Source organism: Lemur catta, chromosome 1 (assembly GCF_020740605.2).
Source record: "Lemur catta isolate mLemCat1 chromosome 1, mLemCat1.pri, whole genome shotgun sequence".
Taxonomy (NCBI): Eukaryota; Metazoa; Chordata; class Mammalia; order Primates; family Lemuridae; genus Lemur; species Lemur catta.
In genome coordinates, this window is record NC_059128.1 from 83,309,594 (window position 1) to 83,871,402 (window position 561,809).

Here is a 561,809-nt window from a genome sequence, read left to right on the forward strand (position 1 = left end):
TTAATATTCTTTATAAAATGTGATTGAGGCTTTTGAATATCATAAAGCTGGGATGAGAGTGCAGATAATTTTACTTAAAAAGCTGTATTTTGGCAAACATTTTATTAATTTTACAAATGAAAACATAGTTGGAGTTTTAAAATGGCACTTAATCTGTTCTTCTCTCTAACAGAGTCTGCCAAATAAATTAGATTCCTTGGAAAAAATTCAAACTTGATATAATTGTGCAAAATTAAGATTAACCCTTACTTGTCAGTTAAGTCATTGCCTTAAACAAATGGACTTATTTTCAAGAATAGAAATGGGTCCTAAAAATACCCCAGAAACCAAAAAAAAAAAAAAAAAAAAAAAAAAAGGATCTATAACTGTTATTAAGCAGAAAGAGGAAGCTGTCAACGGAGCTTCTCTATTTACAATTTACTCAGCAAAAGTTAACAATTAAAAAAAGCACCTATACCTTAAGTTCATGTAAGGTGACAAAAAACAAAAACAAAAACACATAATGCTAAATTTTGTTCAAACATCAAAGGTCTAATCCATTTGAAACAGCATTAGTCTTATCCTTTAATAAGTTGAACTGGCCTTAGAATGAAAGATAATAGATCTGTTCACATATTTTGTACATTATTTACAGAGAAATGCAAAATCCTGCTGCCTTTGCAATCACATGTTATTTGGGAATTTCTTAGAGAAAACAAACAAAATGGCCGGGCATGTTTGAACACACCTGTAATCCCAGCTACATTGGAGGCTGAGGCAGGAGGATAGCTTGAGTCTAGGGGTTTGAGACCATCCTGGGTAAGATAGCAAGACCCTGCAGTCTTTAAAAGAAAGGTAAAGAAAGAAAGGACGAAAGGAAAGAAAGAAGAAACAAAGAAAGAAAATGGAAAGATAATTTGACCCAATCTGGAGAATGTTCAAGGCCATATCTGAGATTTACCAAAGAATGAGAGAAAATGTTTTTCAAGTTGGAAAGTATGAGAGTGATTAACTGATCTAACCTACGCATCTTGTAGATGAGAAGACTGAGATACAAGTGTCTTGAGCTGAGGCAAATTACTGAAACTCTTTCTTATATTGTAATTAAACTGAGACTAACATCCAGTCTCTTGACTTTTGTCTCCAATTCTTTCCTCTGATCCACACTTTGTACTTTTTTTTTTTTTTTTTGAGACAGAGTCTCGCTTTGTTGCCCGGGCTAGAGTGAGGGCTGTGGCATGAGCCTAGCTCACAGCAACCTCAAACTCCTGGGCTTAAGCGATCCTCCTGCCTCAGCCTCCTGGGTAGCTGGGACCACAGGTATGTGCCACCATGCCTGGCTAATTTTTTCTATATAGATTTTTAGTCGTCCAGATAATTTATTTCTATTTTTAGTAGAGACGGGGTCTCGCTCAGGCTGGTCTCGAACTCCTGACCTCAAGCGATCCACCCACCTCGGCCTCCCAGAGGGCTAGGATTACAGGCGTGAGCCACCGCGCCCGGCCCACACTTTGTACGTTAATGCCATCCTCTACCAAGGTTAATAGTGGTTACCTAAGGGGAAAGAAATGGGAGTCAGGAAAAAAAAGGTATTCGTGGGGATAGTTATGTACGTTGCACTCAAACAATAAGACATATGTACTGGTATATAATTTCTTAAGAAAAATAACTTTCAAAGAAGATCAAACCTTAACATCAACTGAACCAAATTTCAAGGATCAGAAATACCAAAGTGAAACTGAATGTTAGTGTAGAATTTAAGCTATAATACATCTTCAAGGAAACAGCAGACCACTGAAAACTGCATTTCAGTTTTTGTGACCTTTTAGTGACTAGTTGTATATATTATGCTTCTCTATACCTGGAAAAATATTCTAATATAATACATATGCAGTTTTAAACCTCAAGTTTAAAAAAGGATTGGTTTTTTAAAAAAAAAACTTATGCTATAAAATATGCATTTATATTTATTCCAAAATTATATATTTCTAACTCTGCAGAGATTTAATGTCTAAATTTTTACTGTTGAACTGCCTTCTTGCACAATCCTAAACAATTATTTCTACAGAGCAGATAAAATTTGCATGATTCTTTAACAGTAAAATCTGTTCAGAAACTCTCTTTGACACTAATACTTTTATCTGGCAGAGCTGAAAGAAACATTTCAGTAAGAAAAAGTACAAGGGTGGGTCAAAGCATTTTTTTGAAAAATATACTGTATATAATATATCTTAGTAATTAATTACACAGACCATATGCTTTTATTTAATGTGAAGGCACAACTTTAACACGATTAAAAGCAAACGCATTTTAATTATTTATGATGTAATTGTCAGTACCAGCTCATAAAAATATATGTTTTCAAGCATGTCATTGAAGATTCTTTCAGACTGTCAATTCAAAAGTTGATTTTAAAAGTCACACTCTATTTGTAGAAAATCAATGACTCATGATTGCAGGTCCATATACTATTATTGCTGGACAATCTGTTCACCAGCAATCACAGGGTTTTCTTCATTTGTTGCATAGTCCAGCTGGTCCATCATCTAGGCATAAATAAAAGATGTTAGGAAACGCAATTTTTCAACTTGCCCCCAGTATTCATTAATTTAGCCAAAGGATTCCCAGTTTTTAGAAAAGACACAGATTATTCCACGGAACTGAGCATTCCTACTGGAGCACTGTTCTGGTTCAATATCCACACTCCTAAGGAGATGGTCAGGGTGACACTGTGCCTTCGGGAAGCCTAATCATGTGACTCAGGGCCAACGTCATAACTGCTTTCTCTGGATCTTGCATCATCTCTATTTCCCAATATGAATATTCCCCTCCTTGGCAGTGAGAATTCCACCACAAAAGGAAGATATTCCTGACACTTACCCCAGGACACTATTCCAGGCAGTGTCCACTCGTAGAAGTAGAAAACCTAAAAATGACCCCAGGAGTCACTGTGAGAATACCTGCTGGCTCTGAGACAGTATAATGTTATTGACACCTCGAACCGACCTTAAGATACTTTAAGGATGATACATGAAATTTTGGGAACATTATAACAAAAATTTCTACTAAAAAATAAACTTGAAGGAACTTAAAAGTCAAATGATATCTGAGAACAAAATCAAGAATACATTTGCTACAGACTATTTTAAAGGGATTACCAGTTAAACTTTTCTTTTAAATGGTCACTTCAGCTCTGCTCATATTCCCATAAAAATTGTTTTATATTTAGGAATGAAGAAGAAACTGCTTAAATGCTTTCAGTGTTTTTATACCTGTTCTTCAGATAAAATTAACTAAAAATAGAAAATAATGCTTGGCCAGGCGCAGTGGCTCACGCCTGTAATCCTAGCACTCTGGGAGGCCGAGGCGGGTGGATGGCTCGAGGTCAGGAGTTCGAGACCAGCCTGAGCAAGAGCGAGACCCCGTCTATACTAAAAATAGAAAGAAATTATATGGACAACTAAAAATATATATAGAAAAAATTAGCCGGGAATGGTGGCGCATGCCTGTAGTCCCAGCTACTTGGGAGGCTGAGGCAGGAGGATCGCTTGAGCCCAGGAGTTTGAGGTTGCTGTGAGCTAGGCTGACGCCACGGCACTCTAGCCCGGGCAACAAAGCGAGACTCTGTCTCAAAAAAAAAAAAAAAAGGAAATAATGCTCAATGTCTTTGTGAAGATTGTCAAAGACTATTAGACTAGTGAGTAAATTTCAGTATGGTGATACATTTGTTTTCTTCTCCTGTGTCAAGAATTAGAAGGAAAGATCAGCAAGATAAATGTTCCTATTTTTGTAAACTCGTTCTGAACCACTCGTTAGTGGTTCTGGAGAGGAAGAGGAGGAAGGAATCATTTCCAAACAGGGTCTAGCATCTTGTCAGACAAAAAGAACACAACATGAGCTGAGGCTTTCAGCTGACAACTGTATCAACTGATGGAGACAGCTTATAAGACCCAAGCCTGCTGATACTATATAAGTCACCTCAAGTCCGGCCAGTTTTGAGGTCCTCTATTTACCAAAGACATCCCTTAGATTAAGGTAGCTACATGTTCATAGGCCTTCTAGGGGAAAAAATAAAAGCCAAATCAAGACAGGTATCATTTATTAAGCACTTTACTACATGAAACATAAGGTGAAGCTGTTGAACAGTTAATGTTACTAACAATTTAAATGAGGGAGGGAAAGAAGATGCATCTAAGATATATTTAGATTTCCTTTCTTCTAGCAATTTAGAAGCAGGGTGTGAGAGGCCAGGGCTGTGGGAAGAGAAGCAGCCTCAGCAAAATGGACGGTGGGGAAACCCTCTTTCTTCCCAAAGACTGCTTACTCTGGCAACTGTAACCTGATGAAATAATAGCCCACACACCCTAAATTATAACATGCCTCTTCTTTCCTAATCCCCAGGTACCTCATTGGCACTATAATCTAATCTCTAAATACAGAAATATATTAATTAAAAAAAACACTTTCAGAGTCAATTTATTGAGAAATAAGCATCTCTACTCCCTATTTATTGACTTTTCAAAAAAAATGATATAGAAACATAAAGAGCAAACTTGAAGTTTTTAAAAACACAGCAAATTAATATAAATAATAAAATTAATTGGCAAAATTGGTATAAATTTTCATAATATTTGTAAATAGGGAAGCTCGGTTTGGAAAGATGTCCTCTGGAATTGGGTCAGCTAAGCTGGCATTTTCTGACAGCTCTACTTATTTATACTTGAACCAATCTCCAGAAACAGTCTAATAAAAACAATACCCACTCATTAATGCAGAGTAACTGGAGAGTTGTTGATACTACAGCAGAGTTGTTCTAAGTTATCTCTGTATACTGACTTGTCAGTTACAGCTTGTGACTTCTAAAAATAATTAGAAGTATTAGTGACATTTAACAGAGACAACTCACTGTTTACTGGGTATCAACAAACTGAAAACTTACTACCCACCCAAAGTAAAATAGCCCATTGGAGGTTGCTACATAAATCTAACTCTACTGGTTTAGTATTAAAAACAGTATCTCCTAAGACTATGATTTCTCTTCACTGTTCTGTCAAAGTAATTATGACTGTTTGATTTTTTGCTCTAGAGAAAAATATCTTTATTTATCTACACTACAATAGTTAGAACTAAGACTTCAAGTAAAATCAAATAAATAGAACTAAATATTGTATTTCTTGAAAAAAAAAAGTTCACAGGAAATATAGTACAACTACCTTTGGGCTATAGAAAAGAATTCATAATTAAGATTTCCAAATTAGTATTAATTTAGTAAAATCCTATAGAAATATTACTTCTTTTGATGATAGAAATTCACATAACGGCCTGAAAGACTCCAAGTAAGATACTAAAGTATTTCAATGAAGTCTCCAAGTTACAAAAACAAATGAGGTATAATTTGTCCATGGAACACAGAATAAAAAGACTGAGATATCGATGACATTAAAAAGTCTCCAATGGGAAAGTCCTGTTTCTATCACCGCTATTCTTACATTCAACTCTAGTATCAGGCATTAGAATGAACCAAATGATTAACAGCATAAACAAATTTGCCATTACCTTAGATTCAAACTTTGTTTTATATTACTTGTTTTATATTTGGTTATTTCAAAACAGTAGCAAAAACTTTCGACACCTTAAAAAAAAAGACTATTGAAAGATTATAGAGACAGAAGTCTAGTTTGATGCTTCAGAAGTGCCTTACTTTTACAAATAGCATGTGACAATTCTAGTAATTTTATGAGGGCTGCTGAAACACAAAAGTGACTAAATGTCCGTGGATTAAGGATTGAACATTATAGTTACATTGCATGAAAAATTTCAATAACATTGAGAATTTATGGTATAAAAATACTGGTATAAGCACTGTGGGTTCCTAATGCCTAGGAGCTAATAACTTTGAGAGAGAAGCATACATAAATACCTACACTGCAGGGCAGATGTTAAGCATTTAAAGTACAGTCTAAAAAAATACAGGGAAAGGTGAACCTAATTTCAACAGGAAGACCTAATTTCTTCTAATTTCTTGGAGGTCTTTTTGGAGAAAGTAGATTGATTTGGGAGGTAAATAAGGGATATTCTGCAAATAGAGACTGACAAAGCTTTGGAGGTGATAAATGTTGCAGGGAGAGGGGAAAAGGATTATTACACTGTTAGCCTAAGAGAAGAACCAGGGCTGACCCTCAGGCCTACCCCATACAGGGCTCATACCAAGTCTACCTCTCTCTTACCAGGCTTTTGAGGCTCCTCACTCTACTTTCTTCTATTTTTCAAGTCTCTGCCTAGGCCTTACCTGATTTCAACATCTACCTGTCTCACTAAACTTTGGGCTAACTCAAAACTACAGATTACTTATTCCCCTACCTGCCTATAGACTCAATCTCATCTTATGGATGAGGAGGCAGAGGCTTCAGAGATTAAGTAATCTGCCAGAACTGATGTTAAATCCAATAATATACTCTCTTCCACAAATGATGACATTCAAGCTAAACTAATTTTGACTTTAGAGGCTGGACATAAGCAATGGGAGATTTTCTTTTTCAGATAAACAGGGAAATAATTTGGGAAAGGCATTATATTATATAACTTCCAAAAATGCTAAATTTCTGAAAAATACTCTCCTGGCAGCAATTTTTAATATTCTGCAATTAACTTGCCTAAAATTTCAGCAAATGTCCATTCTTTATATTTAAAAATTTAGTGCACAATGGGAAAAATCATGGAGTCTAAATAGAATTTTTTCTGAGGATTGTGATGGCTTTGAATTTGTTCTTTTACAAGTAAGTTAAAGGAACCAGATTTAACAAAAACCCAAAGTTTCAATTATCCAAACCAGGAAAACGAAAATCTAGTTAATAAATTTAAAAGTAACAACCAAATCAACAAATAAACTGAAACAAAAAATCCTAAGTCCTACACATAATGATAGCAAACGCAGTTACAGGGCTTATGATACCACACTATTCTAAGCAGTCTGCATGTATTAACATATTTGTTACTACAACCCTCTGAAGTAGGTTGACTGTTACCCCATTCTACAATGGAGGAAACTGTGGCAGCAAGAAGCCAAGTAACTTGCCCAAGGTCACATAGCTAATAATTAACAAAATAAGAATTCAAATTTAGGCCGTCTGGCACCAGACTCCATGTTCTTTACTACTATGTGTTATTTTGTATTCTGAATGCCCTTGGCTAATAAAATTAAGATACCACACTGTAAAAGTGGGAAGTTTATAACCGAAGTTAGCCTACATCTTCAGACACTTTTTAATGGATTTTCCTACAATCAATCAATTGCCTTACTTAGCTACAATGTCATATAGCAAAGGCCCTGAAGTCTGCCCTTCTGGGGCTATTACTACTTTGTGTCCAGCTGCAGTGATCTTTTCCTTTATGATTTTGTTATGAAGCAGAATCACGATGATTTTTGAGAATGAGACTGGGATGATCCAGGGCACAGAATTTGTTCATAGAGAATATAAACGTACCCCTTGGTTGAATTCCTTAACTACCATCCTCTCTATCTCTCAATAACCATCAGAGAGAGAGAAAGGAGAAAAGGTATTAGAATAAACCAGAGAAAAATGAGTTGCAGAATATTTCCAAAGAAATGCAACGTTAATATATTTACATATACAACAACTCTAAATATTTAACTATTTCCAGGGTAAATTAGCATAAAAAGATCTGGAAGCTATACACAAATGGTTCAAAGTAGCTGCTCCTTAAGGGTCCTCTCCACTACATTCTCATTACCTTCACCTAGTATGCCAATGACACTCCCAAATTTTTATCTCTATCTCTAGCCAGGTCTATCTCTTGCACATCAGACCCACTTATTCAACTGCCTATTGTTTCTCTTTTCCTGGTGGTCCTATAGGTACTTTGAAATGCCCAACATTGAATTCATTTCCATCATTTAACATGCCCAACATTGAATTCATCATCTTCTTCCTCAACCCTATTGCCCTTCATTTATCTCAGCGAACAGTGTCACCATCCACCCACTCAGTTTCCCAAGCCAAAAGCCCCAGAACTCTATTTCCTTTTCCTCTCCCCTTACTGGATCCATCATCAGATCCCATTAATTATGCCTCTGAGGCTGGGCACGGTGGCTCACACCTGCAATCCCAGCACTTTGGGAGGTCAAGGTCGGAGGATTGCTTGAGGTTAGCAGTTTGAGACCAGCCTGAGCAACATAGCGAGACCCTGTCTCTCTAAAAAAAAAAAAAAAAATTGGCTGGGTGTGGTGGCACATGCCTACAGTCCTAGCTACTTAGAAGAATGAGGCAAGAGGATCGCTTGAGCTCAGGAGGTCAAGGCTGCAGCAATCCTTCTGCATCAGCCTCCCAAGTAGCTGGGACTACAGGCCTGTGCCACCATGCCCGGCTAATTTTTTCTATATATTTTTTAGTTGTCCAGCTCATTTTATTTCTATTTTTAGTAGAGACGGGGTCTCCCTCTTGCTCAGGCTGGTCTCGAACTCCAGACCTCAAACCATCCATCCACCAGGACTTCAAGGCTGCAGTGAACTATGATTGTGCTGCTGCACTCCAGCCTGGGAGACAGAGCAAGACTCTGTCTCCAAAAAAAAAAAAAAAAGAAAGAAAGAAAAAAATTAATTATGCCTCTAAAGTTCTCTTGACTTTGTCCACTTCTATCTCATTACCTTACTAATTTAGGCTTCTAGTGTATCTCATCACAATAAGTGCCCCCAGTTTTGCTCCCTTCTTTAATCCATTTTCTAGATTAAAAAAAAAAAAACCCTTAAATGAGCCTCAGTGCTCTTAGGATAGAATCCAAACTGTTTAGTGTGGCTTACAAGACCCTACAAGGGGGCCAGGTGCAGTGGCTCACACCTGTAATCCTAGCTCTCTGGGAGGCCGAGGTGGGTGGATCATGTGAGCTCAGGAGTTCGAGACCAGCCTGAGCAAGAGCGAGACTCCATCTCTACTAAAAATAGAAAGAAAATGAGCTGGACAACTAAAAAATATATAGAAAAAATTAGCTGGGCATGGTGGCACAGTCCTATAGTCCCAGCTACTTGGGAGGCTGATGTAGAAGGATTGCTTGAGCCCAGGAGTTTGAGGCTGCTGTGAGCTAGGCTCACGCCACGGCACTCTAGTATGGGCAACAGAGTGAGACTGTCTCAAAAAAACAAAAACAAAAACAAAAAAAAGACCCTACAAGGCTCTTACCCTTGCTTCTTTCCTGCAACAGTTTCATTTCCTGCAACTCCCCTACCCTTATTCAATATTATAGTCATCCTAAACTTCATTCAGTTCCTAGGACGTGCTATGCTCTTTTCCCTCTGAGCCTTTAAAGACATGGTTCCTTAAACATTGAACACATAGCTCAGTCTTAAAGTCTCAACATAAATTTAACGTTCTTTAGGAAGCCTTCCCCAAATCACCTATGACCCTGTCCAGAAACCATAAGCACTGGATGTCCCATTTCTAGCTTTCATGGCACCTACAACTAATACATTTATCACACTTTAATAGTTAGTGACTCTATCTGCATTCCCCACTAGACTGTAACTTTCAAGAGGTCATGAGGATAGGACTGTTTCTAACTTGATCATCTTGTATCACCAATACCTAAAATAGTACCCAGCTCATAGAACTGCTCAATAAACATTTGTTAAATGAAGCAATATAAAACTATGAAAAAAAGAAGAAAAGCAATTTTTGAGATGTGACTTTCAAAGATTAGTAGTAGAGTATGTATACTATAGGACAAGCTTTTATTTTAAAAAATCTATAAAAATAAAAAAATCTGGCGGGTGTGGTGTCTCATGCCTGTAATCTTAGCACTCTGAGAGGCCGAGGCAGGAGGATTGCTTGAGGTCACGAGTTCAAGACCAGCCTGAGCAAGAGCAAGACCCCATCTATTTAAAAAATAAACAAACAAATAAATATATAAATCTATGTGGGTGTCATCTTCGTGGAAAAGTTAAAAGCTATCTTACCAATTTAGTCAAAGACCTCAAATTCTATGTACATTAGTATAAGTTGAGACAACAGCTTTGTAAGGTAGGCAAGACAAGTACTAACTAAATCTCAAAGAAATTACAAGACTTCCCCAAAAGAATTCTAAACTAGTACTTTTTCTAATTATAGTAGCCTGACACTTAATGTATTAACCATCTCTTGTTAAATAATACTACAAATGACACTACAGACCAACCACGAGATGGACATGAACTTTGAACTGTTTATCTACTATCAGAATTGCAGCCACCCAACCCAAAGTGTCTCTCTTTTTGTTCATGTGATCATTGACACACATGCATGTGGGTGGATGGAGGAGGGCAGTTTGTTGGAATAGGGCAAAGCAGAGGCTAACTGTCTCACAAAGTGCTTTCACTTTTTTTAGGGTCAATGCCATGGCCCTGACCTCAATAGGCTAGGGTTGCTCAATCCTCCTTTATTTCAATGTAAACAGACTTTACTGGAATACCAAGAACATTTATGAAAAAAAGAAAGGAGTTTAACTTTAATGAAGAAACCAACACAATAAGATTCTGTTATCAAGAGATTCTTTGTTCTAGGAATTTTAAAGAAAGGTCCACCTTGATCCATTTAAATCTGAAGTGAGTGCCCTGTCCAGTTTAGTTAGGCCTATTTAGATGCTGGAAAGAGTATACTTTTTATTTGCAAAACATCAGGACTCTTACTATAAGTAGCTGATGTCAGTCTCAAAATAACTATGTTATTTTAAACAGTTTCTTCTTTCATGAAGTCTAGCTTTTGGAGATGCATGTTGAAATATTATTTTGTTTCCCTGATGCTCTCCCACTGCTTTTTGGTAGTATTGTCTTGAGTAGCAAGGCTTTTGGTATCAGCTTGCAGTGGAGGTGAGAACTGATGATGCAACAGGTGGACAGTGAGTAAGGAGTAGTATAGTCATCCCTCGGTATCCACAGTGTATTATTAGGTCCAGGGCCCCCACGGACACCAAAATCCAAGGATGCTCAAGTCCCTTATATATAAGACGGCACTGCGTTTACATATAACCTACGTACATCCTCCCATATATTTTTAATCATCTCTAGATTACTTATGATACCTGATACAATGTAAATGCTATGTAAATAACGTATTTTACAAAATATTTGTATTATTTTTTGTTGTTATATTGCTTTTTTAATTTTTCTCAAGTATTTTTGATTCATGGTTGGTTTAATCTGCATATGTGGAACCCTTGGATATAGAGGGCCAACTACAATGGAAAAACTTAGAACATTCTGACACAGCCAAGGTAACTTTTTGGTACATAAAAGCTTTGATACATATATATAGGCTACTCCCATTCAAACTCTGTCAGTGAATTATGTCATAACTTGGTAACCAAAATAGAAGCACATACCTGATAGCTGTTACCTTTCCAGAACTTTTTCATTTCCTTACGTCTCCAAGCAACAATTGAGGCAGTAATAAGTGTGCAAGGTACTAAATAGAGGAGAGCAGGTTGCCCCTTTTTCATCAGCACCAGAACAACAAATGTAAGTATCATGCCAACAGCATAGGCTGCAAGAATACCAAGTTATCAGTCATTTCTGTATGTTATCAAAAGTGGGTTTTTCATCCCTCATTGAAGTATTGGTTTTCTAATATTTCTGAGGACATTTTTGTACTATGATTTCTTATCATAATTTCATTATTCTCTTAGACAGTAATATGGAGAGATATTCTACAGAGGTTTTGAAAAATTTGGAAACCGGTTAGTATTTCAATTATTACTAACCTAACCATTAATCATTGATAAAGATAGTAATTCAAGAAAGTCTCAATTATCTGTCATTGTTAAGGACGCTGAGTGGTTCCACATTTTAGATAACTAAATGTGTACCCATAGGTACTAAAGGTTGTTTTGAAAAATCTTCCTAATATTTATTATATACTTCATAACCTTCTTTAATAAGCTCACACCAAACATCATTTGAACTTTTCTTAATGACTCAGGGTTTCATTATGTACATAGAATCTCAGAATATTGGAACTTTACAGATAATTTAATCTAGTTCCTCATTTTAAAGATGAGGCAATGGAGGACCAGGGAGTTTAAGTGAGTTGCCCAAATTTACACAGCAGAATGAATGAATACTCCTATAAGCTGTCTTTTCACTGAGTGTTCTTTCATTAAATCACACTGACTGGTATAGACTCTAATACATTAATTACCTTAGAAAGTACCATATTTAGTGGCCTCCAACTACTTTTCTTTTTTCTTTATAGTTTTTTCTCCCCTTCATCTTCTCCCTCACTTAGCTATTTTCCTGCTGTCAAGGTAGTTATTTCTAGCAACACCCTTCTCTTCTACTAATATATACTTTTAATTTACTGGATTTAATTCCACCATGGACTTGAAAATCTTGCTAGAACAGTATCTAAACGGCTCTGGTACAGGACATTTATCTAAGTATAAAGAGCTTTGGTATATGGACTTTGAGATATCTATTTGATATGTTCAGATGTATCAGGGTATTTTTTGGTTTATTTACTGTTCACTCTGTTCGCAATAATAGAAATAGAGGGATAAGTGATGACTACCTCTGCTATCCCAGATGAGATGTTATTTGTACCCTAAATTCATCTAAATAAATACATAATTAACAACATACTATTTTAAAAAATCTAGTAATATGCAATTTATTGCTTCCTTATGTGCCAGGTGTTCTAACATTTATATATACAATCTAATTTTTTTCCTTTACATCCAATTTCCTTTTTAAATCTCTAAAACTTTATGATATAAATAGTAAAGTATAATTATCCCTTTTGATGGACGAACTTATTGATTAATAGCAAAGAATCAGAATCCTGGACTCCTTCATTTTCGACCTCTGTCTTTTCCTCCAGATGATACAACTCAACATAATAAAAAGAAAAAACAAAATTTACCAATTGTGGAGGAAATATAGTATATAGAAGAAGAACCAGTCTGAACATCAAATCTTCTACAATATGCAACCAACAGGCCTGAAAAAAAAAAACAAAAAAAACCTCCACATTATTTTCTTAAAACAACAAACAACAACACAAATTCAATTGTTAACTATGGTGACAGTATATGCTGTATTGTATATAATTTTCCTTTTTGCCTTATGAGAACATTAAAGTATCTTAAATTCTGGACAGAGTTTTCCACATTGATTTTTTAAAAAATTTAAGACCATATTTTAGGCCCAGGCATGGTGGCTCATGCCTGTAATGCCAGCACTTTGGGACGCCAAGATGGGAGGATCATTTTATGACAAGAGTTCAAGACTAGCCTGGACAACACAGTGAGACCCTGTGTCTACACAAAAAAATTTTAAAATTAGGCAGGCATAGTGGCACATGCCTATAGTCCTAGCTACTTGGGAGGGTGACATAGGAGAATCACTTGAGTCCAGGAATTTGAGGTTACAATAAGCCATAATCGTGTCATTACTCTTATGAGAAATTCATTGAATTTTTAGTATATTTGCTATTTAAACATATTTCCACATTTTTTTTTTTTAAACAGTACTTTCTTTTCTCCCCAAATTAGAATTTAGATCTTAGGATTATATCATATATTACCAATAACTCTGCTCTTGGGGGAAGTATTTCTGTTTGAGACCTTTGACATTCATTTACTCCAAGAATGTAAGGCCGGGTGCGGTGGCTCATGGCTATAATCCTAGCACTCTGGGAGGCTGAGATGGGCGGATTGTTTGAGCTCAGGAGTTCGAGACCAGCCTGAGCAAGAGTGAGACCCCCATCTCTACTAAAAATAGAAAGACAGTATCTGGCCAACTAAAAATATATATAGAAAAAAAGAATTAGCCAGGCATGGTGGCGCATGCCTGTAGTCCCACTACTCGGGAGGCTGAGGCAGGAGGATCACTTGAGTCCAGGAGTTTGAGGTTGCTGTAAGCTAGGCTGATGCCACGGCACTCACTCTAGCCCGGGCAACAAAGCGAGACTCTGTCTCAAAAAAAAAAAAAAAAAAAGAATGTAATATTTATATACTATCTTTACTAGTTCTACACTAAGTGCTATATACAAGATCCTGTATAGCTGCAGTCCCCAAACCACAGGCTGCAGACTGGCAGTGTTCTGTGGCCTACCAAGAACCGGGCCACACAGCAGGAAGCCCCACCTGTACCCACAGCTGCTCCCCATCACTCGCATTACTGCCCATGCCCCTCCCCAGTCATATCAGCGGCATCAGAGACTTACAGGAGCGCAAACCCCACATTCGAGGGATCCAGGCCGCATGCTCCCTATGAGAATCCAACGACTGATGATCTGAGGTGGAGTCCAGGCAGCGATCCACCCCCACCTCCCCCCACATCTGTAGAAAAACTGTCTTCCATGAAACCAGTCCCTGGTGTCAAAAAAGTTGAGGACCACTGCTATATAGCCCTTGGTGAGGAACTGGCAAAATCAGAGATAAGTATAAGGATACTCAAGGAAGTGTAAGGTTACTCAATAGAATGTTTTCTCTACTTTATCAATTACGTGAATGGAGATTCATTGAACTAAGAGAGCTGTACACTGGACTTTGCCATGCCAACTCACAAAACAACACTGCTAGCTAGCTTCTCTCTTTACCTGGCTTTTACTATGTAAATAGAAGGGCTTTTTCAGAAAAGCCAGCACTCCTCACCCACCCACAGGCGATTAGTACATAGGGAGACTGTAAGAAAAGTGAAGAAAGAAAAACTCAGCTGATAGAGAAATATTATTAATTACTTCTAAACGATATTACTACTGGGCTCAGATGACATTTATTCTACAGGCAGCCCAGTGAGGAAAATATGACAGAACTGCGATAACTGTCAGAGAAGACATGCTACGAGAAGGTGATTGATTCCACCATACACTGAGTATTTTTGTATTATGAAGCCCTAAGAGCTGGTGTTCTATTATGTCTCTCCTCTTGATCATGACATAGCCTAGTATTCCTAAATCACTTTTCCTAAAACATAACTATTATTTTACAATAAAAATAATAGAAACCATATGTTTGGCATTATTATATTCAACTTCTAAAGAGAGTCACAAAATATACTTTTCTCGGGGAAAAAGGTTAAACTGATCCTAGCTGCTTCCTCTAAGACAGTCTTTGAGCCATGAGAGATACTACAATATCTTGGCTGTTACCATTTGGGCTTTACCTTCTACCCCTCGATAAGTTTTTTCCCTATCTTCATCACTAATCCCAGCTCCAGCAACAGCCAGAATAATTACTACAGAGTAGGAAACTTTTAGCAGACATATGACAATTTAAAACCATCAGTATGTTTTTTACTAAAATTGTTATAATTGCTTACCTGGTACAATAATGTCTCCAAAACCCAATATGGAAACAGGCACAAGGCACACACTCATTACTGAGAAATAGATCAGCTTTGGTACCCTGATGACTACTGGTAACTGTAAAAAAAAAAAAAAAAAGAAAAAGAAAAAAAAGAAAGCTGCCAATAAACCTCTTAGCAATTTTTTACCCATATCTTTTAGAAAGGGAATGACTGATATTAATTGTTTTAACATTTTAAAATTGACATTTTAAAAGAACTTGAAATTAGAGAACACAAACTAGGCGCATATACTCTGAATGTGTAGAAAGCTTGAAAGAAAAAGATACGTAGTTTTGAAAAAATGAAACCCAACACACATGTAGGATTAACAGTATTAATCCACTATCCCCACATTTAACCTTTTTTTTTTCTCTTTTTTACCAAGAATAGGACTCAGACCTTGAAACAGATTTTTTTTTTTTTTTTTTTTGGCAATCTGGATTTTTCCCCAAAGAAGAATCTTGTCTCAGAGGATATGATTTAAAGTCCAATGAACATATCTGAAATACAATCCTTACTTTCTCATGGGGAGCTGAGGGTTGAGCAGTGGCTTCCACCAAGTTTCCATCATTCTAGGATGAAACCCAAGTCAATAGGTATTTAATAATTTAGAATAACTAAGAAAAGGGCTATATTTTGTGAGAAATAAGTTTTACAATACCTTAACATGCACTACGTGACCAATGAATTACACAGGAAGACAACATGATTAACTGGAAACACATACATACACTGGGCAGCCATTTCTATCTAATTGCCATCCCTACCTTTTCGTTGTTTCCAAAAGGTCCAGCTGCAAGTTCAACCATGATACTCTCACCATTCTAAAATTGAGGAGGAAGATAAAAGAAGTTGTCCAATCACTTAAAGAGAACAATCTGCCACTATTCAAGAATGATTTAAGCCTCAAGGTACAAGGCCTAATGTAAACTGATTGAAAATGGGCTACAGATGGCTTTTTTCCTAAAATAGTCTTTGTAGATAGCAAAAATTGAAGTCTTTTAAAACAAAAATTCACCTAGCATACTACTCCACTTTATCAGAGCTCAACAATTATCAGAAACTGACAAATGCACCATACACAGATTATTCAAGTGAACCCTGAGCTCTGATACATACTAACATATTCATATCTAACATTTGTAAGGGGTTATAAATTTTAGGTACAGCACTTTAAGTTATATTATGTCACGTACTATGGCCCTTAGTCATTTTTAGCAATATCAATGAAGGACATACTAAAATCTTTTATATTTAGCTTTGTAACAAATATTGGTAACTTAATTTGAAAAAATGTACATTTGACTTCTGGCTACTCACCATAATAACAAAACAATAAAACCAAACTTGAAAAAACCCAACCCTATAGAACCTGAGAAGCTTCTCTAGCCTGATTCCCATCCAATTTCAGCCCAGCCTGCTTTCCATGTTCCAATCAAAACATTAACTTTAGCTAAATTTCCCTGCCTTGTGTCTGGCTGAAGTCTTTTTATATAGGCTATGTGAGAAGTTCATGAAAAAGTTTTTTCCTGATAGCCAAGTCTGTTGTGGAGAAGGAGAACGTTTCAAGATATCAAACTAAGATTGCATAAGACACCCACTTTATGTTTCACACTATGATAAATACATAACCAAAACAGGAGGGGAGAAGATAAATAAACGTCACATTTTAGGAAAAGCTGACTAAAATATTTTCCATGTGGGTGGAGTACACAGGAGAAATCACTTGAGTGTTTTTAAAAGGACCTCACCTGAGCACAGTAGAAAGGATAAAATCCCTAGCTACAGATATCTTTTCCTCATGTTAAGCTTTGGTTTACAAAAGGATTAAGTCACAGGAGTTTAGGAAAATAAACTAATATTAAATACAGTTCCTTAAAGCAAATTTCCAGGTTGTGATCAAATTTCCAGATAAAGAGTTCATTTTGGTTCTTTTTCTAATTATCATTTAAAACATTTAACTAAGATCATCATTGACATCCTGTCATAAATTCAGATATCTGAGTAACTACTATCTACAAGATACAATCTGAGTACAATGGTGAATGAAAAAAATGAGTAAGACAAGTTCTTACTGCTGTACTCCTATGGCGACCTGCCTGCCCTGCCAACTCACTAGAAGTCCACTAATCCCTGGGTTAAAAACATGTTTAGGATTCCAATATTTAATCCTTCAAATTTATAGAGAAAACAAACCATGAAAATCAGCAATATCTGATTTTCATTTTAAGTTACCTACTAAAGTAAGGTCTATAGACTTAATAAAAACAAACAAATCAGAGTGAGAAGAAGGTATTAAAGTAAATCTGCAATAGTGAACTCCAAAGAGAATGTCAGCTTTTTCCACCGTATCAGATTATTAGAAATCACATTCCTACTCAGTACGAACTAAGATAGAAAACAGAAGATGAAGAGTTTCCTAAGCACATAAGAAAGAAAGGATGCTAAAAACCACCTTTATTATTATCTGTTAACTTTAAAATTCTGAAACATTTCATGTGTAGGGAATGGAAATCATCTGCTGGCAGACATGTTTGGTATTCATAAAGTAATACTAATCTTAGAATGGAAAAATTATTTTTAAAAAGAGTTTAGTTACAGTTTAAAGCTACATCTACTGTGTCATATATGTCATATGCTATATATATATTATCTGCTGATTCATAGGAAAGGCTTCGTAGAGAGAACACTTTCACTGATGGGGTACCCTACAAAAACATATTTTTGAACTAAGTAAATGGATACAAGCTGGGATAGCTTTGGAAAGAACTAAAAAATGCTTTAATAAATTAACAATTTTAGTTATAGCCCATAATACAAATTCTATGCTTTTTTAGGTTACTATTATTCAATTAAGTCAATGAGTCAAATGGCTCATCATTAACGCATGGAAAGGTGCTACTAAAACAGTCTGGGCAGTTGTAATTTGAGGCAGTTAACTACATTTGTTACCTAGTTGCAATTGTAGCTCCCCAATAGGGCATATGTTTGTCCTTATGCCATTACAGCAAATATCAGAAGTGGATTTTTACAGTCATTTCCTAGGTGGTAGAGTTCAAAGAATGGATAAAAGAATGAATTGGAAGAAAAGTAGGGAATATCAAATACTAAGTATATGAGAGTGACAAAAGATAAAGGGATGAAGGGGGGTGGTTTGGCAGGGGGAAGAAAAAAGAAAAAGAAAAAAAGATAAAGGGATGATATAAGTTACAGAGCAAGACTCAAAGTAGAGGAAAGTGGGAGAATTAAGCCATAATTAATAATATATTCATGATAGAAGAAAAGGGTCAAGGTAGAAAAAATTGGGCAAATAATGGACTACCATACTCACCCAATACCCCTCCTCATTTTATTAAGGAGCTAGTGACAGAGCTGGGAATATAAGACCTAGGAGCTGCTACATGGTATGATTCTGACCTCATGGAAAAACCCAGTCTGAGAGAATAAACAAATGGACAGAAGCAAAAAGGGCAAGTATGTGGCCCTGGGTCAAGTTTCTCCTGAGGATAGCCCTACCCGGACCTCTACATGCAGCCTGGATACGTGGGACCTTTTTTTTTTTTTTTGTGACAGAGTCTCACTCTGTCACCCTGGCTAGAGTGCCGTGGTGTCAGCCTAGCTCACAGCAACCTCAAACTCCTGGGCTCAAGCAATCCTCCGGCCTCAGCCTCCCGAGTAGCTGGGACTACAGGCATCCGCTACCATGCCCGGCTAATTTTTCTATATATATATATTTTTTTTTTAGCTGTCCATATAATTTCTTTCTGTTTTTAGTAGGGACGGGGTCTCACTCTTGCTCAGGTTGGTCTCGAACTCCTGAGCTCAAACGATCCGCCTGCCTCGGCCTCCCAGAGTGCTAGGATTACAGGCATGAGTCACCGCGTCCGGCCTATATGGGACCTTTTTAGTACAGAAGGCTTAGGTTGGGTTCTGTCAGTTGCAAACAAAAGAACTCTACTGTTGGGGGTGAGAGGATGAAAAGCTAGTAATACTCTTACACAATGGATTAAGAAACCGAAGCAGAAAGAGTTCAGTAAATAGTCCAGGGTTGCAAGGTTACAGAGCTTGACTCCAGGCCTTCAGACATCCAATGTGCTCCTCTTTCTTAGTCTCAAGCTAGGGTTTTGGAAATGAAAGCAGCAATGATGCTTTTTTTCTTTTCTGTCTACAGTAAACATTAATAAGAGAAATCAAGGCCAGGCGCGGTGGCTCACGCCTGTAATCCTAGCACTCTGGGAGGCCGAGGCGGGTGGATCACCTGAGGTCAGGAGTTCAAGATCAGCCTGAGCAAGAGCAAGACCCCGTCTCTACTAAAATAGAAAGAAATTATCTGGCTAACTACAAATATATATAGAAAAAATTAGCTGGGCATGGTGGCGCATGCCTGTAGTCCCAGCTACTCGGGAGGCTGAGGCAGTAGGATCGCTTAAGCCCAGGAGTTTGAGGTTGCTGTGAGCTAGGCTGACACCACGGCACTCTAGGCCGGGCAACAGAGCAAGACTCTGTCTCCAAAAAAAAAAAAAAAAAATTAATAAGAAAAATAAAAAAAAATCACTTTAAAAAGGGAAGAAAAATTACAGACATTTTTATATTTACATCAGTCAAGAGATATTTTTCATTTAACAAAAATGGATTAAAGGCTTGAAAATACCCTGTATTAAAAAACCAATTTCAATCACCTTGAAATTAATAACCTAAAAGCATCATCTTTAGCATGTTTCTTAATGAATTTCAAAAATATGGTCATACCTTTGTGATGAATGGTGTTATGAAGACAAAAAATACATCATACAGGAGGAGAAGGCCTAGAAGTATCACACATGACTGTTGAAGAAAGAAACAAATTTAAAGGTCAATCTTCCCATATCTAAATTAAGAGATTAAATTATTTTATAAATACAAATAAACATGTGAATATATATTTGAATACTATTTTTTAGAAAGATACTTTATAGTTATTACTATGTATAGTTTTATTCTACAAAACACATTAAAACCCTTATCTTGGCTGGGCATAGTGGCTCATGCCTATAATCTCAGCACTTTGGGAGGCTAAGGCAGGAGGATCCTTAGAGAACAGGAGTGAGACCAGTCAGGGCAATATAGTGAAACCCCCATCTCTACAAAAAATAGAAAAATTAGCCAGGCATGGTAGCACATGCCTGTAGTCCCAGCTACTCAGGAGGCTGAAGCAGGAGGATCACTTGAGCCCAGAAGTTCGAGGCTGCAATGAGCATGATCAGGACACAGCACTCCAGCCTGGGTGACAGAGTGAGATCCCCTCTTTACAAAAAAAGCCCAAAGAAACCCTTATCTTCACCTCATTTTTTTAAATCATTGAATCAAAGCAATGTTTTCTGACTATTTAGTCTTGTAAAGATTTTATAAACTTGACATATTATATGAATGATTAAAAATATTTTACCTAGCAATCATTGGTTGCCCAGGCCTGGGGTTAGGACTGGTCGCAAAAGGCCATGATAGAACTTTTTGAAGAGATGAAAAATGTTCTATAACTTCATTGGGATAGTGGTTACAAAGTTATACATTTGTAAAATTTCAACCAACAGTACACTTAAAATGGATGCTTTTAATTGTATGTAAATTATACCTTAATAAAGTTATTTTTAAAAAAAGACAGTTTACTTTACCTTGAAGTTGGGTAACTTCAGTGTTTTAATTAAATTCAGGCAGAAAGCAATCCCCAAGATATCCTGTAAAATCCAAGCCCACCTAAAATCAAGATATTATTTATTGCTTTATCTAGTTATTTTCAGATGAAACTTTTCAAAAGAAGTAATACCATTCAATTACTATAATTTGACTATTCAGCTTGAACATAAAGGGAATGAGAGCTATAAAACTTACTATATCAGAAACTGACATGCATAATTATCAATTGATTACCATACCTGAAGCTTCCTAAGTTGCATGAACTTTGTTTCTCAAATTTTAGGCCATTAAATCTTTAATAATTTTATTAATAAACCATTAAATAAACCTAAGTATATATTTTTTCTGGTTATTGTTTCTGTAAATGGTCAGACACCTGTATATTTTCTTATATCTTCTTCTTTCTTATATGAAAGGTAGTATACTCTACATATTTTCTGGACTTTGCTTTTTTCTCTTAAAAATATATCCTGGACCAGCCTGAGCAAGAGCGAGACCCTGTCTCTACTAAAAATAGAAAGAAATTATATGGACAGCTAAAAATATATATAGAAAAAACTAGCTGGGCATGGTGGCACATGCCTGAGGTTTCGGCTACTTGGGAGGCTGAGGCAGGAGGATCGCTTGAGCCCAGGAGTTTGAGGTTGCTGTGAGCTAGGCTGACGCCACGGCACTCTAGCCCGGGCAACAGAGTGAAACTCTGTCTCAAAAAAAAAAATATCTATCTATCTATCTATCTATCCTACAAATCACTGCATATCAATTCATACAGATCTTTTTCATTCTTTAGAGTTGCACTGTACTCCATTGTGTGGTATATACATATATACAATTAGGTATATTTTTAAAGTCTATTTCAGTTTAGATGTTTACATCATAATTCATATTTCCTTCTCTACATGAGTTCAAATCCATTAACATAAGATCTGCTTATTTAAAAAGTAGCTTGTGGCCAGGCGTGGTGGCTCACGCCTGTAATCCTAGCACTCTGGGAGGCCGAGGTGGGAGGATTGCTCAAGGTGAGGAGTTTGAGACCAGCCTGAGCAAGAGCAAGACCCCGTCTCTACTAAAAATAGAAAGAAATTATCTGGACAACTGAAAATATATATAGAAAAAATTAGCCAGGCATGGTGGCGCATGCCTATAGTCCCAGCTACTCAGGAGGCTGAGGCAGGAGGATTGCTTAAGCCCAAGAGTTTGAGGTTGCTGTGAGCTAGGCTGATGTCATGGCACTCTAGCCTGGAAAACAGAGCAAGACTCTGTCTCAAAAAAAAATAAAAATAAAAAGTAGCTTGTTTCAAGACTGGTGTTCTGAGATAAAAGCGAAAAAAATGCCATGATAATCATAATGAATAAGTCTTAGGATAAGATATAAAAAAATCCATTCTTAATCTAAAAGCAAATACACTGAATATTCATACCTGTCTTCATTTCGAAATACAGCCCAAACAGCAGCTGTTGCTATGCATAGTCCAGAGAGAAAAATAAGTCTCACTTCAATGCTTTTTCCACGACATACAATTCTAAAAAAAAGATTGAAATAGTTTAGTTTACACTGCAGATGAAATACAATGTTCACTTGATATAAGAACTGGCAAATATTAACTACAGTCATAAGCAGTGACTGAAATACCAATTTAAGTCTTGATTTTAAGTAAAACAAATAAGACATAATAAAATATTTATCAGTGCAACAGAACTTTCTGTGATGATGAAAATGTACTGTATCTGTGCCATTCAATATAGTAGCTACTAGCCGCATGTGGCTATTGAGCACTTGAAATGAGGCTAATGAGAATGAGAAACTGAATTTTTAATTTTAACTTTAATTAATTTAAATTTAAACCATAAGCCCAATGTATATCGGACTGTACAGATTTAAAATGATACTCCTACTTTTCTTTATATTTTTTTAAAATTATAAATACCAACAGTAGAAGAGATACATACGTGCATTGTCCGCATGGTATCTTACGAATTAGTGCAGCAAGACAGTTGTACAGACTCATTGCTGATGCTATGCAGAAAATTGCTATCATGACATAAACTAGAAAAAAACAAGACACTAAATGAGAACAGAAGGAAATATGATAAGAAAATATTTAGACAAGCAATATTAATTCTTTAGCTTTCTTTATTGGATCATGATACTTTGAATGCAGTGACTATATTATTACCTGAATTAGTTATGAAGCTAAAAATATTTAGATCTTGAGTTTTAAGAGTGGCTACTTTATGTGTTGTTTTGTTCCACTATACATTGGTAGGATTGTTTAAGGGGTTGAAGTTGGCTCTACATTTTCTATCATTCAATGATTCCAACCTGACATGTTTGTTAAAGATCTCTATGAAGTGAGTTACAGACATTTATGAATATTTCATTTAAATGTAAGGAATGGAAAATTAATAAATCATTAAGAAATATGTTTAAAAACGCAATTTAGGGATGAGAACTAACACCCACCTTAGACATTAACCATGCTAATAATATTTTCCTATGGGTGATTTATCTATAATAACTTGACCAGATAAAATCAAATCTGGCTGGCGCATTGGCTCACACCTGTAATCCTAGCACTTTGGGAGGCCAAGCGGGAGGACTGCTTGAGGTCAGGAGTTCAAGACCAGCCTGAGCAAGAGTGAGACCCTAACTCTATTAACTAGGTGTGGTGGTACGCATCTGTGATCACAGCTATTGGGGAGGCTGAGGCAAGAGGATCGCTGGAGCCCAGGAGTTTGAGATTGCAGTGAGCTATGATAATGCCACTGCACTCTAGCCCAGGCAACAGAGCGAGAGACTGTCTCAAAAAAAAATTAAAAATAAAATAAACAAATAAATAATTTGGCCTCTTTGTTGTTAAAAGAAGGGAGGGAATCATTGTACTTTAAATAAAAACATTCTTTTTCCCAACTTTCTCAAAATTTCATCATGGAAATATAAATTATACCAGCATTTTTCAAATTCTATTATAGTTAACTTCAGAAAACTATAGCTCTGTTCTGTAGGTGAGAAAGAGAGAGTAATCTAGATAGCCATTTTCTTTTCTTTTCTTTTCTTTTTTTGAGACAGAGTCTCACTCTGTTGCCCAGGCTAGCGTGCTGTGGTGTCAGCCTAGCTCACAGCAACCTCAAACTCCTGGGCTCAAGCAATCCTCCTGCCTCAGACTCCTGAGTAGCTGGGACTATAGGCATGAGCCACCACGCCTGACTAATGTTTTTCTGTTTTTAGTAGAGATAGAGTCTCACTCTTGCTCAGGCTGGTCATGATTTTTTTTTTAATATTGGAAATATATGTCACAGGTCTAGTTTTTAAATTGCTGACACAGGAAAGGAGAAATTGAACAATAAGCTGAAACTAATCCTAGGGCCTTAATTTTCTAGTCCAGAAATTTATGCTAATGTTCTCCAAATAAGCATCGTAGCTTTCAGTGGGTTTTACAAAGAGGTTTTTCTAGTTCTTATCAGGCACACTCTCCTTTTCCCTGGTCTCCCTCTTCTTTGTGCTGTGTACTGGCCAAGGATGGCAAATTTCTACCCTGTCAGATGGTTAAGAAGATTGTCCAAGGGATGGGCAAGCCATTCCTACCCCTTCTTTCTTAAAGGGAAAGAAGGATCAGTTACTCTCTAGACTACAGGTAAGTATCTGTGTGTCTTCAGATACAGTATGATCTTAACTGCTTGTACAGTAAAACAAAATTCAAGTAATAGAACATGTTGATTTGTAAAAAGACAAAAGGATAAACTACACTTTGGGGGTAAACAGAGGCAATAAATCAGTAATCTGAATAATACTCTATTTCATGTAACTAAATATAGCCACCAAGAACTCCTTAGTTCACTGCTTAGATACTGAGCTATGGTTCTTTATCTGCAGAGAGGGAAACTCAGGGACCACAGCAATTCTTTGAAGTCATCCAGTAATAGAGACCTCACACTCTGACAATTAAGCTTTAAAGGAAAAAGATAGGTCTGGTAAAGTCAATGAAAAGAATATATGGTAAAAGTAGTAAACATAAAATATGAGTTCTTACCCAACCATTTGTAGAAGAAATAAAGTAAGATGATCATAACACAGCAGATGACCACAAATATTATAACTGTAAGAGGACTAAAAGTTAAATATTCTTCCCTCTTTTTCCTCATTTCTCTGTCTTCAGCGTTTGTTAATGCCTTCAGGTTTTCCCTGCATAAACACACATAGGAACTTCAGCAAATCTTAGCCACGTAGTTATTTTAAAAATCTATCTCTTGCATCTAGATGATCATATTAAAAAAATCTATCTCTAACACAAATTTGAATTTCTCATTTAAAAAGTAATGTACTTTTAAAAAATTACACTCTAAAAAGAACTATTTAGTCTAAAAAGTAAACCCCCCTATAATTCTACCCCCCAGAGATCATCTATCTTAAACCACTAACTTTTGAAAAAGCATTTTTTTTCTGGAGGCAAAATTGTTGAAATAGATGACATTTATTACATAAACAAATTAATGTTTGTGGATGTTTACATTACTTGATTTGGAAATTATTTATTTTGACATACTAAATTTTAAATTATAACCAACACTTCTTACAAATTTACTATTATCAACTTACAGATTGTAAAGTACTTCTAAAACTAGCTTCTCTTCAATGCAAACACTAAATTCTCCTATCAACCAACTCAGTATTTACTATATGCCTATTCTATGCTCATCAATGTATTATGAAGGATTCAAAAGAAGTTCAACACATAGCTTTGCTCTACCTTTATTTAAGATAGCAAAATATCGTCTCTAATTCTCCCAAAAACTTTCTTAGGTCACAGATCTAATAAAAGGCAGAGACAGAAGTCGAAGAGGAAAAGAACCGCAAGTATCATTGGTTGGGCAACGTCTGTTCTGTCAACCTTACTGTCTCCTCCTAGTTACACAGAGCCTACTACATACTTTTCCAGCTCCAGTCTTTTCAACTCCGTTCTACTAAACTCCACTCCCTCCTGCACATATCTTGTGCTCATGAGGTCTGGGCTCAATACAAACTTAGGTTAAAAAAAAGTTTACTTCTATCAAACTGCACATTTGTCCGCTGTTTATTTACCAATATGCCACTTTCTTATTAGAAAATTGTTGATTGGGATGGCCACCATATCAAGCATCTGTAACTCTAAGTAGGTTGCCTGGGAAAAGAGCAGGGAGAGGGTGGTGGAACCACAACAGCACCTCCCCTGAAACTCTAGAGCTGGATGACAGGATATTAACGGAAGTGTCAATAAATGTGGTACCTGAGTAGAAGAAAATTAGAGATTTACATATTCACAGTCAGTGTACTAAAAAGCAAAGACAACTTCTTGAAAGGAAAGCATACACTGTACTAGATTTATATCACATTAAAACACTACAATTCATCTTTTTAAAAAACTGTACTCTTAAATCAGCTTGGAGGGCCACATGTAATAGGAAGCTAAGTTTTCATCCATGCCATCTTAGGTTATAAAGCCCAAGGACCAGTGATCTTATTATAATAAGATTTTAACTCTCTGCTGAAGTCTTTCTATAGAATCAAAGCATCTTTCTCTTTTGTATATGGTCCATCTTTCATTTGGCAGCGTAATTTTGGGTTGTGAGGTCCTGTTCTGGCAAAGTTTCCCTTCCCTAAGCCTTATTCTCTTTCCATTCAATTGTCTTTACTTGCTAAATGACAGTCTTTTGTTTTTTTAAGAGACAGTCGCACTCCATTGCCCCGCTAGAGTGTAGTGGCATCATCATAGCTCTCTGCAACCTCAAACTCCTGGGCTCAGGTGATTTTCCTGCCTCAGCCTCCCAAATATAGCTGGGATTATAGGTATGTGCCATTGCACCTGCCCCTTATGTTTTTAATAATTCTTTTTATGGAACTTTTTCCTTTTTATCGCTGATTCATATTCTCTTTCTCCATATGGTCACCACCTCCCTCCCCTCCTACATACACTTCTTTCTATCTCTATTTTGCTCTTAGAATCAGCCCCCTCAATTTTAAAATCCATAATCCTGCACGTATGGAACATCTCTCACAATCTGGTTATTGAAGCCAACAAACTCTGTTTCTGCTCCATCATTGTATTTTATGAATAAAAAAGCTGATATATATTTCTCTTCAATCTCTTGTTTTGTTGAGGAGGCGTCTGTCCTAACACGTATCTAAAGAAGTTTGCTTGCTAAGTCAAAGTGTGGTCCATGGGTCAGCAAAATGACTTGGGAGCTTGTTTAAAAATACAGAATCTAGCCAGGCATGGTGGCTCATGCCTCTAATCCCATACTTTCGGAAGCTGGCGCAGGAGGATTGCTTGAGGCCAGGAGTTCAAGACCAGCCTGGGCAACATAGCAAGACCCTGTCTCTATAAAATAAAAAATAAAAAAATTAGCCAGGCATGCCTGTAGTCTCAGCTACTTGGGAGGCTGAGGCAGGAGATTGTTTGAGCCCAGGAGTTCAAGTGTACAGTGAGGTATAATGGCACCATTGCACTTCAGCCAAGAGTGACAGAGTGAGACCCTGGCTCTAAAAATAAAACTTAAAAAAATGCAGAATCTTGGCCCCTATCCAAAACTTACTAAATTTGAATTTGTATTTTAACAAAATCTCCAGATAGCAAGTATGCACATGATGGTTTGAGAAGCACTACTCTAGAAAAGAAAAAACTTACATAGTAATCTAAGTACAGTGAGAATCTACATAAATAGGAAAACATTTTCAATGAATCAATAGCTTTTTGAAAATCATTTCTAAAATTTCACCAATATAGAAAATGATTTTAGAGTTCTTAGAGATCTCACACACTCTGCTTTATAAAGATTAATAATGAAGAAAAAACTATGCATACTCTCATGAAAAATGTGACTGATATGTTGAAATTTGCTTTCCAAATATATAAAATGTTTACAGCTCTACATTCCAGGAACCTACACTTGTTAAACTCTAAGATTTCCCTCTTGATGTAAGTCAATCAAATGTTAGTATTTAAGAAATTGCCAGTAAGTTTAGCTTCATTTAGTTACACATAAGCCCTTTTTAATAGAACCTATAAATCAATTCACAAGGCAAACATATTGCCCTTTATATATGAATAATATGCTCTGGGCTCATTTTTTTCATTCAGAGTTATGAATATAAAGTGACTCTTCCATACTTACTATATTCTCTGTTTTAATCTAGAGCCAAAGGTATAAAACTATAGGGAGACTGCGTTTGGGTTCCTATTAAACAAAAAATCCAAATTTTATGTACATTTGGAATTTCTATATTTAAATTAAAATATAGGCATCCCTAATATCCTTAGAATGTCTAAAGCATTAAACAGAATGATGAAGGCATACTGTAAAGACCCAACCCAGGAGGAGCTGAAAAACTCCCTACTTCTCTTGCTTATTTTCTTCCAATTTAAATAAATAGGCATGTTAGGATACTAAGTATTTTGACCTTTCCTGGGGGAGAGAATTAAACATTTTAACTTAAAAGAGTCCTTAATGTGACTTCAATGTTTCCTTGCCAGAAGAAGAGTTAAAGGAACCTCTGACGCTCTTCTTGGTGAAATGTTAAATGACCAATATGAGAACAAACCTGCAATCTGGTCTTATTGGCACCATATTCTGAGGACAGGCAAAATTTTAAAATGCTGTTATATAATTAAAATGATTACAAAACAATTATTTTTTACCTATTTATTACAAAACACTAAAGTTTAATTAAACTTACAATTCAATTTGTCCACTCCAGTATCCACCTAATGCCACAGTGGACACAGCAATTACGAAAATAACCACCATGGTATAATCAAAGTTAGGCCACGATGGAGAATACATTTTCACGGTAATGTTATTTCCAAGAGTCTGAAAGGCAAAATAAAAGTTAAACACAGGAATAACTTTTCTCTCTACTGTAGAGTATGGCAGCAACAGTTCACATTTCACGCTGGAATGGATACTACACATCAGACAGTCAAGAAGACTAGAACTATTGTTTGACCACATGATATACTCTCTAGTCAGAAGTATGAGGATATGCTTTGGTTTATAAGATCTTGAAAGTACAGTGTTCCACACAATCACATTTTGTCCAGGGATTTAAAGTTAGGATAAACGATAAGACACAAGAGATTTTAAAAGAACTCAAAATAAATAAACATCCTTTTTAAAGTTCAGGCTTTGAGGTACTTCATGCCAAATGAGAGGCCAGTAATTTTTAGATAAAAAGGTTGTAGGCTTTTATAGCTTCTTGTTAACAAAAGGAGCATATATAATACTCAAAATTAAATATCAGTGATTAAAAGTAAAGAGCTGTACTATTTATAAACTTCATATAATATGTAATTAGTACTTTACCTGCTTCATATCACTAAAGTCTTTTTGGCTTACAAATGCAATTAGTATTTTTACATCATGAAATTCAGATCTGTTCCCTGAGGGAGGAAACTAAAAGAAAAAAATATTATGAAAACTTATTAACTACTAATATATTTACAGAACAAAATGCAAAGTATCCTATTAAATATAAACATTACATCTTTTTTTATGTTATAAAACAAAGTTTCAGGTATTCTTTCTTAATATTATATAAGCTCTCAAAATAAATGCCTTTTAACATGAACTTAAACTGATATATAATATATATATTATATAATATATATAATACACATATACCTATACATATATACATACATATACATATTTGCTCCTAACAAAGTCTTGTCTACTCTAGGAATAGAACAAAAACTACAAAACTTCCTGATTAAATGTCTATCAGATCTTGAATCTTTATTTACAAAGAATCATACTGTCACATTATTCAAAATGCAGTCCCTAAACCACACACAAAAAAATTAATTCAATTTCTGTGAAATTTGATGTCATGAGCTCAAAAGAAGTTATGATACATTTATAACTTACTAGGACACTGTTATTGACAACCAATAATGCTTCAGCACCTCCTTTCTGTGCAATTCTGGCTTTTTCAAGAAAATGGCAGGTCCCCCAGTGTACCACAACTGCTTTGTTATTCACACCAACAGGAGGAATATCAGAAAGGTTGCATAGTGGTGTGGAGGTCAGATTCATCAAACTAATGGAAGTCTGAAAATAAGAAATGTCTTTAACATATCATAATTCACCCTAAATGCATTCATTTATAAGGTATCAATATTGGTTTAACACAATGTTCTTTAAAATTGGAAATATTTCATGACAAACACCAGGTATTTTAAAATTCTCTCATTTTCTCAGAGAGATAAATACTTGAGAAAAATATATAAAATAATTACTTATTAATCACGATATATTACAACTGTTTCACATATTAAAACATAATTATCACTCATTCTTACTTCGTAAATATTTTCATGTTTATGAATAATAACTGTGATTTACTTACTGCATTTTCTAGTGTACTTGGAAGAGTTGTCCAATGAGGGTTATACAGCATGCAATAGTCCTTAGATGGTGAAGGTGTGCCATTTCCAGATGCATGCAGGATTGCTTCCTGAGCAGCTGTCTAGGACACAAACAATAACGTTCACACTGGCAATAATTTGGCTTGCCCACAAATAAGGATTTTCTTTTGAGACAGGGCTCACTCTGGATCATAGATTGCTGCAGCCTTGAACTCCTGGGCTTACATGATCCTCCTACCTCAACCCTCAGCCTCCCAAGTAGCTGGGACTACAGGTGAGTGTCACCACACCCAGCTAAAAACTAAAGATTTTAATAAATCTATTTATTAATATATTCAGCTTTGATCACATCTCCTTAGGAGGGAAGGTCCTCCAATGAATTTATTTCTTCTTGTTTGAGGAAATGAAAAGAAGACTTGGGAATACTAAAACTATACACATTTACCCAGAATACATTCTTTAAGGAGGGCAGGTCACTTTTTTACAGGAATAGCAATCATGGCCCTTGTTATAAAAGCCATAGTCCAGGGAGGATCTTGCTATGATGTAACAACTTCAATACTCCTTTACAGCCTGAAACTTTCTTTTCCAATTTCCTATAAGTTATTACTTCATTGCTTATGTTCTATAAAAGAAAATGCACTCAAAATCCCTCATCTGTCTTACCTTCCATATTCTATTAGTAACTAGGGTAAAAAAAAAAAAGTACATTATTATTTCTAAGTGCTATCTTTAGAAGAGAACCAGCTGGAACATGAATTAAATTATTCTGGCTTACATTTTCAAGATTCTGCAATTGCCTTTTTTTTTTTTTTTTGAGACAGAGTCTCACTCTGTTGCCCAGGCTAGAGTGCCATGCCTTCAGCCTAGCTCACAGCAACCTCAAACTCCTGGGCTCAAGCAATCCTCCTGCCTCAGCCTCCCAAGTAGCTGGGACTACAGGCATGAGTCACCATGCCTGGCTAATTTTTCTCTATATTTTAGTTGTTTGGCTAATTTATTTCTGTTTTTCAGTAGAGACAGCATCTCCCTCTTGCTCAGGCTGGTCTCAACTCCTGAGCTCAAACGATCCGCCCTCCTCGGCCTCCCAGAGTGCTAGGATTACAGACGTGAGCCACTGAGCCCGGCCTGCAATTGGCTATTAAAAAAGACCAATCTAGAGTTTACAGTAAGGAAAAAGAAGAGCTAGAATAATTTTCTTCCCTTTTTTTTAGTTTCCCACTACTAAAAAGGCAAGAGGTCAGAAGTGATTGAAAAGAATAACTACTGTACATGGGATGGGTAGTGGGAAAGGAAGAATATGAAATGAAGAAAGATCCTAAAATATTTAAAATATCACTCCATATCACAATTTCCTTCACACTTGGCTCAGTACAAATCCTGCCTGTCTCCTCCTTTGAGCAAATCTTTTTCTAAAACCATAAGGAAGAAAAAAAAAGGTTATTTGGCAAATAAAGATGATGCACCAAGCCTCTGCCACTAAAGTACATATTAGGTTAAACCACATGAAACTACTGATATTTGACCATTTTTAATCTACAAAAATCAGTATTTTCATAGAAGTCAACCAAAATATATATATATATATTTTTTTTTTGAGACAGGGTCTTGCTGTTGTTGCCCCAGCTAGAGTGCTGTAGCATCAAGCTCACAGCAACCTCAAACTTCTGGGCTTAAGGAATCCTTCTGCCTCAGCCTCCCAAGTAGCTGGGACTACAGGCATGTGCCACCATGCCTGGCTAATTTTCTTCTATATATATTTTTAGCTGTCCAAATCATTTCTTTCTATTTTTAGTAGAGATGGGGTCTCGCTCTTGCTCAGGCTGGTCTCGAACTATTGACCTCAAGCAATCCTCCCACCTTGGCCTCCCAGAGTGCTAGGATCACAGACGTGAGCCACCGCACCCAGCCTAAATTTCTAACCAATATAGAAATGTTCAAATCCATGCTCTCCTACCTAAAATGTCCCTAGAACATTTTAGATTACAGGGCTTTATGGCATACTTGGGGCTTCATTAGCTTATGGATGTAAGCAAGTGTAGGGAATTCACAAAATATGTCATCAAATTACACAGAAAAATTAGATAAGGAAATTAGATGTAAAAAAGAGAAATGTAGTTTTTATAATATTCAGCTACATACTTGGTGGCCATAAATGGATTCTAACAGCCAAGCTGAACTAATACATTACGTTCTTACTATATAACAAACTACATGCTAGGTTATTTTCATACATTTATCTGATTCAGTGTCACTGTAAGTGACTCACATAATCTACGTAAGGTCATACAGTCTACAATTCTAACTACAGAAGCTAATCCTGCAGATAAACATGAGAGTTGATTAAATTTAGGTTAAACATTTTTGGAGAGAATATTTCATAAGTGAATTGGGTGCTTCTTCCTCCATCCAACAAAATGGCACATAACATTAGGATTTTCCATCATTAGTGATGTAGAGTTTGATCATCTGGTTAAGGTATTGGTTAAGGTAGTACCTGTAGGATTTCTCTAGCGTAGAGGTAAATTTTTTCCTTTTGTGATTGGTGGTACCATGTGAAAAGCCCAACAACTTCTCACCAAGGCTTTAGTCTTTATGATGATCCTTGGCTGAACTTAGTTTTACATATTACATCGGGGGTTGCAAAATGGTGAATGTTTTTTAATATTATCATTCCTACTACATTTATTAGTTAGCATTCTTCTTAAAATAGCTTTACTCTCTCCTCCCATCATCTTTGTTTAGTATCACTAGAAACTCATTTATTTTTTTAAAAAAATTCAATGTGGTATAATTATAATTCATTGTTTGATACTGAAACTTTCCCAAATTCGGCCATTAGAGCCTCATCCAGCTGGCTCTTTGTATCCGTTATACAAGATCCCATTAGTCTTTGAGGACTTCTTGTTTTTTTTGGCATAAGATACCTTAGGCTGAGCTTGCCCTTAGTGGAACCAGCCAGTCCACTAAACTCCTTTTGGAGAGGAAAGGCATTTAGATCAGGATCTGGGTTCTAATTGTGCACATTGCTGCTGAAATCGTATAACCTTTTCAACAGACAATTAGCAGCATCTATCAAAAATTTTAATACATAGTACCCTCTGATTCATATTACACAAATGCACAAAGATAAATTGTATAAGAACACTCACTGCAATATTATGTTACAGCAAAAAAAAAAAAACAACTTCTACCAATAAGGTGCTTATTACGTTATGATGTGCATAGTACACAGCTATTCAGATAAAGAGCTAGATCTATTTCTAGAAACAGAAGCTGTCCATAGTGAGAAAAGCAAGTTCCAGAGAGATATTTATAGTGTAATCCTATTTTTATATAATGATCTCCCCAAAAGCCCCTACATATATCCGTACATTTATATGAGCCTGAAGAAAGGTGTGGAGATACACACAAAGAGGCTATTAAACGAAAGGAGTGACAGGAAATCAAAAGCAAAGGTGAGGGTGTGAAAAGATTGGGGAGGGGAGAGAAATAGGAAAAACACTCAGACAAAACAGAAGGGTATACATAAATTCCTTTCCTCTCATCTTGGCTCTCACAATCACACTGTCGGGGGGCTCTTTTATATCTTTCTCGACACTATGAATATTTAAGATGTATATATACATACATATATTTGTTTTACACATATGGAGTCCATATTATACATATTGCTCTATAGCTTTTCTAAAATTTAAATTTTATGTATTAGATTTTCCATATTGATAAATATACACTACCTCCTTTCATACAACTGTATAATATTCTGTGTCACTTTTTTTTTTTTTTTTTTTTTTTTGAGACAGGGTCTCACTTTGTTGCCCTGGCGAGAGTGCCGTGGCGTCAGCCTAGCTCACAGCAACCTCAAACTCCTGGGCTCAAGTGATACTTCTGCCTCAGCCTCCCGGGTAGCTGGGACTACAGGCATGTGCCACCATGCCAGCTAATTTTTTTCTATATATTTTAGTTGTCCAGCTAATTTCTTTCTATTTTTAGTAGAGACAGGGTCTCGCTCTTGCTCAGGGTAGTCTCAAACTCCTGACCACGAGTGATCCACCCGCCTCGGCCTCCCAAAGTGCTAGGATTACAGGCATTAGCCACCGTGCCCGGCCAGTGTGTCACTTTTTAATTACAAAAACTATGAAATATTTTTAAAAGGCTTAAATGTCCAAGAATATACGAAGAAATTCAAACTGAGTAAGATTTAGTGCCATAAAGGAATTACATAATTTTTTCTACAATTGTAGAAAATTCATTAATGATAAAAGCAAAACTCATTGATATGGGAATTACTATGACAAAACACAAATTTTAGTGGAAGACTAATAAAAGATGAAAGTACAAACATATGTAATCCTGTAATAGAGCCGAATGTGGAACATGTAGCAAATTTCATAAGCGAGCTAGCATGCCCAACAACCTAAGCATTTCCACTGCTTTTTAAAATATCTTGGTGAAATTTCTCATAGAGACTGTGTAGCTTCAAAAATTCAGTTTGCCACAATACATATTATGGTATAAAGGTTAAGAGCATGAGTTTTGGGATTAGAGACCTAAGATACAATGCCAGTTTCACCATTTACTGGCTATGTTACAAATTATTTAACCTATCTTAAATTTCAATATCTTCAGCTTTGAGATGACAATAACAGTTGGACCTCATAAAGCTGTCGTGAGGATTAAGTTAGATGATGCAATTATTTCTACAAATTAAGCTCTTAAAAATAATAATACACCTGGCACCTTGCCAAGTACTTGCACAATGCAAAAGAAATACAAAAGATTAATGATTGGAAAATTAGTGGTTATTTAGGGATTGGTGGGATGTAGAGATGGGGGAATCACAGCTAAAGGGTATGGGGTTTCTTTCTTTTTTAATGGACTTTACTTTAGAGCAGTTTTAGGTTCACAGCAAAATGAGCAGAAAGTAAAGAGCTCCAATATATCCCCCATCCTACACATGTACAGGCCTCCTCCACTACCAACATTTCACAGCAGAGTGGTACATTTGTAAAAACTGATAAACCTACATGACACATCATTATCACCCAAAGTCCACAGTTTACATTACGGTTCACTCTTTTAATTTTAATTTTTTTTTTGAGACAGGGTCTGTCAAATGGGCTAGAGTACAGTGGCATCATCACAGCTCACTGCAACCTCAAACTACTGGGCTCAAGCAATTCTCCTGCCTCAGTCTCCCAAGTAGCTGGGACTACAGGCACTCGCCATCATGCCCGGCTAATTTTTTCTATATTTAATAGAGACCAGGTCTTGCTATAGCTCAGGCTGGCCTTGAATTCCTGACCTCAAGCAATCGGATCGGCCTCCCAGAGTGCTAGGATTACAGGTGTGAGCCACCACGCCTGGCCCAAGGTTCATTTTCTATGGGTGTTGAAAAATGTACAATGACATATATCCAACGTTATATCATACTGAATAGTTTCACTGCACTAAAAATCCTCTGTGTTCTGCATATTGGTTTCTTTATGAAATGATGAAAATGTTCTAAATTGGCTGTGGTGATAGTTGCATGTAGCTGTGAATATAATAAAATCATTGAATTGTAACTTTAAATCGGTGAATTATGTAGTATGTGAATTGTAGCTTAATAAAGCTGCCAAAAAAAGAAACACAAGAAAGTACAGTCATACTGGGGAGATTAAAAACAAACCTGAAATAGATCATTGTAAACAGAATGTGATTAAAGTCAAAGAGTCCCTAGTAAAAATTTTAATAGTTAAGGTATTAAAAATGCAAATTCTTGGGCCCCATTCCAGAACTACTGAATCAGAAACTCTGCCAGTTTATGTTTTAACAAGTGCTTCTGATAATTCTGATGCCTGTTAAAGTTTGAGAACCACCACTACAGAAGCAGTGATTCTGAAGATTTAATGTGCATACAAATCACTTAGTGATCATTTTAAAATGCAGATTTTGATTCAGTAGGTATGAGTAGAGTGTGAGATTCTGCATTTCTAACAAGCTCCCAGGTGATGCTGATACAGGAAAGGCTGAGTTGAAATTATGTATCTGGAAGACACATGTTCCCAAGTAACTCTCTGATCATTCACTCTTTCCTCCCTAATAATTTACATAATAATCAAGACAACCTACACTGTTTCTACTCCTACTTCTAGTATTCAAGATTTATGGAAATGGTGCCCTGAAAGTGACTAGAATCAGACCCACAGAGATTAAGTGTAATCTTCATTATTTAAATAGTGCCTGAGTGGGAGCTAGGCCATCAAACAGGGATTTAACAGGGAAACAGAGCAGTCTGTGGGCCACTGAAAAAGTATGGCCAGGATCATTCCTCCCATTTGGAGATTCTGGGAACATAGAATGCACAGGCTAAGGGGTATTAGGGTGTTGGGGAATAGACAAGGTAGCCCTTCATTCATTCATTCAATACTCTGCAGTCTGTGAGATGCCTGGGGAGACAGAGAGAATGAGTCAGGCAGGGTTCCTCCTCCATGGTGCTTACATTCCACTTGTTGCCTGGATCTAGCCTTCTTTTTTTTTTTTTTTTTTTTTTTTGAGACAGAGTCTCGCTCTGTTGGCTGGGCTAGAGTGAGTGCCATGGCGTCAGCCTAGCTCACAGCAACCTCAAACTCCTGGGCTTAAGCGATCCTACTGCCTCAGCCTCCCAAGTAGCTGGGACTACAGGCATGCGCCACCATGCCCGGCTAATTTTTTCTATATATATTTTTAGTTGGCCAGATAATTTCTTTCTATTTTTAGTAGAGACGGGGGTCTCGCTCTTGCTCAGGCTGGTCTCGAACTCCTGAGCTCCAGCGATCCACCCGCCTCGGCCTCCCAGAGTGCTAGGATTACAGGCGTGAGCCACCGCGCCCGGCCTGGATCTAGCCTTCTTGCTTTTCCCTAAGTAATCTTTCTACTTAATGATACATCTCAACTTTTACAGAATTTATAATTTACCCTAGGATTTACAAACTCAAATGACTACAAGGCCACGCAGATAATATAAATGAACAAACCAGAGAAGATTTAAGACTGTAGGGTATGGTAAAGCCTAGCAAATTCTTGCCTAAAGGCAAACACCTGTTTAAAAAAATTTAATATCTTGGGGAAAGGGCCTCTAACTGGAGAATTTATGGTCCAGATTTTCATAAATGGACCAAATTTCAGGTGACTTTTAACAAACAATTTATCAAATACACACTAAACATAACTTTTCCTACCTTTAAACCTTTTTTTATAAGCAAAATTCACAAATTTATCCTATGAGTCTTCTGTCCTATTTTTCATTCAGGGAAAAAATTATCACTGCACAAGTTAGTGGAAAAACATCAAAACACTTAGATTTGGCCAGGCGCAGTGGCTCACGCCTGTAATCCTAGCACTCTGGGAGGCCGAGGCGGGTGGATTGTTTGAGCTCAGGAGTTCAAGGCCAGCCTGAGCATGAGCGAGACCCCGTCTCTATTAAAAATAGAAAGAAATTATATGGACAGCTAAAAATATATATAGAAAAAATTAGCCGAGCATGGTGGCACATGCCTGTAGTCCCAGCTACTCGGGAGGCTGAGGCAGAAGGATCGCTTGAGTCCAGGAGTTTGAGGTTGCTGTGAGCTAGGCTGACGCCATGGCACTCACTCTAGCCCGGGCAACAGAATGAGACTCTGTCTCAAAAAAAAAAAAAAAAAAAAAAAAACCCACTTAGATTCTAGTCTTATCTTTCATAACTTTCTATAAGATCTGGACAAGTCGTAATTTTCCTGAACATTCTCAGGATTATTTAGATTTTCAAAGGAGATTTACTTATAGGTGCCACATTTTGGGAAGGAGCCATCAGCGATTTAGAAAGCAGTCAATGGGATGCAGAAAGTCAGAGACAGCTCAGAGGCAAGAAGGTAAAAGAAAAATTGTGAAGAACCTGAAAGCTAAAGGAAGATTTTAACAAAACCAGTAAGTCTTAGCTCAGGCTGCCATAACAAAGTACCATAGACTGGGTGGCTTACATAATAGAAATTTATTTTCTCATAGTACTGGAGGCTGGAAGTTCAAGATCAAGGTGCCATCAGGGTCAGTTTTTAGTGAGGGCTCTCTCCCTGGCTTGTAGATGGTCACCTTCTCACAGTGTCATCATAACTCTCTAGCATCTCTTCTTAAACGGCCATTAATACTATCATGGCCGGGCGAGATGGCTCACGTAATCCTAGCACTCTGGGAGGCCGAGGCGGGAGGATCACTCGAGGTCAGGAGTTTGAGACCAGCCTGAGCAAGAGGGAGACCCCGTCTCTACTAAAAAATAGAAAGAAATGATTTGGACAGCTAAAAATATATATAGAAAAAATTAACTGGGCATGGTGGAGCATGTCTGTAGTCCCAGGTACTCAGGAGGCTGAGGGAGGATTGCTTGAGCCTAGGAGTTTGAGGTTGCTGTGAGCTAGGCTGCCACCATGGCACTCTAGCCCAGGCAACAGAGTGAGACTCTGTCTCAAAAAAAAAAAAAAAAAAAAAAAAAAATTCCATCATGAGAGTGGAACTCTCATGACCTGATCTAAACCTAATTATCTCCCAAAAGCCCCAATTTCTACAGTATTTCTCTATGTGAAATACTATCATGTTGGGGGTTAAAATTTCAACATATGAATTTTTGAGGATACAATTCAGTCCATAGCATTCCTCCTCCCTTCCCCTAAATTCAGGTCCTTCTAGCAGGAAAAATACATTCATTCCATTCCAACAGCCCTAAAAATCTTAACTCATTCCATGGGATGCCATAACATAATAGCATAGACTAGGAGTCTTAAACAATAAAACCTTAGTTTTCCATAGTTCTGGAGGCCAGAAGTCCAAGATCAAGGTTTCAGAAGGGTCAGTTTCCAGTGTGGGCTCTCCTCCTGGTTTGTAGATGGCTACCTGGTTTGTAGATGGTTTGTAGATGCCGTGTCCTAACATGGCAAAGAGAGAGAGAAAGCTCTCTGGTATCTTTCCTTACAAGGGCACTAATCCTATCATGAGGGTCCCATCCTCATGACCTTCTCTAAACCTAATTATCTCTCAAAGGTCCCATCTCCCAATATACCACATAGGAGGAAGGCTTCAGCATATGAATTTGGGGTGGGAAGGTGACACAATTCATTCCATAGCACAGAAGTTCAGCTCGGGTAGCAGAACACACCTACTTTCTCCTAGTGGTTGAGAGAAGAGAAATAGTTAAAGAAGATTCTTTCCCAAGTCAGTGAAAAGACCAATAGGAAAAATAAATAAATAAAATAAAAAAGAAGATTCTTTGAGTTGGTGCAGTACAAAAGGAATGCAAATTTTCAGCAAGAGATTTTTCTGCAGGGGATCCTGATTATCACTTCATTGTAGTAAGTTCAAGATGCAGCTGAATAATACTTCAAATTCTTCAAAGTAAAGAAAAAATGAACAGAAATTTTATAAAAACATTAGGAGAAAGACTCAGGATTCTTCAGAGAACTTTGAAGCAATTTTAAGACAGAGCCAGACTAAACATCAGTCATTCCATTTGAGACAGAACCCCATGACTGGGTCCACTCTGTGAAATAAAGGCCTAACAACTGGGGCTGGGGGTGGGGTTGGACCAGGTAAGGACAAGTGTGAAATGGAATTATGGCAGTGCCAAGACAGAGTGAACCACCTGCTAGGCACTAATAGCCAGATGTGCTATAGATTGAGTTGAAAATACACAGTGATGTCACTCTGATGTGAAGATATCAAGAGGAGGGGGACAGGCTAAATGATCACTATAGGCTTTTCCAATACTAGATCCTCTGCCTCTTCTACAAGGATGTGGCAATAGTTTCTGAAGATTATGTGCAGCTTCTAGATAAGGATGTTGGCCCTGTTATTACATGACTAAGGGGAAGTAGTGCCAGCTTCAAGAGCCCAGAGAGGAGAAATGAAATGATTGAGCTGTTATCGTTCATTCAAATGAACTCAAAGAGGCTACCTAGAGTCGTTAGATTAGGGAAGAGGAATAAACAAGGGCTTCAGGGAGAAAATGGTACAAGACTTCAGATGGTGTTGGAGGAAAGGAACCAGGTATCAAAGCAAGAAAGAAGACAGGAGAGCTCTAGCTGAGGAAAAGGAAACCAGATTTATCCAAGTTCCTCAGAAAAGAAAAGGAATGAGAAAGAGACCTCCTCAGGAAATTAAAAAATGAGTTAAGAAGAAAACAGATCCATAGAGAAATCAATAAGAAATAGAAAATCAACACTAGTTGGTATTAAAAAAATCTTTACAATTTAAAGAGACTTGTCAGTTTATTCATAGTTATCAGCACAGTACCTGGCATATAACAGATGCACATCAAATATTTGCGGAGTAAAAGAATATTACTTAATCCCCACAACATCCCTGAAACTGAGGAATGGTGATACAACAAACTACATAAATGTAATTTTAAAAAGCCTAAAATCCAGAATGTAGGAAAGACTTGCTAGCTATTAATACATTTTAGAAAAGGGATGACTTTTAGATTTGTGAACCCTATGAAATCATATGACTATTTTGCTTAAATTTTTCGTGTGTGTGTGGGGGGGGGGGGAAGAGAGGACAGGACTTTTAATAAGAATGTCCATGTGAATTTATGAGGAATTGATGTATTATTGGGCAATTTATTAATTTATGTTGAGAAAGGATTAGTGGGAATGTGACATATATATTATTACCATCACCTTAAAAGATTCAAATGAGTGCAAAAACACTTCAATAACTTTGTTTGACTACACAGTAAACACCTCAAAGACCAAGACTAACACTGCTATTTTGTTATTCTTTTTGTATTATACTCCTCTCCCCCAAGCAATCTTTAAATACATTCTCATTCATGTTCCATATGTTGCCTAGCAAAATTATGAATGCAACAAAGGCACTAAATACTGTTTTGGTTAATTTTGGTTTCTCAATAAATGTTAAAGACACTTTCATATGAATATACTCATTAATACTAACCCTTTAAACTGGAGACTAAAGAAAACATATTCTTCCAGAGAAATGACACATTCTAATGGAAATAACCGGACAGGCTTACACCACACCGATTCTGTATAAATACCACTCATAAAAGTTTCCAACCTGAAACTCCCTAAGTGAAAGTCACTAGAAACAAAAACTGAAACACTGGCTTTCTGAGCCCCCAACCGAAGCTCGAATTACTTGATGCTGAATTTTAAAACATTATTACTTTTCGGTAATTATGAAACCAAACGTATGAACACATATTTGTCATTTTTACTTAATCCACTCACATCCTTTAAACTAGGCAGAAAACTGAAAACCACTAAAGTCATTACATTTGGGGTGTTCTTTTAAAAGTTATTTTAAATTGTTACTATTACAAAACAAAACAAACCCTCTTAACAGCATCAAAGAAGCCCTAGGGCGAAGCAGGAACAACAAAAGGAAAGGGGAATAAAAAAAGAAATCCGTATTGGCGCAATTAAAGTTCAGTCCTGCAACCGCTAAACGCCCTGAGGCCTTTTATATATATACATTTTTTTTCTTCCCGGGGGAAAGAAGTTAAGAAGCAGGCTTAGACAATAAAACCCAGAGATCAATGTTTTAAAAATGCTAGGACAGTGGAAAACTATAAAGCAGCACCAAGGTCAGTGTGGCACGAGGCGCTCTGCAGATATCTTTCCGGGAGGGCAGGTATTCCGCCGGGAACGGGCGGTGGGCAGGACTGGAGGCGAGAGGGCGAGCCACTCGCGGCTGCAAGGAAAGGAGTAACGGGAAGGGCAGGGGAAGGGGAGGAGGACGGAAGGGGGAAAGGGGAGCAGGCCGCGTAGGCGCGGGCGGAGGGGAGGCCGGGCGGGAGCCGGGGGTGGGGTGGGGGGAGAGGAGCCCCAGCCCGGCCCCGCCCCGCCCCGGGGAGGCCCGAGCGCCGTCCGCCCCCCTTACCAGCGGGAGCACGAAGCCCCAGAGCAGGGCGGCCGCGGCGGGGAGCAGCCGCCGCTGCGGTCCCATCGGACTAGTGGGTGCCGGGTGCCGCGGCTCGGAGGGAAGCTCGGGATCCTGCCGCCGCGCTGCCTCCGGGGCCCGGCGGGACAAGGGCGCGCGGGCGGGCGTGCTCGGTCGGGACAGCCGTGCTGCCGGGGCCGCCACAGCAGCGCCGACTTCCTTTTCCGGCCCCGCCCGCGCGCTGCGGAAACCCCCGGCGGGGCCCGGAGAGTCCCTGGCCTGTCGGCGCGTCGCGGCGCCGGGTCGCCGCGGGCTGCGGGTCTGGGCGTGTCGCTCTCCAGCTGCCTTCCTTTAAGTCCTGCCGGAGCCGGCCAGCGAAGGGACGTTCTCAAGGCCCTCCTTCTAGAAGTGGCTGAGCGTCCGCTTGGTTCCGCAGTCATTACTCAACTGCCCCATGGAGCCAAAAATCTAAGGATCATCCTTAATTCCCCTGGCTGTCAATAGGTTCTGGCCACGCTAACTCACACATACAACCGAAATCCATCCACTTCCTCCAAAACCACCACCCTGTCCGGGCCACCAACGTTTCTCTCCAACAAGCTGGACTCGCTTTCCCCTCTGGACAGCCCATTAGCCACACACAAGTCCCAGAGTGATCTTTTAAAAAACACAGATCATGTCACTCTTCATCATACTTGGAACAGAATCAAAACTCTACTCCGGCCTACAAAGTTTACACAGTCTGGCCCCTGCCTTCCTTTCTATCCCCATCTGTACTGCTTTTCCCACTCACTAAGCCACAAGGGTCTTCTTTGGTCCCTCTGGCCTCTGTGCTGGTAGTCCTCTTGGCTGGAATGCTCTTCTCTCTGAAACTCAGAATTCCCGCCTTGTTGGCATTCACTTGTCAGCTTAAAAGTTACTTCTCCCGAGGGAACTTCCTGACATACCCAATCTGAAGTGCCCCTCCAGTCACTTTTATATCATGGTTTATTTTAATTCTCTGCATAGCATTTTTCATTCTTTCATATTGTCTTATTTATCTGTTTATTTATTATGTTGCCTCCCACTTGATATAAGAAGTGTCTTTGCTTTGTTCACTGTTATGCCCCTTACACCTACAACATTTGGCATATCATAGGTCCTCAAATATTTGTTGAATGAATATTTAATACCAAACACTGGACAGGACAGTGTCCCTGCCATCCCACAGCTCTTAGTTTAGTGAGGGACACAGATGTGTGAGCAAACATAGTTCAGGATGAATAGTGACCCTTGTTTGCCCAGGATATTATGGGAGTAGCAAAGGGAAGTATAAAAGGGGTTCCAAGATGAATTCTAGCCTGAGCCAGTCCAGAATGTGAGTTAATTTTAGCCAGGCAAAGGGCAGAGAAAGGAGGGGCACTTCCAGGAAGAGTGAACCATTAGTGTCAAAGCCAAAGGTGGCATTGAAGGAACTGCAAAACTTGGGCTTGGCTGAAGTTATGAGTGGAGAAAGATGAAGTGTGAGAAGAGGGCAGAGCCAAATCACAAATAGATTGGGACTGCTTGGGACTTTAGGCTTCATCCTTTTGGTGGTGGAGAGCAATGAATCATAAATAGAGCAATGACATGCACTTTCTGTTTTAGAAAGCTCTCTGTGGTGGCTGGCAGGGTGGCAGATGGGTTTAAAACAGGACAAGCAGTGGAAGCCAGGAGACCTGTTAGATAACTGCAGTACCCAAACCCAGGCCAGGGAGAGTGTGGGCCTGAACTAAGACAGCTGAGGCAGAAGAAATGGGGAGAAGGAGATGGATCTGAAAGATTTGTAGCAGAATTTGGTAATTGAGAGGGCCCAGGAGATAAAGGAAGAAGGATGATTCCCAGAATCCTGCCCTGAGCTATTTATTTAGTTGGCTGCCAGAGGAGAGAAGTGGGGTGGGGAGTGGATGGGAGAAGGGAAATACTTTTGGACATAAGTTTGAAATGCTTGTGGGATGTGCAAGTGCAAATGTTGATGGCTATGTGGGTTGTCTGAAGCTTAATGGCACAATGAGGCCAGAACTCAGGTCTTCTGCCTGTCAATCCTGACTCTTGTCACACTCTCTAGTTGCCTAGGACAAACCAGTTTTCCCTTTTCATCTCCAAATATTCCCTTCCGCTTCTCAAGGCCCTCTGCCTAGTGAAGCTCTAAAGTGGCACCTGGGGCTGTCTCAAGATCTCCGGTTTTCCTGCCTACATTTGTGCTCATTCTTCCTTCCCCTTGGCTGAAAAAAATTTTATGCTTGCAAAATTATAGGCTAGTTCCTTGTGCAATCTCTCTTTATCTGCTTTAGTTTTTTCTGCTGAAAAATGTGGACAGTAATACCTGTTCTGCCTACCTTGCACAATTGTCATAAAAGTTACATAATTTGTAATGTGAGTAAAATTACTCTGAAAATTGTTTAAAAGGAGGAGGAGGAGGGGTATACAAGGAGAAGAAAAATAGAAGGCTGTGGTCTAAGTATCAGCACTGTTTGTCATAATTTTTCTGCCAGAATGGTTTTTCCTTAGTCAAAGTCCCTGTGTAGGATGAAGTGAAGGAAAATGGGAGGATTAATAGAAGATTAAAAGATTCTTGTTTAATGACTTTACTGCTGCAAAGGCTGTTAACGGTTATTTGGAGTACACTGCTGTTACACATGAATTTCCCTGCAAGTATTAAGTAGGATAAAGAGTACCTGGAGATTTTTTAGTCAATATTTTTCTTCCCTAAAGAAACTGTATAAAAATGCAATTATGGAAAATAAATATCATTAGATTAAAGATCATTTTGATTTGTAAATATATTTAGTTAATATAGAATTTCTTTTTTTTCCCAATGATAACAGATAGAATGTTATTTGTTGCCTTTCTATATTCTAGGAAGTAGGCAGGAGATACTGGCTTCATTTTGCAAAAGAGGAAACTGCCAGGTTGACAGCAGAAAAGGAGGAGCTGAAACTCAGTACTCTGCCCCTGCACACTAGATCATTCATATGACCTGTTGTTTGCCGGCACTGCACAGTGTTTTGCACCCAGGAGATGCTGATGAAATGTTAACAACATGCTCCAAAGGCTTTCCTGAGCAACTGGATAAGTTCTTTAGTACAGATGGTCTCTGACTTACAATGGGTTGACTTGCAATTTTTCAGCTTTGCAATGGTACAAAAGCTATATGCATTCAGTATAAACTGTACTTCAAGTACCCACGCAACTATACTGTTTTTCTCTTTCAGTACCATTTTCAATAAAGTACATGAGATATCAACACTTTATTATACAATAGGCTTTGTTTTAGGTGATTTTGCCCAACTGCAGGCTAATGTAAGCGTTCTGAGCATGTTTAAGGTAGGCTAGGCTAAGCTATGATATTAGAGATTAGGTTAGAGGTATTGAATGCATTTTTGACTTAAAATACTTTCAACTTATGATGAGTTTATCAGGAGGTAACCCCATTGTAAGTCAAGGAGTATCAGTATAGAACAGAGATTCTCAATCTTGGCTTCCTATTCAAATCATCTGTGAAATTAAAATGAAAAATAAAACCTATGCTTCAACACTAATAAAACTGAAAGGAAAAGTAAGTTAATCCATAATTATAGTTAAAGATTTCAACACTCCTCTCTCAATAACTGAAACAACAAGTAGGCAGAAAATCAGCAAGGATACAAAAGACTTGATCACCATCAACCAACTTGATCTAATTGGCATTTATAGAACACTCCACCCAAGAACCGCATAATTTCAAGTGTACAGGACCTTTACCAAATAAACTATTTGGCCATAAAACTCATCTTGATAAATTTAAGAGGTTTCAGATCATACAAAGTATGTTCTCTGACCACAAAAGAATTAAATTGGAAATCAATAACAAAAAGATATTTGGAAAATCCTCAAATAATTAGAAATTAAACATGCATTTCTGAATAACCCATAGTTCAAAGAAGAAATCACAGAGAATTAAGAAATATTTTAAACTGAAGAAAGTGTAAACATGACATATCAGAAATGGTGGGATAGAGCTATAGCTTTAAAAAGTGCTTAAAAAGCCAGCCTGAGCAACAGCAAGACCCCACCTCTACAAAAAATAGAAAAGTTAACCAGGTGTGATGGTGCACGCCTGTAGTCCCAGCTACTAGGGAGGCTGAGACAGGAAGATCACTTGAGCCCAGGAGTTTGAGGTTGCAGTGAGTTATGATGACGCCACTGTACTCTCTCTAGCCTGGGCTACAGAGTGAGACCCTGACTAAAAAAAAAAAGAAAAAGAAAAAAAAATGCCTAAAAAGAAATTTGTAGCACTTAACACTTAGAAAATTATACACCTTTAAAATCAATGACCTAAGCTTTTACCTAAAGAAACTAGAAAAGAAAAGTAAATTAAATCCAAAGTGAGCAGAAGAAAGTCAAAAGACTAGCTTTTTGAGAAGATTGATAGAATTGGGAAAACTCTAGCCAAACTGGTATAAGAAAAAAGAGAGAAGATACACATTGCCAACATCAGGAACAAAAGAGGGAATAGTACTCAAGATCTTAAAGACATTTAAAGGATAACAAGTAAAGATTATAGACAACTTTGTGCCAATAAATTTGACTTAAATGAAATACAAAAATTTCTTGAAAGACACAAACTACTCAAAAAGAATAGATATTAGTGATAGTAAGATTATCTATTCTAAAAATTGAATTTGTCATCAAAAACCTTCCCACAGACAGGTGTGGTGGTTCATGCCTATAATCGTAGCATTTTGGGAGGCTGAGGTGGGAGTATCTCTTGAGGACAAGAGTTCAAGACCAGCCTGAACCAAAAAAAAAAAAAAAAAAAAGAACAAAACAACAAAAAAACCTTCCCACAAAGAAAACTCCAGCCCACATGACTTCAATGGTGAATTTTACCAAATGTTTAAGGAAGAAATAATACCAATTCTACACAAACACTTTCAAAGACTTGAAGAGGGGGAATGCTTCCCAAGTCATTTTATGAATCTAGCATTACCATGATGCCAAAACCAGACAGACATTGAAGAAAACTATAGGCCAATATTCTTCATTAACATAGATACTAAAATCCTTAGCACAATTTTAGAAAATTGAATCCAGCAAAATATAAAAATAATATTAATATATCACCTCTAATTAGGATTCATCCCCAAAATGCAAGATTTGGCTCAATATTTGTAAAATAGTCAATGTAACTCACCACATCAACACTACAAGATCAATATACAAAAATCAACTATGTTCCTATATACTAGCAATACACAATTGGAAATTGAAATAGAAAATATGGTTTACCATAACATCAAAAAATATCAAATACTTAAGATAAATTTGGCAAAAGATGTGCAAGACTGGAACATTGAAAACTGTAAAACATTACTATGCGTATTAAAGGGGACCTAAATAAATAGGGAGATATGCTATGCTTATAGATTGGGAGATTTAATATTATTAAAATGTCAGTTCTTTCTAAATTGATCTTTAGAAATAATGCTATCCCAATCAAAATATTAATAATAGCAAACTGTTTTTGGTAGAAAGTGGCACACCAATTCCAAAATTTATATGGAAATGTGAAGGAGCTAGAATAGCCAAAATAATTTCAAATAAAAAATAGAACCAAATTCAAGAAGTTAAAACCTGATTTCAAAACTTACTTAAAGCTACCGTAATTGGGATAGTGTGGTGTTGGCATAAAATAAATATCAGTGAAACAGAATGGGAGTCCATAATTAGACCTCCACATAGGTCTAATGTACACATAGACTTTACATATAGCCAAAGGGTTTTTGAGAAAGCTGCCAAAGCAATTCAATGGGGAAAGGATACTATTTTCAGAAACAACTTGTGCTGCATAAAGATATACATGTCTGAAAAAAATCAAACTCAATGCTTACCTCACACTGTATTCTAAACATAACTCCAAATAGATCATAGACCTGAATGAAAGAGCTAAAACTGAAAACTTTCTAAGTGAAAACACAGGAGAAAATCTTAGTAACCCTTTGGTGAAGATTTCTTAATAGGACACTGAAAGCAAAAACTATAAAAGAATAAAAATCAATAAACTGGACTTCATCAAAATAAAAACTGCTTTTTGGAAGATACTGTTAAGAGAATGAAAGTCTAGCCTAGACTGGGAGAAAATATTTGCAAAACATGCAGCAACAACAAAATGAACCCAGAATATATAAACAACTCTTATAATGCAATAAGAAGACAAAAAAAAACAATTAAAAATAAAGAAAATATTTTAACAGATTAATTCACCAAGAAAAAATGGAATACCTATGATCTTGTCTATACGTAGAATCTAAAAATGTTGACCTCATAAAGGTGGAGAGTAGAATGGTAGTTACCAAGGGCTTGAGTGGGAGTTGCTGGGGAGATATAGGTCAAACGATCCAAAATTTCAGTTAGATAGGAGGAATAATTTCAGTAACTGTGTTGTACAACATGGTGACCATAATAATTAATAACAATGTATTCCTGAAAATTGTTTAGATTCCACCCATAAGTGAGATGATAAAGTATTTGTCTTTTGGTGCCTGGCTTATTTCACTTAGCATAACATCCCTCTAGGTGGATCCATGTTGTCACAAATGACAGAATTTTCTGCTTTTTAAAGGCTGGATAGGATAGTATTCCATTATGTATATATGCTACGTTTTAATACATTTGTCTGTTGATGGGCACTCTGGTTGTGTCTATATCTTGGCTATTGTGAATAATGCTGCAATGAACATGGAGTGCAGTTATCTCCTTGACATACTGATTTCAATTCTTTTGGATACATACCCAAAAATGGGATTGCTGGATCCCACCAGTTTTCATTTAGTGGTAGTGGTGTTGGGGTTGGGTTCATGTGTCAATATTTATCTCTGAACACAACTTCTAGGAGACAATGTGTGTATTAACCTTTTAATGGGAATAATGTTACTACCTCTGTCTCCATAATTACCTTGCCCACAGATGAAAAAGTTGCTCAGAGTTTCCTGGTATTGACTACCTGATTTTGGTTAAATGCTCTCCTCCACTCATACCTGTTTATGAGACATTTGTCTTGGAGCAGATCATGTGACTTGAATGTTTCTTGGTTCACAAGAGGTGTCTAGGAGCAGAGAGGCAAGCTGTCAGCTATGGTTTTATCACTGTATCTTGTGCTTACCTATTCATATATGTTTAGTATTGCTCTTGACTGAGCTACCTCCCCTTTGGAATTGTGCCAAGCAGTGAAACATAGTAGACACTTCTATATTATAGGTGAATTGAAATGTTGACTCTAATGGCAGAATTCAGAAGAGAAATATTCAGTAGATGGGAAGATTAGGAGAAAAGGTTTCACATAGTTCACAGTTTGAGGGCAGCATATTACTCAAGGTAATAGACCAAAATTCAGGCTTGGGTCACCTTCTCTTAGGAAATCTTTATTAAGCTCTAAGCGAGAGAACTTCTTGAATGCAAAGCCATGCAAGGTTTTGTAATATCCTATAAATTATTATTTTTTAAAGCTGTTATTCTCTGCTTTAAGTACGTTGTATACATTATCTAATTTAATTCATTTGAAGCGATTTTATGAGCTAAATTATTACTCCTATTATGCATATAAAATCTCCCAGCAAGATACGGAGCAGGAAATTAAATCTCATCAATTGGATTCCCATTTGTATCATTGTAGGTACTCAATAAATGTTTATTAAATTAACAACTTGTTCTAATAACTAAGAAGACTGTGTTGTGGTTTTGAATATTTTTCTGTTTGACTAAATTACCTCTGAAGTGTCTGATAAAACATAAACAGTCTAGTCTTGCAAGGAAAGCTGGATCTAATTTCAAACAAAATCAGTTCTTTGGATTTTGATTTGACTAAAAAGTCCAAGAGTTTCTTTACTGACTGATAACAAGGAAGAAGAAATTTAAGTTGCAGATTCAATTAAGTTGCATAGTCATATTTTTTTTTGTCATACGGAGTATTAAACTCTAAAAATTATATATTTTAAAGTTACAGAGCTTTCTGGGGCAGCTTTAATTTACCAAGTGCATCCCTAATAAAAGCTTGAATTGTTTTTCCCTCCAGGGTATATTTCCACACTAAAAATGAATAAATAGAAGCTGATATACAAGATAATATTATAGAAGAATTTTATGTATATGCATACACAAGGGCCATCCAGAAAGTATCCAGCCATTGTTAATATAACAAAAACAGTTACATGGCTGGATAACCTTCTGGACAGCTCTTGTATATTCTTTTGTATGAATTAATTGTTTTTAAATAAAGTCTTTTAAAAAATTTATTTTTAATTATTATAAGTACATGAGAGTTGTATATATTCATAAAAAATTTTTTTAGTGATAACTTATTATAAGCTGAAGTTATATTGTCCTTGGTGTTGAAGTATAGTAAGTGGTGATTTTAGATGTTTCTGGGAAAAGCAAAACCTAGTCCATTTCCAAACTTCTCAGGTGTAGCAAATTGACTCACGTATTATTAAAATCCCCCTCTGGCTCCAGATGAATTAATTGACATAGTTTTCTTGGTTAGATACTATACAGTATTACCTATAGCCATGTTGAAACTACTCTGGGCTTTTAATACCAAAACTGCTTATTTACAGGTGCCCCCAAGTTAATAAACTATCACCTAGAGTAAGTAAATACAGTCAGATGCTTACTGATGCATAAAGATACTTTTAGGCTTCCAAGGTGCCATTCGTTATTCAGCAGTATACTTTCCACATGACTTTTCTGGCTCTGTTTTACTATGATTCTATGAACTATTGCCAGCTCAGCCGAAAACAGACTCAGGATTTTTGACTAATACTGCAATTCAACTAATAGCCCCTATTATGTGCAAGATGAATAAGGAATATTTTTGGTGATAAACCAGTGCTCCCCTGTCCAGATCAATAATGACACCAATTCATAAAAATAAATTAACATCGTAAATCAGTGTTTTATCAATTGTTTGATTTGGCAGGAATGTTACATTCATAACAATGTACAGACTGTGTAGGCCCATGAGTTCTTTGCTGGAAATACAAAGTATGTAATTATATTTTCTCATTAACAGGTCTTGACATTATTAGCCCACCTCCCCTAGTTTTTCTTGTTTTTCATTAACCTACACCTGGCATTCTGTGTGAAGTGTACATGCCAGAGATCAAAAAGATAGGGCCACGTGATGTAGCCTGCTAGTCTAGGCATTAGTGTGTGACCCCGTCAGCAAGTGCAGCCAGTCATTTCCAGCTACTTGGATTAGCTGAGATGGGGACACCAGTTCAAATGAAAGTGCATTTAGGGAGGTGACCCACCGTCACGAGTTAAAGATTTAAGGCCATGAGTTTAAAATGCAATAACACACAGGTGGAGCTCAGGAAATTGGGAGGAGTAAAAGAAATATTTTACATCTTATGAAGATAAAAGAGCACTATATAATCTTTACATTTACTTTTTCTTGAAGTATAATATACAGACAGGGAAGTGTGCATATTGTAAGAGCACACTTTGATGAGCTTTCACAAACTCAACATACCTGTGTGACCAGCATTCTCTCAGGAAACTGAGCATTGCTAGCTACCCAGAAGTCCCTCTCGTGTTCTCTTCTAGCTCGAATTTGCTCCCAAGAACTGCTTTCTGACTTCTATCACCACGCATTAGTTTTGTGTCTTCTTAAACTTTGGATTATGTGTGTTCAGTAACTTTTTGTCGATAGCTTGAAATTGGCCAGAGTGGGAGTATTTACATCACAGAAGTTGGCAAATGCTACACATCAGGGTGCCCCCCACCCTGATGAAGAGCTAGCTGTGAAACATTTATGAGTACAGCACAAATTGTTTTTTACGGAAGTAAACAAAACAAACAAAATCCTTGCCCTCATGGAGTTCACATTCTAGGTGGAGAGACTGACAAATGTAAGTGAATTATGTTAGAAGTGTATTAGAAGGTGATCAACACTAAAGAGAGAAAGTTGAAGAAAGAAATAAGGAGTGTGGGTGGAGGTGGGCGTTACAATCTGAAACAGAGTGGTCAGGAAAGCACTGAGAGCACAATATTTGAGCATTAATTTGAAGAAAGAGAGGGAGCAAGCCATGCATACAGGTAAGAGAAAAGTGGTCTAGGCAGAAAGAACAGTGAATGCAAAGGCCCAGGCAGGAATCCTGCGAGGGGGCCACTAGAGCTGGGGCGAAGCGAGTTATGGTAGAGTAGTAGGAACTCAGATCATAGCGATAATGAGTGAAGGTGGGAGGGGTGGAAGGGCCTAGAAGGCCATTGCAAAGACTTGAGAGAGTGTAATAGAGGCAAATATGTAGTTTTTTACACAGTAAAAATTGTGTTGTTAAATGTTGTCTTGTCAGATTCCTTCCTGAATTCAAAAGTGACTTCTGGATTGCTTTCTTTAGGCTGTTTTAGCCTCTAGACTTGTGTTGTCCAATAAGATAGCCATTAGTCACATACGGCTATTTGAATTTAAATTAATTAAAATAAAATTAAGAATTCAGTCCTGTTGCCTTAGCCACATTTCGAGTGTTCAATAGCCACACCTGCCTAATAGCTCCTATGTCAGACAGCAAAGATATAGAACATTTCCCTCATTGCAGAAGGTTCTATTGGACATGGCTGCTCTAGATGGCAAAGCTTGTAGGGGTGGACCTTGTTTCTTAGTCATTTTTATGAATGGTGCATTTGGTCTAGCGGGCATCCTGGAGCCATTTGATTTCTGCTCAGATTGTAAGTTTCTATTTCAGGACCTTATTTCTCAAAGTAGCTTTCCATAAAACCTGTAATCTGCTCCAGAGACATCCTCCAGTTCATTTATATATTCATAAAAAGTGAGTGATCACTAGCTATTACCTTGCTTGTATAACCTGTTGTGAAAACCAAGGATGGGGTTGATGAAAATTGCTGGCCAAAAATGGCCCAAATTACAGCCTAGAGACGTTATTCATTTATTTATTTTGTGGTGGTTTTTAATACTATGGATTCATGTTAAATAGTGATTAAATCTGAGATATAAAATTCTCAGAGTCAAAAGGTACAAAACAATCCCTTAATCTTTTCTGTGAGAAAGGATGCTTTGTAGAGTTAACTCAGGGTTCTTCACCCCATTCTTCCCCAGAGCTTCCACTCTCAGTGTGCTGTGGGGCCCTAAACACTTAGTGGTCTGACCAGGGACTTTTCTCTAGCTGGTTCTGTGAAGTGAAGGGAATGCAGTCACTCAACTTCATAAAAATGGCAATTATCCTGTGAGATTCTGAATTGGCTTATTTGGAGCAGGATAATTCATGAGCAGCTGGGAGCTCGTTCTCTACGTCCTGATAGAGATGGGGTCTTTGAGGGAACATGTGTGTCCCCTGCACCTAGGTAAGCATAGATCCTCTAGGCTGAGAAGACTTGGCTGACACTTGTGGTTGCATGTGGATACTTCTCTGGCTTGAGGTGGGTCTTAGTGACCAAGGACATCCTCAGACTTCTCCAATTTTCTCATCCATTGCTTCCCCCGCCCCATTAGCTAAAAATAGTTCAGGATTTTACAGACTGGCTACAGACACCTTCCAAACTTGCCCTCTGGGAAGACTCTGAAAAGTCTGTTCATATTAAAATATAAATGATGGATAAGGCTTAATGATTACTTCTCCCAGGAAACTGAGCCAATTGCCTTGTTGGCGTAAGTCAAAGGAATACAGCTGTAATGGTGGAATTTCAGACATCAGCTAAGCCTCTTTCTAGTGCCCCTGAACTAGCACCATGTTTACAGTTGGGGGAACTATACATCCAGTTTCCCTGGGACAGTCCTGGTTTATACCTCTTGCTCTTGCATGTTTATTAACAGTGCTCCCTTTCACTCTCAAAATATCTGGATGATAAATTAAATTGTCTCCTTATTTTATAGCCCTTTCTCTGCCTAAACCCTAAATAATAGGTGCAAGGCAGAATCTTTTCAAAATTACTTCTTGGAGTTGACCTCTTCTAAGAATTGCTGCACCTGTCTCTCCTTTTTCAAATTTTATTCCCAAATTGAAAAGTACCAGGAGACAAATGACATTGCCTGCAATATTATTTTTTTCAGCAATTGGTTAAATAATGTAATAAATCTTGGTCCTTGAGTAAAATCCTAAAGATGCACATCTTTCCTAGGCTACTCCTTATCAATTTGGCAATCTTATTTTCAAATACTTCCCCTTTCTGTTTGTCTAGGAAAATGTGCTGCCTCTGTGAACTCCTTTTGTTGAATTATTTCTTCATACTGCCATTTTGATTGCCTATTTCTAGAACTGCAGTGACTTTGTTTACAGATTTTTGTCTTGTGGGCATGTAATTAGAATTTGTTACAGTTTTACCTTTGGGCCCTATATCTCATGGGAGATAAGAGCCTGGAGTATCTGGCATCTGCAAAATTCATTCCCAGCTAGTCTAGCCTAGAGGAAAACTGAAACGCCAGTCACCAGCAGTGAGCTACACCTGTACGCATATAAATGGCATTTTAAGAGAAAGAAAATATAAAGCCACAAAGTCATAATGTTCCTTTAGAGCTGGACTGGAGCTATAAAAAGCACATAATGTAGACACTTACATTTTTAGCTGTTCTAAGTTCTCTACTGGTTATTATGAAAGTGTATATGTATATTCATTTGGATTTTTTATCAGGCAGATATTTTAACATTTCACTTCACTTGGGCAGCTATTTTCCTTAAATGTACTGGTTATACATCTTATACACTTGCCTTTATGAAAAGCCAGGCTAAAAAGGATTTGTCTTGACCTTTTCCTTAGCACTTTAGATTATAGAATTTCCAGATTCAAGCATGACCTAAGAATTTTCATAATTTCGCACCTCTTGCCCTTTGATTCCAAATGGTTAGAAATTAACCAATTTAATGTCCTTGGGAGCAAAGGGTTAAATCCTAGCATTAAGGTTAATTTAAAAACAACAGTTGGCCTCCCTGTGCAAACATTCTCTTCCATTTATGGACACACTCCTTTTTTTTTTTTCCTTTTTTCCATTCTAAATGCCAGTTTACAATTCAGTGAGAGAGTTTTCTATTTATAGTGTCTTCACCTTAAATACTGTCCCTCAAATATTAGAAGTTATTTCTAAAACACAAAAAAGGGTATTGACTTTCACCCCCCCAAAATCTACATTGACTGAGACAATTCTCTACAATAGTAATAGTGACAATGTGAAAACTATTAGTGCAAATGAGAAGTTTATCTATTGTTAATAACAGCCTAACTCTTCCCATTAACTGAAGAACTTAAAAAGACGACAGTAACTGAGTAGAAATAAAAATGAAAATATATAACTTCCTGTCTGAAAGAAAGGAAGGATGCATTCTAACTAGACAGAAAGATAAAATCCAACTTTAATAACTAAAATCTCCCAAACTTATGGTTGTAGTTAGAAAGAGACATGATGTTCATGGACTAGTATTAGGAGGACTGGGTTTTGTTGAGTCTGCAGGCCCAGGCTCTGATTCAGTTTTGCAGGCCCTGAGACTCAATTTTGTCAGCACATCTATAAGAAATCACAAGAAAAGTAATGAATGAATAAGAATCTTCATGTGTTCCTTTTTAACTTTAAAAATTTATATCTATATATGTATCTCTATAGGTATCTATAGATAAATATGTCTGTATATGTGCATGCCTGCCTGTGTTAATTTAAGTATTTAGATCTTAGGTGCAGAGGGTTGTTAATGACATTCTTCAGTTACTGGCATGTTACCGTTATTGGTTCCACCAAGACCCCTCTGTCCTATTTATATATCTACCCATTCATCCATTCATTCCATTTTATCACTATACTCTACTCTTATTCCCCTACCCCCACTGGCAATTTAATGTATAGTTTTTTATTTGAATGTGTTACGCAAAATGTGTGTTATTTTATGTGCTTGTATTTTAGTTTGCATAAACAGTATTGCTTTATATATCTTTTGTCACTAAGTACTATTTTTACTATTTTAAAGATCTATTCAAGTTGATATAGAAGACACTTAATCCATTGCATCCAACCTACTCAAACTCTTAGTGATAGCCACCCAAGTTGCTTCCAACTCCCCAGCACTGTAAACATTGCTTCAGTGAACACTCTCTTACATGTTCCCTGAGAGACCAATCTACTCCATGTAAAATGATTTATCATTGTGTTTTTAAAATGTTGTTTAAAAACTCATTCTTTGTCTCTAAGTTACAAATATACTGGTCTATGTTTCTATGTGCTAACTTTATTTCTTTACCATTCACATTTAGGTCTTTAAATCATCTAGGTTCCATATGTGATGTTAGATATGGAGTATGTTTCATTTTCTTCCATGTGGTAAGCCAGTTTCCTAACATTTCCTAAACAATCTATTTCTTCACAGTGATTTGTGGTTCCACTTTTATTGCATATTAAGTTTCAATTTGGACATGGGTGTGTCTCTGAGTCTTCTCTCTGTCCAAGTGTTTATTAGCGATGGGAACTATGCACACTCAGGGGAAAAAAAATTTGTGTAGACGAACCAGAGAACCCTGCCTTCCTCCCCTTTCTGGTATCTGATTACCTGGCAAGTCAAATGAAGAATCAGAAATTTTCTTGATGAGCATGGAGAAAGATGAATCTTTTTAAGTGATATTAATATTTTCATGGGTATGTCTAATCCAGATGAATAATCCCTGCCCCGTAACAGAACAGCTCGCTGCTGAGCAGAATCATTGTAACTAGACAATGTTTACTTGGCTCTTCACTTCTAGGCTCCAAACAAATCCATTCCTTTTTTTCTTTTTAATAGTACATTTACTCTTCAGGCTGGCATGGTACAAGTTGTCAGAGTTGAACATGTTTAGAACAATCATCTTGGCTTGCCTTCTGAGATTATGCCAAGTCACTTCAGCTGTGGTTAATTCAACAGATGGGAGCTAATATAGTTTTGGACACTGATTTGAATCCTGACTATATTATTTCTTAGCTATGGCAGACACTATTTAATATCTACCCATCAGCTTCTTTACCCTTCACTTCTTCTACCTCCAATTCCATCCACCCCTGTGTCTTCCTTGCTAGATTTTTTTCAGTTAGCAATGTGCTCAGACTCAGGGAATGAATCACATTTATAGCTACGTGAAGATATGATGCTTGGAGCAGAACTGGCCATCTTGCGACCATGAGGAAATAGCCTAAGATCAAAAAGTCAGTTTACTTGTGATGGCACATCAGAAAGATGGAAAGAGTCTGAATCTTGAAGGAAATTGTAAAGCTGCTGAATCAATCCTGGAATCACCTACCTCCAAACCTCTCATTAGCTAAGCAATAAGTATTATTGTGGCTTAAGCACTTGGTACTCAAAGTATGGTCTGCAGACCAGCACTGGCATCATTTGGTTGCTTATTAGAAATGCAGAACCTCACTCCTTAATCTGCAGTTTAACAGGATCCCAAGTGATTTTTATACACATTAAATTTGAAAAGCACTGGTACAAACCATTCCTCATAAGTTTTTATTTCTTGTAGCCAAATCCATCCTAATTGGACATTGTGACATTCACCATTACCCAAGAGATACAAACTTCAGTTGTCTTATCTGTAAAATAGGGTGATAATAATAGTATCTCCTTTGTAAAAATGCTGCAATGATTAAGTAAGTACATAAAAAGTACAGCACAATGCCTGGCATGTATTAAACACTGAGTGTTAGCTGTCTTTACTGTGCTTTACTGGACAAGCATCCTTAGTGTGGATAGATGGTGATGTCTGAGTCCAGGTACAATGATCTGCCCTTCCAGGATGGAAACTGGGTGTTTCCAGGACAACCGTGGGATGAGGCTTTTATTGTCATTGTTGCTGCCAGGATTGTAGAACAGGCTACTTACAGAAACTGCTTTCCTGAGAATTGATAATTGGCTACTTGTACCTGTAAGCAGCAGGTTTGATTTTATTTTCTAATTTTCATATGTTCAATAATAGAAGACATTCTTTAGAGATGACTAGGTCTATTTAGCTGGACAGTAAAGATACAGGCCAGCTAATGAAAGCAAGACATATTAGGAAGGACTATGGAACAAAAGTGAGATTAAGGAAGGAGACACTTTAAAGATTGTTTACATGGTGACTTTACAATAGGGCAACTGGCCGGGACCCTTGTAAACCTGATGATGTTGAGTCATCAAATCTTTAAGCTGAGATATGGGTAGGCTTGGTTGAGCATAATAAAAGAATGTGTACAGACTAAGCATGCACTGAATGCAGTATATCCACATCTAATAAAGATATAAGGCCCTAAAACCATTAACTTACTGTGATACTCTATAATTAAATCACATTTATCACAATAAAAACATTCATTAAAATGCCGATGAGAAAACAAAATACCCCTATAACCTCTGAAGTATGCTATCTCAGAACTCCTTTGGGAGGCACCACTTCAGAGGCAGGAGAGGAAGGTCAAGACCTGCTCATACCAGGTGGTGAAAGATAGGCCTGGGTGCAGCTGAAAATAAAGATTCTGGCAACTCAGCAGTGCATAGGGGCCTCAGTGAACTTCAAGAGAAATGGGCATAGTTGAAACAAATGGTTGGTCGGCCAACTAGGGCACCAGGGTACAGCAAGGTTTCCCAGGATGAGTGGAAGATAGATATGAAGGGAGTAGACAAAACTCAAGACTCCAAACAGACAGAAAGCTGGCTTGAGGATGTTTACCATGGTTAATTAGTATAGAATGTGCTCCTGGAGTAGGACCCAGCAAAAGCATGTCCCAGGTTAGACATGTGTCAGGAAGGAAAGAGTAGACAATGCAGGAGCCCAGTGGTCAGCACTAATGAAAGGACCTTCTCTTTCAAGCCCTTATAGATTGGGGGTGATGACTGGGATACAGCAAGCTGCTTAAGTGCCTTGTATTCCTGCCCTGGATAGGATAGGAATGGGGGTAAACATAATGCTTTGAATATAATTATTAATTATATTTGCTAATCCAAAATCTCAATGGTTAAAACAATAATTCTTATGTATGTCATTGTCCAATATGAATTGATTGGGGGTAAAGTGGAGGTTTATTCTACACAGTCATGTGTGGAATAAGGACCCAAGAGTCAAGTATCTTCCATCTGGTGGCCCCAGTATCTTCTTGGGCCTTGGAATCCTACAATGGCTCCTGTGTACCTGGTTGAAAGGCTAAAGAATGAGGGAGGACCTCAGGTCTGTGTTTTATGGGATAGGCCAGGAGATGTAAATCATTTCTGCTTACTTTCCATCAAAGAGAACTAGTCATGAGGCCCTTCCTTATTGCAAAGCAACTGGGAAATGTTTTCCAGAAGTATTCTAAGGATGAGAACACACATATAGATAAAAGAGGTAGCCATTCTGCCATGAGAGGAGAAGAAAGCAGGGGTAGCAGCAGGAGGAATGAAATGGGGTTTTTAGGCACTAGGTTAAAATATTTTCCCCTTTAAAAAGTTAATTTACCACTTTGGGAGGCCAAGGTGGGAGGACTGCTTGAGGCCAGGAGTTTGAGACCAGCCTAGGCAACATAGTGAGACTGTATCTCTATAAATAATTTAAAAAAAAATTAGCCAGGTACAATGGCTCATGCCTGTAATCCTGGCACTTTTGGAGGCCAACACAGGAGGATTACTTGAGGACAGAAGTTCGAGACCAGCCTGGGCAATGTAGCAAGACTCCATCTCTACAAAAAGTTTTAAAAATTAGCTGGGTGTGGTGGTGCACGCCTGTAGTCCCAGCTACTTGAGAGGCTGAGGCAGAAGGATTGCTTGAGCTCAGAAGTTGGAAGAAGCTGTAGTGAGCTATGATGACACCATAGCACTCCAGCCTAGGCAACAAAGTGAGAGCTAGGCTCAAAAAAAAAAAAAGTTGATTTATTTATGGGGAAAGACAAGCTATAATCATGTATTCAATCATTGATTTATTCATTCAGTTGATAAAAAGTCCATTGATGGCCGGGCGCAGTGGCTCATGCCTGTAATCCTTGCACTCTGGGAGGCTGAGACAGGAGGATTGCTCGAAGTGAGGAATTTGAGATCAGCCTGAGCAAGAGCGAGATCCTGTCTCTACTAAAAAATAGAAAGAAAGTATCTGGATAAGTAAAAATATATAGAAAAAATTAGCCAGGCATGGCGGCGCATGCCTGTAGTCCGAGCTACTCGGGAGGCTGAGGCAAGAGGATTGCTTGAGCCCAGGAGTTTGAGGTTGCTGTGAGCTAAGCTGACACAATGGCACTCTAGCCTGGGCAACAGAGTGAGACTCTGTCTCAAAAAAAAAAAAGTCCATTGAGAATTGGCTGTGTTTGGCACATCAAAATGAATTTCTTTAACAAGCTGTGATATTGTGATTTATAATAAGATATATACAGTTGGGCCTTCATATCTGTGATGTCAACCAAGAAGAAGTGAGAGACCAGACAGACTGCAAAGCAGTAAGATAAGGCCTTTAAGGAGGTCTTAGGAATTGTAATTCAGGAGATAGAGATTCAGCTAGTAGCCAAATTGTGTTCCAAAGAGAGGGAGGGAGACAGGATTTAAAGGAAGCTAAGGAAGAGTTACACAAGTTGTTTCCAAAGAATTGCCATTGGTGGAGGAGATGCAGGGGGTGCTCCAATGAAGGGAGGAAAGCCCCTTGAACTCGCCAAGTGGGTTCTTGGCTTCACGTGGGAAAGAATTCAAGCGCGAGCCATCTAGCGACAGAAAGTTTATTGAAAGAGAGAGACAACAGACCCTACTTCACAGAGAGTAGAGATCCTCTCCCGAGCAGGAGGGGGACCCCTTATGGGGCAATAGTAATGTTTTTAAATGTTAAAAAAATCCCATTGGGTAACAGCCGTATGTGACTAGTATCGTCTTGTGCTCAGGCCATAAAGGTTAATCATAAACTGCTGTCATAGAAGAGTAAGTGCAAATAGTTTTAAGGCATCTGGTTTAGTAATTCATCTATCCTTAGGTGGTCCCTGGACGGTGACCTGCTGGTGACCTCCTTGTTCAGGGTGGTTAGGGTCTGGTATTGGCCAAAATGGCTGTACTCAGGCTCTCTTGACCTTCCTTTTTTGCCTTATCTCTGCATTAGAGGCGGCTAGCTTAGTACATGAATTCATAGTTTATTGGTTGTCACTGTTCAGGAATTGCAGCACTGGAGAAATTCAGCTGTTCACAAATCCAGGATGTTGTGGTCATTGCAGTTTGGCCCAGTTCAAAGGTAAAGACAAGTTCCTGGTTTTTTTTTTTTGCAAGGTTGTGGTCCTGCAGGTAGTCCTTAGAATGCCTTCTCAACTGCATTTTAGAGCTCTGAACCAGAGTGACACCTTTGTGTATCACATTTCACAGTGGATTCAACCAGTTACAGATCAAAAATATTTGGGGGGAAAAAAGTATGTTTACATCTATATTGAACACGTACAGACTGTTTTTCTTGTCATTATTCTCTAAACAATACAGTATAACAATGATTTGCATAGCTTTTACACTGCGTTAGGTGTTATAAGTAATCTGGAGATGAGTTAAAGTATATGGGATGTGCATAGGTTATATGCAAATACTATGCTATTTTATATAAGGGCCTTAACAAAACAAATATTCATTTCCCACTTAACCACACTGTTCCAGACAGGTAAGCAGTGGGTTTTGCTCCACACTGTCACTCAGGGACCCATAAGGCCACTCAAGTTAGAGTGACAAAAGGAGAAAGTCTAGAGAATTCAGGCATTTTTTTCTGCTCCAGCTTGAAAGGGACACACGTCAATTCCCCTCAGAGCCCACTGACCAGAACTAGTCTCATGGCTCCAACTAACCACAATAGGCTGGGCAGCGTCTGAGAGAAAACAGAGTATAGTATTACGTGAGTGTTCCTGTTTGCTGCACCTTGCATTTATTTAATTTTTTTTAAAGTTTTTATTTATTTAAAATAATGAAAGTAGGGTGCATCAAATTGAAAAAGTCTGATTCCTGACCTAGACCTTGATGACTGGTCTGATTTTAACTTGTCTCAGGTGAATTCTCATTGGAGGATTTCTGGAGGAACTAGATCACTTCTAGGCCAAACCAAGGTTTTGAATTTCTGTGTGCTGGGAGACAGGACCAAAAACTTCTCTTAGGTCCAGAACCGCACCACTGTGCTGCGTTGAACGCAAGATTAATCTGGACTGGGCCAAACCCCTTGGCATTTGGAGCAGATAAAAATGTATTAAATTTTGACTTCAGGGTGTTTTATCTAATTTCACTGAAAGGTTTTCTCAATATGACTGTGTGATAAACCAGTTTTAAAATGAAAATAAAATTGATTTTTGATTTTCATGTGTTTATAAATCTCTTAATAGGGTATCTTTTTAATGGTAACCAGTTGGAAAAAATGCAAGCAATAACAGAATTATAGTTCCTTAATAATATGGTAAAGTAGTGTATTTTGATAAAATATTCCATATTCCAAAACTGTATGTATAACTTTTAGTGTTAGAAGGATGAAGAGATTAGGAAGAGGTTGGGGAGATTAATAAATGGATCATTTGTCATTAAAATCTCCCTTTACCAGTCTTTTGATTAATTCCTCAGGAGTTTTTAAGAGTTGTCTGCTTTCTTTATTCCAAACTTGTATCAAAGTTTGGTTTTTAATCTTATTTTAACAATAATAAAGCGACATAACAGTTCTTTGCTACTGACCATTCATCAGTCACTGTGCTTAGAACTTTATAATCTCATTTAATCCACATAAAAAATTCTTTCGGTGCTATTATATTTCCATTTTACAGATAAGGAAAACGAATCTCTGAAAGTTAAATAACCTAGCCAAGACATCACGCTGGGATTTGAAGCCAGGCTGACTGATTTCTGAGCTCACAGCTTTTTCCAGGTTTGCTTGTTCAGTAGACAAGGTGGGAGCAAGCAACAAGATAATTGATGAGAAGGTGAATGAAAATGTTTTTTATCCTATAGCATATATTTAAATCTGAGCCATCAAGCACAATTTTCAAAGAAACTCTTTATTTTCCCAATCCTCTCATGCAAGAAATATTCTTGTTTCATAACCTCGGGGATTCCTTTTTTTTAATTCCCTGAACCACTGCAAGAGTAGTTGGGCTGGACCTATTAACAGGTCATAACATGAAATCAGCCGTGACAGGCCTTCCTGCCTCCTGTCATCAACTTTCCAAGTGTCAGAGAGGTGGCTCAACCTGTACTTCCAGTTTATATTGCCACCAACTAGAGAGAAAAAGATATACTGGGAGTACATTGTGCCAATCACTTAAAGACAAAACAATCTTAATTTCTTTTTAATAACATAATTATCCCATTAGGCCAAATGTTTACTATGGGAAGTTCAATTCAGTGGTGGTGAATAGGAGTTTTTTACTTGAAAGATCTAGTTGTATAATTCCAAATGACCCAACCACATAACTGATGAATTCACCATGAACATTCAGACTAAGCATCAGAAAATGTAACCTTTAGTTAGAAATACATATTTCCTATATGATATCCAGAGAGTTTCAGAAGATTTTAATTGTTGTTTCTTTTTTTTTTTTTTTTGCAATGGACATAGATTTATAGCTGTGTTTTTTTACCCTGGTGATTTCTCACTGAAACTTAAAACTCCGCAGGGGCAGGAAAGGATAGCTAGGCAGGACATCCAGAAAACAGGATCTGTGTGTAGACTGACTTTGACACAGAGGCATTGATAACAGAGTGTAGACAAAGTTCAAGTGCCAGATCTTGATGACCAACACTGGTTATGAGAGCAATAAGAAGACAAAGCACATGCTGCCCAGTGGGTTCTCGAAGTTTCTGATCCACAATGTCAAGGAGTTGTAAGTGCTGCCGATGTGCAACAAATCTTGCAGTGTTGAGATTGCTCACAATGTTTTCTCCATGAACTGCAAAGCCATAAAGGAAAGAGCAGCCCAGCTGGCCATGAGTCACCAATCCCAATGCCAGGCTGCACAACGAAGAAAATTCGTAGACAACTGTTAAAAAACAGCAGGCCCAAAATGGAATCACTCATGCCACAGTTCCATGTCACCAAACTGAAACCTAAGTTGTACACTTTTAAGAAATGACCTTCCAAGAAATCAGGAGAGAGGTAATACCCAAATCCCATTAAGCCAACAAGATTTCACTGTGTCCTTAAAAGTAACCTTGAAACAACCAGTCCGCTATTTGTTTCTTGTTTCTGTTTTCCTCTACTTTTTTCCTGCTTACTGAACTCACCCACTCTGTTTACCTTGTCAGAGCACCTTTCTATTTTGTAGACTGGATGTTGCCTTGTTCATGAATTGCTAACGGAAGCCAATCAGATCTTTGAAATTCAATTTGATGAAATTTTGTTCTTTGACACAGCTCATGTGCAAGTTTTATTTGTGTTAAATAAAACAATAAAAATCTAGAAAAAAAGATTCAGATTCCCTTAGTTCAGGGTTCTCTGTTAACTGACACTATTCACATTACCTTGTGGGAACTGGGACTTGGGGAACTGGCTCAAAAAGTGCAGATACTGTAGCTACTGCTATTGCTGTGAGTAATAAACTATTTTTGTCTCAGACCCAGGAGTCTCACATCTTCTACCAGCATCCATGAAACTGTGACAGGCTAACTTGTTAACTGGCAAATAGTGTAAAATCTTAGACCCTTTATAGTTCTTTACTGAACCTGTCTTTAGGAGAGAGGGACTACTTATTATTTCACTGAATACCACCGCGTGCCAGGCAGGATGTTAAGTACTGGGGATACAGAACCAAAAGTCACAGTTCTTTCCTGCAAGGAGCCTCCAATGTATAGATTAGGAGCTTACTGAGCTTGGTTCTAGTTGAATTTCAGTGTAGCTAAATTACTAAGCTAGTTAACACATGGAAGGTGGTCAAACTCAGACTAATAAAATTCTAGCCCCAATTGTGATCACAGCCCAACAACAGAATGGAGACCATATGGTTTTTAGTCCTCAGAGAGTGGCTGTATAATCTGCAGACGGACAGGAGCCGAGAAATGCAAAGAGGTACATGAAGACTTATAGAAATCTTTAAAACAGTACTCTTCAGACTTCAGGCTGCCAAGAAAGGAGATGCTTTTTAGATGAACTTCCTCTTTCTATAACTCTTCTCTGAATAAAGTGTCCTGAAGGGTGACAGTAGGAGTACAATTTCTAGTCCAGACATCAAAGGCTATGTCTGCTGTGCAGACACCTGGTGATGAACCCCTTGTAAGTGGGATTTCTAACCCCAGGATTGCAGTAGGATGGGAGAGAAGGCAGGTACTATGTTAAATGTGGGCATGATCAATGAACAGAGCTGTACTATGAAGGGTAGGACAGTTACATACAGGCAGAGAAGGTCTAGAACCTCAAAGCTGTGGTTTCTGAAATAGAAGTGGTTTCACATACAGGGCTCTGGAAACTCTGAATTGTTAATAGACAAGGGCTCTATCAGAAAGTGGGATGTCATTTTCTTTCGATAGTAAGGCAGTGAGGGAACCTGGCAGGCAAGGCCTGGACTGCAGTCAGGGGCTAGCAGATAGTCTACACGTGCTAGAACAACTTGGTAAATAAACAGGGTATTCTAGACTCATCCGGCAAATTAGATACAAAGAGGAATTATATGCTGTTTGGCAAAAAAAAGTACCTGGCAGGGGTATGTGCTTATAGTCTCAGTCAGTCAGGAGGCGGAGGCAGGAGGATTGCTTGAGTCCAGGAGTTAGAGGCTGGGCTGGGCAACATAGTGAGAACCCGTTTTAAAAAAGAATAATAACAATAATAATGATAAGTACCTGACACTGACACCTAATATGTGATAGCACTAAACCAGGTGCTTTACATGTGCAGCAGGCATGAGTTTGGTTCTTGGCACTCGGAGCAATAATTCATTAATTCAATAGAAGTGTATTGGCACTGTTCTGGATGCTAAGGATAAAACAGTGAATAGGACAGACAAAAGTCCCTGCCCTATTTTGTTCTAAATGAAGTTAAATCTGGCTCTGAACCACAATAGTCAGGGAGATGAGAAATCTGGGACTTGTTGTATTTACTTTTAGGGGAGGGAATTTATTAGGGGGATCTGTACCTTCCTGGGGTCCTATACATTCTAGAGTATTCTGAGATGGGCCCTATGGTCTTTAGACTGCACTGGCCACCACTGCTGGGTGTTCATGATCCAAGTCTTGTGGTCTCTTTCCTGGGCCACCTCTAATATTTACAGGGCCTAGGACAATAGTACAAATGGAGGTTTATATACCATATGTTAAATATTTGAAAATTATGTTAATAAATCAAGCTGACAAATTGTTAAATAGGTTCTATCATTCTATCTTGATAAATGTGCCTTCATAACAAGCTGGCAGCCTTGGTTCAAATTTAAAATCTGGAGAGTTCTTGGAGTTTCACATCTGAATGTGGAGATAGATGTAAGAACAGCTGGACACTGGCCCCAGCTATGGCCTGCTATGATATTGTGATTCATAATAAGAAATATATGTTTGGTCTTATTCTTCTTCCTGTGCAGAGCTCCTAAACCCCTTTGGAATTTCCTGGGTGATAGCAGTGTCGTGTTCTAATGAGGCAACTCTTGGTGGGCTCCTGGATAGCCTCAGGCTGGGGGCTGGTTGCTAGAGGAACCAACCATGTCATTGGAGGGTTAGAACTTTCAGCCCCAGCCCCTGACCTGCATGGGAAGGGGAGAGGAGCTAAAGGTTGAGTCAATCGCCAATGGCCATTGATATATATAATCAATCATGCCTATGTAATGAAGCCTCTATAAAATCTCAAAAGGACAGGATTCTGAAAACTTCCTGGTTGGTGAAAATGTGGAGGTGCTGGGAGAGGGGTGCTCCCAGAGAGAGAACAGAAGTTCTCTGCCACTCGCCACATACTTTGGCCTATGCATCTCCTCTATTCAGTTGCTCCTGAGTTGTATCCTTTATGATAGACAGGTAAATGTATTAATAAGCAAAGTGTTTCCCTGAGTTCTATGAGTCATTCTATCAAATGCTCAGACCTGAGGAGGAGGTCATGGGAACCTCTAACCTACAGCCAGTCCGTCAGAAGCACAGGTGACAACCTGGACTTGTGGTTGGGGCTTGATGTGGGGGACAGTCTTGTGGGATTGTTCCCTTAACCTGTGGGGTCTCCACTAACTCTCATCAAATAGTGTCAGAATTGAGTTAAATTGTAGGACATCCAGTCGACGTCCTATAATTCTCCACAGAGAACTGGAGAATTGCTTGGTGTGGGACACTCCCACCCCAAATCTGGTGTCAGATATGAAGTATTGACAGTGGTGTAAGTATAGAGAAAAATGGTTTGTTTTCCTTATACGCTTGGTGTTTTTTCTTCCTTACACTTCTCCTCTTTCTCTTCCCACGCCAGCTCTGTCCTGTATAATAAGGGAACTTGCATGCATATGTGTCTATAGCCCAGCTTACACCTCCAAGCTCTGTTCACCAACCCCCATCCCTGCCAAAATTTCACCTTTTAACTGTCCTTCAGGTGAGGTGTATACACAGGGACATGGTTACTTTCAGGAGGACAGACCCTGCAAAGAGGCTGGCTCAAGACATGGACATAGTCCAGGGCCATTTGGGCTGGGAATTCTGGGGTCCCAATTATGTGGAGCATGGTCTAGAAGGGTGAGGGATGGGCTCCGGGTGGGCATGTCCCTTGCAGACCTCTTGCTCCATAAAGAGGGGCACAGCCCATGCAGAGCCAGAGCAGGGCCCCCTAAATATGGGACCCAGAGCGAGAGCTCATCTCTCCCAGGTCTGCAAGTGGTTCTGTCCTTGTGAGTGGGTGATTCAACTACTTTTTCTTTTGAGATGGGTGTTTCATTGTGTTGCCCAGGTTGGTCTTGAACTTCTGGACTTAAGTGATCCTCTACCTTAGCCTCTTGAATAGCTGAGACTACCTACAGGTGCATGCCACTGCACCCTCCACTACTTCTCAGCAAAGATTGAGCCAGGGATCTACACTAAAATTGGGGAGACTTGAAGTCTAGTGGCCAACCCTTCTCGCCCCTTGAGGTGAAGCATACTGCCTCATCAGCCATCACCATTAGAGGCCCTGGACCCAACTACTTTGTAAGAATAGGGCACATGTCCCTGATTTTCTTGAAACCCATAAACATATCCCCCTAAACATAGATATTGCCCAAATAGCTTTCTCTTCAGTGTTGGTCAACTTCTTCCAACCATTGGTGTCTCCTGCCATCTGGGACAATCCAGCAATATCACCCCCAAGTCTAGGTGGAAGGCTGTGTTCTGGTGTCAGGCAACTTTTAATTTTGGCCTTGTAACATTAAAGCCATTAACCACTCCCTGAAGTAAACTTGGCTACTTTCCTTGGATGGGTAAAGCAAAAATACCTACAGCAGCCTAAACAAGACACAGATTAACATCTGTTTCTCCACCAGATACATATTATCTCATTCATTTCTTTGCAACAGTCTTGTTGAGGAAATTAAGGTGAAGGATGATTAAGCAACTTGCTTAAGGCCATAAAAGAAGAGCTAAAATTCATTTCCAGAGCTGTCTCATTTCAAGGCTTGTGTTCTTGTCACCATCCACACCAACATCTACCACACCTAAGAGCTTTAAAGAAATTTAAATACAACTTTGTGAAGTTGCTGGTCAAAGTGTGTTATCTTGTATAACTATTCCATTTATTAGCATGGATCCTGAGATTTCTTTTTGAGAATCCAGAGTGTTACAAGGGATGTAGCAAGAGAGTAACTGGAGACTTTTAAAGGATGCATTTCTATTATGTGGTCACGTAGTATTTTATCAAAATGTGGACTGTATGCTGGACAGCACCAGGGGATTAATTAACTTGTTTTGCATTACTGTTTTAGTTCCAAAAAGCCACCAAGATCATCATCAAAAAAGCCAGACATTGTCAAAAAGGGAGTTAGATAAATGTCATCTGTAAATAAATTAGAATTGATTGTGAAATGTTTGGTCAGTTCTTACTGTTTGCTGTCTTCTTGTTTGTTTCCTTCTAGCATCCTGTTCAGGCCAGAACGTGTCCTCCTAAAGGGCAGGGCAGAAAGATTCCCGAGGTCTGGTTTTGTTGATAGTTTATATTGCTCATTGTGAGTTTCAAGGATATCCATCCAGAATGAATAACAAGGATTTAGTACACTGTAAAATTTTAAATCATGGAGCACAAAACATTTTTTCATTATTTTTATGCTAAAACCCAGACACTATTAAGCCCAGATCCTAATTGCCTCACTAACTCCTTTAAAAAGAGAATGGGGGAAGTAGGATAGGGAAGGGGGAAAGAAGCCAAGCAAGGGTACAATTTCAGATCCTGTGGGGAACCCTAGAGCATAAGTTACACCTCAAGGTTTATCTAGCTTTGAGGCACAGGAGCTGGGCTTTCATACTCAGACAACAGAAGGCAATGGCTGTGGTTCCCTTGGGGTAATTCCGGAATTCTAGGAGTACTAGCAAAGCAGGTTGATTGAAAGCAAAGCAAATAGAAACTGAGAGATGGACCCCAAACTCATCAAAAATGATCACAGTGGGTGTGAGTGGTGCTCTGACTGCACCAGCAATGCCAGAGACCATCTGCCCTATAGTTTATAATTCTTTCACTGTAGGTCTGCCTCTTCTGACCAACAGATACAAGCTTTATGAACAACCAGTAGTTCTGGAGGAGAGAGGCTCTCTGAGCTTTGAACTGTTAGAGTAGCCTAAGGAATTCAAACAATCCCCTACAGAAGATTCTAGGGGAGTCAGACTGGCAGGAATATGATCTCATACAGCATAAGAAAAACTTTTAGGCGATTGATCATTAAGTACAGACAGTCCCCTACTAGCGACGGTTTGACTTATGATTTTTCAACTTTATTATGGTGTGAAATCATCATAATTTTGAAGCAATGTACAGTATTCAATAAATTACAGAGGCCCAGTGCTGTGGCTCATGCCTATAATCCCAGCCCTTTGGAAGGCTGAGGAGAGAGGATCCATTGAGTCTAAGTGTTTGAGACCAGCCAATGGGACACAAAGAGACTCCATCTCTATAAAAAATTTTTAAAAATTAGCTGGGCGTGGAGGCCCATGCCTGTAGTCTTAGGTACTTGGGAAGCTGAGGCAGGAGAATCACTTGAGCCCAGGAGTTTGAGGTTGCAGTGAGCTGTGATTGTACTCTAGCCCAGGTGTCAGAGTAAAACCTTGTCTCTAAATATAAATAAATATGATATTCAACACTTTATTATAAAATGGGCTTTGTGTTAGATGATTTTGCCTGACTGTAGGCTAATGTAAGTGTTCTGAACAAATTTAACGTAGGCTAGACTAAGCTATGGTATTTTGTAGGTTAGGTATATTAAATGCATTTTCAATTTATGATATTTTCAATTAATGATGGAAAATTGAGCCATAACCCAATTGTCAGTCAAGGAGCATGAGTAAATGACATGTCGCCAGCACTGGAAGGAAGACAAAGCATTTATCAGACTCAGACAATCCTTGTCTTGAGAAGCTTACACTACAGTTGAATAGATGAGATTCACATGCATGAAATAAGTATGAGCAACACCGGATATTATATAATTAAAGACTATTGAATTCCAAGAAAAGAGAAATAGACTCCTTTTGGTTACACCTTTTCAGAGACTCACAGTATGAGTGGTGAATAAGGTCAGATCAAGCCCATGCATGCAGTTATTCAACAAATCTAGGCAACATCTTTGTGCCAGACAGTAAGCATTTTAGGTCTGAGGGCTGGGGGACAGATTACAGGACAGTGTGAAAGTACAATGACAGAGGTTGTACATTGGGGGATTATTTGGGTGCTTTTAGTATTTTTTACTAGAAAGCTAAATTACCATATTTCGTTGAATCTAAGTCCCATGAATTGTAAAGTATACCATTATTTTATTTAGCATTAAGAAAGAAAAAAACCCTTCCAGTTAAGCAATGCAATATGTACCATACCTGATAAGACATATCCCAATCACAGAGATGTTATAAATGTAAAAAAATAAAAGTTCATTTCAGAATCTATGAGAAACAGTGCTGCAGCAGACTACCTTTGCTTTTAAAGCACAGAAATTTGCCCACTTTCCCTTTTCTACAGTTCTTAGTATTTCCTAAGGGGAGAGGAAAAATGATTGATAATAAGAAGGCATTTGGTTTCTCTCTCACTTCTAATTAGAACTAGTCCAATCGTGTAAGGGAGGTCAGTAATATTATTTGAGAGAGTAGCTAATATTTATCAGACACTCAGTATGGATCTGGCCCTGGCCTAATTGTTTTTTTACCCATTACTTAATTTAATTCTATCTTAATCTATTGAGTAAAGGTATTAGTATCCTCATTTTAATGATGGGTAAACAGATTTAAGGAGGGTAAGCAATTTGCCTGAGGTTGCACAGCTGCTAAGTATCTCAGCTGAAATTGGAATACATGTCTACATGTTTCCCAAGTTTATGTTTTTAACCACTATGCCAGAAGGTGATTTGATTTCCTGAAAAAGAAAAAATTAAGACATTTCATTTCAGTCAGCATTTATCAGTAGCATTTTTTTCTTACGGAGCTTTCAGAAAGCAAAATGTTATGCAGACTAATGAGAAGACTGAGTGACCTGTCTTAAACTATGACTATATTTCTGATGTTACTGTTGCATAACTAGTCTTTACACAGCCTTTGCAAATTATACTGCTGGATAATGGTTTTAAAATTGCATGTTTAAGTAGAATAAGAACTCTATAGTTAGTGGGTTATATTTAAGTGACCGCAGAATAGATAAGGTGCACAATTAAAGAGTATTTTTCTTCCTAACCCCTAATTTGTGTTAAGATATTCAATTACCATCCTCTATGTGTAGGCATGAATTTTGATCCAGTAGCAATGAAGTCTGGCCCAGAAGTTTGCAGAGTCAGAATTATTTATCAGCAAGTATTACTTAACTCACATTTGACACAACTGTTTACATTCACAGACAATTTTGGGTTATCTGAATTTAGAAGAGCTTGGTTAATCCTTACCTGAGGTAATGGATAGAATTCAAAGATAGAAATGCCAGTTTGCTAGCATCTTAATGGGTTTAGTCTGATCACCCTATAAACTGGACCAGTAATTCTTAAACTTTTTGGTCTCAGGACCCCTTTATACTTTTAAAAAATATTGAGGACTCCAAAAAGCTTTTGTTTATGTGGGTTATAACTATTGCTATTTACCATATTAGAAATTAAAATGGAGAAATTTTTAAAATACTTATTGATTCACTTAATAATAACCTCATTACATGTCAACATAAATATCAAATTTTATGCAAAATAACTATATTTCTTCAAACAAAAAAATTTTATGAGAAGAGTGGCATTGTTTCACATATTTGCCAATCTCTTTAATGTCTGGCTTTATAGAAGGTAACAGAATTTCTTATAGCTACTTTTGCATTTTGTCTTTTTGTGATACTACATGTCATGTGACATCTGTAGAACTCTAATGTTCATGTGAGAGAATGATGTAAAAAAAGGCAAATAATATAGTATTACTATGAAAATAGTTTTACTTCAAGGATTTCCTGAAAAGGTATTGGAGACGTCTAGGGGTCCCTGGACCACATTTTTAGAACCCCTGAACACTGGGAAATGGGTTATTCATAGTTCAAAGACATAAATAAAGGGGTAAAACAGCATTAGATAAGATACTTTCTAGTGACCAATATTTTTGAGAAGTGTCTTTTTTTATTTTGGTAAAATATATATAGAATAAAAATTTGTCATTTTAACCATTTTGAGTGTACAGTTCAGTGGCATTAAGTACATTCACATTGTGCAAACATTATCCCCATCCATTTCCTGAACTTTTTCATCTTCTCAAACTGAAATTTCTTCCTCATTAAAGAATCACGTTCCCATTGTCTCCTTCCTCCAGCACCTGGCAAACACCATTCTACTTTCTGTCTATGAATTTGACTACTCTAGGCATCTCATATACTATCTGTAGTTTTGTGTATGGCTTATTTCACTTAGCACAATGTCTTCCAGGTTTATTCGTGTTGTTGCATATGTCAGAATTTCATTTCTTTTTAAAGCTGAATAATATTCCATTGTATGTAAATATCACATTTTATTTTTTGAGGAACCACCATACAGTTTTCCTGTGTTTACATTCTTAACATTTCTTATTTTTTTTTAAAGCTTTAAAAATATGTTATTCAGAATACTAAAGTATTTTTTAGTTTCCTTGGATTTTATCCAATAACTAGCAAACATTAAATGAGTAGCTCATGGATTTGATATATAATATAAAGGATTATGAATTCTCTGGAAGATACCTTTCTCAAAGCCCTAGCCTTTAAGGAGCTCTTAAACTAAACTAGAACATGAAAGTTAAATTTCACTTGTAAAAGAATAAAGATAAGAGAGAAGAAATATTTACTGGGCATTGAGTAAATTCCAGGCACCATTGTAGGTATTGGGGATACACAGTGAACATGATGGAGTCCCTGCCCTCAAAGGGGAACTATAGCTTTTCACAACAGTTCTGAAATGGTGATCCTGAGACCATGAGCAATCAAGGTACCTTCAGGTAGTCTGGGGGCTGTCAGAAAAATCAAGAGTTTATCATTATGCCAGTGTCTATCCTTTACCAATGGTACCACATTGGGCAATTTTGAGAGACAGTCTCGGTAGCATGAATCCCTGCCCACTTAAGAATTAAGGGAGAGGTACCCATAAAATGCTAAATACCTATGCTTGCCAACACCCAGAACTCCAAGCCAGAGGAGAAGTTTCTAGAAGTTCTTTCTAGCAGGAACAGAGGAACAGGAAAAGATAAAGAAGAGTAAGCTTGCCAGAGAGAAAGAGGGGGCGATAGTTCTAGGTATGTTTGTGCTCTCTTTACGTTGAGGCTCTAAGGTTGGTGATCTATAGGTGAACCTGGGCTGTGATTCTACCCTCCAAGGTCTGGGCAGATGGGGATAGGGTAGTCTCAGTTGACTGTCCACCTATTCTTAAGGAAGCTTGATAGCTAAGTAGCTCCATAACTAAGTAGCAGAGGGGTTCACAGCAGAATTGGTGTCTTCATCTGGTGATCCTGGTGGGAGGAGAAGGTGTTAAAAGTATTTACATGTCTCTTCCTCTTTTCTTCCCTCATTTTCCTTCTCTTACTAGCTTTCCTTTTCCCTTCAAATTTTCACTTGCAAATTTTCACAACTACATATTTGAATGTGATGACTTTTTTGGGTGCAAATATTCTGCTGTCAAGATATCCCAGTTTAAAACAGCTTTTCCACAGAAGAACTTTAAAGCAAAAAAAAAAAAAAAAAAGAATAAGATTGATTTACTTTTGTTTCTTTCAAGTGTAATGCCTACAGGATTTGTATGAATTCTGAGAATTATTTACATTTCACTGGTAAAAAAAAAATCAAATATGAAAACTACGATTTCTGTTTTGGCATTCTTCTGAACAGGTGAGGAAGCAGTTCCCAACACTCAATAGATTCTGTACTATGAAAAGTTGTTGGTATGAAGCAATGAAGTACTCCCTTAAACGTGACAGTTTATATATGACAATTAAGTTCAGTTTAGAACCTGAACACAATGAATGATGCCAAAAACTCCCAAGGCTTAAAAATACACATAAAGAAATATCCCTAAAAGAAACCCTTGACTACTTATTGATTCTTCTGGAAGTTATAATAATGTTACACAGAATAAGAGGATATCAGTTAGAATAGTAACAAATGGTGCAGATCACACTACAGGAAACACAAGAATAGTTTTATATAAGAATAATGGCAAAGAACATCATAGAAAATTTTTGAAATATATTCTATGGTATCAATAAAATTCATGGCTGACAATGTAGAAGGTGAGCACTTCATGGTTATTGTCAGAGACTTCATGTTTTACTTTTTCTACATCTTCATTGATAATAGAGAATGATTCTAAGTTTCTTTCTTTCTTTCTTTTTTTTTTTTGAGACAGAGTCTCGCTTTGTTGCCCAGGCTAGAGTGAGTGCCGTGGCATCAGCCTAGCTCACAGCAATCTCAGACTCCTGGGCTCAAGCAATCCTCCTGCCTCAGCCTCCCGAGTAGCTGGGACTACAGGCATGCACCACCATGCCCGGCTAATTTTTTCTATATAGATTTTTAGTTGTCCATATAATTTCTTTCTATTTTTAGTAGAGACGGGGTCTCGCTCTTGCTCAGGCTGGTCTTGAACTCCTGACCTCAAGCAATCCACCCGCCTCAGCCTCCCAGAGTGCTAGGATTACAGGCATGAGCCACTGCGCCCGGCCTGATTCTAAGTTTCTGACATGGTTTATTTTGGCTATTCAGTGTCAGGTTGTAACTAATGACTATTCTTCTCCAGTGATTGTGTCCACCAGCATGATAGGAGAGGCCACTATCAAAAAAAAAAAAAAACAAAAACAACAGTGTAAAAGAAGTTCAAACAACTTAATACTAGAATCAAGTGTGAGTTGGGTCATTGGTGGCAGTGAGCTTGCTTGCTTGCTTGCTTGCTTGCTTTTCCTCCATCCCTCCCTCTCTCTCTCTCTCTCTTTCTTTCCTTCTTTCTTTCTCTTTCATCTATTGGGTGCCTATTATGGGCCAGGCACTGTGGTAGGCACTCGGTATATAGTGGTGAGCAGAATAAACCTTGATCTTGTCCTTAGATCTGTTTCTTGATGTTCCAAATTTGTTTATTAATTTTGTAATGATATTGTTCTGGCCCTTGTGCCAGTTACTAAATGCTGTCTCTCAGCTCCATGTCCACTCTTCCATGTTCTTGTTTTATGATACTGGGGCTGGGATTATGCTTTGCCAATTGTTCTCTGTGAGGTGCTCCAGTAGAGAATGTCAGAGGGAGACTGAAAGGCTGGAGGAGGGAGAATAGACTTCCCTCTTCTTTCCCGGTCCTTTCAGTATCTGGCCTCACTTTCTAACCCTGGCTGAATCAGTCGGATCCAGGAGCAGCACAGTCAGCAACACAGTCCAGTCCACAGTCATAGTTCGTTTAACATTTGCAGAACCAGCCTCATCACACGTCCTCAAAGAACCCAGGATTGGCTGGTCAGCACCCCTTCCTAAGATATTTGGGTTCTAATCCCACGGAGTCTTCTCTGGGGTAAGAGGTCTTAGCTCCAGCTAAGCAGCACCTCTTTCTCAGAGGTCTGATACTCAGTTTCTTGGAGCTCCTTGTCCAAGCTTCTAAGTTTTAATTATTCTAACTTCTTCCCTTTGTTCCTGCAGCCCCAGGGGTAGAAGCACCTTCTTCCATCTATCTCTATCTCATCTATTTATTATATCTATAATCTTAGTGTTCTCTTTTTCCCTTTTAAATTCTTCAGCAATTCTTGTTTTTTTTTTTTTTGGCTCAGATATTTATTCTGAGCCAAATTAGAGGACCATGACCTGGAGCCATGCCCAAGAAGCCTTGAGCAAGCAGACTCAGAGCAATTCTTGAACTTTCTCTTTTAAAATAACTAGTATGGTTTCTGGCTCCTGATTGGATTCTAACTAGTACAGTTTTGTTTTCTAAATTCTGTGATCTCTCTTTGATGCATCTCATTTTGTTGTTTTATCATTTTGTAATAAGTTCTTGCTTTATGATAAACATGCTAATACAAAGTTCTCTGGCTGTTTTTCATTCTTTGTGTTGTTTTTCAGATTGCATTTGCATAGTTGCTATGTGTTTTCTTTTGTCCTGTTCGTGCATAATGTTTTCATAAAATTTCTTTTCATCTTCCTCATGCATAACACGGGCAAATCTTTTCTAGACATATTTTGCTCTAATACAGTATGAGTAGATCTCTCTTGGCATCTTTTCTGTCTATTTGATGAGTATTTGTCTTTTTCTGTGGATAGAGTTTGAGGATAATAACAGGAACAGATTTATGAAGGCCCGGGAAATGAGAAATGAATGCACTATTTTTTCTTATTATAGAATCTCAGTAATTGTTATATAATGAAGTATCTCCCTGTTGGGCTCTGACCTTTCCTAATTTTAGAAGTCGTGTCTGCAAATATGAATCATGTTGAACAGACTATGGTCCTGTTTTTATCAAAAGAATGGACACTTAAGGGCAACTTGTATTAAGTGTATGACTAAGTAATATTCATTGAGAAACTTTTTATTTTATACCTCAGGTTGCAAAAATCATGTAACCTCAAGATTAAAGAAAAAAATGTACCACGTGACCTTGCTATCCTTGCTACTGCTAATTGGATCAGGGCTGTGGACATTGGACTCTGGTAGAGATCTATGATGTAGTCTTGTGTGAAAGCTCTGCCCAACAAAGACCCCCAATATTGCATAGGGAATGCCCAAAACAATCAGATACTCTTTTTGAGGAATTTGAACTTGAGAAATAAAAGAAATAGTTTGGTAGTAGTAGGAACAGCAGAAGTAGAGTTAAAAAGTATCCAACTCTCCTTAAAAGCAGAGTGCCAGAGTTGGGATTGAGAGGTTAGTACTGCTTTGATGATGACAACACAACTTAATCTCTTATACTTTAAGAGTTTCCAGTTCTGAAACTATGTGTCAGTCTCTATCATCACTCAGTCAATTATCATTAGTTAAGGTAGCTTGAAATTTAAAAGAGTATAAGTTACAAAGGCATTTAACTGGTTTCTGGTTTTTCACTATTATGTATGAATAACTTCATGTACATAGCTTTAATCTTTTGTTGAATTATTTCCATAGTATAAACTCTCAGAAGTGATCTTTATGGTTTCAAGAAAAAACCATTATGGTTTTTGCCACCTGTGTTGCCATATTACTTTCAAAAGGATTGTAACAATTTATCATCAAGATTTTCAGTATGGATTTCACTATAATCCCATGTGTTGATTTTTTTCTAGTTTTAAAGGTACCCTCAAAGCTTTCTTAATTTGTATGTTTTTGATTCATACCAAATGTTGTTGAGAATATTCTGATGAACTTTGTGCAGATCTCAAAGCCCTCACGTCCTATGGTCAAGCAGACATAACTTCAAATCTGTACATTGAAGCAATGTGCAAATCTTAGATTGAATTTCTAGTATTTGTGAACTTGAACACAAAGACCTGATTAAACATAGACCACAATATGAGATTGACAGGTTTCTGCTTGGACTAGACGTGACCTCATCAGTGCTTAAACAAAAGGCCATTGTTCATTGCATTAATTTTGATGTGAGGATTGGTTTTTACTCTGTTTTCTTTTTGTCATAACTAATAGTAATATCAGGAAGAAATCATCTCAGAAAGTTTTTGGTCCTCAGACCAATTTCCACTTGAATCCAATCTATAAATGCCAAGCTAATGCTTTTATATGCTTATACTATGATATAGTTGTCATTTTTGATAGGACATCTTCATATTTTATTGTAGTTCTAAAGTTACTTACTCTGAGTAAAAACAAGAAAAACCAAAACCAAAAACAAAATAAAAAAAACCTATCTTCCCATTTTGTTTGCATGGCTCTAATGGCTAAGAACTTTCAGCATTGAAAGGCAAACAGACAGAAAGCCACAGTTAACATTTGTTTTTGGATCTACCTTCTAGTTTCTTAAGATCATTTGTAGCAAAGGAAAAAAATAAGTAACGTGGAAGGATCCAGTCAAGATAGTTAACTGAGTAGAATTCTTTTTGCCCTACTCCATACACAGAAATCTGGACTAAAAAAAATTTTTTTTAGGCCGGGCGCGGTGGCTCATGCCTGTAATCCTAGCACTCTGGGAGACCGAGGCAGGTGGATCGCTTGAGGTCAGGAGTTTGAGACCAGCCTGAGCAAGAGCAAGACCCCGTCTCTACTAACAATAGAAAGAAATTATCTGGTCAACTAAAATATATATAGAAAAAATTAGCCGGGCATGGTGGCGCATGCCTGTCCTCCCAGCTACTTGGGAGGCTGAGGCAGTAGGATCGCTTAAGCCCAGGAGTTTGAGGTTGCTGTGAGCTAGGCTGATGCCACGGCACTCTAGCCCGGGCAACAAAGTGAGACTCTGTCTCAAAAAAAAAAAAAAAAAAAAAAAAAAAAAATTTTTTTTTAAAGAAATATATACCGAAGTGCAAAAGCAAGAAACATAAATTCTCCAGAAATCTATACGCATAGCAGAAAGAAGGAGTTGAAGCTTTCCTGCCCATAGGAGGAACCACACTGACCTGTGCCTTTGGCAAATCTAGGGATGGGAGATGAGGCTGTTGCCCTGTGCCTTTTGCCTGCAGGGAATTGCAAATTTACTACACTGGCTGAGAATGGGGACCAGGAAAACCAAAAGGCCCAGAGTTGCTGCAAATATGAACCAACTGGACATTGTGAAAATAGGATGACCAGAAAGCAATGGAAACCTCATGGGCTACTTGTGAGTGGGGATTATCCTAAGTTTGGACTGTCGAAAAACCAAGAAAAAAATATAAAAACATGTGAAACCCAAAGGATACAGGCGTAAGTAACAATGAAACCATCCCATAGGGAGACTTCCTTTTCAGATGTACAAATACTGAGAGTTTATTATCCATAGGTGCTTGAAAGAACTACCAAAGAATGTACTTCAACAAGAAGGAAAATAAATCCAGAAGGAGTAGACACAGAGAAGCACTGGACTTGGGAAAAATCACAGCCAACTTTTAAAAAATACATAACTTTAAATTTTGCCTTGAGAAATACATTTGTATTCAAAGTCAATTATAATGCTGAAAGACAAATTCTTGCCTCTGCAAATTTTTCCAGTAGATACTGAAGTTGTTAACTGTCATAAGATATACCAAAACATTTGTTTTTCTTAATGTAATGCCCAGACTTGTACCACAAGTATCACAAACTCTTAAAAATGAAAATTACACATTCACACAGTCATAATTAAGCTTATAGTTAGGGGCTGAGTAAAAAGGAGGGTCAGCTTTTAGTTTGGAATTAACTGTTTTAAATTCTAGTAAGTGTTAATACTCACAGTGAGATGGAATTCCCAGTATTAATCCAGAATGAATGACTTCAATTTCTAAACATCCCAAACTTGGTCTGAGGTGAGTCGGTCTCATTATCTTTGACTTTTTTTAACCTTTCAACTTCTTTCTTGAATTAAAGGGTTTGGAGAAGACTACAATACTTATTACTGCAAACCTATATTTCTGTGGTCGTGATGGCCATATTAGCAGTTCTGAGGTTGACCTCAACTTTTAAATACCTTATCATTTGATATCTCATTTTGAACATATTATTTTCCACTTGCTTCTGCCGTTAGCATATTTCTTTGTATGAAGTCAGGTAAGTCACTTCAAGGTGAAAACAGTTGCCCAAATGAATTTTAGCCATTTCATGCTAAGTATAGAGCATTTACTCAAGTATATACTTGTTGCCTGCAGTTTTTAACCATGACATTTCCCAAGATGTTGATGAGGAGGTATGAATGTAAGATATGGTACCTATCTATGTAAAATATAAAGATTGTTGGAAAGATGAGACATGAAAAACTGGATGGGGCCAGTTTATGGATTTCTCTACTGATAGATTTGAGCAGTTTGGATCTGATCTGATAGGGAATGGAGACCTGATGACTTTCCAGAGTAAGCAAGTGATGTTCCAAAAACCATGTTTCAGAATGAACAAGTATAAACCTAAGTACTATCTTATGATCTTTGCAATTACTGCCAGTTCTTTATTATCCACATGAAGGTTATTTACCTACTGTGAGAAATAACCTCAGCGGTTATTTAGACTAAAAACTGGAGTCAGCCTGTCACTCAGCATGCTTGTGGCCTGCCTCCCTGGCCATCTGTTAATGTGCTCTTTGAAATGCAAATTTTAACATTTGCCTAACCAAAACATAATTAGAAAGATAACATTGCTGTCAAAAATCATAAAATCTAGCATAAATGATTTTCCCTATCGTCATCCTTTTTGGCTAAAATCTGCATTTTTTGACATTATAAACCACTCTCTTTTATGGCTTCCATGATATAACACCATCCTGTTTTTCTGTTTTTTAATTATAAAAATAATACAAGGAAAATATCTTCGTGATCTAGCTGTGATGAAGGACTTCTTAAATAACATGCATAAAGTATAATCCATCATGTAAAAAGAATCAGGGCTATGTATGGCTGCATATGCCAGTCACTGCACAACTTCAAGGGCCCATTTACATAGACCTTGGTGTTGTGTAATGTGGTGGCCTGGTGAAAAATGTATAGATTTGATGAGACACAATATACAAACTTAAGGCAGAGGACAGAGCCAGAGAAGATAGTTTCAATGTCCAAAACCAACTGAGATGCAAACTGACTGAGGGGTGCAAAAATAAATAAATAAATAAATAAAACCAACTGAGAATATCTGGAACCGCATGTCCAATAGAAATATAATTTGTGGCTTGCACAAATGCAAGCCAGCCACATATGTTATTTTAAATTTTTCAGTAGTCACATTATAAAAAGTAAAAATAAATAGGTAAAATGTATTTTAAAAATATATTTTATTTAATACAATGTATCTAAAATATCATTTTAACATATAATCAATATAAATACTGATGAGATATTTTGCTGTTTTTGTTTTTATACTAATAAATCTTTAAAATCTGGTGTGTATTTTACACTAATAACATGTCTTAACTTGGACTAGCCATATTTCAGGTACTTGAGAACTCTTGGCTTAATAGTTAATGGCTAGTGGCTACTGTATTGGACAGTAGCAGAGCTCTGGGACATAAATGATTCTGTAAATCAATAAGTAAAAGGAAACTTAACAGAAAACATGGGGAATGGATACAGTCAAGCAGTTTATTAAAAGAGAAACCTGAACACTTCAGAGATATTTTATCCCACTAGGAAAACAAAAACAAAAACAAAAAACCAAACAACTAGGCACAACCTTATATCCATCAAACTGGAAAAAACTAGATATTACTGAGGGTTGGTGACCATGTGTAGAAATGGGAACTCTCATAACCTGCTGGTGGAAGTGTAAACTGTTGCAGTCATTTCTAAAGAGCAATTGGGCTTTCTTGTACTTACAGCAATGTGATGTGGTGAGTGAAAAAATAATACAATGAGGTCTGCAGCATAATGCCATTTATTTAAATTCAAACACACGAACTCCACAAAAACTCACATATTTTGTAGGGCTATATACACATTTAAGGACATATAATTAGAGTGGGTATCTGGGGTAGAGGCAGAAAATGGGATCAGTAATAAAAATGGAACAATATAATAATACTGTTTATGGTTAGAAGTTGACAGCACAGAAGCTCTCACTTTAAATTCCCAAACCCTTCTCTACCAACTCCTCCCCCCTTTTTTTTTTGCAGGGGAGAGTATTCTTTTTTTCTTCACAATTTGGAGAGGAGTTTTCAACTGTTTCTGTTCGTCATTTTACATATTCTCTAAGATAGCCTGGTCTGACTTCAATTGTCATCTTTATGCCAAATCCTCCTAAGTCTGTATCTCCAACCAAGTCCTCTTGGACTGCCTAGTCTTAGTTCCCACTGTGCATTTTCGCATCAGCTAAAGTCAACACCATAAGCATTGTCTTCGCCTCCAACCTAGATACTGCTCTTTTTCTAAGCTGTCATCACCATCACTCCGTTAGTCTGTAAGGGGAGCATTTATAGTCATCTTTGACTCTTTCCTGTCCTTTTCCTTAACTTTTAGGCAGTTATCAAGGCTTACTGTTTTTATTTTGAACATCTGCTATACTATTCCCGTTACCACCCTATAAAGCTAGAGAACTCACTAATTGCCTTTAGTTTTCCACTCCTTCAGTCCATTTGCAAATTGCCGTATCTTGATATAGCACTATTTTCATCACATTATCAAAAGCTCCAATGGTGTCAGTAGTGTGCTTTTGTTGTCTTTTGGCTGCTCAGCATTTATTTCTCCTTTACATTTCAATTCCTTTTTGGGGATTACCTCTTCCCATTGGATAAAGTCTGAAAAAAATGTTAATTCAGTACTTGTCTTCCTCAGCTAAGGGAAGGGCATGTAACTCAAGCTCTGTTTGGAATGCTGTGGAATGCTCTGTTCTTCTAATTTGAATCCTTAGCAGTGTGATAAAGAGATTAAACATGGTTGGGTATTCATTCTCCCTAGCATGAAGCCCTGGCCTGCTTCAAGACCACTCTTCTAGTTCCTACTTTTTAGCCTGGACACCACTTTGCTTTCTAATGTTTCCAGGCTGGTTCTCTAGCCTTCCCATTGGTTCTGGGAGCTCCTGGTATCTTTCCAATAAAACTAAAGCACAGGATCTATAACTTATTTCCAATAAGTTTACCAGAATTGGTTTCTGATGCTTGGAAGCAGAGCCTAACTGATCCTTTCTCCCTACTGTACAAGGTATAAACTTCTTTTCTACTTTCATATCCTCCATAATCTGGCCCCAGCCTTATTTTTCCTTACTCACCAAAACCACAAAGCCAGTTCAGTCTCTTCCTGACTCTGGAAAATGCAGTGTAAGTCTTGCTTCTGGAATGACCTACTCTCTTTCATGCATCTATACCCATGTACTGATTCTTTAAGATGCTGGCCAGGATTCGTTTTCACTATGAAAACAAATTTTATGCCCTATATTGATTTTCACTATCTTTGAAATCTGTTAGTACTTTGTATCTGTTATTCATTTTCCAGTTGTAATCAATTACTTTTTGTATTTTCAGGAACATTTGATGGACCAATCTCCTAACCTTCCCCCAATTTTTTTTGCTTGTGGATCTATTACCTATTCCTTTGTTGAACAACTACAGTTAAGAAGTTCTGCCGGGCGTGGTGGTTCACGCCTGTAATCCTAGCACTCTGGGAGGCCGAGGCGGGTGGATCGCTCGAGGTCAGGAGTTCGAGACCAGCCTGAGCAAGAGCGAGACCCCGTCTCTACTAACAATAGAAAGAAATTATCTGCCCAACTAAAATATATATATAGAAAAAATTAGCTGGGCATGGTGGTGCATGCCTATAGTCCCAGCTACTCGGGAGGCTGAGGCAGTAGGATCGCTTAAGCCCAGGAGTTTGAGGTTGCTGTGAGCAAGGCTGACGCCATGGCACTCACTCTAGCCCGGGCAACAAAGCAAGACTCTGTCTCAAAAAAAAAAAAAAAAAAAAAAAAAAAGTTCTTTCTTACATGGAACTGAAATTTCCCACCCAACAATCCATTAGTTCCATTGCTGGTTTCAGCTTGGCATTCTAGTAAATTAAGAATATCTTGAATATAGATCCTGTACTTCAGCTAGTGGCTATTCCTTCTATCTTCGTGTTACCTGAGAACTTGGTAAACCTGCTTTCAATGTCTCCATCTAGGTTGTTGATAAAAATATGAAAGAGAACAGAGTCAAAGACAGGCACCTATTGGATACATATATCCAGATATAGTCATTGAATATGATTTCATAAACAGCTATGAATCACTTAATAATTTGCATTTCATGTATTTTCCAAAATGATGTTGTAGAAGACTTTGTGAACAGCTTTGCTGAAATCAAGGTATGCTAAGTCTGTGATATTGCCCTGAGCTACTGATCTAGTTATCTTACCAAAAAGAAAATAGGTTTGTCATGGCTTGTTCTTAGTGAATCTGCGTCAGCTGCTGATGAGCACCATGTGCCTTTTTTTTTTTTTTTTTGAGATAAGGTCTCACTGTGTCACCCAGGCTGGAGTTCAGTGATGCAATGATAGCTTATTGTAGCCTCCAGCTTCTGGGCTCACGCAATCCTCCTGCCTCAGCCTCCCGAGTAGCTGGGACTACAGGCATGCGCCTGGCTAATTTTTTCTATATATTTGTAGTTGTCCAGCTAATTTCTTTCTATTTTTCTTTTAGTAGAGATGGGGTCTCACTCTTGCTCAGGCTGGTCTCGAACTCCTGAGCTCAAACAATCCACCCACCTCAGCCTCCCAGAGTGCTAGGATTACAGGCGTGAGCCACCATGCCTGGCTTTACCCTGTGCCTTTTTGAATGTTCACAAACCATTTACTAATCCATTCTAGACTTTTCCTGGTGAAAACCCTCAAGCTTTATAGTTTGCAGATTCCAAAAGCTACATTTTTTCTTCTTTTTGAAAATCAGAACCCTTGACCATTTCCAGCCTTATACTACATCTTATTTTCTCTGTGAATTCTCCAAAGTTGTTGATAATAGATTGTGAGAGTTGCATGCTTCCCTTGCAGCATGCTTTGTCTGGGCCCAGGCACTGGAACAACTAACTGTAAGGCAATTACCCTCTCTCTGACTCTTTACTAACCTTAGGCTGTAATACTCTCACCACCTGTTTCCCCTCAATTTGCATTTTAGTATGTATTTTTAAATTATGGAAATGATATGTGTTCATCCATAAAACTATTCAAATACTACAGAAATCTACAAAGTAAAAATAAAATTACCTCTCCCAATCAATCCTTATGCCCAGTATGAACAGAGACATTTTCATGCATTAAAAACATTCTTTTATGGTTTTAAATGAGATTATACCCTGCATACCCTGCATATGGTTTTAAATGAGATTATACCCTGCATACCCTGCATATGGTTTTAAATGAGATTATACCCCACAATTAAGTTTTACTACAACTGAATTTTTTCACCTAACAATTTATCATTAGCATCATTCTGTGTGGGTCAGATAGCACTATCTCATTTTTTCAATGGGTACATGGTATTCTTTTGTAAACACTAAGAAGATGCATTCTTGCACATATACATGTCTTTCTTCACCGCTTTTTCTATGAGGGCATATGCCTTCCCTTGAGACTACAGGGGAAACTGCAGGTGTTTAGGGGACTACCTAGAGAAAATGAGAAGATGGGTTCTGTTCTGTCCCAAGGCTCTCAGGTACATTGTCATATTGTTATCTTGACATGGCAATTTATGGTTTTTAATTACCTTCATATTTCACTTCATCTTCATGCAAATCTATAAAGTTGATAGGCCAGACAATAAAAGCATCGCTATTTTATAAAGTGTCAGAGATGTTAAGTGACCTGCCTCATGCCTCACAACTAGTTAGGGAAGAGTGAAATTAGAATCCATGTCTTCTATTTCCTAATCCCTTGCTTACTGCATCAGAAACAGCTGCTCCCTGCACCCGCACATGGAAGACAATTGGGCTAACTGAAAAAAAAATAAAAGCCCCCAAAACCCCAAAAAACTGTGGTAGTGATTCACGGGGAACGTGGGATAATGGTTGTAAAGAATGTGGTGTGTCAGCTGGTTGGTGTCATGCTGAGCAGCGTTGGTTTGGGTAGTTTTTTCATTTGGTGAGAAACAAAGAAAATGAAAGTCTCTCCATTTGTTTCTAGGTACATGAGTGATTTCTGCTTACACAGTGGAGACAGACATAATATGCACACACACTTATGTCCTTAAATGTAAGGCTGGGGTTCTTAACCCTGTCTGCACATTGCAATCTCTTGGAGAGCTTTAAAAAATAATCACTTTGGGACCTTAAATCCCAGGTAGTCTGACGCAATTGTCTGACTCTTGGAAGCTTCTCAGGTGATTCTAATATGTAACCAGGGTTAAGAACCATGGAGTGGGAGGGTATCTTGAATTGTGAGTGAAGTTAAGTTTTACCAAGTTTCCAAGAAGAAGTATTTTCTCCCCTTATCTGCAAGTCTGGCCTATCAGAAAGGTTTCCAACTCCCTGAATTTTTAACCATACTTCCACACTGCACAGAACCACATCCACTGATGTTTATTGATCGACTGTCCTGTCAGGTAATAGAAAGTTCAGCAAGCAGCAAACAGGGAAGAGAAAGGAAACAAAAACCCTCTATTCTGGGACTAGGGGAAAAAAAATTAAAAGGAAGTATATCATACAGTGAAAAATAAAAAAATCTTTTTTCCCTAAGGGAAATTCCATAGAGAAATGTGACTTGATCTTTTGAGTAGACAATAGCCATTAGTGTCAGGGAGAGTCTGGGAGATTGTTGTGTAATCTTTCCATAGAGGGGGGCACTAGTCATTCCCAGAGCCTCCACAATTCCTGGTTAGCCCCATATTCACCTTCAGAGCTAAAGCAGCAACCGATTCAAGGGTTGGTTAATTGTGCAGCTCAACTAAATCACTGAAGTCCCAGGTGCTTTTCCATATTTCTTTCCTGTCACTTTTAGTATGTCAGCTTTGTCCTTGGACTAACTTCCTTCATGGTTGCAAGACAGCTGCTGTAATTCCAGACATATCTCTAGACATAATGTTCAGAAGAAGAGGCTTTCTTTCCCTAAAACTCTTTTAGAAAGTTTTCCCAGAAATCCCAATGACAGTCTTCTTACATCTCATTGGCCAGAGCTGCACATATGCTTGTGCTCAAACCAATCACTGGACAGCTAATTATGATTAGCTCAGATCAGTGGGTCTAAAACTTTACTGTGCATTTGAATTACCTGGGAAGTTTTTAAAAAATCCTGATGCCCTGGTCCAATTAAATTGCAACCTCTGGGGATAGATCCAATAATTTAAAAAATATTTAACAGGCCTTTGGTGATAAAATTGCATAGAATTCACTCATCAAAAGTGCAAAATTCAGCAATTTTTAGTATATATAGAGTTGTGCAACCACCACCATGATCAGTTTTAGAGCATTTTCTTTTTAAAATTTTACTTATTTTTTTAATTTAGGGATGAGGTGGTCTCACTACGTTACGTAGGCTGGTCTCAAACTCCTGGTCTCAAGCTATCCTATTGCCTCAGCCTCCCTAGTAGCTGAGGTTATAGGCATTTTCATCATCTCCTGAAAACTCTGTACTCAGTGGCAGTCATTCCCCATTTCTTCCAACCTCCTTAGGTCTAGGCAACCAGTAATCTACTTTCTATTTCTATAGATTTGCCTATTCTGGACATTTCATATAAATGAAATCATACAATATGTGGGCTGCACTTAGCATAATGTTTTCAAGGTTCTTCCAGGTTGTATCATGTATCAGCACTTCATTTCTTTTCGTGGCTGAATAATTGTCCATTGTATAGATATACTACATTTTATTTATCTATTCATCAGTTAATAGACATTTGGGTTGTTTCTACTTTTTGGCTTTAAATATAATGCTGCTATGAACATTTGTGTGCAAGTTTTCATGTGGACCTATAATTTCATTTGTCTTGGGTATATACACTGGAGTAGAGTTGCTGGATCATGTGGTAACTCTATGCTTAACCTTTTGAGGAACTACCAGACTGTTTTCCAAAGTTTCTGCCCCATTTCATATTTACACCCAGCAGGTATGAGGGTTCCAATTTCTCTAAATCCTCATCAATACTTACCATGTTTCTTTTTTATTATCCTAGTGGGTGTGAAGTAGTATTTCACTGTGGCTTTGGTTTGCATTTCCCTGATGGCTACTGATGTTGAACATCTTTCTAGGTGCTTACTGGCTATTCATATATCAGCTTTGGAGAAATGTCTATTCAGATGCTTTGCCCATTTTAAAATTGGCTTATTTTCTTTTTATTGAGTTGTAAGTATTCTTCCTATATTTTAGATACAAGTTCCATATCATATATACAATGTGCAGTATTTTCTTCCATTCTCTTGGTTGTCTTTTGACTTTCTTGATGGTATCTTTTGAAGCACAAAGGTTTTTAATTTTGATTAAGTCCAATTTATCTTTTTTCTTTTACCCCTGTGTTTTGGCATTATATCTAAGAAACCATTGCCAAATTTGAAGTCATGAAGATTTACCACTATGTTTTCTTCTAACAGTTTCAGAATTTTAGCTCTTGCAATTATGTCTATGGTCCATCTTGAGTTAGTTTTTGTGTATGATGTGAGGAGGGAGTCCAACTTCATTCCTTCCAGCTGTCCTGCACCATTTGTTGAAGAGACTATTCTTTCACCATTGAATTGTCTCGGCACCCCTGTAGAAAATCCATTGACTCTAAATGTGAAGGTTTATTTCTAGACTTTCAATTCTATCCCATTAATCTTTATGTCTAGCTTTATACCAGTACCATACTATCTTGACTACTGTAACTTTGTAGTAAGTTTTGAAATTAGAGTCTGAGTCTTCCAATTTTGTTCTTTTTAAATATTGTTTTGGCAATTCTGGGTCCCTTACATCATTGCCACATACATTTTAGGATCAGCTTGTCAATTTCTGCAAAAAAAAAAAAAAAAAAAAGCCAGCTTGGATTTTGGTAGGGATTGTGTTGAATGTGTAGATCAGTTTGAAGAGGATTGCTTACTCTTAACAATATTGTCTTCTTATCCATGAACGTGAGATGTATTTGTGTTTATTTAGATCTTTTAAATTTTCTTTTAACAATGCTTTATAATTTTTAGAGTATAAGAACTAGTGCAGGCCAGGCACAGTGGCTCACACCTTTAATCCTAGCTCTCTGGGAGGCCAGGGTGGGAGGATCACTTGAGGTCAGTTCAAGACCAGCCTGAGCAAAAGTGAGACCCCGTCCCTACAAAAAATAGAAAAATTAGCCAGGCATGGTGGTGCGTGCCTGTAGTCCCAGCTACTGAGGAGGCTGAGGCAGGAGGATCACTTGAGCCCAGGAGTTTGAGGTTGCAGTGAGCTATGATGAAGCTACTGCACTCTAGCTGGCCCAACAGAGTGAAACTCTGTCTCAAAAACAAAAAACAAACAAATAAACAAAAAACAACAACAAAAACAAAAAAGAACCCCCCCCCCAAAAAAAAAACAAAACAAAACTAGAGCTAGGATGATGGAGAGTGGGTTATTGTTGATGGTGGATTGTTCCGCTTCCCTAAAGCACATGAGCTTCATGGGGGAGATGAGGCTATTAAGTAATAATCCAGGTTCTCTTCAGATAGCACAAAAGAATACACAGTGAAAAGTAATTCCTTAGGCATGATTGGTGGCTTGGGGACCACTCTGAGGAAAGGAAGGTGGGGTATGGTTTAAATTTTACTTTTCTTGCTCCTGCTTTTTTGTAGCTTCTGATTCCTCCAGAGTAGGGAGGGTGAATGAAAGACGGGTAAATGGGCAAAGGCTGGCGTTGTTTATATTAATAGTTTTCTCTTGGCTGTGGAATGCCCTCTGTAATAGCAGATGGCCAAATGTCTCTCCTTTGTGGGCACTTTGGCAACCCTGTGGTGGACACAGCTTTCTGTGCCAAAGGCAATCCTTTCTCTGGGTCATCTTTGGTGATTTTGTCTCACTTTCTATATTCTAGTTGTATATCCCCTTTTTTGGTGACTGGAGGGGCTGTCACTCACTGGTCAGTTCCCTCAGACAAGGTTCTTTCAGATAACTTATACCTGGCCACTTGTAATCTTGCCTTGCCAAATGGTGGAAGCACAGTGTCACCAGGTCTGATTCCTCTGTCCTTGTCCTGTTGTCATGGTAGCTCTAGCCAGCCTCCTGCCTTCAGACTTCTCTAGTTGAAGAGTAAGCATGTGGCCTAAGACTTCTGTAATACTTAGGTTCTCCCAGGACTCCCAGGCTCCACTCCGATAGCAAGTAGCCTGAGGCAGGTCTAAGAGTTTCTGTAGCTAAGCCAGCATTTATTGAGGGAGATGCTAGTCTCTCCTGGTGCAGGCAATCTCAGCATTTATGATGATTCTCTTGGAACTCCACATACTTGGCTTGGGGAAAGGTGGGAGGAGAGAAGAACGAAAAGAAACAAAGCTAGTCCATATAACCTTACGTGAATTAGAAAAAGACCCTACTCCTCAAGATACTTTACTGCCATCTACTGGAAAATTGTCATAATACTATATAACTCTCCAATGACTGGGGGATGAATGGTGCCGCCTGGAGTTGTGCAATATATATACCTAGCCCAGCTACAAGGAGTGTTCCCAAGAAGAAAAGTCTCAAAACCCTCTGCTTCAATGAATTCTCTTCAATGACTCCTTTTCTAATAATTCTTTTCTCATATACAAAATACACATAGATAGGACTTTTATCTTCCTGTAAATCCTGCAAAGATGTATCTAGCAGCTTTCCTCCCAATGCAGGAGTATTTGTCTTCAATTTTGTTGCCTTAGATGAAATTCTGAGAAAAATCCCATTTTACTTCTTGTTATTTCCATTTACTGGCCACCTGTTAGGCAGAATGCAAAGGTATCTTATGAAAATCCAGAAGAAGATAACAGTGCTTTCAAAGTGAAGTACAGAAGCTGGGTGTGGTGGTATGCACCTGCAATCCCAGCTATTTGGGATGCTGAAGCAGGAGGATCACTTGAGGCCAGGAGTTCACGTCCAGCCTGGGTAACATAGTGAGACCCTATCTCAAAATAAATAAATAAAAATAAAAATAACACAGCAAAGTATAGAATCTCTACAGTAACCTTTCCCCCACCTACAGAGTTAGCAGTAACCAAATTTATCCTGGATAAGAATGTGTCAAAGAATCTAAAAAGTCCTAGGCATATTTTAGAGCCGAGTATATAACAAATAGATATTTCATGAATGAATGAATGATCAAACAGAGGCCATGTGAGAATCTATTTACTTACAGTCATTTGTTCTAATCCATTGGGGTATTTCTTTGAGAATCTGCCTCATGCCAGTTGTATTAGTTTCCTATGGCTGCCATAACAAATAGCCACAAAATAGGTGGCTAAAACAACAGAAATTTATTCTCTTGCCTTTCTTGGGGCCAGAAGTCCAAAATCAAGGTGTTGGTGGGGTTGGCTCTTCCTGGAGGCTATACGGGAGAATCTCTCCTATCTTCTAGCATTCTTTGGCTGTTAGCTGCTCAACTCCAATCTCTGCCTCTATCTTCACATGGCCTTTTTCCTCTGTCCCTCTTCTGTCTCAAGTCTCCCTCTCTTTTCTCTTATAAGGACACAGACATTGTCTATGGTCTACATTTGCATCCTACAAGTGAATGATTTTTTTCCCCCAGCTACTTTCCAGCAGACAGTAGGATTCTGTTTGGCCAATGCCAAGTGTGGCTTTAACTTTCCATCAATGTCACCACAAATCATGAGGAACACACCCATCTCTGCAGCCAACACTAATGAGGTCATGTTAGGTGTCTGGACCTTGCATGGTAGCAAGCTGAGGGAAATCACAAATAGAAAATCATCTTGTCCTAATATTTTTGAGAGGCACTGTCATCAGGTAAATTGAGTTGTAAAAAATGACAGTCTCTTTGCAAATACAGAAAAATAAGAGGCACATTAGATGATTCCTTCCCCTTTAGCTCAATAGTTTTTCCTGATATTAAAATGTTTAAAAGCATTCACATTTCTCAAAAGCCTCTACTACAAAAATGAAATGAGAAAAACATTGTTCTTCAGCAGATATGTATGACCGTATCTTCTGAATTAGAATGAACCTACCAAAATACATTTTTTCCAGATATAATGTCTTTTGGTGAACATGGAGGTCTTGTTTCTTCTCATTGAATTGTGATCTCAAGTGCCTGGCCACCTTGTAGTTCATCATGCTGAGGATCTGTAAGAGAGCCAGCTACTTACCGTGTGCATTCAGGTCTGGACAGATGGGCCTCACAATCCAATACAATTCCTCCATCAACAACCATCATTGCTTCTCACCTATTCCTTTTTCCTTCTCTCTGAAGAATATCCTTTGTGTTTCAATGAAACATTTTATCAAACATACACAAAAATATAGGGAACTCTCACAAAGTCATCACCAAGTCTCTATGATTATCAACATTTTGCCATACTTATGTAATCTAGTCTTTTGGCTGAAATATTTTAAAGAAAATCCTAGATATCATACCATTTAATCCCTACATCCTTTAGTATGCATCTCTAAAAATTATAGGCATTTTCTTACATACTGTACACAATACCAATATCATACCCAACAACAATTCTTCAGAATCGTCTAATACCCAGATTATATTTAAATTTTTCTGATTGTCTCAAAAATGTCTTTTTGTGTTTTTGGTTTGTTTAAATCAGGATCAAAATAAGGCCAACACATCATAAATTAGATTGTTATGTCTTTTCAATCTCCTTTAATCTAGTGCTGAATTTTTCACAGCGGTATTATTGGCATTTTGGATCAGATAATTGTTGTGAGGAGCTATCCTGTGTGATGTAGGATGTTTAGCAGCATCCTTGGCCTCTATACCCTAGATGCCAATAGCACCTCTCACATTGTGACCATCAAAAATGTCTCCAGATATTGTCAAATGTCCCCTGAGGACAAAATCACCTCTGGTTGAGATCACTGATCTAGTCTCATCCCCCTTCTTTTTTTTAAATATGACATTAACTTATACAAGAAGAAATTGGATGGGTCATTTTGTAGAATGTCCCACATTCTGAATTTGTCTGCTCCCTCATAGTATCATCTAACATATTCCTCTACCCCTTAATCCTGTAAGTGGAAAGTAGGTTAACAGAAGCTCAGTTAGATCAGTTAGGTTCAATTTTTTTTTTTTTGAGACAGAGTCTTGCTCTGTTGCCCGGGCTAGAGTGAGTGCCGTGGCGTCAGCCTAGCTCACAGCAACCTCAAACTCCTGGGCTTAAGCAATCCTACTGCCTCAGCCTCCTGAGTAGCTGGGACTACAGGCATGCGCCACCATGCCCAGCTAATTTTTTCTATATATATTTTTACTTGGCCAGATAATTTCTTTCTATTGTTAGTAGAGACGGGGTCTTGCTCTTGCTCAGGCTGGTCTCAAACTCCTGACCTCAAGCGATCCACCCGCCTCGGCCTCCCAGAGTGCTAGGATTACAGGCGTGAGCCACTGTGCCCGGCCAGGTTCAATATTTTTAACAAAAATAATTCACAGTTGGCGACACATGTTGTATTTCATATTGTATCATATCAGAAGGCCAGCATGTCTATGTCATTACTAGTTACGCTATTAGTTATTGATCAGAAGATTCAGACAGTGACAGTTTGATCCTTTCATTGTAAAGTTCTCCATCAATTTTTATTTAGTGTTTTTCATCCACTGATAAGCTTTGACTGTATCAGTTATTTCATTAGGTTATAAAATAGAGATTTTCTAATTTATCATTGCTTTATATTTATTAACTGGAGTTCTTTGGTCAAGAACATTCTCTCATTAAGTATTTGGTTACTCTGAAGTATAGTTCATTCAGGAAAGGCAGGACAAATTCTTAATTATTTTTAATTGCCAATTTTCAAAATAATTATTTGTATCCTAGGTTTCAACAGTGTCCAATGTGTGCATGTGTGGGTGTGTGTTTGATTTCTCTTGTTCACTTTTTGATTCTGCAATATTATGAACTCATGGATTTTTATATATTCAGTGTGTATAATCAAATGTAGTCAATATTCTTTTTGATGGTCACTTTTTCTCCTATATTTGGCCAATGGGAGCTTCTTCATGTTTCCTTTTTCTTTTTTTCCACATCATATGGGTAATGTGCTGACATTGTAACAAGGTTTGAGGGAGGCACACCTCACACATGAGCATGAAAACCCAGTCATCATGCTTATGAACTACAAAATGATCTTTATGTTTTTATTCTATTTTTTTCTAATAAGAAAGTTTAGTCATTTTTTCAATGATGATTTGAGACAGTAAACTGCTTGTCTTTAAATGTCTGAAGAAGTATTTGTTTTGACTTCATTGTTAAGGGTATATATAGATTTTATAACCTTACCATTGTTTTTCCACAGCACTTTCAAGATATTAACCCACTGTCTTCTGTAATCTCTTGTTTTGATGAGAAGTCTATTATTTTTATGATGTAATTCTCTTATAGGTATTTTCTATTTTTCTCTCTGGCAGTTTATTAAAAAATTAATAAACTTTATTTTTTTAGAGAAGTTTTAGGTTCATGGCACATAGTACAGAGAGTTCCCATAAACCCCCTGTCCCCACACATGTACAACCTCACCCACTATGGACATCCCATACCATAGTGGTACATTTGTTACAACCAATGAACCTGCATTGACACATCACTGTCACCCAAAATGCATAGTTTACATTAGGATTCATTCTTGGTGGTGTACATTTTAGGGGTTTTGACAAAGGTACAACGAGATGTATCCACAATTGTAGTATCATACAGAATAGTTCCACTGCCCTAAAAATATTCTGTGCCCTGCCTATTCATCCCTCCTTCCCTGTACCCACTCACAATCACTGATATTTTTATTCTCTCCAAAGTTTTGCCTTTTCCAGAATGTTATATATTTGGAATCATACAATATGAAGCCTTTTCAGATTGTCTTCTTTCTCTTAGTAACATGCATTTAACTTTTCTCCATTTCTTTTCACGGCTTGAGAGCTCTTTTCTTTTACTGCTAAAAAATCAATTACCTTCTTACAATACATATAGAATAGAAAAAAGATAAAAAGAAAAAAAACAAAAGAAATCAATAGTTTGGATGTACCACAGTTTATTTATCCATTACCTACTGAAGGACAGCTTCGTTGCTTCCAAGTTTTGGCAACTATGAATAAAGCTGTTATAAACATTCATGTGCAGATTTTTGTGTCAACATAAATTTTCAATTCCTTTGGGTAAATGATTGCAAGAAATTGCCAAACTCTCTTCCAAAGTGCCGATACCAGGTGTGGGGAAACTTTTCATCTTGGAAGGTCGCATTAATTTAGCTATAATCAAATAAGGCCACATTCAAGAAACTTCAATTAGATATACTTAAAAATGTACATTATTTTGTAAAAACCTAACTATTATGTACTTAATAATTTCAGAAATGAAAACTATTTGTTAATTTTAAAGTTAAATAACCTTTCAGTAACTTTATTGTGTCTACTTTTTGTTGGAAAGCATTTGAATATTTGGTTGCAGCATGGAGGTCCACAGTTTCAGTTGATCCTCAGATGAGTATAAGTCATTTGTGATCTTAAGGGTGTCTTGATTTGGGTTAGGAAGGAGAATGTAGAGTCACAGCAATAGTGGTTGAAAAGCAAGAAAGCATTTTTTTTTGGCATCTTGCCAAAAGGTGTGATATTCTACTGCATTTTTCCATATTTCAGTTGGATCTTATCTTAGCATCAAACAATGACTTTAAAATGTCACCTACTAAGAGCACAGTCAATTCTATCTGTAGTTCTTTAGGTGCCTTGGTAATACCCACTAGGTGAGGCTGAAATGCTAATTTGGGTGTGATATCGTGATTCTCAAAGTCAGTGAACCTTTCATTGTATTTTCCAATTAATTAGGTCTATAACAGCTGTGTATTCTTCAAATGATTAGCATATATCATCCTGCTCATCAGTGACCTTTGCTAACCTATTAAATCAAGAGCAAAAGGACAAGAGTAAAGTAATGAAGTATGCATGTATTATTACTAGGTGTATATTTATGCTAAGGGGAACTATTGAAAATGGGAATAAAACCTAGCTTCTATATTTAAAAAATCTCTTCAAAACCTGTTTCTGTTTCTTGGTTATAGTTTCAACCAAAGAATTTTTATAATTGTAAGTAAACAGATTCATTTAATAATATTTATTTATTTACTTATTTAGTTTTAGAGACAGGCTCTTGCTATGTTTCCCAGGCTGGATTCGAACTCCTGGGCTCAAGAGAGCCTCCTGCCTTAGCCTCCCCAGTAGCTGGGAATATAAGGCATGTGGCACCATGCCTGGCAATTTAGCTGCCTATTTTGAAAATCAAGACAAAAAGGGAAATATGATGGACTGTATTTAGGGTGTTTTATTTGGTAGTTGATACGTACTTATATTTGGTATTCTGAAATTTTCCCACACAAAAATAAAAACATAAATCTCTTTTGCCCATAACATAGGGGGCACTGGGTATTGGTTATTCTGAAGTTGAGTGTTTATAAGTACAGGACTGGCTCTCCTACATTTGCTTTCTCATCTGAAGAACCAGAACACTGCTGATTTAGACAAAGGATATATTCCTGCCTTTCTCTGTTGTAACACCTGGCAGGTAGCTAGGGAAGATGTTTTCTTGCTCAGTCTTATTGGCTTTATTAGAAGTGGAAGTTGAAGGGTTTTGCCTTCAAGGCAAAAGGTTTCAATTCTCTCTCTCTGCTTCCTCTCACACAATGACCTAGGAAAATGGTAACATGAATGTTGCTTAACTTGTTTGGATGAAAATGAAGGTAGAAGCCACAGCCTTAGGATTCTGATCCTGCAAGTGAAGTCAGACCTCAGAAGTCATGAAGTTCTAGTTTTGAGGCCCCTGGGGTATCCTAGAATTTTTTTTTCCCCTTTTTCTGTTGGCCATTGAGCATAAGCAGAGAACCTATGGCTGTGAAAGCTGCCTAGAAGCCTGTATGCAGGGTATTAACCTGAGCCATTTGGGAGAAAGTCTAGAATTCCCAAGCTAACAGAAGAGGGCCTCTCTTTTCATTGGCACCTTGCTCAACCTTTAGATAAGGTACCTACATTCAATTTGCATAAAGTGGCTGATTTCAGAGCAGCCAAACCAGGAGTGAAATCAACATGGTGGATCTCAAACCAACACTGTATGGGAAGATCCATCCCAGTGCTCATAGTGGGGTAACAGAGGTTAGGTTTGCCTGAGGTGAGATGGGTGAGACCAGAAAGAGAAGGACCAATTAAACAATAGAATGGGATGAGTTATGGGATACTTTTGGAATGTAAACACAAAAATAATTTACCTCCTCTATGGTTTTGTTCCCTGAGAAGATTGAAGATGCAGAATATTAATTCTCCGAACTAGAGCTTACTATCCTGATTGCTACCCCTCATGTTTGACAGTTAAACAGTCTTGTGAGGGTGAGAGACCAGGACATAATGTGGTCTGCTACTGCCTTTATCCAGGTTCAGAGAAAGACATCTTGTATACGTGTGACAGAGACTGAGGATTGGTTGGTGATGTTTCCATAGAAATCTAGGTCTGCAAATGGGCTTGTATGACCCCCCTTTAATTACAAGATAAATTAGGTATTAGCAGTTACCCTGCTCAAGAAATTCCACTGTAGAGTCTAGTCCTTAACAGGATTGGTGTTCCATCTAGGCCACTCTGCTTCCTCTGTGAATCCCAGCCCAGCCTCTGTGGCTTCTCCTCCAACTCCTTCAGTCTTCCAATTTCTACACCTGGTGTCTATCAAAAACCTGTCTTCCCACTTCTGAGCTTCTACAGAATGCCACTTGATTCCTTGGGGGTGGAAAACATGCAGATGGGAATGCGTGTTGTTCTAAGCTCATCTCCCACACACTCTCTCTAATATGCATAGAGCATGTGCATTTTAAGTAAATCTCTTTTCTATATTTTATTGGTCATAGCATAATTTTACCTGTACTACAAATATAACAGTGGTTACACTTTCCTTCTAGTAATTGGCTGTAGGAATCACATACTCTTATTAACTCCTCCTAGCAGTTTACACTGCATCATAACTTCAGTTTATCTCAGTACCTACCTGCACCTCTACCTGATAACCTCCTCCCTGAAAAAATTTATTCTCTTGCACTTATTTGCTCTTTTCTGAAAAAACTCCCTCTTATGTACTTTTACAATTTGTTGGCATTATGCTACCCTCTCTCCTCCTTTCCCAGCCAGGTTCAGATACTTGGGATGATGCGAGTTCTCTCCTTTTCTAGTTGACTCTGTCCTGCCTCCTGTACTCCTCTTCTCCCCTCTCCTGCTCTCTTGTCACTGGCTTCTCCAAATTGCTTTTTTTGTCTTGCTCCTCATTTGTCCAGTTTTATAGCAGCCTGCAAGAAATGTGTTTAGCAGGAAGGTCTCTGTATGCTGGTATTAATTGCTTCTTTGGCTGTAGTTTTAGCTTCCTGTAGTCTCTGGCAATTCTGCTACAGTAACATTCCATGAAGGAAAGGTGGATGCTAGGGAAAGGAGAGAGGAAGCTGGGGAAAGAGAGGAGAGAAGGAGAGGGGCTCAGGGAGGACCCAACATAGGATATTTTGACATAAACTGTAAGAATAAACACACTTTTATAATATTTTACTATTTACAGAGTGGTTTTTATACATGTTGCCTGATTTATATGTAGCATAAGTATACTTCTTCACATTTTGTAGATGAAGAAATTGGAGCTATAAACAATGCTGATGCGGCTTATAAAAGCAGGGTTAGGATTTGAGACTTCTGACTTCAGCTCTCTTTCTCCTCCTATCGTTCCACAATGCCAGAAAAGTGAGAGGGGTTGAGCTCAGGGAGAATTCAAGTCACCTTTCAAAAGGCTCTGCCTTTCGCAATTCAAAAAAACAGAAAGTCAAGACTTAAGCCCTAAGTTAACAAGATTTATTTTTCTTCTGGTAAAAGAATAACTTAAAAATTAGGTTTGTTTGTTGTAGCAACAAGGAATGAATTACTTTCCAAACTGGGAACCTCCTTAGCAGCAAGAGAAGAATGAGTAAAAGTGTGAAAGAGTAAATCTGCATAAAGGTAAATACACAACTTTTTTAAATTCCTGAGGCATTGACAGAGCATTAAATCTATCTCTTTCTGGAACAGTTTTGCTGCAATCCCGTGTGGAGGCAGGAAGATGGACGTGGAGACCATTCAAGGCCCCTCCCAGCAAGGCAGGGGTGGTGGACTTATTAGTGGGCCCTTCCTTTCTCTTTTTTCTGATTTCAAAATCTTACAAAGTCTATCATTTTTTTTTATCCTTTCTGTGTCTTCGCTAACTGCTTGTTCTACCTTAAAGCACCTCCGGAATCACCAGGGCAAACATTCTGAGCAAGGAGCTTACTGAACTTAAGGTCTCTAGAAAACAGACTGCTGTGTCATTGCATTTGGAAAGCGATCATTTTAAGATAGTTTTCAGGCAGGTGAAAGACTAGCACAACAAAACAGATAAAACTGCCTCTGTCATCTGATCTCCTGTAGTCATTCTGGTGGGAAGAGATTCCTGTTAGGAACTTGAGCAAGCTCTGGTCAGGAGACCTCTATTTTGCTAGGTTCCTGCCCCAAGTTACAGGTCGAGTTGCAGCTCTCCCCCAAAATTGCTCCATAATAGGCTGCATTACAGAGAAAATTCCAACAAAGTACTGGAATGTCTGAGTTAAGAGAGCTCTTTGTAAATTAAGAAGAAAAATAAAGCTCAGCAGCATAATCCTATCTCTAAGCCAAATCTGGATAATATTAAAGGACTTCCAAATAACACCCTTTAACTCCTTTTTTGCCACAATAACAATAATCTGCACTGGGAGGCTCCCACTCTGCCCCCTGCCCACCAGCACAGAAGGAAAACACTTTTCACCTCATTAACTCACTATTTTTAAACTGTGGAAAGGTGACATTAAAAAAAGTGGAAATAGGCCGGGCGCGGTGGCTCACGCCTGTAATCCTAGCACTCTGGGAGGCCGAGGCGGGTGGATCGCTCGAGGTCAGGAGTTCGAGACCAGCCTGAGCAAGAGTGAGACCCCGTCTCTACTAAAAATAGAAAGAGATGATGATCTGGCCAACTAAAAATATATATAGAAAAAATTAGCCGGGCATGGTGGCGCATGCCTGTAGGCCCAGCTACTCGGGAGGCTGAGGCAGTAGGATCACTTAAGCCCAGGAGTTTGAGGTTGCTGTGAGCTAGGCTGACGCCACGGCACACACTCTAGCCCGGGCAACAGAGCGAGACTCTGTCTCAAAAAAAAAAAAAAGTGGAAATAAAGAAGGTGAAGTGGGATGAGAGTAAAGAAATGTCCCTCTTAAACACCTTAAAAAAAAAAAAATTGTAATGCCAAGATTTACTGGAATAACTTCCTCCACCCCACTGAGACCTAGTCTATTGACTCTGACACCCTCCATTGCCCCTCACCCCCGTCGCGTGGTCACTTCCCTCCTCAGCCAACTCCCATTCACAGTCCTTGCACATACCCTTACCTTTCCCTCCTTTCCTTTCAGAGTACAGTATGTGCCTGGCAAAATGCTAACTGTACTTAAAACCAACTCTTGCCTATTTCATGCTTAAAAGTGTTGGGGGAAAATACACAACCATACTGACTAGACTCACTTTAAGTTCATGATCACGGACATCCTGGGGCCCTCCATGCTGCCTGGCTCTTCCATCACATTGCCCACTCCCCTAGACAGAAGTCATACCTGCTCCCTGTTTCTACTCTCACTGGATCACTTTGCTTACTGTTTTCTTAATTTGAATAATCAGGGGAAACTTCCATGTGCTCCCATTACCCCCAGCCCTACAGGACTCACGTCAATTAAGCCCTTGGAAGATGGCATCCAGCGTCGTCTACATGCTCCTAGTCTAGTTGTCATTTGCCTCAAGGGCAGCATATTTACTGGAGGTTAAAACAACCAGAGAGCATCAAGATAGCACCATCCTGGGCATGCTCCTGGCAGCAGTGTCCCTCTTCTTAGTGTTGCTGCACCTCTTTTGCTTGAAACTTCAATAAGCTAATGCAAGCCTGTCTAAATTAGGGACCCAAGCATATGTCCCCTGCCCATATTTCTGCTGAACTACAGGGACAGCCCTGGGAGCATGCCAGGTGTACAGACTGCTTTTAGTTCTCACTACTGTTAACCCTGTCCAGCTGCCACCCAGAGCCCGGCCCAAAGTTTGCAAGGTGTATGTCCCAGGGGTTGGGTGGAACTGCACAGACCAGCACCTGTCTAGGGCTGCCCACGGAGTACTGCCTTGCTTTCTGCCACCTCCCCTGAGGTATGCTGGAAGAAAAGGCCATAGGAGAACTTAAGAACAATATTGGGCATATTAATAATAGCTATCATTTAAAGAGTATCTGTTATGTGCCAGGTGCCTTACATGCATCAGCTCATTTAATTCCCACAACTGCATTCCAAGGTGAGTTTCAATACCCTCACTTAATAGATAAGAAAACTGAGGCTCAGATTATGTAATGTGCTGGTCTCACCACTAGTAAAGAGTGAAGCCTGCATTCAGACTCAAGTCTACCTGAGTTCAAAGCCTGTGCTCTTTTCATGACACTACTGCCTCTTTATTTATGTCCAAATGCAGCTTGGAGTTCATTGGACACAGAGTGTGAGTCTCCTCCATCTTTCCCAGAATGCTGTAAACTACCCAAATCTTTTATTCTTTCAAGTGTTACAATGCTTGTTAATATATGCAATTATATAAAACCAGGGCATGAACATGACCTGATAAACTTTGTATCTACTTTCATTTTCACTTGGATATCTAATAGGTATCTCAAAATTAACGTATACAAAACCAAATTCCCGAGGACCACTCCACCCAGACTATAGCTTGTGTAGTTTTCCCCATCTTAATAAATGGCAACTCCATTCTTCTAGTTGCAGCAAAAACAACTCGATGTCATCTTCCATTCTTCTTTTGCTGTCATAGAACATTAGAAAATCCTGAAGGCTCTACCTTTAAAATATATTAGAATCTATTTCTTATTACTGCTACTACCCTGATTCAAGTTTCATTTTGTGTTGGCCTGGATGGTAGCAATACCTTTTTTCTTGCCTCTGTCTATGTCGTCCTACAGCCTTTACTCAATATTACAATTCAGAGTAAGCCTTTAAGTCCGGTCTTATCATTCTTCTGCTCAGTATCACTGATCAGCTTCTACTATCACTCAAAGTAAAATCCAAAGTCCTTACAATAACTTACAAGGCCATATAATCATCTGAACCCTTCCTCCCTTTCTGAATTATTTCCTATTTCTCTCTACTAATCTCACTTACTCTATCTGCACTGCTCTCCTTGCTTTCCTAAACATATTTTGACTACTTCTGTCTCAGGACTTTGTACTTGCTGTTCACTTTGCTAGGAGATTTCTTCTAGATACCCACATGGCTTGCTCCCTCACTTCCCTTAGATCTCTGCTCAAATGTCACTTTATCAGCGAGGCCATCCCTTTAATAATGGTATAGCTAATGTCCAAAAATGGCCCCCTAGTGAACCATATCTTCTAGTGTTTACAGCTCCATACAGCCCTCTCCCTTTGAATTTAGTGGGCTCTATGACTTGTTTTGAGCAATAGAATGTGGTGGAGGTGACACCTGCATGACTTCCAAGATTAGACCATAAGAAACTTTACAGTTTCCACCTGGAGTTTTTGGAACACTCACTTCGGGAGAAGCCACCAGTAGTAGGAAGCCTGACTATCCGTCACCACCACGCTGCGAGAAATCCCAAGATGGCCACATGAAAAGGTCATGTGGAGACCGGGTGATGCCTGGCCAGACTCCAGTTGTTTCAGCCTTCTGGCTGAGGGGCCAGCCATGTGAATGAAGAGGTCATTTTGAATGTCCAGCCCATTCAATTCTTCAGGTAATTCCAGCTTCAGTTGCTATATGACTACAACTGTGTAAAGACCCCAAGGAAGAACTACCTAGTCAACATACACGATCATAAAAAATGTTTTAAACCAATAGGACATAGGGTGTCTTGTACGGCAACAGATATCTAGAACAGAAAGCAATATAAGTTACACCCCTCTCCCCATACATAAGGACACTCCATAGCCTCCTTACCTTGCTTTACTTTCCTCCATTGCTCTTATCACCATATGGCTTACTGTGTATTTACCTATTTGTTATTGTCTCCCTGTCCCCACTAGAATGTAAACTCTGGGAAGGCAGAGGCTTTGTCTTATTCACTACTACTATATCTCTAGTGCCTGGAATATTATCTGTTATAAGATAGTCTTCAATAAATATTTGTTGAATGAATGCATACATTAAATTTAGTTTGCTAAATTTCCTTTTTCTAAACATAACAAGCCCATAGAAAGAAAGGACTGAAATTACTTTAAATAGTCCATGTCTATGGGCTTCCCTCTATGGACACAACATCTGGAGCAATCTAATAAACTTCAGTCTTTGCCTTCCTATTGAAACAGCTTTCAAGGAAGAAGGATGAAGGTTCTGCTCCTTTAATACATACTAACCCTGGGAGAAAGGGAATAAAAGTATATGGACTGTTTGTATCCCCCTTACCCCAAATTCCTATGTTGAAATTCTAACCCCCAATATGATGGTATTAGGAAGTGGGATCTTTGGAGGTGATATCTTTGGAGGTGATTAGGGCATGAGGGTGAAGTCTTTACGAATGGGATTAGTGCCCTTATAAAAGAGAACCCAGAGAATTCTCCAGCCCTTTGTCATGTGAGGACCCAGTGAGAAGATGGCCATCTATGAACCAGAAAGCAGGCCCTCACTAGACAGGAAATCTTCCAGTACCTTGATCTTGGACCTCCCAGCCTCCAGAACTGTGGGAAATAAAATTTTTTATTTCAAAACATTAAGGGGGTATAAATGTTTTTGTTATGTGTATACCTTATATAATACTTAAGTTGGGGCTTTTAGGGTTCCCACACCATAATGGTGTTAATTGTACCCAATAGGAAAGTTTTTAATCCCTCACCTGCCTTCCACCTTCCCCCCTTGGTTTCCAATGTCCTTTACATGTCTTCGTTCCCATGTGTGTCCATCATTTAGCTCCCAATTGTTAGAGAGTACATGTGGTGTTTATTTTTCCATTTCTGAGATACTTCACTTAGGATAATTATCTCCAGTTCCATCCAAGTTGCTACAAAAAACATTATTTCATTCCTTTTAATGGCTGAGTAGTACTCCATTGGGGGTGTGTGTGTATAAATACACATGTAGCCTGTATTTTCTTTATTCACTCATGAATTGATGGGCATTTAGGGGTGATTTCACATCTTTGCAATTGTGAATTGTGTCATGATAAACATTCAACTACTATCTTTTTGATAAAATGAATTCTCTTCCTTTAGGTAGATACCCAGTAGTGGAATAAGTGGATTGCATGGTAAGTCTACATTTATTTCTTTGAGGAATCTCCATACTGTTTTCCACAGAGGTTGTACTAATTTGCAGTCCCACCAACAGTGTATAAGCATTCCTTTCTCTCTGCATCTAGGCCAGCAACTACTGTTTTTTGACTTTTTAATAATGGCTATTCTGACAGGGGTAAGGTGGGATCTCATAGTGGTTTTAATTTGCATTTCCCTGATGATTAGTGATGTTGAGCATATATTTTCATATGTTTGTTTTGGCCAATTGTCTATCTTCTTTTGAAAAACTTCTGTTCATGTCTTCTGCCCACTTTTTAATGTTTTTTTTTTTCTTGCTATTTGCTTGAGTTCTTTGTAGATTCTGGATATTAGCCCTTTACTGGGTGTATAGTTTGTGAATATTTCTCTCATTCTGTAGGTTGTCTATTTACTCTGTTGATTATTTCCTTTGTTGTGAATAAGCTTTTTAATTTAATCAAGTTCCATTTATTTATTTTTGTTATTGCTGTATTTGCCTTTGGGGTCTTAGTCATAAATTCTTTGTCTAGGCCATTGTCTAGAAAAGTTTTTCTTACATTTTCTTCTACAGTTTTTATGGTTTCATGCCTTACATTTAAGTCTTTTATCCATCTGAATTAATTTTTGTATATGGCAAGAGATGGGGTCCTGTTTCATTCTTCTGCATGTGGTTATCCAGTTTTCCTAGCACCATTTATTGAATAGGGCTTTCTTTACCCAGTGTATGTTGTTGTCTGCTTTGTCAAAGATCGGTTGGTTGTAGGTAGATGGTTTTATTTCTGAGTTCCCTACTCTCTTCTATTAATCCATGATTCTACTTTCACACCAGTACCATGATGTTTTGGTTACTATAGCCTCATAGTATAATTTGAAATCAGGTAATGTGATGCCTCCAGATTTGTTCTTTATGCTTAAGATTGCTTTGGCTATTCAGATTCTTTTTTGGTTCCAAATGAAACTTAGAATTATTTTTTCTAGATCTGTGAAATATGACATTGGTATTTTGATAGGTATTGTGTTAAATCTGTAAATCACTTTGGGCAGTGTGGACATTTTAATGATGTTGATTCTACCGATCCATGAACACGGGATGTTTTCCATTTGTTTGTGTCATCTACAATTTCTTTCATCAGTGTTTCCTAGTTCTCCTTGTAAAGATCCTTTCACCTCCTAGGTTAAGTATATTCCTAGGTGTTTTATTTTCTTTGTAGCTATTATGAATGGTATTGAGTCCTTGATGTGACTCTCAGATTGATTGTTTTTAGTATATAGAAATGCTACTGATTTGTATACATTGATTTTGTAACCTGAGACTTTGCTGAATTTATTGATCAATTCTAGGAGTCTTTTGGTGAAGTCTTTAGGGTTTTCTAGATACCAGATCATATTATTAGCAAACAGGGATAGTTTGACCTCCTTTTTCCCAATTTTTATGCCCTTTATTTCCTTCTCTTGCCTGATTACTCTTGCTAGGACTTCCAGTACTACGTTGAATAGAGAAAGTGACAATAGGCTCCCTTGTCTTGTTCCAGTTTTTAGGGGGAATGTTTTAAACTCTTCCTCATTCAGTATGATGTTGGCTGTGGGTTTGTCATATATGGCTTTTATAATTTTCAAGTACGTTCCTTCCATTCCTAAGTTTTTGAGGGTTTTTCCTTCTATGCCTAGTTTGTTGCTGGATTTTATTGAGTGCTTTTTCTGCATCTATTGAGATGATCATATGGTCTTTGTCTTTGCTTCTATTTATGTAGTGAGTCACGTTTATTGATTTGCATATGTTGAACCATCCTTGTATCCCTGGGATGAAACCCACTTGATCGTGGTGGATTATCTTTTTGATGTGCTGTTGAATTTAGTTTGCTAGTTTTTTGTTAAGGATTTTTGCATCTATGTTCATAAAGGATATCAGTCTATAGTTTTCTTCTTTTGCTGTGTCCTTTCCTGGCTTTGGTGTCAACATGATACTGGCTTCATAGAATGAGTTAGGGAGCATTCCCTCCTTCTTGATATTGGAGGTAGCAGCAGTTCTTTGTAGGTCTGGTAGAATTCAGTTGTGAATCTGTCTGGTCTGGGTTTTTGTTTTGTTTTGTTTTGTTGGGAGATTTTTTTTTTATTAGTACTTCAGTGTTGCTGCTCATAATCGGTCTGTTCAGGGTTTCTATTTCTTTCTGATTCAGGCTTGGACGGTTCTGTGTTTCCAGGGAATTTATCCATTTCCTCTATGTTTTCTAGTTTATGTGCGTAGTGATTTTCTCTTCTATTTCTGGTTATTCTGGCTAGTGGTCTATTGATTTTGTTTATCTTTTCAAAGAACCAAACTTTTTGTTGATCCTTTGTATTTTTTTTTGTTTCTATTTCATTTAGTTCTGCTCTGAGCTTTGTTATTTCTTTTTTTCTGCTAATGTTTGTTGTTTAAGCTACCTAGTCTATGGTATTCTTGTATAGCAGCCCAAATTGACTAAGACAAGGAAAACAGGAATCAGGCAGATTCCATAGGAACATCCTCTAAACATAACTCCAATGGAGCTAGCTATCAGATTAAGTCAATCCATGATGAGTTCTTCACAGTACCACCTCTACTTTCACTCATTTCTGGAAAGACTCCATAATTCCTTCTCATTCCAGAAACACTTGTTGAATGCCTGCTTACTCTCTTATGACTAAAATATCTATTCCCTACTTTCACAAAAGTAGTACAAATTAAGGAAAGCAATTGGGTTGAAAGACTTTGAAATGGAATGTTTAAAGTGCTTTAAAAGTTTGGAAATAAGAATTTTGTTGGTGTTGAAACAGTTCAAGAGCTCATCTCCACCACTTTGTGGAAAAATTATTAGCATAAAGATATTTCAACAGTTAGCTTTGTTAACCTTTTTTGTTTTGGCACTTCTGGGGAAAGGAGGAAGGGGGTTAAGCTCATATATTCTTGAAGAAATAAGTGTAAGGCAAACAGCATGTTTTGGGGTTGGGGTGGTGGGGTGGGATATCATTCTGCGTCAAGTGAGGAACACTCTGCCATTCCCTAGGCCTCAGCTTTAGATTTCTGGAAAGTACCTTCTCAGGTAAGAATACACGTTTTCCCAGGCAAAGCAACAAGGCTGCCCAATCCATTTAGACATATATGGAATGAAAAGAGACATTGCCTCCACCTCAAAAGCAACAAAGCAGGCAGAGATAAAGTACAGGCTCAGCTCACAATAATTGCTTTACCAATGAGAATCCTTAGCTAGCTTCTTGGCTGAAAATATCTGCATTTTGGTTTTCTCAAAGTGCTCTCCATGACCCAGGTTGGCTACAAGTTTTACCTTTTGTCAGGGCCCATCTGGGTAATTTCCCTAGAAAAAAGGGTGACCATAATGAGTAGTCAAGTTTTTACTCTTTCTAGACTGAAAAACTCTCTAGCTTTGAAACAATAGCTTTTCTAGATTCTTTCAGTCCTCTGCCCTCTTCTTCCCTTCTTTTTTTTAAAAAAAATCTTATAGGTTAAGTATGGGCATCCTGTTTAAACGACCCCATTTAAAAGATTAGAAAACTGAGATTAGGAGAGGCTTAAAATCAGAACATGAGCCAAATCTTCAGATATGAATTCTATGTGTTCTCCATCATAGAACATTTTAAAGTTAATCTACTAGAGACTCACAAAGACTTTGAAAGACATTCTTTAATAAGGCCTCAAGGTTGAACATGTCCCTGTGTATTTTTATCTGTGGAAAAGACACTAGCCTCAAATCTCCTTGCAACTGTAGCTGGAAAAATAAAATACTGATCTAGTTTCCTCCTATAATTATGAAGCAAGCTTTAGACATTACTTAGTACAAATCCATCATAAATTATAAGGAATAGCTCAAAATAGCTTTATTTAAAACAAAAAGTGTCTTTGGATATTATTGATTAATGAATTTATTAAGACAAAAATAATATTAGAATAAAATATCTTCAAAGCCACAATTAGTCCTTTTTATGTACATAGTAAAATTATAGGTAGGAAAAATATATGGAAAATACATACCAGCAAAACATATGGTAGGAAGAAGGTGAAAAGTGTTATTTTAAGATGACTGGAAAGTACAATGAAGGTTTTGGCTTTCATACAAGGCTTAGTTTGTTTTGTAGATTCTTCCCAGGAGTTAGATTTAGGGTTTAGATTATCTCATGTGACTCTTTTATAAAAACAGAAGGTTTAGCCAAGCACTGACATGCAAAATAAAAACAAAAAACTTTTTCCTTCAGGGAATAGCCTAGCTATAGTTGGAAGTTCAGTAATGCATCTACACATACATGGTAATTAAATCTGACTTCTAACAAACTTAAAGTTAAATTTTAATGACTTTTTATGGCTGGGTAATAAGTTGTGTGTAAATGAGTCATGGATGGAGACCTTAGTTTACATATAATGTCAAAAACCAGTACTGATTGATATACTGAAAAGAAAAGAGGCCTTAGAGATCTGTGTTCTAGCTCTAACTCAGCCACAATAGGTTGTCAGCCAAATTATTCAAGCTCTCTGGGCCTCAGTTACCTCATCTGTAAAATATGAGAGTTACATTTGGTCATTATAACTAATGCTTATGTAGTGCTTGTGTCGCCAAAGCTCTTTTTTGTGTATGATCTGACTTAATTCTTATAATTCTTTAAAGTAAGAAGGACAGATACTATTAATGTCAGTATACAGACAAATAAACTGAGGAGCATGAAGGCCAAAATATATGACCAAAGGCACAGAGTTTATAAACGGCAGAGCTTAGATTCAGACTCAGTTGTTCAGACACAATTCTGTGTAGGTAGACACTATGCTTACCACCCTTAAAAGTCTGATGTAATAGGCCGGGCGCGGTGGCTCATGCCTATAATCTTAGCACTCAGGGAGGCCGAGATGGGAGGATTGTTTGAGCTCAGGAGTTCGAGACCAGCCTGAGCAAGAGCAAGATCCTGTCTCTACTAAAATATAAAGAAATTATATGGACAGCTAAAAATATACATAGAAAAAATTAGCCAGGCATGGTGGCACATGCCTGTAGTCCCAGCTACTCGGGAGGCTGAGGCAGGAGGATTGCTTGAGCCCAGGAGTTTGAGGTTGCTGTGAGCTAGGCTGATGCCACGGCACTCTAGCCTGGGCAACAGAATTACACTCTGTCTTTAAAAAAAAAAAGTCTGATATAATAAAGTTGTGTTCAGTCATTACTCAGTTATAACCAGACTTTTAAAGTACCTTAAACTCTATTCAGCAGGTACAACATGTTCTCTAGCCTGCAGGACTGAATGCTCCCATGGTTCTACTGCAGGAGGACCCAATTAAGTGTTAAGTTAATAGCCAACTTTATAGCCAAGCTAATAGAAAAGCCACATTACACTGGCTCCGTCTTGTCAAATCTGCCACATTTAAGACTTTGTGGTGATTTATATCCCCTGATATTCGCTGGAATATCTGTGTTACTGTAAAAATGCATTCTCTCATTGGTGTTACTAAGATATGTTAAGAGTCACAATAGCAAGAACACTTATAAGTAAAAATGTGAGGAGCATTCAATTAGTTTAGAAAATGATACTGGTTATGTGTCTCCATGCTCTTTCCTCAGATATTTAACCCCAGGCATTTGTTAAATCCTAACAAGCCATTATTTTAGCAATTCTTGGTTTCCACGTGAAGTCAAGCCAAATATTACATCCATTTACATTTGCATGGCATCCTTTTGTATTTTTCAAAGTGTTTTCATAGTCATTATTTCATTTTATCCATATTTAATGCTAACGTGTAGTTGAAATTGTGCTCTGTATTTTCCAAAACAGCTATTAATTTATTTATTCTGTGCTTTTCTGTTTTTATCCCATCAGGGCATTACAAATGTTAAAGAATAAACACAATGGGAGTGTCATAGAACTTCCATGAAGATACTAGAATGAAGAAGAGTAAAGCATGCTAATCCCATTTTTAAGTTAGTAGGGCTTGAAACTAAGAGAAGTAATGATAATTAAAAAAGTAACATATGTTTCAAAAGTGATAAATCAACCTAAAAAATATAATCTAGGTTCAGTCATCAAATGTACAATTCCAAAGAATAAGAGAAAGTTGGTAGCAGAAATGCTAATACCACTTAAGAATTCAGAGGGGCTTAAATAAATTAATACTAATTATTTTTAGAAGATAAAATAAGAAATAATAGAACACAACTTTACCAAAAGCCATGGATATTCAAAGTAAGAGAAGAAGATGTGGAGTGAGATTAATAGTTAGGTCTTGTGGTTTAATCAGCAGTCCTTTTTGTAATAGTGTTTTAAAGATTAAATGTTAGTTTTTCTTTTTATAAAGAAGAAACATATGCTAGTATATACTTAGGAAAAAATATCTAGAGGTATATATGCCATTATTTTAGCAGCAGTTCTCAAGGAGAGAACACTTATCTGTACGTATTTTCATCTGTTCTCATACAGAAGTTTCCCAATGTTTTTGAAATGTGTTGAGTGTTCTCTTTCATAAAACAGTAAGTTCAGTCTCCTTTAAAAATTCCAGGTGGAGAGCTAGGGATCTGGTAAACTGGTAAACAGTAGTCCCTTGATACATTTTAAGTCCGTGTGTTTCAATCATGGGCCCATCAGAAATTTGGCTTTGTGGCTCTCCTGTGAATCCTAATCTATGAGGGAGAAGAAAGAGAGAAAAGAATATCAGGAAGTCACAAGATGGAGGATAAAATATCATGATCATTATTTTAACTTATCCAGGAACAAAGTGAACATCATTTTAAGTCTAATGCCAGTTATGGTGTATTTCAGAACATTTAGGGCCTCCTAATTATTTTATATCTAGAAAGGCTCCTAGAAAAAGCCTAAATTGGTTTACTGCCACTTTGGGATGGCCCCAGATCTGGGATGGAGTTGTTTTCCTCGTCTATCCCCCCCCAGATGCAGTTACATAGCCATCTAGTGACTGGGTTGGGAATTACAACTTCCCTACAGCTTCTGGGGAAGCCTGTCAATTCATCCTGCCTCATTTCAGATCTGGACTGAGAAATTAGGTTGGCAAACCTCCCCCTAACGAAGGCTACCTTAACAAAGTACTTTGCAAGTCTGTCTCCTGTCTCCTTGTGCAAGTACCTCTCTCACAGAGCCCTAAATTCTCACATTACCTCACAGGGGTACGAGGGGGATAAGATGAAATTTCACAAACTAGAACACATAAGTGCATTTAAAAAAAAATTCCTGTTGCTTTTGTGAGTAAAATCCTTAGAATAGGTCATCGAAGAGCCTTGTTAAGTGCAGACAAAATTAGCCAGGTGTGATGGCTCATGCCTGTAATCCTAGCAGTTTGGAAGGCTGAGGCAAGAGGATCACTTGAGCTCAGGAGTTTGAGGTATGTAGAATAGTCAAATTCATAGGGACAGAAAGTAGAATATGGTTTCTAGGGGCTGAGGGGAGAGGCAAATGGGGAGTTATTGTTTGAAGTACAGAGTTTCAGTTTGGGAAGATGAAAAAATTCTGGAGATGGATGGTGGTGAGGGTAGCACAACAGTGTGAATGTATTTAATACCACCGAGCTGTACACTTAAAAGTGGTTAAGATGGTAAACACTGATATGTAAATTTTACCACAATTTTAAAAAAAGTACACAGAAAGCAATGATAATGAACCAACTATAGCCACACACAATATGACATAGTTGACTCTTACACGTTGAGCAAAAGAAGCCAGACACAAAAGGGTGCATACTGTGTGCATATATCACCCACATGTTTGAAGTCAGGAGAGTAGTTACCTCTAGGGGAGGCAGAGATGGAAAGGTAGCATGGGCTTCTAGGGTTCTGGTAATGTTTCTGTTTCTTGATCAAGAAGTGTTCACTTTGTAAAAATTAATTGCACTGTATATTTATAATTTGTGCAGTCTTCTGCATATGTATTAATATTAACCTTCATTTTTTTTTATGGGACACAGATAAATTGAAGGGGAATCACAAGGACAGTTAAAGAACTTTAAACCTCAAAGGAGGAAATTTCAGGATGGTCAAAGTAGTTTGTAGTCTTCAAAATATCTGAAGGAGTGGCAGGCATGTGGAAGAGGAAGCAGATCTTGCTTGCTGTATCCTGAGGGGTAGAACCTGGAGGTGGTGGTAGGCCAGAGTTAGAGGGAGACACAATTCAGGTCATTATAAAGGATGCTTCAGTTGCAGGGTGAGAATGGGATCTCTCAGGAAATCACACGGCAAAGTGAAATGAACATCAACTTGGGGGCCAAATGTAATTGGATATGAACCCTGGCTCTGCCACTTAATTGACAAATTTTGTCACTCAACTGAGGTATGATTTCTACATTTGTAAAGTGGGGTAGTACTAACTACCTTGCTGAATACTTTCAGGATTAGTGATAACGTATACAACTTACCTAGCCCAAGCCCTGGAGGTGCTAAATAAATGGTAGAAATTATTTTTAGTAGAAAATGAAATAGAAAATGGATCACATCTCAGTGAGGTTTTATATAATCAAACTTCAGTCTCTTTTGACCCCAAGAATCTGTGATTCTTTGTATCTTTCTTTGTAACTTTCCCAACGTCATACAGCTACTAAGTGGCAAGGTCTTCTGTTCCTGAGATTGGTCTACTCTAGTGGGATGTCTTAGGTGAAAGGGTTACTAGTATCAAACCATTGCTCATCAGGGCTAATTAGATAACCATGTCAGTAAGTCAGGCCTCAAGGATAGGACCCTATTTCTTTAAATTCTGAGTGTGCTCTGGAAACGTTCAAAGAGGGGAAAATCTGGAAATGTTGTTCAAGTGGTGGGCCATGAACAGACAGGTTACAGCTTGAGGATACCAGTTCTCTCTCTCTCTCTCTCTCTCTCTCTCTCTCTCTCCCTCTCTCTCGTAGGTGGGGGAAATTGTTTTAAAAAGTGGATTAAGGAAAAAAAATTGAAGATAAGTTTAGCCTGCTTCATCATTTTTCAGGGTCCAGCTCTTATAAGGTGCAAACAAGAGATACCACTTTGAAAACCGGTTTCTTCATTTGTAGGCAAAATGGATTCGATCCACAAAGGTGAGAAAAACCTGAGTTAATACTTTGGCTTAAATTTTCCCAAAGCCTCTTTCTTAACCTGACTCCAGACTGCTTAACCTTTACATTTCCAAAGGAAATTACTTGCAAGGGTAAGGCTTCTCAATTTCTACTCTAGGCTCCTTTCCCGGCCTCTGTTAAATGTTTCTGCCTTTTATTTATGCCCTGGAAACAAGGAGAGTCCCTATGACAAGAGAACTGAGAAAACAAACACCTAGAACAGTCTCTCTTTGTCTTGGGCATTATACACCCAAGTTAGACTGACTCTTTGAACTTGTTTATCCTCTACAGCTGCTCAAATGTTGTGTCTTGGCTCATACAAGTTTTATATCAGATGATATGAATTTAGCTCACTATAGCTTTGGCTTTAGCCAAAGGAAAGAAATACCAGCAGCTTCCTTTTGCAGGTAGCAGTTTATTTTAGCAGCTTACTCTTCAGACTAAAGCCCTTGGTAGAAACCAACATTATAGCCCAAGCCCACACAAAATCCTCAGATTTTAGTCATACGTCTCACAAGGATGTTACATCATTTCTTAGTTTACCTAATGGGAGACCTTTCCTGAAACACACAGACTCACTGCGAGCTAAAGGATTTTGGGAGTTTGCAGCCCACAATGATCTCCTTATTTGGGTATCCCATTGGCAGATTTTTTTCCTTTCACCTTGGTCAGTGGGCCTACCCTTTACACAGGTAGAATGCCAAGCAGTTATTTGTTTCATTTTTGAGAACTCAAGAAGCCCCTAGTATATAACATCAGAGTCCTACAGGAAATGATGGCACACTCAAAATGAGTAATTTGAGGAGAATATAATCAAAGGACAGTTTACAAAGGTAAAGAGGGTTTGGGGGAAGCAGCAAGGGATTGGGCAGTATCCCAGGGTTAGTTACTGTGAGCAAAAGAGAGGGAGTTCCTTATGATGGTGTTTTTCAAACTTCAGTATGTATCAGTACCACCTGGAAGACTTGTTAAAACACAGATTGCTGGGCCCCACCCTGGAGTTTCTGCGTCAGTAGGTCTGGGGTAGGACTGGAGTATTTGTATTTTTCATAAATTCCCTGATGATGGCAATGCTGCCAGTCTGGGGAGGAAACTGTGTGAGGGCATTCTGACATAAGCTGTGCCTTCCATAGAGAGATGCAGCCAACATGGGAGACCCAGCAGGGAAGGTACCAGGGAATCTAATCCAATCAGCCAAATATACCCCTGTCCAATTCCTTCTGTTGCTCCTTGTTGATCAAAGTCAACAAGCAGCCAAAAGGCTAAGGGAGCCCATTTATGCAGTTCAATCAATTGAGGCTTTATGACATAGACAGGTGATTTGAAGGGACAAATGAAAAATATCTAGCACTTCCACCCTCAAATATATTCAAGTACCTTCTCCTCACTATTTTTCATACTTTCTTATATTTCTATTGTGCTCTCCAGTGTACATGAACATTCATATACATGATACAACGTGATTTCCACAGTAATCCTATAGTGTAGGTAGAACAATATTTATGCTTCTTTACAAGTAAAGGAACCTGCTGGGTGTGGTGGCTCATGCCTGTAATCCTAGCACTCTGGGAGGCGGAGGCAGGAGGGCTGCTTGAGCTCAGAAGTTTGAGACCAGCCTGAGCAAGAGCAAGACCCTGTCTCTACTAAAAAATAGAAAAAAAAAAAAAATTAGCTGGGTGTCATGGCCCATACCTGTAGTCCCAGCTACTCAGGAGGTGAGGCAGGAGGATGGCTTGAGCTCAGAAGTTTGAGGTTGCAGTGAGCTATAACACCACTGCACTCTAGCCAAAAGAGAAACAAACAAACAACAACCACAACAACAACAAAAAAGAAACTGAAGCTCAAAATGGTAAAGACTGCACATTTGATAACACCTGGGACTTCAACACAAGTTTTCTGCATCCCAATGTGGGGCTCTTGCCACCATGTCACACTTCAGACACGAGGGAGTCTGGAATTGATGCTGGTTCCCCCACTGCAGACTTCTGCCCCATGTACATTCTCCTTAAGCTGTATTCTCTTTTGGAAAAGGTGGCTCCCTTTCTTGACTGAGGAGCTCAACCCTTGCTCAAGGGCATTCAATGAATTTAGTGTTCTGCTAGAGTCATTTCTTTGCATTTTTCACTGGTTTTCAAACTTTTCAGTGTCATTAGTACATTATTAGTACAGCCTCAGGTTTCAACAGTAATATCACCTCTTTGGAATGTTACTTTTGTTTCTTTTAACATGATTGTTTCTTATCCCTTGATCATTTCCCATGATAGTCTGGAGCAGGGCTTGCTTGAATATTAAGTTCCCATCATTTCCTTCTGGGAAGGTAACTGCTTATTTAATTTGGTGCCTAGCTCCCTTTCTTGTCCTGGATCTGGTAGACTATTGGGAAAATTCTTACAAAGACTCCCTGGGAACTAGATTTTTAAAATGAGCACACGTGGGAAAATACTTTCTAAGTACAGAGGGGGCTCTGTTTTTGCCTCTACTTGTATTTCTAGCTCCTTGGGGAAAACAAAATATTACATACAGGTCAAATCTCATTACAAGGAGCTCTAGTGGACTGTCCAAATACATGGTATGGAATAGAATTTTGTTTCCTGGACTATTGCTTGAACTAGGTTAAACATAAACTGTGCTGTGGAGGACTTTTGGTCAAATAGAGATTTTTCATTGCAAAGGTATTTGTTTTAGAGAAATTTACCCAGTAAACACAGACCTATTCCAGCTGATGTTTTTACCAGGCTGATTCAGACTAGGGAGCAGGAGGAAAACACTGTGGACACAGTCTGCTGGCTAGCAGTCAAGGCAGAGGAAAGAAAACACAGGCAAAGGTCTGTGTGAAATGTGGATCTGAGTCATGAAGGGGGAAGAAAATAGCATTTATCATTCTGAAAAAACTCTTCTTACAGCTGTTTCTTTGGGCTGTAACCGCTGCCTCTCCCCTGGAGAGAGTCACAGGGCCTCACTTGGTTCTTCCGGCCACATTTTCAGACTTAAAAGGAAGCCACCTTCAGGCAAATTCCCTCTTCCTCTCAAGAAGGAAAATAAAAAGAAATGGAGAGTCATGGTCAGTGAAGAACCTGGGTCAGGTTTTGAATGAACCCGGGACAGTGACCCAGCCTTAGGGGCTGGAAATGTCTGCAGTCATGACTGGAGCTTGCTCCTCTGGCGCCCTCTTGGGCATGAGAGTGGAACTGTATTCTTTAAAGTTGCCTAAATCCCCACCATTGCAGTCCCCAGAACTCTACCCACTATGTCTTTCTAGGCCTTGCCTCTCAAGCTGGGGAGTTTCCTGACCAACTTCTTTCCATGCCTAAACCTTTTTCTGGCCACTTCCTAGAGGCTCTCCTCAATCTATTAATTTTTCTAAACAAATTATTTCTACTTTTGCATGCATCTCTAGTCACTAAGTCCCAGAAAGATCCTGTAGCAAACTGTCAGTCAATAATGAACCAGCATTTCTGAAATTCGTGAAAACTTTTCACAGTTTTATTGAAATATAAAAGGATAAATTTTGGTTTCATTGATTTCTCTACTGTGTTTTACTCTATATTGCATTAATCTCTGCATAAATCTTTATTATTTCATTCTTTCTGCTAGCTTTTGGTTTCATTTGCTCTTGTTATTCTAGTCCCTTAATGTGAACAGTTAGGTTATTGATTGGAAACCATTCTACTTTTTAAATTAATGTGTTTACAGCTATAAATTTCCCTCTTAGCACTGTTTTGCTGTGTCCCATACATTTTGGTGTGTTGAGTTTTCATTTTTATTCATTTTAAGGTATTTTCCAATTTTCCTCGTATTTCTTCTTTAATCATAGTGGTTGCTTCTAAGGAGGAAAGTAAGAGGCTGGGGAATAGGAAGAGAGGAATACTTTTTGAATTTTTTGTTTGTTTTTGAGAAAGTCTTGCTCTGTTGCCCTGGCTCGAGTGTAGTGGTGTCATTGTAGCTCACTGTAACCTCAAACTCCTGAGCTCAAGCAATTCTCCCGCATCAGCCTCCCGGAGTGTTAGGATTACAGGCGTGAGCCACCACACCTGGCCTGAATTTTGAATAAAGTGATTGTAATGTTTATTTAAAATAAATAAAAAATTTTTTAAAAGGAAGCTTATGAAATACATTGAAGAAAAACATGTATTACCTTTTCATGTATCTCTATATATTTCTAAGTGAGACAACCGTGCTTGGAAAACTTGTGGTAGAGCTGGTGATAATCCACGGGGAATATTCTAGTTTGCATCCCTACCACTGCTGTCCTGGGACCACTGCACCTTCTTAAAATGTACTGAGTCACTTCTCTGCCCTATTTTCAGCTTAATGAGGGCTACCTTTTTCCCTGACTGGAAGAAGAAATAGAGGAAAACCAATTCAAGAGAGTTTAATTTAAAGGTTCAATCTTTTTGATAGTATGTCATTCCAAGTGAAATTACCTGGGACAGAAGTAGAGATGGGAAAAGAAAGAAGAAGAGTCCACATTTACAGAAAAATGGGACAGTCTAAAATCATAAGCTTAAAAGTGAAAATTCACATCCCCTTTATTTTAGGGCAGGAGTAGGAACCAGAGTCTAAGAACAGGAAACTATATGCAACTTCTTTACTATCAACACCATCTAAGTATGGGGGAAATGCTCTGGACTTCAAGTCTAGATTTTGGGCTACAATTTCAGTTCTACCCCTAAGGTCATCGGACCTTAGACTATTGGCTTCCACAATATCCCTTTCTATGATATGAGGCAATTGAATGTGTGGATCACCTCCAAATTTTCTTCTAGCTCTCATATTCTATAATTCTAAATCTTAGCAAGACTTACTACACAATTTTACCATTTTTTCCTTCAGGCGTTTAACTTCTGGGCATTTGACATTTGTTTCTTTGCTCTATTTTCAATTTTTAGCTTTGAGAAGTGGAAGCTAGAGGAGAAATGGTAGGAATTGGTGGGGATTTAATAATTTTTTGTGCCTGGGTCACAACGTAGGAGGCTCTGGAAATTGTTCCAGCAACTTCTCCTTCATAATCTGGTCAGTTGTAGATAATTTTCTTTTTCCCAAATTTCTCTCTTTTCCAAGAATTCTTCTGTCCTTTTCTCTTGCAACAATTCACCTTACTTCTGAACTCTTACTGGCCTAGACTCATATATTAATTGATGTGATTGAATGAAAAATATAATAATTATTTCAACAAATAATTGACTACATACTATGTACTAGGTAAGCAGTTTTCAAATTTTTGGGTCTCAGGAACCCTCAGCATACTTAAAAATTATTGAGGACTCCCAAAAGCTTTTGCTTATGTGAATTAACATCTTAAAATTTTCCCAATTTTATTTTATGGGATTAGAAAGTAAAACTGGGAAAATTTTAAGAAGTTAATTCATTTAAAAATCACAATAAACCCATTACATGTTGACATATTTTTTATTTTTAAATGAAAAATAATTATACAATCAGTCCTCTGTATCTATAGGGGAGTGGTTGTAGGATCCCCGTGGATATCAAAATTGGCAAATGCTCAAGTTCCTTAGTCTATCCTCCTTATCCAAAGATTTTTCTTCTGCAGTGGATTTTGATCCAGGGATGAGGATCACATGGATGTGAGGGCCAGCTGTATATTCAAACCCCAAAAAATCAGTGAGAACGGTGGCATTGTTTTTATAATTTTTCAAGTGTCTTTGATGTCTGGCTTAGCATAAGACAGCTGGGTTCTCATGTCTGGTTCTGCATTTAATCTGCTGCATTGGGGTTTGTATTAGTTTCCTGTGGCTGCTGTAACAAATGATCACAAACCTACTGACTCAAAACACCAGAAATTTATTCTCTCATAGTTCTGGAGGCCAGAAATTCAACATCAGTTTTACTGGGACAAAAATCAAGGTGTGGGTAGGAAAGTCTTCCTCTGGAGGCTCTAGAGAAAAATTTGTTCCTTGCTTCTTCCAGCTTCTGGTGGTTGCTGGCATTGCTTTTTTTTTTTTTTTTTTTCAGAGGGGGTGAGGTGGGAGGGGTTAGGCTGGCATTGCTTGACTTTTGGCCCCATTACTCCAATCTCTGCCTTCATTTTGACATCAACTTCTCTTCCGTTTGTGGTGGCTAACCTCCCTCTGCCTCCCTCTTCAGGACACTTGCCACCTAGATAATCCAGGATTATTTCCTTATCTGAAGATCCTTAACTTGATCATGACTGCAAAAGAAGAGGTATACAAGGTATGCCATATAAGGTCACATTCACAAATTCCAGGGATTAAGACATAGATATTTTTGGGAGCTATTATCAGTTGTTATTTTTTGCTGAAGTTTATGAAGAAAACCTGGTCACACACAGATATGTCGTTGGGGAAAAAAAGGAGCATTTAAATAGCCCTTTCAAATAATTGTGGCTATTCTTCTTTGACCTAACGCTAAAACCAAACAAGAGGCAGTTTCTTAAAGGTTTGTTGCAATGTGGAATTTGAAACCATCAATGTACTTTGTGTAATAGTTTATGTTAAAATCATTGTTCCGTGTGCTTTAAATGGATGTTTTGCCCATGTAAGACATAACATCATGTATTGATCATTTGGAAAATATTGGTTCATGGAATTATGTAGATCTTCCAAATGCTGACATATTTAATTATACAATTTAAACAATAACACTCATTAATATCATCACCAATCTTATCATAACCCTCCTTACATATTGGGAAATTATCAAACTGAAGGGACAGAAACATTTTTCTACTTGAAAGCTCTGAACTAATCAGTAGTGACAAATATTGTTAGTTACTTTCCTTGAAGTGTGAAGGAAATCAGACTATGTCTCTCCAAAATATTCCTCTTTGACATAAAGATTATTGTGAGCTGAAGTTAACTAAGCAGCAGCAAAGGCAGGAAAAAGCTTTCTCTACCCTCCCCTTTTTCTGTCTAAAGGTAGGATATAAATTCTTTACTAGAGACAACTCTAGCCTCTTATCAGCCCAGAGATGGCACCAGATGAATCTGCAAACAAATCTTACTCCATTAGCTTCCTTCCATATGTTTATCTTTCCCAAGTTTCCCACTGCTGGAAGCCTAAAACTGCTTTTCTTTGTTCTGTCATTTCTCTATACATATATTGTTCTTTGTTAAAGATGCTACTATACAAGCCAGAGTTCTAAGTTCTTTGAGTTACTCATTTCTAGATATTGTCATGTGTTATGTGGGCCATGCACATGTTAATAAACTTGTTTTTCTCTTGTCAATCTGTCTTTTTTTTCACAGGGTCCCCACCTGAGAAATTACAAAGGTATAAGGAAAAAGATTTTTCCTTTCCCTATAAGTGACAGACTCACTGTTCATTTTCAAGAAAACAATGTGTTAATCATTCTTTCAACTAAAAATGGTGCTCCACGAAACAAAGTGGCTAGTTTAGCTTTCAAGTCAAACAAATGCAAAAGTGCTTTTCCTTGAGAAACCATCTTATCTCGGTTATATATACATCCTGTTTTATGAGTTTATGCTTTATGAGTACTTGCCTTTTTGTCACAAAAAATATTTTTTTAAAAAGTGTACTCAACGGCTGAGAAATAAAATTAAAAATTCTTCCTGCTTCATCAAAGATATTCTTAAGTGAAACTGCTTTTTAAAACAATGTTAGTATATTGTTCCAGGAAAAACTAAGAGATGCAAAGAAGTTGTTCAACACATTATTTTTAGCAAAAGGTATGTTTGTTGCCAAGATTTATGTAAAATAGGATCTTTAAGCATTAGTTGGTGCTGACACTGGACGGATACAAGGCAACAAATCTAGTTACATCTACAATTATGTCCATTTTAAAGGAATTACAATTCTGCAGATGAGATATTAACTCAGTCTTTATGTTTTCCACTACATTTTCTAATTTGGTGAGTTACTGTATCTTCGAAATGTACCACTTCTGTGATTTCTTTTACTAATTTTTCATCTAGCAGGTATTCATTTGGTGATGCACAAGGCTTTATTAGTCTTTCAGCTATTGCATGCCCTTCTCCAGCCAATACAATATAATAATCTAACCTGTGAGATGCTTCAGTGAGTTTTTCATTTCTACTTTGAAAATTTTGGTTTTTATAAAGTGCATCATGTCTATGTTTAAAATATTCAATTCCCCTTTCTTTTAAATTCTGACTAACTGGTCTCAAAACGATGCCTCAATTTAACAGGCACCATGATAGGATTTGAAAATGTTCTGTTGAATAAGACAAAATAAGATAAATGATTAAAATCTCTAAAGCCAAGGGGAAAAAGCAGCTTTTGTCATACTTTCCTTTCTTATTTATAGTTTCACCCAGATTTCTCCCTTTCCCTGAGTCAGAGAATTCTCTGATACTGATATCGCATCACCTTTTTCAGCGTCTTTAGCTGTGGGAAGGTTAGAAAGCAGATCTTCTAATCTCCCTTTTTTTTTAAGCTAGTGGAAGATCCCAAAATTAAAAAATAAGTATAAACAATTTTATTTTAGGATAAAATACTAAATTTTAAGAGAATATCAGTTTCAGATAAAAATTTCCAATAAATTAAAAAATATTCTTACAAGTCAACAAAGTGGACTATTTTCCTATGTACCTGCATAGGGTACAAGGACAACTTTGAGATTTCAAAAAAACCCATTTATAGATGATAATGAGGTTACAGAAATTAGAGCAGGTATAACTGAAGGTAGCTTGTAAGAACACACTAGGAGTACTAAAGACAAACTGAGCTAATCTCTGAAAACACACATATTTGCACCCTAAACCTCCTACCTTAGACAATTCTAGAACACAAGAATACTCAAGTATACACTGCATCAACTAACCATACCTAAAAGTCTAGCCTCTTGAAAACTCCTCTGTACGCTCTGGAGAGAATCAGAGTGAAAACCGCAAATAAAATTTAACACATTGACTGCCACATTAGAAAAACAAAATTTTTCCTTGGGGCCACAGTGTTTTATTACGAAAATAGAATAAAACCTCCGAAAACAAAACGATCCTTTCTAACTTAATGAAAAATTAGTTATTTTTTTTATTGTCTTCTGTGCATGAGTTATACGTAACTTGAAAAATAGTTCACCCGGCTCCCGCGGTAAAGAGACATGTGAGTCGCATATAAGCTTCAGGAGGCCTCGAGCTCAACACTAGCGTGAGTTAAATACAACTCACATGGCACTTAATGTGTTAAGTACGGTTATGACTATTGTTTTGACTGCGTGGATCTCCTGGAAGGGTCTCAAGGACGCTCAGAGGTCACCAGACCACATTTTGAGAACCACCGGATTAGATTCTCTTCCAGGTAGAAGCCGGGGTCACAGCTGTAAGAAAGTCTCGCTGTAAGGAGTAAGTATTTACGTCGCGGCAAGCGCGGTCAGTGCTGCCTGGACCGGGACGCAGCGCCGAGGGAGGGCGGGACAGGGAGACCTCTCTTTGCCTGCCCGGCCAGCGAAGTCGCCTTCTGGAATGTCACCTCTGTACTGTGCCCTGCTGAGTAGGGGTCGGCACGCGGGGCCGCCCACCCCCGCTCCTTCCCGTCGGCCTCCCCAGGTGCCCGCGCGTCCCCGGTACGCGGCGGGCTCTCAAGTCCGCACGACGAATGCCCAGGGCGGCCCCGCTATCACCAATCCCCGAGCGCGCCCAGATCCGCCGGGGCCAGAGCCGCGCGTGGCGCCGGGGACCCGCGTGGCGGCCGCCGGGCGGGGTGGGCGGTGCGGGTCGGGGCTGCGCGCGGCGCGCACACGGTGAGGGGTGGCTGCCGGGGACACGCACCTCCTGAGGTGGCCTCAGGCCGCGCGGAGGCGGCGAACAAGAAACGGAGACTCTGGGGGACAAAGCGTGAGGGACGGGCCCCTAGCGCCTTCCTCGGGAGGACTCACAGTTGCGCGGGGTCCCCGGGCTCCCGTCAAAAGCGCGAGCGTCACACGTCCCCACGCCTCCACGAGAGGTCAGCTTCTGCTCGCAAGCTTGGGCGAGCGGCTTTTTCCCCGCGGACTCTTGCGCCCTCCAGCGGCCTCTGTCGGGAACAACACAGAGCTTGTTCACGTGGGACGCAAATAAAGATTTCTTCTTCAAAACACAGGAAGTGCCTACGGAGGCCGGGCGGGGCGACGGCCGGGCATGAAGCCGGGCGGCGACCGGAGCGCGGGCGGCGGTGGCGGCGGCGATGAGCGACATAGTGGAGAAGACTTTGACGGCGCTGCCGGGGCTTTTTCTGCAGAACCAGCCCGGTGGCGGGCCCGCGGCCGCCAAGTCGTCCTTCTCGTCGCGGCTGGGCGGCCTAGTCCGCGGCATCACCGCGCTCACCTCCAAGCACGTAGGTGCCCGCCGGGCCGGGAGGTCGGGGACGTCAGGGCGAGGCCCCCGCTCCGGCAGGCCCCGGCCCGGCGGCGAGACTCCAGGGCCGGCCCTCGAGCGGGGCTCAGGGCTGCCCGTGTGTCGGTCCGTCCTTCCGTCTGTCTGGAAGCTTCCCTTGGCCCGGACTGACGGCTGGGAGGCCGGATTTCCACAGTTGGCCCTGACACTGACTCATTTTGTTCTTGCAGTTTTCTTTAACCTCTGACCCTCCACATACTGTCACAACGTTGAAGTGGAAAAGTACCGATACATGTTTCATGGGTTGTTTTAGGATTAGATGAGCTGTCAAGCGTGTGGAAGTGGCCAGTGCAGTGGAGGTGTCAGGCGTCATTTGCCTTCTGCAGAGTTTCTTTCCCTACCGGCTTCCTTCTCTCCCCGAGTCCCTTCAACTGCTAGATGTCACATACCTGAACAGATCCTGCCCTCTGAGCCTTCTGTTGACTATCTTTGGGGACCCTGAGGTTCCTGGGTTGGGCCGACGGGTTGAGCAAAGAAAAAGTTTAATTCTCCCCACGTGTAAAATTTGCTGAGTAAGTCTTTGCCTCAGATCGGCTTTGAAAACTAGCAGTTATAGAAGTTATTAAGTTCCCACAGACTTTTGGTCGTTGCACGTATTGTGTAGGATACTGATTTAAAGCTTCAAGGAGTTTATATCTTAAAAAGAACATGTGTTACTGTCATAATTTGTTCAACAGATATTTATGGAGCAAGGTTATGTGTTAGACACAGAGGAAAATAGAGTAAAACACCATCCTTTTTCCCAAGGAACTGACTATCCATTTTGGGCTTAGGGGACAAGTAAAAGCATGACCATAACCTGGGTGCCGTGGCTCACGCCTGTGGCTCCGGCTACTGGGGAGGCGGAGGCAGGAAAGTCGCTTGAGCCCTGCAGTTAGAGGTTGCAGCGAGCTATGATCTCGCCACTGCACTCCAGCCTGGGTGACAGAGTGAGACCCCCATTGCTAAAACAAACAATAGATTTAAAAAGCATGACTGCAATGCCATGTAAGTGCCAAGAGAGAAGAAAATACAGAGAAGAAAAAGTACTTAGAAAGTTTAATTTTTTTTAAATCTGAAATAAGGTGATGCTATACTGGAGAGGGTCTGCTTCACATTCCAAAATCATTATTTGTGGACTTAATATTGTTTGTCTTAAGGTTTTTTTTTCCTTTGCTAAATTTTTAGGAGATGCTGAATACAATTTTTAAAAAAATTAGTTTTGGTCTTAAATTGCAGTTTGTAACTGTAGATAGGCATCCAAATATGGCAGTACTTCACCTAATGAAACCTCCTAATTCAGTGTGTAATTTAAAGATGGCTTTATATTAGCCAAAAATGGGGCCAATTTTTAAGTGCTCAAGGAGGTACAATACAATGCAGACAGGAGAAGTCACCACATTGGAGTGTGTGTGAGATAGGAAGTGAGGGAAAGAATGTGGGGAATGAGGAAAGGATAGGGAAGAAGAATATAGTTTAAGGAAGAAGACTTATTTCTGTTTCTGTATTCTTACACTATTTCTCTATTCCATGAAGACTTTTTACTTTGTAAAGAAGATGTGAGACTCTTATCCTGGGCCAATATGTAGAGAATTTCTTTCTACACTCTCTCTCCCTTTAATTTTAAAAAATTATTTTCTGCCATTCTACCCTTAAGGGGACAGCAACTGACTAAAGAAAGGAGGGATGGTGGATTAGCTTGGAAATACTCACTCCAGGGATAATTCTGAGGGTTAGTTAGAGAAATGCCTTCATGCAGATCTTAAGCACTTAATATTTATCTCTCCTTTAAAATAACCTTTCTTTTGTGTTGAAAGTATTTTATTTATTTACGCATGAAAATGAATGAATGAATGACAGGATCTCACTCTGTCACCCAGGCTGGAGTGCAGTGGTACAATCAATCATCTCTCACTGCAGCCTTGAACTTATGGGTTCAAGTGATCCTCCTGCCACAGCCTCCTGAGTAGCTGGGGCTACAGGAATACACCAATGTGCCTGGCTAATTTTTAAAAAAAAATTTTTTGTAGAGACAGGGTCTTGTGTTGCTCAGGCCTGTCTTGAACTCCTGGCCGTAAGTGATTATCCCTCCTTGGCCTCTCAAAGTGCTGGGATTACAGGTGTGAGCCATTGTGCCTGGCTGAAAATATTTTAAATTATATTTTTTTCCTTTAAAAAATGCTGTTAAAGTTTTAAAAGACAGTTATTAAAGCATTTAAATATTTTCACTTTTTTAGGAAGAAGAGAAATTAATCCAGCAGGAACTGAGTAGTCTGAAAGCAACTGTTTCTGCTCCTACTACAACACTGGTAAGTTTGCATAGTCAGTACCAACATATTTTGAATTTGAAATTTGGTTCATCTATTCAGTTGCTAACATTTAATTTATCATAGTCAAAATGAGTTATGGGTCGTAGCAAGCCAGACATTGACTTTAGCTTTTTATTATTGACTGATTGCACCAGAGCAAGACTTGCCTGACTGTGTCAAGTCAGAGCCAATGTGATGATAATTACATAAATTTGGTGATATTCCTGGGACCCCAGTGTTGATCTTACTGTTTTAATATTATGCATCTGAAAAAAGTTGGGATATATCATTTAACATAATATTTTCAGACCTGAATTGGTACATTGTAGATCTCTAGTTTTATTATTGTATCTTTGGGAATATAGATTGATTGAAAAAGTAGAATTACTGTTTTCTTGCTATGAAAGTGAGTATATTGCACAGCAGCTTAATTACAACCCAGTTGTTTTAAAACTTGGTTCCATATAATTTGATTTTTCAAATGGTATTTATTCAGCAACTATTTAATGAGTGACCACTGTAGGCAGGCCACTGTGGGGCTATCCCAACATAGTTAGATTAAGACCCATTTTCTTTTTAAATGAGATGTTTTTCCAAGGAACATTTATTCAGCAAATATTTAGTGAGTGCCTTTTGTGTGTAAGCCACTGTGGGAATGTTTTCCCTTCTGCCCAGTAAAAATATCAGGGTGATCATTTTGCCGGACTACATGAGTGTGAACATAAATAATACTCGTAAAGCCTGAGAGCATGTAAATATTTCTTTTTGTGGTCATATAATAAATAGTATGTGGGCAAATAAAACTCAAAACATAATCTATCTGTATGTATATACGTATATGTATGTTTGTATGTCTAGATGTGTGTCTATGTATAAAATCATTGTGCTTCATAATACTTGATAGAAACATTAAGCAGAAATGGTTTCTCTTTTTTTACTTTGTTATATTTCCATTTTCTATAATTGGCATCACTATATACAGTTTTTCTTTCTGTATGGCATAAATCTGGTATTGGGCAGAACTAAGATAAATAGGTAGAAGTTAGGAAGCCAGAGTTTGGAAGGAAGAGATATGATAGTAATTATGGCCATTCAACTCTACAACTACAGAGTAGTCTGTCCTTGAGGTGATCATGTCTCTACATGGACATGGATGACAGTTTGTTGGAGAAATTGTAAAGACAATTTCTGCATTGGAGAATGCATTTTCTTCTCTAAAAATAAGAAAAATGATAATGTATACAGTATAATTTTACTTAAATAAAGTCCATAATGACTTTGAAAAACTCTGAGATAAGATGTTACAAATCTAGCATTGAAACATAATGACTTAAATTAACATTTTCACTTCTGATTAATGTAGAAGTCTTCAGTGTTTTTTGTTTTCTCAGTATTTGGTAGTCTTAATTGATGTGTTAATGAATTAACTTTTAAGCATAAGTGACCTGAATTAAATCTCATTCCTCTAAGATTTTCCTATGGTTTCTCTTTAAACTCTTGATATTTACACATACACATAAAATATTAAACATTATTATCCTTAAAGTATTTTATTTTACTGTTTCTTAAGCATTTTGTAATTTAATAATCCTATAATATGCCAACCCTAATAAAATAGACATTTCTTTATTTTGAAATACATTTTATTTATATTTTTATTTCTGATTGAAATTTGCTATAAATATCCTCTTTTTTGAAGAGACAGAGTCTCACTCTTGTTGCTGTAAGTATTGAGAATGCAAATATTATCATACTGATAAAACAAATTTATAGAATCTCTTAAAAATTTTTAGCTTGCATTGCAAATATTGAAATACCCCATTAAAATATTAAATATCATTGGAATGGCTACACCATTAATGAAAAAAATAAATATGCTTCTTAGTTCATAATAATCATAAGAGTTACTAAAAAAGTACCTATAAAATAAACTATTCCATATTGCATATAGCATAATTCTGGAGAGTCCAGATGCAATTTGAGTTTTAAATGTGAAAAATGTTTTTTTAATAGAAATTGTTACCAACTTGTAAGAATTTTATGGATGTTTTCGTTTGACAAAGTATATTGAAATGATGTGCTGCATTTTAGAAGCAAAGTAAGATTGCTATGGATGAAATTTTGTTTGAGGACCACATGTATCACATTATAACCAAATTTTACATTAGGGACACATAAAATTAGAATTAGCTGCAGTTGATTTATTTTATAGTATTGCCACTAACAAAATAGTGAAATAATTTTATTAACCTTGATACTGTTGGTAGTTAAGATTGGGAGCAACTTTTATTCATAAAGTCTGATATTGAGTAATTAGTTATTGATAGTATTATGATATATACATTATGCCTTCAGTGCCGGGCTTAAAGAATTCCCCTGTTAAATGATTAGAACATAATAAAAATATCAAAACATTATATTTATTTATATAGTTACTAGATATTTTACTTTTCAGAAAATGATGAAGGAATGTATGGTGAGACTTATATATTGTGAAATGCTTGGATATGATGCTTCCTTTGGCTATATACATGCAATCAAGTTGGCCCAACAAGGAAACCTCTTAGAAAAAAGAGTAGGTATGTATGTGTTTAAGACTTTCATGCTTTAATGTTGTCCTTAAATTTCTAATTACTGTAGAAAACAAATGATGGCAGTTATATAGTATGTTTTTAGAACACAGCATTATAATTTCCAAAACTTTACAAGGTAACACTTCAGAAACTCAAAGCCTATAAATGATATCAGTTTTTCTAATTCATAGCATTTTGGAGTTATAGAAAAGATTAAAAATTACTTGGTCTTGTGATGGTGGTTAGATGACTATATATATTTGTCATAACTCATTGAACTGTACCATTAAAATGGGAAAATTTTCTTGTATGGAAATCATACCTCAATAAAGCTGATTTTAGGAAGTCTGTCTAACCTCATCAGTGTAATGGTCAGAAATGTCTCTTTATAGAATAAAAACTGAAATTGATTAGAATAATTTTAAATATCTTGTTCTTAGTTTCACAAATGTTAGCTATGAGGATCAGAGGTATCTTTTTAAAAATTTTGTTTCTGTAGTCAGAGACTATTAGGGCTATTAGGAAAAATCCTTTTAAGGACTTAAATATTTTATTCATAAAGATTCAGCTTTTTATTAGAATCCCAAGAAGGAAGCACTTTAGAGTAGCATAGGATAGAACATATTCTTTATTCAGACTGGTTGATACTGTCACATTATAGAGGACTAGCATTCTTCGTAAATTATATTGACCTGTGTCATCAGATGATAGGATGGAGGTGGGAGATGTCACGGTAAAGATTCTGATGCTGTATGCACATATTATTCTACTTTTTGAGCCCCGCTTCACCCAAAATACTCTTCTATCTTCTAGATTTGTTATTTTGTTTTCTCAAAGTAGAATGTCCTCTAGCATCCTGTTTCTCTCTTTCCGCATTCCAAATCAAGTTTTAACTCTTTTGTGATCACTCAGGTAGCTCCTACCATCTGTTACCTTAAGGGGTGGAGAACCTGTGGCCTTGGGGCCACATGTGGCCTTCTGGATCCTTGAGTGCAGCCTTTGGACTGAATCCAAATTTTACAGAACAAATCCATATAATAAAGGATTTAATAAACGGGCTGCACTTGGGGATCTGGAGGGCCACATGTGGGCTTGGGGCTGCAGGTTCCTCATCCTTCTAAGGTCCCTAAAGGCAGAACAATGTTTTTGAGTTATTAAAGTAGTTTTCATTAGTCATTTGCTTTTCTTAAAACATTGATTTCTCTTGGGCATTATACAAAAGTGGAATTTTATTTTACTAATGTTTTATTTCAAATAGACTTGTAAAGCCCTTCCAGTCATATTCATTGTTTTTCTTATCACCCCAAACCTTGAAAATTCACGTAAGTTAGAGAGTTTTCATATGTTTAAAGTTTTTCTGATGATGTTGCAGTTGGTTATGCTGCTACTTCTCACTTGTGAGAATAGGAAGTTTCTGTTTTCCCATGTTCCACAACAGACACAGACAGTATGGATGCTGGGTAACAATGGGGATGGTTAGCATTAGAATCCCTAATGAAGCCTGGGCAACATAGTAAAGACCCCATTTCTACAAAAACTAAAAAAATTAGCTGGACATAGTGGCGCATGCCTGTAGTCCCAGCTGCTTGGGAGGCTGAGGCAGCAGGATTGCTTGAGCCCAGGAATTCAAGGTTCTATTGAACTATGATCAGGCCACTATACTCCACCCTGGGCGACAGAGTGAGATAGTCTCTAAAAAAAAAACAACCCTAATGAAAGGGCTGAAAAAATTGAGAAGAACAATGAAAAACAATGAGGATGGAGGGAGTCAGGTCTCAAGGTAGACTATGTGGAGAGGCAGTACAGCACAGAAGTTTACAGTCTGGACTGACTCCTACTGTCTGGGTTTGAGTCCTGACTCTACCATATAATGGCTGTAAATTTTGGGAAATTACCCTTTCTGGGGCCTCATTGTTATATTGGGATAATAATGCCTACCTCACAGAGTTCGGAGGATTAAATGAAGTAAGGCTTATAAAGTACTTGACCCATAATAACTGTCTAATAAATGTTAGTTATCAATATAAAAGGTGCTAGAAAAAATGGCATGGAGTATCTAGATTCCATGTACATGGCATTTGTCATGATATGAATATATATCCTCAGTCCTAAAATGTCCTTTTTAAATATTTTAATATTATTAAAATAAAAATGGTAACTTGAGCCAATGAGCACATTTAATGTGGTAGATGGAGTTTCTTTCATCAACTGTAATTCATTTAATTTAGGAAATAAGGTAACGTGTGTTGCTTAATATATATACGTATTTTTTAAGAGATAGTCTTGCTCTGCCTCCCAGGCTGTGGCGCAGTCATAGCTCACTGCAGCTTTAGATTCCTGGGCTTAAGCAGTCCTCCTCCTCAGCCTCCCAAGTAGCTAGAATTGCAGGTGTGCACCACCATGCCTGGCTGACTTTTTTTTTTTTTGGAGAGACACGATTTTGCTATGTTGTCCAGTCTGGTCTCAAATTCCTGGCCTCAAGCAGTTCTCCCTGCTTAGCCTCCCCAAGCTCTGAGATTACAGATCACTTAATACAAATAGCCAGTAATTCACTACTAACTGTAATAACTATTGGTTTTTAAATAATTATGTTTAGCTGTAAGAGAATGTGTTGATTGATAATATAGAGATTTGCACAAAAGATAGGAGACATCTCTTCTTAGTGTCATTTGTAGGACTTTAAGTTGGTATATATAGCCTCTTTTCCATTTCAGGTATATCTTGTGAAATGCATAATTCTGAAAGATTTCAGAATACAGAACACCTGAAATCTTCCTTACTGAAGTTTTTTAACTTCATATTTTGAAATTTGTTTTTATGTTTACCTGTAACTTGTATTTTTGACACTTAGAATATATCCAGAATTGCTTCAATTTCTTGGGAAAGGTTTATTTTTGGTAGGTAGTAATGAGACTTTTCCCCTCAATTTTTATAGGTTATTTGGCTGTTTCTTTATTTCTACATGAAAATCATGAATTGCTGCTTCTCCTTGTGAATACAGTTGTAAAGGTACTGTATTGTATGTTGGTTAATATGAAGTCTTAAATTACTCTAACGAGTATCTGATGTTTCTTCTCAAATCATATTGAATTATTAATAGATAATTTTGGAAGAAGCTGAGCTTACAGAAAAATCTTTTAGTTCAGTTTCCTGCATCTGTAAAATGGGAATAAATAATAGAACTTACAGAGTTGTGAGGGTGAAATGAAACACTATGTGAAGTAGTTAACTGCTGCTATTGCTGTTGCTGTTGTTATTACTTCATTTTAAAACACAGAGAATTGTAATCCAGATCTCCAGGCTCTTAGGTACACTTTCCGTGCTGTTGTCTTTTTCTCTAGGATGTGTATTAAAGGGATATAGATATCAACTGAATAATTAAAGTCTTTAAAATCTAAAAAGTCATTTAAAAAGAGAATAGACTATAACTAAGAGAAATGTACAGATAATAAAAATACATTTTAATCTATACTTACAATATTTTTTCCTGTTAAACGTCTAATCAGTATTGATAATGAGATGTAATTGAATTGTTGAACCTTTTCCTGTTACCTTGTATCAGTTTTTTGATATGTGAGAGTTTGCGTGTATCTGTGTATAGTATTTTCTGAATTTTAATTCATATACTATATTAAGGTTACTAAATTTACTAAATTCTTTCCAAACTTTCCAAAACATATTTTTAGTTTCCATTAGAATGATTTATAAGCCATATGCATATATAGGTATACATTAATATATGAATTTTATTGTGTATATTCCAGAATATCTTTTTTTTAACCTTCCACTCATGTTATTGATTAACAAGAAAAATTCATTAAATTGTTTTGTTATTGATTTGGAAAAGTTTTAAAGGCTATAATAAAGGAGACTACTTTGGCCAATATCAGAACAGAAATACAGTTTCCTTTTGTTTCACTTGTCTTTTGGTAATATTTATCTATTGACTCTATTAAGGCAAATGAAACAAATAGAGATATTCGTATAAAATATCACATAAATGTTGAATTTGCCATCCCCAGTTTCAGAATTTACACTGAATGTTTTCTATGCTTAATAATTATTCTAGGACTTGCAGAGCACTAACCTAGTAGAAGTATGTATGGCACTTACTGTTGTTAGCCAGATTTTCCCTCGAGAAATGATTCCAGCTGTTCTTCCATTAATAGAAGATAAACTTCAACATTCTAAGTAAGTAAATTCTTTTGGGATAGATGTCTATATCATATACTTCAAAACAGAAATTTATACCAGAAAATTTATTATACTTTTAATTTAATGCTATCAGGATAGAGAATATTCTTCGACTGCCAGATATAATACAAAAATCCCCAGTAGGATCATCCTTATTTTTTAGATGGGTTTAGAAAAATGTTAGACAGCTTTATAAAGTTAAATTAAGAGACAGTGAGACTTAGTATCAGGAATCCTTGGCTTTCTTCCCAATTCTACCACTAATGAGCAGTGGTAATGTTTTTCTCCTGGTTATATGGAGTTGGTTGAAGCTCCTTAGTTTTCACAAAGTTGTTTTGAGGATAAAGTGAAATAATGGAAAACACGTGGAAATGGTTCAAATGCTGTGAATGCAAAGCTTCAGCATATTGGGAAGATACTTTTTATATAAAAACCACAATGTTCAAGTTCTTTTACAGCAGAATATATCCAAATACACTTTGACTTACGGTATTTTGCTAATCTTCTCTTGTAAGATTCCTTAACTCTCTCCTTATTAGCTTGACTTTCTTGTTCACCATACTTAGGATTATTTTGTTTGTGACCAAGCCCCTTAACTTCATAATCTTTTTCCTTTGTGATTATAGTATTTTAGTTACATGTACATTCTTGATGAAGATTTTTACTACTTATACAGCATTTCTTTATTTCATATGCGTCTTTAAGTCAGTATTTTTAATGTTCTGAGATTGTAAAATGTTGCCTTATGGCTTATATTCTTTAAGACATCTTTGACCACGAATCTTCCAGCTAAAATGATAGCATATGTTGTAGAATATTTGTAGGTCTTTCAGACTTTTTATGTTTTGTATGTCAAATCTGTGTTTAGAACAAAGGATGGCTATAGACAATTAATTATTAGAAATAAAATATTAACTTTTCTTAGATATTTGTAGATTGATCTGATAATAGCAGCAGGATATTTTTACATAGTTTTTCCTTACCACCACTCTTGTGACCATACTCACCCTTTGTGTGAAATTCTTCTGAGAATTGAAAGGACCCTTTTCACTTTTTTCTTATTGCTTCTCCTTTAGTCTAATAGCAAAATCCTGGCTGGACTTTTTGAAACTCTGCTTCTGCAGTTATGGCCATACCCAACTCCATGCTATGGAGTAAAGAGCTAAAGAATATGGGTCAGAGCTACAGGTAAACCAGTAGATGTCATGGAAGATGTGAGATAAGGCTTGTACTCAACTTTTGAATCTTTAGCTGTATTTAAGCCCTTAAGCCTGAAACCAGGTCTCTTGATGTTTTGTGTTAGTACTGCCACATAGTGCCAGGCCTATGGATTCCTGAGCCTGTTCAGAATTTGTAGTTTTTTCCTCACCTCATCTACCTATTCTCCTCCAGAATTAATATTGGTTAATGCCCAATGGCAATACATTGGGATGTAGTTTGCAGTCACGGTAATATTAATACTAACAGCAAATCTGTTGTTAATCTGCTTTGCTTTTTTTTTTTTTTTTTTGAGGCAGAGTCTCATTCTGTTGCTGCGGCTAGAGTGCTGTGGCATCAGCTCACAGCAACCTCAAACTCCTGGGCTAAGTGATCCTACTGCCTCAGCCTCCCGAGTAGCTGGGACTACAGGCACGCGCTACCGTGCCCGGCTAATTTTTCTATATATTTTTAGTTGTCCCACTAATTTCTTTCTATTTCTTTAGTAGAGCCGGGGTCTTGCTCTTGCTCCGGCTGGTCTTGAACTCCTGAGCTCAAACAATGCGCCCGTCTCAGCCTCCCAGAGTACTAGGATTACAGGCGTGAGCCACTGCGCCCGGCCTGCTTTGCTTTTTATGTGAAAAGAATTTTCTGTCATGGCATAGCTTGCCTAGCAAGGTAGTGAATTGTTTATTAACAGAATTTAGCAAAAGCTGAATGACTACTTGTTAGGAATCTTACAAAAGGTATTCTTGAGTGGAACACAGAAGGATTGTATGGAATAATCTCAATCTTGAGATTCTATGATTTTAGATAACAAATATGTGTTAAGGAACCCAAATAGTAAATACTTCACTTTTGTGATGTTTGCTGTTGTTGTTGTGAGCACTGCCAGCATAGTCTGCAAATAGGAGTTATGTAGAAATAGGCATGAGAGAGAATAGTAAGAAATGCACTTCCTTGGAAACTACCTTGGGAACACAGGATAGTTTCTTTACTTTTGCTTCTGTGTGCTAGACATTATCTGCTATAAATGAAGTACAAGACTAGTATATAATTTTCCTCTTTATTATCATGGGGTTTTTTAAATATGAACTGGGCAAGGAGAGGAGTAACATCTTTTTATTCTATGTGTGTCCCCCTATCCTCCCCTCCCCCAAAGTATTTGGAATTTGCTTGCCCATGGTATAAAAAAAAGAAATATTAAAAGCTGCTACTTTAGAATGAGAATGTTAGATTTTTAATATTAATAAAGAGACTTCAATATACTAGGTGAAATTACCTATTACTGATTTAAACTTATTGTTTGTTGACTCCTCAGTTTCTAGAGATACAGCTTTTAAAAACAGAATTAAAGAATTAAGAAATTTGTTTATCTTGTTTTTTCTGATTTCAGAAGTAATATATGCTTGTTACAAAAAAAATTCCATAACTAGAGAAGTACATAATTTGGGCAGTTAAAATCTTGAGATCTTACCTCCTAGAGATAGCCGCTTTTTATAGATTGGTATATTAGAATAAAGAAATTAATAATAAATGTATCATTTTCTCTTTCTTTTTAGGTTAAGGTAATAGCTGATATTTTGAAGTCATCTGGCCCATAAACTTTTCAAAGTAAATGCCTGACAATTCAGATTGTCTTGTTTAGATTTCATTTTTTGTCTTTAGGGAGATTGTACGAAGAAAAGCTGTTCTGGCATTGTACAAATTCCATCTCATTGCTCCTAATCAAGTACAACATATCCATATTAAGTTTCGGAGAGCACTGTGTGACAGAGATGTTGGGGTCATGGCTGCTTCCTTGCACATATACCTTAGGATGATCAAGGTAAGTTGGAAATTTCAGCAAATACTGAGTAGTTACCATTAGAAAAATATAATTGTGGAATTAAAAGAAAACTCAGATATTTCAGTAAAATGCTTAATTAACATTTTATATTTTTATTATTGACTTTTTATTAGTAATTTTTGCAAGGTGTTGATAGCATGAGTTGTAGGCACATTACTGAATTAATTTTTTTAAATGCCTAATATTTTTTCATGTTATTAAAGAAGTATGGAAAAATGGTAGTTATGGAAAGTGATTTAAATTTACAGATTTGTGGTTTTTCAAGCAGTGATTCTCTTTTATACAGCTTCATGGGATGCATAACAGCTTATAGAAATGAGGAGAGCCGGTGGGGGTTGTGCAAGGTATAGACTGCAGTGTTGACTTCATACATTGATACTGTGTCAGACGAGGAAAGAGGGTTGAATGGTATGGTAAAAAATTTTTCTAAATGATGATGATCATGGATTTATATATACTAATTCAGTTTCAGTGTATTGCCTGAAATCCTTTGTGTCCAAAATATAGATTTCATGAGCACCTACTATAACAAAATGAAATATGCTACTGAACTCCTTTAAAGTTATACTGAAGCTTGTCTTCTCTTTTATGCATTGTGTTCTAAAATAGTAAAGTATAAATAGAGATTTGATATTAAATCTTATTTTCTAAACATTTACTAAAATTTGAAAGATTTATCATTTCCCTTTGAAAAATTTACCCTTGATACATAATAAAAATTACAATGAAAAATCTCATGTTAACTTGAAGGAGTATGTATTTAATTTCTCTAGTTAAAGAGATTAATCAGATAAATAATCAAGGTATACTCATTCAGAAACAAATATTTTAAAATACTGTATGGCTAATTAATTTTTAATTGGCAGGCCTACTGATTTTGGGGGCTTTGAATGTTTAAGTAGTCTTGGCTGTGCTCTTCCACCCAGAAAATATTTAACTCATTTACATGAAAAGTCTTTTGAAAATGGAGTTCAGAGATTGCAAACAGGCCTTGATTTTCATACAAAGTAGAGGTATTACTGCCCCCTTTTCAGTATGCCAGTTCTTTTCACTTTTTGCTTTAATTGCTGATATTGGCAATTAAGGATTCTAAGATGTAATTATAAGAACTTTTGAAATGTGAGTGTGTGGGGAAAAGTAGGGAGTAGTGGAAGCTTCTCTGGGGATGATTCAATTTTGAATGGGGTAGCCAAAGGAGTTTGGTCATAGAAGAAATGATACATATTATAGTACTGTTTCATTAAATGTGAACATAAACTTTTAAGTGAGCATGTATTAAGTTAGGCATTTCAACCAGGTCTATTTTACATTTGATAAGACATTATTATTAACAGACAGTTCTGTTTTTTTTTTTCTTTTGGGATATAGGAGAATTCATCTGGATATAAAGACTTGACTGGCAGTTTTGTGACTATTTTGAAGCAGGTGGTTGGAGGAAAGCTCCCAGTAGATTTCAATTACCACAGTGTGCCAGCACCATGGTTACAAATTCAGCTCTTGAGAATACTAGGACTTCTAGGAAAAGATGATCAAAGGTAAACTATTCTAAGTAAGTTTACTTAATGACCTCATACCATATGATAGGCTTAGGCTTTAATCACCTAGAAGTTTTCTGATAAGCCAGATTCTCCTAATGCTTAACTGGCTTAATAGTGATAAATAAATCACTGTAAGAAGTACATAAACTCTTTCAGAATTGCTGGGATAATCCTGCCTGTCTGCTTATCTAAATCCTACCTATTGTGAAAGGTATCTCTGAAGTACCATCTCCTCTGTGAAGCTTTCTTAATTGTTCAGGGCTTGGGAAATTTTTTCTCTCAAGGACCACAAAGCCTAAAATAACAATTATTTTTGTGGGCCACATGTTGTCTGTTGTATCTATTCAACCCTGCTGTTACAGCACAAAAGTAGCCACAGATAGTGCATATATGAATGAGTATGGCTGTGTTCCAAAAAAACTTTTTATGGACATTAAAACTTGAATTTGATATAATCTCCATGAAATACTGTTTTTTAAATTTTTTTCAACCATTTGAAAATGTAAAAACTTAGCTTGCCACTATACAAAAACAGAAATCTGGTCAGATTAGGCCTGTGGGCTGTAATTTGCTAACCCTGGTTATAGTTGGATGTGAATGCTTTACTTTCTTAATTCATTTATCTGGATTATTCTTTTAGCCAATTACTTAAACTTTTTTGTGGGTATCTTTCCAACTATATACATTCTTTTTTTTTTTTTTTTTTGAGACAGAGTCTCACTCTGTTGCCCAGGCTAGAGTGAGTGCCGTGGCGTCAGCCTAGCTCACAGCAACCTCAAACTCCTGGGCTTAAGCTATCCTTCTGCCTCAGCCTCCCCAGTAGCTGGGACTACAGGCATGCGCCACCATGCCCGGCTAATTTTTTGTATATATATTTTTATTTGGCCAGATAATTTCTTTCTATTTTTAGTAGAGACGGGGTCTCGCTCTTGCTCAGGCTGGTCTCGAACTCCTGACCTCGAGCGATCCACCTGCCTCGGCCTCCCAGAGTGCTAGGATTACAGGCGTGAGCCACCGCGCCCGGCCCATATATATTCTTTTAACTTTTTATTTTGCCATACCTTTTCAAACTTACAAACTTTCGAAGTTATAAGAATAGTACAAGGAGCTCCCTTACTCTCTGTACCTAGATTCATCAATTAATTTGCATTTGCTCTCTCATTCTCTCTCCCCTTCTTTCCCTCTTTCTCCCATTCTTTCTCTCCCTCTGCCCCTCTCTCCCCTGTCTCTCCTTCCCTCCTCTCTCTCTCCCTCTTTCTCTCTCTCTACGCATGTGCACATACATATTATTTTTATTAAAAATTTTTTTTCTGAACTGTTAAAGAGCATATCCAACTAGATTTTGGTTCCCTTGAAAGTAAGGACCTTGGCTTGAGTCCTTGATATGTTTTTGTCTTGAGAAAATATTTGCTAATCAATATTCTGATTTGATGGATATCGTTGCTTTTTATGCCATAGGGTACCTTTTAATCCTAATTCTTTAGCCTAGCTTTACAAAGGGACCATCCTCTAGGTTGTTGCTCCTAGAAATGCCTCCTTAACTTCATGTCAGAATTCATTTGTCTCTGAGCTCCTAATCAGCACTAATTGAGCTGTATCACTCTTGATATTACCCCGTTACTTATTTCTGTGTTTATGAATCTCTACTCCTGATTGAAATCTGAATTGAAAACCTAGAGGTTTTGGAGTAGACACATACATTAGAAATGTTTGTCCTAATTATATTTTATTTTACATAATTCCAGCCTATCCTAACATGGAGCTCTAGTTGGAGTTCACTGGGATTCTGTTTTAAAATCACTAATTTCATATTAGTGCATCAGATCTTATTGGTCTAAAAAGGCTTAATGCCATCATATGTTGTCAGGAAGTAACTGTGGAGGCATTTAGTGAATTTATTTAGTAAATTCACTAACTCATTATCTTTCTTCCTTCTTTCCTTCATGGATGAATTTGGAGAATACATACAAAGATGAGTAAGTGAGTCCTTACTTTCAAAGAGCTCAGTTGAATAGTAATTAGGCTCAATTAAATGAAGAAATAAAGAGTGGAACTCTCTTATAAAGATGTGGAACATTAGAATGTTTTCTACTTTGTTGTCCCCACTCTAGTGAGATTTTACGTTAACACAAATCTTACATTTTGTAGGGCATGGTTAGCTCAATGTGGCAAAGTAAAAATGTTAAATTATTTTATAACAGGATTCTAAAAGTTTTTAACTGAAAGAACCAATTTACTGGAAAAGTCTATTACATTTATGGTCTTATATATATATTTTTTGAATATTTCTTGTGTTTTATAGCTTTGTGCTTCTTAGGTTGTTAACATTTAGCTTAATTGTGTCCATAAATGTTTCTACATTTCATGTGGTTAATTATGACTCTCATACCAGACATTGGCTTTTAAAATTGAGAAACTAGACTATAATCTAGGTGTCATATTACCAACTTTTTTCGGGGGAAGGGTTGGTAATATGTGCTGACATGGAGAAATGCTTACATAATAAAATGATGGATTTTAGAATATGGTTCTGGATTCTTATTATGGATATTTATACTTCAGTGAAGATAGACTGAAAGTACATGCATTTAAAATTGAATTTTCTAGCTATATTTTTGGAAAAAAGGAGAACTTTCCTGAAAGGGATGTAACAAACTTGATAACTAATTTATGTAACCCCAAATTATGTTGATATTTTTGTTTGTTTTGTGGCACAGTTTCTCTGCAAGACCACTGTATGTATTTGATTTTGCTGGTATTTTTTTCCCATTAGTGTATTTTGAATTGTAAAACATACAGCATACCAGCTGAGAAGACACAGTTTTTCATATTCGCCTATTGGAGAGGATTTTTCTCTTGTAGGCTTGGAGCCAGAGTGCTAGGGCTCCATAAGCATTGCACTTTTTTCTTTTTTTTAACAGTATCTCCCTCAACACGATTGTTGTTGTAGTGACCATAAAGACATCTGAATGGTACAAACCTGTTAATTTTACAAAATATATTTCTTTATATTTAACATAAATGTAAGTTAAAATTTTCTTACTGAAGAACCTTCTCAGGGAAAGACTAGTATTTGAATACTTTTAAAAAACTATCTGGTTAAAATACAGATAATATACTGTCTGGAATAATCTTGATATGTGAGGTATTACTGTAGTTAGTAACTTAAAACAGAAATATTTTGTTGCAAAGAAAATTATAAAAGATAGTAAGTTCAACCAAATACAGACTTGTTTTGTAAACTAGGCAAAAGTGAGGAAAGAATTGATTGACTTTTGTATATCTCATTGGCTAACTATTAATAATTAACTTTGTAAAGCAGGAAGTTCAGATCATGAAAAAGAGCAAATGAAATCTTTAAGAAGTGAAATTTGCAAACTTCATAAAATTAATTTCTTTCACTTCTGTAGATCCTCACTTTTAAAGAGAGAGAAGTTTGAAAAACGATGTTTTTATTGGGTTAGAATACTGTAATTCCACTGCAAATAAAATATCTTTTAAACAGGACAAGTGAATTAATGTATGATGTTCTTGATGAATCCTTACGAAGAGCTGAGTTAAATCACAATGTCACATATGGTAGGTAATATATGTAAATGCTACCCTAATGACTAATGGTGTTTTTTTAGTATTGCAGCTAAATATGAGTTAGAATACTGTAAATTTCAATAGAGTTTTATACACTAATTTTAAGGTGGTTCTTTGGGTTATTATTTTTTCAATGTAAGTGTTTAATAACTAATAGATAGCAATAATGTGAAATTATGGCATGTTATAAATATTAACCTAAATTTATTATAATTGTCTTTTTATTGAAAACATTTATCAAGTATCTAACTGACTGTGAAGATAACTTAGTAGATTTGTTCCATATTTGGTGAAAGTTTACAGTATTTGAGGATATTTTAGGATAGTTAAATAGATCAGTCAGCTAGTCGTCAAATATTTATTAAATTTCTGTTTTTTGTCAGGCCCTGTGCAAGGTGCTTAGAGTACAGCAGTGAATAAAACAATATTATTATGGGGCTTACAGACCTGATGAATGGAAAGAGACAGGCGTTAAATTAATGTTACAAGAGAAAATTACAGAGTACAGTGGAGAATGCAGCAGCTAGTCATAGGTGAGGGGTAGAACAAGGAAGTTTTTCCTGAGAAAGTGCTATTCAGGAAGACATCTGAAGGATGACTAGGATATAGATAGAAATATATAGAATAACTTCCAGTTTTAACAGCCAGAGGGAGGAACTATTCTATTTGATCTGTCTGAGAAAGCTCAGTGAAGAAATTGAGATTTTTGGAGCTATGTAAAAGATGAAAGTAAAACGATTTGAATTTTGCATGCTTTTGAGGAGAGCAGTAGATAAGGCATCAAGAGCTAGAACTCAAATGAGAAGTCATTTGTTAATCTGGTAAAATACCATGAAGTAGAGGATGAAGAGCATTACTTGTTCTTTCCGACAATGTTAAACTGTGGATTTTTAAGAACACTGGTTGTAGAACTGTAGGGTAGACCAGAGGGCAGAAGTTGAACTAGGTTATCTGAAATAAAATGTGCCTGACAAAGATACGGTAGGACTAAGGAGAAAGGATTACATGCATGAGACCAGTACAGGAAAAATAATGCACATGGTAGTGATTTGCAATGGTAAACATTAAAGGATAGATTAATATTTTGCTTGTATAAATGGTAACTAAGGCAATAAAGGTATTTTATTTGTTCAACCAGTATTTATTGAGTGCCTATGAAACAAAAACTTGATTTTGTTTTAAACTAGGTACAGATTGAGCAAAGAGTTGATTGACGTAATGTATTCCTCCATGCTAAGTGTGGAAGGTAAAAGGAAGAATAAGGTAGACACAGGCCCTGTCCTTATGAGTGTACCGAGCCGTGTAAAAACCAGTTGATATTATTGAGGTTCCTGCTATGCAGTCAGAATAAGGGGCAATAGATGTTGATGACCATTATTGAGACAGGTGGTTTGGCTAGGAGCTGTCAGAAGATCCAGAAAAATGTCAGAACTTTTCCAGACAGTTAAAGCAAGTTAGAAGGTTTTGTTTGCAATAGAATCAGTGTCCAGGATAAGGGTTTGAAAGGCTCTCAAGAAATTCTGTTTAAAAATCAGTTAAGAATCTGCTTTTTTTCCTTACAGAAAGTTTTTTTTTAAAAAATAATTGACATTTCAGCTTTAATTTTTTTATTTTTTTGAATAGGTAATATATGCACATGGTTCAAAATTCAAAAGGTACAAAGGGTATACAATGAACAGTAAGTCTCCCTTCCACCCTTATCACCCACCACCCAATTCCCCTTCCTAGAGATAACCACTGTTATCTGTTCCTTTTGATTTGGAAAATGCTATATACCTGAGGAAATATTTTTTAATATTCTCTACTAGGACTCTTCTTTTGTTAAAATTGCTTGAACCAACACCAGCAATTTGTTCCTTTATAGGCTGTTGGTCCAGTGTTTCACCTGGCCACAGAAACCCTATTGTTTCTGTTGTTTTATTTGCATTACTTAGATTTTCATAGTTATGCTTTCCCCCCATATTTCTATTGGTGCAGTTTGTAGCTTATATTGATTATACCAGTGGCAGAGTATTCTCTAGTAATCCTAATATAAATATTTTATTGCTTAAGAATGTGAATCTTAATTACAAGCTTCATAAGGGCAGGGACTGTGTCTCTCTTATTGACTAGCATATTCCAGTAGTTGGCATTGTGTAAACCAATGAGCAATATGCTTTATATGAGCTAAAGGAAGAGAAAGTTATTTTACTTTATCAGTTATCTAAGTGGGTTTCAGTGTTAATACTTTCTAAATCATATATTTATGAAAGTTCTGTTATTATAACTTACCTCAGGGTCAAATCAAGAAATAAATTGCATTAACATTTGTTGAGTATTTGCTATGTGCCAGGCATTGTATAAAATGGTGTAGAGGATATGAAGAAGTATAAGATGTAAGGAATTTACAATATAATGGAAAAGATAACTTATTCATGAAAATATAACACTGGTATAAGGCAGAATGCAAAGGTGTGGTTTAGGGAATAAGTGTTACAGGAGTTCAAAAGTGGTAGGGGGCTTCTTTGTTTTTTGTTGGTTTTTTTTTTTTTATATCTTTTTACAAATGTAAAAACCATTCTTAGTTTGCAAGTTTACAAAAACAGATTAAAAGCTAGATTTAGTAGTAATTTGTCCATTCCTGCCTTAGTTGATTTGTCAGTTGACGAAGGCCCTCTTTGTTTAGTTTGTTCATTTCAGGAATCATAAACCCAACTTTTTTTCACAGCACAAAGTAAAGACATTTTATAGCACAACATCTGAATATACAAGGTATCTTTAGGTTTAACTAACTAATTCTGTAGTTTTTCCTTTAATTAAAGTCAGTTCCCTTCTTCAAAATTAATATTTCTGATTTCTTCTCCCTTTCTCTCCCCCTCTTGGAATACATGTATAAAAATTTATCTGTGCATTAATTGTTAGGCAATATAGTCTAAAACATGGCTAGTTGAATATTCAAGATGTATCTTGTATATAAAGAATGTGTCTGATTGTTATGTTTTAAGCTTTTGGAAATAGAGGAGTGATTCTATAAAGGACACTTGATATACTTCAACCTGTAGTACATTTTAAGTGCTGATTTTGTACCTTCACTGTGTCTCACTTCTGGTACTGTGATTTTAGGACTTAACTGTGTGTCTCAGTGATTCTCCTTTAATATGGCAAAGCTCCAACTCATTGACTCATGCTTTTTAAAAGATTTTGAGAAAAAATTTAGTGTCCACTTTGATCATCTATCATAGTTATCAGACTTTTGACTGTATCAGAAAGCCAAATTTGAACCCCATCAAGATGTTCAGTAGATTGTTCTATGTGTGAGGTTAATTTTAAAGAAATAGCTTAAAGATTTTTGAGTAGTGACCCTATTTTTGAAATAAATGCTAGATGATCTTAAAATGATTATGTTGAAATAAACTACATATACAATTTCTGTGTATAAGTGATAGAAACTACTTGAGAATAAACCATTTTAAAGCATTCAAGGAGTGTTGGAATTATCTATTTATTTAGGAACAATATATTATTTCTGTGTTCATTAGAATGTGAACTCCTTGAGGGCAGGGCTTTTTGTCTGTTTTATTTACTACTGTATCCATAGTACTAAACCATGCCTGGCACATAGGAAGTATTCAGTAAATACCTTCTTTATGAATGAATGTATGATTATTATCCGTTAGTAAATATAACTCTCTTTAAATTGTACTGTGGTAACCTAATCCTAGTAACTGTGTAAGCCTGAAAACAGTAAAGTTTGTTTCTTTGAAAAATTTCCATCAATAAGATTTTTGACTAAAACTGACTTTCCAGTTAGTTTATCTTATTACAAATTCTACACAAATATGTTCTTTTATTATGCTTTACCATAATACCTGCCATTTTTATTTTTCTTTCTCTAGCTATTTTGTTTGAATGTGTGCATACAATCTATTCTATTTATCCTAAATCAGAATTACTTGAGAAGGCTGCCAAGTGCATTGGAAAATTTGTTCTATCACCTAGAATAAATCTCAAATATTTAGGTAAGATGATTGGTTCTTTTGACAGAAATTATAGAGAGAGCTTTTGAAATTTGCTGGGTATTTGTTTCAATTCACTTTGTATAATGTAATCTTTTTTTCTAGGACTGAAGGCTCTTACCTATGTTATTCAACAGGATCCTACTCTGGCTCTTCAACATCAGATGACAATAATTGAATGTTTAGATCATCCTGATCCTATTATTAAAAGAGAGGTAAACTGGTATTTTGAATAATGTACATGAAATAATAAAAATTTTAAAGTTTTTGTTGGTATTCTGGAGAGAGGTTAAAGTGGTAGGCAGAGTGTGTGAGGGTGTGTGCGTGCATGCACACGTATATTTTAATTTTTGAATGCATTTAATTGTTTTTACTAAAGTTTAAGTAACTTTTCTTTTTTTTTTTTTTTTTTGGAGACAGAGTCTCACTCTGTTGCCTAAACTAGAGTGTGGTGGCATCTGCCTAGCTCACAGCAACCTCAAAGTCCTGGGCTCAATTGAGCAATCCTTCTGCCTCAGCCTCCCAAGTAGCTGGGACTACAGGCATGCGCCACCATGCCTGGCTAATTTTTTTCTATATATTTTTAGTTGTCCAGCTAATTTCTTTCTATTTTTTTAGTAGAGATGGGGTCTCGCTCTTGCTCAGGCTGGTTTCGAACTCTGGAGCTCAAACAATCTGCCTGCCTCAGCCTCCCAGAGTGCTAGGATTACAGGCGTGAGCCACCGTGCCTGGCCACACAGGAATGTTTTAAAATGATGAATTGTAAGGATTAGGTCCAGTTATCTGTGTGGGTTCATTAATATCTTTTTGGTCTAAGCATTGTACCAATAGGAAATCTCAATTTTTGTCTTAGGTCTTCCTGTGAGTACAATTCAAGGTGTACTGCTGTTGTTATATGTACAATTTAAGATGTAATTTATGATAGTTAATATTTTTCCATTATTCTCTTTTACATCTGTAAAATGAGATAATGAATTCCTTATTAAATAGATAGGAATGTTGAAAAAATTAGTGAAGATATCCACAAAATGATTTGAGCTTAGAAGGAAAGGTATAATAATGTAGTTAACTTGTTTTTCAACTTTTTCCTTTTGTAAAATTGCTTCAGTGTATAATTGAGTGTCTATATAAATATTTCTGTTAATTCTTGTATAACAAATACTCTACATGTTTGTTAAAAATGATATATTGAACTTAGTTAAGAGTGAAAAGTTTTCTGATTATAAAAATAATAAAGATAAAAAAGAGAATCTATTAAACATGTAAATATCTTAAAAGTAATAAGTTAAAAATAGGAGAGTTTATTGAGAGAATAATAATTATAATTCTTGAAGATTATGAATTTTGATTTTAAAAGGCATTTTTGAAACAAATATTTTTGAGAAATTAGCCTTTATATATATATATTTTTTAATTCATATTTTTAATCATCTGACAATTTTTACCTGTCTTGAATGAATCTGGGAGGCTTCCAGATGTACTAATTTCTGTGTGTAGGCACTGTAGAAAAATGAGAAGGATCTAAGGGATAATAACAAATAACTATGTGGCTGTATATGCATCCTGATATTGCCAATTCCCCTTCCACTTTAACACATACAGAGCGTGCATTTCTTTTGTGTAGTTGACTACTAAGTTGAACAAAATTGACTTGGATACACTTTTCTTTTTGCTATATATAGTCCCTCCTTATCCACAGGATACATTCCAAGACCCCCAGTGGATACCTGAAACTGCGGATAGTACTGAACCTTATATAGAATATATTCATATATACCTATGTATGTAAGGTTTCACTGAATCTTAAATATACTGTGTTTTCATATGATAACCAAGGTAGCTACTAAGTGACTAATGAGCGAGTAGCATATCCAGTGTGAATACCCTAGACAAAGGGATGATTCACGTCTCACTTGGGATATGAGATTGGGGTGTGAGATTTCACCATGCTACTCAGAATGGTGCATAATTTAAAACTTATGAATTGTTAATTTTGGTATTTTTCATTTAATATTTTTGAACTGTGGTGGACTATGGTAATGGAAACTGCAGAAAGCAAAGCTGTGGATGGCGGGGGACTACTGTATTTAATTATTGGGTTCTCACTTAAAAATGAGAGTCAAAGAGAAAATAGGCAACTTTTAAAATTATCAGGTTTGATCCATTACCTGCAGTGAAAAAAGTAGATTGAATTCTGTGGGGAACGTACTGAGTATCAGTGGTACCCAAAGAAGGCACTGAAGTACTGTCTCCTCAGTGCACTGTCACTTCTAACCTCTATTGATATGGCAAGGACTTTGGTCCTTGGGTGTGGGGTGACCTGTTGTTTGGGGTGGGATTCCCTTTTACCTGGTTTTATTATCACTCTTTCATACAGGGAGAGAGAAGGCAAGAAGGAGCTACTAAAGCTGAACAGAAAAGAACTCTAGCAATACAATTCCTAACACCATATCCCCCACCCCCATTCAGTCCTAGAAATACCAAATTTTAGGGTCTTAGAGTAGGAAATAAATTGGTGTATATTATCTAACAATATATAACATGTAGTTTGGAGTCCACAGAGAGCAAGTCTGAAGCAGCTGCATAAATTGAAAGCTATTTATTGATCGGGGAGACCTTTGTATTTATATTAAATAGATTTAAAATGGACTCAAGTGTTAACTAAAATGGTTTTTTTTTAAAAAAATCTTTTAAAATATGTTATCTTTGTACTTGAAGTTCTGACTGTAAGGATTGAGAAATTAGAAAGATCCTTAAAGATATTTTGAACAAGTTTGACAAATAGGGTATGTGAAAATTCTCTTACAACTGATATTGCTGATCCTAAAACACCAATAAATATTTCTTTCTCAGTATTGCCTTTCAACTCATATTGATTTCTAGGAGTTACATTTTTAGAACCTTAATCTGGAGCCTTGGAAAGTCAGCCAAATGGGAGCTTACTCTGGTACTGGTCTTCCTTGAGGCAGCAAGAGGTGTATTCATCAGCAATTAGAAAGTAGCTATAAAACAGTTCTTTGATGCCTGAGATTCTGAGTGTAGGTTTTGCTAGGCTTTGAAGTGCTTGAGCCATCAACCTTTGTCCTTCCGTTAGAAGCCATTTGCCCTCAATTGCCAAACCTAATTAAGTGCTATTTTCTGTTTGGGTAGTGTGGGAAACATAGTTTGCAAGATTGGATTTATACACAGACCCACACACACATACTCATAGGCATAAGTGAGGTACAATTAAGAGCTGTTATGTTTTTAGAAAATATACTGTAAACCTTTTAACTTTTTAGTCCTTATGTGTTCTGTCATATAGAAATGTCAGATTGTAATTATCTATCTCTATAAAAGCTTTTAGGCTTTGGAATTGATCATAATTCATTTTTTGACAATAATTTTACCTTCCTTAAGCTTTATTTTAGTTAAAATTTGCATTTCTATTCATCTATTAACTGACTGTCCAGTAGAGGTACATAAAAGTAGAAGAATCAACTATATGATAAACCTATATGTTAACTATATTTATTGGTGTTATGCACAGTTTTATAATACTGTTTTTAATTTCTTTTCTTTAAATAGACTCTGGAACTTCTTTACAGAATTACTAATGCACAGAATATAACAGTTATTGTCCAGAAAATGCTTGAATATTTACATCAGAGCAAAGAAGAATATGTCATTGTCAATTTGGTTGGTAAAATAGCTGAGCTGGCTGAGAAATATCCTTTGTATGGACCACAAGTCTTAAAATAGTTACACAGTGATTTTAAAATGATTGGTATAGATATGGTGACTTGCAAATTGAGTTCAGGGACCAGCAATAACTTCCATTCCTGATTTTCAAGCCTTTCTTGTCAAAAACAGGAATTTGTATAGACTTATTAGGGAATGGCTTTTTTCCTGGTTTCTTTCATTCAAGTAGTCAGTATTTTGAATAAGAAGATAGAGGAACTTCTCTCTGGTTCCTCTTTTAGTCCCTTTTCATCCTTGACTTTATTTCTTACCTGGTTTATTTTGCAAGTAAAAGTTCTTGTTTTTTGGAGGGAGTGGATAGAGTGTGTGTCTGTGTAGGGGGGTGGGTCAGGATGCTACCATTTATCCTTTACGCTATTGTTTATGTTAGAAGTTGTCACAGTAAACGGTTGGGAGTTCCATTAATATGTCACATTTCTTCACATTTGTTTTTTAAAAGTCAGAGGAACTTTACAGTTCATAAGGATATTCCATTCTTTTTAAAATGTCCGTTTATTACTAAGAAAGAATGAGTGAATAATGTTAATCAAATCAGAAATTGCTTAAGTATAGTTTTGTCCTAGGACCGTGCTGTAGTTCTGGTCAGCAGAATGACAGAATTTTAGAACTGATGAGGAACAGATTAGAAAAGATTTTGAACAAATGTTCAAGTAGATACACCATAATAGGTAGCCCCCTTGAAGTGTATAAAATTTTCTATTGTTTGTCCTTAGTAAGCTGGTTCATTTCTATCAGTTACTTCAGATTTATTTACCAGATGCCTATTATATGCAAGCCTGGTGCTAAAGTAACATAAACTCAGTTTATTACGTTTATGAAATAAGCTTTTACTAAGTACCTATTTCATATAAAATTTGGGTATAGAACAATTTATGGCAGGGGTTAAAGATAAAAATGCCACACTAGGATGAATTAGGGTTATTTTTGAAAAGGTTGCCACAGAAGGATAATTTTAATAACTGGCATTTGGAAGTGTACTTGTTCTTAACACTGTGGACACATATGCTCCTGATAATGCGTGGTTTATTCAGACAATGAATGCTGTGTTTTCAGTGGGAGGAGATGTAATGCATCCTGATATTCCCAATAACTTTCTGAGACTGCTAGCGGAAGGTTGGTAAACTATTACATTCTGTAAAGTGAACATTTTCAAATTAAATGTTTTAATTACAGAGTCCTAGGAGAATTTAGTGAAAATTAAAATGGTATATCAATTTCTTTATAGGTTTTGATGATGAAACAGAAGATCGACAATTAAGACTCTATGCAGTTCAATCTTATCTTACTTTACTAGATGTGGAAAATGTGTTCTATCCGCAGAGATTTCTTCAAGTTATGAGTTGGGTAAGCAAAGTACATTAAATCATAAATTTATAACGTTGTTTTTTATGAAAACCAAATTTTAATGTTTTCTTCAGAAATCAGTTCTAATCAGCTAATTCCTTTAGCTGTCAGTTTTCTTTTCCGGTGGCTACCTTCTATCACTTGACTATTGTCCATTTTTTTACTTTGCCATGTCACTTGTCTAGTCTTTTAAATATGGATATTTGTTATCTTTTTGCATTTACAATGTGCTTGCGTTTTTTATGTAAGTCCATGTTTGAATATGTGAATACTCATTTGTCTGTGCTATGTTAGTATTCTTATACTGCATAACAATGTTACCACAAACTCAGTGGCTTAAAGCAACACAAATTTATTGTCTCACAGCTTCTGGGGGTTAGGATTTCAGGAATGGCTTAGCTGGGTTCTCTGCTTAGAGTCTCACAGGGTTGCTGTCAAGGTATTGGCTAGAGCTACTTTCTTTTCTGAAGCATGACTGGTAAGGGATCCACTTCCAAGCTCATGTGTGGTTGTTACTAGAATTCATTTTCTTGTGGCTGAATTTTTGTCACTGAGGGTTTCACTTTCATACTGTCAACTGTAGAATGCCCTTAGCTGCCTTCAATTTCTTGCCATGTGGGCCTCCCAACATGGCCGCTTGCTTCAACATAGCCAGTACAGGAGATCAGTTCTTTGCAAGGCAGAGATCACAATTTTATGTAATATAATCACATGTCATTGCATACAGCCCATCACCTTTGTGTATTCTTTCTTGTGCACGTGGGTGAGTGTTTCTTTAGGGGAGATTTAGAGAAGTGCAACTATTGGGTCATAGGATACACACATTTTAATATTTTGTAGTATTGCCAAATGTTAGCATGTTAAACTTAAATTTTCCCCTGATTTTATTTACAATTTTTTTCTCATATAATAAATATCCCAATACTTTTCTTTTTTTTTCTTTTATTTATTTTAATTTAATTTAATTTTTTTTTTTTTAGAGACAGGGTCCCGCTCTGTTGCCCAGGCTGGAGTATAGTGATACGATCAAAGCTCACTATAACCTCAAACTCTTGGGCTCAAGCAGTCCTCCTGCCTTAGCCTCTAAACTAGCTGGGACTACAGGGTACAGCACCACACCTGGCTAATTTTTTTATTTCTTATTTTGTAGAGATGGTTTCTACAGGCTGGTCTCAAAGCTCCTGGCCTCAAGTGATCTTCCCGCCTTAGCCTGTCAAAGTGCTAGGAGTACAGGCGTGAGCTTACTGCACCTGGCCAAATATTCCTGTGCTTTTCATTTAGCTTCCCAGTTAATGTATTTAACTACATTTGCTTTACTGTGTCTGCATTTATATGTATATCTGGTTTGCAGTTTTTTTTCTAAGCCATTTAGAATTGGAATCATGATACTTCACCCATAAAAAATGCAACATGAATCTCCTGTGAATGACATTATTCTAAATAACCATAAACTATTATTGTACCTAGAAATGTAACATTAATTCATTAATATCACCTAATATATAGTCCCTTCTCAGATTTATCCAGTTGTCCCAAAAATGTCTTTTATGATTGTTTTTTTCCCCTTCTCAATCCCAGATCCAGTCAAGGTTCACAAATTGCATTTAGTTATGTCTCTTTAGCTTCTTTTAATTTACAGTAACCCCTGGTTTCTTTTTGATTTTATAACATTGATTTTTTTGGATGAACACTGTCGATTTATAGAAAATCCTACAGTCTGATTTTGTCTGGTTATTTCTGTTCAGATTAAACATTTTTAGCCAGAATATTAGATAGGCAATGTTGTGTACTTCCCACCGCATCATATCAGGATGCATATGATGTCAATTCATCCACTTATTGGTGATTGTAAGTTTATATGTTTGGGTTAAGATGGGGACCTCTAGATCTCTCCGTTGTAAAGGTACCATTTCTCTTTTAGAATTTATAACTAATCTGTGAGGTGATTCTGTGACGCTGTGTGAATATCTTGTCTTCAACTATCTTTCACTAATAGTTTTAGCATTGCCAGTCTTTCCTGAATTGGTTATTGTGTTTAGTGGCCATTAGTTTTTTCTGTGCAGGAATGTGGCATGTCACTCCATTTATTTAGATAGTTTTTTATTCCTTTCTACAGCATACAAATCCTATACAGTAGTCCCCCCTTATTTGAAGTTTTGCTTTCTGAGTTTTCAGTTACCTGTGGCCAACTACAGTCTGAAAATATTAAATGGAAAATTTCAGAAATCAGCAATTCATAAGTTTTAAATTGTATGTCATTCTGAGTAGCATGGTAAAATCTTAAGTCATCCTACTTTATCCTGCTCTATCCTACCTGGGACATGAATCATCCCTTTGGCCAGGGTGTCCATCCACACCCTGTATATGCTTCCTGCTCCTTAGTCACTTAGTAGCCATCTAGATTATCCGATCAACTGTAGCAGTATCACAGTGCTTGTGTTCATGTAATCTTTATTTTACTTAATAATGGCCCAAAAGTGTAAGAGTTGTGATGCTGAGAATTTGGTTATGCCAAGAGGAAAATGCTTCCTTTAAGTGAAAAGGTGAAAGTTTTCAATTTAAATAGGAAAGAAAAAAATTGTATGCTGAAGTTGTTAAGATTTACAGTAAGAAGAGATCTTCTAACTGTGAAATTGTGAAGAAGGAAAAAGAAATTCCTGTTGCTTTTGGTGGTGCACCTCAAACTGCAAAAGTTACAGCCACAATGCATGATAAGTGCTTAGTGAAGATGGAAAAAACATCAAATTTGTGGGTGGAAAACATGAACAGAAATATGTTCTGATTGACAGCAATTGGGTTTGGTACTATCTGTGGTCTCGGGCGTCCATAGAGGTCCTCAAACCAATCCCCTGTAGATATGGAGGGCTGAATGTATATATAACAGATACCATAGATTTTTGTATTTTGGTCTTGTATCCTGTAGTCTTGCTGAACTATCATAACTTAATAGTTCTATGAGTTTTTTAGGTAAATTTCTTGAGACCTTGTTAAGAATTTTTGTATCCATGTTCATGAGAGATATTGGTCCGTAGTTGTCATTTTTTGGTACTCTAGTTTTGGTATCAAGGTCATACTAGCTTCATAAAATGATTTGGGAGAATGCTCTCCTCTTTTATTTTCTTGAAGAGGTTGTATAAAATTGCTGTTAATTCCTGCTTTGAAAATTTGGTAGAATTTTCCAGTGAAACCATCTGGACCTGGAGATTTCTCTTTTGGGAGTTTTAAAATTACAAATTCAATTTTCTTAAAGAAAAATTTCTTAACTGAATTTTCATTCAGTAGTTCAATGTACTTTTTTTTTATTTTCCATGAGACTTCATCTTTGAGTCATGAATTATTTAGGAGAGTGTTGCTTATTTTTCAAGTATTTGGATAATTTCCTGTTATCTTTCTTTCTTTCTTTAATTCTTTTTTGAGACAGAGAGTCTTACTCTGTCACCCAGGCTAGAGTGCAATGTCATAGCTCACTGCAACCTCAAACTCCTCTGCTCAAGGAATCCTCCTTCCTTAGCTTCCCGAGTAGCTGGGGCTACAGGCACACTCCAAAACATCTGGCTAAATTTAAAAATTTTTTGTAGAGACAGGGTCTTGCAATGGTTGCCAAGGCTAGTTTCAAACTCTTGGCCTCAAGTGATCCTCCTGCCTTAGCTTCCCTTACAGGCGTGAGCCACCACCTCCCGCCCCCTGTTTTCTTTCTATTACCGATTTCTAGTTTGATTTCATTATGGACAGAAAAAATATTATTTATTATTTCAGTTCTTTTAAATTTGTTGAGGTTTATGTTATGATTCAAGATATGGTCTGTCTTGGTATATGTTCTGTGGGTGCTTGAAAAGAATATGTATTTTGCTATTGTTGGATGGCATGTTCTGTAAATGTCAATTAAATTCTGTTGGTAGTGTTGAGTTCTCCTATATTCTTGCTGATTCTCTGTCTAGTTGTTCTATTAATTGTTAAGAGAAAGGTCGAGATCACCAACTCGATGGACTCCACTGACACTGTGAGAGGGTGGCCTTATTATTGCTGAGCAGTGGTGAAAGTCATGACTCTACCAGGCTTCCACTGATATACCCCAGCAGAGAGGGGCAGGGGTACCTCAGTACTCCCGGGTGGAAGTGAAGGGCAGGGTTCCTACGTGGTCTCCACTGACACTGCAGGGGATTAGGCCTCTCTATAGCTTGGTGGGGATGAAAGTCCTGACTCTCCATTTGGCCTTCTTAGTCATCACCTTGGTGGGGACGTTGGGACACCTCTTATAGCCAGTGAGGATGGAAGTCTTGGCTCTCTATCTGCCTTCACTTGTGTGGGTGGGGCTGCAAAGTTTTCTTTGCGGTGCTTGGCTGGTGTAGAAGCGTTATTGTCTAAAAGTCTTTCTGGCTTATTGACCAGAGGGCAGGCTCTTCTTGGGTTTTTTTTTCTGTGCCCTTTGGTATTTCCAGATTGCTGGCCCTCTCATACCTAATCTAGGGTATATGAGACAACTGATAATCCACTGTATTTGTTCCTTAGGTCCCAATGTCCTTAGGGATCTGCCACCTTTTCTCTGCCTTTCAAAGTCTTTTTATATGTGTTTTCCATATAATGTCAAAGGTTTTTATGGGTACTTAGTAGGAAGAATAGGGATTAATATGTCTACTCCATCTTCCCAGAAGGAGAAATCCATTAACCATTGATTTTTGCACTGGAATTTACATTACCTACTCTTCTGGAGCTACCTTCCGTCTGTCAAACTACTCTAAAAATTATCTTATTATTTAAGGACTGAACTCATTTGGTCCTATTTCTTTTTCCTCCTCTTCATTATTATTATTGTTAGCTATAAATTTTCCCTGTCCTATCACTTCACCTCCCTCTTTTCTTGCTGGTGCCAATATTACACCAAAGACATGAAAATATTCCACAAATACCACTTTGGAAAGATTTCACGTTTCCTAAATTTTCAATTTATTAATGATCCTTTGACCAATAGGTTTATATGTCACCTAAGTTAGATGTAAGAAAAAAGATATGTAACATAGATCAGTTTCCTTAAAGTCTGTTCTGTAGACTATCTGTATCAGAATTGGAATATGCCTGTTCAAAATGTATATCTTTGGGGACCACAGACATAATAAATCTGAAAGAATATTTGGGGAAAGAGCCTGGAAGTCTCTGGGTTCTTTTTTTGTTTGTTTGTTTTGTTTTTTTAAACAGGGTCTCACTCTGTTGCCTGGTTACAGTGATGTCATCATGGCTCACTGTATCCTCAAACTCCTAGGCTGAAGTGATCCTCCTGCCTCAGCCTCTTGAGTAGCCGGGACTACAGGTGTGCACAGCCACACATGGCTAATTTTTCTGTTTTTGTAGAGACAGGGTCTTGATACATTGCCCAGGCTGGTCACAAACTCCTGTCCTGAAGCAACCCTCCTGCCTTGGCCTCCCAAAGTGCTAGGATTACAGGTATGAGCTACCACACTTGGCTGAAATCTGTATTTTAATGAAACACCTCACATATCTCTTAGCTTATGAGAATCCTTTAAATATTTATTGGAAAATAATGACAGACTGTGAAAGTGCTTGTAGAAACCAACAACCAAGGCAGGTGTGGTGGCTCACACCTATAATCCCAGCACTTTGGGAGGCCAAGGTAAGAGGATTGTTTGAGCCCAGGAGTTTGAGACCAGCCTGGGCAACATAGCAAGAACCTGTTTCTACAAAAAATTTAAAAATCAGCTGGGCATGATGGCACATGCTGGTAGTCCTAGTTACCTGGGAGGCTGAAGTGGGAGCATCAGTTGAGCCCAGGAGTTCAAGGTTATATGAGCTATAATTAGGCCACTGCACTCCAGCCTGGGCAGCAGAGTGAGACCTTGTCTCTTAAAGAAAAAAAAAAAAAATCCTAACAGCTTAACAACCAACTCCCAAAGTTCAGAAGAAAGCTAATTCATAAAGGTATGTTGCTTTATGTATTGTTAATGACAAAGATGTAGAAAAACTTTTTGCATTGACTTTCAATTCTTGGTATAATTTTGAACCTAAAATATACCATTGTATCTTTAATAATTTCTTCACCATACATGTTTAATCTAGATTAAATTCACTGTAGCGTAGGCACTTTGTTTAGATTTCTGAGTATAGTTTATTGTATAACTTGACATTTTTATATAAACATCTCTTTGTTTTACTCATAGGTGTTAGGAGAGTATTCCTACCTCTTAGATAAGGAAACACCAGAGGAAGTTATAACCAAGCTCTACAAGTTACTTATGAATGACTCCATTTCTTCAGAAACAAAAGCCTGGTTAATTGCTGCTGTGACCAAGTTGACACCCCAAGCACGCTCTTCTCATATAGTTGAGAGATTAATCCAGGAATTTACCGTTTCTTTGGATACTTGTATGCGACAGCATGCATTTGAATTAAAACATTTGCATGAGAATGTGGAACTTATGAAGAACTTGCTTCCGGTTGATAAGAGTTGTGAAGACGTGGTGGTAAGACATCTGTGTTTCAGCTTTAAAAAAATTGCATTGTCTTTAAACATAGAATAATTCTTTTTTTTTGAGACAGTGTCTCTTTCTGTTACCCTGAGTAGAGTGCCGTGGTGTTAGCCTACCTCACAGCAACCTCAAACTCCTGGGCTCAAACAATCCTCTTGCCTCAGCCTCCACAGTTGCTGGGATTACAGGCATGTGGCAAGACACCTGGCCAATTTTTTCTATGTTTAGTGGAGACGGACTCTTGCTGTTGCTCAGGCTGGTCTCGAACTCCTGAGCTCAAGTGATCCTCCTGCCTGGGCTTCCCAGAGTGCTAGGATTACAGGTGTGAGCCACTGTGCCCAGGCCATAGAGTAATTCTTATATTTGTGATATATTAGGAATGTATCAAAATATGGCTTTTGTACCACTTAAGGTAAAAGTTGAAATTTTTCTCACATTGGTATGACAGAGAATTTGAGAGCTACTAATCAGTACTGATTCTAAACAGGAGTCGAAGAGTGTCTCTTCCAGAGAACTGCAATGAAGATACTTATACCCTGTGACAAACTCTTTTAATATATAATAATTTAGGAATTTATTTTATTGATTATTTATTTATTGACTTTAAAAATGGATATATAATAATTATACATATTTATGGGGTACATGTGATGTTTGAGACGTACATACAATGTATAATGATCAAATCAGGGTATTTAGGATATCCAGCACCTCAAACATTTATCATTTTTTTGTGTTGGTAACATTTCAAATCTTCTAGCTGTTTTCAGATATACAATAAATTATTAACTAAATTCACCCTACTGTGCTGTCAAACACTGGGACTTATTCCTTCTTTCTAACTGTATTTCTAACCGTTAACCAACCGCTTGTCATCCCTGCCTACGCCCCCAGCCTTAGGTAACCATTCTATTCTCTATCTCCATTAGATCAACTTTTTTTAGCTCTCACATATGAGTGAGAACATGCAATATTTGTCTTTCTTTGCTTTGCTTCTTTCACTTAATATAATGACCTCCAGTTCTATCCATGTTGCCACAAGTAATAGGATTTCCTCCTTTTTTATGGCTGAATGGTATTCTATTGTGTATATACACCACATTTTCTTATCCATTCATCCATTGATTGATACTTATATTGATTCCATATCTTGGTTATTGTGAATAGTGCTGCAGTAAATATGAGGGTATAGGTATCCCTTTGAAATACTGATTGTTGGATAATATGGTATTTCTATTTTTAGTTTTTTGAGAAACCTCCATACAGTTTTTCATTATGGCTGTGTTAATTTATATTCCAACCAACAATATATAAGAGTTCTCTTTTTCTGCATCCTTGCCAGCATTTATTTTTGTTGTTTTGATAATAGCCATTCTAACTAAACTGAGATGATATCAATGTGTTTTGATTTGCATTTCCTTGATAATTAGTGATGTTGAACATTTTTCTATATGTTTGTTGGCCATGTCTTGATTATTTGATTTTTTGCCATTGAGTTGAGTTCCTTGTATATTCTGGATATTAGTCCCCTGTTGAATGAATAGTTTGCAAATATTTTATTCTTGCCTCGTAGTTTTTCTCCCTCTCTCATTATCCCATTTGATTATATCATCCCATTCCCTCCTGGCCTATAAAGTTTCTGCTGAGAAATCCACGTTAATCTGATGGGGATTCCCTTATATGTGACTTGCCACTTTTTTCTTGCAGATTTTAGACTTTTCTTTTTGTCTTTGACTTTTGACAGTTTGACTATATACTGTGCCTCAGAGAAGACCTTTTCAGAATGAGTGTATAGGTGATCTTTGCACTTCTTCTATCTGGATGTCTGTATCTCTCATAAGACTTAGGAATTTTTTAGCTAGTATTTCATTAAATAGGATTTCTGTGCCTTTACCTATTTTTTTCCTTTTGGAACTCTCCGAATTTGAATTTTTTTTACTTTATGGTATCCCATATGTCACATAGGCTTTCATTCCTTTTTATTCTTTATTCTTTTTTTTTTTTCTGACTGGATTATTTCAAAAGACCTGTCTTCAAGTTCTGAAATTTTTTCTTCTGCTTGATCTAGTCTATTGTTGACGCTGTAGATTATATTTTTAATTTCATTCATTGAATTCTTCAGTTCCAGGATTCATATTTGATTCTTTTTATGATATCTACCTTTTTGTTGAATTTCTCGTTCAAATCATGGAATTTTTTAATGAGTTCTTTGTATTGTTTATCTGTGTTCTCTTGTGAGTTTCCTTAAGATCATTATTTTGAAAGCTCTTTCAGGTATTTCATACGTTTCCTTCTCTTTGGAATCTGTTATTGGACAATTATTGTGTTCCTTTGGAGGTGTCATATTTCTTTGCTTTCATTTTTTTTTGTCTTTACATTGATATCTGTATATCTGGTGTAACAGATTGGCTTTCATAGGGAAAGACTTTCCTATATATTTATGGTACTGGTTGAGTAGGGCACTTTGCTTTTATTTTTTAAATTTATTGTTATTTGTATATATTCATGGAGTACAGGTCCTATTTTGCTACATTGATATATTGCATTGTGGTAAGGTCAGATCCTGCAGTATATCCATCACTGGAACAACACACATTGTACCCACCAAGAAACCTTCCATTATCCACCCTCCTCTTGTCCCCCCAACCCTCTGAATCTCCATTGTGCATCATTTCCCACCCTGCTTCCATGTGAACACATTATTTAGCTCCCACTTATAAGTGAGAACATGCAGTATTTGTCTTTCTGTGTCTGAGTTGTTTCACTTAAGATAATGGCCTCTAGTTCCATCTATGTTGCTGCAAAAGACATTCTTTCTTTCTTTTTTATGGCTGAATAGTATTCCATTGTGTATATATACTACATTTTCTTTATCCAACTTTCTGTTGATGGACAGTTAGGTTGATTCCATATCTTTGCTAATGTGAATAATACTACGATAAACATACAAGTGCAGGTATCTTTTTTATATATTTATTTCTTTTCCTTTGGGTAGATAGCCAATAGTGGGATTGCTGGATCATATGGTAGTTCTATTTTTAGTTCTTGAGACATCTCCATACTGTTTTACATAGACATTGCACTACTTTGCATTCCCACTAGTATAGAAAAGTTCCCTTTTCTCCGCATTCTTGCCAACATCTGTTATTTTTTGTCTTTAATAATGGCCATTCTGATTGGTGTAAGATGCTATCTCATTGTGGTTTTGATTTGCATTTCTCTAGTGATTAGTAATGTTGAACTTTTTTTCATGTACTTGTTAGCCATTTGTTGTCTTCTTTTGAAAAATGTCTGTTCATGTCCTTAGCCCACTTTTTAATGGGGTTGTTTCTTATTGTTGTTGAGTTGAGTTCCTTATAAATTCTGCATATTAGTCCCCTGTTGGATGTATAGTTTGCAAATATTTTCTTCCGTTCTACACATTGTCTGTTTACTTTGTTGATTATTTCCTTTGCTGTGCAGAAGCTTTTTAGTTTAATTAAGTCCCATTTGTCTATTTTTGTTTTTGTTGCTTGTGCCTCTGAGATCTTAGTCATGAATTCTTTGCCTGGACCAATGTCCAAGAGAGTTTTCCCTAGGTTGTTTTCTAGTATTTTTATAGTTTCAGGTCTTACATTCAAGTCTTTAATCCATCTTGAGTTGATTTTTATATGCAGTAATAGATGGGGTCCAGTTTTTTTATTCTTTTGCATCTGGCAATTCAATTTTCCCCGGATTATTTATTGAAAAGGCTGTGAGAAGGGTACTTTGGTCTTGATTCTGGATGGGAACAGCAGCATAGTCTTTGTATTATTTCTTCGGCTGTGATCAGTGTCAGTGACATCTGTGAGTTTCTTGGTGATTTAGACTGTGATTGTTAGTGGAAACTTTGCTGGTAATGGGACACCAGGTGGGCTGGTCCTCAGGCACCAGTGCTGTTAGTGGCAGCCTGGGTTTATCAGTCCTCAGGCCCCTGGGCAGTATATGCAGGTGCCGGTGGTGGCATGTCTGGGTTCATTGGCCTCCGGGCCTTCAAGTGGTGTGCTTTGGTTCTGCAAGTGGCAGCAGTGGGCTGGGCACTAGTTGACTTTTGGGTAGACGGGAATAGGATAGTTAAATCTGCTACTGTGGGAGGCTGAATAATGGTCCCTCAAAGATGATCACATCTTAATCCCTGGAATCTGTGCATGTGTTACCTTAAATATTAAAGGGCACTTTGTAGCTGTGATGACTTTAAATGTTTGTGATGGGGTGATTACCCTAGATTATCTAGATAGGCTTTATATAATTACAGTGGTCCTTATAAATGTGAGGCAAGAGGTCAGAGAGAAGGCAAAGTAACTATGAAAGCAGAGATTGGACTGTTGTGGCCATAAACCAAGGAATGCTGGTAGTCTCCAAAAGCTGGCAGAGACAAGGAACAGATTCTTCCTTGGCACATCCCAAAGAAACCAGCCCCACAAACACCTTGATTTTAGTCCCCTGCAGCAAGAAACCAATACAGTCACAATACCTTATAGTATGTATTTCTGTCTCTTCTGGTACATTACAATTCTCAGCGTAGGAACTGTGTCTCTTTTTTGTCTCAATCATAGCACCTAAAAGGATGCCCTAATATATTAGATGCTCAAAAATATATTGTGCAATGCAGTGAAATTAATAATAACTCCAAATGATTTACATTGTTAGATTCTTAGCCAGATGATCTGATTATAGATGTTTCAGAAAGCCAGAGAGTTGGGTAGCAGTTTTAGAATGAAAGCTCTGTTTTTTACTTAAAAGGATATGTGGGCTAAAATTATTTATGTGAATGTACAATCTACTGCTTAGGATACATTTTTTAAATTACTAATTTTGTTTAATTTTAATACAGGTAGATGCTTCCTTATCTTTTCTGGATGGTTTTGTGGCTGAAGGACTCAGTCAAGGGGCAGCACCTTACAAACCCCACCACCAACGCCAGGAGGAAAAGCTTTCTCAGGAAAAAGGTGATTTTTCATAGGTTTATTGTATGCTAAATTGTAGAGACTTTTTTTATACAATTGATATTATAATCATTAAGTCAGTAACTAAAGATATTTACTTTTTATTATCCCTCTTTAAATACTTGTGATTTTGTTTACTCTGACTAGGTTTTCAGACACCCAGAAAAAAAAAGTTAGCCTAGTGTTATTCCCAAATTCATAGATGCCATATACATAAATGCCTAAGATATGGCAGCCATCCTGGAATTCTGAAAGAACTTGAAGGTGGACTTGTCATGTTGGTCACTGTACTAGTAGGGTGACACATATTAGTGTGACCATATCTATGGAAAAGTTTCAAAAAACAATCCTGATTATTATTGACTAGTGAGTTTCATTTTCATTCTGAGCAGTCTAGTATTTCTTAAGTGTATTAGAATGCTTCCTTCAACAAAATATCTGATCAGTTAAGTTATGAACAGCTAAGGAAGGAAAGAATAACTTTATACTTAAGAAATTCAGCCTGTCAGGAAAAGTCCTCTGTCATGATTTTGGTAAAGGGCAAATCGTTGAGTTATTTGCATGGTGGTTGGGAAGTATGCATATGAATAAAGGGGAGACCAACGAATATCACCTGTTTATCAGTTCAGAATGTCAATATTAAAAAGTTCAGTGCTGAAAGGGTGTTTTTTTTTTCCTATTAATCATTCAATAATTTTGTTGAGTATTTTCCAGGCTCTGTACTAGGCATATTTAGTTAAGAGTATAACTAAACCATTGATTCTAGAATGAGACCAGAAAGTTAAAAACTCTAATAATAGACTTAATGATATCTTTTTTGCAAAAGTATTTGTTATTTTAAGTCTTTTTAATTTTAGTTTTAAAATTTTTTCATTGTATTTTATTGTGGTAGGAATGGTACCATGAGATCTACCCTCTTAAATTTTTAAGTATAAAATATATTACTGTTGACTATAGATAGTAACACAATGTTGTACAGTAGATCTCTACTGCTTATTCATCATCTTGCTTAACTGAAACTTTATGCCCATTGATTGGTAACTGCCCATTTCTCCCTCCCCTTATCCCTGGCAACCACCATTTCACCCTTTGAGTCTATTAATATGAATTTGACTTTTTAGATAGCTCATATAAGTGGAACCATGCTGTATTTTTTTTCTGTGACTGACTTATTTCACTTAGCATAATATCCTCAAGGTTCATCCATGTGTTTGCATATTACAGAATTTCTTTCTTTTTCAAGGCTGAATAGTGTTCTGTTATATGTATATATCACATTTTCTTTATCCATTCATCCTTAGATAGACATTTAGGTTGTTTTCACATCTTGGCTATTGTGAATGCTACAGTGAATGTAGGAGTGCTCATATGTCTTCAAGATCCTGGTTTTGGTTCCTTTGGATAAATACCCAGAAGTGGGATTGCTGGATTATATGGTAGTTCTATTTTTAATTTTTTAGAAACCTCCGTACTGTTTGGCCTAGTGGCTTAACTGTTTTGGATTCCCACCAACAGTGAGTAAGGGTTCTAGTTTCTCCACATTCTTGCCAACACTTGTCTTTTCTTTTTTTGGTAATAGCCATCCTGACAGGTGTGAGGTGATATCTCTTTGTGGTATTGATTTGCATTTTCTTGATGTTTTGTGACCTTGAGCATTCTTTTCAGCTACCTGTTGGCCATTTGTATGTCTTCTTTGGAGAAATGTTATTCAAGTTCTTAGCTTGTTTTTTAATCAGGTTATTAGGGTTTTTTTCCCCCCTATTGAGTCAAAGGAATAACATATTTTGGAGATTAACCCTTATCAGTTATGTGGTTTGCAGATATTTTCTCCCTTTCCATAGGTTGCCGTTTTACTCTGTTGGGTGTTTCTTTTGCTGTGCAGAAGATTTTTAGTTTGATGTATTCCCACTTGTTTATTTTTGTTACTGTTGCCTGTGCTTTTGGCATCATATCCATGAAGTCATTGTGCATACCAATGTCATGAAGCCTTTCTCCTTTGTTTTCTTTAAGGAATTTTACAGTTTCAGGTCTTACATTTAATTTTTTAATCCATTTTGAGTTTATTTTTGTGTATGGTGTAAGACAGAGGTCCAATTTTATTCTTTTGTGTGTTAGCAACATCATTTATTGAAGAGACTGTCCCTTCCCTATCATGTATTCGTGGCATCCTAGCTCAAAATCAGTTGACCATAAGTGAGTGGACTTACTTCTGTGCTCTCCATTCTGTTCCATTAGTCTATGTCTGTCTTTATGCTAGTACCATACTGATTTTTTTGTCTGTTTGTTTGTTTTGAGACAGAGTTTAGCTTTGTCACCCTGGGTAGAGTACAGTGGCATCATCATAGTTCACTGCATCCTCAGACAACCGCGCTCAAGTGAACCTCCTGCCTCAGCCTCCCAAGTAGCTGGTACTAGAGGTGCATACCATGACACCTGGCTAATTTTTCTATTTTTAGTACAGACAGGGTCTCACTCTTGCTCAGACTGGTCTCGAACTCCTGAGCTCAACCAGTCCTCCTGCCTCAGCCTCCCAGAGTGCTAGGATTACAGTTCTGAGCCACTACCCCCAGCCCATACTGTTCTGATTATTGTAGCTTTGAAATCAGGAAGTGTGATGTTTCCATCTTTATTCTTCTTTCTCAAGATTGACTTGGCTATTTGTGGTCTTTTGTGGCTCTTCACTGGTGAATTCTAGCAAACATTTAAAGAATTAATGCCATCTTTCTCAAACTCTTCCAAAAACTTGAAAAGGAGAGAACACTTCTGGACTCATTTTATGAGGCCAGGATTACTGTGATACCAAAGCCAAACAAAGACACCACACAAAAAGAAAACTGCAGGCTAATATCCCTGATGAATATAGATGTAGAGATCCTCAACAGAATACTAGGAAATCAAACCCAACAACAAAGTAAAAAGATCATATACCACAGTCAAGTGTGATTTATTCCAGGGATGCAAGGATGGTTCAACATATGAAAATGAATTAATGTGATATACCATATTAACAGAATAAAGGATAAAAATCACATGATTCTCTCAATAGATGCAGAAAAAACATTTGAAAAAAATTGAGCATCATTTCCTGATAAAAACTCTCAACAAACTAGGAATAGAAGGAAATACCTCAATGTAATAAAGGCCATAGATAGAAAAGCCCACAGCTAGGCCGGGCGTGGTGGCTCATGCCTATAATCTTAGCCCTCTGGGAGGCCGAGGCGGGTGGATCGCTCGAGGTCAGGAGTTCGAGACCAGCCTGAGCGAGACCCCGTCTCTACTAAAAATAGAAATAAATTATCTGGACAACTAAAAAAATATATATAGAAAAAATTAGCCGGGCATGGTGGCGCATGCCTGTAGTCCCAGCTACTTGGGAGGCTGAGGCAGTCGGATCGCTTAAGCCCAGGAGTTTGAGGTTGCTGTGAGCTAGGCTGACGCCACGGCACTCACTCTAGCCAGGGCAACAAAGCGACACTCTGTCTCAAAAAAAAAAAAAAAGAAAAACCCACAGCTAACAACATAACTTTGTAACTTTGTATGATAAAAAACTTAAATCTCTTCCTTTAAGATCCAGGACAAACAAAGATATCCATTCTTTCCATTTCTAGTCAACGTAGTAACTGCAAGTCCTAGCCAGAGCAGTTAAGCAAGAATGGCATCCAAATTGAAAAGGAAGAAGTAAAATTTTCCATCTTTGCAGACAATATGGTCCTATATATAGAAAACCCTAAAGACTCCATTAAGAAAATGTCTTAGAACTAATAAACAAATTTAATAAAGTTGCAGGATACAAAACCAACATACAAAAATCAGTTACATTTCAATGCACTAAATGAACTATTTGAAAAGGAAATTAGGGCCGGGCGCAGTGGCTCACACCTGTAATCCTAGCACTCTGGGAGGCTAAGGCGGGAGGATTGCTTGAGCTCAGGAATTTGAGACCAGCCTGAGCAAGAGCAAGACCCTGTCTCTACTAAAAATAGAAAGAAATTAGCCAAACAACTAAAAATATATATAGAAAAAATTAGCCAGGCATGGTGGCGCATTCCTATAGTCCCAGCTACTCGGGAGGCTGAGGCAGAGGATTGCTTGAGCCCAGGAGTTTGAGGTTGCTGTGAGCTAGGCTGATGTCACGGCACTCTAGCCCGGGCAACAGAGTGAGACTGTGTCTCAGAAAAAAAAAAAAAGAAAGAAAAGGAAATCAGGAGAACGGCCCCATTTACAATAGTGTGCCAAAAAATAAAATAAAATACCTAAGAACAAAACTTAACTAAGGAGGTGAAAAACTTGTATATTGAATACTGCAAGGCATTGATAAAAGAAATCAAGTAAGACACAAATGGGAAGACATCTTGTGTTCATGGATTAGAAGACTCAGGTTAATAAAATGTCCATACAAACCAAAGCAGGGTCCATGCAAACCCATAATGAATCTACAGATTCCTTATGATCCCTATCTTTTAAGGCTTTTGATATATTATTTAGCACAGTGATACCTAATGACTTTGAAACTTCAGTTCTCTTTCAAAGTACAATCAATTTCTTCTCCATTAACTCCTTTATATATATATATATATATATGTATATATATATATTTTTTTTTTTTGAGACAGAGTCTTGCTCTGTCACACCAGCTAGAGTGTAGTGGCATCGTCATAGCTCACTGCAACCTCAGACTCCTGGACTCAAGTGATCCTCTTGCCTCAGCTTCCTGAGTAGCTGGGACTACAGGCATGTACCACCACACCTGGCTAATTTTTTCCATTTTTTGTAGAAATGGGGTCTTGCTCTTGCTTAAGCTGGTCTTGAACTCATGATCTCCAATGATCCTCCCACCTTGGCCTCCCAGAGTGCTAGGATTACATCCCTGAGCCACTGTGCCTGGCCTAACTCCTTATATATTGATAGAATATGTTGGAGGGGAAAAAGTAAAGTTTTGAATTACAATTGCCTGACTTGTGACTATACTGCATATAAAGGCCTTTAGACATCCAGGGCATGGAATGAAAATCTCCTGGAGCTCCAACCTGGTTCAGTTGCCATATTTCCTTATTTTCAAATGTTTGGGGGCCATCAGTTGCCATTACTAAAGTCAGGGGTTGGGGTAGGGAAGGGGAGGTAGGACGGGGAGACTATTTCCTGACACTGCCTGTTTTCTTTCTTAAAATAGTTTAAATGGCTGACACAAATCTAATAGATTGCCCTGGAATTCCCCAAGCTTATGCAGTTCTTTGCCAAGTACATTTTTTTCCCATAGAACTATCATTATAAATGGGATTAAGCTCTCAAACTGAACTCTTCCTCCCTCCTCCCAAATCTACTTTTCAAAAGTTCTCTAAAGCAAAATTAAAATTTCATGAGTTTAAACTGTTATAGAAAATGAAACTGGCCATGACACAGGACATAGCAAGTGCTTACTAAATACTTATGGAATAAATTATAAAATTATATATCTTAGAATTGGGACTGTCTATAAGACAGTAATAAAGATTAGGGGGAAAATAGGTATTTTCTTCATGAAGAGTTGTTAATTCTGGAATCCTTCAAGTATCAATCAGTTGTGATATCTTGAGATTTTTATAAATCATTTGTAGAGAGTAGTAGTTAAATGTTACTTTAATAAGTGATAGATAGCTCTCTTGGGTAGAAAAATGTCCAGTTTCTAAGAATAAACTTCAGGAAAATACTGTAAAATACTAAGAATTGGCAAAAATTGGTGGAGTATTGGTAAACACACTTTATTACCAGTTCCCATCCAAGAAGAGCATTTAGGATCAGTGTAGAGTATTCTATTGAAGTATTATTCAAATATGTTGTAGCCTGAATGTTGGGTAACACCAGAAATAGTAAAGGAAATAGCAGTATAATCTTCTATCTACTAAACTATGGCTATTAGAAAGCCATGACAAGTTCAGGTTGTTAGTCTCTCAAAGAATAAAATTAAATAACAATAATCAAATAATTAAAATTAATTATTTAAATAATTTAAAATGAGTAATTATTAATAATAAAAAACAGCCATGATATAGTCAAATGGTCAAGGTATAAAAGAATGGCAGTACAAGTTACAATAAGTGAGTGTGCATAAAATTGAAGCCTCTAAAGTGATGAAGGATACAAATAGGTTAAATATTTACTGATAGTTTATTATCTCTCACCTGGATTACTTCAGTAACTCCCAACTCCAAGGACTCTCTGCCTCCAGCTCACATTTTCTCTTCTGTGTGAACTGCCCTCATTCTTCGTCTAGTTAACCTTCTACATATTCATTAAGTTGCAGTTCAGTCACCTTCTTCCTTCTGGCTCTTTCTGTATACCATTTTTTTCCTTCTGCTCCCACATGCAGCTCTTGCACATCTAGTTAACTTATCAACATCTCTGACTGTTTTAGTCATTTATTACTGTATGGATCTTGGGGCATTTTCACTAGAGAATGAAAATAATGTGGTTTGAACTTTATTCTTCAACCTTGAGCCTTTCCAGGCTTTCCTTAGATGATAATCTTAATTCTTTGTCTCAGAATTGAAATTTTATCTGTCTGTTCTTTAGATACTGTCCCCTTCCATGTCTGTTTTTTTCTATTTTTAAACTTTCTACCTCTAATTTTGAACTTCTTTCTGCTCTTTGACTTAAAATCTTTCTTTTTAATTGTGCATAGGAAATATTTCTCGAGCTTTTCACTGTTATTAGAAATGTTAATGCAGTGGCTGTGTGACTTATTGTCACAGATGCTATTAAAAAGAGGCCAATATTGGATAATAGGTGCTATGGTTTGACTGTCCCTTCTAAAACTCACAGTGAAATTTAATTGCCATTGGGAAGGTATTAAGAGGTGGTCAGGCCATGAAGGCTGTGCCTTCCTGAATAGATTAATGTTATTGTCACAGGAATAGGTTTGTTGTCACGAGAGTGCGTTGTTATAAAAGTGAGTTCAGCCCCTCTCACTCTTGTGCTCTCTTGCCCTTCCATCTTCCTCCATGGCATGACACAGCATGAAAGCCCTCACCAGATGCTGATGCCATGCTCCTGGACTTCCCAGCCTCCAGAATCATGAGCCAAATACCTTTCTGTTCATTATAAATTACCCAGTCTATGATATTCTGTATGGCAACATAAAATGGACTAAGGCAGAAATTGGTACTGAGAAGTGCTGCTATTGCTACAAATGCCTGAAAACATGGAAGCAGCTTTGGAACTGGATAATGGGTAGAGCCTGGAAGAATTTGGAGGAGCAAGCTAGAATTTATAATTAAAAGAGAAGCAGAATGGAAAGACTGAAAATTTTCAGCCTGGCCATGTAAAGAATGAAAGAATGTGTTTGGGAGAGCAAACCAAGGCTGTGGCCAAGTGACTGCGTGCTAAGGAGATTAGTGTGGATAGAAGGGATCATCAAAACAATGGGAGAGTAACCCTGAAGGCCTTTCAGAGATCTTCAAGGCTGCCTCTCTCATCACGTGTCCAGAGCTCTCAGAGGGCAGAATGGTTTCAGGGGATGGGCCTGGTGTGCCCTCCTTGGGCTTGCTGCCCAGAGTTGCCTCAGGTCTTTGTGCCCTGCATTCTGGTGGAGTATGGTGCTCCTTGGCTGCTTCAGCCTTGGCTCAAGCAGGCCCAGGTGTGGCTTCACCCACTGCTCTGGAAGATATAAGCCATAAAGCTTAGTGGTGTACATGTGGTGCTAATTCTGTAGGTGTGCAGAATGCAAGAGCCATAAGGACATGGCTTCATTTATCTAGATTTCAAAGGATGTACTGGACAGCCTGGGGGCCCAGGGAGAGACTTGTGATGGGGCGGAGCTATCACAGAGGCAATTGCCTACTAGGGCAATGCTGAGGAGAAATATGGGGTTGGAGCTGCCAGAGTTCGTTCCCACTACGGCAATGCCTAGGGCAGCCATGGGAGTGGGGCCACTCCTGAGATCCAAGAACTATAGAGCAATCAGCTTGCAGCATCACCCTGGGAGAGCTAAAGGAAAAGATTTCAACCCCTGAGAGCTACTGGTTAGACTGAGCCCAGCAAAGCCATAGGGGTGAGGCTGCCTGAGGCCTTGATGGGGCAAATCCTACCCCAGTGTCCCCAGAAGAGAGAACATGGAGTCAAGGTAGATTATTCTGGAGCTTAAAGACTTAATGTTGATTTCCCTCTTGGGTTTTAGACTTATTTGGCACTAATTACCCCTTTCTTCTTGCTTATTTCTCCCTTTTGGAAGGGGAATGTCTACTTTATGCCTGTCCTACAGTTGTATTTTGGAACCACATAATTTAATTTCACAGGCTCACAGCTGGAGAGGAATTTGCCTCAGGATGAATCATCCCTTGAGTCTCACCCATGTCTAATTTAGATGAGACTTTGGATTTTGGACTTTTGAGTTGATGCTGGAACAAGTTAAGACTTTTGGGACTTTGGGGATGGAATGAATGTATTTTGTATTGTGAGGACATGAATTTTAGGGACCAGGGGCAGAATGCTATGGTTTGAATGTGTACCTCAAAGTTCATGTGTTATTAATAGAAGCTTAATCCCCAATGCAATAGTGTTGGGAGGTGAGGCCTAGTAAGAGGTGATTAGGTCATGAATGGTTTAGGTCATTATCATGGGAGTGGGTTGTTATAAAAGCAAGTTCGGCCTCCTCTTGCTCTCGCGCTATTTTGCCTTTCCAACTTCCACAACGGGATGACGTAGTGTGAAGACCCTCCCCAGATGCCAGCACCATTCTTTTGGACTTCTCAGCTTCTAGAACTATAAGCCAAATAATTTCTGTCCATTATAAATTACCCAATCTGCTATTCTGTTATAGCAACAGACTATGATAGTAGTTTAAGCTAGATGATTGAAAAGCTTAGAATCAGAGGACATTCTAGCTGAAAAGGACCTTAGAGAGAAACAGTGGTTTCCAAACATGATTATGAATGAGAATCACAAAGAGTTTTTAAAAAATGAAACAGGTTTTTGAGCTCTACTCTAATGGCTTCTGTATGCGAATGTCTGTAGGCCTGGCTATATGCATAAAAAGATCCTTAGGAGATTCAATGAAGTAAGCTTGATTCTGGTTATCAGATTTTCATTTAGAAACTGTTGATGTAGTCTGAACTCTCCATTTTACAGACGAAGAAATTAAGGTGCAGTTCCCATACCTGGTTAACACCAGATCTATGTCTAGAATCAGTTTTCCTGATTATTAGCCCATCATTATTTTTCTTTTTGCACCTTGATGCCTCTTCTATATCATTCATTTAGCTAACCAACAAGCATTTATTTAGTAGTCTTCACAGATTAAGTACTGTTTCCTTTGGAGAAGGCAGTATAATATAATAGTTGAGAATACAGCTTTAGAGCTAGAGTGTCTGAGTTCATATCTGGCTCTGTCATTTCCTGTTTTTGTAATCTGGGTTAAGTTCTTGACAAACTTTTGCCACAGTTTCCTCATTTGTAAAATGAGGATAATAATTACAGAAGTTGACATTTATATTTTCTAAGATACTTTTTATGATTTAAGAAGGTCCTTTTTGTTATAATCTGGACAGTTCAAAAAGATAAATTTGCCAGTTAGGATTAGTATTAATGAAGTAAAATATTAAAAGATAAATTGACAGAGTGGGGCCTTGTATAACATAGATGGTTATTGCTCTCTCCCATTAAAGAAATCCAAAAGTAGGCATCCTAGAGTTGATGGCTTCATGATTATATGAAGCACAGGCTCCACCTACCTTGCTGTTCTAGCGTCTTTGGTGTTTTACTTCATGATCCAAGATGGCTTCTTACACTCCAGGAATCATGTTGCAGTCTAGCCAGCAGGAAAAAGGAACTGGGGGAAGAACGATTGTTTTCCTTTCCAAGAGGACTTCTCCCAGAAGTTGCATACAAAATGCGTGCATAATTTCCTGAGCCAGAACTCAGTGATGTGGCAAAGGAGTCTGGAAATGTCTCCTTTCTGGGTGGTTATATAATAGCTATGAATTGAGGGCTCTGTTACTTAGAAAGAAAGGAAGAATGGATATTGGCATCTGCTCTATCACAATAACAGTCAATAACAGTATGAGTTTTCATGGCTCTAACTGAATTCATTTAGGTTATACAAATTGAAAGGAATCAGAACCTGAGTATACTTTGCTATTAAGTGAGCTTTCACATTGAGGGCTCCATCAGTCCGTTTGGTACAAGAATGTGGCTGGGAGCATTTTGTTTGACAAAGCATGGTCATCGCTTCAATCATAGCTTATTAAACATTTTTGCATGAGAGCAGCAACTTTTCAGTAGACCTGGTTAATCGGTTATCTTCCCTAATTGAATTGTTTTTTAGCTTCTAAGGGAGGTAAAAAGATAAAAATGAAGGACAGTTTGTCTTTGATCACCAAGTGGTATGAAGACATAGTAAACATTCACTAAATGGTAGCTGCTTTATTATTATTATTATTACTATAACTATTTGATTAGATCTATCCCCAAAGTGGCTTACAGTTTAAATATTGTCACTGGATTCCAGTCTTGAATTATTTCAGTAGTGAATGGTAACTTTGACAACTTTGCTTTTTTGCTTTGTTTTAATGTGAACCTCTGTTATTGTTTTAAAACTTGCAGTTCTCAATTTTGAACCATATGGACTCTCCTTTTCTTCACCTGGCTTCACTGGACGACAGTCTCCTGCTGGCATTTCTCTTGGTTCAGATATATCTGGGAATAGTGCTGAGACAGGGCTGAAAGAGTAAGTTCTTTTTATTAAAATTGAGAATATGGGAGTGTTTAAATGTCTTTTAGCATTCCGTTTGGCTTCTGCTTCTGCTTTGTATCATCACGATCATTATTTGCTCAGTTTAGGATGACTTCCAGGAAGTTTATTATTTCATTCATCTTCAAATTATTTTCAAAGGGAGAGGTACATTTGTGACAGTGTGTTTTAATATAATGGTTTAAAAGGGTTCCTAAAAGTTAAATTTTATATGGGCTGTTTCTGTTGTTTCTATTTATTTGCTTTCAAGGTATTATTATTATACAGCATATTCTTATACTTTAAGAGTTTACTTACCTTCCAAGACAGCATAAGATGTATACAAGCTTCACACATTGTAATAATGTGTGTTATTTGCTGCATGTTGTATATATATATTTAAGAAGTGTATTAGAATTTATATACCCAGGTAAGTATTCAACATATCATCCTGTGTTCCTCCTTCTGATAAATACTTCTTATAACCATCTCATTGGAAGATTAACAGATATAATAGAGATGAACATTAAATAAGATGATTGATTTCACCTGAGGAAGCTGTATAGTAATCTGAAGGTGTACACAAATGCTCCTCCACTTAAAATGGGGTTATATCCTGATAAACCCATTGTAAATTGAAAATATATTGTCAAAAATGTATTTCATACACCTAACCTACCAAACATCATAGCTTAAACTAGCCTACCTTAAACATGCTCAGAACAGCATTGAGAGAGAGTATTGTATCACCTGTTACTAGCCTGGGAAAGGATAGAAATTCAAAATTTAAGGTAGGTGTGGTGGCTCACAACTGTAATTCCAGCAATTCGGGAGGCAGAAGCTGAGGCAGGAGGATTGCTTGAGACCAGGAGTTCGAGACCAGCCTGGGCAACATTGTGAGACCACATCTCTAAAAAGATTTGAAAATTAGCCAGGCGTGGTGGTGCATGTTTATAGTCCCAGCTGCGCTGAAGGCTGAGGCGGGAGAATCACTTGAGCCCAGGAGTTCAAGGCTGCAGTGGTCTATGATCATGCCATTCCACTGTAGCCCCGGCAACAGAGTGAGACCCTGTCCCTTTTTATTTATTTATTTATTTTTAAGACAGAGTTTCACTCTGTTGCCCGGGCTAGAGTGCCATGGTGTCAGTCTAGCCCATAGTAACCTCAAACTCCTGGGCTCAAGCAGTCCTTCTGTCTCAGCCTCCCAAGTAGCTGGGACTACAGGCATGAGCCACCATGCCTGGCTAATTTTTTCTATATATATTTTTAGTTGTCTGGCTAATTTCTTTCTATTTTTTTAGTAGATATGGAGTCTCACTCTTGCTCAGGCTGGTCTCGAACTCCTGACCTCGAGTGATCCTCCTGCCTCGACCTCCCAGAGTGCTAGGATTACAGGCGTGAGAGACTCCGTCTTTTAAAAAAATTTTTTTTCAAAGTATGGTTTCTACCAAATATGTATTGCTTTCACACCATTGTAAAGTTGAAAAATCATTAAGTTGAACCATTATAAATCAGGGGACATCTATACTCACCTGAGGAAGCTGTATATTTTGCTCGAAGTGCTTTCAGAGTTTCTTCCCAGACACCTTGAAAATTGGTGATTGTTTAAATGTCTTCTTTGGAGCCATGTTTCATCCTTTTAAGGCAGATTTTGATTTAGGAAATATAATTAAGTTACTTTTAGAAACATAATTAAGTTAATATTAATAAAATGAGATAATGTGTGTGAAGTGCATAGTACAACCCAGTACAAAGTGATTGATAAATGGTAGCTGCTATTATTAATAATAATTGTCTTTATCATCATTATTGTCATTATCTAAAAGCTGAGCTTACCAAATAAAATTAGTGATCAGTCTGAATAATTTTGGTTGGTGTACTGATATAAAAATAAAGTAATGAAAATGGCTTTTTTGTTTGTGAAGTAGCTTTATCTAAAAGAATTCAGAATGTTTTAAGTAATGGCAGCATTATTGGAATAAATATGATAAAAACCTCAAAGGTGACAACTTTGAAGGATGACATTTGAATTTTGAGTCCTTGTATATTCATTAAGAAGTCAGTCACCTTATTTTATGTTCATGCTTATATTTGTCAGCCTTTCAATGAAATGATTATAAAAGGTATTTATCACAAGAATGACATAAAGAGACTATGAGGAATGTAGAATGAACCAATGACGTGCTGAATGAAATGTCATAAGTTCAAATTCTCTTTCTTGTCCTTTTTTTCCTTGCTCTGTTAAAATCCTTGACATTTTCTTTCTCATATATTTAATTTTGGTATACTTCAAGCATGGGGAGCAGATATAGTTTGTGCGCATGTGATGGTGGAGGTAACGGCAATTAAGTACCCCAAACAGGGAAAATGGGGGCAAGGGAAAGAGAGACAGAAACCTTCCAAACCCAGAGAGAAACTTACACAGTCACTTTTACCTGCACAACAGGTGACAGCATCTGTTACTTTAGTACTGAACTGGGATCTGGGGGACGTCACAGGGCCTTGTAAATCCTGTACTTACACATACATGTACCACCCTCAGAGAAATGGCCTTTAGCACAACTGCTAAGGACTTATATATGCTGTATTATTATGAAGTGGAACATGAGGGATGAATTTAAAATTTCTTTCCAAAGAAGACCACAACTTATACATTATTTCAAATGAGGAACCTATGAGGTAATTGGCAACATGAGTCCGCTTTAGAGGGGAGACAATTGCTCTTCTACAGTTTTTTGTAAGCTGAGAATAAAGTAGTAGTAAGCCCAATTTAGAATTTCTTGCCTGTCAGCACCCTACCTCAAGTGGGAATTTCTAGAGCTGAGTTAAAGTATACCCCTAATCTTTTGAAGGTTACTGGTCAGAATTTCTATATGTGTTTGAATGTTCTGATTAAAAAAATAATACAAAAGCACACCATATAAAATTATGTATTCTAGTGTTGTCAAAATTCAGGTGAGGATGACTCATATTTAAAAAAATTCTTTTTACAGTATATTTCATACCATTAAGAGACATATTTTGTATATGAAATGGCCTTATGTTGCTTTCTTATGTATCTTGCCACTTTTTAGACTGTCTATATGTAGTGCATGACAGAAAGTTTATGTTCATAATAGGCATGTATGCAGATGAAATAAGTGAGAAAAATCTTTAAAATAGCTTGAGTCTCCTTTTAGGCTCCTTTTGTGCCCCTCTCCCCTTTTACCTGTTGTTTTGAGTTGGGTTCCCTGGGCAGCACATTCTGCAATGGGCATTTAGTATGCAGAATAATGAGTTCCCTTGGGATGGACATCTGTAGAAGGAAGGGAAAAGAAGGAGGTTTGGGCAAAATAAGTTAAGATGTGATGCATTGCCAATGACAGCCTCTGCTAACCCCATGGGGAGCTTTGGAGCTAGAATGACCCTTCAGAGTTGTCTGGAGTTGGACCAAGATGGGTGGCCAGGACTTTATGCTTCTGCACATCTGTCAGTGGATGTAGGCTGCCTGGAAGTGATGTGATCGTGGCTGAAGTGGCTCTGTGCAGCTCAGGCAATCCCTGAAGAGGCTGAGAGTTGACAGTCCTCCCAACAGCTGGGCGACAGTCCTTCACTGAAGAAGGGTCTGGATGAAGCAGCCCAGAGCCTGCCACACATGCCTTTTTTTTTGTTAAACTATTAGTTAGACTGTTTATTAGTAAAATTTAGGGACTTTTTTGGTAATAATTAATGGAAATGTTTTGGTTAAAGGGGGTACATAGATACTGTAATCCTACTGTGGGTATTCATGAATTCCCTAGAGGTGCTACTTTTGGGCATTCTAGAGATGGTAGGGGTCATTTTAGTGGTTCCTGTGACTACTTTTGGTTCTGCTTGTGGCAAGGACAACCAGTTTTTTTCTAAGAGATTTACTGGATAATTTTTTTTTTGTTTTCAAAACTTCTTAGAAAACTCTTTTGGTACCTGAAAGAAAGGGGGAAATGAAGATATTTATAAATGGATACTTAGCAGTAAAAATCATTGAGGAGGAATGAACCATCTGTAGGGCATTCTTTATTAACATTCAAGTTTTCCTTCAATCACTTACTACTTAGTAGCATTAATTCTTCAGTCAGCATGGGGTATAACTACCTGTTTTTTTTTTTTATTTTTAAGTTTTGGCCTCAAAATCAAATTGATCATGATTCCAACAATTTAGATGGGAATAATAATCAATATTAATATTTCTGAGTCTTCCTTTTAGATTCATTTCATGATCTGCCTATCTTGTAATATAAATTATAAAAATGTCATTTTGGACCATGACAGGGATGCCTAAATGAGCCTATTATCGAGGACACACAGTTCTTTCTTTGCCCCAGCTTTGTTGAGAGGTGATTGGCAAATAAAAATTATATAATTGACCCTTGAGCAATGCGGGTTTGAACTGTCTGTGTAAGTCCACTTATATATGGATTTTTTTCAGTAAATATATTGGAAAATTTTTTGGAGATTTGTGACAATTTGAAGAAACTCTCTGATGAACTACATAGCCTAGAAATATCAAAAAAATTAAGAAAAAGATATGTCATGAATGTATAAAATATATGTGGATACTAGTCTATTTATGTATTAAATTGATTATTTGTGTTACCGGTAAGGCTTCTGGTCAGCAGTTGGCTATTAGTATTTAGGTTTTATGGGAGTCAAAAGTTATATATGGATTTTTGACTATACAAGGAGTCGGCATCCCTAATCCCTGCATTGTTCAGGAATCAACTGTGTATGTTTAAGATGTAGAACGTGATGTTTTGATATAGATATACATTGTGAAATGATTACCATAGTCAAGCTAATAAATGGACCATAGCTCTTATGTAAGAACAATAGAGACAATCTTTGGCTGTTTTAGCCCACACTTATTAGTCACTCTAGATTCACAGCTATAACTTTTGGAGCATTAGGTGAGTCCATATTCTAAATTTGGCCCTGGACTTACTGCCTAGATGTCTTGCCTAGATTTTTTGGGCAGAACATCTGGCTCCTAAACATAACTTTAGTTTTTCTTCAACTCAGGTATAAAAATTTGCCACGCCTCATGCTTTTTCCTAAAAATCTTACTTTTTTCTTATATAGACCAACTTCATTTCATTTTTATAAAAGTACATTTATAATAGTTGAAAATGTAGTTAGTGTGGATTAAAAGTAAATTTATATATAGGAGTGCATTTGAATGATTTTGCTTTCAATGGGATTTTATTTAATGAATTTATTAATATGTAGGTTTAATCACTTACTATAGTTAAGAAACTTAAGAGTCATGTCTGATCTTTAACCCATCAGAATTAAAGATAAGATAGTTTTTGAAAAGTCAATGGGGGAAAGGAACTGATTTACAGTAGTTCTATTTTTGTACAACTTATTCAAGCAATTAAGTGAAAATTAAATGATCTGAAATTTTTAACTAAGCCTAGAGTTCTGCTGCCTTAAATCCTTTGACTGCAGAGTGGGGGAATGTTGGCTGTAATTGAAATAAAGTCTAGAGAGCTAGGTTTTACTTCTGACATATAGAATATAATGTGAAAGCTGTTTCTAAAAGACCATGGGCATTGATGTATTTTGGAAAAATGTCCCAAGAAAGTTAACTATTTGACAGTTATTTAAATGGACTTGATTTCATTTATCAATTTCCTTAGGACCAATAGCTTGAAGCTGGAAGGTATAAAGAAATTATGGGGGAAAGAGGGCTATCTTCCCAAGAAAGAAAGCAAAACTGGTGATGAAAGTGAAACTCCACCTATTCCTCAAGAGAGTACAATAATGGAGAATGTAGATCAAGCTCTAACAAAAAAGGATCAATCTCAAGTTGTTACCCAATCTAAAGAGGAGAAAGAAAAGCAGCTGCTGGCATCATCATTATTTGTTGGGCTAGGATCAGACAATACAATCAGTTTGGTAAGTAATCAATTATATTCCAAAAGAATCTGTGTCCCCTGGTTGTACAAAAAACTGGCTCTATAAAAGCTCCTGGCTGTCATCTACACACATGGTGAGAAATGGCTTCCCCAGCTCTCACTTGGTGTCATCTGCCAGCTCCAGAGCTACCAGTGATACACCTTTATATTTCAGAAAGAGAAAATCCAATTGGTTCAACTTGAGTCAGGTGTTCTCTTCAGTCCAGTCAGCTAGGGCAAGGGTCAGGGTCCAAATAAAGTTACAAATACGATCACAAGTACCCCTGTGGGTGGATGGGACAGTTCTTGAAGGGAAGGGGGCTAAATAATAATAGTTCAACAGTATGGGTGTATCTGTGGAAAAAGAACATCTCAAAATGATATTTTTAATAGTGAAAAATAGGAATCAATTTAGCTTTCTAATTGTAGGAGAATGGTGACATAAATTATATTCTCTCAGAATACTATTCAGCTCTAAAAATGATCAATATTGCATTGTAAAAGGGAAAAATACATATTTTTTAAAATGCAGAGTATAAATTTTTATTTATACCTTGTTTAGAACTAAGACTGAAAGGAATTACACAAAAGTGATAATTATATTCAGATATTAGGATTATGATGATTTTCAAACTTTTAATGCTGATATATTATTTTTATAGTAAAAGAATGAAAAGTTGGGTGAAGGACAGGTGCTATTTTTGAGCATCTGGGAATACTGTGGAATCCTCCTTTTGGTGGCTGGTGAGTCCACCTGGTATGAAATTGTGATTAGAGCAACATCCTAGTTCTTTCATCTTCCTTGTCTCTTGGTGGAATTTTCCCATTATTCCTGTCAGTAGTAGGCCAGATGGTATACCATGCTCCAATCTTTATCTGTGTCTGTCTTTTTTAGATTCACCAATCTTGATCCCATTTCTGTCAGACTTGATATTCTCTCAATAAGAAAAAACAAATTCAATCTAAACGTATTAATAATTAATTAATTTTAATGTCTCAGTTGACATTTGCAGTTCAGCAGCAAAGTGACTGGCTGTGATTGGTGAGAGGGTACCAGTGAATGCTCTAATAAGAGCATGCCAAAGTCAGATGATACCTAGGCTCATGGAGCCCTGATCTGTGAACCTTATTGCTGGTTATAGAAGTATTCCTGCCTGCTTAACAAGTGCATAGCTTTCTGTTAGATTTTTTTCCTCAGGAGAACATTCAGGATGATAATTTAATATCATATTTTATGTGGTAAACTTGAAATCAGATGTAATTAGGATTTTTTTCTATTTAAATTCATAATGCTAAATTTTTTGGTTACTCCTTATACTTCACCCCCACCCTCTACCCAGCCATCACCAAATAGTAAAAAAGGAGTGTATTGCCCTGTTTTACAGGATCCTAAATTCTGTGAGGAACTGTGTTGTAACTCAGATGGCATCATGCAGAAGGGGAAGCTCATAACGACATAAAATTAGCATGTATCCTCTCAGCCCCGACTTTTCCTTGCACTAGGGCAAGCCAGACAGCTTTGAGACTAACTGAGTGTGCTCCTTCTGTGCCATGTCTCTTTTTGGATGGCTGTTTTTGTCTAGCAATCCTATTCCCTATGATTTCTCTGATGTTTAGGGTCTCAGTTACATAGATGAAGACTATATTGATGTGTTTTGTTTTAACTACCTTTTATTTTTAGGTCTGTGATCCATTTTGAGTAATTTTTTACATAGTTCACTGTAGGGATCAAAGTTTTCTTTTCACCTTTGGCTTTTTATTGCACCTTCATTTTTATTAATAAAAGACATTTCCTCTTGGAATGCTATGCTGCGCTGCCTGTTTCTTTTCTTTAAGTGTTTTAACAAAGATGCCACTACAGTGTCTTTGGCCTCTGTAGCTGTGTCAATCAGATTAATAGCAGGTTGACAGTACAGAAGAAAAGATCATTAAACTTGAAGACAAAGTAATAGAAACTATCCAAAATGAAACATAGAAAGAAAAGACAAAAAAAAAAAAAAAGAAAAGAGAGAGAGAGAGAGCGCGCGCACGCATCAGTGACCTGAGGGACAGTATCCAGTAGTCTAATATACATCTAGTTCAAGTCCCATAACTAGTGGAAATAGAAATCCTGTCCCCACTCGCACTTTCTCTTGTTTTTATGTTAATAGGATGTTAGATCTTGTTTGATGACTTTTGATTTGGGATGTAAGAGACCAACTCATCTGTTGAGAGTTGGAAAAAGGTGTTGGGGCTTGAGGGGAGTGGAGAATGCATGAAAAGGGAACAAGAATTCAGGTTAACTAGAATCATGTGAAGGGTGCTGCGCAGGGTTGAAGCCCCCAGGGGGACGGAGAAGTAGACTTAGAATAGTGCCAATCTACTGTGCTGATTCTAGATAGAACTTTAGGAGGCAAAGGAGCACTTGAACCAGTGCTCTTCTTACATAGACTCACAGACCACTGTTCAGAAGATTTAGAACAAGGAAAGCAAATTTGCTGTTCCTGTCTCCTGAGTCTATGGACATCACTACCCAGTTACAGAATTCTTTCCTGCTGAGTGTTCCAATTAGCCACTGCCAGTTGATTCTTGAGGTAAAACTAGTTTTTCTTCCCTGCTTATTAACTCACAGGCCATGAAATCGTGATTGTTGTAGGTTACTAGAACAGTTTGAGTCATCCCTATATTTAAGAGTAACTTAGGGCCGGGTGCGGTGGCTCATGCCTGTAATCCTAGCACTCTGGGAGGCCGAGGTGGGTGGATCGTTTGAGCTCAGGAGTTCAAGACCAGCCTGAGCAAGAGCGAGACCCTATCTCTACTAAAAATAGAAAGAAATTAGCTGGACAACTAAAAATATATAGAAAAAAATTAGCTGGGCATGGTGGCACATGCTTATAGTCCTAGCTACTTGGGAGGCTGAGACAGAAGGATTGCTTGAGCCCAGGAGTTTGAGGTTGCTGTGAGCTAGGCTGACGCCACAGCACTCTAGCCCGGGCAACAGAGTGAGACTCTGTCTCAAAAAAAAAAAAAAAGAGTAACTTAGGCTTCTATAGGAAAACTCTGGAAACTCAAAAAATGGTTAGACTTCTCACTATTTTTAATTTGTTCAATTCTGTAATCTAGTATTCTGAAATCTAATAAGTTTTCAGAATTGTTCATGACTGACTTTTTGACCTTATTTCTTTTCCTGATTCCATGTGTTTTTTATGAGAAATAAGATTTAGCTAATAGTTCAAAGTTATGTAGCTGTCACAATTTTAGGGCTTAACATTTTATTTTATTCATCTCTGATTCTTTGTTAATTAATGCTTTATAGATAGAACCTTAGCAAGTTAGTAAATTGCTCATTTGAAATTATAGAAGAATGTTTAAAACTCATGACTAGTAGAATGATTTCTTTTTACATTATTATGTTTTATTTTTACAGCTTGGAAAAGCAGATACTGTTTCTCACAAGTTCAGAAAGAAATCAAAAGTCAAGGAAACCAAAAGTGGAGAAATGACCAGTGTTCATAATATAGCCTGTTCTTCCTTCAGTTCTTTGTCAGATGTGGCATATGAAGGAGATTATTATTTGAATACTTTGCAGGATAGAGGAGATAAAGAATTAAAGAAATTTTCTCTCAATTCGGAACTTCTGGATTCTGAGTCACTCACAGAACTACCCTTGGTTGAGAAACTCTCAAATTGCAGCCTGTCTACGCCTTCTTTGTTTGATGATAACAACATGGAAATTTTTCACCCTCCTCAATCTACTGCAGCCTCAGTTGCCAAGGAAATCTGTTTAGCTTCTTCTTTGTTGGAAGAAACTACTGAATACATACATTCAAATCTTATAGAAGTCTGTAATAATGAAACCATATCAGTGTCTTCTTACAAAATTTGGAAAGATGACTGCTTATTGATGGTCTGGTCAGTCACTAATAAGAGTGATTTGGAATTGAAAAGTGCTAACTTAGAAATTTTTCCTGCAGAAAATTTTAAGGTAAGACCATGGTGCCTAGATGGCATTCATCATTTCTGCCTTAAATGGACAATGCTTACTTAGTGTTCCTACTGTTGGCTCTTTGGATGGCTTCTAAATTTCTTTCCCATCCTTCTTCCTTCTTTAAGGAAAACAGGTAAAAGCTATGACAAATTTTTTATTATTTTGAGTAGAGACAAATTATTCAAAAGAGACAAGGAAAGCATAATCAAGATTGTATTGGGGCTGGGCATGGTAGCTCATGCCTGTAATCCTAGCACTTTGGGAGGCCAAGGTGAGAGGATTGTTTGAGGCTAGGAGTTCAAGACCAGCCTGGACAACATAGTGAGACCCCATCTCTACCAAAAATAAATAAATTAGCTGAGCACGGTAGTGCATGCCTATGGTCCCACTTAGCTTGAGTGACAGTGAGACCTGTGTCTTTAAAAAAAAAAAAAGATTGTATTAGGAAAGGCCATAGATATAAAGTAAGTTTCAATAGAACATGGTAAAGAATGTAGGCTCTTGTCTCAGACTGCTTGGCTTTGAATCTTGTTTCTGCAGCTTATTAGCTGTATCATGTGGTCAAGTTCTTTAACTGCTTTGTACCTCAGTTTCTTCATGTTTAAAATAAGAATATTAATAGTGTGTGCCTGTTGCTGTGAGGATTACATGAATTAATGTCTGTTAAATACTTATACTTGGTTTTGTTATTTTCGGTGGGTATTTTGTGGTCTCTTTTCCTGCACTCTTTATTTCTTCAAGACAGAGTCTCGCTCTGTCACCCTGGGCAGAGTGCAGTGGCATCATCATAGCTCACTGCAACCTCAAACTCCTGGGCTCAAGCTATCTTCCTGCCTCAGCCTCCCAAGTAGCTGGGACTATTGGTGCATGCCACCATGCCCGGGTAATTTTTCTATTTTTAGCAGAGATGGGGTCTCGCTCTTCCTGAGCTCAAGTGATCCTTCTGCCTTGGCTCCCAGAGTGCTAGGATTACAGGCGTGAGCCACCTTGCCTGGCCTCCTGCACTCTTTAAATGTCTCACTCACTTTTGTCATAAACACTGTGATAAAATTCTCAAAATATTTAACAAAGTAGAATATCAAGGAGTAAGGATACTGAAGGATAAATTGTATACTATTTTTTTTCTCTGATTTATTTTTTTATGCTGAGTGCTCAGGCATCAATTCTCTCTCTTCCATTGTGATTTCTGAAAATGTATTTGATTGCATTATTGTGTAGATGGTCCTTAGTGAAGTTATAATGAGATTTCACCAGTGTATTTATCTTCCACAAAACTGACTCAGTCTCTTCTATGAGCTAGAATGTGTTGAATGACCAGGGCAAAAGTTCCTGACCCTATATGTGCTTTAAAGTCACCTGTGGAACTTAAAAAAACAAAACAAAATCCAAGCCAGTTGCCTGAACTCTACCACCAGAGCTTGAGTAAGGACGGTGAATGAGAATGGAAGAAAACTATATATTTTTATTTGTTTATTATTTTTTAAAATCTTTCTAGCTTCAAAAATCTGGTGCCAGCCAGGACTGAGAACCACCAGACTAGAGTTTAATAGTCCTTTAAAAAATAATTATATAGAAGTTTTAAATGTAATGCCATTTATTAACATAATTTTGAATTGTGTACTCTTATTTCTTATCTGTTAGTGAATTTTTCTCAAGTGAAGTTGTCAGTCATCTTCATAATGTAGTTTGTTATTAACTTCCTACATTAGTATGCTTTTGTACTACTTCAATTAAATAGAAAATTGGTATTCATGTAACACCTATGTTGATCCCTTCTTCAATACTTTTATTACTTTTATTTACAGATCACTGAGCAACCTGGATGCTGTTTGCCTGTAGTGGAAGCAGAAAGCACCAAAACCTTTCAATATAGTGTGCAGATGGAAAAACCTTTTACAGAAGAGAATCTTTCTGGTTTTTTAAATTATCATATGATGGATACTCATTCTGTTCAGCTGGAATTTTCCGTAAACTTATCACTATTAGATTTCATTAGGTAAATACTTTCTGGAATGTTAATTCAAGTTATTCATTCATTTAGCACATATTTTTTAGACCGCTTATCTGGACAGAGACACTAAACTAGGTGCTAGGAAGTATAACAATTAAAAACTAGACACAGTCCCTACTTTAAGGGAATTTCTAGTCCAGGGAGTTGACATTAAGCATTACATAAATACACATATAATGTGAATTGTGTTATGAAAAATAAATAATACAATGAGAGATTATAATAGGAGACCTGATTTAGGTTGGAGTTGGTTGGTGATCTAGAAAAACTTCTGAGAAAAAGTGTTTAAACTAAAGCCAAAGGGTTCAGCCTGGCTTTTTATTTTAAAGCTTTTAAAGTTTCTCTCATTTGTATTTCATTCTTGTGATTAATTCTTTCATAAAATCTGTTTGTTAAGCTTTAGAGAACTTTAAGCAAATTACTTGACATAGTTATTAAACTTTTATTAAACATGCAGTATTTAACATTATAGTAGGCACTGTGCAATGTTACCAAGATAATTAAAAACAATGTCTTAACTCATCTGCTCTCATTTACTTTTATAAATGTATTATACTATATTAGAACGTTTTAAAAAATGAAAGCTGCCTGAACCTTCAAGAATGCAGAGTACTAATGAATATATATAAAATTTTTTTAGCCTCCACGTATCATTTGTGTTACACTACTGTAATTTTTGCCCACTCTTTAAAGTTTTTTAGTGAGAACATGTCTATCAGTCTGTCAAAGAGTACTATATTTATACAGATATAATCCTGTATAAGATAAAATCCAGCCTTCAAAGAACTTTAATCTGTGACTTTGAAGGTATATCCTATGATGAACATTAATAATCTAAGGAGGCACAATGTATGTAACACAGTTGTTTTGTGTGTATTAATAAAATCCTTTGTATCTTTTAAAAAATATTTTTCTTCCTTATAAAATCAATACATACTTATTATAAAATTTAAATGCTATAGAAAAATATAAGTAGAATATAAAAGTTCTCTGTAATCCCGTCTCCGGAGATACCCAGTTTTAACTATTTGATCTTTAGTCTCATGAACCATTTAAAAAATATATTTGTTAAAATTCTTCTTCCCTTCCTTCCTTTTCTTCCCTTCTCTTTCTTTTTTTTTTTTTTTTTTAAGAGACAGGGTTTTGCTATGTTGCCTAGGCTGGTCTCGAACTACTAGGCTCAAGCGATCCCCCTGCCTCAGCCTCCCAAGTAGCAGGGACCAGATCTTTGTATTCATACTCTTTTATATAACTTTGATAGCATAGCTCATTACCTCCAAATCCAAAGTATACATGATAGAAAAGTTTTATATTATGTTGAGTGATTCATTAAATTACTTGGTAAAGTCTTACTGGAATGACTAATACTCAAGAGATCTGAATGATTATTGAAATGACATTTTTTTCAAATTTCAGAATATTACAGGGGTACAAATGTTTTGGTTACCTAAATTGCTTTTGTACAGTATGAGTCAAAGTTATAAGTGTGCCCTTCACCCAGATAGTGCACATTGTACCCATTAGGTGTGAATTTACCCATCTTCTCCTGCCCCCTCCCACCCTGCTTCATTTCCATTGAGTTTTACTTCCATTTGTGCACATGAGTGTTGATTGATTAGGTCCAGTTTAATAGTGAGTATGTGTGGTGTTTGTTTTTCCATTTAACAGTATTTCACTTAGAAGAATGGTCTCCATTTCCATCCAGGTTGTTACAAAAGGTATTAGTTCATCATTTTTTTTTAATGGCTGAGTAGTACTTCATGGTATACATATACCACATTTTATTAATCCACTCATGTATTGATGGGCACTTGGGTTGATCCACTTCTTTGTGATTGTGAATTGTGCTGTAATAAACACTCGGGTGCAAGTATCTTTTTGATAAAATGACTTTTCTTCCTTTGGGTAAATACCCAATAGTGGAATTGCTGGATCAAATGGTAGGTCTACATTTAGTTCTTTGAGGTATCTCCATACTACTTTCCATAGAGGTTGTACTAGTTTGCAGTCCCACCAGCACTGTATGAGCGTTCCTGTCTCTCCGCATCCACACCAGCATCTGTTGTTTTGGGACTTTTTGATAAAACCACTCTCACTGAAGTTAGGTGATATCTCATTGTGCACATTTTTAATTTACTATCTCCTTTCAGTATTTTCATTGGATTGGAGGTTGGAATAAGCATTCTAATCATATTTGGTTTAAAAACATAAATTTTGTGGGACCCAGATTTATAATGGTTATGTCTTATTTTTACAAGTCATTTGAAATTTATTTGTTTCTTTAGAATCATTTCATTCTTTTAGACAAAAATCTAATTTTAAAAATTATTTTCAGACCATTAAAAATCTCAACTGAAGACTTTGGCAAACTCTGGCTATCCTTCGCAAATGATGTGAAGCAAAATATAAAAATGTCAGAATCTCAAGCTGCTCTGCCTTCTGCCCTAAAGACCCTGCAACAGAAACTAAGACTCCATGTTATTGACATTATAGGTTTGTAGAGATATAAAAAGGCGATTCTGTGTTTATAGGAGCTTTCTCATCATCAATACAATCAACTCTTTTAAGTGTCAGATTTATTAGAGCTGTGTTTCCCATTGTGGCTATCTTTCAGATGAGTGCGTTTTTCAGATTATATTAAAGAATGCTTTATTGGAAAATACACATAATGTAAAATTTACCATTTTACTGATTTTTGAATGTATAGTTCAGTGGCATTAAGTACATTCACATTGTGTAACTATCACCACCATCTATCTCCAGAACTTTTTCATCTTCCTCAACTGAAACTCTGTACCCATTAAACACTAACTCCCCATTTCCCCTTCCTCCCCAGCCTCTGGAAACCACCATTTTACTTTTTGCCTCTGTGAATGTGACTACTTTATATGCCTTCTATTACGTGAAACCATACAATATTTGTCCTTTTGTGCCTCACTTATTTCACTTAGCATAATGTCTTCAAGGTTAATCCATGGTATGTACTGTGTGTCAGGATTTCCTTCTTTCTTAGGACTGAATACTGTTCCACTGTAGGAATATACCACATATTGTTTATCCATTCATCTGTCAATGGATATTTGGGTTACTCCCTCTTTCTGGCTATGGTGAATAGTGCTGCTATGAGCATGGGTATACAAATATCTGTATATCCCTGCTTCAGTTCTTTTGTTTAGATACTCAGAAGTGGAATTGCTGGATTATATGGTAATTCTGTATTTAATTTTTTGAGAAATTGCCATATCATTTTCATAGCAACCACACCATTTTTCATTTCCAACAGCAATGTGCAAGGATTATAATTTCTCCACATCTTCATCAACACTGTTTTTCTGAAATTAGCCATCCTACTGGGTATGAAGTAGTATCTCATTGTGGTTTTGATTTTCATTTCCTTAGTGATTAGTAATGTCGAGCATCTTTTCATGTGCTTATTCAGCATTTGTACATCTTGGAGAAATGTCTATTCATATCCTTTTATATTAAATAAATTTTAATTTTTGTTTTGTTGTAGGCAATGAAGGGCTATTGGCCTGTCAGCTGCTCCCATCCATCCCTGGCCTACTGCATTGCCGAGTTCATGCTGATGTGTTAGCCCTGTGGTTCAGATCCTCCTGCTCCACTCTTCCTGACTATTTACTGTATCAGTGTCAAAAGGTGATGGAGGGATCCTAGCAGAAGCTCTGCTTAATTTTACTCCATCAAGATCAATGGTTTACATAGATAAACTTATTTACCAAAGTAAAAAAAAACTCATGGTACTTCTATTGAAAATGGGGATTATTATAAGTTGTGGTTTATGTGTTTTCTTTATGATTACTGGTTAAGAAAGGTCCCCAAGGAACTATACCCTAGCCTTTAACTCAGGATTGTACAGTATGTTTGGGTCCCAAAAAAGTGACCTAAGCTAATGTTATAAACTGCTAATGATTTCTATATCACTTAGTGTGGAGGGACTGAAGATATTTATTTTGTTATAAATAATTTTATAGCTAATTTACTCTAGTGCTAGCTAATTTGTAGTAAAGCCAAGTCTCAGTTTTCTGTATTAATGGAGGGGAGACATGAAATTGATAATCCCAAATCTAATTCATATTTGGCTTTGGAATGCAGTGTATGTTTTTTTGGTAGGAAAGTCAGTACTTTCAGTTATGTTTTGCTTGGATCAGCATTGAACTAAGTTGGCATAGCACACACTAACAGTTGCAGGAGATCCATGAGCATGCTGGATATAGGGGAGATCCAATCTGTGGTATATTTTTTATTCTAGATAACTTGTAACACATAATTCCAGATAATTTGGCTATAAAATTTGTCTGTTTTTTACTTGCATTTATTTTAAAATTCAAAGTGAGTCACTATATGCATTCTTATTTGAAAATCTCAGAGCCATTTATAAAATATTATCATATAGAAACAAAACCCATAAGAGCACATAGTACCAATGCAAACAGTTATAAAAGGACTTTCTAGTTCCAGCAAATGTCTTAGTTACCATTTAGGTCCTTTTGGCAAATGAAAATTTGTGATTAGAGTATAAATGGCAAAGCTATCTTTCCTGGCCTTTGAACTAGTACTCAGTGGATGTAGCTGAAACAGTGACTGCCTAAGTATATCATGCAGGTTCTTCACTAAAATATATCATTTTCATGTTATAATTATGCTGTATGGCCTCTGTCAGAACTATTATCAGTAAGAGAAGAGGTTAAGCCTAATATGATTGATGGACCAAAATCTTGAGATTGTACATTAACTGGAATAGTATTTCATAAAACCTTATGGTGCTGTGGAAAATATTTATTATTTCACTTTTTCTGGTACTTCATCATGGAGACTATTCAGGTAATACAGTTTTAAGTCATTGCAGTTAATACTTTGGTTAATTTGTACTGTTTATCACCCAGGTCTGGAATTCTGATTTTAGGTTATCTCATTAATCATAGCTGAGATAAAGATGCTAAGGGGATTCCACAGAGCTGATAGATTTTATTAGTCATTTGTGTCTAGAATATTCCTCCCTAAGAACAAAAGCAGTATTTTTCTTTGATTATTTTTAAGTTATTAATTTAAAAAATATAACATTAATTTTGTTCTTTTAAAAACATACAGTAAAACCTTGCTACAAGAGCAGTAAGTGGCTAGAATTACCTGCATGATAGGTTCCTCCTTTTGAATAGATCAGATTCATCTTCAGGCTCCCAGCAGTGTCAAGATGTAGGGAATGTGCTGACTATGGGGGTGTGGTAGACACTGATAGCTAACCTCATCAGTGTCCTCATTATTCCTACCTCTCTCAGCAGCATCTGTTGCCCCTTACCTGATTCTATGAGACTCTGACAAAGAGAGAGGAATTACCCTCTCACTTTGTAAAGGAATGCAGTGTGTCACACAGGAGGTGCTCCAATTTTTTGTGTCCTTACTTCCATGTGCTTGCCTGGTCACTGAGGGTAGGTCAAGTGTGGAGCAGGGAGAGGTTACAATGAGCTTTCTGCTGCATTGTTACAGGATGTGTTCATGAGTGGCAGCAACAGTTGTCATGAGAGACATACTTGGCATACAGAGGTGTCTAATAGTAGGAGACATGTAATGGTAGGTTTAGGTCTGGGAGCCTGATTTTGGGTCTGCCAAAAGGAACGTGGTATCACTTTTGTTTTTTCTGAACCCACTAATAAAAAGTAGGGTAACAGGGTTTCTACTGAAATGTTTAGTTGAATGTTTACAATTTTTATGATTTTAAAAACAATAATAGAAAAAATAGATTTTTTAACTTTAGAGTAGTATATACTCTGTCTAAACTCATTCAGTGTTTTAAGTTCTAAATCAGGCATCACCAACTGTTTTTTTTTTATATATATTGTAAGAGATGTGACTATATAAAGTAGGGAGAATGATTTTTGTGGGTAGACTCATTCTCTTTACCTTATAGTCATGATTTAGCAAGTTAAGGGGCAACATCTGGGATAAGAGCTATGGGGAGATGCTCAGCTGTGTGAGCTTTGTGCCAGGCTTCTGTACTGAGAATGGAGATGGCAGCAAGTGAGAATCTGGGCGAAGAAAAGGGAAGATGAGAAATCCTTACTAGCAGGTGGAGGAGTAAGGGTCAGGCTCCTGCCAGAATAATCCCTGTAGAGGCAGGCAGATCAGAGGCTCAGAGTTTGCAAGTGGGCCTCCAGTAAGAGTCCTTCTAGAGAAACTGCAGATGGAAGCTGGGCAGTTACCAAGTGATAATGTGCCAAGCATACCAAGCACTGCATGTGCTCTGCTGAGGAGCATTATTTTAAACAATATTCTACTATCATCTACCAAATAATTGTGGTAAAAGTGAAGTATTTTATTTTTTCTTTTATTTCATGTCAGTAATATTTTAAAATATTGATCTATTTGTCGTATATTTTTATGGATAAACGTCTTTGTCTCATGACTGTGAGCCACTGAAGTGCACTGAACCTATTCATGCATCTTTTAAGATGTTTTGCTGTGTTAAAATTTTAGGAGAGAAAAATGCAAGTGAGTAACAATTTAGTAGGCATTTATTACCTTATTTTGGAATTGAATTCTGTAATTTGAAAAAGTTCAGTTAAACATATAATAAATATAAAGTGATCATATTGTTTTTTGGTCTATATGTTCATTATTATCTAAGCAGCTGAACAATAATGCTATTTAATCAGTAATTTGGTAGGTATTAGCTAAAAAGAGCAGAAGCAATTGGAACGGGATGAAAAGAATAATTTACTCATTACAGCCCCCAAACAATCTGCTCTAATTGATTAAAAGTAAATATACTGCTATTTTTATATAATGGTGAGAGAGAACTTTGTGGGCTCCATACAAATAGTGCTGATATAAATGGTATTATGTTTTTAATTTCAAATTCCTTGTATTCATTGCAGGTATATAGGAAAGTGATTGACTTTTACATATTAACCGTGTATCCTGCAACCTTGCTGTAATCACTTATTAGTTCTAGGAGTTTTTTTGGTTCATTCTTTTGGATTTTCTGCATAGATGATCATGTTTTCTACAAACAAAGACACTTTTATTTTTTCTATCCCAGTCAGTATACCTTTTATTTCCTTTCTCTGCATTAGCTAGGATTTCCAGTACAATGTTGAAAAGCAGTGGCGAGAGGAGATATTCTTGCCTTATTCCTGATCTTAATGGGAAAGCTACTAGTTTTTCACCATTAAGTATAATGCTAGCTATAGGTTTTTTGTAGATCTTCTTTATCAAGTTGAGGAAGTTCTCCTCTCTCCTAGTTTACTGAGAGTTTTTATCATGGATCATTGGATTTTGTCAAATGCTTTTTCTTTATCTATCAATATGATCATGTGATTTTCCCTGTTTATGTGATAGATTACATTCATTGATTTTCAAATGTTGAACCAGCCTTGTATACCTGGGATAAATTCTTTCGGTGTATACTTCTTTTTTTTACATTGTTGGATTTGATTTGCTAATATTTTGTTGAGGTTTTTTGCATCTATGAAAGATTGGTCTACAGTTTTTTTTTTTTTTTCAGAGACAGTATCTTGCTCTGTTGCCCAGGCTGGAGTGCAGTGGCCTGATCATAGCTCACGGTAACCTTGACTTCCCGGCCTCAAGCGCTCCTCTCACTTCAGCCTCCCAAGTGTCTGGGATTATAGGTGTGCGCACCACCCCCGGCTAAATTTTTTTTAAGAGACAGGGTCTGACTGTGTTGCCCAGGCTGGTCTCAGATTCCTGGCCTCAAACAAGCCTCCCATGTTGGCCTCCCAAAGTGCTAGGATCATAGGCATAAGCCACTGCACACAGCCTACAGTTTTTTTTCCTTGTTTTGTTATTAAGGTAATGCTGACTTCATAGAATGAGTTAAGAAGTATTCCCTCTGCATTTGTCTTCTGGAAGAGATTATAGAGAGGTAGTATGATTTCTTCTTTTGGTAGAATGCATTTGTGAACCCATCTGGGCCTGGCGCTTTCTGTTTTGGAAGTTTATTGTTAATTATTGATTTATCTCTTTAATAAATATAAGTTTATTCAGATAGTTTCTTTTTGTGGGAGTTTTGGCAGATTGTATGTGTGTGTGTGTGTGTGTGGTTTTTTTTTTTTTTTGAGACATTATCTTACTCTGTTGCCCTGGGTGGCATGTTAGTGTGTAGTGGCGCCATCATAGCTCATTGCAAGCTTTAGCTCCTGGGCTCAAGTAATCCCCTGCTGAGTAGCTGGGACTACAGGCACGTGCCACCACACCCGGCTAATTTTTCTATTTTCAGTAGAGACAGGGTCTTGCTCTTGCTCAGGCTGGTCTTGAACTCCTGAGCTCAAGCAGTCCTCCTGCCTCAGCCTCCCAGAGTGCCTGGATTACAGATGTCAGTCACTGCACCCACCTGGGAGATTGTGTTTTTTAAGGAATTGGTCCATTTCATTTAGACTATCAAATTTGTGGTCGTAGAGTTATGCATAGTATTCCTCTATTATCCTTTCAGTTTCCATGGGATCTATACTGATACCCTCTCTTTCATTTCTGATATTGGTAATTTGTGTTCTCTCTTTTTCTTAGTCATGTGTATATTTTTATGTCCCTTTTGCTTGGTACACAATAGACACTCAGTAGTAGGCACTCAGTTTATTGAATGAATGACTAAAGAGACCTGTCCACTCAAAAAAGTAATCTGGGAAATATCTAGAGATTGATATTAGTAATCTGTGGCCCTCCCTGAAGTGAAGAGATGTGATCTGATCTGGTTTATAGATATATTATATCATATAGATATAAAAGTCAGTGGAAAGGGGTTCCAATGAAAATAGCTTATGACTATTTTCTAGGTAGAAAAAAGGAAGCATGACTGCTTGATGAGACCCTTACCAGCCTGAATGCTGTCGTTTAAGAGATCTCTCTGCAAATGCAGTGTCATGACAGATAGAAATTATTACTTGGAGGAGGGGGACTTTTCTGTATTATGGTAGATGTCCATAAAGTTTTATCGATAAAAGAATTTGTTGTAGGATAGAAAGTAGTGGGCATTTGGATCAGGCCAGTCAGTTAAAGACCGGGAACTAATGAATATAATAAGATAGACTTACCAGCTAAATCAGCATCACCTGTTTCTTTAGAAAAGCGAGCACTATGGTAATGGGAGGGACAACTGTACATTAATAAAGTCAATAACATCAAAAGAGTTGGGAAAGAGCAGGCCTTCTGGGATAAAGCAGCAGAAAGGAGTTACTTAAATGGAAATGTGTTTCATATACATCACACAGGAAACTTTTTATAATAGGTACATGGATTCAAGGTAGAACGGCACTCAAAAGGTGAATCCCAAAGAACTTAAAGATTGTGGCCTAGGTACAGAGAAGATGGGCCTGAGTGTGGGGAAAGTATAGATGATGTGAAGCACCATGAGTTTCTTGTAGCATCTTTAATGCTGAAAAAATAGTGAGTTCTTGTAAGCAGTTGCAGCAAGACTGTGGGCTTTTTTCCAAGTGAGGGAATCAATTTCCTTTACTTATTTTAAACTGTTTTCCTAAGTGGATGAGTACTTTTTCTTCCCCAAAACATTAAATTGCCAATACCACTAAATGGCTGACCTCAGGAATTTTTCCCTAATGGGGTCTGACAGGGTATGTGCCAATTGGAGAGAGACAAGAACCCAGAGATTAATTGTGTTTCAGTGTGAGAAAAGTGCTTAGAAATCTGTTTAATTGCACATCTCCTCCACTGTTGACTGGAACAAGCTGAACCCTATTGATGATAGATATCAAGACATTGGAATTTATTTTCTCATCTTAGTTGACTGATTAATGGCTTATGGGGTTAAATAGAAAGTTATTGTGAATTATGGGCAAAATGAAATGATTTGAACCCTAATATTGGGCTAGTATTCATCTATAGATATAGAATATATCCTGGAATCCAGAAATACCTAGGTTTTTAAAGATAAAATATCATTTATAATGAGTTTCTCATACATTGCTTTTTTATGGATTTAGTTTTTTGTTGAAGATGATTAGAATGTTGAATATCACTTGTATGTCTTATGATGGTTGCCACCATGCATAAAAGTGGCCTAATTGGAAATGCCCTATACTGCAATAATTTGTAAACTTTTTTATTACAAAAAATTTCAAATATATACAAAATAAACAGGAACATAATAAACCCATGTACCATTATTCAGCTTCAACAACTATCAGCATTCTGTCATTCTTGTCTGTACCTCCCCTCCTTGCCTCCTGCTAGATTATTTTTTATAGTTGTTTTATTTGCATACACTGAAATACATAAATCTTAACTGCTGAACTTCATCAAATGGATACACCCATATAACTCACACTCTGTCAAGCTGTGAAACAGTTCCATTGCCCCAGGAATTTCCTCTTGTCCCTTCCCAGTCAATCCCTTTGGTCCATCATCATCCTGCCCCTAGGCAGCTACTATTCTGATTTTTTTCACTGTAGGTTAGCCTTTGTTTGTTGTAGAAGTTCATATAAATGGAATCATTCAAGATGTGCTCTTATATCGAGCTCTTTTTGATCAGTGTTGTCTCTGAGATTTGTCCTTGTTGCACTTACCAGAGCAGATGTGGGAATAAAATTAGATAGATGTGATGTAGATGGGGCATGAGGAGTGTTGGTGAGATATTTCTTAGCCTGAGATGTATCATGTTGATGAGTTCATATGTTTTCTGCACCCACTAAAGTATCACCAGCATCTAGAACATTTAAATTTCAAATTTAAATGATGTGAACAAAAAACAGAAGGGTTGAGTTACAGAAGGTAACATAATTTGGGAACAGAATTGAGAGGAAGATACAAGATTGGGAATTTGTGGTCAGAAAGAATAGTGATTCATTTGAATTAAAGGATCGTTTGAAATGATTGTGGCAGGCTCAACCATCTTAATACTTGATAGTTTTATCATATACCTGTGGGATTGTTGTTGAAATACAAGGGGGTTTCAGTCTAGGACCAGTTGCTCATCTCACAGAGATCCAACTATTGAGACAATGAGGGTTGCCAAGGAAGAAAAGAATTTTTAGTAGGACAGACGCCTTGTCATCCTGTGGGGAGAGCAGGAGAAGCTGTCTCAAATCTGTCTCTCCCACTAAGGGAGAAGATGGGCCACGTGCCTTGAGATATAACTAAGAAGGGGCTACTGTGTATTGGGGACAGGCTTTAAGGGATGGTGAATCTTGTCAGGGAGTCTGCCTAGGGTCCTTCAGAATCTCAGCCCCTTTGTCTTGCAGAAAATCCACCATTTCTGGGAAACAACTCAAAGGTCAAGTAGTTAAGGGAGAGTATTATATGGGGGTCATTGAAATTTGTTCAGTGAGGGGCCCATTACAGGATTATATTCAACTTAACCAATGTCAAAGACTTTAGAACGTTAAAGACTTTCAAACTGTACTGACTGTAACCCACAGTAAGAAATACATTGTATGTCATGACTCAGTGCACACATTATATATATAATTGAAATGAAAATTGCACAAAACACACTTAACCAATACACAGAACCATGCACTTTGATACCTTCTATTCTGATCTATTCTGTTAAAAAAAAAGTCAGTTGCAACCCATTAGATTGATTTCATGACCCAGGAAGGGGTCGTGATTTGCAGTTTGAATACATTGACTTGGATATTAATTCTCTAAGTGAGCCTCCATTTAGAAATATAGCTTTCATTATTTTCTCCCAGAACAATCCAAGTTCTACATCTTAACTGTTGTTATATCTGGCATCTCTCCAAAACAAAATGTGGGAAATGGGAATATTTATGGAGTTACTTAATAGTATAGGTCAGATGGACAATTACTGTTTTATAATTTGGGATAGGTATGTTAGAAAGTATATAACTCTTTCTTTATACCTTGGAATTTCAGTGCTGTAGTATTGGTATGTATGTTTCTTAGGGGTAAAGATAGTGGAACAAGATACATACAGATGTCTTTCCTCCAACCATTGGCCTATGATTTTCTTGTTTTTCCCACTCAGAACATGATTTTTAAAACTGTTTATCTTTTTATTTTTCACAAGCATGAGCTTATTGCTCCACTTCATAACTGTAATAATATTGCTGAGGGGAATATGTCCTTAGTTGTGAACTCTTCCTTTTACCTTTCCTACAGGTCCTTTTAAAAATCCGAACTCCTTAGTTCTCCGTGCAGCCATATTGGTCTATTTAAATTAACGATTCTAAACCTTTTCTCCATATTAGTATTACCTAGTAACCTTTTAAAAATCCCATACCTCATACCATTAAATCAGAATCTCTGAGGGGTGGGACCCAGGCTTCAGCAATTTTTTAAGCTCCACAGGTAATTACAATGTGTTGCCAAGTTTGAGAATCCTGCTTTAGATTCTGTCTCATCTTACTCTTCCTCAATGGTATTGTTTGTGGTTGTGTTTTCCCTACATTACTTTCTGTAATTGCAATTGATTAAAAGTGTTTAGCCACTGAATGTTTGGGAGTTAAGTAATGGCATTATTTGGAAAGATTGGGTAGGTATAGGGGTGGAAGTTTATGTGAGTATATAAAATGTTTTAGGTCTCGGGGAGATGGGGCAATAGCAACTCAGTGTTTGAATTTCCCTGAATCTCTGCATAAAAATGGACAAACTACATAGCAAAACCAAAAAAACTCACATACAATTTTTTACAACAAAACTAGGCAATGAGATAACCCCGTGAGCCAAAATACAAGCAGATGGGAACAGATCACTACAGCTAAAATATACTATCTGCATCTCTGCAGTAGGAAGCAGAGGTAAGCAACAATTATCTATAATAGACCTGAGAACAGGGCAACTTCAAAATAGTCAATAGGTATTTGGAAAACACAGTGGGTCAATTTGAGATTAGCTTCTGAAACAGGAAAGGATTTTGCACCATCCACAGGGAATGCAATGCATAGTAAGATCTGCCCCTGTAAACTCTTGAAACTGTATATCTCTCATAAGACTTGGGAATTTTTCAGCATTTATTTTATTAAATAGGTTTTCTATGCATTTGCCCATTTCTTCTTCTTCTGGAACTCCCCAAATTTAAATATTTGTTCACTTTATGGTGTCTCATATGTTACATAGGCTTTCTTCATTCACTTTAATTTTTTTTTTTTTGGTTTGGTCTGTATTGTTTCAAAAGATATGTCTTGCAGTTCAGAAATTCTTTCTTCCGCTTGATATAATCTATTATTGAAGCTCTTGATGTTATTTTTCATTTCATTCATTGAATTCTTCAGTTCCAGGACTTCTGTTTATAATATCTACCTCTTTGTTGAATTTTTCATTCAGATCACGAATTTTTTTTTTTGTGATTTCTTCGCATTGTTTATCTGTGTTCTTTGCATCCCCTGAGTTTCTTTACGATCATTATTTTGAATTCTTTTAAAGGCATTTCATAGATTTCTTTTCATTGGGAACTGTCACTGGAGAATTATTGTGTTCCTTTGGAAGTGCCATTTTTTTCTTGATTTTTTGTGGTTTTTATGTCCTTACATTGATGTCTGCACATCTGGTATAACAGTTACTTCTTCCAGTTTTATGGATTAGCTTTCATAGGGAAAGAGTTTTCCCTGTAGTTCTGTCTATAGTGATGGTTGGATAGGGTGCTTTGGCTTTGATTCTGGGTGGGCACAGTAGTGTAGTCTTCGTATTATTATTACTTTGGTTGTAATCAATGTCTGTGGTGTCTGTGAGTTCTGGAGCTTAGGCTGCAGTTAGTGGAGGCTGTGGTAAGGCTTTCCTGGGGATAGGGATGCCAGGTGAGCTGGTCCTCATGCATCAGTGTTGGCCTCAGTGGTATAGGCATGCCAGTTTGGGGGCTGGTCCTTGGACCTCCAGGCAGCATGCTTAGTCACTGGCAGTGGCAGCAGTGGGCTGGTCAGGTGGGTCCTTGGTCTCTTGGATGGCACATATAGTGCCAGTGGTGACAGTAGCAGTTGCAAGCTGGTTTTGGGTCCCTGGTGGCATGTGTGGGTGCTAGCAGCAACAGCAGAAGGTGAGGCCAGCCTGTCTTCAGGCCCCTGGATAACATGCATTTGCAGCAATGCCAAACAATTTGTTTTTAATGAAGTGATTCTCAAATTGTTTCTTGACTTAATAAGTATTATTACTTGTCTGAGTTTCTGTTGTGAAGCTGGCTACAAAACTCCTTGCAATTTGTCCTTTGTGCATAGATTATCAGGAATGATATGTACTATCACTTACTCTTCTGTAGTAATAGTAGGCATTGCCATCTGCCACACCTCTCTTGCCTCTGGATTCAGGACACAGCTTCAGAATCCTCCCTAGCACAACACTTCATGCATCTACTACTAGTTATCTTGAATAGTACATAATCAGCTTATAATATCAATCTCCCTCACATTAGGGGTTCCCAACTTGTAGACTACAAGTACATTTCACACTCACCTTTCCATATAATTTATCTACTATCTACAATGACATTCTACCTCTGATTAAATCGAAGAGACCTCTAAGAAAAAATAATTTGTCATCACAACCAAGAAACATTTATTGAATGCCACTGGATCAGAAGCTGTTCTAAACACTATTATTTGTGTTTAATCTTAATCGCTCCAAACCCCTTTAACACTGATATTGTTTTCCTATTTTATTGATGAGGAAACTGAGGCTCAGAGAGCTTAAGTGATATCACACAGATATCTAGCAATAGAGTCAGGACTTGCACTGTGATTTTATCATCTTCCTTGAATATCCTCTTTTTTCTTACTTTATTTTTCCTTTCTTTCTGCCACACCTCTTGGCTTTGTTGAGAAGCAGCTGGCCCCTTGGGAGCTCTGCCAATAAGAGGGTGTCATAATGTCTGTGAGCAGATTGACAAGTCACAGCCTGTCATGGGAGAGGCTTCTTTTTTTACTGGAGAGAGCTACATTTTTGTTTTTATTTTCTTGGTTACTTTAAGATTTGAAGCCATTATGACTGCCAAAAGTCTAGCTAGTCTATAGAAAATTGAGAGATTACAGTAACTTGTTTTATTTTAGATTAATTTGGTAGTTGGGTCAGGAAATTAAATACTGCTGTGATTATTTTATTTTATTGAAGCAGGTAATTGTGAAGCCAGAGGGAAACTATTTTCAACAAGTTAATCATTGATGATTCACTGGGTTTTTTTTTTGTAGTGTTATATTAGCAGAACAGTCATCACCAAAATTGAATGAGAAGCAGATAAATCCAGCAGACAGACAGACAGATACACACACACATAATTGCACATAGATAACTATTTAATGAAGTAAACATGTTTGAAATTATTAAACATTTTATTTGTAAATGTGAAATATCTTTTTCAAATTAAATTATTTCAGCCACATCAACTTGAGACCCTCTGAATATAACATTTCTCAGCCACACGCCATGATTGGCTCCCAATGGGGCAGAATGTAGAAGAAGCAGACCACCAGCTTCTGTCCAGAGTGCTAGGAGCAAGCCCAGGGTGACAAGAGCCCTGGAATTCAGGGCTGGCTATCTGAGACCAGGCCTGAGGCCAGTTTTGAGGTTGAAATGCAGCTTTACTGTCTGGTTCAGAGTGATGCAGCTGCCCATCTCAGAAGCCCAGAGAGGAGGAAGGCAAGCACTAGTCATCAGGCCAGGCTTCTCATGGTTCTCCTTGGACCCACACTAGAGAAAAAAGGAGGCATGACCCCTAAGCACTGGGGCTTCAGGAAGAGCATAGGGCTGACAAGTGGAGGTAATTCCCTCCTCCCTTACTCCTTATTTCCTTCCTTTCATCATTTAAGCACCTTTTATAGGTCAGTTATAGTGCTGGGTCCTGGGGAATGAGACTTGCCCCTGGAGAGTTCCTGGTTTGGGGCAATTATCTCATGGCATGTTCCTGGATGGCAGAGTATAGTTGGTGTGGGGACAGAGGTGACTGCAGGAGCCTCCACAAGGTGTTCAGAGGAGATCGTCTCCTTAGTAAAGGTGTGTAGTAGTCTGGGCCTTCCACATTTGGGTGCAGGGTACAGAGGAGTTATTACCTGTCACTCTGGACTATTTCTTTCTAAATGGGGTGGCCATATAATTTATGGTGGAAACTAAGACACTTTTGAAAGTGAATGAGGACTTAAGATATAATTTAAATTATATAATTTTAGAAATATTTATTTATTTATTTATTTATTTTCTTTTTTGAGACAGAGTCTCACTCTGTTGCCCGGGCTAGAGTGAGTGCCATGGCATTAGCCTAGCTCACAGCAACCTCAAACTCCTGGACTTAAGCGATCCTTCTGCCTCAGCCTCCCAAGTAGCTGGGACTACAGGCATGTGCCACCATGCCCGGCTAATTTTTTTTCTATATATATTTTTAGCTGTCCATATAATTTCTTTCTATTTTTAGTAGAGACGGGGTCTCGCTCTTGCTCAGGCTGGTCTTGAACAACTGAGCTCAAACAATCCGCCCGCCTCGGCCTCCCAGAGTGTTAGGATTACAGGCGTGAGCCACCGCGCCCGGCCTGAAATATTTATTTTTGATCAACAAATTGGCTTTATTATATTGGTATATCAACAAAATAGGTAAATAAAGTAAAAAGCTATTTTTAACAAATTTTGAGGGAAAAACCCCACAAATCCATGTATATCAAAGAAAAATTTAACATCTTTTTGTTGATTATCTGAATATTAATAATTTAATATTTAAAAATATTAATAACATAAGCAGAATTTTTTTCTTGGAACATATTTACATTTCTTAGCCATTTCTATCCCTAAACCATGTCACAAGTGTTTTTACTAAAGAATGTGTTTTAAACATGTATTTTATTAATTTTTTCTTAAAATTTTCTGCAATTTTCCTCAAAGTTGCAGTTTGTAGTTAATTCATTTGAAGTAATTGATATTATTATCTGAAGTCCATACTGTATTTTGTGCAGTCATCAACATGATCTAATTTTCATCAACCTCAAAAGAAACCCTATACTATTAGCAGTTAGTTCCAATTTTTTGCTTCTCCCCAACCCCTGGCAATCACTAATCTTCTGTCTATCTCTGTGGATTTGCCTATTCTGGACATTTCATGAAAATGAAGTAATATCATGTGTGGCCTTTTGTGTCTAGCTTCTTTCACTTAGTATAATGTATTCAAGGTTCATCTATGTTATAGCATATAACAGTCTTTTTTATGGCTGAATAATGCTCATTGTATGGATATATCACATTTTGTTTATCCATTCTTCAGCTGATAGACATTTGAGTTGTTTCCACTTTTTGGCTATTATGAATAATGCTTCCGTGAACATTTCTGTACAAGTTTTTATGACTATGTTTTCAGTTCTCCTGGGTATATACCTAGCAGTGGACTCACTGAGTCATATGGTAACTTTACTTTTTGAGGAACTGTCACACTGTTTTCCACAGCACCTGGACCATTTTACATTCCTGGCAGCTATATATGAGGGTCCAGATTTCTCCATATCCTTATCAACACTTGTTAGGTGCATTATTTTTTATTATACCCATCCTAGTGGGTGTGAAATGATATCTTAGTATGGATTTGACTTGCATTTCCCTAATTCTAATGATGTTGAGCATATTTTTATGTGTTCAATATCACATCTTTGAAGAAATTTCTATAAAATCCTTTGCCCATTTTTAATTAGGTTATTTGGCTTTTAAAAAGATGTTTAGTTACAAGAGTTTTATATATTCTGGATACTAGACCCCTATCGGATATACGATTTGCAAAAATTTTCCCCGTTCTGTGGATTGTCTTTTCACTTTCTTAATGGTGTCCTTTGAAGCGAAAAGGCTTTTTAAATTTTGTTGAAGTCCAGTCTATCTATTTTTTTTGTTTGTTTGCTTGCTTGTATGCTTGCTGTCATTGCTAAGAAATTGTTGTGGCCTTGCAGATTTTCATCTATATTTTCTTGTAAGAGTTTTGTAGTATTAGTTCTTACATTTAGGTATTTTATCATTTTGTGTTAATGTGTGAATATAGTGTGAGGTAGGGGCCAGATGCATTCTTTTGCATGTGGATATCTAGTTGTCCCAGCACCATTTGTTGAAAAGACTATTCTTTCCCCATTGAATGGTCCTGGTCCCTTTGCCAAAAGTCAGTTGACCAGAAATATATGGGTTTATTATCTGGACTCAATTCTGTTCCATTAGTCTATATGTCTGTCCTTACGCAACATGATCTTGATTATTGTAGCTTTGTAGTAAGTCTTGAAATTGGGAAGTGTGAATCCTCTGACTTTGTTCTCCTTTTTCAAGATTACTATGGCTATTCTGTGTCCCTTGCAATTTCATATGAAATTTAGGATAGGCTTCTACATTTCTGGAAAAAGAAGGCAGTTGGAATTTTGATAAGAATTCCATTGAATGATCAATTTGGGGAGTACTGCCGTTTTAATAGTAGTAAGTCTTCTAATCCATGAACACAGGTTGTCTTTGCATTTATTTAGGTCTTCTTTAAATTCTTTCAGCAATGTTTTGTAGTTAACCTTGCACTTCTTTGGTTAAATTTTTTAAAAAAACTTTTTTTGTAGAGATGAGGTCTTGCTATGTAGCCCAGGCTGATTTAGTACTCCTGACATCAAGCAATCCTCCGGCCCCAGCCTCCCAAAGTGTTGAGATTACAGGTGTAATCCACACCCAGCCATAAATTATGGGATTTTCATAGATTTCCTTTATCAGATTGAGAAAGTTTCCTTCTATTCTTAGTTTGTTGAGTATGTTTACCATGAAATAGTGTTGGGGTTTGTGAAATCCTTTTTCTGTATCTATTGATTAACACACTTTGATCAAAGCTTCAAAACCAAGTTTTTGGTACTTGATTTGAGGATGCCTTGATTAAAGATTTCCAACTGATGTTGAACAAAGTGCAGCTAAAATTTCCAGATCTTATTTATGTAAAAGTTCAGTGCCACTTAGGATACTTAAGTTGACTTCAAAAGTAATTCTTCAAAGGCTCAGAAATTTCTGAAATCTAATTGATGGTGGATAGTAAAGAGAAAATGTGTGAACTGTCATACTGAAGCATTTAAAAAATTCAACATCATCTTTATAAAAAAATTTTGTAGTCTGTATATATAAAGTATATGTAAATTTTGGTAAGTATAGCTGCAGTTTCAATTCATAGACTATCACAATTTATTATATTGAATTATAAATTATGTGTGTACTACAATCCATTCCAAGTATTGTTTTGCTTAATAGTCTTAATTTAATAAGCACATTAGTTTTACCACAATGCTATACTCGACCAAATTTGTATTTATATTACCATTGCAAAAACAAATAATTCTATTTGCAATATTGAATTTTTAATTGAATTTACAATAACATTCACAATACTGTCAAATGTTTCACTTTTGGCAGAATATTGTAAAACTCTTTTAGTTAGATGAAAAAATTCGAGGCATTATTGGAATTAACTAATTTTCTATTTGAAGCATCTGATGACACTGGTATTAAGCTAGCATCATCTAACTCTTTGCAGTGCTCTGCTATTAATTTACTTTTTTTCTATGCATGAGAAAACTTTGAATCAAAAATGAATAAAATCCACTTAAGAGGAGAATCATTTGATCCAAATGAAAAGTTGTGCTTTGCAAAGTGATATGTAAACATACCTTCTATGGCTGCACATAATAAATCAACAGTTTTGGGTGCAGTCCTCTTAAAATAATTGCTAGTTTCTGAAGCAAATGCTGATGCTGCTTCTGATTCTCATGTGGCCAATAACATCACAGTGGTAGATGGTAAATATAGAGGAACACTTTGTGCAAATTACATATCCACCATCAATTTTCTTGTGAAATAGAAATTTGGTACTTAATTTCCGTTAAGCGCTTTTATTTTTTTGAGCTCACTGCTGTTGAAAGGATTTAGTACAAAATGTAAAAGTATTGCCAAACAATAAAATAAATAGTTGTAGGTTAGCATCATGTAATAAATTACAAAACTGCAATATCAAGAGCATTCAGAAAACTTTCTTTTTTTTTTTTTTTTGAGACAGAGTCTCACTCTGTTGCCCAGGCTAGAGTGCTATGGTGTCAGCCTAGCTCACAGCAACCTCAAACTCCTGGGATCAAGCAATTCTCCTGCCTCAGCCTCCCGAGTAGCTGGGACTACAGGCATGCACCACCATGGCTGGCTAATTTTTTCTATATTTTTAGTTGTCCAGTAAATTTCTTTCTATTTTTTAGTAGAGATGGGGTCTTGCTCTTGCTCAGGCTGGTCTCGAACTCCTGACCTCAAGCGATCCACCCGCCTCAGCCTCCCAGAGTGCTAGGATTACAGGCATGAGCCACAGCGCCCGGCCCAGAAAACTTTCTTTACATGTTCTGCCACCATTTACCCTTATATTTTATGTACATTAACCCCAGTAACTTCTCAGTGACCTTTCCAATTAATGATCTGGATGCTTTGTGCATTGAAAGGGCTGTGGCACTCGCCATGGCACAGCAGGCTGGCAAGGGTGACAAATACTTCTTCCACAACCACCCAAGCCCAGTCACTAGTGTAGGAGTGTACTTAGTTTTATCAGTGAACACCTTGCAAACCAACTAAAAGAGATATGTCAGTTATGTTGTATCAGAAAAGGGTTGGAAAAGAATTATGAGTTATAGATAATTATCTTTCAAATGTGTTAAAGTGAGAAATCTGTTTAGTGTACTTAGGAGTGTACTTAGTTTTGTCAGTGAACACCCTACAAACCAACTAAAAGAGATATGTCAGTTATGTTGTATCAGAAAAGGGTTGGAAAAGAATTATGAGTTATAGAGAGTTATCTTTCGAATGTGTTAAAGTGAGAAATCTGTTTACTGTACACAGTCTTACACACTACTACCTGAAACTATGGTAGAAAGTGGAAATGCAAAGTGGAAATCTACCAAACCTATCCCAGTTCATTTTAATGCAATTGCTATTAATAATACTTCATTATAAGATGGAAATTCCAGAACATATGCTAAACAAGATGAGATGCTAGGAAAACAGGTGTATTTTGGCTTTGTCCTTGGCAAATGAGGGTATATGGTCTCCCTACCTCTAATGGTCTAGGGGAGAGAGCCCACTGGGGTAGCAGAGGGCTGGGGCAAGGGTTGATAACAATGATTCCTCTCCTTCTTGTCTACTCAAAGACCTGAAAAGGACTCAAACATTTTTTTTTGCTTCCTAATGGGATTTAGACTGTGTTCCATGGGATACAGTAGCTTTCTTTAATCTTTTAAGTAATCTATAGAGAAATCTTTACCTTCTAAATTGAGAGTCCTGAAAAAGGGGGTTACACAGAAATGGGGGTGAGAAGATGCCTAAAATCTAGTTCAAATTTTGATTCAAACTGGACAGTCCCAGCTGCTGAAAGCAAATAACATTTTCTCCTCTCTATCCTTCCAGCCCTAGGGATTGGTAGCAGCTTCCCGGTATTGCTAATCTTGGGGGGTACATCATTATATCCTCTTAGACTTCTTTGCTCCTTCATCAACTTGGTAATCAATTCCCTGTATTAAATTCTCTGTTTGAAATTTTTGGCGTACTTTCTGTTTTCCTGATTGAACCTTGATTGATTCAGATCTTTTCCCCTATTTCCTTTTTGTCATAATTTGTAAGTGCTTAATTTTGCCCATATCACCCCATTATAGTGGGATTAAACCATCCCTTCCTGGGTTGTCTGCATTTTATACACTTCATCTTCCATCTCCTATCAAAATTTGCATATCAGTATCCCATTACATTGTTTTCTGAGAAAACAGCTAGCTATTTGACATCCAGTTGTTTCAAAGTATTAGGGCATGTTAATGGCTTACTGTGTATCCTCCTCAGGAGTATCCACACTTTGTACAGAAATGTATGGCCACATGATGCTTTACTCAAGAAGGAGTCCCAATGTTAGAATTTCAAGCTTTTCCTGGGAACTTCTAAAACTTCACCAAGCATGCACTGTGCTTACTGCAAAGTTGGGCTTTGTGCTGAGAGACATCCATTTTCTCACACTGACAAGAATTTGGGAAGCTGAAAATGAAACAAGCTGGGCTCAGAGAAGCCATAGATTGAAAACAGCAGAAGGGTTATTGGCACTTGTTTTTCTGAAGTAGACTTCCAAGGAAGACCTGCTGATCAACAGAATAGCTAAGCTGTATTCCCTAGGAATATAAATGTAGGTTGGAGGGGGAATTTGGGTTTCATGGCTCGAGAGAGGGCAGATGGAAAAATTATAGGGCACGTAGTTTTATTTGAGCTCCAAAGTAATCAGGCTGTAGGGAGAACTAGAACAAGGGTGGAGGCAGAGAAAGAAGAGGGGCAGGAAAGGAGCAGAAGCAAATGCAGGGCTTTATGAATCCCCAAATGCCTCAAGGCTGCAACCTGAGGACAACAGAAACCACTCTATGTGGGAGGTGACAATGACCATACCCCCTTATATGCAGCCTCTGGTGCCTGCCTCTAGGATCAGCCTCCTTTAACAGCCATCCAGAAATACCCGAGAGGAAGGAGTAATGTCAAGTAGGGTGACCCACAGTGAGAAATTCTTCCAAAGTCCTAAAGCAGTCATTACCCAAAATAGGCATCTGACATATTCATTTATGACTTCCCATAAATACCAGCACTAGCAATATTATCTTCATATGAGGAATTGACTTCATAGCGCTTTAGAAAGTTGCAACATCATAAATATCTATGAACATGTTATTTCATTAGTGCTCATAATTTATCCACTCCAACATAGTTCTGGCCAATTTTAGAAGTTTCCATGTAAATATATGAAAATAATGGTAGGAAAAAAATAAAACCAGAACAAAATGAGGTCAAGTATCACATTTGATCTACAAATATTATGATAGAACATGAAATTGTTTTATGGGTGGCTAAAGCATATGAGTGGTGATGGGGAAGATGATGTTATATGTATTGTCACCAGACTAAAAAAGAAAGGATGCCTAAATAGGGAACGGAACAGGCATCTTTAGATCCTCTTTTTGTCTCTAGTTAATGATGTCCATCCTTATAAATGATTTGGTGGTATCCTAAAATACTAGACCAACCACAATGTACATATAAATTTATCCTGGCATTTTATGAGTAACCAAAAAAAACCCCATTATTTTACAATACTCAATGCCCTGTGACATTTCTGGAAGTGTGCCATAAAAGAAAATTAATTCTGAAACAGTTGGTTCCCATCTATTGTCACTAAAAGTTGTTCAGGTAAAAATGAACAGTTTGGATTCTATGAAGGTGTTAATTAAGGGAGCAATTATGGAAATGGGTTAACAATTATTGCTCACTTGAGTTTTCTAAAAAATATGCCTTGGGTGTGACCTGTGATTGTCGCATCTTACCTTGCATCTGGAATCCTCCTCTGCTCCCAGGTTGCTTTTCCAGCAACTTGGGACTCTCAGGAGAACTTTCCCAATGTCTTTGATTTCCAGATATGCTACAAATTGGGAGCAGGCAGATTTCAGGTTGAAGACTTCAGGTTCAAGTCTATTATCTTCAGGAGACACACCAGGGAGGGTTCAGCCGCCATCTGAATGTCCATGTTGTTTAGGAAAATTGGTAATAGGGCAGATTAAATGGGGGACCTGTTTAGTGGTTTGCTGGCAACTGCTCTGATTTCCTCCAGACTTCCTCTCAAAGGCTGGGTGGCCTCAATAAAATTATATCTGGGAAGGTGTGGAAATGCAGGTGGTGAGGGTATTGATTTGGAGAACACATGGGATGAGGGGAAAGGCCTAGGTCTGGAAAACCTGGTTCTCCGTCTTCCTGAGACCACTTTTCTAAAGGTAGGCGCGGTGGCTTTGGAGAGCAGGTGTCTGCCATGTCATCTGCTTCGGAGGTAAGCAGCAACAAAGAGGGAATGAGAAAAAGCAAGTGTAACAAATACACTTTATATTTTACCAGTTCCTTAAACATTTTATTATTTTTTTATGAATTTTTAAAATTTCAAAATATTTAGGGGGTACAAATGTTTTTGTTACATGGATATCTTGTATAATGCTTAGGTCAGGGCTTTTAGTGTGCCCATCATGGGAATAGTTAGTGTTAATTGTACCTAATAGGTAAGTTTTTATCCCTCACTCCCCCCCACCCTCCCCCTTCTTGGTTTCCAATGTCCTTTACATTTCTTTGTGCTCATGTGGGCCCATAATTTGGCTTCCAATTATTAGAGAGTATATGTGTTTATTTTTCCATTCCTTAGATACTTCAGTTAGGATAATGGTCTCCAATTCCACCCAAGTTGCTGCAAAGACATTATTTCTTTCCTTTTTATGGCTGAGTAGTACTCCATGGTGTGTGTGTGTGTGCGTGTGTGTGTGCGCGTGTGTGTGTGTGTGTATGTGTGTATGTGTATCATATTTTCTTTATCCACTCATGCATTGATGGGCACTTTGGTTGATTCCACATCTTTGCATTTGTGAATTGTGTTGTGATAAACATTCAAGTGCAGGTGTCTTTTTGATAAAATGACTTATTCTCCTTTGGGTAGATACCCAGTAGTGGGATTGCTGAATCGAATTGTAAGTCTGCATTTATTTCTTAGAGGAATCTCCATACTGTTTTCCATAGAGGTCATACTAATTTGCAGTCCCATCAACAGTGTATAAGCGTTCCTTTCTCTGATGGACCACATTGGATAGTGAATACTCGTGACCAATTCCTTTTTAAATGCCTCCTGCTGGAGAGTTTTTTTCTCTCTTGTCCTGGTTTCAGTGGAAACTCAGCAACCTCTGAGCCCTTTTACAAGGCACAATTAGGGGCTTATGAAAAAAGAAGATGGAGTTAGAAACACAAGTAAATACAACCAACAACTGCTACAAGTGGTATAGGTACACATGCTAGATATTCAGGAAGGTTTGCAGGGTGAAGGTGAGGTATAGTGAGCCTATAGAACATGGTGGGATTCAAGTAACCATTTCTGAGATAGACACCCTTATTCAAATGCCACAGACACACTGTTTCTCTAAACAGAGAGACTTGAGGCCCCGCAGTTTTTATGTTGGAGCAAAAGATTTGGGTCAGAACCAAAGTTTTAAAGACTTTTTATTGAAGAAGTTCAAAGATTCATTGGCCAGCAGCCAAGTGTGGTCTGATTTGTTTGCATTTCCTCTGGGAACTCACAGGCAAGTGAGGAATTGGCCAGCCACGACTGTGAGGGTCACCCACACCCCTGTGGGCCTTTTCTCCCTGAGCGGTTACAAGGTGGGGGTGGAGAGCCAAGGGGAATGTGAGCCCTACAAAGGCTGAGTTCAGCAGCCTGGTCAAGCTGCAGTTCTCTCCTGGGTGAAGGAGTATCTCTCCCAACAGCTGCAGTATCTGTCCTAATACACCAGCCTGGCATTGATTAGTCCACAAATGAGACCACCGTGACTCAGAGGGTGAGTGAGAGGCAGCCAGGGGCAAGGTGAGAGGTGAAATATCACCTCTTTTTCTCAGTGATGGTTGGAGGACCTGGTCCAGGTTCGGAGGTATCAAGCATGCGTGCTAATGGGCGGGTTCTCCACATTCAAGTTCTTGGAGATGTTAAGTTTAGCCAGGAATTTTACAGATAATCCTGTTGTTTGCAGTTCACTCAGAAGAAGCTTTGGGAAATTTATCAGCTGGATTTAACTTTGAAAAAGGAAAAAAATATATTTTGCTATGGTTTTTGGGAGTTAGAAAAAAAGATGCTTGTGCAACCCTACGTGTGTGCACACACAAACAGCATGAGGATCCCTCTCCTTTTCTTGGGATTTTGATTACAGTGGTAGAAAATTAAGCAAAAGTGTGAAAGGATATATGATTGCCAAAAGGTGAAGAGTTAGAGATATTGAAAGAAGTGGGTCTCTGATTCTCCCGGACTGCTGAGTCCTGGCATGTGACTGATGCCCTTAGCTGAGCCGATTTCGTGACCTCTTCTTGAGTAATCTTAAATTCCAAGAGCGAGTGGAGCAGCAAAGCCCTGATAGGGCAAGGGGTGACTAGGCAGGAGACCCAGGAGTGAAGGTGCCTGTTATTGTGTTGAGCAGCAGGAGGGAAACACTTTCAATTCCCTCCCTCTCCCAAATAAATGATGAAAGAAAGAGCCTCCATCCATATAGAATGGAGAGAAGTGCCCTGCCCAATTCTGGGCACTTGAGTTTGGGGAATGACCAGGGTGTGGCCTGATAACCTGAACTAGCAGCTGGTTGGTCTCTCCAGAAACGAGCTGCCTATTGTCAGATTAGAGGCATGAGGTCTGGGGCAAGCCCTGACTTTTGTAGGGCCTTACCCAGCCCCGTTCAGGAACAGCCTTGTACGCCAGCACCTGCAGTCCTGCACTGTGCTAGGGGACCTGCAGTGAGAGGGACCTGGCCCTTTGGGGATGCTTATGAGCAAACACCCCCACATCATCGTTGAAGCTCCCTCATTTTTTGTTTTTTATTTTTGCTTCATTGGCTGTAAAGCTCTTTTCTGAGATGAAGCCTTCTTCCCTTTGCTCAAAAAGAGCTTGATTAGGGAATACTCAAGGGGTTGGGTATCCCTGATCAACTTGCAACTGTGTGGAACCAAATGTACAAGTGCCTGGGGGCCTGCCCCCATGTCTGTGTGCTCCTGGCTCCTCCCTCCCATCTGGGAGTCCCAGGGCTGGCTGGTCTGAGCCTGGGTTAAGTTTTTTTAGATTCTGTTTCTCCAGTAGCTGAAAGGAAGGCATATCACCTACGAGGCTCTTTCTACCCTCTTTTAGCTCCAGGTTCCAGGGATAGTCCTGCCCCCATTGGGGTTTCCGGATCATCCTACGTTACTGGAGAAGAGATCTTAGAAAGAAAAGGCCAAAGAGGGGCTTAGCAGAAGGTGACATGTACCCCTAAGGGTGAAGATTCTGTTTATTCTTCCTGGGGAAACTGGACCAAATAGAGTCTTGGAAATTATATCTCCAAATCAGCATCCTGGGTCATTGACCTTAGAAGAAAATTTCAAGCAGTTACTTTAGAAGGTGGTTAATTGAGAGATGAGAAATAGAATAAATGCAGCAAACATGAAACTCACAGCATTGCCAGGACAATACAGGCTACCTCATGCCACTTTTCCCATCGTTCCCGTGGCTCCCAGAGGTGTCCACTTCATGAAGGCAGCTGTCCTGAGGACAGGGCCTGCTGACAGCCCCAGGGTGATGGAAATATGAGCAGGGGGGGTGCCTCGTGGACAAAAAGGAAGAAGGGGATGGAGTCGGTTTCAAAGCTGGAAAGGGCAGGAGATAAAAACAATTCAGGAGGGAATTACATTCTCCAAAAACCACAGATTTTGAGATGCAGAGAATTTCAAGTTGAGCCCTCTATACTGGGTCAGCAAACTCTACTGTGTCTAAAAATCACCAGGGAGCTTAACTACACAGATTCCCAAGCCCCAAATCCAGAGATTTGGTTTAGGTAGTTTGGGAGCAAGACCTGAAATTCTGCATTTTTACTAGAACCATCCTCCAACCCTCAGAATTCTGATGCAGTGGTTCGATGGTCCACATTTTGAGGTCCTCTGCCCTGTGTGATGCCTACATTCCTTCTATGGCATCCCCAGCACACGACCATTGACTCTGCATCCAGCACTGGGGCTGCAGGATGAGGAGGGAGTGGCCAACCGTGGGCAGCCTGGATGTCCTTACACTTTACAGAATCTGCTTCCCTGCAGAGGCTGCCCCTGTTAAGAGGCTGATGAGGCTTCTCCTCAAGGGAATGTTGAGGTGGGGAAGATACGTGGCACTTGAGGCTCAACTTAGAATGCAGTTCAGCACTATGAGCTTTAGTCACTCATATAAATGGAATTTGCTTGCTCTGAATCTAAGACCGTAGAACAATTCCAATATTGAGAAATTCTTGTGATATTTTTGGGGGAAAGATCAATGTTTATATTGCTAATAAGGTCTGACGGGGATAGGGAGGCGATTGATAAGATACTGCGTTTCTTTTTGAGGTGATGAAAATGTTTAAAAATTGATTGTGGTTATGGTTGCACATATGGGTGAATACAGCCATGCACCACTTAATGATGGGGATATGTTCTGAGAAATGTGTTGTCAGGTGCTTTTGTCACTGTGCAAACATCATAGAGTGTACTTACACAAACCTAGATGGTATAACCTACTATACACCTAGGCTGTATGGAATAGCCTATTGCTCCTAGGCTACAAACCTGTACAGCAGGTTACTGTACTGAATACTGTGGGCAATTGTAACACAACAGTTAAGTACTTGTGTGTCTAAACATAGGAAAGGTACAGTAAAAATGCAGTATAAAAGATAAAAAATGATACATCTATATAGGGCACTTGGGGCTTGCAGGACTGGAAGTTGCCCTGGGTGAGTCAGTGAGTGAGTGGTGAGTGGATGTGAAGGCCCAGGACATTACTGTACGCCACTGTAGACTTTATAAACACTGTACAGTAAGGCTACAGTAAATTTGTACAAAATATTTTTATTTCTTCAATAATAAATTAGGCTTAGGTTACTGAAACTTTATAAACTTTTAAATATTTTAAAACTTTTTTGACTCTTGTAATAACACTTAGCTTAAAACACAAACATATTTTATAGCTGCACAAAAATAGTATCTTTCTTTATATCCTTATTCCATAAGCTTTTTTTCTATTTTAAAAATTTTTTAATTTCTTTTTTACTATTTATTTATTTTTGAGACAAGGTCTTGCTCTTTGCCCAGGATGCAGTGGCATGATCATAGCCACAGCAACCTCAAACTCCTGGGCCCAAGTGATCCTCCTGCCTCAGCCTCCACAGGTATGTGCTGCCACACACGGCTAATTTTTAGTTTTGTAGCGATGGGGTCCTTGTTATGTTGCTCAAGGCTGGTTTTGAACTCCTGGCCTCAAGCAATCCTCCTGCCTTGGCCTCCCAAAGTGCTGGGATTATAGGCGTGAGTCACTACACCTAGCTTTTTATTTTTTTTTCTTTTTAAACTTTTTGTTTAAAACTAACAAACACACACTTTAGCCTAGGCTTATACAGGGTCAGGATCATCAAGACATCACCAGATGACAGGAATTTTTCAGCTCCATTATAACCTTATGGGGCCACTGTCATATATGTGGTCAGTTGTTGACTGAGACGTCACATGTGGTGCATGACTGTATATTAAAAACCACTGAATTGTGTGCTTTAAATGGGTGAACTGTGTGTATGTGAATTATATCTCAATAAAGCTGTTAAAAAAAAAAGGTCTGAGAAGTCCATAAAATGTTTCATTTGTTGGGGAATGGCTTTATTAATATGTTCTAAAATACTTCAGACAGTATCCTATGATATTTGACTCAAATCAATAATGACTTATTCATGACTTTGCTTATTACCTTATTATCTTTCCAGAGATATATTACTGGAGTCTGACACAATTGCAATTTGAAAAGTATGTCTCAGTTGAGGGTTGGGCCTAACACTGAATCCCAGCAGCCCCTGCTAAGCTGGCTAACTTTTAGGCTGACTACCCAGGCCCAAATTGTGCAGTCCTCTGGTCTTCGTGGAGTCTCGGTTTTACCTTGCATCTTCTGACTTAAAGCTTTTCACCTCTGAAATCCATGAAATTAGATCTTAATTCAAAAGTCTTGAAGAAAATCATTGAGGAGTTATTTGTCAATTGGAAGCTATTGCTTCATTTAAATAATGAATAGGTTTTCCTTCTAAGAAAACTATAGTGCAGAAATGCCCAGAGCGTCTCTTCTATGATGCTCAGGACATGGAACTATGGAGCTGTAACGATTCAGAAGGACCTTGTGCAACACTCTGCTTTTTACAGTTGAGGAGACCGAGGCCCAGAGTGGTGAAGGGTAGGGAAATCACGAGGTAGTGGGCAAGCTAAGACTAAGCCTCATGGCGGGGTCCATGTTCCATACTTCCTGCTGTCCATGAAAGCTGAAAAAAGGAACAAACCCCCAAATACCTGTCTCCCCAAAGCCAAACCAAGCAACCTATTTCTAAAACCAAGTTGTAATTGTTTCTGAAATACAAAGTAGGGGCAGCCCCATCCCATCACCAGAGGAAATATGACCCTCTCAGCCAGCCGGAAGCCAGCTACTCTGAGAAGCAGATGGAACCCAAATCACTCCTTGGGGACCAGCCCACAAATTCTTCCTTCACAAGTGATAGAGCCTGAAAAAGCGCTTCTCTCCCTACCGTAACCTAATTGCTGCTTCCCCACTAGCCTCCAGCACTCACTCCGTGCCAAGCTCTGGCTCCTACCCAGCTGCTCCTTGAGCCCAGAGCCAAACCCCATACTCCCTTGTCCTAGGAACTGGTCCAAAATGGCCTTAGTAGTCAGCTAAGAGGAGCTGTATCAAGGCCTGGAGGGCTGGCTGCCCGGACTCTGGCTGCCTGGGTGGGCTGCCAGGACCCCTCTCTGTAGAGACCTGCCCCGGCGCAGGAAGGACAAGTAAGGAAAAGGCAAGTTAGTAGCAGTGCTGAGGTGCTGCTGGGGGCTGGTGTGAGTGTCTGCTCTGGCCGACCTCTCTTATTTCTGGGACTGGGAGGAATTTGATGCCACCAGTATCTGAGTGCCATGTGCCTCATTGTTTAGGAACAAGCTCCTGGGATTTTGGAACCACACAAAATCTCCTGAACCCTAGGCCTTGCGTCTGCATACCAGCAGATGAGGCTGGACCTCGGAGAGAGTGTGAGCATGTGCAGGTGACATCTTTTCTTCACAAGTGTCTCCTCTATTCCCTTCCTTGGGAGGAAATGCCTTTGAGATTTAGTATTAGGATTGCCAGGATGCATTAGTCAATTCTTTGATTTGATTTAGATGCGGTAGCTTTTCTTGGCCTATTTTCAAAGGGCAGGCAGGACCTGCACAGATAGTGCAGACCTAGATGACTCCACCCCCCGACTGGCTCGCCTCTCAGCCTTTAAGCCCCCACAAATGAGTCACTGTTGAAAGCAAGGTGACACTCATTCATTCTCTGCAAGCCTCCACTTTGATATATGTAGCAATGTCTCTCAAAATTGAGCACTCACAGACCCCCAAGTTATGCCTGCAGGCCGCTAGGAGAAGCTAGACCTAGTCTGAAAAACGCATGAAGTTAAATTCTTTTCTTTGACTTGAGGTGCTCCATCAGCACAAACAACATTGTAAAAACAAAGAGAAACTCAGACTCTGAAACCAGACGGCATCACATGGCTGTAAGTTCATCTCCACGTGATTCAGAAGTACTTAGGTTAATTTTAGCTTTAAAAAAAAAGTTTTCAGAATGAAACAAAAAATTAAAAACTTCTTTTGAAACTCATGGACTCCACCTCCGTCCCTTCCCCTGTTCTCAGGACTTTCACGGATGCACAGATGCTATGTTGAGGAATAGTGTAGAAGAGTCTTTCCCCCCTAAGAAGCAAGACCTCCACCCAAGGAAAGAGCACGAGGCTGGGCCCAGCTTGGGCTGTGGCTCACGTAGCAGGCCCACCTGATTCATGACTCTATTGTCAATATCCTAGTCCATTGTTGGACAGCTCCTGCTCATGTGATGTTTTCACAGCCAAAGTTGTCTAATCTAGAATTTTCACTGATTGGTTTTGCTCTTGATCTCTGGGACCATGTTGAATTATTAAAAACAAAACAAAACAAAACAAAACAGCCCCAAAGACATTGAGGCAGAGGGCACATAGGCCCGATTTGAGCTCCTTTCTTTTTTTATATAAATGGATGCAAGAAGTTCATTGGAGCAGCCAATGAATGCACTGATTTGTTTCTGAAAATGTACAGATGGGGAGATGGAGTTCGGAGAAGAAGCACAGATGGAGAAGTCTTTTCATTTTGATTTGTCACTGAGCAGAGACCTGGAGTTACAGAGGGTGTTAAGACTCACAGATGCAAACAGGGAGGAAGAGTGATGCGACACATGGCAGGCGGCAGCTGGCAGGGAATGTGTTCCTGCAGGGTTCAGAGACATGGGGAAGGACGCGTACCAAAGGGTGGGCTGGGAATTTCAGCACAAGCCCCTGGTGTCCTCCTGTGGGGACAGAGCTAAGTGTTCAGGGAGGGTCGAAGACCTGGTGATGCTTCCAGATGACTGATACAAGCTGCTTCTGCCACTTCCAACCCTTAAAGAATGAGTCACATCTCCACTTGATCAGCTGAGCCAGGCATTCTTCTCTGAAGTCTGTGTGGGGCTTGATCAATGGAGTGATTTTGTACCATTGCTCCTTTTGGAATCAGTTTCCTTTCCCATTATTTCTGCAAAATGATCTGTTTTTTTTTATTGGGGACACCTAAATGTAGATATTCTACCTTTGCTTTTGTGGGCTTTCTTTACTGAAAATTTTGTACAGAGCTCTGAGCGCGAACGCATGTGTACAGAGTTCTGCTTTCAAAAGCATCTGCTAGCCTCTGTCACACAGTTTTTCAGCCAGAAAAGATCTTCGGAGCCACCAGATGTGGTTAGAGTCCTCAGGATAAACCAATATGACTGTGTAATGAGATTCTTTCTTTTGTCCCTAGACTGTTAAATAAAGTATTTGAAATTTGTAGGTCTTTTAGCTGCTTGATGGAACTCAAGAATCACTGGAGTTTAGATGCCAATAGTACGTTTAAAATGTACACTTGGGATTGGTTTTGGCTCTGTATTTTAGATGAGTTGCTTATGCAAAGGCAGCCCTGATCCCCTGGCTGCTGTTGATACTTGGTACCCTGGTACAGAGCCCACCAGTTCCTGCAGCCGGGGAGCCTGAGGCAGCTGAAAATGTTTGGGTCTACACTCTGCCGTTGCACCTGCTGGTGGAAGTGCTGATCTTTCCCTGACCAAAGCAGGAGGGACCAGTTTCCTTAGAGACCTGTGGGCTGTCAGAACCCGAGTCAGCCTTCTTCCCACCACCACTGTTTGTGCTGTGGCCTGTGGAGCAGGGAGAAGCCACAACCTTCTATGGCTGCAGATCCTCCCCCCTTCCCCACAGTATCTCACATGGACAGGGGACAGGTCCACCCATTCCTCTTAGGTCTGAGTTCTCTGTAATGGTCCACTTAATGAAAAACAAACTTATTTCTAGAACCATCTCTTGAGCTAGAAAGAAGTCTTTAGTTAGATGAGTACACCAAAGCAGGTCTTGAGGACTCAGCATGTAAAAATCCAGCTACTGCTGGACTGACACCTAGCAGGCAGGTGGGAAGAGGAGCCTGCTGCCTGCAGCTGCTAGCAGCACTGCCAAATGACCAGTGACCACTCCAGCCCAGATGTGCACAGGGCATCCTTGTTGAGCCCTTGGGTCTAAGAAGAGGGGCTAGGCCATGTTTGTCCAGTATGGCGAACAGGGGCTGACTTGACTCTCCCATATTCCATACTGGATATCCATCCTATAAACTAATTCTGGGTGTTGTGGCTAGATGGTTTGCAATGATGTTGACTTGGGAGCCAGTAGAGGCTGAATGGCCAGTGTAGGCTCAGTGGACTTCATTTCATACCCTCCTTCAAAGCATCTCTTGATGCTCCTGCTGGAGACAGCCCATGGGGTGGGATGAACCATGAGGCTGAGCTCGTGTGTTATTTTTACATTATGATCAGATGCATGAAAAGCACAGGAGGATGGGAGGTGAGGCAGGAGGAGCAAGTCTCTTAATGTGGCACAATGTTGTAAGGAAGTAAGTACATTGTCCTGACGTTGGTTAAGACTATGATGAAAAGACCTGAGAAGCTGCAGTGTGAGGGCGAGGCTATGAGACCTTTGGGGGAGGTGGTCTGTTCTGTGGGCTAGTGCCCCACAGACCAGCTCACAGACCCACCTCTTGTGCTCCCCTGAAGCTACTTCCCCTTGGGGACTAAGTGTAGACTTCCCATTCTTCATCTTTCTTCTTCTTTTCTATCTTATTATTCTTAATACTGTATCTAACTCCAAGGAATTTTATTTTAAATCACAACTCCAAGACCTCTTATTTGAAGGCTACTTTTAATTTATTAATGAACCAGAGAAAACAGCAGAAAATGGCTGTGAAAGGCCAAGAAAGACAGACAGGGGTTCATTCTGCCCCACTCATGTGCTTGCCAGACTAAAGCGTTCCCATGCCCCATGGACGGTGCCCCAAGGATAAGGGAAGGCTGGTCCTGCAGAGGGAGCACAGTGCTTCTCTGTTTCTGCGTTATGGGTGGGAAACTCTTCCCACAGCCTGTGGAAGGTTTCCCTCTGCAGGATCATAAACCTGCACATCTAAGAACTCAAAAACACAACTCTTGAAAAACATTTTTCCAATTTGCAGCTATACTTTTCACACCTTTGGATTTCATTTTGTTTGAAGCAGCACATTTAGAGACAGATTGCAGACCCAGCCCATTAGATTCTATTCTTTTCTTCTATGCTGCTTAATCGTCTAGATCCAGGTTTATATCTCTCACACCCAGAAGAGAAAATATGAAGACCTTACATTAGAGTTTTCAAAAACATCAGCATACTTCATCTCATTCAATCCTCACAACAGCCCTGTGAGGTAGGCAGGCAGGCATCATGGTTCCAGGATACAGAGGACAGAGTCATAACTGGTGGAGCTGGGAACTGAATCCATATCCTCCGGCTCCTGGTCCAGGGCTTGTTCCACTCTGCAAGATGAACTGAGCTCACTGTGATGAGCCAAGCAGCCTTTCTGCTTAGAATAGATGAAATGTCCTGTTGGGCTTGCAAACACAGGTGATTTTAAGTACAGATTTCATCAGAGAACTCAGAAGATAAACACACCTGAGCTAAGTTCAGCATCAGCATCAGAGGGACGAATGGAAAGAACATGGACATCTTTGACAATGGTTTCTGCTTAGCTACTTGATTCTCACCTGGACCGTGGTTGGGTGCTGTAATGTTAAAGCAGCAAAGTTCAGGAGAAGGGAAGGCATTCAAAGGACTTTCTCATCTAGCAATTTATTGATTCCTTCACAAATCCTCTTGAGGTTGGGCCGACACTCTCCATCCAGACTATAGAGGGTGGAGAGGAACTCCAGGTCGGCAAAGTGGTTGAAGACGTGGTTGATGCGCCCGTGGGTCCTGGGCGTCAGGTGTCGCTGCACCAGTTCATGCACCAGGTCTTTGCACTCATGCAGGAGCTTGGAGAGCACGTTCCTATCGAAGGTGTATTCCACCTCATAGAAGCTGACAATGGTCATGGCCGTCTGGTTCAGCTTCTTCCGGAACTTCTCCACGATAACAAGCTCCTCCTGGCTGAACTGGTTATTCCGGTAGAGGATCCCAATTTTGATTGCCACCTTGATTAAGTCCTTCATAATCTTGTGGGCTTCCTTCTTGTTGTGGGTGTGCTCTTTGGTGACTTTGTAGAGCTCATCAAAGATCTCGCTGCTGGTGTCGTCAATCAACATGTTGGCCACGGTCTTGCTGGCTATCTTGCTCAGAATCTTCTTCTGGGCTTGAAGGGCAAGACTCTTTGAACTAAAAACGTCGGGACCTGTGGCAAGAAAAGAAATAGAAGTTATAGAGGTATGAGAACTGTTTATTACATTTCCACAAGTAAAACATACTAACTTGAACTCATGTTCTTAGAGCAAAAACTCATGTGTTTATATCCCCGCCACTCTCTCACACAACCCCACCGCCGCCTGGTTATCTCACTTTCCTCTCCACATGACACACCTGTCACCCTTTCGAACCTTCGAAACTGTGCTTGTGCAATTCCTTCTGCTGGAGGTCGTCTCCTCTTGTCTGGGCCAAATCTTACCTTTTCAGACTTACTTCATACATAAAGTCTTCCTGACTCTACTAGCTACAAAAAACTCCCTACAACTGCTGTCACACATTATATGGAAGCAAGTTATTGTTTAATGATAAGAATGTAGCTCCAATGTCAACCCCACTCCCAGGGCAGACACGGATAGTTGATCATCGTACTCATTTTGACTGAGTCTTGGAATGTATATATCATTAACTCTAAGATGTCTTTTTTCACTCTTGAGATATTGGAAATTGGGGTGAATATTACAGTCACTTTTGCCAGGTAGCTGTAGTTGCCATTACCTGTGTGCACATCAATTTACACAACAGGTGTCAGAGATTTAGGAGAAAGTCAAAAAGAATTTTTGTAAGAAATGTTGCCTCATGAGTGCTCTTGATGGCAGAGAATGGTGCTGTGTGGGAAACATGCACATCAGTAACTCCAAGTTCAAGATGCTATGGATGCATAGTACTCTGAACGTGAAGGAGCTTAGGAAAACCATGGCCAATTTATTTTGCTGTTATTTTTCACTTTATGAATGAATGGCAGCAATATATGTTGGGAAAAAACCCACAACACTATAGTCTTAAAAGCTCTTTCCATAAGTATAAATAAAAATTCTAAGTAATAAGAAAGCAACATTTTACAGTTTGACAGTGTATTTTTTTTCTCTTTCTTAAGAGCACATAAAATGGCATCTTACTATCAATGCTGTCTCAGATTTGATGAAATACTCCACAGGGTCACCAATTAGCTGACATTTGAAATGAAACTTCCCTCTGCAGTATGTATGCATATTATTCTTCTCTCCCCAAGGAGATTCAGGTTGCCAGAGGACAGAGACAATGTCTCCCATAGCACCCAGCTCAGTGCCGGGCACAGGGATGGGATGGCTCCTATTGAGTAAAATAGTAGAGAAGTGCAGAAGAATCAGAAAGTCGTAAAATGCCGTGCACACCAAACTTTGCTACGAAAAGCCAATATTCCTTTGAGAATTGAGGTCCTTGAGAATCCCTAGCACTTTTGTCCAGTGCTTTGTGGCCACACGGGAGGAACAGATGGGACAGGCAGAGCAGATCTCAAGAAGGCCACACGCACTGGCTTTCTGTTCTCTTTGTCTGCCGCTCCCCAACTCGTATCCTGCACCCTCTGCTCCCTCCGGACTCGCTCCCTCAGCGCTCGGTGACTGATCATGGGCTGCTCCGGCCTCACAGACACTGACTCAACACACACTCGAACGTGGTTTAAACAAAGGCCCCGCAGGCCCCCTCAAGGCTGGCCCGGCCACACTCCCTCAGCCCCGGGTCTTTCCGGGACAGCTACTTCTGCTCCCCGGCCTCTTCCGCCAAGTGACCCTGATGTGGCCAGGACCTTCCCTTCTGCCCCAGTACAAAGAGAACAAACACATCGTATAGAACATAAAAGGAATAAACGGCATCTCCTGACTCGTTTTCACCATGAGGAAGCTCTGGCTCTTCCAGAGTTTGAGGCAGATGATCTTCCCGCCCCGTCTCATCACCCACCAGACCTCTGGGTGAATAACTTTTGTTCCCCTCCATGTCAAATTTGTCCTCCAAAGCCAAACATTTAGCAGAACTAAGGATGTTCAAATGACTGTGCTGTATGCTTTGAAGTCAATTCCACAGAAGCAGCTTAAAGACTTGAGTAACAGCCTGTCACTGAGTTAAGTGTATGCCTCCCCAGGTGATTATTCTAATGAGAATGATGGAATCTAGATGGATCCATTCTAAAATATCAGAAAATGAGTCATTGCTTTTGTAGTCACAGCTCTTAAAAACTGCCTGAGAATAAGGTCTTTTTGAAGGCTCTTTAGAAAGTCAGCAAGCTTGCATTGACACAGAAGCAACAGATCAACTACATACTGGCATGTTAGTGCCATGAGAGCAGGGACTTGTGTCTGTCTAAGCCCTCCTTCCCCGCAGTGCCTGGCATGTTGGTGGCACACGGCAGGTGTTGGTTGAATAGCTGGCTCTGTGCCAGGCACTTCACTGTTTAACCCTGAGAGCTGGGTAAAGCAGGCATTTTACCGAGTCTTCCCTGCTAGTCTGATTCCAAACCCTGCTCTTTGTACTGCCAGCATTTCCTCCATTCTGCCTCAGAGCTGTGCTCAGACATTTGCTCACATATACCCATAAGAATTTTTAAATAATTAATTAAATTTATCAACATTTATTTTATGTCTTTGAGACAAGGTCTCCCTAAGTTGCTCAGGCTGGCCTTGAACTCCTGGGCTTAAGCAATCCTCCTGTCTCAGCCTCCCGTGCCCAGCCCCCATAAGAATTTTTAAAAACTATGTACCTCCTTGCATATTTTTAAAACTTGACAGCAAGTATTTTTCACATTAAATAGGAAAGATATAATTTCTAGATAATGTAACTGACATTTTCAAATTAACCCGTTAGATCATTCTTTTAAATGTGTCCAATGTAACATAAGTGATATAACACCCATTATTGTCCACTTAAAAAAATGGCATGAGAAAGGTCTTTTTTTAAAAATTGGGAATGTGCTGGGCATGGTGGCTCACGACTGTGATCCTAGCACTCTGGGAGACCAAGGTGGGAAGATTGCTTAAGGCCAGGAGTTAGAGACCAGCCTGAGTAAGAGCGAGATACCGTCTCTACAAAAAATAGAAAAAAAAATTAGCTGGGTGTGGTGGCGCATGCCTGTAGTTCCAGCTACTCGGGAGGCTGAGGCAGAAGGATTGCTTAAGCCTAGAAGTTAGAGGTTGCTGTGAGCTAGGCTGACGCCACGGCACTGTAGCCCGGGCAACAGAGTGAGACTCTGTCTCAAAAAAAAAAAAAAAAAATTTCTTCTGGAGTGAGTTATTTTAACTATTTTGGGTATGATATAAAGTATTAAAATTTTGGAAAGTACTTACTAAACATAAAAAATAAAGCTTTATTGGAAATGCACCTCTAAATGAGATGGGCAGGGGTGGGTGACGGCATCTTGATTAAAAGAGTCATCATCACCAATTCGAGTTTCACATTGACCCCTTGTTTGACTGGGGAGGTTTTGTGCTCCGAGGCAATACGTCCCAGGAAGATTCTTTATTGGTGAGAACTCCATGCCTGAAACAGTGGAAAGAAGGGAGAAGCCACCAGGCTTTGACCTCAGGTTTCTTCTCAGGCAGAGAAGTTTATATATTAGTATGTACTAAGAGCATGACTGAAGTTGTCAAGAAGAATTTGGATCTATAAATTGTTCCCTCAAAATTCTCTGTCTGCACATCTCACGGAAAATCTTTGGACTCTCGGAGTTCACCCGTCCACCAGTCTGAATCCTGCTCTTCTCTAAGAAAAAAGAGAATTCCTTAATTAAATAAATTTGAAAGGCATTGGATTAAGCAGAGTGACATAGATTCTTTTCTGTGAGATTTTAAACGTATTTCTTTAATACATTAAGCTGTTCTAGTAGCTCCCAGAGAGAAATGGGTGTGGTGGGCAGAATAACGGCCCCAGAGACGCCCAGGTCCTAGTCCCCAGACCAGTAAACATGCTGCCTCACACGGCAAAGGGGACTTTGCAGGCGTGATTAAGGATCTTGCGATGGGGAGCTTACCCTGGATTATCCAGAACGCCCAAAGCAATCATGAGAATCCTTATGAGTCAAAGAGGGAGGCAGGAGAGAGTGAGAGTCAGAGAAACAGGTGTGATGATGAAAGCGGAAATCGGGGTGATGCGCTCTCTGGCTCTGAAGACGGCGGAGGGGGCCAGGAGCCAAGGAGTGTGGGCAGCCTGGAGACGCTGGTAAAGGCCAGGGAAGGGATTCTCCAGACAGAATGGAGCCCTGCCAACGCTAGATTTTAGCTCCACAAAAACCATTTTGGATTTCTGATCTCCAGAAATGCAAGATGATAAATTAGTGTTTTAAGCCACTAACTTTTTTGTAATTTGTTACAGCAGCAATAGGAAACTTCTTCAGGTGGGTAGAATGAGATGTAGCATTCCCAGTTTTATTTGATCAGGGACATCTTTTTGCCTCCTGAGTAAAGTGACCAGATGTCCAGTTTGCCAACAGTAAGGGGTTTCCCAGACAGTGGAGCCCCATTGCTAAAACTGGAATAGTCCCACAAAAATTGGGACAAGTTGGTTCACCCTATTCCTGAACTACTACTGATGTATATATCAGTGACCTAAAACATAAAGAACAGAGAAGTAACAAGAAAAATCTTCGGAGAGTGGGAGAAGATGATACTTAACGTTTCAGATGCTACTATCTCAGCGTGGCGAGCTGTATACCCACCTGTATCGCCACACTTACCACCTTCTCTGCCTGCTTTTTAATTGCAGAACCAACTTTAAATCCCTTTTGTCCCTTTTAGACCAAGGTCCTTTTTTCCCTTGTTTTCTCTGCACTTATTGAGCATTTACTATTAGTAGAGCTCTGTATTAAGTGCTATGGGGAAATCCCAAGGAAAATATTCAGTTTAGTCTTGCTCTGAATATAGTCCCGCAAGGAGGCAAGAGATAGACATGGAAAAAATACAGAAACATGCGAAATAGCCCAAACTGGCAGGAGTGAGAATAGCTGGGGTGAGCTCTGTGGGCTCTGAAGGTGGATTTGAGTGTAGGTAAATGGGGACAGCTACAATGTTAGGAAGTGGTTTCTAAAGTTATGGATACAGATCAGTAATTTTCCCTAAGACACAAAAGCCCTGGGGGGTTTCCCTGACACCTTTCCAGCCATCCCTCTTGTATAAGAATTTATTATTTACCCACAAGGAACCTGGGGTACAAACTTCTATGGAGAGGGGTCAGAAAGGTCACAAGGATGCATCTATGAAGCCTTAACGATCAAAAGTCTAGAGCAGAGGAACCCAAATGTTATGGATCATCAAAACTGCCAGGAAAGCTTTAAGAAAAAACAACAAATAACCACCAAGTAGATTCCCGTACTCTACCCCAGATTGTCACAAGCTTCCTAGGTGACCCTGACATGCTGAACATAGGACCCACTGATTTACGACAATGTACCCCAACATCTACAGACCACTCAACCTGTTAAATGCTCCAGGAAAGAAGGTTCTGTGGCCAGTTCAATGAATTTATAGGTGACTATATATGATGGCTTGTTCTCCACAGTTCACCCACCACACAGGGTAGCTCATTAAGCCTTTGAGAAGTCATGCAGTAAAGATACCTGTAGAGTTTTGGTTAGTCCACCACTTCCCAAACTTACTGGCACACATCTACATCTATATGCAAATATATTGCATTCTGTGGTATGCATTATAGGAAATACTGGGATAAGACTCAGAAAAATAAAATCGAGACACTCTGGTCAACAGAACACCACTGTTCCCAATATGCATACATAATGTTGCAAATGAAGTAAGGGAGAGTGAGTGCACGGGGGAGCAGACCTATTCAGAAGACTTTTTGCACATGGAAATCTTGGGCTTCCTTCCATCCATACTTCTGTCTCAGCATTCTGCAGAGGGTCCATGTTGGGGACCTACCAGGGAGAGACACTGCCAGCTGAGAGGAAGAGTGTGAGCTAAGCTTTGGGAGCCACGGTCAGGGAAATGCTTGGGATATTAGGGGAAACAGGCCTAACTGATGGATACAAGTTTGTTGGTGGGAAAAGCCCAAGAGATCTAGGATAGGTCTTGGCAAAAACTGTTCTCTTATTTCTATAGACAAGTCTTAGGAGAGCTCTTCTGGCCAGGGATAATTCTCTTAACCATGTTTGAACAAAAGTTCCTATTTTCCAGCCAGGAAAGGTAGTGAATTATTTATATTAATAATACCTCAGAATCTCTGAGAATGGAGATAAAAACATGATTATGCAGCTATAGCAAAATTCATCCTTGTAGAAAAAACGGGGGCTTTCTTAAAGTGGGATTGATGGAAGAGCTAAAGGGAAGGGAACATGAAGGTAGTGTTCTGAGAATAAGTACCCTTAGAACATCCTCAAAGGAAAGGAAAGGACCAGACTGTGTTGTGAGAATGTCATGACGATCCTCAAAGAAAAGAAAAGGACCAGACTGTGTTGTGAGAATGTCATGACGATGGTTGTGAGCTGGTAAGAGGAGGGAAAGCAAAAGATAAGTTAAGTGGGCCCTTCACCACATGGAAAAGCGCTGGGGCCAGTGTGAGCTGCTGCTTTTATAAATGACGTTCAGCCAGAGCACAAGTGATGTTTCCAGGTTTCTAGAAAACACGAAGCTCTCCCAGATGGTGAAATTCCAAGTTGATGGTGATGCACAGCAGGAAGGTCTTCGCCAAGCTGGGTGCGTGGGCAGAAAAGAGGCAGCTGAGCTTCAGCGTGGTGAGGAAAAGGTAATAACTTTGGGGGAAAAATAAAATAAATGATGGTTATAAAAGACGATGGGCTCTGAGCTCTTGGCAACAGCCCAGAAAAGTGTTCCAAGCTTCACCCCGGGAGGTAGAGGTGGAGAGGGCCAGGGCCCCGCTACTCTCTCCTCTTACTCTGCAAATTCTCTAAGGAGCATGTGGGAAACTTGCATGTAAGTATGGATAGCTGTGTCAAAATTATAAAACGGGAAATTATTGTAATAGCCAGCTCACTTCCATTCTGTAAATAGCTTAAGATGACGGCAGGAAGGAGAATTAGCTAAAAATGTTAAGTAGAAGTTAGGAGTGGAGATGGTTCCCAGAGGAAAACCATCTGGAGTGCTTACTGAGCAGCATCTGGCAAGGCAGGGGACCAAGAGAACAGGCAAGGCGGAAGGGGAGGCCCAGGGGCTGGGGTAAGACCCCAGGCAGAGGGAGATTGATGGCAGCCCCAGTTTCCGGCACTCAATCACTAACTGTTGGGAGAAAAAAACCTAAAAACCACGAAACCTCAAGCAAGCCTCCTTGAGATAGAGCAGGCTCACAAACTACTTTGAACTTGAACTTTCATGATGAGCAACCATCCTTCTGCTCAGCTGCTGATGCACCCAGAAAAGCTGACGAGACCTATCATGTCCCTCATATTCCATCCTTCACTAGTGACAAAGGGCCAGGAGCCAGGGGGTGGCGGGGTGGCGGGCGGAGAGTGATGGTCTTCCCCATCCCTCCCCATTTCCTCTTCTGCTCTCTGGGTGAATGATGACAAAGGGGTTTGCTGCAGGGGTGAGGTGCTCTGCAGGATGGGGTATCCATGAAGATGATAAAACACCTTCTGGAGAAGACATTGCCTCTGCTTTAGTTCTTGGCAGTCCCTAAGTAGCTGTGGGGACAAGACTATTAAGGAACCTTAAGTATTTTGAAATGTGAACCTGACGCAGTTGTGGTTTCCAGAAAGACTAATTGAGTGGTTGCATCTCCAGTAGAGTCAAACTAAAAAAACATTTTCCTTCCCTTGTATAAAACTGTTGTTTGTATACTCCTGGAATATTAAAGAAAGAACACGGAGCTGGGGGAGGTAGAATGAAATGAAGTTGCTAAGGGATGGTGGAGGCCTTGGAGTTAGGGACAAACCAAAAACCCGATCCTTCCCTCCCCCACAGAGGAAAGATCAAAGCTTAGAAGTTCATGGAAAGTGCCTTTTTTGGGTCCAATTCCTTTCATACTTGAGTGAGATGGCATTTTTGAGGCTTAACAAAGGTATTTAGGGATACTTTAAAAGGCATCCACGGTTAGATGACTTAGGAGGGTTAAGGAATGGATTTTTGTGACCGAGGGTTAACGGGCAGCACATCCATGGGGACTGCTTGGGTCTGGTCCCTTTCTGACTCTCCAAAGAAGCTGCCTTGAAGACAGACCCCTGAGCTCACCCCGACTTCTGGGAAGACCTGAGGTTCCCCAAATTTCCACCGGCTGCAACAGGAAGCAAGCAGTTTGTGGGTCTCATGGGCGTGGTCACCATGACTTAAAAGGGCAGCAGCCTCTGCCAGGCACCATGGTGGGGCGCACAAATGGCAATATCAGAACTTCTCTTTCTGTTCCCTTTTTTTGGTAATGAGATAAATTAAGCTTTACTCTTATTTAACACACAGAGAGGCCACGGGGCCCACTGTTGTGTGGCCTTCTGAGGGAGGAGGGAAAGGTCCCCACGCGGGGTGGGGAGGGGTGTTTAGTGTAACCCTCACTTGTTTCTTCCCTTTCAGCAGTTTTGATTTATCTCAGCATATGTTTATGCATGCCTGGTTAAACAGACTCGCTGATTATATTATTTAGTTCTAACTAAACTAACCCTTGCAAAATGGACCAGTGATTTCAAAAGATTCCTGCAAGAAACAAAACTGAGGACTGAAGAGGATACGTTCATCACACAAGCACAAACGAACAGCCAGGAAACGGCAGAGTGGACGATAATCTATCCTCCTCATGCCAAGAGCTTTTCTGCAGCCAAACTACAAGGTAAAAGTATTGAACTAATCAGATCTGACAAGAAACGGGCCATAAAAATCTCAAAAACTTTAATACGATGATTTGAAGTTTAGATTTCAAACAGTTTTACTTGCCTTGAGGTATTCCCCAAAGGCAGCAGGGAGCCGTGGCAATTAGCAGGAAGTTAAAAGCATTGTGTTTTTGATCTGCAGCATGTCCTTTGGGTGACAGGAGAGAGCGTGATAAGGAACATCATGGATGGGAGACGGGGTGGGACAAGGGGGTGTATGTTAAGGTGCCACAAACTGAAATAGGCATCTGGGAGGAAGAGCCAGCACAGAGGTGAAGTCAGTCCTGAGTTATGGGCACCTGGGTGGAGATGGTCACAGCAGCCTGTCGAGTAGGGCACTTCAAACCTCACCTGTCCTTCCCTGCGCTTCCCATTTTCCATGCACACTCTGTCCCTTTCCAGCAAGTAAGAGTTGATGAAAAGACCTGTCTTCCTGGAACAATAAGCCAGTAAGGCATCCTGAAGGATGAAGGGGCTCTTCCTTCAAAATGCAAACATCATAGTGTTGATCAGTTAGTACCAATTTGACGGTGAGTATATGTATAGACTATTCCTCTGATCTTGTGGATAATGAGCTCAAGCTCAATCTGGGAAAATATAAGAGGTGCTAGATCACTGTTGTTTCTTATAATTGAGTAATATTCCATTGTATACATATACCAAATTTTAGTAATCCACTCATGAATTGACGGACACTTGAGTTGTTTCCACATCCTTGCAATAGTGAATTGTGCTGCCATAAACATTCAGGTGCAGATGTCTTTATTATAGAATGTCTTTTGCTCTTTTGGGTAGATGCCTAATAGTGCTATTGCTGGATCGAACGGTATTTCTACTTTTAGCTCTTTGAGGTATCTCCAGATTCTTTTCCACAGAGGTTGCACCAATTTGCAGTCCCACCAGCTTCTCCAGGGATTAGGGGGTTGGGGGGGGACAAACTCACAACTAAGAGTCACAGACATGGTGAGCATTGTAGAGGGGAAGGGCATGCCTCTAAACCTTGCTTGGGTGAGGCAAAGACATAAAATATAACCAGAAGATATTTGCACTTCAGTGTTTATTGCAGCATTATTCACAATGGGTAAAATATGGAATCAACTTAAGGGTCTATCAAGGGATGAATGGATAAAAAAGATGTGGTGTATGTACACAATGGAATATTATTTAGCCATGAAAAAGAAGGAAATTTTGGCATTTGCAGAAACATGGATAGATCTGGAGGACATTATTTTAAGTGAAATAAACCAGGCACAGAAAGACAAATATTTTATTTTCACACTCATATATGGGACCTAAAAAAAATTGATCTCAAGGAAGTAGTGAATAGAATGGTGGCTACTAGAGATTGGTAAGGGTGGTGGGAAGGGGTAATGAAGAGATGTTGGTGAAGGGGTAATTCTGTTTAATAGAAGGAAGAAGTTCTGATGTTCAGTGGTACAGTGGGGCAGCTATAGTTGACAATAGTTCAGTGTATTTCAGAATAGCTAGAAGTTTTCAAATGCTCCCAACATAAAGCAAAGATGAATGTTTCAGGTGAATCATATCCCAGTTACCCTGATTTGATCATTGTATGTTATGTGCTTGTATCATGATGTAACATGGACTCCATGAATATCTACAATTATTATGTATCAATAAAAAAATTTAAAAAAATGCAAACATCTACTGAGCCGGCAGAAGTGATTTTCTGTTCGCTTTAGTCAGAGCCACACTGTCTCTCTCTTGGAATTCCCTCTCCCCTTTGTGGCCAACCTCTAAACCACTCCTTCTCCCCCACCCAAAGAATGAATTATTTAAAAATCAGGGTAGCAAAGCAGAGGCAGGCTTGGGTGCAGTAGGATTGGGGTGGAGGTTAGAAGGAGGAAGGACTGAATTACCAGAGATGCCCAACCTGGGAGGACCAAGCACGATGAAATTTCCTAGCTCTATTGGACATTTTAAGGTGCTGAATAAGGACACACAAAAGCAATAGTAGGTGAAACAGGACGCAGATTCAGATCGCTTGAGTACCTTGCATTGAATAATTACACTTGAAAAGCAGCATTTGATCATCTTCAAGATGAAGACTAAGTTTTTTTCATTCTTTGGCCTTGAAATAATTTATTGTTTCAGGTAAGGTGAAGAGAGATTGGCAGGGTGAACTGCAAAATCTTTCAGCTTATCATCTCATCTTGTCTTAGACCCTCCAATCCACCACCCACCAGCATTAAGCAATCCATAACTCAGTTAATGACAATGTCAGATAACTATCGAGCACAGATTACGTACCTAAGGTGGTGTACACCATGGACTGGGTCCTCACAACAATCCTTCAAGAGAGGGACTGTGAATTCCATTTCACAGATGAGGAAACTGAGGCACATAAGATTTAAATAACTCACTCAAAGCTAGTAAGTAGCAGAGCTGCAGTTGGGTCCGAGTTCACCAGATATAAGACAAAGCCAGCGATCTTTGCCTTCCTGCATCTGCCTGCACAACCTTGCCCCTGGCTCCCTAACGGCTGTGATTTCTCACTTACTTGAAACATTAAATAGGCCCCAATTTAAATTTCCATCTAGCTAGGGGAGTTACATTTCATCTTTTTTTTTTTTTTTACAATACAAAAGGGACAGTCTTATGTGATAGAAAAATACCACATATTCATCAAAACGAAGATAGATGTAGCTTTCATTTTCAGAGAGAATTCTACATATTTCAATGGAGTTATATACTGATTTTGCTTTTCATATTGATTTTACAGCCAGCTCTGAAAAGTGAATGAGTGTCTGATAATTTTACTTACCAGAGCTAAGTGAAGCACATATTTGTGAAATCACTGGGGGGGGCGTGAATCATCTCCAAATCAACAGGTTAATTTTGGAGATCTGAGAGGTATTTTTGTCTCACTGCAGAAGAGCAACCACCCCTACAAACAACATCTACTTACATGATTTCTTTAAACAAAGCTTATCCATCCCTGCAACCCGCCCTTACATCTAATAAATAACTAGTGTCTCTCTGAATGGTAGATCATATCCAGGCATAATAATAATAAAGTCCACCTATACAGTGCTTGCTTTTCTAAGTGCTTTATGCACAGTAATTTATTGTCTTCTTGCAACAATTCTATGAAGTAGGCACTAATGTCAGCAGCAGCAGCAATAGCAGCAGTTGGAGCATTTTAGGTTGTTAAGTATGAAATGTCTGGTTTCCTTAAGTACCATTTGACAGTTGATCTCTCTGACATTTCACTTTGACACTTCTTATTTTATGTTTATTTGAAGGTACACCCTCAGTCTTTTGAATGCACATTTTGGCTTGTGACTATCTTGCAAATTTTTTTAGAGCAATTTTTGTGAAACCATGGATAAGTAAAAAATTCGTGTTATTTTTGAATCTCAGTCCTGTTGTGGAACCAACACAGCACAGACAACTTGAAATATCAACAAAGTGTTTGGAAAGGATGTGGCTAATGAACGCACAGTATGTTAATGGTCTGAGAAATTTCATTCTGGTGATTTTAATCTTGAAAATGAGCCATGTGGGCGACCTGAGACCAAGGCGGATGGATAATGATGAGCTGAAAGCTGGAATGGAAGCAAATCCATTCCAACCTATGTGTGGATTAACAGCAAGGTTCGATGTTACTATTCCAACAATATTGGACCATTTGAAACAAATCAGCAAGGTAAAGCAGCTGGATAGATGGGTTCTGCGTGAATTAAATGAGGGTCAGAAGAGAAATCGTCTCAAAGCTTGACTTTCTTTGTTGTCATAACATAAAGGTGAACCATTTCTTCACTGCATTGTTATGTGTGATGAAAAATGGATTCTTTTTGACAATCACAAGCATTCAGCACAATGGTTGGATAAAGATGAAGTGCTGAAACACAGTCCAAAACTGAATATTCATCAAAAAAAGCTAATGGTGTGTGTTTGGTGGTCCAGCACTGGTATTATCCACTACAGCTTCATGAAACCTTGTCCATCGATTACACTGGATATCTACTACAACCGATTGGACAAAATTATGAAGATGCTTGTGATTAAGCAGCCAAGACTGGTCAATAGAGACAGGTCAATCCTCTTGCAAGACAACACTGATCACATGTCCCACAAACAACACTGCTCAAACTACAGAGGCTGGACTTGGAAACTCTCTGTCATCCACCATATTCACCAGACCTTGTACTAACTGACTACCACTTCCTCCACACTTTGGACCACTTCTTGCAAGGAAAAATATTCTATTCTCAACAAGCTGTGGAAAACGCCTTTGGAGATTTCATCACCACTAGCTCTCCAGGCTTCTTCACTGCTGGCATAAACAAGCTACTGTTAAGATGGCAAAACTGTGTCACTAGTTTAGGCACATACTTTAATTAATTGTACTGTTTCTTGTTTGAGATATAATAAACTATACTTTTGATTAGAAATCAGACATTTCATATTTAATAACCTAAATACATTCAGGAAACCAAGGCAAAAAGAGATTAAGTAGCTTGTCTAAACCTACCATTTGGGAAGTGGCAGAGCTGGACTGGGCAGTCTGCCCCTGAGTCAGCCTCAGAGCCCTGTGCTTCAGCCGGCCACACTGACTGCTTTGCATGGGTGACAAACATCAATTAGTAAAAATGCTTTTTGAATTATTGCCCACTTTAATATGGAGATTAAGCAGTTTTTATTCCCTCACAAGAATTAATTTTTTAAAAACAACAAAGCATTTCAAACACATAGACAAAACAGAAGATAATATAACCAACACTTGTATGGCTGCCACCAAGATGGAAAATTTTTTTTTTTTTTCAGTGAGTTGTAATTTTTTTGCTGGTGGACCATTCTTATAATTTGCCCTCAAAGACAGAGGGAGGGAAAGCCCTCTTTGTTTTCAACTCCCTCTCTTCTGCCTTTGTCTCCTCAGATCTCACTGCACTTCAGAAGGTAATGTGTTTTCATGTCATGCATGTTTTTATATTATTAATACTTTTGCCTCATTGTATGAGTGTGCATGTATCAACATTATATTGTTTAGACTGGAGTATTTTTAAACTTCACGTACAAGGTGTCATACTACACAGGTCCTTCTGCAACTCTGCATTCAACTTCCTGCTTTCAAGATTTATCTAGTTTAGTCACTAAGTTGTTTACATGAATATTTTATATGTTCATGTTTGCTGTTGATGGACGTTTCTTCCACTTTCTGCAGGCAAAAAAGTCCACAGACGTGTCTCCTTGTGCACACACACAGCAGCTCCCTGGTTCTATACCTAGACCTTGACTGCCAAGTCCTGTCGCCAGGGCTGCCAATTACTCTCCAGCGAGACTGCACTAATTTTCACTCCCAGCAGCCATGTATGAGTTCCTGTGGTTCCACTTCCTCATCAACACCTCAAGTCATCCCACTTTTTAATTTCTGCCAAGCTGATAGGTACAAAATGGTATCTTGTTTTAATATACATTTCCCCGATTGCTAGTGAGATTCAATATATTTTCATGTTTATTGGGCATTCAGGTTTTTCTCTTCTGTGAATTGCTTGTTCATATAATTTATTAATTTTTTTTCCAATTGGATTCTATGTCTTTTTCTTGTCAATTTGTAGGAGTTTTTATATATTATGGATTCTAATCGTCTGCGGATCACATGAGTTACAACTATCTCCTCCCAGTCTGTAACATTACTTTTTAAATTTAGTATGGTGTCTTTAGTCATACAGAAAATTTAAATTTTAACATAGTCAAATTTATTAATATCAGTCTTTTTCTTGACAGTTGGTGGTTTTCTATCTCATTTTAAAAATTCCTTTCCTGCCGTGAGGTGATAAAAGAATCTCATATTTTCCAGAAGTTTTAAGGTTTTGCTTTTCACATTTAGGTCTTGGATCCACTTGGAAATTATTTGTACATATTATTTGAGGTTGGGAATATTTTTCTCTCCACAATTTATTCTATTCATTGAATAGTTCATTCTTCTGTTACTGAAATGGCAGACCTCTTTATTTCATATTAAGTTTCCATATTGCATAGACCTGTTTCTGAGATTTTTACTCTGCTTCATTGGTCTATTTCAGTACCAATACCACATTTTCTTAATTGGTATAACTCGTAATAAGTCACAATAGACCCAAGAGAATTCCGCCCCCCCCCCCCCACTTTATTCTGCTTAGAAATTGTCTTCAGTATTGTTCCATATGAATTTCAGGATGATTTGATCAAATGCCATGAAGGCCCTATATTAATCTGAGATAAATGGTACCTTACTGTTTACCTGAGATAAACAATATCTTTATGATATTGAACCTTCCCATCCATTAACATAATATATCTCTCCGTTTAGTCAGATTTTCTTCTGTGTACTTCAGTAATGTTTATAGTCCTTACCATAAAGCTCTTGCATATCTTTCATCAGATTTACTTCTTAGGTGCCTTAGGTTTGGTGCTAGTGTTAGTGTAATTTTTTTCTATTATAGTTTCTAAACGGCTATTAATGATGCATAGGAACCCAACTGGTTCCTGTATATTCATCTCCAATTCAGAAGTTTTGTTGAGCTCTGTTTCTAGTTATAACATAGTTTATGTAGCAGCTCTTGGATTTTTTTCTTAATGTGCACAACACTGCCTGCACAAAATGATTGTTTTCTTCCACCTCCTATTTCTTCTTCTTGCTTTATTACACTGGTGGGAACATCCAGCACAGTGTTGAATAGTAACAGTGCTATTTAGCATCCCTGTTTTGTTCCTAACTTTAACAAGATTGCCTCTAAAATTTCCCCACTGAATATGATGTTTGCTGTGGGTTTTTGATGGATACCACTTAACAAGTTAAGGAATCTTCCTTCTATTCTATTTTACTAAGGCTTTGTTTGCTTTTAAGTAGAAATGTGTATCCAACTTTATCAAACACTATCTTTGTACCTACTGAGATGATCATATCTCTTCTGATATGTGAATTTAACCAATTATTAGAAGTCTTTTTGATTTAAATCATCATTTCATTCCCAGGATAAGCCCTACTTGGTCATGATGCATTAGTATTTAATATACTGGTGAATCCTATTAGCAAATATTGTATTTAGCATTTTGCAACTATGCTCAAAAGTGAGATTGGTCTATAACCATTTCCTAGTACTGTCCTTGTCTAATTTTGATGTCAGAGTAAACTAACCCTATAAAATGGATTAGGTAGCTTTCTCTCTTTCTCTATTTTCTGAGACTGTGTAAGGTGGGGATTAATTGTTTTTTGACAGTTTTAGTAAAACTCATCTATAAAGTAAGCCACTCATGTCTAGTGTATATTTTGAGAGTGGGGATGGGGTGAGAAATCAATTTCTTTAATGTTTACTGAAGTATAGAAGGGGAGTCATCCTCTAAAACAACACACACTTTGATATTTCATTTAACAACTATCTTAAACTCTCCAGGTTGTTTTTCTTTCTCTAGAGCACCCACAAAGCAGTTGTTCTGAATGGTAGATCACTCCCATCCTCCACTGGTAAAATTTTCAACACTCTCCTCCTTGTTTTATGTTAAGAAGGGAGGCTGAGGAGTTGCTTCTCAAAATATTTTCTTTCTTTAATGCTTTTATTAAAAAATTTTTACACGAGCACTAAGAAAAGTCAGAAAAGACAGATAAACAAAAGGAAGAAAATGAGACTGCACAGCCCCAGCATGCTTCCTGGCTGGCATACATGTATCCTCCCAAACACTTTCCCAGGCACGTGCACTTTAACATCCACAAACATGGGATCGACAAACACTATTTTATCATCTGCTTCCTCACTCACCATTCTGAGGATGTCTTTCCAGGCCAATAAATATACTACATCATCATTTTTTGATGACAGCATATGTCACCATTTCCTCTCCGAGTCTCCGATTTCAAATAGTCAACCTCTATTTCCAGGTTTTGCTACAAAAACGTCTGCAGAAAGTAACAACCCAACACCAGGCTGCCTATTGGGGGAAAGGGTGTCCAAAAGTGTCTATTGGCACATGGTAGGATTCCGTCTAACGCTCCTTCTTAAGCCAGGAGACACCGAGGAGGAGTCCCGTGAACAGATCTCCGGTTCTGCCCAGCCCAGCCCTCCCTCCCCCAGAGGCTGGCTTGTCCAATGTCAGTCAAATGCCAACATGCTGAAGTTAGAAGCCAAAAAGCGGCTCACCCTTTCACAAGGAGGGCTCTGCCCTAACCCTCCTGGCTGAAGAGAGCCAAAAAGTACCTGAAATCAAGTTGGCTCTTCCCCGCGGTGGTGCCATGGGTGCCAGTCATGCCCTGACCTTCTCGTGCCTGTAGCTGAATCCAGCGGACCCCTGCCCAGGTGGAGAAGGCCCAGCTGACAGGTTGTTCGTGGCAGCTGAAGGCCCCCTCCTCCTATTGTAAGCCTCTGGGCAACCCTCATGTCCCTCTAGCCAGGGAGGGTGGCCCTGGCGCCCAGCCCCAGTGCAGCCCTGTCCCTGTGCTGCACTGTGATCGGCTCTCTGCTTTGTGCACCTGGGGCTGAGCTCTCAGGGACTGATGCTCAGACGACTTGTGTATCCTTACAAGTAGGACAGTGCCTACTTTGTAGACGTTATTCCATATGTGTCTAGTAAATGAGGACTGAATGAATGATTTTAGCATGTTCTGTCTGGTTCTTTGGGGCCCAGATTCAACCTGTTCAGGACTCACACCTGGAAGGAGGCATGTATTCACAAAGTACAGGTTGAACTGAACGCACGCAAACGCCTTCTGAACTCAGCAGAAGGCCCACCCCTTGCCTTTCACACGGAACCACCTGCTGGGCCCACCCGGGCTGTGCCTGCCTTTGTCCCAACTGCAGCAGTGTCACCTGAGGGCTAGATGCATTGCCCACCACACCCCCAGTGCTCAGTTCAGCAGGAACCCTCTCTCCATGGCAGCAGCACCCCTCCCTCTTGCCACCCCCGGAGCCTTCCCTTTCACGCTGCTTCACACTCACAAGCTATTTTAATACTCAGGAGCTGCTGGGCATCGGAACAGCACAGGGCGATCCCCTCTCTGTTGCTCCCAAACTGTTCTCCACCACGGCAGGCACCCAAAACCCCAGGCTCGGGCCACCAGACTGCTAACAAGGACGCTGGTGGGATGCCACATTCAGAGCTGTGGGAGCATGCCAACACTGTAATATGTGAAATTAATAAAGAGACTGATGCAATAAAAATGTCAGTCGTTGGAATTCAATTTTTGGAGCATAGATACAGAACCTAAAATGCTAAAAAGCAGGCAATAAGAAAGAACAAACTCCAGTCTATATTGGAAAAAATAAACAAAACATGGCCCGTGGCAGTGGGTATTTGAGTCTAAAAGACAGGCTACTAGAAGGTGCTCTAATTAATTAATATAGCAACATATAAACCCTCAGCTTAGTGAGCTTAAAACAAACAAACAGACAGACAGACAAACTGACTGTTAGCTGTACTAGAGAGGTCGGAACACATGAGGGAGAAGAAACCAGAAGGTACTTCTGGATGGGAGATGATCTGGCAGACAGCACTACGTCTTGCTCAATGTTCTACTTAATTTTTTTTTTTTAGTGAAATATGAATTTTGTACAACGACATCTTTGGATTTCAGTCAATGTGAATGTGGAACAGCAGGAAAGGGGCACATGTGATATATTGCTAATAATTTCCCTGACGTGTATGCTGTAGTAAAATTGGCTTCCTTTATGGATTTGAGATCTGAGACGTGAGTCAAGCTACATTTTGGATATCCGCTGGTGCCATGGTCAATATCTGGCCCGTGGAATGACAGTGTTGAAGGATGTAGACGGGAGGGGGTCTCGTAAGGTCCCCCAAGGTTGGGGCCCTCAGATCTGCTGGGACCCCTACTGTGATGGGACTGCTCCGAGTCCAGGGGAGTCCCAGTGACACCACTCAACTAGCTGTGGAGGTTTGACTTCCTGGAAGTTACCCAAAAATGTGTCTTTCTCTGAGACTTCCTTTCCAAATTAAACTCTCCCCATACTTGCCTCTAAGACAGTAAATAGCTCAAAATAAAATTTTTTATGCTTCATGGTAACATAAAACAGTACCCCCAAAAGGTTTCACTGCTTTCCAGCCAAGTCTCCAGGAGCGGTCACTCAAAGACGCTGAGAATGGCTGTCCTGCCCAGTCACGGGCTGTGTCCGTTTGCTCCCGAAACACAGGGAGAACCAGAGAGCCGGGCCCTGGTCCTGACCGGCTGCTGAGCCGGCCGCAGCGGGTGGGGAGAGAGCCCGGCCCCCAGCCTGCCTGCCCGGTGCCCACGGGCCACTCTCTATGTTCTGCTCTTTCAGTCTGGTAAGTGAGGAGGCACACTAGATGATTCTGTTAATTTGATTTATATTCTCAATTTCACAGTCACCCCATAAGTATCAGAAATTGAATTTTTTTTTTAATCCATGAAAAAACAGCGCTGGGGGCCTGTGGGATGGTCACCAGCTTCCTCCTCTGCCATGCAGGTTCCCCGCCACCCACCAACCACTCTCTCCGCGCCTCTGGTTTCCAGAAACGGAACATCTCCTGCTTTTCCCTTGCCCTGAAACACCTGGGGCCTTGACCTCGGAGCCTCCAGCTTTCCTTTTCCGTGGCTTCCCTCCAAAATGCGCCCAGCCACACAGCAGGCGGCCATGCCGGCTCTCCCCGCGGCCTCCTCCTGTGCTGGCCGTGGCGCCCACCGGCCACACCGCAGGCTGCCGGCCCCACCAGGCCCCCGCCCCGGCAAGCCGCCTGTGCTGCTGCAGCTGCGTGTGGCAGTTGTGTCTGAAACCTTAAGGCCGGCCCCTGGGGGGCCTAATATCCCTGTCGCCCCACCTCTCTGCCCCAAAGAGAAGGCAGCGTGTCCTCTCCCTGGTCTCACGCCATTTTGCTCTGTGCATCTCTCCAGATCCAGGCGTGCCCCGCTGCCCTCCCGCCCCCATCCTCTGAACAACCCCCCACAGCAGGGCCTATTCAGGCAACTCCCAGCTGGCCTCATTTGCTTGTTCCCTGGCACTTGCAGGAGGGGGGACCTTGACTGCCACGTTCACCGTGGCATCCCTGACACACGGTGGGAACTCAAGAATACGAGCGAACCTCAAAGAATAAACAGTGACTGGTCAGCCCAGGAAGAGGCCGGAGGAGGGAACGGCTGCAGCGGGAGCTGTGGTTTTGTCCTTCCCTGGTCTTCATCCCAAACTCGATGGTAACTGCTCTCACCAAGGTCACCAAATCGCCTTTCAGTTGCTCCTGAGGGATGTTTGCAAACATGGGAGGGCATTTTCAGTTGTCACAGTACACGAGTCGGGGGTTCTGCAGGCTGTGGTGGGGCAGCAGATATGATGACTACCCTTACTCCTGGACAGAGAACACCAAAGGCACCCCCGAGACACACGCTTCCTGGTCCTTGGCTTACATGGCCGATAGCAGCACGGACCCTCTCCTGGCCCTTCTCAGCCTCCTCCAGGGCTCCTCTGCTCTGTCTGTGCCTTAAATCTGGGTGTTCTGAGATCACGCAGGTCCAGCTCCTCTCTGACCACACATTTCCCCTGCGTGTGAGATGCCACCCCTGCCCACCAGCTCCTTTCAACGCCCCGGAGGGCCCTCTCCTTGTATTCTACAGGACTCTGTCACCCACCACCACCGTCCCCCGTTCAGACAAGAACCTGGGGGCCATCCTTGCCTTATTTCTCACTCTCACCTCCCACATCTGCGGGGCCTCAGACTGTCTACTCAGCTTCCTTAATACCTGCAAACGCACCTACCTTGCTCTACCTCACTCACCCTACCTACCTCAGTCCAGAGCCCCTCATCTCTGCCTGGAACACTCATCTTTCTCCTTCCTCATCTCTCTGCCCCAGCTTCCATTCTATTCTCTACACTGGGCTGAGAACAGGCTTTGATGATGCTTCTTCTCCAGTACAATCCTCAGCTGGATTCCCACACCCTTCGAGACAAAGTCCAGACCCCTTAGCAGGGCACGCCAGGCCACAGAGCTGATCATCTGTCTTCTGCTCACCCTCACAAACCCCAAGCCCTGACTCCAGGCCACATGCAGGTCTCACCTGCACCAGCTCTCTCATGCCCAGTCCCCTCTGTGCCTTTGCATGTCTTGTCCCTGGGCTTGGACCCTGGATCCCCTCTCACCCTGTCCTCGCTCCATTCCTACTCAACCTCCAGGGCTTCCCATGAAGGACTTCTGACCTCTGGGCAATTTCTCTGCAGTCACTTCCCTCCAGTACACTCACTCCATCACCCTTTAGCTGGATGAGCACTTTTATCTCTCACCAGGCTGTGAACTCCTTGAGGGCAGGAGCCATGGTTTATTCTCCCAGCAACTGCAGCCAGGGGTTGAACAGAGAATGTCCATTGCGTGCATGAATGGCTCTCAGTCTCGACATTTTAGTGAAATGCATTCACACTCATGTCAGGAACAATAATGACAACCAGAGCTGGCACGTCCTCGGACCCTGAAGGCTGCTTCCTCCAACCTGGGGCCTGAGGTCCCCCACTGTGCCCTTCCCCACCTGGGCATGGTCACCACATCACCCCCTGGGCTGACCTGTCACTTTTCTTTCTCATTTTATTATTTATGTATTTATTTTCAAAGTAATAAGAGGTACATTATTTTAAAAGTTAAATCACTCTATAAGGCTTACAACAAAATGCAGCATCCTCCGGCCCACCTCTATGTTGGCTCCTTAGAGACAAACCACTTAATTATTTTAGCTGTTTCCATGAATAATTATCTCTCTATATTTAAATAACATGCTTATACTGTTCTTGGTTTTATTTGGTTTTAACTTCCTACTATAGAAGGTGAAAATTTAGCTCTCTTTGCTATTCATTTCTCCTGCCACTTTCCAATTTGGTTCTTTTTCAACATTTGGTTAAATCAAACGTCAGCAATTGCATTCCTGTGATTTAGATACCGTTCACAGCTGAGTCATGTAGCGTTCTATGACTTCCATGCCTGCATTTCCTTTCTTACTCATCTTGTTTTCCCAGGAGTTAAAGGCTGCTTGTTTACCTTTTGTTTAGTTTTTTGTCTAGCGCTAATGCACTCCCAAAGTTCCTGGCAGAATAGGAAGTTCTTCTCAATAGGTTCAAACACATCAACTAATCTACCGATTTTTTTCCTTGGAGACACCTCCAGGAGCTGCTGTCCTCTGGCTCGAGTCTGGGCATGTCTCCCTCCATGCCCGGTGCAGGCTGCCATCCTGGGTTCTCCTCCATCCTTCCACCTTCTCTCCTGTGTGGTCTCCTGCTGCCTGGATCTCACAGCTCCTCCTCCTTCACTCACTCCCATTTCAGTGGAGCACTTTGTCTAGCACAGGCCTGGCAAACCACCTTAAAGGGTCAGAGAGTAAGTGGGCCAAAGGCAAAATAGAGAATATTGTGTAGGTGCTTATATCACCACTTAAGGTATAGCCGTTTAAACAAGAAAACACAAAAACAGGTGGCAGGCCTGATTTGGCCTGGGGGCCTCAGTTGGTAGCCTCCTGATTAAGCAGCTATTTAAGGAAGGGGACGTGGTAAGGTCATTTTGGGGGATCTAACATGTCATACCATGAGTTTATTCCACTCACACACTTGACGGATGGTTTATCAGGTCCAGAACTCTGCGTTGGAAATTATTCGCCTTGAGAACTCAAAGGCATTATACCACTGTTGTCTAGCGCTCAGTGTTGCTATTTAGAAAACTAGCACATTGGTAAGGGCCTGGTTTTTATTTCTGGAAGCTTTTAAGATTTGTGCTTCATGACTAGTCTCCAAGAATGGCTACAGGACTTGGAGTTTCCACTGCTTTCCTCTCTCTAGTGCCTGGAGGTCCTGTGGGGGAATGTGGGCACCCAAGGCAGAGCCCGTGGAGAGGAGATTCTGGGCCCGAGATACTACTTGGGAAGGGCAGACTCCAAGGACGAGGCAGAGAGCTGGACCAGAGAGATGGGGAGGATGGGGGAGAAGTCAGGAGGAGGAGTTGCTTCTGGAGCATGGTCAACAGGGACAGGGCACCCTGGTTAAGAGGGGCTGCCATCCAGGTGGAGGAGCCTGAGAAAGCTAGCTCAGCGATGACTGGCAGACCAGCTGCAGGCCACGTGACTCTCAAGAGAATGGGCCTATCCTGCAGCACCCCTGCCACAGGCCCCCCACTTCCTGAACCACCTGACCAGCAGCTCTTAGCTCCTGCCTAGGCTCAGTTCTGCCTGCACGATGTCTCGCTCCAAATTACAACCTACCTTTAACCCTCTTCACACTTTGCTCAGGCTCAGACACTCTCACTGGGTTATGACAATTTGGTAGAGCTATTTCTATGCAGTTTGTTTTTTAACAATAAAGCAAAACAAAACACCAAGGATGGCTGGAAACAGACCTCTTCACCCATGCCTGGGCCTCAGCCCATCACGGACTTCACTGCTGGGGTGGGGGTGTTTGGTAACAGCCTTCATGCCGACCACGCTCACTGGTCTTAGGATGTGCTGTGCACCATTCTTGGCACACACCTGCTTTCTCCCAGAGTCTGCTCCTACCTCAATCATTCTGCCTGTTGTTCTCTGATCTGACCTTTAAAAACCACAGTGGTCATACTCATTCACTTGCAAATAGTAAAGAAAGATGGCTTTCGCTAACAAGGGAACTAAATAAGGGAATTTTACTGTTTTCCACTTGACAACTAAGAAAGAGTGGTCTTGTTTTCTTAAATGGGGAAGGAAATTTTCTGAAAGTGTGAAAAATCATAGTCAGTATGTTGTGATGTGTCACTTAACAATAGGGATATGTTCTGAGAAATGTGTCATTAGGGGATTTTGCTGTTGCATGAACATAATAGAGTGTACTCACACAAACCTAGATGGTAGAGCCTACTACACACTTAGACTCTATGCTATAGCCTATTGCTCCTAGGCTACAAACCTGTCCAGCATGTTACAGTACTGAATACCTTGGGCAACTGTAACACAATGGCAAATATTTGTGTATCAAAACATATCTAGACATAGAAAAGATACAGTAAAATTACAGTATAAGAGATAAAAAAGTAGGTACCCTGTATACGGTACTTGCTGTGAATGGAGCTTGCAGGACTGGAAGTTGCTCTGGGTGAGTCAGTGAGTGAATATGAGGGCCTAGGATGTCGCTGTACATCACTGTAGACTGTATAAACACTGTACGCTTGGGCTACACTAAATTTATACAAAAGGTTTTTGTTTCTTCAATAATAAATTAACCTTGGCTTACTAAAATCTTTTTACTTTATAAACTCTTTAATTTTTTTGTAACTTTTGGACTCTTTTGTAATAACATTAGGTTAAAACACACAGTGTACAGCTGTACAAAAATATTTTCTTTATATCATTATTCTATAAGATTTTTTCTATTTTTAAAATTTAAAATTTTTTTAATTTTTAAACTTTTTTCTTAAAAAGTAAGACACTAACACCACATTAGCCTAGGCCTACATAGGGTCAGGATCATCAAGACATCACCAGGCAATTGGAATTTTTCAGCTCTGTTATAATTTCATGGGACCACCTTCATATATGGGGTCAATCATTGAGCAAAATGTTGTTATAGGGGACCTGGCTATATATTATAATTTTATATCTGAAAAAAGGTAAAAACAAACAATTTTTATAATAATATAAACCAAAAAAGTAAATGAAGATAGGCAAATTCCTGGCTGATGGGGAATACCAGGCATTAAGGGTGATTGGGGCCAATATAAAACTGGGTTAAAAACTCCAATAAATACAAATCTAGATGGTGAGCACTTCTTTTTCCTACAAGCTTCCTGACAGGGCCACCTCTATTTGGTAGCGAGAGCAGAATGGGGTGAAGGCAGAGGGGCAGGAGGAGCCACCACAAAATCTCTTATTTTCACTTCCAAGATGCACAAGGAATCCTCAATTAAAATTCAGAAATAGATACATACTTGATATCACACAACTCCTCAATGATACATTTTTTTGGAATGGTGGACTAATGTTGGTGGTAGCAAGCTAATACTTCCGAAAAGCTAATAATCCTGTTATAACAGACTTTTCAATGTCCTTATTTTGTTTCTGGTTTTAAAAGCAATAATAACACGAAGTCAATATGTGTAAATGAAAATGTAGAAAGTGAAAGTCACTCATATTTGAGATGGGGTCAAGGACAGAGGAAGAGTCACAGAGGGAGTGAGGGGCAGAGCTGCCAGGGACCCACACTGCTGGCCCCGCTTCAGGACAGAGAGGACGGCTGTGTCTACAACCCAGCCTGCAGGTCCGGGCAGCCTGGGGGCCTCCTGTGCCCTCGGCCAGTCTGTCGGCCTCAAATCTGCAAGCTCATCACCCACCTGAGGGCCAGGCCAGGCCAGGCGGACTTGGAGGAGGGGCTGGTGAAGGGTGGAGTCACCAGGGAAGGGGGCCTGGGAGGAGCTGTGAGAGGGCCACAAAGGACTGTTCTGGGGGAAGAGGAGCACAGGGAACCAAGGGAAGAGCAAGCTTACGGAGGAGGATGGAGGGAACAGGGACAAGGCTGCAGAAGGGCGAGCAGTGGAACAGGCCACCGGATTTCACTTGGTTGTTGCTTAGAAAGCACGTTCCCTGCTCAAAGCTCCATGGACTCACCGAGGGAAAATCCGGAAGAGTACAAAGAAGGAAGTTCCTATAAACTCATCACATAAAATGGCTTATTTTGTTCGAGCATGAAAAAAAATTTTAAGTGCTTACATGTGTGAATGTGGGGGAGATCTCTCCCCTTCTCCAAATATAAAGGGGAGTGTGTGTGTGTGTGTGTGCATATGCACGCACATGCATGAACAGACACACATACAGCAAAATTGCTATCATAGGTGGCTGAGCCCTCGTTGCACAACACTATAACGTGAACATTTCTCTATATCATCAAATGTTCTTCAGATGAGTTTTACTTAACAGCTGAATAATATCCCACGTGTGGAAGTGTCATTATGTCTTTCATTGTTCAGTAAAAATACATTTGACTGAATATTAAAGTGGTTTATTAAGGTTGGATATTTAGTTTTGTTTCTGCTCCCCTCCCCTTTTGGGTAGTTTTATTTATTTATCTCTTCTTATTTTTTTTTTAGGGGAGGCAGTTTTAAATAGTGAAAATCTGCCACTTCTTTCATGATTGTGATACTTTAACACTCTGAATCTGTTTCTTCATCTGTAAACTGGGAAGAATAATAGCTGCTTTATCCATGTCACGGGTTTGCCATGAGAACATATGTGTAGGATATTTCATTGCTGTTGGGATTTCACAGTTGTCTAATTCTGAGTGACTTGTTGGCTGTCATGGCCAGCAGAGTTGGGAAAAGGGGAGGGAAAGGTGGTGGCCTGGCTGTGGCTGTACTGACGTGTCTCTGGGACAGTGAGGAGGAGAGGCTGGCGCATTTGGAAGACAGGATTCTTGCTCAGGAGAGAGGGCTGGGCTGGACCTCAGCTTTGGGAATCTTTAGCTTCCGAAAAGCTTATGACTTTCACTGTAAGAATGAATGGTCTTTTCCAAAAGAAAGTATTTTGTCAGAAAAGAACAAGGCAAGGGCTCCACCTTCGGGGACACAGGTAGGAAAAAGATATTGATGAGGAATGCGAGAATAGTAACTGAGGAAGGTACAGGGAAACCAAGAAGACTGTATAGTCAAAGACCTTAAAAAGAAATAAAAAAGAGTGAAGAAAATTCAGGTTTAATTCCCACCGGCTACCGCTCTGGGCTCTCTACAGGTTGACCCTGTATAAGCTTAGCTCTGCCTACCTTGTTCGACTGAGATTGAATCAGCGAATTATGAAGTTAAATCCTAAAGGTAGAGAGGCCTACCACAGATGAACAAATTTGCAAGTTTCTATAGAATTAAAAAGAATCAATCTAGAGAAAGATAAAACGTAATTGGAGAATCAGAGGCCGATATAGCTTTTCTTGAAGCTAGTAGCTATTTAAGCTCAAAGTAAATTAACCTTTGCAATTGTCACTGGGCATTTGTAAAACCTACCAAATGCCTCTCAAGTATTAACAAAAAGGTAATAATCTTCTGAGGGCTCCACGTAGGACTCTTCTGACGGAGAAAGGGGAGTGGGCCCGACGCAGGGGAAGGGGCTTCTGGGCGGAGCGCTGGTGGGCGCCTGTGGTGGGCTGACCTCTGAAAGATGTGCCCAGGATGGAGAAACCTAAGAAGGGAAAAGCAAGTGAGAGAAGGGAGTGGCATGAACACAGTAGAAGGTTCCAGAAGGAAAAAGAGCAAAAGTCATTTTGAAACCTTAACATTCAGAATAACTCTAATCCTTTTTTTTTTTTTTTAATTACATATGTTTTTGGAGAAGGAGAGAGAATTCAGAGGATCTGGCCTCCAGTTCTGAGTCTCACACTGCCTGGCAGTGTAGCCAAATGTTTTTAGCATCCCCTGGTAAACATTTCAGAAGTGAGACTCTCGTTCTCTTATAAAACCCCTCTCTCTCTAAATAAAGCTCTCTCGCGTCTTTTCCAGATTGCTTTTGGATTGCACTCTTTCCTTTGGAAGAGAGCATCTTCTCTTAGGGCTCAACCTCATTTTCTTCTTTGTACTGTTTTCATATAATCTACCATGAGCTTACATTCCTTTGGTCCGAAAATAATTTTACTAAAAAGCAGTAACTAAGCGACAACACTGGAAACCCAAACCCGAGTCGTTTAGCTCTGAATCTCAAGATCTTCCCACTGTGCTACATTCTTACCTTTGAATCCCCTCAAGCTCTACTGTCACCATGTCCTGGGGATTCTACATCTGAAATGATTCTAAATGTTGGAGTGAAAAAAAAGGGCTTGGCCCCAACATAAGTATACTCTGAAAAAGGAACATTTGTCTTCGGCACCTCTCTTAACCCTGTTTCTCAAAGCTTCTTCTCCCACCAGGCTCCCGTGACCTAGAAGGAGCCCACAGCTGCTGCGTCCTTCCAGGGCCTTCTTCCTGGCAGCAGCTTTGTGCCAGCTCTCCCCATCTTCCCTCCCAGACCACCCTTCATGGCCCCCGTTCTGGAGCCCATGTCAGCCAGTCCGCACCCATGTGTTATTGGGTTAACGCAGCGAATGTCTGCAGCTTGAAACTGGGCCTTGCAGGGCTATAAGGCCCTGACCCAACAGAGGGGGCCCCATGGTCAGGGTTCTGGGCATGGTAGGAGCTGAGTGGGGGAATGCAGTGGCATCTACCAATCTCACTACATAGTCTGCCTGGTATAAGAGAAGAGTCTTTGGACTTAGACTGGCTTCATTTCCATTGACAAGCCGTACAATCCTAAGCAAGTTACTTAACCTCTCTGTGCCTCAATTTCCTAGTCTATAAAATGGGGCTATTTGTTGCTGTGGTCCCCAAGCCCCAGTCTGCAACCTGTTAGGAACCAGGCCACGCATCACTGCCTGAGCGCTGTTCCCCTCCTCACCTCCCCTGACTGTGGAAAAATTGTCTTCCATGAAACTGGTCCCTGGTGCCAAAAAGGTTGGGGACCACTGACTTATAGTACATAGCCCAGAAGGTTAGTATAAGGGTTAACTACCATATAAACAAAGAACCCAGTCCCTAATACAGAGTAAGTGCTAACTGATATAAAATAAATGCAAATTTAAAATATCACTATTATTTTACATTCAGTACCAGCCCTCTGGGGCTGGACTCTGGCTGGCAAAGACAGTCCTCAGGGTTTCTCATCTTGTTTTACCACAATTTCTTAAATCCTGGTTTCTCTAACCTAAAACCCCCAATCTCAGTCTTCTCTCTCTCACTTTCTCAATCTTATCCAAAGGAAACCAAGGAACCAGGACTCAGCTGTGGCAGGAAAGAGCTACCGCAGAGGCCTGCCCTGGAGACAGCCCCGATCGCTTCCTCCCTCCCATCCGCTATCCCTTATTTGCCCACCGTCCCCGCGCAACCCACAGGCCCGGAATCGGGAACACAGGACATGCTTGCGTGCTCAGCAGCAGCTCTTTACAGAATTCCCTCCTCGTGTGAAATTGGATGCCTCCACTATACAAATACAAACTGGGAGTCTCCACAGAGCTACATGTCGCTAAAATGCTTCCCTTCAGGGCCAGAATAGCTTGACAGAAAGCATATTTCACTTTTGAAACAGAACCTAGAAGCCAGTGGCTGCCCCTGTGGTTTTTCAACAGTTTAAAGCAATATTAGACACCACCAAAAGTGTCTCCTTTTTTTTTCTCCCGGAGAACGGAGTTAGAAAATACTGGTTTCTATTAGGGTGTGTCTAGCACTTTCTGTGCTGCCAAGTCTTCCATTTTTATAGTCTGCACACTGGTAGATTTTCCATGAACAGGCTCAAATTTATTCCCAGGCAGTGATGTTTAGGAAACCCAATATGAACGTGAAGACTGTTCTAAAGCAGCCTCAGAATTTGTGCCATGCAGTCGCCTAAAAAGAGCATTTCAGATATAGGATAAAATAACGTATTTTTCTAGCATACCTCAATTTATATGAGGAGAAAAGGGTATTCGCTCTCCTTATACGATTTTTTGGATTGAGTTGTTAGAGGACACTTGTCTTTTACATCCTTCTCCTCTATCCTTTTCTGTCTACACTGATATAGAATACAGCCCAAACACCCACCTACACAGGCATTTTACATAAAGCGATGGAAGCCAAGTGACTGAAAAAACAAAACAAAATGATTTATATAGTGACTTTATAGAGATTTACATGTGAATTCAAACTCTGGAGGAAAATGAACCAGTTAGAGAAATGTGCTAATGGAAAGTGTGACTATAATTTGGCTTTGCTGACAAATGAAAAAGCAGGTGCTGTATCTTTTTAAGAGGAAAAAAATGTAGAAACTAGAGCTTTCTATGTACGTAAGTATTCTCTCTCCACCTCCGGAAGCCTTCCTCCTAGAAGTCCAAATCACACTGCCCCAGGCTCCAAGCCCTACATTGTTTATTGCCCAATTTCACAGATTCAGTTTTGGGTGGGTGTTTTGTCTCCCTAACATGGCTGCAAACCTCTTGAAGGTAGGGCCACGTCCAATTTCATTTCCGTATACTGCCACAGCACCCAGCACCAGTCTAGGCACAAAACAGCCAATCAAGCAATAGCTATTTGGTCCTGCGGACAGAACAGCCGGATGCAGAGCTATGAGGTCTAGAATAGCCACTTTAATCTGGCAACCTGAACTGCCCCCCAAGAGGTCTAGATAAAGTTTACAGTGCAACAATTAGCCCTGAACTCTGGCGGTAGACAGGGCTGCCATCCCTAATGAAACATCCTGCAAAATTGTGGAGGCCACCTGCGGCCCACACTGTCAAGTACTGCCCAGATTCCCTTCCTCCACAAGCTGCTGGGAGTGCTGTCTGCGGGAACAGCCCCACCCAAAGTCACACCCTGTTCCTTGGGATGGCTGCCCTCCAATGACTGCTCATTGTGGGGGTATAAAGGCCTGGCCCCTCACTCCAACTCAGAACAGTTCTGAAGGGCCACTCCAGCTCCAGAGCTCCCTGTGGGCTTGGCTATTGCTGGGGCTGCATTGCAGCTCAGCTTCTCCCTCCCCTGTCCCTTTCTGCTTCCCTCCCTTGCCTTCTACAGGTATTGATCCTAAGAGAAGTCCCAAATAAACCTGCACACAGCCAACCTCCTTCTCAGAGTCTTCCTGGGGAACCAGCCTACAATACCATTCGTGCATCCATCTATCCAGCCAGCCAGCCAGCCACTGTGTTTAGGGTACCTGGGTGGTGTGGGGTGATACAGATAAAAAAAAAAAACAAAAAACAGTCCTTGCTGTTAGAGAACAAACTAACAGTCCAGTACAGGAATAACCATAAAGTACACAATAAAAAAAAAGTGGCTGGTATCAAGGGAGAATATATACACAGCCAAGGGTATAATTCCAGGCAAGGGAGGTCAGGAGTCTTCAGGCACCGGCTTAGGCTGTGGCCATCAGTGTACATGTCCTGTCTCCCCACCTGATTTCAAGCCCTGGAGGACAGGGTAGACTGTTTCCTTATCTCTCTTTACATTTCCCACAATTCTTAACCTGACCCAAAAAGCAACTACTGCTCACCATGTGGACGAGGCAGAGATTTGTGTAAATTTCAACAAACAGGAACAAGAAATGGGAATATGACTAATAGCCAAATGGCACATCGTCCCAGGCTGTCCCTGCCCTCAGCTAGCCAGCCTATCCATCATCCATCTGTCAGTTGATGAAGGTTACTGAGCTGCCTCCACGAGGAACCTAACAATGAGAATCAACAAACCCCCAAAACTCACAATCCCTGCAGACCAGTGCACCTGCATAACTTCCAGGGGAAAAGAACCTTTAACAAAAACCTCACTGCTGAGCGCCTGAAGGAAGGTGGAGCACTTGTGGGGTGGAGGAGCCCGTCTCCTGCCTCCAGGGCATCTTCACCCAACTCAACTTGCCGCTGTCTCTTTCCACTCTCCCTCTCTTGTCATCACTTTTATACAATCTGTCACCAACTTCTGCTGTTGATTTCTCTGAAATGTCATTTGCCTCCTTCCTCTTCTGCCTTGCCTTAGTGTCACTACCCTTTCCCATACTGTGGCCACACACACCCTGGGAGCAGAGGCGCCAGGCCCAGGCAAACCCCGCATTTCCCCATCTCTGCCAGTTGCAGCTTCTGCAAACCCAGTTCTCCTTTGGTTGCATCTCTGCTCAACAATCACGGGGGCTCCCCAGGCACCATCGGGACCAAGTTTTTAAGACCCTCTTATCACTGGCCTCCCTACACTCACCTAGTTTTATTTCCCAGGATTCCCCAGCATATGTCCTCTATTCTAGTTGCCTCCCTGTTTATCTGTGTCTTTATTCAAGTTGTATCTGACTCCTGGAATGTCTTTTCGCCTCACCCACCTGTTCCTTGTTGCTTGGTTCACACGAGCCAAGCTGAGGACCTGGGGAGGAGAGGGACAGGAAGAGCAGGGTTAGAGGCCTGCTGTTCTCCCACTTTTTCTCTGCGGTTCCCCTACCATGCCAACTCCATCACACAGAAATGCTTTTCTGCAACACCTACCCAGGCACAAGGATGCCCCCCTCAGCTTGACTGCCCAGGACCACCTAGCTGGGGGAGGAAGGAGCTCATCTGCCCTCAGCTGGGTAGATTGCCTTGGTCTTCGAAGCCAGAAAAGGAAAAAGCTGACATCGCTAACGTTTACTCCCCTGTTGCTTCTTAGGAAAGACTCTCAACTACTCCCGAGAGAATACACCAAGCTCTAAGATTTCTGAGAGATGGATGGTGGGTTTGCCAAAGGAAAGACTGCCAAGCTGGGTCTCTGGAATGGATCCAGTGTTCCATAAACCCTGCCTTTTCCCTAATCATAGAAAGATCCATAAAATGACAGAAAGGCAGAGGAGAGCTGCAGGCAGCAGAATGACATAGAAGCATCTTTCTGTGCTTCCTGGAAAACAGAAAACGCAGGACAAGACGAAACTCATCCCCCCCACCCCCCACCCCGCCCCCGCTGCTCCCCCACCCCGCAGGGCACTGCTCTGCAAGATCTGCACCACATGCACGAGTCTTTTGGTGGTCCGTGGAGATTTCCTCACTTCTCTGCCAACAGGTGACAGGAAAGTGACCATGATGGGCAAAACTGGAAGGGAGGAGGGTGAGTACCTCCTGGGCCTCCTGCCACCTGGAAGGGAACAGGTTTACCAGTGGGGTGGGGGGTGAAGGGAAGGGGACTGCCCCTGCTTCTTCCATGCAGAGCAGCATGAAAGAAGAAACTCCTCCATCTCCAGGTTAGCAGGTGGATTGGGCAAGGGGTTCTCTGCTTTCTACAATTCTCCCTAGAGCCGGAAGAGAGGGCAGTGAAAGCTGCAGGTTGGAATGACCCCATCTTCATCTCTTGAGCTGGAAAATGGATGAAGATGATAAGAGATAAATTAAAAATACCCTCCTGCAATCATACACACACACATATGCACACACTAGAGAGAATGAGACTGAAAAGGAGAAAATTCAAAACAAATCTCTTTAAGCAATGATATTGATCCAATAATAATGACAATACTAATTGTCTTACACATGCCTAGTGATTTATCTTTTACAAAGTACTGGGGTCCCTTGTTTAGCAATATTCTTACAGTGATTAATCCAGTCAGGTGATAATCAAAGTCACGGTTACCGTTTACTGAATGATTACCAGGAACACTTTCCCTGTGTTATGAAAGGAAAACTGAGGTTGCAGAGGTTAAGTAACTTGCCCATCAGGTGAAGACCAAAAACCCAGGTCTGTCTGATTCCAAAGTCCAGCGTCTTAACCTTATAAGGTCCATCTTATAACAGGGCTTTTTCACAAGTTCAGGAAGGGAAGAGTGTGGAGGAGGAAGCAGCTGTTTCATCACATCTCCCTAAGAGGCAGGTACACACAGACACACACATAAGTACTCCAAGAGGTCCCACTTACTCTGTCGTCTTTCTCAGTTACACACTCAATTAGCCTGCACAGATACAGGTCCACAGACGAATGCCCAGTGTCTTGCAGGTACAAAGGTCAATCCCTATGGATAGCATAATTGTCATTTAACCTGCACCTGAAGCTGCAACAAGGGTTTCCGTTTGACGGTATGCAGCCATTGCAAAGTGGTGAATTAGCATCCCGTTTTGAAGCTTTGTCACAGAGGAGAATACTTTAAGACTGAAAATAATGAGGGAGACTGAATGCCATTTAGAAGAATGGCTTGTGACATTAAAATTAATGTTCAACTTGTGAGATTCATGCACACGCAGAAAGAAGAGATGACTGTAGAAAACAGTGAGAAGCAAACAAATGGGGACAGCTCATGAGAGCTGGCTGCCCTATTCTTTTTCCGACTCATCTGACCTTAGTGATGATGTTTGCTGTTAGCTGTGCACAGGCCTCTGACACAGGCTGGTGTGGATGGATACAGGGACATCAGACACTGGGCTCTCTCCCTCCCCTTTCACCCAAGTACCAAGGATTCTGGAGATTCTCCTCCTCCTCCCCCCATTCTCCGGGCCTCCTTCTCCTCCTCCCTCTTCCTCAGCTAGCAAATTGATTGAGCTTTGGGGCAGGGGTAGCCTGAACAATGTTAGTCCCTGGGATTTTGAGAGAGTAAAGTGTCAGTGTCAATGTCTCCCCTCCCCCTTTAGCTCTGGAAATACACTTAGCTACACACAAAACACCTACTGGAACTTTTAAATGAGGAGAGGAGATCCACAAGCCACCTGTGAAGCAAAATCTTGGTGCTTTACAGCCACAGAAACATACAGGCATGCAAAGGGCTCATGTTTATGAATTACATCCACACATACCTACGCAAGGCAGGTGGTTCTTGCACACACACGCACAGGAATCCTCACATACAGGCATCTCGGCGATGCCTTTCCTCTCCGCCAGGCTTGTCCCTTCCCACCCAAAGGTGTGGACCACAGCAGCCCCCTGAGGGGTCTGATGCGAGGTGAAGGGAGTCACTGGGCCCTGCCTATTCCACGGCTGTGGGATGTGGGCAAGCCGTTGATCCTCTCGGAACCTCAGTGAGATGGAGGTAGTAACCGCCACAGCTAGGTGCTGTGAGGACGAAGGAGAATAAGAGACGTAGGGCGCCTGCCTGGTTCCTGAACCTGCCCTTCCAACACCCACGCCTGGACTGATGGTGCCTCCCATCACTTGGTCCTCACCCTCGGCACTCTGGTCTGACATCGGGAAGAGTAGGGGCCAGACAGGGGCTGTGGTCTGTACCAGGAGGGTCCCAGCCTGCGGCCAGGGCTAAGCTTCAGGGCTGAGCGAGCTGTGGGCACGTGTGGAGGGCGAGCCGGCTCCAGGTGCGTGGCCCGGTGGGCGGGGGGCGGAGCGGGCCGGTGGAGGTGGGCAGAGCCCGGAGGCACGTCGACCCACGGCTGTGGGTGGCTTCCTCCTGTTGCTCAGTATCAGGGAGAGGCGGGGGAGGACATTCATTTTTTTCCCTAAGTATGCATCCACCTATTGCTTCGATAACTATTGATCGTGAAAAGCCGGCGGCGCCTCTTAAGTGCGAAGCCTGGGTCCCGCGGCCCCGCGTCTGTGTCCGGGGACCCTCCGCGGTGACCTCCTCCGCCGGCTGCGCGGCAGTGACGGGCGAGCGCTTCTGCACGGGCTCGCCACAGCCTCGGGAACCGCAGCCATGAGCTGTGGTTTGACCCCTGGCCATCTACTCGCGGGGCCTTTTCTTCCCAGAGTCCCCCGTCGCGCCCTCGGACCCGGTCACCTGCTCCGCGGCGCGGCCTTGGCACCCGGAGTTCGAGCACCGGGCCGGAGCTCCGAAAGTTATTTCAAAAGGCAGACGTGTTGCAACCCTCGCAGCAGCAAACTACAGGACGCGGATTCCCGAACCCTTCCCCGCCCCCACCTAGCCAGGGCGACCCGAGCCCGCTGCAGGAGACTGGCAGCGCAGAGAGCCACCCCCAAATGCACCTTCTCTCCCTCCCGCGCGCCCAAGTGCCGCGGGGTGGGGTAAGCCCCAAAGCAAACTCGCAGCGCGGAGCAATCCCTAGTCCTGGCCTGGAAGGGATCGGGCTGCTGGCGATCGGCCTCCCGCTTGGCAGCTCCGAGACAGACTCGCGATTTCCTGCCCCGGCCTCCCCTCCTCCCCAGCCCCAGCCCTCCCAGCCGGGCGGCCGCGGCCCCTCGGTACCTGAGGCGGACACCGGCTCGCCCTCGCTCTGCTCCCCGGAATCCGAATCCATGCTGCGGGCTGCTTGCCGGGCGTCCACGGCCACTCGCCCGTCTGCGGGGCGCTCGGGCCGGCGTCCCGACTCGGGCTGCCGCGGCGCACTCGGTGCGGGCAGCCGGGCGGTTGAAGCGCGCGCGGCGCGGGCCGGGCTGTGCGCGGCGGCCACGGCCAGGGGGCTGCTCCTCAGAGGCGAGCGCCGCCCGCGCCCCGCTCCCGGCGCCCGCCGGCCGGTGCCTGCGCGTGAGGCGAGCGCGGGGCGGAGGGTGGGGCGCGCCGGGAGAGAGCTGGGAGGAGGAGGGAGGCGCGAGCACTGGGGAGCCGGAGCGTCCGGCACCCGGCGGGCTCCGGGTTGGGGTTAAATACCCCGGGGGCGGCGCCACTCCTCCCTACCCGCGCCCCGCGCCCCGCGCCCCGCGCCTGGAGCCCTCGGACTTGCGGAGCGCGGCGAGGTTGTGCTGGTCCGCGACACCGAGCCTCTTCCCTCGGGTGTGGCCAAGTTTGCTGGATTCGTAGGTGAAAAAGCGCCTCTACCCGCGTAGGAAAAGGAGAGGTTCCGAGTGTTCCAAGTTCTGGGGCTCCCCGGGTTCGAGGCTGACTTCAACGCTGAGAGACCTCAGGCGAGACCTATGTGTGTGTTTTTCCTCTCTTCGGAGGATGGGAAGAAGTGGGGTGGGAATGACATTTCCCTCCTGTAGGACTGTTGTGGGAAGTAAGATGCACGTGAGGGACCAAGCGCAGGGCCTGCTCCTAGCGAGGAAGTGAACACCGCAGGGCAGGTGGTGCTAACTCGGGCTGTTCCCGGTCTCCGCTGTGGGCGGGGCAGGTGGGGCAAGCCGCGGAGGGGCTGGTTCCGAGGGCTCGGTGAGTCCCCAGCCCCGGGTCGCCGGGAAGGCTGGACCCGCCCTGCCAGTCAAGCAGCCGTGCGTGCTACTTCGCGCCTGCGACTAGAAGGGCAGGAATTGATTGTGAAACCTTTCCTTTGTTGATGGGATTAAACACAAAAGTGCTAACCTTCCTTAATACCCCCCCCCACTTTCTTAAAAAAAAAAAAACCATTTGTAAACCTATTTACTAATCAAGAGCCCAAACTAGAGGGAAAATGCACGGAGCAGTAAGGCCTTTGTTCTTAATTCTTGATTATCCATGCGGTTTTACTGTCTCCTGAGTTATAGGCTCCAACACTTACATACCCTCAAGCTGGTTTCTCTGTATATAAAGTCTGTCCAGAGAATGCAAACTATTGACCTGAGCGAAAGGAAACCAGGAAGAGAAAGTCTGCTAAAAAGCGTCGTTTACTGAATGTTTCCTATGTGCACTCGTTTAAACTGTACAACGACCCAGTGAAGAATTTAGGCTGAACCATTTGGAAATACTTTTTGGAGGCCAAAAATGGTTGAAAGTTGGCAATTTCATAGAATCTAACCTATTATCATCCCCATTTTACAGATATGGAAACTGAGTCCAGAGAGAGTAGAAAACTTCCCTGTGGTCTCAGCGCTGGTAAGTGGGTGAGCGGGGATTTGAAATCAGGGCTGTGTGATGTCTAGACCTTCTCCTAACAGCTGTGCTATAGTGTCACAAGTGAGTTTTGGCTTCTGGTCTCCCTGGGGGCTGCCTCCTTTAGTGAAGTGGTGGGCATCACAGAGTGCAAATACAGCACTACTTTGTGTTCTCAGAAAATGTTTTCTGGATGACCAAACTTGTGGACTGCAGTGATCAAAGTTGGATGGGTTTCAATGAAGTGATCACGCTAATCTTGGGCAAATGGCTTAAGCTTCAGTTTCCTCATGTGTTGGCATCTCCTTCATAGGGTGGTTGTAAGGGAATGAAATAATGAGTGTGGAAGCAATTAGCCAATGCCTGGCACACAGTTAATGTTTGATAAATGGAAAGAACATTAATTCTTAGATCTAATGGATCCTGTTTAGAAAAACAAAATATTTAAAAATTGCATTTTTAAATGAAAAGAAAAAAGTAATGGCGAAATTTGGATACAAGTTGATACTCAAAAAACAAATAGCAAACAATTGATCTCATGGAGACAGAGAGTAGATTGACAGTTACCAGAGGCTGGGAAGGTTAGCGAGGAGTGGGGGATAAAGTAGGGATGGTTAATGGGTGCAAAGATATAGTTAGATAGAGATCAAATGAACAATATTTGATAGCACAACAAGGGGACTATAATCAACAAGTTAGGATATACTTTAAAATAACTGAAAGAATGGAACTGGAGTGTTCTTAACACAAAGGAATGTTAAATGCCTGAGGTGATGATATCCCAATTACCCTGATTTGATTAATTCACATTGTATGCCTGTATCAAAACATCTCATGTACCCTATAATGATATACAACTATTATGTACCCATAACAATTAAAAATGTAAAAAGAAAAGAAAAAACAAAACAAATAGCTGAGATCATGTAAAAAGTTAGCCATATTAGCTTTGCAGTTTTAAGGTAAAACAACTATGATAGCTTCACAGAACAGAGCATTTTGGATTTAAAAGGCTTTCAGCTTCTCCTAAAGGCCATGCCTAGATTCAACAACAGGAAATGTGAAACTTTCTCTGTTCCCTGCGACCTCCTTTCCTTGCACATTGTGGAAGCCTTTTTGGTTTTGTTTGTTTATATATTTTAATGGACAGGTTACCTGGGTTGCAGGCTGAGGGAGACAGAAATACCATGGAGACATCTATGTATAATAGCAAAAAAGGAAACATGGAAGTTCATGTTGCAGAACTTGATTAACATTAAACAAAGTACTGGGAATGCACATTTACAACATATGTATGCCCATCAGTCATCAGGTCTTTACTGAGTACCTAGTACATTTTGGTCCAGAGATAAATGCTTGGGGGCAAGGAGAAGGAAGAGCTGGTCAAAGTGCCTTGAAAAGTCTCTGAGGTGAGTCCTTAGAAAAACAACACCTATTCATCTAGCTGTTCCTGTATACACTCATAGTGTATTTCTGCAAAAGGAGGCAGACAGAGAATGAAAAACTGAGTGTGGAATTAAACAATGGAGAAGAGAGATCCAAACAAAATAAGGTCTTCATTCCAATTTCCTATGATATGCAATCTGTTGTCATGGGACAGCAAGACAAAGGGAAATGACTGCTGGCACGCATGTGAGTTTTAACGAGGAACATTAGTGGAGCATACCTTATCTGTCCTCCCAGTATGGAAAAATCTGTGTAAGAGAAGGAAGTCCTTAAAATAGTATCCCACGACCATCACCCCAGTTAAAAACAGTGAAATCTGAGGTGGTAAATCTCCCTCTGCAAACCAATTCTGGGATATTTCTTAATAAAAAAAAAAAAGAGAGAAAGGAGAGAGGGTTCCTCTGTATATTTTTAGAAGAATGGCATCACTCTGCAGACTTGAATCTAGAGTCTGAGGGTTATAAACCACCTTCCTCAGTATTTCCACTACATCTTTTCAGCCTGGCAGCTCTTCAGACATACGAGTTTCTAATTCTCATTGGTCATTTTTTAACTTCAGCAAATGAAATTGTTGACTTTTTAAAGGAATTGTTAGTCTGGTGGGAAAAGCATATGTATCTGTAAGGTGTCAAGAAACAGATAATAAAATAGATCCATTTCTGCTAACACAATAATACTCCTTTAATCTGAGCCAGTGCTATGACTCATCTGCCTGTCTCCTCTTGTGGGGTGGAAAGGGAGCTGTCTGCAAACCTTCAGCAGTGGGAGGGAGGGAGAAAGATACCTTTCACATGCTAGGGCTGCTGCTCTGCTTCCAGAACCCACGGGCTCTGGAACTGGTTTTCTTTGGGCTGAAGTGGCTCTTGGTCCTTAGGGGTGAGAGGTTGGCCAGGACAGCCCCAATAATAACTTGTCTCGAGGTAAACACTGATTCCAAGGAAACTTCTGCTCAGAGCCAAGGTGGCCTCCATGGTCAAGCTGGACAACAGGGTCCAACCTGGCTGTATATCTACCTGACAGAACAAAGTGCTGAAAAGACAGCCTTGAAAGAGGGGACTTTTCCTATTTCTTTCTTTCTGTCTTTCTTTCTGTCTTTTTTTTTTTTTTTTTGAGACAGTGTCTTGCTCTGTCACCTAGGCTAGAGTGCAGCAGTGGCCTCATTGCAGCTCACTGCAACCTTGAATTCCTGGGCTCAAGTGATCCACCTGCCTCAGCCTCCTGAGTAGCTGGTACTACAAGCACGCACCACCATGCCCAGCTAATTTTTCTATTTTTTGTAGAGACACTGTCTTGCTTTTGTTTAGGCTGGTCTTGAACTCCTGGCTTCAAGCAATCCTCCCACCTTGCCCTCCCAAAGTGCTAGGCCTATTTCTTTCTTGCTAGTAAAAATTAGCTTTTATTATTCCCCTGCTTTTATTTCAAGAACAATGCACGTCACTATAGAAAAATTGGAAAATATAAGCGAAAAAGAAGAAAATAAAAAATCCATTCATAATTCTGCCAGTTGCAATCACTGTTAACACATCTTTTGAAAAAATTCCCTCTGTGTGTACAGCCTTCTGCATTTGGAACTTGTTTTTTCCTTTTAACAATATGTTGTAAACATCATTCCATATACCCCTCAACAACATGATTTTTAATAGCTGCACAGTATCCTATTGGATGGATGTACCATACTGTATTTAAGCAATATTTTTTGGCATTTAGGTTGTTTCCAATTTTCTGCTATGAGAGCATCAGTAAATATCCTCATGTCTAAATCTTTGCACACATCTTTAATCAATGTCTATGAATCTTTAGCAGCCTCCTTGGTTCACCTTGGGACAGAGAAACAAGACAGAAAACTGCAGCTAACAAAGTAATTTCTGCATATATCCTGAGACTTTAAGGCTATCAAGAATTTTCATGGGCTAGGCAGAGGCTGGGTTATATGAATTCATCTTGCATTTGTCAAGCATTGATTGAGCACAGAGGGGATTCCTATAGGTTTAGGAGAGGATTGGAAAGTTTCCTTCCACACTTTCTTTGTGGGCAATGTGCCCTCTGCACAGCCCCATCCAAGTGCAGACACCTTGTAGGAGGCAGAGGGTGTATGAGGCTGGCAACTTGGGCATTCAGCTGTTCTCCCAGGTTCTTAGCTTTTGCTTCATGAGCTGCCTACAGCACAGCTTCCTGAGTAGCTAATGCAGTATAGTAACTCTAAAGCACTGATTCAGAGGGAGAGGAAATTGAGGAAGAGAAAGGGGGAAGAGAAAGAGGGAGAGAGAAGAAAACCCCATGGGCCCAACCTCTGTTGTGCCCTGGCCAGCTTCCTATGTGGTTGTTTGTAAGCTTTTTAAATAGCAGCACCAGGATCACAGTTTCAGCCCCACTAGGAGTCTCCCTGATTGCGTATGGTGTCTGGTCCCGCTTGTGGCTTTCATTTTGGGGGCTGCAGGATGTGACTGTGCTGCTCTGTGGGAGCTGTTCTTACAAGGATCCATACAGCTCCTGCACGGGCGCCCTAAGTAATAGTTTTAGCTGTGCCCAGTGCCTTCCCATCTTCCTGGATCGTTACACAGCTTTGTGGCATGGAAAGGGTTAATATTCCCATTGGGGAGAAGACAGAGTCAAGACCCAGGAGGCTTCAGGCAATAACTAGAGTCTTTACCGTTTTCAGGAAGATAGGAGAGCGCTCAAAGACTGGATGGCGCAACGTTGCCCTGGTTTTCAAATGGAAGAAATTGGATTCCAGAAATAACTGATTGGTGACATTTCTGTTGCTCTCTAGCAAAAGTCTGGAACAAACAGGTTTATAAACATTTAAAGAGGAAAATGGTGATCACCAGCAGCCAACATGGGTTCCTTGTTATATCCTGCTAAAATAACCATATTAACTTTCTTTAAACAGGATCATTAAGTGTATAAATCAAGATAATTTTATTAAACTTCAATGTCACAAGTATTAGTTGAGCACCGTGTGTGTTTCAGGTGCAAAGTGAAGGGAACTGACTGTCACAGATTCCATATGTTGTGACTTAAGTAAAGAATTTGATGAAGTCTTGCACAGTTTCCTTGCTGCTAGATGGATCTCGAGCTGGCTGTACAGTCCTACCCAGTGAGCTTTGATTCATGGCTCTGAGTTAACCTGGAAGGAGGTCTCCCCTGGAGTGACACAGGGCTCTGTCCTCGGCTCTGGTCTATTCTACTTTTTTTTTTTTTAACCACCACAACAACAATAGCAACAGTGATTTAGAAAAATAATTTAATGGTTGTGCTTATCGCTTATCGAATATGTAGATTACCCTGCTAGGCCAAGTCAGGGAAGACTCAAAATTATGTGGGGAAAATATGTGGGTCTTTCTTGTCCCCAAGATCAACATGAGTCAACACTGGGATAACAGCTGTATGGCTACAAGAGGACGGGAATAGTTCTTCTGCATCAGAGCTAGGATTCTGGACACCTGGGGTCTTATGAACATCTGGTGCCACCTTTTAAGGAAACATACCAGGGAGCTCCCTGAGGAGGGGAAGAGGTTTGCAACCCATTCTGTATGAGGAAGTTTGAATGTCAAGCTGGGGAAGGAAAAAACAAAACAAAACAAAACAAAACAACAACAAGGCATGACTAGATGTGTGTTCTCAAATATGTAAAGACTTGGATTCTAGGCCGATGCAGGACTAATGGGTAGAAGTTATAAGAAAGTAGGATCTGCATCTGTGTCAGTCCTGGCCTGCTTATCCTCGGGTCCATTCCTTGGCCTTTCCCTCCTCTGTGTGGAAGAGGGGCTGAACCCTGCAGGCTGCATTTGCCAGGCTCCTGTGCCAGCTGGTTTCTAGCTGGATCCAGCTAACAGGAGGCACTGGCAGAAGACTGGCAGGTGGGGGAAGGAATAGCCAGGATGTTCTCCCCAGTCCTCTGTCCCTCAATCTCGGCACCTCTGACGGTGGCTGTGTCTCCTCTGTGGCTCCTGCTCCCACCAGCCAGGCCCACTATGGTTCCAGCTTCCACGAGGTAAACCCAGCACCTCTCCCTTTTGTCCCTGCTGCCCAGAGTGACAGTGGCTTCCTGCTGTTGCTAATGTTTGGGTTGCCTCGCTGTCCTCTGTTTGTCTTCTTATCTCTTCCACTACCTGTGTAGCCAGCTCCCTGCATTACGTCACCTCCTTTGCAAATATATAAAATACCTTCCTAGTTGGACTTTATTGATTCAAACACACAGGAGTAAGAAACTATTTTTGTGAAATAATTACAATTAGATGACCATCAGCAGGGGTATTGTGGGAGGCTGGAGTCCACGATCTTTAGCTTTCCTCTGGAAGCTGAGGCACAGAAAGGAAATGACATGCCCATGTCCTGGAAGTGGCAGAGCTGGGACTGGAACTCAAGGCTCCTGACCTCTAGACCAGCACTCTTTCCGTTTGACGTTGGCTCTCTCCTCCTGCGTGAATCTTTATTAGCCATGCTCCCATGGTTTGTGTTAATCACCCTGCTGATCTATGGGAGGGAAAACTGAATCTCCTAAATTCGTTTTTTCCTTTTAATTCTCTTGTAATTATGTGACAACCCTGTTCAATAATGCTTGCTTGCTAATTATTTTACAGAACAAATATTGCTCGCCAAGTGTTGAGTGGACCCTTTTATTCTTCCCTTCAAAGCATTTTCTACTTAGAAAAGCTAAATGCATGTTCCAGTCTGGAAGGTGCCATTTATGTAAGTCTCTGATTTCATAACGCCTATGATGAATTGAGGGCTGCAGAAGAGGGAAGGAATGTTCAAGGTCACTTGGTCTAACCCCATCGCTTTAGACATGAAGAAACAAATCTAGAAAGATGGAGTGGCTTGTCCGTAGTTGGAAACAGAACTGAGACTCAAACCCAGGTCTCTGACCCCACTTCAGGATATCCCATTTTATTACCGTGATCTTTACGACCCTTCTATTTTCCTTGACTATATCCAGTTTTCAGTGTGTTCTAAATCTCTCCCCAATACTGATCTTTCCCCTTTGTTGACTTCCTGCCTACCAGTGTTCTAGTAGCCCATCTCCACCTGAAATGGAATTATCAAAAGCCAGACTTGACCAAAGCCTTTTTCAGTTTCTTCATCTCCTCAATGATTTCTTCCTTATGTCCCCCTTCCCTTCCCTTCCCTTCCCTCCCCTTTTATTTTTTTCTGGGTTTTCAAACTTTTCATTTCTCTCTTCTCTCCAGCCAACATTTTATTCCCTACCAAGTCTTCCCTTGCCATTGTCCTTAAAGTGATCTTTCCCTTCTGTGTTCAAAGCCAATCTGCCTGGTTGAAGCCTTCGATACTTCTGAGGCAGGAATCTTCCAGTCACTGGATCTGATCCCTGGTTGCCATAAACCTTTGATCATTCTCTGAAGAAAGGCACTTGGTGTCATCCCTTAAGCAGCTGATGCCTGGGCCTGTCTCGGTTACCTCCCTGGCCTCTTGACTGTGGATGTGAGCATCCTAACACCTCAAACGCTATTGCAGAGATGGGAAATCCTCCCATGGCCAAGGATATCAAATTTATTTCAGTTCAGACCATTAACACGTATCATCCCGTGGGAGCGTCCAGTGTTTCAACAACTTTCTCCTTTGGCTGTCAGTTTCAATCTTAGCTGGTTTTTAGATCTTGCCAAATTTGTATTATCTAGACATTTACGAGTGGTGAGATTTATTGAAGCTCTTTCAGGATAACATCATTACAGCATAATATTTGAGTCACAGTGACCTTGTTCAAGTGAACTGGTCTTCCCCCAAAACAGACACGTTGACACCATATTTCCAGTTGGCTTAATTGTGATCTTCTTTTTTTTTTTTTTTTTTTTTTGAGACAGAGTTTCTGTTGCCTGGGCTAGAGTGTCTTGGTGTCAGCCTAGCTCACAGCAACCTCAAACTCCTGGCCTCAAGTGATCCTCCTGCCTCAGCCTCCTGAGTAGCTGGGACTACAGGGGTGTGCCACTATGCCTGGCCCAATTTTTCTATTTTTTGTAGAGACAGGGTCTCACTCTTGCTCAGGCTGGTCTCGAACTCCTGAGCTCAAGTGATCCTCCCACCTCAGCCTCCCAGAGTGCTAGGATTACAGGTGTGAGCCACCATGCCTGGCCTGATTATGATATTCTATCCTTGCAAATTCTGTGTTACTTTCCTCCAATGTGGATCCTGTCCCAGTCACATAATTGTCGAGAACTTTAATTTCTTTTGATGAAATCAGCAAGTCCAAGGATCAAATACTGGGGTTCTGTCCCAGAAAACAAGAATACAGGACACCTGCCCTCTTCTTTGGTATAGGTGATATTGCCACAAGAGTTAACAGGAATGGGGAGCTACTGGCAGGAAAGAGAACAGCCTCAGAAACCAGGAATTACAATCCCGTCATGCTCTCCTCTCCTAGTATAGAGTGGAGGGTGGGGTCAGTGCAAGGACTCTCAGCTCCATCCAAACAACCATAGCTTTCCAACAATTACATCTCCTTTGCATCCAAGGTGCCAACAGCCTCCTAGTTCCCTAGGCTCATAGGCTTCAAATTAGTTTCCTTATTTCTGTCTTACTTCCATGTTGGCATCCAAAGCCCTATCAAATTCTAATGCCATTTTTGCCACGAGTCTTTTGATTTTACCCTTTCCTTTCCATATCCGTGGTCTCCCTCCTCCCAGCTCTCTGCCCGTCTCACGATTGCTGCAACAACACGCTCTTGGCTCGTCTCCCCTTTCCAGCCTTGCCCAAATCCAGCTACACCCGAGCCAGAGCTCGGGCTTTCTCAACCATCGTCCTTCCCTTTGTCTGACAGCCTGCCTCCTTACTGTCTTGCTCTGCTCCCCACCCACAGGACAGCCCTGAAGATGTATCAAAACAAAGAAATCAGCAGGGTCCACGCCGTGGTGGGTTTGTCACAGGCCAGCCCTGTCCCACATCCACTCCATCTCAGTCTCTCTCTGCTTCCTAATGCCCGGTTTCATTTCTCAGGCTCCCAGCCAGCTGCACCCCATCCCTAGTGTGTGCACTCCCGGCCCCTCCTCCTCCCGGCTTCAGGCCTCTTTCCTCCCTGCAGCAGGATGCGCTGCTGTGATGGCTACAGGGTTTGGCTCTCTGGCTTGGCCTCAGGCCCTTCTCCCTGGAGTTATCCTCATGGGACCTTCTGGCTAGCATGCCCTTGTGTTCCTGGAGCCTGTGTCCTCTTCTTAGCCTTGCCTCTGGACAGCTAAGTGTTGAGTAATTTCTGCTGTGTTGGAGTGAAGACACCTGGATTTTTGCTCTGGCTATTTGTGAACTTGATATGGGGCCTAAACACGTCAGGGACTGCCTGTGCCAGCTCTCTTCAGATGCCAGTTCTGAGCACTTTCGGCTTGCTGTCTTGCTTGCCACGAACATGCCTTCCTGCGCCCCCTTCCCTGCTGGTTCCTGAGCCAGTCCCTCTCCCCCCAGAAGATGAGGGAGGGGATGACTCCTGTTTGAACCTGACATCCCTTGTGCCTGGGCCCCTTATATCCACTAGCCCTCTGTTTTCCCTTCGGCTATAGCCCACAAAGTGTCAGTCAGTGTGCTTGAGGGGCTTTGCATCAGTTTCTCCATTTGCACTCAGGTGTCCCTCTTGGGACAATAGCCCCCAGCCTGCACGCTGAATCTTTCTGAGGTCTGGCCTTTTCCCATTACTTGAGGGAACAGCAATAAGTCAGTTTCTATCTCCAGAAAGTTTACCTAACACAATCTGCCATTTAGTGGACTCTTACTTTGCTTTGAAAATTAATGTGATTGGACTTTTTGAGTGACCAAAATTTTTTTTATTAAGTACTAGTTGCCTTATAGCACCTTTTAAGAATATAACCAAGAATTAGGGAGAAATCAGAAAGTAAAGGCTCCTGAGCTGTAAGAAAAGGTATCTTTGACTCAAGGGAGAGTCCTTTAGGCTCTCACTCATAGTCTAGTTTTCTTTCTTTACCCAAAAATTCTATCAGGGGTGGGAACAGGAGGGCGCGGGGGCAGGGAGGAGGGGCGGCGACGCCAGGTAGCACTGGAGCCAGTGTGTAGGAGCTTCTGTCTGTGCCCACGTTACCTCTTACCTTCCTAGCCCTGACCGCTTCCTACTGTCACACCCGCAGGCTTTAGAAAGTGCCAGGGAGCTAAGGGGAGCAGCCCTCAAAGAATGATGGATAGATTTTGAGAATAAAATCTGGGTTCCTGTCCCTGGTGTGGGACAGCTCTGCACAGTCGTGTAGAGGTCCCGGCAGCACTGCGCCCCAGCTGCCCACGAGGGCGAGTAACCTCTCAGCGATGCACCCGCATTCTCTGCCTTCCTGTCCTGTGTCAGTCCCAGCCCTGACTGGTGCTTCCTGGGATCACCCCCCCACACACACCTCGCCCTCAAAGCCTTCTCTCGGGGTCTGCTTCTGAGGGCACCTACCCTAGGACATGCCTCAAGAATTAGAAGTGAGGAATGATAGGACGAGAAAACAGCAGAACTCTGAAAAACAGAGGCAAGAACTAAAAGATTTGGGTGCCCTGGGGTCCTTAAACACGGACCATCGGGACACCATCAGGTATGTGACATAGTTTCTGTCCACATGGAGGGCTAGAGTAGTGATTTGGATGGAGTGTATTCTCTTTAAGGGGCCCAGGGAATAAGAGCCACGTTTTAGAAAGGGTTCTAGCTGAAAAAGTGAAAATAAGTTGTGATGCTTAAAGGGATAATTCACTGCGTCTCTAGAAGTTTGAGTTTCCTGCATGCCTCTTTCCCCGATAGCCAGGATTTATTGGATTTTCAGCTGAATTAGAATCATTGTCTTCAAGCTTCAAAGCTCCAGCAGTTTTGTTCTTTAAGATTCAGACTTCATGTTTTTCAGACTTTGATTTCATCCCTCCCCATGCCCTGTTTGCATAATGCAGTTCTTTTTTAAAAGTCTGCCTTCCCACGGAAGCCCCCTTTCCCCCTTGGCCATTTCAATGGCCGTTCTTGTGCACCATTGTCTCATTCCCGGGGTGTGGGGTTCGGCTCTGCATTCAGTATTCCAAGGGCCAGTGCGCTGAGACTGGTACTTCTGTTTTGTTTCCAGTCCAAATTGATTATTTTTTTTTCAGTTTTCATCCAGATGTTTGATATCATGTAAACACAGCTTGAAAGTGTTCCTGAACTGCCTACAGATGTGTGCCAGTGAAACCCTTTCCAAATTATATATAATGATGCTCTGGGTCTATTTATATCTATGTCATAGTCTCTGGCTTGAATTTTAGCTATAAGACTAAGTTGAAGAGAAAGTGAAAAATTCACATATGTGGGTGAATTGTCTACTTGATTACAGACTCCAGATATTTGGAAATATTCGGGGATTGACACCATTTTCCACAGAATGCTGGCCATGTCTGTACCCATGGTGTTATGGCTGAATGTTTGTGTCCCTTCCAAATTCATATGTAAAGCCCTGACCCCTGTGTGATGATATTTGGAGATGGGGCCTTTGGGAGGTAATTAGGGTTAGATGAGATCATGAGGGCAGGACCCTTATGATGGGATGAATGCCCTCATAAGAAGAGACACAAGAGGGTGCTGTCTCCCATTTTTCTCTCTGTCTTTCTCTCTGCTCCCGCCCCACCCCCCCTTTCACTTTCTCCTCCCACAAGGAAGTCTGGTGAGTACACAGCCAGAAGGTGCCCATCTGCTACCCAAGGGGAGAGCCCTCACCAGAAACCGACTGTACCGGCACCCTGATCTTGAACTTGCAGGATCCAGAATGGCGAGAAAAATATTTCTGTTGTTTAAGCCTCTTAGTGTATGGTATGTCGTTAGGACGGCCTAAGCAGACTGAAACACAGAAGGACCCAGATCTTATTGATCCATTTAGTTTATGGTCACTGTGACTTTTAAGTCTCCTGTGTACCTATTTAGGCCAAGCCAAGACCTCTTCACCTAGTGGTTGGCACCAAAAGGCACCTTTTACGGCCCTTAGGTTTGCTCAATTCTTATCAAATCTTGGTTGCAAGATATGGTGTTTATGGGTGATTGCATAAAGGAGGTTGTAGCAGATTGTGTTTTCTGAAGATGGCAGCAACTGTATCTCCCATCCACATGCTTTTCTACAATGTGACCTTGACATGCCTCATGCATAGAAGTGGAGTCTATATCCTCTTTCCTTGAATCTGGGGCTGAGGGGCCGGGGATTGTGACTTACTTTGTAAGCAGCCAAATGCAGCAGGGACTTTGCATGACTTCTGAGGCTAGGCCAGAAGAGACTATACAGCTTCTGCTTGGCTTTCTGGGATGCTCACCTTTGGAGCCCCAAGCTGCCACATAAGAATTCTGACTATCCCCAGACTCCATGCAGTGAGGCAGCCCTGGACCTGGGGAGAAGCCAGTGTGAGTGGTCTTGTCCCAGCATCAACCACCAGCCATGTAGGTGAAGATGCTTCCAGATTCCACAGCCCCTAGTGAACCCCAAACAAACACCATGGAGCAGCTATGCTATCCCTGTTGTGCCCTGTCCAGATTCCTCTTGCACAAAATTGAAAGCAAACTAAAAAGGTAGTTGTAAGCTATTAGTTTTTGGAGTAATTTGTTATGCATCTGTAGTAACTGAAACAAATGTACATTTCATTGCAAGTAAGATCCTATTCCTGGATCAAACCAGACCTGAAGAAATCTACCTTGCTTGGATTTTTTTCTTTGAGGCTTTCACCTGTGTGTCCTGGTTTGTACTAACAGGCAGGACCAGAGGCAGCTATTCTGTGGAGATACCATTGAGGAGGGGATAGAGTTCACTTAGACCTTAGTACAGGAAAAATTGTGTTTGTTTGAAGCCACTGATATCTTGCAAACACTGTGAATCTTATCATTGCTCAGCTTTCCTTCTTTGCTTTGGCTTCTAGGATGCTTGGGACCAACTCTGTGACCAACTTATAATAATTATCTCTTTGTATCCTGCCATATTTATTTTTGTAAGGCCCCTCAAAATACTTTTGCAACAAAGTGGGGTATAAATGCAATAGTAGGGGGAATGATTGTTCCTCAGATCACTTTAACTTTTTTTAATTAAAAAAAATTTTTGTAGAGATGGGGTCTCGCTATGTTGCCCAGGTGGTCTCCAACTCCTGGCCTCAGGCAATCCTCCTGCCTCAGCCTCCCAAAGTGCTGGGATTACAGGCATGAGCCACTGTGCCCAGCCCACTCTAATGTTTGAGAGTATTACCAGACTGAGCTAGTTCCAACTTGTAACTCTTATAACTAAAAAGCAAGCATACTTTATATTCTCTAAAACAAAAATGCAAGAAGCTAAAAGAGGCAATCTAAACCACATGTTACAAGAAATAATATTCATTACAAGGTAATATAATATCATTGGTAAGCAAAACAATGAGGTACTTAGACAGGAAAAATAATATTTATTGAGCACACACTATCTCCCAGGCATAGATTTTCTAGGTCCTTCATGTGCACAATTTCATTTAATCTCACTTAATCCTGTTGAAACAACTCCATGGGCATATGGTTATCTTATATTGCTACAAGCGCAGATCAAATCCTGTTCATGAGAACACCATGCAGATGTGATTCTTTTGGGATGGGGTTTTGTCGTAACTAGTCACGTGCAGGAGAGATTCAGTGCACTGGGGTGCGGCAGGCAGAGAAGGTGGAGTTGCAAGAGAGGGAAGAATGACAGTCCTGCAAGGGACAGCCTGTTACACAACTGCTGCTTTCTGAGCTCACAATGTCAGAACAGCGTATTCCGTTTTCTTTTTCCTCTTCTATATTATCACCCCTGTGCTCCACCCTCCTCTGGAAAATATCACTGCTTCTGCAAGGAGGCTCTCTGGCCAGCCTTTGGATGTCAGCCCTGGCTGTGGGTGAGGCTTCTGTCGCTCACCAGTCTGAGAGCTGTTTGGTTCTGGGCACTGCCACATAGAGAGGCGTGCCTTTGCTCTCCACATACAGATGAGAACTCGAGAAATGTGGACTTAGTACCCAAATAATTCCTCTCAGTGGATTCAGTCATGAGCAGGTCACGTAGGCATCGTGACCATGGGCTTCTAGGTGGAGCTTGGACATTCTTGCATTTTGTGTCACAAATCATTCACTGTAATGATACCCTGATTGCTGCCTCCTTGGCAAGGCAGTGATTTTAAGCACCAAAGAGGAGAAACCCAGACTGTGGGCAAGAACTCCGTCCAAGACCTAACCACAAGCTGCCGTCTGTCTGTGTGTAACACTGCTGAAACTATGACTGAATTCTCAATTCTCTAATAGCTCGTCTGCATATATGATCTAACTATTGGAATTAGCCTTATAAGTAGGTGTGAAGTGACTCAAGGGGTATGATTTGGGTGAGCAAAACAGTGTGACACCTTCTCCCCTACCTGCCATAGTGCCCGAATTCCACCATCAGCAGTTTACACCACTGAATCAAAAGGGATTTTTCAGTGTACCCGAGTCCCCTAATAAAATATCCCTGGAGAGATACTTGAACAGGTATACGGGAGCCTCAAGGTGAGCTTCTGCCTTCTGTAAACTCAGCCCTCTGCTCCCCAATTCCCAACATGCTGGCAACTAGTCCCTGTGACCTTCCTCAGGTCCTGGTTCAGTCCTGGCCAATTTTGGAACCAATTCAGAATGTTAGTGTCCTTCCCATACCAGCAGAGGGGATTTGGTAGTTCACTCATTCATTCATCTTTAATTCTTTAATTCATCAAATACTTGTTGAGCAGATATGAGTTCAGGTGCCAGGCATTTGGCCAGACTCTGGAAATCCTGGAATGGACAAAGTCCCTGCCTTAATGGAACATACATTATAGTGCAGGAGGTGGCGAATAACAAATTCACCAATAATGTACATGGGCCACATGGTAATTACTGGAAAGAAAATGAGGGGGCTGGAGAGTGCTAGGGATGGGGGAAAGACATGTGATATTCTATATGGAAGACAGGGACATCCTCTTGGCTAGGGGACAACTGGGAAGAGAGAGCTGTGAGCAGAGACTGAGCCAGTGAGTGTGAGTTACATGGGGAGAGAGGACCTGAGCCTGCAGGCTTGGTGTGTCAAGGAAAGGCAGGAAGCCTGATGGCTGGATGGAGGCATGGGGTGAGCAGGAGCCGTTGCTCCTGATTCCTGTCCTAATGCCTGGAAGTTTAGAGTAAGCCCTGGTAGGTGACATGAGCACTCACATAGGAGCTCTATCGAGAACCCCAGTTGCCTGGATGAGACCCTGGAAACTGCCTGTCAATTCCCCTGGGGCTGTAACCCCATCTTGCCCTGTTGCATCAGCAAGTACCATCCCTGCTACAGGCTACTTTCCAGGGCCATCCCTGGGATGCCCATGTAGCCTTTGGTCAGCCACCCCACTCCACTACACAGGATGGGACAGGCACCTTGCAGGTGGTTCCCCTCGGCCCCAGCCCTGCCCTGTGCCAGCTTCTGTGATGCTCCCTGAGCCCCCAGCCATCCTCACACCCCATTCCTGAGCTTGGGCTTGTTTTCAGGGAGGGAGTCACAACAGGAGCTGTGAGAAGGTTATGGGCAAACACCTTTCACCTGGCAATTGTGGCCTGGGTAAGCCTCTCCCACCCTAGGGAAATTCACTGAGTGCTTGGTATGTGTCAGGCGCTGTGCTTTACATGTACAAGATTTCATTTAATCTTCCCAATAAGACAAATACTACTAAATTTTATCCCCATTCTACAGATGAGGAAATGGAAGCCCAGAACAGCTAAGTCACTTACCCAAGGTCACACAGGTGGTAAACTGTGAAGTTTTGCTTGAAACTCAAACCTGTCTGTCTTAGTGCATTTGTGCTGCTATAAAGGAATACCTCAAGAATTTATGAAGAAAAGAGGTTTATTTGGCTTATGGCTCTGCAGGCTGCACAGGGAGCATGGCACCGGCATCTACTTCTGGGGAGGGCTTCAGGCTGCTTCCACTCATGGCAGGGGGTGAAGCAGAGCCAGCACGTGCAGAGATCACATGGTGAGAGAGGAGGCAAGAGAGAGGGAGGGAGGTGTCAGGCTCTTTTTAACAATCAGCTCTCCTGGGAACTAATAGAGTGAGAACTGGTTCATTACCCTGAGGGTGGCACCAAGCCATTCATGAGGGATCCGCCCCCATGACCCAAACACCTCCCATTAGTCCCCACCTCCAACACTGGGGATCAAATTTCAACAGAGGTTTAGAGAGTCGAACATCCAAACTATAGCACTATCTTTCCCCAGAGCCCATCCTGGTTGAATGTATGCAGAAAGAGGTTCTGAACTGAGAATTGTAGCAGGGATAGCGCTTCTGCTCCAGGCACGAAGGAGCTGATCTGTGCATCCTGCCCACGCTGTTCGCCCACCAGGAATGAAAAGCCTGGGAACTCTCCCGTCATCCCCCACTGGTGACAGCACTACTATGCCGGCATCCACAAGGATGCTGCTCCTCTGGCCTGGAGTTCCCTGACTCCAAAGAGAAAAAAAACCTACACCTGTACTATTTCCCCTGATATATAAATGTTCTTTTCCCCCAGCCCTAATGCAAGGCCTCTTACATCAAACATTCATTGAATGCCTTGTGGGCACTAAGGGCTGGGGACATAAAGCTAGGTATGCCCTGGTCCCTGCCATCATGAGGGCCCCAGAACAGAGGACCAAGTGACCTCTCAGGTGGCTGCCCCATGACCCTGTTTTCCTAGGCAAAGGCTACACTACTGCCTACCCGCCCCCCCAACCCCCCGTTCCCTTAGGGTCTGCATGTTCTCACTGAGCACCTGTCACCTGTGAGGCCCTGTCTCCGGCCTACTGCGGATACAGTGAGAAATGAGACCCTCTCAGTTTTAGGGAGTTAATTAGCTAGATTCGGGGGTGGGAGGTTCATGCAAAATAAGTACCCAAAGCCCTCTGCTGGCGGGCAGAATACAGACCTCTTCTTGCTGAGCTATGTGCTCAAAAACAAAACAAAAAATAAAGACAATGCCATTTCAACAAGAGGAGCCTGAAATGAAAATGGAAATAATATTTAAAAATCTTCGTATAACATTCAAACTGAAAATCGTTTTTCAGTAAACTAGTGTTTTGAAAATTTTCCATATTTACTTCACATGGTTTTTCAAGACTGCCAGTCGAGTAGGAAGCTCCTGTGCAATTGCTTAGATGAGTTTTCGTCCAGTCTCCAGATGTGAAACTCACAGGAAGGTCAACACCCATTTCCAGGGGTATCGACAAAAACAGAATTGAGCGCACCTTCCCTCATCTCGGAAAGTATAATTTGTTTTCTGTTGCTGTCTCATTCGGGTCTCCCCACTTCCTCAGGGAGAGCTGCTGAGGCTCCTGACAAGCCGGGAGAAGGTCCAGCTGTCCCCAGAGGTGTGAGCCGCCGGACACTGCAGGGAGATCATTCTTTCAAGTGGCACCTGTGGGCACCAGGGAAGAGGCAGCTGCTGGCAGACAGTGCAATTTGGAACGTGCCAAAATGCCCTCTCTGCCAACAGGTTTGTTCCCAACAGTCTGCTACAGTGCCTAAAATGCCACCATTAGGTGTTTATTCCTTTGATAATGTTGTTTTCAAACATTTTTAGGGGGATGATAGTAATGCAAGGGAGCTCTTTCTGCAAATGAACTCTTGTACCAAAGGCCCAGATGTGAGTCATTCAGATGTGAACTAGGAATCACTCTCTCCTTGCATCTTAGGTGAAATTCTCTAGACATCCCCTTTTCCCCCATCCTACCTATTTCCACAGCCCGATAAAGCCCGAGGTGTGACAGTCTTGTGGTCCCCTCAGCTTCCAGCCCCTGTGTCCCATGTCCCCTCGCATCCACCCCGGTGCCGAGCTCAGCCGCACGCGGGTTTCCACGCGGCATCCGTCACGGAGAGTGTTTAGTGACTTTCCCGAAGGTCCCTGAAGATTTCGTGGGGGTCACAGGAGAGTTCGCTCTGCTATCAGGCTCATGCCTTTGTCCTTTGGCTTCTCCTCACACCTTGATTCTCCTGGTGCTCCAGCTTCTTCTCCCTGCACTGGAGTCCCCGCAGGTGCCCCCAGCTCTGCCCGGCGCCAGCAATTCCCTCCTCCCCAGCAAGCACACTCCCCACCATCCACCCCTTGCGCATGCCTGGGCGCTCATCCTTGCTTCCTCCTCCCTCTCCGAGTCCCGTGTCCAAATACCAAGTCCTGTCTACCCGCAATACCCCCATTTCTCCAGGCTGGATATCAAATTTCAATGTAGGGGGCTCAGGACGTGAGCCGCCGGTAGGAGGGGAGCAGGCTTGGGGCTTATTTCCTGGCTGCAGGGCCACAGTTAATGAGCTGTTTTAAATTTGACTTTCTGGTTACTGGGGTGACTTTTGGAAATGCGTTGATGTAAATTATGGGACATGGCTAAAGTCCCCCAACGCTTCTATCGATACGTTTACTTCTTTCAGGCCTCGCTGCCACGGTGCCCCCGGAGAAAGGCGAGACCCGCACGGCCTCCCACCCCTCCAGACAGCTCTCAAGACGGGTTCTGAAAGTTGAACCCAGCCAGGCTGTTCCTCAGCTTCAGTGGTCTCTGTGGCCCTTTAGCTAAAGACCCAAATCCACCGTTGCGTGACCCGCAGGGCCCACTGCAGCTGGGCCCGCCTCTCCAGCATTGCCCCTGCCTCAGATCAGCTTGTCTTCAGTGTCCCCGGCTGCACCCGCGGTGTTTGCACAGACTGGTCCTTCTGCCTGTGACACTCCACACCCCCCAGCGCCTCGTGAAGCCCTCTGTAGCTCAGCTTACCCGCCCAGCTAGACATCACTTCTCCGGGTTATGTGCCTGATGTCCCAGACTACCTTGGAGGGCGCTGGTGTGGGATTTTTTGTTTTTATCCTGTAGATAATAATAGCGCCCCCCCTCCCCGCGTCTCCCCGCCCCCCCATGGAGGGCTTCCCTTGCTGACAGTATGGGCGGCCCTGCTGTCCTGAGAGGCCATTTCACCCACGGTCGCACCCTCAGTACCTCGCACAAGCCTGGCACGTCATAGGTGCCCAGTAAACACGTGCTGCATGAATGGATGAACAGGGTGCCAAAGGGATGTTTCCATGTGAAACGAATCTCACGATGTTTCATCTGGAAGAGAGACAGCAGGCAGGGGCAGGGAGGCTGCGCGTGATCACTCCCCGAGGCTGCTGTGAGGATCGTGGGAGGATCAGGAATGAGTTGCACACAGCACGGAGCACAGCGCCCGGCCCAGCAAGCTTCCGGGGCAGGCACCCCGCTCGCCGGTCCTTTCTGTGCCTATCTCCCCGCGCCCCCAAGGATTGAATTACTGACAGCGAACAGAGAGTTCAGAGAAGCAGGCTTCTGCCTCTGGGAGACAGAACTTTCCATTAGAACATTCTGGAAATGACACGGGGTCCTTATGATGGTGACATCCCTACCCTGACTCATATGCTGTTGAAACGGGCGCTGTACACCAGAAGGGGTAGACAGAGGGTGGACCAGGTGTTCTTTAGGTTTCCTTCTCTTCCCAAGAAACTCTCTGATTCTATTATGTCATCTTTTAAAAAAAAATTTTTCTTTTGTTGCTTTGATTTAAAATAGGTGTAGGGATGCTGCAAATTCAAAATGAGAGAAATCTCAGGAAAATTACGTTACTAGGAAACCAAAAAGGGTTGGCATTCTTTCAAGAGGAATTTCTATTCTGCCACCATACATTGTTCCTGAGGTCCTGCCGAACTGAATTTTTTATCCATGGCCAGTCTTCTTTGGGCTGGGTCCCCTCCCCAAATGGCCAAGTGTCAACATCTCTGAGCACCAAAAGCTGCTTATTGGCCATGACTTTCCTGCTCTTTTGGGTATTGCAGCGTGAAGCAGAGTTTTAAAGTATGCTTCTTATTCCAAGCAAGAATATAGATTTATTCTGGACATTTTGGACTCTGTCAATAAAATACATAAAATGTGTAGGTCAGAGTTTCTCGACCTTGGCACTGTGGCATTTTGGGGTAGATAGTTCTTTGTTGTGGGGTGCTGCCCTTGGCATGGTATGATGTTTTAGAGGCATCTTTGTTCTCTACCATCTAGATGCCAGTAGCACCTCCCCAGGTGTAACAACCAAAAATATCTCCAGATATTGCCAAATGGCCCCTGGGAGAGCAAAATCAACCCTGGTTGAGAGTCCCTGGTCTAAATAAAAAGGGAGTAAGTAAGTAAACCATGTAGGTGTTCTGTTAGTCTAGATAACTAACCAAATTATACCTGAAACCCAGATTTTCTGACCTCATAACCTGGGCATAGGAGGTAGGACCTTGATGTGATTAATATCAAAGACCCAGAGGTCAAATGACCTGCGTTCAAATCCTGGGCCTCCGATCTCTAAGTTGTCAACCTCTGTAAGCTTTAGTTTCATCATCTCTGAAATGGGACAATCTCAAAGATTAAATGAGATACTGTTTGCAAAGGCTTTTCACGGTGCCTTCATAAGGCTGCAGTTTATCTGACCTATTACTGTTTGTGACAAAAACTTCTCAGGCCAATAAAGATAACCTATTCTTTGGCAAATAACTTAAAAACCTGCATGTATTCTGTATTGGGCAGCATAGGCTAACTGCTATACCAAGCAACACTGCAGTTTCGGGGATTGACCACAATAAAAGTCTATATCTTACCCACTCAATAGTCCACCACAGATGTCTCTGGTAGGGCTGCTCTCCTGGGAAGCTCAGATCTAAGCAGTGACTCGGAGACCCCAGCTCCTTCCATCTCATGGCCCTGTCTGCGCCAGGGTCTTTCCTAGAGTGTGAATGCTCTGTGAAAATTAAGAGAAATCTGAAGTCAAATAAATTTGAGCAACGATACCCTTATAACCTCTTGGAAATTCAAAGCATCCATTAGCATATGAAGGACTCTCACATGTTCTGTAAAAAAGAAACATGTTGGACTTTGCTTAACCCAATGTTTATGAAAAAGTCAAAGTTCCGTGGGCGCTGACTTCACTTGCTTTGAAAAAATGTTGCCCTATTAGCTAGTAACATCCCACGGCACAAGCACCCTTTGGCAAATCTGAGTGTTGGTTTTGAGCAGAGAATGATACGGTTAGATCTGTGTTTCAGGAAGGGAATGTCAGCAACAGCTTGAGGGATAGTTGTCAAAGGCAAGTGATTGGATCCAGGAGGAGCCTTCTGTCCCAATCCTAGCAAGCGATGGCCTGAACTGGGGCAGTGGCAGTGGGGTGGAGGAGAGGGAGTAGGCTGTGAATACACACAGTTTTTATTTGTCGGTTATACCTTGATAAAGTTCAACAACAACAACAACAACAACAACAAAAAGATTCAGTGGTAGAATCACTTGGACTTAGCAGTTAAATGGCTGAAGAAATGGAAATGCCAATGTTGGGTCACACCTGTAATCTCAGAATTTTGGGAGGCCGAGGCAGGAGGATTGCTTGAGGCCAGGAGTTCAAGACCAGCCTGGGCAACATAGTGAGACCCTGTCTCTACAAAAAATAAAAATGAAAAATTAGCCAGGTGTGGTGGTACAAGCCTGTAGTTACAGCTACTTTCAAGAGGATCACTTGAGCCCAGGAGTTCAAGGCTGGCAGTGAGCTATGATTGCACCACTGCACTCTAGCCTGGGTGACAGGGCAAGAGCCAGTCTCTAAAAAAAAAAAAAAAAAAAAACAAAAAGAGGTGGGGTGAGGAGAAAGAAATGCCAGTGCAGTGTCGTCTATCTCAGATGACAGAAAAGACCAGGTTCTAAAAGCTGAGAACGGAAACGTGGAGGCTTAGAGGGAAGCTGACGAATCTGATGTGCGTGAGCTCATCCAGGAAAGGGTGTAGAAGAGGAGAACAGAAGGCCCAGGGCGGGGTCTGGGAGGGTTTGGAGAAGGCCATTCAAGGTGTTGGCTCCTACAGAGGAATCTTCCAGGAAACAAAAGGAAAAACCGCTATTGGGTTTGACCTGGATTCAAGAGCACAGTGTCACAGGGTGGGGAGTGGAAGCTGCCCCTAAGGGTTAGTGAGGTGATGGATGTGTTAATGTGAAAAAACCCAAACTCTGTAAAATAATTTGAAAAGGTTTATTCTGAACTGAACATGTGTGACCGTGGCCCGGGGAGCCGTACCCAAGAAGTCTTGAGCAAGTGGTCCCCACGGCTGGGTTACAGTCCTCCTCCGGCAGGAGACAGGAGAAGGGATGTGTGAGAGGAAGTGCTTCCGAGGAGACACCCCAGCTGCCAAGACTCGTTTTTCAGGCAGATTTCTTTTTTCAAAATAAAAGCTTCTTTATTGCTTGTGTTGGCCATCGGTAATAATACTTACAAAAATTCTAATTAGAAATATAGATGAATGACAGTGAAATTTGACAGTAATCCCACATCCCAGAAATAAACTGTTAAGTGTGTATTTTTCTCTATCTCCCTGTATCTCTCTATCTCTATTTCTCTCTCTTGTGGTTTTGTTACAGAAATGGGATTATGCCTAGAGCTTTGCACCCTGCTTTTTAAACCTGATTCTGCACAACTTTTCGTGTGTATTCCTATGATTAGACATCATCATTGTAATGGCTGCATAGCATTCCATTTTATGGATATATCGCAAAGACATTAATACAGAATTCTGTCCTTATTACCCATGATTTTTAAAGTTTTTGCTATAAGTGCAGTGGTATAATCATAGATTGTTGTAACCTCAAATTCCTGGGCTCAGGAAATCCTCCTTTTTTCGCCTCCCAAGTAGCTAGGACTCCAGGTGCATACCACCCCACCAGGCTAAATTTTTTTAAAAAATGTTTTTGTAGAGACAGGATCTCACTATTTTGCCCAGGCTGGTCTTGAACTCCTGGCCTCAAGCAATCCTCCTGCCTCAGCCTCCTAAAGTGCTGGGATTACAGGTGTGAACCACCACACCCGGCCTTAAAGTTTTAAAAGCTAACTGGGGCTACATGCACTCAGGACTAGACGCACAGAAATATTCTGAAGACAGGAAAAAAGCCCCAAAAAACCCAAAAACGAATAGTCCCAGGCTCTGGAGTCATCTTGGAAAACAACGCCATTATTGAGTTATTCCTACTATGGTTCCGTTAGGAACTGTTGGTTCTCATTTTTATATCTAAACATAGTTTCTGCAAAATCATCCTCAGAACAAACACTCCATATATTTTCCTTCTGGTATGAGACAATGAGAAGAACTCAATGGCATCACAATGTGGCATTTCTGCCAAAAGGGCATAGTCTGGATCCCGTGGTGACAAAACATCACACAGACCCAAATTTGGGACATTCTACAAAATAACTAGCTATTCTTGCAACTTTTCTGTAAGTCTGAAATTATGTCTAAACTAAAAAAAATTGAAAATACAAATGTAAACTCTTTCATTTTTATTCCTTTCAGAAAACCTAGACATGCAGCTTGAAGTGTTTGGAAATTGTTGACTTGGAGATGGTTGACTCATGACTCATTAACCTTGACAAAAATGTAGCTTTCTTTGTCAGTGTTGCGGATCACTCACCATCTATCGTGCCAGCCTTGATGACACGTCTATCAGCTCACCACGCTCGCCCACACTTGCCCTCCTCTCATGGAACTCATCCATCCATCCACTGGCTCCCGAACGTCAAAACACTGTGTCACATCCCATCCACCTGACCATGACTTTGTGTATATGCATGTAGGGTTCTCTCTCTGTGTGGGCCATGACAGTCAGGATCTCTGGGAATACTCAACATCTCTGGGTCAGATCAATAATTGTAGACATTTTCCTCCAATCCCACTTTTTCCTCATGAATCTATCTTACGGAGATGGGGTAAAATAGATTTAGACTTGAATATTCCCTTCTCTCCTTTGGATTGGGACAATGTCACCTTCACACCTCAATGTTTGCTCCCCACGCACCGTGCCTATCCCCTACCCTCCCCACCCCATGATTCATTTGTCTGAAGGGCTCCAGGACCTTCCAGGAAAGATTGGAACAGAGAGGCTGGAGTGGGAGGGGAACAACTTAGCCAGAAAACTGAAGTTGATTTTTATAAGCAAGTGCAGGGAGAGAGGAGGAAAAGAAAGAAGTAAGAGAGGCGATTAGGTGTATAGCAAATAAGAGCTTAGGGAGTCGTGTGAGTGTTTGAAGGAAGAGAGGGGGTGACAAAGGGATTCAAGAGAATTGCTGGGTCTTACGAGTTACAGAGATGGAAGTAAAAGACTGGAATTCTTTTTTTCTTATTTAGGGAGGTTGATTTTGACTGTTTGGACTGTGCCTTTTTATTGTAACTCCATATAGAGACTGGACGCATGGATCTGGGGTTTATAATGGTTATGTTATTCATAATCTTTCCATAGCTCCCTCTTGCCTACGAGAGAACTTGCCAACTGTTTAATCTTGTCATTCGAGCCCCCTATTCCATCCCTGGTCTGGCTCTGGGCAGCCTTACAGCTCCTGGAGGAACTGTCCTTCCCCTGTGGCGTGCTCACTCTGTGCCTTTGCTCCCCTCCCCACCTTTGGATTCTGGCTTCCTAGTCTCCCTTCTCGAAAACTCCCTTCCCTGGAGCCCCTAGGCCCTGAGGGTGTCTCATGCCTCTGCATTCCTAGAGCACTTCTTGCTGTCTTGCTCTGTGGCTCTCATGGTACATCTCTTCTTCTTAGTTACCTTTTCCTGTGTGTGACTGGCCTCCTACTGGCTTGACAAGCTCCCCAAGGGCAGAAATACCTCCCCCATAGTGTGTAGCACAGCAGCTGATACTGGTAGGGTGCAAACGCTCCATGATCCGACTGGCTTCCCACACCCTGACTTTGGCAGCCAGAGGCTCTCTGAGTTCTAGCTCTCCCTGTCCAGAGAGCCGGGCACTACTCACCCTGCAGTCCTTTCCAGTCTTTTGATTTACTTAAAAAAAAAAAATTCTAACAGATATTTGGAAGCTGCTTCTACTCCTCTTGTTTACAGTTGTGTCACTGGCCAGGAATTTCAGATTCCTTAGCCCCACTGCAGGGGCCAAGGGATAACCCCTTTAAGAAGGTTATGATGGTCTCTCCCCATATATTGGATGTGCAGGGCCCGGGCTGGGGGGCCTGAAACACGCGACGTGCTTGAGATCTGTTTCCAGTCATGACAGTTTCAGTCCTTATTTATAAAAATTCTCCTTTCTTAAGACATTTAAAATATATTAAATAATCCCTATACTTAAAGATCATATTTGACAGCATCTTTTAAAGAAATCAATTTGCCAGTATGTTGCTCTGTTATAAAATCCTTCCTTCGCCTCTGGAAGTCAAAGCTATTCCCGGCTGTTTTGTTCTCCGTCTTCAGGCTACGTGGCTTTCAGATCTTCCTGGGCTACTTATTTCTCTGCACAAGGAACTTCAAATGTTTAAGTATCTTCTGACGGTTCCCAGGTCAATCAAAGGAAAGTACTGCTCTGTCTCTGCACCATCCTTTCCTGTTACCCCCCAGCCACCCTTCCCCTTCTAATGTGGAGGGGAAGACAGAAAGATTTCTATAGAGTGTGCCTGTGCTGACCGCAGAATGGGGCCACCCCACTAGGACTCGTTCATTCCCGGGACATTTTCTCAGTGAATTTAGTTCCCTCCCTCCCTTCCTGACTGTTAGAGAAGCAGCCCTTCCATTCAGATGGGTCCATTACTTACTAGCTCTGTGACTGAAACTCTCTGAGTCTCCCTCTGCTCATCTGTAAGGCAGATACCACCTTCTTCACTAGATAGTTCTGAAGATTAAATGAGATCTAATCTAATCTAATAATCTAGTCTAATCTGTTTTGTTTTTTTTTTGAGACAGAGTCTCACTCTGTTGCTCAGGCTGGAGTGCCATGGCGCAGCCTAGCTCACAGCAACCTCAAACTCCTGGGCTCAAGCAATCCTCCTGCCTCAGCCTCCCAAGTAGCTGGGACTACAGGCATGCGCCACCATGCCCGGCTAATTTTTTTCTCTATATATTTTTAGTTGTCCATACAATTTCTTTCTATTTTTTAGTAGAGACGGGGTCTCGCTCTTGCTCAGGCTGGTCTCAAACTCCTGAGCTCAAACAATCCTCCCGCCTCGGCCTCCCAGAGTGCTAGGATTACAGGCGTGAGCCACAATGCCCGGCCTCTAATCTGTTTTTGTAATCCCAATAACTAGCATGGTGCTGGGCATATAGGAGGAGTTTACGAGATGTGAAGTCTTTTCCCTGTGGGAGAAAAGAGACTTGTTTTCCTCGCCCATAGTTATGTTCATGGCCAGGACCCCTATAACAAAAGACAGATTACAGAAAGAGGCACACAAATGTAATTAATATAAGTTTTACATGACACTGGAGCCTTCACGAATGAAGACCCAAAGAAACAGGGGAACTGTATTTTTATGGACAGTCACATGGAAGTGTGATTGGAGGACAAAAGAGCATGATCTACTGGTAATAAACTGGGGGGAATTTAGCAAGGCCTGTTTGTTCAGATGCTTCTCTGTGTCTCTGTGTGATGTTTCTTTCCTCTTGGTATAGGGAGAACACCTCTGGAATGAGACTCTTACGACCTACTTTTAGAAGGAGATCAGATAATTCTTTTATGGCTTGCTTCAGGGGAGCAGGTAGGGGAAGGTCAGAGAGTCCTTCCCACTACTGCTGTTTTCTCAAATGCCAAGGTGCCATATTTTGGGTTAATGAGTCCTGAACCCCATCCTCCTCCTCCTCCTACCTAAACAATAGCTTAGAACAGTGGCCCTCCAACTAGCACGTATAACAAACATGTTATACATGTTATACACGTTCCTTGGAAAAAGTCAGATTCTGGGACCCCCTACCCAGAGAGTCTGACTCAGTGGGTCTGGGGTGGGCCTGAGGAATCTGCCTTCTTCATGAGACAGTGATTCTGTAAGAACACGGGTGGTTGGCAGATCACACTGAGAGACCCTGCTTTCGAATCATACAATTACACAAAGATACAGCTGGGAGAGACTCTGAATTATCTCATTCAACACCTACTCCCAGTTTGCTGATAGAGAGACCGAGTTTAGGTGACTCACCCAAGGTCACACAGGGAGGCAGCAGTTGGGCTAAAATGGGAACTCAGGTTCTCTGACTCACAGGGTGGCTTCGGCTACCCCAGGCTACACCTCCTCTTTAGCAGGAAGCAGTGCCTTTCCTGGCTCTTGCCGAGGTTGCCCTGAGCAACTCCTTGGCAATGCCTTATGCTCTCAGCCTTCCTAGTCAAAGACCTAGAAACCGTTTTCTGTGGGGATCACTTCTCTGTAGCAGCCTATACATCCTTTCCATAGTCTTGTTGAGTGTGTCTTCAGATTAGAAACAATTTCTCCAATTATTTCTTTGATTATAATGGGTACTTTTCTGCCCTTTAATATTTTCTTCTGGCATCCTTCTTAGTTGAAGATTAAAATGCATTTTAATCAAAAACATTTCTTTGCTCATTTTCAGCCCTTTTATTATAAAACAAAACACAAGTAGAAAAAAACACATGAAACAAATTATAGCTTAGGGCAGAGGTGGGGAAGCTGTGGCCTTCTAGATCCTTAATATCATTTTAACTTTCGCCTAGGTGAAAAAATAGAATTCTGCCAGCTACTAAAAGTCCTTCTATATACTCTGTCCCAGTGACACCCTCCTCCATCCCTCCAAAAGTAATCACGATCTTGACTTTTGTGGGAATCACTTCCTTGCATATCTTTACAGTTTTATTACCATGACTGTGTGTCCCTAGACGGTAAAGTTGAATTTTGCTCTTTAAAAAAATTTGAGATGTCTTTTGAATCTCTTTTAAACCGTCAGTTCCTCTCCATCTCTTTCTTCTTCTTACAGTTTATCTTTTGAAGAACCTGATCCATTTGACTTACAGAGTTTTTCACAGTCTTGATTTTGCTGATTGCATTCTTGTGGTGAAGTTCAATATGTTTCTCCATCTTGTACATTTCCTACAAATTGGCAGCTGCATCGGAGGTTTGATGAAACGTACAGTTGATCTCTTTAACTGGATCGTGAGTGGTGTGTGTTCTTTCATGAGGAGGCACATGTCTGTTTTTTCATTCCTTTTTCTTACATTAGCAGCCATTAATGTTCAATACCTAGATTCATTTATTCATTGGGGGGTTGCAAGATGCTGATGTCCTGTCATCTCATTTTCATGTATTTGGTGGAATACTTTTATAAAAAGAGACCATCCCTCATCTACTATTAGGATACGTGGTGGTACAGTTTATGTTAAAAAGGCAGGACAAATACTTTAGTCTTTTATGTACCCAGTTTTCAAAATGACCAATAGGCTCTCTGTTATCCTCTGAAGATGACTAATTTTTTTCTTAATATAATTATGAATTATATTTGACTAATTTTAATCAATTATAATTTTTGTCCTTATGGAAGCTCAAAATGTCCATATTTGGCCAAAGGGTGTCTCTTCAAGTTGGTTCCTGAGTCCTTTGACATGAACCTAGTAGTGTTTGATAGCTTCCTTGCTATCTGGCATAACAAGATGTTTTAGCTCATTGTGTATATTTTCTGCCCCAGAACCAAAATCAGCCATTGCTCCAAGAAGCCCTCATTTACTTTTACTGGAAATGATATTTAAAGACCATAATCTTGGGGCTAGTAATGCTCATTGCTACTGGATTGGTCATTGGGTCATTATTTAAGTCTTTTCAGTAGACAGAGCTATAAGTCACCTGCTCTTTTTGCCTAGATGCCAAAGCATTTTTCTCCCCTTTTTCTTTTTTTAGAGTCCAGTCATTTTACTATGGTATGTTTTGGTGTTGACCAATCTAGGTCTATATTCTAAAGCGTGTGGCATACTTTCTCAATATGTAGTTTCAACTTTTATTTTAATTTCAGGAAAATTTTCTTGATTTGTAGTTTTTAGCATGTATTCTGTTCCCTTGCTTTAGTTTTCATCTTTAGAGACTTTTATCATCGATTTGTTGGATCTTCCTTGATATTTTCAATATTTGTACTTTTTCTCTCAAATCCTTTTTGTCTCTTCATTTAAAAAAAATTTCTTTTCATCTTCTATTTCTCTTCAGGCATTATTTGTTGTGTCTGTTTGCTCTTGTGTTACTTAAATATATAAAAATATGTTTTATATGTAAAAATATGCTTATATAAATATAAAACATTTTTCTTTCATTATTTTTAAAATTCTTTTAGTTCTGTCCCTTCATTTCTGAGCCTTAAAATTCTTATTCATGTTACTCTTTTATATATTCTGTTATTTTCTTAATGTCTCTAAGCTTGCTTTGAAATAGTATATAACAGTTTGGATTTTTTAAAGCATATTTTTCCAGTGTGCTTTTATTTTCTAGAAGGATGTTATTCCACTTTTTCTTTTTTCATATAGTAACTGTGGTTGGGATTTGACCTTGATGTTTGCCTTGTGCTCATTTTTACACACATTTAGTTTGTCTGAACTTTGAGAAGGAGACTTGGTTCAGAAAGCTTTTCTAATTTCTTTGTTTTCAGGTAGTGTTTAAACATATGGTAGCTGCTTTCTGAGATTCACTGGCCATGTTCCCTCCCCTGCTCCTATCTGAGCCTGCTCTCCAACTCTTTTGCCCCTTACTGCTTATTTTCATTCCACTACAGGTAGTTCCTTCTTGTTTGGTGTGTGATGGAGTTGTTTTGTCCTGGAAGGGAACCCCAGCATGTTCCCGGGGGCTGGGCTGCTCTAGTCCCTCCAATTCTTAGCCCAAACCCCAATTGGGCACAGCCTCTCCTAGTTTTTGTCCCAAGTTTTCCCACAAGGCTTCCCAGTGAATATCCACTGGCTCCCTGGGGCTGTTTCCTCCTCAGGCTCATCAGAGGCTCCGACTCTTCTCTCGGCTCCCCCTGCACACATGTCAGTCACACACAGATCTGTGGCTGTTGGTGGCTTGTTCCACCTGCCTGTGTTCTGGGCTTCATAGGGATCCCTTGACACCTAGTTCTGTTGGAAATCTTGTTTATGGTTTCCAGTTTTGTTAACTAGTTGCTCTATTTTTAATGAGGATTCAGAAAGATCCCAACACTGCCAGTCTGCCACTGCTGCCGCCGCCATCTTTCCGGAATCTGCTCACTGGGTTTGAAGCTCGTCTTCTTGGTTCTGAGATTTTTCTCTCTTAATGTGTAGTGAAATCAGAATCAGCACTGATCCCACTTATTAACGGATTTAACCTCTCAGTTTAAGTTTTCCCATTTGTAAAATATATATGATTATAATCTTGCACCATCTACCTTATTCATTAATTCACTTGTTCATTCAACAACCATTTACTGAGCACCTAGATGCTGATGGATCAGATAGACTCTGCCTCCAGGAAGTTCAGCTCAGTGGGGATTAATAATAACATTTAACATTTCTACAGTGTTTACCAAGTTTCAGGTTTTATGGAAAACATCTTGCATACATTATTTAATTTAATTCTCACAACAGCTCTCTAAGATAGCTACTATTACTATATCCATTTATCAGGTGGGGAAACAGAGGAGTAACTTGCCTAGGGTTACTCATCCACCCACTTATCCATCCAACACATATTTATTAAGGCCTATCATAAAATTCTGAGCAAAAATATACATATATTTCTTATAGTTTAATTGACAGATATCAAGCCCCAAATCACCCAAATAATATACAATTGCAATAATTACAATGGCCTCATAATATCCATTTTCCTTTTATTGGTAGCACAATGATACTTTTTAGTTGGCCATATTGTCACCTGGGTGAGAGACACATTCCCAGTATCACTTGCAGCTAGGTATGGTCATGTGACCAAGTTCTGATCAATGAGCCAGAAGAATGGAAAAATAGAAGTGCCATGTGCCACTTCCAGAAAGTCTCTTTAAAGGGAGAGGAGAACATCCTTTTGACTGGTCTTTCTTCCTGGTGCTTAGGAGGGTAACATGATAGTTGGGACTTCTGCAGGCATTGAACTGCAGGCGATTTTGGAAGCCTCCAGTTAGGCTGGTGGAGTGGGGAGTGAGAAGGGGCCTGGGTCCCTGATGACGAATAGAGCAGAAATGCCACACTAGGACTGGACTTCTGGTTAGGTGAGAGGAATGTAAACTTCTGTCTAGTTTAAGCCACGGTAGGTGTGTTTCTGTTAAATGCAGCCAAACCTAATCTTGACCGAGTTACCCTTAACTGACCCCATAGAAGAGGGACATGGTGGCAGGGGGAGCATCAGTTAGGGAGAATTATATGACCAGGTCAGAGAAGGCTTTTCTGAGGAAGTGATGGGCAAGCTGGATCTCGAGGAAGATCAAGAGGTAACTATTTTGGGGGGAGCCTAGTGTGGTGTTAAAAAATCAAAGCAATGATTTGTACAGGGTTCTGTGGTGGGAGGGAGGGGTGGTGAATTAAAAGAACACAAAATAGGTGGAAGAGTAGCTGGAGCTCAGAGTGAGAAAGGGTGGTACCCACTGTGGCTGGAGAAACAAGTTTTCTTTTTCCCAGTGGAAAGCCATGGAGTGTTTTAAGCAGGGATGAGGACTCACGACCAGAGTTCATAAGTTTAACAATGTCACCGTGGCTGCCATGTGGAAAAAGACTAGTGAGGGTAGGAATGTGTGCATGGAGGCAGTAGTCCAGGTGAGAGATGATAAGCTAGACTGGTGGGGTGGAGTTGGAGAGAGGGGGGAAGATTCCAGAGATACTTAGAAGACAAAATCAACAAGGCTCAGTAATGAACTGGAAATGAGGACAGGAGGGAGAGGAAGTTGCCCACGCCACTTGTGGGTTTCTGGCCGACGTCACAGGGTGGAAGTCCGGCTAAGAGCAGCGGAAGAGGCTGGTCTGAATAGTAAGATCATGAAATCAGATGGATCTTGATGGGCATCAGGTGTTTGTATTAGTTTGCTAGGGCTGCTGTAACAAAGTACTACAAACAGGGTGGCTTAAAACAGGGTCCCCAACCTTTTTGGCACCAGGGACCGATTTCGTGGAAGACAAGTTTTCCACAAGGGGGGCGGGGGTGGGGGTGGGGGAGGCGGAGCTCGGGTGGTGATGCCAGTGATGGGGAGGGGAGCGGCTGCACATACAGACGAGGCTTGTGCTGCTCACCTCCTGCTGTGCATGCCACCCCCACTTCCTAAGTTTCATGGAAGACTATTTTCCCACAAACTGATGGGGTGGGGGGCAAGGGCAGCAGAGCTCTGCAGCCTGTTTGGAGCCCACAGGCTTAAAACAACAGAAATGTATTCTCTCTCAGTTCTGGAGGCTAGCAGATTGAAATCAAGGTGTCTGCAGGGCCACGCTCCCTCTGAAGTCTCTAGGGGAGGATCCTTCTTCGCCTCTTCCTACCTTCTGGTTGCTGGTAATCCTTGGCATTCCTTGGCTCATAGCTGCATCGCTCCAATCTCTGCCTCCGTCATCACCAGGCGTTCTCCCTGCGTGTCTGTCTACTCTTTCTGTCAGGACAACAGTCATATTATTAAATAGATTTAGGGCCCACCCTCATGTGAACAATTTCATCTTAACCAGTTACATCTGCCAAAACCCTATTTCCAATTAAGATCACATTCACAGTGACCTGGGGTTAGGACTGCAACATGTCTTTCTGGGGGGCATGATTCAACCCACGGCAGGGCCTTTGCCGTTTCTAAGTGGAGTGGCTGTGTGGGCAGAGAAGGGAAGATGGCAAGAAGCAACTGGTGACAGTGTAGTGTGAAAAGTGAATAGAAACAGGAAGGAGATGTAAGTAGAGAGCGAGGAGGCGGGGCTGTGGAGAGGGCAGAGGGGATCACGCGGAAGATGCATGGAATCCTCTGCGGGGTGGGATCCTCCCAGGCAGACAGGAGCAACGCAGGCAGAAGCAGGACGTGAGTGCCCGGGTAGTTAGTGGCCTATGAGGTCTCGGTGTGGCTGGAGTGTGGGGTGTGATGTGACAGGGGAGGGTCCCTGGGTCTTGAGGGATTTGGAGGTGTGTGCTAAAAGCTTCGAGTGTAACCCAAAGGCAAAGGTGAGCTGCTGAGCAGTTCAAGGGCAGACATGGGTTTCAGACAACGGCTAGCAAGCCCGCCTTGTGAATGGCTGTGGAGGTGTTTGTGGAGGCTTTGGTGAGTGCAGAAGGGCACCTGCCCCCACACGTTCCCAACGTCCACCTCTGGCCCGTGTGCTCTGCTGACCGTTTGGCACGAGGGGCCGTGCGAGGGTTTTTGACTTTGTTTACCCATCTCTCCCCTCCCATCAGGGCTGTGGGATTTCCACAGGGTGGAGGAGGGAGGGGGCTGGACATGGACAAGGGGACGCATGTAAAAGCACTTTTAAACCCAAAGTCTGGTTTTAGAGTCAGTTAGACCTGGGTGTACATGTTTTCAACAGCTTCACTGATATCAGTTACATACTGTAAAGTTCACTGGTTTAAAGTACATATTTCTGCGATTTTTCATACATTCAAAGAGTTGCACAGCATTGCCATAATCTAATTTTAGGACATTTTCATCATCCCCATAAGAAACCTTGTACCTGGACGCACATCCTGACTCCACCCTTGCACAGCTGTGCAACTATGGGCAGCTTAGCCTCAGAGCCTGTCTCCTCACCTTGTGGGTGGGAACAGTAACGCACGGTTTCATGGGCTTATTTAAGGATTGAATGAGATAGCAAATGGCACCCTTAACACAGCGTCTGGCACAGGGTAGGCTCTCAATACGTTTGAGTTTCCTGAATTAATGTTGGCAGTGGTTCTTCTGTGGATTAGTCAGGAATTACCCTGAGCAGTTATTCATGAGTCACTGTCACAGCATCCAAACCTTTCTGAAGAGCTCACAATTCTTACACTTAATCTAATGCTTTTTTGACATACACACACACACACACACACACACGTGTATACCAACCCATCATACCTCACACACACACACACACACGTGTATACCAACCCATCATACCTCACACACACACACACACGTGTATACCAACCCATCATACCTCACACACACACACACACGTGTATACCAACCCATCATACCTCACACACACACACATACACGTGTATACCAAGCCATCATACCTCACAAACACACACACACGTGTATACCAACCCATCATACCTCACACACACATGTGTATACCAACCCATCATACTTCACACACACATACACACATGTGTATACCAACCCATCATACCTCATACACACACGTGTATACCAACCCATCATACCTCACACACACACACACACACACACACACACACACATACACACAATTTGCTAATACAACATACACATAACTAAGCAAGCTTTGAGAGATTCAGAGAAGTTCTGGAATTTTTATATGCTCCTAGAGCTAACTGCTGTTTAAATAAATCTATCTGTATCTATATCTCTAGCATAATGAATGTCTGTAATTTGTGTTTCTTTAACTTAAAGGGTTTAGGGCCTGCAGATGTCCAGCAGAACTATCCACAGGCAAAATTGTAAATCAGGCAAGGTTGTGTTTTGTTTAACATTTAGGTGAATATGTATTTAAGTTGTAATTAGTTAAATAGAACAAGGTTATTTTATTAACTTAGAGTTAATAATAATTTCCTGGGCCATTTCCATGTACCAGATTGAGGATTTAATATTTTTACATGTATCTTTTCCTTTGCCTTGATCCTGAGGGTTAAGTAGGCATTCATATCAAAATGTAGGAATTACTGTCCCCCCTATTTTGCAGGAGAGACCAAAGAGGGCCCAGAAGAATTAAGTCACTTGACCAAGGGCACACCCTAGGAAGTGTTCTGAACTCAGGAACTCCCCACAATGATGGGCTAACACATAGCTTCAGTGTAGGCTTGTTCCAGATGCCTCTAGGAACCTACTTTTAGAAGACAGGTAAGCCTAGTCTCAGAGGCATCAGCGGGTGATTAGGCTGTTCATTATCCCCAGAGTTACTGCCACTGTGGCAGGGGCTGCCACCTTCATGGCCTAAACAATACTCCCCAATCCTGGGAATGTAGCAGAATGACCAAGGGAGCTTTAAAAAGATCTAGATTTCCTGGCTCCACTCCAGATGGCTTAAAGCAGAATTTTCTAGGGTGGATCTTAGAATCTGTACTTCTAAAAAGCTCTCAAGAAACCATTTAATTTAAATTTTTTTAGAAACAAGTTCTTACTCTACTGCCCAGGCTGGAGTGTGGTGATGCCATCATAGCCCACTGCAGCCCCAAACTCCTGGGCTCAAGCAAATCTTCCTGACTCAGCCTCCTGAGTAGCTGGGACTACAGGCGTGCACCACCACCTGGCTATATGTTTTATTTTTTGTAGAGACGAGGTCTTGCTTTGTTGCTCAGGCTGGTCTTGAACTCCTGGCCTCCAGCAATCCTCCCACCTCAGCTTCCCAAAGTGCCGGGATTACAGGTGTGAGCTATTGCGCCTGGCCAAGAAACCATTTTAGATGGAAAATATAGAAGCTCTAAAAAGCAGGAGTACTATAAAATATAAACATTTTGCAATTTAAATTTTACTGCAAGCACAGTCAATACACAAATGAGGGAGTTTGGTAGAAACAGTTGTAACACATATGGCAGGTGGTGGGTGTGTTAGTTGGGTGGCTCTGTTATACATACAAACCCATCATGCTCTGTGGCTTAACACAATAGAATTGAATTTCTCATTCACATCAAGTCCATGATGGGTGATCCCGTTTGGCAGGCAGCTCTCCTGGCAGGCAGAGATTCAGGAACGAGGCTCCTTCCGTTTTGTGCACTGCCATCTTTAATACGCGGCTTCCAAGGTTGTGGAAGGGAAATTAGTAGGGAGGCTCACAAGTGGGCAGTTTTAGGGGCCAGGTCTGGGAGTGAAACACATGGCTTCCACCCATACTTCACTGGCCAGAACTCAGTCTATGGATATACCTAAGCACAAGGACAGCTGGGACATGTGGCCCAGCTGCTCCTAGGAGGATGAAGAAACAGGTTCAGTTAGGTGAACCATGAGCCTATCCCTACCCCAAGAAACTGATATTTTACAACCTGATCCAATTAAAGGCAAATGGTCCAATTAAAAATGGGCAAAGGATAAGGACAGACCATTTATAGAAACACAAATCCAAATGACTAATGAACATTAAAAGATGCTCAAGCTCACTAGTAGACAGGGAAATGCAAGAAAAGTAACAATGAGCTGTCGCTTTCCACTTGTCAGATTGGCAGAAATGAAAGGACGATAGCACCTACTACTAGTGGGGAGCAGGAGAGACTGCGTTTACGAACTGTTGGTAGAAATGGAGATTGCTATCACATTTTGGAAAGCCATCTGGCATTAGCAATTAAAATTAAAAGCACGCATCCTTTCAACCTGGCCATTCCATTCTAGGGAATCTATCTCATCTAATAAAAGCAATGTATATGGATAGATATCTCCTAGGATAGTTATTGCAATGTTATTCATAGTGACAAAAATAGAACATAAAGTTCCCATGCATAGGGGATAGTTTAGTGAATTGGGATTATCACTATTATGGAATTTTTTGCAGTTTATAAAAGATGACTAGGAAGTATTCTCATGAGGTATTATCAAATGAGAAAATCAAGAATCAGAGAAATGTGTATGACTCCGTTTTAAAAAAATGATAAATCAAAGGATCATCTCTATTGCCTTTTTAAACTCTTATATCATCATCATCATCATCATCATCATCATCAGTCCATGCCTGTCTATGTATCTATCTATGATTGATGGACATAGAGAAAGGTCGTAAACATTGGTGACTTGGACCAAGGACTGTGGGTGAAAGGGAACAGGAGGAACAAGAAGGTAACCAAAGTAAACTCCCCTACCATTGCATTTAAACAGATTACAATGAAAAAATACAGCATGTGTGATAAGATCTCATAAAAGTTATATATATAACATATAGTCATAAAGAAATACATGAATTTCTTCCCGAATGATTCTGAGGAGCGATCAGGCTTTATCAACAGGGTTTGACTTTGGAAGCTCAAAAAATGAAATACCAAACATCGGAGATAAGCAGAGCGTTAGGAAACCATTTCTGAGTGAGGAGTCCTTGCTGGGAGCCCAGAAGCCACTTCCCATGAATCACTTTCTACTTGGAGTGTGCTGAGGCTGGCTGTGACCTTGGACCTGTTACTTCACCTGCCCAGGCCTGTTGTAAGGAAGGGAGATGGTGCATGTGGATGTTGGAGGTGGCCCAGCCAATTTTTTCAGCTGGTGGGGAAGTTCAGGGTCATGGTCCTGGTGAGGCCCATTGCTCAGCTCAGTGGGTAATGGAGGAGTGGGAAGCATCACCATGGTGAGAAATAGAGACTGCCCTTTGAAGAGAGAGGCTGGGGCAGGCCTGGGCTGGGAGGCCCTGAGTCTCCTTGACCTTGACCTCTAGACCCAGCTCTTTGTCTTTTTCCTACCCCATCCCTTTGGTAAAATCTTGTGAATTGGTTTTAGGTGAGTGTTATGGACTGAATGTTTATGTCCTCCCCAATTCAGCCTCAACCTCTAGTGTGGCAGTATTTGGATATCAGTCACTAAGGAGGTTATTAGAGTTAAGTGAAGTTGTAAGGATGGGACCCTGATCCTATAGGATTAGTGTCCTTATAAGAAGAGACAGCAGAGAGCTCTCTCTCTCCATGTGCACGCACCGAGGAAAAGCCATGTGAAGACGCAGTGAGAAGAAAGCCCTCTGAAAGCCAGGAAGAGAGCCCTCCCAGGAAGCTAAACCATACTGGGCCTTGGTCTTGGACTTTCCAGCCTCCAGAACTGTGAGAAATAAATTTCTGTTGTTTAAGCCGGGTAGTCTGTGGCATTTTGTTATGGCAGCCTGAGAGGACTAATACAGTGAAGCTTTAGTTTTATTTTATTTTTTTGAGATACAGTCTTGCTCTTGCCCAGGCTAGAGTGCAGTGGAATGATCATAGCTGAAACTCCCGGCCTCAAGTGATCCTCCTGCCTCAGCCTCCTGAGTAACTGGGACTACAAACTGTGTACCACCATGCCTGGCCTTTAGTTGTAAATGTTAATAGTAAAATTCCTTCATTTTATTGACTACTGACAATGTGCTACTCAAGGCAGACATAAAACCCATGACCCTCCCAATCAAAGCTCTGGGTCTGGCAGGGAAAGAGATGAGTAAACAGAATGAATTCTCTGCCCAACTTAGGAGGTATAGGGTGCTCCTGGAGAAAGGAGAATGGCATTAGAGACCCAGTGCATGTACTCAAGGGTTGCCAACCACGGCCCCTGAGTATGTTTTCTTTGGCTCCAGCAGTGTTTTAAAAATCAGGAAATGTCACATAAAAATCTAGACTTTTCTCTTGAAAAATCAATCTCTGGTCACACTGGGCTTGCATTTCCACATGGGAGCCACTGGATGGCGCTGAGGAGCAGTTGCCACCTTCAGAGACACTGTGAGCTCTCAGTTTACCATTGTCCCCACAGCTCCCTAATGCCTCCTCGCTCAGCCCCAATGCCCTCACTTCATGTCATGTCATTTGAGATTCCTGACATAAATTGGTGGGTTTTTTTATTGCTCATAAACATGCACAATTAATTGTGGATTTCCTCTCCCATATTATCCAGTGAGCTGGGTTAAGTTAAACTGGGTCCAAAGAAAGCCAAGATGCCGACTCTGTGAAGGTCGTGTGACACCATTTTGTGTCAGAGACTCATGAAATTTCAGAGCTGGGAGGGGCTTTGGGGATTATGAGGTCCAGGCATCTCATTTCTTGTGGAAACAGAAACCCAGAGGTGAGGTCCCCTGCCCCATAGGTAGCAGAACCAGGAGGAGAGCATGAGTTCCCTGGGGCTAGTCTGCTGCTGCTCCACTCTGGTAAATTGCTTTCTTTCCTCCTTTTATCTTGGTATAAAAAGAAAAGTAGCAGTTTGCTGTATAGATTTGGGAAAGTACTGTCATGTGATGTTTAATCCACGTTCAGGCCCTTTTCTTCACACTGTTAGGGGAATTATCCAAAGGAAATTATTGGAAAATGTTAGCCGTGTATTATGGCTTCCAAGCCCACAAGCACAGATGTCCACTGGCAAAACTGAAATAAAATTGGGAGAAATTAAAACTCGTTTTGTTTTCCAGCCCCTGATAATAAAAAATTCTTGCTGCAGATGAGTGCTCAAGCTCAGTCTCCTCCTCCTTATTATTAAACAAAGGCAGAACACAACAAAAATAGAAACTAATGCAGAGATCTGCTCTGGTTTCTTCTTTTGTGTACCAATGTTTTTGTTGGTCAAATCACATCATGGAGCGTCTCTTACAACCGCTTATCTCTAGAGGCCCCGAAGTAACTAGCAAGGATGTGAAGGGAAGGTCTGTTCTAAAGCAGTATCATCTGAGAGCCCCATCTCTTTGGGTCTCTGTATCCCCAAATATAGAGGGATTTGGGAGGAGTAATTAAGCATAAAATCTATTAAAGAATAAACAAGACAAGAGGCCATGTGGTGTGTTGGTTAAGGCTGTGGGTTTGAAGCCAGACTTTCTGGGTTCAAATCCCAGCTCTGTCACTGGCCAGCAGTCTGACTTTGGGCAAAATACTTAATATGCTGGCTCCTTATTGGTAGAACAGAGATGATGATCTTGGTCCCCACCTTCTTGGGTCATTTTGAGGACTCAGAACACTAAATTCCAGTGTCTGGCTTCATAACTGTTATCTGGACCATTGTGGCAGGAGACAGAGACTCTCTCCTTGACCAAACCTTAGTTAGGCTCCTCGGAGCCTCTTCTCAACTGGGCTTTGACTTTGGGCTTCTGTGTCTGTGTCCATCCTTGCTGGGTCCAGTTCTAAGTAAGAATCCTGCTAAGTCAGTGTAGAGAGAGTCCCCACCCTCGGTATCGGATCAGCCTGGTCTGCCTCCAGCAAGAATTCTGTTAAGTTGATTTAGCAAGAATCCCCTACCCTTGATGTCTCCTCTTAGCAATTTTCCATGTCCACCAACCCTCTCACACTACTCCTGGCTATCCATCCCCATGTGTCCTCGTATTCAGTGTTGAACTGGGTCATCTCTTCCCTATTGCAACACCCCTATCACAATAGTCCTGAATAAAATCTTCCTTATCATTTTAACAACTGTCAGAATAATTTTTTCTTTAGCACAAGAGAGGAAAGGTGGTGTTGTGATTGAGGACGTGGGTGAGTTTGGGAGAATTACTGAGGATCTGGTGGGAGTTTTGCTTTTAGTAGGATGAGAATGAACAGAGAGCAGGTGTGAGAGACTGGGGCATCTGCAACCTGGTGGGGTCACCATGGGTCCAGAGCCTCACCCCAACTTTGCAGATTCAGAGGGTTGAGTCATCAGAGCCCCCAGGAGTGGAGGAGGTACAATGTGCAATGTGCAGTGTACAAATCTCACAAAGACCCCTGTTTCATATACATCTGATTTCTGATTGTTCTTAGTAGCTGTGGGAGCTTGGCCAGGTCATTTAATCTCTAACTCTCTGTTTTTCTATCCCTAAATTGGGGATAACAATACCTTCCTTTCAGGTGTTCTGATAATTTGAGATAACATATGTTGGAAAGGCTGGAATAGCTAAACCGCCAATAAACAGTCATTATTCACTAGGCCCTGGACAGTCGAATGATCAAACTCACAAGAGCCAATCTATAAACCAGGACGTGAACTGGTTAATTCACAGGAAGTGAAATACTGTCCAGGTGCCAGAGGACTTCTGACTGTCCTTCAGGCTCTCGCTTTCCTCCTCATATTTCCCAGGATGCTGGATCAATAATCTGAAGGCCGCATGGTGAGCTGGGGGCTTGCCCAGCAAGGGGAGCGTGGCGGCTGGGCCGTGTCTGCACCCCACACTCCTTCCCCTCACCTGAAGGCTGCCTATCGCAAACACCTGCCACCCTCCGCCCGGGGAACACCCTCGGCCCACACACACAGAGGCGGCCCCCGACAACTAACCAGCTGACCCCCAGATTGGGGTACCTCTGAGGCGAGTTCACCATCTCCCCGAGCTCCATAGCGGGACCAAACTTCAGGCGTCCAGTGTAACCTGCTTGGTAACACAGCACTCACCGATTCCTTTCCCCTTCCTGTCTCCTTTCCCATGCTCCTGTCCACGCGGCCTGGGTCTCCTCCCAAACAAACCACTTGCACGAGAACCTTCGTCTCAGGGTCTGTTTAAGCTGACACAAAGGCTGATGACCCTACGAGTGTCCAAGCTGTGGGGGAACTTTTGAAGGGGGTCTGAGAGGCACACTTGTACACTCCCTTTGTATGACACCATACCAGCGTCACGTAGGAGGGCAATGACAGTCTCCCTGAGAGAGACTCCGCAGGCCGCCTTGTGCTGTCTCCGAGGTGTGGCGTGTGCAGCAGTCAGCTGACGTGGCCCCTCTCCCACCTGCTGCGTCAAACTTCACACTCAGCACTTTCCCACCGGCTTGCGGTTCTGTGGGTCTCTTTTGAGGGCTTCGTAGGTAGCGCTTGCATTAATGAGCACAGACTTCCTGAACCTGGAGAGGGCTACACTGGGGAATTTGGGGCCTGAGGGTGCTTGAGTCAAGGAAGAGTTATTGAGGACTCCTTTGACTGGAAGGGCCCAGGAATATCGGGGAATTGTGTTGAGACAAGAAGCCTAGTGTGGGGTGGGAAGGTGATCTTCGCTTCCCGAACAGAGTGTTGAGGGGGGCTGCTGAGAGCTGAGTCAGGAAAGGGCATTGATATTGCTGAACCCAGACGGTGTTCAGGGGTTTTACATTCACTCTCTCATTTAATTTTTGTGCGAAGCCTGGAGGTTGGCATTATTACCTAATTTCACAGATGAGGGACTGGAGTCAGAAAGGTTAAGTGACTGTCCAAAGCCGACTGGCTCTTATGTGCTAGAGCTGTGGTTGGAGCCTGGAGCCTGTGTCCTCCCCTCCAGTGCTCGTGGGAGGCTGGTTGAGTGGCACAGAGGAAGGGTGGGGAAAGGAGGAAGAAGTGGGAAAGGGAGCTCACATTCAAGGTAGCACCGGATCATGCACAGGGGAGTCTTGGAAGGGGAGGGGGACAGAAGTTAGACTTTCCTGAGCAGACATGTCAGGCTGGATGGTAGCGGGACCTCGGGGATGGAAGAGGGACTGGGGTGTGTGTGTCTGTGTGTGTGTGCACGAGAGAGAGAGAGAGAGAGAGAGAGAGGAGACGAGATAAATCATCTACACTGTCTGCTGTGTTCCAGCCCAGAGCTCACTTGCCTCTTCCTCCAAGAAGATCCCTGACCTCTGGGCTGGCTTCGGGTCCAGAATCTGTGGTCTACTGGCTCCGACTACATTCTTCTCTTCATGAGGGAGGCCAGAACTGTGCAGGGTGAGCTGTGGTCAGGGGCCCTCAGCCTCGTGGCCATGGAACATCAGAGCTGGAGATCGCCCAGCTCAAGCCTTCAATTTATATAGATGATGAGAACGAGATCCAGAGGGGCTCAGTTGATTTGTTTGCATTCAGAGAGAAGCAGAGTTGGCTCAGGAACTAGATATCCTGACTTATTTATTCATCCAATAAGTGGATATTGAGCGTCCACTCTGTGCCAGCACTGTGCTGGCCCCCAGACACTTACAGAAACCAGCCTTTCGGGAACCATTTAGAATCCTACCTTGTCCATTGGGACACGAGATTCCATTTCTTCCCTGCTCTTTTTGTAACTTATCGTTGAATACCTACTGTGCTCCAGGCCCTGTTGGGACAGTGGAGGAATGAAAGGAGGTCTCAGCACCATAGCGGTCAAAATCAGGTGTCCCAGGGCCTCCCCGGGTGGCTGCACTCGGCCAGCCCTCGCTCCGTCCAGCTGTCAGCTCAGTCCCCTCTGCCTTTCCACTCCCACGTCCCTAGCATTCGTCATTCACATTGGCAGCCTCCAATTTCCTCGCTCTGCTGACTGGCTTCTGAGCTGTCTCCAATCTGACTCTTTCCAAAGGATTAATCTGCTCGTCCAAGGTCATACGGCCATTCCATCATTGGCTCCAGTCTTCAGACTCAGACTGGAGACAGATTCTCAGAGGGGAGGGATCTAATTTTTTTTTTTTTAACTTACCAGAAATATTCCATATCCCATATATACATCACCTTCTTTTAAAAATTCAAGCTTTAAAAAATAAATTCCAAAGCCTTGTGTGCTTCCTTTCCACGTGTCTCTGCTCTTTCTACATATTATCTCTTTCCCAAATCACTAACTTGACCTTCAAGCCTTTGTTTTCCTTCCTATCAATGAGTCTGGAGTTTGAATTTTAGCCCCACCCCTCAGCAGTGCTGTGGCTTTGGGCAAGTTGCACAACTAGCACCAGTGGGCCTCAGTTTCCCTTTCTGTAAAACTGGACACTATTACCCACCTCACTGGTTGCTGGGATCAGATGTGAAAATGTGTGGCAATTACTTAGCAAATGTTAATTTCCTTCCCCCTTGGCTGTCCCCAAAGGATTTTTCCTCATGAAGCAGGCCACCCATTTTTTCTGTTTTCGATGGTTGTTGCTTCCCCTTTACGTGGGGGATGGGGATTGGGGCTGAGAAGCCGGGCTACTCTTGTCAGGGTGGGGAATAGCGCTGGGGTGAGCACTGCCCCTGCCTCTGTGCAGGCTGGCTCCTGGTTTCTGGGGGAGACCCTGGGCCAACCTTGAGGAGGGGATGTTTGTGGCTCCTCCCTGGACCCCAATAGCGTGTGCTCTCCTCTGTCTTGGGCCACAGGGAAGCCAAGTAGGAAGTGAGCACGGTCACATGGGCAACACCCAGAACTGCCAGCCGGGGTTCAGGGCTCAGCTCTGCATCTGGTGTGTGCCACTGAGTGTATGTGTGTGCACCTGTGTGTGTGTGTCTGTGTGCTTGTGTCCTCAGAGCTCCACAGGAAACCTGGCAGGTGGAGGGCAAGAAGGAGAAGAGGAAGGAATTATTCCCTCCTGGGGAGCCGCGGGGCCTCTGTCCTTGTGGAGACTGGCCAAGGCACTTCTGCTGGGATTTTGTCATGCCTTGGGGCTTGCTCTCAGCTGGCTCCCAGACACCTCCCCTGCACAGCAAAGCTGTGCGTCAGCTTTGTGTGGCCTGAGAGTGGCCTGGCAGAGCAGAGGAGTCAGCCGGACCCTGATCTGTGCAGGCTCCATCTCTGATCTCAGAGCCACAGGTGTGCTGGGGGCTGGCAGGGGAGAGGTTCAGGTAGGGAACTGTGGAAGGACAGGGGTGTGGGATCAATAGCCTGAGTGCCACCAGATGTTGAAGCTGCCTGCAGGGAGGCTGGGAGCTGGCCTAGCAGACTCTTCAGGGAGGGCTAGAAGTCCCTCCTGCCTGTCCACACCAGGCCACCTGGGCTCACCTGCATCCTCTCCCCCCACCACCCCTGTAGCCATTCCTCTAAGCACCAGCCTTCTTTGTTCTCCCACAGGACCAGCATGTTCTGCTCATTTTGTGCATTTGTAAAAATGCAAGTACAATGCTGCCTGCAAATGACATGTGAGCCCTCTCCAAGATTTAGCACAAGCCCTGGGACCAGGAGGCTCTGTCACAATGTCAATAACATGACTGTGTGGCTAACAGTGGCTTTGCCTATTGTTACTAAGTACACATGCCCCCATATCCATATGTCTGTTTGACAGGGATTCCAGAAACATCTGCATCCTGTAATTTAGGATGCAGGGCCCAGGGTGCTGGGGACAGTGTTGGTGGAAGTCCACTCCTTGGTTTTCACTGTGCAGCTATAAGACCTGAGCCCCTCTGGGCTTCAGGATTGGCCATAGCCCAGGCTCTGATTTCAGGAAGATGCCGGACTTCAGACCCATTCATAGCATAGCTCCAGTGAATACCCCTGAATTAGACCTTAAAGCTTAATTCTCTTAGTTATGAATCCTTATGATACCTCTTCATAACCCCAGAGTCTAGCAGAGTATCTGGCATATAGTAGGGACTTAATAAATGTATGTTGAACAAATGAGATTTGGATGCCTATTAGATGCTATCAGTCATATCTACCACAGCGTAAAGGAGTATTCAGTCTTTCCCAGGGAATGGCAGGTGGCAAGGCTGGACAGGTGACCGACTGAAGAGAGCTTTGTCAGTTTGGGAACTGGTGCACGTCAGACTCCACTTACCTTCCAATCAGGGGGTGCCAGCTGTATGCAATTTACTTCTAGCCCTTCAGGAGCTCATATGAGGCAGCCACAGGCCACCCAGCTCAGGGGGTCCAGGGAGGAATGATGTCCCCACTCTGACGATCTCTCAGTCTTTCTGGGCTCTGTCTGGGGAATCTGTACCTGGTCCAGGCATCACTTTCCGGGTGTCTGCTGCTGCCACCTGGGAGTAGCCTCAGAAACAGAGTGGCTGCTGTCACAGAGCCTCCTGGGAATCTGGAAGGTCTGTGGATGCTTCCTTGGTGATGTGGCATGGTCTCCAAGATGGGGGAAAATGGTTATTGGGGAACGCAAATGTCCCCTGCAGAACCCTAGGAGGCAGAGGAGGGATAGCAAGTAGAAGCTTGTTCCACTCTGTCCGGGGAATTTCTTTCTCTTTCTTAGAAAGAATGAGGCAAAGGCTGACAATCCCATTAGCCTCGGAGGACACGAGGGAAAGATTGCCATAAGGCCCGTGCTGCTCAGCATGAAGTGGGAACTGAGCCCACGAGGCCCTCACACTCAGAGACCGCCAGACCCGAAGGCCCCCCAGAGAGCATCTGTTCTGCCTCCTTGTTTCAGAAGTGTGTTTCTTTCAAACAGTTGGGGGTTTTCTTATCTTTTTTTAAATAGATTTATTAAGATAGGATTCATATACCATGCAATTTACCCTTTAAAATGCGTAATTCAATGGCTTTGGTATATTACATTAATTTTAAAAAATTGTGGTAGAATATGATAGCAAAATTTCCCATTTTAACCATTTTTAAGTGTACAATACAGTAGTGTTAATTATATTCACATTGTTGCACAACCATCACCACTATCTATTTCCAAAACATTTTTCATCACCCCAAACAGAAACTCTGTAACTATTAAACAATAATTCCCCATTTACCCCTCCCTCCAACTTCCGGTAACGTCTATCATACTTTCTGTCTCTATGAAATTGCCAATTCTAGGTACATCATACCAGCGGAATCATACAATTATTTGTCCTTTTGTGTCTGCCTTATTTCACTTAGCATAATGTTTCAAAGTTCATGGAGGTTGTAACATGTATCTGAACTTTATTCCTTTTTATGGCTGCATAACATTCCATTGTATGTGCATGCCACATTTTGTTTATCCATTCATCTGGCGATAGACACTTGAGTTTTTCACCTTTAGCTATTGTGAATATTGCTGTAATGAGCATTGTCATATGAGTATCTGTTCAAGGCCCTGTTTTCAATTCCTTTGAGTATATATATACCTAGGAGTAAAACTGCTGGGCTATATGTTAATTCTATGTTTAGCTTTTTGAGGAACTACTGAACTGTTTTCCACAGCATTGCACCATTTTACATTCCCCCTAGCAATGCTCGAGAGTTCCAATATCTCCACATCCTTGCCAACACTTACTTTCCATGTTATTTGATTATACCTATTCTAGTAGGTGTCAAGTGGAATCTCATTGTTTTGATTTGCATTTCCCTAATGATAAATGATGTTAAACATCTTTTTATGTGCTTATTGGCCATTTTAGCATATCTTTGGAGAAATGTCTGTTCAAACCCTTTGCCTGCTTTTTAAAAACTAATTTATTTTTTAGATTGACAAATAAAATTGTATATATTTATCACATACAGCATGATGTTTTGAAATATGTATGCATTGTGGAATGGCTAAACTGAGTTAATAACATATGCATTATCTCACATATTTATTATTTTTTGTGGTGAGAACATTTAAATCTACTCAGAAATTTTCAAGAATATGTTATTAACTGTATAGTCACCATGTTGTATTATAGACTAGAACTTACCTTGTTACTTTTTGTTACTGATTTTAGCTTAATTGTACTGTGGTGAGCACATGTACCATATGATTTCAATCCCTAGGATTGCATTGGGACATGCTTTATGGCCTCCTGTATGGTCAATTTTGGTAAAAGTCTGAAAAAACTTGGGAAAAATGTGTGTTATAGCTGTTGAGTGCAAAGTTCTTTATAAGTTAATTACGTTGAGTTTGTATAGTGTAGAGCTTAAATCTTAGATATTTTTGTGATTGTTTTTCCTATTTCCTATTTCTCAATTACTGAGAGAAGCATGTTAAATCTTCTACTATGACCCTGGGTTGCCTATTTCTCATTATCTCTGTCAAGTTTTGCATCATATTTTTGAAATTGTTTTATGAGGTGCAATCAAGTTTAGAATTATTATGGCTTCCTGGTGGATTGAATTTTTATCATTATGACTTGTTCCTCTTTTTCTCTAGTAAAGCTTCTTGCCTCAAAGTCTACCTTGTTGATACTAGTTCAGCTCCAGAATGTTCCTTAGGTTTGTGTTTTACGGTATATCTTTTTTCTCCCTTTACTTGACTTGTATCCTGATATTTAAATGTGTCTTTTATAAACAGTATGTAGTTGGGTTTTATGTCAATTTCTGTCTTTTGATTGCTATAATAGGACCATTTACATTTAATATAATTATTGATACATTGGGTTTCATTCTACCACCTTACTTTTACTATTTTCTTTTTATCTGCTCTATATTCCTTTTTCTCTTCTTTCTTGCCTCCTTTTAGATAAATCTATAAGTATTTTTGACATTTTAAGTTTTAAAAAATTTTATTTAAGTGAAATTCATATAACATAAAAGTAACCATTTTAAAGTGAACAACACAGTGGCACCTCACGATGTACAACCAACACCTTTATCTAGTTTCAAAATACTTGCATCACTCAAAGAAGAAATCCCAAATCCATTAAGCAGTTGCTCTCCATTTCCCCTTTTCCTCTGCCCCTGGTAACCACAAATCTGCATTCTGTCTCTATGGATTATGGATAAATCAATTATTTTTATCATTCCATTTCCTCCTCTATATTAATAGCATGTTTGTCATACACTCACTTATTCTGCTTTTAGTGGTTACTTCAGAAATTACAACACACATCCACGACTTGCTAGATTTCACTGTAAGTTAGTACTTTCATTGCTTCCGGGGCAAGGAAAGTGTTTTAGAACACACTCCAGTTTCTGTCTCCTCAGCCCTGTGCAGCTGCTGCAAGCTAAGGTTATCTTCCTAAACTCTTGGGCATTATTTTCTGCTTGGCTTCTCATCCACTCACCCCGAACCGCTCATGAATCAGCCAGTCTGTTGTGGAGGAAAGTGCTGGCATAGTATTGACTCATTCCAATCTGACCCCCTTCTCTCTGAGGCCCTGTCTCCTCAAGTCCCGGCTGCCAAGGCGTCTCTCCAATGCCTTTTAACTTTGTGTGTGTGCGTGTGTGGCCTTTTGTATGTTGTCCAGCTTTTTAAGATGTTCTCTGTGGGAAGGTTGGTCTTCAACAAGCTCCTCTGCCATTATCAAGAGCAGAAATCTGGCTCCCTCATTTTATAGCAGAGAAGCAGAGGTCTGGAGGGGAGAAGTGGTTTGTCTGATTTCACACTGCTAATTAAGGCAGTGCTGGAATTAGAACTCAGGTCTCCTGATACCCTTCCAGTGCTGTCTGCCACTGCAAGCGAGCCCCAAGGCGATCTTAGTCTCTCACTCACCCAAGCCATTATTTATGTCTTCAAAAAATATTTCTCAAGGACCTGCTCTGTGCCAAGCACTGGGCATGAAACTGTGTCTTTTGCTTTTCCTGGCTGCGTCAAGATTTTCTCTTTGTCTTGGTTTACAGCAGTTTTATTATGCTGTATGTATTGTGGTTTCCTTTGTATTTATCCTGCTCTAGTTCATACAGCTTCTTGAATCTATGGCTTGAGGATTTTTGTCAGTTTTGAAAAATTCTCAGTCATTATATCTTCAATTATTGCTTTTGCCTCATGCTGTTCATCCTGTTATTTGGAGACTCCAATTACATATACAGAATACATTGTAATATCTTCAAGAATTATATAACATTGAGGATCAGAGGTAGGCAAATATATTATTGAAGAAATAGATTTAGTTACATGTTACAGAGACACAGAATAACAGGGGCTTAAATGCAATGGTTTATTTCTCCCTTACTTAACAGCCTAAGGTAGGCATCCCAGCTTTGGTATGGTGGCTCTTCTCCACGGAGTGCTGCCCCCATCTGCTTGAACCAACATGGTACCACCACATCTCTTCTCCAATCAGAAGGATGGAGAAAGCAGAAAGAAAATCATAACCCCTTCCTTCAAAGTTTCTCCCTAGAAGTTGCACATCTCACTTTCTTTCACACCCCATTGCGTAGAATTTGGTCACAACCAACTGCAAGGGAGGCTGGGAAATGTAGTCTTTATTCTGGGAGGACACTTCTTGGGCTAAGATTTAGGGAGTCTATTGGTCTGAGAGAAAAGGGATGATAAATATTGGGAGGAAATGATCAGCTTCTTTCACAGCAAGTGGTCACAAGACAAGGCAAAAGGTGCTAAGGTGAGGCCTTAGAAGAAGTTGGGAAAGATGTCACAAGAGAAGTAACATTTCACTGGGCATTGAAGGGTGAATAGGAGTTCATGGAGGAAAAAATGACCAAAGGGCACTCCAAGCAGGAAGACTGGCATGAGCACTTGACTCCTGAGTGCTGAGCCACTGCACTCTCTAACCCCAGGGCCTGGCACATACTAAACTACTATGTAGATGTTGTCAAATATAATAGAATCAATTGTGAGGACAGTAGGAGAGGGAGGGCTTTACTCCAGAGACTGGAGGCCTAGAGGAATTGGAAAGGCAGTAATAAGTGTCATTGTGGGGGTGGCAAGATGATTCATGCTATTGTGGAGATATTGAGATTTAAGGTAAAAATGGGTGTGCCAAGTTGAAATCGCTGTGCAGGCAGCTGAGAGACAGCTTGGGCAGAAGTGGGGATGAGAAATGTGGGTTTGGGAGCTCTCCTGAGAGTGTGACTATCGATGCTATTAGAGAAGACATTTTCTTCTAAGAGAAAATAATGTTGAGAGTAAAGAGGCCAGGCAAGGACTGAACTTTCACAATGTCAGAGAAGAACTGGTGAGCAGAAAGCACTGCTGTGTGGGGCAAGCTGCCCTCCCAGAGCTTTCTGAAGCCTCTTTCCTCTCCCCTGGGCCTGGCCCCAGCCCCTGCTGTGACTCCCTGGATCCTTGTGAGCTTTCTGTTATGGAGTAAGTTAATTTCATCCTCATTAAACTTTCATTAGATAGGTGATTTAACTTCATTCATAAAAAGATTTGAGACAGTATTCTAGCTTGATTTTTATTATACAAGTAATACATATTCACATTTTAAAATATCAGAAGATATTGTCAAACTAAAGAAATAACATTAAAATCACTTATAATCCCTTTATCCCGATGGTTAACATTTTGGTACAGATGTGTCCAGACTATGTGCTCTCTCCCTCCCTGACAAAATTAATGTCAACAGTTGCTAATATTTATGAGCTCTTAAGATGCTCTAGTCACTGCTCTAAGTTTTATATCTGTATTTCATTATTTAAACCTCATAGCAATATACAAGGCAGTTGCTATTATTTTCTCAGTTTTACAGATGAGGAAACTGAAGCACAGGGAAGGTTTGAAACTTACCCAGAGTCACTCAGATAGTGTTATTCTAACCTATGCATACATATTTTTTTAAACTTTTGATTATGCAAAAATTTCAAATTTATACAAAAGTAGAAAGAAAAGATGAGGAGGTCCTGTGTAGCCAATGCCCAGCTTCAACAATCATTAAGTCATGGTCAAGCTTGTTCTACCCATTCTCCTAGTCAGCCCCTTCCCTGATTACTCTGAAGCAAATCCAAGACATCATACCGTTTCCTTCACAATGCATGTGACTTCACAGACAAGGACCCCCTTTTTTTTTTTTTTTTTTAAAGAGACAGGGCCACTGCAATCTCAAACTCCTGGGCTCAAGCCATCCTCTTGCCTCAGCCTCTAAAGTAATTGGAACTATAAACGAGTGCCACCACGACTGGCTAATTTTTAAAATTTTTGTAGAGATGGGACCTCGCTGTGTTGTCCAGGCTGGTCTTGAACTCCTGGCCTCAAGCAATACTCTGGCCTCAGCCTCCCAAAGTGCTAGGATTACAGGTGTGAACCACTGCACCCAGCCAAGGACTCTTCAAATGTAGCTACAATACTGTTATCACCACCCAACCAAATGAACAACTCTCTAACATCATCTACTTTCTAACAGTGTTCGAATAGCTCCAATTGTCTCATAATGTTTCCCCACAGTTTATTTGAATTAGGACCATGCACACTCCTCCATGGAGGTGGGGCTGGAATTCACAGCCAGATTGGTCTGGTCCCAAACTCATGCTCTTTCTAAATACTCAACTTACATTACAGATTAAAAAATCCAAATACTTTATACTGTAGTTAACTTGAGTGTGTGTGTGTGTGTGTGTGTGTGTGTGTGTGTGTGTGTGTATGTGTAAGAAACACTTTATCAGTTTTAGGTATGGATTTAGGCAGTAAAACGGAGTTATCAATTTGTAACTTGTGATTTTTCTTCAGTAAGGACCTGGTAAAAACCATTAGCGTATTCTTTCTAATCTCTGGAGCAAATTTCTCTTCTTATGACCTGCAGGGCTTTGTGATCTCTAATGAGTTTCTATTCTATTTTTGTCCCACAATAGATTGTTATGAAATTGTTATTTTCTTATATAAGGATCTTTATTATTATTTTCCTTCATCTGCACATTTATCCAACAGATTAATTGGGCACCTGTTATTTGCTGGAAAGTGTGATTGACAGATATGGTACCTACTCCTGTGGCCTTATACTCCATGGGGGAGACAGCAAACAAAAAGGAAGTGGACAAATAATTAGAACAATTTCAAATTGTGATAAATACCATGTAAAAGCAAACATGGAATGAATGTAGAGAATAATGGTAGAAACTACCTTCAAAAGCATTTAGAAACCAATTTCTTTTACTTGCTTGAAGTTCTTTTTAAAAGCAGCCTTTATCATTGATTGGTATTTAATAGAGATTCTGTCTTTCAACATACTTTATGCGCCAACTGCTTGCTACTTATTACTCCCCAATGGCTTCCCTTTCTTTATTTGTGATGTTGCAGTTTTGATTCTGTACCTCTTTATCTTGAACACTCCATGTTATACCTCCAATGTGGTGGTGGTGGGGCCTTTGTACTTGGTTTCCTTGGTGAAAAGAGTAACTTCCATACTGAGTCTAAGCAGAATGCAGATCTCCATTAGGCAAAACACAGTTACCATAATGCTTGTTGAGTCATTCTTTTGGGTGGTGGTTGTTCAATCTGTGAAAATGTTTTTAATTGAGTTGGTACATAGGCATTGAAAATATAAACAATATGAAAGTTTATACATGAAATAAAGTCTCTATGAAGCCTCCCTTCTTGTTCTCCCAATCCTCAAGTGTAACCCCTCACGGCGTTTGGTACGCCTCCTCCATCTGATGTTTATGAGGTCAGCTAGAATAGATGGGCCAACGGGGCCGCCACCACAGATGTGTGGGAGGGAGGGTGTCTGGGGGCCAGGCTTATTACGAGAACGCTCTGTCGTGAGCAGTCAGAGTCTTCGTGGCTATCACACTCCAGGGCACTATGAACTTCATTCGTTTTGTTCTATGCTGTTAACATTCTTGGAGAAGTTTGTCTTTAGAGCTGATTACAGCTTAGCACATCACTTACCACTTGGCAATTTTGGGAGATAAAAATATAATAAAGTGAGTTTATGACCATCTTGTCACTGTGGGACTTCTGACTGCTTTCCAGATGGAAATGAACTATGAAAGGAGAGGATCTGACACCATCAGAGTCATCAAATCTGACATAATGACTATTTGAAGGCCATTTCACAAGAGATGTTCAGATAATGTTTCAGCAGGCATTACAAGTGCTGAAACAGTGGCAATATGCAAAGAATATTAACAGTGCAATTGCTGATTATGAGATAAAATGCATTTAGTTCACCATTCTCTAAATGCTTTGATCTCATTTTGGGTGTCTCTATGAATTTACACATAATGTTCTCCAATCTGCTGTTTTTCCTCAACAATATCCATATTCACTACAGTCCTACCTCATTCCTTGATAAAGTGCATAGTATCCCGCAATATGAATACTCTGTACTGTATGTAACTGTTCCTCTATTGGTAGACATTAAGGATGCCTCTAACTGTGTATTATCAAAAATGTTGCAACAAATACCTATATACAAATATCCTTGAATGTGTGTGTATTTCCATAGGATAGATTCCTAAAAGTGAATCTCTGGGTCAAAGGGCATAGATATTTGAAATGTTAATAGACTTGATCTTATTGTCTTCCAAAGACATTCCAACAAAGCACAATGCACGAAAGTGCTCTTTTCTTGAAACCCTCCACCACTGGATATTATCAGGCCTTCACGTATTCCCAGTATGAGAGGTCTCCTGTAGCATCTTGCTTTCATTTAAATGTGTCTGATAACAGAGAGGCTGATCATCTTTTCATATATGCAGTAACCATTTGCATTTCTTCCTCTGAAAGTTTCTTGTCTGTGTCTTTTGTACATTTTTTCTCCTGTTGGGTTTCATATGGATTTGTAGGAGCTCCTTTTGTATGGTAAGGATACTAACCTCAGGATTGTTACCAACATTCTAAATACTTTCCAACTGTTTTTTGTTTTCAAATGCTGTTTGTGCTTTTCGCTATACAGAAAGAAGCTGTTTCATTTTAGGGAATCAAATCGTAAATCCGTTTATTTCTAGCTTTTGCTTTTGGGAAGATTAACTGTCCTTCTTGATTGTAGCCACATCAGGGCTTCCTATTTAACTACTTCCTGCAAGTTGGTAGGCAGGCTACAGCCAGCGATGGGGAGAATGAAGTAGGGGGGGAGGGAGTGAGGGGGAATGGTGGGAGGGAGAAGAAGAGGGAAGAAGAGTGAAGAAGAGGGAAGAAGAGTGAAGAAGAGGGAAGAAGAGGGAAGGGTGGAGAGGGAACTGAAGCCAAAAACTCAGTGGAGCTTGCTAGAGCTCCCTTTCTTGTCTCTAACCTTCCAGTGGCTCTCGCTGTCCCTGCAGATGCCAGGAAAGCTGTAATAATTGGCGGGATGGGAGAAGTTTGCAGTCTGTTGGGCATCAGTCCCTGCTGCCCCTGTGGGCTTCCTCGTTACCTTCCTGGGAATGTTCCAGATTGCTTCTCAGCCACAACCTCCATTTCTCAGGGCTTCTCTGTGGTGGAGCTTTGAGATCTTTTTACAAAGACAACCTAAAACCTGATGCTCTACTGGAGAATTTCTTTACCTAATGACATGTTCCACTGGTGGTATGGTGGTCATGTTAGGTGGTACATCAACCCAACAGAAAATAACTTTGAATCTCAGGATGAGAAAGTTATTCCGTTTTTAATTGTTTCCTAATATCTCTAATTGCATCGAGGGGGAATTTATCACAGTGCTAATGTTCTCTACACTTCCCTAACTCATGCTAGTCTCTCTCTTTAACAGAGAGAAAATAGGCCCTGGGCTTGTGTTTTTTGGCAGACAACTATTTAGTTAGAATTTAACAACATGCTATTGTTCTCATTGTATTTATTTTCTACAGTTACATTCTATTTATGGCAAATGATTCTGGTAGGGATTTAGAGTAGAGATCTAAAGTTTACTTTTAAAAGATACTTATTTTTAGAAAAACAGAGTCAATAGTAGTGCAGATGGCACTCAAATATAACGAAATTCATGCTGCTGATACTCTGTGGATGGGAGTTTGGGAATCTGGAAACCACGTAAATCCAAGTCTATGGGAACCACCCTCCCTTACTTCACCCTTTCCTCACCTAGGGGCCTCCACTGCCCTTTCTTTGCTTCCCTGAGATCTCATTTCCTCCCCTAATCACATCAATATGTCTTGGAGCTCCCTTTTCTAAAGGAATCTATGTTGGGGTATTAATGGGTACAACCTGTTCCTAGTCATGATCATAGACTCATTTTAATAATGGCCTGGGGAGACTGGTCTCTTAACAAAAGAGAGAAAGTAGGAAAAGCCTGTGAGCTCTGTGCTCAGATAGATCTCAGACTGACTCCAGTCTTGACTGGGCATACTGGGAATTTGGGGCTCTCTGTTACCAGAGAGATGGATCATGGCAGGATGATCCTATGTCACCCCACAAATGACACCAAATGAGTCAGCTCTTCTAAGAATGCTTCACAAGCCTCCAGGGCTTCTCTCTCACTGTCCTTCTGCTTATAGGAAGACAGCTTTGTAAGGACACAGGCAGAGCTCTGAAAAAGTCTTCCCTGCATAACAGCATTATTTATAACAGCCCAGAGTGAAACCACCCAAATGTCCATCAGCCGGAGCGTGGATGATGAAAGGTACCCCAGTTTCACAATGGAGCACTATGTAACAACCAGGGTCAGGGACCACGACTACAGGAGACAGGATGGGTAAAACTCACACTCATAAAGTTGACTAAAAGAAGCCAGACACAAAAGAATTCATACTGTATGATTCCCCTTAAGTACAGAACAAAAACAAGCACAGCTAATCTGTGCTGTTAGGAGTCAGGACAGCACTCACCCTCGGGGGTGGGGGGGATTTTGTCTGGGAGAGGCCAAGACAGGACTTCTGGAAGCTACTCATGTTCTAGTTCTCGACCTGGGCGCTTCTTTCACAAGTGTGTCTGCTTTGTGCAAACTCATTGAGCTGAACTCGCGTGATGTATATACTTTTCTCCATATCAGTTATTCTTCCTTTAAAAGTCTTAAAAAACATTATCATATGTAAAAAAATAAGCCCTTCCCACTATTATGCGGCCACAGCTTCTTTTGGTGACAGCAGAATGGGGAAGGATTATCCTCTCAATTCATAAAAAGGAGAGGAAAATGGATCGATCAGGAGTAGGGGGCATCGTGAGGAGCAGGGCACAGAGGGGACAGCTGAAGTGTACCCTGGTTTGGGACTTGTGCTTAGGAGGGGCTTCCCTCATGGCCAGGCAGAGGACAAGGTCCGGGGGTCCCTGTGACACGGAAGCTGGACGGGCGTTTGTGGAACTGGGGCCCACATGGTCCTTCCTCACCTTCCTCCTTGTCCTCCCACCCACTTCCTCAGGGTGGGGGACGGGACTGGGGTTGAGATCCGGATGCACCAGCTCAGGGATTTAGAAGGCTGTCGAGGCAGGATCCAGAAACCAGGAGCTCCAGTGACACTGCCATGGCAGAGCAGAGTCAGACCATGTTGGATTCCAGGGAGCCTCATTCTGACAGGATTTGAAAGAATGTTTGTGGCTGCTGTAGACGGTCCTTTGTCAGTTATTTTTCCTGTGGGCTCCTGGCCTGGCAGCGGTAAGAAGCCCGAGGGCTTCTACGAAGAAGGCCGGGGTGTTGGGGCTGGCTGGGCCGGGCTGGTCTGGGAGGGAGAGGTCTGGACCGGGAGTCGAGGGGGTGAGGAGTCTGGAGCTGACGCCTGGAGGGGGTGAGAGCAGGGGTCCCAGGGCAGGCCGGGGGACAGCAGCGTAGACAGGCCCCCAGGCTGACAGGGGGAGCAGGCCGAGGGCGGACTGGTCCTGAAGGGTGTTGTGTTTATGTCCCCGAGTGGTTTTGTTTAAATTTTTCTTTTTTTAAATTATGAAACACACGCACACATCCCTTACAGCCAACCCTGTACTCCTCTCCCATTTGCCGCGTCGGCTTTAGAACCCCGTGCCTGCCTCTGGCTTTAGAGAAATACAGCAGCACGGACAAGCCAGAGTCCGCCGGCCCTTCCCTTCTCCCAGAAGTGACCACGCTAGAACTCAGGGCGTGGCACTGTGGGCATGTTTGTACACGTTCTCTGCGTCCTCCGCCCGGATCTCCAGTGAGTGTCCGTACCGGAGAGCCCTCGGTGCTGCAGGGGGCGTGATGCGCGGGGCGCCCAGGGTCGCAGGCAGGAGCTCCGGGACGGAGGGGTTGCTCAGGCGGCAGGGCTGCAAGGCCGGGTTTTCCCCGGGAAAGTGTGCGCCAGGTGGGGGGCCCGTCCCTGTGGGCAGACACGCTGCTCTCGGCACACAACAGGAACCTGTGCTTCTGGGGCTCTCTCCCTCCTTGGCTGCTTGTCTACAATGCTCGGTCTGAAATGTGGAGGGTGGAGACTTGCTCATGTGTGGAATAATTAGGCAATCGCCTAATTATTCCAGCCATTGATCCGTCAACACGCATCCCACTGTACCAGGCACCGGGGAGTGCACAGAGATGACCGGGATGATGTTCCTCGCTGCACGAGGCTCTGGGTCTCTGGGGAGACAGGGCCTGTGCCCCCAGCCCCAGCCAGAGGCCTGCTGTGGAGAGGGGTCCAGGCCAGCGTGGAAGGAGCGCGGAGGTGTGATAGGGCTTCCGGAGGGGAGGCCCCGAGAGAGGAGAGGAGAGGCCGTCGCTGCGTACAAAGAAGCTCCTAAGCTTCGGAAAGAGAGGGAGTGCGGGAAGGCGGGGCTGAAGTACGCCTGGAGGAGGGGCAGGGAGGGATGAGCGGGGTAGAATCTAGTGTGGACATTCCCTGCGGGCAATGGGGGGACACTGAGGATTTCTGAAGTGATGTGATTCAGTCAGGTGTCCCCTCGCAATCCCTATGTTGAAGCCCCATAACCCCTGATGAGATAGTGTTTGGAGATGGGGCCTTTGGGAGGGAATTAGGTTTAGATGCAGTCATGCCAGTGGAGCCCTCATGGTGGGATTAGTGGCTGGATAAGGAAAGACGCAGGAGAGCTTGGTCTGTCTCTCCCCACCACGTGATGCCACAGCGGGAAGGCAGCCTGGGTTAGGTGGTGGAGGTCTGGGGTTCCTTGGCAGCAGCAGGGCTGGCTTCCCAGGCTTGTGACCTGCACAGTCACACACCACCCTGGACTTACAAGGGCCTCACGCTTGGTTTAATGCTCTGCTGCCTCCGTCTTGAAATGATGGTATTTTTTGAGCAAAGGGCCTCACATTTTAATTTGGGGCAGGACCCTGTAAATTATGTAGCCAGTCCTGGGCAGCAGCACCTGTTCTCTGCTCTTAGGGACCAGAGGGTGAGTAGATGCCAGGGCTGCCCCCCGCCAAGAGGTAAGGTAGGGACATTTGCCCCAGGCCCCTCATCTGGCCTTTCTGAGTCCTCTCTGTCATCTCTTGGAGCTCAGGCCTGTCGCAGACACTGGGTGCATCTCCAGGCTTGCCACCGTGTCCTCCAGGGTGTACCTGCTTGTGGCTCCTTCCAAAAATATTCCTAGTTCCTCTGAGTGGGGCTGGCTCTGTGCCTGTCCATGGTAGGGGCTTGGACATATGTCCTCACTGCCTCAGCACCAGCCAGTCCACTCAGGCTAATGGAGTTTGCAAGAGACCAACTCCAAGCCTGAGTGTCAATGCACTGACTGAAAATAAGAAACGGTACCTGCGGATGGCTGCACATGCAGGGACTTCTCTCTCTGCAGACAAGGTATGCAGAAAGGCAGATGAGAATCAAAATGTCTCTTGATGAACATGAGCAAGGAGAGGGAGTTAATCACAGAAAGTGGGTTGCATTTAATGGCACCAGATCCACCAACTCTACAGAGTCGTCTCCCCGAGAGATGCCAGGTGGAGAGGAGCTTGTGTGTCCTGACCATGCTCCTTGTCTCAGGACAGAGCTTGGACGGGCTCTACCACAGAGCATCTCGAGGGCCTCCATGGCTGACCAACTTCCTTCTGATTGAGACAGTCTCTCAAACTGTGTGCATCCCCTCAGGTCTTGTTTGAACGGGAAGCAGGCTTCCTAAGCTATCTGCTGCACGTCAGATTCCTTGAAAAGCTGACTCTGACACAGATTTGTGTACGCAAGTGTGACTGGGGAGTGCTCTTGGGATCAGCACGTATGGTGGAGTGAAGGAAGCAGGACTGAGAAGAGGGAGAAGCTGAGCTGTGCTGCAGATGTAACTAAGGTCTCAGCCAGTCCCACTGGGGGCTCTGGGGGCCCCTTGGGGTTTTTCTGTGTGAGGGCCAGAGCCCTGGGCTTTGTCCTCTGCATCTACCAGCCTGTTGCATGTGGGCTAGCTATGGAAGGGGGATGTGCCTTTGGATGGGGCAGCTCTTCAACTGGGAGCAAGTTGAAAGACAGCAAGATGAAAACTCCCCGGAGCTATCAGCTGCCCACACTCTTGCAGCTGGGGAATCAGGGCCTCAGTCTTACGACTTATTGCAGTTCGGCCCACACAGTGACTTGCGGATGCGAGCCTTGCTCCCAGAGCCGGAGGTGATGATGCCAGCTGGGTCCCAGGCTACCCCAGCCATAACGGTGCAGTGGCAGATGCAACGAGAGTCAAAGTGGCTGCACAGGATCTCATTCATTTGAAACCTTATTATTCATATTGCCTCAGGAAACCTCAGGGATGATAAATCCATGCAGTGGGGATGAACATATGGCCATCGCAGCCGGTGACGTGGTCAGAATCTGGGTCATTGTCACGCTAGCTATGTACCTCCTCTCCGGCCATGCAAGACCACCATCCCTGACCCCTGACCCTCCCATCCCTCTGTGCATTTGCACTTGCACTTGCACTCCCCATTCCGAGGACACCCTCTGCCTCACCTTCCCCCTCCTCCTGCAGGGAAACCTCTACTCCTCTTTCAGCATCCAGGGTGAATGTCACCTTCTCTTGGAAAGCCCCCTGCCTGGCCTCTTCCTACTGCCCAACAGAATTGGTCTCACCCTCTCTGGGTCCCCAGAGCACCTGTTGTCCCAGCCTCGGGCAGCTCTTTCCACACTCGTGGTCTGCTGTCTCTCTGCCTCATGCTGAACTCCTTAGGGCCAGGAAAGGAATCCCACCTTGTCTTTCTCCCTGAGCACAGGGCAGTGCAGACTCTGGATAAGCTGAACACATGTGGGAGGGAACTTTGAGGTGTTTGAGTCAAGGAATGAAGGAGAGAAGTCGGGCTGTGGAGGAGGCATGGTGGATTGAACTGGAAAGAGTTCATGCTGTTCAAGCCCAGCGAGGAAACTCCTCCTCCACCTGAGCTGCCCATTGACACCCTTCTGCAAATACGCCCTGCCTCGGTTCCACATCTCTCTACCCTGTATCCTGTGCTGTGGCTGCAAATATCAGCAGTCGGTGCCCGGTCAAAATGTGTTGAATAAATGAATGAATCCAGGATTCAGGGACAAAAGCCAGGATGGGAATGTGACAGTAGGAGGAAAGGGTTAAAAATATTTTGGGAGCGGAAATGACAGGCCTAGATGACAGGCTGTAGGAGCTGGGGAAGTGTGGCAACATGCCATAGGGGAAGGCAAACTTTGAAGACCAGAAGACTCAAGCGTTGCAGGTTGGGACCTGGAGTAGGGTTAGCTCGAATGCTCCATATCCTGGATATGAACATTGAGGTTCACACAGCAGCACTGTGGTTAAGAGACGAACATGCAGATAATGTTGGTGAGAAGAGGACAAGGACACAGGCACAGATCAGGTGAGAGCATGTGTTCAATTTGTGATGCTTCACTCCAGGCAAAAATGCTAAAAGCAATTTTTGAAGATCTTTTAAATGAGATGTGCTTCTAATCATAAATGACAGGCAATTGTGGGTTGGCCTGCCAAGACTTCTCTGGCCTCTCTGTGACTGTCACCTGTTTGTCATTGGTGTGATGCGACTGGGGGCTCTAAGCACCCACCAAGAGCCTTCTCTGCTGGGTCCCAATTCGCAATGTCCACTAGGTGGCGACAGAGACTCACTTGCCTCCATTACGGAGGCTGCTTTTTTGGAGATACAAAATTAGCCTCACAATATTCCAACTCTACAAAAATAGATTCCTCTATGTAAAAAGGAAAAAAAAAAGCCCACAAAACGTGTCTATATAAAACAGTATAAATCTTACCAAAGATATCTCTAAAGAGTGGAGGAACCATTTCGGATAAATATGCAAACAAACGACCTAATTACCTTCTTTCTCCAACTAGGCTCTAACCATCACGCCTGCCTTTTCCTTGAAGACCTCGTAGCTCAGGGGATTCTAGCAAGTTATCTTTCAGAGTTCTGTCTCTGCTTCTCTCCTATGATTTTTGGGATTTGTTTCTGCCTTCTCCTGAGTTTGGAGGACACTACGCTGTTTGTCTCTTTCCTCCTACATAGATTTTCACACACCACAGGGGCGAAGCCTTGCTCTGCAGATTACTTTACCAATCATTTGAAGATGGACAGAGATTTCTGTAAAGCTGCATGAACAGAAGCAGACAAGCTTATTTTATTTCTCCCCCAGTGCTTTCCAGATGGCAGCCATCACCTGCTAAATGGTCACCCCCCAAGGGCCACAGCCAACTCTAACTTGAGAGGCCCCCTAGGGTCACAGAGCTTTCTGCATCCCAGCTGTGGGACCTCAGGCAAGCCCTTAAACCTCTGTGATCTCAGCTTTCTCACCTGTAAAATGAGGATTAGCAAAACATCTTCCTCATGCGGTTGTTTTAAGATTGGATAATAAGAGGACAAGAGGCACTGTGAAAATTGCAAATCACTGTACAAATGTTGTAAATCAATAGATCTCTTTTTAAAAGATGCTGCTTTTGAAGGGAAAGTTAGTTAATTTTAGAAAGCGTACCAGCTTTGGAGGATTCTTCCAGCAAATGTGATGTTGAGGAAGGATCCATCTATGCGTACTGAGTGTGGAGGGGCGCGCCCCACCTCCCCTGTGGCATCTAGGAAGCGGCCCCAGCTGCTGTTCTGTTAGGGAGCCAACTCGGTGCCCGGAATGCCGTCTGCCAAGGACAGCGTGCCTGACGGCTGCCTCACTAGGAGGAGGCCATTATGAAATCAGTGGTTTCCTAGAGCCGGTCATGTCCACAATTGAAGACTGTTAATTTTCCACTTCTATCTCTGAGGCAAAGCAGGCTATTATTCACCCCATCAAACTGGGGCGGTAACGCTCAGTCTAGAGTTCAGGGCTGGCCTAGGCTGGACCCTGCTTGGCCTGCCCTGGGTGCTACAGCACAGCACACGCTTCTCACTGCTGTGGAGTCTGCCACACCACACGGAGGTACCTAGGGGTAGGGGGTGGAGCAGGGAGGGCCTCACGCTGCTTGACCTGAGAGGGCCTGGGTGATATTTGCCCTGCACAGTGGTTTTTGTTTGTAAAAATTTGAGCCCGGATTTAAAAACTGGGAACTTTCATATATTAAATCTAGATTTCTAGCTTTTAAAAAATTGGAGGATACAGTAATGTGAATTTTAGTTACCACATGGGAGGAAGTGGCTGGTGCTCAGAGGCGTGAAGGTATCTAGCTTTTCCCAGTCCCCACTTTTCCCTATTCTATTACACACTGCCCCCTAGATCAGCTTCACTCATTTATGTCACCTGCCTGGCTCCTTTAAGTATATGAGTTTGCAACCTCTGAACTCGGGAGCTATGCGTAGTCAGCTGTAAAAAACACTTTTTTAAAAAAACGCAGTGTGATGACTGCAAAACCGGCACCCCTAGTGGATGTGTGGTTATGACCTTTGACCAGCACTTTGAAATCTTCCATATTTCACCCCTTAGTTTTTCCTTCTTCTCACTGTCTCCTTGCTTGTATTAACTGAGGCTGATAAAGTTAATACAAGCTGAAGCTATTTTTTAAAAAATTTACTTGTTGAGTAGTTATATACACAATCCAAAAGCCAGTTTGCTGAATGTTCTCTTTCCTTCTACCGAGGGAAAAAAAAAAAAGAGCACTGCCTGAAGTTGCTTTTGGTATGAAGCCTCAGACTCATTTCTTACCATTTTGGGTTGGTAATTGATATAAGAAAGAAATAAAATCCTCTTTTACCCATTAAGTGATATAAGTTTAGAGAATGAATGAACCCATTTAACTATATATAAACAGCAATACCTGTAGAAGATATGATGGGAGAAACAAATTCATTTGCAAAAGTAATGAAACAGATAAAAATACCCCCGAATAAATTTGTGCTTGCTGACTGCCTTGGCACTCTGAGGAATGGTATGAAGTTTCTCAGCATCACCAGAAGTGTTGCTTTCCTGCTTTAATCTTGAGCACGTCCAGGATACCAGATAAGAAAAAGCACAGGAACAAGAGCATGTTACTACTCTATATGAAATGCTACTATACTGATCCTAAAACTCCACATCCATGCTGCATTATTGAGAAAACATGTCCAGAAACAGCAACAAACAGGAGCTGGCTCTTATGGGATGGGTCAAGACTAAACAGTGGTCAGCTCATGTTAAAAAAGAAAAAAACCAGCACGTTAAAAATGCTATTTTAAGATACAGAAGAGAAGGGAAGTACAAAAGAAGCCTTAAACAATGGAAAGATGTATGTTTGAGCTTCCACATTTGGGAAGACTCGGTGTTGTAAAGACATCAAGTCTTTCTAAGGGAATCCAGAAGTTTTTAAGCATGTAAACTGAATCTAAAGTTCACATGGGAAAACAAGTAAGCATATTCTTGGAGAGAAAAATTGTGAAGGAAGAAAATGAGTAATGAGGAGGGACTAGTCCTACCAGATATTGAAACCTCTTATAAATCTATAATAATTAAAACAACATGGTACAAAGGCATGATTAGATCAATAATACAGACTAGAAGTCAAACCAAATACATATGAGAATTTAGCATATGATAAAAGATGTATCTGTAGGGAAAATGTGGACTATTCATTTAATGGTGTTGAGACAGGTGGATCATCATATGAAAAAGAAGTTGGATGTCTAACTTCTTACACTATAATAACTTTTAGATGGATCAAATATAAACATGAAAAAATGAAATCATAAAAGTAGTATAAAAAATGAGATATTTAACTAACAGAATGGGGAAGGGTCTTCAAAGAAAGTATGACATACACACTCACAAATAGTGTTCATTGTACCCATTAGGTATGTTTTTGCCCCTCTCCCCCTCCACCATCCCTCTGGTTGATTTCCACTGAGTTTTACTTCCCTCTATGCACAAATGTTCTCATTAAATTGGTTAGTTCCAATTCAATAGTGAGTACATGTGGTGTTTGTTTTTCTATTCTTGAGATACTTCACTTAGGGGAATGGTTTCTAGTTTCATCCAGATTGTTGCAAAAGGTATTAAGTCATCTTTTTTATGGCCGAGTAGTACTCCATGGTGTACATATATCACATTTTATTAATCCACTTGTGAATTGATGGGCACTTGGGTTAATTCCACATCTTTGTGATTGTGAATTGGGCTGCAATAAACATACAAGTGGAGGTGTCTTTTAATGAAAAGTCTTCTTTTCCTTTGGGTCGATACCAATAGTGGGATTGCTAGATCAAATGGTAGGTCTGCTTTTAGTTCTTTGAGGAATCTCCACACTGTTTTCCATACATAAATAACCAAAAAATTGTGCATTATAAAAAGAATACTCACTCAAAATTAAAAGAAAAAAGGACTAGGCCCAGTGGCTCACACCTGTAATCCTGGCACTTTGGGAGGCTGAGGCAAGAGGATTGCTTGAGGACAAAAGTTCAAGACCAGCCTGGAAAATATAGTGAGAACCTGTCTTTACAAAAAAAAAAATATCAGTTGTGGTTGTGCACGCCTATAGTCCCAGCTACTGGGGAGGCTGAGGCAGGAGGATCTCTTATGCCCAAGAGTTCAAATTTACAGTGAACTATGATAGCACCACTGCACAGCAGCCTGGCTACAGAGTGAGACCTTGTCTCTAAAAAATAAAAAAGATAAAAGGAAAAAATAAAAGAAAAAAGGTAAACACAAAACTGGTAAAGATCCTTGCAACTTGCATAACTGTAAAGGGCTATTTTCCTTAATATATTTCTTTATTCCTTAATTAATATGTTAAACAAAGGGAAATACAACTGATTCAAACATGAAAAGATGCTTGAGCTCAGTCTGTAATCATAGACATGCAATTAAAAGTATAATGAAATATCTTTTTAAAAAACCTATCTGATTAGCAAGTTGGCAAATCGAGGGGCCTTTCAAAGACCAAACTTGTAAGCAAATTAATGGATTCTATGCTTTCCAGAATGACTCTGTTTGGAGTTTGAACTTTTTGAAAGAAATGTAAATGACTGTGTAGTAAATTGGCCTTTTAAAAAAGAGTTTGCAACAATACCATAATGATAATGGTTGTAGGCAAAAAATCATCAGTGGATGCTAAAATTAGTGGAAAAAAGCATGACCAAGAGATGGGACATTCACATAATCTCAAACTATCTCCCTATGAGTCATTTATTAATTAGAAAGTAGAAAATACTAACTGTACAGCGGTGAGCCCAGGCAGGCACCGTGCTGTTGGGAAGCCCAAGCTAGCCTCAGGGAGAACTGTGGCCCTTGGCCACAGACAGCATTAACTGCAGGTGTGCGAGTAAAGGAATCTCCAGGGGATTCCAGCTTTTAGCCTTTGAGTTTTTCAAGTAAGGCCCCTGACATCATGGAACAGAGCAGTCATCCTTGATGTTCTCTGTCCAAACTCTTGACCTACAGAATTCATGAGCATAATAAATGGTTGTGTAATGGCACCAAGCATTGGGGTAATTTGTTATGCAGACATACTAACTGGAACAGGTGGTATCTGTCCATTTTCTCCACCATGTTACTGTTTCCCCCTTTATAAGTACTACATAATCCATGGGGAAACACTTTGAGACTATGTAAATATTCTATTACTCATCAAACTTTCACCCTTGTCAAACTAGTTTTAGCATTCACTGATGATCTTTTAGTTCCATCACTCCTTCTATATTTATTAGTTGACATTTTTCTATAAGGAAGACCTTTCTCTTCTCCTTTACTACTCATGAAGGTGTGCGTGTTTGTGTGTAAATGTGTTAATATGTATTTATAACACTTTGATTTCATGGATTCTCATTTTATTCAGTGAAATATAATGCATTATTATTGATGCTCAAACTGATGCTCAAATTGTCCCAGATTTGGTCAGTGGAAGTTCCTTCAAGCTGATCCTGGGTCCTTTTGAATTTTCCCCACTTCTCATTGAGCATCTCCTTAGTTTCTGGTGCATGAAGATCTTCCAAACTCATCTTGGGTTTTTCATGCCCCAGTCCTGGAATCCAAGACTTTTCTTCAAGGAGATGTGGTTTATTTTAGTGGAGAAAGGTATTCAGAAATCAAGATCTGCTTTTAGGTCTTGGTTTCTAAATACTGTCACATACTGCCACAGGTCATTGCTTCTAGGTGATCTCAGTGGACAGGGCTAGGAAACATTTCTCTGTATACTCATCTATGTATTAAAAAGCATGAGTTCAAACTGATACCTCCAATTATAATCCATAACCTCAGAGAACACTCTAATTTCCCCTTTTTTCATATTTAAACTCACTTCTCTGACAGTAAGAAACCCAGCTCCTATTTCCCTTCTCAATTTACTCATTGGCTCAAGCCTGAGATGCACAGAAACTAGTTTCAGAATCGCTGACCCATGCTGCTTAGAAAAGCAACCCTACTAACTACAGGGCACATTTTTTTTCCAGTTACTTTTAAGGTAAAATTTATATATAGGAAAATGCATAAATTGTAAGTATACAATTTGATATGTTAAACATTTTTAATTGACAAATAATTGTACATATTCATAGAATACATAGGGATGTTTCGATACATAGAATGTACAATGATCAGATCAGATAATTAGTATCCAGCATCTCAAACATTTACCTTTTCTTTGTATTGGGAACATTCAATATTTTTCTAGCTACTTGAAACTGTGTAATATATTATTGTTAACTATAGTCATCCTATAGGATTGTAGGATTTTATTATATTTCACTGAATAAAATGAGAACACTAGGATTTATAATGAACACACACTCCTATTAAGGCATAAACATTTCCATCACCCAGAAAGTTACCTTCTTAGCCAATTTCCCTGGAGCCAAACACTTTTCTGAAGTCTTTTCATTGTAGACAGTGGGGTCATAGACTCACACAACATGTGCTCTTTCATAGTTGGCTTTTGTCGCTCAGCATAATGTCTGTGAGATTCATCCATTATGTAGCAGCAGACTTTTCTTTATTGCTGAGTAGTAGTCCATGTTATAAATATACCACAGCTTGTTTATCCATTTCCCTGAATTTGAGTTGTTTCCAGTTGACTATTACGTGAACAGCTGCTATAAATATTCCTGTACAAGTCTTTTTGTGGATATACATTCTCATTTCTATTGGGTAAATACCTAGAAGTGTAAGTGCTGAGTCATAGGGTAGGTGTATGTTCAACTGCATAAGAATCTTTCCAAAATTGTTATACCATTTTATACTCTCCCCAGCCATGTATGAGAGTTCTCGTTGTTTCACATCCTCAACAACACTTGATGTTTTCAATTCTTTTAATTTTAGCACTTCCAGTAGTTTTAATTTTTATTTCTTTCACGACCAATGACTTTGAGCCCTCTTCCCTCAGTTTCTTAAGCCTGGGCATCCCCAAGGCTTTGGTTTCAGCTCTTTCCCCGCTCTCTCTCTTCAGTTGGATTTAGTTTAGGAGTGAGAGCAGTTGTATGGTTCTTAGAATTTTTGGAATTAAGGAACGGATCAAAAAGTTCAAGAATGCTCCTAACATTCCTAATTCAGATTTACATAAGTTTTTGTTAATGAGACAAAAATTTTGTAATTAATCACATGCATATAATTTACTTGGGTTTGTTCTGTTTTGTAAAGCTGATTTCAATTATAGATATTTATAAAGGAAATGAATATCTGGCATTGTTTACATGCTAACACTTCCAGAGTTTTTATGAAAATTACACAAGTAGAAAGATGAATTTTCATAAAATTTTCTTAGCAGCCTTTTTTATTTTTAGAAAGTAATACAAACTGTTCAAGGCTAGCATCAACATATTGCCAGACTGATAATTGTACTTGGTGTTTTCATAATACTTTTCTTTTGTGCATTCATTCAGTATGCCCACCACATTCCCGTTTGGTATTATCTGCATTTTACAGATGGAGAAATGGGAGCCTCAGAGAAGTTAAGCAATTTGCCTAAGGTCTCACAGTTGGTAGCTGATCAGGAATTAAAATGAACAGGTCTGTGTCCTGGTCCATGCTGATTTTATTAGGAGATGTCTGGGTCTCTGCATGAGCCCAGTGTGTTCTTTGACCTTGTGAAAGCAGCTTGGTTATTTGCTTCATTTAAATAGCTCCATGAAACAGCCCAGGGGGGCCAGATCCAGCCAGGGACAGGGAATTGTCTATATTTGGTTGTGGGTAGAAGTGGTAGACCCTAGAACTTTCAGAAAGAAGCAGATGTCTCTGTTGGTTTCTCATAGAGACTCTTCTGTGCAGCATCAGCAGGAAGCAGCAGTGTGAACTGGGCCTCCCTGGCCATCCTTGCAGAAACAGGTGCAGGGGTGGGGGCTGGAGGAGGTCCCCTTTTATTCCCATGCCTCAGGAATCTGTCAGGATGGCAGGGTTGGAATGTCAGAGTCTGGGTTGGAATGTCCAGGTGGGCTGAGCCCATCCTCTGCTACTGGATGCAGCATTAACAATGTCTTGGCCTTTTCCCACTTGGTTTTCTGGTCAGATAATTTCAGTTCATTTTGAGGTAGCCTCAGTCTGTATTTCTAGGCCCTTTACCTGAGTCCACATCCCGGTGGTAACACCCTTATTCAGTTTTTTCATTCGTTGTTTCTCATTAAGAAGGGCATAACTGCTCGGTAAACACCCTCCAGCTACAATTTGCAAATTATTTGCCCAAAGGAAAGCCCCAACCCCAATACTGATACATGTAATAGTATACTTGTCCAGTGTAGATGTTTCTCAGACTATGGAACAACTCTGACTAGAGTTATAGCATAAGCATACAAAATAATTTGCAAGGAAAAAATCTAGAAAACATTGCAAAGAGCTGTGGCTATAAGCCGAATCTCATATCATTTGTTACTATAGACTTTTATAAAATATAAACATTTATGGATAGATCTAAGGATAGTCTACCTGGGTGTCTATTAAAATACTGTACCATTTGATGATGCAAATTAATCTGCACTTATAGGCACGAAGCCTAAGAGCAATTATGCTAAGATACATAAGAAATTGTTGTCAAATGAGAATTTCACTACACATTAAGAATAAAAATGAAAGCACTTTAAAAAAAAGGTTACCTTAGCAATGAAATCTTACTTTGTACAGTCAAATCCCAGGTATATGACAGATATATCCCTGAAAAACATAATATTTGAAAACCTATTATCAGACACACGAAGTCTATGGTAAATTAGGAAATGGAAGTATGATTTGATGACTTTCATGGGTTAGAAGTCTTTTTTGATTTGGTATGGTTTTGTCTTTACGGTTTAGAACACTGAATAGTGTAATGAGGCCAATGGTCTTACTATTAATACCTTCGTTGGTAAATGAGAAAAGAAGTCTCAGGCAGTAGGAGTTGCTGGTCTTAAAGACCAGGTAGAAACAAGGGCCAGGCGTAGGGTTCGAACCTGAGAAGTCTAGAGGGGCAGAGTCTCAGGTCTGGGGTTTGGATGGGGAGAGAGAAGGAACAAAGCTATCCAGGGTGGCGGTGCTCTAGGCAGACAGGCCTGGAGGCAACAGCGGCAGGGGGACCCCAGCACAGCACCCGGACCCTGGGGCTTCGGGGCAAGGAGAGGAAGCCGGGAAGCAGGAGGCGGGACACGGAGCCCGTGCCGGAGACCTCGCCCCTTCCGGTCCGCCCCCACTTTACTTCCTCCTCCCGAGCTGGCGGTTTAAATATCACGGGGAAATTGCACGGCCTGGCGGGTTCTCCCCACGAGGTCTGCAGCTTACAAACAGTTCAGACAGAAGCTGCTCTGTGATCTGGACTCTATTTTTTGCCACGGAATGGGACTTAGTATAGTGGCAACTTTGGTTAAAAGGGAAAGAGCTTTAAAAGGAACCCCACAACAGGGTTTGTGCTCTCCTGGGCAGGGTCATCTCTGTGACCTCAGCGTGGGTGTCGGGAAAGGTATCATTCAACACGGATGGATCAGACCTACCTAGCGGGATTACAATAAATCCCTACGGGGTTGTTCGCTTTCCTTTCCTGGCTAAGCTAACCTCTCAGCGTTCAGGTGGATAAATTTGCCAGAGGATGAGGACCCAGGTGAATGCAGCCAATGGCCATCATGGTGGACAACTCCTGGCCAGGCCTATTCAGAACACCTTTGCCCCCTGGCTTCCATCGGGGACTTGTTCACCCTCCCTCCAATCATGTAGTACTCATGGGCACCGACACAGGAGTGTATCTCTCTCCTGTGCCCCAGCCCCGAGAGATCTGGTCTGGAATGGAGACGGAAAATCATTCCTGGGGTCAGGACCTTAAAGGGACAGACTTTGTTAGAGCCGGAGGAGACTTTTCTTGGCAGCAGCCGTCTTCGCAATATGCCTGTATCTGTTTGGTTTGGGTAAGATCTAGCAGGTCATGCCAGTAGTCAGAGATCTATGAGGTTTACAGAATTTGATCTTCCTTTCATCTCATTTCTCAGCCAGGACTAAGGGACTAATACCTAGAGGATGTCAAATCCTGCTAGAATAAGCAAATAGATAGTAGAAAGGGAATTTTTAACTGCCTTTAGAATAGTAAACTTTAGTAAAGTCCAGAAATTAAACAGCAGAGGGAAAGACAAGTCTGGGGGAGTGGAATATACTGCAAGTCATTATCCTCACTTGGCCTCTGAAGGCACAGGATTGGAGAGTGTTAATGGAGGCAGCGGCAAATGCCCAGAGAGAGTTAAAGAAAACATGCGGAACATGGTTAACTTCCTCTTTCTCCTCTTCCCTCCTTTTGCGGAAAGGAATTGAAAGCTGGCATCAAGTGTGTATAGATTTTTGTACCACTTGAATTCTTTATCATGCACAAGTGCTGGTTTTCTATAAATAAAAAATAACGTTGTAACAGTAATATTCAGTGTGCATGAATTGGACTGAGATAGCCTTTCTTAAATACTGGCCAACAATTCTGGAAAGTAGTTTGGCAACATGTTCAAGAGCCTTACAACATGCATATCCCTTCACTCTGGTTCTGCGGTGAGGAATTTATCATAGAGAAATAATCCTTGCAAATCTTTTTGTAAAAATTTGAAAACAACTCTCTAAATATCCAATCATAGGGAAATAAAAATTTAGATTAGTTACCAAAATGTTAATGTTGGTCATCTCTGATATGGTACAGGACCACAACCTTTAAGTTAAAACCTTTTGGGTCAGATGGTTTTAGAATTCAGAATCTTTTGGTGTTTAGAAAGGTAACAGTGGGGCCAGTAGAAATACCCTGTTAACAAACATACTAATATTTCTGCATTGAAGTATACGACAGTCACACTGAGTGGGACTAATAAAAGCTATAAGCACTTTCCATCAGTTCAGGTCAAGTTTTGTCACCAAATTTTCAGTCTTCAGAGCTCTCGAATTTTCCTCTTCTGTGTGGCCACTCAGTGCCCTGCTGGCTCCTCTGCCCACATGAGCAGGTGAGTCAGAGACTTCAAGTCTGCTCTGCAGGGCCTGCCTTTCAGGTTGGGGGAGCCACGTGAGGGGCAAGGAGTAGGAACTTCATTTTATTTCACATTTAGAGTTTTCTCTGTGTAGACAGTTCTCTTAGCAGCAAACCCTGGGGGTTGGGGGTGGGCATCTAGCTACCGTCCTAAACTCCCAACAGACCTCTTATTCTATTGAGCCCAGTTTGGATATTTGCCCAGTATAAACTGTTAGTCTTTTCATCAGATCACTGTCTGAAAACGCCAGCTCTTTCACATATGTGCTGGCTCTAGCGTCATTGTTATCCTCTCTCTTTATTGTCTTTTCTTTGCCAGGTCACACTGCTCTGGACATGCTCCCCTGCCACATATACACGTTGTGCCTAAATCTAATTTAGCCTCATTTTCACATTTATCTTCAATGCATAAATCCCTGAGCTTCTCTTACCTCTTTCTCATTAGACTTCTTTATTGGTAGAATTGTTTCCAGAATAATGTTTACTTCCAGGGAAAAGTAACTTTGTTGAGCTTACTATTTATGGTCATTCAGGCCCCACATTTATAGAATTAGATGTTAGCTTATAGGAAACTGAAAGGAGGTGAATGATTTTTGCCCAATTGAAATGCAAATGTTTCTATTTGGTGAAGAAGGTTTTATTACTTTGTAGGGCATTAGCTAGTTTTGTATCTAATTTAGCATTCTTATTCCCTTGTTCTCTTTTTATCACTGACTCTATATATATCATTTTCTGTGTCATCTTTTTAGCCAGCTTTTTGAACCTGCCTTACCTCATTAATGAATTATGTAAATCTTTTGACACATGCTTCTTATATATTTATGTGAAAGTTGCATTTTTAGAATTTTGAAAATTATAGTTTGACACCCCAAAATGTGACTGAGATTGAATTTCTCACCACTCTGGAGAGCTGTCAAAGCTAGATTATTTTGAATTAGAAAAATGGAGTGATACAGAGTTCTTGCTTCTGAGTGTGGTGGGCTTCAGGACCAGCTTTAAGAATAGGAAATTACAGGCCCAAGGAGCAGTCTACAAACATCACTTAAGGGCAATGCTTATAGCTTGAGAAAATAAAATGGAGTGGATATGATAATATTCTACTGTGCAATGCACATTGCATATTCATTCATTTAATCAATCATTTGCTCACCCAGCATACATTTATTGAGCATCTACTATTTGCTAGACACTGTCCTAGAATCTAGATGATGGCGTTGGGAATACAGAAATGAAGCTCTTGACCTCAAGAAGTGCTCCAAGTAATGGGGGAGTGATAGATACATGAGTCCGTGGTGTAGGGGTGATGGTCAGTGCACAGAATTATTATGGGAGCATTGTAGGGTGGGTAGGAGCCTGGGGTATTATAGTAGCACCCAGGTGTGGCTCCTAACACATCCTGAGAGGTTGCTTAAACTGAGTCATAATGTATGAGTAGGACTTAGCCAGATATGAAGATGAGAAAGGACCATTCTGGGCAGAAGAGCATTGAAAAAAGAAAGGAAGGAAAACAGCTTGCAATGTGCACAGAGGTCCTTGTCCCCAGAGCATTAGGGAGGCAGGGAGTGGCATGTGCTCCACAAACAAGCTTTTATTTATGGTTAATTTTATGTGTCAATTTGACTGGGCCATGGAATAGGTGGTTAAATATCCTTTCTGGTATCTGTGAGGGTGTTTCCAGATGAGATTAACGTTTGAATTGGTGGACTGAATAAAGCTAATCACCCTTCCTCACCTGGGTGGGCCTCATCCAAGCTGTTGAGGACCTGGATAGAACAAAATGGTGGAGGAAGGTTGAATTCTCTCCTTCTCTCTGCCTGACTGTTGAGCTGAGACCTTGGTCTTCTACCCTTGGACTGGGCCTTGTACCATTAGCACTGTTGGTTCTCAGGGCTTCAAACTCAAACTAAAAATGTACACACTTGCTTTCCTGGGTCTCCAGCTTGTGGATGGCAGACTATGGGATGTCTCAGCCTCCATAATTACATGAGCCAATTCCTTATAATAAATCTACATTTGTAAAAATCTATCCATCTTTCTGTCTAATCCCCTACTGGTTCTGTTTCTTTGGATAACCTAGGTTAATACGATGAGTATTCAAAACATTAAAAGATGTTGTTTTCTGCCCCTACTATGTGCTTGTCATTTTTTAAAATTTCCATCCTGAGGACCTTCCCTCCCTGCCCAGATGGCAATAAGAAAAGAGTTAGGGCCAGGCGCGGTGGCTCACGCCTGTAATCCTAACACTCTGGGAGGGCAAGGTGGAAGGATCACTTGAGGTCAGGAGTTCGAGAGCAGCCTGAGCAAGAGCGAGACCCTGTCTCTACTAAAAATAGAAAGAAATGATTTGGACAGCTAAAAAAATATACGTAGAGAAAAAATTAGCTGGGCATGGTGGCGCATGCCTGTAGTCCCAGCTGCTCGGGAGGTTGAGGCAGTAGGATCACTTAAGCCCAGGAGTTTGAGGTTGCTGTGAGCTAGGCAGACTCCATGGCACTCACTCTAGCCCGGGCAACAGAGTCAGACTCTGTCTCAAAAAAAAAAAAAAGAAAAAAGAAAAGAGTCAGCCTCTTCTTTCAGGGGAGAGGGCCCATTACAGAATCAGGAAAGAAGCAGCAACACATTCTTGGTTTGTACCTTCAAAGGTCCCCATCTAAGAAACAGAGATTTCAAGCATTACGTGAGCACATTTTCCAGTCCCTCAAATTGGAAACAGTTTCCATGGCTTTAGGGAGAACAAATTGGAATAGAAACACCAGGAAGAGACCTGAGGAGTTTTATTCTTTTCAGCTTAATTTCTCTGGTTCCAGAGGTTCCAAGGGAGCCGGTTTTAATGAGAAAGTCTAGTTGTCTATGGAGTGAGGCCAGTAGGACTGCCCAGTAGCGACTCCCCTCTGTTCGCCCAAACTTGGCTCAGCTCCCAGCTGACTCACGTGGGCCACCCACTTTCAAAGGCCCAGAACACTGGTAGGCCCACTTTATAACAGATGCTGGGGCTGTGGGTACCTAGAGGGTGGGCTGGGCAAGTTGGGAGGAGAAAGAGCTGGCAGAAATCATTCCTTACATGGAACGGAGTAGATTCACTTCTTTGATCATGGCCAGCACCAGCGTCTACCGTCCAGTGCACAGGAAGGGTGCTGGTCACGTCACGTGTGTCCAGGAGAGAAGGAGGGAAGCTGTGCCTCTGCGGGCGGCAGTTTGGCAGGTTGGAGAGTGTGGATCTTCCATGTGTCACATGTGGTCATGCCAAGCTGACCCTTTAGGTTCTGTGTCAGTTAGGAACTGGATATGTCTGTGCGTTCATTATTTATGGTTGTGTGATAAATTTAATGTCTTAAAACAACAATAAACACTTATAATATTACACAGTTTTTATGGCTCAAAAATTTGGGAGCAGCTTACCTGGTGGTTCTGACTTGAGGTCTTTACTGGGGTTTCGATCATCTGAAGGCTTCATGAGCTGGAGGCTGTTCCTGCAAGAGTTTACTAGCCGGCTGGCAAGCTGATGCCAGCATTGGCAGGAGGCCTTCATTCTTTGCCACATGGATTTTCCATAGGACTGCTCGAATGTCCTCATAACATGGCAACTGGCTTCCCCCAGAGTGAGTGATCCAAGAGAGAGCAAGGCAGACTCACCATGTCTTTTATGACCTAGCCTCCAAAATCACAATCATTTTCTCAATATTTTATTGGTGACACAGGTCAGTTCTAGCAAATGTGTGAAAGGACTATATAAGAACATGAATCCTAGCAGGTGAGAACCATTGGGAGCCACCTTGGAGGCTGGCTACCGCCCTCTTCTGGTAACGGAGGCCTGAAATAAGTGACAGGGCTTTATTTTTCTCTTACATAAAATCAATCTTCAGGCCCCTTTTATCTTTCTACATTCTCATCCTTAGTGTTGCCTCATGGTTCCAGGATGGCCTCTGCAGCTCCCGTCATCATGTCTGAGTTCCAGTTCACAAGAAGGAAATGCAAAAGGGCCTCCCAGATGAATCAACTGCTCCTTTAAGGAGCTTTCCCAAAAGTCTTATTCAATAACTTATGCCTATATACCATTGGCCAGCAATTAGTTTTGTGGCCATCCTTATCTGCAGGGTAGGCTGGGGAAAATAGTTTTTCATCTGGATGCATTGACACTGCCCCCCCCCCCCCCCCCCCCCGGTAATGCTTACTCAGCTCCCTATGTTCATCCAGCTGAGTGTGGTTTGCTTGTGACTTGGCAAGGAGGTGGCCTTTGACATCTTCTAGGCTTGGCTGCTAAGCTGTCGAACTTAAATGAAGTTACCTCCTTTAATCCTCATAACATCCTCATGAGGTGGGGACCATTATCCTCACTCTCCAAATTGGGAAAGAGACCCACAGCTGGCAGGTGTGAGCCAGGGCTTGACCCAGTCCTTTCCGGCTCCAGAACAAGTGCTCTTCCCATGACACCACTGCCACTGACTGGGAGAGTCATCTCAGGTGGGGTAAATGGTGGTAATAAAGAAGCAATAACAAGCTGCTTGTAAAGGGTGTGGTTTGCTTGCTTGGAGTGGAGAAATGTGTTAAGCAGCCTTTCACAGTAGTCTGTTTTTTCCAGCATATAATATACTGGGCTGTTGCAAAAGATGTTTTCTTATGCCTTCTTTAAGGGACATCTTTTGGTCAGACCTGATTGTGCCACAGGCTCATGGAACAAGGCGGGGACTCATGAGATGGACTGAAAGGTGACCGTCATGGCATGGTCGTGATCCGTGCGGTGAACAGATCCCAGAGGCAGCCTTGCTCTTATCCGGGCAACGGCTTCTGGGCGGGGGTCCACAGCACACCATCAACCAAAATGTGAACTTTGCTCTGTGTGTTGCGTGCATGGGGGATGGAGGAAAAGGTTTGGGGTGGGAGAGAAGTGAAGTTGTATTTCTGGAATAAATAAAGGCAAAATTAATGTTTTTACCTGTTTATTTAACCAAGACACATTAATTAATATGTGGATTGGAAATGGTTCCTGGCCTCCAGGAGTTCACAGGGGCACCTTTCACACCTCCTGGAGTTCCCACTGCAGCCCAGGCCCCTGTCTGCATGCTTCTCAGCTCCGAGGGTCGGGGGTAACAGCAGAATATCTTTGGGGAGGGGAGCGCTTCCAGTACAACTTCCCCTAGATCTCTACTTTGCCTCTTTTTCTCAAAGACACGCACGCACGACCCTGCTTCTGGAGTTTTCTCACTAAGGCAGTGTTGCTGCCTCCCGGCTGTGCATGGCCATCCTGTTTTCTGAAAAGGGTGGAGAGGAAAGGGTTTGGTATTATTAAATAAGATTCAGATTGATGCTCTAGAAACATGAGTTCCAGTGGAGGACAGTTTAGGACCAGTCCCCAAGGGCCCTTACCTTGCAATTTCAGAAGCTTCCTTAACCTCTACTCTTTGGTTTTGGGTGCTGGTCTGCTTGGATGGTGTACACACCCCACTGCCCAGCTCCTGCATAATCATCAAGGCTGAGCTCAGGGAGATGGCTTTGCCTGTGGCTTTCAACCTGCTTTCTCCAAAGACAGCCTCAGCCTGTGTAAAATCTCTCTTGTGACTTTGTGGTTAGTAGCATCTGCGGGTGCTGGCTCTGCTCAGGGCTCAGAGTCCTGTCTGTCAGAGCCTGCCTTTCCCTCTGGCTCCTGCACCCTTGTCAGGCTGCATGGGCTGCCCCCCCGGGGAGGCCCTCTTGATGGCAGGGGGACCTTCTGGTAGCTTTCCCCACACCCTCCTGCTGTCCTAACCATCTGCCTCTCGCCCTGCACATGACTCTTTTCCTTAATGTGATTAGTTCCCTAATGTGAAATCCCAGTTGGGATCTCTAACAGTCATCATTGTCCTAAGGCCCACAGTGACAATCAAGTTAACAACTCCTAAAACCGACAACTGTGGAAACAGCTGTTCTTAGCCCATACTTGCTCGCGGCGTCATACACAGCCGTGTTCCCCCAGTAGTAATCAGATGCCATTTATAGAGCACGTATGTTGTGTCAGGCACTAGCATTTTATATTATTTTAATCTTCAAGATAACCTCGTGAAATAGGAGCTACTATGCATAGTTGGAGAGACCAAAGGTCAGAGAGGTTCAGTAAATGACTGAGTGTCACACAGTTGGTAAGTGACTGGCTATGGGGCTCATTTTTCCCTCCCACTGCCAGGGCCGCCATGCTGCGTGGTGCCCTGCCGCTGCTGTCTGGGACCTGTTTTCCCCTTCTGGGCATGCTTCACCGGAACTTGCCTGTGTGTGGAGGCTGGGGGTCCAGTTAAGATCAGTTCAGGGAAAGTTAATGGTAAGGCTCCTCCTCACAGCATCTCAAACAACAGTCCTGACTTGAGCATCTTTTCACGCTGCCATCTCTTTGCCCCGTGTTGGGCGCTGGGGCAAATGCATTGCAGGGAGGGGTAATGGCCAACACCTGCTCCTGCAGGAAAGATGGCCTTTCTGCTACTCTTGGCATATTGCTGAAGTTTTTCAACCCCCAGTGCAGGCAAAATCATGGTCTGTTTGGTGGTGGGGTGGGGGAGAGGGGGATGCAATTTGGTTCTAATGGTTTCCTCGAGGGGCGAGAGGTGATGTTTGTCCCAGCCTCAGAAACAGCTGCTGTCTCTCCTGTGTTCATACCAGCCTGGCTGTGCAGCTAAGGGTGTTCCTTAGGGCTCTTGAAATCAAAGCCTGTCCAAATAAGTGATGGGCCAAGTAGAAGACATTATTCCAAGGAAAATTTTCCTGTGCTTTATAATTCAATATATATGGTAATCCTAGTAATGGTTGTTCCATCCTTACTAGTGGGAAGAAGGGAGGCTTGTGTAACTTTCTCAAGAAGTGAATCGGAGCACAGAATTCTGTTGACCTGTGTTCAGTTCCCTCTTGAAAATTCTAGGCTGTCAAAATCAGACAGCTTTTCCAACACAGCTGCATCATCCACAACAGCAGGACAACAATAACTCCCGCTGCCCTGCCTATATTGCTTGGAAATTGGTGTGTGTGTGCGTGTTCGTGTGTTTCTTATGCTATTTTTCCATCTGGTGACTTTTGTTTTCTTCTAAATGGCGCTGTTTAAATGCTTTCCACAAAAGCAATCTTGAAAATAAACACATTGAATGGATAAGAACAAAAGAGGATCCATTCTTAATGCCGGTCGCTGCTTAGAGGTTTCCTCAGCTGCAGGGAGATGAGGGCCAAGTGGATGAGCAGATTGCCAGTGTAAAATGCCACCCCAGGGTGCTGCTGTTGGGATTGGAATCCAATCAGAATGGCATTAATGGCATCCTCACCCCTGTACGTGCAGAAGGCTCAACACCTGGGCACTCACAGGTAACTAGTGGGCCTTGAAAACTTTGGGGGTTCATCTCCCAGTTGGCAAGTCATGCCTTCCAGAGCTCCCCAGTGAAGAGAAGCCCATGGCTAGATTGTTGCTTCCTCCCTCAGAGATTTCCAGTCAATTTCTTTTCCCACATTCCCCAACCACTCTCCTGCCATCACTGCCTCAGTCTGGGCCCCCAGAAGCAGATACTGAGACAATGATTTGAGCACATAGAATTGATTTGGGAGGGGCAGAGAATACCAGCAGGGACATGGGGAAGTGATTCAGGAAGGACGGCAGCCAACAAAGGATGCATTTTTACACCAGCTATCACAGCAGTCCTGCAGGGAAGCTCTGGCAACAGTATGGACTACACACCTCCGAATCTTACCACCCACCTCCGAACTGGGAGCATGGGCTGAGGGCTGCTCCCTGGGTGTTAATTCCCGGCACTGGCCTGCCTTGCATGTGAGGGGCTTTCCATAGCTTTGGGAAAAAGCCCTGGGCATAGGCAGAGATTGACAGTGTGAAGTTGGCTGGAGTCCACTGAAAGGTCTGAGGGGTCTGTTTGGGGCACTAACAGCCTCCTTTTTCATCATATACGTAGCTTAAGGCCAGCAAGTCCCTGGGAGCCAGAGTGAGGGGGCACTCTGGGAGTAGTCTCCCTATTAGTATTTTTTGGTTTTTGTTTACCCCCATCAAGTTAGCACACATCAGGCCGGGCGTGGTGGCTCACGCCTATAATCCTAGCACTCTGGGAGGCCGAGGCGGGTGGATCATTTGAGCTCAGGAGTTCGAGACCTGCCTGAGCAAGAGCGAGACCCTGTCTTTACTAAAAATGGAAAGAAATTATCTGGCCAACTAAAAATATATACAGAAAAAATTAGCTGGGCATGGTGGCACATGCCTGTAGTCCCAGCTACTTGGGAGGTTGAGGCAAGAGAATCACTTGAGCCCAGGAGTTTGAGGTTGCTATGAGCTAGGCTGACGCCACAGCACTCTAGCCCGGGCAACAGAGTGAGACTCTGTCTCAAAAAAAAAAAAAAGTTAGCACACCTCAGACTACTGTCCTCCCCTCTTCCCCACTGGGTATAAGCTCTCAATAATTGCAAAGCATCAGTTCCTTGCCTTTATGGATGAAAGTGCAGAGCATCATGGCCACAGGGACCCCTGGCTCCAGCTGTCCTGTTTGCTGGCAGTGAGACTTCAGTTGTCATTGCTGATGAAGCTCCAATCCTGGCTTCCTTCCCAGGAGTGTGCAGCCCACCAGAGATGTGGCAGGTAAAGGGAGCTGTATCAATTATGCTGCCTTTAGTGGCAATAACAGAAAACTCCACTTCAGACTAGTTTAAACAGTACAGAAAATTTATGTGATTTCACTGCATGGGAAGTTTGAGGTAGAGCATGCCAGGCTAATTTGGTGCTTCCAGTACTTTCTGGTTCTCTGCTTTGCCATGGTCAGTGTATTGGCCTTGCTTTCTGGTACCTCCTTGGCTTACAAGGTGGCTGTGGCAGGGCTAGGTCTCACACACGTGCACATGCATCACCGGAACCCAGCCACCATGTGGCGGTGGAACCCCAACCACCCCACGCAGGGAGCCCGTGGGGAACATCCTGGGGTAGAGGTGCTGGCCAGCAGCCAGCTGCAGTCCCAGCCAACGACCGGCGGTAACAGCCAGAATGGTGATGCCAGCCCTGGTCACCCGTCACCCCCAGCCGTTGAGGTTTTCCAGCCCAGGCTCCAGACAAACTGGGGCCAAGACCGGCCACCCCACGGTGCCCTCTCAGAGTTCCTGACCCAGAGTCGGAGAGCATAAGAAAATAGCGTTTTATGTCACAAAGTTTTAGGGTGGTTTTTAATGCAACAGTAGAAACTAGAACATCACTCCTACTGACATTTGCCTCAATTCTGAGAAAAATCTGAGGGTAAGTAGAGGGGCTTGGGATGCTCGTTACCTGCTTCTCTCCACCTCTTAGAGAGGGGCTCAGAATCCATGGGGGACAGAGGAGACGCTGGCACAGGGCTCTGACACCGGGCAGGGGCCAGCCAACCTTCATGCCGTGGGCGATGTGCCCTATTATCCCGGAGACGCCAGGAGAAGGCTTTACAAGAAAGGTTATTGGGACTGGGGCCCACACTGGAAGATTCCTAAAGGATAGTCTCAAAGGTTTCTGAAGACACCCACACCCCACTGGCCTTACTCTCACAATGCGTCCCGAATCTGAGCACTTCTCCTGGGGTCCAGTCACTACCCTGTCACACCCTCCCGTCACTGCTCGTCTGAATCACGGATTGGCTGAGTGAGCTCTCTGCTTCCCTCTGCCCCACTACATACCATCGTCCGATGTGGCCAGAGTGGTTCTTCTACCTAAGTCAGACCCTGTTATCGGTCTGCTCAGGACCTTCCCTGTCCCACTCACACGGAGGCCTCTCGGCCTGCACCTCTCGCCACTCTCCAGCTTTGCCCCTGATGCGCTTGCCCTCGTCCACTTTGGTGCAGCCACAGCGGCCTCCTGTTGCTCCTCAAACACGCCCGGTGCCCTCTCACCTCAGGGCCTTTGCATGGCTGTTCTCGCTATCCAGAGTGTTCTTCCCCCAGATAGCTGCCTGGCATACTACCTCACCTCCTTCAGGTTTTACAAAAGTACCCCTGAGTGAGGCCTCCCTTGATCACCCTGAGTACATTTGCACCCTCCACCCCACGCCTGGCTGTCTGTATTTTCTCTTCTTTGATTTTTCTCTATGGAACTTGTTCCTAGCTAACATACTTTTTTACTTATATAACGTATATTTTACTTGTTTATTATGTTTAGTACCCAGCTGCTCCGTGCGAGTAGGGATTTTTGCCTGTTTTATTCAGCCTAGAACAGTGCCCAACACATACATAATAGGCCTCCGTAAATATTTGTTGAACGAATAAAAGACCCTGCATTTTTACTTCTGGTTGGACAGCGCCACCTGCAGGTCTCATGGGCATCTCAGCCCCGGCATTCTAGTGACACCCTCATACCCTAGGATTTCAGTCTGGGCCTCCCAGGGTCTTCCACACAGAGTGGGGTTCATTGGCTTAGCCTGGGTTTAAATCCACTTCACTTTCCACCTAGAAAAGGGTGACAACACTCCCCACCTCATGAAGTGGCCTTTTGCGTGTGACGTGTGAGGAAAGCAACGACAGGACATGCTAAATGCTAGGAGCTATGCCAGCAGGCAACAAACGCTCAGTGAATACCAGCCAGTACTATTGCCATCACTAGCCACTTTTTCCTCCTAAAAGAAATCCTTTATTTGCTTTTGTTCTTGGGGTTAAGAATCATAAAGTATTTACTTCTTGCTTTGATAAATTAATGAGAATTTGATTTCTTTTTAGATTGGGTTATATTTCACCTAGGGAGGGTTACAATACCTTTTTATGTCCAGGGAAAATGATAGTAATAAATAGTGCTCCATTGACCCAAGAGCCGCCAGCATTTACTCGCTGCAGTCTCCTGCTGACAAGGACAATGAAAATATCACATGCTAAGGGCAGTGACGGTGCTGAGAGCTTTATGTATATCACATCAATTTTCACATATACCCCCCACCAGAGACCTAGGTACTGTAGTATCACTGACATTTTACAAAGGAAGAAATGAAACTTGGGGAATTTGAATAATTTGCCAAGATCATGGAACCAGGAAATGGATAGAGAAAGTACTTAAACCTCAGTCCTTCAGGATCCAGTGTTTATGCCCACCCCAGTTAGGCTGATATTTTTCTTTCTTTCTTTTTTTTGCGCCATCAAACTCCAGTGATCCAGTCTGGTCCCTCAGCCACTGGGCAGCTTGAGATGGTACCCACAGCTCTGGCTTCGCCAGAGTCACTTCCTGCTTACTGAGAATCACCTTTGGGCTGGCCAGAGTTGCATCTAAAGTCCAACCAGCCTCCCAGTGTCCTCGCCAACCCTGGCCAGGAAGCAGAGCACAGTGCGCAACCTGGGGCCCAGGCCCACGCCTGCGCCGCGAGGTCCACACGGCCTCTTGGCAGCAAATTGCGGTAGGGCAGAGGGTGGGCCTTCTTCAGGAAACCCACACATCTGAACTTGACCTCTTTCTGTGTGTTAGAGGATAATTTTAAAAAATAAAGTAAAATCATGGCTTTTTATCCACATATCAAAGATTTTATTTAACTCACTAACTGAATGAGGGGACTGGCAAGATGTGGGAACTGGTTCAAAGGAGCAGTCAAAAGAACTACAAATTTATATGGAGAAAGGAATGTTGAAACACCTTTACATATGGACCTTATATATGAATCTTACTTTATTATTTGAGGGGGAACATAATATGTGTGCATGTTTGTAAACAAAAATTATTTGCGTTGCTATCTGTTATTTACAATAGCCAGAATTATAAAATAACTCAAAGGCTATGAAAGGCAGAATCAGATCATTTGAGAAAGGTTCCAGCTATCTAGTAATGTCCTTTGCTTATTTGAAATTCTTACGTTTTTCCTTGCATATGAATGATTTTCCTTGGGTTGTCATCTCTGTGCTATTTCCCAGTGCCTGGGAATGAGTTTTTCCTTCTCTCTGTTGGGAGGCCTTAGATTGTGGGCCTTGGCATTAGATGGACCTGGGGTTCAAATTTCTGTTTTGCACTTAATAGTGTGTGGCCTCCTGGAAAGCCGTCAATCCTGCGACTTCCTCTCACCGTGGTTGTGAGGATGAAAGCACCTGGCACGTGGTGATAACAGAACCGGTCCCTTACTTGATATTTACTCTGTGCCAGGCCTGGCTCCAAATTCCATGTATTCCCTATTTTATACTTGTGGAAACTGAGGCCAGGGGTGGGTAGAGCACTGAACCAGGGTCACGCCATGGAGCCAGGACTCCAACCTGGGTGGTCTGGCTCTGCAGCCCCGCTCAACAGGCACCCATGAAATGACAGCTGCTACTTGTGCTGCCTGGTTCCTCAAGTTCAGCCAAGGCTTGCGTTATGAATGAGCTGGCCGACTACCCTAAGAAGCGGCTATGGGGATGGTGGTCACACCTCACTCCCTGGTCACTTGCTACCCCTGTTTGGCATGGGGGTAGAAAATGGGCACATGGCCCACTGCTCTTACGAGGACCCAGTGTGGCAAGACCCCAGGGTCTGCTTGTTTCTCTTATGTTGCTGTTGTCTGTTTTTACTTTTTATTGAAATCTAATATACTTACAGAAAAATGCACAGCTTTATGAATTTTCACAAAGTGAACATATATTCATATAAGTGGCACTCAGCTCAAGAAACAGAACATGACCAGCACCCCAGAAACCAGCCTGTGTCCCCTCTTAAGGGTAACAACTCCCCTGACTTCTCACAACATAGAGTAGTTTCGCCTTTTTTTTTTGATCTTTAGGTAAAGGCAACCATAGAATCTGCATTCTTTTGTGTCTGGCTTCTTTCATGCAACATTCTGTATGTGGTTGTAGTTTGTTCATTCTTGTTGCCATATGAAAATATAATCTGTCCATTCTGCAATTGACAGACGTTTGGGCACTTTCCCATTTTGGCCCACAGCGGTATACATTTTTGTGGAGTTTGCTTAGTTTTTAAAAGAACGGTTGTGGGTTGCTTGGCCAAGACATTTTCTTGACCCAGGCTTAACAGATGGGCCAGCCTGCTTTCTCCTCTGCCAAAATCAGAAATTTTTCTTTCATACTTTTTCTTCCTTCAGGTCAAGAGTGCCATCCTCTCCACGGGCCTCTTCAACATGGCTGAGCAAGGCCTGTGGCTGCCCTGTTGTATATTTAACATACGCACGTGATAGGCTCGTTAGATACCTCCTGGGTCCAGGTATCTGGATGCGGGGACATGAGCATCAGCTACCCGAGGTGGCTTACAGTGGCAGGGGGACCTGGAAACTCAGCTGTCCAGCCAGCTGACGCAGGAGCTCTTTCTCAATTCAGACACTCCATTGTGTTTTTCTACCCTGGAAAGGGTGGTTTCTGCTCCCTGCCCTTCTCTGTCTCTTGGTGGGAAACCTGTCGCTTGTCGGCTTCCCTGCCCCTTGCTGTGCTCCTGAGATGGACACAAAGCAACTTCTCTCCTAGCTGGGGCCTTTCAGTGCACAGCTCCATGCTCCCCTCCTTCTCTCCTCTGCCCACTCTGGGGGGCTGGCCTCGAGGGATTGTCATCTTCCCCCAGAACCCCAATCCTGTCTTCCTCGAAGTGTTTGGATTGTCACTGTTTCTGCTTCATCTCCCTTCCCCGCAGGCCCTGTTAGTCACTTCCCTAACTGTAAATATTATTTTGTCAGGTTGGCAGCTGTCCTTTTCCCAAAGTGCTCCTCTCTGACTTCCCATCAGGAAGGCAGCAAGCTCAGACCCTCAGATGGAGCAGGTCAGGCCAAAGCGACTTAGTAAAATATGAGTATAAAGAGACTACAAGGACCAACAAAAGGAAGAATGCAATGTGCTGGTCATAGGATCAAAACAGTGGAGAGTGTGGCCTTCAGGTTTGGAGCTGAACTTCCTTGTACCAGGAGCAAGGAAAGATATCAAAGATTATAGTGTCACTGTTATTAAGATAAAAGATAAAAAATAGTTGTAATTTTTTGAAGGAGTGTCTTACTTGTTATTCTATCTCCTAAACACCTTAGGGCTTTAAGCCTAGTAGGTGCTCCACAGATGTTTATTTAAAGGCTAACTTACTAAAGTCAGATCTCTTATTATTGCTGACTAACGTGTACTGAGTATGTACTATGTGGCAGGCAATTTCTAACTTGTCTCACTTGGCAGCCACAGTGGGTAGACATTATGTGTCTCCTCATTTTCCAGTGTGGAAACTAAAGCTTAGACAGTGACCCCCTCAAGGTCTCAGCTCCTGGATGACCAGATTATGATTTAAACTCAAGTGTCCTGATTGGAGCCAGCCTCTAAGTGGTAGAACGAATGGCCATTTAGGGGTATTTTCATTCTACCAGGCAGTAATACCAGCCAGACTGGCTTTTTACTGCGGGCCCCTGGCTGGCAGCCCAGTCTGGTGACAGGCCCTGCTGGACAGCCAGGCCGGCTGGGTGTCCCTCTGCCAGGAGCTGCCAGGCTGCACAGCCAACAAACCTTTGCCGAGTCTGGCCCCTGCTGGTGGACATGAGCACCACAGGGCCCTCCGCTCCTGCTTCTTGCCAGAGCATCTTGGGCAGAGTGAGGCTGAGGGACCCGGCCACCGCTGGGGCCCTCTGTCACTTTAGGGGAGTGGTGTATTGCTCAAACCCCGGATTGGGACCTGTGCTCTAACAAACAGGAATGTCTTAGGATGGGCTGCTTTAAACTGGTCCCTGTCCTGGCAAATCGAGCCTGTGTAGTCACTCGATACAGGGTGGATGAAGGGTGGGGGAGTTAAAGGTCATTTATAAAGCACTGGAACACGATTCAGGAGAATCTTGGATTCTAGGTTCAGCTGGTCACCTGCTCCAGCAGCAGGAATCCCCTCTGGATCTGCTTCCTCATTTGTAAAATGTAGTCACGTCCAATGGCCCTTCAGTCTTAAATCTCCACCTGAACGTCCTTTCAAGATATCCCCTAGCCAGGTCTCCTTCTTGGATCTCACCCTGCCCCCGTTAAGCCCCCTCCCCAGGTTGAGCCCCCATTCCCGTGTCTGGCCCTGCTGACCTGCGTCCCCTGGGGTCAGACCACTCGCCGGCCCAGCTGCCTCCAACCCCAGCCACTTTTGTACCGGGTTCCCAGGCTCCATCAACTGAGCGCCAGAATTTTGTTGTTCCAAAAAGGAACCTGGCCACCGTCTTCTTGGCGTTGGGGACAGCTTGCCGCCACCAGCTGGTCAGAGCAGACCCAGGAAAGCTGAGGCAGCCCAGGGTGTCAGGAAAGGAGGATGGCGGCCGCTGGGGTTTGCACTGAGCAAACAGCTGAAGAGCAGAAGAGGGCTGGGGCCCAGGAGCTCCAGGGAGGCACATAAAGTTGTTGTGGTCCAGTGGTGGTTAACTGAGGGGCCTAGAAATTTCCCAGGGAAATGTCGTGGGGGCCGGGGTTCCTGTGCCAGTAGAAGTGGGAGTTAGAGCAGCCTGTATGTGGCTACTGCTGTTGATGGGGCAGCGTTCAACCCTGGAGTTAGCTAAAGAAACGAGAGTTTCCAAGAATTGTTGTATTTACTTTGGAGCACACACAGTATACACATCTACTCGGCCCCAGCAGAGTCTGAAGCAGGGCTTCTGTGGTGAAGGACAAATTATTTTTCTTGGTTTTCAACCCATTGGGATTGACATTTTTTAAAAAGGCAATAAAAGTAAATTACTAGAAAATGAAATGAAGAACACCCAAAAGCATCTCTCCTCTTTTCCGTGAAGCAGGGCCTCTGACTGTGTGCTTGAATCATGTGGCCGTTGTCAAATTGCTGTAAATTTCCTGAACACTGACTCCTCGGCTATGTTTATCTAATCAGGAACCCCAAATAGTTTGCAGACGGGCCCCAGACTGTGGACACACTGCGAGGAGCACTGGTCTAAGCCGCGCTTCCTTCCGAATTCTTTGGAGATAAAAGGAATCTTCACAACTGTGGCAGGAGTAGGATTTTCTAACAAATGGACAGTTTCCACAAGGAGCAAAATTCATAACACTTTATTTGTCCACACCACGTTTACCAAACGACACAGTTACATTAAAGATATGTGTCCGTCTGCAGACGGCCATGCACTCTGAGGAATGATATGAAATTTCTCGACATCACCAGTATTGTTTTCCTACTTTAAACCTGAACATGCTCAGGACACCAGACAATAAAGAGTACAGGAACAATAGCATTTACAACATTTTAATGAAACTGTACTGTATGGATCCAAAACTTCACAACCATGTTGCATTATTGGAAAAAAACACGTCCAGAAATAGCAACAAACAGGCACTGGCTCTTATGGGATAGGGGAAGATGGGGCAGTGGTCAGCTCATCACCTATCTTTCCTATTTTCTGTTTATTTTCAGCTTTGAAGCTCCATAACTACATTTCACCTGTTTCTGTTCTGATTTCAGCCACAAAATGAAGGACATTTTATTTGATTGAAAAATAAGGATTTCACATTATCTAATATAGATTAGGTACATTAGCAGTCTAGCTTCAAAATTATCCTCTTATTAGGAAACCTCCTGAAAATATGAAGGAACAGACAGTGCTAAGCTCCTGAATGAGGTGTGATTTTAAGGAATGAGGCCATTTTTTTTCCATAGACATTCCGGAGCTTCTACATTCAGTTATTCTAATGATGCTGCGGCTGCCCCGAATATTTTTAGAATGCCTTTTTTTTTGAATTGCCCTCAGAGGACAATTTTTAAGAGAAATGAATAAGAAATGGTGTTGGGCTATGCATGACAAAGGCCACTGACCTAGAGGGCTCCATCCGAAGTGGCGATTCCCTAACTTCCAGTGTTTGCAGCACACTTTACACTACCAGTGCCTTTGACGGCGTGTTAAAAAAATAATCAAGGACAGCAAACACCACTAATGATTTAAACACCACTAAACACAGGAATAGTTATGATGAAGTTAAAATGTAGTTACAGTGTTGTTACAACTACATGATGAGGTTGCCTCAGAGGGTTTGTAAAGGCACAGGTAGTTGTGGTTCTGTTCACTTAATCACCTGGGCCACAATTCGAAAAGAATCTTTGCTGCTCTGACTCACTTTTGTTAAAGACAAAGTTTCTACATGTCCCCTGGGTGTTCTTGGCACACTTGGTGCCCTGTGTTCCTACCTCTTCCTCTTAGGAGTTACAACCCAGACCCGGGAAGCTACCCTGCATCACACCTCCCACTTAGCTTAACATTTTATCTGGCAAAATCACTAAATGCACATGTAATAAAATGCATTTCACACATCAGTTGCACGTGGATCAAATGTGATTGCCCCACGGTGGGGGATTTGTGGTCGTAGTGGCTATAACACAGGAACCATGCTCTGGTCCCAGGTATTAGTAGACACAGCCTTAGGTGGACACCTTCCTTACCAGAGCTGATAGGGCACACATTTCTTCATTGTAAAGCACCAACATCACAGATACCGGCCAAGTATTAAAGGATTGACCACAATAGAGATATTATCTACGTACCAGTCCTGCACCCTGGGAAGGAAGTAATCAACCCTCCTGAAGAAATGTTAAGTCCTGGTAGCTAGTAAGAACCCTGGGCATTGATATACATTAATGCATTTTATCATTACAGTGTCTAAAACTTGAGATTTATGAAAAGAGTCCAGATGGAATCTTCTAGAAACATATAAGATAACAGTATAATTTTAGGGTTATTGTCTGTCAATTCAGGCATAGGTAAGAGAACCAATGGAAAATTATGTGAAGCAAATAATTGGAATATATATGTGTTTCAAAGTCTAGCTGAGACTTCTGAGGGTAACCGGGCTCCTAAATAATGCCAACCCAAGTGTCCATCGGCAGATGACTGCACAAACAAAATGTGGTATTTACACAGGATGGAACATTATCCAGCCTTAAAAAGAAGGAAATTTGGACATGTGCTACAACATGGATGAAGCTTGAGGACATTATGCTAAGTGAAATCAGCCAGTAAGGACAAACACTGTATGATCCCACTTATATGAGGCACCTAGAGTTGTCAAACTGATAGAGAAGGAAAGTAGACTGGTGTTTGCCAGGGGCTGGGGAGAGAGGGAAAATAGGGAGTTAGTGTTAGTGGGTACAGGGTTTCAGTTTTGCAAGAGGAAAAGAACTCTGGTGGTGAGAGTTGTACAACAATGTGAATGTACAAATACCGCTGAGCTATGCACTTAAAAATGGTAAAGATGGCAAATTTTATGTTATGTATATTTTACTAGAATTAAAAAATTTTTCAAAATGGGAAACAGGAAAATGGGGTTTTCAGCTCACATCTCCCCATCTGTGCATCTCATGCGTGTTATTCCTGACAGCTTGATGCCAGTCCGTTAGAAACGCAAGATGCCCTGCAAACGTGTGTACCAATTCATCTCCTCCAATTTCCCCGTAATGAATAGAACTGCTGTGGTTCATCAGGAAAAGAACAGTAACTTGAATACAGGCCAAGTAGACCAAGGCTGGCCCGCATCCAGACCTCGGTGGAGGGAAGAGCTGAAGCAATCAGCTGTATTCATCAATGGGAAAAATGTCTTGCTTTTCTTTCTTTTTTGTTTTTTTTTTTTTGTTTTTTTTGTTCAGTAGCCAGCTACTAATGTCTTGCTGTTTCTGCCTTGCTCTGCACAGGCAGGCTGAGATGCAGCCGTGCTTTGCAGTCCAGGAGGGAAGGGCCAGAATCGAGCTAGCGGCAGAGGGCAGGCAGAGCCCTGTGCTGGGAGGTGGCATCTAGCCCTGAACTGAAATTTAGACTCCATCCCTGCGCAGAGGCGGTGAACATGGCACACACTGGCAGACTGTAGCCCAAGCTTTCTTGAGGGGAAAGTTAGAGTTTAGGAAGCACACACTGGACTGAGAACTGGGAGACAAAGCTGCGGGGCCTCGTAGTGTCGCCCAAGAGCTGTGTGGCCTGATGCGAACCGTTCTTAACCTCTAAGTCTTCAGGGTTTGTAGGTGGTGGATTGTGTCCACTCTAGCTTGAACATTCCATAAATCTACAAGAGCAGTGGAAAAAATCACATAAAGAGTTTGTTTAAATCCTCCTGGACCATGGAAGAAAACACTAATGTTTTTGTTTGCTTTGCTTCAATTCTGTAGACCAGACACCGGCTTTCAGAGAGTTCCCCACCTGACTCCTTTCCATAGAAAGCCAAGTCTATCAGAGAGTCGGAGAGATGAATTCAATTGGAGAATATGGAATATGGAAACCCTGGTTAATTTCCAACGAGAAAAGATGTCATTGTTTCATCCTAATGAACATAAGTCCCTTTTATTTCCATGATCTATAATTGCAAGATCTTTTGAAAAGAGTGAGTTGGTTAACTTCTTTTCTTCCTTGTGTTTTCTTGTGATTAAAAAAAGGAAGCTTCTTTGACTGCCTTTATGGTCACTTTTAAATTCTCCATGTTTGTATCATAAATAACCAAAAGCTTTGAGCAAATACCAGCATTGAGTGTCCGTCTTCGTAAGATTGAGTAAAAAGCCGTAAGCAAGAACTGTGTCATGCTCTGCTGTTATCAAATACTTCCAACCCAAGAGGACTTGCATGGAACAGGCTCAGAAGGGGGCCAAGCAGGATGTGTGTCATCTGAAAACACAAATAGCAACCCGGAAAACTGAAAATACCCTGACACATTGTGAGGAAGGGAGTTTATGAGCCAAGGCAGCATTGGACTTCGAAAAAGCTAAGACGATCGTATTCCTAGGTACTTGGATCCACCAACTCTCCTGGAAATGTTCCGTCTCTGGCGGGGTAGACCCAGTTACAGGTGAGGAGATGGATAATTCAGCCAAGGAGACAAATCACAGCACCGAGAGAAGCTGGGCAAGGGCTGCTTTGTACAAATGGGCAGCAAAACTCAATCTAGTGGACTCCAGGATAGATATAAGCAATGGGACCCCAAGTTACAATTATTTAATGATTTGCAATTAGTAGACATTGTCCTGCCATTATTTGTTACTGGCTTCCGCTGAAGTAAGACGACAAGACGAGTCTTCTGTGTTCACAATTGCTCAGGCTTGTGTAGCAGAAACCACCCTAGACAAGGAGCCAGCGTCCCTCCATGCTTCCTCTGCTAGCCGAGGGTGAGTCATTACGCTTCTCCAGGCCTTGGGGTCCCACTGAGCAGAGCAGGGGCCGGGCACAGGCTGGACCACATGGTCTTAAAGGTCCTTCCGGCTCAGAGGGTCTTTGGGGCTCTGATTCATTTGAGGCGCTCGTCTGTGAAGCCTGAAACCGATGGTCATTTTAAGCGAGGAAGAGAGCTTGTCGTGGAGCCAAAGGTTAAGGAGGAAGAGTTTCTGCGGCCTCAGGAAGAGAATACTAAGTCAGGCCACAGGCATGTCCATCTCAGGTGATAGCAAAATGAGTATTGGACTTGGATTCAGAAGACATGGGTTCAAGTCTCTGATTGGGACCCCGGCTTCCGCTCTCACCCCCCAGGAGCCGTTCCCCACACAGCAGCCGGAGTGATTATTTCAAAGCATAAAGCAGGTCCTGTCATCCCCCTGCTCAGTCCCTCCAGTGACTTCCGATGGCACTTAAATTGCACATACATCAGTAGTGCAGTGTGTTGGTAAATGTTTAATAACTGGCTCTCTTGGAGGGAGGATCTGGGAGGAGAAGAGCCTAGATTTTTAGCATTTGCTAATTTGCATGGTGTAAATACTCCTACTGTGGCCAATTTGAAGCTACCAACTTGACCTTAACCAGTTCACAAAACTCCTGAAAACTTAACAAGAGGCTCTCGTGAGCTAGAATGAGCCAGACCCAGGTACCCTTTCTACTTAAAACCCAGCTTCTTTCTGTGGCCCTCGTGGCCCGGAGCTGTCTGTGTCCCTTGCCAGTTTCGCCTTGTTTCATGCTCCCCTCTGATCATGACACTGCAGCCACTCTGCCTGTGTAGCTTCAATACTGCAAGCTTGGGCCTACCTGAAGGCCTCCTCATTTGCTCTTCCATCTACCTGGAACTTTCTTCCCCAGATCTTGACTGGTTACTTGTTGTCACTTTGGTCTTAACTTCAGTATGTCAGAGAGGTCCTACCTGAGCATCTGATGCCGAAATAGAGCCCCTCCCCCATTGCCATCTCACCGCCCCGTTTACTTCTTTCACTGCTGTGCAAAACGATCTTGTTCATTATTTGTGACCTTATTTATTTTCTGTTTTGACATATAAGGTGCAAAGAAATAGGCACAAAGAATGGGGTCTGGCACATAGTATGTGCTCAGTAAATGTTTGTTGAAGAAATCGGTGCTTAATAGGGCAAGAATAAATTATTTCTGTTATAAGATGGAGTTATTTAAGCATTAGGAAAAAATGTTAAACCATTCTGAAGACTTACAAAGTTGGTTTCAGAGATTTTTGGTTTTTTTTTTTTTTGAGACAGATTCTCACTGTTGCCCAGGCTAGAGTGTTGTGGCGTCAGCCTAGCTCACAGCAACCTCAAACTCCTGGGCTCAAGTGATCCTCCTGCCTCAGCCTCCCAACAGTCTGGGACTACAGGCATGCGGCACCATGCCCGGCTAATTTTTTATATATATTTTTTTAATTGTCCATATAATTTCTTTCTATTTTTAGTAGAGACGAGGTCTCACTCTTGCTCAGGCTGGTCTCAAACTCCCGTGCTCAAGCAATCCTCCCGCCTCAGCCTCCCAGAGTGCTAGGATTACAGGCATGAGCCACCGTGCCCGGCCCAGAGATTTTTTTTTAAGTTGACATAGTTTTATTTAGATGTAGAGGTTAGTGTACGTGGATTTCTTAAGACAACTTAGGGACAGTCTTTTCTTCCAAATGAACTATTTGAAAGACCTCTGAGCCAGGGAGAGGGAGGAAGAGGAAGAAAAAAAGAGGCAACTGGCCTGTTCATTTCCAAGGGCCATGTGAAGAGAAGAGGACCGAAGGCAGAGTGCAGGAAGGACATGGACGCTCTCTGAGCACCTCTGCTGTCCCTTATATGCTCGGTTCTAATACTCAAGGCCCACCTGGCGCAAAGAGCCTGTGAGGTGTGTGTAATGCCCACTTTCACAGATGGGTAAAACCAGGCTCCAAGAGGGTAAGCACCTGGCCCCAGGGCACACACTTGCTGACTAGCAGAGCCAGGGTTTAATTCTAGGTTGACCAAGTTCAAGCGTTGTCTGATTATGTGTCTCCTGTAAAGGGAGCAGGCTGCGGGAGGGTCTCTTTCCGGAGAAATTCTCTGAGCAAGGAAACTATGTAACTAATGATAGCAGATGCCTAACAGATTTTCATTGTGGGAACCTCCATTCTCAGTTCATTGGGATGAAAGAAGGGACACACTCACATAGTTCGAATACTTGCAAGCAAAGGGTTGGATGTGAGCTTTGGAAGAGTAGAGAAAGCACATTTAATTCATCACTATATCCAGAAGAAAGGCCAGGATTCCTGGGAGAATTCTGTAGTTATTTCTCTGAGCAGGACAAGATCCTGCAGCTTCTGCGTGTGTCACAGCTGCCTTGCCTTGTTGGAATCATACCGTGTGGTAGTAACAGTCGTGGGACAAATGGCTGCCTGGAGTGGGGCTCAGGGTGGGGATGTTTATGCAACTGAACAGAGTGCAAGGGAAGACAGGGTCAATTTCATTCTAGGTGCTTCACTTGGAGGCACAGAGGAGTTACAGCCTATGCAGGGCTGCAGACCTCATGCACACAAGGCATGGGGTGTGGTTAGGAGAGGTCTTGGGTGTAAAGTACGAGGATAAAAGACCTTAAGACTAACTCAGTGCTTCTTGAACTTTAACATCCTACCAGAGAACTTAGGGAACTTGTGACAATACGGAGTTGGACTTAGCAGGTCTGGGTGGGCCTGGGAGTGTCCCTTCTAACCAGCTCCCAGGCGGTGCTGCTGCTCCGGGGATCACACTGCTACACACTTTGGCTCCCCTTGTACTCAGAATGTGGACCACCTACCTCAGCATCAACATGACCTATGAGCTTGTTAGAAATGCGGACTCTCAGGCCCCACCCAGACCGACTGAGTCAGAATCTGCATTAGAACAAAATTACCAGGCGACTCAAGCACACATTAAAGTTTAGGAAATATTGCTCTAAAAATTGAGAAGCGCCTCTCTGTCCTGGGGGTGCAGTGGGTTGAATGAGGGCCTCCAAAACGTAAATTCACATCCAAAGCCCGGAACCCGTGGATGTGACCTTATTTAGAAAAAGGGTCTTTGCAGATGTAAGTGAAAAATCTTCAGGTGAAATCAACTTGGGATTACGCGAGTGGCCCTACTTCAGATGTGTCCTCAGGAGAGAAAGCAGAGGGAGATTTGAGACAGGAGAAAGAGACAGACAGAAGAGGAGATGGCAACATGACCACAGGAGCAGAGATTTGGGTGGTGTGGCCACAAGCCAAGGAAGCCAAGGAGCGCCTGCAGCCACCAGAAACTCAAAGAGGCAGGAAAGGATTCTCCCATAGAGCCTCGGAGGGAGTGTGACCCTGCCACGCCTTCATCTTGGACTTCTGGCCTTGAGAATTATGGAATATACATTTCTGTTGTTTGAGGCCACCTAGTTTGTGGTCATTTGTTATGGCAGTTTCAGGACACTCACACAGAGGGGAGGGGCTGCTCCTCATGGAGACAAGAGCCTGTCGTGAAAACAGGAGGGTGTCTGCCTCACTGTCGCCAGCTCAGAATAGGAGGGCTGGTGAAACCGCTGAATGGGTGACCTCTGCCAGAGCAACTCAGGGTGGTGACGAGGGACTGTAAGAGAAAGAAGCAGACAACAGGAGGCTCGGGAGGGAACTAGGGAAATGTGGACAGCGGGTCTGCAGAGGCAGAAGAAAGAGAAGGACAAAAGCAAACACACACCAGATTTGCTGGGATGGCAGCAGGCAACAGGGAGAGGATGGCAAGCCTCGGGCATAGGCCTCAGAGCCCTCCCTGAGATGGGCCAGGAGAGCTACCAAGGGGAGTCATTATGGAGGGATCTGCCACATATCTCTGAGAGGTAGAAACACAGCTGCTGAGAGAGACTAGAATGAGATCCAAGAAAGAGAACCAGGAATAATTGCATTGAAATATGATGAGATGTGCTTTCTGATTTATTTGGAAATGAGTTAGACTTGTAAATATGCATAGTGTCACCTATCCTGGTAACCAGTGGACATCAGATGTAATCCTTAAACACAAAATGTTAATGCCATGTACTCATAGCCTCATTTGTGAGGGCTGATTATTAAGCTCAGAGAGACTCTTCTGAAAGATGGCCTCTTTTAGGCTATATGTTCCAAAGGACCAGCTTTTTGGCTCACATTAGATAATGTTTAAATCCTCACCAGTTGGTTGTACAGAGGGGCACCGACCTATAGACTTGAGGAATCTTCAGTTTCAGGACTCCTAAGGTTCAGCTTGTCTAACCCCCAAATGAGCAGGAATGCCCTCCCCAGTAGCCCTGACGGAGATGTACCCAGCTTCCCCTGCATGGCCACGTTTTTCCTGTTTCAGTGTGTAGTCAGATCACTCACTATCTGTTTCCAGCTGGCACAGTGGCATTTAGTTAACTGTAAAGGCCACATTTTATTTAAAATTATTTTTTAGTCTTAGAGACAGACAGGGTCTTACTCTGTCACCCACGCTGGAATGCAGTGACACGATCATAGCTCACTACAGCCTTGAACTCTTGTCCTCAAGCAATCCTTCTCCCTCAGCCTCCCGAGTTTCTGGGATTATAGGCATGAGCTACTGTACCCAGCTAAAGACCACATTTTAGAATGCATACATGTGGCACCTATTCTTGTGAGTCTTATAGAACTAGCTCCTATTCCTGGCTCAAACATCCATCCTCTCATTCCTCCGCCAGGAACGTATTGAGCGCATGCTGTGTGCCAGACATCGAGATGAGCAAAACATGGGTGATTAGAAAAAACATATGGGGTCAATTTGCTTTGTCTGCTTAATCCAGCCAAATCAATATGATTAGTCTGACTCATCCTCAGCTGCTGGGTAGAGAGAGGCCAGAGTCTCAAGTCCCTGTTTTTGGACTTACTCCCATGGTGGAGCGGCCGGACTGAGCTAAGATAGGAGCCAGAATTCACCGGTGTCCTCAATACCTGGCACCCCACACTCCAATTTTAATGCCTAAATTGTTGACCAGTTAGAACTTTAAAAATATTTGTTATTACGCTATATTAGATTTTCCAAAGGATCAAACCCCACTTTTAGTATAGCATGCAGGAAAAATCATAGACTTTGGGATAAGCCAAGGAGTTCAAAATTCTAGCTAAGTGCATGTTTGGGAATCAGTTTTATCACTTGCAAAACGGGGAATAATCTATAGTTTGCATGATTGTTGTGAGGTTTAAGTGAGATAGCCTGGTCTGTGGTCTTAACGGTTTATAATAATTCTTTCCTCTCCACATTTGCCTCAAGGACCACATGCAAAGATGTGTCAGTTATTCCTGCAACGTCCTGGGCAGGGATTTCTCCAAAGTGAGTTCATTTTCTGTTGCCTGTTTTTGGTTGTTTCTAGAGCTCCATGAGTAGTAAAAGCAGCACCTGCATTTTGGGAAGATGGTAACAGTGCCAGAGCAGTTGTTGTTACCCAGAGAAGATACTAATTTCAGTAGGGAAGGGAGGTATTACTGAGTCTTAGCAATTCACTTCGTTTGAGTATGAAACCAAGGTCACTCGGAAAAAAAAAATTATTTGCTCCAGCAAATTCATTGGTTTGTCTGCAAGTGCAAATAGGGAATAAAGTAATTATTTGTGAGTGAAATGTGTTCCACTAACATCCTCATCCCCCTGCAGCAGTTAGCTAGGGCCACATGTAGACGTATTAGTGTTTGGGGGCTCGTAGCCTACCCGTGCGTCGCCATGGATGCCCAAATCATCCTTTCAGCGGCCAAATTGCATGTTTGACCTGAAAGTGAGATTGTCTTAGATGCTCAATTTGTTATTAGGGCTTAGATGCAAACAGGGAAAATGCTGTTATGTTTATGAAGCAAAATAGTAACTTATCATAATGAAGGCATTAGGAATGACTGTAGAGCTGGTGTAATCCGTGTTTATAGATGGAGCTACTGAGGTTCAGACTGGTGTTAAGGGCACCCAAGTAACTATCAGAATATGCATAGCTATGAAGGGCCAGGTAGAGTCAAATGGCTCCTGGACTTGGAGTTGAGATCCCTGGGGGAGTCCTGGATCTGGCACTTACTGGGTGGCTTTGGACAGACCACTTGGCCTCCCTGGGCTTCAGTTTTCACATCAGTGAAATCGGGACTTTTCTGCCTTCCTTACTGGGTACTGATGTTAGAGCCCTTGAACCATGGGCCCAATCCAGCTCAAGGATGAGTTTGGTTTGGCTGACACTGTGTTTTAAGAACATTGACCTTGAATGCCTTTAGAGGATGCATTCTCCTTTTCTCCCACAGGCTCTACTTCCAGCTGGCCTGGTCATCCAATTTATGTTACCTGCCTGGCTCCTATAGACATCCTGACTTGGGGACCCTTGCAACCTAAACACCACTGTATAGGCAGGACCAGCTTCATGTGTGGGTAAAGTAGGTGTTATCATTTCCCTCCATCTCACCTTCCACAAGCCCAGCTTATTGATGACTATAATTCTTTTGTGCAATTCCCTAGAAAAACAAAAACCTCTGTGGCAAGGGAGGATAACATTTCGAGCCTTAGATGAGTTTAGCAGATTAAAAAATTTTGATCTGCTGGAGAGCAGGTTTTGACAACGGAGCCAGAGATACCAGCCATGTGTGCTGGGGGATGTGTGGGCAGGGGAGGGAAATTCTACTAAGCAGGTAGCAAAGGAACAAAAATGGATGGTTGGGGGGAATAATGCCTACCTCATAGTATTGCTGAGAAAAGTAAATGAAATGATTGTGTAAAAGGGCTTAATATAGTAAGATAGTAACTACCATTACTGTTATTTTCCTGGCCTGAAAGAACACACTTTCACACTAACTGAGTGGGAAGGAGGCAGGTGGGTGATGTGCTCTCAGCTCTTCATCCCTCAGGGCTTACCTAGGCGAGAAGAGGAAGCCCTTGTGCCTGTGTGTCTTGCTGTGTCTCTTCCACACCCGAACACCTGGCTATTTGGAAATAACAATAGGAGGCACTGAATATTTCATTCATATCTAGAATCCTTTCCAGACGAAGAAATTGCATAATAGCTGTCAATCATAACGGGATTCTTGGCGTTTGCCAGTTTGGCCAAAATAAGGGCAGTTTTATGGCCATCTTGAGGTCTGCTTTGCACGCTGTGTGCTTATAGTAAATTACTGTTTTTTAAAAACCATTCCCTATATCTTAACGTAGTCCCACATCTGGAGTCATAGAGCTGAAAGGAACTTTAAAAATCACCTGGACCACAGGCTCTCAACTTCAGTGTCTTGTCACTTCAGACTTTCATTGCAAGAAACATTTTACTAATAGATTAAAATACTGAGGTTTGTGGAACAAATGTTTTGCTTTTGTTTAAAAATTAGAGTGGATTCAAGATTATTCTTATAATTGTATTCTTGTGTTTCTCATTTGTTTTGCACTTGAAATGCTGTCTTGATGGAAGAGAGAGGGATAGAGTATACTTAATGGGCTAGATTTGATGAACAGGTTGTCCTGTCTAAATACATCCCTTTTACCTTGACCTGGTAGAAACAGGGGTACAGCCACTGACTCTGTAGACATAGGCCAATACTTGCTAAAAGCTGTGGAGAGGGAATGAGAGTTCCCTCAGGTAAGCCTAAGTGGGTAAGCCCTCTCTGGGTTGAACCCTGGAAGGTTAAGCCCTTGACTTTGTTCTTTGAGCTAAGAGTAACTGAGAGTCTCACAAATTTCATTCAACTCATTACTCTGACAATATTTAATTTAGCACATCTTTCTGCAAGAATAGGTGAGAGATGCGGTCCCTGAGCTGACACAGGCAATTGAGAAGGGTCCAGCTAGCATTCTTTCACTGGGCCAATGCTGCGGAATATTAGCACTGTGAATGGTGAAAGATGCTGCTTAGAAATAAAAAGTGACAATTTCCAACTGGCATTTCTCAATAATGAGAGGGCTTTTGGAATGTGCTTATTTTCCATTTGGGAGGGGGACAGTGGGATCTCAGTGAAGGCCTGGGGGGTACAATTGTCTTCACAATTTGACAGTGATAGAGCCCTTGTATGCATGCTTTTCACTGATAGTTTACAGATTCCAGTTCTTTTGAGAACTGATGAAAATAGAATCCACAGCACATTCAAGAGTGACAATTAAGTGCTTAACAATGAGGCAAAATTCTGAAAAGATAATAGGATTTTCAAATATATGTTTGTCAGCCTACTGAAAAGTCAATAGTATTCCAAATTCCTTAGGCCAAGCCTGTATAAACAGAAGGATTTTTGTCTATACAGGCCAAGCAGAGTGAAAAGTTGAACAACTACCCAGATAACTTGACTCTGGGAGAGTTTGCTTGGGTCATTTAAAACAGCACTTCCCCTCTGCCTGTCCGCCCGATGTCCCTCACCCCCCCTCCACACTCCCAGGTCTCCCCCAGCATGGTTCTGTACCTGCACAATCTATACACAAATATCTCAACCTGTCAATTCATTTGGACTATAGAGTTGTAGGCCTTGTCTACATATATACAGATAAAATACACATAAATGTCCCAAGAGCGTTGGATGGGTGAAGGACACTGATCCAAAGTCTGTTTTCCCCTACCATGCAGCTCCGGCCAGAGGCAATGTGAACAGCATGTTACAAATCACCAGGTGAATTAACTTGGAAAAATTAAATCCCAAATCCTGGTCTTGCTTTCAGGGGTCTAAATTAGTTGGATAATTGTTTAGACATGACTACAGACATATTCAGGTACATAGGCATAGTCCATGTATTGTTAGACCATATAGATCCAAATAATTCCATGTTCAAATGTGTCCTTTACTAATGTCCATCCTTGAATTCTTAGAATACCTGCCTTTTTACTTGGTTTCTGGATCAGTTGAGAGTGTCTATGTTCAGTATGATGGCCGTGGGGAAAAAAAAAAAAAAAAAAAAGAGAGTGTCTATGAACAAGAGTGTCTATTAAGAACTGATCTTGATAGTAAATATGGGGAGTCAGATGGCGGGGTGGGGATGGATTACAAAAGAAAGAAAATAGCTCCTGCTGTTGGGCAGATTACACTCTCATTTTATACTCAGCCATTGCCTTCTTGCTAGACAGTAGGATGAAAAGAATATTCAAATAGGATGGGATGGCTATTGACTCAATGGCAAACACTTACATATTTGTAAATAAGTTTGATTTTTCAGGTTTTCAATGACACTCAATAGATATAGTCATATTGGGTATATAACACAAGTACAGTGGTGTTGGGAAAATTAACCCATTTATTTGATTTCTGCTGCGGTCCCCAATCCCTGTTAGGGACCCGGCCTGTTAGAGACCATGCTGCAGAGCTCCATTGCCCCCACCCCACCCCTTGCCCCAACCCCAACCCCCCACCTTCCATGAAACTTAGGAACCAGAGCCATGCAACAGGAGGTGAGTGGCAGGCGAGTGAGCAAAACTTCATCCACCTTCCCCCCAATCCCTCCCAAAAAGGCTGGGGACTACTGCTAGAGAGCTAATTCCAAGGTGTACATTTTATCCGTGGCTACATGCAAGGATTCAATAAACTAAATAACTGCTAAGTCTTTCAGGTAACCGTTAAATCTGAGGTAGGATAAAAAATGATTGGAGGGGTTGTCCCTGGACGACTTTCTTTACTGATCTGTTGCCCTTGGCTTTTGGGGTCATGGAAAGAAAGAGAGGGAGAAAATGTCCAGGGAGGAGGATGATAAGATGGCATGAGCATTTCGCAGAAGTTTGAACCCACTGGGTTGTAGAATTAGATACAGATTTAGAGAACGTTTCCTCCCCCGATCACTGAAGCTATAGTAAGAGCTAACAGATGCCCTATTTAAAGTTATTCCTTGGTTAGCCACACTAATTAAGCTTAGCAACAATGCAAACATGCAAAGAGGATTTTTATTTTAATTTGAAATGCATCGTGTGATTTTTTTTTCCCTACAGCAAATAGAAGGTCCTCATTATATTTTACTCCTCTGATTTAACTTATGTCACAGACAGATCACATGTGGATAAACAGGAGTTAATTGGGCATAATTCACAGGAAAAGTCAAGTACTGAATTTGTAGGCATTTCTCCAAAGACTACGAAAGTTGCTATCCCACCCCCAGTGAAACCAAGTGAAAGTACTTTTGTCCACACTAGCAGGTCTGTTTGGCCCTGGTACCCAGACATTGGCTTGGCTCTTTGAGTAAACTTGAGTGCTTCTATCTGGGACATCAAAATGCCCTTAGGGCAGGGCCTTGGAGATTCAGTGGGAAACCAGATGTATATTTTTGCTGATGGCCTATCCTCTCTGAAGCACATTTTGTGGAATTGGGCCTTTAGAGCTGCAGTTTCTTCACTGACCATTTCCCCTGCAGGCTCTTGCCTCTGCCTTTTCTCTGGCAGCCTGGCTTTCTGCGTTGAGCAAGAGCAGATGACTGACAGCTCCTACCTTGCGGACAACTCAAAGGAGGTACACCTATAGAACACCACGCACCACGGAATGTTCACTCTGAGGATGACTCTACCTGGCAAGGATGGATGATTTCCATGTAAACTACTGATGAGAAATGCTCCAGAGTAGGTACTGACCAGCCTTCTTTAGTGTTCGAGGCACTTGTCTGAGTTTCTTGGGACAAAACTCATTTCCAGAAGGTTGCTGGTCTCAACTGGGCGTAAGGACAAGTCATTTCTTTTCTGCATGTTCTCAACACACCCTCCTTGCAATGTCTGCACCTGGAATCTTCTCAGAAGTGTAACGAGGATGGCTTTCATCATCACCATGGCGATGTACTTTCCTGCACAGGCACGAGGCCCAAAACCAAATGGCTGAAAATACCTGTAAGGAACCTATGAAAATGATCAGACAGTTAGCCAGAGTATTAAAGGCTAGAGTCATGCAGTCTCTGTTTTTGATTCATTCCAAAAACACTGGGAGTCAGAATGCCCTGTTTTGGGGTCTCAGCCACGCTACCCCTCTACTGAGATGAATGACTGGAATTCAGGTAAGCCCTTTCTCCATCCTGTTTGATTCAGCCCTTGTGATACAGACTCAACCTTAGACAGTCCCCAGTTTTGCTTTTCATGTAAGTGTGCTGGGGTAAAGCAATGCAAATCATCTTACTACAGCCAATGTTAGTATACTCAACTAGCTCCGTGAAAGAGCCATACCTTCATTACTATTTTGCAAGTCACCAAGGCAAAGATTGTGTGTGGTGCCACATAACCTGATGAAAAGGGACAAATGCAAGCAAAAATGCAGATTCCTGGCCCATCAGTACCAACTATCTATTTTTAGTTATGCAGAAAATTAATGAGGACCACATCTGTCTGTTTTTTTACATATCTGGACTTACATAGTACATAGCGGATGTTCAATAAACTTTGTTGGCCAATTGGCTGATTTACCTAGCATTAACTGGACTGCCTGTGTAGAAACATAATGAATTAGAGTACTGGATTAATTAGCATCATGTTTCTACATCATATGCAAATGGAAAAGTGGGCATTGAGGGAACTCCCTGGATCATTCAGGTTTAAAAACATTGCTGCCTAAAATTTGACATAATGGAGGGAGAATATCCAATACACATGAGTGATAAAAGCAGCAGTTGACTTTCTTCTAATTACTCAGTCCTATTTAGAATGGGACTTGCTGCTCATGGGGCCATTTGATGAACATCACAAAAAACCAAATCTTTTGGTCTCATTTGATGTCCATCTGAAGCAGAAGTGGACTTTGCTCATATGGTGCTATAATTAAATCTGATGCCATGATGACAGAGTGATAAATTTAAATGGAAAAGTAGGTGGGTTGGGTTAAACAAAATCTGCCTCATTTTAGCCAAATTAAGGGCCTGGATTTTTCATGTTTTGACCTAGTGTGTGGCCACCATGTAGATATTTCTCAGAGCTGGAGACCCAGCATCCTTGGCTTGAGGATGAATCCGGTGGCCCTCTGCCAAGTTAGGGGACACCTGTGCTTGAGGATGAGGTGGCAGAGGGGGATGAGTAAAAAGAATGAAATGTGCATGGTGCTGACACACAGAACCAGAGAAGATTCAACAACTGACATTTTCAAGAGTGGCACACTTGGTTTTAAGGAAGGGCTCTTACATTCTTCTCAAAGTTTTCGAGAGTAAATTCATTGGGCTTGGGGAAGAACTCGAGTCTGTGCATTCTTCCAATATTCAGGATAATGTTAGTGCCCTTCTTTACTGGGTAGCCATCGATGACGTCATCTTGCAAGGCTTTGCGCATGACCAGGTCCACGACAGGCTGGTACCGCATGCTCTCATAGATGAAGTTTTCCACCACTTTTAATTTTTGCATATCATCAATCCTTATGTCTCTTTCACCTGTGGCAGCAGATAAAAAAGACAAAGAAAGTAAGTTAGTTTTAACATGTGATGAGCCCTAAAGCTCCTATTTTTCCCACAGAACAGTTTGCTCTCGGTTGAAAAAAATTATGTCTGTAATTCTAACACACTCCAGCAACCAGGGCCAAATACGTTATGTTTGGTCCACAGAGTATTTTATAAAAAATCACATAGGAAGCCAATGATCTTAAAACCTGAGGGATTTTATAGAAAAGTGTGGATTTCCAGAAAAATCAGAAAACTTGGTAACACTGGACCGACATTTCCACGTGGCAACAGTGGGCTGAAGCTGAGCGGCTGCTTCTCCTGTGGAGGAAGCACACACTCTGCCCTTCCACGTAGTCCACACCTAGTCTGCGCCAAACAGTAGTCTCATCAGCCCGGCCCCTGAAGTCTTTGAGTTTTTGTCCCCTACTCTAAATCGTAGGGGACATTCATTCCCTGTCTTGATTTGTGAGCAAACTAGCACCACAACCACCCCAGAGATGGATGAGTAGGTTGCTGCATAGTCAAAATGAGATGGTGGATTTCATCCATTTCAATAAAATTTTCTCCTCTGGTTACCTGTGCAGTCATCTGCCGCTAGGTGTCACTGTTAGTCCCTCTGTGTCTCATCAAGAACAACCTGTTGCAATAGAGTGACAAGCACTCCCCTCTCCCCACCAATGATAAAATAGGTGCCTCAGACCTGCCCCCAGTGAGTTGGGGATTGAAGACCACCCCGCCCTTGCCCCGACATTTCAGATTGGCCTGACACTGGCCAAAGAAGCTCAGATTAATCCCACGCATGGCAAAACTTCAGAGCATCCTCAAATGGGCTGCCGCTTTTGCAGAATCAAAAATAGCCCAGGGTCCTGAGGCAGCCCCGCCTCCTGTGCAGCTAAGCCATCTAGGGAAGGCCTAGTTTGGTCAGAGTGCTCTCACAGTCCTTCCCCTTACAGATGCTTTTCCACACTCAAGGGTCTAGTGGGGGATGTGTCTCTGGGTGGGAAGGTGGAAGAGAAGATGACAGAGAAAGTGACCAGAGGCATTCACTAGGAAGTATTTGCCACATCTGTGTAGGGCGCCTGGGAGGGAGCACAGACACGTGCAAATGGCCCTGCTGCTTTTGCATCTTTGCATAGGTCTACTGAAGTGTCAGAGGAACAACAGCAAGAGGCACGAATGCTTTTCACCTCTCAAGGAAATTATATTAAACAGGCATTACAGGCATAGGGTCTCAAAAGCCATTTTCCCCTTGTCCCCTCAACGCCCTCCTTCTGTGGTGCCCTCTCTCGTCACTCCTTTGAGCTTGTTGAGTTCTCGTTCTCCCACCGGCCCACGAGCCCCATGAGTGCAGGGGTGGCGCTGGCTTGTTCATCACCATACCCCTGCACCTGGCACAGAACCTGATAACCTGCTAGGAGGCACTCGAGACCACGCTCTGGAGTGGTTATCCTGGCTCCTTGCTCCCTAGCTTGCCAGGCAATTTCCCATGTATGTGATGCATCCGCAGATCCCTCACTCACGTATTTAAGCCTTCTGTGAAATCCCCTGTTATTTTTAACTATTGCAAGCAGCTCTTGAATGGTTTTAAAAAGACGGTGCCCTTCCACAATCGAATAACTTGTTTCACAGGGACTGCAAAAAGTCGACAGGGAAGTCCACATCGTGTGCTGTCTCTTCACAGCTTTAAGAAGTGTGTTCCTAAAAAGATTACTCAGGTAAAGGAAGTTTCACATAAGAAATTGTTTTCTCCCAGAAGGCGATTCTGATTTCCTGCGGAGGTGGCAGTGTGGGAGGGTGGGCAGCGTGGTGCTGACGGGAGGCAGCGCAGAGGTGGTGCTGGGGAAGGGCCGAGTGGGGCGGGGCTCCCTGCAGAGGAGGAGGGGAGGGGAAAAGGGACCAGCATCCCTGGATGGAAATGGACAGGGAAACACGCCACTACCCTGCCTTGGCTGTCGCCCTCTCCTTCCCCTTCTGCCACCAGCTGGAAGTTCAAGTCTGCTTGACTCTGAAACACTGCTGTAAATCACAGATAGCCATGTCCCCGGCAGACCCACAAAAGCCTTTTGCAACTGATGAGGTAGGCAGAACACTGCACATGATCCCGTGTTTTTGTAAAACAGACAAATCCAACCACAGATATGTCTCTGTGTGCACACAGAAAAAGATCTTGAAGAATACACAGCAAACCATTAATTACCGCTGGGGAGCGGGAATGAGGCTGGAGAGGAGAGGCAAAGGGATTGGGCCGTGTCACTTTCGGCTTTATACAGCTCTCTGTTATTTGAATTTTTTTAGTGAGCATGTATTCTATTTATAATTTAAAAAACACATGCACAGAAAGAACTACCTTTTCAACCTATCTGGCATAATCAAAGTGTAACAGAATGGCTTCCTTTACTGTTCTGAGCGGATTATAAAAGACTGTGTTTGACATAAGCTGACACTCAGAAGGAATTGTTTTTTAAGCTCTATGAGTTATTTGATAAATGCTTACCAACAACAGTCTGGATTTCCTTCATTATTGCCTCTTCCACCTTAGGGTGCTTTGCAATGAGGAACAACATGAAGAACACAGAGACAGACATGGTGTCAGGGGCCGCGATCAGCATTTCCAGGACACACTGGTTCACGTTCTCTCTTGTCAGGTCACCACGTTTCTGAACAATTGAAAGAGGGGGAAACATTGGAAAAGTGAATGAAATTGTTTCAAAAAATAAGGGGAGATGACCCTCAAGTATCAACAACCTCAACAAAAATGAAATCTTAGAAATTCCATGTCTCTGTAATTGACTGCGCACATCTTCCATGACAATCCTCAGCTGAGAGATAAACGAGCCAAGTATCTATGTATCCAGTGTCTTTGGTCCTTCCCTCCTATCTTCACATTTTGTATTGTGACACAGACTAGTTTCAATCTTAAAGGCCAGTCTTACTAGAATCTCTAATGTATGGACTATTTGGGTTGGGCATTGTAGAACTGCTAGAGAAAATAGTTAGAAGCAGAAATGTGCAACAATTACAAAAGTGGATCTTTACACACCGATACAGAAACAGTCATAACATATGTTGCAGGGGAATTATGGGTAGTCCAGGTCAGTACCTCGGCAAAAATCAACTCAGTGGCAAAGTCCATACATTCTTCCAGTTTCTCTGCTGTGGAAATCCTGCGTCTTTTTTCATCTATCAGAATTTCTATGGCATCTTTCAAGTCCTTGCTGGAAAGAAAAGTCAAAATATAGTCTATTTGTACTCAGTTTAGACATCTAGCAAAATAGATTCATTTGCCATTTGTTTAAATAAAATGATCTACTTTAATTGAAGCCATTGGTGCTCATGCATAAGTGAATTTCTATTTTATTTCTTTACAAATACCCTTGAATTATAATACATATACCTTATGCTTCATGTTAAAGTACCAGAATTACTTAGATTTTTAGATACTGGTAGGAAATCAAAGCTGTGACTTCTAGTTAATGGTTAAAAACCGCTACCAATGGCTAAATCCAACCATATTTTCCAATTTCTGATTTGGCAGGCACAGTGTTTACATTAAAAAACAAAACCAAAAAAACCCTGTAACTGTCCTCTAGGGGATGCACTCTTCAATTTGCCCCGGGCTCCGCCGTTTCCTGTTGTCCTTTATCCACACAGCCCACTCCTATTTGTCTACCTCCGAAGACTATTGAGTTTGAGATTCCCGTTCCAGACAGTAAACTCAAGTGACTGCCTATCATTCTTGATATTTATTCTCACAACTTGTGGTTTCTGCCATGTAGTAAACACTAAGCAAATGTTTGTTGAATGAATGATTAGCTGCGTAGATGTGTATATGCATTTTGATGGTGTGGTTGAGGGAAGAGCACCTTGGGCAGAGGGTCAGGTTCTAGTGCAGGTTATTCCCTTTCTACGTGCCCTACTTTAAGTCTCTGAGCCCTACACCTCTTTTAAAAATGAAGGGATCAGACTAGATGACTAGGAAAGTCATGTTGCATCTAAATCCTGTTAGTTCTGCCTCTCTCCTTAACTGTATGTGTTCATTGTAAATGTATTATTTCCTGTCCCAGAGAACAATATTCCGTATTATATTGAATGTATAATAAATCTTTTTGTCAAATTCTTTTTGACAGGGCCACTTACATACCTTGTTGATCCATTCATTCACTGAATATTTATTGAGCATCTTCTACATACAGCTATTCACTTAATTGAGTATCTGGGCTGGAGTACCCGATTCCTAGTAGGCTGAGAATGCTCATAGTGTTCCTATCTGAGTAATAGCCCCAGAATGGTCCAGGTGTTGGAATGACCCTAGACTCCAAATTCATAGAGAGTTCCTTGAAGGAACTACAGCCACTCCTGAGCACTTACTTCCTCCCTGGGTCAGAATCCACAGTTTTGCATCAGCCGACTTGAATACCCATTGGGTTCTCTCCTATTAAAGTTATTAGTAAAAGTTGGCCCTATATTAATGTATGCATCTGAATTTATATGCCCTTCAAAACTGGGAGAATTGAGTTCAATGACAATTTTCAGGGAATAGGAAGTCTCTGACTTATAAACGTGTTACAAGAATGCATTTGTCAGCCTGTTGTTTGGAACGCTGGATACATTTTGCACCAAAACAATGGTGGCTAGGTTACCAGCCCAGCCTACAAATACCTATTTAAGATATTACGTGGCTGAAAAAGCCTTAAATTTGCTACAATAAAAATTAGAGAACAATAATGCAGTAGTATTTGAAAATTAAAAGAGATATACATATAAAATTGAATAGAGGTGGAAACAGATGTCTCATTATCCTTCCCGCAAATGTATTTTTATAATGTATTTTTTAAATTTTTTAATAATGTATTAGCATTTTATAATGTATTGGCATTATTGCAAGGTCATAGGGGGAAAAGATTAAAAGATTTATCTGGGTCTTTATTACTTTACGACATAGGAGATATAAACTAGAACACTGACCACTGGCAAATGTTATACATAGAGGGAATGTTGCTGAGCTAATTTCTATAGAAACCTCAGAGAAACCATTAGACTGTCTAATTCAATAAGTTTCTATAGGCTAAATGACCAAGACGAACGCTAAACTAATGACCAAGAACTATATAATAAGACTCTTCAGACCACTATCACCGCCACCAAGTCTGATCAGAGTGAAGAGAGGAATCCTTTATCTAATCGATTCAAGTCACAGTAAGCTCTGTTGGAAATGAAATGAAATGTATAAAGGGTCTGAAACATTCACCTCATACTCATCAACTGCTGGAAAATATACAAGGCAACATCATGTTGGCTTCCTCCCCAGAAACTAATATTACTGAATTCTAAAATCCACAAATAGAATAAAGTTGGGTCTTCAACAAGTTTGGGAACTTTTAGAGATGGAGAACCTAAGATGGCGGTGGTGGGAGGGGCCATCTGAGAAAGCTATGAACAGAGGAAAGGAGGAAACTAACATATTTAGTGCCCACTATATACCATACACTATACTAATTGCTCTACATATATAATCTTATTAATCTATGCCCTATTCTAGAAGGTAGGTTATATTTTATTTAAATAACCTCCAAAGGCCATTTAGTTACTGAGTGGTGGAGATAGGATACAAACTAGGACTGTCTGCCTTTAGGTCTCATGGGCTTTCCACTGGCTACTTGCAATCTAAACACCAGGCTTTGTCTAGTTTTCTGCTGGACTAGTCTAAGACCAAAACAAAGCCATTCAATGGCAATTTCAGGGCCTCCAAAACACAAGATAAACAACTAAAAAAAAAAAAAATCACACATTTTATTGAAGTTCATTATATCCATTAAAAAAATTCTTTTGAGACTACTGTCAATTATTACAAGTTGAATTACGTTAAATTCATTCAGAAACAACACAACTATAAATTGATTCTGTAATCCATTTTTCTAGTTATGCAAAGAGAGTTTTGACAGATATTAATGAGAGGACCAGCCAACACTTCTCTTCAACTCAAAATATACTGCCGTGTCCTCGTTCCAAAGAGAAAGTTTTCAGACCACACACTAAGCCTCCTTGCTGAGAAGCCGCAGGGCCAAAGTCTCCCTTTACTCTTTGGTCTGGCCAGATGCCTGAGACGTGTTTCATCAGAAATGTAATTAACAGCTCCCTGTGGGTTCTGGAGAGCAGAAAACTTACCAGAGAGGCCAAAAACAACAGCCAAGACACACGGAAAAAAAACACAAGCCAACTCTACTCATAAATCTTCCAAACGTGTCTTACTTACACAGACTTTTCATACTTTCTGGACAGCCACGAAATCTTAAAGAAGATGTCTGGTTTGAGAAGAAGAGCTTGCCACGCATCAAAATAACCCTGGATTTTAACCACGATGGCAGATTCTGGCGGGGGAAGAAAAAGAGAGCAATTGAGAAATTTAGCAAAATGTGAGCCTAAAAAGGGTACTCTGAGCAGAGAACACTCCCCATAGATTCTCCTACCAGTCTGGGAACTAAGCTGAGCAAGGTTCCACCTTCTGTGGGCTTTTTAGCCACGTGAATGCCACTAGACAAATCGAGCACTAATTTACTGTGCTTGGCATCTAACCTGGCCCGGTTAACACAGGAGTCGTCCATTAAGATTGTGTTTGAGACACAGTTTAGAACCTCACATATCCTCCCTTTGGCCAAGCCTTCGACTCTCTCCTGTTTTTCTGGACAAAGGGGACTACTAATTGTGGCGGTTGCAGGCTTTACTCTGGCACCTGGGGGAGGGGGGTAAACAAAAGGCAGAGGCTATTAGGGAGCTCATAGCCTCATTTTAACTTCATTTGGTGTTGGGTACGCAGAGCCATTAAGTGGACAACCTACTCGGATGATACACCTAATTAATAGCTCTTAGCTGTCTTCTCACCTCATAGTGCTGTGTTCATTTTTTCCATAGCCCTCATCCCATGGCTTTAATATTTATTATAATCGGTCCAGAGTATAAAATTCATCTTAGTTTCTTCAATGCCTTGTCCTAAGCCACATGCATAGTCAGCTCTTAATGAATATTTTCTTAATAAATTGAATAGTAGAGGAGAGGAAACCCCTGCTTTTTCAAATTATACCACATCAATACACAAAAGGGAAGGGAACAGACATTTTCAACCGCCAAATACCAGCCGCCGTGGTAAGTGCTTTATGAAAGAGATTTTTAATTTAATCCTTACAATCTTGCCAGGGGGGGTAATAGTGTCATCATTTTGCAGTTGAAGAAAACTACAATTCGGAGAAATTAAGAAACATGCCCAACACCATACAGCCAGTGTGGCAGACAGGCCCTTAGGCTGCAGCTTGTTCTGTCCGACTTCAGGGCGATGTCGGTTCCTCTTTGGGTCCCTTAGGCAAATGGAGAGTTTAACAAGGACCTGGTGGAAAGGAAATTGGTGTAACTCTGCATGGGTCATGCAGGTGCTCCAGCATGATGGAGAGATTTACAACGCCCTTCACATGATCCCACCTAACAATCTAGGCTAGAGGGGTCGCCAGGAGCCTGGGCTTGTGAAATACGTGCCTGCCTAACTTCAGAAGCAATGTCTGCAGAACAGGCACGCTGGCAGTGGAGTCCCTGTCTGGAAAGGGATCGGGCAGGAGAGTGTGACTAAAAATTCTCCAAGCGAGTGGGGGCCCCCACCCAGATCAGACGAGGCTCCTACAGCTCTTGTGAGGAGGAGGAGCTGGAGCAGGGGAGGCGAGGCAATGAGAGCCAGCGAGGGGAAAGGGAGCTTGACTGTTTGTCCAAATGTGGTAAACCAGGCGGCATGTGCCGTGGCTCAGGTGGCCGCAGCAAGTGCTGAAAGTGTGCGTGGTTCCTCTGCCTGGAATGTGTTTCCCTCACATCTGTACGTGGCTCGTGGCCTCCCTTCGTTCGAGCTGTGTTCAAATGTCCTCTCTGCAGAGGCCGTTTCTGACCACTCTGTCCAAGATAGTCATGCCCAGTCCCACCAACCCCTCCTTCGCTTCCTGTCCTCTTTCCCTGCTTGTTTTTTTCTTCAAGGCATTTATTATTGCCTAATATCTTATTAGATGGTTACTTATTTTACCATCCGTTTCCCCACTGGAATGTGAGCTCCTTAAAGGCAAGAATTTTATCTGTCTGTTCACTGCTCTATCCCCAGAGCCTCAAACAGTGCCTGGCATAAAACAAGTAATCAACAAATGCTTGTTGAATGAATGTATGAATCAATGAACCCTGCTGCAAATTAATTCAGGAAAAAAAATCACATTAAGCCTGGACATACTTAATGTCAACAGCAGAATGGAATTCATCCAAATGATTAATATTTGGTTTTTGGTGGTGGTAGAGTCGTGTGCACATGTTTTAATATTCGTTTCTGTATCATAGTGAGGAAAGTAGCATTTTGAGTGAGGCATCTTGTCAGGGTTGTCCTAAGTATTAAATGCCAATGGTGTACATAAAGCAAACTGTTTACAATGGTTGGCAGAGAGCAGACACATAGCAGCTACAGGCATTTTTACCATATAGACAGAGTCAAAGTTTTCATATTAAGTAGCTTTGAGGGAGGAGTGTGTGCATGTGTGTACATATGCACGTATGTATATTTCATGCCCAAAAGAATGGTTGGAAGTAGTTAAATATATCAGTTTGATTGGTGGTAGGGTGTGTTAATGGTCAAATGAACTGAGCACATTTAAGTTTTGACTGTGAGTAGAATTCTATTTCCTAGAGCAATGAGGAGAGATCCAAAAGAAATAGAAGCCGGCCCCTACTTTGTGGAAATTTATATTTTACAAGTGAGCAAGGCAGGAATAAATGCTAGGGAAAAAAACCTTAGGAATAGTTAGCAATGTTTAGCCAAGAGCAATGTGTGAAACAGTGTGTGTTTCCATTAGTCTGCCACCCCTCTCGCTCCCTTGTTCAATAAAGGGCACAATGTCAAGTTTCAAGAATGAAAATTCCAGTACCGTCCAAAGGGATCCCCAGGAAGAGCACGTTAGAGGTGTCCAGCATGATGCGCCGCATGAGGGTCAACACGTCAACGTAGCCTGACTTGTTGGTCACCTCCTCCAACCTGTCCAGGTGCGCTATGATGGACTCAACGCAAATCGCCACCATCCGAACAAGGCAGGGACCCGACAGAGCTGCGGGGCACAGAGCAGAGAATCAGCCAACACGAACTCCACAGTACACACACACACACAATCAGGACATCGTGGCTTTTTATGCTTGGAGCTTAACTGTCCACAGTTTTTTATTTAATAACTTGGTAGAAATTTTCCTATTTTTTATGCTTTTCTGTGTTCTAATTTTCTACACGTATGGACTACCTTCATGGTTCAAAATGAATGAATAAATAAATATTTTAAACAAACTATTCAAAATTGAACTTTTCTTCATGCTCTGGCAAATCATCTTTGGGACTGCAAACGAAATAGTTAGTACTTGTGGTCATAAATCACCAATCGATAACTTTTCACATATCCTTCTATGGATGGTTTGGATTTGGCCAGGGTCATATTTATTTTATGTTTCAACAGGTGGGCAGGATGTTACTAGAGAACCAGTCAAATTGGATCTTAACCATTGAATCTAAGGTCCTTCCTGTTTAATTGTAGGTTATATGTGTAAAATGCTAGTCTTATAAATCACCAGAAGTGCCCTTCTCTTAATTTTGATTTCTCTTCAAACTACTTCCAGGTTTGTTTTACTCAACCAATGGCATAACAGCTAAGCAATTCCTTGTTTGCTTAACAGTCTTTCCCCCTCTGACCTGGGAACTCTTTAAAGACAATGACAACCACTCATTATCATTGTATTTCAAGTTCAATAGTACATAGAGACCCAGGATACATATTTGTTAGAGGAATGAATGAATGAATGAACGGGCTCTGATCTTGCCCTTGCTCAGTTCCTGACTATCCGAGCAGTGGGTAGGGGGTCCTGAGGGTAGGTGGCCTATCCTGAGGGTTTAACTCCTAAAAAGTCCCCCTTTCTCTCTTTATCCTAAGTTTCTTTGAACTTCCTTTAAGGGCAATCTCTCTCTTTAAAGTCTTTTGTTATTTAGACTTGCTGTTAAAGTCAGAGTGGTTGAAATGGGATGAAAAATCCTGGGGAACTTTGTAGGCATAACTTCAGAGGACTATCCTCTCTCTCAAAAAACTTTTTAAAAATGAAAATCAGTTATGCTACAGAAGCCTCATGCCCGAAGGCAGACTTTATAAATAAGAAAGTAGGCCTGAGGAGTGGTCCTAGACTTTTAAGATTTCCGTATATATATAAAGGAAGGTTGGTAGGAGCTTATTTTCTGACCCAAGGAAGAACGTGGCAGATGTGAAAGGCCAAGATGTTGTTCTCTGGGTGACTGCCACATGGGCAAGTGGGACAAATGATCCCTTAATGACTCAACCCTTTGTGTGGAAGGGTTGGCTTAGAATGTCGCTGGTGGTTTTCTCCCAGGCTGGTGCGTGGTTTGCCTGTATAAGAGCTTGAAGCCACATTTCAAACTTACAGACAAAATGTAATATAATTGCTTATAGGCAGTGGTATGATGTAGACATGATTTAATTTTTAAAATGTGCTAAAAAGTACAGAATCAATTGAGGTCAAAAGAAAATTGAGGTCGGGTGTGGTGGCTCATGTTTGTAATCCTAGTACTTTGGGAGGCTGAGGTGGAAGGACTGCTTGAAGTCAGGAGTTCAAGACCAGCCTGAGCAAGAACAAGACCCTATTTCTACAAAAAGTTGAAAAATTAGCCAGGTGTGGTGGTACATGCTATCATTCTAGTTACTCAGGAGACTCAGGCAGGAGGATCGCTTGAACCCAGGAGTTTGAGGTTGCAGTGAGCTATGCCACTGCACTCTAGCCAGGGCAACAGAGTAAGACCCTGTGTAAAAAAAAAGAAGAAGAAGAAGAAAGAAAGAAAGAAAGAAAGAAAGAAAGAAAGAAAGAGAGAGAGAGAGAGAGAGAGAGAGAGAGAGAGAGAGAGAAAGAAAGAAAGAAAGAAAAGAAGGAAGGAAGAAAATTGAGCAAGTAATCAGAAAATTCCAACAATTTAGAAAACTTTCTTGGCAGTTTCAGGAAGCACATACTGTTTCTTCACTCCCTTCCCCTCCCCATCTCCCAAGATGGGCCATTGCCTAAATTGCACTATTTCTCCACAGACACACCCAGTAAGTCAATACTTGCATTAATGGTACTGATTAAGATACCAAAACCTGTCCCAAACTTTCTACTATACCCAGAAAACCAATAAGGAGCCTAAGTCTATAAGGAAACCCATCAAGAAATGTTTAGGACTCTGACTGATTATAGAAACGTCAAATACTACACTGAACTTTTGAGAAGCAACGAGCCCCCCATTTTTGACATTTAATTTGGGTCCAGTTCTGTAGCATTTTTATTAGAAAATTTGATCTTCCACATACAGGGCTAATATTTTAAAAAGTCACAAGGAGAGGCCAGGCGAGGTGGCTCACGCCTGTAATCCTAGCACTCTGGGAGGCCGAGGCGGGTGGATCGCTCGAGGTCAGGAGTTCGAGACCAGCCTGAGCAAGAGTGAGACCCCATCTCTACTAAAAATAGAAAGAAATTATCTGGCCAACTAAAAATATATATAGAAAAAATTAGCCGGGCATGGTGGCACATGCCTGTAGTCCCAGCTACTCGGGAGGCTGAGGCAGTAGGATTGCTTAAGCCCAGGAGTTTGAGGTAACACAAACACATTCATGTCATTCTGCTGAAAATCTTTAGTGATTCCCCATAGCTTTTGAGGTAAGCTCAACTCCTTGGCTTCGCAGGTACAAGGGCCTACTGTCAGGACCCTGGACAAGACATGTTGATCTATCCTTCTCTGCCTTTTTGAATATCCTGTTCTTTACTCTGGGAATGTCCTTCTTCATCACACTTTCTTAATTAGGTCGCTTTTACTTTCTTTCAAAACTCACTGTAAGCAACCACTCCTCTGAAATGTCTCCCCTGACCCCTCAGTGTGCTTAAGATGGTCCATTGGTCTCTATATTGCTCTGTGCACACCTCTCACGGTACCACCCCTGCGATGCTATTTGGTGATGTGCTGGTCTTTGCCTTCCCAGTTCAGTTCCCTGCACCTCCCCCCACCAATGTAAGTGCCTTGAGGGCAGGGACTGTGTCTTGTTGTTTTTGTATCTTGGCGTCTAGTTCAATGATGAAAACAGTAGTTTGTTAGACAAATGAATGAACTTAGGGATTCTATTAGCTCTTGCACGTCAGTCAGGGAGGATATTGGTATGTGAAAGTTCACTAGTTAACTAGTATTTAGTTCTTAAATACTAGTTCACATATTCCTAATGCACCTGAGCCCAATGACAAAGTAAAATGACACTCACATTTCTATGGGATCTTACAGCATTATTTCATTTGTTCTTTACAATAGCCCTAGAGTACAAGTTTTATAATATTTATCACCTTTGGTGGCTAAGGGAACTGAAGCTCAGGGAGGCTAAGTGACTTGCCCAAGGTTATATAGCTAGTAAGGGGCAGCGCTGGGACTTGAACCCACAACCTACAACCCTGAGTCCTATACTTTTTTCCATTAATCCATTCTGCAATTTTGTAAGGAATTAAGGAGATTGATCTTCCCCAATATGAGTGGTAGGCAGAATAATAGCCCCTCCCCCAATTGTCTGGGTCCTAATCACTGGAACCTGTTAATATGTTGCCTTACATGGAAAAAGGGACTTGGCAGACATAATTAAGGTTATGGACTTTGAGATGGGGAGATGACTGTGGATTGCCTGGGTGGGCCCAATCTAATAACATGAGTCCTTAAAAGCAAGGCCTTTTCCAGCTGAGGCCAAAGTCAGAGAGAGATGTGATGACGGAGGAGGGTCAGAGGGAGGTGATGTGAAAAGGACTTGGCCCACTGTTGCTGGCTTTGAAGGCAGAGGGGAGGGCCACAAGCCAAGGAATGTGGGTGGCTTAGAAGCTGGAAAAGGCAAGGGAAGAGATTCACCCCTAGAGACTCAGGAAAGGAAAATAGCAGACACTTTGCTGACACTTTGATTTTAGCCTGTTGAGACCCAGGTCAGACTTTGTACCTACAGAACTGTACGATAATAAATGTGTTGTTTTAAGCCACTTAGTTTGTGGTTATTTGCTGCAGCAGCAACAGGAAAATAATACACTGGGGTTCCCAACAGCGCTGTGCTGAGTCTTGGTGAGGGGCAGGCACTGGCGTGGCTCTCCCTGTCTTAGCAGCCACACAGGAGGTGGCGAGGCTCACTGCATGGGCTGGCTGGAGGGAAGAACATTCAGGGACAGGCTCAGACACAAAGTCCCTCTAGCCCCAGATTCCACTACCAGCAAGGTTTCCGGGGCACTATTATCTTTCTTGATGCTTGATGTTAATGTCAAAGGCCGGTCATGTGTATCCGCCAACAGCTTCATCTCCAGCTTGATATGGTAAAGGGGGGAGATTACCATATTAGATGGCTTGGAATTGGGTCACAGCTCATCCATTATTCACTATGTTGCCTGGGAGAAAATCACAACCTTTCTAGAACTGTATTTCCTCAACTATAGAACTCAGAGGCTAGATGAGACAGCATAAATTGTTCTTCCCAGTTCTAAAGTTTTCTAATTTCATTCACAAATTGCTTTCTGCTAAGACATCTAGGCTGACACGTCATTTGGCCATGTTTGGATAGAACATATGTGTGACATACTAAATTCTTAATTGAAATGGCCCTAAGCACACAGATTCCTCTCTTCTTTACATCCATAAAATTGCTTCTTACATCAACAGGAAGAAAAAAAATTTGTGGTGGCTAAAAAAACGTAGTCTCTGGGGTTGTACCCTGGGCTGCTGTTTACTAATTCTGGGACCTTAGGGAAGTTACTTAACTTCCTAATGCCTTAGTTTTCTCATCTTTAAAGTGTAAATAAGAGCATTTACCATATGGGGTTGCTGTGGGATTAAAATATCAAGTGCTTGGAACGGAGCCTACTATACAATAAAGCAATAAAGGTATAATGAATGTTAGCTCTTTCTCCTGCTATTATTATGTCAAGACTGCGATACAGCAGAATTTAAAATATGAGTTCAAAAAAAGGTACATTCATAGTGAAAAAAAAAAGAGGAAGAAGAAGAAGAAGGAGGAGGAGGAGGGGGAGGAGGAGGGGGGAGGGGGAGGGGGAGGGAGAGGGAGAAGGAGAAGGAGAAGGAGAAGGAGAAGGAGAAGGAGAAGAAGAAGAAGAAGAAGAATGTAGCCAGGTACCTGCTCACCTTTTATAAAGAAAGGTCGAATTGCTTTCCAGAGGGCCGGATTGTTGTTAAATATGAGGCCATTCTCATGCATACCGATACGCTGCAACCCAAGTTTGCTGCCAAATCGGGAACTGTAGTGACTGTGCTTCATTATATGGAACATACTTGAGGACCTGAAAAGAAAGAAAACCTTGGTGTTAATTTCTAAGGGTCAGGAGAGCTCATGTAATAATGCGTTTGACTCTGAGGTCACTCTCTTAGTAAATGCATGTTGATGCAAATGCAATGCATGGTTTCCAGTATTCAGATTGGATAAGCACTTCTGCTAGTATGAGAACATCCTTCTCCAATTGAATCATTTCTGGCTAATGAATCTCTGAACATCACAAAAGATAGAAAACACACACACACACACACACCATTCCTTATTTCTCTTTTTTATGTAGCCTCAAGTCACCAAAATACTATCCACGACTGGGGTCAGAGCTGCAAGGCTATTAAGAAGCTGAACCCTTCACACCACCAGAGTCAGGAGGGCCTTCAGCCCCAGGTGCCACCCAGAGTGAGCCACAGAATCAGGAGTTGCTGGAATTGCTGAAGTCTTCCTTTGTTAGTTTGGAACCAACAATCATTCTGCCTAGTATCACCCATCCCACAGAGTCTCTGATCAGGCCTGGACCTTCCAGTGGCATATCATTCTGGGCTTGAAGGAGATCTCCTTGGGTACTTCCTCTGGCCCTGGGCTTGACCAGGGCCTAGCTAGGCGGCATGGAAGGTTTACTGTGGTCATAAGAGAGGCTGTCGTGGTGCTCTATACTCTATCATGACTCATCAGGGTCTCCAGGGTTACCAGTTCTCCCATGATATAGGATGTGACAAGTGCATGGTACTCAATAGTGCAAATTCAGGAGCATAAGATGGCATTGGTAATTATCTTGATTTCAGATATTTTTACCTTTCATGAACATTATATTTATACAAATTTTTGTATACTCACTGCCACTTTGGTCTTCCCTCCCCACTTCTCCACTGAAATTTTGTTTCTCAACAGCAAATTCTCCTACTATGAAGGGTTTCAGAACACATAACCCTCAAATATTGGAAGTGGCTACTATATAGTATATGCAACTAGTTCTCAAACTGGGTTGGAGAAACTGTCCTAAGTCTTGTTCTTCTCTCTCAAAGTTAATGCTTGGTTCCTAAATGGATGACTTTTACCGTCCTACTGGATCTGATGGATCAATTGACTTTGGTGCTTGGGCAGTAGCACTATGTGGTGGACCTGACCCCTCAGCCCAATGGATGGCAGTGGTGGTCCAGTTGGATCATGATGAAATTTGGTTTGAAACGAGGCAGGGACAGAGCAGCCAATGGGCTGAATTGCATGCTGTGTAGATTGTGGTCATGCATGAGCCGTCCCTTTCACATGTCTGCACTGCTAGTTGGGCCATTTTTTAAGGGTCTCACTGTCTGGTTACCTACATGGAAAGCCCAAGGTTGGCTGGTAGGGCACAGCCCGGTATGGGTGGCTTTATCTTCTGGCTCATTGGACGGGGAGGTGCACTCAAGGTGCACTTGGGGATGGTGATAGGTCCAAGGGAAGGTCCTCCCACCTTTATTGAGAAACCACATAATTGGGATGCTGTGCTCTCCAGCTGCCATCGGGTGAAATGGACTCCATGGTGGTTCTACCCGGTAACCATCTTTTTCCCTGCCGGTGGAGCCATTAAGGTAGAGATAGAAGTGAACGCCCTGGTGGAGCATACTGCTTGGCCCTGAATCAAACCAGGCAGGCCTTGACCCTTTGGATGGATGTGGTCACCCAGATGAGAAAGGTGGCTTTGCAAAACCACATGACCCTGATCTCCTTACTGCAGCCCCAGGGGGCACATGCGCAGTCAGACATAGTGAATGCTGTGTATGTACCTGATCACCGGGAGATATCTCCTCCTCCTCTTGAAGAGCGTCGACAGTGAGGTACAGGCCATCCAACAACTAACTGGAGACCCATTAGAACAATGGTGGGGATGCCTCTCGTCGTCCTGTCGTTGGACCCTTTTAGTGTTAGGAGCTGTTTACTGTAGTCTGGTAATACTATGCTGTTCTCTGTATTGTTATTGTGGCCTTTGCGCCCAATGGGCCTCCCTATGGGCCCGTGGGTCAGCGGCAAAACCTATTACTTAGGGGGTGCAGTGTAGGGGAAATCCATTTGTATAGGCAATAAGTTTCTTACGCCAAACTGAAATGACTGCCAGCTTGTCATCCGCTGGCCTTGCAGTGAGGCATGAGTCAGTGCTTATGTAACCATGATGTCACCTCGTATGTAAAACCCATGTGATCACGCCTTTGCTTGGTATGTTGCTACTGTTGTTCCGAGGCTTATATAAGCGCTCACCATGTTCTTGCCGTGGCTGCATCCCCGACAATAAAGTGTACGTCTTATCTACCTGCTGCTGCTCGTCTCACCCTCACCGGCCGCAGAGCCCTCTCCCCACAAGCACAATGTAAGTAATTTATATATTCTTTGTTCACAAACTCATATCTAAAATTTTTAAGTATTGACAGGACAAGCAGAAGACCATTTTTCTGCTTTGACTCCTAGGGCTTTTGTACGTGGCACTAATCAAATTGGCCTGTCCATTTCCTTTAAGGAACTGGCAATCAATTAAAATAAGAGCATAAGAAACTCCAAACATGAAATAAATCCAACTAAATGTTTGCCAGTTAATAATGAGCGAACATCAAAAATCCATGTGTCCTTTAGGGGGCGCCAACAACTCAGCTATTTTGAGTCCGAGGTTCAGACTTGGCAAAGGACAAGGCCATCCAGGCAGGGGCAGAAGTGATATATAGCAAGTGTGACTGGCCACAGAAGAGCAATTTAAAACAAGGTCACTTACCAAAATTAGGCTGGATTTATGTAACCAGAGTAAATCGAGAAAGCGAAGAAGAAAAGAGTGGTGAAGAGCTAGGGACTCCAGCCTGGAGCCCCTCCTGGCAGTCAAGACAGACCTGGCTCCGCCACCGTGCAAATTAAAATACCCTTCCCTGCATCCTCGACCCCCTTGACCCTGTCCTTACTTTGTCATGGTTGCCTGGTAAAACCCCCACTCCGGCTAAATCCAACTTTTAGCTTATTCTGTGTTTGCACCTGGCAACTGAATTGGGCTGGGAAGAAAAAAAAGAAAAACCACACACGTGCACATGTGCGTGCAAGCGTGCACACGCGCACACACACACACACACACACACCCGACAGGTCTCAGTTAAATTCAAGTGGGCCCTTAGTGCAGCTGGCAATTCTACTGCATTTCCCTAGTCCATTCACTCACTCACTCTTCTAGATGACTATTATAGCCTCCCCACTCAGGCTCAGCTGAAGACCTTAGTTCTATTTACCTGAGAAAATGGAAACAACTACAAGAGAACCTTCACAAGCCCCAACCACCAGGATCTGCACTCATATATTCAATCTTCCCTCTGGTGACTATGGATAAACTTCCACGTCCCTATTCAAGGCCAAGCCCTGCCACCACTTGTCCCCTGGGACTTCTTCACATCTCACCTCGTACACCCCTTCTTTCTCCTGTGTTAACAATTCCTCTATATTTGACCACTCCCACCACAACTCACACGCTGGAATTTCTCTTGTTTTAAGAGTCATAACTCCTTTGGCCACCCGTCTCTCTCTGCTACTGGCCCACTTCTGCTTCCTTTATGGAAAACTCCTTGGAAGTGTCATCTACACTTGCTGCCTCTGATTCTTCTCCCCCCATGACCTTCTCTGGTCAGACTTTTGCTCCAACCACTCTGCTGAAACTGCTCTTGTCAAAATCACCCCTGACTTCCCTGTTGCTAAATGCAATACTCAAGTCTCCAAGCACTCACTTGGCCTGTCTGCAGTATTTGACATGGATCACAATTTCCTTCTCCCTGGATGTGAATTCTTCACCTGCTTTTCCCTTCTCCATCTGGCTATCCCTTCTCAATCTCCTCTGGTAGTTTATGACCACGGCAACTGGAGGGTCTCCGGGCTCAGTCCTCCCTACCCGGCATCCCACTGAGATGTGTACCAGGCGCGTCAAATCTGACATGTCTGAAATGGAATCCCGATCTCTCCCCTTCCCGAACCATATCTCAGGAAATGATGTCCTCATTCATCCAGGTGTTCCAGGCAAAAATGGGGCAGCACCTTGACTCTTTTATTCTCTCACACCCAACATGTAATGTGTCAGCAAGTCCTGTTGGCTTTACTTTCAAAACATGCCCAGAATTTCACCTCATCATCTTATCACCTCTACTGATGCCCACCTGAACTGGCCATTGTCATCTCTTGCCTAACTGGTCTCTCTGCCCTCATCCCTCGTCCCTTACACCTGTTCTCAGCACAGCAACCATCATCTGCAGCAACGTGAGCGAGTCAGGCGTGCTACTCCTCCGCACAGATTCTGCAACGGCTTCCCAGCTCATGCAGGGTAAAAGCCAGAGTTGTCACACTGGCCCACAAGGCCTGGCATGATTTGGTACCCCATTATGCTCTAATCTCATCTCCACTATCCTTCCACTCAGCCACCCTGGTATCCTTGCTGTTCCTTGAACATTTCAGACTAGAATGCTTTTCCTCCAGATCACTGCATGGCTCCCGTACCCATGTCCCTTTGGTCTTTATTCAAATGCTCTCTTTTCAGTGAGGCCTGCCTGAGCCACCTGTTTACAACAGTATCCCCCTCCCTACAACTGGTCCTCATCCTTCCCTGCTTTTTTGCTAGATAGCACGTGTATATCTGATAATAGTGTGACCAACTATCCTGCTTTGCCCAGGACTGTTCCAGTTTCAGCAAGGAAAGTCCCACATCCTGGGAAACCCTCTGGTCCCAGGCAAACTGAGAGAGTTTGTCACTCCCATAATATACTATATATTTTACTTGTTTATTGTTAGCATAATAACAATATATTGCTCCATGAGGGTAGGGAATTATTGGCTGATTCGTTCATTGCTGTATTCCCAGAGCCTAGAATGATATCTGATGTGCATAGTAAGTTCTCAATAAATATTCGTTTAATGAATGAATGGAAAGCCAATAATGACTATTATAACTTAGAATATCTATGCTTAGTACATAATAAATTCTCAATGTATGTTGAAAGAATAAATGAATGAATCCCCTGTAAATTTCCACATGATTAAGACAGATGTGCAAATATAACCCTAATTAGTATGTTCATTGCTAACATATGCAAATATAGCCCTAATTAGCATGTTAATTGCTAATTCCTCTTTATGGATGCTACTTGAATTCTTTTTTTTGTACTCATGACAAAATATATGGGTAATATATACACATATAATGGACATGAGGTGTCACACACAGCAGCTGTAGATTAATTCAGTGTGTAGCTGCCTGGAGGAAGTGCATATGTGCACAAGCTGACCAGATGGACCTTGCCTCAGAGCCCCCAAGTGGGTCTCGTGGCATCCCAGCAGCACTCAGGCCCTATTTCCTCCCCTGAAGTTCTGCAGTCCCCACCACTTTGGGACGAAGCTAGTTGGAAAAGTTGGATCATAATCTCTCCACAGTTGTAATGACTATAGCCCTCAAACTTCTCAAAAGAAAAAGAAATCTGGCAAACTATTCAAATCAAAAGAAAAAGCTTTTCTGAGGTCCAGTGGGGTCTTTTCAAGAGGTACGGGTAGTTCTGGAAGGGACGTGAAGAGCAGGCAAGGAAAGGAGATGGGGACAAACATGTCCTATTCCCGCGGGGTGCTCAGCCTTTAACAGCAAAATTGAGCAGCTCAGAGGCAATTAAGGAGAACACAAAGGCTCCGACAAGTGAAAAGCCTGAGAGGACAGGACACGGAGGGCACTGGGAGGGCTGGGGGAAGGGCGGGTGGGTTGTCCGCATCTTAACATGGACCAGCACCTGACTCGTCAGGGTCACTGAAGTCACTTTCCTAATTAAGACAGGCCGAGTGGTCAGAGGCCACCCTGACTGTGACAAGGATCCTACTTCAGGAATTGTCTTTGGGCATCCAGGGAATTTATCTGGTGACCTAAGGATCCAGTATGTAAGTAGCCAGTATCCAAGAGGGATTTCTGTCCTGGTACTCGGGCCCTTTCTCAAATCTGCCATTCTTCACTGCAATTCTAGTCTTATAGCACCACCTTAGCTAGTCTCGGGGGTTGTACCTTAAGACAAAACCACTGCCTCCCTGCTTAGCTGCTTCCCCTAACCCCAGGGAGAGGCCCTCCTGCCCCAGAAGCTTCTTCTCCTTCCTTCTCTCTAGATGGGAGGTCCTTGAGCTGTGCAGCACTCTGGAATCACCTAGGGAACTTTAAACGCTCCTGATGCCTGGGTCCCACCCCCAGAGATTCTGATCTAAAAGTTGGGGTGTGGCCTGGGCAGCAGGGATTTTAAAAGCTCCCTTGGGAACTCTACTGTGCAGCCAGGGTGAGAACCACCGCTCTAGATCCTGAACTGCAGGTAGATATCCTGTCGGATAAATATCCTGAGGGTTACTTCACCTGTCTGCTGAGAGGAACAGGTGACAGGGAAGGCAGACACCAGGTTGAGGAGGGCTGGAAGGCAGCTTCTGTGCCGAGGAATGAAACAGCAGGAACGAATGTTCCAATCCCCCAAACCCAATGTCATCAGTTCCAGGACGTTCATGAGACCATAGTCAGTTGTAAAAGTGATAGAGTATCCATTTTTAAAATGAGAACATATCAAATTCACTTAAATTTGGCTGATCAGGGCTCAGTAGATCAGGAGAAGTAAAATCAGAGTAATTATGATCTAGTCCTTAGAGCAGTGGCTCTCAAACTTGAGCATACATCAGAATCACCTGGAGAGCTTGTTAAACCGCAGACTGTGGGGGTCCTACCCAGGCTTTCTTATTCAGTTGCTCAGGGTGGGGCCCAAGAATGTGCATTTCTGAGACGTCCCCATGTTTGTTGATGCTGCTTGTGGAAGGACCACACTTTGAGAACCACTGCAAGGAGCATTTCGGAGGGAACCTAATAAAGTGACATGCCCACCTGAAGCCGTTTATGTTTAGTTGTATAAATGTCGTCGGCCTTAGCTACTCTTGAAAGTGCTACAACACCAAACTGAATGAACCAGGAAAAGCCCAAGGAAAAATGGAGGTATTGGATAGATCCAAAATAACATTCCTGGATAGTCTGAAATATTTGGAAGTATTTAGAACACATTTTTCTCCCCTCTCCCTTCTTTCAATATTTGCTTCAATGAATTGGGCCTTGAGGATACCATGGTAGTTTACGAAATGCTAAATGTAATCTTGGTCTGAAAAAATTAATGAAGTTTCCAGAAATGCTGCACTTACTTCTGAGTGACAGTCTATATATCTGAACAAATAATCCCAACAAATCAGTAAGACACCCTGGTCAGCTTTAGTCTGTGGGTAAAGCTCTGTCAGGGATTACAAATATAAAAATTTATTAACGAGACAGTGTCGGCGACAACTTTGCTAAAAGTCTAGTAAAAACAGCTGAAAGTCTAGTGAAATATGCCCTCTTGGAAATTCTCCATTTTCTAAGGCCCATAAACAAAAAAACTAGTATTTCACAATGCTAGTTCTCCATAGTCAATGCATATTTGATGAACCCTGGAGTGAATTCAATCTGCTAGTTTTCCAGAAAATAAAGCAGTGCAGAGAGAGAGGACATCATTTCTGTAATGGGCAATATTGTTCCTGATTTATTTGTTTAAGACCACTCAGTGGGGACACTGGCCTGCAGTCATAAATGCAAGAGCAGCACACGAATGGTTTCTTTTTCTACTGTCTGCCCTTTTACAGGTGCTGAGTCGCCTGGCATTAGAGCACATTGGCAAATTGCTAGTCAGATACCTTTGTCTCAGGTTTTATTTTGGGTTTTTACAGGTTTGTTTTGTTTTGTTCTTTTTGATGTTCACTTGTAGAAAAGACCAAAATCTTAGAAAAGCAGAAAAGATAATGCCTCTCCTTAAAATATGTTTTGCCAAAATCAAATTATCTGGATGCTAAGTTTCCACATTCACTGCTCACAGAGATTTTGAATAATTTCCCAACTTTCCAGAGTTCTTTATCCATGTACCTCTCTGGCTTCGATTCAAACAAAACCCAATTATTCTGTCTGCAATGTTAGATTTTTACCTGGGAATCACTCACCTTCATTTCTGCAGGAAAAATGTAGTCTTACAAACAAGGACATCAAGATACCAAAATCACTTTTTTTTTAAACTCCAGCCTCAATTCAAAAAATGTATCTCCGATTATGAACAGACTCACTTGCTGATAATGAGCGTTTCCTCTCCGCTTATCCAGACTCGCATGAATTCTCCGTACATCTTGTTGTAGTAGTTGCAGGCGCTGCCGATGCCCATCCACAGGAATCTGCCGTGGGAGATGAGCGGCCCGATGCCCATACAGTAGCCGGGACCTGGGAAAGGCATCAGATCCGCAACCAGCACGTTAGCCACACCAAAAACAGCAACTGCTTCGAGTTGCTACTGTTTTGGTTCGTTTATATCTAAATGCTCTTTACATCTTCTGATGTACGTCAGAATAATAATAATAATAATAATAAAGTGATTTAAAACAAAACAAAACACGAGCAACGTGAGGCTCTTCGCTCCTCCATGGGTAAAAAGTAGTCCAGTATCCAATCCACGCTCTCCTCCTTCTGTTTGGTCTCAATCATTTGCATCTGGAAGAACTGGGCTATGTGTGCTAATTTCTTGCCATGCTAGCCAGCATCAATGAGTTTCAAACACAAGTCAATCCATCCATCTGGTGACAAGCTGACAGATCTGTTTGGCTGCCTGGTTTTGGCTGAAAATTTTTGGTTTCAGTGCCCCAGCTGACAGAATGGGTGAGTTAGAACTAGGCTGTAGTTTTGGAGGAATCCTCTAAAACTCAGAACATGCATTTCTCTTTTTCTCTTAAAAAGGACTCAGTTTAAGAAAGGAAAACTCTTAAGCTAAATCTCATCAAACAAAATGAAGCTAAGAATTGAGGAATTAGACAATGAGTCTGCTCAGTGTCTAGACTCGAGTCCCATGATCTAGTTTTAGTCAGGAGCAGTGGTCACTCGAGTCATTGCTTATGCATAGGATGGCAGAATTTGTAAGGAACACGAATCCAGGGAACGACTAGGGAATTTGATGTTGTTTGCCTCAGAGAACAAACTTGGTAGCTTGATTTTACTGGTCGTGGTAAAAATTTAGACAAAAATGTTTTGAAATGGTTTTAGGAAATTATATTATAAAGTAGTAGTTATACTAAATCTGTCTCCTTTGATGCCATTCTGTCAGTGAAATAGTTCTGAAGCCAAAACACACCTAACAGTATGAGACAGCAATTTCACCCTAAGGGCAAGAGTTGTGTAATTAGATAGTGTAAATTTTTGCTTGAATCATCTGAATTAGATGTTTAGTCCCAAATGCAGCAAACAATGTTTGGTCTTTTTCTTTGCAATAGCTGAGTTAATACGAACAAGACTACCAGCTCTTTTTTTCTCTTTAAAGAGAAGATCTTTGTTAATATCTATAGAACCAAATTACTGCCAAAGGGTTATTAATCTTGTAATTATTTTTAAAACACTACATTATGCAGTAGATGACTGACTTCATAGTAAAATAATTCCATTGAGTTCTTTTAAAGATTTACACAAGCAGATCTGATTGAATGTATATTTCCTTAAAATGTCATCAGATATACTAACCTTTAATCAATTAAAATATGCATAATAAAATATTTCACTGGATATTTATAGCTTGGCACATTGTAGATGCTCAACAAATGTTTCCTGAGTGAATTTTAAAAATTAATTAGTCTTGTGCATACAATATAAAGGATGAAGTTTTAAATATCATCCTCATTTAGGGTATTTTAGGTTGTATTTACATTTTGATAAAAAAATTGGAAAATGTCATAAAACATACATTTGATCCACATGAGGTCAAGTATCTAGTTATTTAGGAATAAGCTTATTCAATAAACATTTACTTACTTAATATGCCAGTCTTACAAGGAACAAAGACGTACAGATAAAAGATTGCACTTTTCATCCTTTGTCTAAGTTTGGTGCCATGTAGAAAATCTTAATATTTGAGAGCTACTATTCAAATTTAAAATATAAAAGAAGAGAGCTGAAATCTACTGCAAAAGGGAGATCACGATGAACCCTGTAATTAAGATGAGAACCTGAGTGTTCTAATCAGAAGAAAACCAGAGTTTTGGGTCCTTAGTAATCAATTGTATGTCAGCTTAATTCAACCAACAAACACTTACTGAGGCCCTACTAAGTATAGACACTAGCTTCAAATTAGGGACTGGAAATGTTATCATAAGTATAATGGTCCCCATCAGAGTTCCTAGGGCAGGAGAATATGTAAAAAAAAAAATTACAAGATCAAATAATTCTAACTCAATGTAATCTTTTCATTTACATGTATATCTTATACCCCCCAGCTAGAGAGAAGAATGCTCTAGACACTTTGGTAAAATATTAGGGAAATATTCTGGTTGTATCCACATTAAGCTGCTCTTTACTTCTCAGATTGGGGAATGCTTATTTGGGCATGCAATGATTGATTGCTGAGCCTAAGAGAAGCAGTAAATACTCCACTGCATTTTTGTGTGGACACAGCCTCCTTGGAGCCAACAGCTGGGACCTCTCAGCAGCGGTCCTAATCAAGAAGCTGTTGCATTCCACTCCGAGGTATACACCCCGGAGAAACCTGTGCACACATACGTTTGCAGCAGTCCTGTCCAAGATAGCCCCAAACTAGAGACACCCCAAATGTCTATCAACAGAAGAAATGGCATTTAAACCATGAGACGTTCATGTAACTCAATACAATATGGCACTGCAAATGAACTACGGCTGCATGCTATAATGTGGATGAATCTTAGAAACATAATATTGAGTAAAAGAGGCAAGATAGAATAAAAAACGTATGATTCAATTGCAAAAAACGTTTAAAACCAGGCAAAATTAACCTATATTGTCTGGGGATGTGAAATTAGTTGGCAAAACTACAAAAAAGCAAGGAATGGTAGTCACGAAATCCAGGAAAGTGTAGTGATTGAAAAGGCACACGTGGAGTTTCTAGAATGTGGCTAACATCCCATTTCTTGTGCCGGACTGTGATAGCAAATTTATCATCACACTGCTTTCTTTGAAACATTTTCCTAATGGGAAGAAAGAGGAACGTGTTGTTGTGTCCTTTTCCCAGTGCCCTGCGCTGGGATGTGGCAGCCAGGGCAGAGTGCAGCACCTGGAGGGAGAAGAGCCCCTGTTCAAGGTTGGGGGTGGCTGTGTGTCCTCGCAGAAGGGAGAGCTGCCAGGTGTCAGGCAACTGTGAGTCCTGGACACAGATCAGTGGACTGGGGGCAATTTCTCAAAACTGAAGTTTACAAAAAACCCCATGGGAATGACTCTTCCCTCCCCTAGACTTTCAGAGCCCTCTCCCTGGCAGTAAGTCATCTGCCCATGAGTGCCCCTGCCTTTCATGTCTTTGCCACTTTGAGGTAATCCCCCCAGGGCAGGCACATCTCTTTCCTCTTTGCACGCCACCGTCCCCCAACCCCCAAGCACCCGATACAGCAGAGCTTCTCAGTGAATGTGGATTGAAGAAGCTTGGATATGAGCCCCGGTTTCACCACTCACTAGCTGCATGACATCTACTGCCTTGGAGTCTCAGTTTTTTCACCTACGAAATAGGCATAAATACACTAACCTCACCAGAGAGAATGGGCACAAAACCACTTTGTAAACTATAACTTACTTAAGGGCTTTTCATCATTACATCTTCTCAACGCCCTTTGACTTTCTCTGACCATGAGCTTCCCCCAAACCTCTAACACCAAGAACCCAGACAACCATTGATTGAAGGGGGCCGGCAGGAGTTCAGGAGTCTTACTGATCAAGAACCACCCTAACAAGGCCAATTTTCTCATCTTCCCACCCCCAACCAGTACCCACAGGACCTTGCAGTCTGTGCCCCTAGAGGATTCTAAGCAGACCTTATGCTTTCAAAGGGAAAGCATGAAACTAGAAACTCCCTGGCTAGCAGAATGCTCAGCTTGGGCTTCAGGACTTCCTCGTGTCCCCCTGCACTCCCACTTCCCTTCTAGCTGGGAAGCTGACAAGCCAAGTTCCCTTCTCTGGGCTGTAGCCCCTCACTTGTGCAATGAGGAGTTTGAACTCCAGTGGCTTCTCAGACTGGCCATAACGCTTCTCCTGGGCCAAGCAGATCACCTCTCTGAGTCCTAGCTTCCCCTTCTATCAGATGAAGGTGTCAGGCTCAGATCTGTGGCTTCTCAACCTTGTCTGCTCATGAAAAATCACCCGGGGAGATTTAGAAAAAATATCAACCTGGGGGCCCTACCTCAGGCAGGGCTGAGAATCACTGTACTATATGATCTGACTGTCAGTGCCTGACAGCATGAAGTCCCCAGCCCAGGAGTGGTGGGCAGAGTGAGGTGCTGTCTGGAGCTTCAGGAAAGCCAGGCTGACCTCCTTGCTCAAGGGTCCGAGGGAATTCCACCAGTGCATGCAGCGTAAGCATCTGGGGAAACTTGTCAAAAATGTGTGTTTCTAGGCCTGGAGAGTCTGATTCAAAATGTCTGGGGCAGGACCCAAGAATCTAAAATTTTAACATGCTTCTACCTCCTGGGGGATCCTCATCTATACTAAAAGTATATATACTTTTATATATACAGGAGGAGGGGCAGCCCTGGTGGAGGGAGTTCAAGTTAAAGACCAGGAGAGAGGCGTCCCTCAGCTCTGAGCCTCCCTTCTCTGGAGATGACCCCGTCAGGGAGGAGAGAACAAGATTAACTAAATGTTCCGCTAAAGTGGGCATTAAAGTAATCTAAAATATCAGGCTGAATCAGACTGAGAGACAGGCAATTACCTGGAAAATTTTAAAAAGAATCCAGACACAGAGCATTTTGTACCAGCCCCACACTCCCACTCGGTCACTCTGAGAGGAGGCCCACCGCACTTACAAGCGAGTAGTCAGTCTGCTCTGGAAGCTAAACCTCATCGGAGATCTTATGGAATTGGGAGCAGATGCCTGCCAGGAGAAATTTTCACTGCAAACTAAAGAAACAGTCTGAAACCTCTAATACTTCTGAATCAATCTGATATCTGATAATTCCAGTATTAGTGGTGGAATAGTAGGGTTTTCTATTGGAATTATCTGGATAATTATATCATTCCCTACTTTTGATGGACCCACAGACCCTGTCGAAGATTCTGTCAGGGTGCAATGTTTCAAGGGCACCACTGTGGTCCCCATTCTTCTCCCACTGCCCAGGTCCCTGTCAGCCCTTCTGTGGCACCACCACCACCACAGTGGCCAAGAGTAAGAGGAGAGGAGGAGTGGGATGAATAGAAGAGATAAATACAAGACAGGGCAGGGCTGCAGGTGAAGTGAAGTGGGAGAGAGAAGGAAAGAAGTAGAGAAGGCATTCCAGAGACATTTTCACTTTCAGAGCAAAATTGGAATGAATTTGAAAAAAATTAACTACAACACCAACAAAAACCTAGAATTTTACCTTGTTCCACCCTATCTCAAGCTTGTTTTAAAGGGGACTTGTGCCAAGTCTACTTTCCCAAAAGCAGAGTGCAGACTGGAAGGGATTGTCTAAAATATATATTTTTAAATGCTTTCATTTAAAAGGTGCAGATAATTGGTCTAAAAGTTTTCACCTGAGTCCTCATTTGCTAACATAGCTGTGGTCTTCAGAGATCTTTCCAGGTTTGCTCTTTTCCCTTTTGCAAAATTTTCTTTATCATCATGGACTAAAAGCCCAAGGAAGCAATATCCTCAGATGCAGAAATAAATGACTGGCTTACCTGGTATTGAAGATGTGTCCTCATAATTCCAAACCAAGAGAAGAAGGCCGGTGAGCAGCAGGATTGGCATGGTGGCGGCAGGCATGACTTCAGGCACCACGCTGGTGATGTTATAATGCATTGGGTTCAGCATTTCCAAAACCATCTTGTGTTCCTTGACCTCAGAGGAAGCAATTTAGAGTCCTGTAGAAATCAAACAGGCAGAAAAATTAGAGAATCCCCCAAGAGGTTCATCTATGACTCCTGTTGCTTCAAGAGGATGCCTGCACTATACAGACTCGTGCGTTGTTTTATAATGTGATCGGACACTTAGACAAGATAAATTTGTGGTCACAAGTCAAAACAGGCAAGCTCAAGAGAGACCTTTTGGCTTGAATTACAGCATTTCTGACCTTGATAGAGTTTCAGGTTCATTTAGGGGCCTGGTCTGATAGAACCTTATCATCCTGCCCTTGAGTGGGTAGAGTGACGTGCATTCCCAGTTGAGAGCCAAATTTCTTAACAAAATACAAGGAAATAAAGCTCATTCCAGAGGTAGAGTTGTCCCATGACGCCATCAGCGGGTTTTGTTTAGACCATCTTATCCCCTTGAAGTCAAATCAATTTAAAACAAAAACAAAAATTGAAAAAACAAGCAATCCTTCAACCCCCTTTCTTGATCAAAATTACCTCCCTGAAATAGTAAGTTGCTACAGCAAGAACGCATTTCTGGGGCATTGTTCAGGTGTAGCATTTCTGGGGCATTGTTCAGGTGTTCTCGTAGCCTCCCATTAGGTTGTCTGTTGAATTCAAAGTAAGTCACTCAGGGCTTTCTCTAGTGGCTTTAATGAGGACCTAACATCTCTTGCACCACAGGCTGGATTAAGCAGTGTCCATGGGGGCCGATGTCAGAAGTAGTAGGGAAAAAAGAATAGGAAAGCAAGAAGAAAGGGAGAGGAGAAAGAAAAGGAATGGAGAGGGAAGAAGAGAGGAGCAGGCAGAGAATGCCACCTGCAATAGGCCCAGGTGCCACTCAGCAACCTCATCCCAATAGCGGCCAATGTCCTGTGTGAGACAATTTCCAGTTTGATTTGCTGGTTCTGCTGTGTTTTTCAACAACATGCCATTGAGTCTGTCTGTTCAGCCACATTTTGCAATCCCTTTAGTCTCAGAAGAGAGTTTCAGGGATGGTAGTTTGTAGTTGAAGAGGTCTAGTTTGAACAAACTTGTATAGTGAGGAAAGAGTCATCATTAAATGTATTTTCTAGTGGCAGGTGACATGCCCCAAGGTTTGCCTTTTCTTAGAAAGTGCCTGAAGTTTTGGAGACGTGCAATGTCTCTGAAACAGACTTTGGTTGGGTTTCACCTAGGAATAAAATCCTAGAATACTAGACGGGGCTTCTAATTGGATTTCAGAGGCTCTGTGAATTCGTTGAAATGCTTCATAAAATGTTATATTGGCTCATGTGCACTTTTGAGGGGAGAAAGACCATAACTTTCATCAGATTCTTAAGGAATATGCAATTATATTTCTCCCCTGATCTGTATGAGATCTGAAACATCCAATCAAAGGCTGATTTCTGGCCAACCACAGAAATGTCACAGTATAGTTGAATTTATCCAGTTGTTTTATCACTTCTATTATTCCATAATTTAAATAACAATTAACACTAAGTACAAACTGAAAATGTCTATGGTTACATGGAGCCGTTTTTTTTTGTTGTTGTTGCTGCTGTTATATAAGTTGAGATTAAAAAGTCAGCATTGTGTCTGTTATCATCTGGTTACTTTGTTAATGAATAGCTACTTGGAACAAGTTGAGATTTGTTTTTTAGATATTTTTCTAATTCCCAGAATGAAATTTTACATCATTCTGAGTAAGCTCTATGTGACTTTCTGACAGCTGGAAGTTTCTGTTTCTATCAATGAAACCTGAAACCATTGTTCAAAGCACAAATGAGGAAAGTGGTTGGAACGAAAAGGATGACGATGTCCCAGAGGAAGTGATGCCAGCAAAAAACTCTCACATTAAAGGAACTCTCAGAGATATTTCACAACATTGAAAGCCCAAAGTGTAAGATGTTGGGAGCTGATGCAAATTGGTAAAGGGGATGACAATTCACCAACGCATGGAAAAGATGCTCCCTCAGTATCATACATCACACAAAGGGCAAACGTCAAAAACTGTTCAGATACTCTTGATAAGTTTTTTTTTTTTACAAAGAAAGAAAATACTTTAAAATCTGCAGTTTTTAACGTTTTAAATTACTATGTACTAAAATATTTGTTTTACTATTTTTTTGTTTTTTTCCCTATACACTATAACCTACAGTAAGAGAGTTTTTAATGCTTTGGCAAAAACAATTTAAAGTAGAACAATCATAATTTTTCTCCTGATTTTTAAGACTGTTTTGCACAGTTTTAGTCCACACGGTCATTTTTACAGTCTTGCACTACTGTGGAAAGTGAGGACTGTCTGTGTGTCTAAATGTTTAGTGGAGCTATGAAGGCTGGTTTCTCATCTTCTTCAAAAGTATGTCATGAAGACCCCCGACAAAAGCACCATTTAAAGACCCAACAGGATAAGAATTTTTTTTTAACACTTACACGACACTTGCTATGTGCCAGACATTGTTCTAAACACTTTACAAATGTTAAGCCATTCATCTTCACAACAACCCTGTCAGCTAAGTGTAATTATCCCCATTTTACAGATAGGGAAACTGAGGCATGAGGGGGTGAAGTAGCTTGCCCTAGGGCACCCAACTTGTGTGTGACAGAGCTTGGATTGGCACCTAGGTGGGCTGTCTCCAGAACTCATGCTCTTTTTTTTTTTTTTTGAGACAGAGTCTCACTCTGTTGCCCAGGCTAGAGTGCCATGGTGTCAGCCTAGCTCACAGCAACCTCAAACTCCTGGGCTTAAGCAATCCTTAATTCTTTTCTACATATTTTTAGCTGTCCAAATCATTTGTTTCTATTTTTAGTAGAGATGGGGTCTCGCTCTTGCTCAGGCTGGTCTCGAACTCCTGACCTCGAGCAATCCACCCGCCTTGGCCTCCCAGAGTGTTAGGATTACAGGCGTGAGCCACCGCGCCTGGCCCTAGAGCCCATGCTGTTGATCATGCCATTTTGCTACCTCTTATGGGATTCATTTAGTTTCCACATGCAGACACTTTTCAATCGCTTATGTTCATTCCTGGGCTATTTAGAAAGACCCCCTTTTGAGGATTAAGTTTTATGGACCTCTGAATGCCACAGCTGGAAATGTCCTTTGAGAGTCTCTCCTGATTGCACATTGGTTTTCCCATTCAGTAGAACATTCTGGTGGGCCACACGGGCAGGTTGAACAGAATAGTACTACAGCAATATAGGAAGGTCCTAGAATTCCATAGAGGTTGCTTATATGTCCCCTCTGCCAGTAACATCCCCCCCCACCTGCAAACATGCATGTATACACACCTGGCCCTCAAGTGCAATGTGCCATCAAGGCCATCTCAAATGCCTGGGTCTCCACTGGCCTCTGAGGGTCATCTCCTTGGGTCCCCCCCTCGTTATCTGCAGGGTACTCTTTGCCCGCTCAGGCATCCCACACTGGCCTGGCACCAAGCAGGGGCTCTGGCCACCTGATGGACCAGGCCCGTATGCCTGTGCTGGATGGCACCACAAGTGTCTTGACTGTTAACGGGAAAAAAAAGCCAAACTCCATAAAATAATTTTAAAGAGATTTACTCTGAGCCAAATTGAGGACCATGACCCAGAGCCACACCCAAGAAGCCTTGAGCAAGGGGACTCGCTGTGGTTGGGTTACAGTTTGGTTTTATACATTTCAGGGAGACAGGGGTTACAATACGTGGGAGGTATACATTGGTTTGGCCCAAAAAGGTGGGCCATCTCGAAGAGGGGGGGGATGTCTTACAGGTGATAGGTGGGTTTAAAGATTCTTTGGCTTGTAATTGGTTGAAGACATGAAGCTTTGTCTAAAGGCTTGGAATGTTTTAACATAGGAGTTGTTTATCAGAGATAAGCCACTGGACATATGTTTGTTGTTTAAATTGAGGATGTGTAGGTTTGTCTTGCATACCCTTAGGTCTGTTAATGGGTTACAAAGGATGTCCCCAAGAAGGGAGGGGGGCATGATAAGGCATGTCTGACCTCCTTCCTCCTGGCAGACAATTTAGTTTTAGGATATTCCTTTGGCCACGAGGGGGTCCATTCAGTCAGCCTGTGTGTGGGGGGGTGAGCCTTAAAATTTTATTTTAGTTCACAATTCCGCCCCCCCCATTGGCCAAGATATGTCAGAGGCAGTATCTATGACCAAATTCTAGTCCTTCGGTGGGACCCTTGTGGCGAAGAGGACTGAAGAGCCAAAAGGGGGCTTACAGCCAATTAAATATTTTAGGCCAAACAGAACCGGAGGTAAACAGGCACTCATCAACACTTTAAAATCTTCTAGGTTGACATAAGAGTAAAATCCAAAATGTCAAAGGCAAGGCTACAAAATTAATTTTCCTATAAGTGTTGAGCTACTATATTCTTGGGCTTAGTGGTAGACTTGTAGCAAATACAAGAATCATAAATTTTTAAGCTAAGGGAATTTAGAGACTTTTATTGTGTCATAATATTTTAGTCTCTTTAGTAATTTATACTAAGGTGGCTGATAAATTACTCATTATATTTCCTTTTGTGTAAATCCGTAACTGAGAAAAATTATGCTCAGCAAGTTGTAAGTCTATAGGAAGCAGGAGAAAAAATTTTATGATTGGGATGGATATCTGCAGCATGTGGCCTGAAAAGACAAAGTATTTCAGTTAGTATTCCTTTACGCTTCTGTGTGCCCATCCTTGATCTGGAGTATCTAAACTAATTCCATTCCTTGGAATCGGCCCTTACAATCTCACACACCTTATCTTCATGATAGTCCCTGGGCCTACAGGGAGGTTATTTGAACAGGGCTTTGGCAGATTCCAAGGTTCTAGGTCCCAGAGATCAGGTAAACTTCCTATTAACTTGAAAGTTGTCAAGACTTTGAAAAACAAAATAAAATAATTAGTAATGTTTAAATAGTCTTTTTGTGAAAATTTAGTTAGGTCTCATGAGGTTGAGATAGTTATATCCATGGTCATATCAGTTTTCTAATTAAAATTAAAATCCTGGAAGTTTGTTTTGTTTTAGTCCAATGGTATATAATCTCCAAAGATATTAGAAACCAATATTCAAGTGAATTTGTCAGTCCTTTCTATGACTTTACTTGAAGAAGCCAACTTTGGACTTAGCCAGAAAGAATGACTTTCTGAGATGAATAAAAGTAAAATAATAATTTTCTAAAGATGATAGAACTTGGACTAGCCATGGTTTGAGACAACTGATAAACCAAATTGGTTATTTTTGTGGCATATAGCAATTTACATAATAACCATAATTATTACTGATAACATACACCAAGACATGTCAATATTTTACAATACTAGAACATATGTTAATAACATACAAGTGTAGCCTAAAGAAAGTTAAATGCCATTTCATATTTGATGGTGTTCCCTGGATGGTTTTGACACACCAAACAAATCTAATGTCTGTTTTAGACTTTCAGTGACCCTGATGCATAAAAAGCTAGTTTAAGGTCAAAGGCTGGATTTAGAATTTAAGTTTTGGAAAAGGTTATCAAATATTAAAGGCTTAAAACATCTGTTCATATATAATCACAAACCACTATAAAATAAAGGTCATTTATTTCACCAAGAGAGATAGTCATCAAAAGACTCTAAAGGTGATAAAGTTATATGGGTATAAATCTTAACCTTCTTAAAATTAGTTTTTTTAGTTAGTCAAAACCTAATAAAGAGAGCACAGGGATTATTTGATAAACCATAAAATCTTTGTTTCCTTTAGGTCAGTTATCAAAATTAAAGAAAAACCTTCTGTAGTGTGATATTTTTTAAACTAAAAAGAAACGTTATAGAATTACAATGAGCACATCATGTCATTTCATTAAGAGTAACAGAAATCTTTGTTTTAGCCAAAAAATATTTTTTATAGCCAACTGGACCATATATAAAATTTTTTAATAAATTGCCCTTTATAAACTTCATCCCAACCTGCATGTACCATACACTTACCTACAAAACATGCCTAAAAACTTTGTTTTGTCCTAACATTCCCTTTTCTGAAATAACCAGTCATTTTAGGACAAAAAAGTCCATGCAAGATCCTTTCTTTACATTATTCTTTCTGTTTAACCTTTCTTACCAAAAATGTATTTCTATATTCATTGCCTTTTTACATCTTTCTCTTACTCACAAGTGGAATTTTGTTTTTATTTTTTTTAATTTATTTTGATTTAACCTTTAAATAACCTCTAAATTAGACAAAGTTATATATATTTTAATAAGAACATATTCTGTTTTTTAATAATTTTTTTATTAAAAAACATCTTATTCTTTGGTACACCTTATATATAGAATTACATGCATTGACTAGAATTCTTATTTTTAGTAACTTTAAATTTTAGTGAAAGTTTAAAAAGTAGGAAGTCATGAATTGTTCACCATAAGACACTTGTCATGAAGCAAGATTGAAGGTTACTATAAAATTATAGGCAAACTGATAATTTAAATATTTTTTCTTAAACACAAAAATCCTATTCTTTGAGAGAGGAGACTTAGTTTCTCAAACAAGTATAAGACCTAATAGACAGACTGAAGTAGAAGTTAATAAAGGAGGCTGAATTTGTGTCTTTTTTTCCTTTCCTTCCTTTTTGCAGTTTATTAAAAGGTGAATAAAAATCTTTTGCTGGCCAGGCGCGGTGGCTCACGCCTGTAATCCTAGCACTCCGGAAGGCCGAGGCGGGTGGATTGCTCGAGGTCAGGAGTTCGAGACCAGCCTGAGCAAGAGCGAGACCCTGTCTCTACGAAAAATAGAAACAAATTATATGGACAGCTAAAAATATCTATAGAAAAAATTAGCTGGGCATGGTGGTGCATGCCTGTAGCCCCAGCTACTGGGGAGGCTGAGGCAGGAGGATTGCTTGAGCCCAGGAGTTTGAGGTTGCTGTGAGCTAGGCTGACGCCACAGCACTCACTTTAGCCCGGGCAACAGAGCGAGACTCTGTCTCAAAAAAAAAAAAAAAAAAATCTTTTGTTATTTATTTTTATTAATGTCATATGAACATCTAGTTCAAAAGAGAAAACCAAATTTTATTGTATTAGTGTATTAATGATAAAGTTAATTTTAATAAAATCTTATAAACATCTAATTTGAACTAATAATCCATGTAATTTTAACCAATTTGACTGTAAGTTAAGACTTTTGTAAACCTTTTATAACCTTTAACTTTTATATCTATTTAATTTTTAATGATCATTTACATATTAAATTTTAAAGTAGTTTCAAAAACCAATAAATTAGAAAAATTATCTTTTAATAAAATAATATTTATGTCTTATAACATTTTTATTAAAATTTTTATATAGAATTGTTTTTCTTTCATCCAGAAGTTTTAATTACATGTACTAATCATAATGTCAACACTTAGAAAAACCTAGGAAGTTAAAGTAACTTTGAACTGTTAGTCACCAATTTTATTAGTATTCCTAAATATAAAGCTAAGATATCAAGGTATAACCTTAAACTTATGTTTAAGAACTAATGTTCTAGTATTTTACCTTATAAATGACCCAGACATTTTATGATTGCCTTTTTTAGCTTCACATAATGACTTTAAGATTTTAAATTATATGAAAATTTCATTTGTATTTATTTCATTTATATTTACCCAATTTATCTATTTTAGCAGTTCATTTAGATTCCAGCTATTAGTTTAAGTTACTTTTTTATTAACCATTTTTATACCCTGTAAATTAGATATATAATAGAACAGGGATCAAAATACAGTGGTGTTTTTTTTTATTTTATTTATTTATTTTTTTTGGAGACAGAGTCTTGCTCTGTTGCCCAGGCTAGAGTGCCATGGTGTTAGCCTAGCTCACAGCAACCTCAAGCTCCTGGGCTTAAGCAATCCTTCTGCTTCAGCTTCCCAAGTAGCTGGGACTACAGGCATGTACCACTATGCCCATCTAATTTTTTCTATTTTTAGTTATTTGGCTAATTTCTTTATATTGTTAGTAGAGATGGGGTCTCACCCTTGCTCAGGCTGGTCTTGAACTCCTGACCTCGAGCGATCCTCCCACCTCGGCCTCCCAGAGTGCTAGGATTACAGGCATGAGCCACGGCATCTGGCCCAAAATAACAGTTTTAATTACTGGTTTTTTTTAAATTTTATTTTAAACTCATGAATCTTATCAAGAAAAACAAATAAGTAAGACTTGTTATTTTAAACAAATATAACATCACTTCTAAATTTTGTAAACATAGCAGGCATTTTAGAATATCCTGTTTAAAGGTATTAATTAGATCCTTCCAAAACATGACATCCCAAAACAAAATCTATTGATATTATAGGGATCAAAGTGTCCCTGGCCCCCAAAGTTTGGGAGCAAAGGCCACTGTTTCCCATAAAGACTTGCTAAAAATTTACTGACATGAAGATTAACAGGAGAAACAATGAAAACTTATACATGGATGCCTTCAGAATGAACACTCAAAGATGCAGGGGAAATTGTCCATTTTTATGTTTAAAGTATGAAAAGCCATGTAGAAATATGATTGGACAAAAAGGGTATGAGCTAATTTTAACAGGCTGAGTGGAAGAACCAGAAAACCTTTTATATTTACATTCTGTTTGACATCTCTGAGTGTGCATTCTTTCCTTCTGGGTGCAGGGCAAGGCCCTTTCTGGAATAGGTTTTTATAGTAAAACAAAGTAAAAACAAAGTAGGTCAGACCAGGCACGGTGGCTCACACCTGTAAGCTTAGCACTCTGGGAGGCCAAGGCAGGAGGATCGCTCAAGGTCAGGAGTTCGAGACCAGCCTGAGCAAGAGCGAGACCCCGTCTCTACTAAAAAATAGAAAGAAATTAGCTGGACAACTTAAAATTCTATAGAAAAAATTACCCGGGCATGGTGGCACATGCCTGTAGTCCCAGCTACTTCGAAGGCTGAGGCAGAGGGATTGCTTGTGCCCAGGAATTTGAGGTTGCTGTGAGCTAGGCTGACACCACCACACTCACTCTAGCCCAGGCAACAGAGCAAGACTCTGTCTCCAAAAAAAAAAAGTAGGTCAGATAATTACTTTATGGTCATTTACGTAGAATAATTTTAGGTTTTATAACTAGCTTTCAGAAAAGAATTGGTACAAGAGGCAGGCAGACAAGGCAAGGTCAGAAAATTTTTGCTTCCGAAGGCTTCATTTTAAGTTAGTTTTCTGAATTCCAGTAACATAAGATTACATGACTGTAGACTGAGGAAAAAAAAACTTCAGCGCCAATCCTTAGCACCTGAAACAATGATACAAAGTGGTAACAAGCTTTTTACATGAGGATCAAGATTAAACTGTTTTAAAAACAATCTCAATGGTCTCAAAACAATTTTTTTTTGGTTGTAAACTTGAGTACATGCAATTTATAAAGAGTAAGACTGTTTTGAGATTCTCTTGGATTTTAACCATAATTTACTTTTTATCTTAACATAAATTGCTAGAAAAATTAATAATTTAGAATTTTTTTCCCTAGACAAAAACTGTTACAGCAACATAACGTACACATAACCAGCTAGTTTGTAAAGAGTAGGACAAAAATAAAGACCAAGGAAAACTAAAGCTTCCAATTTAAGCTCTTCTAACTACAAAATCTAGGACAACTTTGAGTTCTTAACAGCACTGTTAATATTAGATAGTGAGTTAGAAACACATTTTTTGTACCTCTCTATAAGCATTGAATCAGTGGAAGTAAACTATAAGTTAGGGTTCAAAGACAAAAACCAAAATATTTTTATAAACCTTTGACCATCAGTTTGTTTTTTTGTGCTCTACTTGGTGTTCTATTTATTCTAATTTGCTGACACTTACACACATTTGCATTTTTTACCTTAAAGTTAAACACATAGGTATTTTTGTTGGTAACTCAGATTTAGTGATTATCATTAGACCAAATATTAAATTTATTTACTAATCAAATATCACACATTATTTTGTCTTTCGCCGAGCTTATATTTTTATAACCGTTATGTCAAATCTTGACACCTCAAGAACATAAAAATGTCCAGTAAAACCCAGGCAAAAACAAATGTATGCTGACAATTTGAAAACATTTTTACTATTAGTTTGCTAATAACACCTTTTTGTTTTTTAATAATAACCCAGCTTATTTACCAAAGATTACTAAATTCACGTGAACCATTTGGGTTTAATTTATGAGTGCCCCCTTATTTTTAAGCCAGTCTGGAACCATGTAAGCACAAACATGTAATATATTGACAGACATAAAACATATCTAAACATATATATTCTCACACACATACACACACACACACACACACACACACCCACACATGCACGCATGCACGCACGCATGCAAAGTTCTAATAGATTTTACCCTAAAACTCCAACCATGAGATGGTAACACAAACTCACCAGTCTGTAAAAGACAGCTGGATCCCAATTTCCTCTGATGAAAATGGAACTTATTCACCTGGCAAACTAGATCCCCTGATAGGTAACCTAATATGGCCTGTGGATCAAAGTTTTGGGTAAAGCAGTTTCCATGGTAGTTTGATTTAAAAAAAAAAAACAAAACAAAACAAACTTAACCCTTTTTTTTTTTCCTTCAGTTCAAAATGTTTGCATTTTAGCTAGAACTGGCAGCAGGATCTCCAGGTAGCCTTTCAATTGTAAATACCGTAAGCAATGAGTTATCTTAACATCAATAGAAAAGGTTAGCAGGTTTTAGAGTAGCCAGAAAAGAAGAGAGAGAAAATAGCTTGAAACATTTTTAACTCTATAGTGGTAGGTCAACCATTTGAGCTCTGAATTTTCCTTGATGTAATTTGCCCTTTTGTAAAAACTTTTGCACAAGAATTAGCTATAACCAGCTGGAGCCCTAGAAAAAACTGGCATGCCTTTGAATCTTTTCATTTGCACAAATACTTGCAAGTAGAGGTGCGACAAACCAACTGGAGTGCCCAACGGAGGTCATTCTCCTCGTCTTTCCTGATTTGTAAAGGATTTCCCATTTTTCCTTAAAAGAAGCAACCGAACTGTAATATAGGGTTTGGTGTCATGGATCAGAGTGTGCTGATTGTGGGGTGGGGCTCCTCAGTGTTTCACCAATGAGTCGGTCCCACCCTCTTATATGTCTCAGTTTCTCTCTTGGGGGTCTAGTACCTCCGAGAGAGCTCAAAACGCCGAGTGATCAGCTCATGTGCGTTTCCTGGACAAGCCTTCTTTTAATTAATTAGTTGGGGGGTTCCCTATAGTGCCACTTGCAGGAATCACCCCAGGCAACTCCCACTCAGGACCCCAGTCACCCAGGGCTGCCAAGGCCGGGAGGAGTCAAGATGCCCCTTCTCTTCAGAGCTCAGGAACTCAGTCTCTCACTTATCTACAAACAATATAGTTTAGTTTCCTCTTTCAAAAATGCATAGAAAAGCCAATTGAGATTGATTTTAGGGTAAAAAGACAATGGAGAAGACCCTTTAGCATGCACCTCCAAATCTAAGTTAGGATCTGAAACAACAATTCCTAGCAAAAGAACAAGCTCAGAGTAAACCAAAACCATCAACCAAAAATGGGAGGTCCGGAGCTCAGGAGGACTTACGAGTTCCGCCAAAGGAGAAGCACAGAGTCGGAGGGCCCAAAAGGGCCATGCTGGTACCTGGTGCCGAGTTCGGGCTACTCCTTTGGCGGTCCTGAGTCTTCTCTGAGCCCCACATCTGGGCGCCAAATCTTGTTAATAGAAAAAAAAAAAAAGCCAAACTCCATAAAATAATTTTAAAGAGATTTACTCTGAGCCAGATTTGAGGACCATGACCCAGAGCCACACCCAAGAAGCCTTGAGCAAGGGGACTCGCTGTGGCTGGGTTACAGTTTGCTTTTATACATTTCAGGGAGACAGGGGTTACAAGTAAAGTCATAAATCAATATGTGGGAGGTATACATTGGTTTGGCCCAAAAAGGTGGGCCATCTCCAAGCAGGGGGCTTACAGGTGATAGGTGGGTTTAAAGATTCTTTGGCTTGTAATTGGTTAAAGACATGAAGCTTTGTCTAAAGGCTTGGAATATTTTAACATAGGAGTTGTTTATCAGAGATAAGCCACTGGACATATGTTTGTTGTTTAAATTGAGGATGTGTAGGTTTGTCTTGCATACCCTTAGGTCTGTTAATGGGTTACAAAGGATGTCCCCAAGAAGGGAGGGGGGCATGATAAGGCATGTCTGACCTCCTTCCTCCTGGCAGACAATTTAGTTTTAGGATATTCCTTTGGCCATGAGGGGGTCCATTCAGTCAGCCTGTGTGTGTGGGGGGGGTGAGCCTTAAGATTTTACTTTAGTTCACATGACTATCACCTTCATTTAATGCCCCACCAACCTCAGGGAAAGGACATGCCAGTCCTTCAGCAAAAGTACTCAGCCTGAGACAGGGCTGTGGGGACGCAGCAGAGCCTACGTGCCCAGGCAATGTTGGGGTCAGAACATGTCCTGGACCCCACAGCACCAGGAGGGAATCCTGTGTACCCTGGTATAGCCCAGGCCTTCTACAGGGAGGGGAGGCAGGCCCTGGCCTTGCACAAGTGCTGCCTGGACTGGCCAGACCCTCCTAAATCCTACCTTTTAGCATGGAGATGCTGCGGCCCCGACCAGGTTCCTTTGCCCACTGCCCAAGAAGCAGCCAATATGCTGAGTCAGCAGGTTTTAGGCAGAGAAAGAGTCTCTATTCCGCACAGCGCTAAGCAGGGAGACAGGAGTAATTTCTCAAATCCGCCTCCCCGAGAACTGGGAGACAGGGTTTTTAAGGATAGTTTGACAGGCAAGGGATTAGGCAATTGGGTTTGTTAATAGGGGCAAAGTTATAGGGGCGTAGAAATCATGTTCTTGTGTTGCTCCCGTCCCTGGGGTCACAATTCCAGTTGAGTTGGTTTCTTGGTATGGACCACTGATGTGGGTGGGCCAATCCATCCACGGGAATGCGGGGCCGGGAAGATATCTTAAAAACTACCTGTAGGTTTCGAAAATGTGATATTATCTATGGAGAAAGCTATGACTCTTTATGGACACCAGTTACGGGGAGAAGTTAAGAATCTTTATGACCACCAGCTACGTGGCTTCGGAGTGGCAATTATAGGGGGACAGTTACTAATCATTAGTATTTTTAGCTAGGCCCTTACCACAGTTCTCACCTTGTACCCTATAATTGAAGGGTGGTTTCAGGGATGACTTGTCCTGCAGGGAGATGACCCCAGTCACCCTGGGTCCGAGGGCCAGGTGCCAAGCCTGCGCTCTGCTCCTTTTAATTTGCTGCAGCACACTAGGTCCATCCCTCTTACATACCCCCACTTCAGGGGAAACTCAACCCAGGCACCTTGGTTCTCCCTGTTGCACCCTCTGCTTTGGGTCCTCAGGGACTGACTGCTAGAGTTGCCACTAGGAGCAAGACAGTTGTGACCTTGGCCCCCAGGGACTAACAAGGTCTTAGAGGGGGAGGTATAGACCCTTATTGAACAGTTCCCCATGTGAGTGAGAACTGCCTGTTGGGAGCAGGAAGGCTTGTGGCTGGAGAGTGCCCTGTCCCTGGGGGGCTGGGGGTGTTGCTGAGTGGTACAGCGAGTGGGACAGGGAGGGGGACAGGGGTAAGTGAGCATGATGCTAACAAGCAGAAAGATCAGCAAGGAGCAGAGAGCAGGCTGGTGATTCCAGGCTCAGTGAGCAGGGGGCGCTGTGGGGTGCCCAGGAGCTGGAGACAGTGGGAGGCGACACCTGTGTAAAACCTTACAGGCCGTGGAAAAGATGTTGGAATTGACCCTAAGAGAAATGATAAGCCACTGAAGGGCTTTAAGTGGAGGTCAAGAATATCATACGTGTGTTTTAAAATCTAAATCACTCTGGCTGCAGTGGGAAGAATAGCATGGAGTGGTGGGTGTTGGAGTGGGTGAAGGGAGACCAGCTAGCTGGGAGTCTTCCATAGTTCTTCGGGCAGGAGAGGAGGGTCCTGCGGTCTCGGGAGGTAGAAATGGAGAAGTGGACAGCTCAAGAGACGTCTGGAGTTTGTATTGACATGTCGGGGTTGTGATTTAAATCCAATGACATAGGAGGAGAGGATGGCGGCACCATTTTCTGAGCTGGGACCAGTGTTGAGGTGTGGGCAGCTCATTTAGGTTTTAGAAATTTTGAGTTTAAGGAATTGGTGGAACATCCAACTAGTGATGTCTTCTAGGAGGCTCCTGGGTATACAGCCTATAACTCAGTGCGGGGAGGTTCGAGCTAAAGACACTCACTGGCATATGGGGAGAAATTAAATCCCGGGCTATGAAAGACATCACTCCAGGAGACTATATAGCCTACGAAGGGTGTCTTGAGGGGCACCACAATTTACTGGCAGAATAGAGGAGGAAAAACCTGGGGAGAAAAGATGAGTTTACAAAGAAGGCAGGGGAGGAGTGGCCCAGGGGGTTAGCAGGAGACCAGAAGAAGCAGATTGTGGCTAAGTGGCAGCATCTTTCGTGAACAAAGAGGCACAGCTGGGCTGTTACAATAATGGCTAGGAGGCAGGGGAAGGCGCAAGTCAGAGTATTTCCAAAGGCATGAACCTCCAAAAAGCTTTTTTTTCCTTTTAGAAAAGAAAGATTACAAGAGTTGTTCTTGCTGTTTTACAAGAGGGGCAAACAATGAGGATATGATGTCAAGGGTCCCCTGAAAAGGGTGGACAAGATCTGTTGGTGACTAGTCCCACTCTCACCTGGAATGTTCCACCAAATGCTATACATGAATTATGGCTCAATCATCCCAACAATCTTACGGAATAAGTTCATACTACTCCTCCATTTCACAGGGTAGACAACCGAGCCTCAGGGTGTCAGAGCGAGTGGTGAGGGTGGGAGTTGGGCACCAATCTGGCTGACTTGGACGCCCACTCTCTCAACCCACACCACGCTTTCTGCTTCCTCCACTGATGCCTGTGTCCTTTCCTGGCTTCTGTGGTACCAGCCCCTCCTGATTCTCCTTCTACATCTCGTTTCCTCTCTTCTTTTTCTTCCAAACAAATAACCCATGCGCACTGCTTCCATTTCCTTCCTGCCCATTTCCTCTTACCTCCTGGTCCTGCCTCACCACACTGACGATCCTCGTCTCTAAGTAGTAGTGACACGTGGACTTTCTATTGCCCAATCTGTACCTCCCCCACCTGCTCCGTCTTTGTTCTTGATGTCACTCTCTGGCGAATGGACCCCTCCGGCCCTCCGTCCCCCCGGGTCTGTTTGCTTGTGGCTGCTGGGACAGGCTTCTCCTCCACTACTCCTGTTCTCACTCCTCCTCCAGCCCCCGGAACAGGGGCATTTCCTCAGCCTAAGCGCCTGCCCTCTCCTCTTCTTCCTCCTTGTGAGGACTCGTTATTGCTTCTCCTGTCTCCAGCTCTTACCTCTGTGGGGGTGCCCTCCCCCGTTCCCTTCTCGGCCCCGTCCTCTCCATCTCGGAAGCCCCAGTGGCCTGTCCAGCACCAGCCCTTAGCTACGTCACCGTTACTCCGCAGCCGCGTGGAGGACCTGGTCTGCCGCCTTCCCCCCAGCCCCCTCCCCACACCCCGGCCTTCTTAGGCATCATTAGCCCCGTCTGCACCTTCAAGCTCTTGGTGCTTGTCGCTTCCCCCTCCCCCTCACGCTCCTACCCACACCCCTCCCCTATCCCAGCCAAGCCATATCCAGTCTCCAAGTTTTAGAGACAGTCCCTAAAAATGTTTTGTCCCTGTCTCAAAGTACTTTCCTGAATTTCCTTTACCTTCTGGCTTATATCTTAATTGTCATAATGGATCTTAACCCTACCCTCTGTTCTATTCAGGATCAAAGCATATCCTCAGTGGTCAGTTGAAGACAACTTCATATCTTCCTTCTAGACTCTTGTCAAATGTTACCCCACCTCAAACTTTCTAATATCTGCTTATTTTCAAAAGCCTCTGTTGTGAAAAATCTGGGGATCCCTGGTGGGCCCTCAGTCCTCTCTTGGCAGTCCCAGGCTCTAACGGCTTCCAGGGCTGCACAGGTGACGTGAATGTGGAGGGCAGGGGATGAACGTCATAGAGCACAGCCCTACCCCCAAAGTGTCAGGCATGATGCTAAACAAAACATCTCTCTCCAGGAGCCCAGTCTCGGCTCCAGCCCATTTGAAGCCTTCACTTAGTATCTGAATCCAAAGCTACAAACTCTATGGAGTCACACGCTGGGAACTAGTCATTTGAGTCCTTTTTGCAGCTACCTTTGGTGAGTGATGCTTTGGTGCCAGGCCCTAAGCTGACTCTGACAGACTTTCTAAGATCAACCATATGAAAATCGCTGTTTTATCTAAAGGACGGATATGGTCTAGGACAATAGATAAAATCATTTATATTTATCTTTCTGACTTGGAGGTATTTTTGTAAATTTCCTCGAATCTCCTATGGAATAAAATGGGGCATTAATTCATGAAAAGTCATATCCCTCCTTCTGTTTCTTCTCCTTCTAGAAGGATGCAAGTTCCGCGGGGACGGGGATCTGCGTCTCTCTACCTCACCACTGTATCCTACTTCTAGAACAGCGCCCAGGCCTTCATACGTGCTAACCACAAACCTGTCACCCAAGTTTGCACTCTGCCCCCCTGTGTCTGGCTCCTGTTCCCCATTGTAACCCCTCTGGGGCCCTCCTCAGGCCTTACCTCTCACTCCAGCCTGCACGCTGTTGCCGGATTGCTTTTCAGCTCAGCTTTCGTCACATCAGTCCCCTGCTATAAACCCTTGCTTGCTTCCAGTTGCCTTCAAGACTTCCAAATTCATCCTCCCCCAGCCTTTTTCTGGGCTGTCTCCACTCAAAGTCTGACCCCTCCTTGACTCCCCAGACACCGACCTGCTGAGTTCTTTCCCCTCCTTGTCTCCCTACTCATCCAGTTCTGCCCACCAGCCTCGGGGACAAGTCTGCTTCCCCACTTCCTTGCCTGAGGCATCTCTTACTGCCGCTTTCCTCTCTGACACTGTCCTGGGGCACTCATGCTTTTGACTGCCATTGCACTATGTAAATCAGAGTCATGAAGGGTTTCATTAAACAAACATTTATTAAGGAACTTGTCTGAGCAAGATACTATATCCAGACATTCAGTTCCGTTTCTAGATGTGAGAGGCAGTAAGGCAAACAGGCTGAAGGTGCTAGAAGCCGGAATACCTCATGAGAACCATAGTGCTCTAGAATGACATGCAGAGATGCCCACGAATTTCTTCATTGAGGAAACACAAGGTATCACAACTGGAAGGAAATGCCAACGTCTTCTAATAGTACAGTTCTCTCCCTTTAAACATGAATCAACTACATGAGATCCCAGGGAAGTAAGGTCACTCGTCAATGAAGATTTAAAAGCAGGGAAGGTTTACCCTTATGCACATGCTACAATCAGCTTTCCATACCCTGGTACTAGGGTCAGGACACCAGAGGTTCAGTCATTCTTCCCAGCAAGCTTCCAAGTGGTTCCCTGGGAATTGCTTGTTCTGGAGCAGGAGGGAGACAAAAGGAGCCAACAAAGGAAACTGGGAATGGATAAACGTGGTGTGGCTGGACTGCCTTCAGGGCAACTGTCTTGTCCACCCTGTACTTCTGGCCCCCGGAGCAGTCCCTAACTGAGCATGTGTGGAATGAGTGGAAAGTCCAGGTGGTCCCACTCAGCCCCTTGGGTTCCAGCCTCAAAGGAAAGACGGTTGACAGTGCAGGAAAGGCACGTGCTGCCCAAACCCATGTTTCTCAGGAGTGCAGGTGCAGGCCCGGCAGGCAGGGTGGAGTTCTCGTGCACTTTTGAGGGCCCATAACTTCTAGCACAATCCCCAGCACAGTAGATGCTCCGTGTGTGTGTGCGTGTGTGTGTGTGTGTGTGTGTGTGTGTGTGTGTAAATGCCCCTTTACTCACAATAGCTTACAGGCCAACCTCCAGCAAACCTGGGGCTCGGGGCAGTTTCCAGGGCGCCCTTTTACCTTATCTTTCATCTTTGACCCTCTGACGGGGCAAAGCACCTCTTGTCTCCGAGAAGAGTTTGTTTTGAAACACATTCATTCAGTGGAGACTGCCTTAAAAATCTTCTTGATCATTAAGGGCATTTCAGGACACAACACAAGGTAGGGGGAGTATTTTGGGACCAGAGGCCCACCCTGGGCCCTCAGATCCCGTTGTACTGGGCTTGCCTGACACCCAAACCATACTTTTCTCACCAGCCCTCTGACCCTTTATTATGAAGAAGGTAGAAAGGGCAAGCTGGGGATGGTTACAGCAACAGCAGTCATTTCTCTAAGATGTTTCCCACCACTTCCTCTTTTCAATCCAATTTTATAAGACCTAACGTGTTGTCTGGCCCCAGAAGGGATAAAATAGTGGAATTTTTCAACCGAATTTTGGCTTTTAACTTGAGGAGGGAAAAGGCAGCAACACAAAAGCACGATTTGAGATGTGAGAGGACTTCAGTCCAAGTCTCAGCTCTGTGGTTAACCAGCCCTGTGGCCTTGTTCATTTGCCAAGCCTGCCCGCGCCCTGGCTGAGGAAGTGAATGCTATCTCGCTCCGGACACTGAGGTAAGGGTTAAAGTGGACCCATGCACCGGTGGTGTTGTTTGCCATCCCTCGGGTTTTAAGGTCTTTGTGGCACATGAAGTTGTGTGATTTCATGACTCTGGTAGCAATGATGGAAGGTCCCCAAGTGGATACACAATCCTTGGGGGAGCCCAGATGCCACCAGCCAGAGAGGTCACTGAACCTCATTCTGTGGCAAGATCCACAGCCTTACCCGAGTCTGAGCATCCAAGATTGACCACACCGAGGTCCCAAGGGGCCTGGCTTCCACCGATCTACCTGGATATGTTAAGCTCTGGCAAGGTCAGAAACAACTCCACCCCTCCTATCAGAGCAGCCAGTCCCTCTGCAGTGGGACATCGTCCACATCATCACCACAGCGTAAGTTCCTCCAGGGCAAGGACTCTCCTCTCACTCCTCTTCTTAGCCCCCAGGAGGCCAGTAAAGTGCCTCAGTAAATGTCAGTGAAGTGACTATCATTAGCATCTTAAGCATTTAGGCCTGGGGTCTCCAAAGGATGATGCATTCCCATATCTCCAGAGGGATGTTTGCCTTATTTTATCTGTGATTCCAAATGCCAAGTCCCAGCCATGCAGTGGCCCATAGCCACCACCCAAACAGTCAGATAGCAGTAGCACACTGGCCTTTCCTTGAACGCTTATCTGTTGTTTAATGAACAGACTGTGAGTCACAGCAATGTCCTAGAGCAGAGCCCCTCCCTGGCAAGGGAGCCCCTGGCTGACCCCAGAGTGCCGGGCCACTTATCCTCTCAGGACCTCCATTTCCTTATCTAGAGAACAAGGGAGTTGGGCACAGGGCTCCTTTTATCTCTGTATCTGATGCCCGACATTCTTCCCCTCTGTCTTAGCTGCCCCTCTCCAACCCTTCCCTGCGCCTTCAGCTGCCAGCTTCCTTGGTTCTTTTCTTCCACAGGTGCCCAGAGACAAACTGGGATGTCAGGGAGGCTGGGGTGCAAATAGCCAGCTTTGGCCACCTTCTCTATCTCTTCTTATTCCCTTATAGCCCAGAGCCACTCTGAGAATCCAGTGACAGCTGTGGACCCTCCCCCTGGAGAAACCCACTCAAGAATCAACATGCAAAGCTCCGAATACAATTCTGGGTTCCTGGATCCCCTGTGGCCCATTCACAGACCTCAGATTAACAGCTCCTGGGTCTAGTTCCCTTCCCCCACCTTCTGCCTCAGGTCCCCAATGCCCCAGAAGCTCTTTCCAGATCAAAACCACCTTCACTGACCAATAGAGTATTGTTTCCAGGTTGCGAGTGAATGAAATTTCTCTTGGGGATTTTCTATTTTAACTGGACCTCAAATTACAATGGAAAGCATGACAATAAGGTGGTAGATTCTTCAACCCATGAAAATATTTAAGGGGAGAGGCCCATCTGATACCCTGAGATCCCATCTGTGGCCCCCTCAGACTGACACTGTCCATGGCTGCACGTCAGCCCTGCAGGCGGTAGCAAGGCACGTGGGATCTCTGCGCTTCTGCTGTGGGGGGTCGCAGCTCATGGAATGCACATGTGTGTGCAGCTACTGTCTTCACCCTGCAAAGTTAGTCAGTCTGCAATAGCCTAGCCACTATCCTAGGCTCTAGGAATATGGCAAAATAAGGTCCTTGCCTTTAAGGAGTTAATTTGGGCAAGACAGAACCACTCATATTATCATAATATAAGTCAGATTACACAAGTATACAACCAGAGGCATAAACAACTATGGGAAGAGACAAGAAAGTGACCACCCAGGGACGGTCGGGTATGGCTTTATGAGCAGGCTTTGAAGGAGGAGCGTTATTTTATAAGACATCAAGTCGGGGGAAGGGCATGGCAGGCTAAGAGAACAAGGAAAGAATTGACAGAAGAAGCTCAAAGCCGCCCCTGCACCCTTCCCTGCACCACTTCCCTTCCTAGGTCCAGGGGCACCCTTTATCACTGTGTTCACTGACACAGCTCTGCCTCGGTTTCCTCAACATGAAAATGGGAGAAATGAGGAGGAAACGAGATAAAGCATATTGGGGCCTTATCAGAGTCTCTAGCACATAGTAAAAGCTCAATTAGAGTCATTATGTTTAGGTCTTCAGTCTCCAGCAAACGCAGAGGTAATAATGGACAGTCCTGGGAACAGCTGGAAGGAACAGGGCTCTGGAGTTGTGCCCTCAGGGGCCACTAAAGAGCTGAATGCTTTGGGGCAGGTCACCACTTTTCTCCTGGGTACCAGAGGGGCCTGGGGAGTGGAGTAGCCTCTAAGTTCCCTTGGGTCTAGGGTTCTGTGGCTCTATGGCCTTCTTGTCACTGACATACTGGGGATCACGTGAGAGATGCCAAGGTGGCCTGAACACAATCGTGGAATATCAGACGTCTGCCGCCTGCCTGCGCGCCTCCTCACCCACGCTTCCTTTTCTGTGTCATTTCCCCGTGTTTTCTATCCACCCACTTTCCTCTGCCCAGTCAGAGGAAATTTTCTCACCCAAATAATTAGTATCCACGGGCTAATCCGTCAATTTGTTCTCCCTCCTGGGATTATTTTCACTGTTCACAGGTGCCTGGAGCAGTTCCTGGGAGGGCACAAAAGAAACGTTAGGCGCCCTGTCCGGCTCTAGGGCGGCCCGCAGGCTAGCCAGGGACAAAGCTCAGCTTGGGACAGCTGACACATACAAGGAGAGGTTAGCATAGACATGTGGCCAAAGGAGGCTTCGTGTGAAAGGTGGGACTTGTTCTGGGCCCTGAAATGTGGTTGGGATTATGACGGAGAGGAGAGGGCTTTGCAAATGCCAGAAGCAGGAGTGAGTAAAGCAGTCGGGGATACTGAGACTGAGGAAGCCAGATTCCAGTTGGGAAGCATTAATATCATCCGGGAGTGGAACTGTGGGCAGGGGCCCGATGACGAGGGAGGACACGGGAGAGGCAATGCTCTCTTAGTTGAGCCCTGGCTTTTAATGGGTTTGTGTACTCCCATTCTGTGCTGTAAGGAAACTAGGGGAAGCTTTGAGACGACAGAGCAAACTCTACTAGCTAAACTGCCTGTCGGTGCTAATACGAGGTGCAGGCATCTTCAGAAGTCATTTATGAGCCTTGCAAATAATTTTTACAATTTTCATCTAATTTAACTTACATCTCATTGTCAACAAGAACTATGTTGGATTATCCATCTTTTCTGCCATGTTTGGTTTCAAATGCCCTTTTGCTGCTTTCCAAATCAAGTCTACCTTCAGTGGGTGAAGAACTGGCCCCCCGGAGATATCTATATGTGACATTTTTTTTAACTGCTGAGAACTCAGGCAATCCTCTTTGGTTCTGGAAATTCTTGGTTAATATTTCCTTAAATATTCCCTCCTCTCCATTCTCACTATTTTTGCTTCCTAGAATATCAATTAGACAAATATTGGGTCTCATGGCTTCATCCTTCATGTTTCTTGCTGGCTTTCTCATATTTTCCATCTCTTTTCTCTTTGTGCTGCATTCTGGGGTAATTCCTTAATTGGCTCTCCCAGCTGTTCAGCTGTTATCTATATGGCTTTTCAGCCTATCCATTCAGATTTTTATTTCAAAAATCAAAACATTAATGCCCAGTATCTGCTAATTGTTTTTATGGATGCAATATCTGCTGGTGTCTCTGATGCTAATAATTCAATGTATTCTGGAGTCCTGTTTCCTCAGGTATACCTCTTCTATTTGTTTACTGTTTGTGACTTCCTTCCAAGGTGTTAGCACTGCTCAAATGTTTAGTGATTCTTAATCATGTGCTCGTTTGTGGCTGAAATTTCCTATTAGTCAGTGGCTGCCTCTGTTTGCCCACCTTTTGGAGGAGGAAGAGGAAAGCCAGAATGTCCTTCTGCAGCTTATATACCAGTCTGTTTCCAGGAAGACTGAGGGAGGGGTGGACACACCACTCGTCAGAATATCTTGGGAGTTAGACTTTTAGGTGTGGGTGTAGCCTGTGTTTCCAGCTCCAACCTTCTACACCCGTAGTTTCTTTGGGCAGAGCCCCCACTGCAACTGCTGCTTGGGACGGGGAAGGAAGATGTCCAGGAACTCGTGAGGCCAGTTCCCCAACTACTGGTTGCCCCTGGTTTCCTCCCACTCTCATAATCCACTATTTCCAGGTGTGGAGCCCTCTTGGATTTTGCCCCAACTTTCTAGGAATACTCTTCTCCCATGTATATTTTGATCTGTTTCCTTTACCAGAAATCCATCAGTTCTTAAGCTTCCAGAATTTCTGGCCCAAGGAGGGCTCTCTTTCTTGTTTTACACTTCAGTTGTGGATTTAAAAAAATACCTTGGCTATCAATTCCAGAGATTTGGGGTAAGAAAGTGAGGCTGGGATGCATGCTTAGTCCACCATCTTGAACCAGAAGTTCACTGAGGATATTAAAAATACAAGGCCACAGATTTCTGACAGCAATTCCAAAGAAGGGGCTCTACTGAAGTTTTGGTGATATCATTAAAATAAGCAGTTAAGTCACACAGGAAGATCATCTGTTGACTATGTAATAGCTGATGTATTACTCATCAGTCACATGGCTCTGAGGCCAGATCCTGTGACAATGAAGCACCGTCACCGATGTCAGAGGTACTCTAGTTCTTACCTGAGGAGGACCCAGAGTTGCATGTAGTAGACACAAGAGGAGGCAGGGAACAAATAATGCAGAGACAAACTGGACACCCCAAAGAGCAAATATAGGCCGGTAAGGGAGGGCAAAGACCCAGCTGGAATCCAAGGGAAGCCAGCAGAAATGCAAACACTTAACAGTGGCTTCCCAGAGAATGGCTATAAGAGAGACCCTGGAAAATTTTTGCCAGACAGGAGAATTCCAATAAAATAACCAAAATTTCTACATGGCAGGGTACACTTGCAAAGAGCCATTGGGCAAGTCCTTAATAAGTGATAGAGATGGTTTGAAAAAAGCTCTGAATGATCTGTGACCAATTGGAACTTGGAAGTAAGACATAGTCAGTCTTGCAATAGTTTTTATGACATATTGTTAAAGTAGCGGTATCATAGTGGGGAATGATTCATTCTCCGGCTCTGTCCCATGTTGTGTGACTAGGGGCACATTATTAAACTACTCTGAGCTGTCAGTCTCCTTGTCAGTAAAATGGAGATAATAGCACCTTATTTGCCTTGACATCTATATAAACTGGAAAGTGATATAATATAAATGACAGGCATAATTTTGCCTGAGGCTTACTCTAACTCTCCTGGAGTTTAGGAGAAAGAATTAAAAATCCAGTGTTCCTTGAAAGAGAGAGAGAGAAAGCATCTCCAAACCCAGGTAAGCATTTGAGGGGGCCCTGCAAGGTCCCAAACCACCATGGCCAATGGGCCAGCCACATTCCCCTAAGTGATCTATCCCTTCCTTGGTGGCCTTCTGCTAGGTGAGGAAGGGGCCCGAGGAACATGGCAGACAAGACCCTATGTCTCTAGAGCTCATGGCTCAGTAGTGAAGGCAGGCCTTGAACTTGTCACTATAAAAATGAGATGTATCAAGGAGCCATGGGGTCCCATGGGAGCCCAAAGAAATATAACGGAAAACTTCTTCCAGAACCCCCAAACAAGCCCAGGTGCTTCCTTAAGCTGAGTCCTCAGGATGAGTTAAGTGTTTGCCAGGAGAAGGAATGGCAAAGACGTGACTTATTCCAGGGACAGGGAACAGTGTGTACAAAGGTCCCAAAGGTGAGGAAGGCAATGCTCTTGTCATACATAGGAAAACTCCGTTTTTTCCAAATTATGCAGGCATTACCGCAGTGATTCCAGTAACTTTTTGTCCTGAGGGTCTCTGGAGCAGCTGGGCCATAAATTCCTGCATGGATTCTTGACCTGTCAGGTATGGGGAGGCAAAGGGAGGGTAGCCCCGTGTGCATGTGGGCTTACCTGAATTGACATTTTAACCATTTTTTGTTAAAGTCACTTATGACATAGGAAACAGACAGGAATTCTTGTCTCTATAAAAACCCAGTTAAGTTACTCAAAAGAATCTTCACTCAGAATATTTGAGAGCAGGTTTCATTTCAGTTTATTAAGCTTGCAAGTGGGTACGGAGGGGAGGCTTTCTGGTGTTCCACTCCTCGGAACTGGGATCAACATCACTATCGAAGGTTAGAAAGCCCTTAAGCCCCTGGAATGGAAACTGTCCCTGCTGCTCAAGTTTCGCTGAGACAAAATTTGTGACTTGCCGCCACATGGGAGCTGTTATCAGTGGTCCTAAGAAACCTTCCACTTGCTAACACATGATTGAAGTAATGAGATTACTTCTGGACAAGCACCCGGGATGTGACAAACTCTTTAAGAATGGACGAGTAAGGCATTTCTAAAGAGCTCTCTTTCCACATCATGCCAACACCATAAGAGGCAGTCATTTTCCCCGCACTGTGGGAACCATCCTCCTGGAAATATGGCTCCAGAAAGGATCGAGTTGCCCAAATAGTTCAGCTGAATTCAGAGCATCATTGACCCGTTTTATGGGAGCCCTAGCCTTGCTCACATGGAACCAGACATTCAGAGTTAATGCTTTCCACCAACAGACACTGAATGGGCACGGTAGTGTATCTGTGCAACCGGGGCAGAATCAGAAGTGGGCATTTCTAGCAGAAGTGCTTTTGTGCAGTTTGCCAATAAAGAGCCACGGCCCTAGAGATCCTGCTTCTCACCCACCCTCCACCTTGGAGATCTCTGAAATGAAAAAAGAAGGATAAATTCTGCCGCAGGCTTATCTACACAATCCTTAATCCTTATGAAAACTACACAAGATTCCATTTGCAAAGAGACCCAAAGCAGGCTTAACAGCCTATATTTATGAAGCTCTCATTTCTGTGGAAATCAGAGGGCGCCCGTGGTTACTCAGCCCACTGCTCTGAGCTGAGGGTTTGGGAATTAGTGTAAATATGGGAGGAAGATCTAGGCCTTGGCACCCACCCCATTAGCTCAGCAGGGGAGGGGTGGGAGTGAGGGCCCCCATAAACCATCCTGGGCTAACTTCTAATCATTCTCATCCAGTTAAGGTCAATATAGTGTTTTTTGTTAAAACGGCATGTGGTAAATCCCAAATATGCCATTTAATAGACCTATAACCTTGGATGGACAAGTTACTTAACCTCCCTGAGCCTCCAATTCCATGGCTGTATGGTGGAGGGAACACCTGCTTCCCAACGTGACGGTGAGGATTCTAGAGCTCATTTCCATAAAACACCCAGTGTAATGGCTAACACGTATTCACCCCCCAATAACTGGTGGCTGACATCAACGGTTGAATAACACCCTTCAAAAGACAAAGACATCAAGAAGGAGACACATTCCACTAAGAACAATGTTTTGAAGAAAGAGGTATAGTTGGATGAGGCTGGGCAGTGGGTAGAGAATCATGGGCTGGTTTGCCCAAGACAGCCCCAGTTTGTGCTTGTTGTCCTGGAACCATTATTAATAGAGCCCCCTTAAGTCTCAAAAATGCCCCAGTTTGCATAATACATCCTATGGTCACTTAATTATATGAGAGTCGCAAGTGAGCTTGCAACAGCGGCACCTGCTTCTCCCTGCCTGCGGCATCAACACTGCAGTGGTTGCTGCTCTGAAGAATTATAATGACTACCCCTTCAATGAAACCTAACAATCAGCCCTATAAAGTGGATTTTATTCTTATATCCATTTTACAGATGTAGCTGGGCAAGATTAGATAACTTGCCCAAGAGTTCGTATTTCACCAAGTGTAGAACTTGGGGGGACGGCCGCAATTTACTCCACTTCTGGATGAGAAGTAATGGCAGGCCTCTGTAGGCCCTCCAGTCTGGGGCAAGGCAGAGCACAGTGACGGGTGGTGATTCAGTAAGGGTGAGCAGAGCCACTCTGGAAATTTCCCTTAGCAACAAAACTGGTCTCCCATGGCCCCCAGGGCCTGGACCACAAACACTTCTGGGAATGCTGAAGTTCAAAGGACTATGGGCTCTTGGTTTGGCAGCCTATAGGGGCTTTGCCTCTATGCTATGGCGTGAGGAATCCAAACAGGCCTTGGTTTCTTGGACATTGTGCTCCAGCGCCTGAGCCCAGGACTGCAAGGTCAGTCCCACACAGCACCACTTTCATCGCACTGTTTTCCTCCAAATGTTATTTCAAAGTGCTGAATCATGCAAAAACTGTAGCAACAATTGAAGGTCAAGTGTTTCCCTGACCTTTCATGGTGCCTTGTAGGACATAATAACTTTGAATCTATGGAGCCTTATACTACTTGCAGATCACAACAGGCATTTTGTGTGTGCACATGTGTATATACTGGTAAAGGTACACAAAGTGCATACAGAGGTATGTGCATGCATGGTCATAATAATAGCTAACACTTACTGAGCACTACTCTGTGCCAGGCACCAGTCTAAGCATTTTGGAGGCAATAGTCTCATTGAATCCTCATATCAATCTAGGAGGTAGGTGCTATTATTGAAGTCCTGAAGTAGAAGCAGCTTGCCCAAGGTTACCCAGCTACCGAGTGGTAGAACAGGACTTAGAACCAGGGCCCAGAACCATGCCCTTATCCTCTTGAGTGCCTCTTGATTTCTTTTCTCTCCTCTCCTTTGTGCCGGGTAGCTAACATTATAGTTAGACCCTACCTACTTCCAAAGGACTGGAGGCCCCCCGAATAGGCACTAAGTAGGACCTTGGGACCCTGCCAGTGGATGGGACTATGTTTTCCTTCTATTAGCCAGGGTTCCACATTTTCCAAATCACAGTTCTTTCTCCACAAAGTTTGCCGTTCTCCCCAGCCCTCTGGCACCTCTCCCTCCCCCACCTTGCTTTCCTTCACTGTCTGCAACTATATCCAGCATCAGTGTACATCCTTGTCACCCCATTTCTAGCACATCTTTATGCCAGTGTAGCCCAGGTTCTTGTTTAACTGTTATGCATGTGGCTTGACTGTCGTGTAGACTATACTGTGTCTCTCCCACAGCCCCTTCCTACCAAGACCCCTACCTGAAAATGCAGCACATTTGTGCGTTCTAGAAAAAGTCGCCACCTTTAGGAGGATCAACTTTGGAAAAGATGCCCCTTCAGCAGAGCTTGGGCTGGCATGCAGGCCCTCTGTGTGCCCCTGCTGCTTCCTCTGCCCCATACCCCATTGTCTCCCACCCCTGTGCTAGTCTCCCCTTCTGTCTAGCAGAAGGGCCAACAGAGAGGCACACAATACATATCTGTGGGCTGAAATTCTAGGGTAAGGCCTGCTGAAAGTTTTACAAAGATTTACAAAAACTAAAAGGACTTTTAGAGTGGTTTTCTTTTTAAAATGTAAATCTGATTTAATTAGAAGAGTTTAAATCCAAAAAATAGGAGAGCCAGCTTAAGTGGATGACTAAATATCCAAGGAACCAAAGTTGACCCCAGCAAATGCTGCTCACGACAAATTTGACAAAAGCTTGAGAAAGTGGGAAAGTCTTAGGAAGCTGTGGGTTAAGTGTCACCCCCTGCAGCCCACCACCTTCTATAAGCTGTGGCAATTTAGGCAAATCATGAAATCACTCTCCCAGCCCCGGATTGTGCATCTGTATAATAAGGCTAATGATCTCTGCCCTCCTACCATCCAGGGGATGAAATTTCCATTAGAGGAGAAAACAGGTAGTGAAAGCCCCCATAGAATTGTGAAGCACTGGGACTTACTGCGCTCATTTATCATCAAGAACATCTGTAAAATCATCACCAGTGCAAAAAAAAGTTTTTTGTCTTTTGAGTTTTTTGCTTGAAAATAACAGTGTATCCATTACACATGACCAGTTTCTGGCATACACTATGCTTAGGGATAATTGGAGGTAGCTGTGTCATTCTGGCTAGGTGCAAGAAAACAGGGTCTCACAAAAGAACCCAGAGAAAATGCCATAGTGTGTTCGATTCCTCAGTTTCAAGGGAGATTTTTGGGGGTGAATTGGACACTGCACACAGCTTCCTTTGGCTCCAAGACAACTAGTTCTTTTGCCGAGGAAGACTTTGTAAGGCTTTCTTCTGGCGTTCTTGTGGGTTAGGAGAGGGAGTACTGTCATATCAGGGCTGAAGAAACCAGGGGTGGTAGGACAGTTCTCGAAAATGGAAAGTGCAAAATCATGGATCTAGCCTTATTCAACATCTTTAACGGTTAATTCAAAGAGGTAGTGATGTGGCAGGCTGCAGGGTTGCAGACTGGAGAGCTCTTTACAGGGGGAGAGAAATGCCAGACAGGTGGGTATGAATGGGCAGAGAAGAGGCTGAGGACTTTCAGCGTGGGCATTTTGTGAAAAAAAAAAAAAAAAAAAAAAAAAAAGTAACCAAATTACGTTTATAATTAATTCATTCACTAGCTTTCCTAGAACACTAAACTCCTTTCAAGGAGACGGCATGGTGTTAGGATTCCAGTATTGGGGGGAGCGGGCAGATAGGAAGCACACTAAGGGAATATTGTCTCTGCCTTTAAGGAGCTTATGATACTGCAAGAGAGAAGGACATGAATGCAGATAAAAATAGCAAGGCCTTTGTACCCTTGTAATATGCTGAAATAAAAAATAAAGAAATAAATAAATAGCAAGGCTTTATGAGACAAACTCCACAGGAAAGGAGTATGCATTGCAAATTATCAAGGCGGAAGAGGGAAGGGACTGACTCTGATCAGAGGAGGGCAGTGGGAGTCAGGAATCGTCTCCCAGTGAGGCCTGCTTGTTCTGGTCTTGAGCAATCACTAGGATTCTGCTGGTGGAGTGCTCTTGGGGATGATGTAGGACATGAATGTAGATGTATTTTGAATGTTTTCCCAGAAATATTGGTCCTAAAGGGCTGCTGAAGCCTTAGCTGACATTGGAAAATTTTAGGAAAAGCATTAATTGTGAAGAAGTAAGGAAAAGCATTAAATATAAAAAAGTCTGTGTCAGCCAACCCAGAGCGTATCTGAGTTAAGCCATGCTATACTATGCAGCCAGTGTGACTAAAAATATCTGGTCCCTTTTAAAAGGCTACACTGCTAGGGCATACACACACAGATAGTTTGGGAAGAGGTTAATTGGAACCAGATGAGCTGGAGTGAGATTACCAGGGATTTCAGGATATGGAGTCATTTAGAAGCTCAGAGGTGGTGTCTCAGTCTATTCTGATGTTAAGAGATCGTTTACTCTAAAATCAAAGGAAGGAGCAAGCCAGGATCCTCCAAGACCTTGGATTAATATAATCTTGTCAGAGAAATAAGTAATAAGCATTTATTAACATGACCCACCAAAACTTTGTAAAAAGCAAAAAGAGAAAGATGATGCCTTTGGTCAATTAATTACAAGACAAGGAAATAAAGTCAGCAAATACACTTCTTCAAATGTATGGGTTTTTTCCAGCCATTTCGTTACAGATGGCACCACGCCTTGGTGGAGCCAACTACATGAGCACTGTGTTCCACACAACTGGCAATACTATCAGCCATCTAAACAAAGTTCTGTGGGGGTAAAGCGGAGGGAAAGAGTCATTCTCCATGGGGTAGTCAAGGAGAGCTTCATAGAGATCATGATAGAGGAAAAGGATTCCAAGAGAGAAGCATGGGGCGGGTCCTTCCAGGGACAGAGAACAGCATGTACGTGAGGGCCCCCCAAAGAGGATGATCTGTGAAGTATTGGAGTATCTGAGTCTGGGCAATCTCTTGCTGCAGCCCATCATCTCACCCCCAATCAATTGTTATTTTATCTCTGAAAGTCTCACCTCTTCTCCCACCTCTCTATTCTCAGTGCCACCTGTGAGCTAAGGCTTTCACCAGCCCTCTTCCAGAACAGAATCACTACAAGTCCCCCTGCCTCTATTCTCTGCTTCCACCAGTTCTTCCTCCTTGTTTGTGGCTGACAGCTTTCCAAAATCTATAGAGCTCATCATGTCACTCCTGTGCTTAAAGACTTGAAGACCCCTCACTTCTCACTTCTGGCAAAATAAAATACTTGGACTTCCTGTTCTACAACAAAGAAAAGATAGTTGCACACTTAAGCCTGGAGAAAAGACAGCGGTCATAAGTCTTAGCAGACGTTTGCTTTCTCCTGTGGCGGGCAGCGTGTGGGCCCACTGGGTAGAAGTTGACATTGAAGCTCAGTCATTTCTTGCAGGCTTACCCAGTGGGTTATGGAAGCGGTGAGTAGTGAAGATACTGCCTGCACTCATAGAGCTTACAGTCTAGTAGGGGAGACAAACGAACACAGATGATCACACAAATAAGTACTTAATTTCAAACTGTGTTCAAAAAAGTGAGGTTTCAGGAAAGATAAACCTCATGGACCTACCTTCGGTCACTGTGGAGATGGTATTTAAGGTTTGGGAGAAGCTGAAATTGCCAAGGAGAGTGTGGTGTGAAAAAAGCTCCCAAAGAATTCAAAAATTTAGCGTTTGGGAGGAGGAGAAAGAGGCAAAAAAATCCTAAGAACAGTCAGGATAAAGGAGGCCCAAAATCTGTGTTTATCACCGAGGCCGAGAGGAGAGAGCGTGTGGAGAAGGAAGACACGGTTGCCCACGTGGCCTGCGGCCGAGAGGTCACGTGAGGCGGCGGCGGGACGCTGACATCGGTAAGGCACAGCGACTGCTGGCAAACGCAGCAAGGGCCGTTTCTGCTAGGTGGCGAAGCAGGAAGCGGGACGGAGAGGAGGACAGGGGACAAGGCGGAGGCAGGGCCTACGGACAGCTGTCAGAAAACACGGCCCCAAGTGGACGGCCGGCCGAGCGCTGATAGCCGGACGGCAGCGTGCAGTTAAGGGCCCTCTCCGCTTGCTTGGCTTTGTGTGTAGCGGAAGGTCCTAGCCTAGGTCTGAGCGCTGAAGGGAAGAATCCAGGAGCGAGGAAGAGGTTGAAGACTCGGAAGGAGAAGGGATCGCTAGTGCAACAAGAGCCCTGACTCGACGCCGCCGCCCGACCAGGTTCCTTCGCCCGCGGCCCAGGCAGCAGCCAGCACGCTGAGTCAGCGGGTTTGAGGCAGAGACGGAGTCTCCGTCCGCTCGGCGCTAAGCTGGGGGTGGGGTGGGGGGGGGGAACGGGAGAAAGTTCTCAAATCCGCCTCCCGCGAGAACTTGGGAGATGGGGTTTTTAAGGATAGTTTGGCAGGCAAGGGATTAGGCAATTAGGTTTGTTAATTGGGGCAGATTATAGAGATGTAGAAATCATCTTCTTGTATTCCTCCAGTCCCTGGGGTCACAATTCCAGTTGAGTCGGTTTCTTGGTATGGGACGCTGGTCTAGGTGGGCCAATCCATCCACGGGAATGCGGGGCGGGGAAGATACCTTAAAAACTACCTTTAGGTTTGGAAAAGGTGATGTTATCTACGGAGAAAGTTAAGAATCTTTATGACCACCAGCTACGTGGCTCTGGAGTAGCAATTACAGGGGAACAGTTACTAATTATTATCATTATTGTTATAGCTAAGCCTGTGCATTATTTTTGGCTAGGCCCTTATCACAGTTCTCGCCTTGCACCCGGTTATTGAAGGGCTGTTTCATAAGGAGGAAGGGATGAGATCAAGGGCATCTGTAGGGGGACTCGTCTTGGCTGGAGGAGGGACACGTACTCCACTGTAATGTCAGGGGAGTAGAAGATGGGGGCAAGTGCAACTGTCCCATTTTCCCTATCAATGTTCTTCTCTGGGAATAAAGGGGTTGCAAGTATTCAAACTCTGAGAAGAGGAAATGTAATCATGACTATAGAACTGGAGGAAGCTTCTAGAAAAGTGTGGTAAAACTGCTGGGCAGGGTCGAGGGCCGAGAGGAGTTTGGAGAACATGAAGTTAGAGGCATGCCAAAATGTCCAGTTGTGTTAGCTTCTCTAGTAACTCTGGTCTGTTGGGGCGTTAGGCATGAATAAACCCAGGAGCCTCGGCCAGGCAAGGACAATAGAGAGGCGGACAAAGGACTTAGTAATATTTTTAGGACACTGTAGGAAGAACCATGCCCTCTGAGCCAGACACAGAAGGAAACGAAGATGGGAGGAGGTTTACGGATATAGGGAAAGCGGAGGGACCATTGGCTCAGAAATCTCATTGAGGTCAGAGAACTATCACGGTGACGGGGACTTGAGCAAGGGAGCTGGAAGGTGGCGGTGAGAGAATGAGATTTCACAGGAGGCGCAGTTTGTGATGATGACAAGGTCCCAGCTGTGACCATGCGAGTGCGTGCTGAGGTGGAAGCATGAGGAACATCACTGAAGGTACAGTCGTCATGGAACTGAGCCGTTGGATCAGTCGCAAGGACGTTTAGTTACTTGGAATGATGGCAGGGGTCAGGGTGGAGAGTAAGACCCTGAGGAAGACGCCACAGCCTTCAGTGAGTCTGTCACTCACTGGGGTGGATGGGTGGATGGTGAGAACCTTGCAGGAGATTTCAGGTTTTTAGAAAGAAAGAGTAACGGTCAAGGGACAGCAGTGGGGTGCCTACAAGACGCCAATTCCAGCTCCCAACACTGAAATTGGGGAATTTATGACTGAAAACACATCCTCTACTAGAGAGGGCAGCAGGGAAAATGGGGTCCTCAGCGGCCAGCCTGCGTACAGTGAAGAGATGGAGTTGGAAGGATCACTGGGAAAGAAGAGTTTGATGGAGCTGGGGAAATAGGGAATGGGAGCTGGGGCAGGGAGACAGGCGGAAAGTAGGAGCAATTCCTTGGTGACAGCTGTGGCACACCTCTCAGTAAAGTCTGGTATTACTTGATATCCTCAAATGAGTCCAAAACCAGTATCAGTTTAGATACTTCATAGGGACCGATATCACCAGTAAATTAGCATGGGCGTGGTTTCCAAGTCCTGGTTTTGGAGGCTCTTGGAAGATTCTGTCGCCTGAAAGTACACAGATGATAAATTATGCAAAACAGATGTAGGATTGGGTCACCAACTTTACAAAAATAATGCCTAAGTAATCAGACATCTGAGCCAATTACATTTTCTTCTGCCACATAAATCTTCTTTCATCTGCCTGTCCAGGCTCATCCCTTGCCACTTGCCCTACATTCCACCCACTTGTACCAAACAAGGCCCAACTTCCTGAGCACATGACCCCATCTGGGCCTCTGAGGCTCTGTGTGACATTCCTCCACCCCAGGATAGCCTCCCAAGCTGCACCCCACCTTCCCCTGTGCCAGGGGCAGGTCAGCTTGTGTTCCTGTGTCCTCTCCTCCCTCCATGCCGGCCACCCTTTATTCCCTCTCCTGGTTAGGTCAGCTGAGCATTTTTCATTGCCTCAGGGAAGCAGAATGCAGAAGGGAATGGTATTTTCCTGACTTTTGAGTTTCAAAATCCAGGCCCTACAGGGGTAGGCAGGGATTGGCCACAATAATGGCTTGGGAAAAAGGAATGGAGGACAAACATAAAATCTTCTAATGCTGGAGGAGGAGGAGAGGCTGAGATGGGAGATGATTCGCTGGGTGTGGACCCTCTAGGATCTCGCCTCCTCTCAGGCCTCTGGGGGACCCCCAGCCAAAGTCTACACTGCTGTTGGCGTTTTCCAGTCCTGACTGCAGTTCTGTCATTAACCCACTCAACCTGCTAACCTGTCTCATTTTGGCTTACACCGTGCTTTAAATTTGGTTTCATGGACATTATTTAAAATTTTGGATATCTTAAATTTTAAAAGTCCAGATTGCAGGTCTCTCTTGAAAAAAAAAAAAAAAATCAGATCTGGCCATACCACACTTATGCCTTTGCAGCAGCAATCCGCTGTCCCTGTGCAACAACTGCCCCTTTCCACGCCGCAGGCACTCTCTGTTCTCCTCGGTACCAGCCATTCCCCATTGTTTATTCTACTCTGATCATTGCCTGCTGGCCCTTTTTAGCTCTTTGGACTTTATTCAGATCCCCTGATCCCGGCTGAGCCAAGTGTCAGGCCACAGGCAAGAGGATATGACTGGTCTTGATAAGCAGTGATAGCCCAGGAGACATGGCAAATCTAGTTTCCCCCAAACCTGCTGGAAATGGCTCATTTGTTTCATTTGAGCAAAGGTTAAAATAAGCCTCTGCTCTCTCCCAAAGACCACCCAGATGTGCAGCCTAGATCCAGCCGAGGAACGATTTAGCTCTTGCCTCACCAAAGCTGCCAGATCCAACACTTCTCTGCCAGGCTGGGAGAAGAGCAAAGAGGAATATATGGCGATGTTCCCACATGTCACGTTACATGCACAATGTGTCACATGTCCACTGACAGAGCAGTATCCTAATTCTAAGAGGTTAAACTGTGCACCCAAGATCTCCCAGCTGATTAGTGACAGAATTTAGAACCCAGGCCACCTGCCTCTCTTCCCAGCTAGCGCCCCTGAAGGTGACATTGCTTTGCCCTGCATAGGGGAAGACCTGGGTGTGGCAGGAGAAGCACTTCCCTCCTCACCTGGGTGCAGGTGGACAAGCACCTGCTCGCCATTCTTCAACCCCTGGAGTCAAGGATTAGTGCAAGATTTTTATCAGGCCCTGATACTTTCAACAGAACTTTCCAAGTTTCTTTTTATTTCTAAATTCCATGAGTTTAATAGAGTTGTAGAGTGTGTTTCTTAAAAAGAGCTCATCTCTGCTCTTGCGCTTTTAGGATAAGCTCTCGAAAGCTACCCTGGACCATGTGGAGACCACTGGAGGCAAAGAACTAACAAATCAAGGGGCTTACACTGTCATCTGTGAAGGGCTCCGAGGGCACATGAAGGTTTTCCAAGTCTGGTCTTACCCTTTGCTCTTTTGTTGCTGCCCGGTCATTGTCTGACCTGGAGCTTTCATTCTGGAAGGAAAGGCAGGGCATTGAAAGTGAGCTTTCTGCATTTTACTACTCTCTCTATGGACTTGGCTGTTGTCGTGGTTACTTTTTTCAAAACACCAAATTGGGACCTTCACCCTTATTCCACACTGGAGAGGAAATCAAAGAACAGGGAAGTCTGCATCCAGAGAAAAATCTGATGAGAGCAGGACTTTGCTGGCTTCTACCCTGACATGCTTCCTTGTTCCAGAGGATGAGTCCGCCCTACATTCCAGACTTTTCATTACAAGGCTCCGGGTCTCTGTCACTCCCTGGCCAGGTGTTTTGAGCCAAATCTTTCCCTGGGAGTTGTTGGAAGCTTTCAGGAGCTAAACCCGTTCCTCTCTGTTAATACACAGCTGGGGCACCGGCGGCGGCGTTCTGGGCTGAGAATAAGGGCTGCGACCTCAAGCAGGCTGCCCTGCAGCCAGGCAGCCTGATGCAAAACGAAAATGCTGAACCCCCTTTTCAAAAAGCAGGAAAAATGCCCCTCCCTTTCTTCCACCGTCTATCTCTCCACCAGTCAGGGTAGTTTTTATTTTGCTATTTAATGTTGCGCTCCCTTGGGCACAGGGACACTCCCGGGGCACATGCAGACCCTCACAGGCGACCCCACCCTGAGATTCAGTCCCCCGTCTGTGCGCCCAGCCCTGCCCCTCCCCCACGTTCGTGCCGGGCCACTGCCGCGGGCGGGGGCGCAGCGCGGGGCAGCAGGGGCAGCAGCGTTCACCGGGGCGGGGAGGAGCCGGCAGCCCCGAACCTGCCCTGGGAAGAAGCAGGAGATGCGACTCCACGACCTGACCCGGCATGAGCCAAGAGCCCAAGTTCCCGACGCATACACTATGCTCTCTGACTTCACTTAGGAAACACAAATTAAAAGAATTTCAACATGTTGACTGCAGAGCATTAAACCTCAAGCGCGACAGCTTCTGAGCGCTGACCCTATGTGACTGCATTGGCCAATCGCCCTTGAAGCCAGTTCTGTTCCCCTTTCCTGGAGAAAGGTCCTTCTGTATCAAGCCCAGCCCAGCAGGCGAGAGCTCAGAGGGAGCCTGAACCCCACAGCTGGTTGGCACCAGGCATTGCTCTGCCATCGTCCCCTCCCCAGCCTGGGAAAGAGGCGGATACTAAGTTTAATAAATGTATATGAAAGCAAAGTACCAGACTCATTTCCCCCTAGGTTTCCTCTAGGGTACGTTTCATATCTTTTTATTGTAGAGATGAGGTTGCATTCATCCCATCAGACTCCATCTTCCTCAACTCTTTGAAACCACTTTATTGAAGTATAATTGACATACAATAAACCCAAATATTTAAAGTGTACGATTATATGAGTTTTAACATATACATACACACTTGTTAAACTATCACCAATATCAAGATGACATTTAGTATTCATCCCTCCTTCTTCCACCCCAGACAACCACTGGTCTGCTTTATGTCCCTATTGATTAGTTTGCACTTCCTAGAATTTTATATCATTGATATTACACAGTCTGTACTCTTTTTCGTCTGGCTTCTTTTACCTAGCATATTTATTTTGAGATTCATTCATGTTTTTCACATCAATAGTTTAACCCTTCCTACTGCTGAGTACTATCCTATTATTGTACAGCTACCCCATAGTTTACCCATTCACGTCTTAATGAACATTTAGGTTGTTACCAGTTATTTGGCTGTTTTAAATAAGGCTACTGTGAGCACTAGTGTACAAGTCTTTGTGTGGACATGTTTCATTTCTCTTGGGTAAAAAACCTGAGAGTGGAATGGCTGTGTTGTACAGTAAGCATGTGTTTAACTTTTTAAGAAACTGCCCAACTGTCTTCCAAAGTTCCTCTGCATTCCCACTAGTAGTACATGAGAGTTCTAGTTGCTCCATGTTCTTACTAGCACTTTGTTTGTGTCAGTCTTTGAATTTTAGCCATTCTAGAGGTATCTGATTGTGGTCTTAATTCACATTGCTCTGATTACTAATAATTTTGAGCATTTTCTGATGAGCTTATTGGCCATTCATAAATCTTCTTTTGTAAAGTGTATGGTCAAATCTTTTGCCCATTAAAAAAAAATGGGTTGTCTTATTGACTTTTAAGAATATGTGTATATATATATATATATATACACACATATATATATATATATATATTCTGGATTCAAGTTCTTTGTCTTATGTGTATGTTTTGAATACTTTCTCCTAGTCTGTGCTCTGCCTTATTTTCTTTGTGTCTATTGAGAACCAAAAGTTGTAAATTTTTTATGAAATCCAATTATCAAATTTTCCTTTCATGGTCCTTGCTTTTTTGTGTGTTCTAAGAAACCTTTGCCTATTACTCCAAGGTCATAAGGATTTTTCTCCTGTTTTATTCTAGAAGTTTAATAGTTTTAGGTTTTATATTTCGGTCTATGATTCAGTTTGAGTTAATTTTTGTGAATGGTGTGAGATAAGGGTTTTTAGTTTTCCCTTCTCACGGATACCTAGTTGATCCAGCACCAGTGTTGAAAAGACCATTTTTCTGCATTGAATTGCCTTGGTACCTTTATTAAAAACTGGCAAAATATATGGGAGACTATTTCTGGATTCTCTACTCTGTTCCATTGATCCATATGTTTATTTTTTGCCAACACCAAACTTTTCTGATTGCTGTAGCTATAGTAAGTCTTGGAAAATAAAGGTAAGATTAGGGAATTGGAGAGTAAGTTCTCCAACTTTATTCTTTTAAAAAATTGCTTTATGGGGTGGCCATAGTGGTTTGCTGCTCAGATGTCCCTAAAAAAATTGTCATTAGGGGGATGGGTGGGACATGGAAAATGTATATAACCTAAACTTATGTACCCCCATGATGAGCTGAAATAAAAAAAAAAAATTGTCATTGGGACAATGTTGATAGCCCCAACCAATGGATTCACCACCATGTTCACAGAAAGGCTACACTTCTCTGGGGAGCTCCTAACCAATGACTAAGTATGGTTGGGGTACCAGTGGTAGCCCATTCCAGCCAATGCAGGACTCTTCCAACAGACAGTCTTTGCTTGGGGATTCTCCATTGCTGGCCAAAATTTTCTCAGAACTAAACTGCAGTCTGAGACACTCTCTGCACAATTCTTCCTTCCCTCTGCTCTTTCACAGTTTTCAGGCCTGCACTGGGGTCTGAAAGCTTTTTGGCTTCCTCCTGCTCCCTCCTCTTTTATCCTTCCCAGTCATTTGTCCCTAGAAACCAGCTGTATATCGAATGTGGTCTTGCCACCCACTTCTCAAAGGTCCCTAACAGACAGACTGTGATGATTCTAGGTCTTTTGAGTTTCCCTATAAATTCTGGAAATCAGCTTGTGAAATTCTACCTCCAAAAAAAGCCTGCTAGAATTTTAAGGGTCAGTTCTTCAGCTCTACAGATCAATTTGAGCAGAAATGCCACCTTAACAATATTGAGTCTCATCCACAAACATGATATATCTCATTTATTTAGGTCCTCATTAATTTCTCTCAGCAATGTTTTGCAATGTTCAGTGTAGAGGTCTTAGGCATCTTTTGTTGGATTTATTCCTAAGTATATATTTTTTGTTTTTTGGTACTACTGTATTAGAATTATTTTTAAATTTTTATTTTCCAACTGATTGCTACTAGTGTACAAGAATACGACTGACTGGATTTTGTACATTAATCTTGCATCCTGAAACCTTGCTAAATTCATTACTAGTCTCAGTTGGTTTTTCTCTGCTCCCCACCCTCCAACCTTTAAAACAAAAACTTTTCATGGGCTCCGAGTGCTCTAGTAAGAGTGGGGTGTGGATAGCTAGAGCTCCTTCTATCAGCATGCAACTCCCTGCCTGGAAGCCCTTCACCTTTAAAAGCAGCTTCAATAAGTTTCTGAACAACTCTAAGACTCCATGTAACTAATACAGGTTAACCAGCCATTATTCTAGGGAAGTTGGTATTTACTAAGTACCTCCTCCCATATTTTATAGGCATTTTATTTCATTTTAGTCTATAAAAGTTTACCAAAAAACACTTTATGAGATAAGTAGAAGGAGATCCATTTTGAAGATGAAGAAATAAAGATTAAAGCTCCTTCATATGCTCTCACAGTTGCTTTCTTTCTGAGAAAGGACCAAAATCCATCTGTCTGATTCCAGGGTTCATGCTCTTTCCTCCTACCTCAAGCTGACTATCCCCAGGCCACACAGGCAGACAGATGCCAAAATGAGTCTCTGCTGAGGCCCACGATTTTGGACTGACTGTCTTGCATTCATTCAACACGTGGACATGTGGGTCTGGAGGCCTGACCAGGCTCTGGGATTCCACCTCTACAACATCTGGCACCAGTCTGGTCTCCCAGCTTCCTGTTCCACCCACATTGCTTTCTGAGGGTACCAGTGACCTCTCCTTCACCCTGTCTGATGAACTGTTTGCAAGTCTAAGCATTTTTTACTTCTCTGCTGCCTTTGCAGAGAATGTCTTCCTGGAACCATGTGACTCAGTTTGCTCATGGTTCTCTTCTAGAGTCTCTGGTCACTTTTTATATCTGTCTTCTGTCCTAATTCTTTGTATATCCTCCTCCGATGGATCCTCCAGAATGATCCATCTGCAGGTTTTCTCTTTTGTCCCCTGGACAGTCATTCTTAAATATGCTCTTTCAAGCACCTGTAGGCGTGAGACCCTTCTCCCCAAGTCTGCCAGTTGCCTAAAGTTCTGATCACCAGGCTTCTTGGTTTTTCCAGGATAGCCCTGCTGTCCCCATAAAACCATTACAATAGCTAGAAATTTCTAATAGTTTAGCATCTAAATGGTGTTTTCCAGGTTGCTCTCCTATCCTCCTCTACCCTCAGAAGAACACAAATCTTTTCCTAGATCCATTATGTCTTGATTTATAGTTTGTGGAACATATTTAACATTTCCAAGGAATGTTCCCACTTGGATGGGCACATTTATAAAATCTAAACCTTGTTGACAAACAAGCTCCACCCGGTTCTACCCAAACAGGTAGTAAATCCCGAAAGTTCCCCTTACTTCTGGGGATTTCACCCTCCTTTTTGTTTTCTTCCCTCCTCCCCTTCTCCCATCTAATCACGATTCCCAGCCCATTGTTGTCTCTGAACTAGCCTTGGGTGAGGCTCTATCCTTTGTGGCTACTGCCACTCTGGATTAGTTCAAGGATTTCAAAAGACTGGTCTGATTTGTATTATCCTCCCCGTCAGCGTCAATGTTACATGGACAAAAATCTTTTCAAAATATCAGTCAGGTGATATTAAAAAGCCAGCAGTTTGCATCAGCAGATTTTTTTGTTCACTAAATCCAAACTCCTTTGTCTGGTCTTCAGGATTTTGTACCTCTGTCCTATATCACCAGGCTCATTGTTTATATTATTCCTCAAGAGGGAGCTCCTTGAGCCATGAGAAGAAACTTCAGGCTTGCTGGCCTTTTTATGTGACCTGACCACTCTCTCCCCCGTGCTTTTGCCCATTGTATTCTACATGCCACAAAAGCCAGCTTTCTGTCCCTCTTTAAGTTTTTCCTTCATTTTAAACCCTAGCCCTATATTTTCCTATCTTAGTATTTCTTCCTTAACCCTTTCTAAACCTTCAAGATATGTATTTTTGAGTAAATCTCTTAGGATTTACTTAGTATCTTAGGATTTATTTAGTAAATATCTTACTTGCTGTTAAACTAGCCCTGAAGAGCAGAAGTTCCCACATTAATTGGGAACTAATATCATTAGGTTGTGAGCTTCTTCAGGGCAAGGATCATGTCTTATTTAACTTTATAGCACCAGCATCTAGTCCAGTATCAGGTACATAATTTGAGTACCATAAATAAATGTGGAATAAACAAACACCACTTTATGGTGGTGTCCTTTTCAGCAGGTTCTTTAAGTGCAGAAGAGTTTGAGCTTCCTCACCTGCAAAAGGGTGTGCAGAATATCAATATCATAACCCTTAAAGAAGAAAAGCTATGTAAAGGTTCTAGCACAAAACTGGGCACAGACAACTCAATACATGTTGAGTTCACACCTTCTGTTAAGTTTTTAAAATTGTCATCAGAATTGTAGAGTTCCCATAATTGCTCCTACACAGCAGGGTACTTTTGCTAAAGCCTCCTCTGGGGTAGTACCAAACTTGAGTATGGAAGTTGTATAATAATCTGCAGGGGGAAAAAACTTGGTCCAATAGGAGGAAAATCCACAAGGACTACTGTTTACAGTGTCCTTTGTTATGATACTTGGTGTGGGGTTTGGCTGTGACAGTTTAGACATACAGATATACACAGACTTGTCTTTTTCATGGATTCCATAAATTCATACTCTTTGAACACCAGGCTTCATAATGGTAGGGTCCATTTTCCCTCCCCTTTCTCCGTTTCCATATAGGGGAGAAACTATATGATCAACAGGCTGAATAGGCGTTGGGTACTCTGACATGTTCATTTTAACATTGAACTCTGCATGTTTGTACTCAGCAGGGAGAATGAAAGTTATTAATCCTGGGAAACTATTAAATCACTTTCATAGACCTAATAGTTTTCATATTTTTGGAGTGGCAGTTGTCCCTCAACTGAACTATGCCCTCAGTTTTTGTATCTGTAAAATAGGGGTAATGGTCTATACTCTCACCCTCTTCCTAGGAATAGCAACTATCATGATACAGAAGAAAGAGCACTGGACTGGGAGTCAAGAGAACTGAGCTCTATTCTCACCTTTGAATAGCTAGCTGCACAGCTCTTGGGAAAATCACTTCAACTCAGCTCCCTCCCTTCCAAAATGAGAAGTCCAAATTAAGCAGCCTCTAAGTCAGCTCCCAGATTAAGAATGATAAGCTTTTTAAGCAACAAATTAAGTGGCCCTCTTCTTCTACCCAGAGTTGCCAGGTGAGAGGAGATTCCATGTGCACTGTGTAGAGAGGGGGATTTGGCACATGCTGCCCATGGTAGGTGTGTGGCATCAATGCACCCACCATATATGTCACAGCACCACACACCAGGGTAAGCATATCCAGTTGGTGACAAGAACCCTAGGGAAGTAGAGGCATGCAGATTACTTGGATACTTTCAGACAAGGATTATCAATTTTAGCACAAAAATGGAGCCTACCATGAGGCGTTCTTTTTAGACTTCCTAAGCTGCCATTAGCCGTTTGACTCATGGGTGGAGGAATTACCCATTGGTATACCTCAGCAGGGAGGGACTGGAAAAAGAAACGGGAGGTTGCCTCTTCCACGTCTTGGGAATGTTAGTCCTTTCTCTGGGGAGGGACCCAAGCATAGCAGGTGAAAAGCTGCCTCTGTATTCATTTGATGGTCATGACAAGTTCAAGGCAGACCACCTCCAATCCCAAACCTTTCTGGATCCACAGGGCACCTTAGAATCTGTATCTGCCTACAACTACCATTGTATTTCCCAACTGTAGGAAAGAGCCACAGGGTTTCCAGTCAAAGACCTGAGTTTCAGTCCCACCTGCATGAATTGTCTGGCTGTGGGCAAGATGCTCCAGGGCTCTGAGCTGATTGACGTAAGGATCAAAAGACATAGACGCATAGAGTGTTTGGTTCCAGGCTGGTCACAGCAGCCCTGGCCCCTACTCCTCTACAAATCTTCTTCTACCCAAATACTGTTTCAGAGAAGTTTTAAGCAGACACTGTAAGACTGATCCCCCCTTTGTCAGGGATATTTGAAGAGTGGGCAACACCATAAGGCAGAGGGGACAGAGTGCTATAGTCCAGCAACTTTGAGATGACGTCTTTGGGAGAAAGCTCTGCTTTTTTTAACTTCCTTTCACCCTGACTCCCACACTTGCCCTGCTCTCTTCTCCTCCACCTTAGCTTGGTGGCACGTCACTTGACCCACTCTGGGTCTTGGTTTGGCTTCCTCTCTGCCTGTGTAGTCCCTAGCAGTTGTGGCCTGCAGATGTCGTCCAGAGAGCTCTGCCTTAGACACTGCTTGCACAGAACAAGTACCTCAAAGAGCCCTAGCCCGCCTTCATTTGGGATGTGCATCACAGCAGGGAATGACGACATGCCCTGTGGCCACCACCATTGCAGCCTAACCTCCAGTTCGCAGCTGATGGCAGCCATTGAAAACACGGGACCTGAGTCACTCCAACCAACAAAACCAGGGGTTAAGGAGTCTCTTCTATGAAAAGATGCCTGAATACCTTCTGATACCTCCAGACCAACTACACAAAGGTTTTGCTTTACCAAGACCAGAGGGACTATTTAAATGTCAGTTTAAAACAGCTATTGTGCCATCATGGCACAAGGAAAGTGTACAGGCTTGGGAGTCAGACTGTCCCTGGGCTTAAATCCCAATCTTGCCCTTCACTGTTTAGGTAACATCTTGGCAAACTGCTGAACTGGGCTTACACATGCATAAAATGGAGATACTGATACCTTTGCACAGTTTTTGCAAGGATTAAACAATACTGCATATTCTAAATTGCTTAGCACTTGTAAAGGGCTTAGCCCAGAGTGGCTGCTCAAGCTTTTTCCTCTTGCTTCCCTCTTACCAGACAAAGGATAAATTATCCTAAGTGTAGCCCATTTAGGAGGGTTTAAAAAAATTGTAAAAGGCCAACAATACAGTGATTGAAGAAGTTCCTGCCTGATCATTTCAATTCAGGTATTAAGGTGTCCAGAGTAGACAGATCCATTTGCAACAGGGATCTCTCATGCAGCAGAATTGCCTGACAGTGGGCCTGCCAGCTGTGCTCCCCCTTCCACCCACCCCAACCCCGATTCCAGCCTAAGGTTTGAAGGAAAAGAGCCATGAAGTTTGTCTAGGATTTTTAGACACCAAATAAAGATTATGATGGAAACTATCATTTATGCAATTAAATGATTCCCTTTTTCCTGGGAAGCTCTCACTGTTAGAATGGCTTGTTTTGATTTCCTAATTTATATTGAGACCATTTGTGTGTGTGTGTCTCAGAAGTAACTAATCCCAACACAGCAGATTGAGTTGGCTTAGTCTATAGTGGCCAGTCTATTCAGAATATTTCATAGTCTATATCAAATCTTGCAATTTTTGTCCATCTTGGTCATATGGCTCATCAAGCCACCAAAAATGAGCCCTACAGTGCTGTCAGCCCCTTTGTTTCCTTATGCGTAGGTAAATCTCAGAAGACATGAACCTCAAAGGACACAGTGACTGGATTTGAAAAATCTTAAAGAACCACTGCAAAAACTTAGCTGCCACTTGCAATATAAATTGCTTTCATTTTAATTCTCCTTCATATTTTAGAAGACTAAAGTATAGTTAAAACTGGAAACACATCCAGACACAGCCAACACAAGTTATATCTTAAGGTTATTCACCCAAGTCCATTAACTTTAAAGCCACAAACATGTTTATACAATAATTACCATGCTGCAATGTAAGTACACAAAATGTTTAGTTCTAAAGGACAAAACTGCATACTTCTCGGTGCTTTCATAATACATTGCTTTAAAAAAAAGTTTCTTCAATTCAACCTCAAACATCCAAGTTGCTAACTTCCACGCAAAGCCATCACAAGAAGGAATTCTTTCTGTCTTAAGTTGGTAACGATAACAGAAATGCAAGGCACAATCAGCTTTTTAAATCAAATGTAATTGTATTGCGGTATTGAGTTGCCTTTTCTTAGCAGAGTAACCATAAATGTCAAATTTTCTGGGATTGTCCTGATTTTGAATGCCCTGACCCATTTCCAAGCTTTGTATTCAAAGTATCCCATTTTCTGATTCTAAGAAGAGTCAGCATATAGATCAATTTAAAGAAAAGTGGCATTTGCACCTCAGAGAGGGGACTGAAGGAAAGAAGGAAGGAAGCAAAGAAAGAGAAAAAAGAAAGAAAAAAAGAGAGGAAAGAAAGAAAAAAAAGAGAGAGAAAGGGCTTAAGCAGTTCTTATAAAAAACAAAAGTAGGCATCACCATCCCAACTTGTCTTTATTGAAACTGCAATTTTTAAAAGTCTTTTTTCTTAGATCTGCGGTAGCTCTATGTAACATTATTCCCAAGCTCAATTAGGATGATTTTTTACTTTACTCTCATAAAGCATCTCCTTTTTTATGCACTTTGAGTGCCCTAAGTGGGTTTATAATTACACAATCTTAACTGAAGGGATACGGATGAAATAACAATTTTTTCTCATCTCCAACTTCAATTTTCTACTCCTAGGTACGTGAAAAGAGCAAATAAGGTACAGATGGCTGTAATGTCTCCTATTTTTAGTTTCCGAATGAATCGTTTCTTACGGCAATGAAAAAGAATAGAAAAATGCTTGCTTTTGTGCTATGAAAGAGAGAACAGAAAAACCAGTCCTTGAATACTGGCAACAAAAGATCATCATTTGCTACTGGAATTGACACCGGATTAAAAAGCTAAAGTTTGGAAGTAAAATAATTTTGCTGCTCTTTAAACATTTTAGCAGTTTAAAAGTACACTAAAAATTAAATACAAGTCCCTCCCTAATAGTACACACCACTCGCAATGACATTCTGCACACTCCTATTTTGCCACAATGTGGATTTTTTTCCCTTTCAAATGAAAACCTACAGAAATAAACTCTGAAAAGGATAGATTGCTCCCCCCTTTCTATTCTCAAGCCAATGAAATATTTTGAGTCGACTGCTTTCTGATCGCAAAATTCATATTCAGTTGTTTTTTAAAACCAAGAAGCAGTTATTTAAAAGAATACATTCTATTACTAAAAGTTAGCCAAGCCCAACTAACAAGACCTCAAAAATGAACATATTTCAAAGAATTGTTTCTCTTCAATAGTTGCATGAGTTTTTATCTTCCCCTCAGGAAAATGTGCAAATATCAAGGTTACCTGAGTCGGCTGGTCACTTCTACTTTTTGGACTCTTGAAGATGGTGAGTTTTGCTAATGATGCGCGGCTGTTTAAGAAGCGGGTGGCTTTTCTGGCAATCACTCTTTGTGTGCCATCTTTTATAAAGGTGCTTCTTGTTGCTAAGAGATCAGTTGCTTAGAGACCAAATCATTAAAAAAAATATATATGTCAGGGGCCAACATAAATTATAACCAAATTTTGTCATTTCAGTTCGCCCTCTGAACGTTTGGCTTTTGTAATAGATCGTAGCGTACCAAGAGAAGCCAATTATTAATCACAAATAGAAAACTGACCATGAGGAGGAGAAAAGATCTGTGCGTACGCTCCCATGGACAGAGAGTAATGCCACGTCTCCCTTTGATGGGAGTTGCATTGTCGCTAGGCTGTCTGAAACTTTGGCTCCTCATGGGGGTCCTAGACATAGGCTGTGAGGGTGGGTTTATACACACACACACAGATACCTGTCCCGGGCAAACTTGAGTGCAGTTTGGTGTATGAACACATGTGGGAATTGTCGAGCTACTTTAGTCTTTTCCTGAGGAAAATTTAGAGAAAAATGCTATGCTTAGGAAAATGTAAGTTGGAAATCTGAGATAATCTTAGCCTTCAGAGAGGTATTTTTAAGTGTGAATGAATATTAAGTTGCCACTGCTTCAGGTCCAGGTATGGACATGGTGGGGGCTGGGGGAGGGGTGTGCTTGGATAAAAAGTCTTTTTGCCTTTTATTTTCTTCCCTGTGCTCACAAATAGCATTAGCCAAGAGGCAGGAATAAATACAACTGGTTAAGTGTGCAAGGTTTGGCTTGGGGGGGTCTTCCTCTCTCCTTTTGTGGCAACTCTGCCCATTGAGACCTTCCCCTCAAATTCACTGTCAGCTAAATACTCCTCCTCCTCGGGACGTTTACATTTTAGGAATATACTTTTAAATGAAAAGAATCTTAAGTGCCTTTAAGATTTAAAGGAATGGTGGCATTCCAAGCTTCTTAACAGGTACGATAAGAGATGTGTGGGGGCAAAATAAAGCTAGACACAGCCCTTCACTGTGTAACTCCATAACACAACTCCCTCCTGCATCTCTTCTTTTTCAGCCACCTCCCCCATCCTTCAGGGTCTGTGACCCCCATCTTGGGTGAGAAGAAAGGAAGCAAATAAGAGACCAAAGACTTCAAGTTAAAATTAAGATAAGAGGTAAAAGGAGCACCGAAGACCTTAGAGCTTTGTTCCTTTCCTAGGCTCAGAGTGCTTTGCCATTATAGAAAACTTCGTGCTAAGGCATCTGGAATTGAACCCACTGTAAGGGAGAGGTGAGGAGAGGCCCTGGAGGCTGGGGCGGGGGCCGGGCAGGAGGATGCTGAGCCGACTGGATTCTCATTCTACTCGTTAGCACTGGCCCTGTCAGATTGGCATCAACCCATCACTCACCTACAAAGTAGGCGAAAGCCCCACGATCAGTTTGAATTTCTTTAGATAGAGATATATATTCTGGTAAAGAGAGAGAAAACTGACACCCTGTGCAAGTGGGATGCGGCCAATACTCAGCAGAAATTCACGGCAAGAAGAAAGAAAACCCCGACTTCCCCTGACCCAAGCTATGAGTGGAGATGGACACAGAGCCTTTGGGTGTTGCAGAAGCAACTCAGGTACGCCAGCTAAGCATACGTTTTCTCTCAAAGTCCCTTTCTTCCTTCTAACCCCCCAAATTTCTCTTTGCTGCGTATATTTCAGGATAGAAATCAAAACAGAAAGGATCAGAGACAGAAGGAATCAGAGGCAGAAAAAGGCAAGAGAAATACAAATGTCTGGGCACATAGTGGCTGCCTAGGAAATGCTAGTTGAAGGAAGGAGAGAGAGTAGCAACAGAAGGTTAAGGAAGAAAGGGGCTGTGAATGCCACAGAAACCATCTCATTCTTCTCCCAACTCCAAGTACTTTGCACAGGGCTTTTGCATTTAAAACACAATCAAATGTTTTTGTAAAGTTCTAAGTCAAAGGAAAAAAAAGACAGAGACCTCATGCACCTAAGGGGGTCGAACTATTCCTCGGCTCTAGACCCCGCATGACTGGAACCCTCCATAGCAGCTTGCTCTGCAGTCTTTGGTGCTTTGGCCTTAGGTCTAAAAATGAAAGCTGATCCTTCTTATCCATCCACCTGCTTTCTCACTCTTCTGGTTCTGATTTCATTCTCTCTGTCTGTAACCATTTGCTTTGGATTGTTAGCTCCCTCCTCTAGGTCAGGAGGCCCCACACCTGCCTTTTGGCCACTTTCTACCTAGGGAGAGGTGGCTGGGGCACCACTCCAGGTACTCAACCTTGGCAGGCTCCAGGTTCTCCTCAGCCTGGGTGGAGGTGGGCAGATGCAATCAATGGTCAATGAAGGCCCTTTGTCACCACTCAGTGTGGCTGAAGGAAATAAGCTTGGACCCATGAGGGCTCTGCTTACAAAAGTTCCAACTTGAAGCTTGGAAAAAATTTTTTAACACAGATATAACTGCTCGTAGCAAGGAATGTGGTCGGGGTCATTTTGGGTCCTGTACTGTGGCAGGCCACTTGTCCACAGGTGCCTGGACCACAGAGCTCCCACAGTCTGACCCCACCGCTGCTGGGAAGCTGCCCAGACCGTGTGAGCTCCATGTCCCAGCCGCAGGATGGGGGAGCTGCTCTCTTACTCCATGGGAACTGGGAGCAGGGGGCATCTGCCTCCAGAACAAGGAGATGGTACAACGAGAGATGCCGAGCCCCAGACAGTCCCTGTACAACTGACTGCCACTGCAGGTGCCTCTCCTGGGGGAAACCAGCAATCTGACACCACCCACCCCTCACTGAACATCCAAGACACCCTGGTGCTGTCCATTGCCTCCTGTCCAGCTGCCCGTGAATCCCGCAGGTCTGGGCCTCTCCTGACTGAAAATTCAACAGACACCATTTCTAGGAAGGCTCACACGGCCTCCTCACTGCACAGCCTCTTCTACCTTAGATATTGGAATACATTCTTCAATGAACATGGTGACGTTATACGTCATTTTAAGGTGCATTTCTGGCTTTATGTTTTTTTGCTAATGACTTATTACTTGCTGTTTATTTTAGACTACGGAAATGATGTTAGACAAAAAGCAAATTCAAGCGATTTTCTTATTCGAGTTCAAAATGGGTCGTAAAGCAGCGAAGACAACTCGCAACATCAACAACGCACATGGCCCAGGAACTGCTAACGAACGGAACAGACAGTGCCGTGGTGGTTCAAGAAGTTTTGCAAGGGGGATGAGAGCCTTGAAGATGTTCCTCTTTCTCCAGGAAACTGTTCCCAGGAGAGGCCAAGTGGCCTATGGAGATACATGACCTACTCGGTAAGAATGGAGGCTGTGCCAGGTGTTCTCAAACCTCTCTCCCGAGGTTCCTAGGGCAGCAAGTAGGAGCTCAGCCAGTACCACACAAGGTTGCTTTTTCCAAGCCCTTTCAGCTGGTAGATGCCATGTGTTGGGCAGAACCTGCTCTGAGAAACCAGAGCGCCAGGGGGCAGCCATCCAGCCCAACAGCCACTATACTAGTAAAGAGGAGGATTTGGGCAGCAGAGGGCAGCCAAGCACAACCGCCTCAAGCTGCATCCGAGGGTGACTTTGGGAGGCCAGAGGGGCGGGGAGGAGAGTGTGGCCTCGCAGGGGACAGCTGGCTGCTCGGCTGGCCAGAGGTCCTTGCAGCCAAGCTTACCCCCTGTGCGGGTTGCCTTTCTGAACTCTGAAAAATCATTGTCACAGTGCACAGGACCTTTGGAGTGCTAAGACCTGAGACAGGGAGCCCAGGCTAAAGGAGAAGCAGCCCTCGAGACACATGGTTACAGTGGCGGTGGCTGCTGTCACCCCTTCCTCTAGTCTTGCCACAGGCTTGTAGATGGAGGCCTGAAGACATGACATCCATCTTCTCTTTTCGGCACCAGTCACCACAGCCCTATTCTATAGAAAGACCTCTGACCACCCTGGTCCCCATCCAGATTGTATCCTGGCTTTGTCGGGACTACCTGTCTCCATGTGCACACCCACCAGTTCACCCACCAGTTCTCCAATAATCACCTAAAGAGAAGGCCGGACAGACAGTATCACTGGGTTCTTGAGAAAGATTTGCCCTCTCACCCACAATGGGCCTGATCTAAGTATCTAGGAGAAGTCACTTGTGACAACTCTGCCCCTTCTCTCCTGCCAAACATCCCTTCCCTTCCCTCCCTCTCCCTTCCCACCGTCCTCCCGACACACAGAAAATCTGGCTTCCACCCCCCAGCAAATCCCAGAGCTCTGGTCACACCGACACTCCCTTGAGCCAGACGGCCATGGGGAGCCACAGCAACCCGCTTTCCAGGAAGACCCCCCCCCAGACACCTCTGACACGTACAGCACACTAACCACCTTGGGCTCCAGAACCATCACAAGTGCACGACTCATCTTGTTAGTTACCAGACACTCAAGGCAGGACGCTCTTGAACTGCAATTTCTGTGATAATAGACATGAAATAAGATCAGAGCCTAATAAGCAGCCCAACACAGTCCAATTTCTCTGCTTTCCTTGGAGAAAGAACCATGGTGTTCTTTCCATAGACTGTTTGGTCGACTAGAACCAAACAAATAATAGAAAATAACAGAAAAATAGAAAACAATAATATCAAAATAATAGACAATATATTCTTCAAGAAATGAAGAAAAAAAAAAAAACAAAAAAAAATCCTGGGCTCTTCAGCAGAGAGAGAAGCAGTCGAAGATCACGGCAGGGTTAGCGTGATTGTCTCCAAGAGGCACTGCCAACGCAGTGTGGACTTGGATGCCAGTGTGTGCCCGGGCAGGTCTGCTTTGAAACTGCAGGAAACTGAGCCCACTGGATTTGAGGCTCCTCCAAATGGTGCCATCTGAGATTCTGCAAGTGCCACTTCCCTGAGGATGTTGTAAACCTCCCTGGGATTCTCGGGCAGCTGCAGCTCAGACATTGGTATCACTCTGCAGAAGGCGGCCTGTTCCCACGCGGGCCCTGCAGGCCCCTCCTAATCTCCTGGGCCCAAACACCTTTCCCCCTAACTCTGCTCTGGCCAGGTCTCCACGCTACTCTCAAATGGCTGCCCCACCCTCCTGTTGTGCAGTTAAAACCCGCAAAGTAATTATTAAACTGACTTCTGATTTTCTTCAATGATTTGGAGCTAAAACTATGAAATGAAACGGAAGCAACGCCTCCTTGACACTCAACCCAAAGCAGTTCCCGGTGACCAGCTGCCTTTATTGGCCACTGAAGCCTGTGTGCGTCTTGGAGGTGAGCTGAAGGTGGAATGCTGTTCAGTGCCTCAGCAGAATAGTCCGTAGTCGACTACATTTGATATACATAAGCCAAAGAGTATGACTGGAGTAAAACGTAAGCACTAGAAAGCTGCTTTTGTATAATAAATTGAAAGCACCATGAATTTGACTAAGCATCCTAAGGCACTGGAGTTTCTATTTTTTTCCCAGTGTATCTGCCATAAAAAACCACAAACCTCTCAAGTGTAAGGACCATGTCTTACTCATCTTCCCATCCCTGTCCTGCTGACGCCATCGTACTCAGCGGTTTGCAGTGAGTTTTGAATGAATGAAACTGCTCGCTCGTTGCTCCTGCCCCACCTTCCCTGGCCCTCCTCAAGTCCTGACAGCTGAGTGATCTGCATGCTCAGTCTCGCCACGTCCCCAGATCGATGACATCTAAGACAGGAATTCCTGTTCAAGTAGCCACAGCTCTGCTCGCTGTCCAAAATGTGGCCTCCACTCACCTCCCACCCCTGAGAGTCTAGCTTGGGGGCTGGTGCCTGGGAGCTGGCCACGAGTGTTCCACGGCTGCTATTTGAGTCACAGATTCTCCGCCATCCCGCACCCTTTGGGGCTACTGAAACCTGGAGTCTTGCACCTTTGGGTTCATCACTAGGCACCTGGTTCCTCTGCTTCAGTTTCCGCACTCCAGACGAGCCGTGTGGTAAGTGCTCCGGCTGCACCCTCCTCACCCAGGGCATGCTTCTGTGGCCCGCTATAGGGAAACGTCCTCCTCCTCTCAGCTCAGGTCTGACCCCTGGCCCACAGCCGGCTCCCTGCTGAACAGAGACTATCCTCAGTCGCGGCAGCTGCCCCTCTGCCCTGGCCCGGGGCTCTGTTCTGCTGCTCCCTGCTTCCTGGACTCCTGGTGCCGAGCGTTCGTCTAAACCAAGATGGAGGGTGGCTATGCCCTTGGACCTCCCACCCGGCCTGTGCTTGGCATCCGGCCCATTGCTGATGACAGCACCCTGCCCTCCCTCTCCCAGCCTTCAGCGTGGCAAAGGGATCCGCAATATGACGGTGACCCCCCCCCCGACCCCCCCCAACTGTATTCCAACTCCCTTCTTCCACTGTCAAGAGAATTGGAAGGTGAACTAAGGGGGTGGGGCGTTCTAACTCGGGGTTACTGCTGTGGAACTAGGGTTTGGGGTGAGCTTCATTCTTTGCAGAAGGAGAGGGTGGTGGGGACAGGTCTCTGACAACCAGACATGCTGAATTGTCTGGAACAGTCCTACTTTCTGTGGGATTTTACTTTTTTCAGTGAAGGTCATTTCCCTCAGCTTTACTAAATACACACATCTTTACATTTCAAGTGCCTTGTTAGACTTCACACAAAATCCCAAAAACATTTTAAGAGAATTCCTTTTCAAATCATAAACTTGAGAGCAGGGGGCCTGGGCTGAGGAGCTGACTGGGCCACTGCTTGTGCCACTCCCAGGACAACTGTGGGCGTGGAGGCGCTCCCCTTCGACTCCTGCCCCTGACTCCCGCCCCAGGCGCCATGTTCCAAGAGCCATACTCTCATCAACAGGGACGTGAACTTGACTCTGTTTGTCATCATTCTGGGTTCCTTCCCATAGAAGGCTGTTTAACCAACCTGTTTCAGGCTGGATAGGTCCTTGTTCTTCTGCAGTGCTTTGATGGCAGGGGTTTTCCCGCCAGGTTCTCAGCTTCCCACAGTGCCTCCTCTGTTGTCCCCATTCTGCTTCAGCTGGCCAGGATTCCTGGACATCCTCTCCCCACCCCTTGCTGGAAAATTCTCCTGAGTCATTCATCTCTTCTTGCAAATAGGAGGCAATCCTGTTACCTTCTCTAGAGCTATTTGCATTTTAGGCCTTTTTGGAGTGAACCAAGGAATGAAAGCTCACCCCATGGAAGGAATTTTTAGCATTTAACCCTGGGGGATGGGGAGATTGGAGGGCTCTGGGACAAAGTGGGAGGAGCTTGGGAGGGGCCCTCTTCCAGCTCCCCAGTATCGTATACAACACTGATGCTGCCTGGGTTAGGCCTGGACAGCCTGCACCTTCCCCACCATGCCCTTGCCCACCACTGAACTCCAGGCCCATGCTGGGTCAGTGGAAGGCAGACAGCAGGCCTGAAATGGAGGTTGAGTTGCAAAACCATCTCTTGAATGCAGTCTTCCCTGGGTGGTCCCTGCCTGCATAAGCCCATGCTCCCCTAATTCCTCAGTGTTTCTATTTACTTTGGGGTCCTGCTCAGTTTGCCAGGAGCCACCTGGGAATGAGGCAATGTGTTTCCTTCTGCACAGTGCCTGGCACATAGTAAGCACTCAGTAAATGTTAGCTATTAATAATAAAAAGAATAAATCCAGAACGGGATCCATGGGATGCTGGCACAGAGGCTGCTAGGAGTGGACAGGGGACCAGGGCAGTGGTACATGGCCCAGGTCTCAGCACATACCGGGGACCATTCATTTAATGTTTCTGAACTGAAAGGAGTTTGGGCTCTTTAAAGTGGAAGAAAGAATGCCTTCTGGCCAAGTGATAATGGTGAGAGTCCCTTATTATTCTTAAATCTCCAGGAGAATGAAAAAGGTTTTCCACACACTGACTAAACGCCCTGCTCAGTGCCTAAGATAGAAATTGACAACCAAAGCCCCACCTGTCTTCTGTCTTGGCCATGAAAATTCCAGTCAGTAAGGTGATGTAGAGAACTTCCGGAGGACCCAGCACCTTCTATGGGAAGAGGTAAGTCTAGGGAGGTGTGTCAAACCAATTATGCTAACACTATTTGCAAGAACTATGCCTAAAGCCAGGGAACAGAAAGATAACCAGCTGAAGCCTCCTCTCAGAGTCCGGAATTAACCCTGCTTCCTTAAGAGCCCAGGACCATTGCATTGCCTTCTTTCTTCCCTCCCCCTGTCCTGTTGCTCTGCACATAGTGGTTGGAATTTTGCCTCCATTTCCTGAGACGCCCTGGATTTCCAGGTGGTCTGCTAGTAGTGCTGCCTTTACTTTTAAGCTGTTTGGCTGGGGCGCAGTGGTTGATCCTCTGCCTGGGCTCTTGCTGTGAGGACCAAAGCCCAGCTCCTAGATGCAGGTGAAGCCCCATTTCACTTTGAGCATCACCAGGGCCCGGGAGCATTGCCCCACCTCCAGACTGGATACCTCTGGATAAACACTTGCTACCCTGCCCCTCAGATTCTATGTCACTGAGGTTCCAGTGTGCCTTGTGATCGAGCCAGCCTAAGTGTGGCAGAAAACTAGGTTTAAGGCAGACTGTAAAAAACCTTGAAAGTAAAGGTATGGAATCAAGGGTCAGGGGTTTCGAACAGGAAATTAACATGATCAGAACTGCGCTTCAGGCAGTGGTAGTAGGCAGAGTGGATTGGGGGAGTGGGCAGAGCCTAAAGGCAAAGAGTTCGGTAACATGGACCTAGATTTTTTCCCTTCAAACTGGAAAGGAAGGGGCCCAATGTGAGAGAATTGACATGGATTTGAGGAGGTGTAGGAGGAAGGGAATGTACATTATTACATTAAACAACTAGATGATTCCAAGCCCGCTGTAGAGGGGAAGTGTTCACACCAATAAGAAATGGGGAAGGGGACCAGCATTTAACAAGTGCTTTTTGCATTATGAACATTGGTAGCGTTCATGGAACATGAGAAAAAAGGACCTTGCTTCAAAGGCTACCCAGAAAAGTGTAGAACCAGAATTCCAATCGTAGGTGGGCAACCCCAAAGTCTTAGAGTGTTTCCCTAGAGAAGCCGGACGAGGAGCAAAATAGGGGGGAGGGGACAATGACAGCCTTGAATGAGTTGAGGGGCTGGCAGGATAGGCAGCAGTTAGAAGTGTGGGCAGGGAGGACTGGAAATGGATCAGACCGGCAAAGACAGGGAGTCAGCTGGGAGCCGCTTTCATGGAAACCCCGGGAATGGGTCAAATCTCCAACACAGAAAGAAGACAGAGATCAGGGAAACAGTCTTGGGCTGGAACCACAAGAGGTACCCTAGGCTTAAGAACTAATAAAGGAGCAGAAAAGAAGCCATGAGAGTAGAAGAAAAACTAAGAGTCCAAGGAGGGCAGTGTGAAAAAGGGAAAGAGAAGCCATGAGCTCAGAACACTTTACACTGACAAGTAAGTTGGGAAAACAAGAAAAGGCCCTCGGCTTTAGCAGTTAGAAACATACTGTGACCTCTCATCAGTCAAAGTCAACCAGCCGGTGGGCAGAGACGATAATGAGACAATAAGTGAGCACTCTTCTGCCTTCAAGAAATTTGGCAGTGAAGGAAAGAGGAGAGAACAGGGAGAAGTGGATGAGGGCCAGAGGAACTCTTCTTTGGACCCCAGAACAACCGAATGGGATGGGCTTAGTCCCTCAGCTCTCAAAGACAGAAATCCCCAGCCAGATTATGTGTTGGGCCTGAATAGACCCTACTTTAGGTCCCAACAGTTTTACAATGCTTCTCTTTCAACCCCAGCTCGTGCTACCATCACTGGCCTACAAAGTAATTTATTCTCGACACACTCCATGCTGCAGTGGGAACGACTGGGAACGTGACGGCAGAGTGCCTTGTAGATGCAAAATCTGTGCAAAGCTTTGAGCACTTTCATAAACTGGCAAATCATATCTAACTTTCACAGATTTAGTTTGTTGTTCTTGGCAAATGCCTTTCAAAGGTCTTCAGCCTTCGAATTGGGGAGGGGGCTGTCTGGGGGAGAATGGGGTTAAGAGGGGAAGGTCCCCTTCACTCGTACCTGGGCCAAGGGAGCTGAAATCCTGCCCCTGCTTTCTTGCCAAGCTTTGTGTCCACCCAGATGGACACCTTTTTCTAAATAGCACAAAGGAGTTCAGGCCGGTAGGGGCCCTGCCTACACATTTGGGTTGGGAGAGAAGGTGGGGGTCCTTCTTGGTGGATGGGAAGTTGCCTTTTCCTCAAGAGAAGCCATTTTCTTTGACGTGCGCATTTTAGTGGACACAAGACTGGTCCCCAAACACTAGCTATTCTGGTTTTCTGCTTGGCACCAAGGGACATGCCTGGGAGAGCTCAGATTGAGTGCTCCGATGGCCGGGGTCAGTTCCGGGTAGAAAAGTTCAGCCTCTGTGGGGATTACTGGGTAAAACAGGGGAAAGGGGCTGAGATCATAAGCCGAGTTGTAGGAACTGTAGTTGAACTCGAGCCTTAAGAGTTCAATGTCTGACGAGAAATATTTTCAACTGCACAATTTGCACACATTTTAAACACAATATTAGCAAGTCTGAGCTAAAAAAAAACCCTTGAATGAGCCAGCTGAGACCAGACTACAAGAGGTTAAATCCAGTGAAAACTCTTATTTTTAAATGGAACTACATTTAGTCAAGAACCACTTGTGTAGGATATGTCTTCAAATCAAATCTTGTTGCCATTTGCCAGAGAAAATGTGCTTTAATTCCTTGATGCCAAAGAATGTCTGCCACATTGTATAATGAAACTAGAATAATTGAGCTACTTGTTCATTACAAAGATCTCTAGCTGAATACTCAAAATTCTTCAGCCGCTGAGTGGGCTTGGACTGAATTAACAACGTTCTTTTTTTTTTTTAATTAATTTTGAGATAGGACATACATTTTACAATAGAACTTTTTTTTTTTTTTTTTGTGAAGCGCTTGCTGAATGCTTTTTACTCCAAGAAGGATTACACATTATTCTTTGTTGCTAGTGCCAGGGTGATTGAGAAGGACAAGTGAAATGTTAGCCAGAGCGTTACACAGGAGCCCACACCAGCCTCGACTCTGGTCTCAGTTTCCCCAGGATCTTCCACTGTACTCTCCCCACCCCCTCCCTAGTGCCTCTGTCTTGTGGAGTTCCTGCCAAATTGTCTCGCCTCACTGTTACCGGAACACCTATTGTCCCCATGGGCTTGTGAGCCCTCTTGAAAGCAGGGACCGCACCTTATTAGCATCCCAGTCCTCAAAAGCACGCCTGCCACAGGGTACTTGACACCTAGGAGACCCTCGGGAAGCATTGCTATTGAGTTTAGAAAGCTAGAGTCAGGTAAGAGATTGTGGGATAAAAATGGAAAAACCAAGTCCAAAACTCAGAAAGACGGATGCTTTCTCCATCCTGCTAGACATCACTGAGGCACAGTCTCAACATCTTTCCGTCTCACGGGAAGATAAAGTGACCTGCACAGTCGAGCCTGGTCCCTCTGGTCCAGTTCTGGTTGGCTTTGAGCAAGACAGCCAAACACTGCAGTCTGAAAGCTCCGGCAGCACGGGGGGTTGGGGAGTGGAGAGAAGAGTGAGAAAAGAGAGAGTGACACAGTCAAACGCAGACGGACCAGAGAAAGTCAGCAAGAGAATGACTCAAAGCAAGTGCGATCATTTCAAAGACCACAGCTACGTTGAGGAGGAGGATGACCAAGGAAAGATTCCTGGATTTCAGAAAAGTTGCCAGTAGTTTCCAGAGAGGTGCGGCTAGAAACTAGATGGTGGGAGAAAAGAGAGGCTGAGGCCTGGGACAAAGACCATGCATTTCCAGAGCCAGCTGTTGAGAAAGCAGGAGGGGACAGCAGCTGGGAGAGGCATCTGGGTCCAACTGGGGCTGGGGGAGGGGCAGACACTGGAGCTTGATTTTAGCAGCACCCCCCTGGGCGGGGGGCAGGGGGTGGGATAGAAGAGGCCCTGAGAGAAAGAATCTGAGGAGCAGAGGAAAAGTATTCTTCCCTGGAGACTGGAGGGAAACAGAAAAGGACGGATGGAGATTTGACATGCTGTCATGAACATCCCTCTCCCAAGTCAAGATGACACGGGGTGAGTGGGTTGGGGAGTGGTGTGACGGGGATGGGGACCTTCGGGATCACTCCTTTGCAGTGTGGGTTAGTCTTTAAAAAGAACAAATGCGCAGTAGTGTAGGTCCATAGACCTGCGTCAGATGACACCATCACCTCTAAACCGGTGACCCCCGGTGCCAATCCATGCGCTAAAATAAGGACAACAAGGTACTTTTCCCAGAGAGCTAAATTCAGTTTAAAGGACTGTTTCCTTTATGCCGAGACTGTATTCTCCCTCACTTTTTTCGGTATTAAAATATTTTTTTGCCGAACTTGAAACGATGATGGCAGGGACCAGAGTTTTCCCCTCAATGTCTTCACTTAGCAAAATTAAAAAATGATGTTCCTAGGTGGTGACCCCCTCCACCATCACCATTTATTTTTCATATTCCTGTTTGTAAAATAAATGATTGGAGAGACATTGTTCTGAAACTGATATTCACACACCTCCAAAATACAGTTTTAAAAGACAATTTCTAAAACATGAAGTATTTTTGAATATCCAAGGAGAGATGTTTCTGGTTTGCTCTCCCTGGTGAGGATTTATAACCCATGCCAGGATACCCGTTAGACTATGAATTGTCTTCTGTGAGGCTCAGCTTAAAGGTGAGCAGGAAGTCAAGACTGTTTGACACAACTATTTCCAAAAGGGCCAAAAGTGACAACTTTTGCTTACACCTCTCTCCAGAGACACCAGTGAACATGTCTGAGGTAGGAATTGGGCTTACGCAGCCCTGGGGTCCCAGACCTTTAGACCTGGAAGGAACTTGAAGGTTCATCTTGTCTAGATTATTCTATCTGAGGGAGCAGATTTACCCCAAGACCGTACAACAGCAGATTTACCCCAACCAACTGGTGCCAGAGCTGAGAGAAAGAGGCCCAGTCTCTAAGCACCCCGGCCAGCCCTCTCCCCTCCTCCACATGCCCCCAGCTCAGGGCTGCATCAGCCTCCTCTTCCTCCAAAGACAGGCCCAAGCTAGACTACAGCAGCCTTGGCCCAGCAAGCCAGGCCTAGCTAGCCTAGCATGGAGCGAAGTGCACTTTCTCCTTTGTAGTAATGGCTGTTTGCCTCAGACATTCAACGCCTTCCCGATTGCGTGACTCAGAGCTGCCGCTGCGGTCTATCCGTCCCCTCCAAGAGGGGCTTCTTTCCAACCATCCAAGGGTCAGTTCCAAGGCCCAGGCTCTCACAGGCTACCTCAGCCTGCACGATTATTTCAGCAAGGCTTTCCTGCACCCCTTCTCCTGCCTGCTCCCCCTGTTCGAGAGCAACCCCCAGCAGTGGCGTCTTGTCTTTAGTGAACTCTACCTCGGGTGAGCCCCGATTCTCTCGTATTGGCACTAAAATTCTCATAGTATTCTCTGAGAAAGGTCAGAATGACAAAAACACCTATAGGGCTGGTGGGGGTCTAGCATAGTGGCCTTACGATGTGACTGTAGGGACATTGTGGACGGGGGGGGGGGGGGCCGGGGGGCATTACAATAGGGGAGGATTTGGGCCACTCTGAGGAATGGGGGAGGGCCTGGGAAAGCTCCACAGGGAAGACATTTGAGCCTGGCTTTGAAGCATGAGTCAGAGGCAGAGAGAGGACCTTCCAAATCCAGATCCCTGCCCTTAGATATGAAATCAACTCCAGAGAGCAAAGCAGGGGCCAGAGGGGAGCACTGCATTGAGAGCCAGGGAGGACTCCCCAGCTGGGATGCCACTTCTGTTTGGGGTAGTGTAAGCACCAGATGGTCTTTCCTTACTGACCTGGGATGTGCCCCCAGCTCATATTACAAGGTTATCTTTCCATTGCCTATAAACTGAGATTTAATGGCCAAATATCATTTAAGTTACTCTGTATTTTTGGCCGGTTTAATTACCTTGTTCAGAGTTTGCAGAATAATTAAGTTTTATGGAGCCCATTCTATAAAAAATAAAGTGTAAGAAATAGTTTTAACCATTATATTGATGAGTTAGATGAGTTATGTTAACATCTCATCACCATTTATACCCTTGGGTGATGATGACAAGTAATAATACAACCACTTTATAGTACATGCTTACGATAAGGCATTTAGCTCGAGATTATGTCATGAGCCTCTTAAAAGCTCATTGAAACTAACAAAGAAATCCAGAAACATATTCTACTGATCTTGGTGGAAAGGACATTCCAGTAGGAATCAGGATGGCTTGGCTGCTAGCTTTGACTCAGCTCTGAACACTAAGTGTCCCGTCCCTAAATCACCGTGCACTTTCTCATCTGTAGAAAGGAAGCAATTAATTGCCTAGGGAGGGGGAAAATGGAATAGGTGGTTTCTAAGGACTCTTCCAGCTCTGCCATTCTTAGTATTAAATTCAAGGGATTCCTTTATTGAACAGTGGCCCAAACATTCCTCTCCATGACTACCAATCATGTGCAGCATTTGCTTCTGAAGCTCTGAATCCCTGCTTTCCCAGAAACTCTTGGCGTTTGGTAATTTATTGACTTAAAAATTGCTCAACTGCTAATGATCACCATCCCACTATAGTTATGGCCCAGGGGGAGCCAGCAGGGCTGTGGTAGCTGGGTCTGGGGCAAAGAATCCCCCGCTGGGGTAATGGGATCACACACACTGCCTTTCCTCAAATGAGAAAATGAGGCCCAAGCCGACAGCTAATGTGAGCTTGCCCACATGGCTAGTAGGAAGTTGGGAAAGGAGGTGGCTGGGCCAGGCCCCCCTATCTGCCAGCTCTGTGTAGGTTTGCTGGAGCCAAAAGGGCATTTCCGGCTAAGCATCTGGCTCAGAGGGCTTCATAGAGAGGCAAGGGGCCTTCTGCCAAGATTGAGAACCCTTCCTTCCGAGGGCCTGTGTACTCCTGAAGATTCCATTGTTAATGCAGTCTTCTGTCTGAAGGACAACTGGGCCTGTCACCACTAGGGCTTCCTACTGATCCCTGGTTTACATGGTTTTATGTTGAGCAAATAAACACACACTCATCCCTGCCCCCAACGAGACAAAGGCGATTCATTCACAGGAGCTGCTGCCCAGCTGACAGATGTTTTGGCCTTCTTGCCCCGCAGCCAGGCATGCTGCTGACCCCAAAGGTGAAAGGCTCTGTCACCCATTCTCATCCCCCGTTTGGCCAGTAGCTACCCAGGATAATCCAACAATTTTGACATTTATCTTTCCTCCCCTACTCCTGCCTCCACAGCTCTAGTGGCTCTTAGGACACAGCTGTTCCCAAAGTTGCCTTTGGCCAGGTCAGCTGGAGAATGGAAAAGATGGGCCATGTGCTCAGGGCTGCTTTGCCACAGCTGCTCACATTCTACATCTGCAGACCCGACTGTGCCTCTGCAAACAAAAGGCCATGAGGAGCCTTTTCGTGCACTTCCGCGCACGGAGAGCAATCTCTATGAGAAGTTCCTTTGCAGGAGTTTAATGGCTGAGAAAACAAGTGCCACCTTTCTGGCTTATCGTCACCTCAATGCTTAGCAATTTCCCATTCACTTATAGTTCACAGCCCAGACCTTCACAAACACACTAACTTTTAGAGTTTGGGGGAATCCCCAACCAAATGGCTGTTGAGACCAGAGGAGGGAACATTGACCTCCCATGGGACACTTATGGAAGAAGGACTCTACAGAGAAGGTGACATTTGGACTGAGCCCAGAGGAAAGGGAGGATTTCACAGGGCGGGAATGGGGATGGGAGCATTTTCACTGATGCAGTTACATCCATATCAAGGCAACAGAAAGCAGAGCCCATCTGAGCATCAGAAGGAGGGATGGCAGCCGATGGGGCAGGACCAACCACCACAAACGTGCTTCTCCAGTGTGTTGCCAGCCCACCCAGAGTCCTGAGCCACCAGGAAGTACTGAGCCTAGTTTGAGAAAAACTCTCATGTAGACTATTTTCTTATATAGAAATCCATAAAAAAGGGCTTTGAGTGAGAAGTGACCCCTAAGGAGTATTTAAAAAAAAAAAGGCAACTCCATGATCTCAACTCAACTTCTTGTCTAGGCTTATTTGGAGTCTTCCAGCATTTTCCTGCATAAGTTACTCAGTGTTCTATGCTTATAAGCTAAACTACAACTAACAAGAGGGCTGCAAGCGGCCTATTAGCTTCTCATTGAGGGTTCACACCCTTGAGAAGTCACTCTGGTGCTTTCCAACTGTTCTCATGGGAGATCATCTCTGGGGCAGATGGCCAGGTGTGACTGAAAGAGGTTGGAGTCACTTGTGGGAGCATTGAGTGAAACCAACACTTGCTCCCCAGGCAACTGTCAAGGAAGGCAAATGGTTTCAGGAAGAAGACCCCAAAGGCTTGCTCCGACCACCCCTGCCAGGTCTGGAGTTCTGGAACCTCCTGTGCCAGAAGCCTGCAGAGTCTGAGCAGTACCCACCCCCAGCTCCCCCTCTGGCCCTCTACTGGGAGCCAGTGCCCCGCTGCCTTTCCCTCCTATGAGAGACAACCTTCCCCCCAAATTCTATCCTTCTTCTGTGCCTTTCTTATTCTAGCAAATGCCTGTGGATCCCTATTTGTGTGAATTTCTTTGCTTAAAAATATATGGTAACAAGGACATTCCCCTGAGAAAATCATCACCCCCAGAGACAGACGACAATAGTAGGGCACAAATGGAACTGGACACCAATAGGATTCAAGGCCAGCAAAGTGTGATCGGAGAAACAGCAGGAAGGAGAAAGAGGCGAAGAGAAGTGAACAGAAAGCTAAGAAAGGAAACTACTTCCCCAGGGAAGACAATGCAACCAGTTCAGGGTGGTGGGGAAGCTGTCAGAAGAGAAATCAGATCCAAAGGAAACTGCCACTTGAGTGTTAGAGAGGTGTTTTGCTGGTTCTCGGAATGGGCATAGAAAATCTACAGTTTTGAGCTGCCTACTGGTGGCAGACAGAAGCTGGGAAGACTGAGTCGAAATCCCTAGATAGCAGTTTCTCACACCGGACCTGGCCAGACTGCCCTTTCTAACTTTCCTCCTCTCTCTGATGCCCTGAGATTATTTGTACCCTTCTATGGTTGTTCTTGCCCCACAAGGGTAGACACCGAGCATAAAACTGAGATGGCACAAAACTTCCTTTCTAAATTAGGTTAATTGAAACTTTCTGGTCCTGACTTGACCAGGGGCAGACTTCACCTCATTTTGGATGCAGGGGCTACACCTCCAAGGCCAAGGTGCCTTCTGCCAAGCCAATTGTATAAAAGGTCAAGCAGAGAATGAAAGCCCTTTCCCTCCTCCCAAGCCTTCTTAGGGTCGGGGGCTGCAGCACTGCACACTGACCCGCCTCTGGCTGACCCCCCATGACTCCTTCCCTTCTTTATCTGCCACCCAAGACATGCTACTGCTCTCTCTGGCCTGAGTCTTCTGCTCTTCCTGTTTGATTGACTAGACCTGATTTATCTGTCAGCTTCTTTTCCAGAAAGTATCATTTGGTTGCTTTTTCTTTGGAAGTGTATTTTTATTGCCCAAATTCAGCCCATTGGGAATGACTAGAATCCTGGGAAAAATACTGGTTATGCTGGGACTTAAAAACAAAAGTCCAAAGGGTGTGATGCCACCAAAGATTAAATATTCTTCTTGAAAGTGGCACACATATTATCAAAAGAGTTAAGATTTCGGTAATGATTTCCCTATTAGAGAAAAAATTTCACAAGATCGCTTCTGTAATCTCCACAAAATGGTAGAGCTAAATTTCTAACATTGTAAAAGAGGCAAAGGAAGAACTGGATACAGCGAAGTGTAGGCTTCTTAAAAGTTTCCGTTTTATCACCCGGTTACCCCTTTTTGATTATTTTTTTTTTATTTTTTGGTTCTTATGAAGTAACGCATTGCCATCTCCTCCCCACTCAATGTCACCTCTATCTGCCCACATACTGTTCAAAATATGTGACCATACTGGTTCCTCCGGCAGACATGAACTGAACACTGACCTGAAACTATAGCAAATTTAACCGAACAGTCCTGAACCCTTGCGGGAGCATTATTCACTTGAAGGAATTCACTGACCCAGAGACCCTGCCTAGGCCCTCAGGTGTGTCCTTGGCTGCACACGTGAATCACACACTCATATGAGAGTGGGGCTGAGGGTTGGTCAGAAGGCACTTGTCAAATCTAAGTCTGAGTTCTCAACTTTGAGACCTTGCTTCCCATAACAAGTATTATCCGTGGTGTCCTCTTCCTAGAGAAGGTGCTGGCGTCTCCTCAGCCTCTTACTTCCTCCAGCTACACCCCCTCACAGATCACAGCCTCGGAGTGTGGGTGTCTGATGCCATAACTAGCACCACCTCCAATATCTCTGGAAAGTCCCCTGTTATCTCTCGAGGTCCAGCTCAAATGCGACCTTGTCTTGCAGGCCTTCTTTGACGTCCGGCCTGTATCTTTCTCTCTTCTGAAGTCCATGACTAAATTAGAATTGCCTTTGCTATATACTTGGCACTTTTTATCACTAGACAGTAAGCTCCTCAAGGACAAGATCCATGTCTGATTCATCTCTGGATCCCCTGGGGCTGAGCCCCCCAAGACCCTCTCGGAGGCACGCAGGAACGGCTGGGAGGAGTGAGGCTCTAATTCGATCAGTAGGCTGGGAGGCACTCGGGTGGGGTCTGCCTCTTCCTACGGCTGGTCATTTCCCTTCCCTCTCCTTCTCACCCCCAACCCATTTCTAAAGGACCTCTCTCTTACACTGTCTTCAGCCAACTGTCACTGGGGAACAGAGTCCTCTGGGATGGCTTCAGCTGTTAACAGCTTAGAATGTGGCAGTTCCCAGGAGTCTTTGCACCGGATGGTGGTGACGGTGGGGGGGAGGGTTGAAACAATATGTGCTCGTATTAGAGGATTCAGGCAGAACAGGCTGGGCAAGAAGCACTTGGAGGGAGAGAGAGCTGGTCCTTGATGCCCCTTCACAGATGCTTAGTACTCTGAATGGCTTTTCGTCTTCTGCCTAGGCCCTTTCTAAATAGATATATGTCCCAGCACATGGTAGCCCTTAAATAAATAGTAATTATTCTTGTTATTGTCATGACTATAAAGTCAAGGACATAAACAACACAAACAGATGAAAACACACACAGTCCACCCTAAACTCATGAGTACTTGGAGATGTCAAGTAGGAGATGTAGGTGGGTTTTGCCAGGCAGAGTTTCTGCAAGGCAGTGTCCATCTGGGTTTGGGGGCATCTGCCTCCCTGGTGGTAGAACAGTCTGAGAGCAAAGGCAAAGTGGAAACCAGCAGGTTGTGTGTGCACAGGGATGGCTGATGACTGAAGAGAGGGGCCTTCTAGGAGAATGACATGCAGGAGGCAGTGGGAGGGGAAACAGGAGCCCAGTTGAAAGGGCACTTAACAGTACATTCAACTTTGGGCTGCGATTGCATGTATTGATGGGTCATTAAGAGAAAATGTCTTCCAGGAGCCTGAAGATCCCAGGCTGAGGGTGACAGGTGGGACCTGTGGCCACAGGGAGTGAGTGAATAGATCATCCAAAGCAGCAAGTGCAAAGGAAAAGGCAAGGTGCAGGATGCAGCGGGGTATTCAAAGGATGACGGTAGTGATAATAGAGGTTTCAGCCCTTCCAAGCTCACCAATTACAGTAAAAATTCCAGAACGATAAGGCCAGGGAGAAAAATATAGAATGGGAGAGGAGGAAGTCATTAGAAACTTTAACTATGCTCTAAGGGCAATTTTGTTTAAAAGAAATATTGCCATTGCATTTATTTAGTGACTCCAAAAATTAGCATTTGTATTGTTTTTCTGGGTTGGGAGATGTATTGAGGACTTGATAAATGTTGAGTTGAAGTTCCCACTTGGCCCCTCTCCCCAGTGCTGGGTTTACACAGTGGTCCTCTCGTCTCTAGTGGATTGTGAAAACCATTGCTTTCTCCCCATTCTTCTCCCTTTAGCTGCCAGCCAGGCAGTAAATCTTGCCAAGCGAAGTCATCTTTACATGACTTGTGCTTGTTGTCCCCCCAGTGTCACTAAGCTAATGACTTGCTGTAAAGTCTAGAAGGGAGCCAGCAAGACTTTCCAGAAGTAAAACTCTCTATTTTTTGTCCCAACTCAACTCCACTCTCAGGCCATGTTAATAACGGTTTTCAGTGGGTGGTGAGATTATGGGGAATGTTTATTTCCTTTACAATTTCTGCATTTTCCAAATATTACTTCCATAGTTAATTTCGTTTGCTTTAAAGAAATAAAAGTAGATTGCTGATCCATGGGAGTTATTACTCTTAGAAAGTCTTCTACGAGAATGCTCCTAAGCCACAAAACTCCCAGTGACTTGACAATGCCTCCATGTCTCTTTCAAGAGAAAATCCTCAACATAATATTCAAGATTTCTTATTTATTTTTAAAAAGATGTGTGACAAGAAACTCTACAAGGTGAGCTTTAGGATTGTGTTCAAAATAGATCATTTACTATCACCCAAATGGCCACACCTCTTAACTTTCCATGCAGGGCATCACTCACGAGCATCAACTCTTCAATGCATTTCAGGAAGATGCTGGGGAATAGAATTGTGAGAGTGTGGCCTATGTCATATGCCTAGGAGAAACTTAGCTAGCAGGGAAGAATGGAGAAAGAAGTCGTAAGGTCACGATTGTCTCAGAACCAAATGCCAACAATATAAACTTGACCTGTGAAGCACAGGGTGCAGCTCACGCACCTCCACGCTCTGGGCCAGTTGACAACTCCGTGTGTTCCCTATGCTCTCTGCGGGCCTGCTGCCAGAACTTCCATTCATTGATCCACCCTTCCTGAGCACCTAGCACGTGCCTTGCTCGGTGCTTTGGCTCTGAGATGACAGAAATTGGTGTGGCATAAGCCCTCCCCTGAAGAGCCTTCTGAGCTAAGAGGAGAGGACCCACATCTGTGTCACAGTCAGCAGATCACTGCTGGCTCAAAGCCACACATGGAGTGTGAGGGAGCACAGAGAGCTCCTAATGCTGCTTTGGGGACAGGGTGGTGAGGAAATGAGCAAGGAAAGAGGGTTGAAAAGGCAAGAACACTTGCATTGATTTACCAGGTCAACTAGTGGGGGTGGGAGAGCCACAGAGGAAAGCCAGGGAACCACGTCGAGAGAAAGGCTCAGGAATGATGAAGGGGGTTTTCTGGGATTTATTCTGCAAAAACATTGAACAGAAGCCTGAGCCCACTGACCTAGAACATGAGGGGAGTAGATGTGGTAGGCAGAATTCTAAGACGGCCCCCAAGATTCCTGCCCCTGGTGCACACACCTGTGTGTGGGCAGGACTTACGAGTATGATTTCACTTCTGCGATTATGTCACTTACCTTATATGGTGAAAAGGATTTTGTAGATATAATCAAGGTCCCTAATAAAATGACTTTGAGTTAACTAAAAGGGAGATTTTCCTGGAGGAGCCTGACCTTTCAAAGGCCCCAGGCCTTTCCAGAAGGCAGAGTGTTTTGGAGCATCTCCAGAGATGTCCTTGAAGAAGCAAGCTGCCTGTCATGGACAAGACCACATGACAGGGTATGGCAGGTAGCCCCTAGGAGCTGGAACTGAACTCTGTCAATAAGCAATGGGCTTGAAAGAGAATCCCAGGCCTCAGAGGAGACTGCAGCCCCGGCTGACACCTGGATTTCAGCCTGGTGAGATCCTGAGCAGAGGAGACAGCTGACCCAGACCTGGATTCCTCATCCATGTGAGATAATAAATGCATGTTGTTTTAAGTTAAGTTTTTGGTAATTAATTACATAGCAACAGAAAAAGAATACAGTGGGTAAAGAAGACAGTAATTTTTTTTTTTTTTTTTTTTAAGAAACAAGATCTTGCTCTGTTGCCCAGCCTGGACAGAAGTGGCATCATTATAGCTCACTGCAGCCTTGAATTCTTGGGCTCAAGTGATCCTCCTGCCACAGCCTCCCAAAGTGTTGGGATTACAGGCATGAGCCATGGCACCTGGCAAGGGTAAATGTTGAAGACAGCAGAGAATACAAGATCTACAGCCCTATAAGAAGCAGGGAAGCAAGAAAGCATCTGGCTGGCTGAGTCAATTGCAAATTTGAGCGATTTTCTTATTTGAGTTCAAAATGGGTCATAAAACAGCAGAGACAACTCACAACATCAACAACGCATGTGGCCCAGAAACTGCTAATGAATGTACAGTGCAGTGGTGGTTCAAGAAGTTGTGCAAAGGAGACGAGTGCCTTGAAGATGAGGAGTTTAGTGGTCGGCCGTTGGAAGTTGGCAACAACAAATTGAGAGCAATCACAGAAGCTGATCCTCTTACAACTACACGAGAAGGTGCCAAAGAAGAAGTCATCGTCGACCATTCTACGGTTGTTCAGCATTTGAAGCAAATTAGAAAGGTGAAAAAGCTCAATAAGTGGGTGTCTCATGAGCTGACCAAAAATCAAAAAAATCATCATTTGAAGTGTTGTCTTCTCTTATCATACACAACAACGACAAACCATTTCTCAATCACATTGTGACATGAGATAACAACCAGCGATGACCAGGTCAGTGGCTGGACTGAGAAAAAGCTGCAAAGCACTTCCCAAAGCCAATCTTGCACCAAAAAAAGGTCATGGTCACTGTTTGGTGGTCTGCTGCCCGTCTGATCCACTACAGCTTTCTGAATCCTGCGAAACTGTTACATCTGAGAAGTATGCCCAGCAAATCAATGAGATGCACCGAAAACTGCAACGCCTGCGGCTGGCATTGGTCAACAGAAAGGGCCCAATTCTCCTCCACGACAACGCCTGACCGTATGTTGCACAACCAATGCTTCCGAAGTTGACCGAATTGGACTACGAAGTGTTGCCTCATCCACCATATTCCCCTGACCTCTCGCCAACTTGACTACCACTTCTTCAAGCCTCTCGACAACTTTTTGCAGGGAAAACACTTCCACAACCAGCAGGATGCAGAAAACGCTTTCCAAGAGTTTGTCGAATCCCAAAGCATGGATTTTTATGCTACAGGAATAAACAAACATATTTCTTGTTGGCCAAAATGTGTTGATTGTAATGGTTCCTATTTTGATTCATAAAGATGTGTTTGAGCCTAGTTATAATGATTTAAAATTCACGATCCCAAACTGCAATTACTTTTGCACCAACCTGATACAAAGGTAATCGAGAAACCCTGTCATCCTCCACAGGGGAGCAGCGCTTGAGTCTAAACCCACGGGCTTTCCTCGGGAGAGGAATGCTGGGGTGAGCGGTGCCGGCTGTAGCTCCATAACTTCTCCCGATGAGCAAGAGCCTGGCGGAGAGAATGGGATCTAGACCGAGATGAAGTGGACATGCCAGGGAGCCGTCAACAGGTGCGTTCCAGTCAGAGACAAATGCTTCCCTTCTGCCCTGTGAAACTTTGAATTTCACAATTTAGTTGTTTCCTAGCCCTTTCTTTCATCTTATTACTTGCTCCCAAAGGCACAAAAATAAGCTCTCCCATTTTGTGGTGCATTCTCCGTTTTCTCAGAATATTGAAAAAAAATAAAAAATAAAAGAACAGCCAGTTTATTTTTCCTCGAGAAGAGCCAATATTTGGTTTTTCTTTCTTTCCTTCTTTTTTACAGTTTTGGAAGAGTTGCAGCAGTTTTTTTTTTTTTTCTTTGAACTGATGAGTCATTTCAATGTCTGAATCATTTAAAAGGGTTCAGAGGGAATATTTCTTTAATGTTAGAAATAATTAGAGGTTATATAATATGCATAGGAAAGACAAATGGCTTTAAAAAGAAAACCCTCTGTCTCTTTTTCTTCCACCACTCCAAGGGCCCTAAATTCCCCTCTGGAAATAATAACACATTTTTAATGATGAAGTTATTTTTGGGAAATTGCAAAGCTCTAATAGATTGAGCAATAGGATATTAAGCACCTATTGTGTGAGAAAAGCATGGCACGGTGCTGCTGTCATGTCTACACATGGAAGCAAATTAGGGACATATAAAGACAATTAACAATACAGAATGATTGTATTTGGCACGAGGAGTCCAGACCATCAAAGGTGTCATTGCCAAGGAGGAGGGAAATTGCCCAGAGCCCAGTTGACCAGACCTAAGCCGAAGCCCATCTTGGGAGGAAGGGCATAGTCCATTAGCGGTGAGGAATGAGGAGACGGCTGCAAAGGGGTAGGTTAAGTCAAGAAGGTGGGAAGGGTCTAGGCATATTTGTGTAGCAATAATAAGCAAACCAGTTGTGTCAAAGGCTGGAATCACCACAGGGAGTAGGGGAAGTCTTTGGAAAAGCAACCGATGGTGGAAGTTTTGATTGGCAGGTCTAGACCTTCCCAGCATGCAGTGGAAAGCTGCTGAAGGCTTTTGGATCCAACAATAGCAAATGTTTGAGGAAGATCCATGATCGGCAGTGTTTGGTTTGGGTTGGTGGCAGAAGGCCTGATGAGAGTTTATGGCAAAGTGATGAGGACCCAGCCAGGCCAGTGGCAGTGGAAAGGAGAGGAGCAAGTGGCATTCAAAATATAATATACTGAAAAATCAAAAGGATGTGGTGCCACTCTAGGGAATCTATTGGTGCCACAAGGCTTCAAAGGTTTCGGCTGGGACCCTGCTTATTGGGTGGGGGACAAGTGGTCTCAGGCAACCTTCCTTTCTCTTTACAGAGGACTATAATTGCAGTGGGCTTACTCTGACATTCTCACAGAATTAGCTCATGACTAATGAGAATGTCAGAGATTTAAAAATTAGTCACACCCGGCATAGAGCTTTGCCAGGTGTAAAACAGCTACTCCAGGGCATGTATGAGCCACCTTTTAAAGATGCCCTTTGGATGCAAATTGGAGCCAAACTACACTGCTGAGTCCTGGGTTTCCATAGGCTTCTACATGTCTTCTTATCTGGTCTCCAGCTAAACTGCCAGTTTCTGGGTTGCCTCAGTTTCCTCCTCATGGAGACAGTGCCTCAAAAGGGGAACAGCCTGAGAAATGCGTGTGACCAGCCCTAATGCTAATGTCTGCCCCCACACACCATCCCGACACCGTTCTTGCCTCCTCTCTGCAGCAGCTGTGAAGCTGAGTGATCACCCTCTGCTTTGTGCCTGGAGAGTATCGAAATGAAGGAGATGGAGACACGAAGGGTAAGAGCTAACATCTATTGAGCACCTACAGTGTACGAGGCCTTGCACTGGAAACGAATGAAGGCAATGTGCTTGGCACAGTCAGGGCTCAGCCAAGGTCTATTTCCCTTCTCCCTGCTGTCAAGTGAGCACGAGGGCATGAGGAGGTGGGAAGAAAGGAGCCAGAAAGGAGAGGTGGGAGACTGGCGAGGAGAAGCCCTGGCTGCTCTGGAATGAAACATGCAGGTTCTCCCAACCCTCCTGGAGGAGGAGAAATTGCCCCACGTTGACCACTCAGGAAGCAGAGAAGCCTCCCACGTCCACGCGCCCAGCCCTCCTCTGAGCCAGAGCCAGCACTGAGGGCAGGTGGGAAACTAGGAAGGATGATCCTGCCACCCTGGGACTGTCCCGATCTCCACCAAGCAGTCAGTCCTCTGTCCCCAACTCACCCTCCAGGTCAGAGGAAAATGGGGAAACGATCCCTTCCTTCACTCACTTTTTCTTCCTTTGTGTCATGATCAGTTCCTGCGTTTTTCTTTTGTTTTGTTTTGTTTTGTTTCAGAAAGGGAGATAAGCGCTTGCTTGAATACACTTCAAGGAGATACCAGTCCAGAGAACCTGAGATCTGCGATCCGGCTTCCCAGTGGGCATCTTCCTCTCTTGAGACCCCGTTGTTTTTGGTATGGTCTCTTTCCCCCAAAGTCCTCCCCAATATGACCCGTGTGTCCCTAAGAAGACAGCTGTGGCTCTAGTGGTGTGAGAAGGGAACACAGCCAGACCCCACAGCCTTAGAGGCTGGCACAGTAGGTCCACAGAATCCACATTCAGGAGACCTGGATTCTCGTCTACAATTCGCTAGTTCACGCCTTGGGAAAAGCACATCCCCTCTGAGTCTCGGTCTCCTCTTCTCCCAGGTGGGAACCGCAGCACCCACCACACAGGCTTGCTGGGTGATCGTGAGGAGGGTAAGATAACTGGCGCACGGAGCGCCCCTGCTGACACGTAGGACCTACCGTGCCAGCTAAATGGCTGGACCCCTAGTCTTCCTTCCCGCCTCCTCCCCCCTTTCCCAGATCAGCGCTCTGGCATTAAGGTAAGCGCTTTCAAAGAGAAAAAGCAGCAGAGGTGGGCTGGGGAAGCGTTATGGACTGAGTGACTGTGTCTCTTCAAAATTCATATGTTGAGATCTAACCCCCAGTGTGACGGTATTAGAGGTGGGCCTTTGGGAGGTGATTAGGTCACAAGGCCAGAGCTCTCACGAATGGGGTTAGTGCTCCTATTAGAAGAGGCCCCAGAGGGCTCGTTAGCTCTCTTTCTGCCATGTGAGAACACAGCAAAAAGTTGGCACTCTGTAACCCAGAAGAGGGCCCTCACCAGAACCTGACCCTGCTGGCACCCTGATCCCAGACTTCTGGCCTCCAGAATGGTGGGAAATAAACTTGTGTTGGTTAAGCTACCTGGTCCGTGGTCTTTGTGATAGCAGCCTGACTAGGAGAGGGAGATAGTTAATCTGCTTTACGAAGGATTATCTCCTTGGCAGATGGCCCCAGCTTCCCCCACTCTAAGTTTTTAAAAATATCAGATTCAATCCTTTTCCCATTTCAAGTGCTACTCTGGACACTCCCCAATGTCTTCACTCCCCTTTCAAGTTCTGGAGCACCAAGCCAGACTGTGTCCTCCAAGGCTATGTGTAGTAGGCGAGAAGACTGTGACACTTAATAATCTAGGCATTTTGGAGAGTTCACAAAAATAAAAGTAGTACTTTACATACTGTCTTGTAGAAGAGCTTTTCTGTTGGTTCCCCTCAGAGGAGAAAGGCGATCAAAGATGTTTATGGAAATGCAAAGCCCCAGATTTAGGCTAGGAAATGATCTCTGACAAAGTGTTGTGGTTCGGGCCACATAAGATGCCTTTGGAAAGAAGCTTTTAAGCTTGGATCCTAAATTTTTACTTTAACCCCCTGTTATTCCACTAGCTTGCAAGCTCCTTGAGGGTGAGGGCCATGTTTAAATCATTTTTGTGTCTCCAGGATAAAGCACATGGCGGGCACCCACTACGTCTTTGTGGAGTGAACATCTATTTTAAGTGTCTATCCAAGTAAGGTAGAAAACTTGGAGCCATAGACTCCCGGGACCTGGTACCTGCAGGCCAGGGAATACGGGATTCCAAATAGAGGTCTCATCAGTGGGACTCTGTCAGTGAAAGTCCTAGGGGAACACAAACCAAAAGAGGTGAATTCCAGGTGTGTTGCTAGATTTCCATTTCCAACCAAATGAGGATATGCATTGTATTATTACTCTATCTCTCTCACTGATTACAACTAAAGAGTCTGAACAAAATCTTTTAAAAAGCAATTAACTGAAAAGTGAAAAAAAAAAAAAAGCAGCTGGATTGGGGAGTGAAGTCAAAATCTGATGAATGACAGGTATGGCAGGAGTGAGTTTCCTGGAATTTGTTTTCTCCTGGCTTTGACTCCAGGGTAAGCTGAATGGTGAAATTGCCCAGAAGTCATGAACAGCAACAACCCCAAGAAACAGCTCATCTCCCTGGCCAGATGACCCAGAAAGGGGCTCCCACAAGACAGAGAGTGTGGGGAAAATCTTGGGCTTTTTTTCTCATTCTTTCCTCTCTCAGCTCATCCCCAAAGCCAGATGTGGTCCCAAAACTGGGCACAACCTGGGCATTGGCATGGGCATCTAAAATCCCCAAGAGAAAGCCTGTCCCTCTGAATAGAGGAACCCAGAAAAGGGGGCCCTCTCATGTGAACAGTATGGAGAAGTCCTTATTTTTTTCCACTTGCTACTTTGCGCTGAGGCCAGGCCAAGCAGCATGACACTTTGTGGCAGCACCAGCGGCTCCAGCTCTGAGAGAGACCCATCCTTCTAGCCAGAAGACCAGGGAAAGGGGCTCCCGGAGCTGGAGATCATGAGGGAAATCTTGCAGAGGCAATAGAAGGGGATTCCCTGTATGAACCAACACAAGTCCTGAGCTCACCTCCAAGCCACACGTGTGAACACACCCAAGCAGTGCAATAGAGGCTTTGCACACTGAACCGACATTGGAACCACTGCCTACAGAAGGTGACACAAAACTTGCATTTGAACTTAACTGGGTTGATTTCTTGCTAAAACGAAACAGAACAAAATCAACATGGTATATGATTTTTAACAGGACCCAGACTCTCACAGTATATTAATACTATTTACACAAAATGTCCAGGATTTCATCTAAAACTACCCAACATGGTAAGAACTGAGAAAAGATAAGACAAAGGTCAGAATTGTTAGAAAAAAGACTCTAAATCAGCTATTATAACCATCTTTCATGACACAAAGGTGAACACTCTTGAAGTGAATGGAAAGATAGAAGTTCTTAGTAAAGAAACAGAAACGATATAAAATGAGAACCAGGCTGGGTGCAGTGGCTCACACCTGTAATCCTAGCACTCTGGGAGGCTAAGACAGGTAGATCGTTTGAGCTCGGGAGTTCGAGACCAGCCTGAGTGAGAGTGAGATCCCATCTCCACTAAAAATAGAAGGAAATTAGTTGAACAACTGAAAATATATAGAAACAATTAGCCAGGCATGGTTACTGCATGCCTGTAGTCCCAGCTACTCGGGAGGCTGAGGCAGGAGGATTGCTTGAACCCAGGAGTTTGAGGTTGCTGTGAGCTAGGCTGATGCCACGGCACTCGAGCCCTGGCAACAGAGTGAGACTCTGTCTCAAAATAAATAAATAAATAAATAAATAAAATGAGAATCAGATGGAAATTTTAGAACTGAGAAATATTAATATGATATCTGAAATAAAAAATTCACCTGATGGGCTCGATAGCAGAATGCAAGTGACAGAGGAAGGAGTCAGTACAACTGGAAGGTAGATCAATAAATATTATCCAGTCTGAAGAATAGCAAGAAAAATGTTTGGAAAAGAGTGAATAGAGCCTTGGGGACTTATCAGACAATACCAAGTGGTCTAACATACATGTCATTGGAGTCTTTTACAGGGAGGAGAAAGGGATCTGTATAGAAAAAAGTATTTGAAAAAACAATGGCTGAACACTTCCCAAATTTGGTGAAGGACATAAATTTACAGATTCAAATATCTCAGCAAATCCCAAATAGGATAAACTTAAAGAAAATGAAAATGAACCTCCCCCTACTCCCTACATTGTTACCCACCGATGCCCTCATCCTCCCCTGCCTGGACCCCGCAGGCATCTGAGCTTTGCTCCTGGGAAAAGGGCAGGAGCACAGGAATAGGAGGCAGACCCCAGGCCCCGGGAATAATCCTGGCTCCATGACTCAAGTGTGAGATCCAGAGAAAACCAGTTCCCTTGCCTGGGCCTCAGTTCCTCATCTGAAAAATTTCAGAGTTGAACTAGATGGTCTCCTCTAAGTCCCTTTCAGCTCTAAAATATCATCCTTGATGAGCTCCTATGTGAACTTTTTCTGTTCAAAAATGATAACATCAAAACTTAATGCTATGAAACAAAAAACTACTTTTCTGCCAAGAGTCTTTTCAACCTTCATAATGGTGCAAGTGTGACTCAAATGAAGATGGTCGCAGAATCGCAGAACAGAACTAAAAATGGAGTTTCACAGCAACCAGCATGGCAGCCAGCTCTCCCCAGCAGCTTTCTACAGAGCCCAGCAAGCACTGTGGGAATCCTGGGATTCCCTGGAAAGGACAGGAAGCTCTGCTGAGAACTTTTCACTCTCACTAAATTCATGCCCAATCTCATCATGTTTTCCAGATGCTAAGGAATGGAACACGGTGCCCCCACCGCCTCAGACGCTGAGCTTGACTTCAAGTCAGGTCAGAATATGCTGATTTGCCTGTGTCTGTAAACACATTCCTCGCTACCATTTGTGTGGCATCTTGCTGTTTACAGAGCAGTTCCACCTGCATCACCTCGTCTCCCCCTCCCCGCCATCCTGCTCTGAGGTAGGTGGTAGCAGTCGTCTGTTTCCTCAGAGGAAACAGTCTGAGAGAGGATGGGGGTTTTCCTCCAGACCACCCAGCGCTAAGCAGGAGCAAGAGCCAGCTCGTCAGCCTTCCCACTTTGTCCTCTTTTCCCACCACCGAGACCCGGAGTCCTGGGCATGCGAGAGCCAGCCTGTGAGCTGCAGCCATGGGGCGAGGGACCGATCACCCCACATCTTAAGGACAGGCTGTAGAAGATCCAGGTCCTCCGGGCTCATTCCTCCGGAGAGGAACACAACATTGCGAGTCGGCGCCAAGGCGCTCGGTCCCTCTGCCATTTTCTCACTTGCTCCTAGCCAGACCGCTTGGCTCGGAGAGGCTCTCTGGGGTTAGACACAGAAAGTTTTCGATCCCCACACCCTGCATATGATGGCTCTTCCGGAAATGTCTTTCCTTCTCTCCCTCCAGCTGCTTGTGAATGTGCTGGGCTTGCAGTCAAGTGGGCCTCGGGGTCGGTGGTGCTGCTTCAGGTTTTGCGGCTTGGCCTCGACCTCTGCTTGCCCTTGGCACTCCTCCCTGCCAAGGCGTTGCTGTCCCCTCCCATTCTCGCACATTCTCTGCACTGATGCACGGGAGGCCATCCTCCCCTCCCTTCTCCAACCATTTTCAGCTCACTTATTCACACATTGCCTCCTCATTTGCAAGAGAACTGCAAAGTAGTCTCTTTGAGTGTGATAATTCTGAGTCATTGCAGGCTGTCATCATTTCAGAACAAAAAGAAGTCAAAAGGTGGGTGGGTTCATTTCATCTACAAGGGAATAGGCCTCTTCTTCTTTGTTTTTCCCTCGGTGACTCACTCAACCTGAATCAAAGCTGATGAGTAGTCTTGGATTTCAAATAGGAGGCAGGGGGCAGGGGTAGCCAAACTGGGGGCCTGGGCCTGAACCCCAGGAGCCATGTCCAGGTGGCACAGAGTGTGCAGAAGGGACTGAGGAAATAGAGAGGTAGCGTGGCAGCAGGTGGTGCCCTCGCTCATATCTGGACCTTGGTTGTCCCATCTATGAAAACTCCAAAAGAATCATACAAGAGCAGGTTGGGAAAGGACTGGGACGATGACCTCACTGTAACTATTTCCCTGAATCATGGTGTTTTCCTACTTAAGAATGGGAACCTTGATTCAGGAAAGGAGGTCCCACCCTCCCCTGGCTTAGGTGTTAGACAGACTTAAGTTTGTCTTCTCACACTTCTCGGCTGTGTGACCTTGGAATAATTACTTAACCTCTCTGAGTCTTGGTTTTCTCATTTGTAAAAAGGGAATAGCAGTACTTATCCTGTTATGGTCCTTGTGAAGATAAAATACAACATCCCTGAAGTGCCTAGCACAATGCCTGCCACAATCAATATTATTATCCCCAACTCACATATAAGATGAATAGAACAGTGAACAGGTAGGCTGGGCAGCCTTGGACAATGTCATTTAATCTTATTCAGATTCTCCATTGGTAAAGTGGGAATAATAACGTGCTTTTACAAGAGTGTTGTGAATATAGTAAAGACTCCATCATAGCACTGGGCCATGGTGGGTCCTCAAGAGGTACCATGGTTATAATTTTGCTTATCTTAGAGGTCACCAGCAGGGGCTAGTGCCCCTAGAAAAGAGTCCCTTGGAAAACAGCAGAAGTCTTTAGATCGGAGCCAGTGTCAGAGCCTGGAGGCTGGGCCAAAGCGGGAGACACCAGTGGGTTATGAGCCAGAAAATGTAGGACCAAGGAACCATCAGAATCCAGGCCAGGCCCAGCACCCAAAGGTGTGAGGCAGGGTGCCCAGGCAGGGCACAGCACCTGCTAGGAGACTCATCCCTCAGGACTAGAGTTGCTGCTCCACACACCCCGCTATGCGGCTGTGCCTTCCACAGCCTTGGTTTCCTGCAGTCTCCCTGATGGGTTTGCAGGCCCCATTCACCAATGCAGGCTGCCAGGCGGTGCTCTGCAGGGGCCTAGAAGTAGTGAAGCAACATCCTGGGACAACAGCTGTCAACATGGGACAAGGTCACAGGACAAAGCCTAGGAGCACAAACAGCATTCCTTTAGGGAAAGAAGAACTTTTTGTCTTTCTCACGTTGGAAGCCAGTATCTGTGGGGTTTCAGTCATGCCATGTAGCCTGGGACAAAGTCATCTAATCTTACTCAGTTTCTTGATGTTCCCTCACAGGTGGCCTGGGGGGACACCAAGAACTCTGTACCATTCAGGGACAGTGATGGGATTCATCTATCCAGTCCCTCCTTTCAACAAGAAATTCCCCCTGGGGAATCAGCTCTTTGGGGCTTTCTGTCGTGGTTTCCCAACAAAACCATGACAAAAGCAACTGCTGAACAAATCACATACTGTTCCGCCTTGGTATGCTAACTTGCATCACTGTTCAGCCTGGAATGTCCTCTCTACCCTTCAGAATCCCATATAGAAGGCCCAGCTCCGATCCCAATTCAACCCCAGGAAGCCCTCCAAAATCTCTGTAGACCACAGCAATTGTCCCTTCCTCAAAACACATGGTCATACTGCCATTTTTCTTCCTGGGTCACTCTTACTCTGTTGCGTTGTTTGTCGGCCTCGGTCCTTGTTATTTTAATTTTTTTCTTCAAAAATGTTGGTTTCCTCCACCTTTCTCATTTCTTGTTTCTGACCAATCACCAAAGCCCACTGGTTGTACCTCTCAAAGATCTCTCAAATCCACCAAGTCCTCTCCACCTTTCAGGACCGTTTCCTAGTTCCAGCCACCACCACTGCCACAGCCTCCTAACTGGCTTCCCTGGATACGGTCCTGCCCGCTTCCACCCAGTGTCTGCCCCGAGGCCAGCTGACTCTTTTTAACCTGCAAATCTTTGCTTCAAGCCCTTTATCCCACTGGACTTGAGCTACAACATATACTCCCCTGCAGGCCTTTCAAAATCTTACCCACTGGTCTCTGCCAACCTTTCCATCTCGTTTCTCAACATTCCCCACCTGCTCCACTACCATCACCAAGGCCTGTCACACTCTGGCCAACAGGAGGGCCTCTCAGCACCTCACACACCTACGTGCACGAGCACCTGCACCTGGAGTACGCGTCCTTCCCCACCCCGCCCCCACACAGTGCGGATGTGGCCCACATGTCCTTGGTCCTCAGGTCTCCACTCTAATGTTATCTCACCCCCTAGGCCTTGACATACCCAGAGTACCCTGTCCCCTCCCCACCACTGCAGTTCCCACTCCTTTTTGTAGTTGCCTGTTTACTTGCCTCTATCCACCTAGACTGCATGTAATTTCAGAGCAGGAACTATATCCGCACAGTGGACTGTTGTATCCCAGTGTCTGCCTCTAGCAGATGCATAAGAAATAATTTTTGACTGACTGAATGTAAAAAAGAATAAATCTATACATCCAAATCCTCAAGGGCAGTACCTTTGAGGATTTGAGTGCTTCTCTGTATCTCCCTATAGTGCCTAACTCAGGGCCCTGTGGATTCTAGGTGCAAAGGAAGTGATTATTTGCTGTTAGCACAAAAGCCTCATTATTTTAACAGCATGCTCCTCTATTTCTTGAAGTTTCCCTGTGTTCAGACTGAAGGCTTTTGAACTGTGTGCTGGCGGGAAAGTGGCTGGCACCACAGTGACCTAGATCTGCCTCAAAGGGTGCTGGCAAAGCTGGGTCCCCAATCAGGGCTGGGAGACCTACAGAATTCAAGACTGTTGAATTTGGGGTGTTTGGGTCTGACACTGGCTCTGATCTATGTGACATTTAGTAGAACCTGAAAGGGCCACTTATCCAGGAGTAGCAGGAAAACCAGGAACTCAAGTTCCAGTCCTGGTCCCTTCACCACCCAGCTACATGACTGTGGGCAAATCATTTAGCCTCTCTGGAGTTCATTTTCCTCATCAGCTTTTCTTCATTAGCAACGTACGGTAAAGGGGAAGGATCGATCATTTATCTTCACTTACAACGCTGAGTTATTATTCTAGGAAAAAACATGTCACCACATTTCCACCAGAGGGAAAGAAGAATTGAACTGTTTTCAATCTAAAAATCAGGACAGTTAACTCCTTAGAAGTGAGTTACATGTTTTATAATAATAATCTCATACATTATATGGGGCATTAAAATTTGTGGTGAGTTTTCATATTTTTTATTCTTTTAATTACTGTGGTAGAAGCAATTATATGGGTATGCCAATATCCATTCTCCCCCTCTTCCCTATCAAGTTTATTAGAAATGGCAATATGCCCAGTTAAAAACTACATTCCCCAGCCTCCCTTGCAGCTAGATGTGACCATGTGACTAAGCTCTAGCCAATAAGATAGAAGCAAAAGTGTCATGTGTGGCATTCAGGAAGCCTCCCTCAAGGGAGAACAATACATACTTTTCCCTCTTCATCCTTTCTGTTGGCCAAATGAGAATAAGATATGTGAAACCTGGGCAGCTGTACTGGACCATGAGGTGATATGCCAAGAATGGTGATGCAGCAAGAAAGAGTGGGCAAGGGTCCCCAACACCAGGAGCCACCATCTCAGTCCTGGGCTATCCTTTTGGGCTTCTTTGGCATAAGAGAGAAATCGCTTCTATCCTGTTAAACTAATATTATTTTTGTTTTCCTGTCACATGTAACTAAATCTAATCCCTAACTGACAAAACAATCATCTGCTTTATGCAAGACCCTGTGCTAGGTGCTGCAAGGGAGGCAAAGATATATAGGATTCAGATACACAAAGACTTAGGCAACAAGGTTCTATCTAGGGTTGAAGGAAGCGTGATGAAGAGTTTGGCTAAACAGGGAAGAGGAGTTATGGGACACGCAACAAGGGAATAAATATGATGGAAAGGAGCTTGAATGCCAGGCTAATGAGGCTGGACTTCTTTCTGTCGCAGACAAACAGAGCAGATAACCTTGCCCCCAATGTGCAAATGAAGAAGCCCAGCCTCAGCATGTTATAGGACTTCCCCAAGGTCACCCAGACACATAGTGGCAGAACCAATCTCAATTCTCCTGACACTAGGTCCAGTGCCATTGGGCAATTCTGCACTGCTTTTGAAAGAGTCTGGAGCAGAAAGAGTAGGAATGGAGGACTTGCACTTTGACACAGGCAGGGAATGGTACCCCACCTCCCATCACACCCCCATACCTCCAAGAGGAGGCTTTGGGGGTTTTCAGAATCCTAGGATCTAGATCTGCCTTTAACTCAGAGGACTTCTCCTGGGCCCCTGCTCAGCCACCCCCACCAGGCTGGAACAGCCAGGGTGCTATTTTACTATTAATTTGTCGTAAGTGCCAATGTGTCAGGCACAGTGCTGGGTGATTTACACACTTTATCTAATGTACTGCCCTCAATAGCCTAAAAAAGGGGGAATATACCCATGTTTTGCAGGTGACGATGAAGAAACTGAGGGTCTAGGAGATGAAGGCACCTACCCAAGGTCAGTGAGTTGATGGCAAAGTTGAGGTACAAAGCCCTGTTTGTTCAACTCCAAAGACAAGTTCTTAGCACCACATTCTAACATCGTCCCGGCCCCTGCCAAAGCATAGAACAGTCTCCTGTCCCTGCTCAGGCTCCAAGGACTTACCTAGTTTGATGGGCTGATGAGTGCTGGGGACCTCCTGCCAGTTTCCAGCTGTGCACGTTCTGGAATCACATCCCCCACACCCTGTCCATGACCCCACATGGGTCCTCAGACACCCGACTTCTGTGGCCTCAGGCCTCCCAGGACTCTTAGTCTTGGCTGGTCAGGGGGCAGGGGTGTCAAAGTCCTCCCAGTCTAGGTTCCAGAGTTCACAGATTCCAGTAGGCTGTTTCATGGGATCTGGGACATTTTGTTCTTTGTGTCCTGCCTGTGGCTGTCATGGTTAGAATGCATTTGTGATTCGAGCTGACATTCTTTCAGGAAACAACTGGTCATCAGAACTGAATCTGCTCTTGTTGCCAACATTTGGAAAGTTAAGTTTCATTTCATCGGTCATCCAGACTATATCTTTTTAATAATGCGGTATGTTCCGTGTTCCAATGTGAACCACATAGTCCCCCAAGCTGACCATCCGCTTTCTTCTGGAACTCCCACAGAACACACCCTGAGCTGCAGGCTGCAGTGCTGAAGGCAACAGATGGACCTCAGCCTCTCTGCATTCATTGCCCAACTCCGAGGGGCCAAGCCCTTTGCCAGTCTTTGCTCTGGGTCGTCACCAGTCCCCACCATTTCTGTCTGGCACAGCCTTCCTTCCCATTGGCCAGACTCCCTCTATTCCTTTTCAAGCTCAGCCTGAGTCTCTCACCCTACATTCTCTCCCCTAATCAGGCTGAAGTTGGAACCCAATTTTATTACAACTGACTATATTAGGCTTAGCCGAAGCTCTAGCAGATTTTAATAGTTTTTGATCCATTTCCCTGTAAACACTGTAATCAACATTCTCATTCTCAGATGCACTACTTAAAGCCTCCGAAGATCGGACACAAAAGAGTCATCTAAATTTGTTTATGACAAAGTTTTCTGAAGATACAAGCAGATTCTGTCAGCTATAGAAGCCCATACAATTCTTACAGACACTTTCATGCATTGTAGCGTGGTCAAAATATCTAACCAGAGCTTGTCTCTACACTTTATAAACATTCTTATAAACAGTTCTTATTCGATCTTCATAACCCATAACCTGTCACCCCTACGTGACAGTCAGTTAAACCATTGGAGCCGCATGATTAACGAAGGCTTCTTCATTGGCTGCCACAATCTCGTGAATATCACGAACATATATAGCATATATCATGTGCATATATAGCAACACTTTGGGTTTATACATCTTCCTAGGAAGAACCAGCAGTTGGCGGGTGTGAAAGGATGATGAAGCCCTATATATCACTGTACACGTGCAGGCTGTTCTTTCAGATAGGCAGCAAAGGACAGTGGGAAAAGTCAGGCTGGGCTCCAGATCCAGGCCTACCTCTTAATAGTCACGTGATCTCTATTAGGTCATTTGCACTCTCTGTACCTCAGATTTTTCATCTGTAAAGTGGACATTATAATAATGCCTGCCCTACTGCAAAATTCAGCTGAGATCATGGATGTGAAAGCCCTTTGCAGGCCATAAAGCAACACCCAAACGTCAGCCATTATTTTTTCCCATACATGGACTCTTAATTTCCACAACACCCCGGGATAGATAGATATCATACCCCCTTTCACAGATGTGGAGGCTCAAGTGAGTAAGCCCTTGAGGACCTGCGGTGCAAACTCAAGTCTCCCCATCCAGCACTCTTCCCCTCTGTGCTAGGGCACAGTCCATGGCTCTCATCTCTGAACACAGCTGTGTCGTCTGCCTACACTGAGCATCATATCACAGAGCCCTTGGGCGTACGTCTGGGGTCAAATCAGTTGTCAAAAGCCATACACTGGGAAGAGAGGGATGGAGGAAACCCATCCAAGCCCCCAAGGTCTCCACTGGCCTTGAACCCACCCTACTCCCAGCAGCCTAAGTCCTTTCAACAAGAGCATGTTTGCCACGTACCTTGTGAGCACCTGCCACCAACAGCTCTGGGTTGAGCAAGCACTGGGGGAAGCAGCCAGGACTCAACAGCACTGCCCTGAAGAGGTTTTTCATCTGGCTGCGGCAAGGACTCAGAGACACAGGTAAGCAGCAGTCAAACACAGAGCAGCACATGGTACGGTGCCGGACAAGTCACAAGGCCAGAGGGACATTCCAGGTGCTCTGCGTGGAGACGCTGGCATGTCTGAAGCTCCCCGTGGCCCCACGAGGCCCAAGAGTCTCCTCAGCTTGGGGAGACACCAAATCTGCATTATCACCCCTCCTCCCTCAACCCCGCTTTGAAGGTCCCTCTCTCAGCCCTGTCCCTTCCTGTCCCCAAAGCTACCTTGTCTCCCGTCCCCTCTAACCCAGTGTTGTCCAATAGAGATAGCATGTGAGCCACATTTATCATTTGAAATGTTCTAGCACACACATTAAAAGAAGGTGAAATTAATTTTAATAATATATTTAATTTAACCCAATACACCCTAAATTTTATTGTTTCATCATGTAATCAATATAAAAAAAGATTGAAAATTTTACGTTCTTCATACTAGGCCCTCAAAGTCTGGCGTGTGTTTTACACTTAGAGCATATCTCAACTCAGATGAGCCACGCTCAAGTGCCTGCAGCCACCGTGGCTCCTGGTCACTATTAGACGGTGCAGCTATAACCCAGTGGTTGCTTCTCTCCACCCTGTGCCTTCAGCCCACCCCTCTCCCCCGACTCTAGCCACCCCTCTCCAGGGTCTGCTTGTCTCTTGCCCACACTCAAGCAATAGCCTTTGAACCGGCTCCTGCTCTTCCTTTTCCAATCCATCCTCCACCCTGCTGGCCAAGCCTCCCCTAAAAAGCAACTGTGACTCCCAGTGACTCTTTGTTGCCCATGGAATTCAGGCCCTTCTCAACTGGCCCTGATGGACCCTACAAGTATCTCTGTCCATCCACCAGCCACACCCCGCACCCCCATGATTGCCTATGGTTCCCGGAGCCCTCCCGGGCTTCTCTCCTCCCAGCCTGTGCTCATCTGGCCCCTCTGCATGGAACACTCATGTCTTTGTTTGCCAGAATCCTGTGCACCCCATGATGCCCTGCCCAGCAGCCACCTTGTCCAGGACCTCCTTCCCCCATCGTCTGATTTGAAATTGACTGTGCCTTCCTCAGAGTTCCCAAAGCAGTTCATTGGTCCCCTCTGGACCTTGTTTCTTCTATACATCAAGTGGGCAGATGATCTCTGGGTCTTTCAGAAAGCCCTCCCTAACTCGGTCACATCTCTTTCTGTCTCACAGATGATTTTTTTAACAGTCCCATTGGCCTCCCTCACTGGTCTACAGACTCCACAAGGTCAGACATGGGACACATTCACTGCTACATCCTCCAGGCCTAGTCCGGATCCTTCCCAGGGTCGTTGTGCAAAATTAAGTTCTGCCGAAACGAGCAGACATAAACAGAGCAGACAGGCAACATGAGGGACTCATCGTCTGGCCCAAGGGGCCCACGAAAGAGTGTCCAGGGAGGCTGGACCATGTCCTGGAGAGGGACGGCCTAGGCCCTCATGGAGAGGGAAGGAGCTCAAAGAGAAACCCATCGACATACTGTGAACCAAACTGAGAGAAACACTGTTTAGCAAAGAAACACAATTAATGAAATTTCTGAGTGCAGCAGCGAAGTCAGGGCGCACACACATCCCCTTCTGCAAGAGAATGGGAAGGTGGAGCCACCGCCCCCTCCCCACATCCCCATCCCGCGTGTCCTTCCTGCCATGGGCCTTGGCCATGGGTGGGACCTGGGCTCCCTGGGGCAAAGTGGCTGCTTTTCCAGCACTTGAATTTGAGTGAAAACCCGTGAGCCCCTTCCTTCCTCACTGTGTGGGGGTAAAGAAGCCTGTTGGAGTTTGGAGACGTCTGCCCTCTTCTGGGAAGGCATCCTAATCCCAGAGCAAAGCGGATGCTCCTGCCGGGATCTGCTAGAAGAGCTGAGCAGAGGACAGCAACAAGCCCAGGCTTTTCTCTGAACGGAGCAGCCCTTACCTGATCTGGAAGCACAAGGGAACATCCATAGAGAGTTTCTTTATGTCGATGCCTCTCTCTTTTTGTATACTCTATTTAGAGAAAGGAAGTGCTTTGGCATTTAGAGATAAATTTTATGTAAGAGTTCGTTGCTGCTGCTAATCTCTCAAACAATAAAAGTAAACTCAAATGTCAGTAACACCACTAAATAGCTTTAAAATATATCCTAGGCCCCTTTCAGTCATCACATTTTTTAAATTTCTGGAAGAATCCTTGTCATAATCTGATGCTTGACAAAATGTTTTCCAACCTTCCATGCCCAACCTCCCCATAGGGATTTGAAGGTGCATTTGATTGCAACAACCTTGGGTGACACTAACTCACCGTGTGGCCTTGGGCCAGTCCCTACCCGGTCCCTCTGGGTCTCACCAGCTGAATGCAGGACCTCTAAGGTTCTCTCCCGCCGTGGAGTCCCTTTCAGCTCCATGAGTCCATAACTAGTGATCCCGTTAGGAAACAATCCAGCTTCTAGAATTTTAGGTCTTCAGGGCACACATCCACTTCTGGCTGAACTGTTCCTAAACTGCTGCTGACACAGAGGTTCCAAACTGTCAGGCTTCAGTAATGGCTCCAAGGAATTTAATGTTTTCTCCTGCCCCAAGTGAATGCTGGAGCTCCAAGGGCCCTGGACAGGAAATTGACCTTCTACCTTCTTCCTGCTTTCCCTTCTAGTGGCCTCCAGGCCTGTTGTCTCTGGACCTGTCCCCAAACCCCTCCCACACTGTCATCACCACCCTGAGGGGCCAGGCCCACGGTTGTCCTCCCCGCCTGGCCTTGCTCCAGCCCTTCCCCTGCCTGCTGCGAAGCTCTTCGTAGGAAGCTGCTCTCAGGTAGGGAGCAGCCACGCTCAGCACAAGGCTTCCAAAAGAATTTAATTTGTTATAGCAGAACAAAAATCAATTAAGTCCCCAAAGAACTTAATTTTAAACAGTAGAACTTGAGACATCAAAGATGAATGGAGAGGGAAATGTTTTAAGGCACAGAAGGCTTCCAACACCAATTTTTGGATTTGGGTGTGTCCCTCCTTTTTTTTCATCATGTGGTCTTGGGGCATGTATTTAACCGCTCTGAAATTCAATTTCTGTGACTGTAACATGGCTGTGGAGCCACGGACCTACTCCCACGAGATAGTGTGAAAGTGCCGACCGTGACGCCCCGCCCAGGCGCGTGTCCCTGCCCCCAGCCAGCACCCCGCCTCCTCCACCAGGGTGTCTGCAGTCCCCACTCTCCGTGTTCTCCGTCCCGGCTCTGAAACCCAGAGCCCTGCTGAGACGAAGGGGGGACACATGCAGGCAGCCTTCCCTTCCAACCTTCCCCACGCTGCGTCCCCTCCCCACCTCCCAACTCACCACAGGGATTCCAAATGTTGTTTTGTGCATGTGGATTTTTCCCCCCAGGAAAACACTCCAAATTTCTGGAATCCACAGGCTGAATTTCACCACAGGGTTTCTGACACTGCCTGTAGCAGGACAACAGGACACGGCCAGGGCAGCAAGGAGGAGGGTCTGTGTGGAGCTTTTCTACGTCAAGGATCAAATTAGGCCCATGGGTCCTGCTTTTTGTTTTCTTTTAACCTACACAAAGGTGTAGCCCTTCTGATAATACTCACAGCATCCCTCAGCCTCCTAGAGGACTGGGCAGCATGATGACAGCTCCTATTTTACAGCCAGGCAGTGCTTGGAACAGGGCTATTTCCACACACAGAGGCCAGTCAGAAGACAGTCTGCCAGCCTTCAGAAGAGTAGACACGCTTATTTATTTAAATGTAGTCATTTCTGGTCATTTCCAAAAATTAATATGTTATAAAGCCATAGCTTCCTGCAAATTATTCTAGATATTCCTAGTTACCATTAGGCTCCTATGATAACATTTGTTCCTGAATAAGTTTGGGGATTTTTCTAGATGCTAACATAGAAAAAAGAGTGAACAAAACAAAGCCAATTCATAGGCTACTAGGACATTATAAAGAGAGGCACCAACACGTTTATTAAGCCCCAGTCTGACAAATTAAGTAAGGCATCTATGTGACAAGGTCACACATTGGTCAGAGTTGGCTTAGAACCCAATTCTTCTAATCCAGCTCTTGGATGGTTGAGAATGAAATGGCAATAAAATCACACAAACTAAAACATAACTACAAGTCAACAAATAAAAGTCAGCTTCAAAACTGCTTAAAAACCAAATGTCAATTTAAATCCAATTAACAAACAAACACATGGAACTTAAATGAGAAAAAGCACAAATGCAAAATGCGAATTTCAGACAGGTGGAGTAAATGTTAACTGGTTTTTACTATCAGATCTAGAGATCGCAGTGGTTTATAATTCTGAGGTGGAAGTGATTCTATAGTGGGAAAACAAAAGTCAGAGGCAAAAAAAAAAAATAACAAAATTCTGGGTTTTGTGTTTGATGCAAATTGAAGTCAGAAGTTAGAGCTGTAGCCTCATTTTTGGTGAAAATGACCGAGAAGAATCCGTAGAGAAAGAATATCCCCCCTCTTCTCCCCACAAAAGGGAACAAAATGGCAGTTACAAGAAAAACATAGTAATTAAGAGAATTCCTGAGCCCAGATAAAGTTTCCCTGTTTGCCTAGGCTAGGTGTCCAAATGTTACAGAGGTAGTCCCTTGTAGTGGCTCTGAAAAGCAAGCTGAAGACACATGCCCTGTGGGTGCTCTGCGCTGGCAGAGTGTAGGGGTTGTGAGCACTGAGAAGGCTGGGAAGAAAGATTCCATTGTAAGGACTGCAACCTAAAGATATTTGCCCTCTCCACCCTCTGCTTTCTCTGCTCTGTCCTCTTGGGTTAGTGACACTAACCACGGAGATCATGCCTTGTACTTACCTACCAACTACAGATGCTTCTCAACTTATCATGGGTCTACGTCCTGATAAACCCACTGTAAATTGAAAATATTGTAAGTCAAAAATGCATTTAATACACCTAACTTACTGAACACCATAGCTTAGCCTAGCCTACCTTAAACGTGCTCAGAACACTTACGGTAGCCTACAGTTGGGCAAAGTCATCTAACACAAAGCCTATTTTATGACAAATTGTTGAATTTCTCATGTGATTTACTGAATACTGTACTGAGTGAAAAACAGAATGATTGGATGGGTACTTGATGTGTAATTTCTACTCAAAGTGTACTTTCAACCATCATAAAGTTGAAAAATCATAAGTTGAAACATTGTAAGTCAGGGACATCTGTAATTGAGAATTTCTGAGTCCCTCCCTCGACCCTCCAGTTGTCTCCATTTCATTAGGGCAGGTGTCCAGACCAGGTTGCTACAGAGTAAGGACTTGTCTCACTGAGAACTGTCAGCTCAGTGCATAGTTTATTCCTGTCCCTCCCAAGGCCCGGCTTCCAAAGCTCTTCCAGCAGAATGAAGGAAGAGAAGCGCATCTGCAGCATCAAATGTCTGGAACTCCTGGACAGCAGGAAATGAGCCTGGAACAAAACTTATAGTAACCCAACATGGAGCTTGCAGTCAATTCTTCCTGTAGCATTTTTAACTACAATAAAGTGTAGAATGTGGCTCAACTTTAAATATTATGCTAGTAAATCACAGGGATCTAGACTTTCAGTTTTCTTTATCAGATTTGCCCAAAATAATGTTAAGTACTGAAAGAAAGGAACGATGTATATGTGACATAATGGTGTCCTTGAAAGTCAAAAATCACAAGTTACAAAATAGAATAGAGTTGTGTAACAAAAAAATGCCTTTCCCTAAGGCCATTGGCCAAAATAGAATTTTGAACCTGGAAGAAACCATAATATGAGACCCAGGTTTAGGGTAGTGATGTCATCTGACAAAATGAGGCACAGGACCTTGGAAGGGGCCAGTGCAATGAGCAGCCTGGAAGCTTCAGCATTTTTAGCTTCATGATGTATCTCCCATGAACACGTCTCTATGTAGTTCCTTTAAATAGTTGTTTACTGCATTTCATTGAATCATAGGCTCTTAAACCTGGAAGTATGAACTGGTCTGTCTATGGCTATACAGCTGGTTGGTGGAAAAGACAGGGGTCAAGCCCAGTTCCAAATCCAGAACTTTTTCCTCTACACCCAGCTCATCCCCAACTACTTTATATACACCATTAATCATCCAAAAGCAGCCATATTTTTGGTTTTGGACAGTCAATAAAAGGTCTTAATCATCTAACATCTTGAAAGAATAATCACATGTAACATTTAGAAGTAAAGTTACCTAGGACTTAGTCCAGCCCTAAATGAAGCCAGTGGGTGATCCACAGCACCATATGTCGCGCTAGTGACAGCCCAGATCTCTGCTGCTTGTGTTCATCGCTGTTCTCCATTTCTTCCAGAATCAAGCGCCAGGGCTAATTAAACTCCTGATTAAAGCCCAAGGCACCACAAGGGGCTCAGCTGGCGAGCTGGCTGGGTAGAAAGCACAAAGCAGCCCCCTCTATTTGATTCCCACAGACACTGGGATTGAATTGGTGGATCAATCTAATATTCCCCAAAGTCATGCATGCATTCATCCATCCATGCATCCATCTATCCATTTGGACACAGAGCAAATCAACTTCTCCCCTCAAGGAGAATACAGTCCATTGAAAGAGTTAAGAAATGAACATCTGAAAAAATGTTAAGGTGGAGCCAGTGCAGGCAGAACAGAGCAGAGGGACATGGGTTCCTCAAGACAGAGCTGGTCAGGGAGGCCTTCATGGAGGAGACAGAGCCTACAAGCTCCTGGGAGGACCTAGGTGCGAAGCCTCTCGACCCTTTCATTCCTTGGTCGAACAGAGAAACATCTCAGTTACAGTGAGGAGTAAGGCACATCAGCCAGTTGCTTGGGAACTTGTTAATTTCTGAAGTTTCCCCAAAGTGAAAGACTAGGTTATCAGGGACCCAGTACCCTCACTGTACACAGGCTCCTTGGGCCAGAATCCAGCCCAACACACAAATGAATGTCCCCTCACAGGCACCGGTTTAGTCAGAGCAGTGGCTCTCAGCCACATCAGACCCAGTGCCCCTTTTTATAACAAATAATTTGCAACTCTCCCTTTGTTATGCTTGAGTGAAACCCATAGATAATATGATCCACCTACACACAAAATTTTCTCCCAAAATTCATAATATCAAAAAAATGAATATAATGCACTCATTGTATTATAATCAAGGAACAAAGAAAAGTAATTTTATAGAAAAATCAGGGCTGGGCATGGTGGCTCACATCTGTAATCCTAGCACTCTGGGAGGCTGAGGCAGGAGGATCACTAGAGGTCAGGAGTTCAAGACCAGCCTGAGCAAAAGCAAGACCCCGTCTCTACTAAAAAAAAAATAGAAAGAAATTATATGGACAACTAAAAATATACATACAAAAAATTAGCCGAGCATGGTGGCGGATGCCTGTAGTCCCAGCTACTCAGGAGGCTGAGGCAGAAGGATCACTTGAGCCCAGGAGGCTGAGGTTGCTGTGAGCTAGGCTGATGCCACGGCACTCTAGCCTGGGCAACAGAGTGAGACTCTGTCTCAAAAAAAAGAAAGAAAAGAAAAAGAAAAATCAGTATTTCAATTCATGAAAAAACTTGTACACAGCTACACTGGAGGACCTGATGGGTAGTTAGATGTCTGCACCTACGTGTAGAGTCGCTGTGAATGCAATAGATATTATTGCACACAGATTCACATGTGTCTTAAGGATGGCTCAAATACTGTGATTAGCATTGCCATTCATTATATGATTTGCAGAATGGTGACCAAATCTCAATCAGGTCCTGAACAAAAATGTACCACCTTTGTTCAATGTTGCGTTCCTGAAAATTGCAGTGTATGGTAAAACTGCAAAATACCCTTTGTATTTATATATAAAATGGAGTTGGATGCTAGACCCAGCTAATTATGGACAGGTTTTTCACAGACATAGACATCCAGGGGGATATTGGAAAGTGAGATGGGAAAGTCCCTTGTGATATGGACTGTCTTGACCACTGCGGAGCATCTGACATCCCTGCCCCTGTCCACTAAATGTCAGTGACAACCCACATCCATCATTGGGGCCATTGTGACAAATGCTTTTATAAATTTCCAAAAGTGCCTCTTAGAGGGTGAAATCACCCTCACTGGGAATCCTGAGTGAGAGGGCAGGGGTGTGTGTGTGTGTGTGTGTGTGTGTGTGTGTGTGTGTGTGTGTTTGTGTGTGTGTGTGTTAGGTGTGTCTTCCAACAGCTGTGGTTAAGAGTCACCTCACCTGACCACCTCATTGTTCCCTGTGATGGTTAATTTTATGTCAACTTGACTGGGCCGTGGGGTGCCCAGATATTTGGTCAAACGTTACTCTGGGGGTGTTTGGGAGGGTGTTTCTGGATGAGATTAACATTTAAATTGGTAGACTGAGTAATGCAGATTGATCTCTCTAATGTGAGTGGGCCTCATAAAATCAGTTGAAGGCCTGAATAGAACAAAAAGGCTGACCCTTCCCCAAGTAAGAGAGAATTCCTCCTGCCTGGCTGCCTTCAGATGGGGATATCAGCTGTGGCCATTTCCTGCCTTTGGATTCAAACTGAAACATTGGCTCTTCCTGGGGCTTGAGGCTGCTGGGCCCCGGACTGGAGCTACACGCTCCTGGGTCTCCAGCTTGCCAACTCAGCCTGCAGATCTTGGGACTTGTCAGCCCCCATAACTGCGTGAGCCAATTCTTTATAATAAATCTCTTTATATATACATCCTATTGCTTCTGTTTCCCTGAAGAAGCCTGACTAATACACTCCCACATAAGTCTGAGCCACATCGTTGCCCTGGGCTGCCTCCCGCCTCTGGTCACTGGCTCTGGGGTGCTGGGCTCTCAGCCACTATAGCCTTTAGCCCACCCTAAAGCAACCTTGAATGCTCTACCAGGAGGCTGCAGTTTCAGCATTCAGGAGCCCCCCCCAAACTCAGCAAGAACCAGGCAATGGGAAACAGAAAGGGGAAGAAGGTGTCAACAGGTCACCCTCTGAGAGTTGACTGGCCCTGGGACTTCTGCCCCTTTGCAGTGTCTGGGGCCTCTTACGGAACAGGGACAGTCTTTTGGGGAAGACATGGGTGTTAGTAGTACCCCCCAAGAAATGTAATGGGAAGCTCAGCAAGGCCAGGGCTAAAGACAGAGGGAAATTTTGCAAGGTAAACAGATACAGAGAGCTCCCTTCAAATACCACCGGAAGGGAGAGAGTTCCCCAGGGGAGCACCGTCTTTCACTGGGCAGAGGGGGCTGCTGGCATGAAACTGATTACTCCACCTTCAGTGAGAAAACCCTGTCGTCAGGAAAGGAGATCTCAGAAAGAAACTGTAGCAAGGGCATTTCATTTTAGCACATATTCACTCATTCAAAAATGTACTGAATGTCTGCTGCATTCCAGGGACGCATTAAGTACTGGGAATATAATTAGATGAGCAAGATGCAGGCCTGTCTCAGGGAGCCCACAGCCTGGCTGGGGAGGCAGAGAAGTACAAAGCCAATGATGAAAGGATGGGATGTACCCCAGGGTGGCTGAACACAGTGACAGTGGGAGCACACACACAGTCAGGGCAGCCAACCCTCCTAGGGAGGTGGAGGCAGGAGGGCTCCTCAGAGGCGACACCAAAGGTGTGTTCTGAAGAATAAAAGTTAGCCAGTCAGAGAAGAGGAGAAGCAGAAAACAGGCGGAGCAAGAGTGCTGCAGTAGCCGGAGCAAGGAGGGAGCAGGCCCTTCCCAGAAGCCAGCAGAGGGGACATGGAGGTGGAATGGGGAGAAATAGGGCAGAGAAAGGAGGCAGGAGTGGGGTCATGAAAAGCTCTGTGTGGGCCATGCCAGCTGCTTAAGCCCAGGAGTTTGAGGTTGCTGTGAGCTAGGCTGACGCCATGGCACTCACTCTAGCCCGGGCAACAGAGCGAGACTCTGTCTCAAAAAAAAAATACATGAGTGGATTAATCAAATGTGGTACTGCGTACCACGGAATACTACTCAACCATAAAAAACAATGGTGAACTGGCACCTCTCATATTATCCAGGGTGGAGCTAGAGCCCATTCTTGGAAGTATCACAAGAATGTGAAAGCAAGCACCACATGTAGTCGCCACCAAATTGGTACTAACTGATCAACACTCAGGTGCTCACATGGAGGTAATATTCATCAGGTGCTGGGCAGGTGGGAGTGGGGAGGAGGGGACGGGTAAATTCGTAACTGATGGGTGTGGAGCGCTCTGTCTGGGGGATAGGCTCGCTTGTAGCTCTGGCTTGAGCGATGCAAGGGCAATATATGTAATCAAAATGTTTGTACCCTCATAATATTCTGAAATTTAGAAAAAGAAAAAAAAAAGGTTATATTATCCTGATAAAATGATGCCAAGAACAGTATCTTGTTTTATTCTCTGGAGGGGTTTGTATAAGATGAGATGTATCTGTTCTTTTTATGATTGTTAAAACTCTTATTTGAAATAAGCTGGTTGTTAGTGATTTCTTTGTGACAGATTGATATTTACTGATTAAATATCTTTAATAATTATTAAAAAGGAAAAATAAGGTGGTTTTGGAATTTTAAGGAGACCCCCAAAATTCAGCTTCTGTTTTCCCTGCCAGAATTCTAAACCAATTGAGTGGCAAGATAAGAGAGCAAGGCAGACAGAGATTCATTCAAATGTCACCTTTATTAGAGATGAAGCTGATATTGGAGAGTGTGACGTTAAGTGTCCGGCAACAAGTTTTCAGAATGAGAAAGACAGACCCACCAATCACAGGCAGCAGCGACTCCCCAGACCTCCCTGACAGAGGCCACCCCTGGAGAGCTTAAACCATGTAAGAGTGGACCAGAATGAGAGCTCTCTGGGGCAGGCCAGCTCTGCGGAGGAAGGAAGCCAGGGGAAGAAGAATCCGCTAAGACATTCCTCCTCTCTGGGAGAAGCCAGGGAGGAGGGCAAGAGGACAGGGGTATTTTGAGGAAATCCTTCCTCATGGAAACAAGGAATGGGGGAATACTCAACAGGAAAACCTATATATACTGACCCAGAGGATATAAGTGTAGTGTGACTGCATCTTTGCAAGAGTGCATGCATGTATATGACCAAGAATGATCATTTGTAGGGTGGGACTGGATGGAATGGGGGTGTGTCCAAGGGGCACAACTTCTTGCTGTACGTAAAGGACAAACGTACTGGGATCACGCGTGATTTTGCTGTTTTTCACATTTGATTTTTAACACATACTGGTAATGATTTCTTTGCAAATTATTATCTTATCATTACATAACAACTCTATCTTCTTTAGTGCTGTTAACTTTAAATTTCATTTTCTTGGGTATTAATATAGTAATTCTTTCCTGTTTTGTTATTTCCATTTACCTGGTATCTTTTGCGGCTTTTTTTTTTTTTTTGCTTCTCTTTTTATTTTCAAGTTTTCTTCATCATTTTTGTTAAATAGGTTTCTTTCTTGTATATAACATATAACTGTTTTTGCTTTTTTTTTAAATAATCTGATAGCCTCTTTTTTAAGGAATAATTCTGTCTATTCACATTTAGTACAGCAAAAAATAGACTTCATTTTATTTCTTCTGTTTTACTTAATGTTTATTACTCACTTAACCCCCACCCCATGTCTTTTGTACTAATTAGTTAGCTCAAGTTGCTATTCCATGCTTTTATTTCTCTTGCTAATTTGGGAGTGCCACTCTGTTTTTCCATTCTACCAGCCGCCTCCTCTTTTTTCTCACTCATAGTCAAACTCACTCTTTTCTCCCATTATGTGAAGATGAGAGTCCAACCACCTCCCCACCGTCTCTGTCCGCGCACTCTCCCTCCTCCCCCGTAGGGTGAAGCAGTAGCACACTCTCAGTTCCCACTCGCACACACCAACGGGAGACCTGTGCAAAATGTCACTTCCCCTCTGTCCCCTCTCGTACTTTTCATTCCAGGCTATTGTTAACATTTCCCTTGAAATATGTCTCTTCTATTTTCAGCACTTACATTACACATTCCTAAATGGTCTATTATTATCTGTCTGAATTTCACTAATGATGTATTGTAAGGAGCCTCGCTCATCACTTTTTTTTTCTTTTCCCTCTTCCCACCTTCCTAAAGCCTTTAAACTTATTCATTTACTGTCTGGTTAGATCTTGTCTTACCGACGCTTTCTCTGATGGAAAACGTGGGCAAGATGTCCTTTGAATCCTTGCATACTCCCAAGTATGCTTCCAGCACCCTGGCAGAGGCTCGGGGCCTGCCACTGGACTCTTGGTTGCAGTATTTTTCTCTTCAACCTTCTCTGCTTCGAGTGTCATAGAAGAGAAAGTGGATGCCTGTGATCCTTCTTCCTCCATAAGTCACTTGTACTTTCTTTCTGGAGGATTGTAAGATTATTTTTCTGTCTTTAGACTCAGGAATTTCCCAAACTGTGAGTCATTTGTCCTGAAAAGAACTTGCAAAACCTTCCAATCAGCAGACTTAGGCCTTTTCTTTAGCTTGAGAAATTTACTCCCTATTAGTTATTACCTTTTTTCTTCCATCTGCTGAACTTGTCTGCAGATCTTGTCTTTTGGTTTCAGGAAGTCCTTTTGTGTTCTACTGGAATCTTTATGTCCTAATGGTATTATTTTTAAATTGATCACTGTTCTCTAGTGACTTGGTTTCATGTAAGCCTCTTCTAAGAGCATTATTGGGCCCCTAGTGATGATGGTAATGTTAGCTTTTGGCTGCTCTCTGGGCTCGGTGCCAGAAGCTGGGGCACTGTGAGAGGAGGCAGACCCACGAATGGTGGTTATAAGTCCCCCATCAAGGCAAGAAGAATCTCATTCTCCTGTTTCCTCACATCTCCCAGCCCTAGGGGTTGAGATAGTCTCAGTGCATCTGTATAGCTCCCTCGCCTGTCATCAAGCCAAGCCCATTTGCCAGGACACCCACGGGTGCCCAGATGCTGGTATCCCCTTATCAAGAATCGGGGACGGATTGGAGACCATACGTTTACTCACACAGCTTTAAGAAAGTAGCACGGGTCTCATTCAAGAAGTTAGCCCAGTTTAGGGTCCATCTGTAGTTTGACCTGAGGTTCCCCTGGCTTGAGTCCCCGGGCTCCGTAGTTGGGGTGTCATCTTCTCCAGGCTTGATATTGGCAGGAATCCCTTTTGGTCCCTTCTATCGAGTCTCTGGAAAGGGGAGGCGTATCTAATCTTGCTTGTCACTCTGCCTTCTGAACCCAGGGAGGAGAGCTCTCAGGTTCTCAGGCCCTAAGTTCACCTTTCTTTCAGAACCCTATTCGTCTGTGAGCTGCAGAGATGACAGTTCCCCTACCTGGTCTCAAGGAAATGGTGTTCTTACATCATTGCTCTCTCCACACCCTCTAAATCGCTCCGGGCCGGCTGTCTCCAGCCTGGCTTGCACATTCTAGCACTCAGTGCTTTGTAAGCCTTGGTGCCAAGGGCTACCTCGAGCCCTTTCCCACCTTATCACGTTGAATCCTTTCCCTGCCCCATTCTTCCACTTCCTGTCCATCATTTGTGCATTCCTGATTAGCCCAAGATTTGGGCCCGAAAGTCCCCTGCTGTCGATCAACAGGACGCAGGTGAACACTGAGGAGGCGTCAGAGGCACAACCTTGCAGACCACGGCACAGCCTGAGCCTTGGCTCCCGCGTCTGTGAAATGGTTACAAGACCTGCCCTGCCCTCTTCACAGGCTTTTTAAGGGACTCAAATGACATGAGAAAGTACTTTGAAAACCAAAGTGCTCTACACATGCAAGGCTTTGTTTTAACCTTTCAAAAACAGTGGCTCAAGTTTCATAAGCGGGGCTTTGCGGTGTTAACTTACTTCTGTGGATTTAGCAGTTTCAAATTCATGAGTGAGTCTTATGATCTCACAGAACCCACTCTTAGAGTTCCTCTTCATATTTTCGTTGTTTCTTTTTTTTTTTTTTTTGCATTTGCATTCACTTTATTCCTGAGTATGCTCTCAAGTACTCTACCTGCCCATGGATTTTAAATCAGCCTGTAGTATCTCTTTTTTTTTTTTTATTTCAGCTCTTCATGGGGATACAAAAGCTCAGGTTATATACATTGTCTGTGTCCCGCCCATCCCCCTGAGTCACAGCCTCAGGCGTGTCCATTATCCAGACAGTGCGCCTGGCACTCACCATGTAGTCATACCTCCATCCCCTCCTCCCCCACCTCCCCGAGTCAGCACCTTCAAGCATGACCATTCCCCAGAGGGTGCGCAACGCACTCATCATGTAGGCATACACCCATCCCCTCCCCCCCCCCCCCCCCCCCCCGTCTCAGTTATATTTTCGTTGTTTCTGAAGACAATTGCTTTTTTATTCACTGAAAAGCCACTAACTCCAGGTGAAAAAGGAAAATACTTCTTCCTACAGTCTTTCGAGGTTGTGATTTAAGGTCTACTGATGTTGGAAGTGGCAGGCCCGTCTCCAGCACTATTAGGTGGTTGATGTGGTGGACGTGGAGGTGTGTCCCAGGTCCCCCTTCTAGAAAAGATCTGCTGCCTGGTTTCAGAGATTAAGGGTAGGGTGTGCCTCAGCCACAGAGAGCCTCCTGGCCCAACGTCACACCCTTCTGGGGTGTCCCACATCTGCCCTGTGACCCAGGGAGACAGGGTCAAAGCCCAGCCATTCCAGGCTGGCATAGGACACACTCACAGGCAATACACAATCTAGAGCTCCACAAGGCTTGGCTGAGGTTTCACAGGGCTGCACTGAGTTGGGCTTTTTCCTCTGCCCAATTCTGCTTCCCCCTTCTTTCCTTCACAGGTGCTGATCCCTAACAAACATCTTGCACCCCAAATTCCATCTCAGCATCTGCTTCCAGAGAACCCAAGCTATGGCAATGCACTAGAAAGGTGGGGTGGGGTGAGGAGGGCAAATTTGTTGCAAACAAAGAAAGAACAGAATTGAGGGAGTGTGTAGGTCTGAAATGGCACCACTGCCACAACCACGGACAGCTCCATGCCTAACAATAAACAGGTGATTGAAAGGTGTAAGATAGTGATATCTTATGATGGGTGGAAATCTGTTGTTACCTGCCCAGCTTAGATCAAAATCTCACGAGGGAAACAACATCATCTATTCTTACTCCTGACCCTAGAGGTAACCTGATTTGGCGCTCTCACTTGGAAGCATCAAAAGCTGATTTCTAAGAAAATGCAAAAAAATGTGCTGGATATTATATTAAATCCAAAACCCCAGCTAATATCAAGATTGACCAGATAATCTAAATGTTAGTCACAGTTCTGTTTTTCAACTATCTTTATACGTACAGATGAAAGAGAAAGTGACATTTTCCAGAACTCAACACTTCTTTATTTCATTTTGAAAGATGGTTTTGAAGGCTGAGGCTGACCCTGGTGAAGGTCAGAGATCAGACATAGCTTCTGTAGTGGCAGAAGCCACTGCAAGTCCTGGCAATAAAAGGCGATCTTTTAAAATGAAAATCTGTCATCAATCCACCCAATCTTCCCCTCCCCCCAGCCACCACACACACACTGAAAACTCCTCATTGACTTCCCATTGCTTTCACAGTAAAGACCCCAACCCTACAAGGTCCCACCCACAGAATGTGGTCCCTGACTTGGCTCCAGCCTCCTCTTTCTCCCTTGTCCTTGCCCCGATGTTCTCCATACTACCCATGTGGCCTTCTTATGATTCCTCCAGTAAGACATGCCACCCCCTGCCATGGGGCCTTGAGCATGCTGTCCCCTCTGCCTGCCGCTCCCCAGTCCCACCTTCGCCTCGTTAGCAACTACTCATCTTCAGATGCCAGCTCAAGCATCCTGTCCTCAGGGAAGCCTTCCCTGACCCCATGACCCAAGTCTAGGGCAGGTTCTTCAGTAATATGATCTCACAGAATCACACTCCTTTCCTTCCCAGTGTCTATCTCCTGGTCTCACTTAGAATTATACCCTCATGTCTCCAATTACTTGGCAAATCTGTCTCCTCACTTAGACTCTAGGTTTCAGGAAGGCAGGAATCGTGTGTGGTTTTTTTCTCCATTCTATTCCTAGCTCCTAGCACAGTTCCTGGCAGATAGTAGGCACCCAATTCCCATTTGCTGAATAAATGGATAAATGAATGAACAAATAAAAGAAAAAGAGAGAATCGCTGACTTTGCTTGGGTGGTGTGAAGTTTGCTGGGGTTAAAAAGTAGGAATGGGGAGTTAAAACCAGAGGAGGCTGAGTGGAAGATGTACATGGTGACAACTTTTAGGGAGACTTTCTCCCTATCCCCGGCACGGAGGAAGGGCAGGGGAGCGCAGGCAGCAAAGCACCATCAGAAGTCACGGCATAGCTGTCAACCTCATCACAGGAGACCAAAATACCCCAGCGCCGGGCCTTAGAGCAATGAGAATTATTCACTTTACAATCAGGTGGCAATTCTGTGGAATTAAAGTTGGAATATATTCTTGAATTGTATTTGATTCTTCAGAGCCCTAAAGTTAACCAGCTGGAATCATATTTTAAGGACCATTCTATTTAACCTTTGGAAATGAAGCATCTCTCTGTTAATGGAAAAACTACTTCTCATTATAAAGATAGCACACAATGTTCTTGGCCTCTTTGACTTCCAGAAAAGGGAATTCAGATATCTCCCTGTGTCCTCATTATCTCTTGAGCCCCTTGTGTCAACAAAACAGGCCAGATTGATAGCTAACTTTAAAAAAAAAATAAAAAGTAGAAGTACCAGCCCATCCTGAGAAGCATGAGGCAGGACAGTCTGTATAGACATACCTGTCTCTCAAGAAATCTCAGGAGGCTCAGGAATCCGCAGCGACGGGCCATATGACCAATCTCAAAGCCACTGTATTCAGACAAGGATCGCCACATTCACCCTGCACTTGGAAGTTCTGTTCCTCAAAAAGCATAAATGAAGTGTGATTTGCTAATCAATCAATTATTCAAATATTCCTACTTGGCACAAGTCCCTGCTGTGAGAGACTTCGTGAACATAAATCCCTGCCTTAGACATACTATAACCCGACTGAAGAAATAGAAGTGGCAGAACTAAGAAGTTGGTCAATGGCACAAGGCACTGTTTAAGTCTCAGCAAGTTCATTCACCCCACAGCCAACACTACAAACCTACATCAAACACGTATTATATGCCAAGTGCTTTACTTGTATTCTCTCATTAAAATCTTCACAATCCTATGAAATGAAACAGATACAACTACAGTTTCTCTCTCTCTCTCTCTCTCTCTCTCTCTCTCTCTCTCTCTCTCTCTCTCTCTCTCTCTCTCTCTCTCTCTCTCTCTCTTTTTTAGAGAGAAAAGGTATCTCACTCTGTCACCCATCCTGGAATGCAGTGGCCCAATCGTAGCTCACTGCAGCCTCAAAGTTCTGGGCTCAAGTCATCTTCCTGCCTCAGCCTCCTGAGTAGCTGGGACTACAGGTATGTGTGCCCATGCCCGGTTATTTTATTTTTTTATTTTTTGTATAGACAGGGTCTCACTATGTTGCCCAGGCTGGTCTCCAACTCCTGGCCCCAAACTATCTTCCTGCCTCGGCCTCCTAAAGTGCTAGAATTACAGGTGTGAGCCACTGCATGCAGCCAATTACAGCCTCTTTAGAGAAGTTGAATAACATACCTAAAGTCACACAGTTAAAAAGCAGGTTCAAATTCAGGTCTATCTGATTCCAAAGCCCAGGTGCACAACCTCTGAGCCCCTGGAGCTTGCAGAGCTCAGAGAGAGGAAGCGCTGGGGGCTGGCACAGGGAGGTAAGGCTCAGTGAGGAAGGGGACTCTGCCCTGGCCTTAATGGGGGCAATACCCAGAGGCCAGTAAAGGAGAAATGTCAAGCTTAGCACTGTGGTGGAAAGAGCGTTGTAGACAGAAGACAGAGGAGAAGGTGAAAGAGGACAGAGCGAGGCATCTGCTTGGATGCAGCCACTTTGCAGTGAGGGATGAGTGAAGATGTCGACGTTGTAGGCCGTATCAGCATGCCCCACCTTCTTCCATGAAAAATGCCATAATCCTACACAGAAAGAATTGGAGAGGGATCTGAGAGAGGGACAAGGTAGGAAAGGAGTCTGCCCTTTCCTTCGCCCTTCCCTTGCCCCTCTCTTGGCCCCAGAGAAATATCTCAGGCGTTCCACCCACCCAGCTCATGTGGCCAGGCCATAAGTCTTTAGAGTGCTTCATCCCAAGAGGGGCAGCTTCTTGGCCTGAGGTTGTCTGATAGAGCCTGGCTGGCTTCAAGTGGGCCTCATCTCCACACTGTCTATTGGCTCTGGACTCTGAACTTGGGGTGGGGGTGCCAGTTCAGACTACCACTTACTCTTCTGACCAATGGACACCAGCCTTGCAAGGAAGATGGGAGCCAGTTCTGTGGCATAAGAACAGTTTAGTTCTTAAGCCCTCCTACCCCACCATATACACACTTTTCTACATAGAAATGCTATGTACGCTATACAGCCTGTCATTCATTTATTCACTCACTCATCCTACAGTGAATACCTATGTCAAGACAGGGACTGTGCTATGTGATGTGGGTGACACAAGATGTGGTCCCTAACCTCAGGAGCCTTATACTCTGCTGTAGATGGTAGGTATGGGTGACAGATGATCAGTCAACAGTAACTGTAATGATTGTTAGGATAAAGACAAGCCCAGAAGGCTCCATGGTGTTCCAACTGCTCACACTGTAAGCTGCTTGTCTCATCCACTCTATCTCCAGTGCCCATCACTGAACTTGACATGCAGTGTTTACTGAATTAAGTGAAGATCTTGGCTGGGCATGGTGGCTCATGCCTGTAATCCCAGCATTTTTGGAGGCCCTGGTGGGAGGATCTCTTCAGGCCAGGAGTTCAAGACCAGTCTGGGTAACACGGCAAGATCCCAGTCTCTGAAAAATTAAAAAAATATATATTAGCCAGGCATGTGCCTGCAGTCCCAGCTACTGCCCAGGAGTTTGAGGTTGCAGTGAGCTATGATAGCACTGAGCTATTTTAGCGCCACAGCACTCTAGCCCGGGTGACAGAGCAAGACCTTGTCTCTATTTAAAAAAAAAAAAAATGAAGTTCTTACTGGTGCTGCGCCCCAACTCTGCTTCTCCCTATTGGCCCTAAGCCTGACACCTGGATGAAAAGAGATAAAAAAGAATACATGACAATTCTTCAAGTAGGTCACAGCATGTTAGAGTGTTAGAGTTGGGAGGAACCGGACAAAGTTATCTACATCACTGCCATCCCCTCCCATTCATTGTGTCCCCATGGTTGGGGTCCTACATGAGCCACTTGGACCTTCATGCTTTCCTATCCCTCCTCATCCTGGATGCTCTTCTGAGAATACTCAGGTTGGTCAATGTTCCCATTCAAATTCAGGAATACAGACTTTCCAACTGAGATGTTTTCTTGTGCTTCCTGGGAGAGTCCACCCTGGTTCACCTTGGAGAGTAGGGAGCAAGAAGTCTGATACCACCTGGGCTTTCTCTCATGTGCCCAAAAATTCTACCTGCAAGAATTGGAATGCAAATCTTTGGGGAGTAGGTTACAGAGCTCCTATCAAGTCAAAGGTGCTTGCTCCCCGCCATCCTACTGGTCTGCCCTGACACTAGAAGAGGTGCTTTCTTCCTTGACTCTCCAGCCAGCTGACTGGTAGGGAGCCACCTCCTCCTTGAGTTCCTGGGCTGTGGAAACAGCAATCTTGGCTTCTGGCTGGGACTTCTCCTATCACCAGGGCCTCCCACAGTCCCTGGGGCTGCAGGGAAGCACAGCTACTTTGGGAGAAGCTGAGAAAGATCACAAGTGAGGAGGTTCACTGAGGAGGCCCCAAAGTGACTCTGCATTTGGAGGACAGTGGCCCTTGAGGTAGAGCAGGCGTCAGAGCTGAAAGAAAAGTGAGGATGTTACAAAGTGGTCCGCGGGAGGCATGTGACACCTGCAAGGCCGGCTAAGTAAGGCCCCAATGCTGACTGTGCTCTCCACCTCTTCAGCCAGAAAGCACCTCAGCACAGTCTTGGGACACGCTCAAAGCCTCCCAGCTGGTGAGTGGCATTAGAACCAGGTCTCCGGATTTCTGAGGTTTTTTTCTCATCACCCTGCCACTTCCCACGGACCTGGAAGTATGGGTCTCATGGGAGAGTTCATGGCTTGTCAATCCTGGAAATCTCCCTTTGGGGATGACTCCTGTTTGCTAGGCAGGCCTGGGCTTTTCTGGTTCTGATGATGGGTGGCCTTTTTAACCCTCCAGTGCCAACGGTCTCCCTGTCCCTAGCTATCCTTTTCCTGGGAAAGATCGCTTGGGGGCTTCGTGGCCACGTGGGGCCCCAAGGTCAACGGGAGGAGAGATGCACAGTCTAGGGCTGGGTCCCTGCAGCTGACCTTCTAGGGACAGTGGGCACCATGCCTTGGCATCTGGCCACGCTGGTCCTTTTCTCCAAAGAGGGCAGTGTGGGGGAGGAGGGGGTGGAATCCAGAGACTTAAGCATTCCTGCTCTCCCCCTCAGTCTGCCCCTTGATGTGGCTGTCTGGGCCAGGGCAATGCCCTCGGGCACAGCAGCGGGAAAGGAGGGAGAGGCGGGTTTGCTGGGAGCAGGAGCCCTGCCTGCCCCTCCTCCGGAGGCTGTCGCCACTGGTTCCTCTCCCCCCTCTGCCCGCCTGTCCCTCCGGGCTGCTCGGGCGCCACCACTACTGTCCCCAACCCGCCCCGCCAGCCGGGCCAAAGGGCGACGTGACTCACGGCGCTGCCACCAGCCCACGGCTTGCCCGAGGCGCATAAAGACTGCCCGGGGCTGGAGGCGCCCGAGCCCTGCCCTGCCCGGCCCGAGGCGCGCTGAGCATGGCCCTAGGCGCGGAACGAGGCCGCCGGGCGACGGGCTGCGGGGTGCGGGGCGCCCTGGCGGCCGTGGCGCTGGTCTCCGCGCTCAACGCGGCGGGCACGGTGTTCGCGCTGTGCCAGTGGCGCGGGCTGAGCGCGGCGCTGCGGGCGCTGGAGGCGCAGCGGGGCCGGGAGCAGCGGGAGGACGCCGCCCTGCGCGCCTTTCTGGGCGAGTTGAGCCGCGCGCCGCGCCGGGCGCCCGCGCCACCCCCGGACCCCGCGAGCGCCGCGCGCAGCAAGCGCAGCCACCGCGGGGAGCCCGCGCCGCACATCCGCGCCGAGAGCCAGGACATGCTGCTGATGATGACCTACTCCATGGTGCCGGTAGGCGGGGGCTCGGCTGCAGTGGCGCCCCCGCCACGGCGGGCGGCGGGGGGTGCGGGGAGAGGGCGCCATGGGGATGAGCCTGGCAAAGGAGGTCACCTCGGCAGGCACTTAGCCCACTGGGGTCAGTTCCCTCATCTGTTAAATGGGGGTGGGGTGAAGGGGCAAGTCTCTTCCCCCTCTGACACGGTTTGAGTCTTCAGGTAAATAGGGGCGTAGACGGGGTTTTTAAGAGCCTACTTTCCTTCCCAACTTTTCACAAAAGTTTTCGCCTCCTGATGTGAACAGAGCCACGGCAGCCCCAGGGCTCTGCCTGCGCCCCTCGCCCGTGGCTGAGCCCCTCGGGGAGGATGGAGGCGGCTTTTCTGAACAAGTGCAGGCTTCTTCAATACAGGGATTCTTTCCCTGGCGTAATCTAGCGGGCTGGCTTTCGCCTGGCCTCGCTCAGCCCCGTGAGATTGCCGGCCTAATTGTCTCTGTGTAGGTGAAGACAATCAACCCTAATTTCACTGCCCACCTGGGACCTAGATGCTGACAAAGTTGTTCCTGGGTCTCAAGTGGTTCCAAATGGGAAATATCAATACAGAGCCTGGTTTTTTTTAAATGTAATGTCAAAGCTGAGGTTCTTAATATGGGGCCTGCGGATTGCTCTCCACGTGGGCCCCAGGGAGTCTGTGGAACTTCAGAAATTGCCACTGTGTGCGCCTGTGGTCACGCAGACGTGTGCATGGGGAGGAGGGTCCATAGTTTTTCGCTACAGCTTCAAGGGGGCCCCACTGTGTGCACCGCACCCCCCCAAAAAAAGCTCTAAGAAATGTTGCTCTAAAGTCTTTAAAGCAAAGCCTCAAAAATCTTTTTTTTCCAGTGTTAAGTTTGCTTTTGCTGATTTTAACTCAGTAATTATTTAACAAGTACATTTAGATCACATAGCAGTTCCCCATTCCGTTCCATTATCTATTACACTTGCTCTAGTCTTACTTCACTTTACAGTTGAAAGATTTCAGTTCTGTCACCTGAAGTCAAGTAGGAGCCATACTTCAGAATCCTAGGTATTTGAAGATAAATCAACTTAAATCTTCTTTTATCATAGAAGCTTTTCAATATCTTACATGAGTTGAAATGCTTTTAAAACTACGTGGAAGTACTTACACACTTCAACATCATCTTTTGAGAGAGATCAAGTTTTCCATTCCCGTCTTCAGTTTTTTTACTCATGTTATTTAAAAATGTGGACCTAAGCAAAAATTAAAAAAAAAAAAAAAAAAAAAGCACTGTAAAATGAAGAACTCTCCTCAGGGGAATTTGCTCTTCCTCTCTCTCAGCTCTCTACCCTGCATTTTAAGGGTTTTTTTAAAACCCTTGAAAAGGGATACATCTGAGCATCAACATTTTATATTTTTAATCCTGCTTTTATAGTAGAAGCTTTTGTATCCCAATTGCAACCTGTTCAGTCACTAACAAATTGAATGCAGAGACTTATTTCTGTGTCAATCTGAAAGCTGGATTTAACTCTAAGTGACCTGGCAGTGCCACCACCAGCTCTGTTACAGGACAGAGAGCAGAAACATCACATTTGTCAGGCTGGGAAGCATTTGGAAATCATCACCAATGCTTCCCCCACCTACAGTGGCTATGTTTTGACCTTTTAGAGTCACTGAGGGGTTTTCATGAGGATAGGAGAAGGCAGCCATCGTACTGCGGACTTTTCCTCTTGGGAACAGTTCCCAAACAATAATGGGCTTAGGAATCACCTGGAAGCACATAAAAATGCAGATTCCAGGGCCCTGCCGTCAGATCTATAGAATCATCTTGAGAACCTTTTTTCTTGAGAAGTCCCCTGACCGCTGTTCCCCCACCTTCCCATACCCTTGGTGAGTTTGATGCAGGTGGTCCAGGTACCTGACCAGGTTAAGAAACACTACTTTAGAACACTGCATGTCTAACTTTATCATGCACACTAATATTTTAGGGATTTTGTTAAAATGCAGATTCTGAGTCAGGAGGTCTAAGGTGGGGCCTAAGACTCTACATTTCTAACAAACTTCCACTGATACTGATGCTACTGGTCTGAGGACCACACTTTGAGTAGCAAGGCTCTAGGGCATTGCCCATTGGACTCACCTGGAGAGCTTTAAAAATTACTGATGCCTGAATCTTGGCCCCATAGATATTCTGAATTAATTGGTTTGGGGTACAGCCTGGGGGTGGGGTGCTCGCTCACCAGCAGGAAAGACCTTGGCATGATTTTCTAATGACAGGCCACTGTGTTAAGCATTGCACTCTCACTGGGGCCCTGTCAAGGCCTTCACTTCTGGCAGAGGAGCCAATTTTGTTATTGAAAAGCTTTTTACTTTATTCTAGCAATATTCTCACCATTCATCTTCATAATTTTTCTCATCTTTACTCTATTTTTCTCAGAACAGAGAATTATTCACATGAGAGAACAATTGTAAAACGGGCACCTCCAGTAGAGAAGTTGTTAAGAGAATGATCTAGTATATGTCATGGGGGCACACACTTCTTATGGGTGAAGTCTGCGTCTTCCCCTGGCCTTTTCATACAGCACCAGATTTTGAATGAGAGAAATCTGGGGTCCTCATCCTGAGATCCTATGTCCTTAGAGATCCAGGAACAAGGAAATAAGCTCTATGCACACTAATATCAGCATTTCAGAAAGACTTCCAGAATTTTTCACTTATCCAAGATGAGCCTTCTCAAGCTAAATGACACTCCAAGTTTCTGTGCTTTTGGCTGAAAATACATCAACTCAGCATGGTAATTCTGATTAGCACATTCTGACCAGAACCTGGTTGGCATCTGTAAATGACTTCATTAAAATGGCACACTAATTAATTATTACTTAAGTACAATTAATTTGGTATAGCCAAGGAGTGCAGTAAGTCTTTAAAAGCATGTGAGTACTTTAGGGGCAAAGTAATAAAAGGGTCTGGGGTGGGGTGTGGGAACCACTGAACTGGGCAACTTATGGGATAGGCACCTGATGAGGAATCTGCCACTAACTCCTGCAGGAGATGGTACTTCTGTTTAGTCTTTTTCTCCCAACCTCTCATATTCTTGCTTGCCTTCCCATCAGCTACTCTCTCTCATCCCACTCTTTATATTGTGCCTTTACTGATGTTTTGGTAGCTTTAACATCCTATCTTTACTCGCCCCAAATCTACAGTCAAGCACCCAGAAGGAGTTTCATAAATATCAAATTAAACAAACACAGGGCAGATAAAATGCACTGAAACTGGAGATTACGTATCTCTTGCCCTTGGAAGACCATATACATTTCTGCACCCAGGACATGGTTCAAAATGTCCTTGGCAGCTCTCTAATAAGAAAATCAGTCTGGCTATTTTAAAGCAGGGGTTGCAAACTCAAATGATTTATTCAAGGAAGACAAACATGATTTGATTACTGTCAGATGCTGAAAAGTCATTTGGCAAAACTTAACACCTATGCTTGATTTTTAAAATAGGAAATAAAATGGGAATCAATGGATTCTTCCTTAATATGATAAAATACAATTTATATGTCTCACACCAAAAACCAGCTTTCCACTTAAGAGACAAACTCTGGAGATGGTCCTACTGAAATCAGCACTAAGACAGGGATGTCCACTATCAGCACCACTATCTCATATTGTCCTAGAAGAATTGTCCAGAGCAAGGGAACTACACAAGGGAAAGTGGTCTCAAAACGTTAGGAAGTGAAAGTCTGACTATCTTCAGATTATATGATGATATACCTGGAAAACCCAAGAGAAACTGCTGATAGCCTACTACTAACAATAACAGAATTCAGTGGGAAGCAAGATATAAAAATATTAGAAATCAATAGACATCTTATTTCCATACAATTTGTTGAAGATGTAATAGAAGAAAAGTTTTGTAAAACCTATGTGTGTATCTTTATCTTTTGTGTTAAGAAAGGGCTGGGGGACCACTCTTAGAGATCACAAAAGAGTTAAATAAATGAAAAAAATAACATGTTTTGGATACAAAACAGCATCATGAGCTAATTCTTCTTAACTCAGTGTATGAATCTGATGCCACCCCAACATAAAAATATCAGTAGGTTTTGTTTTTTTGTTTCTGTGACTCGACAAACTGAGTCAAAATTTTACAAGGAAAAATAAACATGCATGACAATGAAATTGCTGGGAAAGAAGAGGAATGAGAAGGACTAGTTCTACCAGATATTATAATATAATTAAAACCTGAGTATTTAAAACAGAGTGGGATACGCATAGACCAATGGGACAGAGTAGAAGGTCCAGAAATAGTCCTAAATACATATGGCAATTTAGTGTATTATAATGTATCTCACATCAGTGGGGGAAGATTTCATAAATGATATTGAGACAATAGGCCAGCCCTCTGGAAAAAGATAGATTGGAAGGATAGCTTTATTCTCACAAGCTGTAAATGAATCAAATATATACATTTTTTAAAAACCAAACTAAAATTACTGAAAGAAAATATGAGTAACTTCATTTTTAATCTTGGAATTGGGAAGGCCTTTCTTTCAAACTATAACTCAAAAACCAGACTCAAACAATAAATAAGTAAATTTGACTACATTTTCAAAGCACATGAAGCAACAACAAAACATCTACGTGGCAAATGACAACAAAAACAAAAACACCATAAACAAAAGCAAAAGATAAATGACAAACTGAAAAAAAGTGTTTGCAACATATAGATACAGAATCTTTCTAATATATTTAGTGCTCTTAAAAGTCGATAAGAAAAAAGAATTTAATAGGAAAATCAGCAACAGAAATAAGAATCCAATGGGAAAATGAAACAGACAGTTCTCAGGAAAAGGAATATAAATGTCTCATAAACACATGGGGAAAGATCTCTTAATTTAAAAATGCAAATTACAACTACCCCAAAATATAATTTTCACCTATCAAATGACAAAACCATGAAAGTTTGACAACATATTCTACTGGGGAAGCTGAAAGGAAACAGACATGCTCTTTCATTGCTGTTTGGAGCATAGAATGGTAGAACCCATATGGAAGGTGATTTTGCCAAATCTAGAAAAAGTACAAATATATTTACCCTTTGCCCCAGCAATCTCATTTGGGGGTATATATCCTAAACAATAGGTTTTATCACTTATGAATGATATATGTACAAATTCATTGCAGAATATTTGTAAAGCAAAAGACTATAGACCCGTGTCCAGAAATCTAGTACTAGTTAAATAAACTCATCTATACACCCACTGGAATACTAAGTAGCTACAAGAGAAGGATATATTCTAAGTAAAGAAAGCAAGGCAGAAAAAAAAAACCATATATTATCTGTGTAAGCAAGAAGGGGAAAAATAATTAAAGAAATTAACAAAAGTACTTACTTCTGGAGCATGGGGATAACGTGGGAATGAACCTTTCACTGCATAGCTTTTCATATTGTTTTTGACTTTTGGACCATGTGACTATGTTACTCTCTTCTTAATGTGAGTGGAAGGGCCCATAAGCCCCAGCCCCAGTTACATGGCGGCCGCTACTGGGCTGGGAGCCAATAGGGCATGGTAAGGACTGTGCCAACCTGGGGTTCATGTGCTCTGTCTAAATGCGAAATTCTTGTGGATGGATGCTTCGCAAGAACCAGAATCTGCCAGATCTTTTGACTGTTTTTTCAAGAGATGTAAAAAATCTGATTTTTGTGTGAAATCTCTTGGCTTTCAAATTACTGACAGTAATTCAAAAAAGATGTTTTAAAAGGGCTGACAGTGTATTGGCCAAACAACATTCCCATTGTTAGGGGCCATGTAAGGACTTGCGATCATGAGTTTGTAGCAGTCTCATCTTAAGTCACGAGTGGTTTTGAACCAGTATGGCTTTGTTTAAGTGGACCGCAGCCCCCTTATTTACTGGCTTGCTTCTGAAAGGGTAGTGGTAACTGTGCTGTTGTTATTGTTGCTATAAATTGGTTGTGGTAGAGTGATTTTTTTGTATTTGGTATCGTTTGAGTTTTGATTTTTGTTGTTTCTAAAACTCAATTCACCTTCAATGGATGGAGCTTTCCTGTCACTGTGGCTTTTCAGGAGCGTGTGCTCCCAATTCTGAGGGTAGTTCCCGAGGAGGAGGAGAATCCAGCTGGATTAAGCAGTAACACATCATTGTAGCAAACATTATCACTCTTCGTGATGACTGCTATAAGTACACTTACATGGACCTACAAATTCTGTTGTTTATAGGGAAAAAAACACTGCCTATTGTCATAGCTCCTGTTTGCATGGGTGGTATATTTGCCTAAATTGGCTGTGCCAGGGCTTTCCTCCTTCCCTACCTCCTTAGACCGGGTTACTTCCTGATGGTGTAAAGCTGAGGATTTAGACCAGGAGTCAGCAGACTATGTGCTGTAGGCCAGATCCAGCCTGCTACTTGTTTTTGTGCAGCCCATGAAGTAAGAATGGTATTTACATTTATAAGTGGTTGGGGGAAGGGCAAAAGAATAATATAACTGCATGACATGTGAATATTATATGATATTCAAATTTCAGTAACAATAAATAAAGTTTTATGGGACTACAGCCATCCCCATTTGTTTAGGAATTGACTGTGGCTGCTTTTGGACTATAACAGCAGAGTTGAGTAGTTGCAACAGAGACCATATGGTCCACAAAGCCTAAAATATTTTCCGTCTTATCCCTTATGGAAAAAGTTTGCCAATCCCCCAATTAGACCATGGTTCACTGGAGTGGCAGTAGGGTTGATTCTTTGGAGAGCCCAAGCTACTAAATCAGGGTTGTTCTAGCCTTGGTTAACTCTGGGGTCTAATACCACTCCCAAGGAGACTGGGAGTGTGGTCCCACGATAGAGGGCGGCTGTAGGGATGAGCCAGGCTACTTACCGGCTTCCCAAATCAAGAGCAGTCAGTGTTAGGGCAGCTGTTAACCAGTCATTAACCCCAAATCTAGACCTCGTTTCAAACTCCATCCGTTCTCTTTGATTGGAGGGGAGAGATTATACCCATTAGGTCCTGCAGTATGGAGTGGGCCCTGATGAGAGATTAGAGGCCTGATATAGGAGAACAAAAAAAGACGGGGTGGCCAAAGTCACAAACCCACATGCAGAGCCCAGGAGGTGGGTTTCTGTGGCCCTTCTCACCACGGCATGTGCACATGTGCACTTGGGATGTCAGGGCTGTGTGCTGTGAGCACACCGACACTGTGTGGTTTGTCTGCATGTCAGAAACCATCTCTAGGTATCCATTAAGAGTGGGGAGAGAACTTGAAGCTATGTCTCTGCTAAGATTGTGTCTAGGGGTGTCGGTACTGTGAACCCACCCATAAACCTAACTTGTGTCTCAGGTGATGATGGTATGTGAGGAGGACAGGAGAGAACTGGCTCCCTAGCTCCATCCTTCAGTCACTTTCTTCATCAAGGCATACTTTGTGCACATACAAGTAGAACATTCCACGTGTCGTGATTCTCTAGGCACATATGTGAGAAACAAGTGGGTCAAGACTTTGCCTCTAGACCCACTTGTGTCGACTGAATGAGTGACATGAAACCAGTGGGATCTCCCCCCCACCCCATCCCAGAGTGACTGAAAAGCTCCTAGTCCATTTCTAGCCAAGCAGCAGAGGCAAGGGCAATAAGAACAAGGCTGCCCAGCCTTTACAGCCACAGCCGGACGGAGCCTTCTGGGGCTGGTGAATTGTCTGCTCTCTTTATCTCCACTGTTCCCTGCCTTCCCCTCAAACTTCACCACCCCTGTGCCAGGCATAAAATGGAGTTTTGTCTTGGAACTCAAAGCCATGTTAAAAGTACCTGAAAAGTGCCTCTCTGCTTTGGGGAGACAGCAGAACCCCACAGCCAACCTGTCATTTAGTGGCACTGCCCACTGGACCACAGGCTGAGAGGTCCCTGGCCAGGGGCCCCTTCTGGGTAAGTTCCAGAACAACTTCTCAGATCACAGGTCCTCCAACACCAGGGAATGGTTCATCCTTCCCCATCCCCCTGCCCCAGGCTCACCTCCACGTGGTACTGCTACCCGATTCAGGCCCTGCATACCTGTCCTTAACTCAAGTGACCTGGGGTCTTTCTTCGTTGTTAGGTTCCCAGCCAAATTCCCTCTCCCTGATTCTTCCCTGAAGTATTTGGTGGTGAGCACTATGGACCTGGGAGTCAGATAGATTCACATCCTGGCCCCAAAGCCTCAGTTTCCTCATCTGTAAGATTGAGATAATAGTACCTACCTTGTAGGGTTTTGGGGAGATTTAAGAGAGATTGTATCAGTAAAGTACAGTGCCTGGGATGGTCAGGTTCTCAATAAGTGTCCATTGTTGCTGTTAGGGTTCATCATTCTCTCAGTTTGTTTGGGCTGCTCTAAGAAAATACCACCGACTAGGTGGCTTATAAACAACAGAAATTGATTTCTTGCAATTCTAGTGGCTGGGAAGTCTAAGATCTAGGTGGCAACAAATTCAGTGTCTGGTGAGGGCCTGTTTCTGGTTCACAGATGGCACCTTCTCACTGTGTCCTCACGTGGTGGAAGGGGCGAGGCAGGTCTCTGGGGCCTCCTGAATCCCACTTGGCTCTGCCCTCATGGCCTAATCACCTCCCAGTGGCCCAACATCCTAATACCATTACTTGGTGATTAGGTTTCAGCGTAGGAATTGGAGCAGGGGACAGAAACATTCAGAACATGGCCATCGTTATTACTTTACCCTTAGCCCCTCTTGCCCCATGCTCTCAGTATTTTGTTTCTGGATTTACTTTTTATTTGCAATTCCTTCGGGATGCCAAGTTTTCTGTTCATCCGTGCTTTTATCAGCTCGAAGCCTAGATTGGTGTCCCACCAACCTAAACCATCTTGTCATTGGCAACGAAACAGAGTCCCCCCTGATACTGCAATGGGGCTTCCTCAGCAGTTCGAGGCTCCCCAGTTCCCTGCCCGTCTGTACAGCCTCTGATGGCAGGGTCTGGTGGCCACTAGGAGGGAGTCATCTTCACTCCTTTCTGACTGGCTCAGCTATTGTTAACTTCTGTTGATTCCTGTTGGTGGCATTTCTGGAAAAGATTTTGTATGCATTCATTTGGAAAATTGAGAAAATGTGAGTGGAAGGTAGAAGAAAACCAATTTCTAAGAAAGGAGACCAGTTTACTTCTTAGGGGGCTTGTGTTCTCCAGGATATGGTTGCCCATGTGGGAACTATCAGCTCAGTCCTTGGGTTTGATAAAACACACTTATGTGATTAAAAAAATATCAAGAGATTCTTTTTTCCTCTACATTCCTCAAACTCCCCACCACCACTACTACCACCCCCCCAAAAAAAACCTTGGCCAAATCTAGTTGACATTCAAGCTTAATTTACATGCATTTTATCTACAGACTAAAGGTCATGTTGTTTAAAACAAGCTGAAGCTTTTAGGTTGTGATTCAGCTACAAAGGGAGCATTTTTCAGCCCATCAGTTGCTTTTATGTAGATCTTTGCATTTTAACAGCTCTATATTTTAAATAGATATAATTTACTTCTAGTTTAACTAAAGTTCAAGACAAAATTTTCTTTAGTGAAAGGGAGAGTTAAAACAACAAGACCAACTAAAGATCATTCAAAATGCAATTTGTGGAGTTTGTTCTGAAGGTGACAAATAGAGTAACCCCTTCATCTGCCACTCAGAAAAAGTTTCTCAAGCTTGCCAAAGTGCTCGGAACTTTGGAGGCGCTGCCTGGGCTATATATATTAATAAAAACTATGAAGTACTTTAAAAGGATTTGTGAATAACTGTACCCAAGCTAAAATATTGAGCTTGTAAGTGCAAAATAATTTCCCAGTTTTCCAGTAACTCCGTGGGCAAATGTTGAAGTCTGGAATCCTTTCCACTAGAAGGGAGAAAATGCCCCCTTCCCCTAGGCAACACCTGGGGGCCTTGGAATGAGTCTCTGTGAACAGGAAGACCTTTAGAGGAAAATCCTTTACAGTGAGTTGTGTGATGAGCGTGGGAGCAGTGAGGAAGAGAGGAAAATCAATCCTTACTAAAGCAATGAAGGAAGATTTCGTGGAGGAAACTGGAGTTGAAATGGGTGATATAGAGTTGGTGAGATTGCGCCAGGCCAGGAGGGGGAATCATTCCAAGTGTAAGCAATAAGTTGAGCAAAGATGAAAGTCAGGAATAGCAAGAAGCCAGGCTGGGCTTCCTGCACTGGAGAGTTTGGGCTGGGAGAGGGGACCTAAGGCCAGCGAGTTTAGAGAGAGGCTTGAATTTTCACTTTAGAGAAGTTGAGAGTGAGCCTGATGAGCAATGACTGAGGAGCCATTGCAGACCCTTCACTAGGGGTGAGTCATAAAGAAAGTGGGTTGATAGGATGGGCCAGATGGTGCAATGCAGGAAAGACTGGAGTGGGGAGAGATAGAGGCAAGAAGAAAGTTAGGAAGTGATGACATTAATCCAGGCAAGAAGTGATTCATGGCTGGCATCAGGAATAAAGAAGAAGGGATACATTCTGGAAATATCAAGTGAGAAGCATAAATGAAGCCTGCTACCTAATTGGATAAAGGAGCCACCTGGTTCAGATCCATTTAACACCAAGGATGGTAACATCATGGACAGAAATAAGAAGACATGGAGGCAGGTTAGTTTTTAAGTGAGGATGCTGAGTTTGTTTTGGGACTAACTATGACATGAAAGAGAGATTTTAAAAAAGAGAGAGAATGAAAACAGACAGGAAAGAGTATTCAGAGAACATCCTACTTCCAAGGAGAACTCTATCGTCTCCGTGACAGGAGTCTTTACAAATCTAACAAGTAAAAGGCAGACTTTTTGATCTAAAATGATCTAGGCCTTTATAATGGTAAAGAGCGTGAATGCTGGAATCAGACTGCATGTTTTCTGGCTCCCCTGCTAGCTGTGTGGCCTTTCGTAGGTCGCTCAACCTGTCTGCATCTCAGCTCCTCATCTTTAAAAAGGTGATGATAGCAGTATAAAACCTACATGTTTTCATAAGGATTCAATTCGATAATCCATATAAAGTCCTTAATATGGTACCTGGAACTTAATATGTGTTTACTCATTGTTATTGTTTTAGTGTTTTTCAACTGCTCTCATTCTGTGCCTCAGGGAATTTGGAAGCCTTGTCATAAAAAGAATTTAGAGGTAGACTCAAAAGAACTTGCCAGAGAAAGAACAGATTCTAGATGACTCTAAAGTTTGGAATTTTGGGGAGTTAGGACCACACATAGACCTTTAGAAAAAATGCTGTTTCCCAGATAGTTATTTTGATGGTTAATGGATCCAAAAGGAAAAAAAATGTATTTTGGTTATTAGATTTAGGGAGGTTAATGACATTAAGTATAATTTGCAAATATTTGTATTCGTTATGTCCAACACGAACTCATGCATTCATTCTTTTAATGACAAAATCTGCATGCTGGTTAGACCAATGGTCAATCCAGCCAGTGTTCTGATGCTAACAGCACCAACAATTGTTTTGTGGGTGAACATCTTACTACACCCCTAAGGACCTCATTCACGTGTTTTCTGGAGTAATCCACTTGTAGATGTTCCCTGTGCTGAGGGAGGAGGGGGCTGAGCAGGGAGTAGGTTGACAAAACAGCTTGTCAAATGTTTTTCCTACTTACAAAGGATGCTACAGGGCAGAGATTGGGGATAATGGTTTCATTCTTTGTCTATTCCGCGCCCCCCCCCCCCAGCATCAGACAAGTTGCTTCACTGTGGTTTATGCACACTTTTCTATCAGGTGAAGATAAGAATGCTTAGATAAAAATCAGAAATTATCTGAAGATGCTTGTTGAAGGGAACAATGAGAGCACAAAATATTGTTATTGGCAGTTAGTGAAAGATTATTCCAGCAGCACTCCTGCTTCAGAAACTCCATTAGAGGCCTGGGGAAGACAAGTGATTCTCAGCTCACTTCAGAGCACTCATCTCTCCCTACCCTAACTTCTTCTGCACTTATTTGTATGTATCATACAACTCAAACTTTGTGTACAGTTTGGCCTCTAATTTGTCATCTTGTCTCGTTCAGTATATCTCATAGTGTTTTATTATCCTTCTAGCGAGGTATTTGATGAATACCTATTGACTGATAGATTGATCTACAACTCGGCATGTGCAAACATAAACTCAGATATCTGCCAGTCTCTGAACCTGGTTTCATGCCACACTGTGAGTTTTGGAGGTGGGTCCTAGCGCGTTTAAAAAATTCCTTCCTAGGAATTCACGGCATGCACCAAATAGGAGATGACATTGGTCATTGGTAAGACTGACTTAGAGACCTGCTCCACCTGTCAAAGATTCATTCATTCATTTGATTTGTAGTCACTGAGCACCTATTATATCCAAGGCAATATGGTAGTTGCTCAAGAAACAGAGCAAAATATATAAATACCTGTTCTCTTGGGGTTTATGTTCTTGAGGAGAGGAATAGACAAAAACCAAAGTGAATAAGTAAGTTATCTACAGTATTAGAAAATGATAAGCACAATGAAGAACAAAAAAGCAGGGACAATGTCGTTATAAATAGTGTGGCTATGGAAGACCTCACTGAGAAGGTAACATTTGAGCGGACTTGAAGGAGACGAGGGAGTGAGCCATGTGGATATCTGGGGAAAGGGACATTTGGGCAGAGGGAATAGCAAGTGCAAAGACCCAGTGGTGGAAGAGTATCTAGAGAGCTCAAGGAACAGCAAGGAGACTGGAGCAGAGGGAGTGGGAAGGAGAGCAGTAAGAAAGGCAGTCAGAAAGACAACGAGGGGAAGAGAAACAAGGGGACCAGTTCACGTAGGGCCTTGCAGGCTGTTGTAAGGACACTGGCTTTTATGGGGAGTCTCTGGAGAATTTGGGGCAGAGGAGTGACATGATCTGACCTAAATTTTCAAGAATCACTCTGGTTTCTCAGTCATGAGAATAGACCTTGTATGGGGGCAGGTTGGGTTCTGGAAGTAGGGAGGCCATTTGTACGGCAATTGCAATAATCCAGGTGAAAGAAGATGGTGGCTTGTACCAGGCGGTGGCAATGGAGATGGTAAGAGTTGGATAGTGGCTAGATATGTCTGATGGTTAAGCTGATGGAATTTTCTGACCATTTAAATGTGAGTTGTGAGAAAAAAAGAAGAATTAAATGACTTCAAGGTTAGTGGCTGAGCAATGGAAAGAAAGAATTGCCATTAACAGAGATGGCAAAACTGCAGATGGAACAGCTTTGGGAACAAGATCATGAGTTCAGTTTGGAATGTTGTTAACATTGAGATTTCCATTAGAGGTCCACGTGAAGATGTCAAAGAGGCAGCTGCATATGTGGGTCTGGAAGGGGGTCCCAGCTGCAGGCATACTCAGGAAACAGTAGAGATGCTGAACATGGTATTATCAATGAGGCTCTAAGCAAAAGTCTGTCTATTCCTTATTAAACCCAGACTGGGGGAAAAAAAGCTCTTTTGTAAACAACCAAATTAAACCAATTAAGTGTGTTGTGAGTCTCTTTTGCCCAGAGATTTTTGTCTTACCTTTATGAGCACAGGGCCCAGCTTATCAAGTGTTTGGTGATGAATAAATAGGTACTTCCAAATCAGTCAAAAATATCTTGGGAGGAAGTTTAAAAGAAACTTTTAGCAACCAAGTAAAATGTAAGTCAATATAACAAACACTCAGCGCCTGTCATAGGCTGTGTGGGTGCACATTGCAGGTGTTAAGGAAGAATAAGAAAGGAGCCCTCAAGGAATTTATGGGCCAGTGGGAGGGAAAATAAAAATCCTCAAATACTTACGACATGAGCAATGGATAACAGGGCCCTAAGAGAGGTGTGAATAAAGTCCAGTGGGCAATCAGGAAAGGTTTCAAGAAGGAGGTGAGTATGAGTCAAGTCTTGAAGGATAGGAGGGAAGAATGCATTAGAACAGCAGGCGTATCATTTTAGCTTGAGCATGGTACAAGTAGGTGCAAAAATGTCTGAAAACTCTGTTTTGCCTTCATTTTTGAAAATTATTTTGAGTATAAAATTCTAAATTGAAAATGTTTTTCATTTGACTGGCTTTAAAAAAATTAAAAAAAATAATAAATAAAAGAAAATGTTTTTCTTTCAGTACTTTAAAGATGTTACTCCACCGTCTTCTCTCTTGCATTGTTTCCGATGAGAAGTTTGCCATTACCCTTAGTTTTGTTCCTCTGTATATGGACTATGTTAATTTTACCTCTGGCCGCCTTTTAAGATTTTTCTCTTTATCACATATTTTAAGCAATTTTATTTTGATATGCCTTGTATGTGAGGTTCATTGAGCTTGTTGACTCTTTGGATTTATAGTTTTCATTACATTTTGGAAACTTTTCTGCCATTATGACTTCAAATGTTTTTGTGCTCTCCCTGCCAGCCCCGGACTCTAATTACACATGCACTGGGATACTTGAAGTTGTCCCACAGCTCACTGGTGCTGTGTTCATTTTTTAAAAGTCTTTCTTTTCTATGTGTTTCATTTTGGTTAGTTTCTATTACTATGTCTTCAAGCTCACTAACCTTTCATCTGCAATGTCTAATCTTCCCTTTGTCCCATCCAGTGTACTTTTTGTCTCAGACATTATAGTTTTTATTTCTAGAGTTTGAGTTGGATGTTCGTTCTATTTTTTATGTCTCTATCTAACACATCCAATCTTTCCTCTAGCTTTCTTGGACATATAGAATACAGTTAAAATAACTGTTTCATCACCCTTGTCTATTAATTCACTTTTTGTATGTCATTTCTGAGTGAGTGTTAATTGATTGATCCCCCTCCCTCATTATTGGTGTGTTTTCCTGCTTCTTTGCAGGTCTGGTAATTTCTTATTGGCTGCCAGACATTGTAAATTTTACCTTGTTGTGTGCTATAGCTCAGTAAAGCACCCTTTAGTTACCAAGGGAAAGAAATAGCCTTGTGTAAGTTCCACATGGCTGACCATCCCAGAAAACACATTCTAGCCTCGTACCATAGAGGTCCTACTGTTTATTTAGTAATAAAATAAGAGATCAAAGGAAACACGGAAAGGACAGAAGATAAATGCAATTTGAATCCAGCTAATGACACCCTAAAATTGGAGAATTGCTGGCCTGGAATTAAGCCAGATTGGATGGGAAAAGGGATTGGAGTCTTGGTAGTTTGTGGATTGAAATAGAAGATCCTGAGCCCTGGATATATTGGGTCCCTGCTACCAGGAAGGGGGCTGCAGGTATTTCATTATGTGAGGATGAATTGGTTTTATATGTTTATTGGTGATTTGAAATTTTTTCATTGTATGAGACTTGTTTATTCATTTTCTTTAGTTGAGGTGTTATCTTTTTCTTACTAACTTACATGTGCACTTTATAAAGGAAAGTTATTAGCTTTTTGTGTATTATATATGTTGCAATATTTTTCCTTTAATAACAATTATAACATTTATTGAGAGCTAACAACATGCCCGGTGCTATATACTGAGAGCTTTAGGTATGTATTTCAAACGGATCCTTATCTTATCCTGATAAAAACTCTGTGAGGTAGTCATTATTGTTATTACTATTATTCCCATTTTACAGAGAAGTTGCTGAGGCTTGGAAAGGTTGCATATCCTGTGCAAAGTCACACAGCCAGTGAGTGAAGGCATTGGAATTCAGACATAATCTGTCTGACTCCAAAGCCCACATTCTTTATACTACACTTTTTGGCCTACGGTGTTATCTGCCTTTTAATTTTGTTTATAGGTCTTTGGGGAAGGGATAGAAATTTTTTCATTTTTATGTAGTCAAATCTATGAAACCTTTTATTTATGAGTTCTGCTTTTGCTTTTATGTTTAGAATATTCTTTCCTACCTCAATATCTCAAGATCAGGTAAATATTTACCTATATTTTCTCATAGTTAGATATAATTTCATTTGAAAGCTATTCTGTTACATTTGTGTGTGTGTAAAATATATAGCGATAAAGAGAGCCTGGCCCTTTTAAGAAACAGTTGGCCAAAATAAGTTATAAAGTTGCAGGACTTGCAAATAGGCAATTCCCTACAAAACGACTTCTTAAAAATATAGACAAAGATTTGAGATTAATAACTTGATTTATAGCTGCTTTTCTCTCTCTTTTTTTTTTTTTCTATTTTATTACTGGGGAAGAACTGTCTCAGGATCAGCTGCAATATCTAAGCAGATATAACGTCAGGTTGTCACTGTCTTTATTCTATTTCTGACCTGGAGGAAGAAAGATCCCAGCACAAGAACACTGGGAGGACACAGTCTGAGTCCTTCTCTACGAGCAGCCCCGCATTTCTGGTCCTGGGTCAGCCAGTTCGTGAGAGCAGGAGGCTATGCTGCCGGCAACTCCAGCTAACCGGGGCAATGCAAAAGGCCTTGTGACTGAGTGGCAATTGCTTGGACTGAAGACAGGATCAGGCTGAGAACCTGGGGCCTGATAGAGCCTGTGAGCTTCAGGAAGAGAAGGGGGGAGTTTGGGCAGGTGGTTATAATGACCAATGACAGCTTTATTAGTGGGTGAAGATACTTACCGATTTGTGCCTGGCTATGTCTATAAATCTCACTCAGTATTATATTTTAAAATCAATTGATAAACTGAGCCAGGAATTAGACTTTAATGAAACATCTTTATTAAAATTGTACGAATTGGTGGTTTCTTAGAGAGCAGAATCAGTTATTTATATTCAAATCATGATCAAATGTGTCCCCGTAACATCAGTACAAACATACAAAGTTGTTCTTATAAGGACTTCTTAATTTAATCCTCACAACACCCCCTGGGTAAATGCTATCATTTTTCCTATTGTGCTTCCCGTTTTGTCAGAGAGGCTGGGAACCTGTCTGGGGGCTTGCTGAGGTCAGTAAGGAGAAACCACCGGGCCACCTGCTGCCCCTGCCAACCTTGCCCAGCCTTTGCTCTGACCTGGGGTTGGTTCCTGAAGATCATGAAGCACAGCTGGGGGAGGAAGTGCTCCTTCAGGGACTTCAGCCATGCATTTTCACAGGTCCCCAGCGTGAATCAATGTCACACGGGGTGCCTCCCAAGGCCCTGGTTTCAGCTGAAAGTTGTTTTGCTGGAGGCGTGGGCAGCGGGTGTTTGCTGGGACTGCCCCTTCCAGCCGGGACTGTCGCGGAGTCGTGAGCGGAGCCCAGGCTGCTTCTGCTCCCGTGGCTCCCACGGCCTTGTGTGCCAGAGGGCTGGCTGAGGCTTGTGGGTGGACTTCAACCAACGCTTGCTAATTATTTGTTCAGTATTTTATTAGGGAGTCCGGGCAGTGACCGAGGCAGGGTGGGAAGGAGGGCTGCTGGGGGCTGCATTCAGTCTCCAGCAGTTCGGGTCAGCTCTGCAGACTCTGCTCAGCAAAACAAATCCCTCAGAGACAGCCTCCCCCTTAGAAGGCAGGCTGGCCTTCACCCCCATCCTAATCCCCTTAGCAAAGCAGGGAGAGCTGGGGGACTGTGGTTTTCCTCAAGGCGTTGCATTTTCAGGGATGTCTTAGCCTCCTGTGTGTATCAGCACCCCAGTCTCTGCCTGGCTGACCCCCCTAACCAGCCCTGAGGGCAGAACCCCATGCAGGTGCCTCTATTCCAGACAGTGCGAAAGGTTTGTGTATTATTTCCCCACAGACCAGCACATCAGTGGTTTCCAGTTTTGCTGTGATATTGACAAGTACAGGAGGGGGACAGCGATCTCTCGGGGACCCTAACTAGATAACCCTAACAGCTCTAAGATCCTGTTTTCTAGGGACTATTGGAAGATCTGTAAAAATAAAATTATCCTAAACAAGCAGGCACAAAGAGAAACAGGTAACCACATGTTAGAAAAGAATATTGTTGGTTGAAGAGCACGTTCTCCCCCCAGTTGAGCAAATTATCAATACTGAAGGCTTTATTGAGTACCTACTGTGTGCTTGATGCCATTCTAGTGCTGGGAAAGGCAATGGATGAGCGCATGGGGCAAACAGAAAAGAAGGATGAAATAATCCCTACCAGGAAGAGCCTGGGGAAGAAGCCAGAGCAGCAGTGAGCATGTGAGCCAATGACTGGCCATGTGCAGATGCTGCTGGGCTCAGAGTGGGCCACTTGGTGGCAACTGGACTCTCTGGGGAAGGCTGCACAGGGTTCATCTGGGCTCTGAGGATCCCAGGCAGGGTAGACTGACAGGAGCACTTGCCCCGCAGGGGGCTGATGTGGGATGTCAGAAGACAGCCGGACATGCTCGCTTTGGCTGACAAATGCCTGGTGACTGGGCACTCGGGTGACTTTCCTGTGGGGCTGCAGCTCAGCCCCAACCAGGGTCTAGGAAGTCATGCCCCAGAATTTCACTGGGTACTTTGGAGCAGCCCCATGCAAGGTATCAAAAGCAAAATCAGGTCAAGAGAGAATTTTAAGTTTATTGTGCATACAAAGAATGGTTCACAAACTAAGAGACCTTAAACCAAGAAATGACACAAAGTTTTAATCTTATACCAATTACAGCTCAGTTTCTAGAGCATAAAAGAGGAAGTATTGCAAGTACTTTGGCCTGTTTCCTGGTTGGCTGTCATATATTCTGGGTTTTGTTTTTTCAATTTTTTTTAAGAGATGGGATCTTGCTATGTTGCCCAGGCTGGGCTCAAACACCTGAGCTCAAGCGATCCTCCCAACTCAGCCTCCCTGAGTAGCTGGGACTACAGGCATGCACATGCCACCATGCCAGCCATATATTCTTTTTTAAGGGAAACAGCTATTTAAGCTGATTTGTCTATAGCCGATTGGTTTGATTTCATTGAATCGTATTGTTAAGGATGAAAAGCTTACTTTGTGTTTTGTTTATATTTAGGGTTTGCCTTGGAGGGTGGGGAATCAGGAAAACAAGTTTTGGTTATGTGGCTATGGGTGGTTGACCTTGAGTACCTAAATTGTGGCCTCCAGTTTTATTTATTTATGTTTAACAAAGGCAAAACCTACACTCTCATTGGGGTTTGCAGATTGCCCTCACCACATCTTGGCCCCAGTGTTAATTCCTGCCTTTCCCACGGATGAGTCCAGGCTGTCTGACCCCAGCTTCAGACCCTCTGAGGCAGTCCTCCAACATGTGTGGTCTAACCCTCCAGTGACAAGCAGCTGGGCCACCACATTCATAGCCCCAGCTCTCCAGTCCAAGGAATCTCTCAGTCAGTGGCAGGCTGATCATCAGCTCCCTGGAGCTTTTTCTAACAGGATCATTTGCATGCACATAATAACAGCAATTTGCATGATTAAGGAAAGTCATACAAAGTATTCAGTTGTCTAAAAGATATGGAATTTATGTGACAAAATAGGTCAGATCTGGAGGTGACTTAGAATTTAAACAGTGTTCCAGCTAGCAGATTGGAGCCCATGCTTGAAGAACTTCAGAGAAACCATGACAGGACCTAACTGTTTCAGGAACTTGCACACCAGAGCAGGCTGGGGAGGGTGGGCAGGTTTGCACCCATACTTTTGCATGAGTTAGTCCTGAGAGTTAAAGGTGAGAGGAAAGGAGTTCAAGAGGCAGCCAACCAACCACTGTGAGGTTTTGAGTTCCAATGAGCAGGGGCAGCTCGCTGCATTTAGCTCTAGTCATTCTAATAAGAAAGACACACTTTTGATTAAACCTTTCACCTAAGCACAGAAATGCACACATTTTCAATTACACATTTATTAGTAAAAATTTAATATACTGTTCATATGCAAAGCAAACTAAAGCAAAAATCCATGTTTCAAGTTGAATTCAGACGATTCCTTTTACAAAGGCTAAGCAGTATGAAAAAGTAGATGAGGGGGAGATAGTGCCGGCTCTGGAAGCCGGCTAGGCGAGCTGTTCCACTTGTTCTCATCCCTCCTCCCCTCACTCCGGGCCCTCAGTGTTTCTCCCCACTCCTGACCCCACATCCTCCCATGGGAGTGGAGCTGGAAAATCACTGGCCTAGTCCAACCCTCTCATTTTATAGATAAGTAACTAAAGTCAATCCCACCCTTTACCCCGAGCAGCTACATTTTTATTTGTTTTATATTTTGGGGTTTGGCAATTTATTTGGGAAAAAGAAAAGCCTTATGGCTAATGAACAATATGAAAATCACTGGACTAAACAGCTGTTCTAGTTCATTCTGTTTATTTGTCTAGAAATAACAGAGAACTGTCCAAGTTATTTCAAGTGTTATAATTGTGAGGGTGTGACATTTGGGTTCACATAACACGTGCTCTTGATTCTCTCTTAATTACTAAAAACACAGCAAAGTAAAAATCATGCATTATCATATCTTTTATAACTATATAAACTAAGAAGTGAAAAAAAAATCCCGTTTCTTCCCTAGTCTCAGTCTCCAGGGGTTAAAAAAAAAATCTCATTCAATCGTTTGGTTCATGACCCTCCCGACTTTTCTCTGTGCTTATGCAGACATATCTAGATATTGTTTTTCAATCAAAAAGTTGTATTATGTGGCTTGGGCTGCACCTTGCTTTGATCACTTGACAGCATGGAAAGGTTGTCTTTCCAGATAGTACATATGGATCTACCTCCTGCTTTTCAATCTGTTTAACCTATTGATGAACATCGAAGTTGTTTGCATGATTTGCCCCACAAACAATGTTGCAATGAACGTTCTTGTCCAGATATCCTTGTATACTCTTCCTACAAGTGAGATTCCTAACTCATAGCATTTTCTTTTTAATAAATACTGCCAAATTATGTCCCATCTCTATTTAGTTGGAATTAAAACCAGCTCAAGCTATCTGATGCCAGGTTAGCACGAAGTCTGTTATTTTTCTCCTAGGGCCCTTCCTTGCCAAAGATCCCCATGAGTTCTACTAATCCAATAAGACCAGTTCTCTGCAAACAGATAAAACTGGAAAGTCTGGTCAGGCCACCAGCAGGACTCATTTTGGCTGTCTTTTCCCCTACCACTCCTGTATTAGTCCGTTTTCTGTTATTTATTGAGACCTAAGACCTAAATTACTTTCTAAAAAAAAAACTATACATTTGGATTTTGTGTAGATGTTGTTTAATGAAAGGAATAAATGTCTATTAAACTAAAAAAAAAAAGAATACATGAAACTGGGTAATGCATAAGAAAAGGAATTTATTTCTTGCAGTTATGGTGGCTAAGAAGTTCAAGGTCGAGAGGCTGCATCTGGTAAGAGCCTTCTTGCTGGTGGGGACTCTCTGAGGAGTCCTGAGTTGTCACAGAGCATCACATGGCGAGGGGGCCAAGTGTGCTAGCTCAGGTCTCTCTTCCTCTTCATGTAAGGCCACCAGTCCCACTGCTGTATAACACATTAATCCACGAATGGCAGTAGCTCTTAAAAGGCCCCACCTCTCAATACTGCCACGCTGGGCATTAAGTTTCGACATGAGCTTTGGAGGGGACATTCAAATCATAGCCACTCCCATATGTTGTCAGTGCTGGAAACAAGCCCCCACACGATGTGATTGTCCCTGACCGTTGCTGCACTGATCTTCTCACCTGGGAGATGAACCTGATGAGCTCCAGTATTTCTTCTGGGCAGAGAGTTCTACCTCCTCGGTGATGCTTATGGCCTAGGGCGCACTATGCTTAAGCTCTCAGGGGTTCCGTTATGTATTTTGCGTTCAGGGTGACAGCCATTGTTCCCACGAAACATGTCCTCCATGCCAGCATGGCTGGGTTGGGAGGGACTTCCCTCCACTGCCACCGACCTTTTCATGTGCCTCACCCACCTCTTCCCAGCACCACTAGATTGTCGTTTCATAAACCCATCTGCAATTCGCTGTCACCTCTCTCAAGGAAAGTTCTCTCTTGGAGACCGTTGATGTGCTTTCTGCTTGAACCACTTCTCCGTTGGAGAGAAGAGTTCTAGGCCTGGCCCCAGGCACTGTTCTAGACACAGGGGGTCTTAGTACATTTTGTGCTGCTGTAACAGAATACCACAGACTGGGTAATTTATAATGAACAGAATTTATTTCTCACAGTTCTAAAAGCTGGGAAGTCCAAGATCAAGGGGCCAGAATCTAGCAAGGCCTTCTTACTATGTCATCCCCTAGCAGAAGGCAAAAGACAAGAGGGAAGGAGACATGGAACTCAAGCCCTGTTGTAATGAGCACTAAGCCATTCAGGTGGGTGCAGCCCTCTCAGCCTAAACACCTCGCATGAGCACCCCTGCCTCAGCACTATGGCACTGGGAATTAAGTTTCCAGCATGTGCTTTTGGGGAGAAATAGCATATGTTGGAAACAGACCAAACAAAGAGCAAGTTTTCCTGCTTTCAAAATGCTTCCATTCTTCGGGGAGTGGGGACAGGTAGGTAGTAAGTAAGTACACATATAAGCAGGATAACACTGGGTAATGATAAATGCTACAAAGACAAAAAGCCAGGCAAGGCGATGGGGAGTTGCTGCTTGGGCTCCCTGCAGGTGGGAATCGGGGGAAGTGGCCCGAGACCTCAGCAGAGCCAACCAGGTAAAGATGTGGGGGCGTAGCAAAGACCCATGATGGCGGCCAGAGTGACTGCAGTGGCCGGAGACGCCTCCGACAGCAGGCTGGGGCCACGTCAGGGGTGGACTATGCCCAGTCCCCCCAGGACAGTGACCTCTAAGGCCTCTTCCAGCTTCAACATTGTCAAATCCTGAATCAAGATTTAAGAGGTCCTTTACAGCAAAGGTGACTCCTTACTTTGACAATCTAGACTTTGTATCTTTCAATTTTGAATTTTCTTATTTTTATCCAAATTCTTAATCATTATGATCGAGAAAAAGATGGTTTCTGACTTTATGGCCACCCCTTTTCATACCACATGTGTCGTCTCAGTACAATCTTACACAGCCCGAGTTTGTTAAAAGACTATTCCCGAGAGAAGATGAACATAATTTACTGGTAAATATCTAAATTAACATTTAGCATATAAGTGAAACCAAAAGGTCAGGAAATGAAAACTCCTTCGTAGTTTTTTACAGAAGCTTCGCCTGCCCCAGATCAGCGATGGGTATCCGAGAGAAAGGCTAATCTTCCCTATTGATGCTTCTGTTGTTTCAAACCACCCCTTCTGCAGTGATCCCCCAGGCAACAAATGAAGCCATTGTGAAGTCTTTTCTGGTCTTCTCAATGGGCAATTATATATTTTTTAAGACAATAAATTTTGTTCTGCAGTGTGGCTGATTATGTTCATTTACGAAAATGACTAAAAACAGTGAATCAAAATTTTTTATGTCTAGTTACATTAAGATAATCATCAGAGCCACAATAGAAAGTGCAGTGAGCCCAGAATCAGGAAACCTGGAAGCCGAGCCCACCTCTTCCACCAGCGCGCTGTGTGAGCGCACTGTGTGACCTTGAGAGAGTGACCTCAGCTCTCTCAGCCTCCCTGTCCTTATCTGTGTGAGAGGGAGAGTAACGCTTCCCAGCGCTTCATCTCAGGGAGCTGTTGCGGGTGGAGAGGGCACCCGGGATGTCTCCAAGGCATTGGAAAGTTTGCAGTTCTTAAGCCAGGGTCGTATGCACATGTTTGTCATATTATTTATCATTATATTGCTCGTACACATTTTATATATTTATGGTATGTATATTTCATGATAAATTTCTAAAGCAGTTGATAAATACCTGTTGACATACTTGACAAAAAGTAAATATGGTACGAGTTTTCCTCCGGATCTCCTAGCAAATGGAATAAACCTAGAGAGAAGACAAAATCCTTTTTCCCCTCAAAGCAAAACGTGCTTTTTAATAATAGTTTAAATGAAAGAGTAATCAGTGAAAATTTTGAATAAGAGAAAGAGCATATCATGCTTAGTACAGCTCCCTTCCACCCTGGCCCTCCAGTCCCCCTCACTGGAGGTTTTTTAGATCTGTCTCCAGAAATATTCTAGAAAGACAAGACAAAGAATTTTAAAAGCAGCAAGAGAGAAGCATTTGTGCGTGCACCACAGCTTTACATGAACAAAAGCATGTTATACCTGCTGCTCTGTATTTTGCATCTTTTCATTTATCTTAGAGATCTTTCAGTACCAGCCTATGGATGTAACACGATCAGATTTGGTTTTGTGATGCTCATTGGAAGCAGTGTGAAGGAGGGGAAGGGGAATACAGTGGGTGTGGGTGGACCAGGTGTCAGGCTAACACCACGTTGCAGCGACCGCCCACCACCAGTGGTCATCTGGGGGAAATAGGCAGCATCCACATGGCATGAGAATCACTACCATCTAGGGGCTGTTTCCAGTGCCAGGCACTGAGCTGGCTCCACCCTCAAGGCAGGTGCTTACATTGTTTACATTGTCAGAGGAAGACACTAAAGTGTCAAGAGGACAAGTACCTTGTCCATGTTCACCCCATCAGTGAGTGCTCACTCCTGACAGCTAAACTCGCCACCCCTTTTTATTCACGCCCACAGACTGAGCCCTTCAGACACCCAGACACCCGGCAGGGGTGGGCGTGGGGAGTCTGGCTCAGTACAGTGATGAAAATTGGATCTGGCCAGTCCCTTGTCATCCTCTATCGGGATTCTATAGAAATCAAGGAGAGTCTATTGATGATGTTGATAGATAAGCCGCCCATATCAAATATCCTTAGCTCTTTTTAGGGTTTCTTTTCAGTTTTAAGTTAACTATAATCATGTGTCACTTAACAACTGGGATGCTTTCTGAGAAACGTGTTGTTAGGTGATTTTGTCATTGCACAAACATCGTAGAGTACACTCACACAAACCTAGACAGTGTAGCCTATGACACACCTGGGCTACAGGGTACAGCCTATCGTTCCTGGGCTACAAACCTGTGCCGCATGCTACTCTACTGAACACTGCAGGCAGTTGTAACAAGATGGCGTTTGTGTGTCCAAACATATCTCAACATGGAAAAGGTACAAGAAAAATATGGTATAAAATGCAAAAATGGTATACCTGTATAGGGTACTTACCATGGATGGGGCTTACAGGACTGGAAGTTGCTCTGGGTGAGTCAGTGAGGGAGTGGTGAGTGAATGTGAAGGCTTAGAACATTATTGTACACTACTATAGACTTTATAAACACTGTACTCTTAGGCTACATGAAATCTATAAGAAATATTTTTCTTTCTTCAATAATAAATTAACCTTAGCTTACTGTAGCATTTTTATTCTATAAACTTTAACATTTTTTAAACTTTTTGACTTGTAATAACATTAGCTTAAAACAAACACATTGTATAGCTGTACAAAATATTTTCTTTCTTTACATTCTTATTTTTTAAGCTTTTTCTATTTTTAAATTTTTCTTTTACTTTTTAAACATTTTTTTTTATAAAAACTAAGACACAAACACAAACATTAGCCTACAAACATTAAGGTCAGGATCATCAATATCACTATCTTCCACTGCCACATCTTGTCCCCTTGGAAGGTCTGTAGGGACAATAGCATGCATGAGGCTGTCATCTCCTAGGATAACAACGCCTTCTTCTGGAATACCTCCTGAAAGACCTGCCTAACGCTGATTTACAAGTTAACCCTTTTTATAACTAGAAAGCATACACTCTAACGATTAAAAAGTATAGTGAAATCAAGGTATCAGCTGGAAAAATTTAAAACATTTAAAAAATTATAGTATAGTAAATACATAAAGTAGTAACAGTCATTTATTACCATTATCAAATATGTACTTTATGTAGTTATATGTGCTATGCTGTTTATGACTGGCAGTGCAGTAGGTTTGTTTAGACCAGCGTCACTACAAATGTGTGAGTAACACGTTGTGCTATGATGTGCAATTTTTCAGTTCCATTATAATCTTACAGAACTGTCATCACATATGCATCTGTTATTGACTGAAACGTCCTTATGTGGCACATGACTGTATTTTCCTCAGACTTCTGCGTGTTCTCCTAAAGTTACTCAGTGAATTTTTGTGATCATTTTCTGCTTGTCTGCATAAAGGGCAAGTCCGGGGCTGGCTGCCAGCTGTGTGTTCCTAATCGCCCTGTCTCCCCTGCAGGTGCGAGTGATGGTGGACCTGTGCAACAGCACCAAGGGCATCTGCCTGACAGGTAGGCTGCCCGCCGCTGCCCAGAGCCGCCCACGGGGACCGCGTGCGCTGGCCAGAGGGCCAGTGGCAGAGCGAACACTTACCAGCAGTTTACGTTCTAAAAAATACATGTTGGTCTATTCTTACCAGATGTTTTTAGTGAGCTAAAGATCCATTATAATTATGAAAAATAATATTTTCAGTATTGCCATAGAAATATAGCCAGGGAAAATCTAACTAGGATGTGCGTAATTAGAAACGTGTGGTACCTTGAACCAGGGCCATAGATGGTTTCCTTATTCCCATTAGTATTAAAAAGGGAAAGGAAAGAAGCGAAAAGACCTTGCTAAGTGGCAGAATTCTTTTGTCAGAGCAGTAGCGTTCTCTTATCAGAAGTAGTTATTTCCCTACATCGTACATACAGCGTGAACGGGAAGCTAAGTAGTCAGGAAGGTATTTTTTATGAAGAGTCCTCCACGTGATGTGGACCGTGTGTCAGAGGGACAGGACGTTGGTGTGACCCTGTCCCCTCCACTTGACGGATCAGGGACACACAGAAAGGAGGAAGAGAACTGACCAGGATGCATATCGAGCCTTGGGACAAGGCATAGCTGCTGGATGGGGAAGGGAAGCGACCGAGGAGGGGCATGGTTTGGAGATGATTATTCAACCTGAGTCAGACTCCGGCATCTCACCTGAGGAAGGGGCCGTCTCCTTCCCCCGTTCGGAAGGTGGGGACGAGGGAAAACACAGACCCCAGAGCAGCCACTCATCATTGTCCCCCAAGCCAAAGAAGGCTCTGGCCAGGCCAAGGATGAGCCTACAGAGCCTGATTTCAGACACTGCATTTCCTTACTCGCCAAAGGAGGTGTAGCATTCCGAGGGAGCGGGGGAAATTATTCTCACACTAAAACAGTGCAGTTGTCCCTTCATATCCATGGGGGACTGGTGCCAGGACCCCTGAAGATACCAAAAGCCATGGGTGCTCAAGTCCCTTATATAACATGGTGCCATATTTGCATATAACCGAAGTACAATATCCCATATACTTTAAATCATCTCTAGACTACTTATAAGACTTAGTACAATGTAAACCATATGTAAGTAGTATTGTTTACATGGCATTTAAACTTGTCAAAATAATACATTATTATATTATTATTGTTTTATTTTTATTGTTGTATTATTATTTTTTATGTTTTTGATTTTTAAAAAATATTTTCCATCCTCGGCTGGTTGAATCTGCCGTTGGGGACCCAGCAGATCCGGAAGCCTGACTGTATATTGTGGAGGGTGAGCCGTGCTCCTGGACTTTAAAACATAAAAATAAGACTCTGAAGCCATCTGAAGCTTTTGTCGGGCCTCTCAGCTTGTGTCTGTCCCTAGGCAGGCCCCGTTAGAGTGGCACAGGGTTGAGAAGCCCTGCGCACCAGGAATGGGGCTGTAAGACACCCAGCCCTCATCCTGTAGTGTTCTCCCCAGTCCTTCTCTTACCTGCCACACAGCAGGGGCACAATGTGAGTTTGTTGAATGAATAAACCTGTGATTTATGTGAGTGCGTGGACAGAGGTCGTGACCTGGGAAGAAAGAAGTTTCCCTCGGGAACCACAAATCCAAGTCTGACTCTCATATACTTATTTTGGCCTCAGAGAGAAAAACTATAATCCTGTGGCTTCTTGGGAAATGCCAATTGAATGACTTAAGTCATATTTCAGCCCTCTCAGAAAACTAAATATCTTCAGAACAGCTTGGTCCTTTATTCTGAAACTCTTGTGGCTTAAGCCTCTTTCTTCCATCTCTGGAAGTCCCTTTTCAGAGTTACGTGTGACAGTAATGAGTGCTAGAGAAATGGATGGATGGAATTATAGGCACAAAAGCCTGTTGAGAGGCACAGGAAAAGCCTCTTCCTTTTCGATTTTTATAGTGATGGGCCTGAGAGCCGGGCTGTGCAGCGAATGCGTGGGACGCAGCTATTGAGACCACTTAGGGGAGATTGGCGGGGAGCGGGGCATTGCATCTGTGCTGGAAATGGGTTGAGTAGGTTTTTCTTTGGCACCTCAAAATGCTTTTCAAAAGACGGCACCTTCTCCTTTCATGCCAGCTTGAAATTGGGTCTCCTTTTACACAGAAAGTTCTTCAGTTAAAATCAGGTGTGAAAAGTACAAGTTGCAAAGCAAGGAGATGCCGTGGGGTAGACCACACGGCCTGGACTGGGGGTGGGGGAAGGGGACGGGACGGGGAGGGACAGGACCCAGGGCTGAACTGGGCAACTTCAGGGGGTTGGCAGAGAGCCTTGGTCCAGGGCCTGGCAGGAAGGTTCCCCAGGGCAGAACCTGGGCTTGGGGCCCGGGAACAAGATCCAGCTTTACACTGGAGTCATCTGTGAAAAAGCAGGTGCTCTTAACTTGAGGCTAGTCCAGCCGTGACCGTGAAATCCTGCTCCTGTTCCTTTTCCTTGACTTCGCTGTGGTTGCTATGGCGATCAGGACCGATGCTCTGTAGCCTGTGGCATCTCAGGTGCATAGTAGGGTAATTCCCTAGCTGGAGTAGTTAGGTTTTTGCTAGTACAGAGTTTGTCAAACCACAGATGTTTTTCTGGATCTTCATCCCGATCCAAGATTTCCTTGGGATCCCAGAAACATATTTTCTGGAAGAGCAAGTGTCTTAAAGATGGTGTGTTCTTGGGTTATCCTTTATGTATGAACTTGTTGGAAAAAGTCTAAACCGTCGCATTACTGAACTGCTCACTGGGGCAGATGTGCTTCAAATCCATAGTGCCCGTTCTCCTTGCAGCCAAGGGACACTAACCCTGCGACAGCACTTGTCACTACTGTCTCGTCCTATACCCAGGCAAACATCGGTAGAGTGTCATGGATGCTGCTGAGCATGGCCTCATGTCACTCTTTTCTGGTGTGCTGCTACTAACTGGAATTGGCATTTCTCTCCACAGACTGACATATTGTTACTGTACTGGGCCATCCACAGATCTCAGGTTTACTAAACTAGGAGCACTGGGGGCCAATTTTAGATTTCAAGGAGAAAAAAATATCTAAGTGGCTCAGCTTCTATCAAGCATCCACCCAATTCTACTCAATTCTGGTTAGGAGTGTGGGGTGGGTGTAGTTAGAGTGAGCTACAGAATTTGCAGGGCCCAGTGCAAAAGGAAAATGCAGGGTCTCTTGTCTAAAAAGGCAGGAAAAAGCCTTTTTTCTGTTTTCCATGGTCTTGACCTGTTATGGTGGGAGTTTTCATTTGCTACTTAATGCCATACCCCTGAGACATGGAATAGCCATGGGGCAAGATAGCAGCCCTCGCCCTGTGATTCAGGCAGTCAGGACACCCCGGCCCTGCCTTCCCCGCACTCGTACCCAGGCTTCCCTGGGAGGAGGTGGCAGCAGTTACTGATGGGGCAGGGAGCAGGTGGCAGGTGACTTGCCCTGGGGAGGCAGGACCGCCAAGCCCTCAGTATATATCCCATTGACCCACCAGACTTCACTTAAAAACATGGATCCGAAGATAAGAGTATTAAGAATTTCTAGATGGTGACTGCAGGGCATTAAACCCAAGCATGGAGCCCCCTGCTGAGGCGGAGCCCTGTGCACCTTCACTGGTGGCAGGCCCTGGACACCAGCCCTGAGCACACCATCAGCAGGAACATGGTTGTCCACATGTATTCCTGTGGGCCTGGTGATCAAGAAGAGGAGGAAGGGCAGGAGCTAAGGAAACGTCCTGAACAATGGCTTTCTGAATGCCCAGCTGGCACACATCGTGAGACTTGAGGTGTCAGGGGCCCTTGAGAACCAGGCTGTCATGCAGAGAGGACACCAGGACATCCCACCATCGCTTTAGCTCTCTGCGCCTCAGGTTGTTTTATGCTGCCCTGACTTCTGAGCTGCTTGGGGCTGTCATTCCTACTCTTCCAAAACTCTCTTCTCCTTTAGCCTCAGGACGTAGACCTACTGGGTTTCCTCTCCCGTGTGTCTCCTGACTACTCTCTCTTTCCCACTGCCCTCCCTCCAGACGGGGCATCGCCCTCCTTCTTCCTCTTCCATCCCCAGAGTCTGGCCCAGACTTCTTACTCTTGCTGTGAGACTAGTAGCCCTGAAGCTTTTTAGGGTCAAGAACCCCTTTGAGGATCTGCTGATGGTGACCGATTATTTTCCCAGAAAATTTCACATCACACCAGAGGGCCTGTGATCATCTGCATCCCAGTCACGGGTGGTGCTTGGTGAAGATGCAGGTTCCTGGGCCTCACTTTAAACCCAAACTGGATTAGTATCACCAGATAGGGCCCAGGTAACTGCTTTGCTGGTGATTCTGTGGGTTCGTATGCTAGGAACTCTAGCCATAGGGTGTCAGTGGAGCTCTGACATGGCGAGACCCTTGGCCATGGCTGGTGTGTCCTAAATACACAGCCTCAGCCAGGCACTCTCACCAGCAGTCCCGCTGTATGGACTTAGTCATTGGACTATCCTGGGAACTCTTGAAACCCACTATATACAGCCAAGTCTAACGTCTTACAGGCAAATTGTCTTCCTACCAATCTGCACATCTGAACTTGACTCCATTTGTACTTGGGAATGATAACTGATTTCCTCTGACCTCTGTTAACTGTCCATCACCCCCTTTCCAAGACATGTGCACCATCTGGAGGTAAAGTCCTCAGCCACAGGCTATACTCACCCTAAGAGATTGCAAATCCATTTTCAGCAAATCATTTTTGCCTGAAGTAGGACTGTATGTGTTGCAAGCACACCCCCAAGCACCTGTCCTTCCAAGAGTCTCCACGTCTGTCAAAATAGCCTCCATCCACTGGTACTGTGGACCTGCATCCTCCTTTGCCTCCTGCCCATCAGACATGGAGTCTTGCTCATCCTGCTAAAATACCTGCGGAATTTCTAGCTTTTTCTACAGCTCTACAGTCACCACATTTATCCACAACCTTGTTACTGATTCTAACTACAAAGACCCTCTGGGCATTTCTCTGTTACTCCCTCCATCTCTCTGCTTCTCTCTCCCTGTGTGTGTGTCTCTGCATTTCTCATCTTGTTTCACCGAGTTCCGTTCAACTTCCAGCTACAAAGAGGATCTCAAACCCACGCTGATTTCACAGCATCACCTCCCTGCTTAAGAACCTGCTGTAGCTCCCTCCTGTTCACAGATACTGTCTACACCTCTTGGCTTGGCATTCAAGTTCTTCTGCCACCCACCCCACCCAAATCCCTATTCAGCCTCATCTCTACACATTCCAGCTCGGCCAATCCTCTTCCTTCCCCAACCCTGGACCTTGCAAGTCCTCCCTTGTGCACCTTTGCTCCTGCTGCCCCTGCGCAGAATGCTGGCCGTCATCTGCTGCCATCTTAGGGCTGTCATTTAGTCAGTACCCGGGCTCCAGGCTCCCCTCGGGCAGCCTTCTCTGATGGCTGTGTGCCACACTGCCCCAGGACCCACTGCAGCTCTCCCACAGTGCACTGCGGTTGCAGAGTCCCCCTGCCCCACAGAGACTGTGAACACAGCAGGCACAGGGACCGAGATTTCTTGGTAGAGTTTGGCGTACACAGTAAGTGCTTAGTAAACGCTTGTTCTCTGAATGGTCACATGCTTGGATTTACAGGAAAACCTTTCCATTCCAACTCTGGTAATCATTATATGTGGTCTAGAGAAAGAAAAGGAACTCAGCTGCTCATGTTACAACCTCATTAGCTTATCTGAGTGCTCAGAATAGTTGATAATTAGACACTCCGATTTGTGGAAGCAAAATCATTTTGTTCGGTTATGTGTAAATGATTTGTCTGAACCCCTTAGATCCTCAGGTAATTACATACTAGGGAAGGTATTTGTTACCTGATCTGGGCCCTCAGTTTTTCTCAGGCTATTTTATGCCGCAAAACAGAGACCCAGCCAGCCCGCGCCGGCTCCCGGCCCCCCTCAGCAGCCCAGAGGAGACAAGCCGGCTGGACGGGAGCATTCGGGGCCGCTCTCGTGACAGCACCACCATGCAATGACACCTTGTGCCAGGGCGGCACCGTGCACACCTGCGTTGTCACTGGCCCTCCGTTAATCAGGTTGACTGCTTGCGAGATAACCAAGTTATGAATCTACCGTGAAGCCAGCTCAGAAATTATTCTTGGTCCATTGAAACTTAAGCAAAAGTGATTTGACTGGCAAGTGGGTCTTTGGTGACCCGTTTTTAAGGATCTTTTGGGCAAATATAATGAGTTCTAAATAAAGGTGTGAGATCAGTTCCTTAGGGTCAGTGGATAATTAGGACATTTTAAGGGGCGGGACGGTGCTCTGTGTTTTTTTGGGTTGTGGCGCTGGTTTGTCTGTCTCTCACCCATGATTTATCATCTAAATTTCTTTTTCTGTTGCAGGACCACCCGGCCCACCAGGTAAGAGCCCAGGGGCTTTTCTAGTTCAAAGGGAGGCCCATGCGTTACTGGATCCGCAGGATCCCTCGGAAGGACAGAGGTGGGGAGGGGAGGGGCCCGGAGGCAGCCCTGGCTGTGTCCCTGTCCTCCCATGCCCCTCTCACATGCTGCCCTCAGTATCCCCCCCGCCTGGCGCTGCTCCAGACGGAGAAGGAAGGGAGGAGGTGGGGGAGGCTGTGGAAAAGGCACTGATGCCTGCTCAGTTTCACCGGCCAAAGGAAATCACAGTAACTTCAGCGAAGATTTTTAAAAATGTTCCCGCTTCTGTGTTTTGATGCAGGACCTCCAGGAGTTGGTGGGTTACCAGGACACAATGGATCAGATGGACAACCTGGTCCCCAGGGCCCAAAAGGCGAAAAAGGAGCAAATGGAAAAAGAGGGAAAATGGGTATTTTGGCAACTCTTCTAAATACTTTCCATGCTGCTCATCTCCATGATTGCATTTCGGATGGGGCACCCGTCGTTGCCACCTCTGCCACTTGGCAAGGCCTACCTGCTCGTGGGGCAGGGCACAGCCTTGGCAAAAATGGGCACACACAGTCCATGCCAGCTCGGTCCTCAGAAAGCCAGCAATTACAGCTGGAATTACAGGGCCGTAATGGATCGTTCGTGTAGGGTAATAATTATAATTATAAATGAGCATTGGCATAGCATGATGATGACTGTCAGTGTGCAGACATTTCGCTTATCCTGGGAAGACTCCAAAAATGTGATCCAGTCCTGAGGATTCAGCAATGAGTATGATGAGGGCAGACTGGGGGGCAGGGGGCAGGTAGGAAAGGAGTGGTTTTCAAAAAGGCTGGAGATGTGCTTAGCGTGCAGCCTACAACCCGGGGGGCACAGCAAAGGAGAAGTTCATGCGTTTGTGGGACACATGTTTATGCGGTGGGCACTGTTCTAGCACTGGAGATCTAGAAATGCAAGGGCTGACGAAGCCCCTGCCTTTGTGAGCTCACCTTCTAGTTGGGGGAGACAGGTAAGTAAGATGAATAAGTAGACGGCATGGTCTGTTTCGTGGTGACAAGTGCTAAAGAGAAAAGTCAGTGGAGAGAGGGGATAGGAAATACATGTGAGAGCCGGGGCGGTAATTTTAGATTGGGGTCCCAGGTAAGACCTCCCTGAGAAGGGACTTTGGAGCAAGTATCTGGGGAAGGTGAGAGAGGGAGTCGTGGGGTGCCTGGGGGCAGAGCACTTGAGTCTAGGCTACCCGGAGAATTGGAGGCACAAGAAGGGGGCTAGGGCAGCTGGACAGAGGATGGTGGTTAAGGTGGCCGACTTGAGAGAGGTAACCAGGCCAAATCAGGTCGGCCCTGGGCATGTTAGGAACTGCAGTCTGTACTTGGAGCCAGATGGGGGGTTTGAAGCAGAGCAGAGCCATGCCCAAAGTGTCGTGTCCAGCAGAGGGTGGCCTGGCCAGTGTCGTGTCCGGGGAGGGAGGCCAGAGGAGGGGAGGAGGCTTGGAGCAGGGGCCAGCAGCAGAGAGGGAGAAGGGATTGGATTCTGTTTATCATGGAGGGCAACCTTGGTCCACGGTTTCCGGGAGATCTCATAGGAACTGCAGCAAAAACCCAGACCCTCCTCTGCAGCCATCTCCAGTGAGGAAGGCCTCCTGGGGTCAGAATCTAGACTGATACTGAGGATGGAGGTTGAGTCACGGAGGGCCCGTGTAGGGGGTCCTTGGCCCAGGCCAAGGGAAGTGGGCCTGAGCCTGAGGACGATTCCCTTCCTACTCGGCACTTGCAGGCAGAGGGGAGGAGGGACCAGGGTCAGCAGGGCTGCAGAGGGGAGCTGGGCTCCATTCTGGAGCTGTGTCGGGGGAGGGAGGGGAGGAAGGGTGCCCTGGACGCCTTGGAGCCAGCAGGGGGAGCTGGAGCAGGGAGCGGAGCAGGCGGAAGGCAAGGCGGTGGGTAGAGTTGGGTGGTGTGCAGGGTGAAGCCAGCAGTACTGGTGGAGGGCAGATGTAAGGGGTGAGGGGCAGGACGGCACCAACACTGACTTGGAGGTTCCTGTCCTGCCTGAGGCATAGACGGATGAGCTGCCCCCCTGAGCTGGGGAGCCTTGCTCCTGCTCAGGTTTAGGGAGACAGTCATGGCTCAGTGTGGAATGTGCCTTGAGCCATCCAGGAGACATCGGGGTACCTCAGGGCTAGAGACCTGCGTTAGGGAGCAAAGGGGCATGTGACATGGGTGTGGTCACTCAGGAGGGGCTGGGTACAGCCCTGAGGTGCTGCAGCTTCTAGGGACCAGGTAGCAGGGGGTGAGGAGGGGACTGAGCAGCGGGAGGACGGCCAGGAGAGGGTCCGGACATTCAACGACAAATATTTATTGAGCAGGTTTCAAGTGCTAGTGGGGAAACAAAACAGATGCAGCCCCTGCTCTGGAACTTGCCATCTTCGGTGGCGAGGCCAGCATTAATAGCCAACAATCACGTACATCTACAGTCTCAACAGGAGATGTGTGCTTGAAGGAAGAGGACAGGGCGCCATGAGATGCAGTAACAGGAAGGGAGGGTGGGGGAAGTGGACGGAGCTGGGTGGGACGTCCAGGGGGAGGCAGGGCGCACACGGGCGAGCGTGGGCCATGCAGCCAGGTGAAGCCAGAGGCAGGGCCAGCCGCTTCCGGAGCCCTCAGGTGGGGAGCCAGCTCCCAGGAAGGCACTGCAGGGTCTCACGCAGGGACATGGCCTGCCAGGCCAGGTCGAGGCTGGTGGAGGAAGCGCCATTATTTAAGCAGAGAGTCAAAGGATCATTAGTGGTTTGCCAGGCGGGGTTGGGGAGGGGAGGTGTGGGTGTACATTCCAGAAAGAAGGAACAACAAGCGCTGTTTCCAAAAAAAGGAAAAAGGGACTGTGTTCCACAGAGATAGGGTCTCAGTGAGGGTGGGATGTGCCCTGTCTCAACAATCTCCTGAACAATAATAAACAGCTAGCATTTACCCCCAGGGACTCTACTAAACTCTGTGTACTTAGCTCATTGAGTCCTCACAGCAACCCCTCAGAGATGGATATTGTTTTGGGCCATATTTTTTCCAGAGGAAGAAACTTGTGGTTCTGTTTCTCAAACAGGCCAGCCCACTTTTGCCCCAGGGCCTTTGCACTGCTTTGCTACTCCCCACAGTGCCCTCTCCCTGCCCTTCCCTGGGCTGGTCCTCCCCCCCCCCACCCCGTGCAAGTCTCAGCTCAGATGTCATCTCCCCAGCCCCCGTGTCAGCCCCTGCCTCACCTACTCTGTTATCCTGCTCTCTTTCCAAACATCTGTCCCTCCCTGAAGTCACCTTGTGGTGCCCATTCCCTGACGTGCTGATGGTCTGACTCCCTGGGTGGGGGGTGAGGTCTGAGAGCCAGGCCATGTCTTCCTTTCTTAGTCCCTAGATCCAGTGCCTGGAACGCCCAGTGAAGGAGTACAACAAATTCATTGTTGAATGAATGGACATAACTTGTCTAATGTCAAAAGCTAATAAAGTGGAGGAGGCAGGACTTAAATCCAGGTCCCCCTGATTCCTGAAGCCCTCTCTTAACTATAGTGACACTCAACTTCCATGCTCGCGGGGCTCAGGTGGAGTTGTGAGAGCCAGGCTATGGCAGGTGCCGAAGAGCAAGAGCAAACAGGAGGGGAACCGGGGCCTCCAGGGCCAGTGCAGGTAATTGTCGCAGGTCATGGGCTTCGGATACCCTCCAAGCTGAGCTCCAAAGCTGGGTCTCCCTGGGAGAGTTGGGAGGGCTCCAGCATTTCAGAGAGGCCTGCAGGACATTTGCGAGAACACATAGTTCAATCAGTAACAAAGACAGAGTTGATTTTGTGCCTCTTGTTCCCTGCTTTCAAGGCAGAGCACCTGCCTCAATCTCCGACTGACCTCCCCATATAGACTGAGGGGGTTGGGTTGCAACAACTGTAATGTGGGTTCTAGTTTGAAATATTCCACTAGGATGTTTGTGCATCAAGGCAGGGACTATGTTTTACAGATTTTATTATTCATCACAGCTCTTAGCCAGGACCTGGCTAAGGCTCAATAAATAATTGATGAGTGAAGAATGAATGAATAGATGCATGAATGAATGAATGAATGAATGCATGAGTGAGAAGAATAGAACTAGTATCTGTCTACAAGGGCGTACAATTCAGTTGAAAGAGAAGCTAGACCTTACACTCAGTGTGTACCCAATAGCTATTTATTCTGGTTGGGAGACTGGTTTATACCTCACAGCGGGCAATACCGCCAGAAGAAAAAGCTAAACTGCACTGGGCGGGTGACAAACAAGCAGGACCCTGTGTGGAGGATGGATTGTGCGGTAGGACTAAGTGTAAAGGACAAGCGACAGAGGAGGGGTCAACGTCTTGGAAATAAGTAGAGGGGACGTGGGGCAGGCATTGCAGGGAGAGAAGGCTCAAGAGTTATGAGGCCACCCCGAGGGACTAGCGGGGATCCCAGCTAGATGCAGCTAGGGGCTAATGGCCTTCAACGTCGGGCCAGGGGTTTGAGCTCCACATCTGCAGGAGACCACCAGGAGCCACTGTGGGCTCCTGAGCAAAAGACTAACCCGACCAAGCCAGAGCTTAAGATCTCTCGCCTAACTGTTGTTTCCAGGAGATTGAAGTATCAAAGATTCTCAGTTTCTGACCTTCGAAATGCTAAGGTTAATGGTGGGGAATAGCATGGAGCCAGAGCCAGATGGCTTGCTTTGGGTCCTGGCTCTGCCCCGGACTAGCCGTGCCCCCTTGGGCAAGTTCCTTAATCACTCTGTGCCACAGTTTTCTTATTTATAAAATAAGGACAATAATATTAACAGTATATCAACCTCACAGTGTTATTGGGAAGATTAAATGAGTTAATATATAGAAAGTGCTTAGCATAAGGCTCAACACATAGTAAGTGCTATATGGGTGTTAGCTATTATTATTGTTGTTTTTAAAACTGGGGAAGAGGAAACTTTATTTTAGACCAAAAGGAAACCTAAGTGGAAATGTCCTATATTGGTTTGAAAACACTAACTTAGATTTGGAGAGAAGAATTGGAACTGAAAGAGACTTAATCTGCCTTACAAGTTCCTGGGGCAGGGAGACCCCCCCCCCAAAAAAGAATGAGACTTAAATGTTGTCAATTGTGCAACTAGCATCTTTTATGAAGTAGGACATTCTGTTGCCTCAAAATCAAGCATTTTCTTTCTTTCCATCTGTGTCTCATTTTCTCACTTAAGAGTTAATGCTGCAGTGTCTTCTCTGAAAACCAAATCCTCATGAAAAACAGGGATGAAAGCCCTCCTCCTTATTCGTGTCTCGGGACTGGGTTTTGTGTGACACCCCCTGGCCCCCTTTCTCCCGCCTTAGCGGCAGATGGTACTGCTGAAAATAAAACGTCCTCCCTCACCCCCCGTGGCGAAGATGATGGCGTTGACCCCAGCCCAGAGATAGCACACAACCCCAAACTGTAAGGCTGTGCAACTGTTTGTTTTGAGTGGGCGACACCAGGGAAGAAAAATAGCAGAGAGCCGCTTCTAGCGCACGAGTTCGGTGGGCAGAATCTGGCCTTTCTCCTCTAGCAGAATGTGCTGACTCGAAGCCAGCCAGGGGTCACGGGACAAACAACACCAGGGTCCGGCTCACATCGTGTCATAGTGTCACTGTGCACGGTTAGCAACCCTGACCTTCCCTGAATCAGGGCAGGGTAGAAAATGCCATGCATCGGTCCTCTGACGGTGAACAGCAACGAGGTGGTGCTTTAGTTCCGATATACGACATGCCACAGCCAGTGCATGGTCATGGTGATTTTACCAACGAAGATGAGGGGAGGCTTCATGAAGAAAGGACGGGGGTGTTTTGTCTACATCCAGTCTACCTTTGCCCTTTGCCAACCATCACCTTCGTCAGAACGCCCCCACCCTCTCTTAATGAACACTGAGACATGGTAATGCACACCCCATCGAAGAGTCAAAATAAGTCCTCAAGCAAAGGGCTTTAATAGCTTTAAATACCTGCCATGTGGGGGCCGCATCACGACAGCTGCATGACTGGAGGAACATTTTCCTATTTCACATACGGCTGTTTTAAGGGGAAAAAAAGGCATAAGAGAAAGGAATAAAAGAAAGGAAAGGGAAATCAGATGATGATGCAGAAGGCTTTTTTGTGTGTGTGACTAGAATAAATGCCTGAAAAAGAAAACCCCGCAGTAAGGGGCAGATAGCATTTCCCTGAGCACTGCTAAATCTGGGTCCCTCGAGGTACCAGTTACACTTGGTGCATTGTGCTGGCTGGACTCTATGGCAACGTTCTCATCTTTTGTCTCCTTCAGATAATGCACCAAATTGCCTATTTAAAACACTGACAAAAGAACGTCTTCTCATGCCGAGGGCCCCGCAGAAGGCCCCTTCTCAAGTGAGCCAACCACTTTCCAGCCAGATGTCCCGGTGAGGGGGCAGGGACGGCCTGGAGCACTCAGTTTTCAGTGCTGTAGTGAGGGATGCATTATGAGCCCGGACCCCCTGCGAGGCATGATTTGACCCCCTACTACTGAAGCCACAGCAGAGCAGGTGCTGACAACGGAGCCCCCCACATCCTCTTCCACTGAGTCCCCCGGCTCTTCTGTCAGGGTGGCCGTCACCCCAGCACTGCCAGCACCCCGAGCGAGGACCCTGGGGCTTCTGACTCCCAGCTCTAGCTGAATTTTATGGTTTTCTCTAAGATTTTTTTTAATATTGGCTGAAATCTAGCAAATGTTTCTTTGTTCACTACACTTTCTAACAATAATCAACAACTTGAGATTCTTGCATGCACTGCTGACTTGCTTGGGATGGTCTGCACATAGTCCCTTGACTGTGGAAGAACAGAAACCCTTTTGAATATTTATTACTCCTCTGGGATAAATGAAAGGTGCTCAGAGCTCCAGAATTATGTTTTAGGGAATAATGGACTCACGGCAGCACAGAGGATTTGAATACGAGCGGTGCTATGTTGTGATGCGACAACCTCCCCATCACTGGAATCTCCACCAACAGAGAAAGTTGAGCAATTTCTCTGCTGCGCAGTATCTCCCAGGGGGCTGTTATCAAAATAAGCAACTATTCCCTGAGGCAAGGTATCATGTTAATTGGTCCATATCTGGCAATATCTTTGTACAATACTGAGGCAATCATTTCCCCTCTCAGGGACCCAGTAAAACTGTATTCTCATGAGTTCTACTAGCTTTTTAATAGATTCTTTGAGATTTTCTGTATAAACAATCATGGCATCTGCAAGTAAAGACAGTTTAATTTATCCTGTCCAATCTGTATGTCTTTTCTTTTTCCTTGCTTTATTGCACTGGCTAGGGCCTCCAGTAGAATGTTAAATAAAGTGAGATCATACCCTTGCCTTGTTCCTGATATTAGTGGAAACCATTTAGTCTTTCACTGTTAAGGATGATGTTAGCTGTAGGTTTTTCTTAGATGCCCTTTTTCAGATTGAAGAAGTTCCCTTCTATTCCTAGTTTCGTGAGAATTTTTATTAAGAATGGGTGCTCAATTTTATCAAATGCCTTTTCTACATCCATTGAGATGATCCTATGATTTTTCTCGTTTAAATGGTGAACACACCGAATTACATTAACTGAATGATTTGAATTTTGCACTCTCCTCTGGCAGGCAGTTAAATGACTTGCAGATGACTTTGCTCCTGCTGAATGACGTTTGTTTTTAAGCTTTGTAATGGTGTGTCCCAGCAGCCTTTACCCTGGGGCTAAAGACAAGACTTTTCCAAGGGCTCTCCCAAATACTGCATTATTTTATGAGATCTCTCCAAGTTGACTTGTAGGAATGAGAACTTTTCACTGTGTGAGCTCTGATCATTTTTTAGTGAACTGTGAATTCCTTTCCTGGCTCTGTCGAGTTCCCCTGTGCAGGTCGTCACTCAGACTGACGGGAGCCCTCTGCAAACCTGCAGGGCTCTTTCTCCACCACTCTCCTCTGCTGTTCCATCTAGCAAATTCTCGCCACCGCCATCTCCCAAACTCTGATTTTGGTCTCCTCACCTTAGTGAGCTTGGCAGGCTCTGTTTGGGTTCCCCCTCCCTGTGCTGCTGGGAACTACCTCCCAGCAGTGAGCTGGGACGAACCAAGGGTCCCTGCGCCACCCCTGGTCCAAGGCTGACACAAGCTGTTCCTTAGACCCTGACTGATTTCTAGCTGTGTGGCAGAGGGTGGCAGTTCCCCACGAACAGAAGCAGAAATTGCACCTACTACCTTTTGTTCACACTTACACCATCCCTAGTAATGGTTATCCTAAAGGAACTTTACCTGTTTTGCTATTGTGATTAAAAGCATTTTGCATTGGAACGTCACAGAAAAGAGCGTTAGAGATGGAATCAGACATCCTTTGCTGCTCACTTAGCAGCATCTGTTATAACCACGGTAGGCCTTAGTTTCAACTTCTATAAAATAAGGGCAAGGATAACTGCCCAGCCTGCAACTCCAGTATGTTGTGAGGAATAAATAGCGTAGATGACACGCATTGTTCTAGCACCGACCGAACCCCTCTGAGTGTCACGGTGCCAGACTGCTACTTAGGCCTTCCTTACCTCCTTTCTGCTGTCGCTGTGCCGTGGTTCACTCTCCTCTCCACCCTGTTGGCCCTGGCCAAACGTCTCTGCACGCATTCCAGCAGAGCCCCTGGGAATACTATTCTTTACTGAGTTATGGCCGTGCTGCTACCCGGAAATGGTTACGAAGGGTTATGTGTTTGGTTTGTAAAGAACAATGTATAGTATTATAAAATGCTGTGCCAGAATTTCTTGCCCAGCAGGCTAACATGTCATTCTTTTTGTCAGGGCTACCTGGAGCCACAGGAAATCCAGGGGAAAAGGGAGAAAAGGGAGACCACGGCGAACTGGGCTCACCGGGGAACGAGGGCCCTCCGGGGCAGAAGGGGGAAAAGGGAGACAAAGGAGATGTGTCCAACGACGTGCTGCTGGCAGGTGAGAGGGGCTCCCTTTGAGGGCACGAGGACCCCGAGAACCGCCTGGTGTTCAGTACAAGGGCTGCTCTGTCTTCTCTCCTTACTGGCCCGTGTGGCCGTGTGTTTGCAGCACGCTTTGGAGTTCTGTGCTGTCAAAAAGGAGAAACTTGTGCATTATTGCACATGGGCAAGACCAGATCTGGGATCTAAGAATAAGTCGTGTAGATAATTCAGGTCTAAAAGCCATGGTTGGATTGGATGGGATGAAGGAAGCCTCCTTTTCCAAATATCTATTGAAATCCAGCACAGTCCCGCACAGGACTAGTAAGCAAGCAACTTGAGACACCTGGGAGGACAACGGACAGAAAGCACGACTCTCGCCCTCCCCTTCTCCCCCTCTCCTTCCTTCTCTCCCTTTCTCTCTCTCTCCAGGTGCCAAAGGTGACCAGGGCCCACCTGGCCCACCTGGGCCCCCAGGCCCCCCAGGTCCTCCAGGGCCCCCTGGAGGCAGAAGAGCCAAAGGCCCTCGGCAGCCGAACATGTTCAACGGCCAATGCTCAGGTCACCAACCCCTACCCGGGACCCTCCTCTTCCACCGATGATCCCAAACTCTTGGGCTGCACCCCAGGCTTTGAGACAAGATGTTTTAAAACACAGGGAGGTGATTTAGTTCAAAATGAGGGTCCCCGCCTTGCACCATGCTCATGGGAGGTCTGAGCAGTCTGCCCCAGGGCTGGGCACTGAGGCCAGTTCCACTGGGCCTCCCGCCCCTCCCCTGGTCCCTTCATTTATCACGACTGTTTCTCCCCCTGGCCTTGTCCACCATCCCTCTCCCCTGACACAGTCCTGAAAGCACAGCTGGTAACTTTTCACAGTGACTCTTTGGAGAGTGAGGGCCTTGGCTGATGCCAGGAGTTGGTGAGGAAGTTCAGACTGGTTAGCTCCTCACAGTGACCACAGCACTACTGACACCACCACTAATTTTTAAGTGCCAGACACTGTGCTACATGCTTAGCCCATTTAATTCTCAGAACAATTCTATGATATTGGAATCACTGTCTCCAACTTAACAGATACAGAACTGACACCCCAAGGAGCTAAGTAACTTGCCCGAATTCACTCAGTTAGTAAGTGGCAGAGCTAGGATTTGAACCCAGGTGTGCCTGACTGTCAAGCCCCAGCTCTTAGAGCATCGTCCTTTCAGAGACGGAAAGTTGCACTTGGAGACCTGACCCCAGCGAGCCAAGGGCAAGGATTGACTGGTCTCTGGCCGGCCAAGAGGACTTGTTCTGTAGCCAGCGTGGGGCAGGAGTGGCTGCAGTGTTGAAAGCCGCTTAGAAATCAAGGATCCTATTAATGGAAAATACTCATAGGGTGCTGCTAGAACTTCTTCCCCAAAGCGGCAGCCTGGGACCTATCACCTCACTTAAACCTCGAGGAGGCACAACCTGATGCCAGCACCTCTGTGGCAAACAGAGAGGAGGATCCTGGCTGGAATTTCTCTCAGACTTGTGGAAGTTACTGCCGCTTTCCTAAACAGTCTTTAGTTCTGCCTGGTGCACTGTTCTTTCTGGAAGACATTTTGGGGGCATGCACTCAGCTGTCAGAGTGGGCGGATCTGTGCTTTTAAATCTGTCACCATCCTCCCCGCAGTCAATGGAGGCTGATTATCACGCTGGCAGAGCTGCTCCTTCGTGGTGCTCAGCGCCACCCCGTCCATTAGCACCAGCCCTCCGTGCCGTTCCCTCGGAGAATGAGCTGAGCGGGGCCTTCCCCTGAGAGGAGGGGTCTGACCTGAGCTTTTGCAGGATTCTAATTGCCAAAGGCTCTGTCTGCCAGTGACAGTCTGTGCCTGGAGAAGCAGTCTCCTCTGCCGGGCCCACCTTCTAAGAGGCTGGGTCGGCAGGGGTTGGACCCGAAGTTGTGAAAACTGCTTTAAATGAGAGGCAATTATCTTCACTCTGCCTCCTAGAAATGAGTCCGTGGTTGCCAGGCACATGCATCTGAACTCAGCCCTCTCTCTTGCTCCAATTCCATTTCCTTAACACCCTTTAATTTCCTGAGTGGAACCTCCAGATGAAACCCAGAGGCAGCAGGACTGCATGCGGGGGGGCTGTAACGGATCCCGAGACTGCTCTCCTCCTGAGGCCCAGGACTTCAGAGAACACGGGCCCATCCTGCTAGGAAGAAGCTTGGAGATGATCATGTAGGGTCTGGCCCCCTTCACTTACTGACAAAGAAGCCCCTTCAGATTATTCTGTGAACTTCCCTGCTCACAGAAAGGCTACTCTTTCTGATAACCACACGGTAATCTGAATCGCTCGGAATTTGTCCAGGCGGGTGGGGCTGGCCTTTCCCAGAAAGCCCACCTTGTCCCCCCTGTAGTCCAGCCCACAGCCCATCCTCTGCCCACTGGCCACGTCGTCCCCCTCCCCCGCCCTGCTTCTGCTACCCCTGGAACCTCTTCCCCAGGGTCTGAATGAAGCCCCTTCATTAAGGGGAACGTTGACAAGCCAAGGAGGATGAGTCACAGCTCAGGTGTAGCCTCAAACCAACTGTGAATCGGGCACCTGGCAAGGACCTGTGCCCCTGCAGGCCTTCAAGCAGAGATGGTGGGAAAATGGTCACATGGGGACTCCAGCGTCTCTGGGGACACTCCCTCTAGTTCCTTCTTCCTCTGAGGCGCTGATTCCTCTCCTGATGCCTCTCCCAGGAGACACTGGGTAAAGTGGACCACCCCATTTCTGAGGCTTCCTCACAGCACCCCACCAGCTTCCCTGAGAGTGAAAATCCTTCTAGAACAATGCAGTCCTGCTAGAGATGTCACCTGACAAAGAGGCCAGGGAGCTGTCAACAAGCCTCCTTTCCCCTGGATTGCTGAGGGCTTGAACAGATTGGTGCAAGCCCACCTGTCCCTTTTTCTGACATCCTCTTGGGATTGTATTATCTTAGCAACTGTGGTCACGGAAAGTTTGTTGGGAATTCACCAAGGGGGGGGCGGGGGTGGACAATTTGGAAGCATATGGCTTGGGGTGCATAAAAGTAAGCAACCAAGAAACCCGGGGGGCCTGTTGCAAGAGATGCTTATGGGACCAGAGTCTGGAATGAGGTAGGAAAAGCAGCAGTTACACAAATCGCACCGCGCCAGCTGCCTTGCTCTGATTATTGTTGTTGTTTTAGGCGAGACATGTGCCATACCAAATGATGACACCTTGGCTGGAAAAGCTGATGAGAAAGTCAGTGAGCACCGTTCCCCACAAGCAGGTACAGAAACAAAGCATCCTGTTTTGAAATCCAGAAGTTGGATGCCTTAAAGTCACAACTGGCAGGTGAGTAACTTTCCTTTCTCTTCTCTGGGCAGAATCCATGATCACTTCCATTGGAAACCCAACGCAAGTATTAAAAGTTACGGAGACATTTGGGACTTGGATAAGAGAATCTGCTAACAAGAGTGATGACCGTATTTGGGTGACTGAACATTTTTCAGGTACTTTCGTTCAGCAGATGATCCGTATCTATGTGGGAATTGTATTTTTCACCTGTTGCCTACCCTTGGGCTTGTTCTACTTTTGTGTATCTGAAATCCCTGCTAGTTGGTTGAATAGCTTGCTCTCTGTTTTAGACAGCGCTCCAAGCTGTGACTGCCGGACAGCGGGTAACAGCTTTCTCTGGCTTCCCTCCCACAGGCATCATGGTGAAGGAATTCAAAGACCAGCCCTCGCTGCTGAATGGCAATTACACGTTCATCCACCTCCCGTATTATTTCCATGGCTGTGGGCATGCCGTTTACAACAACTCTCTCTACTACCACAAAGGGGGTTCCAACACCATCGTGAGGTGAGCCCCTCAACTGTGCTTTCCTGTGCTACTTAGGGGCGGGCACTGTGTTTTCACAATCCTTATGTCCCTAGGGCTGGCACACAGTCAGAGGTCAATCAGGGTTTGTTGGCCGAATGAATCACAGGATACAGTGAGTGAGCCCCACGTCCCAGCAGTCCCTGGGGTCTGCATTTACTGCTGGTCCGGATGCCAGGAAGAGGGTCAGAGCCAGGCGGAAGTAGGCTCGCACTGGTAAGGGCAGCAGCTTTCTCATCCTTTGAGGAAGGGAGCAGCTGGGACCCAGAGCTCCTCTGGCTGAATGTCGCTCCCTGAAAAACTCTGGGTGTGAGGAATTTCACGTCACAACTGGGATCATTGAAGAGTAGGAATGCAGCCCAAAGTCAGGTGTCACTGCCTTCAGATTAGCCTGTCATCCTGATCCAGGCCTCCCGGGCCCTCCCTCTGCTTTCCCAAGGACAAGGGAGGGGTCACCTGGGTAGACTGAGCCCAGGACAGCAGCTGAGCCTTCCTGCCTCCCCAGGAGAATTGCTGAAGTTTTGTCTTTATGGTTCAAAAAGAAATCAAGCTCTGGGCTCCAGCGGCAGAAGCGGGTTATTCTGGGCAAATCAAGAGAACAATGAACTGAAAGCCAGGACACCTGGTTTCTGGTCCCAACTCTTCTGCCTACTCTATGGCCTTGGACACGAGACACCACCTCCTGTGGTCTCCATGTCCTCGACTAGAGTCCTTCCAGCTCTACCCCTGCATGAACCCATAATCCCAGTACTACGAATGCCAAGGTCCTGGTTATTCAAAACAAGAAACAATGACCTTGAGGGAGGCTGGGTCCCTTCTCTCTTTCTTCCTCATCTCTTCCTGCCCTTCAGTGAAGTCCAGCTTTAACAGCCTTTTTGGCATTTGTGTGCTCAGGTTAGGATGGGGACAGGTTTCCTAGTATAACATGCAATTAGATCAGCCACATTAGACACAGGTGTCGGCCATGGCAGGCAGCCTCCCCTCCCTGGCCCATCACTCCCCACGGCCTGGTCCCCGCCATCCCTTCACCACCCTGGCCACCCCATGTGGGCAGAGTCTTGTAGGAGAGGACAGCTGATCCCCTGCCCGCTCAGGGTCCTCACTCCCCGACACACTCCTTCCTGTGACACTTCTCATTTAGTTGGGGGCTCCCTGCTGCCATGTGACGCAGGGCTATTGTCACACAAAGGTGGGAGAAGGAGTGGAATTCTGGGGTGAGCAAGCCCCAAGAATGAGGATTGGCCTGTTTAAGGAAGTGTGTCTTCTAAGGAAGCTAAGTTTGCGACACAGTGGTTGGGAGACCTGTGCTGAGCCCGGCTCTATGCCGGGTCTTGGGCTGGGAGCTGAGGGGAGGCTGATCTGAGATAGACCCTGTGCTTGCTGGAGGCACAAGCCTCCCCGAGGAATGTAGCTGTGAGGCACTGGGACCAGACAGGGCCGAACGGCCCTGCTAAATTTCAGGTATTCAGAGGCAGGAGAACTCCTGTGGGCTGAGATGGGCAGGGACCTTCCCAAGCCTTCACTCTCCTCCAGTTCCTTTTCAAACTTACTCCAAGGTTTCTGAATCAACTTCAAGTGTATTATGCTCAAATGCATATCCACAGACTCACACACTTCCTGTTTCTTCCACTGCTCAATGGCGCCCTCTGGTGTTTTTCTTTTCTTTTAGCTCAATGTCCCAGAATTTCCATTCTTGGAGTTAGGTACCTTTTGAATCCTAATGCACTTTTTTTGGCAGCTGATTTAGTCTTGCAGTCTGCCAAATCAGACAGTCTTCAGAAGCTAAGGGGCGTGGGATTTCATGGCATAGTTTCATTTATCCAGCTGCTTACCTGACAAGAATACTCTCTTCGTAGCCTTGACTTTGCTATGGCTCTTTTCAACTGGTGACTTTCTTCTTAATTTAGAAGGCTATAAAATTTTTTTCTTAAAATTCCAGCATGGAGTAAAGGAATAATCCCCAAACTTGGAGTTAGAAAATCTAAGTTTAAATTCTGGCTCTGCTACTTACTTGTATTTATGGGTTTGTAGGCCAGTCACTTCTTCTCTTTTTTTTTTTTTTTTTACATTTTAAAATGAAAGGATTGGACTTTTTACAGCCCCTTGAAGCTCTAGGTATCCTTGAGAGGGCATTTCAGGAGGTCACCAATCACCCAAGCATTAGTGAGGTAAAGTGATTTCTTGGGGTCACATGGCTAGTAAGTGGTCACTTATGCGTGAATTCGTTCTGACTAGGCGAGCGTTCTCTTTAAACTACGCACTGCCTCTCTGTGTCTCCTGCTAGCACAAGCTGGTCCTTGTCCTCTACATCCTTGCTGCTCACAGCACTGTTGAAGGACCTTCACAGCAGGCCTTACCTGGGGCTTGTCAGAAATACAGAATTCCAGGCCTCACCCCAGACCTACTAACTCAGTTTAAGAGGAGCCTGACAAACCGCCTTCAACTACAAAAGGGGTGACTCATGTTTACTTTTTTTTTTTTTTTTACACATTTCAGGTTTGAATTTGGCAAAGAAACATCCCAAACTCTGAAGCTTGAAAATGCCTTGTATTTTGACCGAAAATACCTTTTTGCAAATTCCAAGACTTACTTCAATCTAGCTGTAGATGAAAAGGGCCTTTGGATTATCTATGCTTCAAGTGTGGATGGCTCGAGCATTCTTGTGGCACAACTGGATGAGCAGACATTCTCTGTGGTGCAACACATCAATACCACGTACCCCAAATCCAAGGCCGGCAACGCCTTCATTGCCCGAGGAATCCTCTATGTGACAGATACCAAAGATATGAGGATAACGTTTGCCTTTGATTTGTTAGGAGGGAAACAGATCAATGCAAACTTTGATTTAAGAACTTCCCAGTCTGTTCTTGCCATGTTATCGTACAACATGAGAGATCAGCATTTATATTCATGGGAAGATGGCCATTTAATGCTTTATCCCATGCAGTTTTTGTCAACAACATTAAATCAGTGATGTGTGGCATTTTGTTCCCCTCAGTAAATTTTGAATGTTTTCTGGGGGCCATTTCTATTCCAACAGAAAACTTGTCTTTAAGGGTAGCCAGGTACGTAGAACATAATCTCCTGATATAAGTGTTTATATGGCCAGTGAGCCCCTTTAAAATCCGACTGCTTAGTGAAATAGCAATGGATTGGACATTGACATGGCTGATAATTGGTGATTCCTCCACAAACCAGCTGGGCAAGTTACCTTTTTCTCCTTGGGCCCTGGTTTCCCCACTGGTAATATGAAATAGTGAGCTGAGATGATTGGCAAGATTTCCTCTACCTGTAGGAAATTCTATTGCCATTATATATCTGATTCTGTTGTTTGGTTTTTCAGCCACACGCTGAACAAATTTATCTTTGAGTTGATAAGTTTTGTTTGAGTAGTGAATTCCTTAGTGTTGACTTATATTTGATGCCTTGGAAAGATACCCTTGAAAGTTGACCATTTCAGGATTCTAAGGCACCGCATTACCCATAATTTATTGCTTTTCTTTGCATCTGCACATGCCATGCCAGAATGGCCATCATCCTCAGCTCTTGATTGCAGCTCTGAGATTGGCAAAAGCCAGGAACAGCTAGATGCTCAGATTTTTTAATGAAACAGGTTCCTATCAATTTCTGATTGTGTTGATTTATAACTGTGGATCATAAACACTGAATCCTCAGGCCACACCGGCTTCTTCTACCACAGCTGTGGGTCCACTGTCCGTGTACTAAATTCTGTGTAAGTGGACATTCCTCTGGCTGGAACATGCGAAGCACTTTGCATGTTCAAAAGAGAGGCACCATTTGTGGTTATTATCTAGAATAGGGAGAGATAAACCATGGCCTAAGAGCCAAAGCTAGTCTGTTTGCTTTTTTTTTAGACAGAGTCTCACTCTGTCACCCTGGCTAGAGTGCAGTGGCATCACTGTATCTCACTGCAACCTTAAACTCAAACTCCTCGGCTCAAGCGATCCTCCTGCCTCAGCCTCCTGAGTAGCTGGGACCACAGGCATGTGCCAGCATGCCCAGCTAACTTTTCTGTTTTTAGTAGACATGGGGGTCTCACTCTTGCTCAGGCTGGTCTCGAACTCCTGAGCTTAAGCGATCCACCAGCCTCAGCCTCCCAGAGTGCTAGGATTACAGATGTAAGCCCCTGCACCCGGCCTTCATTTGCTTTTGTAAATGGCGTTTTATTGGCACAGAGCCGCACTCATTTGTTTATATATGATAGTCTATGACTGTTTTCACTCTACATAGCAGTCCGGCCGTTCCAACGGAGACTGTATGGCTCCACGATGCCTAAAATTACTATCTAACCCTTTACAGAAAAAGTTGGCTGACCCCTGATCGAGAATATAAAGTGAGCCTGCTTCTGGGAAGGGCTTATTTATCAGAGCCTGTTTTATTTTGTTGCTTTGTTCTAAACTAAGAAGTGGCATTTGATGTGGCCTGTGTTTTCGGTAGAGGGGAAGGGTGATAAGAGCACAAAACAAAGTGACCCTCGACAAACGCTGTCAGGGAGCTGCTCTTTTCCTACCACAGTTTTAAAGGATGTGATCTGCTGCCCCTGAATGCCAGGAGAGAATCCCGCTTAACTCGCTCCTACATGCCCTAAAATCTGCATATTTTCTGCCAACTCACTTCTTTAAACGTCCTTCAGCCCCAGACTGAGGTCCTGGCAGGGCCACTGAGAGTAGTGAGGGAGCTGGGGAAAGTTACTAGAGCCCTGCAGCCAGGAAGGGGAACTAGGGAAAATCATACATAAAGATTATTTTAGCAATTTGCCCCAATTTGTGTTCTGAAACTTTTTCTCTAGGCCCAAATCCATTCTCAGTGGCCCCGAGTCCTGATTTTATACAATCTTAATAGAAGCATCTTAAAACTTAGGTGATATACAGATTAAATATTTAAAGCTTCCCCCAAAACAATCCCCAGATGGCTATTAGTGACTTGTTTGTTGCTATGTTCTCAAGATAATGGGTATTTGAAACTTTTTCCCGGACTTTTTCATTACATTAGTTGTCATGTCTTCACAGCTTTTAAAAAATACTCTTTTCAGAATCATGTTTTGTAACAGAGTTTCATGTCCAAAATCAGTATGTCTAATGAATGGTAGTGTTCTTTTAAAGTATTTAAATATATATGTTACTGTTTCTGAACCCAGGAGACATGGATATGAATATAATTTCATAGTAATAGTAGTATTAGTGATAGTAACATATACAACATTAATTGTATATATGGTAGGAACCAACAGGGAACAGTTATTGAATTAGCACATACTCTTTTTAGAAAAACATTTTAGAAGCCGCAGTCTTGATATATCCGAGCTGTCTTGGCTCTGGCTCCCTTCGTTGTGAGTAAGGAATCATATGCTCATCATTACTGAAGCTCATACCAGGGTTTCTTTGGTTTTGCTGTGGCAGAGTCATGTGAGGACAACTGAGTGTGACCAATGTTGAATCGTAGTGGGTAATTTTATAATCTGGTTAACAGTTTGCCTTTACAAGATGAAAAGAATTGAGATATTATTTATTCTTTCCTGCAAATGGTATGTGGTTTTTAAAAAAAAGTTTTGGCCTCGCTGCTAAAATAGAATGCACGACTTAATGTTTCTAAGCCCAGATAATGTAGTTTACTTTCTTACTTATAACCACAATTGCTTTAAAGCACTTTCCAAATATCTGTACTTCTCATGTCAGAATCAAACTAGATAATTCTCTAATTCTTCTTTAATCTAAAGTAGATAGCTTCCCACTGGAAAGTAAATAAAACCATCCTCCACCCACCTCAAAGCTAGGCCAGACCCTATTTCAAAGTGTTTTCTTTCAGCTGATAAAGTGTCCCACTGAAGCCAAGCAGGTGGTTCTGGTCTCAGTGTATCATTAGGCACAGGTGCTATGACAGAAAAAGTTCTGGGGTGAAAGTTTTAAAAATGAAGAGTTCTGATCTTAGGCACCTTCAGAATCACAAGGTGAAAAGTCAAATGAGACACGACAGTTCTTGAAGAGCCAGGTGTCCTTTTCCAACGGCACAGAGTATATTTTGGCAATGACTATCTGATATCAAACCAGCTGAAGGAGAAGTGTGCGATAGGGCTTTTTAGTTTTCAGTTGGCTGCTGTAACTTTGTGTATCACGTCATTAAGATCCATAATTTCCAATCTGCACAGATTCTGAACAACATATGAATAGTGATGAATGTCTTTTTGGTTGTAATTTATTTAACTTTCATCTAATATGTCAAATAAAATAATCACTGCTGAGCATAGTCTCATGTTGAAATCAAGTGTATTGTTATTTTTCCCTCTGGTTCATTTATATGTAACATTAAAAGAAAAAATAACCTAAAACAATATTGTGGTAGAATGATATTGGTTGCTTCTCTGTGGAAACTCTCAGAATTTGCTAGCTTCTTTTGAATATGGTACTGAAAAATCGTTGATATGGACTATGTTTTCACTATAAGAAAACATGAAAAGTGGAAATCTAGTAACTAGAACTGGGTTGTGCATAGACATAAATGCAATGTAGATTTGCTAATTTATCAGCATGGGTAACGCAACAGAGAACATAGCATTTGAGGCTAAAAATAGAAAAATTTGTGTGAATTTGGGCAAGTCTCTTAATCTCTCGGAGCCTCAGTTTCATCTGTAAAATGTGGGTACTAGTATGACTTCCCTCCTTTGATTTTTCTACGTGAAATGCTCTGAAAATTATATGATTCTTGACATATTATAATATCATTTTTATAGTTCTTCCCTACAGGGAGCCAGAGTGACCCTATTGTTCTTATGGCCTTATCTGGGACTGCAGAAATGGTCAGGGACACAGTGTCAGTAGTTCCCAGGTGCTGGCACCAGGCACCCGGTAGATCAGGTAGGTAACACTGTCACACCGAGAAAGGGTCCCTTAGTGAGACAATGAATTTATGATAAAACTGCCCCCAATGATGAAACAACAGTTCAAGAACTTGCTGCCTTTACTTATAGAGCTTTGTTCACAACCTTCTTCCCTAGAGCGTCTCTGGTACTGGACAGCCCAAGCATGTACTGCTGACAACTTTCGCAATTGAAATATGACAAAGCAAAAAAGAAAAGTCCAAGAAGGAAATAGTAGTCTTGCCCCTTTAAATAGACCTTGCATATGATTTTAAGATATCTAATCTTACAGTCATTCACTGTAAAGATTTTAAATAAGGATGGAATTAATCTTTCAGTCTCACTACTGTTCCCTCCAAGAAATCTGCTGTGATCAACCTTAACTAAGTTTCTTTCTTTTGTTTTTTTTTTTTTCTGGAACAGAGTCTCACTCTGTCGCCTGGGCTAGAGTGCTGTGGCATCAGCCTAGCTCACAGCAACCTCAAACTCCTGGGCTCAAGCAATCCTTCTGCCTCAGCCTCCTGAGAAGCTGGGACTACAGGCATGTGCCACCATGCCCAGCTAATTTTTTCTATATATTTTTTAGTTGTCCAGCTAATTTTCTTTCTATTTTTAGTGGAAACGGGGGTCTCGCTCTTGCTCAGGCTGGTCTCGAACTCCTGAGCTCCAATGATCCACCCGCCTTGGCCTCCCAGAGTGCTAGGATTACAGGCGTGAGCCACCATGCCTGGCCTTAACTAAGTTTTAATTAAGTGGTTAAAATACTCCTAAAATCTGATTCCTGTGTCTAGCCATTTGGCACCGTCAGTGTCCCAAACTTGCTTGCCAAGGGGCAGCATCCGCAGTCACAGGATCATAGAAGGCCACCACAGGATGGCACCTTTACAGAACACCTGATCCAACCCTCTCATTTTAAAGTCTAGGAAGTGGGACCAGGGAAGGTGACTAACTCACCCCATGTGAGAGCTTAAGTGCCAGAGTTAAGCGGAAACGTTGTTTCTTGACTTTATGATTATGTTTTTTGCCTTACTTGGCCACTTCCAAAGGAAGGATCTGGTTCACATAATTAGAAAGTAAAAATAATTAACCTTGAACATTTTTTTAAAGGCACTCCTTTTTAAAAAGCCGTGTCTAGAGGAATATACCAAATCCAGCCAAGTCAAGCAGAGAAGTCCCATCACGCAGTAACATCACTCCTCACCTCTCAGAAGTAGATGCACATGCCCAAGTCCAGTATCACTTGTTACTCCCAAAACTGCCACCACCAGTGGATGACCCTTCCTGGCCCAAGGTTTTAGAAACCTTGGTGCTCATCATCTCTACGACATTGTCTCTGCTAGGCAATTTGCACACATTATTTCACTTAATCATAGATGCCCAAGTGGAAAAGTCCTTAAATACCATTTGTTCTCTCCACTTGATGTTTAAATTCTTTCTACAAACATAGTGGACACAGCAATGCACTCACTACTTGAATTCTGCTTCAGAAAAGACGTTTTGCTTTTGGTGCTGGGAGTGCTGTCGGCATAAAGCCTGCAGCTGTCAGCCTCTGTAGGGACAGCCAGAGCTGCAGAGACCCACTTTGCCCTAGGACATGCCCCCTCATCTAACGACTGATCAACGCGTGAATATAAAGCCCTGGACGTCTCACCCCATCTTGGAACTACTCTAAAGGGACACTCTAGTGCCAGAATTCCCCATGGTTCAGTCACCTGTCATTGGCCCTTGATGGCAGACTGACTCTCCCTGCCCCATCCTGCTTCCATTACCTCCCTTCCACAGGTGTTGATCCTAAGGGCCCTCCTTAATGACCTCCTGCTGGCCAACCCCATCTCAGAGTTTGTTTCCCAAAGAATTCAACCTGTTGTAGAATTGTCACATAAAATATAGGATGCTTAACTAAATTTTAATTTCAGATCAACAAAACATTTTTAGCAAAAGTACATCCCTGGATATTGCATGAAATGTACTAAAAATGTATTTGTTTATTTGAAATGGAAATTTAACTGGGAGTCCTGTATTTATGTTTGCTCAATCTGGCAACCCTAACCGAAAGAAGCCACTGAGATGGGATTTTGGTGCTGGATCACTCACCACCCTGCCTGCAGTGAGGACCCCAGGCTGGTAGTAGATGGAGCACAAACAGCCACTGGGACGAGGTGGTCCAATTGTTAGAACTTTCACTGGGGACAGACTGGAATGATATAACAACGGAAAGGAGCGCGTTCCCTGGTGCTATGTAGCAGATGTTTTGAGAATTATGGAAGAAACAGGGAATGTATGGATAATAAAATCAGGTGGCTACTGCTAAACTTGATTGACCCTTTGGAAACAGATAATAAAAAGCTGAGCGTGACTAATTGCCAACTGAAAGCTAAGTGAGAAAGCCGAGGGCCTGCTTACACTGCCAGCATACGAAGAGGCTCTCGTCTCCTGCAGGAGGGCAGAAAAAGATCCCAACCCGACTCTGGACGTGAAGATCAGAGTCTCCAAGCTCTAAACGTTAAACTTCCAACAAAAACCGTTCTGCTATGCTAAGGTCAGTACCTGGGCAAGGAAATACTGAGACTCTGATATATGGGATGTGTGGTTTGGCCACTTCCAAATCGCAATTGGTGTAGAGCTCGTGGGCGTTTGGAAATAAAGGGGAAATTCAAGGGCAGGTTAAATCAAGTTTGTTGGCAAACCTTTTCCTGTAAAAGACCTGATAACAAATATTTTAGGCTTTGTGGACCACACAGTCTCTACTGCAACTACTCAACTCCACTGCTGTAGCTGAAAACAACTATAGGCAATATGTAAATGAATGAACATGGCTCTATCCTAATACAACTTTATGTATGGACCCTAGCATATGAATTATATAGAATTTTCATATGTCAAAAATGTCTTTATCATTTTATTTTTAACCGTTTGAACATGTGAAAAACATTTTTGGCCTGCAGACCTTTTGTATGGTGGTGGGCCAGAACTAACCTGCAGGTCATAGTTTGCCAACCCCTGGGATGACCATATCCTAAGTGGTACTTAACAAGAACATTTTATTGGCCACTCTTAGAGGCTGGGTGTCACTGTGCCAACTTAAAGACTTTTGCACACATGGGGTGCAATATTTTTTATTTTCAGTTTCTCCAAAGAGCCTAGAAAATAACATGGTGGTGGCAACATCAGTTTTGTCATCATAGTTCACATTGAAGTGCTTATTACGTGCCAGGCACTGTACTAAATGCTTCAACTCATGTAATCCTCATGGGAAGCCTGTAAGATAAAGTCTTTTTATCCATTTTCCAGATTGAAGGATTAAGAAACTCGCCCACTGTCACTCAGCTTGAAAGTGGTGCAGCTGGGATTCATTGAGGCCGTCTGACATCGGACACCCTTTTAGCAACTATTCTTTCTTGCCCCTCAAAGAGAGAATGCCTGGGAGTCCTCCATTCTTTCTGGCTCCTTTGACCTTCCTAGTGTAGTAACAAGGGCTAACGGCACGTGCGCATGGAAGGAGGCTCAGCATGGCCTTTTCTGTCGTTGTCTTACTGGTCTCTCTTGTTCCCAGCAGTCTGGCAAGGTAATGTGAGGTTGGCAACCTGATCACCTTGGCAAAAGATGCAGCCGTCTTTCTTTCTGTTTTCATGTTTTCTTGCCGTCTCTCTCTCTCTCCACTGCTCCCTGCCCTGTGCTCTAGAACATACTTTGACTAATGTTAACATAGGCACCCCAGCTTTCTTTTGGTTCATATTAGCATGGTGAATCTTTTTCCATCTTTTTACTTTTAATCTATGGATGTCATATTAATGTAGTTTTTGTTTGTTTGTTTGTTTGTTTGTTTTTTGTAGGCAGCATACAGTTGGGTCTTGTGTTGCTGTTTTTGTTTTTTTTGTTTAACCTAATCTGACAATTCTTGCCTTTTAGTTGAGGTATTTACACCAAGAATTAGTAAACTATAGCCTGGTGGGCTGCCTGTTTTTGTAGTTAATGTTTTATTGAAATGCAGCCACATCCATTTCATTATACATTGTCTGTGGTTGCTTTTGTGCTTATAATTGTAGAGTTATATAGTTGCAACAGAGACTTTATGGCCTAAAAGCTTAAAATATTTACCATCTAGCCCTTTTAAGAAAAGTTTGAAGATCCATAGTTTAGACTATTTACATTTAATGCAATTATTGCTCTGGTTGGTTTAAATATGCAATTTTGCTATTCCATCTGTTCTTCCTTTTTTCTCTCCTCTCTTTTGAATTGTTTGAATTTTAAAAATTTTTCACCTTATTTCCTTTCTTGACTTATTAGTTATAATTTGTGTATTTGTGTTTCTTAGCGTTATTTTAATTTAGCATTTATAGTGTATGTCTTTTTGGAGCCATTTATAAATTATTTTTTAAATTGACAAAAATTGTAGGGTGTAAAACATGATGTTTTGAAATATGTACACATTATGGAATGGCTAGAGCCAATTAACATAAGCATTACCTCACATATTTTTTTTGTGATGAGAACAATTAAACTGAGCATTTTTCAAGTATACAATGATCATTATTAACTATAGTCATCATGTTGTACAATAGATCTCTTTAATTTATTCCTCCTCTCTAATTGAAATTTTGTATCCTTTGGCCAACATCTCCCTAACCCTAACCTTCCCTCACCCCTGGCAGCCCCTGGTAACCATCATTCTACTCTGCTTCTGTGAGTTCAGTTTTTTTAGATACCACGTGCAGTACTTGTCTTACTATGCCTGGCTATTTCACTTAGCATAATGTTCTCCAGTTCCATCCATGTTGTTCAAATGACAAGATTTCTTGTTAAGGCTGAATATTCCATCATATATAATACCACATTTTCTTTATTCATTTGTTGATGAACACTTGATTCCATATATTGGTTATTCTGAATAATGCTGCAATGAACATGAGAGTGCAAATATCTCTTTGACATACTGATTTCATTTCCTTTGGAAATATATCCAGTAGTGAGATCACTGGATCATATGGTAGTTCTATTTTTAATTTTTGAGAAACTTCCATACTGTTTGCCATTATGACTATACTAATTTACATTCTCACCAACAGTGTACAGAGTTCCCTTTTCTTCACACCTTCACCAACACTTATCTTTTGTCTTTTTGATAATAGCCTTTTTAACAGGTGTGAGGTAATAGCTCACTGTGGTTTTAACTTGCGTTTTGCTGATGGTTAGTGATGTTGAGCATTTTGTCATATACCTGTTGGCCATTTGTATGTCTTCTTATGTATATTAACCCGTTATCAGATGTACAATTTGCAAATGTTTTCTCTCATTCTGTATGTTGTCTCTTCATTCTATTGTTTCCTTTGCTGTATAAACTTTTTATTTTGCTGTAATTCCATTTGTCTATTTTCACATTTGTTGCCTATGTGTTTGGAGATATATTCAAAAAACCATTGCCCACTCAGTGTCATGAAGTTTTTCCCCTATGTTTTCTTCTAGTAATTTTACAGTTTCAGGTCTCACATTTAAGTCTTTAATTCATTTTGAGTGGCCTTTCATATATGGTGTGAAATAAGGGTCTAATTATATTCTTCTGCATGTGGATATCCAGTTTGTTTTTCCAACAATTTATTGAAGAGACTGTCCTTTCCCCATTGTGTTCTTGGCACCTTTTGTTGAAATGCAATTGACAGACCATAAATGTATGAATTTTTTTCTGGGTTCTCTACTGGTTCCATTAGTCTATGTTTCTGTATTCATGCCAGGATTATGTTGTTGTTGTTACTATAGCTTTATAGTATATATTGAAGTTAGGTAATGTGATGCCTCCAGCTTTGTTCTTTTTGCTCAAAATTGCTTTGGCTACTTGGAATCTTTTGTGGTTCCATATAAATCCTAGGATTATTTTTTCTATTTCTATGAAAAATGTCTTTGGAATTTTGATAGAGATTGCATTCAATCTATAGATTGCTTTTGGTAGTATGGATGTTATTTTTCTGTATTTGTGATTTTTTTTTATTTCAAAATATTAAGGGGGTACCAGTGTTTTTATTACATGAAGATCTTGTACAAAGGTTAAGTCAGGGCTCTGGTGTGCCCATCACCAGAATAGTATTCATCGTACCCAATAGTTAAGTTTTCATTACCACACCCACCTTCTTGCCTTCCCCTCTTCTTGGTTTCTCCTGTCCTTTATATTGCTCTGTGCCCATGTATACCCATCTATTAGCTCCCACTTATTAGTGAGAATATATGGTGTTTGGTTTTCCATTCCCAAGATACATCACCTAGGATAAAGGTCTCTAGTTCTATCCATGTTGCTGCAAATGACCTTATTTCATTCCTTTTTATGGCTGAGTAGTACTCCATGGTGTATATATATGCCACATTTTCTTTACCCACTCATGAATTGAAGTGCACTTAGGTTGATTCCACATCTTTGCAATTGTGAATTGTGGTACAATAAACATTCAAGGGCAGGTGTCTTTTTGATAAAATGACTACTTTTCCTTCAGGTAAATACCCACCTGTGGGATTTCTAGATCAAATGGTAGGTCTACATTTCTTTCTTTGTAGAATTTCCATACTGTTTTCCGTAGAGATTTTACTATTGTAATTTGCAGTCCCACCAAAAACGTATCAATGTTCCTTTCTCTCTGTATCCACGCCAGCATCTAGTTTTTTTTTCTTTTTTTTTGACATTTTAGTAATGGCCATTCTGACAGGGGTAAGGTGGTATCTCATTGTAGTTTTAATTTGCATTTCCCTGATGATTAATGATATTGAACATTTTTGCATATGTTTATTGGTCATTTGTCTATCTTCTTTTGAAAAACTTCTGTTCATGACTTTGCCCACTTTATGGAGGTTTTTTGTTGTGGTGGTGGTGCTGTGTTTTTTGTTTGTTTATTTGTTTTTTTTAAAACTGATTTGAGTTCTTTGTAGAATCTGGACATCAATCCTTTGTTGGACATGTAGTTTGTGAATATTTTCTCCCATTCTATAGGTTGTATATTCACTCTATTAATGATTTCCTTTGCTGTGCAGAAGGTTTTTAATTTAATCAAGTTCCATTTTTGTTGTTACTATATTTGGTTTTGGGGTCTCAGTCATAAATTCTTTGGCTAGGCTGATGTTTAGAAGAGGTTTTTCTACATTTTCTTCTGGAGTTTTTATGGTTTTGTGCCTCACATTTAAGTCTTTAGTCCATCTTGAATTAATTTTTGTATATGGTGAGATAGGGATCCAGTTTCATTCTTCTGCATGTGGGTATCCAATTTTCCCAGCACTGTTTATTGAATAGGGCTTCCTTTTCCCGGTGTATGTTGTTGTTCGCTTTGTTGAAGATCAGTTGGTTGTAGGTAAATGGTTTTATTTCTGGATTCTCTACTTTGTTCCATTGGTCTATGTTTTTACTTTTATACCAGTACCATGCTGTTTTGGTTATTATAGCCTTGTATAATTTTAAGTCAAGCAATGTGATGCGTCCAGATTAGTTCTTTTTACTTAATATTGCTTTGCCTATTCGTGCTCTTTTTTGATTCCAAACAAAGTTTAGAATTATTTTTTCTAGATACGTGAAATATGATGCTGGTATTTTGATGGGGATTGCACTGAATCTGTAAATCATGTTGAGCAGTATGGACATTTTAATGATGTTGAATTTGCTGATCCATGAGCATGATATGTTTTTCCATTTGTTTGTCATCTGTGATTTCTTTCATCAGTGGTCATAGTTCTCCTTATAGAGATCTTTCACCTCCTAGGTGAAGTATATTCCTAGGTATTTTATTTTCATTGTAGCTATTGTGAATGGTACTGAGCCTTTGATTTAACTCTCCACTTGACTGTTATTAGTATATAGAAATGCTACTGATTTTCATACATTGATTTTTGTAACCTGAGACTTTGCTGAGTTTATTTATCAATTCCAGTCTTTTGGTGGAGTCTTTGGGACCTTCTAGATACAAGATCATATCATTGGCGAAAAGCGATAGTTTGACCTGCTCTTTCCTGATTTGGATACTCTTTATTTCTTTCTCTTGCCTGATTGCTCTGGCTGGGACTTCCAATACTGTGTTGAATAGAAGTGGTAACAGTGGGCATACTTGTCTTGTTCCAGTTCTTAGAGGGAATTCTTTCAACTTTTCACCATTCAGTATTACGTCAGCTGTGGGTTTGTCATATGTGGCTTTTATAATTTTGAGATATGTTCCTTCTATGGCTAGTTTGTTAAGGGTTTTTATCATGAAAGGGTGCTGGATTTTGTTGAATGCTTTTTCTGCATTGATTCACATGATCATGAGGTCTTTGTTTTTGCTTCTGTTTATGTGGTGAATTGTGTTTATTGATTTAAGTATGTTGAACCATCCTTGCATCCCTTGGATGAAGTCATGGTAGATTATCTTTTTGGTGTGCTGTTGAATTCGGTTTGCTAGTATCTTGTTGAGAATTTTTGAATCTATATTCACAAGGGATATTGGTCTGTAGTTTTCTTTTTGTGTTGTGTCCTTTCCTGGATTTGGGATCAAGGTGATACTGGCTTCATAGAATGGTTGGGGAGGATTCCCTGCTTCTTGATTTTATGGAATAATTTCTGTAGTATGGGTACCAGTTCTTCTTTATAGTTCTTGTAAAATTCCACTGTGAATTCATCTGGTCTGGGGCTTTTGGGGGGGGGGAGCATGATTTTTTAATTTCTGTTTTGATCTCAATGCTTGTTATTGGTCTATCAGTTCTATTGTTGTTGTTGTTGTTGTTTTAAATCTATCTCTATGTCTTTAGTAAACTTGCCTGAATTTTTTTTCTGGTTTCTTAGAGTTGCTTTTCACTTTTCTCTTGGATTTCAATGAGATTCCTTACAATCCATATTTGGAATTCTTTATGTGTCATTTCAGTTTTGTCATTTTGTTTGGGATCCATTGCAAGAAAGCTGGTGTGCTCCTTTGGGGGTGTCTTTTAACTCTGATTTTTCATACTTCCAGGTTTCTTGCACTGATTCCTTCTCATCTGGAGCAGCTGTGACTTCTTGTTCTTGGATTTTCTTTTGTTTATATGGGGCTTCCCCCCACACACACTCTTGAGGGTGTATCTGTAGCATATATTGGGTAAGGACATTTGGCTTTGCTTGTAGGTACTTTTAATGGGGGTCTAGGTTCTGAATCAATGCTTTGGTTATAGATATCCTTATTGTGGTGGTTTTCTTGGTTGATAGTTATTTGTAGGCTGTAGTGGTGTTATACTATGTGCATGGGCATATTCCTTGTCTCTTTTTGACAAGAGAAGATGAAGGTATTTGAAATCCCTTCTCTTTCCCTAGCCCTGTGGTCTTCTTAACAGTGTGAATTATATTGGAATGCCCAATTTAATCTGAGGTAGTAGGTGGTGCTTGTGGATATAAGCCAGCCATGCCCTGTATGACTGAATCAGTAAATGCTATAATAGGCTGTACAAGTTGTCCTCCCTGCCAGTAGATAGCACTTGCAGGAGGGAGCCAGCTGCAGTGTTATCCTATGGGACCTGTGCCCAGCTCTAGCCCCACAGAAGAAGCACTTGAATGCCCCCAGTGGTAGGCAGGGCCCTGGAGCTTCCAGGTGAGTCCTAATTCTCCACCACAGCAGAGATGGGTACAGGAGCAAGACTGGGTGGGGCTGGGTCAGGTGAGCCTGCATTCAGTCTTCACAGAGGCAGGCACAAGAGCTGTCCTGGCAGGAGTCAAAGGTCAGTTCCCAGGCTCCTGGGGAAAGCCTCCAGGGAGGGGTTGAAGCAGCCCCTACCAAGCCAGAAAGTCTGCTTGTGAGGAAGGGGCTGTCTGGGATTCAAAGATTGGCTTTCAGGAGTGAGTTTCACTCTTCTCCCTTCTCCCCTGCTCATGGATCTCCTTCTAGTATCTGGCCCCAAGCAGCAGCCCAAACTAGCTGAGCTCACCAACAATGGCACTGCAGTCTGGGAGCTTCCCTGCCCAAGATTCTAGCCCGGACTGAAAGTCCAGCTTTCCCATGTGGAGAGGGGTGCTCCATTAGGGCACTGTGGCTTGGACCCACACCATACTCTCCTTTCAGTTCTGCCTAAGTGGGCTCCCTCGCCCCCCAAGATTAGTTCAAAAATCTACTCTCTCTGTCCCCGGCAACACAATTGAGTCCTGGGGATACAGGATCTAGCCTGAACATCTGTCCTTTGGTCCCCCAAGTTCAATTCCTGACCATGCCAGGGAGATGTGTGCTGGTCCTGAGTTGCCCATGGAGTGCCCAAGTAGACTTAATGTCCCTCCACTTCAGGGTATGCCCTGCTCTGCTGGAGTAGCCAGGTGAGCAGCACTGAGGAGGGCTGGCAGGCAGGGAGCTCACAGTCCAAGCACCCCATTGGTCTGCTGCAGGTCTTTAAGAGGAAATGTGTGGGCTCCACTCTCTGTAAAAGTCTCAGTGTAGTGGATTTGCCAACGGAGGGGAAGCAGCTGCTCCTGAGAACACTGGGTCAACTGTCCCTTGGGGCACCCATGCCACTCAGCAGCAGTGGGTGGGGAGGGGAGGAGGAAAAGAGTCTTAATGGAGGAGAGCTGGCACTGTGGTCCTCCTTGTCCCTCTCCCTGGAAGGCAGCCAACCCAGAATGTCTAAGCTCTAGGATCACACAGTTTCCCCAGGCCCCACCAACCCCATGACCACCACAGTCTGGGCAGGAATTGGAAAATGTGCGAGGACCAGTGACATGAAAACTTGAAGGGATAAAGTTCCCTGGGGAGTACAAAGGCACACAGTGGGTGGAGAAGTAGTATGGTGTCTGCCATCTTGGCTCAGGTCTGTGGTGATGGGAATGATCCCAAGGGGGTTGGCAGCCTGGTTCTTTGTTTTCAAGAAGTTCCTAGTTCACTGGCAGCAGCAGCTTTTGGATTCATGAGGATAGAGAAGCTCTCCAGCAGCTTGGGAGCCTACTGACTACCAGAGATGTGAGGGAAGGAGAAACAATCCCCACCTCCCTTTCCGTGGGACTCCAGGTTTCTCAAGGGTTGATCTCTGCTTATATCTTAATCCTTCTTATTCAGTTCTGCAACTTCTTCCAGTGGAGTCTCATGTATGTTCTGGCATTTTCCCTTCAGAATTACACCTGATCTATGATTTTTTTAAATATAAAACTTTTCCTTCTTTCTGAGATGATCTGGTGACCAATGTTTCTAGTTAGCCATCTTGCTCCACCCCTCAGTATGGACATTTTAACAATATTATTCCATTCCATAATATGAAATATCATCCTATTTATTTGTATCTTCTTCAATTTATTTCATCAATGTTTTATGGTTTTCAATGTATGGATCTTTTACCTCCTTGAATAAATTTATTCCTAAGTATTTTATTCTTTGTAGTGATTGTCTTCTTGATTTTTTTTGATAGTTTGTTAGTGTATAAAAACACTACTGATTTTTGTATATTGAGTTTATATCATGCAACTTTACTGAATTTATTGGTTTTAACAGGTTTTTTTTTGTAAATTCTTTAGGGTTTTCTATATATATGATCATATCATCTGCAAACAGGGATGTCTTAGTTCATTTTTGTTGCTATAACAGAATACTGCAGCCTAGGTAATTTATAAAGAATTTTATTTAGCACATAGTTCTGGAGGCTAAGAAGTACAAGAGCATGGTGCTGGCATGTGATGAGGGCCGCCTTGCAGCATCAACATGAGGGAGGGTATTACATGGTGAGAGGGCAAGAGTGTGTCAGCTCAGGTTTTTCTTCTTCTTATAAAGCTACCAGTCACATCAGTGGGGGTGGGGGGCCTACCCAGATGACTTCATCTAATCCTAATTGCCTCCTAAAGTCCCTCCAAATGTCATCAAAATATGAATTTGGGGATTAAGTTTCCAATAGATGAAACTTGGGGGACACATTCAAACACATGCAAGGGGCAACTTAACTTCTTCCTTTCCAATTTAGACGGCTTTTCATTGCTCTAGCTAGGACTTCCAGTACTATATTGAATAGAAGTGGTGAGAGTTGACCTCCTGGTTTTGTTCCTGATCTCAGAGGGGAAAAGCTTTCAACTTTGCACCACTGAGTATAATGTTTGCTGTGAGCTTGTTATATATGGCCTTAATTGTTTCAAGGTACACTCCTTCTATAACTAATTTGTTGAGAGTTTTTTTTATCATGAAAGGATGTTGAATTTTATCAAAGACTTTTTCTGTATCTATTGAGAGGATGATATGGTTTTGTCCTTCATTCTGTTAATGTGGTATATTACATTTATAGATTTGTGTATATTGAACTATTCTTACATCCATGGAATGAAGCCTATGTGATCAAGGTGAATGGTCATTTTAATGTGCTGTTGGACTTAGTTTGCTAGGATTTATTGAGGATTTTTGCATCAATGTTTATGAGGAATATCAGCCTGCAATTTTCTTTTCTTGTAGTATCCTTGCCTGACTTTGGTATCAGGGTAATGCTGGCCTCATAAAATGAGTTTGGAAGTATTCCTTTTTTTTCAATTTTTAGAAGAGTATGAGAAGAATTGGTATTAGTTCTTTAAATGTTTTATAGAATTCAAAAGTGAAAATACCAGGTCCTGGGCTTTTCTTTGATGGAAGACATTTTATCACTAATTCAATCTCCTTATCATTGGTCTGTTCAGGTTTCCTATTTCTTCATGGTGTAGTCTTGATAGGTTGTATATTTCTAGAAATTTATTCATTTTTTTCCCATAGGTTATCCAATTTGTTGTTGTATAATATTCATAATAGTTTCTTATACTCCTTGTATTTCTGTGGTATCAGTTGTAATGTCTCCTCTTTCATTTTTGATTTTGAGTCTTCTCTCAGTATAGCCAAAGATTTGCCAATTTTGTTTCTTTTGAAAACAATCAACTCTTAGTATCATTGCTCTTTTGCATTATTCTAGCCTCTGTTTTATTTCTTTCTTCTCTGATCTTTATCACTTCCTTCCTTCTACTAACTTTGGGCTTAGTTTATTATTTTTCTAGTTCCTTGAGGAACAACATTATTTTGTTTGTTTGGGATATTTCTTCTTTGATGTAGGCATTTGTTATGATAAACTTTCCTGTTAGAACTGCTTTTCCTGCATCCTGTAAGTTTTGATATGTTGTTTCCATTTTCATTTCTCTCAAGGTATTTTTTAATTTCCCTTTTAATTTTTTGTTTGAACTGCTGTTTGTTCAGGAGAATGTTGTTTAATATTTGTGAATTTTCTGAAATTCCTCTGTCATTGATTTGTAGTTTCATACCATTGTAGGCAGAAAAGATAATATGATTTCAATCTTCTTAAATTTAAGACTTGTTTTGTGGCCTAACAGATGATCTATCCTGGAGAATGTTCTGTGTGCACTTGAAACGAATGCTGCTGTCGGATGGAATGTTCTGTATATGTAGTTAGGTCCTTTTGGTCGAAAGTGTAATTAAAGTCCCATGTTTCCTTATTGATTTTCTGTCCATAGCTGAAAGTGGGGTACTGAAATCTCCTATTATTGTTGTATTATAGTCTGTCTGTCCTTTAAGATCCATTAATATTTGCTTTATACATTTAGGTGTTCTGATATTGGGTATATATATTCATAATTGTCATATCCTCCTAAGGAATTGACTCCTTCACACGATGACCTTCTTTGTCTCTTTTTAGTTTTTGACTTAAAGTCTATTTATCTGATATAAGTACAGCTTCCTTCTTTTTGTTTCCATTTGCATGGAATATATTTTTCCATCCCTTCACTTTCAGTCCATATGTGTCTTCAAAGGTAATGTGAGTGTATTGCAGCACATAGTTGGGTTTCATTTTTTAAAATCCATTCAGCCACTCTGTCTTTTGATTGGAGAATTTAATCCACTTACATTCAATGTAATTATTGACAAGTAAGGCCTTACTACTGCCATTTTGTTTTCTTTTGTAGGTTCTTTGTTCCTTTTTTGTTGTCTTCCTTTGTGATTGTATGATTTTTGGTAGTAGTATACTTTGATTTCTTTTTATCTTTTATGTATCTGCTATGTTTTTGCCTTATGGTTACTAAAAGGCTTATATCTTACAGTTAATAATAGGGTACTTTAGGCTGACAACTGATTTCATACAAAAACTCTGCACTTTTACTTTCCCTCCTCACATTTTATGTTTTTGATGTTACAATTTAAATCATTTATATTGTGTATCCATTAACAAATCATTGTAGCTATTATTATTAATAGGTTTGTCTTCTAGCCTTCATACTAAAGACATAAGTGACTTATATAACACCATTACAGTATTAAAGTATTCTGAATTTTTCTGTGTACTTTTTCCAGTGAGTTTTCCACTTTGTTTTCATGTTATTAATTAGAACCCTTTTATTTCAGGCTGAAGAACTCCCTTTAGCATGTCTTGTGAGGCAGATCTAGTGGTGATGACATCCCCTAGCTTTTGTTGCCTGGGAAAGTCTTTATCTCTCCTTCTTTTCTGAAGGACAGCTTTGTAGGGTAAAGTATTCTTGGTTGCCAATTTTTCTCTTTCAGCACTTTAAAACTATCATCCCACTCTCCCCAGATTATAAGGTTTCTGCTGAGAAATCTGAGGGATGTATTGGAGTTCCCTTGTGTGTGGGTGGTGTGCTTCTTCTCTCTTGCTGCTTTCAGGATTCTCTTTGTCTTTGATTTTTGACAGTTAGATAATGTCTTGTTGTAATTTTGTTTGGGTTGACCCTGATTGGAGACTGTTGAGCTTTCTGTACCTGGATATTTATATTTTTCCCTAGATGTGGGAAGTTTTCTGTCATCATTTTTTAAAATAAGCTTTCTGCCTCTTTTTCTCTGCTGCTTCTGGGATACCCATGATGTATATATTGGTTTGCTTGATGGTGCCCATAGTTCCCATAGACTTTCTTCATTCTTTTTCATTCTTCCCCCTCCCCCAACTGGGTTTCAAATGACCTGTCTTTGAGCTCAATAATTCTTTCTTCTGCTTGATTGAGTCTGCCGTGTAAGCTCTCTAGGATTTTTTTCCATTCAGTCATTGTGTTCTTAAGCTCCAGAATTTCTGTTTGGTTCATTTTTGTGGTTTCTATCTCTTTGTCGAACTTCTCATTTTGTTTGTGTATTGTTTTCCTGATTTAATTAGTTGTCTTTCTGTATTCTCTTGTAGCTCACTGAGCTTAAGATAATTACTTTCAATTCCTTATCAGATAGTTCATAAATCTCTATTTTTAATTTTCTTGTAAATTGACAAATTATAATGTATATATGTATGGGGTACAAAGTGATATGATTTATGAATAGAATGTAGAATAATTAAAGCTAATTAACATATGCAGCCCTTCAAATACTTGTCATTTTTCTTGTGATGAGAACACTTGAAATTACTCTTAGCAATTTTGAAATGTATATTATAAACTATATTCACCATGCTGTGTAATAAATATCAATTTCAAAAAAAATTCTTCCTAATTGAAACTTTTTACCCTTTGACCATCACCTCCCCTTTCCTCTCAAGCCCCAGTATCTAGTAACCACCATTCTGTTCTTTGCAGCTATGAGTTTAATTGTTTTAGATTCCACATGTAAGTGAGAACATGCAATATTTGTCTTTCTGTGCCTGGCTTAATAATTCACTTAGCGTGATGTTCTCCAAATCCACTCATTTTATCACAAGTCACAGAATTTCCTTCTTTTTAAAGTATAAATAGCATTCCATTGTGTGATATACCACATTTTCTTTATCCATTCATCTTTTGGTGGGACACTTTGGTTGATTTAATAACTTGGCTAAAGTGAACAATGCTGCAATAAATGTACGAGTGCAGACATCTCTTCAAATTGATTTAAAATCTTTTGAGTACCCAGAAATGTGATTGCTGGATCATAAATCTCCATTTCTCTAGGTTTAGTTATTGGTGCTTTATTATGTTCCTTCGGTAGTGCCATGTTTCCCTGATTGTTCTTGATTCTTATGGCTGTAGGTTGGTGTCTTGTAACACATTTGAAGTAGGGACTTATTACAGTCTTTGCATACTAGCATTGGTTGAACACGTATTTGACCAGAGATTCTGGGCAGGCTATCTGGTGTGCTCCATGGACAGGCTAGTCTGGTGCCTGAATCAGCAGGTGGGCAGGCCTGGTGCCAGGGTCTGCTAAAGTTGGGCCTGGAGCCTGGGATCTACTGGGGCAGACCTATTGATTGAGTCCACAAGAGTGAGGCTGAAGCTTGGGTCCATGAGAGTGGGTCTGTATCCTGTGTCCACACAGGCTGGCCTAAAGCCTGGGTCTATGGGGAAAGGCTTTGACTCCAAGGTCTGCCCAGGCACTTGGATGGTCCTGGCACATAGGTCCACTAGGACAGTACTTGAGCCTGAGTGTGCAGGGGCTGGCACTAGAGCCTGGGTCTGCAGGGCCTAGCCTGGCAATGAGGGTCTACTAGGGCAGGGCTGCCTTGAGATAGTGGAGCATGAGGCTATAGGCACTGGCCTGGCACTGGGTAGGCCTGAAGACTATGTCCTTAAGTGTCAGCCTGGGACTGGGGTCTGTGAGTACTGACTTGGTGCTGAAGCAGGCCTAGAGCCTAGGATCAGAGGGGCCAGTCTGGTGCTGGGGAAGGCTTGATTCTGGAGCTGTAGAAACCAGCCTGGTGTGGGGGCAGACTGGGTCCTGGGTCAGCAGGTACTGGTCTGAGGCTGGGATCTGCAGGTGCTAGTCTGGTGTTGAAGCCAGGGATACCTACCTAGCATTGGGGTGGGCCTAAAGGCTGAGGTTATGTGGGTAAGCATTGGCACTTAGCTGGTCTAAAGCCTGGGGTTGCAGAGGCTGGGCCTGGTGAAAGGGTCTGTGGCTGCCAACCCAGTTCTGGGGTAGGACTAGAGGCTGGGCTTGTGGGTGGTAGCCTGGGGTTTGGGGTTGCACAGACTGGCCTGGCACTGGGGTGGACTGGGTCCTTGGTCTGTAAGGGCTGGCTTAAGGCTGGGGAGGACCTGGAAGTCAGGTTTGTGGATGCTGGGCTGGAGCCTGGTGTTGTAGGGCCACCCTAGAGCCTGAGGCTGCTGTGGCCAGTCTGGACGTAGGGCAGGCCTAGGGTCTCTGGAGCCTGAGTCTATTGGGGTTGTGTCTAGATGTTGTGTCCATGGATATTAGACTGACTAGGGGTTGGGTCTAGGGGTTGTGTCCATGGATATTAGACTGAATAGGGCTGCAAGGACCAACCTGGCATTGAAGTGGGCCTTGAAGCCTGAGGCTGTAGGGGCCAGCCTTGCACTGGGGGAGGCCTGAGAGGCCAAGGGCACAGGACCAGCCTGGAACCTGGACCCATGGGGGCAACCCTGGCACCAAGGCAGGCCTAGAGGCTAGGTCCACAGGGGCTAGTCTGG

At 42.2% G+C, this 561,809-nt stretch overlaps 5 protein-coding genes, 2 long non-coding RNA genes and 1 other non-coding gene across 9 annotated transcripts; 4 read left to right on the forward strand and 4 right to left on the reverse strand.

The window, feature by feature from the left end:
- Window positions 1–1,928: 1,928 nt before the first annotated feature.
- On the reverse strand, window positions 1,929–42,494 carry SPPL2A (signal peptide peptidase like 2A). 2 transcript variants are annotated; one of them, XM_045529184.1, is made up of 17 exons: window positions 42,280–42,365; window positions 39,172–39,302; window positions 30,366–30,485; window positions 29,885–30,067; window positions 29,321–29,410; window positions 28,695–28,828; window positions 25,015–25,166; window positions 22,934–23,030; window positions 22,405–22,506; window positions 20,962–21,043; window positions 20,060–20,134; window positions 16,078–16,134; window positions 15,829–15,882; window positions 15,284–15,386; window positions 12,882–12,959; window positions 11,347–11,507; window positions 1,929–2,525 (listed from the first exon to the last, which is right to left on the reverse strand). In XM_045529184.1, exons 3-17 carry the CDS (start codon window positions 30,414–30,416, stop codon window positions 2,451–2,453), a joined length of 1,494 nt encoding a protein of 497 aa, XP_045385140.1. In that variant the 5' UTR covers window positions 30,417–30,485; window positions 39,172–39,302; window positions 42,280–42,365; the 3' UTR covers window positions 1,929–2,450. The 2 variants fall into 2 exon arrangements, with proteins under 2 accessions (XP_045385140.1, XP_045385133.1); XM_045529177.1 differs by lacking the exons at window positions 15,829–15,882; window positions 39,172–39,302 and having other exon boundaries at window positions 42,280–42,494.
- Window positions 42,495–94,429: 51,935 nt separating this feature from the next.
- Window positions 94,430–94,533, reverse strand: LOC123630921. Its single transcript, XR_006732852.1, has one exon. It is a non-coding gene; the product is annotated as a small nucleolar RNA U13 (small nucleolar RNA).
- A 29,290-nt stretch (window positions 94,534–123,823) lies between these two features.
- AP4E1 (adaptor related protein complex 4 subunit epsilon 1) lies at window positions 123,824–191,052 on the forward strand. Its single transcript, XM_045529196.1, has 21 exons — window positions 123,824–124,046; window positions 126,322–126,393; window positions 128,849–128,972; window positions 131,902–131,975; window positions 133,036–133,157; window positions 136,026–136,185; window positions 137,575–137,741; window positions 141,250–141,323; window positions 145,208–145,330; window positions 145,433–145,542; window positions 148,895–149,034; window positions 150,069–150,181; window positions 150,294–150,412; window positions 156,583–156,885; window positions 161,744–161,858; window positions 172,431–172,554; window positions 178,212–178,470; window positions 181,876–182,433; window positions 184,242–184,432; window positions 186,783–186,940; window positions 187,962–191,052. The coding sequence occupies exons 1-21, from the start codon at window positions 123,897–123,899 to the stop codon at window positions 188,120–188,122; spliced, it is 3,417 nt and encodes a 1,138-aa protein (XP_045385152.1). The 5' UTR covers window positions 123,824–123,896; the 3' UTR covers window positions 188,123–191,052.
- A 27,203-nt stretch (window positions 191,053–218,255) lies between these two features.
- TNFAIP8L3 (TNF alpha induced protein 8 like 3) lies at window positions 218,256–255,159 on the reverse strand. Its single transcript, XM_045555383.1, has 2 exons — window positions 254,986–255,159; window positions 218,256–219,769 (listed from the first exon to the last, which is right to left on the reverse strand). The coding sequence occupies exons 1-2, from the start codon at window positions 255,035–255,037 to the stop codon at window positions 219,207–219,209; spliced, it is 615 nt and encodes a 204-aa protein (XP_045411339.1). The 5' UTR covers window positions 255,038–255,159; the 3' UTR covers window positions 218,256–219,206.
- Window positions 255,160–255,475: 316 nt separating this feature from the next.
- On the forward strand, window positions 255,476–434,511 carry LOC123622671. The gene is made up of 3 exons (XR_006729575.1): window positions 255,476–255,652; window positions 256,471–256,524; window positions 433,719–434,511. It is a non-coding gene; the product is annotated as an uncharacterized LOC123622671 (long non-coding RNA).
- On the reverse strand, window positions 357,090–474,853 carry LOC123622663 (aromatase). The gene is made up of 10 exons (XM_045529209.1): window positions 474,744–474,853; window positions 387,580–387,762; window positions 381,999–382,149; window positions 373,727–373,881; window positions 368,430–368,606; window positions 365,747–365,861; window positions 362,594–362,708; window positions 361,988–362,150; window positions 359,243–359,484; window positions 357,090–357,976 (listed from the first exon to the last, which is right to left on the reverse strand). The coding sequence occupies exons 2-10, from the start codon at window positions 387,722–387,724 to the stop codon at window positions 357,728–357,730; spliced, it is 1,512 nt and encodes a 503-aa protein (XP_045385165.1). The 5' UTR covers window positions 387,725–387,762; window positions 474,744–474,853; the 3' UTR covers window positions 357,090–357,727.
- LOC123622676 lies at window positions 439,165–443,546 on the forward strand. Its single transcript, XR_006729589.1, has 3 exons — window positions 439,165–439,736; window positions 441,615–441,780; window positions 443,515–443,546. It is a non-coding gene; the product is annotated as an uncharacterized LOC123622676 (long non-coding RNA).
- Window positions 474,854–518,416: 43,563 nt separating the features above from the next.
- Window positions 518,417–540,893, forward strand: GLDN (gliomedin). The gene is made up of 9 exons (XM_045555384.1): window positions 518,417–518,462; window positions 524,815–524,832; window positions 525,152–525,259; window positions 533,663–533,809; window positions 534,223–534,351; window positions 536,971–537,054; window positions 537,152–537,277; window positions 537,477–537,627; window positions 540,142–540,893. Exons 1-9 carry the CDS (start codon window positions 518,420–518,422, stop codon window positions 540,617–540,619), a joined length of 1,284 nt encoding a protein of 427 aa, XP_045411340.1. The 5' UTR covers window positions 518,417–518,419; the 3' UTR covers window positions 540,620–540,893.
- Window positions 540,894–561,809: the final 20,916 nt, after the last annotated feature.

Bases quoted from the DNA above. Each gene is read 5' to 3' on its own strand.
- SPPL2A (XM_045529177.1), bottom strand. From the start codon at position 42,345: ATGGGACCGCAGCGGCGGCTGCTCCCCGCCGCGGCCGCCCTGCTCTGG. The intron at 29,411-29,884 runs GTAAGTTATAAA...TTTTTCTTTTAG, and splicing joins TTGTCAATAACAGTGTCCTA to TTTCCTCCCTCAGGGAACAG. The intron at 16,135-20,059 runs GTATGACCATAT...CCTCAATTTTAG, and splicing joins TAACACCATTCATCACAAAG to AATGGTGAGAGTATCATGGT.
- TNFAIP8L3 (XM_045555383.1), bottom strand. From the start codon at position 255,037: ATGGATTCGGATTCCGGGGAGCAGAGCGAGGGCGAGCCGGTGTCCGCC. The intron at 219,770-254,985 runs GTACCGAGGGGC...TTCTTGCCACAG, and splicing joins CGAGCCGGTGTCCGCCTCAG to GTCCCGACGTTTTTAGTTCA.
- LOC123622663 (XM_045529209.1), bottom strand. From the start codon at position 387,724: ATGGTTTTGGAAATGCTGAACCCAATGCATTATAACATCACCAGCGTG. The intron at 365,862-368,429 runs GTACTGGAATTT...TTCCCCCGCCAG, and splicing joins CCTGGGGATCCCTTTGGACG to AATCTGCCATCGTGGTTAAA. The intron at 362,151-362,593 runs GTACTGACCTGG...TCAATTGTTCAG, and splicing joins CTGAGTTGATTTTTGCCGAG to AAACGTGGTGACCTGACAAG.
- GLDN (XM_045555384.1), top strand. From the start codon at position 518,420: ATGGTGGACCTGTGCAACAGCACCAAGGGCATCTGCCTGACAG. The intron at 537,055-537,151 runs GTACAGAAACAA...TTCTCTGGGCAG, and splicing joins GCACCGTTCCCCACAAGCAG to AATCCATGATCACTTCCATT. The intron at 537,628-540,141 runs GTGAGCCCCTCA...TACACATTTCAG, and splicing joins GGTTCCAACACCATCGTGAG to GTTTGAATTTGGCAAAGAAA.
- AP4E1 (XM_045529196.1), top strand. From the start codon at position 123,897: ATGAGCGACATAGTGGAGAAGACTTTGACGGCGCTGCCGGGGCTTTTT. The intron at 149,035-150,068 runs ATATCCTTTGTA...CACTGTGGACAC, and splicing joins ATAGCTGAGCTGGCTGAGAA to ATATGCTCCTGATAATGCGT. The intron at 172,555-178,211 runs GTAAGTTCTTTT...CAATTTCCTTAG, and splicing joins GCTGAGACAGGGCTGAAAGA to GACCAATAGCTTGAAGCTGG.